This window comes from Homo sapiens, chromosome 9 (assembly GCF_000001405.40).
Source record: "Homo sapiens chromosome 9, GRCh38.p14 Primary Assembly".
Taxonomy (NCBI): Eukaryota; Metazoa; Chordata; class Mammalia; order Primates; family Hominidae; genus Homo; species Homo sapiens.
Window position 1 is genome coordinate 93,349,157 of NC_000009.12, and position 542,000 is coordinate 93,891,156.

At 44.4% G+C, this 542,000-nt stretch overlaps 4 protein-coding genes, 2 long non-coding RNA genes, 2 other non-coding genes and 2 pseudogenes across 43 annotated transcripts, besides 44 other annotated features; 7 read left to right on the plus strand and 3 right to left on the minus strand.

The window, feature by feature from the left end:
* Window positions 1,367-1,896: an enhancer, noted in NCBI's record as "NANOG-H3K27ac hESC enhancer chr9:96112805-96113334 (GRCh37/hg19 assembly coordinates)". NCBI's record gives its function as "activates a minimal SCP1, AML or CMV promoter by ChIP-STARR-seq in naive H9 embryonic stem cells {active_cell/tissue: H9 hESC(naive)}" and the evidence as "EXISTENCE:reporter gene assay evidence [ECO:0000049][PMID:30033119]".
* Window positions 3,487-4,016: an enhancer, noted in NCBI's record as "OCT4-NANOG-H3K27ac hESC enhancer chr9:96114925-96115454 (GRCh37/hg19 assembly coordinates)". NCBI's record gives its function as "activates a minimal SCP1, AML or CMV promoter by ChIP-STARR-seq in naive and primed H9 embryonic stem cells {active_cell/tissue: H9 hESC(naive and primed)}" and the evidence as "EXISTENCE:reporter gene assay evidence [ECO:0000049][PMID:30033119]".
* Window positions 4,017-4,546: an enhancer, noted in NCBI's record as "OCT4-NANOG-H3K27ac hESC enhancer chr9:96115455-96115984 (GRCh37/hg19 assembly coordinates)". NCBI's record gives its function as "activates a minimal SCP1, AML or CMV promoter by ChIP-STARR-seq in naive H9 embryonic stem cells {active_cell/tissue: H9 hESC(naive)}" and the evidence as "EXISTENCE:reporter gene assay evidence [ECO:0000049][PMID:30033119]".
* Window positions 15,462-15,631: an enhancer, noted in NCBI's record as "experimental_109877 CRE fragment used in MPRA reporter constructs". NCBI's record gives its function as "activates a minimal promoter by MPRAs in K562 erythroleukemia cells, with activity observed for both the introgressed and non-introgressed 9:96126985 variant alleles {active_cell/tissue: K562}" and the evidence as "EXISTENCE:reporter gene assay evidence [ECO:0000049][PMID:34662402]".
* Window positions 26,400-26,475, plus strand: RNU6-829P (RNA, U6 small nuclear 829, pseudogene; annotated as a pseudogene).
* On the minus strand, window positions 82,255-90,126 carry LOC107987097 (uncharacterized). 4 transcript variants are annotated; one of them, XR_007061669.1, is made up of 3 exons: window positions 89,471-90,126; window positions 83,699-88,710; window positions 82,255-83,196 (listed from the first exon to the last, which is right to left on the minus strand). It is a non-coding gene; the product is annotated as an uncharacterized LOC107987097 (long non-coding RNA). The 4 variants fall into 4 exon arrangements; XR_007061670.1 differs by having other exon boundaries at window positions 82,255-86,766; XR_001746841.2 differs by having other exon boundaries at window positions 82,255-88,135.
* Window positions 94,176-104,445, minus strand: FAM120AOS (family with sequence similarity 120 member A opposite strand). 12 transcript variants are annotated; one of them, NR_136231.3, is made up of 4 exons: window positions 102,991-104,425; window positions 101,323-101,443; window positions 99,213-99,333; window positions 94,176-98,541 (listed from the first exon to the last, which is right to left on the minus strand). NR_136231.3 is itself a non-coding variant. In NM_198841.4 (3 exons), exons 1-3 carry the CDS (start codon window positions 103,551-103,553, stop codon window positions 98,455-98,457), a joined length of 771 nt encoding a protein of 256 aa, NP_942138.2. In that variant the 5' UTR covers window positions 103,554-104,425; the 3' UTR covers window positions 94,176-98,454. The 12 variants fall into 12 exon arrangements, 2 of the variants coding, with proteins under 2 accessions (NP_942138.2, NP_001309153.1); NR_136234.3 differs by lacking the exon at window positions 102,991-104,425 and adding an exon at window positions 101,932-102,452; NR_136238.3 differs by lacking the exon at window positions 102,991-104,425 and adding an exon at window positions 101,845-102,452.
* Window positions 102,009-102,558: an enhancer, noted in NCBI's record as "H3K27ac hESC enhancer chr9:96213447-96213996 (GRCh37/hg19 assembly coordinates)". NCBI's record gives its function as "activates a minimal SCP1, AML or CMV promoter by ChIP-STARR-seq in primed H9 embryonic stem cells {active_cell/tissue: H9 hESC(primed)}" and the evidence as "EXISTENCE:reporter gene assay evidence [ECO:0000049][PMID:30033119]".
* Window positions 102,009-102,668: a biological region, named in NCBI's record as "H3K27ac hESC enhancer GRCh37_chr9:96213447-96213996".
* Window positions 102,139-102,668: a silencer, noted in NCBI's record as "silent region_20044". NCBI's record gives its function as "represses an Ori minimal core promoter by ATAC-STARR-seq in GM12878 lymphoblastoid cells {active_cell/tissue: GM12878}" and the evidence as "EXISTENCE:reporter gene assay evidence [ECO:0000049][PMID:35858748]".
* FAM120A (family with sequence similarity 120 member A) lies at window positions 102,529-216,956 on the plus strand. Of its 15 annotated transcripts, none has more exons than NM_001439102.1 (19): window positions 102,529-103,233; window positions 121,985-122,231; window positions 127,100-127,182; window positions 148,315-148,443; window positions 149,634-149,730; window positions 166,511-166,611; window positions 166,827-167,113; window positions 174,124-174,207; window positions 177,999-178,086; window positions 180,197-180,424; window positions 182,999-183,173; window positions 194,066-194,315; window positions 201,421-201,535; window positions 207,226-207,435; window positions 208,671-208,854; window positions 209,425-209,562; window positions 211,953-212,094; window positions 213,052-213,148; window positions 215,073-216,956. In NM_001439102.1, exons 1-19 carry the CDS (start codon window positions 102,760-102,762, stop codon window positions 215,382-215,384), a joined length of 3,441 nt encoding a protein of 1,146 aa, NP_001426031.1. In that variant the 5' UTR covers window positions 102,529-102,759; the 3' UTR covers window positions 215,385-216,956. The 15 variants fall into 15 exon arrangements, with proteins under 15 accessions (NP_001426031.1, XP_011516715.1, NP_001426032.1 ...); XM_011518413.3 differs by having other exon boundaries at window positions 209,425-209,559; NM_001439103.1 differs by having other exon boundaries at window positions 166,514-166,611.
* Window positions 102,809-102,938: a silencer, noted in NCBI's record as "silent region_20045". NCBI's record gives its function as "represses an Ori minimal core promoter by ATAC-STARR-seq in GM12878 lymphoblastoid cells {active_cell/tissue: GM12878}" and the evidence as "EXISTENCE:reporter gene assay evidence [ECO:0000049][PMID:35858748]".
* Window positions 103,239-103,418: a silencer, noted in NCBI's record as "silent region_20046". NCBI's record gives its function as "represses an Ori minimal core promoter by ATAC-STARR-seq in GM12878 lymphoblastoid cells {active_cell/tissue: GM12878}" and the evidence as "EXISTENCE:reporter gene assay evidence [ECO:0000049][PMID:35858748]".
* Window positions 104,138-104,267: an enhancer, noted in NCBI's record as "active region_28621". NCBI's record gives its function as "activates an Ori minimal core promoter by ATAC-STARR-seq in GM12878 lymphoblastoid cells {active_cell/tissue: GM12878}" and the evidence as "EXISTENCE:reporter gene assay evidence [ECO:0000049][PMID:35858748]".
* Window positions 104,331-104,625: an enhancer, noted in NCBI's record as "tiled region #4009; HepG2 Activating DNase unmatched - State 1:Tss, and K562 Activating DNase matched - State 1:Tss". NCBI's record gives its function as "activates a minimal TATA promoter and a strong SV40 promoter by Sharpr-MPRA in HepG2 and K562 cells {active_cell/tissue: HepG2 | K562}" and the evidence as "EXISTENCE:reporter gene assay evidence [ECO:0000049][PMID:27701403]".
* Window positions 111,419-111,918: an enhancer, noted in NCBI's record as "H3K4me1 hESC enhancer chr9:96222857-96223356 (GRCh37/hg19 assembly coordinates)". NCBI's record gives its function as "activates a minimal SCP1, AML or CMV promoter by ChIP-STARR-seq in primed H9 embryonic stem cells {active_cell/tissue: H9 hESC(primed)}" and the evidence as "EXISTENCE:reporter gene assay evidence [ECO:0000049][PMID:30033119]".
* Window positions 117,486-118,052: an enhancer, noted in NCBI's record as "H3K27ac-H3K4me1 hESC enhancer chr9:96228924-96229490 (GRCh37/hg19 assembly coordinates)". NCBI's record gives its function as "activates a minimal SCP1, AML or CMV promoter by ChIP-STARR-seq in naive H9 embryonic stem cells {active_cell/tissue: H9 hESC(naive)}" and the evidence as "EXISTENCE:reporter gene assay evidence [ECO:0000049][PMID:30033119]".
* Window positions 120,091-120,150: an enhancer, noted in NCBI's record as "active region_28622". NCBI's record gives its function as "activates an Ori minimal core promoter by ATAC-STARR-seq in GM12878 lymphoblastoid cells {active_cell/tissue: GM12878}" and the evidence as "EXISTENCE:reporter gene assay evidence [ECO:0000049][PMID:35858748]".
* Window positions 120,231-120,280: an enhancer, noted in NCBI's record as "active region_28623". NCBI's record gives its function as "activates an Ori minimal core promoter by ATAC-STARR-seq in GM12878 lymphoblastoid cells {active_cell/tissue: GM12878}" and the evidence as "EXISTENCE:reporter gene assay evidence [ECO:0000049][PMID:35858748]".
* Window positions 133,369-133,869: an enhancer, noted in NCBI's record as "H3K27ac hESC enhancer chr9:96244807-96245307 (GRCh37/hg19 assembly coordinates)". NCBI's record gives its function as "activates a minimal SCP1, AML or CMV promoter by ChIP-STARR-seq in primed H9 embryonic stem cells {active_cell/tissue: H9 hESC(primed)}" and the evidence as "EXISTENCE:reporter gene assay evidence [ECO:0000049][PMID:30033119]".
* LOC100419516 (MIA SH3 domain ER export factor 2 pseudogene) lies at window positions 144,566-145,836 on the minus strand (annotated as a pseudogene).
* Window positions 159,709-159,904: a silencer, noted in NCBI's record as "fragment chr9:96271147-96271342 (GRCh37/hg19 assembly coordinates)". NCBI's record gives its function as "represses an EF-1alpha promoter that drives an FKBP-Casp9 reporter gene in an ReSE screen in phorbol 12-myristate 13-acetate-treated (for megakaryocytic differentiation) K562 erythroleukemia cells {active_cell/tissue: K562(+PMA)}" and the evidence as "EXISTENCE:reporter gene assay evidence [ECO:0000049][PMID:32094911]".
* Window positions 162,168-162,355: a silencer, noted in NCBI's record as "fragment chr9:96273606-96273793 (GRCh37/hg19 assembly coordinates)". NCBI's record gives its function as "represses an EF-1alpha promoter that drives an FKBP-Casp9 reporter gene in an ReSE screen in phorbol 12-myristate 13-acetate-treated (for megakaryocytic differentiation) K562 erythroleukemia cells {active_cell/tissue: K562(+PMA)}" and the evidence as "EXISTENCE:reporter gene assay evidence [ECO:0000049][PMID:32094911]".
* Window positions 217,257-217,676: a silencer, noted in NCBI's record as "silent region_20047". NCBI's record gives its function as "represses an Ori minimal core promoter by ATAC-STARR-seq in GM12878 lymphoblastoid cells {active_cell/tissue: GM12878}" and the evidence as "EXISTENCE:reporter gene assay evidence [ECO:0000049][PMID:35858748]".
* Window positions 225,735-226,330: an enhancer, noted in NCBI's record as "H3K4me1 hESC enhancer chr9:96337173-96337768 (GRCh37/hg19 assembly coordinates)". NCBI's record gives its function as "activates a minimal SCP1, AML or CMV promoter by ChIP-STARR-seq in primed H9 embryonic stem cells {active_cell/tissue: H9 hESC(primed)}" and the evidence as "EXISTENCE:reporter gene assay evidence [ECO:0000049][PMID:30033119]".
* Window positions 226,331-226,925: an enhancer, noted in NCBI's record as "H3K4me1 hESC enhancer chr9:96337769-96338363 (GRCh37/hg19 assembly coordinates)". NCBI's record gives its function as "activates a minimal SCP1, AML or CMV promoter by ChIP-STARR-seq in primed H9 embryonic stem cells {active_cell/tissue: H9 hESC(primed)}" and the evidence as "EXISTENCE:reporter gene assay evidence [ECO:0000049][PMID:30033119]".
* Window positions 226,607-226,886: an enhancer, noted in NCBI's record as "active region_28624". NCBI's record gives its function as "activates an Ori minimal core promoter by ATAC-STARR-seq in GM12878 lymphoblastoid cells {active_cell/tissue: GM12878}" and the evidence as "EXISTENCE:reporter gene assay evidence [ECO:0000049][PMID:35858748]".
* Window positions 226,987-227,046: a silencer, noted in NCBI's record as "silent region_20048". NCBI's record gives its function as "represses an Ori minimal core promoter by ATAC-STARR-seq in GM12878 lymphoblastoid cells {active_cell/tissue: GM12878}" and the evidence as "EXISTENCE:reporter gene assay evidence [ECO:0000049][PMID:35858748]".
* Window positions 227,157-227,456: a silencer, noted in NCBI's record as "silent region_20049". NCBI's record gives its function as "represses an Ori minimal core promoter by ATAC-STARR-seq in GM12878 lymphoblastoid cells {active_cell/tissue: GM12878}" and the evidence as "EXISTENCE:reporter gene assay evidence [ECO:0000049][PMID:35858748]".
* On the plus strand, window positions 227,428-330,431 carry PHF2 (PHD finger protein 2). Of its 5 annotated transcripts, none has more exons than XM_005252051.3 (22): window positions 227,428-227,715; window positions 280,814-280,899; window positions 287,255-287,369; window positions 296,473-296,633; window positions 299,915-300,056; window positions 304,023-304,209; window positions 305,257-305,419; window positions 306,778-306,865; window positions 307,333-307,439; window positions 308,989-309,080; window positions 310,355-310,444; window positions 311,036-311,404; window positions 313,751-313,870; window positions 314,361-314,479; window positions 316,530-316,708; window positions 316,834-316,904; window positions 317,921-318,084; window positions 324,429-324,706; window positions 325,771-325,866; window positions 326,524-326,633; window positions 327,438-327,807; window positions 328,432-330,431. In XM_005252051.3, the coding sequence occupies exons 1-22, from the start codon at window positions 227,618-227,620 to the stop codon at window positions 328,518-328,520; spliced, it is 3,294 nt and encodes a 1,097-aa protein (XP_005252108.1). In that variant the 5' UTR covers window positions 227,428-227,617; the 3' UTR covers window positions 328,521-330,431. The 5 variants fall into 5 exon arrangements, with proteins under 5 accessions (XP_005252108.1, NP_005383.3, XP_006717206.1 ...); NM_005392.4 differs by having other exon boundaries at window positions 317,924-318,084; XM_006717143.3 differs by having other exon boundaries at window positions 305,362-305,419.
* Window positions 228,047-228,206: a silencer, noted in NCBI's record as "silent region_20050". NCBI's record gives its function as "represses an Ori minimal core promoter by ATAC-STARR-seq in GM12878 lymphoblastoid cells {active_cell/tissue: GM12878}" and the evidence as "EXISTENCE:reporter gene assay evidence [ECO:0000049][PMID:35858748]".
* Window positions 229,068-229,217: an enhancer, noted in NCBI's record as "active region_28625". NCBI's record gives its function as "activates an Ori minimal core promoter by ATAC-STARR-seq in GM12878 lymphoblastoid cells {active_cell/tissue: GM12878}" and the evidence as "EXISTENCE:reporter gene assay evidence [ECO:0000049][PMID:35858748]".
* Window positions 239,053-239,553: an enhancer, noted in NCBI's record as "H3K4me1 hESC enhancer chr9:96350491-96350991 (GRCh37/hg19 assembly coordinates)". NCBI's record gives its function as "activates a minimal SCP1, AML or CMV promoter by ChIP-STARR-seq in primed H9 embryonic stem cells {active_cell/tissue: H9 hESC(primed)}" and the evidence as "EXISTENCE:reporter gene assay evidence [ECO:0000049][PMID:30033119]".
* Window positions 240,591-240,885: a silencer, noted in NCBI's record as "tiled region #10393; K562 Repressive non-DNase unmatched - State 23:Low". NCBI's record gives its function as "represses a minimal TATA promoter and a strong SV40 promoter by Sharpr-MPRA in K562 cells {active_cell/tissue: K562}" and the evidence as "EXISTENCE:reporter gene assay evidence [ECO:0000049][PMID:27701403]".
* MIR548AU (microRNA 548au) lies at window positions 245,685-245,738 on the plus strand. The gene has a single exon (NR_049853.1). It is a non-coding gene; the product is annotated as a microRNA 548au (primary transcript).
* Window positions 249,031-249,612: an enhancer, noted in NCBI's record as "H3K4me1 hESC enhancer chr9:96360469-96361050 (GRCh37/hg19 assembly coordinates)". NCBI's record gives its function as "activates a minimal SCP1, AML or CMV promoter by ChIP-STARR-seq in naive H9 embryonic stem cells {active_cell/tissue: H9 hESC(naive)}" and the evidence as "EXISTENCE:reporter gene assay evidence [ECO:0000049][PMID:30033119]".
* Window positions 263,574-263,623: an enhancer, noted in NCBI's record as "active region_28626". NCBI's record gives its function as "activates an Ori minimal core promoter by ATAC-STARR-seq in GM12878 lymphoblastoid cells {active_cell/tissue: GM12878}" and the evidence as "EXISTENCE:reporter gene assay evidence [ECO:0000049][PMID:35858748]".
* Window positions 286,312-287,041: an enhancer, noted in NCBI's record as "H3K4me1 hESC enhancer chr9:96397750-96398479 (GRCh37/hg19 assembly coordinates)". NCBI's record gives its function as "activates a minimal SCP1, AML or CMV promoter by ChIP-STARR-seq in primed H9 embryonic stem cells {active_cell/tissue: H9 hESC(primed)}" and the evidence as "EXISTENCE:reporter gene assay evidence [ECO:0000049][PMID:30033119]".
* Window positions 294,325-295,165: an enhancer, noted in NCBI's record as "H3K4me1 hESC enhancer chr9:96405763-96406603 (GRCh37/hg19 assembly coordinates)". NCBI's record gives its function as "activates a minimal SCP1, AML or CMV promoter by ChIP-STARR-seq in naive and primed H9 embryonic stem cells {active_cell/tissue: H9 hESC(naive and primed)}" and the evidence as "EXISTENCE:reporter gene assay evidence [ECO:0000049][PMID:30033119]".
* On the plus strand, window positions 318,095-324,422 carry LOC124902215 (keratin-associated protein 5-5-like). 3 transcript variants are annotated; one of them, XM_047424314.1, is made up of 3 exons: window positions 318,095-322,263; window positions 322,334-323,527; window positions 323,564-324,422. In XM_047424314.1, the coding sequence occupies exons 1-3, from the start codon at window positions 321,903-321,905 to the stop codon at window positions 323,947-323,949; spliced, it is 1,941 nt and encodes a 646-aa protein (XP_047280270.1). In that variant the 5' UTR covers window positions 318,095-321,902; the 3' UTR covers window positions 323,950-324,422. The 3 variants fall into 3 exon arrangements, with proteins under 3 accessions (XP_047280270.1, XP_047280269.1, XP_047280267.1); XM_047424313.1 differs by having other exon boundaries at window positions 322,334-323,275; window positions 323,312-324,422; XM_047424311.1 differs by having other exon boundaries at window positions 322,334-324,422.
* Window positions 320,505-321,018: an enhancer, noted in NCBI's record as "H3K27ac-H3K4me1 hESC enhancer chr9:96431943-96432456 (GRCh37/hg19 assembly coordinates)". NCBI's record gives its function as "activates a minimal SCP1, AML or CMV promoter by ChIP-STARR-seq in naive H9 embryonic stem cells {active_cell/tissue: H9 hESC(naive)}" and the evidence as "EXISTENCE:reporter gene assay evidence [ECO:0000049][PMID:30033119]".
* Window positions 329,189-329,688: an enhancer, noted in NCBI's record as "H3K4me1 hESC enhancer chr9:96440627-96441126 (GRCh37/hg19 assembly coordinates)". NCBI's record gives its function as "activates a minimal SCP1, AML or CMV promoter by ChIP-STARR-seq in naive H9 embryonic stem cells {active_cell/tissue: H9 hESC(naive)}" and the evidence as "EXISTENCE:reporter gene assay evidence [ECO:0000049][PMID:30033119]".
* Window positions 421,091-421,260: an enhancer, noted in NCBI's record as "experimental_109906 CRE fragment used in MPRA reporter constructs". NCBI's record gives its function as "activates a minimal promoter by MPRAs in K562 erythroleukemia cells, with activity observed for the introgressed 9:96532614 variant allele {active_cell/tissue: K562}" and the evidence as "EXISTENCE:reporter gene assay evidence [ECO:0000049][PMID:34662402]".
* Window positions 429,249-429,418: an enhancer, noted in NCBI's record as "experimental_109914 CRE fragment used in MPRA reporter constructs". NCBI's record gives its function as "activates a minimal promoter by MPRAs in K562 erythroleukemia cells, with activity observed for both the introgressed and non-introgressed 9:96540772 variant alleles {active_cell/tissue: K562}" and the evidence as "EXISTENCE:reporter gene assay evidence [ECO:0000049][PMID:34662402]".
* Window positions 451,457-451,662: a silencer, noted in NCBI's record as "fragment chr9:96562895-96563100 (GRCh37/hg19 assembly coordinates)". NCBI's record gives its function as "represses an EF-1alpha promoter that drives an FKBP-Casp9 reporter gene in an ReSE screen in K562 erythroleukemia cells {active_cell/tissue: K562}" and the evidence as "EXISTENCE:reporter gene assay evidence [ECO:0000049][PMID:32094911]".
* Window positions 458,507-459,227: an enhancer, noted in NCBI's record as "H3K4me1 hESC enhancer chr9:96569945-96570665 (GRCh37/hg19 assembly coordinates)". NCBI's record gives its function as "activates a minimal SCP1, AML or CMV promoter by ChIP-STARR-seq in naive and primed H9 embryonic stem cells {active_cell/tissue: H9 hESC(naive and primed)}" and the evidence as "EXISTENCE:reporter gene assay evidence [ECO:0000049][PMID:30033119]".
* On the plus strand, window positions 459,193-509,183 carry LOC101928014 (uncharacterized). Of its 2 annotated transcripts, none has more exons than NR_188448.1 (4): window positions 459,193-459,408; window positions 476,555-477,359; window positions 507,852-508,094; window positions 508,955-509,183. It is a non-coding gene; the product is annotated as an uncharacterized LOC101928014 (long non-coding RNA). The 2 variants fall into 2 exon arrangements; NR_188449.1 differs by lacking the exon at window positions 476,555-477,359 and adding an exon at window positions 496,011-496,126.
* Window positions 460,380-460,958: an enhancer, noted in NCBI's record as "H3K4me1 hESC enhancer chr9:96571818-96572396 (GRCh37/hg19 assembly coordinates)". NCBI's record gives its function as "activates a minimal SCP1, AML or CMV promoter by ChIP-STARR-seq in naive H9 embryonic stem cells {active_cell/tissue: H9 hESC(naive)}" and the evidence as "EXISTENCE:reporter gene assay evidence [ECO:0000049][PMID:30033119]".
* Window positions 460,959-461,536: an enhancer, noted in NCBI's record as "H3K27ac-H3K4me1 hESC enhancer chr9:96572397-96572974 (GRCh37/hg19 assembly coordinates)". NCBI's record gives its function as "activates a minimal SCP1, AML or CMV promoter by ChIP-STARR-seq in naive H9 embryonic stem cells {active_cell/tissue: H9 hESC(naive)}" and the evidence as "EXISTENCE:reporter gene assay evidence [ECO:0000049][PMID:30033119]".
* Window positions 461,537-462,114: an enhancer, noted in NCBI's record as "H3K27ac-H3K4me1 hESC enhancer chr9:96572975-96573552 (GRCh37/hg19 assembly coordinates)". NCBI's record gives its function as "activates a minimal SCP1, AML or CMV promoter by ChIP-STARR-seq in primed H9 embryonic stem cells {active_cell/tissue: H9 hESC(primed)}" and the evidence as "EXISTENCE:reporter gene assay evidence [ECO:0000049][PMID:30033119]".
* Window positions 462,115-462,692: an enhancer, noted in NCBI's record as "H3K4me1 hESC enhancer chr9:96573553-96574130 (GRCh37/hg19 assembly coordinates)". NCBI's record gives its function as "activates a minimal SCP1, AML or CMV promoter by ChIP-STARR-seq in naive H9 embryonic stem cells {active_cell/tissue: H9 hESC(naive)}" and the evidence as "EXISTENCE:reporter gene assay evidence [ECO:0000049][PMID:30033119]".
* On the plus strand, window positions 470,201-470,265 carry MIR4291 (microRNA 4291). Its single transcript, NR_036254.1, has one exon. It is a non-coding gene; the product is annotated as a microRNA 4291 (primary transcript).
* Window positions 480,782-480,951: an enhancer, noted in NCBI's record as "experimental_109955 CRE fragment used in MPRA reporter constructs". NCBI's record gives its function as "activates a minimal promoter by MPRAs in K562 erythroleukemia cells, with activity observed for both the introgressed and non-introgressed 9:96592305 variant alleles {active_cell/tissue: K562}" and the evidence as "EXISTENCE:reporter gene assay evidence [ECO:0000049][PMID:34662402]".
* Window positions 520,813-521,543: an enhancer, noted in NCBI's record as "H3K27ac-H3K4me1 hESC enhancer chr9:96632251-96632981 (GRCh37/hg19 assembly coordinates)". NCBI's record gives its function as "activates a minimal SCP1, AML or CMV promoter by ChIP-STARR-seq in naive H9 embryonic stem cells {active_cell/tissue: H9 hESC(naive)}" and the evidence as "EXISTENCE:reporter gene assay evidence [ECO:0000049][PMID:30033119]".

A 542,000-nucleotide genomic window follows, 5' to 3' on the forward strand; every position in this document is an offset into this window, starting at 1 on the left:
AACTCGTCCCAAATCTTCCTTCTTTCCCTCCCGCCTGTCCCCTCAGTACCAATCCCAAGCATCGCTGAGTCTTTCTAATCTTCCTTTTCTACAGACCCATCTGACCTCTCCCTTCCTCCCCAGGCTGCTCCTCGCCAGGCCAAGCTAGGTCCCAATTCTTCCTCAGCCTCCGCTCCTCCACCCTATAATCTTTTTATCACCTCCCCTCCTCACACCTGGTCCCGCTTACGGTTTCGTTCCGTGACTAGCCCTCCCCCTCCTGCCCAGCAATTTACTCTTAAAAAGGTGGCTGGAGCTAAAAGCGTAGTCAAGGTTAATGCTCCTTTTTCTTTATCCCAAATCGGATAGCGTTTAGGCTCTTTTTCATCAAATATAAAAATCCAGCCCAGTTCAGGACTCGTTTGGCAGCAACCCTGAGACACTTTACAGCCCTAGACCCTAAAAAGTCAAAAGGCCATCTTATTCTCAATATACATTTTATTACCCAATCTGCTCCCGACATTAAATAAAACTCCAAAAATTAAATTCCGGCCCTCAAACCCCACAACAGGATTTAATTAACCTCGCCTTCAAGGTGTACAATAATAGAAAAAAGTGGCACTTCCTTGCCTCCACTGTGAGACAAACCCCAGCCACATCTCCAGCACACAAGAACTTCCAAACGCCTGAACCGCAGCAGCCAGGCGTTCCTCCAGAACCTCCTCCCCCAGGAGCTTGCTACACGTGCCGGAAATCTGGCCACTGGGCCAAGGAATGCCCGCAGCCTGGGATTCCTCCTAAGCCACGTCCCATCTGTGTGGGACCCCACTGAAAATCGGACTATTCAACTCACCTGGCAGCCACTCCCAGAGCTCCTGGAACTCTGGCCCGAGGCTCTCTGACTGACTCCTTCCCAGATCTTCTCGGCTTAGCGGCTGAAGACTGACACTGCCCGATCGCCTTGGAAGCCCCCTAGACCATCATGGATGCCGAGCTGCCAGTAACTCTCACAGTGGAAGGTAAGCCCATCCCCTTCTTAATCAATACGGAGGCTACCCACTCCACATTACCTTCTTTTCAAGGGCCCGTTTCCCTTGCCTCCATAACTGTTGTGGGTATTGACAGCCAGGCTTCTAAACCTCTTAAAACTCCCCAACTCTGGTGCCAACTTAGACAATACTCTTTTAAGCACTCCTTTTTAGTTATCCCCACCTGCCCATTTCCCTTATTAGGCTGAGACACTTTAACTAAATTATGTGCTTCCCTGACTATTCCTGGACTACAGCTATATCTCATTGCCGCCCTTCTTCCCAATCCAAAGCCTCCTTTGTGTCCTCCTCTTGTATCCCCCCACCTTAACCCACAAGTATAAGATACCTCTACTCCCTCCTTGGTGACCGATCATGCACCCCTTACCATCTCATTAAAACCTAATCACCCTTACCCCACTCAACACCAATATCCCATTCCGCAGCACGCTTTAAAAAGATTAAAGCCTGTTATCACTCGCTTGCTACAGCATGGCCTTTTAAAGCCTATAAACTCTCCTTACAATTCCCCCATTTTACCTGTCCTAAAACCAGACAAGCCTTACAAGTTAGTTCAGGATCTGCGCCTTATCAACCAAATTGTTTTGCCTATCCACCCCGTGGTGCCAAACCCATATACTCTCCTATCCTCAACACCTGCCTCTACAACCCATTATTCTGTTCTAGATCTCAGACACGCTTTCTTTACTATTCCTTTGCACCCTTAATCCCAGCGTCTCTTCACCTTCACTTGAACTGAGCCTGACACCCATCAAGCTCAGCAAATTACCTAGGCTGTACTGCCGCAAAGCTTCACAGACAGCCCCCATTACTTCAATCAAGCCCAAATTTCTTCCTCATCTGTTACCTATCTCGGCATAATTCTCATAAAAACACACGTGCTCTCCCTGCCAATCGTGTCCTACTGATCTCTCAAACCCCAGCACCTTCTACAAAACAACAACTCCTTTCCTTCCTAGACATGGTTAGCGTGGTCAGAATTCTTACACAAGAGCCAGGACCACACCCTATATAGCCTTTCTGTCCAAACAACTTGACCTTACTGTTTTAGCCTAGCCCTCATGTCTGCGTGCAGCGGCTGCCACTGCATTAATACTTTTAGAGGCCCTCAAAATCACAAACTATGCTCAACTCACTCTCCACAGTTCTCATAACTTCCAAAATCTATTTTCTTCCTCATACCTGACACGTATACTTTCTGCTTCCTGGCTTCTTCAGCTATACTCACTCTTTGTTGAGTCTCCCACAATTACCGTTGTTCCTGGCCCAGACTTCAATCCGGCCTCCCACATTATTCATGATACCACACCTGACCCCCATAACTGTATCTCTCTGATCCACCTGACATTCACCCCATTTCCCCAAATTTCCTTCTTTCCTGTTCCTCACTCTGATCACGCTTGATTTATTGATGGTGGTTCCACCAGGCCTAATGGCCACACACCAGCAAAGGCAGGTTATGCCACTAGCCCACCTCTTAGAACCTCTCATTTCCTTTCCATCGTGGAAATCTATCCTCAAGGAAATAACTTCTCAGTGTTCCATCTGCTATTCTACTACTCCTCAGGGATTATTCAGGCCCCCTTCCTTCCCTACACATCAAGCTCGAGGATTTGCCCCACCCAGGACTGGCAAATTAGCTTTACTCAACATGCCCTGAGTCAGATAACTAAAATACTTCTTAGTCTAGGTAGATACTTTCACTAGATAGGTAGAGGCCTTTCCTACAGGGTCTGAGAAGGCCACCGCAGTCATTTCTTCCCTTCTGTTAGACATAATTCCTCAGTTTAGCCTTCCCACCTCAATACAGTCTGATAACAGACGAGCCTTTATTAGTCAAATCAGCCAAGCAGTTTTTCAGGCTCTTAGTATTCAGTGAAACCTTTATATCCCTTACGGTCCTCCGTCTTCAAGAAAAGTAGAATGGACTAAAGGTCTTTTAAAAACACACCTCACCAAGCTCAGTCACCAACTTAAAAAGGACTGGACAATACTTTTACCACTTTCCCTTCTCAGAATTCAGGCCTGTCCTTGGAATGCTACAGGGTACAGCCCATTTAAGCTCCTGTATAGACGCTCCTTTTTATTAGGCCCCAGTCTCATTCCAGACACCAGACCAACTTAGATTGTGCCCCCAAAAATACTTGTCATCCCTATTATCTTCTGTCTAGTCATACTCCTATTCACTGTTCTCAACTACTCATACATGCCCTGCTCTTGTTTACACTGCCGGTTTACACTGTTTCTCCAAGCCATCACAGCTGATATCTCTTGGTGCTATCCCCAAACTGCCACTCTTAACTCTTGAAGTAAATAAATAATCTTTGCTGGCAGGACTATGCTGAATCTCCTTAGGCACTCTCTAATCAGATATCCTGATTCGTCCCAATTCTTAGACCTTTTATACCTGTTTTTCTCCTTCTGTTATTCCATTTAGTTTCTCAATTCATCCAAAACCGTATCCAGGCCATCACCAATCATTCTATACAATAAATGTTTCTTCTAACATCCCCACAATATCACCCCTTACCACAAGACCTCCCTTCAGCTTAATCTCTCCCACTCTAGGTTCCCACGCCGCCCCTAATCCCGCTTGAAGCAGCCCTGAGAAACGTCGCCCATTCTCTCTCCATATAACCCCCCAAAAATTTTCGCCACCCCAACACTTCAACACTATTTTGTTTTATTTTTCTTATTAATATAAGAAGGCAGGAATGTCAGGCCTCTGAGCCCAAGCCAAGCCATCGCATCCCCTGTGACTTGCACGTATACACCCAGATGGCCTGAAGTAACTGAAGAATCACAAAAGAAGTGAATATGCCCTGCCCCACCTTAACTGATGACATTCCACCACAAAAGAAGTGTAAATGGCCGGTCCTTGCCTTAAGTGATGACATTACCTTGTGAAAGTCCTTTCCCTGGCTCATCCTGGCTCAAAAAGCACCCCCACTGAGCACCTTGGGACCCCCACTCCTTCCTGCCAGAGAACAAACCCCCTTTGACTGTAATTTACCTACCCAAATCCTATAAAACGGCCCCACCCTTATCTCCCTTTGCTGACTCTCTTTTCGGACTCAGTCCGCCTGCACCCAGGTGAAATAAACAGCCATGTTGCTCACACAAAGCCTGTTTGGTGGTCTCTTCACACGGACACCCATGAAAAAAAGGAAGTTGCCAGGCTGTCTTGTAAAAGGATTATTTAGAAATTTGAGTAGTCTTAGTGTTATGTAGCTGTTTTAGGAAAAGCATTCTTTTTCCGTTAACAAATGTTTACAACCACCGTGATGTGAGAATTATTGAGGTTCATTGTGGGATTAACACGGGAACTCTATTTGAGCCACCACATGGATGGAGTAAATGCTTCAGGGTAGATGGGGTAAGTCACAGTATGTAACATGCTATGGACACTGAATGTTAATTCATTTACGTTCTCTGTTGTGCAACTGCAAAATTCCTATTGTTGGCCTACTTTCATTCTTTTATGTTTTGAGGCAGAGTTTCACTCTTGTTGCCCAGGCTGAAGTGCAATGGCATGACCTCAGCTCACTGAAACCTCTGCCTCCCCGGTTCAAGCGATTCTCCTGCTTCAGCATCCCAAGTAGCTGGGATTACAGGCACCTGCCACTATGCCTGACTAATTTTTGTATTTTTAGTTGAGACAGGGTTTCACCATGTTGGTCAGGCTGGTCTCCCACTCCTGACCTCAGGTGATCCACCCCCCTTGGCTTCCCAAAGTGCACCACGCCTGGCCTAGCCTACTTTTAAATATAGCATTTCTAAATAAATAATGAGACAAGTTTTTCTAATTATTATAATAGTCTTTTACAAGTGTACAGGCCTTCTAAAAATATAATTGGCCAAGGCGAGTGGATCACAAGGTCAGGAGATCAAGACATCCTGGTCAACCTGGTAAAACCCCGTCTCTACTAAAAATACAGAAATTAGCCAGGCATGGTGACAGGCTTTTGTAGTCCCAGCTACTCAGGAGGCTGAGGTAGGAGAATCGCTTGAACCCAGGAGGCAGAGGTTGCAGCGAGCCGAGATCATGCCGTTGCACTACAGCCTGGGCAACAAGAGCAAAACTCGGTCTCAAAAAAATAAAAAAGAAAGAAAGAAAGTGGCAGTGAGGTAGAGAAACAGCTGGATTGGTTACAGGCTGGCATTTGCCTTATTTGAACACAGTTTGAACACTTAGCAGTATATGAGTGGTTGAAGTATGGTCAAGACTCAGCTACTGTTATAGGTACAGACTCCTAAATTAAGTTTTCAATCTTGTCTACCTGTTAAGCTACCTTACAGTTTGTCCACAAGAACCCACATATAGAAGTACAGAGTCTTTCTTAGGCCATACTTAGTTTGCTTTTACAGAAGTGACAGCAGAGCTTTCAACACCTGTTTTCTTACACTGGGTGCCTGGATTCTGGGAAGACTCCAGGAGTAGGTGAGAAGGCCTTTTCAGTTTGTCAGAAGTTAGTAAATCACATAATTACTAAATTCCTTAAGATCGCGTCATCTGAAGGAATGGTGTCGTGTCTAAATGACTGTGCTTCTAAGGACAGCTGATTCACAGGTTGACAAGGTCAGAAAAAGTGGCTCTTGTTGAAAGTTATTTTTTCCTGCGATGTACATTTTTTTATGGTCTTTGGAATTAAAATGTGATGCTGATTGTCTCTGGGGAGTCTCGGAAGAGTAGAGTTTGCCACGGTATCACTTAGTGATTGTGGACATTCATTAAAAAGAGGCTGAGCCAACAGAAGAAAGATTGCAAATGTGCCCTTGTAAATGGGTTAGTAAACATTTCTTTTTTTTGCATAAGATACTGGGAGTGAATGGTATTTTTTCCACACCCATGGGTAGTAGTTATACATATAATCTATATTTCGTGACTGTGTATTATATGTAACTCTTTTTAAGTATATTGTGACATTACCTAGCATAGAAAGTAAATAGTATAATTCTAACTCTAAAATTAAATTTTAAAATGCAATACATGATATCTTACATTTTCTGTGAAATATGCCTTTTACAATTCACTGACCTTTAAGAAAAAGTAGTTAGCAAACAATTAACTGATGGTATCAGAATAATGCAATTTTTTTAATTCCAAAATTCTAAAAGCAAAATTTATTCAAGTAATAGTATAAAATATAAAATCATGATTAGTGGTAAGATAATGTCTGGGAATATGGTATTTATTTCTGGATTTTCATTCACATTGTACCTGATTCTTTTTTTTTCCTTAGTGAACTAATTTCAGAGTTGGAATAAACTGAATACTGCTATTTATATTAGCAGCTGTAAAGTTTTATTGTAGAATATATCTTGTACATTACATTAGCAAAATGGATGATTAAGAGGACTGACATTTCATTATCCTGTACTCAAACAGTGAAAGTAAAATAGAGGAAATTTGGGGAATATGTAATTGTTGTAGTTTGTAGCTGGCTGTCATAAAGTTTGTAAAATGACAGAGCTTGTCATCAGTGTCTTGCAGCTGATCTAACAAGGATGGGCGAAGAAAAAGGTACCTGAGCTTTACCATCTGTGTTGTTTCCTTGTTTGGTTGGTGATCCTTACTCACATCAATCCATTGATTTAAAAGAATAGGTTTTCATCTTTTGGACTAATTAAAGTATGGCAATATCTTTGATTAGCCATTTTAGAACCTTTCTGCAAGTACATTTCTAGTCTAGGTGTGGTGGCTCACACCTGTTCCAACATTTTGGGAGGCCAAGGCAGGCAGATTGCTTGAGACAAGTCTGAGCAATATGACAAGGCCCTGTGTCTACAAAAAATGAAGTGAGTCCAGCGTGGTGGTGTGACCCTGTAGTCAGCTACTCAGGAGGCTGAGGTGGGAGGATGGCTTGAGCCAGGTAGGTCAAAGCTACAGGGAGATGTGATTCCACCACCGCACTCCAGCCTGGGCAACAGAGGGAAACCCTATCTCTATTTTTTAAAAATTCTGATGTGATTTAATCTCTTTGTATAGATTTGACTTAAGAAGATTGAACATTCCATGTATATTCCTTTTCTTAAAGACTATCTAGAAGACTAATGAGTGATTTGACCAGATAGTTGAATCAGTGTTATGATAAAAAGAACCCTTTACTAAATTCTTGATCATGTTCTGAAGTTTTGCAAAAGCATAATCTGTATAGTGTAGATCTTTATTTCTTAGACTATTTAAAGATTAAAGATTTAATTTTTAGTAACATCTAGCATACTAGTGTGAAAGGAAAACATCTTGGGCCCCCAGAATCACTAAGCTAGAGGAGAAATTCAAGCTGGGAACTGCTCAGGGCAAACTTGCCTCCCATGCTATTCAAAGTCATCGCTCTGCTCACTGAGATAGATGCATATTCTGATTGCCTCCTTTAGAAAGCCTTATCAGAAACTCCAAAGAATACAATCATTTGTCTCTCACCTACCTGTGACCTGGAAGCCCTCTCCCTGCTTCAAGTTGTCCCTGTGTTTTTGGACAGAACCAATGTAGTTCTTACATATATTGATTGATGTCTCATGTCTCCCTAAAATATATAAAACCAAGCTGTGCCACGACTACCTTGTGTACATGTTGTCAGGACTTCCTGAGGCTGTGTCATGGGCATGTGTTCTCAACCTTGGCAAAATACGTTTTCTAAATTAATTGAGACCCGTCTCAAATTTTGGGGGTTCACATTTGGTAACCATGGAGGGATTCTGAATGGAGATGACCCTGACCTTTGGCAAATCTCCTATCAATGCTTGGTATCAGCATGAACTGACTTTATGACTCAAACCAATAGGAAAATTTGCTGAGGTCTGAGAGCACTGTCTCCAGAGAATCTCTGATCTTCCAAAATTTGGTCGAGATCTAAAGTTTATTTTGCTGTACAACTCCTCTTTTTTTGGAGTTTTACTTGCTTCCCACACAAGGAAGTCAAGGTTTTCACTTGCTTCCCACACAAGGAAGTCAAGGTTTTCCTGCTTCCTTAACGATGGAAGGCGGGTAACTCCTGTATGAAGTTTGAGCTTGCTTCCACAGGGAAGACGTGTTTGTTTGTATTTTTTCTCTGCTTCTAGGATTGTGAAGAGCAGTCTTCAGTCTGAGACCCATCCCTAGGTAAGTAACTGAACTGGAGTTTTGTCTTGGCTAAAGTTAAGATTAACAACCAGCTGGTCTTAATTTCTCCTTACCATTAGAGTGTTCAGTGATCATATTGTTGTTGGGTTTTTTGTTGTTGTTGTTTGTTCTGGTCTGAAGTTGTTTAAGGATCCTAATTCTAGTTTGGAGATGCATTCTAAAGGATCTTCTCTACTGCTCTTTCTCTCACATTTAATCTTAATTCAGTTTGTCTGTGTGCATTTGCATAAGGAACTGAACTGTTGTTTTCATATATTAATGAGAGACTGAATTTTCTCAGCTCCAAAGAGAAACAGCATTTACTCCTCCCAGCTGAAAGGTGCCCCTGGGTGATGGGGGACCTCGTGGGAGTGTCTAGGAGGTTGACCCCGCCATGACATGCCACAATCCTGCAGGTAAATCTCCAACAAAAATTAATTTTAAAAATGGCTCATAAGGACTGATCACCCACTGTTTTGAGCCCTCTCTGAGGTCACAGACCTCTAGAGAGAGAAACTGAAACATGTAAGATGGTGGAAATGATGTAGTGGTGACACACCGTGGAGTCCTGTGCACAGGCAGCACACATCAATCCACCACACAAAAACCCTAGGCCACAGCTCAGTTCCTCTTCTTAAGAAAAAAAAAAAAGCAGGAAACAATCTAAGAACGAGGAGAAAATAAGGAGAATGACCCCCTTTTGAGCACTCCATAGGTTTTATGGCACCTCTACTTGTGAAAGTTTATGTAAAATCGGAATAATATGGTCTTCGTGCACATTTACATCAAGGAAAAAGAGCCCTAAGGTTCGACCTGCAAACTATAGAGTTTCTAAGTCCTCTTTTTCTCTATTTTTTCTCTTTTCTGGCTTCTTTAAATCTGCTGCTGTTTTTCTATTAAGACAAAAACCACCATTTAGATCCAACAAGTTCTTTTTGCAAGCTGGTGAATTTGTATTTACCTCATGGCTAAAAGTTCTGAAGTAAAAGCTATAGGATCTTTGTGTGTGTGTGTGTGTGTGTGTGTGTGTGTGTGTGTGTGTACATTTAAAAGGCCCTTATGATTTCTATAATTTTATGTTTAATTGGCAATTAAATGTGTTTTAATTTCCCTTTAGCACACCACACTTTTACTCTCCATACCTTATAATGTAAATTTTGCTATTTGACTTTCACCTGAGTTACTTCCTTTAATATGCAATTTCAAGGCTATTTAGCTGACAACTGCCCAGGGTTGTGAAACAGGTTATCAAGAATCTGAAAGTCTAAGATAGGAAAAAAAAGGTTTTTATGAATCTATAAAATGTACTTCTATCGGCATGCCTAATATGTCTATGTATTTATGTGTTGTGTACACAATATTTCACTACTACTAATATATAAAAGAGTGCTTGTTAATTGGCTTAAAAATGAAATAAAAGTGCTGAAATCAGTTAGTAAAAAAAGACTAGTCAAATGCTTTTTCAAGTTTATGTAACTTAATTAAAATATTTAATAAGTAAGCTAGCTTTAAAATTATTGGCAAAGTAATATAAGAAATGTCTTAAGAATTGCCAGCATACATTTTTGTTTGCATTTATTAATCAAGCAATTTCATATTTATCCCTGCCAAATACTAAAAGGTGTCAAAATTTGGCATAGGGGTTACAAAACTATAAACCCAGCCCAAGACAGAATGATCTTTGCTTGTGTAATCCTTAATAAATAAGACATTGATATTGGTTTAATAAAAATAGCTACATCTTGGGGCCAGACGTGGTGGCTTATGCCTGTAATCCCAGCACTTTGGGAGGCCGAGGTGGGTGGATCACAAGGTCAGGAGATCGAGACCATCCTGGCTAACATGGTGAAACTCCGTCTCTACTAAAAGTGCAAAAAATTAGCCAGACGTAGTGGCGGGCACCTGTAGTGCCAGCTACTTGGGAGGCTGAGGCAGGAGAATGACGTGAACCCAGGAGGTGGAGTTTGCAGTGAGCCAAGATTGCACCACTGCACTCCAGCTTGGGCAACAGTGCAAGACTCTGTCTCAAAAAAAAAAAAAGTTACATCTTGAAAAATTTAGTAAAATTATCATAACTTCTAATCTTGTGGCTTTAGGCAGTCTAGTCCACACGCAGTAAGGAGGTTTGTTTTGGGAAAGGAAAAGAACTGTTAACATCTTTGTTTCAAAGCTAAACTATAAATTAAATTCCTCCCAAAGTCCAGGTATGAACAAGGACAGCTTGGAGGTTAGAAGCAAGATGGAGTCAGTTGGGTTATATTTTCTTCACTGTCTCAGTTATAATTTTGCAATGGCAGTTTCATAACTTTAAATCATGACTATTGAAGTTTCCATAAGTAATCTAGCTAAACAATTAAAGTAAATTATAATTATTTGTTTCTATTTGGGTAAATGTAATGTCATAAATACTTGTAGACAAACTTGTTATAATTTAGAATCTAAAATTTCATTATTTGGGTATTTTCCAACAAATATATATTGTAGGAAAGCATTCTTGCTTAAAAAAAAAAAGATACATCTCTTTTAAAAAGGTGAACAAGTTTTGTATAATTCAAAGCTCATTTAAATGTTACGTATAGGCCAGGCGCAGTGGCTCACGCCTGTAATCCTAGCACTTTGGGAGGCCGAGGCGGGCAGATCACCTGAGGTCGGGAGGTCAGTAAGAAAGCTTAAAGAGAAATAATTTTATATGAGAAAGAATCTTGTATGGTAAATTTAGTCCTAAAATAAAATGACTGGTTGTTTAAGAAGGAGGGATGTTCAGGACAAACTAGAAAGTCCAAGAATGTCATGAACAGTCAGTGTAAGTCACAATAAGAGGATTTATTAAAAAACAAACAAACAAGAACGTTTATATGGTCAGGCTGTCATATTGTTATTAAGTTTTGGCTTGCTTAGGAATAAACACTGAGATTTTAAAAAGATTTATTTTGAGACGGAGTCTCGCTGTGTTGCCTAGGCTGGAGTTCAGTGGCACAATCTCGGCTCACTGCAACCTCCGCCTCCCAGGTTCAAGTGATTCTTATGCCTCAGCCTCCTGAGTAGCTGGGACTACAGGTGCATGCCACCATACCCAGCTAATATTTTGGTTTTTTTAGTAGAGACAGGGTTTCATCATGTTAGCCAGGATGGTCTCAATTTCCTGACCTTGTGATCTGCCTGCCTCAGCTTCCCAAAGTGCTGTGATTACAGGCATGAGCCACCACGCCCGGCCAAAAAAATTTTTTTAATTAATGTTACCACATTCATACATTACAGGGCTTTGACTCTGGGTCTAAAAAGGACATCAAGTCCTACTAAATCTTTAACACTGACAGCAATTAGAGCCTCATCTTCAGGACCTATAGAAGATGCTAATCAAAATAAGCTGCATTTCTGAGACACAGGGCAAGAAATTAAAGCTATATAATACTCCTTAAGGCCCAAGGAGTATCACAGAAGAGGTGGGCATGTGAGATTGTAAGGGCTGATTTTGAAAGATAAAATAAGTTCAGTTTCTCTATAAATTAATCATTAATGTCAAAGACACACTGATGCAAGACTAGTATATGGGCCCCTCTGTCAGATTAACAAGGTTTTCTTGAAGCATTAACCAACTCCTTAATAAAGGTTATAAAAATTATAAAAGGCTTATGGAAGCTGAATCTTGTGGTCAAGATTAAGATTTTATAGATTGTTTATAAAATTTTGAAAAACAAATTTAATTGGCCTCATGCTATTTTTATTACAGCTTGTTCTTGGTAAATATTAAGTCTCCTCTCTCAAAGAATGAAGGTTTTCACCTTTTTTTGAAATCCTTGAGTTATCACTTTGGTTAAATGAATGACTTATTTTACAATGATCTGTGATCTTATTTTGTGATATCAAGTGTTTTAAACATTTGATATTTGACAAACTTTCCAAAATCAAATTATAAATTATGTCTTTTTCTGACCTAATTAATCATTTAAGATATTAGGTTCCCTGAAGTCCAAAAATGACATAATTTGGCTTATTTTGGTACAAAAATTATACAGGAAGCATTGTCAAATATGAAATGGTATTTGATTTTCTTTGGGCTGTATTTATATAAATATGTTATTGGTGCGTGTTCCAAAATTATGGGAAACTCCTATAATTCTGATATAACTTAGAGGACATTGTCAGTAATAATTATAATTATTATGTTAAGTTATTGTGTGCCACAGAGATAACAAATTTCCTTGTCAATTGTGTCTTTGATTATGGCTTCCCTAAAACTTTTTTTCATCCACAGACAATTGTCATCTTTTGGTCCTCTTTAGAAAGTGGTTCTATAATAAGCTATAGAACTCTGATAGGTGTTCTTTGTTTATTTTTTTCTTTGAGACAGAATCTCACTCTGTCACCCAGGCTAGAGTGCAGTGGTGCAATCTAGGTTCACTGCAACCTCTGCCTCCTGTGTTCAAGAGATTCTCCTGCCTCAGCCTCCCGAGTAGCGGGGATTACAAGTGCCCACGACCATGCTCGGCTAATTGTTGTATTTTTAGTAGAGACAGGGTTTTACCAAGTTGTCAGGCTGGTCTCCAACTCCTGACCCCAAGCAATCCACCTTCCTTCGGCCTCCCATAGTGCTGGGATTACAGGTGTGAGACACCACTCCCGGCCTCTAACAGGTGTTCTTAAATGTAGGTTTCTGATAACTTTGGAGGTTGTGACATTAGAACAGAGGGAAATAAACTTTCAGGACTTTTACGGAGAGCTGAAGTGTTCAGGAATATCAAGAAGAACAGGAGTTAACTGCATAAACTGAACTGATAGAAGACTAAAGTAACCGTTTCCACTTTTGCTTTAAATGTTGCTAATCCTTTGTTTTTTTAGAGTCTTGAAACTTTTCTTTTGAGATATTGACAGCTCTTAACAATTTAATGTACTCCTATGAACAAAATTAGAAGCATATTTGTTTCTCTTTACCTGATTTCTACAAAATCTGGAAACTATTTGTGAGTATTCTTAACTTATGACAATATGGTTATTTGTATAAATGCAAATAAGAATTTGTTTTCATTTGTAACAGGACACAATTGGAGAAACCGGTTATTTTACCAAGGCTTTGACTGGAATGGTGTGCTTTTCTTTAAGGAATCAAGCTTCCCTTATGGGGCCAATAAAGCCCTTGGTATTCCATGTTTTTGATACTATTTTGAAAGGCTTTAAAGACATTTTAATCTTCAAATGCTACATAACTTGTGTATGTGTATGTGCGCACATGAGCAGAGTCTCCATTGCTTGGAATTAGATAGATTATATCCCTTGGTGCCTCACCATTGAGCTCTACATGGCAGAGATCTTGCATATGTGACTGTGTATATTTTCAGCAACATAATAAGCATCCTCTAAATCTCATCCTAAAACAAATGCTTCATTGACAATAACGCATAGCTACCTTCTGGTCCTCTCCCTTCTTTTATTTATTTATTTATTTTCGAGATGAAGTCTCATTCTGTCACCCAGGCTGGAGTGCAGTGGTGCAATCTTGGCTCATTGCAACCTCCGCCTCCCAGGTTCCAGTGATTCTCCTGCCTCAGCCTCCTGAGTAGCTGGGATTACAGGCACATGCCACCACACCCACTAATTTTTGTATTTTTAGTAGAGATGGGGTTTCATGATGTTGGTCAGGCTGGTCTCAAACTCCTGACCTCAAGTGAGCCACCTTGGCCTCCCAAAGTGCTGGGATTACGGGTGTGAGCCACTGCACCTGGCCTTTATTTCCAAATTTTCTGCTGTGCTATTAAACATAAATTCATTCATAAGATGTATATTTTATAAATAGTAACTAGATGTGCATCTGATTTATACAGAGTATTTTTCCCTTTCAATTTTGAAGATTTTTTTGTGATATACCACGTATACTTTGAATTTTTATGTAGTCAACTCTGATAAATTTCTATTTATGCTTTTCTTTGCTGTTTTTGTTGCTACCAATGTGAAATTCTGATAGACACTAAACTACATTTTTTCCAGGTTTTACATCATTTCATTTTTTCATTGAATCAGCTCTAAATAGCTTAGCCACACACCTAGGGTGTGCTTAGTATTTTCTAGGCACTCAATCTCTGAATCCTCACAATGATACTAGGAATTGCTAACTCCTATTTGAGGCTTGAAGGGGTGAGTAGTCCAAGGTGGTGCAGCAAGTAAGCCATGAGGTGGAGATCTGAACCCAGATCTCATGTCTTAGTCACCACTCTAAATGTATAGTGGAGGCATAGCTCTCACATTTTTTTTTTCCGTAAACAGTTACACAATATTTCAGGAATATTTACTCAACTTATTATTTGAAATGTTTCTTTATTTTATTCTAAGTTTTATAATTACTAGAGTCTGGTTTAAACCAGTGTCTTCCTGTTCCATTAATTTTTCTTTTGAATTTTCTGCCAAAATTATATGCTATATTACTTTAATTATGATAGTTTCATTAAATGCTTTAATGACTGGTAGTATAATTTCTATTGATTACTCTTCCTTTTTCCCTAAATGTCTAGTCTCGTTTCACCTATTTATTCTTCCAAATGAAACTTTCTTGAGTCACTTTCCCAAGGTACAGGAAAAATTCCTTTGGGATTTTGATTCCCAAACTTGATTTGTTAAAAAACTAAGTTCTTCTGATTCAGAAGCATGGAATGCCTCTCTTTTTATTCAGGTCTTCTTTGTGAATCTCTAAGTGAAGTTGTGTCATTTTCCTCCAACAGGTGTTGTGTATTACCAGTGCACAGAGGAGACTGGTTTTCACATCAGCATTGTATATAACCACAGTGCATTCTTATTCTCAGTTCAGTCTCTATATTGTCACAAGTGTTTATTGAGTACCTAATATGTGCAGGCACATATCACTGGGAATACAGTGGTGAACAAGACAAAGTTCCTGCTCCCATGGAGTTGACATTCTAGATGGAGACATAGTCTGTATAGACAGAAACCACTCACTGTGTCCTCATCGGGTGGCCCTATGACTGCATATGGTTTCTTCCCACCAAAGTTCATGCTGCAATTTGACCCCCAACATGATGATGTGCGGAGGTGGGAGCTAGTGGGAGGTGTTTTGGTCATGGGAATGGATCCTCCATGATGTCTTGGTACTGTACTCCTGGCAATGAGTTCTTGCTCTGGAGAGACTGGATTAGTTCTCACGAGTCTGTATTTCTTCCCATAAGAGTGAGTTGTCGTAATGACATGATGCCCCTTGGGTTTTGACTCTTTGCACTTATTTGCTTCCACTTTGACCTTCCTTGCCATGTTAGGACAATACACAAGAGCTCTCACCAGAAGCCAGAACTGTGCCCTTGAACTTCCCAGTCTGCAGAATTGTGAGCTAAATAAACCTGTCTTCCTTATCAATTACCCAGTCTGAGGTATTGTCATAGCAATACAAAATGGACTTGGACAGATGGTGATAAATACTATGAAGAAAAACAAAAATAAAGTAGTTGTTGCAGGCTAAATAATGACCTCACCAAAGAAATTCACATCCTAATCCCTGAAACCCATGAATAATATGTGATAAAAAAAAAAATGGGGTAGACTTTATGGGATTCAGCTAAGATTCTTGAGATGGCCAGACTCTCCTGGATGATCTGGGTGGGCCCCCAATGCAATCACTTGTGTCTCAGGAAAGGGAGGCTGAGAGAGACACAGCACAGGTAGAGGAGAGGGCCATGTGAAGAGGGAGCAGAAAGAGATGTGAACATTCTTGTGTTGAAGACTGCATGATGTGGCCACAAGCCAAGAAATGCCAGGTGCTTCCAAAATCTGGAGAAGGCAAGGAGGGTCCACAAGTCTGGAGGGAGTGTGGCCCTGGAGACTCCTTGATTTCAGCCCAGTGCCTTTGATTTCAGACTTCCTACCTCAAGAACTGAAAGAAATTTCTGTTTGTTTAAGTCATCAAGTTTGTGGTGATTTGCTACAATAGGCCCAGGAGACTGATAAGGCAGGCATGGGATTAGCAAGTAGGGTGGGGCTGGGTGGCTCTTTTAGATGCTGTGGTCAAGGAAGTCCTTGCTGCTCTAACCTAAAGTCTGAGAGTGATGGGAGAGTTAGCAACATCCATCTATCTGTAGCAAGAACAAGAAAAGTAGGAGGGGAAGGCCGGATAAGGTCTGCCTCTCACTGCTCCATCCAACGTATGGGAAACTTACAGGTTGTTAGAGTAGCATGGGACAAGGACCTGGGAATGGGAGCCTGTGTTCTAGCCCAGGCTCCATCACAAACAGTCAGTTACTCCACTTCGAGCACCAGCTTCTGCATCTGTGGAATGGGTTTGTCTTCCCTGACCCCATTACTTGGCAGAGATCATAGGCACCACCGCAGGCCTGCTGGGAGCATGCCTGGGATGTGCCATGTGCTGGTTGCTTCTGGTCTAGGACCTACACCCACCTCCTTGACATGCTACTGCCATCTGTGCCTCACACGGCCCTCACCCATGTCTGTCAACATTCCCTAAGCCCACTGTGCTGCCTGAACAGGTAAGACCTCTCTGTGGGGACCGGCGTTGTCCACTGTGGCTTCTGACTCTCACCACCCTCCATGCAGCCACAGGCACCCCCAACTCCACCTAAGCTTCCCGAGGGGCTGTGTCCTCACCCTGGTTCCTCGCCCTTCCCAGGATCCAGCTGCTCTCGAGTCCCCTGCGCGCCCCTCCTCCATCCACACACCCTCTTCCCTCTCCCCAGCCTCCACTCACTCACTCCACAGAATCAGGCTGAGCGCCTCCCTCATAGCAACAGGAGGAAATAGGAAGTGAAACAAACAGGACTTCTGTGCCCAGGTGGCCGGCAGCCATGGGGAGGCTGGAGGGGGATGGAGGGGGACACACATGGGATCCCCTGTGGCCTCCGTGGTGCATCGTCACACTCTGAGAAGTGAGACAGGAGGTCCACAGGGAAGGCCACGTTCAGAAGGGAGCACCGGGGCATCAGGCAGACCCGGCCTTCAGTTGGGGAGGCTGCCTGGGGAAGTGAAGCTGCAGCAGGGACCAGGCGCCGAGTAGGCATTTGTGAGGCCCTAGGAGGACGGAGCCGGGCCCCTTGGGGCTCAAGGGACCCCGCCTAGTGATGGGGCTCAAAATGAGGGGAGCAGAGGGCAGGAAAGACCTGGAGGGGGCAGAGCCCGGTAAGAAGGCTGGACCGGAGCATCCATTGTTTGACTCTGAAGAGATAATGCAGGCTGCAGTGAGGACACTGGATGGAAGGGGGTTTGGGGACATTTCAGCTAAAACATCTACTCGGCTGTTCGCAGCCCACATTTGGGAAATGAGAGGACAAGGATGAGTCTGAGTCCTAGACTGAGAATGAACAGGGTGACTGGTCATGCCAGCCTTGGAAACTGGGACATCTGGGAAGACCCCATGAAGCTTGGGAGTGACATCGTCTTACAACGTGGAGCATCTTCAAGATGACTTTGAGGGTCTCCATGGAGAGGAGGAGAGGCAGTTGGATTTATGGGTCTGGCAGCTCACAGAACCTTGAGCTGGTGATCAAATTTGGAGGGCTTGGGCTCAAAAGGATCAACTGTTAGGAACTGCTATTGCTCCAAAGCCCTCCTGCCCCAGCCCACACAGCTTCACTGGGAGGCAGAACCAGCTGGCGGCAGCTCCGACCCCTGCAGTCCAGGACCCTGGTCTCTGCTGTCCACCTCAGTGAGAAATGACCAATTCTTTACAGAGTTGCATGGGACAACATTGCCTCCCCATCCAGCCTGGCCTCGGGCAGCCTTCTACCCCCCTTGTCCTCTCAAGGTGAGGGACTCTTCTCCACACCTCTGCAGGACTGCATGAGCCACCACCAGCACAGTGATGCCTGTGGCATGCGGGCCTTCTGCCCCCTCTCAATGGCAAGTCTAATAAAGCCAAGTTCAGGGACCACAACCATGATGTGTACAGAGTGGTCACCATTGCTGAACTCCCTTAACCACCTGGAAGGCAGGCGTCCCGGCCCAGGCTTAATTGCATTCTCTAATGAATGAAGACAGGATTCTGGGTTTTGTTGCTGTTGTTGTTTTTGAGACATAGTCTTGCTCTGTTGCCCAGGCTAGAGTGCAGTGGTGTGATCTCTGCTCACTGCAACATCTGCCTCCTGGGTTCAAACTATTCTCCTGCCTCAGCCTCCCAAGTAGCTGGGATTATAGGCGCCCACCACCACACCCGGCTAATTTTTGGTATTTTTAGTAGAGATGGGGTTTCACCTTGTTGGCCAGGCTCGTCTCGAACTCCTGACCTCAGGTGATCCACTCACCTTGGCCTCCCAAAGTACTGGGATTACAGGCGTGAGCCACCCTGCCCAGCCATGTTGTTTTTTTAGAGACAGCATCTCACTTTGTCACCTAGGCTGGAGTCCCGTGGTGCAATCATAGCCCAGCACGATACCTTGCTAATTTTTAAATATTTTGTAGAGACAGGGCCCTACTATGTTGCCCAGACTGGTCTTGAGTGCCTGGCCTCAGGCAATCCTCCCACCTTGGCCTCCCAAGTGTTGGAATTACAGGTGTGAGCCACCACACCCAGCCTATTTACTTATATGCATTTAAAAACTTACAGCATGGTTTACTGCTCCCATTCTCACCATGTGATGTGCCTGCTTCCCCTTTGCCTTCCTTCATGATTGGAGGCTTTCTGAGGCCTCCCAAGAAGCAGACACCACTATGCTTCCTATACAGCCTGCAGAACTGTGAGTCAATTAAATATCTTTTCTTATAAATTACCCAGACTCAAGTATTTCTTCACAGCAATGCAAGAATGGCCTAATACAGGGCTATTTCTCTCTGTTTTTTTTTTTTGAGTCAAGTTAGACTTTTAGTTCACTTAACCTAGAACTTTTATGCTAACGCAGATGAAGTAAGAATTCTGTAGGTTTCTTATCTGTTTCACTTCTAGGACCACCATGATCAACTAACAAATGCCGTAGGTTTGTGGAATCACAGTTTTGACTGCTGCTTTGCCTCTGCTGTTCCTTATAGTAACTGTGCCCGTCTTGCCTTTGGTGGTTGAGTGCATCCACTTGGCCTCTGTCACCCTGGAATCCAGTGACTCCTATTGCACATAGTTTTCCCAATTCAGTTACCACATCTCTTATGTAAGTTCTGGCCTATATAGAAAAGCTATCACAGAGCTCTTCAAGAATGCTGGGGATCTCTGCACATGTTTTTTCTTCTTTTTTTACTTTAGAGACAGAGTCTTGCTCTGCTGCCCCGGCTGGAGTGCAGTGGTGCAATCATAGCTCACTGTAATTTGGAACTCCTGGGCTCAAGCCATCCTCCCACATTAGCCTCCCAAGTAGCTGGGACTACTGGCACATGCCATCACACCCAGCTACTTTTTTTTAGAGATGGGGTCTCACTATGCTGCCCAGGCTGGTCTCAAAGTCCTGACCTCAAGCAGTCCTCCCACCTTGGCCTCCAAAAGCACTGGGATTACAGGCATGAGCCTCCACACCTGGCTACCAATTTATTTCTCACAGTCATGAAAGGTGTGTCTTTTGGACTCTTTCAGGGTGGGAGAGTAGGTCTTAGTTGACACATCTATTCTAACATTCCAGTCTCCGTAAGCCTTTTTATACTTTTTTTTAATTTTTAACTTTTGTGGGTACATGGTAGGTGTATATGTTTATGGGGTACATGAGATATTTTGATTCAGGCATGCAATGTGTAATAGTCACATAAGGGTAAATGAGGTATCCACAACCTCAAGCATTTATTCTTTGTATTACAAACACTCCAGTTATACTCTTTTAGTTATTTTATCTTATTATTTTATTAGTATTATTATTATTATTTTGAGACAGAGTTTTACTCTTGTTCCTCAGGCTGTAGTACAATGGCACGATCTCGGCTCACTGCAACCTCTGCCTCCTGGGTTCAAGTGATTCTCCGGCCTCAGCCTCCTGAGTAGTTGGGATTACAGGTGCCCACCATCATGCCTGGCTAATTTTTTTGTATTTTTAGTAGAGATAGGGTTTCACCATGTTGGCCAGGCTGGTCTTGCACTCCTGACCTCAGGAGATCAATCTGTCTCACCCTCTCAAAGTGCTGGGATTACAGGTGTGAGCCACCGTGCCTGGCCTCTTTTAGTTATTTTAAAATATACAAGTTATCATTGATTGTAGTCACCCTGTTGTGCTATCAAATACTAGATCTTATTCATTCTACCTAACTGTAGTTTTGTACCCAGTAACCATCCCTACTTCCCCTTCCCAACACTACCCTCTCAACCTCTGTAATCATCATTCTACTCTCTATCTTCGTGAATTCAATTGTTTTAAGTTTTAGTGCTCATAAGTAAGTGAGAACATGGGAAGTTTGTTTTCTGTGCCTGGTTTATTTCACTTAACATAATGACCCCCCAGACTCCAGCCATGTTGTTGCAAATGACAGAATCTCATGTTTTTGTGGCTGAACTGTACTCCATTGTGTATATGTACCACATTTTCTTTATCCATTCATCTGTTGATGGACACAGGTTACTTCCAAATCTTGCCTATTGTGAACAGTGCTGCAATAAACATGGAGTGCGGATATCTCTTTAATATACTGACTTCCTTCATTTTGGGTATATCTCTAGCAGCAGGACTGCTGAATCATATGATACCTCTATTGTTAGTTTTTTGAGGAACCTCCAATTGTATTAATTTACATGCCCATCAACAGCATACAAACATTCCCTTTTCTCCACATCATCACCAGAATTTGCTGTTGCCTTTTGGATAAGTCATTTTAACTTGAGTGAGATGATATCTCATTGTGGTTTTGATGTGCACTTCTCTGATGATCAGTGCTGGTGAGTACCTTTTCCTATACCTGATTGCCATTGATATGTCTTGTTTTAAGAAATGTCTATTCAGATGTATTGTTCATTTTTTATTCTGATTATTAGATTTTTTCCCATAGAGTTGCTTGAGCTCCTTATCTAGTCTGGTTATTAACTGCTTATCTGATCAGTAGTTTGCAAATATTTTATCCCATTCTGTGGGTTATCTCTTCACTTTGTTGATTGTTTCCTTTGCTGTGCAGAAGCTTTTTAGCTAGATGTGATCCCATTTTTCCATGTTTGTTTTGGTCGCCTGTGCTTGTTGGTACCTAAGCTTTTGAATCCCTTCCTCTACATTTGATCAAGGCAGATCTGTCATTTCTAACTTGCTCACTGTGCCCCGTCTTTCAGCCCTTGTCCTGTGGGTTTCCTGCTTTTGTTCTTTTATCAACATTTTAGGGGTTTGGGGAGGAACAGAGATGAACATATATGCTCCATCCACCATGTTTAAAAGAGACATCTGTCTGTGCCAGTTGTAGTCCCCAAAGGCAAGATATGAAGTCACTTCTGAGAAGGCTGATCTGCAGGGGTGCACAGACCAGACTTGGGGGATTCTTCTCTTTCTCTCTCTCCTTATCTCACACCCGTCATTACAAATCCTATCAGTTCTGCTTTCAGAACATGACCAGACTCTGGGCACTTTTCGTCTCCATTGCTCCCACCCTAGCCCAGGCCACCTGGATTCGTCTCTCACCAGGATTTCTGCAGTTGCCTCTGATACCACCTTCTTGCTTTGCCTTCACTGATCTATTCTCAGCACATCAACCAGAGAGATTTCTCTTAAAAATCAGATCATGTGACGGCTCAACTGAAACCCTCCAATGGCTTCAAATTTCACTCAAAAATGTATTTCAGGTCCTTACCATGAGCTATAGGGTCAACACAATCCACACCCACTACTTCCCAACACTGGCTTCCTGCTTTTCTCAGCCTCAGCCATCCCAGCCTCCTTTGTGCTTCTTACATGCACTAAGCACATGCCAACCCCAGGATCTTTGCACTTGCTACTGTTTCCCCAGACGTTCCCATGGCCATTTAATCACTTGCTTCAGTGTTCAGCTGAAATGTCATCTTCTCAGAGAGGCCTCCCCTGCTTGTGTATCCACTTGTGGCCTTAGCACACTCATCATGGTTCTTGATTTCTAAGCACCCTCTTTTGACCTCAGCCCTACTACAACAAACAATTAGTTCTGTTTGTTGGTTTTCTCACTTCTACTTTGGACCCAGGAAGACTTCCAGGCCAGCACCTCTCAAACTGAAATGTGTATATAAACCAGAAAGACTTAGAACAGCACTTCTCACAGTATAATGTGCAAATTGCTTGGGGCTCTCATTAGTTTCAGATTCTGATTCCACAGGCTGGGGACATGGCCTGCAATTCTACCTCTTTGACATGTGCCCAGGAGGTGCAGATGCTGCTGACCCCGGCTGTTACAGGCTGATTTGTGTCCCCCAACATTTATATGTTGGAGTCCGGCCACCCAGTACCTCAAAAGGTGGCTGTATTTGGAGATAGGGACTTTGAAGAAGAAGTAATTAAGTTAAAATGGGATCATTAGGATAGGCCCCGATGCAATACAATAGGTGTCCCTATACGAACAGGAAATTTAGACACAGAGTCACACATAGGGAAGACCATGTGAAGACACCTCAGAAGAAGCCAAACCTTCCAACACCTTAGTCTCAGATTTCCAGCCTCCAAAATTGTGAGAAAATTAATTTCTGTCGTTTCACTCAGACTGCGGTACTTTGTTATGTCAAACCTAGCAAACCAATACTAATTTTGGTACTGAGAAGTGTGGTGCTGCTGTAACAAATACCTGAAAATGTGGAAGTCACTTTTGAACTGGGCAATGGGCAGAGGAAAGAAGAGTTTTGAGGCACCTGATAGAAAAGACTAGATTGTCTTGATAAGATTATTGGTAGAAATATGGACATTAAGGGGCATTCTGGTGAGAGATCATAAAGAAAAAAGGAGAGTTGGGCTGGGCGCAGTGGCTCACGCCTATAATCCCAGCACTTTGGGAGGCTGAAGTGGGTGGATCACAAGGTTAGGAGTTCGAGACCAGCCTGAACAACATGGTGAAACCCCGTCTCTACTAAAAATTTAAAAATTAGCCAGGTGTGGTGGCACGCACCTGTAGTCCCAGCTACTCAGGAGGCTAAGGCAGGAGAATCACTTGAACTCAGGAGGCAAAGGTTGCAGTGAGCCAAGATCGCGTCACTGCACTCCAGCCTGGATGACAGAGCGAGACTCTGTCTCAAAAATAAATAAATAAAATAAAATAATATATAGTTATCCTACACACACTTGTCACAATAACAAGCACCCTCTGACACAGGCAAACACTGACAACACATACTCACACTCACATGTACATAATTTTCAAATGACCATAAACATTCTTACCACAAACAAAATTTGTTATTGGAGTAATTGATACTCTGACCATACATACACTCAAACCACCCACACAGACTGCACTTTATCTGAGAGCCCATATTGACCATACACCCTCTAAGCACACATACACATTAACCAAACATACCAACACACAAATTACAAAATGGCCATGCACCCTGTGGCCACACAAAATTGCTGAACACAAACACACACATTCACACAGAAACTATGGCTGTGCATGTGTGCTTTAATTATGGTCATTCCACACTCCAGCATCAACATGGATGTCAAGAGTTGGAAGGGGGAGACATGGCACAGGGACAGAATGTGGGGGCGGGTTAGGCTACTCTTCCATCAAGCAAATCTGATACCCACAAAGCTCATTGCTACATTTACTTAAAATACAAGAAACAGGAAAGGCCAAGGGGGTATATAATAGTATTTTTAAGTGTCTTATGCAAACCCATCACCAAAAATCAAAATGTAAAAGACAATGATATTTTAATAGGCTTTGAAGAGAATGCATTAAAGACTCAGTGTAGTTCTAAACAGTGAAAGGCAAGATATTCTGGCTGGAAGAATACTCACTATTGCTATTGAAATTCTAGGCAAAATATTCATTGGTTTAAAACAGTTCAGGGTAAAATATTTCATTTTCATTGAGTAGCCTTGCATTGGGCAGCAATAAAGAAAGCTGGACAAAATATAGACACACACACACACACACACACACACACACACACACACACACACACACACATACACATAACTGAAGGACCAGAGATCTCAATCTCATGCAGACAGAGCTTGAGGGGCTACAATCCCTGACAAAAGGGAAGGAAGCACAAGAATGAAGCAACAGGTTCACATGGGCTTTTCCCCTAAGGACTTTACGCATTTGCACAGCGAGAGCAGAGAATCCAAGCAGGAAAAGGTAGGTTCTCTGAGTTAAGGAAAAATATACAAAAACTCAGTTTAAACAAATGACTATGACTTCTTCTAATCAGATGTAGTAAATGTATAACAACAATGAAAAATCAATTTAATAAGCACCATATGTTTTAAAACACCAAAGGAATGTGGAGGCAAACAGGACTAGATCACATAAGATGTGAGAGAGAGAGAAAGAGAGAGGGAGAGAGAGATAGTGTGTGTGTGTGTGTGTGTGTGTGTGTGTGTGTGTGTATGCGTGTGCATGTGTGCATGTGTTAAAGGAACTGGCTGGCCCAAATGTGGAGGTTGGGAAGTCCCAAATCTACAAGGAAGTCTGGCAGGCTGGAGACCTAGAGAAGAGTTGCCATTCAAGTCTGAATGGAGTTTTCTAGCAGAATTGCCTCTTCTTCATTGGAAGTCAGTATTTTTCTTAAAGACTTCCAATGACTGGACGAGACCCACTGACATTATGAAAGGCAATCTGTATTACTCAAAGTCTACTGATGTAAATGTTAATCCTATCCAAAATATACCTTCAAAGAAATATCTAGAATAGTGTTTGACCAAATATCTGAGTACCATGACTACTCAAGTTAACACATAAAATTATAGTGTTGTTCAAGTTTTCTATTTTCTTATTTCTCTTGTATCTGGTTGTTCTATTTGTTATTGAAAGAGGGATATTGAAGTCTCTTGATATTACTGTGGAACAATTTCTCCCTCTATTCTGTCAATGTTTGCTTCATAGATTTAGGAATTCTGGTGGTTGGTGCACATATGTTTGTAATTGTTATAACTTGATAAATTGACACTTTAATATGTAATGTAATTTTTGTGTCTTGTAACAATTTTTGATTTAAAGTCTATTTTGTCTCATCTTAATATAGCCACCCCTGCTCTCTTTTTTTTTTTTTTTTGGTTACTGTTTGCACGAGGTATCTTTTTGCATCCTTTCACTTTCAATGTAGGTGTGTCCTTAGATCTGAAGTGCTTCTCTTGTAGACCGAATCTATTTGGATCACATATTTTTATCCATTCTGCCAATCTGTAACTTTTGATTGGGTAGTTTAATTCATTTACATTTATTTTTATTTTTTATTATTTATTAATTTATTCTGAGACAGAGTCTTACTCTGTCACCTAGGCTGGAGTGCAGTGGCACAATCTCTTAGTTATGTACATGTCATCTCCAGAATTTTTTGTTCATTTTTACAATTTTTCTCTTTGTTGATATCTTTACTTTTAATATATCATTTTTTCTTATTTCTTTTAGTTCTATTCCCATGTTGTCATTTAGCTCTTTCAGCATATTTAAGACAAGTTTTTAAAAGTCTTTGTTTAATAAGTCTGGTGCTTGTGTTTTCTCATGTATGAAGATCCACAGAAACAACTTTCAATACTTTCAATTGTTGCTTCTAGTATTTACCTATATGTTTCTAAATAATTTGTTATCTTGCTAGATTGACTTATTTATTGTATACATTATCTATTGACATCTGTTGAGTATTTGAGGTTTAATTTCTCTTTCTTTATGCTCATGTTTACTTCCTCCTCCTCTCATGTTTTCAATGTAATTCTATTATAATTGGAGTTTTAAATGGTAGTTCATGTTTACATTATCATGATTATGTAAATACTGTTTGTTGCTGAACACAGAATTCTCATGGAGGAGCTTCAGTCAATGTCCCTCTTCCCCATAGGGGAAAAGTTTTCGCTTCTGTTACTCATACCTTTAAGTGCATCATTTGTTTATCCTTTGAAGTGAAGTTGTAATGCCTTACCAGTTTCCTCATAATGATGAAATAAATAAAATCTGTAGATTATGTTCATTTTATATCTGTATGAGAGTCATGATTTTATCTTGTTTTGAAAATAGTTCTTTTACAGGTGCCCCTGGCTGATTAGAACATCATATCCAAAGAAATGTGGAACAGAAAAACACAAATACATTTTTAAAAGATTTTGTGTCACAGGCGTTTAAAAATTAAAAATATATATAATACACAGTTTACCATTTTAACTATTTTGGGTGACATTAAGTGCATTTGTATTGTGCAACTATCACTACTGTCCATCTCCAAAAGTTTTTTATTATCTCGAAGTGAAATTCTCTACCGTGTGCTCACTTCAGCAGCACATATACTAAAATTGAAATGATACAGAGAAGATTAGCATGGCCCCTGTGCAAGGATGAAATTGTCTACCTATTAAACAGTAACTCCTCATTATTTCTTCCCTAAGCCTCCAGTAACCACTGTTCTACTTTATGTCTCTACAAATCACTATCATGTTACCTATGGGTTTTTCATATATAATCTTTATTATGTTGAGGAACCTTCCTTCTTTTCCTAGTTTGTTGAATTTTTTTAATCATAAAAGGATGTTGAATTTTGTCAAATGCTTTTTCTGCGTCATTTGAGATAATTATGGTTGTTTTCCCCCTTCATTCTATTAATGTGGTGTACCAATCAATTTTTGTATGTTGAACCATGCTTGCATTACAAGAATAAACCTCACTTGGTCACAGTGTATAATATCCTACTTTTAATGTTACTAAATTCAATTTGCTAGTATTTTTGAGGATTTTTGTATTAATATTCTTAAGGTATATTGTTCTGTAGTTTTCTTTTCTTGTAGTGTCTTTGCCTAGTTTTGGTGTCAGGATAATGCTGGCCTCACAGAATAATTTAGAAAGTGTTTTTTCTGATTCAACTTTCTGGAAGTGTTTGAGAAGGATTTATAGTGGTTCTTCTTAAATATTTGGTAGAATTTACCTGTGAAGCCATCAGGTGCAGGGATTTTCTTTGTTGGGAGTTTTTGTTATTATTATTAGTTATATGTTTATTCAGATTTTCTACTTCATGGTTCAGTCTTGGTAGGTTTGTGTTTCTAAGAATTAGTCCATTTCATCTGGATCATCTAACTTCTTGGTGTACAGTTGTTCATAGTACTCACTTAAAGTCATTTTTATCTGTAGAATCTGTAGCAATGTCCTCACTTTCATTTCTGACTTCAGTAATTTGAGTCCTCTTTTTCTTGTCAGGCTAACCTAAGGTTTGTCAATTTTGTTGATCTTTTCAAAGAACCTACTTTGGATTTCATTTATTTTCTCTATTTTTTTCCTATTCCTTATTTATGTTTGCTCTAATCTTTATCATTTCCTCTTTCTGCTAGATTTGAGTTTAGTTGGTGCTTTTCTACTTCCTTAAATTGTAAAGTTAGGTTGTTGATTTGAGATTTCTCCTTATTAAATATATGTTTACAGCTATAAATTTCCCTTTTATCTCTTTTACTGCATCTCATAAGTTTCTGAATGTTGTGTTATCATTTTAATTCATCTCTAAGTTTTTTCCAGTTTCCCCTGTGATTTCTTTTTTGACTCATTGGTCATTTAGAAGTGTGTTTAATTTCCACCTATTTGTAAATTTACCAGTTTTCTTCTGTTATTAATTTCTAACTTCATCTTGTTGTGGTCAGAGAAGATAATTTGTATGCTGTATATCTTTTTGTATCTATTGAGACTTGTTTTGTGGCCTAACATATGGTTTATCTTTGTGAATGTCCCATGTGCACTTGAGAAAAATATAGATTCTCTTGTCTTTTGGAGTATTCTGCATATGTCTGTTAGATCTAGTTGGTTTATTGTCTAGTTGGTATTCAAGTCCTCTATTTACTGACACCTTCTGTCTGGCTGTCCTATTCATTTATAAAAGTGGAGTATTGAAGTCTCCAACTATTATTGCAGAACCGTCTATTATCCTAAAAATTATCCTAAAAATTTTTGCTTCATATATTCTAATGGTCTGTTATATGTATAAATGTTTATAGTTGCTATATATTTTTGGTAAGTTGACTTCTTTGTCAATATATAATGTCCTTTTTGTCTTTTGTAACAGTTTTTGAGTTAAAGTCAATATCATTTGATGTTAGTATAGGTCCTTTTTTGGTTACTATTTGCACGAAATATCTTCTTCTATCCTTTCACCTTCAACTGTTTGTGTCTTTGAATCTAATAAGTCTTCTTTTAGACAGCATATAGATGATCATGTTTTTAAAATTCATTCTGCAAATCTCTGTCTTTAGATTGGAGAGTTTAATCCATTTATATTTGAAGTAATTACTGATATGAAAGGACTTCTGCTATTTTGCTTTTTTTTCTATAGGCTTGTAGCTTTCTTGTTCCTTATTTCTTGCTTTACTGCTTTCTTTTGGTTTAGTTGACTTTTTTGTAGTGAAACATTTTAATTCTCTTTATATTGCCTTTTGTGTATGTTCTATATCTATTTTCTTTGTGGAGTTGCCATGGGGATTGCATTTAACAGCCTAAAGTTATAACACTCTAATTTGAATTTTTACCAGCTTCACTTCAATAGCATACAAAATGTCCGCTTCTATACAGCTCTGTCCCTACCTCTTTCACTTATTGATATCACAAATTACATCATTTTTCTGGATTTTTAAATTTTTAAAATAGACTTAGGGTGTGCAAGTGCATTTTTGTTTCATGAATATACTGATTGCATAGTGGTAGAGTCTGGGCTTTTTAGTGTAACCATCCCCTGAATAGTGCGCATTGTACCCAATAGGTAATTTCTCATCCCTCACCCCCCTCCCATCCCACCTTCTCACCTTTTGTAATCTCTAATGTCTAGTCTTCCACTCTCTATGTCCATGTGTACACATTGTTGAGCTTCCATGTATACCAAATATAACTTTAAATGTTTTTAAATTTTATGGTACCTTGTATGGTACCTTTGAATTTTCTGTTTCTTTGTATGCTTTGTGATTTTTATTGAAAACTATACATTTGAATCTATAATATGATAACTTTAGAAATCTGACTCTTCTTTCTCCAGAGGTTTGCTTTTTTTTTTTTTTTTTTAACAAAAATTGTTGTAGGATGTCTCTGTGCTGGGAATCAGACTTAGTTATAAACTTCAGGTTTTCTCAGGTCTTTTTTTAAGCCCATGTCTTTCCCAGAGCATGTGTGGTGCCTTCCTACACTCCCCCATATATGTGGTTGCTTTGGAATGTCCTAATTCTTAAATGTCATCCAAGTCTTCCCCTGGAAGCTGCAACCCTTCAAATAGATTCCAGAGTTTCAAAATAATTACATCAGGCCAGGCGCGGTGTCTCACGCCTATAATCCCAGCATTTTGGGAGGCCGATTCAGGCAGATCACCTGAGGTCAGGGGTTCGAGACCGGCCTGACCAACATGGTGAAACCCCATCTCTACTAAAATACAAAATTACCTGGACATAGTGGTACATACCTGTAATCCCAGCTACTTGGGAAGCTGAGGCAGGAGAATTGCCTGAACTGGGAGGCAGAGGTTGCAGTGAGCCAAGGTCGTGCCACTGCACTCCAGCCTGGGCAAAAAGAGTGAAATTCTGTCTCAAAAACACACATACACACACACACACACAGAAAATAATTACACCAGACAGACTCATCCAGCACAATTGTTGTTAAAGTGAAGAGAGGGATTCTTGGTGCTTCCTTTCATCCATCTACCCTAATGAAACAAACCCATGTCACAGGGTTTGAAACCTGCATATATTTTATCAGATTTAATAATGAATACAGTTTCTCTGAAATGTTACTTTAAAATTAATCTGTCATAGAGTATATGTGGCAAGCCATTTAAGAAAAAAGGAAACTTTAGGTCTGTCAAATAGAGATCATCTGACCAAACTGACATGATAGTGTCACATAAGTTCACCTTCATTGCCAGTCCAACTTAATACAATATAGGATTGAAAATCAATTATCTGTAGGAATATTGGTGCTGCACTCTTTTAGCTCATGTCCCAGAGGATGCTAGGGGTATTGCACTGCGCTAAAATCTTTTCTCTCTTGAACCTCATGCCTTTTATAATTTCACAAATACAATGTGTCACTCTATGCTATTAACAATAAATATTTAATGTGTATCTATCATTTTGAAAGGGAGATGCAAATAACCTGTCCAGTGTCTTGGCTCTTACTTGGGGCTCTGGTGTCTGGAAGCACTTCACCTCTCAGAATGTGATAGCCTTATTTCACTTAGAGAATATATAATCTTTTCTTTTAAAATGTATACACTTATAAACTTATAAAAGCAATATAATACAATACAAACATTTTGAAAAGTATATATATATTTTTTGAGACGGAGTCTCGCTCTGTCGCCCAGGATGGAATGCGGTGGCACAATCTCTGCTCACTGCAAACTCCGCCTCCTGAGTTCAAGCGATTCTCCTGCCCCAGCCTCATGAGTAGCTGGGATTACAGGCATACGTCACCACACCCGGCTAATTTTTGTATTTTAGTAGAGATGGGGTTTTACCATGTTGGTCAAGCTGGTCTTGAACCCCTGACCTCAGCTGATCTGCCTGAATTGGTCTCCCAAAGTGTGGGATTACAGGCGGGAGCCACTGCGCCCGGCCGAAAAATAATTTTTAAATAGCCAATGATTCTTCCACTTGAGCATAATCCCCTTTTCTATTTCCATAGTTTTAACAACACAGTTGTATTCCTAATATACATTTGGTTTTATATCCTTTTTTTCACTTAACATTCTATTTTTTATTTTCCTATGAATGATGCCTGCATGCACCCATACTTTGATAATAAAGTGTTTATTTTGCATGACATTGTGTAAAGAAAGAGGCAGTTAATTTTCTCAGAATGATGAAGACATGCAAGGTCTTGGCCCAGTGTTACAAAGTATTAGAAAACTTTCGCTTCCAGACAAGGTAGGGTAACAGGAGCCTAACTTACCTGCATGAAACAACTGAAAAAGCAAGCTAAATATATGAAGCAACAGTTCTCAAAAGACACTGGACATGGGGCAACACAGGACCATAATCCCTGAAAAACAAGAGGTGAGCCTGATGATTTCCCCAGCTTCCTGCCTGGAGACATTTACCAGGCTGCAGCACAAGGATAGCTCACACAGAGCTTGATGATCTCCCTGAGCTAAGGAGACAAAGCTGCAGATTTAGGGAAAGCAACACAGTTAGAGTTTTTGGGATATAAAATAATGGAGAATAAGGGCTGCACGGAGAGAGAGAATTCCAGGGATTTGCAGGGAGTCCTGTCAAGTCTTCAGCTGGGTTCTGATCAGTGCCTGCACAGAAGAAACTACTTTCGATTGAAGAAAGCACCACCCAAAAGAAGCACAGGAAACAATCCTTAGCACTCACACAGGGCTGGGAATAGTTTCTGTTCCCACCAGCCAGAGTGGAAAACTTCATAACTCATGAAGCATTGGATAAAGTGCCCAGAAGTTTATTGTCACAGTAGTGAAGGGAAATTAGCTCTTGCATCAGGGTTTCTCAACTTTACCTCTGTGGGCATTTGGTGCTGGATAATTTTTTGTTGTGAAGGCTATCCTACATATTGTAGATGTTTTGCAGCAGCCCTGGCCTCTACCCACTAGATGCCAGTAGCAGCACCTCCACAACTTGTGACAACTAAAATGGTCTCCACACATTGCAGAAAGTCCCCTAAAGAAGGAAATCGGCTCCTGTTGAGAATCACTTCTCTAGACCAAAGGCTATTCTGCTGTTGCTTATTAAACTTAAAAGCAGGCCTCAAAACAATCTGCTCCAAGTAAATTAACTGCATCCCAGAACAAAGTTCAACATATTTATTGGAATACAAAAATATTGAGCACCTCAAAGGTAAAAGTTCACAATGTCAGGGCCAGGCGCGGTGGCTCACGCCTGTAATCCCAGCACTTTGGGAGGCTGAGGAGGATGGATCTCCTTAAGTCAGGAGTTCAAGACCAGCCTGGCCAACATGGTGAAACCCCATCTCTACTAAAAATACGAAAATTAGCCAGGCATGGTGGTGGGCATCTATGATCCCAGCTACTTGGGAAGCTGAGGCAGGAGAATTGCTTGAACCCAGGAGGCAGAGGTTGCAGTGAGCCAAGATCGGACCATTGCACTATAGCCTGGGCAACGAGAGAGACTCCGTCTCAAACAAACAAACAAACAAACAAACAAAATTTACAATGGCAGTCATGCAATTGGAATGGAAAGGCATGAAAAAAATCAAGAAAATATGACCTATAATAAGGAGAAAGTAAATCAACAAAAAGAGATTCAGAAATAGATAGAATTAGTAGGCAAGGACAGGCCAGGCATGGTGGCTCACACTTGTAATCATAGCACTTTGGGAGGTAGAGGCAGGAGGATCACTTGTGTCCAGGAGTTCAACACTGGCTTGGGCAACATAGTAAGACCCCATCTCTACAAAAAATCAAAAATTAACTAGACATGGTGGCATGCACCTGTAGTTCCAGCTACTCAGTAGGATGAGGTAGGAAGATCACTTGAGCCTGGGAGGTCGAGGCTGCAGTGAGCCATGATTGCACCACTGCACTCCAGGCAGGACAACAGAGAGAGAACTTGTCTCAAAAAAATAAAGTAAAAAGTAGGCAAGAACAATAAAAAGTTATGCATTTATACATAATATTAAATATATAATATATGACATACTTAATATGTTCAAGAAGACAGAGGAGAGATTGAGCATGTTAAATGAAGGCATGATAGATGTAAAAACAAGAGACTTGAAAAGACTCAAATTCAAAGAGCAAGATAAAACTACAACAAAATGGAATAATAACCAATTAGATGCTGCAGAGGTAATGCACAGTGAACTTGAAGTTAGACAATAGACACTATCAAAAATGAAACACAGACCAGGCACGGTGGCTCATGCCTGTAATCCCAGCACTTTGGGAGGCCGAGTTGGGTGGATCACCTGAGGCCAGGAGTTTGAGAACAGCCTGGCCAAAATGGTGAAACCACATCTCTACTAAAAATACAAAAATTAGCCGGGCATGGTGGCGGGTGCCTGTAATCCCAGCTACTCGAGAGGCTGAGGCAAGAGAATCGCTGAACTCAGGAGGTGGAGGTTGCAGTGAGCCGAGATCATGCCGTTGCACTCCAGCCTGGGCAACAAGGGCAAAACTCTATCTCAAAAAAAAAAGAAAAAGGAAAAGAAAAAGAAAAAAAGAAACACGGATACAAAATACTAAAATGAACAGAACATCAGTGAGTGGTGGGACAACTTCAAGTGACCTAATATACATGTAATTGGAGTCTCTAGAGAAAGATAAGGCACAATAACTGAAAACATAATAAATAAAAACTTTTCAAATTTGATGAAAATCTAAACTCTTAGAACCAGAAAGCTCAACAAATCACAAGGACAAGAAACATGAAGAAAACTAAGCCAAGGCCCATCACAGTCAAATTGCTTGAAAAACTGATGTCAGTGACAATGGCAGCCAGAATAAATAAAGACACACTACATATGGAGGAGTGAAGATAAGGAGAACATCAGGTCTTTCTAATTTTTGTGTTTTGTTTTCATCAGAAAAACACAAGCCTGAACATAATGAAGCAATACCTTAAAGTACTGAAAGAAAAAAAAAAAAAAACCTGTCATCCTAAAATTCTGTACCGAAAGAAAATAGCTTCCAAAAACGTAGACATAATAAAGACTTTTTAAGGCATACAAAAATGGAAAGACTAAATTAGCAGCAGATCTGAACTATAAAAAATGTGGTTTTCTACATTTTGAAATGAAGGAAATTGATCCCAGAAGGAAATCTGGATGCACACCAAGTCATAAAGGGCAATAGAAGTGGCCAATGTGGTAGAAGATCTATGAAAGACTTCCCTCCTTCTTTTAAAATGTTATTTAAAAGGTACTTGATTGTTTCAAGCAAAAATAATAACAATGCGGCCAGGTGCGGTGGCTCATGCCTACAATCCCAGCACTTCAGGAGGCTGAGGTGGGCGGGTCACGAGAGGTCAGGAGGTCGAGACCGGTCTGGCCAACATGATGAAACCCCATCTCTACTAGAAATACAAAATTTAGCTGGGCGTGGTGGCAGGTGCCTGTACTCTGGAGGCTGAGGCAGGAGAATTGCTTAAACCCAGGAGGCGGAGGTTGCAGTGTGCCGAGATCGTGCCACTGCACTCCAGCCTGGATGACAGAGTGAGACTCTGTCTCAAATAATAATAATAACAACAATGCAGTATGAGGTCTACAACATGTAGGCGTAAAATATATGACAGCATTAGCCCAAAAGCTAGAGGATACGAAATGGAAATTCACTCTTGTAAGGCTCTTTTTTTATATGCAAAGTGGCATGATACTATTTCAAAATAGATTACTATAGACTAAAGATGCATATTATAAACACTGAATCAACTTATTTTTTTAGACAGAGCCTCGCTCTGCCACCAGGCTGGATGCGTGATCGCAGCTCACTGTAACCTCCACCTCCCGAGTTTAAGTGATTCTCCTGCCTCAGCCTCCCGAGTAGCTGGGACTACAGGCGTATGCCACCACGCCCCACTAATTTTTGTATTTTTTAGTAGAGATGGGGTTTCACCATATTGGCCAGGATGGTCTCGATCTCTTAACCTTGTGATCCGCCCGCCTCAGCCTTCCAAAGTGCTGGGATTACAGGCGTGAGCCAGCGTGCCGGGCCTTGAATTAACTTTTATAGAAACAAAGGAGTTGTATCTACTAAGGCAAAAAGTAGGAAAATCTAGGATCATAAAAATTGCTCAATTATTAAAAAAAATACAAGAGAAAAAAGGAAACAAACGACAGGTAAACATATAGAAAACCAAGAGCCAGATGATGGATTTAAACCCAAGTAAGTCAACAATTACATTAACTCTAAATATTCTAAACATTCTAATTTTAAAAGATTATCAGACTGGAAAGTTTGCAAGACCCATCTAATTACTGCCTATAATAAATTAAAAAGGCACAGGTTAAAAGTAAAAGAAAGTTACAGGTTAAAAGTAAAAAAAAGACATATTATGTTAAAAAAATGAAAATAAAGCTAGAATAACTACATTAATAGATTTAGTGCAAATATTGTTACCAGGACAAAAAATGGTCATTTCATAATTATAAAGGAGTCAATTAATCAAGAGAAAATAATAATTTCTAATTTTTCTATACCTAATAATGGAGCTACAAAATACAGGAAGCAAAAACTGATAGAACTGGAAGGAAAAATAGGCAAATATAAATTATACTCAGAGATTTCAGCACACTCTCTTGACAATTGATAGAACAAGTATACAGAATATCAGTAAGATTATAGAAGATTTGAACAACAATATTAACCTGATCTAATTGACATAGAACACTCAAAAATAGCAACTACAAATTATTTTCACATGCACATGGGAAATTTACCAAGATATATTCTGGGCCATTAAAAAATCCCAAAACTATAAAATGACTTAAATTTTACAAAGTATGCTCCCAGATCATAAATGGAATTAAATTAGAAATCAATAACAAAAAATTATCTAGGAAATCTCCTTATATGTGGGAGCTAAATTACTTCTAAATAACTCACAGTTCAAGAAGAAATGAAAAGGGAGATTAGAGAGTAAGTTGAACTCAATAAAAATAAAAACAAAATATCTAGAAATCTATGAGATCAGCTAAAGCAGTATTCAGAAGGAAATTTATAGCACTAAACTGTCTTTATTAGAAAAAAAGGCAAAATCAATAATCTGTTTCTATATTATACAGCTAAAAATAAGTCAAATGCAAAATAAGCAGAAGAAAAATAATAAACAGCATAAATGAATGAAAGAGAAAAAGAAATAGAACAGAGAATATCAATGAAACCAAAGCTAATTCTTTAAGACAAACAAAATGGATAAATCTCAAGTCAGACTGGTCAGAAAAAAGGAGAGACAGAAGAAACAAATTACCAGTATCAGGAATGAGAGTGGTAACATCACGAATGATTCCACAGATATAAAAAGATAACAAGGGGATACTATTTTTAAAAAACCTTTCTGCTAACAAATGGAAATTTAGATATACAAATTATTTTAAAGACACAATCTATCAGTGCTTACTCAAGAAGAAATAGATAACCTAAATAGCTTCATATCTGTGAAGCTATTTAAGCTAAAGAAGTTTATTCTGTAGTTAAAAATCTTGAACAAAGGAAGCTCAAGACTTATGGCTTAACTAGTGAATTCTGCCAAACATTTAAGGAAGAAATAATGCTAAATCTAACAAACTGTTCCAGAAAATTGAAGATGAAGGAATATTTCCCAATTTATCCTTTAAGATAAGCATTGCCCTGAAACCAAAACCAGGCTTAAAAAAAAGAAAAGAAAAGAAAAGAAAACTGCAGGTTGATGCCTCTGTGACTATAGATGCAAAAATTCTTAACAATTTTTTTTTTTGCAAATCAAAACCAAAAATATATGACCAAGTGAGGTTTATCCCAGAAATAATATCCCAGGGTTGGTTTAATCTTTAAAAATCAATCAGTAGAATCCACCATATCAACAAACTAAAAAACACCATACAATAGTCTCAATTGGTACACAAAAAATATTTGATAAAATCCTACTTCCATTCCCAATTTAGAAAAAAGACTCTCAGCAACTAAAAATAGAAGTGAACTTCCTCAAGCTGATAAAGAACATGTACAGAAAACCTACTGCTACCGTTAAACTTAATTGTGTTTGATTAAAGCTCTTTTCCTAAGTCCAAAAATAAAGCAAGGATATCTGCTTTACTCACTATTTTCAAAATTATGGTAAAGCTTATAGCCAGGACAATCAGGGAAGAAAAAGAAACAAAGGCATAAGGAATAAGGAAAAAAAAAAGTCATTCTTTGCACAATATAATCGTCTATGTAGAACATGCAATGGAGTCTACAAAATCGCTTCTAGGCTGGGCGCAGTGGCTCACGCCTGTAATCCCAGCACTTTGGGAGCCTGAGGTGGGCGGATTGCCTGAGGTCAGGAGTTCGAGACCGGTCTGGGCAACATGGTGAAACCCCGTCCCTACTAAAAATACAAAACAATTAGCTGGGCGTGGTGGCGTGTGCCTGTAATCCCAGCTACTACTCGGGAGGCTGAGGCAGGGGAATTGCTTGAACCAGGGAGGTGGAGGTTGCAGTGAGCCGAAATTGCACCATTGCACTCCAGCCTGGGCCACAGAGTGAGACTCCGTCTCAAAAAAAAAAAAAAAAAAAAAAAATCAAAAACAAAAAAAAACCTTCTAGAACAAATAGATGACTAACAAGTTGCAGGAAACACAATCTATATATTTTTAAAAAAACATTTCTAATAATCACATCAAATCATGGGAAACTGAAAATTTAAAAACATCTTTTACAGTAGCATCTAAGTGTATTAAAATAGGATAAGTCATTCAACAGATTTATGTTACATATGACCATACATTTTATGTATTTATTTATTTTTATTTATTTATTTATTTTTTTGAGACAGTCTCACTCTGTTGCCCAGGCTAGAGTGCAGTGGCACAATATCGGCTCATTGCAACCTCTGCTCCCGGGTTCAAGTGATTCTCTTGCGTTAGCCTCCTGTGTAGCTGGGATTACAGGTGTGCGCCACCATGCCCAGCTAATTTTTGTATTTTTAGTAGAGAAGGAGTTTCAGCATGTTGGCCAGGCTAGTTTCGATCTCCTGGCCTCAGGTGATTCTCCCACTTCATCCTCCCAAAGTGCTGGGATTACAATCGTGAGCCACTGTGCCAGGCCTGATCATACATTTTACTTATACATGTGTTATGAAGACAATAAAATATTGCTACTTTTTTTTGCTTAAATACAATTATCTTTTAAAGATACTTAACTAAAAAACCATGTTTTTCACGTATTCATTATTTTTTGTGCTCTTCATTCCTTCTTGTAAATCCCTATTTCTGTCTGGTGTCATTTTCCTTCTGTCTGAAGGACAGACATCCTTTAACATTTCCTGTAGTTCAGGTCTCCTGTCAGCTTTGCTTGTCTAAAAATATATTTGTCTTTTTAAAAATCAACTTTATTTTTTGGAGCAATTTCAGGTTCATGGCAAAATTGAGCAGAAAGTACAGAGTTTCCATAAACCCCCTGTACTGACACATGCACAAACTCTCCCACTATCAACATTCCACACAAGAGAGGTACACTTGCTACAACTGATGAAGATACATTGACCCATTAATATCACCCAAGTCCATCCTTGATATTAAGGTTCACTCTTGGTATTGTCCATTCTATGGGTTTGCACAAATATATAATGATATGTATTCACCATTACAGTATCATACAGATTACTTTTACTACTCAAAAAATCTTCTGTGCCCCACTTCTTCATCCTCCTCACCTCCCTAACACCTGGCAATCACTGATCTTTTTACTGTCCCCATAGTTTTGCCTTTCCCAGAATGTTATATACTTGTTATCATACAGTATGTAGCCTTTTCAGATTGGTTTCTAGCACTTAGAAACCATTTGTTCCTCCATGTTTTTTCATGGCTTAATAGTTCATTGCTTTTTAACACTGAACAATATCCCATTGTCTGAAGGCACCATAGTTTATTTTTTTCATTCACTTACTGAAGTACATTTTGGTTGCTTCCAAGTTTTGGCAGTTATGAATAAAACAGCTGTGTGCACGTTTTTGTGTGGACATAAGTTTTCAACGCCTTGGGCAAATACTTAAGAGCTTAATTACTGGATCATACGGTAAGGGTATGTTTAGTTTCATTTGGCAAACTGTATTCCCAAGCGGCTGTACCTGCTAGGCGCAGTGGCTCATGCCTGTAATCCCAGCACTTTGAGAGGCCAAGGCGGGCGGATCACCTGAGGTGAGGAGTTTGAGATCAGCCTGAGCTTATGGTGAAACCCTGTCTCTACTAAAATTAGCTGGGCCTGGTGGTGCATGCCTGTAATCCCAGCACTTTGGGAAGCCAAGGCAGGCGGATCACTTGAGATCAGGAGTTCGAGACCAGACTGACCAACATGGTAAAACCCCGTCTCTACTAAAAATACTAAAAGTAGCCAGGTATGATGGCACACTCCTGTAATCCCAGCTACTGGGGAGGCTGAGACATGAGAATCACTTGAACCTGGGAGAAGGAGGTTACAGTGAGCTGATATCCTACCACTGGACTCCAGCCTGGGCGACAGAGCGAGACCCTGTCTCAAAAAATAAAATAAAATAAAGTGGCTGTACCGTTTTGCATTCCCATCAATAATGAATGAGAGTTCCCATTGCTCCACATCTTCACCAGTATTTGGAGTTGTCAGTGTTTTGAACTTTTGTGATTCTAACAGGTGTGTAGCGGTATCTAAATGTTAATTTACAATTCTGTAAAGACATATGATGTTGGGCATCTTTTCATATGCTTATTTTCCATCTGTATATCTTCTTTGGTAAGATGTCTGTTCAAATTTCATTTTATTTTAATTAATTAGTTTATTATTATTTTATGTGCACATAATCTTAACACACTTTTAAGCATACGGTATAGTATGGTTAACTACATGCAAAATGCTATACAGCAGCTCTCTAGAATATTTTCTCTTGCATAACTGAAACTATACCCACTGAACAGCAATTCCTCATTTTCCCCTTCCCCTGGTAATCAACATTCTACTTTCCACTTCTATGGTGTTTGATTACTTTAGATACCTCATATAAACGGAATCATGCAGTATTTGTCCTTCTGTGCCTGGCTTATTTCACACAGCATAATGTCCTTAAGGTTCATCCATGTTGTCACATATGATAAAATTTCTTTCTTAAGGCTAAGTAATATTCCACTGTATGTATATAGCACATTTTCTTCATTCATTCATCTGTTGAGGGACATTTGGGTTGCTTCCACATCTTGGCTATTGTGAATAATGTTGTAATAAACATGAGTTTGCAAATATCAATTTGAGACACTGATTTTAATACCTTAGGATAAATACCCAGAAAGGGAGTTGCCAGATCATAGGAATAATTCTATTTTTAATTGTTTTGAGGCACTCCATGCTGTTTTCCATAGAGGCTGCACCATTTTACATTCCTGTCAACGTGTGTAAGTGTTCCAATTTCTCCAAATCTTTGTCAACACTATTTTTTTAATAATGGCCATCCTAACAGGTGTGGTTTTTTTTTGCATTTCCATCATGATAATTGATGTTGAGCATATTTTCATATACCTAATGGCCATTTGTATTGTCTTCTTTGGAGAAATGTCTATTCCAATTCTTTATGCATTTTTAAATTGATTTATTTGTTTTGTTTTGCTTGCTATTGAGTTGTAGGAGTTTCTTAGGTATTTTGGATATTAATCCCTTATCAGATGCATAATTCACAAATATATTTTTCCATTCCATAGGTTGCCTTTCCACTTTGTTGATTGTTTTTTGTTCTGTTTTGCTGTGCAGAAGCTTTTTTTTTTTTTTTTTTTGTGAGACAGGGTCTCTCTGTTGCCCAGGCCAGAGTGCAGTGGCACGATCTCGGCTCACTGCAATCTCTGCCTCCTGTGTTCAAGCAATTCTCATGCCTCAGCCTCTGAAGTAGCTGGGACTACAGGTGCACATCACCACACCCGGATAATTTTTTTTTTTTTTTTAGTAGAGATAGTATTTTGCCATATTAGCCAGACTGGTCTCGAACTCCTGGCCTCAAGTGATCCGCCTGCCTCGGCCTCCTAAAATGCTGGAATTACAAGAGTGAGCCACCATGCCTGGCCCAGAAGCTTTTTATTTTGATATAACACCACTTGTCTATTTTTGCTTTTGCTGCCTGCGCTTTTGGTATTATATCCAAAAAATCATTACCAAGAACAATGTCATGAAGAGTTTCCCCTCTGTTTTCTTCTGGAATATTACAGTTTCAAATTTTATATTTAAACTCTTAATCCATTCTGATGTTCTTTTTTTTTGACATATGGTGTACGGTAAGGGTCCAATATCATTCTTATGCATATGGATATCCATTTTTCCCAACACCATTTACTGAAGAGACTCTTCTCCCATTGTGTATTCTTGGCATCCTGTTGACGAACAGTTGACCATATGTATGCATGGATTTATTTCTGGGCTTTCTATTCCATTGGTCTGCATGTCTGTCTATATGCCAGAACCATACTTTTAAAATAATTGTATCTTTATAATGTGTTTTAAAATCAGGAAGTGTGATGCTTCCAGCTTTGTTCTTCTTTGTTTTGGTGGTTTGGGGGTATTTTGTGGTTCCATATGAATTTTATAATTTTTTTATTTCTATAAAAAATGCCGTGGGGATTTTGATAGGGATTGCATTGGATCATTAGATCATTTTGAGTAGCATAGACATATTAACTATATTAAATCTCCCAACCCATGAGAACAGGATGTTCTTCTATTTGTGTCTTTAATAATTTCTTTCATAAATGTTCTATAGTTTTCAGTGTACAAGTCTTTTGCTTTTTTAATTAAGTTTATTTCTGTTTCATTCTTTTTGATGCTACTGTAAATGGGATTCTGTTTAAATTTCCTTTTCAGCTTATTCATTGCTAGTGTATAGAAATAAAATTGTGGCCCAGACTGAAGTGCAGTGGCATGATCATAGGTCACTGTAACCTCAAGCTCCTGGGCTCAAGTATTCCTCCCCGCCTGAGCCTCCTGAGTAGCTGGGATGACAGGCATGTGCCACCACACCCGGCTAATTTTTGTATTTTTTTAGTAGAGTCGGGGTTTCACCATGTTGGCCAGGTTGGTCTTGAACTTCTGATCTCAAGTGATCTGCCCACCTTAGCCTACCAAAGTGCTGGGATTACAAGCGTGAGCCACCACTCCTGGCCACATTCATTTTCTTTAAAGCAACCCCCAGCCATGTAGAGCATGCCAGGTGTCAGGTTCCACTTTGAGCTGGGGCCCGAGGGGAGTGGGTGGACGGGTGGCAGGTAGCTGAAAGAACACTCGAGGGACCGTAGGCAGTTGGGACATGGCTTTATTCTCTCTCTCTCCTACAGAGTCAGCAGTGCAGTTATATGACTTATAGACAATAGTGGCTCAAAGCCAGGTATAAGCTCACACAAACAGGTTACTTTAAATGGCTACATAAATATGATCACATAATGCACAGAGTTGTGTGCCTGTGCTCTAGACCCGCTGTGTCATGCTGTACTGGATGTCTGCCTCGGCCTGCTCCTGACTGAAGCACAGCCATTCTTTTTACACTCCATCCTCTAGACCGGGAGAAAATGTGCCCACAGGGAGGAACCCTGAACTTATAGGTCACAGTAGCAATACAGGGAGCAACAACTCATTACTAATACTCCCATGGTGCTGCCTATAATTATTAGGGTCCAGCACAGGCCAGAGCCCAGAGACACCCACCGTGTCTGTAGGAGGTTGTCAATAAGGCTCTCAACTGCCTTGATTTCCTGGGGAACCCCCTGCAAAGCTGCTGTTACGTTTTGTTGATTGTCAGGGATGAAAGTACAACATTGAGTTCCCCAAAGAGCACAGGTGCCACCTTGGGCAGCTGTTAATATGTCTAGGACCATCCACTTCTGCAGTACCACCTTTCTAGTTTGATCAACCTCATCTGTCAGCAGAAGGAGGGCAACTCAGGTGTAATTCAAGGCTCAAGCAGTGTGCTCCACAAGGGCCGTAACTTGCATTTCTACAGTTATGACACCTGTTCCAGGAATGGTTAATGCTAAAGGGTAGAGCCACCAGGGGGCTCGTCGAACTTGCAAAAACAAGGAATGTAGTGCCTCTGTTGTGTGGGCATCTAGGCAATGTGGGAATGACAGTGGCAGGCACATAAGGCCACCCCCAGGTACAGTGGCCAGTTCAGGTAACTGGCACATATGACTGTGTCTCTATAGACCCATAAACTCTCAGGGGGCACAAAGTCCATTGGGGCTCGGCCTTGATGAGGCTGTCTATTCCACCACACCTTTGGTGTGGTGACATGTTATATTTATGCAGGCTATGGCGGGCAACTGCCCCACGGTGATGTTACCCCAATGTTGCTCTATACATCGTGGTACCTGTGCTGGGGGCACCACATGTTCTCCCACTAACCAGCCCCATCCATCGTAGGCACTATGGGTCAGCCAGGGGATGGGCATGCCATGGGTTTTGCGGAGCCCTATCCAAAGCTTGTCATGCTGCGTTCCAAATGTCGGCCACGGGACCCCAAGTCTCTAACCATGTCCAGTTTTCCACAGAAGCTGGATGTATGTGCCAGAGCAAGCCATCCGCAGCTGCTGCTGGAAGGGTGGTGCAGATCCAACAGTTGGAAGCATTGGTCACCTCAGTGTAGGCATGGGCCCAGTCCACAATGCTGTTGGAGCATGTCAACCTACTGTTGAAGCGACAAAGCAGGTGCAGATACTAACAGGGGTAAATCATAGCCCTCAGGTAAAATACAGAACAACCTTTCATCTCCGGATAACAATGCAGCCGCCAAGGACTTCTGCCCTGGGCGATGGTACCACATCTTTTCAGCTCCCCATGGTTTCCTTGGGTCCTGTATCCATGCCAAAGTCACCAGGGAGCTCATAATAGGCCACACAGACAATACGTATGTCCCCTGGAGGAGGGTTCCTTCCCCAGCCATTCCCCTACGAACAGTCCATCGCGGGGGCCACATATTAAATACCTAAGGAGTGACATGTAAATCATACTGTAGCCCCCCACCCCCATCCCCCTGCCACCAGGGAGCTACAATAGCCAACCATTGGGAATGTGGGGCTAGGAGGGTCCAGGACCAAAGCCAGGTTTTCTCTTCCCCTGCCTTCAGGGCCGTTGGGGCAGGCAACAACAGATTACTGTTCATCCCCATACCCAGCCGGGGGAGGTCATCCTTGGTGTGTGTCTGTAGCTGGATGCGGGTGGCGGTCCGGTGTAGCAGTGCCTCCACCGGGGCTGGGCCACCTTTCCATGGCTGTTCGTTCAAGGTTTGCAACACCAGGTCCAACCTTGAACTCCAGCCCCACAAAGATAGGGGAGTAACATACAAGCGTAACCTGTTTTTCAGGAGTCGGTTATGTCACTCAGTCATACCAGCAGCTTGTGGGTTATGTGGAACATGGAACCTTTACTTTACGTCCATCCATTGTGCCCACTGTTGTATCTGCTGTTCAGTAAAATGCATTCCCTTGTCCCTTTCAACAGTCAGAGGACGACCGTATAGGGCACACAAGTGCTGCAGGGCCTGAATGGTATGTTGCTGGTCGGCCGTCCTGCAAGGGTAGGCAAGCAACAGACCGGTGGCCATGTGTATAGCTGTCAGCACATGCCTATGCCCCTGTAACCTCGGCAGTGGCCCGACGTAGTCTATTTGCCATCTAGTCAAGGGAATCTGCCCTACCGTCACTTGTTGTGTAACACTGGACAGCTGTCTCCATCTGGGGTATGCCTGTGCACATGCTGGGCACTTCCAGCAGGCCTCCCAGGTATCTTGTGTGGGCAAGGTTAGATCCCAGCACTTATTGACCTGTTGCATTAGTTCACCTCCTGTATGGCCCAGTTTTCGGTGCAGCCATTGGGCTATATCTTATGTAGGTGCTGACTCCAACCACTGGACCTCGGCCAAGGCGTCTGCCTAATATTCCTTTCTGTCCCTCATCTTCTGCATTACTGTCTTCTTTTGTGTTGAGTTTTTATAGTAAAATGTTTGCATTCATTTCTCATTTCCTTTTGTATACAGCAACACTCCCTTATTCGTAGTTTTGCTTTCCATGGTTTCAGTCACCTACAGTAGAGTACAATAAGATATTTTGAGAGAAAGGGAGAGCCCACATTCACATAACTTTTATTACAGTATGTCATTATAATCATTCCATTTTATTATTAGTTATTGTTGTTAAACTTTTACTGTGACTACTTTATAAATTAAACTCTATCATATGCATTTATATATAGGAAAAAACATGGTATTTATAGGGTTCGGTACTATCTGCAGCTTCAGCACCCACTGGGGATCTTGGAACATAAACCCCACAGATAAAGGGGGACTACTATGTTTCCATATCTATTTTTTGTGGTTACCATGAGGATTACATTTAACACCCAAACGTTATAACACACTAATTCAAATTTATACCAGCTTAATCTCAATGACATACAAAAACTTTACTCCTTTACAGCTCCTTCTCCCTCCTTACAGTTGTTGATGTTGCAGAATTACATTTTTATATCTTTTGTGACCAAAAACATAAACTAATAAGTACATTGGTCTCTTAAATTTGTAGAAAAGAAAATCTGGAGTTACATACTAAAATTACAATAATACTACTCTTTAGACTGATAATTGTTTTTAAATGTATTCTAAAATGTATTGTTTTAAAGGTATTCATATCTTAAATAGTGTAGAAAACATAAATTGGAGGTACAAACATTATTATTGTTACAATAGTGCTAGCTTTTATAATTACCCATGTACTTTTCTCATAGATATGTATTTCTTCACATGATTTCAAGTTTCTCTCTAGTGTCCTTTCATTTCATCCTGCAGGATTCCCTTGAGCATTTCTTGAAGGGAAGTTCTAGTGGTAACAAACTCCCTCAGCTGTTGTTTATCTGGGAATTTAATTTCTCCCTCACTTTTGAAGGAGAGTTTTGCTGGATATAGAATTCCATATTGATGGTTTTTATTTTTCTTTTAGCACTTTTAATATATTGGCCCACTTCCTTCTGGCCTCCAAAATTTCTGATTAGAAATCTGATGATCATCTTATTGAGAATCACCTTTATGTAATGAGTTACTTCTCTTTTGCTGCTTTCAAGATGCTTCTGTCTGTTGAAATGTGTCTCAGTGTGGGTCTCTTTGAATTTATCTTCCATAAATACAAAGACTTTGCTATAGTTCCCAATAAGTTCCTCATTTCCATCTGAAAACTTCTCAGCCTGGCCTTCACTGTCCATATCACTATCAGCATTTTTGTTATAACCATTTAACCAGTCTCTAGGAAGTTCCAAACTTTCCTTCATCTTCCTGTCTTCTGAGCCCTCCAAACTCTTCCAACCTCTGCCTGTTACCCAATTCCAAAGCTGCTTCCACATTTTCAAGTATATTTATAGTAATGCCTCACTCTTGGTATCAATTTTCTATATTAGGCCATTCTTGCATTGCTATAAAGAAACACCCGAGACTGAGTAATTTATAAGGAAAAAGGTTTAATTGTCTCACATTTCTGCAGGCTATACAGGAGATTTGGGAGCAACTGCTTCTGGGGAGACCTCCGGAAGCTTACAATCATGATGGAAGGCCAAGTGGAAGCTTGCACGTCATATGGTGAAAGCAGAAGCAAGAAAAGAGAGAGCAGGGAGGTGCCACAGTTTCAAATAACCAGACCTTATGAGAACTCATTCACTATCGTAAGGCCAGCACCAAAGGGTTGGTGGTAAACCACTCATGAGAAATCCAGCCCCATGAGCCAATCACCCCCCACTGGGGTCGACCTCTAACACTGGGGATTACAATTCAATATGATATTTGGGTAGGAACACATATCCAAACGATATCATTTTCTATTTCTCAGACTTAATGATTTTCATTGGCCTGTCTTCAAGTTTACTAATTCTTTCTTCTGCCTACTCAAATCTGCCTTTGAATCACTCTAACAAATTTTTAATTTCATTTTTGTATTTTTTAGATTCAGAATTTCTTATTGGTTGCTTTTTAGGACTTCTGTCTTTTAACTGATATTTCCATTGTGTTCATGTATTGTTTTCTGGACTTTCTTTACATCTTCCTTTCGTTCTTCGAGCATCTCTAAGACTATTATTTTTCAGTTTTGTCTAATTGGTTTGTCAGATCTGTCATCTGGTCTTCTTCAGGAATAGTTCTTGTTGATTTATTTTTTTCCTTTGAATAGGGTATACTTTCCTGTTTCTTTATATGCCTTGTGATTTTTTCGTTGAAAATTTGACATTTGAATTTACTAATGTGGTAACTCTGGAAAGCATATTTATTCCACTCCTCAGAATTTGCTGGGTTTTGCTTTTATTCAAATTTTTTCTTTTCTTTTCTTTTCTCTTTCCTTCTCCTTCTTCTTATCCTTCTTCTTCTTTTTTTTGAGAGAGGGTCTTACGCTGTTGCCCAGGCTGGAGTGCAGTGGTGTGATCACAGCTCAATGAAACCTCTACCTCTTGGGCTCAAGTACTTCTCCTGCCTCAGCCTCTCAAGTAGCTGGGACTACAGGCACACACCAGCATGCCCAGCTAATTTTTGTATTTTTTGTAGAGACAGGGTTTTGCTATATTATCCAGGCTGGTCTCGAACTCCTGGGATCAAGTGATCCACCTGCTTTGGCTTCCTAAATTGCTGGGATTACAGGCATGAGCCACCAGGTCCAGCTCTGTTTTTGCTTTCTTAGCTGTGTAGGCTATCTCTGTGCCAAGGATCAGTCTGAGGTGTAAACTTAAGTTCTTCTCAGGTTCTCTCTGTGCCTGCACCTTTGCCCAGGCATGTGCAGTCACTTTCTGATTTTCCCTGTGTATGTCATTGTTTTTAATGCCCTAGTCTTTAATGTCTGGTTCCCAAAAGGAGAAAGAAAAAATAAAAATGAAGGGGTGGGGGAAAAGAAAAGATACTTGGTCCTTTAAATATCCTGGTCATCACTTTAACTGTAGTGGGGAAGCTTGTACCAATAGATAGAAGTGCAACCACAAGGACCTCCAGGCCCTTTGCACCTCTGTGATCAGAAGGAGCAGTCAGCAATCAGAGCACAGATCCTTGTTATTTGGAAGACAGAGGTCTTTTTCCCACCTTGGCTTCCACCAGCTGGGTGCAAGCCACTCCAAGAACGCAGGTAGAGCTGCCTGCCAGGGGCTGAGGGTGGAGAATGGGTAGCTGCTACTGTGCCAAGAGTGGAAGTTAACTGCAATTTACATCCAAGCCTTCCCTTGGAAGTTCCAAACCATTAATAGACTCAGAGTTCCAAGATTGTTTGTCATCAAATTCTGTCAGTTCATTTATTTTCTGCGTGGAGAGAGAGATCCCTGGTGTTTGCTACTCTGCCATCTCCCAAGAATATTCTGTGTCTCCTTCACTTTTGAAGAATAATTTTGCAAGCTACAGAATTCTAGGTTGGTGGATATTTTTCTCTCAACACTTTAAATAATTCACTTCACTCTTCTTGCTTGGATGGTTTGTGAAGAAAAATGAGATGTAAATGAGATGTTTCTCTACATATAAGCTTCCCCTGCAGTTTCTTTCATGATTTTTCCTGTATCTCACATTTTTGACAGTTTGACTATGAGATGCCTAGGTGTAGGTGAAAGACACATGTCTCTTCACTATCAGTCTAAAGGTAATGCCCCACTGCAGGAATTCCCCAGCTTTACTTTGCATCAGAATTATGAGAGGAACTTGCAAAAAATACAGAGGTCTAGGCCCCACCTAAGATCACCTGAAGCAGAGACATCCAAGGAGGGCCCTAGACGTGGATGTTTCCTATTGTACTTTCTTCCGCGTTGTCTTCTCAGTAGTTCTTTTCCTGGCATCACAACTTCTGTTTTTATAGTATATCTGGGGGCTCAGTGTTTTATCTCACCATGAAAAAGTCCTTAAATCAGATCTAATATAAGGATCATCTGTTTTATGATTCACATGGATATTGCATCACATGAATATTGCACAAGAATGGGCTCTTGGGAAAAGATTTTCAAGTGCAGTCTCTTCTAGTTCCACGACAAATTGTAGAGACCTTACTTTAACAAAAAGAAGGCTCCAAGTAATGCTTCTTTTGCACATCGTTTAGATTTTATTAGAAACTGCTCAAACCTAAAATGGCTACCTTTGCTCTTCAAGGAGGTAGAATGAGTGATATGGTTTGGCTTTGTCTCCACCCAAATCTCATCGTGAATTACAGCTCCCACAGTTCCCACATGTAGTGGGAGGGACCCGGTGGGAGGTTAGATCATGGGGGTGGGTCTTTCCCAAGCTGTTCTCATGATAGTGAGTAAGTCTCACGAGATCTGATGGATGTATAAAGAGGAGTTCCACTGCACAAGTTCTCTGTTGCCCGCCACCACACAAAAAGTCCCTTTGCTCTTCCTTCATCTTCTGCCATGATTGTGAGGCCTCCCCGGCCATGTGGAACTGTGAGTCCATTAAACCTCTTTTCCTTTATAAATTACCCAGTCTTGGGTATGTCTTTATTCGCAGCGGGAGAATGGACTAATACAATGATCTTAACTAAAAAGATGATTAAAAAAAGAAAGGTGATGACCCTACAATAGTTATATTTAAAAACATATGTAGTTTTTTTTACTAACTCAGCTAAGCCATCACTTTGTGACTCTATAATTGATCATCCTAACTGGAAAATGTTAACAGTGAAAAGGGCAGGGCAACTCCTAATAACACGGCAGACACAGGCACCACGCAGGGCAACACCCAGAGGCCCTTCATGACCCGGAGCCAGGGAGCCGGGCACGGGCAGGGGCTGCTGCACATTCACCACACTCACGCCACGGGCTGGCCTCAGGCTTGACAAGCTCAGGCCTTTGGTTAAAGGTCCCATGGCTGAGTGGAGGTGCATGGGAGGGGCAGGAGTGAAGTGCTTTCCCAGGAAGAGGCACGGCTCCAGGAGAAACTGCTCCATGGAAAGTAAAGTTGGTTTGCACGAAGATGGTGGTGGAGCAGAGGAGAGAAGGGAGGGTGTTTGAAGGTAGGATCTGTGGGACGCAAGATGGATGGGATGTAGAGGGTGAGGAGAAGCATAAGTCAGGAAGGATGTGGGGTCTGGGCTGAGCAGTGAGTGGGCCTGGGGCATTTGAGAGCGAAGTTGGCAGCAGCACCCCTGCAGAGCTGGACACAGGCTCTGCCACATGGTGCTGCCCTCCCTCCCTGATGCGGGGCCCCAGCAAACCAACTGCACCAACTTGCCACCCGCACTCCCATCCAGGATGTTTGCAACCTTGTGTCTCAGCCTGTGGTGAGCCTTCTGCCAGGCCCGCCAGCCCCTTCATTTCACCCCACTTCTACCCAAGAAGCATCTCCAGGTGCTGCTTACCCCATGTCTGGTCCCAGCAAGGGCATGACCTGTGACCATGCAGGGTCTCAGGCACCATCTGAGGAATGGGAGTCTGCATTGCAACAAGACCTCCAAGTGATTCCCGGGCGCCGTGAAGTTTTCAGAGCATTGTAAATATCTCCTACCCATCCTGAAATATTCAGCTCAGGGCCACCTCCTCCAGGAGGCCCTCCCTGACCATCCTCACCTCCCAGGCCATGGCAGCATAGTGAGAGAGCGGGTGTTGAGGCAGCCCTGACTGTTCCATCACATTCTTGAGCATTTCCAGCTCATGAGTCTTTCTCTTCCACTGGCCAGGAGCTCTGGGGGCTAAATTTCTCTGTACTCACGCCTCCAGAGAGGTGTAAATGCTTCACACTTGGGAGGCCTCGCCATGCCCTCAAGCCCTTCTTGCACCTGCCCTTGGGGTCCCTGCTGTGGGCTCAGCCGAGAGGTAAGGCCACCTGGTCATGAGGGCCGGCAGGTATTGCAGACACCAAACAGAAGTGCAAGACGGATGTACCTTCCCACAGTCTTCCCTGGGGTACCCACTTCACTGGGCTCTGCAGCAGGACCTATCCTCAGGTCCCACAGAGACTTCCCTGGGGGAAGTCCCCTTAATTAGATCATTAGGAAACCTTTCAGTGTCGTCCCTCACTCCTCTTCCCTGCCCTACAACCACCCACAGCCAGCCCAGTCTATTCTTCCTTCTCCATCGCTGACGACCACCCAGGGCAGCCCCCAGAGCTCCCAGGAGAACCTGTGAGGACCCTCACCAAACCCCAGCCCCATCCTGAACCCTCCCTGGGGTTATCAGGCAGCACTGAGGTCCCCACCTGTGCACCTGACCCTGCCCACTGTCCTCCCCCATCTTTCTCCAATTCCCCCAAGACAGCCTCTGAGCCCTCAGGGCCTTGATCCTGCTTTGCTGCCAGGAATATTCTCCTGGACCTTTCCAGCTGTCTCCTGCCCTATTCAGATCTCAGCTTAGTCACCTCCCAGTGTGCTCCCTCCCTGTCAGCCCTCAGCCCTATCACAGGTGTCTGCAGAGTGCCTGTTACCATCTCATGTATATTGGGCCCTGATGTCTGCCTGCCCACCACGAGGACGTGAGCTCCGTGGTCCTCAGGCCTTCTGGGGCTGTTTTGCCATGGCACCTCCCAAGTGCCTGCATCAGTGCTGAAGACATTGCAGAAGCTCACGGATATTGACTGACTGCATAGATGCCAGTGAATACAGGGACACCCACGCTTCTGCTCTGTGGAGCTGCATGTGCTGCCCAGGCTCCCTGTGCGCCTGTCCCTGTTCCTGCCTGCTCTGGTCCAGGAGGCTGACTTGTCTGCTCTGCAAGGCCCAGGCTCCCTGGGTGCTGATGCCTGCAGCAAAATAAGAAGCAATGGTGGCAAAATGTGCACCTCCCTAAATTAACTATAAAGGCTAGAACCAAACTACTCAAAATATGATGAACTTTGAATGGTCTTGTTTATGACTCTATTTGGGCATTGTTTTCAAACCAAAGTTGATTCCAGCCAATTTACTGTACTATTTTCTAATAATAGCTCATAGATTAGAAATGGTCTTTGTTTTAAACCTTTCCTTCTCTGTGTTTGTTCAAGGGTGGAGCATAGGGCCACAGGACTGAAGGGTCTCCCCAGAGGTGTTAACTAACAGACCTCGATTTCAAGTGTAAGGACTCGGGAGAAATCGATTTGAATGAGGTCCTACACCCCAAAAAGTTTTCCTTGGATCCAGTGTGTCTCCGTTCAATCTGAGCATCCTGGATGGGGTGACTCCACTCTGTGGGGACACAGTGACCTAGGCCCCTGCCCTTGTGTGGCACAGACATCCGTAGTTCAGGCTCCCTAGGTGCACCTTCAGTTCTCACCTCTTCAATTCTCATAGTCCTCTTCAGAAATCCGCCTTTGCAGAGGGTGGCAGGTCCTTTTTTGGGCCCAGTGTATCACCTTATAAAGCCATACCTCCTTTTATTGCACTTAGCATTATTGTGCTTTGCAGACACTGTGATTTTTACAAATTGAAAATGTTTGGCAACACTGCCTTGAACATGTCTACCAGGGTCATTTTTCCAACAGCATTGCCTACTTTGTGTCTCTGTTACATTTTGGCAATTTTAGCAATATTTCAAACTTTCACTATTACTATATGTATTATGGTGATCTGTGATCAGTGATCTTTGGTGTTACTACAGTAATTGTTTTAGGCTGCAACAAACCATGCCCATTATAAAACTATAGACTTAACTGATTAAAGTTATGTGTGTTCTGACTGTTCCTGTTACTGGCCATCTCTCCATCTTGCTCCAGTTTTCAGGCCTCCCTGTTCCTTCAGACACAACAATATTGATATTAGGTCAATTAATAACCCCACAGTGGCCTCTAAGTGTTCAAGTGAAAACAAGAGTTGCACATCTCTCATTTCACATCAAAAGCTAGAAATGATTCATCTTAGTGAGGAAGGCATGTCAAAAGACAAGACAGCTTGAAAGCTAGGCTGCTGGTACCAAACAGCCAAGCTATAAATATTAACAAGGAGGAAAAGTTCTGGAAGAAAATTTAAAATGCTACTCTAGTGAACACATGAATGATAAGAAAATAAAACAGCCGGCCAGGTGTGGTGGCTCACGCTTGTAATCCCAGAACTTTGGGAGGCCGAGGTGGGTGGATCACCTGGGGTTGGGAGTTCGAGACCAGCCTGACCAATATGGAGAAACCCCGTCTCTACTAAAAATACAAAAAATTAGCTGGGCATGGTGGTGCACGCCTGTAATCCCAGCTACTTGGGAGGCTGAGGCAGGAGAATTGCTTGAACTCAGGAGGTGGAGGTTGTGGTGAGCCGAGATCGTGCCATTGCACTCCAGCCTGGGCAACAAGAGTGAAACTCTGTCTAAAAAAAAAGAGCTTAATTGCTGATATGAAGAAAGTTTTAGTGATCTGGATAGAAGAACAATCCAGCCACAACATTTCCTTATGCCAAGACTTAATCTAGAGGAAAAGGCCTTAACTCTCTTCAATTCTGTGAATTCTGAGATAAGGAAGCTGCAGCAAAAGAATTTTGTAACTAACAAAGCTTAAGGAAAAAAGCCTTCTCCATGAGTTAAAAGTACAGGGTGAAGCAGCAAGTACTGATGGAGAAGCCGCAGCAAGTTATCCAGAAGACCTGGCTAAGGTCATTGATAAATGTAGCTACACTGAACAACAGATATTCAGCATAGATTAAAGAGCCTTCAGTTGGGAGAAGACACCTTTTAGGACTTCCATAGCTAGAGAGGTGAAGTCAGTGCCTGACTTCAAAGCTTCAAAGGACAGACTTAATCTCTTGGTAGGGCCAATGCAGCTAGTGACTCTAAATTGGAGCCACTACTCATTAACCATCCTGAAAATCCTAGAACCTTTAAGAATCATGCTAAGTCCACTCTGCCTATAAATGTGTTGCTCTATAAATGGAACAGCAAAGCCTAGGTGAGAGTACATCTGTTTACCACATGGTTTACTAAATATTTTAAACCCACTGTTGAGACCTATTGATCAGAAAAAAAAGACTCCTTCAAAATATTACTGCTCACTAACAGTACACCTGGTCACCCAAGAGCTCTGACTGAGATGTACAAGGAGACAAACATTGTTTTCATGCCTGCTAACACAACATCCATTCTGCAGCCCATAATGGATCAAGGAATAATTTCAAATTTTATATTTTATTATTGAAGAGATACATTTTTTAAGCCTATAGCTGTCACAGATAGTGATTCCTCTGATGGATTTGACAAAGTAAGTTGAAAATCTTCTGGAATGAATTCACCATTCTAGATGTTATTAATAATATTTATGATTAATGGGAGATCAAAATATCAACATTAACAGGAGTTTGGAGGAAGTGGATCCCAATCCTCATGGATGACTTTGAGGGGTTCAATACTTCAGTGATGGAAGTCACTGCAGATGTGGTGGGGATAGCAAGAGAACTTGAATTAGAAGTAGAGCCTGAAGGTGTCACTGTATTGTTGCAATCTTATGATCAAACTTCAATGTATGAGAAGTTGCTTCTTATGGATGAGCAAAGAAAGTGTTTTTCTGAGATGGAAACTACTCCTGGTGAAGATGTTGAAATGACAATAAGTTATTTAGAATATTATATAAGCTTAGTTGATAAAGCAATGGCAGCATTAAAGAAGGTTGACTCCAATTTTGAAAGAAGTTGGAATATTGGTAAAATGCTATCAAACAGCATCACATGCTACAGAGAAACCTTTCATGAAGGGAAGTGTCAATCAAGGTGGCAAACTTCACTGCTGTGTTGTTTTAAGAAATTCCCATAGCTGCCCCAATCTTCAGCAACCACTACCCTGATCAATCAGCAAGAATCAAAATGGAGGCAAGACCCTCCAACAGCAGAAAGTTTACAACTCACTGAAGGCTCAGATGATCATAAAATTGTTTAGCAATAAAGGTTTTTTAATTAAAGTCTGTACTTTTTTTAGACAAAATGCTATTGCACACTTAATAGACTACAGCATATAAATACAACTTTTATATTCAATGGGAAACCCAAAAATTCCTGTGACTTACTTTATCGCAATATTCTCTTTATTGAGGTGGTCTAGAACTGATCCCACAATATCTCTGAGGTATGCCTATACTTTGTTAAGTTACATCTCACCCTCTGATATCCCTATGGCCCACTCAAGCTCAGAACCCCATTGCCCATTTCCTGGAACTCTCCATGTCTAACTCATCCCCAGAATATTTGCTTCAGAGGGGACACAGGAGAACCAGTTCAGGTCAGTCTTGGGTCCTGAGGGGCACCATGGCCCAAGCTGCAGGAACGTCCACGAATGGAGAGAACAGAGACTCTGACCAAGATGGTTGGTCAGGAAGGAGGTGGTCAAAGGCCAAAAGGAGAGTTGTTTCTACTTGGTGGTTTAGGTAGAGTTTATTTTATAGATCAGTTTTGGGTTCTATGAAAATATTAAGGGGAAGTACAGAGAGTTCACATACATACCTTTGCCTCCCATCACAGTTTCTCTATGAGTGACATCCTGGATTAGTGTGGTATATTTGTTACAATTGATGAACCATATTGAGACAACATTATCAACCGAAGTCCATGGTTTCCATTAGGATTCACTTTTTGTGTTGTATAATTCAATGAGTTTTCCCGAATACATTCAAATCATGTCTTAGATATTACAGTATCATATGGGATAGTTTTACTGCCTAAAGTCTCCTGTGATCCACTTCTTCATCTCTCTTTACCTCCCTCTGAACCCTTAATAACCTTCCCTCCTCTGTAATGGACTCTGCCTGATAGTCACATAGCCACTCTGGCTTTCTTTGAATTAGTGTTAGCGCATAATATATCTTTCTCCATCCTTTTATTTTTATTTTATTTTATTTTTTGAGATGGAATTTTGCTCTTGTTGCCCAGACTAGAGTGCAGTGGCGCGATCTCGGCTCACTGCAACCTCCGCCTCCTGGATTCAAACGATTCTCACCTTGTGCCTCAGCCTCCCTAGTAGCTAGGATCACAGGCATGCACCAGCTTGCCCAGCTAATTTTTGTATTTTCAGTAGAGACGGGATTTCACCATGTTGGCCAAGCTGGTCTTTAACTCCTAACCTCAGGTGATCCACCCGCCTCAGCCTCCCAAAGTGCTAGGATTACAGGCGTGAGCCACCACGTCCGGCATCCCTTTATTTTTAATCTAACTGTGTCTTTACATTTAAGGTGGTTTTATTATAGAAACATATAGCTATGTATTGTTTTGGATCCAATCAGACAGCTGCTACCTTTTACTTCATGTATTTAGACTACTAATATTTAAATTGATTATTGATATATTTGGATTAATATTGATCATATTCACTACTTTTCTTATTTTGTATTTTTAATTTTTATAGAGACAGGGTCTTGCTGTGTTGCCCAGGCTGGTCTCAAACTCCTGGCCTCAAGAGATCCTCCTGCCTCAATCTCCCAAAGTGCTGGGGCTACAGGTGTGAACCACTGTGCCTGGCCTCATTTCTGTTTTCTACTAGCTGCCCTTGTTCTTTGTTTTCCTTTTTCACTTTTCCCTGTCTTCTCTGGTTTTGGTAGAGCATATTATGTGATTTCATTTTGCCTCCTCCCTTATTATATCAACTATACTCCTTTAAAAATTATTTCACTAGTTGCCTACATTCACAACTATTCCAAGTTGACTTTCATATAACACTATATCACTTCATGGGTAGTATTAGTGTTGCCAGAAAAAGGGATCCTATCCAGACCCCAAGAGAGGGTTCTTGGATTTCATGCAGGAAGGAATTCAAGGTGAGTCAGAGTTCAGTGAAAAGAGATAGTTTATTGAAAGCGACTCAGAGAGTAGGGTGTAGTTTATTGAAAGCAGCTCAGAGAGTAGGGTGTCCTCAGAAGGCAAGAAGGGGAATCTGCTTTGTTTTAAACTATTTTTATACAGCGTTCTTATCTATGCAAAAGTTAAGCTAAGTTATGTCTACGTGCAGGTAAGCTGACAGCGTGGCAAAATTTAGTACTTTGCTGATTAAAAAAAAAAAAACTATCCTTGGCATTCTAGTGTGTAAGTACATCAAAGTACATCAAAGCATGACTATAACTATCTTTTTTTTTTTTTGAGACAGAGTCTTGCTGTGTTGCCCAGGCTGGAGTGTGTGTGATCTCGGCTCACTGCAACCTCTGCCTCCTGGGTTCAAGCAATTCTCCTGCCTCAGCCTCCTGAGTAGCTGGGACTACAGGTATGCACCACCACACCTGGCTAATTTGCTTTCTTTCTTTCTTTTTTTTTTTTTGTATTTTTAGTACAGACAGGGTTTCACCATGTTGGCCAGGCTGGTCTTGAACTCCTGACCTCAGGTGATCCACCCACCTTGGCCTCCCAAAGAACTGGGGATTACAGGTGTGAACCACTGAGCCCAGCCTGTGCTTTTAAGATAGTTATAGTTGGCCAGGCATGGTGGCTCACGCCTGTAATCCCAGCACTTTGGGAGGCCGAGGCGGGTGGATCACCTGAGGTCAGGAGTTCGAGACCAGCCTGGCGAATGGGGCGAAACCCCGTCTCTACTAAAAATACAACAATTAGTCGAGTATGGCATCTGGTGCCTGAAATCCCAGCTACTCGGGAGGCTGAGACAGGAGAATTGCTTGAACCCGGGAGGCAGAGGTTGCAGTGAGCCAATATCGTGCCACTGTACTCTAGTCTGGGTGACAGGGCAAGAGTCTGTCTCAAAAAAAAATGCATACATTATTATGCGATGTGGGAACATCAGGACATTCTGCTGTGGTAGGAGTTTCTGCTATCAGGCATTACTAAACTATTTCCTAAGCTGTAAACATCTTATGACCATGGGTCATGATTGGCAAGGAATGTGCCTTGCCAGTTTTAAGATGGAGTGGTTTGTTTATTTGTTTCTTAGTTTGTTTGTTTGAGAAAGGGTCTTACCTGTTGCCTAGGTGGGAGTGCAGTGGTGCGATCTTGGCTCACTGCAACCTCCACCTCCTGGGCTCAAGGGATCCTCTCATCTCAGCCTCTTGAGTATCTGAGACTACAGGCACGCACCACAATGCCTGGCTTATTTTTTGTATTTTTTAGTGGAGATAGGGTGTTGCCATGTTGCCCAGGCTGTTCTTGAACTTCTGGACTCAAGCGATCTACCTACCTGGCTTCCCAAAGTGCTGGGATTATAGGTGTAAGCCACCGTGCTCGGACTGGAGTGGATTTTAAAATGGTGTCACCCCGGCTCTCCTATGCTCCTGTTTCCCTAACACAAGTACTTTATAACAGACTGTATTGATCAGTATTCTATAGAGAGACAAAACCAATAGGATAAACAGAGGCATATATAGATATAGATATAGATATAGATATAGATATAGATAGATATAGGAGAGGGGATTTATTGTCAGCATTGATTCACATGATTATGGAGGCTAAGAAGTCCCACAATAGGTTTTTTGCAAGACTACCAGAGAAGCTGGCAGCACGGCTCATTCTTAATGAGAAGGTTGAAGAACCAAGGAAGTTGATGGTGTAACTCAGTCTGAAACAAAAGCCTGAGAGCTCTGGGGGTAGGGGGTGCTGGTGGGAATCCCAGAGTCCAAAAGCTGAAGAACCTGGAGTTCTGACATCCAAGGGCAGGAGGAGAGGGGCTTCCCTGCTCCGAAAGGGAGAGAGAGAGGAAGTAATCGCTTCCTTGGCGGGAGAGAAAGTGTTCCTTTTCCTTCTGCCTTTTTGTTCCATGCACCTTCAGCTGGTTGAATGACGCCTGCTCACGCTGGGGGCAGATCTTCCCTCATTCCATCCACTGAGTCCCATGCCAGTCTCCTCTGAATAATCCCCTCACAGACACACCCAGAAACAATCCTTTACCAGCCATCTAGGCATCCCTCAATTCAGTCAAGTTAACAGCTAAAATATTCAACACACAGAGTATTCCAAATTCCTCCTTCCTGCATCAATGTCAGTCTTTCTACTTTTCCAAAGGCCATAATCTCTGAATCCATTGTTGCTGTCATTGATTTGAATAAACTGTTTTTAGTTAGATGAATTAGGAATAAGTAAAATGAAATAGTTTATTTTATCCTTATTCATTCTTTCTATAATGTTCTTTTTTTTCTTTATATAGATCAGAGTTTCTGAGCTATATCACGCTGAAGAAATTCTTTTTTTCATGGTTCTGAAATATGCTTTATTTATTTTTTTCCAGCTTTATTGAGCTATGATTGACAGATACAAATTGTATATGTTTAAGGTATACAGTGTGATATTTCGATATATGTATACATTGTAAAATGACCACCACAATCTAATATATCCATCACCTCACGTGTGTGTGTGTGTGTGTGTGTGTGTGTTGAGAACATGTAAGATCTATTCTCTTAGCACTTTTCAAGTAAACAATACATTATTATAAACCGTGGTCACCATGCTATATATTAGGGTTCAGAACCTTTACAGTGGAAAGTTTGTATTCTTTGATCATGCCCTCATTTATTCCACCTCCTGGCCACTCATAACCACTCTTGTGCTCTCTACTTCCATGAGGTTTACTTTTTCAGATTCCACCTATAAATGAGATCATGCAGTATTTGTCTTTTAGTGTCTTGCTTCTTTCACCTAGCATAATGTTCTCCAGGTTCATCTATGTTTTTGCAAATGAGAGCATTTCTTTCTTTTTTAAGGCTAGATAATATTCCATTGTACATATGATATTGCATTTAAAAACTCCATTTAACTATCCACAGACACTTAGGTGATTTCCTCACCTTGACTGTAGTGAATAATACTGTAATGAACATGCGGGTGCAGACATCTCTTCAAGACAGTGATTGTATTTCCTTTAGATATATACCCAGAAATGGGATTGCTGGATCATATGAAATTTCTATTTTTAATTTTTTCAGGAAACTTTATACTATTTTCCATGATGGCTGAACCAATTTACATTTTAACGAGCAGTGTGTAGGGTTATCTTTCCTCCACATCCTCTCCAACATCTCTTATCTTTTTACTTTTTGATCATCGTCATCCTAAAAGGTGTGAGGTGATATCTCATTGTGACTTTGTTTTGCATTTCCCTGATGATTAGTGATATCGAGCATCTTTTCATATAACTGTGGGCCATTTGTATATCTCCTTTTCAAAAGTGTCTATTCAGGTCTTTTGCCCATTTTTTATTGGGCTGTTAAGTATCTTTGATGTTGGGTTGCATGAGTTCCTTACATATTTTGAATATTAACCCCTTATTAGGTGTATGTTGTGCAAATATTTTCTCCCATTCCATAGATTTTCTTTTCATTTTGTTGATGGTTTCCCTTCTGTGCAGAACCCTTATAGTTTGATCTAGCCCCATTTGTTTATTTTGGCTTTTGTTGCCTGGGCTTTTGGTATCATATCCAACAAATAACTGTCAAGACCAATGTCATGGATCTTTTTCCCTGTTTTTTTTTTTTCTAGGAGTGTTAAAGTTTCAGATCTTACATTTAAGCCTTTCATCCATTATATTTGGATTTCCATAGGTACATAGTAGGTGTACACATTTATGGAATATGTGAGATATTTTGATACAGGCATACAATGCATAATAATCAAATCAGGGTAAATGGGATATCTATCGCCACAAGCTTTTATCATTTCTTTGTGTTACAAACATTCTAATTATACTTTTTTAGTTCCTTTTAAATGTATAATAAGTTATTGTTGGCTGTAGTCACCCTGTTGTGCTATCAAACACTAGATCGTATTCATTCTATCTACCTATATTTCTGTACCCATTAACCATCCTCACTTTCCTCCTGCTGCCTCCCCACTACACTTCCCAGCCTCTGGTAATCATTATTCTACTCTGTATCTCCACGAATTAAGTTGTTTTAATTTTTATCTCTTACAAATGAGTGAGAATATGTGAGGTTTGTCTTTCTGTGCCTGGCTTATTTCACTTAACATAATGGCTTCTAGTTCCATCCACGTTGTTGCAAGTGACAGGATTTCATTCTTTTTTATGGTTGAATAGTACTCCATTGTGTGTATGTACCACATTCTCTTTTTACAATATTTTTATTATTTTTAAAAAGATAAAAATGAGATGGGGGGGTCTCTCTATGTTGCCCAGGCTGGTCTCCAACTCCTGGGCTCAAGCAATCCTCCTGCCTTGGCCTCCCAAAGTGCTAGGATTACAGGTGTGAGCCACTGCACCTGGTCTGTACCACATATTCTTTATCCATTCATCTGCTGATGGACAATTACGTTGATTCCAAATCTTGGCTATTGTGAATAGTGCTGCCATAAACAAGGAGTGCAGATATCTTTTTAATATACTGATTTCCTTCCTTTTGGATCTGTATCTAGCAGTGGGATTGCTGGATCATATGGTAGTTCTACTTTCAGTTTTTTGATTAACCTCCAAACTTCTCTGTGGTGGCTGTACTAATTTACATTCCCACCAACAGTGTATGAGGGTTCCCTTTTCTCTACATCCTTGCCAGCATTCATTATTGACTGTCTTTTAGATAAAGCCATTTTTACAGGGGTGAGATGATATCTCATTGTAGTTTTGGTTTGCATTTCTCTGATGATCAGTGATGCAGAGCACCTTTCCATATGCCTGTTTGCCATTTATATGTCCTTGTTTTGAGAAATGTTTATTGAGATGTTTTGTTCATTTTTTAATTCAAATTATTATATTATTCCCTATAGAGTTGTTTGAGCTCCTTATATATTCTGGTTATTAATTTCTTCTCAGATCAATAGTTTGCAAATATGTTTTCCCATTCTGTGGGTAGTCTCTTCATTGTATTGTTTCCTTTGCCGTGCAGAAGCTTTTTAACTTGATGTGATCCCATTTGCCCACGTTTGCTTTGTTTGCCTGTACTTGTGGAGTGCAAGAAATCTTTGCCCAGACCAATGTCCTGGAGAGTTTCCCCAAGGCTTCCGTGTAGTAGTTTCATAGTTTGAGGTTTCAGATGTAAGTCTTTAATCCATTTTGATTTGATTTTTGTATATGGCAAGAAATAGGGGTCTAGTTTCACTCTTTTTCATATGGATATCCAGTTTTCCCAGCACCATTTATTGAAGAGACTGCCCTTTCTCCAATGTTCTTGGCACCTTTGTCAAAAATGAGTTCACCGTAGATGTATGAATTTATTTCTGGGTTATCTATTCTGTTCCATTGGTTATAGAACACCAGTCAGATTTAACCCAAAGAATACTACCTCAAGGCATTTAATAAGCAAATTCCCAAAGGTCAAGGATAAAGAAAGGATCCTAAAAGCAAGAAGAGAAAAGAAATAACATACAAGGGAGCTCCAATACATCTGGCAGCAGGCTTCTCTGTGGAAACCTTATAGGCCGGGAGAGACTGGCATGACATAGTTAAAGTGCTCAAAGAAAAAAAATTATTCTATCTTAGAATACTATATCCAGGGGAAATATCCTTCAAATATGAAGGAAAAATAAGGACTTTCCTAGACAAATGAAGCTGAGGGATTTCATCAACACCAGACCTGTCCTACAAGAAATGGTAAAGAAAGTTCTTCAATCTGAAAGCAAAGGATGTTAACGAGCTATAAGAAATCATCTGAAGATATAAAACTCACTGGTAATAGTAAGTACACAGACAAACACAGAATATTATAACACTATAATTATGATGTGTAAATGACTCTTATCTTGAGTAGAAAGACTAAAAGATGAACCTGTCAGAATAATAACTCCAAGTTTTCTAGACATGGACAATATTACAAGATATAAATATAAACAACAAAAAGTTAAAAAAAATAAGGAGGATGAAGTTAAAATGTAGAGTTTGCATTAGTTTTCTCTTTGCTTGTTTGTTTTTGCAACCAGTGTTAAGTTGTCATCAACTTAAAATACTGGGTAATAAGATGCTATTTGCAAGCTTCATGATAACATCAAATCAAAAAACCTACAACAGATACACAAAAGATAAAAAGCAAGAAATTAAAACATATCAAGAGAAAATCACCTGTAATGCAAAGTCCCACAATCACTGCACTTTCTCTCCCCCAAGCATACAGATTGTCTCTCTGCACCATGCCTGCAATTCGAAACTGTCTTTCTTACACTCTTCAGTATCTCTTTTTTTTTTTTTTTATGATTGCTCACCTGATTTTTGGTTCTTTTGAAGGTGCTTTCTTGTGTACATAGTTGTTCAATTTGGGTGTTCCTATGAGGCTGATGATTGCTGCAGGGTTCTAATCAGCCATCTTGCTCTGCTGAAAATCAAATCCATTTTGAGTTGATGTTTGCAAATAATTTAAGATAAGGATTCAATTTTATTCCTTTGCATGTGGATATAGTTCTCCCAACACTATTTATTGAATAGACTATCCTTTCCTCATTGTGTAATCCTGATGCCTTTGTAAAATAGTAGTTGACTATATATGCATAGGTTAACTCTATACTCTCCATTCTGTTCCATTGACCTATGTGTCTGTTTTTATGCAAGAACCATACTGTTTTGATTACTATAGTTTTGTAATAAAATTTGAAACCAGTGAGTGTGATTCCTCTAGCTTGTTTTATCTTACTCAAGATCACTTTAGCTATTTGGGTCTTTTGTGGCTTCCAGCAAATTTTAAGATTCTTTTCCCTATTTCGTGAAGAATGCCATTAGAATTTTGAGAAGGATTGCATCGAATCTGTAGGTCACTTTGGGTCAAATGAACATTTTGACAATATTAATTATTTCAATCTATAAACATGGGATATCTTTCCCCTTTAGTGTACAGATTTTTTTAGCTCCTTGGTTAAATGTATTCTTAAGTATTTCATTCTTTTTGAGGCTATCATAAATGAGACATTTTTCTTAATTTCTTTTTCAGATAGCTTGTTGTTAGTGTATAGAAATGCAACTGATATTTTATGTTGATTTTTATCCTTCAACTTTACTGATTTGTTTATTAGTTCTAGCACTTTTTGGTGAAGTATATAGACTTTTCTATACATACTCAAATTATTGGCAAACAACCATAATTTTACTTCTTCCTTTCTTATTTGGATACATTTTATGTCTTTTTCTTGCCTAATTGCTCTTGGTAGTACTTCCAGTACTATATTGAATACAAGTAACAAGAGTGAGGGTCTTCGTCTTTTTCCTGATCTTAGAGGAAAAGCTTTCAGCTTTTCACCATTGAGTATGATGTTAGCTGTGGGCTTGTCATATCTGGCCTTTATTATATTGTGGTACATTCATTCTACACTTACTTTGTTGATAATTTTTATCATGAAAGATGTTGAACTTTGTCAAATGCTTTGTCTGCACCTATTAAGATGACCATATGATTTTTATACTTCATTCAGTTAATGTGGTGTATCATATTTATTGATTTGCATACATTGAAACACCATTGCCTCTGAAGGATGATCCCACTTGATCATGTTGTGTGATCCTTTAAATTTAATGTTGAATTATGCTTGCTAGTATATTGCTGAGGATTTTTGCATCTATGTTAATCAGGAATAAGGTCTATAATATTCTTTTCTTCTGATGTCCTGGTTATGGCTTTTGTACCAGGATGTCTTCGTTTGTTCTGCATTGCTATAAAGGAATACCTGAGGCTGAGTAATTTATAAAGAAAAGAGGTTTATTTGGCTCGCAGTTCTACAGGCTATACAAGAAGCATGGCACCAGCATCTGCTTCTGGTGAGGGCTTCAAGAAGCTTCCACTCATTGTAGAAGGTGTTGGGGAGCCAGCATGTCACATGGCAAGAGAGGGTGCAAGAGCAAAAGGGAAGAAGATGCCAGGCTCTTTTTAGCAATAAGATCTTGTGGGAACTACTAGAGTGAGAACTCACTCATTACCACAAGGAGTGCACCAAGGTGGTCATGAGGGACCTGGGCTTATAACCCAAAGACCTCTCACTGGGCCCCAACCCCAACACTGGGGATCAAATTTCAACATGAGATTTGGAGGGGACAAATATCCAAAGGATATTGCACAATAATAATGGCCTCATAAAATGAGTTTGGAAGTGTTCCCTCCTCTACAGTTTTTTGGAAGAGATTGAGATGGGTTGGTATTCTTCTTTAAATGTCTGGCAGAATTTTCCATGAAGCCATCTGGACATTGACTTTTCTTTGTTCACAGAGTTTTTATTACAATTTCAACATCCTTAAAAGTGATCTTTCAGATATTTCACTTCTTCATGATTCAGTCTTGGTGCATTGTGTGTTTCTAGTAATTTATACATTCCTTCTATGTTACCCAATATGTTGGTGTATAATTGTTCATAGTAGTCTCTTAGGATCCTTTGCATTTCTGTGGTATCCATTTAATGTCTCCCATTTCATTTCTTTATTTATTTGAGTGTTCTCTCTGTTTTTCTTAGTGGGTACAGCTAAAGGTTTGTCAATTTTGTTTACTTTTCAAAAAACAAACTTTTGGTTTCATTGACTTTTATATCTTTTCAAGTCTGTCTTTAATTTCTTTCTCCTCTAGTTTTTATTCTTTCCTTTCTTCTGCTGACTTTTTGCTACTTCCTTGGGGTGAAAAGTTATACTATTTGAGATCTGTTGTGGTTTAAATGCATCCCTCTGAAGTTCATTTGTTGGAAACATAATCTCCAATGCAACAGTGTTTGGAAATGGGATCTAATGAGAAGTGACTTGGTCCTAAGGGTGAAGTTTTTATGAATGGCTAATATCATTATTGTGAGAGCAAGTTAGTTATCATGAGTAGGTTGTTATAAAGTGAGTCCAGCCCCTGATGCCTCTCTCTGTCTCATGTGCTCTCTTGCTCTTCTGCCATGGGATAACACCACAAGAAGACCCTCATCAAATGCCAGCACCATGCTTTGGACTTACCATTCTTCAGAACTGTGAGAAATACATTTCTTTTCTTTATGCATTACCTAGTCTGCAGTGTTCTGCTATAGACAAAGAAAATGGATTAACACAAGATCTTTCTTTAAATATGGGTGTTTATCACTCTAAACTCACCTCTCAGAACTACTTTGGTTGCAGCTCACAGGTTTCAGTATTTTGTGTTTCCTTTTTTCTGTTTTGTTTTGTTGGCCTCAAAAGATTTGTGTTTCCTTTTTGATTGACCCATTGTTTGTTCAGTAGTGTGTTGTTTAATTTTCACATATTTGTGAATTTTCCAAAATTCCTTATTGTTCTAGTTTCATTCTGTTATAATAGGGAAAGAGACTTGATGTAATTTCAGTTTTCTTAAATTTGTTAAGACCTGTTTTGTAACCTAATGTATGCTCTATCCTGGAAAATGTTCAACTCTAAAGTTTCCTTATTAGTTTTCTGTCTAGATGATCTGTGCATTGTTGAATGTTGTGTATTAAAGTTCCTTTCTATTATTGCATTATAGTATATCTCCCCCTTTATTTCTGTTAATATTTGCTTTGTATATTTAGATCATCCAATGTTGGGTGCATATATGTGTATAATTATTTAGATCCTCTTGATGAATTAGCCCTTTAGTCAAGATACAATGACCTTCTTTGTTTCACTTTAAAGTTTTGATGTAAAGTCTATTTTGTCTGATATAAGTGTAGCTACTCCTGCATTCTTTTGGTTTTCTTTTGCATGGAATAACTTTTTCCATCCCTTCAGTTTCAGTCTGTATGTCATTAAAGGTGAAGTGAGTCACTCGTATGCAGCATACAATTGGATCTTGTTTTTAATCCATTCAGTCATTCTTTTTATTTAATCCATTTTCATTTAAAGTACTTATGCATACATAAGGACTTACTTTGTTATTTTCTGGTGGTTTCAGAGTATCTTTGTTCCTTTCTTCCTCTCTTGCTGTCTTTCTTTTTGATTTGATGATTTTCTGTAGAGGCGTGCTTGATTCTTTTCTGGTTTTTGTGTTGACTATGAGCTTTTGCTTTGCAGCTACCATAAGGCAGACATAAGTCATTGTATAGTTACAATGGCTCATTTTAAGCTGATAACAACTTAACTTTGATCACATACAAAAACTCTACACTTTTATTTTTTCCCCCACTTCATATGTTTTCGAAGTCACAATATTTATCTTTTTAATATTGTGTATCTGTTAATAAATTATTATAGCAATATTTTTTTTTGAGATAGAGTCTTGCTTTGTCACCCAGGCTGGAGTGCAATGGTGCGATCTTGGCTCACTGCAACCTCCATCTCCCGGGTTCAAGTGATTCCCCTGCCTCAGCCTCCTGAGTAGCTGGGATTACAGGTGTGCACCACCACACCCAGATAATTTTTGTATTTTTAGTAGAGATGGGGTTTCACCATGTTGGTCAGGCTGGTCTTGAACTCCTGACCTTGTGATCCGCCTACCTCGGACTCCCAAAGTGCTGGGATTACAGGTGTGAGCCACTGTGCCCGGCCAGCAATAATTATTTGTAATACTTTTATCTTTAACTTTTATGCTACAGTTAAAAGTGATTTACACAACACCATTATGGTGTTAGAGTAATTTGAATTTGACTATATGTTACTTTGACCACTTAGTTTTATACTTTTGTATGTTTTCATGTTACTAATTGGCAACCTTTCATTTCAGCTTGAAGAACTACCTTTAGCATTTCTGACCTTTTGATGGAGTTTTTGTGGGGACTTTTTTGTTGATGTTGTTGTTGCTTTCTGTTTGTTTGTTTATTTATTTTTTTAACAGGCCCCCCTTCTATAGGGCTGCTGCAGTTTGCTGGGGGTCCACTCCAGACTCTATTCACCTCAGTCCCTTCTGCACCGGGTGGTGTCACCAGTGGAGGCCGCAGAACAGCAAAGATGGCTGCCTCCTCCTTCCTCTGGGAGCTCCATTCCAGAGGGGCAGTGACCTTATGCCAGTGGGACACCTGTATAAGGTGTCTGATGACCCCTGTTCGGGGGTCTCACCTAGTCAGGAGGCATGGGATCAGGGACCTACTTAAGGAAGCATTCTGACTGCCCCTCGGCAGAGGGGTGTGTGCTGCGCTGTGGGGAATCCCACTTGACCAGACTGCCTAGATTCCTCAGAGCCAACAGATGGAAAGACTAAGTCTGCTGATCTGCAGAGACTGTGCTGCCCTTTCCCCCAGGTGCTCTGTCCCAGGGAGATCAAAGTTCTGCCCATAAACCTCTGCTTGGAGTTGCTGAAATTCCTGCAAGGAGACCCCACTCAGTGAGGAGAGATGGGTCAGGGCCCGGCCTAAAGAGGAAATCTGACCACGATTTGCCACAGCTGCTGTGGTGTACTGTGGGGAATTCCTCCTGGATCCAAACTGCCCAGTGTCCTCAGCTCCGGCAGGGGAAAACCGGCAGACTGGAGCTGCAGTTAAGGCTCCCCTACCGCTAGGAGCTCAGTCATCTTAGGCAGCAGGCAGCAGCAGTGATGATGGCCACCCCTCTCCCTGGGAACTTGGTAGTCTTAGGCAGTCTCCAGCAGAGTGGCTGCTAGGAATCTGTATAGCTCTGTGCTTGGCATCCAAGGCCCTGATGGCATGGGCTTACAAGGGGGATCTCCTGATCCATGGGTTGCACAGATCTATGGAAAAAGCATGGTTTCCCGGGCGGGGTAGCACAATCACTCCCCATCTCCCTTGGCTGGTGGTGAGAGCTCCCCTTGCCCTGTGTGGCTCCCAGGTAGGCTATTGCACCACCCTGTTTTCCTCAGTCTCTGTGGGTCACACCAACCACCTAGTCATTCCCAACAAAAGAACCTGTATACCTCAGTTGCTGGTGCTGGATTCACTCACCGTTTTTCTTCTTCTTAGTGGGAACCTTTAACAGCAGCTGTTTCCAGTTGGCCATCTTGGTCCCTCCTGCCCACTTCCCTTTAGCATCTCTTGTAAAGCAAATCCAGTGATGAATGCCCTCAGCTTTAATCTTTCTGGGAAAGTATCTTGCCTCCAATCTGGAGAACAGCTTTGCCAGGTAAAATATTCTTGGTTGACTTTTATTTTTTCTATCAGCATTTAAAATATTTCATTCTACTTTTTCCAGGTCTACATGATTTCTGCTGAGATAGCCACTGATAGTCTTACGGGGATTCTCTTGTTTGTGATACATCACTTTTCTCTTTCTTCTTTCAAACATTTTTCTTTGCCTTTAATTTTAATGGTTTGATTAAAACCTTTCTTAGTGGGCTGGTCTAATGGTAGCAAGTTATCTCAATTGATGGTTCACAGTCAGTTACAGATAGAACCCCTTATTCTACTCTTTCCCCACTTCTCAATATGCACTTGGCTAGTCTTTTTTTATTTTTATTTTTGAGACGGAGTTTCGCCCTTGTTGCGAAATGCGGAGTGCAATGGTGTGATCTCGGCTCACTGCAAACTCCACCTCCCGGGTTCAAGCAATTCTCCTGCCTCAGCCTCCAGAGTAGCTGGGATTACAGGCGCATACCACCACACCCGGCTAATTTTTTGTATTTTTAGTAGAAACAGGGTTTCACCATGTTAGCCAGGCTGGTCTCAAACTCCTGACCTCAGGTGGCCCGCCCACCTTGGCCTCCCAAAGTGCTGGGATTACAGGTGTGAGCCACAATGTCCGGCCCTGGCTAGCCTTAAAAATTAATTAATTGGCCGGGCTTGGTGTCTCACATCTGTAATCCTATCACTTTGGGAGGCTGAGGTGGGCAGATCTCCTGAGGTCAGGAGTTTGAGACCAGCCTGGACAACATGGTGAAACCCTGTCTCTACTAAAAATACAGAAATTAGCCAGGCATGGTGGCACACGCCTGTAGTCCCAGCTACTCAGGAGGCTGAGGCAGAAGAATCACTTGAACCTGATAGGCAGAGGTTACAGTGAGCCAAGATCGTGCCACTGCACTCCAGCCTGGGTGACAGAGCAAGACTCAGTCTCAAAAAAAATTAATTAATTAGTTAATTAAGAAATAGAAATGTGTCTCAGTGAAGTCCTCTTTGAATTTAACCTGTTTGGGTACTTTGAGTTTCATGTATCTGGATATATACATCTTTCCTCACATTTGGAAAGTTTTCAGCCATAATTTTAAAAGTAAGCTTTGGCCGGGTGTGGTGGCTCACACCTGTAATCCCAGCACTTTGGGAGGCTGAGAGAGGCGGGCCATGAGGTCAAGGGATTGAGACCATCCTGGCCAACATGGTGAAACCTTGTCTCTACTAAAAATACAAAAATTAGCTGGGCATGGTGGCGTGCACCTGTAGTCCCAGCTACTTGGGATGCTGAGGCAGGAGAATTGCTTGAACCTGGGAGGCGGAGGTTGCAGTGAGCTGAGATCATACCCGTGCATTCCAGCCTGGCAACAGAGCAAGACTCTGTCAAAAAAAAAAAAAAAAAAAGTAAGTTTTTCACCCCTTTCTCTATCTCTTCTCCTGGGACTTCTGTGACATGTATTTTAGTTCTCTTGATGGTGTCCAATGAACCCCATACACTTTCTTTACTCTTTTTCATTATTTTTTCTTTTTTCTCCTCTGCCTAGATAATTTCAAATGGCCTGTCTTTAACTTACAGATACTTTCTTCAGCTTGAGCAAGTCTACTCTTGATGTTCTCTATTGCATTTTTATTTTATTCATTGTATTCTTTAGCTTCAGAATTTCTGTTAATATTTTTTATGCTTTATGTCCCTTTGTTTACTTCTTGCTTTATTCATGTATTTTTTCTTGATTTTGTTGAGTTGTCTATCTGTGTTCTCTTGTAGCTCACGGAGTTTCCTTAAAATAATTATTTTGAATAATTTGTCAATTTGTAGTTTTCCATCTTTGGGGTCAGTTACTGGAACCATATTAGTCTCTTTTGGTGATGCCATATTTGCGTGATTCTTCATGCTCTTTGTAGCCTTGCTACAAATGTCTATGCATTTAAAGGCACAAACACATCTGTTTTACAGACTAATTTGGGCAGATAAAGACCTCCTGGGTCTTTACCTTGCTGGGTCCCTGGACTGATAGGTCTGTCTCCAGGATCCCAGATGAGCTGGGCTTGAGCGAGGTAATTTGGCTGTTTACAATTCCACAGCTGGGTCTGTTGTTGGCAGGCGTGTTACCATAGGTACAGGCAGGCATGGTTCCTATCAGACCCTCAGGTGGACAGGACTTCCTCTGGAAAATCAGTCCAGTGGGGTTAGAGCCATGTCATAGAGCCACTTCTGTGTCTGTAGTCAAAGCCATAGGCAGCAGGCCTGTTATCAGGGTGCAGACAGGTGTGACTCTCACTGGGTCTCTGTGTGGGAAGAACAGCCTCCAGGACTGGAGCTGAGTCACAGGGCTGCTTCGGGGTCCACAGTTGGGACCTAAGTCAGCAGGCCTACCACTGGGGGCTCAGGTGGCTGTGTCTCCTATCAGTTCCCTGAGTGGACAGGACTGCCTCCAGACCACAGCAGAGACTGGTACTGAGTGTCAAGGCCACTACAGGGTTCATGGCCAGAACTGACTTCAGTGTCCACAGCCAAAACTGAGGTTGTTGGTCCTGCTAATAGGAACACAAGTGGGTGTTACTTGGTCACTGGTCAGGCCGGACTGAGATCAGGGATGGATCTGGGTCACAGGGCCACTTACGGATCCACAGTTGGGTTCATGGCCAGCTGGCCTGTTACTGGGGACATGAATGGGCATGGCTCCTTCTGGTTCTCTTGGAAGGTGGGCTGCAGGACCACAGCAAAGTAGGGCTGAAGCAGAGTCCTTAGGGGGATGAGGCTGCTTCAGTCTGCAGCTGGGACCATATATAGCAAGCCAGCTAATGGAGTACAGGTTTGCCTTCTCAAAGGAGCTCTTCTGGGTCTTAGACTTCTCTGGAGTTTACCTGGATCTCAAAGCTCTCGCAAAGGCACTTTAATCTGTGGATGGCTGCCAGATGATTCTATAGAGGAATGCAAACTGGGGACCACCTATTCCACGATTTTGCTGATGTTTGAAGAAATTCTTTTAACAATTCTTGCAAGGTCTAATAGCAACAAATTAAATTTTGCTTGTCTAAGAAGGACTTTATTTCTTCTTAACTTAAAAAAAAAAGACTTTATTTTTAGAGCAGTTTTTACTTTACAGCAAAATTAAGAGTAAGGTACAGAGATTTCCCATCTGTCCTCTGCCACCACACATGCACACCGTCCCCGACTATCAACATTCCCAGAATGGTACATTTGGTACCACCGATGAACCTACATTAACACATCATTGTCACTCAAAGTCCAGAGTTTACATTAGGATTTATTCTTGTTGTATATTGTATGGGTTTGGACAAATGTATAATGACATGTATCCATTATTACAGTGTCATGTGGAGAATTTTTTTTTTTTTTTTGACATGGAGTCTTGCTCTGTCACCCAGGCTAGAGTGCAGTGGCGTGATCTCAGCTAACTGCAACCTCTGCTATCCAGCTTCCAGCAATTCTCCTGCCTCAGCATCCCCAGTAGCTGGGATTACAGGCATGCAGTACCACGCTCAGCTAATTTTTGTATTTTCAGTAGAGACAGGGTTTCACCATGTTGGTCAGGCTGGTCTCGAACTCCTGACTGCAAGTGATCTGCCTGCTTTGGCATTCCAAAGTGCTGGGATTACAGGCGTGAGCCACTGTGCCCGGCAGAATATTTTCACTGCCTTAAAAATCTTCTGTACTCCAACTCTTCATCCCTCTGTCCCTCACCCAACCTGACAACCGCTGCTCTATTGTCTGCATAGTTTTGCCTTTTCCAGAATATCATATGGCTGAAATCATAGAGTATGCAGCTTTTTCAGATTGGCTTCATTTACTTAGTAACATGCATTTAAGGTTCCTCTGTCTTTTCATGACTTGGTAGCTCATTTGTTTTTAACACCAAATAATATTCCCTTATATGGACTTCCTCAAAGTTTGCAGTGGAGGAAATCCCAGTGGGTCACAGGGCCACTTACGGATTCTCTTGGTTCTGTAAGAGGCTTTGCAGACTGTCAAGAGGCTTTGCAGGCCAGTTTATTTATCCATTCACCTACTGAGGTGCATCTCGGTTGCTTCTAAGTTTTGGTAATTATCAATAAAGCTGCTATCAGCATCCATGCAGATCTATTTGTTGACATAAATTTTCAGCTTATTTGAGAGTTATTTTTAATAGGTACACATTCTCAGTTTTACAAGATGAAAATAGTTCTGTGGATGGATGATGGTGATGGGAGCATGACAATGTGAGTGTGCTTAATGCCACTGAACTGTACATTTTTAAATGGTTAAGATGGTAAGTTTTATGTTATGTGCATTTTACCACAATTCTTTTTTAGATGAGAATACATTCCAAAATCTACTAACTTGGTTCCTTGGTAAATTACCTTTAGTAATGTTCCAACATTAGTAGGAATCAAAACCTTAAAATATGCATATCTTTTGATCCAGCAATTCCATTTCTAGAAATGTATTCTAAAAAATCAGACATGGCAATAATATTGTAAATACACACACATTTTGCCAGGCGCAGTGGCTCACGCCTGTAATTCCAGCACTTTGGGAGGCCAAGGCGGGCGGATCATCTGAGGTCAGGAGTTCGAGACCAGCCTGACCAACATGGTGAAACCCCATCTCTATTAAAAATACAAAATTAGCCGGGTGTGGTGGCACATGCCTGTAATCCCAGCTACTCAGGAGGCTGAAGCAGGAGAATCACTTGAACCCTGGAGGCAGAGGTTGCAGTGAGCTGAGATCGCGCCATTGCACTCCAGCCTGGGTGACAGACTGAAATTCTGTCTCAAAATAAATAAATAAACACATTTACCACCTAATATTTTTACATAATGAAAAATGGAAAACCACTTAACTGTCCCAAAACAGGCAATTCATTAAATATTTCTTTGTATATCACCATACAATATAACTATTTTAAAAACTATGGCAGGCATAGTGGCTCACGCCTGTAATCCCAGCACTTTCAGGGACCCAGGTGAGCGGATTGCTTGAGCCTCAAAGTTCAAGACCAGCCTGGGCAACACGGTGAAACCCCATCTCTACTAAAAATACAAATTGGCCGGCATAGTGGCACAGGCCTGTGGTCCCAGCTACTCAGGAGGCTGCAGTGGGAGGATCCCTTGAGCCGGGGATGTTGAGGCTGCAGTGAGTCAAGATGGTGCCACTGCACTCCAGCCTGGGTGACAGGACAATAATAATCACAGTAATAATAATGATCTAGTTGTGTGATTTTCATGAAATTTCATCCCAGTATTTTGTTATGTTGAAAAAAAGCAGATTACAAAACAGAGTGTGTGGTGTGTGTGTGTGTGTAAGGCTTTTCAAGTGATTTATCTAGAGAACTATCTGAGAAGCATCCGAGATGATGTTAAAACCCTGCCCAGCTGAACCTTGGGGAAACTGCATAACCTTTGATTCACACAAAAAACCCACATCCATTACTTCTTGAGTGCTGATTCTGGGCCAGGCTCTTTATGTACACAGTCCATTTAATCCTCACGGTAGCCCTTCGTGGTAGGCACATTTATTATTCTTGTTTATAGACAAGAACTCGCGGAAATTGAGTGCATGGTCCAGGCTCACAGCCAGGCAGCAGCAGGATAGGGAAGCTGGAGGCCAGGCTGTGTAATTCCATACCTGCAGCAGCAGACTGCTGTCCCACAGAACCCTCTCTACACACAGGCCTGGGTCAGGACAGTATTGCAGGTTCAAGGAATTGGAGAGCTGATCAAGAGGAAAAAATATGACCACAAAGTGACAGTAGCACACATATGCTTTATTTGGGAGACGCCCTAAGAAGGCTGCACGCGGAGGAATCCCCTCAGGCATGAGCCTGTCAAGAGGCTTTGATGGCCAGGAGGAACACCATACTAAAAGAGAGGAAGGGAAGGGAGCTCCTGGGGACAGGATGTGAGAGATGGGGGAGCTCCTGGGGACAGGGTGTGAGAGACGGGGCTTGCACATCTAGGTGATGTCACACAACAGCCCGGTAGGGAGAATGTGGGTCAGAGAGCTCCCAAGGGCAGCAGTGGCTGGGGGTCCCCATAGCCTGAAAGTTCATCTTATCCATGGCTAATAGGTGGTGGACATGGTTTTGTGGGGTACGCAAAGCAGGGGACCTCTAAATGACTAATAATATGCTTATCTGGGCTACATTTAAAACAGCTGGATGTGTAAAATTTGAGGTCAATGAATGGATCTCAGCCTATTGTTAATCAATAAAAACACCAGGGGCCAATATACACAGGCCAACTTTGGTTTATTTAACATCTTTGACTGATGTAACAGACCAGCCAGTCGAGGGCTGCATCAATCATGGGTCCCTGAAATGGGAATACATACAACCTGGTGGAGGAGACAGGCTGTGTCAGGAGAATGGTGGATACCCTTCCCCTCAACAACAGGGAGTGTGGCTGCAGTTGAGGGCAAGCAATGTCCTCCCTGTGGGGCAGCAGAGACAATATTGTTTTCAGGTGTTTTTCTTTTTTATTGTGATTATATATATATATAATTTGGTGTATATATATGGTATATATTTTATACATAGATGCACCATAAAATTTATCATAGTAATAATTTTTAAGTGTACAATCAGTGATGTTAATTACATTAACAATGTTGTGGTACCATCATCTCTATCCATTTCCAGAACACTTTTATCATTCCAGACCAAAATTCTGTACCCATTAAACAATACCTACCCATTTGCCCCTTCTCCAGCCCCTGGTAACTGTGATCTATTTTTTTCTCTCTATGAATTTGTCAATTCTAGGTACTTCATATAAATGCAAACATACAGTATTTGTCCTTTTGTGACAGGCTTATTTCACTTAGCATATTGTTTTCAACTTTCATCCATATTGCAGCATGTGTCAGAATTTCATTCCCTTTTATTGTTGAATAATATTTCTTTTTATGTACATACCATATTTTGTTTATCTATTCATCTGTTGATCAACGTTTGGGTTTTTTCCATCTTTTGGCTGTCGTGAATGAAGCTGCAATGAACATTGGCATACAAGTATCTATTTGAATCGTTGCTTTCAAATCTTTTGGGAATATATCTAGAAGACGAAATTACCGGATCATATGATAATTCTATGTTTAACTTTTTGAGGAACCACCAAACTGTTTCCTTCAGCAGCTGCACCATTTTGCATTCCAATCAGCAGTGTTGACTGTTCAAATTTCTCCACCCCTTCTCACTTGTTATTTTTTGTTTTGTTTGTTTGTTTGTTTTTGATAATAGCCACCCTAATGGGTGTGAAGTGGTATCTCATTGTGGTTTTGATTTGCATTTTCCTAATCACTAATGATGTTGAGCACTTTTTCATGTGCTAATTGACCATCTGTATTTCTTCTTTGGAGAAATGTCTATTCAACTCCAAATTTTGATTAAATTGTTTTTTGTTGATGAGTTGTAGGAGCTCTTTATATATGCTGGATATTAATCCTTTATCAGGTATATACTTTGCAAATTTGTTCCCATTCCATAGATTGCCTTTTCATTCTTTTGATTGTATCCTTTGATGAATCAGTTTTTAATTTTGATGAAGGCCGATTTATCTCTTTTCTTTTGTTGCTTATCCTTTTAGTGCCATATCCAAGAAATCAGTCAAATCCCATGTCATGAAGCTTTTTCTCTATGGTTTCTTCTAAGAATTTTGTGGTTTTTAGCTCTTATGCATACATCTTTGATATATTTTGAGTTAATTTTTTGCATGTAATAGTAGATAAGGGTCCAACTTCGTTCTTTTGCATGTGGATATCTGGCTTTCCTAGCACCATTTGTTGAAAAGACTCTCTTTTTCCCAACTGAATGGTCTTTTCACCCTGGTCAAAAATTAACTAACCATGTATGTGAGAGTTTATTTCTGGAATCTGTATTCTATTCCTTTGGTCCATATGTCTGCCTCATGCCAGCACCATATTGTTTTGACTACTAAAGACTTGTAATAAGCTTCAAAATCGGGAAATGTGAGCACTCTAACTTTGCTCTGCTTTTTTCAAGATGGTTGTGGCTATTTGGGTTTTCTTACATTCCCATAAGAATTTTAGAATGGGTTTTATTATTTCTACAAAAGAAAATGCCTTTGTATTTTGATAGGGACTGAACTGAATCTATATATCACTTTGAGTATATTATTATCTTGGCAATGTAAAATCTTCTGATCTAAGTCCGTGTATTTTGTCTTCTTTAATTTATGTTAGCAATGTTTTGTAGTTTTCAGTGTACAAGTCTTTCAATTCCTGGGTTAAGTTTATTCCTAAATGTTGTATTCTTTTTTATGCCATTGTAAGTGGAATTGTCTTCTTAGTTCCTTTACAGATTGTTTATTGTTAATGTATAGAAATGCAGATGATTTACTGTGTATCAATTTTGTATCTTTCAACTTTGCTGAATTCATTTATTAGTTCTAATAGTTTTTTTTTCACAGAATTTTTTTTTTTTTGAGACAGAGTCTAGCTCTGTCGCCCAGGCTGGAGTGCTGTGGCATGATCTCCACTCACTGCAAGCTCCGCCTCCCAGGTTCATGCAATTCTCCTGCCTCAGCCTCCCGAGTAGCTGGGACTACAGGGGCCCGCCACCACGCCTGGCTAATTTTTTTGTATTTTTTAATAGAGACAGATTTTCACCATGTTAGCCAGGATGGTCTCGATCTCTTGACCTTGTGATCCGCCCACCTCAGCCTCCCAAAGTGCTGGGATTACAGGCGTGAACCACTGCACCTGGCCTTTCATGGAATCTTTAGAGTTTTTTAAAACATATTTTTCACGCAAACAGAGAAAATTTTAACTTCTTTCTTTATGATTTGGGTGCCTTTTATTTATTTTTCTTGTCTAATCACTCTGGTTAGAACTCCTAACACTATGTTGTGTAGAAGTGGCAAATGCCTGCCTCCATGTCCTGTTTCTAATATTAGGGGGAAAGTTTTCAGTCTTTCACCAAACAGTATGGTGTTAGCTGTGGGTCTTTCACAGTCCTGGAGATTAGGATTGGAGATCTTGGATAATCATTTTAGAATTTTACCACAAAAAGATCCCAGGCCTAGCATAATGCTCTACTTAAACAGGTATCTAGAAATACTTGCTGTGCTTATTTTCTCTCTTCCCTCCAGGTCCTCTCCTTATCCCTTTCCACCTTACTCTGTGCCCCAGTTTTACTGGCCTTTATGGACTTCACTGATGGATTTCTTTGTCCTCTGTTTTCCTATTAGGTTTGCCAACGGGCGGCACTAGCACAAGGTTAGAGTGCAGGAGGAGAGTGAGGATGGGTGTTTATTCTCCTGCCTCCATCCCTGCTGGGTCAACACGGGTGGACCGTGTACCTTTTTGGGAGGCCTGTCATATGACCCCCTCTGACCACTGCTCCCTTAAGATTCTCAACTATTCTTTCTTTTCTATTCAGGCCTAGGGACGGAAATGCTGCTGCACCACCCCTTAACCCTGCCCGCACCTTTGCAAATAATGCTTTAGCCTACATTCTGCCTAATTACCCCATTTCAGTGTTCCATCTTTTTCCTCTTGGAATCCTGACTGATAAGATACTTGCATATGAACTTTTCCAAACCGCCTCCATTCATTTAACTCATTCATTCATTTCCTCACTCAACAAACATTTTTTTGATAATTAACTATATGCCAAGCACAGTTCTAAGCACTGATGATAAAGCAGTTAATAACACATGAAAATCCTGTCCTCTCAGAATTTATATTTGGGCAGGGGAGAGGGAAGAACAAACAAGCAAAATATATACTATTATAACAAATAAGCAAAATATTTGATCCCACATGTGATCACTGCTGTGGAGCAAAAGAAGAAAGGGTGTAGGAAGCATGAGTTAGGATTTTTGATAGGGTAGACAAGGAGGGCCTCATTGAGAAAGCAACATTTTAGCAAAGATCTGAAGGAGAGGAGAAGTTATGTCACTTGGCTATTTGGAAAAATACCAGATAAGAGGATCTTACAGCAGGACCATGCCTAGCCAAATCCAGAAATAGTAATGTGGCCAATGTAGTTGGAACAAAGTAAGAAGAATGGCAGATGAGGTTGAAGCGATTCAGCCGACAAAAGTGGCTAGTCTACTTACTATGATCTGAACATTAATACTAATGAAGATAAAGTTTTATGGGTCATGTGTCCAGGTCACTGAAATCTCTGTGCTTATCTCTACTTGATATATTTGGCTCATTTCAACTCTGAGATCATCCTGTCCATAAAGAGAGCAAGAGCTTACCCAGTCAGCATTAGGTCAGTCTTGCTTCTCATTCAACTCTGATGTTGAAATCTGGTTCTGATAAACAGAGTTAGGCTTTGTCCAGTTGTGCACAGGCCCCAGCACTGCAGTCCACATCTAATAACTAGACCACTAGCTTTGGTATCACAAGGAGGACCCTGTCTGATGTCCTTCCTATTACCACAGTTCCTCCAGGACTGGAACTGTGCTTTCAGAGAAGTGAGCCCTGACTCTGGCCCCACACTGGGCCACTGCTTTCTGCGTCCAATTCCCTGCAGGATCAGACACCACTGGGCTCCATGGACCTCCTGCTACTGCCCCCTGCTGGGTCCTTGCCTGTGCTGGCTCTGATCCTACGCAACTGTTTGCCTTCTGCGTTCTTGTACCCCCTGATTTGACCCATCCCATCATCAACCAGGTTGCCAACTGTTTTTAATCACCCTAAGTTTTAAATTGTTTTTACTGCAAGAATTTCAGTTTTATTTGGTGGTAAAAGAATTTTTTAAAGTCAATAAAGTATTAATCAGAGAAATTGGAACAATGACCGGATATTATGTTAGGTATGATAATGGTAGTGCAGTTATGCCTTTAAAAGAGTCTTTATTTAAGAGAGTCCTTAGAGCTCATACTGAAATATTTGTGGGTGAAAATTATATGATGCCTGAAATTTGCTTTAAAAACATCCAGTGTAGGAGGGGAAGGGGACACAGATAAATCCCAATTGGCCATAAGTCGATAATTACTAAGCTGGGTGACAGGTACGTGGAAATGACTTACACTAGACTCTTTACTTTTATACATTAACATTTTACTTTTACTTTTATACATTAACATTTAAAAATAAATAAGTAAAAGGATTCGTACATTGGCTAACTAGGTGCAAAAAATGAAGTTAGATAGACCATACCTACAGTAAATTCCAGATCAATTAATCAATATGAGTGACACCAGGGAAGAACCAGAGGAAAATATAGGTAAATGTTTACCTGATCTCAAGGTGAAAAATATCCCTTCAAGAATAAAAGGAAAAAAAAAAACTATAGAGGAAAAACTTAGTTGATATGATTATATAAAAATTAAGAAAGGTTCTACATTAAAAACAAAAAAAAATCCTTTTAACAGGATAGCAACAAACTGGGAAAGATAGTTAAAACATATTATATAAGGTAAGCATTATTATACTTGATGTAAAAAGAGCTTTTTTGAAATAGGAGAATAACACCTCAATATAAAAAGTGTCAAAAGACATGAATGGGAAATTTACTTAAAAATACACATATGTGGCCAAAAAGATTAAAACCTCAATCTCAGCCAGGCACAGTGGCTCATGCCTGTAATGCCCACAGTGTGGGAGGCCAAGAAGAGAGGATCACTTGAGGCCAGGGGTTCAAGAGCAGCCTGGGCAATATAGCAAGACCCCATCTGTACAGAAAAAAATTAGCCAGGCATGGTAGCTAAAAATAAAAAAATTAGCCATGCCTGCAGTCTCAGCTACCTGAGAGGCTAAGGTGGGAGGATGGCTTGAGTCCAGGAGTTTGAGGCTACAGTCAGCTATAATCATGCCACTGCACTCTAGCCTGGGCAAGAGTGAGACCCCATCTCAAAAACAAAACTAAAGTAAACTAAACAACAACAACAAAAACCCTCAATCTCAATAAAAATAAGAGCTACCATTTTCGATCCATCAGCTGTGCAAATTTTTGAAAATGAAAACACTTGGCATACGTAGAGCAGAAAACAGGCACACCCGTTCATCGTATTAGGGTGGTGACATGATGCCACCTTTCCTGGGAGGAATCTGGCAATGGGCATCAAAGGACTAAGATAAGAATAGTTAGAGTCTTTGACCTGACAATTCTAATTTGGAAATTTATCCTTAGGGAATGAGTAGACAGAAATATATTGATGCTCAGTGATGTTTGTTACAATGTTATTTATAATAATAACACACTGTAATCTCAGCACTTTGGGAGGCCAAGGAGGGGGAATTGCTTGAGCTCAGGAGTTTGAGACCAGTCTGGGCAACATGGTAGAGCTCCATCTCTACTTAAAAAAAAAAAAAAAAAATTCAACTGGGTGTGGTGGTGCACGCCTGTGGTCCCAGCTACTCTTGAGGCTGAGGTGGGAGGATTGCTTGAGACTGGAAGGCAGAGACTGCAGTGAGCCAGATCACACCACTGTATTCCAGCCTGAGTAACAGAGCAAGACCCTGTCTCAAAAAGCAACAATAATAATAAAACACTGAAAACAAATGGAAACATCCAAAATAATGATTTGGTTCATTCACAGCATATGGTACAGCTCATTCACAAGACAGAATACTATATAGCCACAACACACGCTACAACTAATGTATATTATACTCAAAATGAAAGCATGAGTGCCTTCCCATATCCTGGAATATTTGTTGAAAACATGATTTCATGGCTACTACATATTCTCTCTAGAATTCACACTTATAAACACTCATAGGTTAATACGTATCTCAAAATGTTATTGGTGGTTGCTGCTGAATAGTAGGGCTCAGCATGCTGATTCCCTTTATCATACTTTTCTGGATTTTACAAAATTTTGACAATGAGCTTATATTGCTTTAAAATCAGAAAAATAAGGCAATAATAGACTCAAAACAATTACAAAATCAGAAAAATGAATGACACTAAAGAAATTTAGACTTGGGGAAAGATGCCAAAAAGGATCTGGCATACTCTGTGGACTCCCTCATGTGATCCATGATGAATTCAAAGCACATGGGGATGGGCACATCCAGGGTCGCATAGTCAATCAGGCAACAGCCCAGCCCAGCCTCTGACTCCAGGATCTTGTCAGCGCCTGCCCCTCTCAGAGGTGTCTTTGTGGACACATGTGGTACTCAGTGGTTTGACACATGCAGGCTGATCAAGGAATGCATCTGGTAAACTGCTAGGTTAAGAACCTAACAGATCCTTGGCTGGGCATGGTGGCTCACGCCTGTAATCCCAGTACTTTCGGAGGCCGAGGTGGGCAGATCACCTGAGATCAGGAGATCAAGACCAGCCTGACCAACATGGTGAAACCCCGTCTCTACACAAAACACAAAAAATTAGCCAGGTATGGTGGCACGTGCCTGTAGTCCCAGCTACTTGGGAGGCTAAGGCAGGAGAATTGCTTCAACCCGGGAGGCGGAGGTTACAGTGAGCCAAGACCACGCCATTGCACTCCAGGCTGGGAGACAGAGCAAGACTCTATCTCAAAAAAAAAAAAAAAAAGAACCTAACAGATCCTGTACTTTCTTCTCAAAAGCTTGATGGATATCATGAGGCAAGTGAAGCACTAGAAGCAAAAGTATACTTTACTGACATCTACATACATTATTATTAGACCTGTGATGCTTTTCACACTTGCTGCATTATATATAAGCCTGCTGGTTATTTACATTTAAAAAAATCCCCCACAGTGCCGCACATAGTACTATGGATATAATGATGTCTAATAGAGCCTTTTGCTGTTGCTGTTTTTTGTGCTTGCTTTTGTTGTTGTTTTTTCTAAAAATAAAAACAAAAACAAGAAAACTGTAACTATAATATTTATCATTTTAATTGATGTGTATAGTTTTACAAAATCAAATAGTAATAGAAACAAAATAGCATCCCTTGTGCCTCCCCTCCCTATTGCTCCCTGGTCTTATACAGTCATAAGAAGTCACAAGAAACCACGTACAAATTGTTAAGCCATTTCTTCTGCCATTTACCTTCCAATTCCTAAGGAGTATGCATGTGCTGTTATTTATTTTAGACATTATCTTTTTTCTCCCTGTCTTGACAGATGTTATCTAACTCAAGTGCACTTTGCTCTCCCTCCCCCATTCCCCTGGTGTAAGCATACCACACAGTCTTTGAGTTCACATTATTATTTGTGTCATATAGATACTGTTCACATGAGCCAGGAAGAGTACAACTTTTTTCTTAAATTATCACCTCTCAAAAAATAACTTTGTTGTCTACATACGTGTCTTCCAATGAGCCAGAAGACTCCCTATGTCAGCAAATCCACTGGTGCCATGACTTCCCACTGAGCCCCCTGACTTCCTGTTCTGCACGGGCTTGTCTGCTTCCTGGACCTGCTGCACAACTTGCTCCGAGTCCTATACTGGACATCCTGCTTTTAAATCCCATGCCTTCCATGCCATTGGTTTACAAGTTTATTTCCTGGGGTACTTCCTTCAGGAACGTTCAAGGAGACAGCAAAGAAGGTAAACTTTTGTGTGCTTGCATGTCTCTAACTGTCTTTCAGTTGACTGAAAGTTTGCCAGAATGTAGACTACTAAGGTTGAAAACTATTTCTCTCTGAATAGGGGGATCATTTTTCTTCAGTTTCCTAGAGCTGCTGCTGAAGGTCAGATATCATTCTGGCCTCAGTGTCCTTATGCATGACCTGTCTGCTTCTCTGCAGAGCACCGTCTAACAGACACAGAACAGAAACCGTCTATGTCATCTAAAATTTTCCAGGAGCCACCTTAAAATAAAAAGAAACAACTGGAAGTAGTTGTAATAATATGTTATATTTAGCCCAATGTTTAAAAAATATATTATTTCGGCCAGGCGTGGTGGCTCAGGCCTGTAATCCCAGCACTTTGGGAGGCCGAGGTGGGTAGATCACGAGGTCAGGAGTTCAAGACCAGCCTGACCAATATGGTGAAACTCCGTCTCTACTAAAAATACAAAAATTAGCAGGGCATAGTGGCGCATGCCTGCAGTCCCAGCTACTCAGGAGGCTGAGGCAGGAGAATTGCTTGAACCAGGGAGGTGGAGGTTGCAGTGAGCCAAGATTGCGCTACTGCACTCCAGCCTGGGCCATAGAGTGAGACTCCATCTCAAAAAAAAAAAAATTAATTAAAAAAAATATATATATACAAAATCATTTCAACATGTTTTCAAAATGAAAAATATTAATGAGACATTTTACTCTTTTTTTTTCTACTGAGCCCACCAAAATTCAGTGTCTATTTTACACTTACAGCACATCTCCATTCAGAGTGGCCACATCTCCAGTGCTGAACAGTCAGCCGTGGCTAATGACCACCATATTGAACAGCATTAATTTACAAGCTTTCAGGATTTTCTCTTGATCCCAAATACATGAAAATTTCAGGCCAATATATGTCTAGATGTGGGTCCTCTTCATCGTTATGCTGGGCATCTATTGAGCCCTTTCAATCCAGAGACTCATACACTGCAACTCTGAGAGGTTTTCTTGAAGACAAAGAACAAAAAATAGTGTTAGTAGTACTATTATCAATGCAACTCTTCACATCCTTTTTCTCTGTTCCTCTTTCTGGAACCCTATTCAGTCAGGTATCAGGGCCTTCTGGATTGATTCTCTGAATTAATTGCACTTGCTCTATTATCCTTTTCTATTTTACTTTCTTTTTGTTCTGCTTCCTGGGAAATTTCTTTAATATTACACTCCAATCCTTATTTGATGTTTTTAGTTCAGCTGCCACAATTTTGTTTGAGGATTTTCTTCTCTCTTATATTCTAATACCTGTTCTGTTTCATGAATGTAATGTCTTATTTTATCTGATGATAGTAATAAAAGATTTTAGAAGTTTTATTCTGGCTGGGTGCGGTGTTAATAAAAGATATTAAAAGTTTTATTCTGGCCAGGTGCGGTGGCTCATGCCTGTAATCCTAGTGCTTTGGGATGCTGAGGCAGGTGGATTACTTGAGGTCAGGAGTTTGAGACCAGTCTGGCCAACATGGTGAAACCCCATCTCTACTAAAAATACAAAAATTAGCTGGGCTTGGTGGCGGGTAACTGTAATCCCAGCTACTTGGGAGGCTGAGGCACAAGAATTGCTTGAACCCAGAAGGCAGAGTTTGCAGTGAGCCAAGATCATGCCATTGCACTCCAGCCTGGGCGACACAGTGAGACTTGGTCTCAAATAATAATAATAATAATAATAATAATAATAATTTTAAAATAAAACTTTTATTCTGTTCTCTTCATCACTTCTGTTTCCCCTAACTTCTGTTCTCCTGATATTTGTTCATTTGGGTCCGTGTGTAGTGTAGCAGCCTTTCTTCAAATAACAGGTTATGCTTGGTGCTCTATTCCCATTCCAGAGGGAGAGACTGACAGCTCAGTAGAGCATCTGGGAGGACAGCCCAGGTTTGTCAGTTTGGGACTTCTCTATAGGATATTCAAGAGGCAAGCCAAATTAAAAAAAATTTTTTTTTGGAAGACTCCCAAAACCAGAATTTGAGACATTTTTTCTACAGTCTTTTGAGATTTCCCCAGTAGATAACCTCCGGCCTTTGGGTAGCCAGGAGAGTTAGGGGTAGAACAGAAGCCTGAGAGCAGAAATAACCTACAAACAGTTGAAGAAGAGCAGCAAGGATATTATTGCTTAGTATGCAGATTTAATTTTAACCCACCCTTCCTCCCTTCCTCCTGTCAACCTAAAATAATCAAAAGGCTCAGGCTCCACTTAAAAGAGTTTATTCAAGCGCCAAGTGTTAGGGTAGCAGACACCAAAGAATGGTGATCATCACTCCTCAGTGCGGGGAAAGGTGAAGATCATTCATATAAGCAAAAAACAGGGGTGCTGAACAGAATTACAACATGCTCTTTTTTTTTCGGAGACAAAGTCTTGCTTTGTTGCTCAGGCTGGAGGGCAGTGGCATGATCTTGGCTCACTGCAAACTCCACCTCCCAGGTTCAAGGGATTCTCAAGCCTCAGTCATCCGAGCAGCTGGGATAACAGGCGTGCGCCACCATGCCCGCCTGGCTAATTTTTTGTATTTTTAGTAGACACAGAGTTTTACCCTGTTGGCCAGGCTGGTCTCGAACTTCTGGCCTCAAGTGATCCGCCTACCTTGGCCTCCCAAAGTGCTGGGATTGCAGTTGTGAGCCACGTATCTGGCCAGAATTACAACATTTTTTTCATTTTTTAAATATAAGATATAAAACACACACACACAAGTTGGCTGGCCACCATTGACTATACTCTATGGGAGTTACTTAACATCCATCGTAAAGAGGTAAGGGTCTCTATCTCCAATGTCATTTAGTTGAGGTTTGAATGAAGAATAGGAAGGGTGGTTAATTCATAACATCTCAACACAAAGGTCAGAAGCAAAGGTCATGCACCAGAGAAGAAAAACAGCGTGTATGTGACTCAGTTTCCATGGCTTAACTGTTTCTGCTGGCATAACCAATGTAGAAGCTCCTGAAATTTTCTTTTCTTTCCACGCTCCTTTTCTCTCTTCCTCCTTTCTTTCTTTCTTTTTTTCTGAGACGTTGTTTCGCTCTGTCACCCAGGGTGGAGTGCAGTGGCCCGATCTTGGCTCACTGCAAGCTCTGCCTCCCGGGTTCACGCCGTTCTCCTGCCTCAGCCTCCCGAGTAGCTGGGACTACAGGCGCCCGCGACCACGCCCGGCTAATTTTTTGTGTTTTTAGTAGAGACGGGGTTTCACCGTGTTAGCCAGGATGGTCTCGATCTCCTGACCTCGTGATCCGCCCGCCTCGGCCTCCCAAAGTGCTGGGATTACAGACGTGAGCCACCGCGCCTGGCCTTCTCTCTTCCTCCTTTCTTTCCTTTCTTCTTCCCCACCTCCTTTTCTCTCTCTCTCTCTCTTTAGCGCAAAGCCTCTCCTCTCACCTGTGTCTGGGGTCCAGGTCCGCAGCCTCTACCTTCCATGTCTACAGAAACCTAGTCTCTGGCCTGGGGCAAGAGGAGTGGTGATTTCCTGATTTCTTGTGTTGGGGGAGGGATCCAGGCAGCAGCCTCTCCAGTGCCAGGACCTTGTCTCACTCGGTCTGCAGGACAGCCTCTCTCCAATCGGCTTAATTACCTCTGCTCCACCGTTTCTTCCCTCCAAAAATATCTGTCAAATCCCCTTGTCTGTTGATATTTCCTTTCCTGTTCTCTTTATCATGGAGATGTAATGTATTTTTAAATTCTGTTCCTCTAATTTTAGTGAGGTCTCAAAAGGAAGAAGAGTTGAAAATGGCCACTCTTTCTTCTAGAATGGAAAGTCCTCCATTCCAGACTTGTATACATAGTCTGCTCCTGATTTTTGGCTAGAAAAAGTAATAATTATATTATCCATTATTAAAGCTGTGTCTACATGATTCCAATATAATTTGCAAACAGTCCATGGTTATATTCAGTACTGTTATACGTAAAAATGTTTATTTAGAAATAGAATGCTTGTTCCCCAGTGCCACAAAGAAATAGCACTCGAACATAAATTTAATTCTCTCAGCAAGGCCATTTTTGCTTTCTGCAGAAAGGGTGTTTATGGCAGTTGGAACAATGGCGAGAGCACCCCGGAACAATGGAGCGAAGCAATTTTTATCCCTTACCCAGTTTGTCCCTGCTACTGTGTCCTGTCTCCATTGGCTGGAGCCAGACCTCACAATCTAAACTAAAACCCGATTGGCTAACAGTTTAAAACTTTTTTAAACAGGTAAAGGCAATAGAAAAACAAAGGAAAAAAAATGAAGTTGCTTACGAAAGGACTTAGAAAAGTAATAACATTTCCAAATAAGGAATAAACATTCCCAAATAAGGAAAGGGCATAGGCTGCGAGCTGAGACATGCCTGTGTGCACGTCTAGCACAGATATCTTGGTTAAAGTACGAGGACATAGAATGTACTACGTGTCTGTGAGCATGTCTAGCATAAAGTTAGTCTTTAAAAGAAACTGTTAATTCTAACACTTATGATTTATTCTTTAACAAGAAGGGAAGCTTTGAAGAGGAACTTTTTATTTTCTACAATATACCCAAATCAATACAATATGAAATGTTTTATTTAAGCATATCTAATTAAGAAGTATTTGTACATTACACCTATTTTTGAAAGACAAAATATGAACAATAGTAAGAAAACTAATATGACTGATTATTTTCCTTGTGACTACTAACACAACTGCTAACACAATTTGATTGGTTGATAAGAATCTTTCTGACAAAATTTTTCCAACATTTAAAAAATAAAAATGAAAATTTGGTTGGTAGTCAGCAATTTCTTTCTGGGAAATTTATTGTCTATGTTTAAAAATTATAAACTGAAATTTTTAGCTTTGTCTTATGTAAAATTAAATATTTTTATTTACTTATAAATTTAATATTTATAGTATTTTTACCTAACAATTATTAAGTAATGTTTACATACTTGTCAGGATTCTTCAGGAAATGGAGGGTACACTCTTCTAGGATTTAGAAGAGAATCTCATAAAGGGCCTATTTCCAGCGGTGTAGGCTGGGCTAAAGGAACCAACAGGGGATGTTGAGGGACCCAGCGGCCAGCCAGAGTGGCCTGAGACGGCAAGAGCGGGAAAGCACTGGAGCTGGCATCTTCCTGGGACTCAGTCCTTGACAGGCAGGGAGGGCGTGGAGGTAGAAATAATCTGGCAACTCCCTCTTTTTGCTCCCTGGGCTTCACCTGCTGACGAAATCCAACCAAAAGCAAGAGAAGGACATCAGTGAGCACAGCCTGCGTGGGTCAACCCCTGAGGCTTGCAGCTACAGAAGGACAGAGAAGGAGCAGAGCAGGGGAGGAAAAGCAACAGAACCAGCTGCCTCACAATACAAAACTGTTGGTGTGAGCTTAATTTGGAGAGAATCGAAAAGCTATTTGGTAACCAACCATTGGACTTGGGATAATGGTATCTCCCATTCCAACTGTTCTCTAAGTTTTCCATTCAATATTCTCTTTAGGTTTATAAATTCTGTGTGCCAAGGACTACTTGGTGGTTCTGCTTGCAAAGAACCTATATTTGCACATTTAGGAATTTCTAAACAGAGATGGAAATTAGAGTCTCTTCACAACTGAAGTAAAACAGAAATGTTCATGTTTTCCTTAAACACTTTGTAGTGTTAGCAATTTAATTTAAAATGTAAGTGAAAATCCATTCTCAAATCAATGATAGCCATTTAATTTTGCTGACTTCTTGTGCTTCAGATTTGAAGTTGAATGATCTCTTAGTAAAATCTTAAGTGTTGATTTTCTTTTACAACCTGTGAAAGATGACACTTTCAGCAAAGTCAAGCATGAGAATAAAAATTCATTTTATTATTATTTTTTGTTTGGATTTCATTGAGTTATTTTGGGGTTAATCTTTTGGCCCTCACACATGCAGAACTCCTTCGAGTTCAATGGGTGTTATGTGCATGGAAGAACTTAAGAACTGGGCCTTTGGTTTATTTCTGCAATACTCACTTGAATTGCCTCTGCTTAGTTTTCAAAAGGTGGCTTCCTGGATCTCTATTCATTTGTGCACTGCGCCCTCTCTTTCCCTTTGTAAATTTGGACAATTCATACCCCTACCCTCTCTTTGGTGTCCAGAAGTTCTGGTCTATGAAGCACTGTTGCTTAGCAACAGGTTAACTGGCTCTTCCTCTCTATGGGGGACTACAAAAAAGCCAATCAGAACCTCCACAAACTCTTATTTATTGAGGAATACAGATGCAGTTTCTTATGCTGCATTACTGATGGGCCATATGGTGTAAATTCTATCTTTAAACTGCAGCAAGATAGAAAATGCATGTTTCAAAATCAAATTTTTAAAAATTCACATTGGCATACTTGTTTGGCTTGATTTTTTAAAAATCCATTTACTTAAAAAGATTGCTTTTAATGAAATAAGGTACACATTCCCCCTGAATTAATTAATTAATTAATTTGAGACAGAGTCACTCTGTCGCCCAGGCTGGAGCGCAGTGGTGTGATCTGGGCTCACTGCAACCTCTGCCTCCTTGTCTCAAGCCATCCTCCTACCTTAGCTTCTCAAATAGCTGGGACCACAGGTGCATGCCACCACATCTGGGCAATGTTTTTGTATTTTTGGTAGAGACAGGGTTTCACCATGTTGCCCAGGCTCCTCTGGAACTCCGGAGCTCAAGCGGTCCACCCGTGTTGGCCTCCCGAAGTGTTAGGATTACAGGCATGAGCCATCACGCTTGGCCTCCCCTTGAATTTAAACCAAAAAAAACAAAAACAGACACAAGTGTAAGTTGGTTACAAAATCTTTTCCAAAATATCTTCTCTTACTAAAGTTTCCTTCATGTAAATAGTGTTTGGAATAGAAAGAGGGTGGTGACAAAATAATCTTCCTGTATCTTATATCAAGTTTAAATAGACAGTGGAAGCCAATTTGGGATTCATAAATGCAGTACTATGACACTTAGAGAAATAAAAAACTTTTAGAAAGCATCTTTAGGAAATTCTAAGGTTAAATTCCGTTGAACTGGGGAACAAATAAAGCTAAGGTAAAGTCTGGTATTTTCTCATTCAGTAATAAAGAACCACAACGTGCAGATTCTTCACCTGCCAAGCAAACAGTTCTAAAAACCCCTCTTGGTAGGAAAGGAGATAAAAAATTATATTTAAGAACACCTGGTTGGGCACAGTGGCTCACGCCTGTAATCCCAGCACTTTGGGAGGCCAAAGCAGATTGATCACCTGAGGTCGGGAGTTCGAGACCAGCCTGACCAATGTGGAGAAACCCTGTCTCTACTAAAAATACAAAATGAGCTGGGCATAGTGGCACATACCTGTAATCCCAGCTACTTGGGAGGGTGAGGCAGGAGAATCACTTTAACTCGGGAGGCGGAGTTTGCAGTGAGCTGAGATTGCGCCATTGCATTCCAGCCTGGGCAACAAGAACAAAACTCCGTCTCAAACAAACAAACAAACAAACACCTGATTACCTACAAACAGAAGCAAAACTACTCCTCAAGTTTAAATTTTATAAATTTTTTTAAGTTTTGGGACTTCTTGTGCTGGGCAAGATGGAGTAGGCACAGCACAGTTCAGTTCTCCCACTCATCAAAACTAAGAATTCTTTTTTTTTTTTTTTTTGACAGAGTCTTGGTCTGTCTCTCAGGCTGGAGTGCAGTGGCACAATCTCAGCTCACTGCAACCTCCGCCTCCTGGATTCAAGCGATTCTCCTGCCTCAGCCTCCCGAGTAGCTGGGATTACAGGCATGCACCACCACGCCAGGCTAATTTTTGTATTTTTAGCAGAGATGGGGTTTCACCATGTTGGCCAGGCTGGTCTCGAACTCCTGACCTCAGGTGATCCACCTGCCTCAGCCTCCCAAAGAAAACTAAGAATTCTAGGCCGGGCACAGTGGCTCACACCTGTAATCCCAGCACTTTGGGAGGCTGAGGCAGGCGGATCACGAGGTCAGGAGATGGAGACCAGCCTGGCCAACATGGTGAAACCCCATCTCTACCAAAAATACAAAAATTAGCCAGCCATGGTGGTGCACGCCTGTAGTCCCAGCTACTCAGGAGGCTGAGGCAGGAGAATCGCTTGAACCCAGGAGGCGGAGGCGGAGGCTGCAGTGAGCTGAGATGGCGCCACTGCACTCCAGCCTGGGTGACAGAGCAAGACTCTGTCTCAAAAAAAAAAAAAAAAAAAAAAAAAAAAAAAAGAAAAGAAAAGAAAAGAAAACTAAGAATTCTAAACAAAACAAATGCCAACTCCTTGAGGTCTCTGGAAAGTAAATAATGGCAGGCAAATTGGAAGAAGGAGGGTGACAAAACTTGAAGAAGTCACAAAACAGGCATGTGTTTCCCAGTTTTTTGTACTCCCACCCCTTTCAGCTTTTTTTTTTTTTTTTTTGAGATGGAGTCTCTGTCACCCAGGATGGAGTGCAGTGGCACAATCTCAGCTCACTGCAACCTCCACCTCCCAGGTTCAAGAAATTCTCCTGCCTCAGCCTTCCAAGTAGCTGGGATTATAGGCGCCTGCCACCACACCTGGCTAATTTTTGTATTTTTAGTAGAGACTGGGTTTCACCATGTTGGCCAGGCTCGAACTCTTGACCTCAAGTGATCTGCCCGCCTCAGCTTCCCAAAGTGCTGGGATTACAGGCATAAGCCACCTCGCCCAGCCCCTTTCAGCTTTGATATAAAGGCAGACCCCTCCCCAACCCCCCGTCAAGTGACTTCCCAGTTGACATGTGCAGTAAAAACTCCAAGAAGAGCTCGGTCTTTCTGGCCAAAGGACCAGGAAAAGGAGCCCCTGTGAACCAAAGAATGCAGGGGGATATCCCTGTGTTCTTCCTCTCTCTCTTTCTCTTTCTTTCCCAGCCCTGCTGTGAGGGAGACCCCAGTCATGCTACCATAAAGAGGCAGATGGGCAACAAAACTCCAAGACGTTTCTGTGAGCCAAGCAGTGTGTGTTGATGAATCCTAGAGAAGAGAGAGCTAGAGGAGGGGAATCCCTAAGTCTGGGTATGGGCTGGCACAAGTCCTGGGCTCAGGCCTAAGCCGCACATGCACAGGCAGATACAGAGAAGTGAACAGAGTCTTTGAAACTTGAAGTGGTGCCACCGGGACCACCACCACAGAAGGGGAGACAGTTTGTCATCTGAACTTAACTGAATTGGTTGTCTGCTTACAATCAGTCTTCTCCAGGGATTTTAACAAGTTGCAGACTCTTGGGACTTGGTATTCAAAACATCCAGAATATGATCCAACATTACTAGATGCGCAAGCAACCAGGTAAGTATGACCTATTCACAAGGAAAAAGACAACCAACACATGTCATTCCAAAAATGACTCAGATCTTGGATCATCAGACAACAACTTAAAACAACTTTTATAACTGTGCTCTTAAGATGAAAACAAAGGGCCAGGCGCAGTGGCTCATGTCTGTAATCCCATCACCTTGGGAGGCCAAGGCGGGTGGACCACCTGAGGTTGAGCGTTCGAGACCAGTCTGGCCAACATGGTGAAACCCTGTCTCTACTAAAAATACACAAAAATTAGCCGGGCGTGGTGATGCACATCTGTAATCTCAGCTACTCGGGAGGTTGAGGCAGGAGAATTGCTTGAACCTGGGAGGCGGAGGTTGCAGTGTGCAAAGATCGCAGTCTGGGTGACAGAGTGAGACTCTGCCTAAAAAAAAAGAAAGAAAGAAGTTATTGATGGAGACCCAGAAGCTATGAAAATTAAGAATTCTAGAACTGAAAAAATTATATTTCTGAAGTTAAAAAATGTAATGGATGGACTTACTAGCAGAATGGAAATAACAAAAGAAAGAGTCAGTGAATTGAAGACAGATCAGTAGAAATTAACCAGAGGACACTGAGAAAATGGATTAAACAGAATGAATAGAACTTCAGGATCCTGGGAGACAACACCAGAAAATCACGTATTTTTTGACACTAGAGTCTCAGAGGGAAAAGAGAAATTGGTGCAGACACAAAAAAAGTTTTTAGAAATAACTGCTGAAAACTTCTTAAATTTGACAAACAATATAAATACACATTCAAGAAACTCAGCAAAATCCAAAGAAGATGCTCAGCATATCATAATCGAACTGCTGAAAACCAAAGATTGAAAGAATCCTGAAAGTAGCCAGAAAAAAACCCAACACATTCGGTATAGGGAAGAACAATTTGAAATACGGGTTATCTCAGACATATAATAAAAAATCATGTAGGCCAGGATGCAGTGGAACAATACCTTTAAAGCACTCATAGGAAAGAATCATCCATCCAAAATTCTATACCCAGTGCCAATATTCTTCAGGAATATGGACTTCCTGAAGAATCCTAAAATATGTCCACAAATTAATTGGAGATCCTCTCTTCAGAAGCTGGGGCCTAATTCCCCTCCCCTTGAGTGTGAGCCAGAATTAGGACTGACTTTTAATGAATAGACTATATCAGAAGTGACATTTCATGATTCTGAAATTTTAGTTATTATGGTGAACACCAGTCCCCTGACAACATGGTTCAAATTTGAGTTACCAGAATATATTAACTGTAATTGCATGAAGTTCAAACTTTCTGCTAGCTCCCCAGTCCACAAATCACTACATAATAACACAGGTACATCATGATCAGTGACCAATCATGCCTCTTCTTTCCAAAACCTACGGGTGATTGGTCACTGTGCATCTGTGTTCATTTCACGCACAGACAGCAAAGTGTGAATTGTGTGGCCTCCTTGTCTTCCAGTGATAAACCCACATGGCATTTTTACACAAATGGATATTCAAAAGAGAAAACTGACAAATAAAGATAGAAATGCAGCAAAGAAACTCAAACTGAAAACACTGAACGTGAATGCAAATCAAACATAAATGGGGTCACTGAAGAAACAGACTATGGGGATGCTGGCACTGCTGCCGAGAAGGTGAATTCCTCAAATAAATGAAGAAAGCGGTTGTGATGAAAAGGATGAAGATGTTCCAGAGGAAGGAACGTCAGCAAAAACCTTCACGTTAAAGGGACTTGGAGATATTTCATGACATTGAAAGCAAAAAGGATAAAATATTGGAAGCTGATCCAAACTTAGAAGGGGCATGACAAGTTTTTGAACACAGAAAAGGTGCTCCCTCTATATCATAAGGTACATGACTTTTGAAGAAGGCAAGCACTGTTTAAATGTCTGTTGATGGTTTTTTTAGGAAGACATCAAGCACTTTAATTCCCTGTGTTGCTAATGTTTTAAATTACAGTGTACAAAAATATTTACTTTATTGTTTCCTTATACATTTCTAACAGTACAAGATTATCAATGTTTTGACAATTTTCAAAAGACAGGAAAAAAATCACAATTTTACCCATTAATGATTATGAACAGCACATGGCAGTTTCAGGTTGGAAGGTCATTTTTACAGTTCTGAACTGCTGTGCAGTGAGGACTGTCTGTTTTATGTTGGGAGACTCTGTGTTCTGCTAAAATTCCCTGAAGAATGTTTCTTTTTTTTCTGTTTTGTCAGGCAATCAGCCTCGTTAGCCTTAGTCTGCAGGTCCTGCGTTGCCTTCTGTTTGGTGGTGGTGGTCCGAGTGTCAGTTCAGAGTGTGGCTGTGTTGCCTGGGCTCTGTCTCTTGTATGTGCAGCTCTGGGCTGAGCACGGAATTCAGCTCATGTACAGAATTAGAGAATCCTCTTTTCAGGTCTTTGCTCTTCAGGATTTCCCCCCAGACTCCCTGGCACCCAGGGGGCCCCTTTTCCTCATCCTCTGGCTTAGAAAGATGGGCTTTCTCTCTGATGATTACCTGCCTACACTGCCTGCTCATTTTGCCAAAAGGAACGCCCCTCAGGCAGAAAGCAGAGAGAGAAAAAAAGATGGATTATTTCCACATTCTTCAGACCATAGGGTCATTTTTTCCTGCTCCTCTGGCTGGAAAGACAGGTTTTCTCTCAGGGGAATTTTTTTGTTTGTTTTTGTTTTTGTTTTTTGAGACGGAGTTTTGCTCTTGCTGTCCAGGCTGGAGTGCAATGGCGCGATCTCGGCTCACTGCAACCTCCACCTCCCAGGTTCAAGCGATTCTCCTGCCTCAGCCTCCCGAGTAGCTGGAATTATAGGCATGCACCACCACGCCCAGCTAATTTTGTGTTTTTAGTAGAGACAGGGTTTCTCCATGTTGGTCAGGCTGGTCTTGAACTCCTGACTTCAGGTGATCCACCCGTCTTGGCCTCCCAAAGTGCTGGGATGACAGGCGTGAGCCACCGTGTCCAGCCTGACTAGGGTCATCTTTAGGTCAGGACTGAGAGAGAAAAAGTTTAAAAAAGGAAAAAAGCAAGGGATTATAGCCACACTTTCTAGCTTGCCGGGCCCCCATTTACCAGAATGTTTTAAGAAAGTTCCAGACTGTTTTCCCATCAGCTGTGTATGAGGGTTCCAGTTCTTCCACATCCTTCTCAGCAAACAAGTTAACCATATTTGGCACAGGATTTCTAGACCTGTAGGTTACGGAAATGTCACAGTATGTTTTGAGGCCAGTAAGGAGTTCTGCTTTTTTTTTTTTTTCCTGAGACGGAGTTTCGCTCTTGTTGCCCAGGCTGGAGTGCAATGGTGCGATCTCGGCTCACCGCAACCTCCGCCTCCCAGGTTCAAGGGATTCTTCTGCCTCAGCCTCCCTAGTAGCTGGGATTACAGGCATGTGCCACCACGCCTAGCTGATTTTGTATTTTTAGTAGAGACAGGGTTTCTCCATGTTTGTCAGGCTGGTCTTGAACTCCCGACCTCAGGTGATCCACCCGCCTCGGCCTCCCAAAGTGCTGGGATTACAGGAATGAGCCACTGCACCCGGCCAGTTCTGCATTTCTTAAGAGAATCTTTGTGAGAAGATGTAGATATTGGCTTCATAATAATAAAGTGAATTTGTGGTATTAAATAAATGGAAAAAAAGACAAACGGTACAAATTAAAAGTTCTTGAGATGTTTGGGCTGACCATGAAGGGATCCATTATCTGAAGAGTGGCTTAAGATTTAGAAGGCATAGCTCTACAGTCTCTTTGTCTTCTAAGGGCAGGGCATCTTCTATCTTCTAGGACAGGGTACAGTAAGTCTTACCAAACATGTAAGACATGTTATTTGGGGATATTCAGCATTCCTTTTCCCTTCCTAAAGGTACTCAGGTTTCTTTCTCAGAAATTGTATATATTCATCCCTGAAAGGTCTGAGAAAAAATAAAAAAAAATTGTGTATAGTTTTGGTGAGATCGTCAATCCAGGAACCTGTTTCCCCATATTAAAGTCAAAGGAACTATACTGTTTTCACTGCCAGGCTGGGGACTCTTAGTACCTAAGTTTGGTCCATTCTACTCTTTTTCATGACTTTGAATCTTGAGCAAATGACTACAGTAAGAGTGGGGTTCATTCATGTCATCAACAGCATCCCAGCTGTATTGTTAAAAGTACCTGTCATTCTTAGTTCCCACCCAGTCTTAATCCTGGTTCTCCAACTTTCATAAAAATCGTTGTTTTTTTTTTTTTTTTTTTTTTTTGAGACAAGGCCTCACTCTGTTGCCCAGGCTGGAGTGCAAGTGGTGTAATCTGGGCTCACTCCAACCTCCACCACCTTGGCTCAAGTAGTCTTCCCACCTCAGCCTCCTGAGAAGATGGGACTACAGGTGCACACCTCACCTGGCTAATTTTTGGATTTTTTGTAGACAATGGGTTTCATCATGTTGCCTCAAGAAAAATAACATCATGGTAATACTAAGTCTTTTATCAGTGACATGTAACTGATTTTAAAATATTATATAGTGCTTCCTAGTTTAACCAAACTGGAGGCATGTTTTATATGATGGGCTGATGTCTCATGAATAACTGTGCCAAAATCCTCACTTCTGAGTGCACTGATGCAGTAGATGGATGTCTCAGATCCCTCAGCTCCCAGATTGGGCCAACTCTCCTTATACCACCACACCTGGGACCTGGGAGGAATGGGGAAGGGGACTTTATAGGGCAGAGCTTTCCCAGACTCTTGTTCCACCCTAAGGATAAAGTATTACAGTAACTTTCTTCCTGCCTTCCAGAGGCACTTTCATTCTTCCTGGAGCTCTCGTCAACCCTGACCTCTTCCTTTGTCAGCAAGGTCAAACGCCTGAGCCACAAGTCTTAGCTGTTTCCAGAAGGGTGATTGTGTGCTCCCACCTATATCTGAGGTCCTAGACTCCTCAGAGGAAGTCAGCTTCATGTGATCTAGGTTACTCAAGCCTGGGGCTAGTGTTTTCATATTCTGGTATGAGAGACTTGCTTCCTCTGGAAAGATCTTTATGGTTTACACAAATGTAACAGACCACTTAACAATAGCTAGTCTCTAAAATGTACATCTTAAAATGGCTTTATACTTACGGGAATTCCTAATTAAAAAAAAAACTCACTTGATTTATATCACATTGTAAAATATAGTTTACTTCAAAAGATGATCCTGAAGATCCCATCACAGAGTGTTTAAGGGATGATTATAAACTTTTAGCCCTTAAGAGAGAATATATATACTCAACTGAGTACTGTCTTTCAAAGCAGTCCCTGTCAGTTTGTCCATTGATTCCATAGCAGCTCTCACTGCCCACCCTGCTTGAGAAGCCTCTTGGAGTTGCCTAGAGAGTCTATAGCACTCATCTGAAGGCCCTCCATGAGAACAACTCTTCTCTTCCACATAGATATTTTTGCATCAGCCCAAAGCTATTTGGACACAAGTTTGGTGAACACGGTAAGAAAAAAACAAACCAAGCAACAAAAACAAAAAGCAGGCAGTGCTGTGTTAGACTGAAAGTAAAAGATAAAAACTCTAAGAACCTATGAAGCGCCAGGGCAGTGCTGGTTGCTTTCACCCATATGGTCTCCTTTGGTGTTCTGCTGGTGCTTATGAAGCAGTATCCCTACTGACAATGACCCTAGCTTAAGAGGGCTGAGAACTGCTGAAAGTGAAGCTGTTTATAAATGGTACAGTCAGGACCGACAGACACATGGGTGTGGTATGACTGCAAAGTACCTGTGGAATTCAGATGGGATTACCATCCCCACTATAAAGGGCAATATGATCTGTTGCAGGAGGGTTTATAGGGTACTTAGTTACACAGGTCACACTGATCCCCTTTTCCTCTTTTTTTCTATGCAAGTATCTATTTGTCTATATGTCTGTCTACCTTGGTAGGTTGGGCTCCTTGAAGAAGGGTTATGTTTTCTTCATCTCCATATCCCCAGTAGCTGGCCAATGCCCAGTATACACCAGGGGCTCAGTCGCTGTTTGTCTTATTTTCTTGTTGACTCTACTCTGACTTAGGACATATCACTTTCCTCTCTTGACCTTCACATTCAGATGTGTTAATAAAAGTGGATAAAGACCACTCTAGCTTTAAAACACCCTCCAATATAGAGAGAACTCTGAAACCAGAAGCAGAAGCTGAGGAATGGTGAATAGAGCATTTTCCCTCACACGATGGGTATCAGGGTGGTTTCTTGTCCTTTCAATGCCTCTGCAGAACTTGACCCTAGTTTTTCAAATTGGACTCAAGAATGATCTTAGTGTTGGTGGTTTTGTGGTTTTCTTTGAGACTTTGTTATTGACAGAACAGCTTCTGGAAATCTGAAAAGAAAAAAAAAAAGGTAGTTTATATATTAGTTTGGAATATGAAATGTATTTTGTCATGGTCTCCAGAGTCCGAATATTGATCTCTGTGGAGCTCTCCTACCCTCTGCTACTGCTGATAACTCATAGTACTGGAGAGATAGCAGAGCCTGAAGACCAAAAAACTCAACTGCCGATACACGGCTGCAGTGTGGTCAGTTACTGATCTACCATTTATGAAGCAGGCCTACAGATGTGTGTGTTCTTCTGGGTAATTTAAATTGACAATTAATTAACAGGGCTGGTGCTAGGTAAACATTATAGGTTAGAATCCCTAGTGTGGATTAATTTGCTCTCTTCCATGATCGCAGACTCCCTGCTTAGCTCCAGTCTGCTGGTCTCCCAACATCTGCTAATGATTACATGGGCAGCATTAAGGTCTCTTATTACCTTGTTTGAAAAACTGGAAACTCATCTGTTATTGTTGGTGGTTAGATACCTCACCTAAGTAAAATATTAATTAATGATATTAGGCTGGGCGCGGTAGCTCATGCCTGTAATCCCTGCACTTTGGGAGGCAGAGGCAAGTGGATCACTTGAAGTCAGGAGTTCGAGACTGGCCTGGCCAACATGGTGAAACCCCGTCTCTACTAAAAATACAAAACTTAGCCAGGTGTGATGGTGTGTACCTGTAATCCCAGCTACTCCAGAGGCTGAGGCAGGAGATCACTTGAACCTGGGAGAGGGAGGTTGCAGTGAGCTGAGAACACATCATTGTACTCCAGCCTGGGCAACAGAGCAAGACTCCATCTTGGGGGAGAAAAAATAAATAAAATAAATACAAAATAAAAAAAGAAAAAGTCCCCAACCATTAGTTGTCATATTGTAACCTCCAAGAAGACATAACTTTTTATTAAATTTTAAATACAGATGTTTATTTTTTATTTTTTATTTTTAAGATGGAGTCTCGCTCTGTTGCCCAGGCTAGAATGCAGTGGCGTGATCTCGGCTCACTGCAAGCTCCGCCTCCTGGGTTCACGCCATTCTCCTGCCTCAGCCTCCTGAGTAGCTGGGACTATAGGCGCCTGCCACCACGCCCGGCTAATTTTTTTTTGTATTTTTTTTAGTAGAGACGGAGTTTCACCGTGTTAGCCAGGATGGTCTGGATTTCCTGACCTTGTGATCCGCCCACCTCAGCCTCCCAAAGTGCTGGGATTACAGGCGTGAGCCACTGCGCCCGGCCCAGATGTTTATTTTTACCTCAATATTTAAGCAATTTAACTTCAACCAACCCCTGAATTTGAGTTAAGGATGCAGAGTATATAAGTGTTTGTCAGCTAAACATTTTGCCCACCATCAATAGCTACTCAATAAATAAAGTTTTTTTTTTTTTTTTTTAAAGAACACAAAGCTAAATAGGGCAACTAAGAATTGAGTTTTATGTGTTATGATACAATAATGAATTTTAAACTTTCCAAAAGTACAATAACTGGTCTATGTTCTCGAGTATAAGTCTAGACAAATACAGTTTCTGGAAATAACTACAAAAGCCAACATTTATTGAGCATTTGTTGTGTGGCAGGCACACAGGTTATCTGATTTAATCCTTATAACAACCTGGGAGGTTAAGTACTATTAATATGTTGATTTTACAGATGATAAAATCCAAGGTTCAATAAGGTAAATATTTTTGCAAGGGCACAGACTTATCATAAGATGGATATTGGGGGCCTGACTCCAGAACCTTAGACCTCTACAATATAATAAGGTGAAAATAAATTTATTTCCAGAATTCCAGATACTGGCACTGGCATTTTTTTTTTTTTTTTTTTTTGAGATGGAGCCTCGCTCTGTTGCCAGTCTGGAGTGCAGTGGCGTGATCACTGCAACCTCCACCTCCCAGGTTCAAGCAATTCTCCTGCCTCAGCCTCCCGAGTAGCTGGGACTACAGGTGCGCACCACCACGCTCGGCTAATTTTTGTGTTTTTAGTAGAGATGGGGTTTTACCATGTTGGCTAGGATGGTCTCCATCTCTTGACCTCGTGATCTGCCCGCCTCGGCCTCCCAACGTGCTGGGATTACAGGCGTGAGCCACCACGCCCGGCCGCACTAATGCATTTTTAAAAATTAAAAGCAAGAGTGTTTAAAGAAAAGGTAAATACACGGAATGCAATGCTACAAATGAAAATACGAGTGATTAAAAACTACTACTCCTCACCTTGTGAACCTGCCTTGGGTTATAAAAGCAAATTTGGATATTTCTGGATTTTGCTCGTTATTTAATGGCTAACTGTATTATTTCTTTTATTTATTTATTTATTTTTGAGACGGAATCTCGCTTTTTGCCCAGGCTAGAGAGTGCAGTGGTGCCATCTCCGCTGACTGCAACCTCCGCCTCCCGGGTTCAACCAATTCTCCTGCCTCAGCCTCCCAAGTAGCTGGGATTACAGGCGCACACACCACCAGGCCCGCCTAATTTTTGCATTTTTAGTAGAGACGGGGTTTCACCATGTTGGCCAGGCTGGTCTCGAACTCCTGATCTCAAATGATTCACCCGCCTCGGCCTCCCAAAATGCTGGGATTACAGGCGTGAGCCACCGCACCTGGCCTGTATTATTTTTAGATAACATGTCATCCTGGCTTTGTGACTAATTTTATGCATAGGTGAGTGGCATAACTTGTCAGCCTGCTTTTAAATGTAACTTCCTAAAATACCAGCAGCATTTAATTTATGTACGTATGATACTGGCTTGCATTTGAGGTGGGTATCAGAAAAGAAAGCAGAAAAATCCAACTTGCCTTTTTCACCGGGAGTATGGGGGCTTCTTTGGCCAAACCGTGCGCGTGCAGGCTCCATGTGCTGGGCAGCAGCTGTCCGGCCACAGCCTGTCGGTTGCATCCTGCTCCTCTACAGAGGTTTCTCCAAAAAAAGAACAAATGGAGAGATGAAGGTAAGTAAAAGCGGCACTTTAAAACTTTTAGAGTGCTGGGTTTCTAAATTTATATTCTGAAAGACATTAATCTCTTTTTGAAAATGTTTTATGCAAGCCTAATATACATACAGTATCAACCTCATTTTAGAAGCAGTTACGACAGAGCTTTGGAACAGAATTTACGTAAACGACCTCCTTCCAGAAGATGCTACTAAAGCAACAAGATTCAAATCCCTCTCCCTCAGAAGAGCTGGGAGATCCACTGCAAAGGCGCACGTTTCAGTCTAGCCATTGCGCAGTGGTAACGCAGGCTTTCCCACGCTGCAACAGACCTGTGCTCTCAAGACAGTCTCTTCCGTGACGAGCAGGCGCTTAGGGCTACCTGTACCTTCAGACATTATGGTGTGTTTGGCCATGTCATTTGTCATAGGTGTAAAAACCACAACCGAGAGCCCGAAGCTGCTGGGATGAGCACCTGCCGCGGAACTGCATTCTCGCGCTCCTTCCTGCTCTTTCCAAGAAGCCAGGCGCGGCCGGCCAGCATCCCGCTCTCCCGGACCCCGCAGTCAGTGTGGGCAGCAGGCCCAGAGTGGTGCGAGCCGACGGCGGCGTTAGAAAGGCGGCGTCCCGACGAACAGAGTGACTCGGCCTCGGCTCCCCTTCAAAGCGCCATCTTATCGCTGCTTCCCTCAGGAGCAGGCGAGCTCTTCCCCAGGACCTGCTTCGCGGCTTCCCTTCGCCCGAGAACCACCGGGCGGAGGCGGCGGCCTCTCTGGCCCTGCCGGGAACAGGGCGCAGGGGAGGGGAGCGGCGGCCGACCGGCCTGAGGCGGGCGAACGGCCTCTGGCCTCCAGGCGCTGCCTGCTCCGGCTCAGAAGCCTCCCGGATCCCGTCCCGGCCCAACTCCGGGCCTCCGCCTCCGCCGCCGCCTCCGGGAGCCCCGAGCCGCGTCCCGCCGGCGCCGCCTCTTCCGCCTGCTAGCCGGCGGGCCTGGGCGGCGTCCGCGCCGGGCGGGTCCGCTACGTCAGCGCCGCCCGCCCGCCCCGCCCCGGCCCTCAGCCTCGGCCTCGGCCTCGGCCTCGCAGCGGCGGCAGCGGCGGCGGCGGCAGGTCCCTCCCCAGACATGGCCCTGGGAGGCGGCAGCACATGGCGGCCGCGGCGGCCATGAGCGCGCCCCCGACCCGCCCCAGTCCCCCCTAGAGGCCGCCGCCCCCGCCCGCCAGCCCGCCCGCGCGCCACGGCCCCACCACCCCCGGCCCCGCCGCCCCCCGCCCGCACCCGCGCCCGCGCCCCCGCCGCCGCCATGGGCGTGCAGGGCTTCCAGGACTACATCGAGAAGCACTGCCCGAGCGCCGTGGTGCCGGTGGAGCTGCAGAAGCTGGCCCGGGGCAGCCTGGTGGGCGGCGGGCGGCAGCGGCCCCCGCAGACCCCGCTGCGCCTGCTGGTGGACGCCGACAACTGCCTGCACCGCCTCTACGGCGGCTTCTACACCGACTGGGTCAGCGGCGGCCAGTGGAACCACATGCTTGGCTACCTGGCGGCGCTGGCCAAGGCCTGCTTCGGCGGCAACATCGAGCTCTTCGTCTTCTTCAACGGCGCGCTCGAGAAGGCCCGGCTGCACGAGTGGGTCAAGCGGCAGGGCAACGAGCGCCAGACGGCACAGCAGATCGTCAGCCATGTCCAGAACAAGGGCACCCCGCCGCCAAAGGTCTGGTTCCTGCCGCCCGTCTGCATGGCCCACTGCATCCGCCTGGCGCTCATCCGCTTCCACGTCAAGGTGAGGCCGGGGATCCGGGCGGGCCGGGGACCGGGGCCGCGCCGCACCCCTATCCCCCTTCCCAGGGCGCAGAATGTCGCCCGGCCGTGGCGGCGCTGGGGGCAGCGAGTTCCCCCAGCCCTTGCCCGGGATAGCCTGGCCGGGCCGGGCTGCAAGATGGATGGCCGCGGGTGCAGGCCGCGCGCTGCCCAAGCCCGTCTCCAGCTGTCCCTGTTCGGGGTCCGCGGCCGCGTGGGGACACTTGAGGGCTGGGAGAGAGCCCCGGACCAGAATTCGGAGGCGACAGTGTCATCATCCCCAATATCCTTAGTTTTTCCCATCCTATTTGAGGCGGGCAGGCTATCACTCACCTTCAACTTTGACAAAATACTCCCTTTTCTAATTTAGCCTGTTCTTTCCCAGCAACAGGTTCATCTTGGAAGCAGGCAGGATACAGAGTAATAGAGGGGGTTTCGCCAGAGCCCTTGGGGGCTGCAAATATCAGTGCTGCTGCCGCCGCCCTTGCCAATGTTGTTAGCCCGGTGACAGCGAGACGTGTCTAAGGGCCAGTGCCCTGGCCTCTACTTCAGAACGCAGTGCCCTGTCCGTGTTCCTCTTAGTACAGGGTGTTTAGAGAATCTTTCTATGGCTTTTTGTGTTAGATTTCAAAGACCCGTGCACTTTGACAGGATGGGATTTTGTCAGTTCTGTGACTTCACGTCCGTGTGAAAGAGGTCTTTAAGGCAGTTCGGTTTTGTAGATCCCATGCGAAAGGAGTCGCTCAAAATCAGGGGGCGAACTACGCGGGCGTGAACTCGCAGGATTTATTTTTCGGGTGCACAGTAAGTATTCAGTGACCTTCAGCGGTGCCCTGACGGGTGGGTAATCAGAGCTCTATATCACCGGCCTCCTCTGGCCCTTTGGCAGAGGGCTTCGCAGCTGGCACTGGGCCAGAGGAGAACTTCAGGACCCAGCAGTGACTGTGAAGATAAGCACATCCATGATCCTGGACTTCACGTTCTGATTGCTTGCTTTTTTCATTGGTTTTCTTGAAAACAAATTTTGGGGGCCTTTTTGTTGTCTTAGCTCTTGACACTCGGTCTTCCATCTTGTCATTTGACATTTCCTTGAAACTGCTGGAGCTGAAAGTTTGTGAAATTCTGTCTTCGCGGTTGCCCCCACTGCCCGCGAGGAGATGGTGGTAGTTAAGCCTAAAATGATAGCGGAAGTCCCACCCACGATCCGGTTGCAATTGGTGAGATGGTGTTTAAGTCGTGGGTGGAGGCGGCCGGCAGAGTCCCGATTGGCCCCTGCGCCTGGCAGACACACAGCTGCCATTCCTCAGGGAAGTTCGGGTGAGAGGAAGTGCCTGCCTTTTAATTTCTGAATCGGAGCCTGGGGCGCTCAGGGAAGTAAGGTGCTGCCATTTGTCTGAAGCGATCCATCTCCCTAATAGAGCGTAAAAGTGTTCATAGTTTAGTCTTGTTCAGAGATGGAAAAGACTACTTAAAAGACAGGATGAGCTGCACTGACTTGCCTTTGGTAACCGCACAGCTCTCTACTTAACTAGTCAAGCGACTTTCAAGGGAACACTGTGAATATTACTTAGGATTAGAATCAGTATGTATGCATATGGTCACTGTATCTTTAAAGAACTGTTGAGTTCTTTTTAATTCTACAGTTTCTTTATCTTTGCACCCCTTTGAATGCCTCGCACACCTAGTAGGTGCTCAGAATTCAGACCAATGTGTCAGTGTTAGGAAACTAGATTTAAGCTCCATTTAAGATCGTCTTTTTCACTTAGGTTTCTGGACACGGGATAATGGGATAATTTTGTCTGTATTTTGCTTTTGCTAAGCTTTTAATTATTGACCTAGGGTCATATTATAGTGCGAATTGCACAAAATGAATATTGTAATAACTCAATTACTTGGTGGTCTCTTAGCTGGCAACCTTACCTTTTTGAAAAGTGCCTAAGAGATTTAGCTACTAGAAATTTCTCAGCAACCAAGCAAGATGTCAGGAAGTTTGGGTACAGTGATGTGGGGGGTTGGCGGGTGTAGGGGGGTGCTTTTGCTTTCCTCACTGAAGAATCCTTTAAGCTCTCTCACTCATGGACTGGCCTCTTTTCATATGTAATTCTAACAAGCTTGGTTATCTATTTTCTAAACTCAGCTTGAGAAGAGGATGAAGAGGAGAGTCTGCCAGAGGCAGGAGCACCATTAATAGCAAGAAGTGACAAGAGAGATTTAAAAAGCTATAAAAAGCAAACATAATTCTGGGGCTATTTTAAGAAAAGGAAAACAACCCTATGTACTTCCTTGGTCCCTGAGGGTAGTACAATGTTTATTCTATAAGGATGATTTTGAGTCATAAAAATTAATATTCAGCATTCTCTGTTTAAGGGATTGAAACAGTGTATACCATTTAATAAAAGATACCCATAAAGTGGTTAAAACGTTTAAAACCATGATATCACTACATGCCTATTAGAATGGCTAAAAGAGAAAAAAATATGAGCAATACCAAGTGCTAGCAAGAATGCTGAGCAACTGGATCCTTACACATTGCTTGTGGGAATGCAGAATGGCACCACCACTCCAGAAAACAGTGGCACTTTCTTATAAAGTTAAACATACATTTATCATACGATCCAGCAATTCCACTCCTGGGTATTTTCCTAATGAAGACTTTTGTTTGTGCAAAAACTGGTACTCAAATGTCCATAGCAGCTTAATTCATAATAGCCCAAACGTGGAAACAAAGTATCCTTTAATAAGTGAATGGTTAAACTACAGTATAGCCATACTATGGAATACTACTTAGCAATAATAAGGAAGGAATTGCTGGTGTAGGTAACAACTTGCATGAATATTTAATTAAGGTTTTATACTGAGTGAAAGAAGCCAGGTTCAAAAGGGATGATTATAAAACTATAGTGATAGGGACCAATTCAGTGGTGCTGAGAGTAGAGGAGGGGAAGGATGTACACATAAAGGGGACAGCAGGAGAGATCTTTGTGGAGTGATGGAACTGTTCTGTATTCTGATGGTGGTGATGCTACCATACATTAAAATCAGAACTATTCATCCAAAGTAAATGTGTTAATTTTATCATATGATAATTTTTTTAAGATTAAGTAAAAACCACTGGCAAAGGAATTGACATGAACAATTCAGTATATATAATGTTGAGTAAATGAGACATTTATAAAAACTTTAAGCATCTTATTGGTGCTTTCTAGTGTTTTGTAAATTGGCAGAGGGGCATAATTTCCTGTTACCTTTGCTTAGAGAAATCTTTTTTTTTTTTGAGATGGAGTCTCACTCTGTCTCTCAGGCTGGAGTGCAGTGGCGCGATCTCGGCTCACTGCAACCTCCACCTCCTGGGTTCAAGCGATTCTCCTACCTCAGCCTCCCTAGTAGCTGGGATTATAGGCGCCTGCCATCATGCCTGGCTAATCTTTGTATTTTTAGTAGAGGCGGGGTTTCACCATCTTGGCCAGGCTGGTCTTGAGCTCCTGACCTCGTGATCCACCTGCCTCGGCCTCCCAAAGTGCTGGGATTACGGGCGTGAGCCACTGCGCCTGGCCAGGAGAAATCTTTTTTGATTTAGAGATTATTTCTTTTACAGAGTAGTAATTGTATTTTTTTGTTCAGTAGTAGTAATTGTATTTCTTTAACCATTAGAAGTTGGTCTACATGGAAAGACAGCCAGAACAATGAAAATAATAATACTTTGGCCTATGTATTGACTAGTTTTGTGTAGGTCCTAAAATAGCCTAATTTGAACTTGGCTTTAGCTAGTTACTTGGACAGTGTTTCTTCTTGTGTGCCTTGGGTCATTATAACCTTTGAAACTTCAGTGAATGACTTATGTTTATTTTAAAATCTTAGTGGCATGAAGTCACTGGAGCTTTCATAAATGTTTCTGCTATATGACTTGTGGTATCAGTGTAAGGGTTTATAATAAAGTCCTTCAGATCTTCTGAATTTGCTTCCATTGGAATTTTGTTAAATAATGCTCTTACATAAAATGGCGTTCATGCTATAAGTCAGTGGAAGAATGTGAGGTTAGACTATGGTTTAGAATTTTCATGGTTAGCATAATTACATGTTTGTATTTAGAGATGATGGTCTCCCTTCATGTATACTTGATGGGGGAAGAGAATGAACTGGTATCAGACCAGGTGCTTGCTAGATCCTTTCTCACATATTCCATCTCATTTAATCCTCAGAGTGCTTTGTTACCCCATTTTTCATGTGTAAAAACAGGATCTAGTGATTAAGTGACATCTGGGGACAAGTCATTAGTAACCTCAAGACGGAAGTGGAGTGCTAAAGTCAAAGTTCAGCTTCTTTGTGTAAGAATACTTTGTGGGTGTGCCTACCTACAATTCTCACCCCCAGGTCAATTACGATAGCTAACTGCTTCAGCTATGTTTTCTAGTTAGGATAGGAACAGTCATGTTGCTATTCAGAAGAAAAATGTCCATCAGTAGATCCTGGACACTGACAGTACATCTTATTCTTAAGGACCTTTAATTGACTGGAAGATTTTTAAGGTTCAAAACTGACCATATTATACCTCAAACTAGTCACTGTATATATTTCTCTGTTGTACTACTTTTGTCACTAGTTTAATTCACATAGCATAATGTCTTCAAGCTTCTTTCATGTTGTAGATTGTGTCAGAATTTCCTTAACTTTTAAGGCTAAGTAATACTCCACTGTGTATATGTACCACATTTTGTTTATCCATTCATCCACTGGTGGATACTTGGGTTGCTTCCACTTTTTGACTATTGGGAATAATGAATAATGCTTCTATGAGCATAGTATACAAAGAGCTGTTCGAGTTCCTGCTTTCAGTTCTTTTGGGTATATACTCAGAAGTAGGATTGCTGGGTCATATGGTAATTCTGTTTTTCTTTTTAAGGAATGGCCATATATTTTCCACAGTGGCTGTGTAGGCCATATATTTTATGTCATAAGTTATATAATATATATTATTATAATATAGTTCCATTTTTTCACATTAATGTGATTGCACTATACGTTATTCAGCAGTTTGCTTTTTTATTTGTAAGAAATCTTTCCATGTCTATACTTAGAGCTCTAAGTCTTTTCAGTCCCTAAATAGTATTCCATAATTTATCCAACCCCGACAGATGGTATACACATGATATATACACACAGTAGAGCTAAAGGTATGCACATTTTAAAAGCCACGTAGGACCATAGAGTCAACATTACCAGAACTTCAGACTTTGCAAGAAAGCCAGAAACCCAGATTTTTAAAAAAATTATTCCATTTTAAAAATGCCAAGCGAAGGAAAACTTGGTTCTAAGTTAGCTTCAGCTCTTGTGCCACCAATTTGTTATTTGAGCACTGATCTTTATCAACAATTATCATGGTCATCTAAATCTCTTCCTTTTTTTTTTTTTTACTTTAAAATTAAACCTATCAAAAACCACTCTGTCTTTTCCTGTCTGCCTCCTTGAACCTTTTTCAATGATCAAAATGCTTCCATTTCCTGGGGTTACTGCAATATGATGTTTCCTTAAATGCCACAATCCTCTTGGCCACTTCCATAGTATATTCTTCATTATATACTTCTCAATATTACATATTTTGAGGTGAGTGCTAACCCACATGTTTATTTGACATCTCACCATTTCCAAGGCACAGCCTCACTGTCCTCAAACACTTCAGCACCTGGTTTTACATTCTTATATATTATTTATACTGTGTCCCATCAACACAGACACTGACTCTTCACCTCTCTCATCTGGCATCCTGATTCTGCAACTGGAGTGAATTTCTAATTGCACTTTAGATACTCCAGAGCTTGGACCGTATAATTAGTGAGAAAAGTGACCCCACCTTTAACACTTCTGAACGCTGTGTCCCTGTCACTCCTTGCCGCTCCCACCGTCTGTCCCCTGCTTGCCTTCCGCCATTTCTCTTTTCCCATTCTGTTGGCTTCCTTTTTAGCTGTAACTAGCTTGAACTTCATGATCATTCACTTCAGAGTTACACCCTCTACCACCATAGAGTCATGCTTGGTATTCCAGCATCCCATCCTCCCAGTCCCTAGAATAATGACACACCAGGCCAATTCTGGCTCAGTAGTCTCCTACTTAACTGTTATACTCTTCCTTTTTTCCAGTACCCCCAACATTTGAATTCACCATATTTATCCAAAAGGTCGAAGAAATGCTTTGCAAACCCTTCAGTGGGTTGTGAAACCAAATTATTGGATGTTTGCCATTACTTAAAAATAACGGAGTAAAATAGAATGAAAAATAGAATGCAAGGCATATACTATAGGTAAATTCCATGTCATTACACTTTTGTATTACTGTGGGTAGCAGTAAGAATGGCCTCTGCACCTACCCCCGCGCCCCAGTGGAACTAATCTTGCACAGCTTTGGCAGGGTAGACGGCCACATCTTCAGGGAGGTCACTCTCCTGTTGGGACTTGAACAAAACCATTAAGTCCAAATTCCTTATTCAGACTTGTAGACCTTCCTGCGACCTGAACTCATTTGACCTTACTTAATGTTTCACAATCCCTCTACTGTACTTTTTAAAATGTTCCCAACCCAACTGGTCACTATTTCCCCAAGAAATATCCAGTTTCTGCTTATGTCATTCCCTCTTGTTTAACTACTGTACTGTGTCCTACTTTTGCTCATCAAAATTTTACTTACACTTCAAAGCCCATGTCAAATGCCAGCCTTCTTCATGGAATCTCTTGATATTTGAAAAAGTGGACTGGGAATACACACACAGCATGGTGTATGTTTGCAGTGGACATTCTAGTCTGTTGTATTGCACCTACCTGCATAACTGCATATTTACCTCCCCCAGCCACCCGTAGGCTCCTTGAGGCCAGGGACTGTTTTACTCCTCTTGTACCCCATTATGCTTAGCATAGGCACTCAACTCTAATCAGAATATTTGCTGCATTCCATTATATAGCCAGACAAATTAAATTATTTCAAAATCTGGATCAATGGCCATTACTTAAGTTTTGTTTTGTTTTTTTAATCTTAAATTTCTCATACTCTCTTTTCTGACTGGTTCCCAATGGTGATTGATTCTCCTTTCAGCAAATGTTTGAGCACCTGTTAATGCCCAGGCCTGGAGGAGTGAACAGAACAGGAAAGGAAGGAAACCTTCAGGGAGCCTATAGCCTCTGGGTTGAGGAGGTTCATTTAAATCCTTTTTTTCTTGTTTGGAACTTTCTTTAATACTGTAGAACAATATGTTTACTCAGTGAAGACCTGTGAGTGGCTCTCAAGTAGGGTTGACAGTTGAGACATTTGGCAGGGGACATTTGGCAGTGCCTGGAGGCATTTTTGGTTGTCACAGCTGGGGGAGGATGTTAACTGAAGGCATCTATTGGGTGGAGGCCAAGGATGCTGCCAAACATTCTACAGTGCACAGAACAGCCCCCATAGCAAAGAATAATGTGGCCTAAAATACCAGTAGTGCCAAGGTAAGGAAATCTTGGTATGAGCAAATCAAAGAATTATAAGCTTTATGCCTTTGTAAAGTCATATAAATGTTTGCGATAGAGATGTCCAAGTACACCAGGAAGAAAGTAATCAAAACTACAACTTAATTTTCTGAATCAAAATACACGCAGGTATACTTCCTCCTATGTCTAACATGTTTAGATCGACATTGTTCTTCATTTTAGTTTTCTGAAATTTATATGAATAGGAAGAAACTAATTAACACATATTACACATTCCAACCTTAATAAGCACTACACCATAGGAATAAATGTCAAATATCGCGTAACATGAAGAAGAGAGATTTTAGGATTTGAAAACTTAGACTACTTTCCAGTAGATTTATAGGCAGAATTTTCTAAATAAAACAGGCATTTAAATGAATCACAGTTCAGATAAAAATATTCTTAAATTATCTAAATGTCTCCATATAGTTCATCGTTTATTTCCTTTTCGCTTTTTTTTGAGATGAAGTCTCACTCTGTTGCCCAACCTGGAGTGCAGTGACACAATCTCAGCTGACTGCAACCTCCACCTCCCAGGTTCAAGTGATTGTCCTGCCTCAGCCTCCCAAGTAGCTGGGATTACAGGCACGCCATGCCCAGCTAATTTTTGTATTTTTAGTAGAGACAGGGTTTCACTATGTTGGCCAGGCTGGTCTCGGACTCCTGACCTCGTGATCCACCCGCCCTGGCCTCCCAAAGTGCTGGGATTACAGGCATTAGCCACTATGCCTGGCCCTATTTTTGCTTATTTTTATGTTTTCTCTAGAAGTAAATCTGATGAAGACCTTGCCTGTTATCCAGCTCTTAGAGCGATGCTTGGTGTGTAGTACATGCTCAGAAAATATTTGATAAATGGATATGAATCACCAGTTACAGGCAAGGAAGTGTGATGGCAGAAAGATGGTAGGAAGCAGAAGTTTTAAAGTCCCCCTAGAGTTAATTCCAAAATCACTGGTGTCAGCTTGGCCACCTGGTGCAGAGCTTTTATCTTTGAGTAAACCTTTTATGCTTCTTAACTTAGGAGATGTGTTGAGGGCATAAAATGGGTGACTGCTTCAGGAAATGGGCTGCATTTAGCCACCTTTCCTCTTGTTACACCTGGCTTTATCACACATTGTTTCTAGGCATCTTAGGGGACAGTGTAAAAGAGTTGAACTTGACCCACTGCAGTATTTGTAGAGGTGATGGTCAATCTGCATTATGGAGTTTAGGATCTGTGATTTAGAAACGGTACTTTTATGCGCCAGTCATTTGGCATTTCTCAGTTGTCTCTGGAATCAATTAACTTTCTTGAAAGGATGAATTTACCATGTTGGTGTTTTACTGGTTAGTGCAGGAAAGTATACTAGAGGGTTTATTGCTGGAGGGTTGACTTCACAGGTCTGAAGTACATCATTCATCCTCTGAGGTAGAGCACATTTATGAATAGTAGTAACAAGCCAGCCCAGACTGTTGGAGGGGGTCACTAGACTCCATGGATGAGGTGTTTTAATTTCCTGGACCTATGAAGAGTTTGCAAGTGTTACTATCTTGAAATAAATAGTATCAACCTGTGGTTCTTTTTCCTAAATTATGAAAATTGAAATTTTATGTTTTAGATTTTGGAATGGTATTTTAATAAGAATGATATTACTAGGATTTAGCTGAGTCATTAGATTACTAGAGTAGGCTAAATAGATTCTGAATACAAATAATGTGTGTGTTTCTTCCTTTTATCATTGTATTTTTTTATTTTTAAAGTTTGTAAAGTTTAATTTGCATTTCTTTTATGACATCACTCCTTTATTATTATTAATATTTTTAGAGGGAAAAATCAAGCAGTTTTATAATTCGAACATCCCAAATCTGAAATGCTCCAAAATTCAAAACTTTTTGAGCACCAGCATGATGCACAAAGGAAATGCTCACTGGAGCATTTTGGATTTTTGATTTTTGAATTTAGAATGTTCAACTGGTAAGCATAATAACAAATATTCCAAAACTTGAAAAAGCCTGAAATCCAAAACACTTCTTGTCTTAAGTGTTTCAGTAAAGGACACCTAACCTGTATTATTGAATAACCATTGAACCAGACTGTGATCACATCACAAGCAGTGTGTGCTAAAGAGATTGCGAAAGCCAAAAAGAAGTGTCACCCTTTGATACAGCCTGGCAGATACAAACTATTACATACATCCTAATTGTCGTTAATCAAAGGAAAAGGAAAACTCTGCCTTTTTACAAGTAGGAAGTTAATTTTGGAGCCAAAGCACCTAGGCCTTCTGAGAAGACAGGGAGATACCCTTCTTTTTATTATTATTGTTTCTTAAAATTGTGGTAAAATACACCTAACATAAAATTTACCAATTTAACCATTTTTAAATGTACAGTTCAGTGGCATTAAGTATATATATTTTTTTGAGATGGAGTCTCGCTCTGTCACCAAGGCTGTAGCGCAGTAGCGTGATCTCAGCCCACTGCAACCTCTGCCTCCCGGGTGCAAGCAGTTCTGCCTCAGCCTCCTGAGTAGCTGGGATTACAGGCGTGCGCCTGCCACCACACCCAGCTAATTTTTGTATTTTTAGTAGAGACAGGGTTTCACCATCTTGGCCAGGCTGGTCTTGAACTCCTGACCTCAAGTGACCCACCACCCTTGGCCTCCCAAAGTACTGAGATTATAGGTGTGAGCCACCACGCCTGTCCCCGGTGGCATTAAGTATATTCACATTGTTGTATAACCATCACCACCATCCATTCCCAGAATTTTTTCCTCATCCCAAACTGGAACTGTGTACCCACTAAACTGTAATTCCCCATTTCTTCCATGCCCCAGCTCCTGGTAACCACCATTCTCCTCTCTGTCTCTGAAGTTGTCTACCCTATGAGCCTCATATAATGAGATCGTATAGTATATGTAATTTTGTGTCTGGTTTATTGCATTTAACACAATGTCTTCAAGGTTCATACATGTTGTAACGTGTCAGAATTTCCTCCTTAAGGCTCAATAACATTCTGTTGTATTGGATAGACCACATTTTGTTTATCCATTCATCAGTGGGTGGACACTTGGGTTTCATCCTTTTTGTCATTGTAAATGGTGCTGCTGTGAACATGAATGTACCGACATCTCTTCGGACCCATTTTTTCAACCTGGAAGTGTAATTGCTGTATCTTAGGGTAGTTCTGCGTTCAGTTTTTTGAGGAATCACCATACGATTTCCCAAGAGGCCACGCTGTTTTACATTCCCACCAGCAATGCACAAGGAATCTGTTTTTCTCCATATATTCTTGTTGACATTTGTTATTTTCTTTTTTTTAAAAAAATAGTAGCCATCCTAATGGGTGTGAGGTATTCAGTGTCTCATTGTGGTTTTGATTTATATTTCTGTAATAATGAGTGAAGTTGAGCATCTTTTCATGTCCCACTCCCTTATTTTAAGAAATGTTTTTCCTTGTTTTTAAGATCACTGTACCCAATTCTCATTTATTCTAAATGAGATATATAAGATAAGCTTATTCAGCTATGATTTCAGCTTACCTGAAGAGAGAGATTTCTTTTTAGAGGCATTGCTGCTATGTGTCATAACATTTAAATTGCCCTTTAAACAGCAACAAAAATCTGCCACCAAATTGGAGTTGACTTTTTTTAATGTTCTTATTCTTCAGTTGGACTAGAGTAGGGAACAGAAGCTTCAGTGTTAGTTTTTCCCATTTCATACCTATTGACTGCCCATTGGGAAGAGGCTGAAGACTGCCTTTTTGGTAGTTGTTTTTTAAAACAAAATAATTTAGGTGGACCTATACGCTCTTATGTCAGGTTGTTTTATATCTTCTAAATCAGCTAGCTGGCTGGAGGATGTGTCACATTGTTCCCTGAACTGGTGTAAAATTATTCTGAAGAAAAACCACATTAACGGTATGTTTTCCTAGTGTCAGAAAATGTATGTATGAGAACCCATAGTGTTTCAGGTCCTGTGTGAAAAGTATAAAGAAACCTTTTTACATAGCTTCCTTAAAAGTACATAGTAACTGACATTTGTCAAGCGCTTATTATTTGTGAATGCTTCTGAGCTGTTTACATGTAGTATATTTAATCATCGCAGCTACCCTATGAGATAGAGGAATACTATTATTCTTACAGATGAGGAAATGGAAGTACAGAAAGTATTAAAGTAGGCAGTGGAGTTCACCTACCTGGTGCCAGAGACACAAACCTCATTGTAGAGTGTTTTTTCACTGGAAACTAGGAGTAAGTAACAGTGTCAAGTTTTTCTTCTTATGGGGTCTTCCTGTAGCTGTGTTTCAGAATTAATAAACAATTATACTTGCCAAGTAAGTTTGGGAGTTTTTAAGTCATTATTCTTTGTAAAAGTCCTGAGTTTTGATATATCTGCCTTTTTAATGATGAAATGTAAAACTACTGAGATAAAAAGATTTACCTAGGTATATTTGGTAAATTTATAGTGGCATAAAGTTATCATTGTAAATCGAAGTACAGAGTACTTTCTTGAGACCAGAAACGGGCCCTTTTGCCACTTCTTAAACTTGTCAACACTAATGACACCTACCATATTTCTTGGGGAGGGGGTAGACAGGGAGGAAGAAGCTGAGAAGTGTTGTGATTCCCATCCTGGCTGCCCCAGGTTAGAGTGTTGTATTGGACACTAGCCCCCTCATCACTTCACAAGAGCTGAAGCCTAATGCTCCTCGGGGTTGTTTACAGAAGGAGTTTTAGAGTTTCACTTCCTTGATCTTGAAGCCTGCATTTTGATAGAGTGGAAATGGTAGCCATGACAAAAATTAATCAAGGCCTGGTGCTTTTAAAATGGCAGATACTTTCAGTGGCTACTAGCCTGGGACTTTCAGCAAGGAGGCAGCTCATAGTTCGAAGTCTGATTTACCTCTGGTGGATGACTTTACCCCCTTTGAAGGGCTACCTGTAAGTAAGTGTTTTCAGGGCTTAATTTTTTACGTCATTTTGTTCTTCGAGGGGGTTCAAAATCAAATAATCTGAACATTGCGTTTAATAGTTTTAACCCACTTCTGAAATTAACATTAAGAACTAGAAGTACACATTTCATTGTATTATGCCCAGTCCAAGCCAGGCATTGGAAGGCCAGGGAAGAGAAGAAGCAGATAAATAAGAGTGAGAGAGTAGCTTAGTATAGGAGAAGGGAAAACAGGAAGGAGCTTCAGAAGACCAGATGAACAGCAGGGGAGCTCAAGTCTGTCAGACCAAAGCTTCAGCCCAGTACTTAACGTTTATTCTTAATTAAATAACTGCCTTGTAAGTTATTTTGATGCAACCCAGAATCTTTTTTCCATTCCCACCCAAACCTTGCATTGTATTGTCTTTTTACCCCTGCTCATATCCTTGATCAGATTTTTAACCAGGCTTTCCTTGACTTAAATCTTAAGGAATTGTTTATTGGGCCTCTTACGAATATTCTTAGTAGTTTGACTGCATTTATTCACTCATAAATTAATTGGTAACCAAATTCCATACTTTGTAGGTTTTCTTGTTTCTTTCAACTGGACTACCTGTGGGAAGATTTCTGTTTTTATATAATAGGCTTTTTGAAACTTGCCTTTAGGCCAGGATTTATTTTTCACGTGCCTGTTATACTTTGTTCATCTAATAAAGTGGTTTGAAATAGTCTTTCAGCTGATGTATTGTCTTCTAGAATATTGACTCTTTTTTTTTAGAAAAATAAACTTATTTGGAATAATTTTATAGAAAATTTACAAAGATAGTACAGACTTCCCAAATATCCCTCACTCAGCTTCCAGGGAATGTTCACTTCCTGCTAGCTGGCACAGTGATCTAAACCAAGAAAATACCCTTGGTAGACTACTGTGAACTTCATTATGGACTTCATTTGGATTTCATCTGTTTCCCACCAGTGTCCTTTTCTGTTCCGGGACCCTGGTCAGGACCTCTAGTGTCCTCCATCCCCTGTCTTCTGGGGCAGCTTTTCTGTTTGTCTTTGGTGATCTTGACACTTCTGAGGAGTACTAATCAGGTGTTTTATAGAATGTCCCCGATTTGGGTTTGTCTGATGCTTTCTCTATATTAAATTATGGCTGTGTGTTTGGGAAAAGAATAGCCCAGAGGTGCAGGGCGCTTCTCAGCACCCCACATGGCACGTGGCATTGACTCGGCTTAGCACTGGATGACGCTGACCTTGGTTGCTTGGGTAAGGAGCTCTCTGTGGGTGTTTGCTCTGCAGTGACCAGTTTTCCTTTCGCTTATTTATAACATCCTCATACTTTGGAAGCAGTAGATGAGTCCAGTCCACATTCAAAGGGGATAGGGTTAAACTCTACCTACTGGGGGGAAAATTGTATGGTATTATTTGAATTCTTCTGTAGGGAAAATGTGTCTCTTCCCCCTTCATTTAATCATTTATTTATATCATTATGGGCTCCTGTCCTCTTTTTATAGGGTCATAACTAATTCATTTGGGGTTATATCCAGTTCTGCCTTATCCTTGCTTGCATTGTCCTGGCTCTGGCTTTGGGAGCTCTCTTGGGTTGGCCCGTGTGACACATGCCATCCTTTTGTTTTGGGAGTGCTTCCTTGCTTTCTGGACCTACGAGATGCTTTAGGTGCACCTTGTGTTTTCCTGCTCCAGTGTCAGCTGTTTCCAAAGAGAAGCCCCGGTTCTTTGTTATGGAGAAGGTGCCTGGAAACCTTGGTCTGGGCACTGGTGGGGTCCTGCTGCTGGGGTGTCTCTGTGTCTAGGCCCTCATAGCTGACAGCTACAGGTGCTACTGCTGCTTGGGGGTCCGTGTAAGGAGATCTGTGTGAACACCAGATCTTCCATTGTTTCTGTACCCACCTATGTGTGTATTTTCACCTGAACACCGGTTCTCACTGATGTCTCATGGCTAATGCAGCACCATGAGGTTCATTCTAGCCTTCTCCTTTTGCATGATTATTTGTAGTTTCTTTCTCTGACAGTGAGGACCTGGCTCATACGGCATTTGCTTTAACCCTAGTGTTCCTGCAAAGTAATTTCAGAATTGTTAACACAGATTCTGGGAGGCATACTTACACAAGTCGAGTGCACTGTTTCCCAGGTACTCAGGCAGTTCCTTTTCCCCAACCAGTTTCAGTGAGGCTATTTCATACATTTTATAATACAATTTTATAGATTTGTCAGTCTGCATTCTATCCTGGCATCCCCTGACACCCAGGTTGATTTGTTTTTTCATTTGCATACATTAAAGTTTATTCTGTGTGATGTACAATTGTATGAGTTTCGACAAATGCTGAGTCATCTTGTTGCTACCACCCCTAGGCAATCGACTTTGAACTCTTTCATTCAGAGTTTTTTGTGATTTTCTTTGCCAGATCTGCTGTCACCCCCCCCCCCCTTTTCCCCCATTGAATAACTGTGGAACCACACTTCCATTATTCACCCATGGAAAAGGACATCCTCTCTGTTACTCTTGTGGTTTTTAATGCCAGGTTGCATTTCCTCAGATAAAAGCACAATTAATTTTAACGAGAGGGAAGAGTTCTAGAATTTTAGAAGTTGAAGGAATGTAGAGATCTGAGATTTTACATTGGTTGTTGGGGAGGTTGTCCTGGCAGGTTGGGTATCTGGGGCAGAGCTGGAGCGTAGACTCCGATTTCCCTCCCCCCGACCCTCTTTACTCAGGAGACTTGGGATAGGAAAGATGGACTGAGGCCAGGTTGGGAGTGGTCCTACCTTTGCTGCAGGTGTGAAGCTGTGTTCATGGGTGTGGTCCTTTATCTTTTGTTTTAGGACACAAATTCTAGCAGTCAGATGTTTGTTTAATGCTCTGTCTGGTTTTGGGAAGGATTATGGTATGGTTAATCATTTGCAAATTAGAGTTGTACTGAATTATTGTTTGCTTTTTAATGCCAATCTAAAGTCAAGTGTTCTCAGTGAATAGGTAATTCTGTTATGGGTGGAGGAAGGAGGTAATTATGAAAAGCCCCACATGCCACCTTTGTTTTTTTGTATTTTTTTTGGTTTCTTTTTTTTTTGAGACGGAGTTTCGCTCTTGTCGCCCAGGCTGGAGTGCAGTGGTGTGATCTTGACTCACTGCAACCTCTGCCTCCCAGGTTCAAGAGATTCTCCTGCCTCAGCCTCCCGGGTAGCTGGGATTATAGGCGCCCGCCACCACGCCTGGCTAATTTTTTTGTATTTTTAGTAGAGTCGGGGTTTCACCATTTTGGCCAGGCTAGTCTCACACTCCTTGACCTCAGGTGATCACCCACCTTAGCCTCCCAAAGTGCTGGGATTACAGGTGTGAGCCACTGCGCCCGGCTACCACCTTTGTTTTATGAGGTTCTACTGCATATTGGCCTGTACTGGATAGACTGTATCTTACTAGTTTTAATTTGCTAATTTAAGGAATCTTTGGGGAACCATGAAATGCAACACCAAACTGGGGCAGTTTTTAATTTTTTTTGGTGCTTGCTGGCTGCCAGCACCAAGCTAGACCCTTGACGTGAAGATGCGTAAGCTGTGCCCCTTGTCCTGTTGGAGAGACATATATGTAAAAGAACGGTAGTTTGTCCAAAGTGCTGTAGCAGAGAGGTGACCAGAGTGTAGGTATGGTTTATAATAGTACTTCTTCAGCTTTTCATTAGGTTTTTTTCTTTTAAAAGAGGATTTTTAAGGCATAATTCCACCACTCTGATTACAACTATGTTGACCTTTGCCTTTTTCTTTCCAGCCTTTTACCACAAAGTTTTACATAGTTGGGTATATATGATATTGTATTCTGAAATGCTTTTGTTTAATACTTTATCCTAAGCTTTTTCTGTTTCTCCACAGTACAGCGTAGTGGCTGTGTCTATCTCCGTAATTTATTTTTTTCCCTTAGGAGTCTACCGTGATCCTTTTTATGCTTCTAATGTTTTTTATTTAGTGAATTAGTTTCTTAGGCTCTATTTCCTGGAGTGAGGTTACCGGGTTAAAGAGTGTGAACGTTTTACAGCTCTTGAAATATATTGCCTGCTGTTTTACAATACTGACAGCATTACTTGAAAGCTGCCAGATTAGACCTGATCCCTGCTACTCTCAGACTTCATCATCCCCCGCTTTTCCTCTTGATCCCAGGATTGGAACACAGTGGGTCCCTCTGCCCAGGCAACAGGCCAGGCTCATTTCCTGACCTTTCTAGGTCCCCTGCCCATGCTGCATGGATACTCTTCCTTGGAGGTCCTGCCCAGGGCCAGCCCCTCCTTTCAGGTCTTGGTTAGAAAGCCTCTTCTTGTGAGATGGCTTTGCTTCCACCGTGGGCCAGCAGCCCCTTCTCACCCAGGCATTGTTCACCACCCTGTGAAGCTGGGAGATGAGTGCTGGCTGTCTCTGAACTCCCTGCTGATGGAGGTGGGCAGGGCTGGGCTCTCACCTCCTTTTAGCCTCTGTTTTAGTTCTGCCCAGCTTCCTTCCCAACATGTGTGAATCTAAGGAACAAGCTGACTTTTCTAGATCTCCTTGGAGGAGTGAAGGAGGGTGAGCCAAGAAGGGAGTGGTCACTTACTGTCTCCTTTCATTTTCGTGTCTCTTAATAGAGTGTACAGACTTAACTATTAAAGATGTCTGGAAAAAAGCCAGTAATTTCTAATGATTTTAAAATAGTTTAAAAATCACTGTAAATGTAAAGTTGTACATAATAAAAAGATTTGAGGTAAAGAACTTGGATTAGAAATTACCATTTCTAGAAGTGAGAGGATGAAGCAGGCCTAATTTTGGATTTAAAAAAAATCTATTCTATTTTAGCTGGTATACAGTGTTTTTAGATTGAGGGATAAAACAGCATTTCTTATTCTAAAGAATAGAATGTTATTTGACTGATTGGATGTTGTTTGGTTTTTTTCTTATTAAGTAAAATGTTTTTATGGAAATGTTTACCGAGAATTCAGAAAGTAATTTCTTCTTTTACGTATGCATCTTGAAAAGGTTTGCTTTGCCTCTCAGTGAGATTTCATTATAGCTAACCTTCCAACAAAATGTGGCGACTGCTTTTATTATGAAAGTTGGTGAGAAGTGAGGTCCATTCTACAGTGATGTCCAGTAGAATTTTCTGACGTAGTGAGAATGTTCTGTGCTGTCCAATTAGTATGTTAGCTTCTGGTCTCCTGTGACCACTGAATACTTGAACTTAATTTTGAATTTAATTTAATATAAACTTTCTCTCAATGTAGCCACACATTGGACAGTAGTTTTAAAAACTTGGGGTTAAGGGTGGCACACATTTTTCTCCTCCAAGGCCCTGTGGAGAGTTAATACTCCATTGTTATTGGAATCACCTAATTTAGTTTAAAATTCTGTTCTCAAAATTACCTTATCCATTGTAGAAACGAAAAACCTGCCAGAATTTTAGTTGGATTAATGAGTATGTGAAACAGCAGGAGAGAATTTGGTGGTCTTGGACTGTAAATCATTTAGAACATTTTTTCCAGGTGTTTTGGTATATTTTTTGGACTAGAGAGAGCCCAGAGGACTTTGACTTCTCAAAGGTGTTGCTTCTCTGCTTGCTCCTTCGTGTGTTGTGGAAATCCGAGGTATTGTGGATGTTACATTGGGGATTCAGTAGAAGTAAAGAGGGTGTCTTAGATTTTTTCATCATTGAAAAGGCAATTGATATAGACCTAGTCTTGACATAGTGTGTGGGACATAGAATAAGCCTGTGGCAGTTACATTGAGGGTGAACGTGTGCATCCTTGTATGGTCTCCACGTGTGGGAGGCCTTAGGAGGATAAGAACTGGTTGACAGGTAGGCCGAGGGATCATACTTTTATTTTATTTTTTAAATTCTGATGATTTCACCTGACACATTTGATCTACTTTGAAGAAATTGTTTTGATTTCATTGACAGTGGGTGGCTTCTTTCTGTCTCCTTTCTCACAGAACTCTTTATTTTCTTGTGTCTTTCTCCCCCTCTCTTTCTTGAAAATACTGTCATGGGGTCAGCTGGCTTTGTGTATTTTCAAGCAAGGTGATCTTTGAGCTTGACAAGAATTGAAAATTGATTTACAGTCTAGATGGGATCATAAGTTACTGACAGGAGATGATTTAAATGCGATTTCCCACAGAAATTTCTTAGTGGAGCAATGTGTTGCAAACTTTATTATGGCATTTTTTTGACTGTTTGGCTTTCACGGATAGTTTTCATAAATGTGATTTTTCAGCTTCTGTGCAAACATTTCTGCTTATTGAGCTTGTTGCTACAGTGTTACCCTACATCTGATGAAGTTTTTTTCTCGTTTGCCAGGTTGCACAGAGCATTGAGGATCACCATCAGGAAGTGATTGGTTTCTGCAGAGAGAATGGTTTCCATGGCTTGGTTGCGTATGACTCTGATTATGCACTGTGCAACATCCCCTACTATTTCAGTGCCCATGCCCTAAAACTGAGCCGGAACGGGAAAAGTCTCACCACAAGCCAATATCTGATGCATGAAGTTGCCAAGCAACTGGACCTGAATCCAAATCGTTTTCCTATTTTTGCTGCTCTCTTAGGTAGGTGGAGCAGTGTGAAAATATTTTATAAGGGAGTGACCATATGATAAGCACATTGATCTTTTAAGTGTTTCTGTGCTTGAATGTTTTGGATATGTATCACACATTGAAAAGAACCAAGGCGTGGGCTCTTCCTTAGCATTCCTTGCTTCGTATTATTTTTTGGCATAGCTAATGTGCTACTTTTGTTCTTAAGTGTTTGTTGAGGTATTGTTCTATCCAGGAATTGTTCAGATTAATTTTGTGAAAAAACTCATTTAAGGTTTTGGAAAACTAACATTCTAAATCACAGATGTCAACACATGGTCACTATGTAAATTAGACATTTAAACCTTTGACATAAATTATGTTTATAGTAGAAGAAAATATGCTATGGGGTTAGAATGGTTATGTTTTCACCTCATTTTCGGGATACTCACTACTTTAAAAGAGAAACAAAAATAAGCTATCGTAGCTTGTTTCCAACACCTACATTTTAAGTAAATGTATACATGTCTTTAAAAAATTTCCTTGGAGGAATTCCTTATGCTGAATACCCAGAAAGGATGAAATCTTGTTTTAACTATGACATTAGATTTTAATTTTCTTTAATTAAAAATAATTCCCCCACGCCTGTAATCCCAGCACTTTGGGAGGCCAAGGTGGGCAGCTCACCTGAGGTCAGGAGTTTGAGACCAGCCTGGCCAACATGGTGAAACCCTGTATTTACTAAAAATACAAAAATTAGCCGGGCATGGTGGTGGGCGCCTATAATCCTAGCTACTTGGGAGGCTGAGGCACAAGAATGGCTTGAACCAGGGAGGTGGAGGTTGCAGTGATCCAAGATCGTGCCACTGCACTCCAGCCTGGGAGACAGAGTGAGACTTTGTCTCCAAAAAAAAAAAAATTCCCAAGAAGTAATATATTTGTCTGTCACTTTATATTTGCATTGTGTGTTTTCTTTCTTTGCTCTTTTGTCAGCTACCCTTTCTTATGCTTTCATTGTGCTTGTCTCACCCTACTTTAATATCCAGCTCTAGTTTACTTAGTTTATAAGAATTGTGTCCAAATATAAGTAAACATGTTTTGGAGGGAGGCACTCCTGTGATTAGAATCCATGAATCTGATGGGATTTGGGGCTGTTTTGGACACACAAGGCCAGTTTGGGAAGCTGTGTGGTCTCTAGTGCTCAGTTACTGTGCTCCCTTGCAGTATATATTCTATAGAGGCTAGCAGTCCAATCCAGTCCTGTTCAAGAGGGGATTATATTGTGGATTATTTTTAGAAATGCCTAGTTATCAGAAAGATTTTTATAAACATTCCAAAACAGTTTTACACAACTAGAAATTGTAAGGAGTCACAATTTATTTTTATTTTTTTGGAGGGACTGGTTCTTTATTTCAAAGAGACACTTTTCAATATTCAGTATCAAAACGATTGCGCTATTGATTTCTATTTCTCCCAATCGGTCTCAAAGGAGAGTACATTTTAAGTCAATAAGTTGTAGGATGTATACCAACAGACCTCCTAGAAACCTTACCAGAAAATGGGGACTGGGCAGGGAAAGATTAACTTTAAAAGATCAGCAAACTGCCAGCCCATGGGCTGCAGAGGCTATGCTTTTCAAGTTTTCATCGTTAAGATATCTTTGGACAATTTTTTTTTTTTTTAAATGGAGTCTTGCTTTGTTGCCCAGGCTGGAGTACAGTAGTGTGATCTTGGGTCACTGCAACCTCCACCTGCATGGTTCAAGCAGTTCTCATGCCTCAGCCTCCTGAAAGCTGGGATTACAGGCGCCCACCACCACGCCCGGTTAATTTTTATATTTTTAGTAGAGACAGGGTTTCACCATGTTGGCCAGGCTGGTCTTGAACTCCTGAGCTCAAGCAATCCACCCACCTCTGTCTTTGCTGGGATTACAGGTGTGAGCTACCGCGCCCAGCCTTTTTTTGTTGTTGAAACAGGTTTTTACTCTGTTGCCTAGAGTGGAGTGCAGTGGTGCAATCTCGGCTCACTGCAACCTCCACCTCCCAGGCTCAAGTGATCCTCCCATCTCAACTTCCCAAGTAGTTGGGACTACAGGTGCATGCCACCACATCCGGCTAAAGTTTTTTGTGTGTTTTTGGTTGAGACAGGGTTTCATCATGTTGGCCAGGCCGGTCTCCAACTCCTGAGCTCAGGGCGATCCACCTGCCTGAGCCTCCCAAAGTGCTGGGATTACAGGCATGAGCCATTGCGCCTGGCCACATAATTTTTTATATGTTATTTTGTGAAAGCATTTCATGTTTTACTATATGAGTCAGTCAACAAAATTGTGATTTCACAACTTGTGTTTGTTTGGATCTAATCTCAAATACAGTGCTTAGTAAGGGAACTCTTGTGCCTTTGGGGATTTGGGGATTAAAACGAATCTTTTAAATATATTTTCAAATATTAAAATATAAAAGGATATTTCCTCTGATGTTAAAAGTGAGTATGGGGGTGGCACATTATATGGAAAGTTCCATGTTTGCTTAAATGCTATGTAAAATAACTTGGCATATTAATTGACTTTGAATGTGAAAATCATATGCTCTTAGAATATGGATGCCTTAGCTCATTTGAAAAATGGAAGAATACTTGTTTATCTTGTTTAAGAAACATTGAATATGGTATTTGGAAGATGATGCCAACTGATACTTTTCTAGCTTGTTAGTTTGTGAAGTTTTGAAATAAATGAAAAAATCAATTGCAATATGTTGTCAATTTAATTTAGGGCTTGCAATCTCTTCAAAAAGTTTAGTGAAGTTATAGGTAAGCTCCTAAGTTTTTGTTGTTGTTGTTGTTGTTGTTGTTTTTTGAGATGGAGTCTCTCTCTGTTGCCTAGGCTGGAGTGCAGTGGTGCGATCTTGGCTCACTGCAACCTCTGTCTCCCAGGTTCAAGCGATTCTCATGCCTCAGCCTCCCGAGTAGCTGGGATTACAGGTGTGTGCCACCGCACCTGGCTAATTTTCACCACGTTGGCCAGGCTGGAAAAGTTTCACTGTGCTCAAATGAGAAAGCTTATTTTTCTTTTCCCTTCTGTAATGGAAAGTATAGCTATATAAAGTATTTTGTTTTAGGAATGTTGGAATATTCATTTAAGTATTTCACCCCCCAATTTTTCACAGGGACTGTTACTAATGTTGGAGTTGCCTTAATATTATTTCGAATTGAAGCTTCCAAAATTTCGGACACTTCGTTCTTTTTTTGTTTGTTTGTTTTTTGAGACAGAGTCTTGCTCTGTCGCCCAGGCTGGAGTGCAGTGGCATGATCTCGCCTCACTGCAAGCTCCGCCTCCCAGGTTCACACCATTCTCCCACCTCAGCCTCCCGAGTAGCTGGGACTACAGGCAACCGCCACCACTCCCTGCTAATTTTTTGTATTTTTAGTAGAGATGGGGTTTCACCGTGTTAGCCAGGATGGTCTCGATCTCCTGACCTCATGATCCGCCCACCTTGGCTTCCCAAAGTGCTGGGATTATAGGTGTGAGCCACCGTGCCCGGCCAGACACTTCATTCTTCACCGTGAAATTCTATGCAATCCATTAACGGGAAAACAATATCAAGCCAGCAAACCTGAGCAGTTACGGTTCAGATTTGCTCATTTGGACATCACGGGAGTTCAGTACCTCTGGCTTGTGTGTTTGTGTGTTTGGAATACAGGTGGAGTGTCCCTTATCTGAAATGCTTAGGACCAGAAGTATTTTAGAGTATTTGCATATGCCTAATGAAGTATCTTAAAGATGGGACCCAAGTCAGCATGAAAGTCATTTATGTTTCATATATACCTTATACACATAGTTTAAAGGTAATTTTGTAAAACATTTTAAATAATTTTGTGCAGGAAACAACATTTTGACCGCCTTTTGACTGTGACCCATCTTATGAGCACAGGTGTGGAATTTTCCACTTGCATCATGTTGATGTTGAAAAAGTTTCAGATTTTACATCAGATTTTACAGACTTTACATCATTTTGGACTACGGATGCTCAACCTATATTATAACGTAGCAATATTCCAAATGGTCTTAGTTTGTGTTGCATTCTGTTAGTAGCAAATTAATGAATTTGCTATCATAATGTGGAGGTGATTAAGTAATGTTATAAAAATCATGGTTATTTAGGAAATTACTGCTTTGAGATTTCAATGAGATAGCTAACCTACTAAAGATCAGGTATACCAGGCATACGAACATTATTATGAAAGTAGAGTATTACCCCCAAATATAGTTTCTCAATTGAATACAGTTTTGTTTGTAGACTGTGACAGCACTGGTGATAGGATGAGCAGCTTAATGGCCTCATGAGTATTACTGTAGGATGGGCCTTTTCACATATGTTTGTGGGTGGTGATGGAAATTATGGGAGAAGGGTGTTGATTCATGTTACAATCAGCAGTCATTGTCATTTAATCTTGCTAAGAAAGGTTTTATAATTGTGCAGATTTCACATTTGGTGTTTTTATGTAATTTTGAACCGTAGCTATTTCATGAACAGATGAAAGCTTGAACCATAGTCATTTCATGAACAAATGAAAACTTGAATCTAATTGGTATTTGATATCCTGACATTGTCAGACTGACCTTTTGCAAACTGGTGTTTATTTTTAATACTGTGCTGTGAAGTTGTTTCAGTTTTATGCAGTTCTTAGGTTGAATGCTGTTGGGACTGCACTAGAAATTCCCGTCATTCTTGAAGCAGCTGCAAAGATTCTGCCTGCTGTATGTCGCTTTATGTTAAGAGATGAAGATTTGTTCTCAGTTTCTGTTTGAAAGTTTTCTACTATAGGTGACAATATGCAGCACTTTTGAAAGTTTCCCTATGTTACTTAAGATGATTGCTTTTATGTTATCCATGTTTATATTCCAGGAAATCACATTCTGCCTGATGAAGATCTGGCTTCCTTTCACTGGAGTTTACTTGGTCCAGAACATCCACTAGCCTCACTAAAGGTACAAATTTCACTTTATTTTTCTAGCATTTGTAATAATCAACTGTGAGTTTGCTATTACTTTAATAACATGTTAGGCCCTTTATTGGTGATGCTACAAAGTTAGCAATACCATGTTTTCCCATAATTTCAGGATCTGCACTGCCTTAAAAAGCAAGCAACAATGCTACCATCCCTTGTTCTCAACACCTATATGTTAGGTAAATGTATAAATGTCCTTGAAAATTTCCCTTAAGGAATTCTTTGTGCTGTGTACCTAGATAGAAGGAAATCTTTGAGCTGATGTTTTATATATTAATTTTCTTACTTAAAAATTTTAATTTTGTCTTTAGGTAGTATAGTTACTTGTCACTTAGAGCAACATCTTTGCATAGTTGATAAATTTCATAACTAATTTTCTACAATTATAAAATAGTTTATAAAGCTTTTTGGATGATGAGGGAGACTCAAATGGAAGTGATCCATTTGTACTATTTTATTAAAACTTAATATTCTTTTTCTCCCTTTTGATTCCCTTCCTGTTTGTGATAGTAATAAACATCAGAGATGAGGCACTTAATTCTGATTTTCTGCAGTGGAAGTGTCTGTGTTTGATGTGAGCATAGGAGTAATGAGTGAGATATGCACGAGGCACTGGAAAACTTCAGCTTGGACTTGTTAGTGACTCCTGTGATTGTAATGATCATTTGTCAGTTCAAGTGCCTTTCTTGACTTGGGGAATTAGGAAGATGGGGACCTAGACTTTGTATCTGCTTCCCACCCTGGGACTGCTTCCTTACAGTAAAGAGTGGCGGTTAAATTGGGTGTTTTCCGAAGGGCTGTAAAATTTTGAATGTTGTCGTAATTACCCTCCCTCCATAAACAATTTTAATTGGTGGCTAGTTTCAAATGGGAGTTTTTCTTCCTACATTTTAATTTACCTTTAACTCTGGTGATACCCAAAAGCTGAAGTAGAATTCCTTTCCTCCTTTCATTTTGTTCCCTGCTGTTTCATCTCTGGCATGCTTTTTCTTTTTCATCTCTGGCATGCTATAAAATGTTCTCCTTTTCACCCTAATGGGGTTTGGTATGGACTGTTTTCAACTTCTTGTTCAAAAATTAGTTTTTCTTCTCTTGTTAGAAATTACATTTCTGGCCATAGAATCCCTCCTGTATGTTTTCATGAATGAAGTGATGTGATCTGTCATTCGGACTCTAAGCTTCTGGTGATGCCATGATTGAAATGTGGATTGGGGAAATGCAGCGTGTAATCAGCTGGACTTAAGAGCACTGCACCTGTGCTCAGTAGCTCTGTTAAGCATTATGCTTTTGTAAGTGAGACACAAATGAAAGCTTGTTTCCTACAAGATTTATTTTGTTTTGAAGAGCAGGAGTGAGATACTCCCAAGGTTTCTGGCTATATGTGTATGTCTAAGTTAAACTAGCCCTGCTTCATATGTCACAGGGTTAGAAGTGAAGAGCTGTTTGAAGAATTATTGGAAAACCAGCTCAATCTATTGCCAAGTGAATAACATCATTATATGTGTGTTTTTCCTAAATTTTGTTGAGAAAATCTTTAAGTATTGAAATGTGGAAAGAATAGAGAAATGTGTATCCGTATATCCCCCATCTTGGTTCAACAATTATAAACATTTTGCCATAAAGTATATGTCTGTGTTTTGTTTTGTTTAACAAAAACTATTTGGAAGTAAGTTGCAGATATGACACTTTACCCATGAAAATGTCAGCTTGCTCCACCACTTCAGCTTGCTCCATCACTTCCTAAAAATAAGGACATTTTGATACTTTATCATATTACTCCTATGACATCAACTAAATTAATAATTCTTTAATATCTTTTTTTTTGAGACAGGGTCTTGCTCTGTCACCTGTGCTGGAGTGCAGTGTCTAATATCATTTAATATTAAGCCCATATTCAAATTTTTTCAGAGTCATTTATAGGTTTTTTTTTTTTTGATCGAGATCCAGTCAAGCTTTATGCATGCATTTTGATATTAGCTGAGTACTTTTATGGCATATTGGAGAAGAAATCCTAAATTATTTTTCAGATGACTTGATACGTTGTAGGATTTTAAAGTCACACATGAAATGCAAGTGCACCTGGTTTTGAGATAAGTTCAGAAATTGCATTTGTTAGCCACTTTAATGTTTTTATTTGAGACAGAGTCTTGCTCTGTCACCCAGGATGGAGTACAGGGGTGAGATCTCGGCTCACTGCAACCTCTGCCTCCAGGGTTCAAGTGATTCTCCTGCCTCAGCCTTCCAAGTAGCTGGGATTACAGGCGCCTGCCACCACGCCAGCTAATTTTTGTGTTTTTAGTAGAGGCAGGGTTTCACCATGTTGTCCATATTCGTCTCGAACACCTGACCTCAGGTGATCCACCCACCTTGGCCTCCCAAAGTGCTGGGATTATAGGTGTGAGCCACAGCACCCGGCTCACTTTAATGTTTTGACCCTTCATTCACATTTTTGTATGCAGCACCATTTCAGTGATTTTAATATACATAGGGGAAATTGGATGTGGTTTTACTCCCCATGAGCATGACTGATGGATGTGCTACAGAATTGTATGTATCCCACCTGCTATTTTAGTCTCTTTGTTTTTCCCCAGTTGTAAAACCAATTGCATCTTTTGAAAATTTGGATAGTTGTTACATATCTTCCATAATATTCTGAGTTTTATTTTCTGAAATATTCTTTGTGTTTTTGTATTATGTTGAAATGATGAGAGGTTTAAGATTAGGGTATTGCATTTTTTTTTTTTTTTTTTTTTTTTTTGAGACGGAGTCTCGCTCTGTCGCCCAGGCTGGAGTGCAGTGGCGGGATCTCGGCTCACTGCAAGCTCCGCCTCCCGGTTTCATGCCATTCTCCTGCCTCAGCCTCCCAAGTAGCTGGGACTACAGGCGCCCGCCACTACGCCCGGCTAATTTTTTGTATTTTTAGTAGAGACGGGGTTTCACCGTTTTAGCTGGGATGGTCTCGATCTCCTGACCTCGTGATCCGCCCGCCTCGGCCTCCCAAAGTAGGGTATTGCATTTTAAGAGGTGCTTTGAATTGATTAGATATTAACTTCATAGAACACCAGCCCTCTGTGAACAATAATAAATTTGGCTTTGGCAAAATAGTACAAATATAATATGATAAAAGGGATGGACCAAGGAGGCTTAAGCTTGAGGATGCAAAGTCACGTGTCCTTAACAGCTATTTTTCCAGTATACTCTGTTAGAAAGGGAACCAATAAAAATCATGAGAAAATTTCATCTTTTTACCATCTGATGAAAATCACAAAATACCATGGATAGGAAGTCATCAGTAGTCGATAATTTATGTGATTCCAAATCTTCAGTATGTTGGCAGCACTATGAATTTTTGTTTTCTTTATAAGTAGCATCCTTAGACTCATCTTTTAAACATGTGTCTTTACCAATTTCACTACATGCATTCATTCATTCACTGTAAATTTTTAACTCTCTGACTGTCATCGAACCAGCTACATCAGTTAGAAATTGTGAAGTCCTCCCTGACTGTCCACAGCCCTGGTTGTGTTGAAAGAATAGCACGTCTGCTTTGGGGCTCTGCGGGCTCAGAAGCACAAGGGAGAACAACTGTTAAATCATTGGGTAATATCTGCAGAGAGGAAAGCTAGGATGGGAGCCAAATTCTGTTTTGTCCTGCCTTATTAGTTAGTAGTAGATCGTGCTTATTACTAGATTATGAATGCAATGTTAGACATACTCAGAACCTAAAATTGGTAGAAGACAGTAGGAAATAGGATGTAAGGTGACTTCTTCATACCTCAATGGTAACCTTAAGAGCTGCTAGTAAGGTGGGCATTGAATTTCTTAGGTTTAGATGCAAAGACTACTTCATTTATGTTCAGAACACTTGGGCCATTTCATGTAACATGTAAAATTGTAGGATGGGGTTAGGGGTCAGATAGCTTCTAAGATGTGGTCAATTCTATAATGAGAGAAAGAAAACAAGAGTTATGTGTTACTCCCTATTCCTCGGGAGACCTGCTGTTGGGATTCCTTGCTGCAGTCCCGGAGATGCCTGGAGGCTGGGCTGGAGTGCGACCTCTGTCTCTACCCAGGCCCAGGTCCTGCAGAACAGGGAGCCTGGCAGCAGATGATACAGAGCAGGCTGGGCCAGGATGGGTAAAACCCCAGGGCTGCACAGACACCCAAGCCTGAGGCTGCGTTTATCTTACTTTGCTCTAAGTAAGTTACTCTGTTTGATTGGAAACATAAGAGAATCTTTTATGTACCTGGAAGAGTTGAGATACACTCCTGGAATGCCTCCCAAACAATGGGGAAGGCATTCCAGGAGTGCATCTCATTTCCTCGCTCATTTAAACTTTTTCCAATGGCAATATTTCTTAAAAGGGTCATATCTTTAATAAGGAAAATACATTGAATATCCTTTCAATGTGTTTTTGGACTCAGTGTTATAATTAGGAAGATTTGTGATTGTATTTACAGTAATGAAAAGTGGGCTGGATGCATATTGGTCTTTCGAAGAGGCTCCCACTGTTTGTGTTGCTCTGGGCCGCTGTGCTCCTTTCATGGTTTTAGTGTGGCTGGCAGTGTTGCATGAGAGAAATGGAAGGCGTCAGGCAGCCTGGTACCCAGAGAGCTGAGCCTGCAGAGCATGGGCTCCAGTCCCAAGCCCAGCCTCTGTTTCCCTTCAGGTGGTGCCCCCATGCCTGCCTCCTCCTGTGCCCTGGGAGTGGCTGGCCATTCGGTCTGCCTGGACATAAGGTTTAGTGAGCCTGTGGGTGCCCTGCATAGCTGGTGTGGCCTGTACTCATCAGAGGCGGCCTGCGGCTGTGGCAGTCCACCCTGGGCAGGGCCCCCTGGCTGTAGACATGTGCTAAGTGAGCAGTTTTTCAAAATGTGACTTTTGGGGTTTTAAAAATTGTATGATTTTGTGTCCTAACTGGTTACGGGAATTTTTTATTTTGGGTGGGCATTTTGTTGTTTTAATTTTTAAAAATGTTTTATAGATGTTTGCTGGCTTTATTTTTTTAAAAAAACATGTTTCTTGTTGCCTCTGGTTTTCTTGAATCTTGGGTTTTTAAACACTTTACAGAAGGCTTTTTGTCACTTGGGTGTTCTACATCCTATTGACCTCGTATTTGGGTATAATAACATTTAAGTTGGACCTGTTTAGTTTCAGGTCATTGTATTCATTTTAGTGGTTTTTGTGTTCCTTAACTTCATATTCAATTTCATATATTTTGAGTTTCCATCCATGCCAGTTGTTTGTGATGGCCAAGTATTCCCAACCACTGAGCCCTTCGAGCTCCTTTTGCCTCCTTGTCTGGGACACCCCAGCTTGCAGATTTTATATGGACTGATCCTTTCCTGAGACTTCACTACCAGCAGTTCTACTTTCTAGTTAGGTTTAGTCGGTTTTACTCTGTTTACACTGCAGTTCCCAGTCTTTTTGAAAGACCCCTTTTCTGCATGGTGAGCCTCCCCTAGAAGTACTTGTCCTCCCCCAGCCCTTTCTGACCCCATCAGCTGGTTATCCTAGGGCCAGGCTGGGTCCTGGGCCAGGCTGCACCCTCATTCATGGAACGCCATCTTCTCTGTATGATCCTCTCTTGGAGCTTCCCCTAAAGTACTCTTCTTGCTTTCTTCTACATCATCTTAGGAGCTCCCTCTAATTCCTAGCCCTGGCATTTCTTCCTTTTGATTTAAATGTCTTTGTGTATTTATCACCTTACCACTCTGATTCACTTATTTTGGTAATCTTTTACCAGCATTATCTTTCCCTGAGGCACCCGTATACCGGGGGCAATCTATCAGGCTGTATCAAGAAAACTTTTAGATTCACCTCCATTTTTTTTTTTTTTTTTTTGGGAGACGGAGTTTTGCTCCCTTGCCCAGGTTGGAGTGCAGTGGTGCGATCTCAGCTCACTGCAGCCTCTGCCTCCCGAGTTCAAGCAATTCTCCTGCCTCAGCCTACCTAGTAGCTGGGACTACAGGTACACGCTGTTGCCACATCCAGCTAATTTTTTGTATTTTAGTAGAGACGGGATTTCACCTTGTTGCCCAGGCTGGTGTCAAACCCCTGAGCTCACGCAATCCGCCTGCCTCAGCCTGCCAAAGTGCTAAGATTATAGGCGTGAGCCACTGTGCCTGGCCATTCACCTCGAATTTTTCCCAGGGGTATCTTTAACTATATTTTTTATATCTTATTGTCTTCAACCAGAAGTCATTGAGTGGTACTTTTAAAACATGTCCTTTAGGGCCAGCAGTTGGGTCTGGCTCTGAGAGAGTAGTGAGGAGGGTAGCATCAGGATCTCCAGGAGCAACGATGGTAGGGCCGTCAGTCTGGCCTTCTTATCGCAGGGACTGTGTCACCTCCAGGGTTGGAACACACAGCAGACCCCACAGTGGGCCAGTCTAGTAGACTGGCCCTTTGAGACAAAGAGGAACTGAACAGTCCTCTCTCTTGGGCTTCCCAGATGGACACCTGGGTGGCTGTTGCAGCTGCTGCCCAGCCTGTGGTCCTAGTGACCGCTGTGCATGGTGCCTGTCTCTGGACTAGGGCTAGAGGTCCCAGTAGGTCTCATGCAGTGCCTGGAGCCAGCTTTTGTCCGAGAAGAGCTGTAGCATTTCAGGCACTTTGAGGCTTCATTGTGTGTGGCATTTACCACGTAACCTTGCTGGAGCTAGGTCAGTGATCAGATGACTTGATCTTTCTGAAATCTTTTTTTAAAAAATTAAGTTGGGTATAAACTGTAAATAAATAGAAAGATGAACTTCGTTTATTTCTGACTTTCACCTATATTGTCATAGCAGGAGGGGGTAGTTCTGAATTCTGTGAACCCTCCAAAGAAGGAATTTCTCCTTACATGTTAGTGTTAATTGAAGTTCACTTCATATATTTTTTTCTTAATAAGTCGTTATATTATAATAGTTTAGTAAGAGCTAAGAAAAACTTCCTAAAATCTAAGTACTTATTTAGCTTTAGAAAATATAATATTAGGGGCCTGAAAGGTAAGTAAATTTAAAACATTCTTCTGTTTGTTTGTTTTTTTTTTAAACATAGTCTATTGGGGAAAAAAAGAGAGACAGGCAAGATGACGTAGTTTGACTGAACCCTCTGATTTTGTTAATCTTTGTAGTCTTCATATTTCTGTTGCATTTTTACTGTTTTAGATAGAAGCCTATGTTATCTTTTTAAAAATTCATTTTTATTATAAAAATAATAAGAAACAATTTAATCAGTACAGAAATATGTCATGTGAAAATGAAAGGTACTTATAATCCCACTTCTCGGAGATAACCACTTTAGACAGATTGATATTTGATCCTTCGAAGTGTAATAAAAATGTCTGTCTTGCTAGTGGTGCTCATCATTGTCACCATCATCATGCATGTGACATTAGCTAAATGTTCTTAATGGTTAATGTATACAGATTCATTGTACTGGATTTTAAGCTTTTAAGTCTTGAAAACCTGCATTTAATAAGAAATTTGTTATTTGCTCCTTTTAATTTATATGTGGAGTTGTTAAATGAAATAATTTAAAATACAAACTGAACTCAAAAGGATTTCTGCTTGTTCATATCTTCCAGTCTGTGTCCTCTATTGCCTGTTTGTTTTAAAATAAAACTGGAAAGCTTAGAATTCTGAGGAATCTGCTGGAATCTCTTGGGGCTCAAGAATAGTTTTTCTGTGTCTCTCTTTTTTTTTTTTTAAGAGACAGGGTCTTGCTCTGTTGCTCAGGCTGGATGGAGTGCAGTGGCTGTTCACAGGTGTGATCATGTGCAGTACAGACGCAAACTCCTGGGCTCAAGTGATTCTCCTTCTCCTGCCTCAGCCTCCCAAGTAGCTGGGACTACAGGTGTGCGCCACCACACCCAGCTTCTGTCTTTTATTCACAGATTAGGAGTAGGTCTCCAGTCATATTGCTGGGAAGAAAGGGATACAAGTTGTGGGAGGTTTATGCTCCTTCCTTGTTACAGGATTGCTTTTAGTTTGGCTCCTCCCATGGAGTGAGTGGGACTGCCAAGCAGGATTCTTCCTGATTGACCTGGAATGGACGACCCTGCCAGCAGGAGCAGGAACAGAGGCCAGCAAGGGAAAGACAAGACACAGTCTGAGTGGGATCTGAAAGATACCGTGTTGGTAGTGCTGGCACTTACGGTATCTCTGGGAGAGAACTAGAGTAGAGCAAGCAAAGAGAAGCTCAGCAATAGTGTCTTTGCTAACTGTGCTTTATTATTATTATTATTTTAAGACAGAGTCTTGCTCTGTCACCCAGGCTGGAGTGCAGTGGCATGATCTTGGCTTACTGCAACCTCTGCTTCTTGGGTTCAAGTGATTCTCCTGCCTCAGCCTCCCAAGTAGCTGGGACTACAGGCGTGTGCCACCACGCCTGGCTGATCTTTGTATTTTTAGTGGAGATGGGGTTTCGCCATGTTGGCCAGGCTGGTCTCGAGCTCCTGATCTCAGGTGATCCACCCGCCTCGGCCTCCCCAAAGTGCTGGGATTACAGGCATGAGCCACTGCGCCCGGCCTGCTGACTGTGCTTAGACCTAGAATGCTCTAGTTTTATTTTAAATAAGCAGCATAATGTCAGTCTTCAAAACGAGTGTGTAAACATTTTCTAGCTTACTTCCTACTCTGTGAGTTCAAAACGTCAGCCCTGTTTCTAACCAGGCTTTCTCCATCACTTTCTGCTTAGCATATTCACCTTCCTCTGAATGCCATGGTGACACGTGTGAATTAGTGCCATGTCCTAGTCCTAGTCCTATGTCTTCCCCCTCCACTCATGGCAGATCAGACACTGTTGTTGCACGCTAACTGTACACTGAGGGCTCCTCAACCTAGAGAATATCACCCTTAAGACATTTTGCCTGGGAACTGCCACCACCCCCTGCCCAGCCAAATCTGGCACCAGATTTGGTGCCAGGCAAGTTCCTTCCAAGACATTCTTGGTCAGAAACAGAGGGCTTGTGCTGGGTATGGTGGCTCATGCTTGTAATCCTAACACTTTGGGATGCCAAGGTGGGAAGATCACTTGAGTTCAGGAGTTCGAGACCAGCCTGGGTAACATAGTGAGACCCTATCTCTATAAAAAAATAAAAAAACTAGCTGGGTGTGGTGGCATACCCCTGTAGTCCCAACTACTTGACAGACTGAAGTGGAAGGATTGCTTGAGCCTGGGATATCAAGGCTGCAGTGAGCCTTGATCTGTGCCACTGTGCTCCAGCTTGTGCGACAGAGTAAGACCCTATCTCCACAAAAAATAAAAAGAAGCAGAGGGCTTGCCAGCAGCAGTCCCAGCTATGTCCAGCATCTTGGTTTCTTATATCTCTTGCTCACAGGCCTTGTCCAGGGTCAACTTCTCTTCCTGGCCCTCTTGCTGTGTCTTTGAGACTCTAGCCCCTGTCACCCCAAAAAGAAGCCATGTCCGCTTCGGCAGTCACTCTCCACTTCTTTCCCTCTACAACCCCTTGGCCAACCACTAATATGACTTCTGTCTCTATGGATTTGCCTATTCTGGACATTTATAAATAGAATCACACAACATGTGGTCTTTATGTCTGTCTTCTTTCACTGAGTATAGTACTTTCAAGGTTTTTCCATGTTGTAACATGTATCAGTACTTTATTCCTTTTTTAAAAAAAAGAAAAGAAAAGAAACTGTGTCCTACTCTGGAGTGCAGTCAGTGGCACGATCATAGCTGACTGTAACTTTGAACTTCTGGGCCCAGGCAATCCTCCTGCCTCAGCCTCCTTAGTAGCTAGGACTATAGGCGTGTACCACCACACTGGGCTAATGTTTTATTTTTTTTTTTAGAGACAGGGTTTCACCATGTTGCCCAGGCTGGTCTCGAACTCCTGGCCTCAAGCATCCTCCCACCTCGGCCTCCCATAGTCCTGGGATTACAGGCATGAGCCCCACACCCAGCCTACTGCATTTTTTTTTTTAATGACTGAATGATATACCATTGTGTGAATATATGACATTTTATTGCTCTCTTCATCAGTTGGTAGACACTTGGGTTATTTGTACCTTTTGGCAATTATAAATAATGTTGCTATGAACATTTGTGTATAAGTTTTTATGTGGATGTTTTCATTTTCCATGTGTATATGGCTGGGAGTAGAATTGCTGAGTCATGTAGTAGGTCTATGCTTAGATATTTTTTTCTTTCTTTTTCTTTTCTTTTTTCTTTTTTTTTTTTTTGAGACTCACTTTTTTAGAGTCTCACTCCTTTGCCCAGGCTGTGGCATGATCTTGGCTCTCTGCAACCTCTGCCTCCCAGGCTCAAGTGATTCGCTTGTGTTAACCTCCTGAGTAGCTGGAATTACAGGTGTGTGCCACCACGCCTGGCTAATTTTTGTATTTTTAGTAGAGATGGGGTTTCACCATGTTGGCCAGGCTGGCCTCAAACTCCTGACCTCAAGTGATCTGCCTGCCTTGGCTTCCCAAAGTGCTGGGATTACAGGCATGAGCCACTGTAATTGACCTATGCTTAGCTTTTTGAGGAACCACCAAACTGTTTTCCACAGCAGCTGCACAGTTTACATTCCCCCCAGCAACGTGTAAAGGTTCTGATTTCTCCACATCCTTACCAATGCTTGTTATTGTCTATTTTTTTATTTTCTCCATCTTAGTGAGCTTAATGAGGTTTCTCATTTTTGTTTTGATTTGCATTTCTTTGATGACTGATGATGTTGAATATCTTTTCCCGTGCTTATTCATCATTTTCAGACCTTCTTTGGATAAATGTCTCTTCAAATCCTTTGCTCATTTTAAAATTGGGTTATTTGTCTTTTCATCATTGAGTTCTAAGGGTTTTTGTTTTTGTTTTTTGAGACAGAGCCTCGCTCTGTCGCCCAGGCTGGAGTGCAGTGGCGTGATCTTAGCTCACTGCAACCTCCGCTTTCTAGGTTCAAGCAATTCTTCTGCCTCAGCCTCCCGAGCAGCTGGGACTACAGGTGTGCGCCACCATGCCCAGCTAATTTTTGTATTTTTAGTAGAAACGGAGTTTCACCATGTTGGCCAGGCTGGTCTTGAACTCCTGACCCCAAGTGATCCACCTACCTAGGCCTCCCAAAGTGCTGGGATTATGGGCATGAGCCACCGCACCTGGCCTGCATTCTAAGGATTTTTAATATAGTCCAGATTCAAGTCTATTATTAGATATATGATCTAAAAATATACTATTAATCTTTGCAATAAGTTTGCGTCCCAAAGTGTTACCTTAAGCAAAGAGTCAAACCCAAAGGAAATCTGTCTGATCACATTTATGTAAAACTCTAGAAAAGGCAAAACAATAGTGATAGAAAGTAGACTTGTGGTTGTCTGGAACTGCAGTGGGAAATGGACACAATGGGACTCTGGGGTGATGGGAATGTGATATTTTCTTGATTGTGATAGTAGTTACAGTATTGGAGGCATGTGTTGTAACTCATTGAATTATATGCTAAAATTGATGGATTTTATTCCATGTGAAGTATTTCAGTAAAACTGATTTAAAAAATGCTGGTGTCTGACTGTAGGCAGCCCCTCCATGTGGGCAGTATGATTCTATTCTCCTTCCCAGTTACTGTGAACATTCATCACTCTCTCCTGGGCCTCTGCTCTATTTCACACTGCTTTCTCTTAGCAGGTTCTTTATGCCAGAATATTGACACCTTCAGGCATGGTCTTCCTCAACTTCTCTTTCCTCATATACACATTTATTTTCCCATTTTTACTTCTTTCTTTTCTAGCCTGACACCAGAGTATTCCTGGCCTTCTTGAGCGTTTGTCATTGAACACATCTGGTGGGACCTCTGTGTAATCTCTCCCTCTCTTTTGGTTCTTGGCCCTCAGTTGTAAATATGAACAGATCTGCCCCATGTTCTTCTGACTACCATCTTGTGTTTCCAATGGTAGCTCCTGTCACATCCCCAACGCTTAACTTCCTTCTCTTTAATCTCATTGTCATAAGATTGCTTTTGTCAAGACCATGGATGGCTGTGTGAGCTGATCTTGTGGATGGTTTTCAGCCTCATCATAATCCTCCTCTCCTCACCGGGGCCCTCCTGCTTGGCTTTCCACATGTCAGTGTTCTGTAGTCTTTCTTTTTTTCCTCCTCGCCTCTGTTGCCTCCTACGGGTTCCATCTGTACTGTGATTCTCACACTCTCCTGGCAGATCTGTGCTGAAGTCTCAGCTACCATGAAATATATTTCTCCAGACAAGTCCCCTTCACTGAGCTCTCCGCCCAGTCCTCTCTACTTGGATGTTGCACCTGCACATCAGATTTGGCATTTCTGATTTACAAATGTCTTCATTTTCTCTAAATTGGCTTGTCCTCCTGTATTGTGCTTGCCACCTAGTACCACCACCGACCCTGCCATTCATCCAAGGTAGAACTTGGGAGTCATCTTTGATTCTTCCCCTTCCTGCATCTGCTTTGATATTTTCTGAATTGCCACATCCTCTCCTTACTTCTGTTTCAGTCACTGCTTGCTGGGATTCATGCAGGAGCCATGGACCCTCCCTTTTGCTGATCTTTTCCTCGGCTGTCCATCTTCCACATGGCTAACAAAAATGATCTGTTTAAATTCAGGTCTGATCTCATCATTCCCCTGTTTAGAATTTCTCAGTGACTCTCTTCATCTGTAGCAGTGATTTGAATTCCATGTATCTGTTAAAAAAAAAAAAAAAAGTTGGAAGACTACTGTTGTGTTGCCAACTCTTAATTTTTCTAAATAAGAATATTGGAAGAAAAAGGAATTCACCGTCTACCATCTTTTCATTAAATAAGCACATTTCAACACTTAAAAAAAGGCGCAATTTTGAATGGAAGATAAAAAGACCACAGTGCTGTGGCTAAGTGTGTAGCGTCCACTCAGCCACTCACCTGGTTGGCTGTGGTGGATACTTAGTAAGCTCCTCTATAAGATGGGGATTTTAACAGTGACTACTCATAGAGTTGTGAGGATTAAATGGAGTATGCATCCTTAGGGCACAGCCTGGGTACACAGCCCTCAAAACGATTAGAATACATGACAGGTATTCCCCCAAGAAGGGAAGGTGACCACAGTACACTACAGTTTCCTCCTTGGACTGGTGGCACTTTTTTGTAAAGAGATCCTGTCACTGCACGATGGAGCCCAGGTTCCAGTAGGACAGCTGAAGCCACCTCTGGCCTACCTGCCTTTTCGTCCTAGGCTCTAGGCCTGTAAAATGGGATGAAGAACTTTTCTTTGTTCAGTTTAAATCCTTTAGGTACTTCAGTATACGTGCATAGCAGTTTCCATCTTTGGAGTGATGGTCACACTTAGCATTATTTGTGATTAATTGCATTTTAACAGCCTTTCAAATCTTTATTTAGGCAAATGTGTACAGAATACTCATATGTGTCATAACGTTTCAAGAAATTTGAAAGCATGACTATTAGTGGTATCTGACAATTCTGGGGTCTATGTGTTTTCCTTTCTCTTGACTGTTGTACTAGAAAACCTTGGGCCTGCAGGGTGCATTTGGTGATTCTGTACCTTGCAGGGCTTGGTCAAAAGCAGAGACTGCTGGGGCCAAGGACTGTGGTGGTGACAGTTTCTTGGGGACTACACTTTGAGCTTTGCCCACATTGGATGACCAAGGAAGCATTTCTCCCTCCTCAGCCCCCAGACCTGTGCTCCACTGTGTCCTAGACTGGGGCAACATTTTGTCACCAAGAAGAATGAGAGTTTCTCGAAGTCAGGAAATTTGAAGGGTGGTTCTGTGTTCCTTTTCTAGCACAGGCCTCATCCATGAATGAATATTGACCAAATCGAGCTTCCATTTCCCTTCCTTGAAATTGCCAAAATGCAGAGTACTTCCCCTTCACTGTTTTCCACTTGGTAATGAAGTGGATCAGTTCTGCTTCAGCAATGGTACTTTGTGAAACCTGTATTTATATTCATTTGCATTTTAAATGAGCAGCTGAGAGACACTTTGGGAGCAGTGGCACCAACAGTCTCAAAATCATTTAATCATTGTTTTGTATGGTATATTTAATTAGCTTATACATCCCACAGGAATATGACCAAGTGGATTTTAGAGATTAGGTCAGACCCTGTCAAATGATCCTGTCTAGTGGTACATTTTAGAGAGCTTTGAAAGAGTTTTCAGTCAACATGTTATATGAAAAGGAATATTGGATTTTATTGAATCATTTGAGTACTGTGGCATGTTGGGTTTAACAGTTGGAATATTACATGGTAACTTCATTTAAATGAATTCACAGCTATAGAAAAAAATGTTTGATTTTAAAGATGTAACCAAGAGTGAGACTGCAGATTTTTAAGCAGTGAAATATTAGAAAACAGTGAATAAATAAATAAATGCTTCTTTAGCAGGGGCTAAATTATTTATTATTTTGCTTTCAGGAACCAGGAAGAGATTGTTTTCTTTGGATTTCAAATGTTGTTATAGTGTAGTTGTTTCTTAGCTTCCTTAAGACGCCCCTTGAGTGCCTGAAATAATTCACTGAAATCAGTGGCTCTAAAGCATCAAAGATCTTTTCTGTCTGGAGTAGTCACCAGGCAGCTTCAGTGAGGGCTTCCCATTGAAGTCCCCTTTGAGGACGTGCCTGACAGGGTTTCCATGGACTTCTGTGTCCTTGTAGTATGTAGTATGGGTGCCAGCCTCCACTCTTCACCCCTAACATGGGCCTGATAGATAGATTGGTGAGAACACATACTGCTTGTTCTGAAAGTTATGCCTGGGGTTGTCAAGCTGCTTGGAGATGAGGCCAGGGGCTCACCCTGCGTGGCCACAGCAGAAGTCCAGCCAGTGCTCCCAGCACCACCCATTTGGGGAACAGGCCCAGTAGTGTGGCCAGGCTGGTGCCCACACCACTGACCCAACCCCAAGATTGCAGCCTCTTGGAGGTTTTTTTTAAAAAACAAAACAAAGGTTGTCAAGAGTGGCCAAAGGACAAGAAATTGTAATGGGTGACAATGGGGCACCACCGCTCATGGATTGTGATATGTCAGGGAGATAGCCCTGTGGCATGCTTGCCTGGGTCAGGTTTGGTGGCATTCTGCATTCAGCTATATCCGTCTGTCAGTGATGTTTAGAAGACTGCAGAACATGTTTTTCAGTAGGAAATGATGAGGAGATTTGGGGAAAGATGACGCTAAAAGTGAAAATCTTTCACATAAGAGGATATTTTTGCATGGAGACAGTGATCAATTTCCACCCAAACAGTATCTATTTATTATTTAATGATTCTGCCTGGAAGTAAAGGGGTAGGTTGAATCTTTCAAAGGTCTTTTCCAGCCCTAAATTATTTTCTTGACCTACAAAGCAGGTAAAATTTCAGTCACAGTTAGTGAAATTGCTACACAGTGATGTGAAAAAAGCAATTGATCATAAGCGTTTGCTTGTTAATTAAGTTTACTTACTCTCCTTAGAGATAGAATGTACATATGGTTCTAGCTCTAGATATGTCGCAATTTATTTGACTTTTTTTTTTTAAATGTTAAGTTTTTGGGCTAAGATTTAAAAAAACTGATTAAAGAAAGCAGAGGAGGAAATAAATGGGACATAAATTTTTATACACTGTCTCTAAGCAGCAGACACTTCACTTGTTTAGTTTGAGTGTTAATTTTGTTTTTATGAATAGGCAAGGGCAAATTACTTTAACCCTCCTGCGTAGTTACTGCTGTGATGAGATGAACCATGTGCTATTTTAGAATCTCAGGGAAAGTTTAGCAACACTGCTGATGATGCCTTTCATGGACAAACAAGTCTTGATGTGTTTTTTTCCCACTTGTAAGTATATTGATAACTACCTTTGTGTGTGGTGTTTATACAGGTTGTGTGTGTGTGTGTGTATATATATATATATGTATATATAGAGTTATGTAGATAGATAGCATATAAATTAACTTCTCATACATATATGCTTTTATCATGTTAAAACACTTAACAAGTTTCTAAAGGATTTATCCTAGAATACCTTTTAGTACCAAGATTCCCTGTTATTTTTAAATAAAGATATATTACAACTCTCCAATCTATCTTCTTCAATTTAAAATGTCTCATGTAAAGTCCATCCATATGTCCCTGTGGTGTTGCATTTCTGTCTCCAGCCACTTTCTCATGTGGCAGGGGTGGGGTTTGTTGATGGGACCAAGCCCTTAGGACAGCACCTCTGACTCCTCCTGCACGTGGGTAGCAAATGCACACCAGGTCCTGACCCTAAGGATTAAAGAAGACGTCAGGGAGCTCATCCCGGACTGGATTTAGAAGGCTAGATTAGGAGCCATCCAGGAGGGAAGCAAGCTTCTCTGCACAGGCTCAGAGCTGCCTGCGAAGTGGGGTGGTGGAGGGTGGCTGGTGGGGAGGGCAGCTGCATGGTCAGCAAATTATAAACGGCCGGTGTTTTCGGACCAGAGGGTAGATGTTACTGAGCCACTCAGAAGGATTTAGGGGACACTTTAATTATAGCATCTATTCACTTCAAGGATCTTTTAGCTGCATGTTGTAGGGCTGGGGATAGTGATGACAAGGATATCCACAGGAACAAAAGCAGCAGGTTCTGTTTTCTTTTGAAGTGGGATGGGAGTGAAGCAGGGCTGCCCAGTTACTTGTGGTGTCTTGGGTGTAAGCCATCGTCATGGGCTGCACATGCCCCTGGGAGACAGGAGGCCCTGCACCTTCTCTATGAACTTCTTTACTTCTGGGGAAAGCCTGTTGCTGTTCCTGCCTGCTCTGGCCCGGGAGGCTGACTTGTTTGCTATGCAAGGCCCAGGCTCTCCGGGTGCTACTGCCTGTTGCAAAATAAGAAGCAATGGTGGCAAAATGTCCACCTCCCTAAATTAAACCACAAAGGTTAGGACCAAACTGTTAAAAATATGATCTTTGAGTGGTATGGTCTTGTTTTTGAGTGTATTTTGGCATTGTGTTCAAACCAAAGTTTATTCCAGCCAGTTTAATGTACTATGTTCAAGTAACAGCTCATAGATCAGAAATGGTCTCTGTTTTAAACCTTCCCATCCATATCAAACACAATGATGTTGAGGTTAAGAGGGGCCCTTTCTCTAAATGAAAATACAATACTTACCCTATATAATTTTGGAGGGCCCAAAGATGTGGAATCAGTGTATTTGTAAGAATTATATTAAACAATCTCCATTTGATAAACAGTACCTTACAATCCTAATGCTATCTATCAAACTTGAGTGAGAGCAGTTTCAGCATCAACTCTTGAACGGTAGCTAAACTAACAAGAGAGTACCCAAATGTGCTCTAAAGGGAGCAGCAGCGGCTGATGTTCTGCCAAGTCTCTGAGCGTCCGGGACCCAACTACAGGGGAAATAGAATAAAACAGGCAGGTGCTCTGTACCCAAGCCCTCACATGGTGACCTGCCTCCCTCCTGGGGGCCCAGTGTCCTCCTGGGGGCTTTCAGGCCCTGTGGGTTTTGGGCAGAGTCCCAGGAGCCAAAGGGCCACTCAGGAAAGGCTGAAACTTGGCTTCGCAGTCAGCCAGCTTCTGTCCGTAGTGGTGGTCATTTTCTTTCTGGAGCTCCTGGAGCGCTCTCTCAGTGGGCCTGGCAGCCATCCAGCCTTCCTGGGCCCTTTTCTTATGGAAGAGTATCTGCTTCTGAAAACTGGAAGTGTCTTCCTTCAATTCCTAGCGGTTGCAGGTCTGACACATGCGGTTTAAATACTAGTGCACCTTGCGAAGTCTCTGATCGAGGTCCAGGCAGTAGGCGTCCTCCTGTGTGGACTCCTACTGAGGCCCCATCACGGGTTCTTAGTGCAGTTCAGGCAGAGCAGGAAGCTTCAGCTGCAGCTTTGCGAGCTCTTTCCCCAACTGTGCCCTTGTGCCCTGCAGAGAGGCCTCTCGCCAATCGGACTTTGGATTTGTGCTGTGCGTTCTTTACTCCTTTGGAATTCTTCCCACAATTGCTTATTTGTTGCTTCAATCTTTCCTTCAGGACATTTGAAGGATGCACCTAAGTCACCGTCACCATCCACATTCTTCGGAGGAACTTGTAGCCCGGATGCTATGGGACCACCATATCCTACTTCCCTGTTCCCCTCCATTGCCAAGTCTCCATCCTGCACGTGGTTTCTATTGCTCTCCAGCAGATGCAGGATGCTTGGAGGGGTGTGGGACAGGGAGGTCATTTGCCTCACTCCAGCATTCGTGGCCTGTTCCATTACTGTCTTTGCCTGCTCCGGCTTTTCATCTTCCCCTTCTTATCTGCAGGCATTGCTTCCATCTCACAATTTCTTGGTCGGGCAGCTCTGCAGGTTGCCAGTGGTCAGTGCTGTCATTCAGATCATCTTTGCTTTGCCCCAGAAGATCTTCCCCATCATGCTGTGAAGCATGTGGGACCTGCTTTGTTCAGTCACTTGGGGAAATTCAGGAGGCCTGCTTTTCTGTGCTCTTTCAGAAGCTCACCTAGGTCCTGGTAGGAAGACCTGCTTGTTTCATTTGGAACCCTCAAGCAGGGGGTTTGGAGTGATCGAGGACTGGCCTCTGGCACGGGTGACATTAGGCCACCACAGGCTTGGGGTGCTAGCCACATCTTGGATCTGGCCATTCTATGGACCTCACCCTGGGCTGAATACCTTTGGGCCGACTCCTCTTTTCTTCCCACTGTGCGTCATGAACGTGAAGGCCACCACAGCAGTGCATGCCCAGATCACCCAGGGTTTCCATAGTTTCACTGCCACTAGTCCCATGATTCTGTACATCAGTAGTACTGCTGCCTACAGGGGGGCCAGCAGCAGCTGAGTAGGCATTGTGTGGTGGGCAGCAGGCCCTCCGTGGCTGCCAAGGGTTTGCCGCCACTTGCCAGTGGCCTGTGGGCCACAACTGACCACTTAGAACCCTGTGGAGGGTACCATCTCTAACACAAACAAGGGCTGCCATATTAGATGTGTGAGAATTAATACAGTACTATACATAAAACACTTAAAAGAGTGTCTAGCTAAGATATGTTAGCTAATATACCACCATGATCCTCAACAACAACAAAATAACAGTAACCTAATACACCGTTATAACTCACTGGAACATGTCCCTGTTTTGTGCATTCCTCATGCACAGACTTGGAAAGGCAGAGGCACTTACCAAAGGGGACTCTGCTGTTCTGCAGCCACCTTGTGACATACATGGAGGCTTTGAGAGCAGGGGCCTGGAGGGGAATGATAGAGAAGTCATGTCAATTTTAGGTTTTCCAGTACATGTAATAGAAATGTTTACACAGTACTGTAGTCTATTAAGAGTGTAATGGCATTATGTCTGAAACACAAGATACATCCCTTAATCAAAAATACTTTCAAATGCTATGATCGCTTGAGTCTACAGCGAGTTGGAATCATTTTGCTGGTGGAGGGTCTTGCTGATGGCTGCTGACTGATAAGGGTGGTGGTTGCTGGAGGTTGGGGTGGCTGTGGCCGTTTCAGGAAATTGGACAACATTCAAGTTTGTCACATCAATTGACTCTTCCTTTCATGAAAGATTTCTCTATAGCCTGCAATGTTATTTGATAGCAGTTTACCCACAGTAGAAATGTTTTATGAAATTGGAGTTAATCTCAAACCCTGCCACTGCTTTATCAACTAAGCTTATGTCCTATTCTAAATCCTTTGCTTTTATTTTGATATCTTTGATAGCATCTTCACCAGAAGTAGATTCCATCTCAAAAAGGTGCTTTCTTTGCTTGTCCATAACAAGTACTTCTTCATTTATTCAGGATTTATCATGAGATTTCAGCAATTTGGTTACATCTTCAGGCTCCACTTCTAATTCTGATTCTCTTGCTATTTCCACCACATCTGCAGTGACTTCCTCCACTTAAGTCTTAAACCCCCTCAAAGCCATTCACGAGGGTTGGAATCAACCAAGTCTTCCAAGCTCCTGTTAAGGTTGATATTTTGACATCCTCCCATGAATCATGAATGGTCTTAATGGCATTCACTTACTAGAGTAGTGAATTCTGTCCAGAAGGTTTTCAATGTGCTTAGCCCAGATGCATCAGAGGAGTCATTTTCTATGGCAGTTCTAGCCTGATGAAATGTATTTCTTTAATAATAAGACTTGAGTGTCAAAATTACTCCTTTATCCATTATGGGTTGTGGAATGAATGTTGTGTCAACAGGCATGAAGACAACATTCCTTTCCTTGTATGTTAACATGCAAGGGCTGGTCCCTCTGCAGGCTCTCGGGAGGATCCCAGCCCGTCCAGCCTCGAGCATCTGAGGCCCTGTCATGCTGCATCACTGCCTCCTTTCTCCACATTTTGAGGACCCTGTGATTCCCTTGGGCTTGTCTGGGTAATCCAGGACAGGATTCTTATTTGGAGGTCAGCTGACAGGCAGCCTTCATTGAATTTTGCCACGCAATGCAGCATATTCGCAGGTTCTGGAGAGGAGGATGTGGACAGCTTTGGGAGGTCATTGTCCTGCCTACCGCAAAGCTCTTATTAGGTGGCTGGTCTTCTTTTTCAACCTGTTAACTTACGTTTTTCTAGTGTCAGCTGTTTTTGGCTAATGAGATGTTCCTACTCTTTATTTGATATTCTTTGTCACTTTCCTCAAACATGCCCCTCAACAGGCAGTGATACCATTTTTCTCCAGTTAGAGCTGAAGTTGGCCTTTGAAGGTGGATTCAAGGACTTGGTAACTGCATTTCTGCTTACAGTTTCAGGGAGTCCTGGGCTCTAATCTAAAGATTCTACTTGTGCAGGCCTTCATCTTTGTTGGTTGGTGTTGAAAGAAAGGGAGCGAATGGTGGCTCCAGGCCTTCTCTCTGGGCTGCTTTGTGCTTCGCTTGTTATGGGTGCAGGTCCTGGCCTTGGAATTAATCGCAAACAAGTCTTGGACTTCTCAGAAGTGGTGGAAGACTGTCAGATGCTCTTTTCACCCAACACAGTTTAAGCAGCTGAGTTGTATTTCATCCACTGAAAGGAAAATCCAGTTCTTGAGCTTCAGAACGTGAACGGCTTAGGAAAGTCTTAGGGCCAAGATCTTACAAGTGGACAATCATTGGGCACTGATAAGATCTTAGATGGTAGCTCCTTGTTGAATTTCTGGCTCCTGCATTCAGATTAGCCTGGTACTGGTTGCTCACCATCCACTGTTGACACTTACGTTTGTTTTCTCAGGTCCGGGCCCACCAGCTGGTCTTGCCACCTTGCGACGTAGTGATCAAAGCCGTTGCTGACTATGTACGCAACATTCAGGACACCTCTGACTTGGATGCCATAGCTAAAGATGTTTTCCAGCATTCACAGGTAAAAAAAAAAACAAACAAAACAAAAAAACAGATTCATGGGATATGACGTTGCATAGTGGTGTGGCCAGGTTTGGAAGAAGGGGACTTGAGGGTGCAAGCTGACTGGATGGGTCTGAGAGCTCTTGCTCAGGCCACTGGAAGAAAGCTGCAGGTTGCAAGGCCAGAGGCTGAGGTAGCCTGGTCATGTTCCCTGCCAGCCAGGAAGTCTCAGCCACTTCACCCAGCTTTTCCAGGCTGAATAAAAGGGAGATTCAGTTAGACGGTTGGTGAGGTCTCCTGCTCATAAGTTCTCGATCTTAACTTAATAGGATCTGTATTTCAGAGTTTTCAGAACATGAACTGTATCAAGTCAGTCATATGGCATTATAAATCTCTGATTTGTCTGTTTTCTTCAGGTGATTGTCAGGGATTTTCTTCTTTTTTGGGGAAGTAGGTGTGCCAACAAGTTGGCATCAGTAGAATAGGCAAGGCTCTGTGAAACTCCTGCTGTGTCTCTAGAGAGCTGAAATGCAGCCAGGCACGGTGGCTCATGCCTGTAATCCCAGTACTCTGGGAGGCCGAGGCGGGCGGATCACGAGGTCAGGAGTTTGAGACTAGCCTGGCCAACATGGTGAAACCCTGTCTCTATTAAAAATACAAAAATTAGCCAGGCGTGGTGGTGGGCGCCTGTAATGCCAGCTACTCGGGATGCTGAGGCAGGAGAATCGCTTGAAACCGTAAGGCAGAGGCTGCAGTGAGCGGAGATCATGCCACCGCACTCCAGCCTGGGTGAAAGAGCGAAACTCCGTCTCAGAAGAAAAAGAGAGAGCTGAAACCCTGGGCAGGAACATCCCCAGTCTGTCACTGCCATCCGTTCCCTTGGTACAGATGGCTTGAGATTCCTCTCTGGGCAGGACCAGAGACCGAGCAGAGTGGAAGTCAGGGAAGTCCTAGAGCTAGAACCCAGGGCCCTGACTACCACTTTGGAGTTCTGCTCTTGTGACTACATTGCTTTAAAAGAATTCACGTTTGGTTTGATTCTTTTGTAGTAATCTATTGATTTTCCCTGAAAGTTTTAATGTCATTCAAAATTCTTCTCTAACTTGAAAAGCTGTAGAATATTATACATGTGCTGAATTATAAAAAACATTGTGATACACATGACCAGTGGCACACTAATTTATGAAGGTTTTCCTGCCTTTATTTCAGTCTAGAACAGATGACAAAGTTATTCGATTTAAGAGAGCAATTGGATATTATTCAGCGACTAGTAAGCCTATGTCATTTCATCCACCACATTACTTAGGTAAGTAAATAAAAGCCTGTGATCAATATTGACCATATGATAATCCAAGTAGGTTTAAATATTCACCATATAATCTTGTAGGTTTATGTTTTTGAAACATGATTTTCTGTAGTTATGCCAGTAAGTATAGCCAAACTTCCTGGGCAGACTCAGTAGCAATCCCTGAAAATATTGAGGAGGAAGAGAACTTAACAGCCTTCATAGGATGAAGAAGAATCAGAGGGCATTGTGCAGATGAGGCAGCAGGTCGAGGGGATGTTGACGTCTTGGCAGCTCTGAGATATCCGCTTCTAAATACAGAATTGCCTGAGGACGTAGAAGGGCCTCCACAACTGCAAGTGATTTCATAAATGCAGTGTATTTGTAGTCTCTCTTTTCTTGACCCCTGCCTTTTTTTTTTTTTAATTCTTTTTTGTTGTTGAGCAGAGTATTGCACTGTCGCCCAGGCTGGAGTGCAGTAGTGTGACCTCGGCTCACTGCAACCTCTACCTCCCAGGCTCAAGTGATTTTTGTGCCCCAGCCTCCTAAGTAGCTGGGATTACAGGCATGCGCCACCATGCCCAGCTAATTTTTGTATTTTTAGTAGAGATGGGGTTTCACCATGTTGGCCAGACTTGTCTCGAACTCCTAGCCTCAAGCGATCTGCCCATCTCAGCCTCCCAAAATGCTGGGATTACAGGCATGAGCCACCACGTTCAGCCTGCAAAAGACCAAAAGTTAATTCAGAGATTTGAAATTGGGAAATAAAAATATTTATAAGCTGTTAGCCTGAAGCCTGCTTCATATTGAACGTCTTGTGGAGGTTATAAAGCACTAAACTGTAAGTAGAAGTATGAGAAATAGACCCCAACTCTCATTTAAATTGTGTTGTTTGCTTCATCTAAGTTAACAAAAGAATGATTGCATGTTCAAGAGACTCTTACTGGAAGGAGACTTTGTATTTATTTGAGAAGACTAATTCCAAGATTGAAAGTGGCCTTAAGAGCTGCACCCTTCATTTATTCAAGCATAGTGTCTGCTGTATGCTAGGAACTGGGCATTGGAGATCAGAGGCATGGCACTGGCTTTGGCTGCCTATGTATGTGGCTGGGTGGTGGACAGGGAAACATGGCCTGTGCCGATGCCCTGTAATAAAGGAGGTAGGGCTTGTAACCTGGAGATGGGCATGGAGTGGCTGAATCTCCACTGCGAGGTCAGTAAATGGCAGCAGCCTCCCAGTGGGGCTCTTTGCTGCTCTCTTGCTCCCCTGCAATCCATTTTCTTCCCAGCAGCCAAAGTAATGTTTAAAAATGGCAGTTGGACTGTGCTACTCCCATGCTCAGAATTCCCCATTGGCTTCCCGTCACACTTGGAATAAATTCCCAACTACTTACCTTGCTTCCTCCCCATCATCTGAGACTGCTGGCTTCTCACTCCTGAGCGCAGCCTCCTTTCTTGCCTTGCATGAACCAAGCTAGCTTCTGCCCTGGGCCTCTGGGCCGGCTTTTGTGCCTGGAGGGCTCCTTTCTCTGACCAGCTTGTGTTTGTGCCCTTCTGATTTGTGAGATCCAGGCTGTCGTGTTCTCCAAGGTCTGCCTGGCTTTAAATCTCTGCACACTCCTTGGCTTCTATTTGTCACCACCACCACCCCTTCCCCCGTCACTCCCCACAATGTAAAGTCTAGGGTAATGAGGGCCTATTAGTCACCTTTACTTTTATATCCCCAGTGGATAAATATTTGACTGAATGAATTGATCCACTTGGTTTTTAAATCAAGAGAGTGAAGTGGTGAGATGTGTTTTAGGATTATTTTTGGAAAAGGGGGCACAGAGCATCAGCAGGAGGGAGACTAGCTGTATACTGTTTCATCAGTTAAGGTGAGGCATTATGGGACCAGATCTCAGTGTGTCTACTGTATACCCTGCACACAGAAGATGTCTAATAATTGCTTGTGGGAATGATGGGGAGCATGAACATTGCCACCTGTGGCCTACTGCCTCCTGACCTCGAGCTCCCTATTTTATAGAATGGGGTCATTATGTGAATATTAAAAGAGAAGGCGTATGTAAGGTGCTTTAGTGAAGTACTTGTTCAGTCATTCAATGCCCTTTTAGGTAATTCTGCCTATAAGAATAACAGATACTGTCTGATAGTAGATACTGTCATTATTCTTCTCATTGGCAGAATGGCCTCAACAGGCACTGAATGATTGGGCATTGGAATGAGCAGTGAGGAGCCTGAAGGAGCGCTCAGAGGTGGGGCCGGCAGTCTCCTGTGTTTCACTGACATTGTGCTCCTGTGGGACAGTCTGTATGGCAGGTGTAGTTTAGAAAGTCCTTAGAGTGTACTTGGGACTGGAAAATCTACTTAGGAGAAAATTAGGAAGATAAGTATAGAGAAAGGCAGCACACTTAATATTTGGCATTGATCTGGGCTCATAATTATGAAGATGTTTTGAATAGGCAAGGTGAGTTAAGTTTGAATATCTTAAAAATATGTTCTGTCAAGTGCTTTTGTGTTCTTATCAAATTATTAAGATTTTAGGTGAGTATTTTAGAGGTGAAGTTTACTCAGAATTTAGTTTCACTTTCATTTTCACTACTCGGTGGTTTATGGAGAACAGCAAAGTAACTGGTAGAGTTTGGGATGCTTGGGATGATAGTTTGAGGCAGCTTAGGGTAGGCATGAACTGCCTGTAAATCCTCCTGTACAGCATTCCCTGATGCTTCTGGCTGTTGCAGAAATGAGGGTTGTATGCGGAGGGACTAACAAAAGTACAGGCACAGAATGACAGCCAGGCAGGAAGTTTGGGCAGTGTAGAATTTTAAGATGACGGGTATGCAGTCTGGAATGGCAGGAGACAAGCCTGGAGAGAGGCTTCAGGCAAGATTGGGAAGGACGTTTTGTTTCAAGCTGCATACACATGATTTGGAACTAGCAGAAATGGATTCTTGTAAAAATAACTTTAGTTTTTTTCTGATAACTCTGAAGAAACATAAATTACATTAGCTGTCATTGATTTTTACCCCTGCATACTACTGGGATCCTACCAGTGAAACTAACAGGGCGAAGACTGGAACCTAAGTTGAAAGTCTAGAAGGAACAACATGGAGTCGGTGGGACCCTTTCTGGCAACTCAAGTTAGAACCCATGATGTATTTTCCACAGAAATATTTTTATAAGTAGTAGATAGGTCCTAAGTGGTCTTTGGTGATCTGTCATAGAATCCAACCACAGTCCATTATATTATTCTACAGGAAAATAATTCAGAATTTTGAAGAACCAATGTGGGGATATTAGTTTCTTGTTGTATTAGAATTTATCTTATTAATCATTCAGAAATTGGAATATGTGTAGAGTTTTGAAGAAATTTTAGGGTAATCATATTATAAGCTTAGAGAGCATGGCTATAGGGGAAAAACATGGGGTGAGTTGATCTAACCAGAGGTTTCTAAACTTGGCTGGAATTTTAGATTCCACCTCAAAACTGCTATTTTAGCATCTTAATTGGGCCTTAGGAATTTATATTTTTTAAAAAGGAATGTTCCTAGCTAGGTACCAGTTGGCCTGGCTTTTAGGAACCACAACTCATCCTCTGTGCCTTTCTTTGTAAGCCTGTAAATCTATCTGCAATATTGAGAAAAATACCTCAGATCTCTAAACAGTTATTGGGTAGTGTAGAGTTCTTAGGAGGACACATACACACACACACACACACACACACACACACACACGCACACTTGCAATATAGTCTCCCAGAAATTGTGTATTTTGAGATGATTTTGAAAATAAGTGGTGGTGAGATGCATACTTATTTTTAAGCATTCACTATGTCATAATTACTAAGCGAGGACCTGCCTATCTGGAAATGGTTGTGATTTGTTCTTTCTGTCTCAGCATGTAAAATCTGCTATAGCTCTCCACGAAATCACCAATCTAAATGCAAGCACAAATAAGATATGTGATAGTTGAGATTTCAAAATATTTAGTTCCCTAGTTAAACCAGTTGCTTCAAAATCATTGGTGGAATTTACTAAAGTAACAAGTAACACAACTAACACTGAGGTCTCACCTCAGATCTGTGGATGTGGAATCTATGGGCACAGATCCCGTGTGCAGGTGAAATTGAGGCTGAAGAAGTAGCCACTGTGTCATTGGCCTTCCTTAGTGAAAAGTAAATGGGCTCCTACTACACATTTTAATTACACATTTGTTAGAATGATTAACATAGAAAACACCAACAACACTAAATGCTGGTGAGGATGGGTAGCAACAGATTGTGCTGCTAATGGGATTGCAAAAATGGTACAGCGACTTTGGAAGACAGCTTCGCAGATATTTACAAAATTCCCAAGTCATGCTTGTTGGTGTTTGCCCAAAGGAGTTGAAAACTTATGTCTACGCAAAAACCTGCACACAGATATTTAAAGCAACTTTATTCATAATAGCCAACGCTTGGAGGCTACCAATATGTCTTCAGTAGGTCAACAGGGAAATAAAGTTTGGTGTATCTAAGCAATGAAATAATCAACACTAAAAAGCAATGCGCTATCAAGCCATGAAAAGATGCAGAGGAACATAAGTACATATCACTAAGTGAAAGAAGCCAATCAGAAAAGGCTACATACTGTGCGATTCCAACTATAGGACATCTGGAAAAGGCCAAAAGTATGGAGGCAGGAAAAAGATCAAGGGTTGCCAGAGGTTGTGGGGAGGGAGGGATGATTAGGCAGATTTTTGGGGCAGTGAAACTATTCTGTATGATACTGTAACGGTGGATACATGGCATTATACTTCTAGCCATATCCAGAATACGTACAGCACCAAGAGTGAACCCTAATGCCAACTGTGGGCATTAGGTAATCATAATGTAGCCAGGTTTGGCTCATTGGTTGGAACAAATGTGTCACACCAATGCGAAGTGTGTACTCTGCTCAAGATTTTTGTAACCTTGAAACTGCTCAAAAAAAAAAGTATATATATATATATTTTAAAGTAAAGAGCTCGTTGATTTGTGCATTTCATGACAGGCAGTGTGCTGGGTGCTGAATGGTGTGGTAAATAAGAGAGGAGTTACCGTTGCCCCTACAGATGAATGTATAGTGGGGAAGTGAACACCAGGGAATCCTGCAGGAAAGAGAACAGGAACCTCAAGGAAGACCAACCTGATTGAATCAATCTACGATTAAAATGGCTGGTTCTGATTGATTAGATTATTGTTGAGTGGGGTTTGGGGGTTCAGGCATCTAGCAAGGTGCCAATATGGGAAGAAGTGTATTCCATGCAGGGGAGGTGGCATGTGAGAGGTCCTGAGTTAGGAGGACATAGTGAAGAAGAAAAATAAGAAGAATGTGGTTGAAGCACAGAAAGCGGGGAGAGTGGTCAGGTGATGCTGAGAGCGGCAGTGCAGTTGCCAGGCACCACCTTGGATTTTAGACTTTATTCTTAGAACGTGAAAGCTCATGGAATAATTTTTACCTGTAAAAAAAATGATTTTGTAACTATCATACTACAATGTGTTAGTCTTAGAACATTACTAATATCTTAGCCCTCTTATATGTCTTCGCTGGTTGCATTCCTCGACTCTCTACCACCCTCAATTTTGTATTAGTTATTCTGTGCTTCTCTATATAATTTTATCGTGTCTGTATGTCTGGATACTAAATAGTTTCATTTTGTTTGTTATGAAATAAAATCATATAGCATGTACTCCTCTGACTTGCCTTCTTAATATTTATATTATTGTGTTTCATTCATGTTGGCATAGTTCATTTTTTAATGCTGTGCAGCATTCCATTGTATTAATATATATTTGTCCATTCTACTGTTGATGGAAAATGGACTGTTTCCAGCTGCTTGCCATGATGGATAGCGCACTTGTGAACATTGTTTCATGTGACCTGATGTGCCCAGGAGTGGAATTCCAGGGAACCTCCAGGGTAGGGCCCTGTTCAAGCCTCTGCTGCTGCCGGACACGGATACACCTATTTATTCTCCTGGCAGAAGTGAAAGAACCCTCTCATTGCTCCACGTTTTATTATTTTTTGGTCTAGTGATTATGAAACTATATCCTGTAAAGGTTTCAGTTGCATTTCCCTGATTACTAATGAGGTTGAGAATCTTTATGTTTATGGGCCAGTAGGGTTTCCTCTATTGTGAAATGCTTGTTCATGTTGTTCGCTTGTGTTTTTTTTTTTTTTTTTTTTTTTTTTTGAGAAGGAGTCTCGCTCTGTCACCCAGGCTGGAGTGCAGTGGCGCAATCTCGGCTCACTGCAAGCTCCGCCTCCCAGGTTCACACCATTCTCCTGCCTCAGCTTCCCGAGTAGCTGGGACTACAGGCACTCGCCACCACGCCTGGCTAATTTTTTGTATTTTTAGTAGAGATGGGGTTTCACAATGCTAGCCAAGATGGTCTCAATCTCCTGACCTCGTGATCCGCCCGCCTCGGCCTCCCGAAATGCTGGGATTACAGGCGTGAGCCACTGCGCCCGGCCTGTTCGCTTGTGTTTCTGTTGGGTTGTTTTTCTTTTTGCTTATTCATAGGGATACTTAATATATATATTGGATGCTAGTCAGATAAATGGACTGCAAATAATAATCTTCCAATCTGTGGCTTGCATTTTTCTGTCTTCATGATGTGCTTTGATATCAGAGTTCTTAATGTCAAATACATGAATTTTTCCCTTTGTTGTTTGTACCTTTAAGTCCTATCCTGTATTTATGGATGAAATGATGTCATGTCTGAGATTTGCTTCACAATAATGCAGTAGTGGGCAAAGAAGGGTGGAAGTGCAGATGACACGCAATAGGCTGTGTGCTGGTTAATTTTGAGGGTGGTTGATAGATATGTGTGGCTTATTGTACAGTTCCCTTTTTTCTTGTGTTTGTTTAAAGTGTTACATGAGAAGGAGAAAAAGAAAACATAAAGGAAGAATTCCTCCCTAGCCTGAGGTGATAAACACTTTGTCTTCTAAAAGTTTTATTTATGATTTTGCCCTTTGATACTACCTGGCACTGAATTTTGTTTATGGTTTTTGAGTGAGGGAATTCAGTTTCTTGTTCACCGTGTGGAGAACCTGTTGCCTTAGTATTGTCCACTGAGAATGCTATCCTCTTCTGACATGTTGAGTGTCTCCGTGTGTGGGTCTGTTTCTGGGCTCAGTTCTGTTGAATTTCTGATTATCTTCATGCCACAGGATTATGCCGTTCTAGTTGCCATAGCCTTGTAATAATACTTGATGTCTGATTGGGGAAATCTGCCCATGTAATATTTCTGCAAGAGGTCGAGACTGTTCTTGATCCTTTTCACTTTTATGTACATTTTATGATCCTTGTGGAGATTTTGATTGGAATTACACCAACTCTGTAGATCAATTTGGAAAGAATAAAATCTTTATTATTGAGTGTACTAAAGAAAATGTTACATTTCTTTATTGATTTGAATTGTCCTGAATATCTTTCCGTAAACTTGAATTTTCTTCATTAAGCATTCATAACATCTTTTCTTAGAGATATTGCTAAATATTTATTTTTGGGTGCTATTTCTATGTGTGTCTTATATTTTCAAATTAATACTGTAAGTTGATTTTATCTTAACAACTTTGCTCAGTTCTTATTAATTTTCATAGTTTATTTGTATCTTGCTTTGGCTGATTGTGTCTCCTCTAGTATCTTTTTGATCTTCCTGATCCACTGAGCCAGCTGTGACTTAGGGCATGATTTTTTTTTTTCTTCTTTTTTTTTTGTTTTCAAGATGGAGTCTCGCTCTGTCGCCCAGACTGGAGTGCAGTGATACAATCTCAGCTCACTGCAACCTCCACCTCCTGGGTTCAAGCAATTCTCCTGCCTCAGCCTCCCGAGTAGCTGGGATTACAGGTGCCTGCCACCATGCCCGGCTAATTTTTGTATTTTTAGTAGAGACGGGGTTTCACTGTGTTAGCCAGGCTGATCTCGAACTCCTGACCTCATGATCTGCCCACCTCGGCCTCCCAAAGTGCTGTCCACAAATGGACAGGTGTGAGCTACCACACCTGGCCGGGGCACGATTTTTAATAGAAGGTGCGATGGTGACTGTTCTTGTCTAGCCCTTGATCTTAAGGGGGAGTCTGATGTCTTGTCATCTTAACCCTTAGCATTATCTCCTCTACCTTTTCCATGTTAAAGAAATATCCTCATGAAAGAGTTTTAATCTGGGAGTGGTGTGCTGAGGTGTGCATTTGAATTGCTTGGGCCTCAGTGTGCAGAGGGGATCAGAGTGGGCAAGGGCAGGTATAGGGAAAGGAGTGGGAAACTCTTTCAGTATTGAGGCAAGGCATGGTTGCAGTCCCTGGGGCAAGTTCTCCTCTGTGGGAGGCAGGAGTGCTGGGTGGATTTCATAGGTTTTTGGGAGATGGAATAAGTAGATAGTAGATATTGATGCTTGATTATAGAAGCTCAATGAAAAGAATTCGGGGGAAATGGCTCCCAGAGTTTTGGCTTGAGCAGCTCAGGTGAGGATGCCATTAATGAGATAAAGATGGTTGGAGGAAGAGCAGATTTGGAGGATGGTTTTGGATACGAATGTTGAGGCGCCTTCTAGGATCCCGGTGGAGATGGGAAACAGGCATTAGAATGCACAGGTGAAAGCAGAGTGAGGAGCTAAGCTGGAGTCATGGGTTGCAGCTTTGCTGGTGTGTAATGCTGAGAGGAGCTGTGGTGGTGGAAGCGGAGGATAAAGAGATGGCGCCCCTGGGGCCAGATGCAGGAGGTGGGTGCACAGAAAGAGTGGCTCAGCGAGGCCAGGGGAGATACCCTGTGCACAGTTGTTAGCAGCGCTGAGTTCTGAGAGGTTGGGCAAGATGAGGGCGCTGCCTGATAGATGGAGTGTCAGTAGGACCACTCAGGGCAGGCTTCGGCTGAATTTGGAGCTCCCAAACCTTGTGTATGTACAATTGGTTGGCCCTCAATAAGAGGCAGTGGATCCTAGGAAAAGTCATTTTTAGCTTTCCTTCTTCCTCAGTATAGAAATTCGTAGAAGAGGATAGGATGGGTGGCAAGTACCACGCCTCTCTCCAGTCATTTCCATAAAGGGGTGGGGCTTTGAAATGCAGGGGAGAATTGAACAGGTTGAAGTTGTTATGGGGATGATGACTACTGAGAGAGAGGGGTTAAAGATACAGAAGGGAGTGGTTTTGGTGCACATGTGGTTTTACAGTGAAGGTAGGGGAGCTTGATCTCTCATAGCAGACAGCCTCCTGCTACCTGGTCTTTTGAAAGTCTAGCCTCCACTAAGCAGCATGGGGAGGTCACAGAGTGAGTAGACTGAGGGCATATGTGTAGAGCAGCCAGGCTGCTGTGTGTCAGAGAAGAAATTTGCAAATAGGACCATGTTGAAAAAGGTGCTAATCAGTACTAAGCAAAGAACAGATGCTACACAGTGATGAGCAACCTGGTCCTGGTCACAGCAACACAGTGACCTCTGGGTGTAGCAGCTGCCAGGTGCTTGGGAAGGGCCCCGTGGTGTGTTTCATTGGGACAGGAGCCTGTGGTCAGCCTGTGCCCTGACAGGTCCCCAAGGCTGGTCACATTCTACCAGACCAGACTGTGTCTGAGGGATCACCTTCCTGCAACGCCCAGTGACTGACCTGGATGCAGACCTAGGAGACAGCAGGCTGAGTGGCCTGGGGTGGGCACTGCTACCTCCAGCTCAGGCAGCCTGCCCAGGAGAGGGAATTCATGTTGTGAAAGTTACTTGTGACAAACCTGAGGGAGAAGCTGGGTTGGTCCTGGGGCTGGTGTTCTGGGCTCTGGCCATGGGGATCCTGCCCCTGCTTTGCTCTTGGGCATCACTCCATCCTGACTGAGAGGGGCTCCTGTGCTGCATGAGGTCTGTGTGTCCTGCTGCTCCCCTGACTTTTCCATAGAATAAACAGCCCTACTTCATATGTGTCACCACAGCCCTGATCCCAGTGTCGCATTGCTCAATAGATAGTGTTAACAGTTATTTTGAAAATACACACGATCTCTCTCCAATAACATACCCCCCAGAATCTGAGAACATGAGAAAATATCCCACTCGGAAGTTGGAAAGACAATATGTAAAGAATGATTTTAAATGCCAGATGACTGATCCTAAGCTGCGGAGAAAAGGTGTTCAGCCTCCAGGGAACTCAATGGCATGCCACTCAGACCCTGGAGGTCTGAACAGAGCCCACTGCAGGCTCTGGTGAGAAATCTGTAGTGTAACCTGCCTGAGTCAGCTGAGTGCTCTAGCAAAAGGACCAAAGGATAGAGGCAGGTCCTCTAGGGCAGAAAGAGTGGAAATGTGAAAGAGACCACATGGTGGCCCACACTGCCCCAGGCCATGCCTGGCTGACAGCTGGATGGCTGGACCCACCTGGACCCACCCAGTGGCCCTCCTGTCCTGTTGTGGTCAGGGCAGAAGTGGAGTGCCTGGGGCCTCCTGCAGAGGAGTGGGCTCAGCAGGGAGCATGGATGGCCTCGGGGGTTGGGACTGACCAAGCCTGGGGGCTATGAGCCGTAAGTGGGGCCCATTATAGAAGCTGGTGATGACTTTCTTATTTTCTCCAGAGATGGTCTGGTACTCTGCAATGTGGAGGTGCTATGTAATTTAGCCATGTCTCTGCTGTCGTTGTCAAGAACGTGTTTAGTTTTTTGCTACTATAATGATTTTTAAAAAAATTTTATTTTCATGAGGTATTCAATATTATACTATTGCAGTATTTTACTAATAACCTTAAAAATTTGATATTCCTTAAAAATGTTATATTAAATCCTCACTTTGTCCTGTAGCTTTGCTTACTAGACTTGCCCTTTCTTAGATTTTTACTAAAGTTTTGTTGTTGTTGTGATGAAAAACTGTTAACAAAAAATAGAAGAAACAGTAGAATGAGTGGTGGCGTACCTACTTCAGGTTATACAAATGGCAACCTGTGCTTCAGATCAGTCTTTTAATAAAAAAGAGATGCTTCAGGCTTTTCTAAAAGTCATGTACAGACCCCTTGAACATGTTTTTATATTTTCTCACCTCATACATATGGAATAATTAATACATTAATTTTAAATTAAATTCTGTATTGTGCTTGCTGTTCTGCACTTGGTCTTTTTGAGATGCGTCCTAGTTCATCTTGATGAGTTTTTATCTTTAAAGCTAATGCAGATGACGTTGATGTTAAGCCCCGGAGGCTGACAGAATAAAGGGCACCAGAGGGAAGTCAGAGCATTACTCCCATTGAGTAGAACGGCCACTCATCTTGCCCTTCTGGTCCAGAATTCCCAAGTAGAAAATTGGATTCTTCTGCTGGTGCTGGGGGCTTTGCTTTCAGCGTCTGCTCTGCGACCTTTCGCTCCATTTTCAGTGAGTTTGTGGTAGTTAGTGTGAAGTAGGAAGTGACACAGGCTGCCTGATCATGTGGCCATTTTGGAAGGTCATTTTTATTTTGAACTTAAAAATCGAATGTTTTGGAAGAACCTACACCCTCCTTTGAGCTATTGTCTGACTTAAAAGACTGCAGTGTGTGTCTTCCCAAAGTGGATGCACTTAGGTTTATTAATGTTGTATTTGTTAATGGCGTTTCAATATTTGGTTACAAATGAGGAATGTCAGTTCAGTTTACCAGTGACTTCAAAGTAGCGACCTGGTAGAGTTCTCTTTTAGGTTGTGCTTTTCCAAAACCCACAAATGGACAGAAACTAATTTATCTTATTTCATCATAGACTTATAAAACACATTTCAGTGGCTAAATGGGATTTGGGATTTTTGTTTGTTTGTTTTTGTGTTGCTTTTATGAGTGTGTGTAGAAACAGTCTTGATGTGTTGCCTGGCCTGGTCTGAACTGCCTCAGCCCCCAGTGTCGGGATTGTAGTCATGAGCCACCGTAACCAGCCTTGATGAGATGTAATGTTCCTATTCTGCCTTCTTGAACTTTGCTCAGTCAGTACAAGTATTCTGTTCAAACTGATTAATTAAACCCAGGAACTGAATACATTTAGATAAAACTTGCTACTTGAGACTGGGGCACTGGGTAGATTCGAATGATGCCGTATCTCGTGATGTCTACCCTCTCACTATCCACATTCAGGGATGGAAAGGATTTGGGGAGTGAGGAATGTTTATAGAAGTTCAGCCCAGCTCCCTGCTGTAGAATGTTCTTGTATGAGCAGTCCAGCAGTCAGTAAAGCAACCCTTTTCATTGTTGAACTGCTCTCATTCTTAGAAAGTTCTTGTTTCTGTTGACTTGAAATTTGCTTCCGTGGTTTAATTTTTCCCGCTGTTCCGAATTCTTTCACGTGCCACGCAGGATGTGCCTGTTCACTGAGTTCATAATCTTACTTCTCATGGGCCTTGTACTTAGCCTTCTTCAAGCTGATCATGCCTCAGGTTTTGCCTCCTTCTGTCACCAGGCCTCCTCTTCTGGGCGCCGGCCTCTGGCTCTTCCCTTGGGGTCTGGCCAACACCGCAGGCTTTGGGCCAGCATCAGCTGCTCCCAGGCTCTTAGCTCTTGGGAGTTGCTCCTCCATCCTTTGCCTCCCTGGGCACTGACATTGCACCTGGTCTCAGTCCAGGCTTGGCCAGCCTGACCGGCTCTGTGGGGCCTCCTCTCCCTATAGGATGGCCAGACGCCGCGCCCTCCCACTGTGCTCCAAGGCCCCACCCTGCCTCTCTGGACACTGGATCTGTAGTGTAACGGGAACAGGTCACATGACAGTTTCCTTTCTATAACTTTTTATCTTCTGTAGACTATTGAGATTTAGTAAACATGTCTGTTTGCACATGCTTAAAATGGTTGGAATGTTTTGCCTTGTCTGTGTTTGCAAGCGATGAAAATTAAAGGTGGTAGGGATTATATTGATTTGTTTAATCTTGGACTCGACATCTTCAAAGCTATATTTTTTGGGTGATACTTGAAAATCATACAATGTCTGCCTGTTTATTTATTTATTTATGAGATGGAGTCTCATTCTGTCACCCAGGCCAGAGTGCAGTGGCACGATCTCTGCTGATTACAGCCTCTGCCTCCAGGGTTCAAGCGATTTTCAGCCTCTGCCTCCCGAGTAGCTGGGGTTATAGGCGCCTGCCACCATGCCTGGCTAATTTTTTTATTTTTAGTAGAGACGGGCTTTCGCCATGTTGGTCAGGCTGATCTTGAACTCCTGACCTCAAGTGATTCGCCTGCCTTGGCCTCCCAAAGTGGTGGGATTACAGGCATGAGCCACTGAACCAGGCCAGTTTTTTGTTTTGTTTTGTTTTTTGTTTTTTAAGACTTAACTTTGTTACTCTTTGTTTTGTTTAACATTTCAGGATCATATGCCAAGTAATAGAGGAACATTTGTTAGGTTGGGCTAGGAATGGGGACTGGGGTAAGGCCGACTGTAGTTCTAAGAAGAGGTTCCAGTTTAACACCATTTCTTTAAAGAATTTTACCGTATTTTAATTCAGAGCAAAAGCCACACAGCTGCATATAGGCGTAAGTGAGTCCTTTGAGGAAGTAGGTGACTGAGCTGTAACAAGTCAAGATCATACAGCCGAGGGATTGCAGTGCATGTCTCTTTTCATTCTGAAAGAACTTCTCACTATTTAAAAACTATTTTTAAAGTTACGAAATATTTTGAAATATAGTAAACTTTTTTGGCCTTTTTTTCTTCTTTTGCTTCTTGTCTTCAGTCTGCATATTTTTTTTTTTACCGAAAGCCCACCTCTCTAGTAAGTGTGAAAGGAAGAGAGTGAGAAACTGGTGGTGTGACCTCTACTCTGGAGCCCCGTGTCCCTTCTGAGAAAGATGCCTCTTGTTGTAGAGAGGACACACAGTGGTTCTGCTCAGCTGCACTTGGGCATGGAGAACAAGAACCGATATAGACGAAGGCCTGAATCCGCAGAGGGAGACCCTGGGTTAGGAGGCACTTCTGCAGCCTTCAGAAAATGCAGACAAATTAATTCACTTATTGGACTGCTTTAATAGAATAGTGGCTTGCTCTGTGGATTCACAGAGGATTATTTGAGGTCAATGATTGGAATGTGATTTTAGAAAATATTCTTTCCTTGGAATTCTTTGGTTTTATGCTGTAATGTAGTTTGTTTGTTTGCTTTAAAGGAAAGTTTGTGCTTTCAAGGAAGGTTTTAGGATGAAATGGCCAAAAATCAAAAAACAAAAATGATCATCTTCACTTGAATGCGGGTGCTACATGAGTCTAGCCTTAGATTTGTATTATTCCAAAGTTAGGTAAGTGAGGTCAGCCACAAGATATTATACACTAGACATTTTACATTGATTTAAATTATATGGTTGGAGCTTGAATAGATTTTATAATATTCTTTGGACCAAACCTGCCTATCAGAATCACCTGTGAACAGTTTTTTAAAATAATAGCGACTTTGATCGCACACGTGGAGGTGCAGATCTAGCCAACATACTGTTTTAGGAACAGCTCCTTGTATTGTCTGTGCCATGCGTGTGTGTGCGCCATGCATGCACGTGTGGGGTGTGTTTGTGTGCACTTCTGTGTGTATCTACGCCTGTGTGTGAGTGACCACTTGATCATGCACACACATCCCTTAGAGGCACGGACTTGTGGACTTATCGGTCAGTTAGGAATGTGTTGTGTGCACGTGTGTCTATGTGCGTGTTGCATGCAAGTGTGAGGTGTCTGTGACTACACACATGCCAGTCTCATTATTCCCAGCTTCTCATACTGCAGTTGTTTTTGTTTGGTACAAAGGTGGAAGCTCTGCCAAGGTTTTTTCTTGATGCGAGCCAGGATCGAAGGGCTATGGTGTTTAAAGCTTGCGAGCTGAAGGCCCTTGGAAGGCAGGAACCTCAGATAAATTGTAGTCTGTAAGATTCCTGGTCGTTCTCTGGGGGGAGTCAACAATGATCTGTGCTTCACTCCCAGCGTCTGTTGACCATGCTTGGCTCTCAGGAGGCCGGACCAAGGACAGCGTTTGCACTCCTGGTCTCACCACGCCCAGTGTTGGCTTAGGGAACCTCTTGTGAATGCAGCCATGGACATTTGCTTTTCAGAGAACGAGAGTGAAGGTTTGGGGAATGTTTCTGTCCTTACCTATATTGGCAGTAGGCAGTGTGAGAGGTGGTGGTTCTTGGGTTGTGTTCCCCTTGCCTGGTGTTTTCCTCTGATTTCATACTGCTATAAAGAACTGCCTGAGACTGGATAATTTATGAAGGAAAGAGGTTTAATTGACTCACAGTTCAGCATGGCTGGGGAGGCCTCAGGAAACTTAGCATCATGGCAGAAGTTGAAGGGGAAGCAAGGCACCTTCTTAACAAGGCAGCGGTAAGAAGTGTCGAGTGAAGGGGGAAGAGCCCCTTATACAACCATCAGATCTTGTGAGAACTCATTCACTATCATTAGAAGAACATGGGAGAAACTGCCCCTATGATCCAATTACCTCCACCTAGTCTCTCTGCCTAGACACGTGGGGATTATGGGGATTATAATTCAAGATGAGATTTGGGTGGGGATGTGCAGCCTAACCATATCAACTGGTGTTCAGATGAAGAGGTTGTAGAAGCATATCTACTGCTTAAAGAGGGAAATTGGAGTCAGCAAGCTCTGGGCTTGGTTTTCTTCCACATTTAAAACAAACCCAAGGAAGAGATGGTGCAGCCGTGCAAGCCCCTGGTGGATCTGTTGTGTCTCACACAGGTTTTCTATTTTCTCTGTGTCTTCAGCAGTGTGCATCTTACTTAAACCGCCTCAGGGCTCCTTTCATCCCCAGGCCCAGTCCTCAGCTTGACACATCATAGGCCCTCAGCACCTAAGTGTTCTGAGAGGGAGTGCAGCTCCTAGAGGTCCATGTCCCATGTCCTCCTGCTTCCTGCATATCATTTGGGCCCCAGTCGGTCCTTGTTACTGCGGGTCTTGTGCTGTCTCTGGAACAGCCCTTTATGGGCACCATCTACTCACTCATTCACTTCTGTTGGCTGACGTGGCCCCTGAGCTCTCTTCCTGTGCTTAGTTAGGCCGCGCGAGGCCAGAGGTTGAGTGGGGAGGCTTCCAGCCCCTGCCTTCTGTCCCAGCTTCAGGCTGGCCTGGTTCCATGTCCTGCTGTCCTGCTTCAGCCATTCCTCTATGTGGCTTTCAGTCCTCTCACAGATTTCTTCATTTTTGCAAGGTAGCGTGGGAATGATGACTAGCACATGGCAGCACACATCAGGCAGGTTTATGAAATTATGTTTTAAGAGAACACAGAATCACAAATTACTCATCCTGTATATGTGTTAAAATGTGTAACCTAATTGCTGAACAATGAAAAGCAATTCCTTTTATATTTAAAAACTCACTAGTTAGCTGAGAACCTAATGGTAGTTGCAATGTACTTTAAATAGAAAAGTCCTCTTGCTTGACAAAGGTAAAGGAAACTGTTCGGTCCGACTTTGTTCCTTTCATGCCTGCCAGGGCTTCTGGTTTCACGGAGACCTCAGGCTAGGAGCAGCCCTGAGCAGGGAGACTGAGTTACAGAGAATCCCCACCAAGTTGCAGGCAGAGGGACAGCCGAGGCCCTCAGGAAGTACACGAGAGCAGAACCACTATGGCAAGTTCACTGAGAAATCTGGAAAGTTAGAATCCCAGCCCGAGTCCATCAAATGGAGCATCATAAAATTAAGTTTTCCTTACTGTGAAATGGCAATTTGTAATGATTTCTGAGAAGTGGGACCCATGGTGGTGTCGATGTCTGAGCCAGGTGAGGGTGAGATCCCTGGCGCCATGGGCTGGCCCCCAGGATGCCCTGGAAAACGCATTCTGTTCACAGCTGTGTGATTCTTTTCTTTCTGTGTTGGTGAAGCAGCCAGACCCGGTCCGTTTGGAATGCCTGGGATGGTGCCGCCGCATGTTCCTCCTCAGATGCTCAACATTCCGCAGACCTCTCTGCAAGCAAAGCCCGTGGTAAGGCCTTCCCTGCGTTGGGTCGGGTGGCGGGTCTCAGACAGGGTGCGTGCATTGAATTTCAACGAATGCTAAAATAAGTTCCTAACCTCTTGAATTGATACGTGAAATAGATGCCAGTGTTTGTTGAAATAAAAATGAGCCAGGAAACGTCAGCCTGGGCCTGAGTCGGGTCCTGCTGGCCACGTGTGCGTGACCTGTGCCCTTCGCTTCAGGCCCCACAGGTGCCCAGCCCAGGGGGCGCCCCGGGCCAGGGTCCATACCCGTACAGCCTCTCTGAGCCAGCACCTCTCACTTTGGACACGAGCGGGAAGAATCTGACGGAGCAGAACAGCTACAGCAACATTCCTCACGAAGGGAAGCACACGCCGCTGTATGAGCGGTCCTCGCCCATCAACCCGGCCCAGAGCGGCAGCCCCAACCACGTGGATTCCGCCTACTTCCCTGGCTCTTCTACATCGTCATCTTCCGACAACGACGAGGGCAGCGGAGGGGCGACAAAGTGAGTGGTGCGTGGGTCGCTGGGTGCTTCCTGGCGGGTAGTGACCTGGGGAAGCTGCCTTCTGGCCTGCCAGCCCAGCTGGTGTTTTGCTCAGAGATGTAGTTTATTGCAGGTGGGTGATGGTCAGTCTGTACTCAGATGGGGGCTCCTTGGACAGAGAGGAGAGAGGAAGAGTAGGTATGTTCTTGAAGTTTCCATGATTTAAAATCTGCACTATCCCAGCCCCATGGCCTGGAGCCACAGGAAACTTTCTGGGGAGGAATTTGACAAGAACTGGTTTGTGTGATGACCAAAACATGGGGGCATTTGTCCGGTGTGGTGCCACTCACACCCGTCACAGCAACCCCCTGCCGACCCCCGAAACATTAATCTTCTGGCTCCTGGATCAAGGGAGCTCTGAATTTCCTCTCCTTCTCCTAAACTCAGCAGGTTACAGGACACTTTGGAAATAACACTGTTTGCCCAAGCAAAACCCTAGAAAGCTGCCTAGACCCAGGCTGGAATTGTTTCCTTAGAGGAGTATTTTAAACACTGTGTGTCCCTGAATAAATGGGTTCACAAATACATAGTTGGTTAAAATTTGATCGAGGAAATCTTTAATTTGCACTCCTCCCTTTCTTTAAATTGTCTTATGTTTAAAACAAAAAAAACAGGGAAAGAATATTTCTTTTCTTTAAGTCAGTGTCTCCTTTTCCTTGGTGTGAACTCTACTTTACAGCGCAGATAACCAGGGCTGGTTGATGTTACATCTGTTTCTGATGTAGGAAATGTAAGAGACATAGGTGTCAGCTTCCATGCCAGTTCTTACCTTGTGTGTCACCTGAAGCAGGTGATCTTTTCCTCTCTGTCCTCTGTCCATCTGTGAAATGGGAATAAATGTCTGTTGACCCAGGGCAGAGCTTACTGAAGGACTCTCTGCCATCCAGGGATGCATACCCTGTTTATAGCAGAGAAGTATAACATTAATAAATGTTGATTTGTTGTATGTGCAGAGAAGTATAAAATTAATAAATGTTTATTTGCTGTATATGCAATGCCAAGACTCTAAAATGAAGTAAAGAGTTGCAATTGAATATTCAAATTTTTAAATTAACCTCTAGCAAGATAATATATTGAGTACCCATTGAATCAGAATCTCTGGTTGGGGCCCCCAAATTTGCATTTTAAATAAGCACCTCAGTCAGTCTTTAGCACACTGAAGTTTGAGAACAACTGCTTGATGGTCTTGGAAGCCCTTATGTGCCAGATTTCTAAGGCATGTGCATTTTGTTGTAAAACGTGACTCATGTCAGCAAGGTCCAAGTGTCTGTACAATACAGTTTTTGTCTTAGTAAGAAATGTTCTTTCTAAACTGTGAAACATAGGTAAGAAGTAAGACAAAAAGCAAAAGAAGTAAGCTTTATGACCCCAACAAGAGTTCCATGCTAGTGATGGAGATGTGGAAACCAGGTCAAGGTGCTGACTTGGGGACGTGGGTGGTGACTGGGGCATGTTTCAGTTGAGGTGCTTGTTCCTCCGGTGGGGAGGGATTGAGAAGAATGTGAGTTGCCCATCTAATTTGGCAAGTTGTCTTTGTTAGGATGAGCTGAACTTGGAGTGAGTAGGACTGCCTGAGCATGTCCTGTCTTTTCTGGGTATGCACTTCCTACCTGTCTGTGAAGGTTCTGGTCAGCTTTTTGGAGCTCTGGGCATCTGACCTCTCCAAGTGCTTATTGTCTTTATTCCTGGTATGGCATCTTTACTGTTTTCTGGAGATGCATCTTGTTTCTGCCACTGGAATTTGACCTGCTCGGGGTCTTGTGTTTTGCCATCCTTGTGGTATGAAGTGCCATGAGGAATGCAGGGTACACCCTATAATAAGGAAGAGACAGACATGTTAGACTTGAGATGAATGAAGGCAGAGGAGACAAGGGTGCTTGTTCCTGAAGGCTTTGGGGTCAGAAACTAGCATTCAACTTGGGGTGAAACCCTTGATCACAGGCATCCTTTGCTTGTGGCAGGTGCAGGGGTATGACGCGTGTGCCAAGTAGAGACAGTGTTCATGATTTTCAGCAAGGGTTCTAGTGTGTTGAATTGGTTGTATCTGCAGTGTATAATGTGCCCCTTAGGCTGTGCATAAGAGAACAAAGAATTGCTTTTATAGTTTAGAAAAAAAGTCACTACTTTTTTACCCTTTGGTTTAGAATTGAATGAGGACCCCGGGACCTACGTTGCCTTTTCAGGATGGCCCTAAGGGAACAGAAATTATTCATTCTCTTAGCAAGAAATACTTGGGCATTTATTTACCAGTGAACAGGGCAGAGGACAGGAGTGATGAGGTCTGTGCGCAGAGCTTGCATTCTGGAGGAGAGTATGTAAGCAGTGAACATAGAAGCCCTGACGAGTGCGTGAAGAAGACATGCCGAGAGTGAGGAGCGGGGAACTGGGAGCACCAGAGCAAAGGAGGGCAGGAAAACTGGGAGAAAGAAGTGAGCCAGCTGATGGCCTGTGGTGTGAGGACCAGCAGGGCTGGGCCGTGCACAGCTGGATGTGTTCTACGTGCCACGGGAAACATCTAGAGCAAACTTGTTCATCCCGTGGCCCACGGGCCGCACGCAGCACAGGATGGAGGCCCAACACAAATTCATAAACTTCCTTAAAACATTGAGATTTTTTTTCTGATTTTTTTTTTAAAGCTCATTAGCTATTGTTAGTCTATTTTATATGGGGCCCAAGACAATTCTTCTTCTTCCAGTGTGGCCCAGGGATGCCAAAAGGTTAGACACTCCTGATCCAGAGTGTGCTTAGCATGACCTTAGGCTGGAGAGACCCTGGTGTTTCTTTGGAGGTGAGTTTACTCACACCTTGATGCCATTTGCCCTCGGGACAGTGGGTCTCCGGACAGTCAGACCATTCAGCTGGTGGAAACAGTTGAACTCCAGAACTCTGGTCTTAAAATATATTGATGGTAGAAATGTTTATATATATGTATGTATTTTTAAATTTTTTTGAGATGGAATTTTACTCTTGTTGGCCAGGCTGGAGTGCAATTGCATGATCTCGGCTAACTGCAACCTCTGCCTCCCAGGTTCAAGCGATTCTCCTGCCCCAGCCTCCTGACTAGCTAGGATTACAGTTGCCTACTACCATGCCCAGCTAATTTTTTGTATTTTTAGTAGAGATGAGGTTTCACCATGTTGGCCAGGCTGTTCTCAAACTCCTGACCTCAGGTGATCCCCCCACCTCGGCCTCCCAAAGTGCTGGGATTACAGGCGTGACCCACCGTGCCTGGCCAGAAACATTTATAATTTCTAGACTGTAAAATAGCGGAGGCGATTGGCCTTCTAGATGCATAGCAAGGTGTGACCCCACCTGCTGCACTCTGCCTTTCATTGTCCAGACCTAACTTCTCCTGTCTTCTGTAGTGTACGTTCAGTGATACCACAAGGAAGGAATAATGTGGGACACCCTGCAAAATAAATGGCCTAGTTTCCCCAACAATGAATCAGTGGCACTCTTTTAAAGGGTGGTAGTGATGGGCGATGGGGATTGTTACATAAAAAAAGAGACAACAAAAAAAGAAAAAAGCTTCCTATGAATTAAAAAGGTAAGTGGTTTTCTAAAATTATTATTATTATTTTTTTAGGGACAGGGTCTTGCTGTTTCACCCAGGCTGGAGTGCAGTGGGACCATCATAACTCACTGTAGCCTCAAACTCCTGGGCTCAGGTGATCCTCACACCTTAGCATGTTCCACCTGAGACGAAAGACATGTTCCACCACACCCAGCTAACCTGTATTATTTGTAGTTATGGGGTACCGCTGTATTGCCCAGGCTGGTTTCAAACTCCTGGCCTCAAGCAATCCTCCTACCTCTGCCGAAAGTGCTGGGATTACAGGCATGAGCCACTGTGTGCAGCTGATGGCAACTGTTTTAAATGGAAAAAGATACAACTGTGCTGGGTATGGTACTGTACACCTGTAGTCCCAGCTACTCGGGAGGCTGAGGTGGGAGGATCACTTGAGCCCAGGAGGTTGAGGCTGCAGTGAGCTATGATCATACCTGTGAATGGCCAATGCGCTCTCTCCTGGGCAATGTAGTGAGATCTCATCTCATCTCTTAAAGGTATAAGCATGGAATTCACAAGGGAAGCAGCCATCAAGAAACATAAAAAGTTGTTCACCGTCACTAAGAATATCAAAATTCTACAACTTAGACCATAAGATACCTTTTACAAAAGCCTATAAAATTGTCAAACATTTATTTTTAAAAATAAAATGTGGTGGGCGGTTATGGGTGGAGTTATTGGGTCCTGGCTGTCGCCACTGAGCATTGCTGAATGTTGTCATGACTTGTGGACTTCTCAGAGCTGCGAGCATGCGGGTGCTCTTTGTGGAGATTTGCTCTGTGCCTGTAGGAAGGTGGGTGTGTGGTGTGCATTGCAGCAACATTGGTGGAACAGATGTGTGTGCCCCCATGCTGTCATCAGGGTTCATTGCACAGGAGCCTCATACACACTACAGAAAATATGCTCTTGTAACCCCAAGTTCATGGGGAGGCATCCACACAGATGGCAGCAGATCAGGAAATGCTCTCAGCCAGTCCTCAGGGGCAGTAGGGCAGCCTTCATCTGGGTGCGCTTGGCAGCCCTGAACTTTATCTCTTCTTTTCGTTGTATTTCTTTAATATCTTATTCAGCATTTTAGTTTCTTTAGTTGGATGAGTTGTTCAGTGTCTTTGTACTGTACAGTTCTCCTGTGCTGTTGGAATGGACGTCATGGGCTATGTTACTCTTTTGAAATACAAATTTCTCTTTAGAAGTTTTGGAAAATCTGTTAGAGGAGGAGTTCTGAGAATATGAGAAGACTTCTTGCCACATAGTTGTGCCTGCCCGATGTATTTTTCCAAAAAAATTGAAGGTGAACCTGTTGGAAGCTCAGTTCTGAGTTTAATTGACTACTTTGCAGAGACACAACACTCTCTTTCTAGCATGTCCCTTGGAAGAAAATAGGCTGGTGCTTGGGTGGTGATCAGAACTGGCAGTTATTCTAGGCCTAAAACAGTTTGGCAATAAAATAAGAAAAAGGGGCCACATGTGGTGGCTCATGCTTTAATCCCCACACTTTGAGAGGCTGAGGCAGGGGGATTGCGTGAAGCCAGCCTGGGCAACATAAAATTTAAAAATTAGCCAGACATGGTGGCATGTGCCTGTGGGTCCAGCAACCTGGGTGGCTAAGACGGAAGGATCACTTGAGCCCAGGAGTTCAAGGCTGTAGTGAGCCATGATGGCACCACTGCAGTCCAGCCGGGCAACAGAATGAGTCCCTGTCTCTTAAAAAAAAAAAAAAGGAAAGAAAGAAAAGGAATGAAGTGTGTGGCTTTCTAAGTAATGTCTCCTCCAGTTCCTTTGTTAGAACAGTAGAGCAGTACCAGCATACACTTGCTTTATTCTTGTTTAAATTTTAAAAATTAAAGTGACATTCTTGTCTTTTTTCCCTTCCTGGTGCCTGTCAGATGTTTGTAATCTTGTTTCAGTTGAATTAAGAATTACAGTTGAGGCCGGGTGCAATGGCTCATGCCTGTAATTTCAGCACTTTGGGAAGCTGAGGCAGGCAGATCACTTGAGGTCAGAAGTTCAAGACCAACATGGTGAAACCCTTTCTCTACCAAAAAATACAAAAATTAGCTGGACGTGGTTGTGTTTGCTTGTAGTCCCAGCTACTTGGGAGGCTGAGGTAGGAGAATTGCTTGAACCTGGGAGGTGGAGGTTGCAATGAGCCGAGATTGTGCCACTGTACTCCAGCCTGGGCAACGGAGTGAGATCCTGTTTAAAAAACAAAACAAAACAAAAATTACAATTGAATCCTTGTGGAGGTGTTTATTTTATGTTATTTTCATAGATTCATTTGGACTTGCAGAATCTGAATCAAATCTGAGGTTACTGTATTACAATTTTTAATTCTTTGTTTTATATCTTTTTTCTAATTATCATCTTGATACAAAGTTATATAGAATTCAAACACTGGACAATACAGTATAGAGAATTCCCCATGATCCTACTTCTAGAGAGGTAATTATATTTGAAAGATTGGTGAATATTCAAGCACCTTATTTTCCTCTGCATCTGCTAAAATAAGATTTTTACAATAACTAGGTCCTATCTTAGGGAGAGTAACTTGCCCTTTTTCCTTTTCTTCCATCTTTTATCCTTAATATACTTACGTAACTATGTATTCTTATTTGTGCATGTAAGTATTAATATGTACATGTACTTAATACCCAATATTTAATAAGATCTATATACATCCACTTTATTGCTTTAATATTTTTGCATAAAATTACTGACATTTTTAAATGGATATGTAAAAGTCCTTATTGAGAGAGAAGACTGAGTTTTTTTCCACCTTGTGACCTTGTTTGTATAAATGGGTTTCATTTTCTTGAGAACTTATGTATGTATCTTAGGAGAGAAAGCCCTGTGGAACAAGGACATCTCCACATTTATTTTTATTTTGACATGTAGTGTTATGGAGGCATCTTTTGCATAAGTCTTGTATCCCCCTCCCCTGTTAATTTTTGCTAATGACATGTACTCCCTGGACCAAATCTGGACTGTGAAAGATGAACCACAGGAAGGCAGGCTGTTTGGTGTTAGCATGCTCTGTGAGCAGCACTGAGACCTAGCTGTTGGCAGGAACCGGTTTGCTCAGAGTCTCTTGGTTGGTATTTCTAGGTGATGTTGTGACCTGAAGCTCGCAGAACCTCAGAGCATTCAAATGTGCGTGACAGGTTTGCTGAGTTGTTTGTGTATTAAATTAGCTGATGAAAAAGCTCAATGAATGGTAGCTATCACTACTTTTTAAAAATTAACTCTTAGTATGCTAGAAAATCAGAACACTGATGTGGTTTTTAATGTAAAATAGCTAAAAGAATTTTATTTGGCTCCCTTTGATCTGGTATCCCAGGAAGTTTGTGCCTGATGTGCCTCTTTTGCTTGAAGATGGTGTTGAATGTTTTTCTTGTCCTTTAAGGCCTTTCCAACTCTACTTGCAAAAAAACTTTGTGTTTCACAAAGAGAATTCCATCGTGCTCTGCTCCAGGATCCTGAGGCATGGGTAGGTAGGCCTGGGGCTGAGGGAATGACTTTAGTGTAACTGTAGGTTTTTCTTTCAGATTGTTATGCTCTTGTTCCAGACAGATATCCACTTTATATTTATGTTTTGACACATGGTACCATTTCTAATATCTTCTCATAAAAGTGATTCTGAATTTTATATGTTGGCAAAAATTAATTGTGATCTATATCATTACGTTGTGTTCTAGCCATCCACTAATCTGTGTAGACATTTCGTATTGATCTTAAGACAAACGTGTTGACACAGTTAGGTGTCTCTGAACCCTCACTTGTGGGGTGCAAGGGGATAGCTCCGTGACCAGTTGGGGCTTCTTGGTCACACTGTCTTCTGATGACAGCGAGAAGTGCCAACAAGGCTGTGAAAGAAGTTTGAGCCATCATCTGACTGCCACATGGAAAAGTGCTTTCTGTGTTCCTGACATTTTAAGCTCACCCATTATGTGAAGGAAACTGAATGTGTGATGTTAGCTTAACTAGAGCATGAGGAGACTAGACCTATTAGGTGTCTGTCTCTGTGACTCTTGTAGCTTCCCTGGTCAGGGCACCCAGATACTGGTGCTTCTGTAGGGAGATAGCACTTGGCAGGGCCAGGCCGTGCAGGAGAACTCTGAGCATCTGTCCAGCCAGGCTGAGGCCTTCTGTTGCCCTGCACCAGCAGGGCCCAGGCCCTCTTTGTTACACTATCAGAGACCCTCCCGGCTGTCTGTTCTCAGCCCTGTTGAGTTGGGGAGCAGATAGAAATGAAAAATTTACACATGCCAGATAGTTCTGCTGTGAATTTGATCTTTTCTTTTCTAAATTTAATGATTTATTTTCTTCCATTTTGGTTTATTTGCCTTTGCTCTTTCCTGTTGACACAGAAGTCAGTTTTTACTTAACGTTCTCTTTCTTTTCTCCTCCATAAAGGAAAACTCTACACCCCTGACAGTCAGGAACATGAGTGACACGTCATACCCTGGTATACTTGGTGTAAATGAACACCAATACATTTCCATCCTAGTCTCACCAACCTGCTGAAAGATGTAAAAAAAAATCATTCAGTGACTAGAACAGTTTGCTATCTTTCCAGGCTTTCATACGGAAGAAGCTCCAAACGTTCCTAGTGAAGTGAGGCCTTGGCACACCTCTCTGACAGCCTGTGAATACCCCATCCTATAGTGCTGGGCTTCCCCAGCCACCAAGCTGACTTGCCAGAGTCACCCTTTCTGTTGCTTGTGTGCTGCATTCTCACATATGTGTGAAACTGTCTGTAGCGTCGGCTCGGCTCTGCTGTGGTAGCAGGTGCCAATAGTTTGAAATAAGGGTCTGGGTTTGAATCCAGCTACCTTATTTGTGACTGTGGGTAGATTCCTTCTCTCTGAGCCTGGATTTTATCATTTTATCATTAGAGATTTATAGTGTGGAGGTGGGGATGAGATTGTGAGAGCGCCACAGGCTTCCTGCACAGTGCCCGGGTCACTGACTCTACTTCCCTGTGGCCGGTGCCTGTCTCAGCACGTCTCAGCGCAGTGTAAGTCAGTGAAATGTCTGGTTTACGTACATGGTTCCAGGTATCAGTTTAAGGTATTATTAGTTGTGTAAAATGAAACATAAATATATATAGAAGTATTCTAAAATGTTATCCATCTGTTCTTCAAAGCAAGGCATTTGTCATATTCTTTTTTTTTTTAATTGTAAAGTAATATATTTGTCCTATTGAAATATATTGGCCTTCTCAAAAACTGTTTCTTGTCAAGATGCTTTTCAGGCAGAATTTTAGATTTTACAGTATGATTGTTAGAAGGTTATATGGGCATCCAGATTATGACATTTATTTTTAGATTGATAATCTACATAGAACAACACTAAGGCTTGCAAGTGTAGGGTCTGTGTGATCTCAGGTGGCGCTGGCATGGTGCCTCGGCTCTCCAGTTTTAGTAGACAGGTGTGTCCCCTCCTTGCTTGGCACTTTCCTAACACTTGGCCTCCCCTGCCCCACCATCCTAGGTGCATGATCCTCTAGATCCTCTTACCCTCCAAGAGCCCCAGACACTCTAGGGACAGATACCCTGGGGATGGGTGCTTGTGGGTCTGCGTGGTTAATAAGCATTCCACATGAGCCTTTAAGCTTAACAACAGTTTGAGAACACTTATTGTTCTTTACATGCTATGGAAGATAAGCAAGAGTTGTGCCAATGTTGCCATGTACTTCTAGGCCAGGATTTAGTAATTTTTTGCCCCCTGCGTCTCCCAGCTTGCTGACTCATGCATCTCTATCAGCACATGCTCATCCACCTCCTGAGCCGCTATCCATTGTCTGCTCACAATGCGCCCTCAGTGGCTGCTTTCTCAGTGGGACAGACCACTACACTCTGGGGATGCCTGCAATGGTTTTTGACGTGTCTGAGCCACTGCTGGGGTTTCCTCTAGTTTTGTTAAGTTGCAGGCAGAGATTGTGCATGAGCAGTGGTTTCTCCAAGCTCCATGAAGACCGGGAAACCTGAACAGGGTGGGTGAACTTTTCATGGCGTGCATGCAGTATCCTTGGCTGGACAGTCCATTGTGTGACAGCAGAATCTTTTTGCAGCTTTTTTTCCCCCTTTTTTTAAAAGACAGAACTATAATGAAGTTGATTGGAAGATAGGAGAATTATCTGGTCTTAAAACCTCTCCATCTGTCATGTGAGTCAGTTACAAAGGCAGGCCAGTTGACCCATGCTGGCATGTCCTATGGCCAGCACTGGTTTTCAGAAGGTAGTTTGGGCATGGAACCTTATAGTCGAAGGGTGAGTGCACGGAGCACCACAGCCATCCCTGCCTCAGGGTCACACTGTGCACTGAGGTTCCAGTGTGGTGCTGCATCCTGCTGGCCCTGCTCAAGCCCCTGCACATCCTCTGCTACCTGTAGACAGTGCATTTCACATTCGCCTGAGGACTATGGTAAACCCATATACTACAAGTGAACAAAGACTTTAGGAAATAATGCTTATTCACACCATGCATTCTGGTCTGTCCTGTTTCAGTTTTTTTAAATGCTCATTAAACCCACGAAATTGTATTCCCAGACTGTTAATGGGTAACAGCACAGTTACCTCTCATTCTGTAATTTGAGATGCTCTTTGATCTTCTCATCTCTTTTTCCTTATCCCCTTTTTTTTTTCACTACTTTGTTAAATAAAGCCATCCTCCAAATAAGTTCCCATGAACTCCCTGTTCTGTGAACCCACCAAGTTTGTGCCATCTCGCTTTGCCTAGAGTGTACCTTCCCTGTCTTTCAGATTTTCCAGTTCGAGTCACCTCCAGTGTTAGCTCTAATGCCCCCTCCACATGAATAGGCTGGAGCGCCCTGTGTGGTGTATTGTCGCCTTACATTTATTTATAACTTATGTGTAGTATTCGATCCAGATAACATTTAAGTCTTCTACTACCTCATAATTGCCAATTAAATGCTGATCTTTGTCTTGCTGTGACGATGGAAAGATCCTCCAAGGCAAGGCTTGCCTTTGTTTCCTCTGCATCCTCTATAGCGCTAAGCAAATCACAGACCATCTCTGAACTGCCTGGTGACTCCTCTAAGTTAGGTGTTCGATAGTTTCTTTTCCATAGTATGTGGTTATCACCTACCCTTTTGAAGCAGGAAGAAATATTAGTATAATAGAGTTATTTCTCGATGTTGTGTTTATTTTAAAAGTATTGTTATTATGAGCCTGAAGACTTAGCTGAGGCCCTTCTTATCATTGTCAGCTGGTTTGTGAAAGTGATTGGACAGTAATCATGTTCATTTTATGTTTAGCCATATCAGCGGGAACAAGATTGGCTGGGAGAAGACGGGAAGCCACTCAGAGCCTCAGGCACGAGGAGACCCAGGAGACCAAACAAAGGTAGAAAGTCTATGCCTTTTAGTTTTTGAGTTCTGACTCATTTTGTATTAGCACACTGTATTAGTGATCAAATAGTGAAAAATAATATCTCTCTCTTTTAATCGGGTCATGTAAACCTTTACAAAGGGGATAAGCGGGAAAGGAAGAGTTCAGAGCTATGCCCAAGCCGGCTAGTCTTTCTGCATGGCAGGCACCTGATGCATTTCCTTGTTTGCTCACTGTGTCATCTTGGACAAGGTGCTTAGGACCTTCCTGAGCCCACATTTGTTGTAGGTTTTTGTGAAAATTCACTGAAAAGGCACCGGGGATGCTAAATTTAACTCCCCCACCCCCCTTTTTTCTTTATCTTTTTAAAAAAATTTTTGTATTTAATTTTTTTTTTTTTTTTTTTTTTTTTTGAGATGGAGTCTTGCTCTGTCACCCAGGCTGGAGTACAGTGGCGTGATCTCAGCTCACTGAAACCTCTGCCCCCTGGGTTCAAGCAATTCTCCTGGCTCAGCCTCCCTGGTAGCTGAGATTATAGGCGTGCACTACCATGCCTGGCTAATTTTTGTATTTTTAGTAGAGACGGGGTGTCGCCATGATGGCCAGGCTAGTCTCGAACCCTTGACCTCAAGTGATCTGCCCTCCTCAGCCTCCCAAAGTGCTGGGATTATAGACGTGAGCCACCACGCCCTGTCTCCCTGCTTTTCTTCTACTTCTACCTGTTAATAGTGATATCTAAAAATATCTTTTTAATTTGCAAAGCCATGTACGTCTGCCACATGTGATTACCAAGAAGGAGCCGGTTTCCTGCCTGAAGGTTTTGGTGGTTAATATGCAGGGTTGCCTGAATATCAGACGTTTGTCTAAAGAAGTCATACTATTAAATGATTGTTCTGCAAATAAGCAACAAAAATCCTTTGTGGATACATATTATTTTCAAAGCACCTTCCAAAGCATTTTGAGTTGTTCTACATCTGTATTCTTATGGAATGGAAAGTGTAGAAAACACCAGTGAATTATCTATGAGTTATTCTTCTTAAGACTAATTTTGGCACTTTGTGTTTTAAAAAATAAAATTAAGGACTTAATTACACACCATTGTAAAGAGTATACTTTGTTTCAAAACAGAAAAATGTATATGTCTTTAGGGTGGCATTAAATCAATCAATAAGCAGTTCTTATTTTCAACATTATTCTGATAAAGTTTATTATACAAATAATCATTGCTCTTAGGCAACTATTCAGACAATTCAGACTGCTAAAGTGTCTCCTTCCTTTTTCCTTTCCTTAGTTCTACTGCCTCGCAGCAGTCCATCACTGTGGTAATAATCTGGGGACCAGACTCTTTCCTGTGTATGTCCATACACTCCATGTTTGGGGGCTTAGTTGTTACAGAATGGGTGTTTTCACCAAACAGTGTATCATGGACCTCTTTCTATGTCATTATCCATAGATCTGAGACATTGTTTTTAATGGGATTATGCTGTGGCTTAGCAGGTTTTTGGGGCTTTTGGTTTAATTTTTGCTTGTGTATAATTAACTTAGGGCTTTATAATGACTACAGAGAATGCTTGAGTTTGGGTTTTTGTTTGTTCTTTAAGTACCAGCTGTGGCATGGAGTCAGCCCTGGATTAGAATTCCATTTCTATGTGTTAGGGTTGTGTAACTGTGTTCAGACTGCACAGCCTCTTGGAGTGTTAGTTTTCCTGTTTGTGTAGAGATCTTAGGCAAAGTCTCGAGAAAACAGAAACACAGGAATGGACCACATGGATGATGGACAAGTGAGAGCCAAACAAGATAGCAAGGCTCCTGCCTCCCAGCACCCTGCCGTATCTGCAGAGGGACTGCAGGGTGACACAGAACAGCAGGGAGCAACAGGCCCGCTCTCCTGTGGCACAGTAGATGTTGATGCTGTTTCAGTGTGGGAAGCTGTTCAAGGAGAGGACTGGATCAGAGTGCTCTCTGTTTCCTCTGTCTTTAGGGTGGCACCAAATCTGGTCTCTCTAAGACAGGACTCATCTTTGTCCCCTCCGTGTCTGTCAGGTGAACAGGCACCTACCATACTTTAAATGAATGAAAACATGACATACACTCGTTTTCCTCCCTTCTGCTCTCTGCACTGTAGGCAGAAGGCTCGTCCACTGCCTCTTCAGGAAGCCAACTAGCCGAAGGCAAGGGAAGCCAGATGGGCACTGTCCAGCCAATCCCGTGCCTCCTGTCGATGCCCACCAGGAACCACATGGACATCACCACACCTCCCCTGCCCCCCGTCGCACCTGAGGTGCTGAGAGTGGCCGAGCACAGGCACAAGAAGGGGCTGATGTACCCCTACATCTTCCATGTCCTGACGAAGGTATTATCAAAGGGGCCCTGGAGTGGCTTCTGTTATTTGATGAGTGGCCATTCCTATGGGTGTTTTGTCCTTTTGTCCTTTTTTGAACCATTTTTCTGTCTTACTAATCTACTTGAAACAAAGTTCACTTTCCCCTTTCTAAACATTGAATGAAAGATGAACATTTATAACTGTAAATAGTTTTAAAATAACTCGTGAAAAGTCTCACTTTTTTCCTTCAACTTAGTATAGAATATTTTATACTTCTAATGAAATAATGCATCACATTATTTTATGACTTGTAATTTTATTCTTTTTACTTCAATTTCAGAATTTTCTTAAACCATATTTGTGCTGTAATGTCAGGTTTAATTCTGATGTCAGATACAATATCTGGTTCCTTTATCATTTGTGCTTAGAAAATAATGTTTCCCCCTTTGAATGGCTCATAGTGCTTCATGTGTTTTGACTTGTTCATGACCTCATTGAGTGCAGTTTTAATAGTGCTAAGAACAAAAAATATAATACAGGATTTTGTTAACATACGCATAGTCAGAAAATGAAACTATCATTTTATACAGTGTCATAATTTCACTTTATTAGTGTCTTAATGTATGCTTAAATATATACATATAGTGTGGCATCAATTATTTTTTAATCTTGGTGTCTCAAATGTATCTATGTGTATTTAAATTTCCTCAGTGATTTGTAGTCTTTATGTTGGCACTTTTAATCTTAGCCCCACAATTTAACAAGTTACCTCAGTTACTAGATTAATCCTGCAGAACTGGTTTATTGCTATCATGTATTATTAACATGAATACCTATATGACCATATATAACCAGACTTTTCTGTCTATTCTCTACAACCCATCTGTGGTTTGTAAAATGGAGTCAATAAATGCAATAATGAACTCCTGTTCTCAAATACTCCTGAGGTGGACTTCAACTGTTAACTGACTAATCCAAATATTGCTTACTTTTATTAATTAAAGGACATGGAAAACATGTAGCCAGTACTATTTGCTCAGATCCTTTAATTTATTTTTTAGTTGTAATGCCTCCAAATCTCATCTATTATTTGATATGGGTATGCATTTATAGTATCACTTTTCAGATTATGGTTGTAAGGTGAACATTTTATTTTTCAGGTTCAACATAAATTATAAAGGGTAAGTGAAAAGTAATTGTTGTGGGGAAAACATTTTGCTAAGTTTAAGGAACCAAAGTTTTGGGAAGACATCTTTCAAAATAAGGTGTGAAGAAACAACACTCATTCCTCGTGGGGCTGTTTGAAATGTAAGGTCCCCAGGAGCTACCTGTTATGTCCACACTGCTGGATCTGATGCGTGGATAGTCGGTTAGATCTATATGAGGGTTGCAAATTGTACCGACATGCTTTCTTATTTCTTATGAATTTCAAGGGCAAATACTGATAAAATGACCATGGTTGAGAAAATTGTCTTTTCACATTTTAAAATGCTACTTAAGTTTTTTCAGTTTATCCTATAAGCTGAATGGCTCTGGTATTAATTGCCCAGGCTAAGACATTTACAGTGAGATGCATCTTTATGGTAATGAAGAGAATTTGCAAAGCATCATATTATTGAGATAAATATTCCCTAGATGAGAGTGTTAGAACACATGTAGCTACTGGATTAATGAATATGAAAGTATGGAGGGTAAGGGGAAAGACCAGTTTTTAAATTAAACTTATGTGAATGAAAGAAACAGCAAATATTACAAAATTATTATTTAAAGCATATATATCAATGAACTTCATAGACATTGAGGTCATAAATGCATTGTTGTGCTCTGAGTATAATTAAATAAAATTTGTTGCATGATATCTTGAGATGTATCTTGATGCTGTAAGATCCCTGAGACAGATTAATTTTGGCAACAATCTTAGCTGCCAAAGGCCACAGTCAGTCATTTGTCTCTTGGCAGCACGTTCTTGAGTCAGATGCAGTTCTTGCCGTATTGGCCCTGGGACATGAAAAAGGTGGAGTGCTTTTGGTTTCTGCCCTAGTGGCTATGCATGTCCTAGCCACTGTACTGAGACACATTTCTTGAGCACCTGCCACACTATGGCAGAAGCCTAACACACGAGGTGGTAATTTGCCATGGAAGAACTTAGCAAAGAAAATTTGACCATTATATTTTCAGGATACTCAGTTCTTTAGTTTGCATGTAGGTAATTGAAAATTTTCAATTATATTGCATGTGACCATCCCAACTCTCTAAATAAAAGTTGCGAGTTCTCAGTCTTTTCTATTCTGTTTCTTGTCTGATGTTATCTGTCTGGATTGTTTCAAAGACTTTGGAACATCTACATGGTTTTCTTTTGTTCTTGGTTTTGGATTAAACATAAAATGATGTAGATTTTATTTTGATTCTTTGAGCATATGCTTTGGCCACAGCCTGCCAAATGAACTCTTCCTAAACATCTTTATTTAGGCAAGTTGTTAAGCAGTTGATTTGGAATGGAATTGCAATGTCATTAACTGGAGATAATACAGTATATTTCTGTGAGTGTATTGTAAATTCAACATGAAAAATGTGCAATGTTATTCTGCTTTCTTCCATGCAAAGGGTGAAATCAAAATTGCTGTTTCTATTGAAGATGAAGCCAACAAGGACCTGCCTCCGGCCGCTCTGCTCTATAGGCCAGTTCGTCAGTATGTTTACGGAGTCCTGTTTAGTTTGGCAGAAAGCAGAAAGAAAACTGAGAGACTTGCTTTTAGAAAGAACAGACTTCCACCAGAATGTATGTACTGTAACAATCCATTGTTTGTTTTCCTCGGTACCTCGTAATCTCTTGTGCATTTTCTAAAGCCTTAGAAGAATCATGACTGAGTTGACCCCGAGTGCCTCTGTGTAAAGGAGGTGGGCCCATCATCGGGGCAGTAGGCCAGGGTAAAGGCTCTTAGAAAAGGAGGAGAAGCCACAGACTTTCTTCCTCAGTAACATTCCAATAATGATGTTTATTCAGTAAAATAATAAAACAGGTTTACACTTTAAAGTGAATGTTGATCTGAAAGCAGACTTGAATTGCCGCCACTCTCTGTAATTACCACGTCTTGGTAATCAGGACGAGTGAGTTTCTGTGCTCTGGTTTTCATGAAGCACAGATCTGCTCTCTCCAGAAGGCCAGGGTCCTGGAGAAAACTTCCAGCAGGTCTCTGGTTGGCCATGTTTGTGCTGTTGGAGTGCCACCACGCATGGCTCTGCAGCTGTAGCGAAGGTCGTGGGACTCACGGATCGTCGCAGGATTGTGATGATTTGTCTCGGAATCCTCTGAGACCTGTGCACTTCCAGCTGATCAACTCTGGGAGTGGGGGGTGCAGGTGGAAACACTGAAAAGGATTGTTTGAAAAGTTGGTCAAAGATGAGGTCAAAGCATTTTTCTTTATCTTCTAGTGGGCCTGTGTAATACTTGGAGAAAATGATGCCTTTCTGTTCTAGGTAATTTTATCTCCTAATGTAAGGAATGTAAAAGTAACTGTATATTTAGTTGGAAATACAGAAAAGAATCCTCAAACATACAGTCTGAGAATATTATGAATTGTGGAAATTGTAAATTACTAGATCATTCTTTGAGCCATGGATAATTAGTTACAGACTATTTGTTTGTGTGGTGGGTCAATGCAGTCCTCCTGAGATGGTGAAGCTCCTTGTCAGCACTGACTGTGTGCAGTGCTGAGCTTTGGAACTTTAACCTAAGTTCATTAGATTTAAAATATTTCTGTTTGCAATTACTATGACAAACTTGCAATCTGTAAGGCTTTAAAGTGAAGCAGTTCTCACTACCTTTCCTTGGTGATAGTTGTCCTGAGAGTGATTGCTGAGCTGCTGGTGTGACTGTCACTGGCAGGAGGTGATGCTCGCTCTGCAGGGCTGTGAGCATCTCCACCCTCTGTGTCTTCAGTGGTTGGAGATACCATGTGGAACAATGAACATTGTAAATGACATTCTTCTCAAAGGTTCAGGACATTCTTCAATGTACCTGTTTTCATTCTTTTCTCACATTGTGTGATCCATTTGCTCTCAAAAGAATGACATTTCTTACTTTGCACATGGCTGGTCACTTGTCCTGGCCTGTCTCTACCCTTCACTTCTGCAGGCTGACCAGGCCCTCAGACCCCCTTTTTTCAGTTGTTCCTCTCTCCTGGGCTTAGCCTGCTTGTGTTGCAGGCTCTGTCTAGTCCCAAATCCTGTGACATCCTGGGTGTTGCAGCTCCTTTGTCCTCAGTTTCAGCGCACTGCAGTGGCTTCATGGTAGAAGGTATTCTTTTTTATTTGCTTGTGTGTTCTAAAAACAGAGTTACCTTTACATAGCAAACTCCTTCAGGCATTTCCAATGATCACCTCAGGTTGAATAGGAACAGGCTTTGTGGCTTCTGTGCTGTCCCGTGGAGTCAGATGTGACAGTCCCCTACCCCTCCAGTGTTGGGCCATTCGGCATCATTGGTGTGCTGCAGTACCAAACACGCCCAGGAAGTGGAGTCTTGACCTCGTGCCTGCTGCATGTCTGCAGCACGCACGGCTGATGGTGCTTCTCATGCTAGCTCCCCATCAGCTGTCTTGGTCTAGGTTGGGAGGTCTCCGTCTGGGCCTGGGAGAGGCTGTCCTGTTAATGCACAGTAGAGAAGGCTCTCAGAAGGGCCAGAATATGCAGAGCACGTAGGTGGTGGGGGACAGGAGGGGAGGTGGGGATTGTGGAAGCCAGGGCAGGCCACAGCTTTCATGGTGTCAGACTGCCCCGACCTTCTCTGAGCACACCAACTCCAGCTGGAATCAGAGGTCACAGGAATGGAGCCATCCTGTGGCTCCTTTTCTTCCAAAGGAAGAAAAGACAAGAAGGGTTGGGGAAGTGTGAAATGACTCAAGTGAATGGGGGTGCCATTGATGTAGGTGGAGGAGGAAAGGGACACAGGAGAACACAAAACAGGATGGTGGCAGCAGGTGGCACTGGGTCTTCTCTTGAGACATGGCTGAGATGGACAAGGGAACGCCGTATCTTCAAAGTGAGAACTTACAGGAACTCCCTTCCCTCCTCTCCTCTTCTCCTTCTTTTTAAGGATGGGAGACTGAATAGTTTGGTTATTGTTATGTTATTTTTTTGGCCAATGGGGAGGATTTAGTGGGGGAGAGGTGAGTTTATCAGAGAGAATAGGAAAAAATTAGACAGTCCTGATAAAGAGTTTGTATTAGTAGACTTAGGTGGGAAGGAGAAGCAGAGGCAGAAGTCCATACTTTGGGGCCATCTTTGTTGGTGAAGGCAGGAAGGATTGGGGGTAAGGATACCTCAGATTTGGTTTGGGAAAGGGAGTCAACTAGCACTGAGGAAAAGGACAGAGGCCCAGCCAGCTGCACTTATTAGTTGATCATGGAGCATGGGTATTTTCTGCACTGTAGTTTAGTACTTCTTTGCCAATGGTAGTTTAGTACTTCTTCAATGGTAAATGAGATTTTAAAAGGATTTCATAAACATTTATGTCTTTTGCTATTGTGTGTATTACCCTTAGAGCAGTGTGCAGCAGGCAGTGAAAGAATGAATAATTGGTTTAGGTACACACAACTTATTGGAGATGAAGACCCGGTTTGGTGCGTCAGAAAATTAAACTTTGTTGTGTGAGGGTGTGCGTAAGTGCTGAGATGCTTTGAAAGGTCAGTGCTAAACAAATTGCAGTCTTTTCTGCTCAAGTGATTTATGAACTTTGATTTTGATATTCTGTAGAGATGGGGAGCCATTGAAGGTTTGGTACAAATGATGTTTCTGTTTAGAAAGATGAGTTGGATAGCGATGTATGGACTGAACCAAAACAGAAATGAAGCCTTTACGTGTCAAAGATAGGGCAGGTGCAGATGACCTTTGCCTAGACAGTTAAGACCCTAGAATTTAAGTGTTTAGAAAAATGCATTGTTAATGTGCTATGACAAATACATATTTATTTCTGAATGGAAAAGATGTGTAGATTTGACCTGAGTTTAGAATTTGGGAGACCTTACTCAGTACTGTAATTTCAGTGGGTGAGATTTTTGTAAGCAGCTTTAGAATCTAGGTCTTTATAGGGAGCTGATAAAATTGAACTTGTTTCATGCGTTAGTTACATTCAAGAGGGGGAAACAAGCCTATAAAAAAGTTTTTTATGTCAGTGATATATCCATGATTATCACTGTAATTGGAACACCAGCTCTCCAGAAGGGAAATTTTTGTTTTGAGAATATCTTGTGATTGTTAAGTCTCAATGCTCTCAACTTGCTCAAAACCAACCTTGTTTGAGAATTGAGTAATGTGCACAGTGTGATCTGTGTTCATGAACATTGCATGCATTAAAATGCCTTCCATATAACCTGTTTATTAGATTTTAGCTGACTAAATACTGACCCTGCTCAGGCCATTGATTTAAACTTCATTACTTGAAATATCTATTAATTGGTAACACATATTTGTACTAAGGAGAGTGCTATAGCTTCTTGACACTAAATAGGATAGGAAAATGTCTCATTGTGCCACAATGAAGCTGACATTGAAAAGTTTCTCAGGAGTTCTTGATTGAGAAGATGGAACAATGATTGTATTTAGATCTTGTTGAAATTTGCTGTCTAATCTATGGCCACTCTTGGACCACATGGAGGTTGAATGAAATTATTGGCGTACTGGAAGAAGATCCATAAGCCAAAGAAAGAGTCCTGGGAGGCCATGTCCCTGTGAAGGATCGTTCTCCTCCGACCCTGCTTCCTTGGCTTTCTGATGTGATCTGGCAACCCAGCCCTCTGCATATGGGCTCCAGTGAGAGCCTGCTGCTCCAGCAGCTGGTGTGGCCTTTCTGAATGGAAAATCTGTGACCTAAAATAGCTTCAGAACCTTATCTGCGCAGCTATATATTCCTGTTAATGGTCACTGTAACAATAAAGAATGTCCCAAGATGGCCTTATTATCAGACAGAACTATTCAAAAGGCAAGCATGTTGAAGTCTTAAGGGTTTCTTAAAAATATTTAACTCTCAGCAGATTTAAGACATGTATATTCATTTGGAAACCTAGTCAGTGATTAAGGCATATGGTCAAGTGTTCATAATTTACAGCTAGCTTTCCTGTGATTTACCAAACTTTCATTTTTATAGTCACTATATGGCGAAAGTAGGATATGAGACCTTTAAAAATTTCTAACCCTTCTGCTCCTGAACTAGGTGATAGCAAAAAAAGAAAAAGAAAAAAAATTCTTTTGAAAGTCACGTTGTATTCTGTGCTGGCAGTTTATTTTCCACGCCTTTCTTTCCATCCCTAAGTTCTATAATTTCACTTTTAGGAAATTCAGAAGAATATTTGCTTATCATGGCAGTATATGCCTTGAAATTCTAAGCCCTCCCAGTGGTGCACGTAGAAGAGAACTAGTAACACCCAGGGGCATGCAGATTCCTGCAGACGTGATCCACGGTGATAGTGGCACCTGCTGGTAGGGAGGGTGGAACCCAGAGACCTTTTCTGTTGATGCTGGAATAAAGGTTGGGCCTCGAGATGAGTCCGGGGTCTGACGCAAGAACTCCTGGCTTTGAAGCCTGCACCTTGCAAAAATACAGATGCTGTGGCGAGTTTCTTCTACTCGTTCCTGTGGTGGAGGTGGTTACATGCCTCAATGGCTTTTCCTCCTTCAGGGTGCCTCTTGGTCGCTCCCAGTCACTGGGGTTCTTTCTTTCCAGGGGTCAGTGGGAGAGGCTGCAGTGGTTTGAGGGCAAATGAGACAGAGTAAAAGGCCTACATTTTAAAAGATTGTAGAGTAATAAGAATACCCAGCTATAATTGAAGAGCGCAAAGTTCAGAAAGTAAAGCTCAGTGATTCGCACATTTTTAAAATTAACGTCATCTTAATAAAATTGGCTTTTGTTTCTTGCCTCCCATTTCCTACAAAAGTCTTCCCTAATACCTCAAAATTAAGTAAATAAGAGAAACAGGCTTATAAGAAGCAGACAGATAAAAATTATACACACATGAAATAAATATGTGGAATGAGGGAGCAAGTTTATAGGTGAGTACTATTTTTATGAAAGATTTTCCTATATTGATTCCTGTATTTTTAAACCACCAAGAAAAGCCGAAAGGAGCATTTTTTCCTGGTATAGTTTGCTTCAGAAATGTTTTTATTTGTGCTAATAATTGGAATTGCTAATAAAAAGTAAACTAAGTCTGCTCACTGTGGATTATACTATGAAACAGAATAATCAATATTATGGTGCTGATTTAATATTGTGAAAATTGGTATTGTAAACATTTTCCCCATGATTTCTGTTAATAAGTCTGTCTGAATTTCTTTATTCTACAGAGCTTTCTAGGAGCAGCATTGAGGTTTTTTTCACAGAACTTTGAGTAGACCTAGCACAACAGATGATTGCTTAGGAAGGCAAATGATATGACAGGCCAATCTGTGATATTACTCTTTTGGATTAATATTCATTTCATAAGTCCTTGTACTCTTTTTTTTTTTTAACCAGTGTTACTTGCCAATCCTTGAGCTTTTGAGTTTCTAATATATTAGGAATAACATACATGGAATGAGGAATATGAACAGCATTTATCTACATGTCTGTAATACTGTGTTCTGCTACATGTCCTGTGCCTTACTAAGCATTTATATTTTTGTGGACTGTGGGCTGCTCCATCCTCAACTATCAAAGTTTTAAGAAAATATCCACAGCCTTTTACCTTTGAGAATTACAGAGGGTGCTTACAGACGTATCAGCCTGAGGAGAAGAACCCAACCTGCTACCTACACGCTGGGGCTGCTTAAAAATTAGGGGGCAGTTTTTCTATCAGAAGGAAAAAAAACAGTCTTCGTTGTATCCATTTTTCTGTTTCTCTCCTGATATAAATGAATTGGAGGTTTTTGTTGTTGTTTATGGTCATAACAACCCCAGGAAAGCTCGTCAAGTATAATAGTAGCTGCTCCCTAAATACACACAACCAGAAGTCTAGTCGGCCACCATCTTGGAGGCCATTCATCTGCCCGCATCTCTTCCTCACCTATGAACAGGCGTGCATGCATACTGCAGTTCTCTCTCCTGCGCCCTTAGTGGGCATTGCTAATTAATGGTCAAGCTGTGGCACTGAGCTTAGAGACATACTTTATAATACGGTCTTACAGGTGGCCACTCCAGCAAGTTGGGATTGGCTTACAAAATGAACCATGTATATTATTCCTGGGCTAGGATAGATCCCAAAGTCAGCATTATAACAGATTTCCAAGGTGGCTTAGTTGTCATGTTAAATGTGCTACTAAAAGAAGATGACTAACACCTGATGGAAAACATTGAGTTTTTTTACTGACAGCTTAAGTACGATAGTATTTTATGGCCCCAAATTGTATTTTGAAGGGGTGCTTTCTGTAAGGAAAATGCGTTATAAATTTAGCCTCCAGTAACATGTCAGCCCTAGAGTTGTTTTTTTTTTTTTGAGACGGAGTCTCACTCTGTCGCCCAGGCTGGAGTGGAGTGGCGCAATCTCGGCTCACTGCAAGCTCCGCCTCCTGGGTTGGCACCATTCTCCTGCCTCAGCCTCCCCAGTAGCTGGGACTGCAGGCACCTGCCACCATGCCTGGCTAATTTTTTGTATTTTTAGTAGAGACGGGGTTTCACCGTGTCAGCCAGGATGGTCTCGATCTCCTGACCTCGTGATCCGCCCACCTCGACCTCCCAAAGTGCTGGGATTACAGGCGTGAGCCACCGCGCCTGGCCGCCCTAGAGTTGTTTTTGCCAGTGTAAAAAGTTGGTTTAGTGTAAGTTAAGGAAGACAGTTTAATATTCAGTCTTTCAGAAGTAGGCTACTTCCTGAAGTAGTAACTTTTTCTGACAGTGAAAAGAGATTAATATTTGTTGGTGGTGATACACAAGATTTATTCAGAGGTTTTCAGTTAGATGAGCTGACCTCCAGGAATCTCTTACTGTTTTAATAAGACTCAGTAGGAACATGTTGCTCTTCAAAACTACCAGTACGGAGTTCATTTTTATACTACCATGCTCTAAGTCCCAGATGGTACCCACCCAGGATGTGCTGGAGCCCAGTGCCATGGGCAAGCCCACATACCCCCAGGTTTCTGTAAAAACTCAGATTACTTTCTGTGAGCTGGCTACTTTGTATTTGCTTATTTCCTGTGGATTGAATAATACCGTGAGGGCTGAGAAGTCCTTCCTCCTGGGCAACAGTGACTCTTTGGAAGAAAGCAGCAGCCCAGAGAGAGAAGAGCAGCAGACATTCTCATCTCTAGAGGCTACCCTCCAGCTGCCCCTTTGCAGGGGACTTGTAAATCAGAGCCAAGCATTTTTCTTTCCTCAACTTCTTCCACTCTTGAGGCAGCTGTTTCAACCCGAAAATTGGATGTCCCTTGGAATTCTTCATAAGCACTAATTTGTAATTAATTTAATGTAAGTGATGTGTAAAATGTGAGTTCATCTCATTATCTCTACATAATGAGGGGTGCTAGGTGCTTTTCATGTTTAATCATCAGGACTGTGTTGCAAAGTTAGGTGTCACCTCTCATCTTAGTCCCTGGATCTAGGCCCAGGTCTGAGAACCCAAGGAGACCCTCCCTCTCAGGCACATGCCTGTGCAGATTGCCTGCTTCCCTCTTATCCCAGCCCTACCTGGCACACAGTAGATGTTCCATAAATACTTATTAACTGATTGGCCTAAGGTTCCACCTCTATTCTCTGGTGGAATACTCAAAAGATCTCTAACTATTAGAGATGAGCGCCTTTGCTTCTGGAGCAAGCCTTTGTGTCAGTCACATCTATTTTCTTTGATAAAGACATGTATTTCCTGAATTGGACTTGCTGTTCTTGTCATAACTGTTGCATGTGGGCAACAACATGCTTAGTGCTGTGAAAGAGGACACTAACCCCTCTCTGTCCCTACTGTGTCGACAGGCTTACCCAGGACAGTTCCGAGCCCTTCTAGGACTCGGAGCAGCCTTTGGCTGGAGTATTGCCATGAGTCCATCAGCAAGAGTCCAGTTTCGGCTCTCAGGAGTGTGTTCACCTGTTTCTTTCTGGGCTGTGTCGAGTCTGGAGACACAGCACCAGGCCAGGCTCATTCAGGTACACGGGAGGCCCTCTGAGCTCTAATGTGGAGAGTTGTCGGAGCCTGCAGCTGGAGTGCATATTTCTGAGGATACCATGCATTAGGACTAGTGCCTGTGACCTCCTCTTCACTCTGCAATCTAGGGCCTTGCAGGACGAACTCTGCAGAGGCCTAAAGGTTTTGAAATTGAGAAGGAAAATCTTCTACCAATAATTTTTTTTTATAGAATGAAAACAAAACATGAATGATTGCTAAAATGATTAAAGAGAGGCGAGAACAGAGCCGATGAAAGGGAAAGAAAAAAATGAAAAAGTTAAAGGCCAATTTAGTAAGAATGCCTCTCTTTATAACCCCTAGGGGACTCCTGACATGCACAACCTAAACCCATGCTCTGTGTGTGGGGTATGTTTCAGTGTGTGTATTGTGGTATGTGTGTGGTGGGGGGTGTGTGTGGTGGGGTTTGTTGGGGGATATGTTGTGTGAAATATGTGATGTGTGCATGGTATGAAATGTGTGATGTGTGTGTCCTATGTGTTTGCGAGGTGTGGTTATGTAGAGTAATCTGATAGCAACATAGCATATTGGCGAACAGCTCATTCTGGAAGCTCCCCTTGCCTGTTTTCTCTTGGGGTGGAGCAGCCTTGGTGTTGGATCACAGGAGGGAAGGCAGGTCGGCTCACAGGAAGGCCTGTGCATGGTAGTGGTGGTTGTGGAGATGATCCTGTATGTTCCGAGTCTACTTCTGGGAAAGCTTCTGGAAGCTGAGCTGTGCTGGAGATCCACAGGATCGGGGTGGGGGCAGTGCCTTAGATTGTGCGTCCAACGACAGGATATGCTTCGTGATGGAGACCTTATTGGTTTTATATCTATACCTAAAAGTATTGAATAAAAACAAATAAGCATGTATTTATATATACATGTATGTCTGTTTTGACTTGATGGACTTTAAGCATTTGGAGTGTTTGAAATATTCCTTTAACATCTAAACACTAAGATATTCAAATGTAAATGAAAGACATTTGCCTAATGAGAGCAGTAACATTTTTGTAAAAGGAAAATTTTCAGTGACTGCCTTAACTTGTACCCCAGCTCTGCCCGGCAGGCTTCACGTAAGGGGACACTATCTGGAGTTGGCTCCAGAAGGGCTTGTCACAGAGCCCTATGAGGTCTTGACTCAACGTGTTCCTATACGTGACACTGTTACCTGACTTGTCAGGTATTGAAATGTATTTAAGCATTTTTTTTCTGTTGCTGAGAAACTGTGTATCCAAGTGTCTAACTCCTGGTGTTTTTCATGACATTTTAAGAGATTATTGTATTGCCTGACTATATTTAGACTCAGAGTGGAACTGGAGATCAGCCAGTAATACATTTAACTCTGTCCTGCTTTTGGATTCTTCAGAATGCCTTAGGTATTACTTTAGAGAAGACAAACCCAGAGAGATTAATGTAATTTGGATAGAATGAATATGTTGAAGATCAAATTAGAGTTTATGATAGCATCCTGGTCTCCGTACAGACACTGGCCTTGGAGTGGGTCGTGCACTGGAGTGTGTCAGCCAGGGACGGTGCCTTTGCTCATGTGTAGCAGCACTGGGCAAGGGACAACACCAGGCCCCGCTTTGGTTCTGGTGTTTATTCAACTAAAGTGAACCACTTGTTACTTATAAAATGCATACCCAGATTTCCCTATTGGGTTGTTACCTCAGTGCAGTTGATGAGATTTTAACATTCTACTGTGCAATATGGATTGTTTTTGTTTTATTTCCTTGTCATTGTTTTTTCCTTAATTTATTGGGAAATCAATCAAGTGGGAAAATGTGCATGTTTATGTATTTGTAAGAATTGATTGACTAATAGTGAAACATCTGTGGATAAAAGGTATTGTTTCCATGTTACATCAACTTAGAACTTCTTGTCTTTTTTGAGGCGAAATGTTGGATAACTTTACACTCTGTCTGAAGTCTTGCTGAATAGAATTACTGTGTGCTGGCATCATCTGGGACTTCAAAACTTGGAATATTTGCATCTACTTGTGTTTTACTGGCCAGTCTTAAAAATAGAGTTTAACAGTTACATTTGTTGAAGTGGGAGGTTCAGTAAAGTGGCTACTGCATGCAAATTATTTCTCAAATCTAATTTATGAGGGTATTTATCCATGTAGAAAGGGATTAGCTATCCAAATTGGATTTTGCATGTTAAAATAATTAGATAACCACATACTTCCGTGAATTACACTGTTATAACTAAAACTATTTGTAGATATAAAATATTAAAATGGATTTTGTCTAACATCTTGATTTATGCATACTAGTTATATGAGAAAATCAAGTCATGATTTGATTGGATGAAACTTATTTGTGGCCTAACTGAAAATCTGAATGAGCCATTAATTGCACAGAATAGAGGGACAAACAAAATACCCACAAGGACTTGATGATTGGTAGTTTTGCTAAGGAGAGAATGCATTGTTACCTGAGAGGCGAATCTTTAGACCAGTTACTAGAGCTGCTTGTTTTTGTTAAGACTGAAAGCAGGTGAATGATGCATGAATGTGTCTTCTCTGGCTTTTTTTTCCTGTAGTTTCACCAGTGATCATTAAAGAATGGGCAGCTTACAAAGGAAAGTCTCCTCAAACCCCGGAACTGGTTGAAGCTCTTGCCTTCAGGGAGTGGACCTGCCCCAACCTGAAGAGGCTGTGGTTGGGTAAGGCGGTAGAGGACAAGAACCGCAGGATGAGGGCCTTCCTGGCCTGCATGAGGTCGGACACCCCAGCCATGCTCAACCCTGCCAACGTGCCCACTCACCTCATGGTGCTCTGCTGCGTCTTACGGTGGGTGCCATGCATGGGAGCTGGGACCTGGGTCCCCGCCAGGTGTAGGGGCCATGACCATGGTGTCAGATGAGTTCTAGAAAGGATGTAAAGTTTATTCCTGATCAATCATGTTGAAATTTATTGTCATCCCATATTTATATATGTGATAGAAATGTAGGTTATGTAAATGCAAAATATATTTTAATTTATATGATACAGTATGTTTATAGGTATATTTTGTAAGCATGTATGGTATGTAAATATTATATAATGATTTTAAACATGGTTTATTATTTAAATATTGAAGATTTTGAAGGCTATAAGAGGGGATTCTTGTTATATATTATTTGGAGTTCTTCTGTAGGGAAAATGTGCCACTTCTTCCCCCTTCATTTATTTAATCATTTACAGTCACACATTGCTTAATGATGGGGATACATTTTGAGAAATGTATCATTAGGTGATTTTGTCATTGTGTAAAACATCATAGAGTATATACAAACACGGCGAGTATTTGTGTATCTAAATGTGAAAAAGGTACAGTCAAAATATGGTATTATAATCTTATGCCATTATATATGTGGTCCATTGTTGACCAACACATTAGTGTGGCACATGCCGTATTTGTATCAGTATGGGCTCCTGTCCTCTTTTTATAGGGTCATAATCAATTCACTTGAGGTTATATCCAGCTCTGCCTTATCCTTACGCACATTGTCCCGGCTTATCCTTGGGAGCTGTCTTAGGTTGGCCCGTGTGACACACACCATCCTCTTGTTTTAGGAGAGCTTCCTTGCTTTTTTGCCCTACAAGATGCTTCAGGCACGCTTTGTGTTTCCCTGCTCCAGCATCAGCCATCTCTCCAAAGAGCAGCCCTTGTTCCTTGTTGTGAAAAAGGTGTCTGGAAACCCAGGTCTGGGTGCTGGTGTGGTCCTGCTGCTGGGATGTCTCTGTGTCTGTGCCCTCACAGCCCACAGCTCAGTATGGGTAGATACTGTTGACGTTTTGAAGTTCAGTTGAGTTGGGATACATACTGGATGTTCATTAGGTTTTGGAGTTGATTCGTTTGGTTTGGTTTCATTTTAAAAGAACTTCAAACATAGAGAAAAGTTGCAAGTACAATACAGAAACCTTTTTTTTAACTTAAATACTTTACTGATTTTCTAACAGTTGATGGCATTTTACTTTATAACCACCAAAGAACCATCAAAATCAATCCGCAGTGATGCTGTGGTCCATTCCACCCTTCAGAGCTGTTAGGCTTGTTGTCCCAACAGTGTCCTTTATGACAAGGAACCTGTTCCTGTTCCAGGTCGTCTCTGCTTTCAGGAGTGATGCCCTGCCTGGGGGTGCACACCTCCTTCTGTCCCATTAGGCAGGACACTGGCTCAGAGGGTTTGGTGCAGGGTGACTGTGGCTTCTCCGTGTGGTGCTGCTCTCACCTTTTGTAACCGTCTCACATGGAAGTGCTTAGAGGCCCTGTAAAGGTTTCACTCCTCAGACAGGCAGCACGTTTTTATCAGCATGAACTCAGAGCCTCTTGTTTCTCTAGGGGCCTTCAGCTCACTGCACCATCATCTGTTTTGATGTTCCCTTTGTCACCTTGCAAACTGGCCTTCGTCATCTTCTCTGAGCACCTCCTTTCTTCTCCACAGATGTTCTGCTTGCCCCTGTGTCTCCCTGCCTCAGCCCTGGGATCCCCATTTCTCCAAGCAGCCCCAGTTCTTCCAAGTGGGGGATGGCATTTAGAAGCCAGGCTCTCAGAGTCGGAGGTTCTGTGCTGCAGGAACTTTGCCGCCCTGGCCCTCCCAGTGCAGCATGAGGGATCCACCCCAACATTGCTGTTGTGTATTCCTATATCTCATTGAAAACAGTGGATTTACCCTGGTCCTTCCAAGCTGGCACAGTCCAGTGTCCCTCCCTGTGTTCATAGGGTACGGTCTAGCATCCTGCTGCATTCGTAGCTTCTGGCTCTGGCAGTGAGAGGCTTGGCTGGGAAGCCCCATGGCCCCTTACTTGGTCAGGATCCCTGTGTGGTGCAGTCCCTATTGCCCCTGTTTCTTTTGGGGCCTGTCTCACCCTCTGGGCTGGCACCGCTTTTGCAGGCATGACTGACCATCCCTCCCACTGGGTCCCAACTACCTGACTTTAGGAAGGGAGGGACAGAGCTTATTCTTGTTTTTATTTCCTGGTGGTTCTTAAATTTATAACAAATGTTAAGGCCAATAACTTATTTAGGAAGATTCAATTAAATGGAGATTGACTTAAATCACAGTGTGTCAGCTGAACGTGATTTCCATTGAAGACTGGCTGATGGGAAAGACTCCTTTTTTTTTTTTTTTTTTTTTTTTTTGAGACGGAGTTTTTTGCTCTTGTCGCTGGAGTGCAATGGTGTGATCATGGCTCACTGCAACCTCTGCCTCCTGGGTTCAAGTGATTCTCCTGCCTCAGCCTCCCAAGTAGCTGGATTACAGGCATGCGCCACCACGCCCGGCTAATTTTTTGTATTTTTCGTAGAGATGGAGTTTTACCATGTTGGTCAGGCTGGTCTTGAACTCCTGACCTCAGGTGATCCACCCACCTCGGCCTCCCAAAGTGCTGGGATTACAGACATGAGCCACCGCACCTGGCCAATTCCTTCTTTATTTTTGTTTTTAGAGGCTTCTGGTTTCCTCTGATAGCAAATTCAATTAAAGACATGTTTTTATTAATAACAATATTATATTCATAGAAAGTTTAAGACTTTGGATTCTGTGAGATCAAATTAGCAATAATGAATTTGATTACTTTTTTTGTATTTTTCTCTTCCAAGTTTAGTGTGACACATGGCCTTTAATCTAGCAGAGCACCTGACAGGCCACCATATACTTGACCTAAGGTACATACTGGGACCCTGAGTGAGGACACACTCTGGGGCCCCGCGGCCATGGCAGAGGATGAGCTGCTGTTGCACTATAGGGGGCTAGGGTCACATCGTTTCAGCTTCGTGTTTAAGTTTGTGCTCAGACTCTTAATGCCGTCCCATCTGGTGTATTTACTCTGCCCCTCCTGTGGCTGGTGCCTCGTGGCCTGCTGTGTGTGAGCACTGAGATGCACGGACAGGGAAGAGGCCATGCATGCAGCTGGTCCTGGTGGCATTGTCTCCCAGCCCACTCTTTTGTTTGCTCCTCTCGATGCCTGGGGCCTGGCAGCGGAGTGCTGGCCCTTTCTCAGCAGTGATCCCAGAAACACCTGAGCCATCTCCTCAGCACTGTTGAGATGGCTGTCGGCAAGACAGAAATGAATGGGCACGGCCATGCTCCAATAACCTTCTCTTTACAAACACAGGTAGCCAGCTCATGGCTACAGTTTTTTTTATTCCTTTATAGACTATTATCAATTTCTATTGGACACATGTTTCTTCACCATTAGAGTCAGGTGATGCATTTGGGGTGGAACCCCACAGAAGGGGTATGGTGGTCTTCTCATTGCTCCCTAAGGGAATTTAGTTTTTGCTTTTACTAGTGATGTTAACATCGATCACTTGGTTAAGGTAGAGTTGGGCATACATATATTTTAAATGCTATACTATGGCAGCAATGGGGATGGACAGTGGAAGAATATCAGTCAAATCTCTAGAATCCCTGATAGCAGAGACGGGGGATGGAGTCTGAGCAGAGGTTGCTGCAGTGTGAGGGTGCAGGCTGAGGGCACAGAGCAGAGCAGGTCTTTTTGGGGATGCAGCATGGATAAAATAGACAAGGCTCTTGTCCAAAAGCAGCAGCTTATGTTCTTGTAGGAGCAATATGGCAGACACAAAGATGCAGACTGGGTTAGGTTTTAGAAAAACTTGACTTAAATCAGTAAATACAGTAACAGGGATGGAGGGCATAAGGCTCCAGAGCAATGCTGGCGCCGTCAGTGTGTGCTCTAGAGGTGCAACCCGGGTGGTTGGTGGTCAGCCTGGGTGACACAGCAGGTGGCCCATGCTGGCTGAGGCCTGCTTCTCTCCTTTTGGAGCTCTGGCTTTACCCCAGCTTCCATGCTTGTAAAGGGCAGTGAGAGGAGATGGGGTCAAGGTCAGCCAGCCTTAGGAGGGCTCCAGAACAATTTATAATGCCCCCACCCTTCTGTGGTAAGGAAATGAAGGCTGTGGGAAGTTAGACAACTCCCTGAGGCCCTATAGCTGTCTATATTAGCACATTAAGTGACATGTTCATAATCTGCTTGATTGCATGGAAAAGAACATGGAGAGAAAAAATTTCCAGAAATACCATAGATAGATTTAGTAGCGTAAAAGGGATCTGAAAACATTCTAAATGCACAGGTAGGAATTAGCACAAATAAATAAGCTGACCAAGAGTTAAGTTCTCAGCCGCTCTTATCTTGACTCTTAACCAGGATCTGTTTTGATATTTAATCTATGTATGTATGTATGTACCTAGTAATTCATACTCTGTATCCAGCAAGGTGTTCAGAGGACCTATGATGAGAAGGGTCTAAACACTATCTCTGTTATAGAAAGCCAGATGGAGGAAATAGCAGATAGTCTGACCAACAACATTGTTTGCTGTCCTGGCGAAGTTGAATTCTGAGAGTCTTAGCTGCCAGGAAAGCCAGGAAAGATCTTGAGAGAACCAGTGTATCTGCAATACAGTCTTTTTCTGATTAAAAAAAAAAAATTTTTTTTTGAGATGGAGTCTTGCTCTGTTGCCCAGGCTGGAGTGCAGTGGTGCCATCTCGGCTCACTTCAAGCTCCGTCCTGGGTTCACGCCATTCTCCTGCCTCACCCTTCCAAGTAGCTGGGACTACAGGTGCCCGCCACCACGCCCGGCTAATTTTTTTGTTTTTGTATTTTTAGTAGAGACGGGGTTTCACCATGTTAGCCAGGTTGGTCTTGATCTCCTGACCTCGTGATCCTCCTGCCTCAGCCTCCCAAAGTGCTGGGATTACAACATTTTAAAAGGAACCAATAGCTAGGGGCTGAGGTAGGGAAGACTGGGGAGTTGTTGTGTAAGGGGAACAGAGTTTCAGTCTGGGAAGATGAAAGGAGTTCTGTGGATGGATGATGGTCATGGTTGCACAGCAGTGTGAATGTGCTTAATGCCACTGAACTGTACACTTAAAAATGGCTTAAATGGTAAATTTTTTGTGTATTTTACCTCAATTAAAAAATAAAAAGAAATTAAAATAAAAGGAATATAAAACATAGATACTTCAGGGCAAAGAACATTGTATATAATTTCTTGAGACAAAAATAGGAGGAGAGGACCTTCTTCATATTTGCTGTTTCTTGCATCCGGCCCTGATTAAAACTCAGTAAGACCAGGCTGGGTGCAGTGGCTCACGCCTGTAATCCCAGCACTTTGGGAGGCTGAGGTGGGTGGATCACCTTAGATCAGGAGTTTGAGACCAGCCTGGCCAACACAGTGAAACCCTGTCTCTACTAAAAATACAAAAATTAGCCAGGTGGGGTGGCGTGTGCCTGTAATCCCAGCTACTTGGGAGGCTGAGGCAGGAGAATCACTTGAACCCAGGAGGCGGAGGTTGCAGTGAGCCGAGATCATGCCACCGCACTCCAGCCTGGACCACAGAGCAAGACTCCATCTCAAAAAAAACAAAACAAAAACAAACCAAAAAAAAACCAAACCTCAGTAAGACCATTGTATTTAAGATTTGTGGCAGTTAATCAATTGCAAAGGATGTGATTTTGTCATTGCAAATATTGATGGTTTAATTAAATGAAACTTTCACATCACTCTTTTATGTATCTCATCAAATATAAATACCATAGAAATGTAACATTTGCTGTTTGTTCTCCTTGAAATTGCATTTACATCCTACTTTTGCCACATTAATTTGACCATGACGTATATAAGCTCTCTGTGCTTCAGTTTCCCCTTCTCTAAATTGGGATAATTATTGTTCCTGTCTCAGAATTTCTATAACAGTAGATGAGTTAAAGTGTGTAAGGTGCTTAGACCAATGCCTTGGCACCTAGTGAGCACGTAAACTTTCTACTTTGGGCTTCAACTGAAAATATATCTCAATGAGCTGTCTAGAACCTCCCTTACTTAGTTTGTGTACCCATGGATGAATATTAATTAATACAAGAATGATTTAGTGCTCAGCACCAACTCTAACCCTGGGTTTTGTTAACTCAGATTTTAAGCACTGAGCAAACTTACTCTGCAGATGGGAATGGAAAGAGCTTTGTTAAGCATGTCACGGTTCTCTGAACTCCTTTTGAGTTATTTGCCAGAGATCACGTCGTAATCTATCATCAGAAGTTATTTTTAGTGATCAGCTGGCAACTTGATTAGGTTGTCCTTCAAGTTTATGGAATGCAAAGAACTGGGAACGTTAGACTTCAGAAAGGTTTATGACTAAGTCATTATAGTTAGCCCTTCACTTTTTCACGCCCAGACACTCCTTGGGGTTGTGCCTTGTGCAGTACTGTAGGGTGTTTGTGATTCAGGCAGTGCTGTTACTGAGAAGGGAAGGAGACTCCCAGGCAGACCTGTTCTAGTTGAAGTTGAAGATTTGGAGATTGATTGTCCTTTAGCAGCCACTTCAGGGTGGGCACATTTTGCCGTGGCTCTAGTGATGGTCCTACGCATTGCTTTTCTTGAGTCTGACTCCCGCTCACCTTGTGGTACTGGCCCTATCTTCGGTTATTTACCTGCTCCATGGACCTGCAGCTGCAGAGTGGCCAGGCAATGGTCTTTGCTTTTCATCTCGGGATTTGTCTTTCTTATTTATACCTAGGGTCTGCCTCCTGGCTATCCTGGCTTGAACAAAAAAATGAATGAATCCTGAAAATTGGTACTTAGAATGTACTTCCAGGGTTTAAATGTTTCACAAGAGTGAGGTTGTATCAAAAATCACTGACTAGCTAGTTTTCAGTATCCACAATTCAGTGTGCTATTTTTAATTATTCTAAAGTAAAACATTCTGACATCCTGTTTTCATTTGTAATGGTATCATCAAATGAAAGTAGAAAAGTAGAAAAGCTGAATAAGAAATCACATGGGTCTTCTTAGCTCACATCATCCGGGATTTACCTAGAACCTCCCACTGGACTTGTCTATATGACGGGCGACCACTCAGTAATCACCAACCTTTTGTTTCTGCCCCTCACCAGGTACATGGTGCAGTGGCCGGGAGCACGCATCCTTCGGCGTCAGGAGCTAGATGCCTTCCTGGCTCAGGCGCTGTCCCCCAAACTCTACGAGCCTGATCAGCTCCAGGAGCTCAAGGTAATTTATCAGCCTCATTGCATTGTCTTGGACAGTCTCACTTTGGATTTTGGTGTAATACTGCTAACTTTCAACAGGCAGAATTGCTAATTCTTTAAACTAATTGCTTTAGTCCACTAAACTAATAATACTAATATGATAAGAACTTGATCAATCGCCTTCATGGCAAAAGGAATATTCCTTTCTAGTTATGGATTTGCTATCCCCAGTTTGGAAATGATTAGTCCCACTTTGTCAGAGAATGATTTCCCCTTGTTTACCATTGGATGTTTATTCTTATTTATCACATCATGAAATAAACTTGCCTTTTATATTTTAGGGGGGGATTCCAAACCCTGAGAGGGCTTGATCTTAAGAATTTTCTAACATCTAGCAAGGATTCTTTTTCTTATTTCATTTCATTGTTCCTAATTACAACTTTAGTTTTCTCTAAAAAATATTCTTTGCCCCTCAACTATTATAAAATCCCTTATAAAAAACCACTTGAAGAACGATGTTACATCATCATTTCTATCCCTTTTTAAGTCAGCATTTAACATCATATTCCTTTTAATTTTGCCTTCTAGTAATTCCTTTTGTTCTTTAATTGTTTTGACAATATTGATTTTTCTCCAAGTTGTCACCTAATTTTTCAGTGTGGATATCTTTTTTGGTATACTTTCATTAGTTACCTTGTTCACATGGTTGTAATTGCTTTCTAATTTCCATATTAAATTTTAGAAAGTTCAAGACTTTTCAAAGCTAGTTAAATTAGTAGATCAGCCTTTTCTTTTCAATGTATAGGGTTTTGTTTTTTTCTTTGCCATCAGTTCTTGTTTTGTTTTATTTTGTTTTGTTTTACAGAGTTTGATTTGTAATCAGTTAATCTCTTTCCACAAAATTGCCTTCACCTTTAGATCTTTTTGGCATTCTTTATGAAGGCATTCTTTCCATGGAGGGGAATTTTAGGCTCACTTAATAGATTTTCAGTATTCAATAGTTGTTGCTTAATAAATTTCTAGTTTTCCCTAAATTATCATGTTAAATTGAGTAATTTGGTGTTAAGTGACCCTCCTCAATTGTGTGGAGCTCACCTGAGACTTCTTGTGACTTAGAAATAAGCTAAGTAAAAAAAACAAAACTTAGGAGAATTCACTTCAAATTGTGTTCTTTACTTTGTAGATCAAGCTTTTCTGTTTGTTAGACAGAAATTATTATTTTTAATGTTTTTGAATTTACGTTTCTGTTTTCAATGTTTGGTCAGGTGTCCCCGTCAGGCAGTGTGGCTGGTGCTAAGTCAGGTCCTTTCCCGTGTCCTCACCTGGTTTGTCTCATCACCACCGTCTTCGTCACAGATTGTGCTTCAGGGGGTTGGAGATACTTTTGCTAGTGTGTGGTGCCATCCCTCTACCTCTACTCCTGTTTCTCTTATATAGATTATTACATCAGTATTGACATCCCAGTTCTGAAAATCAGACCGCCAGGTATCAGGTATGCCCACTAAGCCTTATTCACCATCAAGTTACTTTTACTCAAAGTTCATCTTATATCCCATATCCTTTTCATTTTTGGATCAACACATAGGATATAACTTTTGAAAAACAATCACACTCTAAGCTTTCATTTTGGTTCTTTTGAGATCTTAGTGCTTTCATGGTTTTCTCCTGGTTCTTCATCTAAAGCCAGACATTTGTAGAGATATGCTCAGAAAGACATATGTATGTATAGTAAACTTCAGTCTGACTCATCGATCCTCTGGGTCTTGCTTGTCTGGAGGTCGACAGTTCCCTTTAATAAGAGCAGCCTACACCTGTAAGTGCTTCATTTTCATGATTAGTATAAATTCTGAGAAAGCTATAAGGAAAAATAGCATTTGTTGGGGGGGAAAGGCAGTTATTTGCTTTTTTGTTTTTTAAGATTGAAGATCCTCTCAGCTATCATCAGATTGAGAATTGATAGGAATGATCATTATTTAAATGCTACAAAAATTCCTATGCAGAGCTGAGGGTTCCAAAATTCAGTGATAGAAAATTAAATTCTAAAATTGCCTTTTCATTTAACCATTAAAATTTTTTGCAATATCAAAAGCAACAACAGTGCTTTGTTGTAATACACCATTCATAGTTTGTGATATAGTCAACTCTTGACTGTTAACTGGTGTGTCTGGGCCTGCTACCCAGTTTGTGGATTGCCCAGACCCTGTTTCTCTTCTCCCATTTATCGTCCACTCTGTGGTTGGCCATCAGAGGAGGAAAAGAGGAAGGAAAAACCCAGTGGTGACAGTTAGGACTCTTGTTAGCTTTTTCTGATGGGAGGTTTGGTGGGACAAGACATTGAAACCATTAGTTACAATGAATTTTTAAGAATTTCATCTCATCCATGCTTTCTTCGTCTGCCATGTCCATGAATAATTGAGAGTGTTCCATGTGGCTCCTTAAATACCTGTGACAGTGATTGATGACCCTCATTTTTCCTGTTATATTTTTTAAGCCCTTCTCCTAGGTTACCAGCATGAATGTAATTAAGGTAAAATTAGCACTGACCCCTGTGTTTTGAGGAGGGTGGGTAAAGGATGAGAAGGAACTTTGTACCATTATAGTATTTGTCCAGTTTCTTTCTCCCTTGCCTTGACATTCCTATAATTGCCTTAAATTCTTTTAACAGTTTCACATGCCAAGTGCAGAATATAAAAGATGGAAAATGAAGAGCTTTAAAGACAGTATTAGGGGCATGCAACATGTCTGTGATACGTGTAAGAATTATTTTGCATATAGGTAAATATGACAAATTGAAGTAAGAGTCTGTTGCCCAGTAATCAGATGTTGGACAAAGTAACTTTACTGGAATTTGGTTCTTGAGCTAATCGGTCAGAGAGATTAACTTCCATATTTGTATTTCTTATAAAGTCAGAATTTTTTGTCTGTATTTCTCTAGTTGAGGAACTTTGGATGATATTGAATATTTTATCTCAATTGATATAAGAGAATGAAGTTAGAATGTGAATATTGCAGCTATTTTATAATCAAGGGTTCAGATTTGGGTTCTCCCAATTACCAGCTCTGTGACCTTGAACCCTCTGTGACCCGTCTGTACAAGGGAGTACTATTTAGAGGTGCCTGCATTCTATGTTGTTTAGAGATGGCAGTGAGATAATGAAAAAAGCAGTGCTTGATATATATTTCTTAAGTTCCCCATAAATATTAAATGTTATTATTTATATATAACATTTAGGGAAAGAAAAACACCACATAATGTAAGTTTAAAAAATTTTCAAAGGAAGCAAATTTACACTGCAGTCAAGATTTTATTCAGATTGTTTATGCAAGCTCTTATTCTAAGAACTTTTCTCTATTAGATTAATGCTAATTGAACCATTAATTATCTTGAAACTATAAATAACATTTAAAAAATTCTTAAAAGTATAATCCTTTAATGTTAAGGCCATTTGATACACACACACACACACACACACACACACACACACACACACACACACACACACACACACACTAGCCTTGCTGCATTCTTCCTGTCAGCAAATTTGGAGATTAATAGTTTTAACTAGGGCGCTTGTGTGCCGTATACATCTGCTGCTGTTTCTTCAGTTTGGCAATGCAGATAGCCGTTTGCCGGGTAAATGGTTTTGGTTACATTAGTCTTAAAGGTTTGAATCTGGATGTGATTGGCACCAGCCCGTTCCTAAGAAACACCTGCAGGGGCTGGATGCGGTGGCTCATGCCTGTAATCGCAGCACTTTGGGAGGCCGAGGATCTTCTCAGATCACATGAGGCCACGAGTTTGAGACCAGCCTGGCCAACATGGTGAAAACCTGACTCTACTAAAAGTACAAAAATCAGCCAGGCATGGTGGCGCACGTCTGTAATCCCAGCTACTAAGGAGTCTGAGGCAGGAGAATTGCTTGAACCTGGGAGGCAGAGGTTGCAGTGAGCCAAGATTGCACCATTGCACTCCAGCGTGGATGACAGAGCGAGACTCTGTTTCAAAGAAAAAAAAAAGAAACACCATTAGGATGGTGCTGCATGTGCTTACACAAAGGGTGTTGGTGGCATTTTGTGTTTTAACATTTGGATAGCCAGGCAAACAACTTTAGAGCAGCATTTTCTCTCCCTAATCCTTGACCTGGATTCTCTGTTCTCTGGTGTAGGGCAGAGAGAGGGGCACGGAGGCCCCTGGGCTAGAAGCAGCGGAGCCCCACCTGACTGGAAGGGATTTGTGGTCATAATTTCTGCAGTGCAAGGGGCCAGGAGATGGGTGTCCTATTCATTCATGGGCCACACCTGTGCTTGGCTGCTTTCCAACAGGGTTGGCTCCCTCTTTCTGCCTTGAGAATTCTCCCTTTCTGCAGCTCAGAGGTGGGGGTGGCTGGGGTCTAAATGAATCAAGTACATTTTCTCCATTTTGTTCTAGTATGACCTCTCTTCCTCCACTTTGCACATAAATATAAAAATGCATCTAATTCTATCACCCCAGCCCTACCTGCCCCCAAGGGAACATTTTTTAGTTCACTTCCCAACAACTGCATGGGAAAAGGAGGAGCTGGTGATGTACAATAGGATCCAGAGGTATAAACACCTTTTATAAATTGGTGAACAGACTTCTCCAGGTTTTGGAAGGTCAACTGTATTGTGAAAATTTAAAAAAAGGTTGGGAAACAGTGTTAGTTGATAATAGGAACTGTTAACACAAACAACAAAAACAGCAGATGATTGTAAGTTTATTAGCATTTGGCACCAGAATGACCTTTTTCTCTTTAATGAAAAGCCCCTTTACCTGCCACATGTAGGCATTGCTTAGATTGATCTCCCATAAACATTGCATTCTTGAAAAGCCACCAAAGTCGGAAGACAAAAGCCAGAGCAGGGCTAAACTTTGATCCTGGATAATCCACAAACTAGGCCTTTCACATGCAGATGATCAAGAGTTGACTGTACTCGTGTTAATGTTTCTCACTCTGCTTATCAGACACTAGAAGCGTGGGCTCTACGTATAGAAGGTAGGCACCCAGCACTTAACACTGAGGGAAGTAAAAGTCTGCACAAATTCTAGTAGTATGTATGGTTCAAGAACCATATTTTTGTTGTCTTCTTTCATTTATAAGCTATCCATTTCTCCAAAAGACATTTTGACAGTCTTATTAATAAGTTGCAATTAAAAACCTTGACATATAAAATAATGTGAACATAAAGTATAAATTTATTTTAGAATGTAATTATACCAAATAATCTTTTAATGTAACTATTTAAAAATGCAGAATCTTAATAGAGTGTTCAGTTTTGACACTCTTTCTGTTAATACGTTACCTGTGTGCAGATCTGAAATGTGAAGTGTTATTTTACGAAGAGATTGTGGAGCCCTGGGCTCTAAGGAGACCACACATCATTGCTCATTTTGTCACACGTCAGCCTTAAGTACAGTGTTACTCTACACTGCGGAACGCTTTATAAACCCAACCTGAAATACTTGAGTATGTTTATAAAATATTCTCTTAAATTCAAATGTGTTAAATCACATAAGTATTTCTGTTCAAATGAGGCCAGTGTTAGGTCAATATAAGGTAATGGTAGGACTACTTAGTGGTGCTGTTTTGTTGAGGAATATTCTGTTAACTTTGGAGAGTTTTACTAAGACTTTGAAAGAATTTAATACTGTAGTACTCTTATTCCATAGAAATTACTCTTTTCAATTTAAAGATTGAGAACCTAGATCCCCGAGGAATTCAGCTATCAGCTCTCTTCATGAGTGGAGTAGACATGGCCTTGTTTGCAAATGATGCATGCGGACAGCCAATCCCCTGGGAACACTGTTGTCCTTGGATGTATTTTGATGGGAAGCTCTTCCAATCCAAACTCCTCAAAGCCAGCCGGGAAAAGACCCCACTCATTGACCTCTGTGATGGTCAGGTATGCTGCGGGGCCGGGTGGCTGCCTTTAACTGCAATGAAATAAAGCTCACTGGTTAAATCTGTCATCTTTTATACCATATTTATCATCCTGTGTTTCAAGATTCTGTTTTAGGTTGGGCCTGGTACTGAGTGTCACTAAATATCACTTCAGTACCCAGGATGAGCCAAGCTCCTGATATAACATTGTTTCTCATTATTTGTGGTAGTAATGTTCTAAAATTCACCTTGAACGCCAAATTAGTGAATACTGACCATTGCTCCTAGGGGCAATACAAGGTGCTGGGTTCCTTCAAGGCTCTGGTCACATATTTTTGTTAACCAATCAGTATATAATCTTATTTCATGTGCATTTTCGTTAAAGACACCTTATATAATATGGATTGTTGATTCATTATTATTGAACTCACAGCCAGTAGCTTCTGTAACACGTATATTCTCTGTAAGGCACATCACAGCCTCCTTATGCATTTAGGAACACCAGACAGCACTTCAGCACTACACTTGGAGACCATTTTATTTGTTTGTTTGTTTTGGTTTTTTTTTTTTTTTTTTTGAGATGGAGTTTCGCTCTTGTCGCCCAGGCTGGAGTGCAGTGGTGCGGTCTCAGCTCACTGTAACCTCCACCTCCCAGGTTCAAGTGATTCTCCTGCTTTAGCCTCCCTAGTAGCTGGAATTACAGGTGCCTGCCACCATGCCCAGCTAATTTTTGTATTTTTAGTAGAGACGGTGTTTTGCTATGTTGGTCAGGCTGGTCTTGAACTCCTGACCTCAAGCAATCCACCCACCTTGGCCTCCCAAAGTGCTGGGATTACAGGCGTGAGCTGTTGCACCCAGCCAGGGACCATTTTAAACAGTGAAATTACCAACAAAAAAGGACAAAAATGTGAAACACGTGGCACTTAATAAACTGTGAAAAGGATTCTTGTTTTCAGTATGAGCTGAAACAAGAAGGCAAGCGTTGTCTTGTTTGACCTCAGCTGGGGTCAGTGCATCAGGCAACAAAAATCTTTGCCGTGTTCTGCACAAGTCTGCAGACGACCAGAAAACTGCCATAAGTATTGATTTTTGTGGTTACAAATAAACGTTAGCAAGTAGGAGAATTTGCAGACATAGAATTCATGAATAAAGGGAACCAACTGTATAGTTGATAGATCTTATTTCTTTAGTGCTCATTTAAATTCAATTAAAACCCCCTGTGGATGGCATTTTCACATGCTGGTCCTTGTCTTCCAGGCTGATCAGGCTGCCAAGGTAGAGAAGATGCGCCAGAGCGTCCTCGAGGGGCTCAGCTTCTCCAGGCAGAGCCACACGCTCCCTTTCCCGCCGCCACCTGCCCTGCCCTTCTACCCTGCCTCTGCGTACCCCCGGCACTTTGGGCCTGTCCCACCCTCTCAGGGCAGGGGCAGAGGCTTTGCAGGTGAGTTGATTGGGACGTATTCCTGTGGGTAACAGATGCCAGATTCCTGTAAAGAAAGTGCAGCCCTTATAGGCAAGCCCATCTGCTGTGTTGACCTTGTCACTGTTGGTCTTGGAGATCCTGCAGCAGCAGTTCTTCAAGTCCGTGAGGAGCAAGTTTAATCCTGGAGATAGGGGAGAGGGACCTGCTGATGCAGATGCAAAAGCTGCACCGTAAAATCTGTCAATCAAGCTGAAAACTCTGCTCACATTTTAAGATATATTTGTTTCTCATGTGTAAGGGAAAATAAACCCACCCAGGTCAGAGAGAGCCATCTTCCAGGACTCATCTCCCAGGGCCCTTCCTGAGCCCCATGCTAGTGCCCTGTTGAATGACCCACTGCAGGGAGGGTGGCCTTACAATACTGGTCCCCAGGGACCATGGGCACAGGACAGTGAGGTGACAAGAGGGGCCAGGAGACCCCTCCATGGCAGCTGGAGGAGGCAGGGGCCACTCTGCCTGAATACCCAGCAGGGCCCTGAGTCCTGTCCCTTACACTTCTCCCCTCTCTCTCTACCCCGGGTCCCACAGGCGTCTGTGGCTTTGGAGGCCCCTATGGGGAAACGGTAGCAACAGGCCCTTACCGTGCCTTCCGTGTGGCGGCAGCATCGGGACACTGCGGAGCCTTCTCAGGCAGTGACAGCAGCAGGACTAGCAAGTCCCAGGGCGGTAATTATACCCACCCCTTCCCAGAGCTTCTGCCTGCCAGCACTTCCTTCGCTCCATCGTCTGGCGCCTTCCTTCCTCTACTGTCCTCATGAGCCCCTCCTCCAGCAGAACGGCCTTTCTTCTGGGTCCCCGCTCTGACCCTCATTGACCACTCCTCCTGAGACTCTCTGCTCTCAGGTCTCAGCAGCGGCTCTGCTGTGGCCAGTCTCTCCTTTCAGGGTAGACCACTGAGTGTCCACCTAGAACAGAACCTTTCTGTGCACCTGGGTAACCTGACCATCGCCTCGTGTTCATAGGATGAGCTGCTAATAGTGGCGTTTCTTTCCCAAGCAGCCATCTTTTGGTAAAGATTATCATGCTTGTATAGAAAATGCTAATGGTCACAGAATTCCTGACATAAAAAGTCTGTCACAGTTTGTTTCGCAGAAACATTTTTAAACAAAGATCTAATGTTGGGCATATAAACAAGGCAGTTTACTGTAGATTCCCAGTGCTTCTCTTTGCATTTGTATTAGGCTTGCAAAAGAGAAAAGGGTCTTAACATTTAGCATAGGAAGCAATGTCTTGTGATGGTGCTGTAATTGGAAGTCAGTGACCTGTATCTTTGTCCTAATCCCACATTTTGGGACTGCAGATCTAAATCTGCCCATCAAGTCACATAACAGGATTAACTGTTCAGATGTGATTTTGGAGTTGCATTGAGGATGGGCAAGCCTTTCTCTCTTGATCAACAATGTTTTTCCAACTCAGTTACATGGGATAGTTAGGGAGGCCAGCAAGGGAACTGTGCGGAAAGGTGACTTGCAGATTTGGCGACGGGTCAGCCCCTCTGTCTGCAGGTCACCTCTCCTTTCCCTGGTGCAGCTGCATGCCTCTCTGCCTCCTCTGTCTGCCCACCAGCCTCCTGCAGTGTGCTACTCTGCTCTGTGACTGCTCCTCATGCAGCTCGCAGCCATGTTTCCTCTCTGCTTCTTGATTTGCTTCAGCTCCTTCTAGTGCCTTGAAACTGAAGCTGGCCTGTAGTTGGGATCAAAGATGGAGGGAGAGGGGAGATTGTACTATGGATAGTGTAGGGCAAGAAGTGAATTCTTACACTGGAATGATAAAAGGAACCTGCTTCCTGAGTTTCTTAAAATTGTGTCTGGAACTCAGATTTGCACTGCCTAGTATAGTAGCTGCTGGCCACTGCTCTGTTGAGCACTTAAGCTCTGGCTAGAACATGTAAAATACATATCAGATTTTAAAACTTAAAATGGGAAGCAGACTAAAATAGCTAATCAATTTTTTATCTTGGGCCAGGCACAGTGGCTCATGCCTATAATCTCAGCATTTTGGGAGGCCAAGGAGAGAGAATTGCTTGAGGCAGGAGTTCAAGACCAGCCTGGGCAATATAGTGAGACCCCTGCCTCTACAAAAAATTTTAAAAATTAGCCAGGTATGGTGGTGCACACCTGTAGTCCCAGCTACTCAGGAGGCTGAGGCGGGAGGATCGCTAGAGCTGGGAGGTCAAGGCTGCAGTGAGCCGTGATTGTGCCACTGCACTCCAGCCTGGGTGACAGAGCGAGACCCTGTCTTAAAAAAAAAAAAATCTTGACTACATGTTGAAATAGTATTATTTTGGATACATTGAGTTAAATAAATACATTTTTAAAACTTCTTTCCTCTGTTTCTTTGTACATTTTTCATGTGGCTACAAAAAAATATAAGCTTGTTGTAGGTTTCTGTTGGACAGTGCTGAATTGCCACAGCTAACACCAAGATGATAGTTGTTTATTATCCATTCTCACTGTCAGAAAACAAGATGCTTGGGGCTCTGGTTTTGTTTGCTTATTTTTTTGTTTTTAAACAGAAGTTTTGCTGCCAATTAGCAATTAGAGAATTTTCTTAGGTCAGAAAACTTACAATTTGCAGTAATCAAAAGAAGTTAGTAAATTCTATTTGTGACTCTGCTTATGGAAATTCTAATTTAAAAACACAGTAAGAAATACAGGCTAGATTTATTGATTCTATGATGTTCAGTTAAGGTAGTAAACCTAGAAGTATTCGCCTAAAGAGAAAAACATTCTTGAGTTTGCAGATTGCCATCTTGGTAATATAGAAGGCATGCCATATGCACCTGATGACACTTTATTGTATCTGTTTCTATCTAAAAAGCCTTGCACATTTGCAGTTGTAACCTAATTCAGTTCTCATGGGTTCTTCACAGTAGTTTAAAGTCAAACAGTGTGCACATAGATACACTACATAATAAAAAATTGTACAAAACAGGAGAAAGTAGCTTCATAGTAAATATAAACCAAAACTGAAAAGAAGTTTCTTGCTTGTATCTTTTTGCTATTCTTAATTCTGTGATTGTAAAGATTTTGTCTTTTTGTATATTTTTTATGCAGGAGTCCAACCTATACCTTCTCAGGGAGGCAAACTAGAAATAGCTGGCACTGTGGTTGGCCATTGGGCTGGGAGCAGGCGGGGCCGTGGGGGCCGGGGGCCTTTCCCCCTGCAGGTGGTTTCTGTCGGAGGACCAGCTAGAGGGTAAGTTCTGAGCCACGAAAATGTCTTTTGTATAAGTAAAGAAAACAGCTTCTAACTTGCTTTTTTTTGGAAGTTTAAGTAGGAACATTTTTATATCATTAGATACATTCTTCTTTAATATCATTTGTATTTAATTATTTAGTTTTTATTTATTTATTTATCTTAAGATGGGGTCTCACTGTCACCCAGGCTAGAGTGCAGTGGCACAATCACAGTTCAGTGTAGCCTTGACTTTCTGGGCTCCATCGATCCTCCCACTTCAGCCTCCTGAGTAGCTGGGACCACAGTCATGTGCCACCATGCCTGGCTAATTTTTGTATTTTTGGTAGTGACAGGGTTTCGCCATGTTGCCCAGGTTGGTCTTGAACTCCTGAGCTCAACCAATCCACCCACCTCGGCCTTGCAAAGTGCTGGGATTACAGGTGTGAGCCACTGCACACAGCCTTTAACATCATTTATAATGTTTGCATAGGATCCCATTTATAGTATTATGTAATTATTTAATTAACCATTAAATAATTAACAATTATTAAATAATTAACCATACAATTTTCAATTAACCAGGTGCCTTAATATTTTTAAAGTATTAGTTTTCAAATCAAATGCATTGGATATGGGAGATGTAGCTCAGGGGTAGAGCATTTGACTGCAAATGCATTGGATATGAACCAAAAAAATAAGATTGATTCCTTGGAATAAATCTTCCCTATGATCATACTTAACCTGTTTACGCCTAGTGTTCCATTATTGGAACGCAAAGCATGTGGGAGTTCTTTATGTCCTACTGCTCAAGGTCTGACTGCAAAAATTCAACAAATTGCAACTTCCGGCATAAATGGGTTAATTCAGTGCTTCATAAAACGTAAGATTGGATGGCTTTAAAATCATTTGATACTATTTTAAATGTTGTCTGTAACAGATTTAAGTGTTTACTGTTGTCCTTTTTCATTCATTTAGGCGTCCAAGAGGAGTTATTTCCACCCCAGTGATTAGAACATTTGGAAGAGGTGGAAGGTACTATGGCAGAGGTTACAAAAACCAGGCAGCAATTCAGGTAAGAAGACAACATGATGTTTGTGCCAGTTCAATGCCCTCAGGGATGTCTCCTGTCTGAGCTTGCACTTCTAGTACCTGCGCTCAGACAGAAGAGCTGTGAGGGTAATGCTTTAGCTGTCAAGTGTCTAACACAGTAACTGGCACACAGCTGCTCACCAAATGTCCATTCCCTAGAGCCCAGATCATTTTGCTGTTAAGTGCCTCTTCAGGTTGTCTCTCCCCTTTGCCATGACCCTGTGTCTCTGGTAGCTTCCCGCCTGGTGTGACACGATGGGCTTGGCTTACCTTGGGCATTGCCTAGCCCTGACAGAGCTGGAACAGCCACTTGTAGTTTCTTTTTTTTTCTTTCTTTCTTTTTCTTTTTTTTTTTTTTTTTGAGATGGAGTCTCGCTCTATTGCCCAGGCTGGAGTGCCGTGGCACAATCTCCGCTCACTGCAACCTCCACTTCCCGGGTTCAAGCGATTCGCTTGCGTCAGCCTCCCGAATAGCTGGGATTACAGGTGTGTGCCACGACACTCGGCTAATTTTTGTAGTTTTAGTAGAGTTGCAGTTTCACCATGTTGGCCAGGCTGGTCTCAAACTCCTGACCTCAGGTGATCCGCCCGCCTTGGCCTCCCAAAGTGCTAGAATTACAGGCGTGAGCCACCATGCCCAGCGGTCCTGCTATATTTTTATGTTTTATATTATTTGTCTCAAGGTTCAAAGAAAATGACGATTGCATTGATTCATGGAGAAGGGTGCGTTAATATTTCTGAACTTTAGGGTTGGAAGGTAAAATAGAGGATGTTGTAGGAGAGTATGTGGGGACCCTTGGTTTATGGGGGCCATTCCTTAGGCAAGGGTCACATCTCCATCTGGGTTGATGATTTTGTCATCAACAAGGCAAATACCCTGGTTTTCAGAATGGGAGGCCTAGAAGATGCTGGAAGGTACCACCATCTTTGTTGGGAAGGGAATGCGATGACGAGCTGGAAGGTTCCTGTTCTCGTCTGTAAAATGACTGTTTGAAGGTGAAAAACATCCATGTTTTCTTCAGCACCGAGTCAGTCTATGACAGTGGCTCTCAGCCCTGGTGATTGGCCCCCAAGGGACATTTGGAGACGTTGATTGTCAAGACTTGGTGTGGGCACTGGATTTTAATGGGTGAAGCCTAGACATTTTAACGGGTGAAGACAACATGATGTTTGTGCTGCTAAACACCCTACGGTGTGTGGGACAGCCCCATCACGGAGAGTGGACAGAGCCAGCGTATCATATGCTAAGGTTGAGGAGCCCTGGTCTAATGATAGGAGCAATTCAAGATCTGTCTTCACTGCCTTCACAGAGAGCCATGTCTTTCAGAAAATGTGCTGGATTAGTCTCAAGGACCATTTTTTTCAGAGGCTTATTTTTAAATCTGTTCAGAGGAGTGGGGAAGACCCATTCAGAAGAGTTATTTCACAAACACGTGGCAATTATCAGTGCAGATTTCTTGTTAAGGTTCCCTAGCAATGACTGTATTTCCCCAGTAGAAATGGGGTGTGTGTGCTGCTGCACATCACAGGCAGATGTGGGAGACCCTGTTTGTTTTGTGGCAGTGGGAACAGTCGCAATTTTAGAGAGGACTTATTGAGGGGCATTTGTTACTTTAAACAATTTAGTGCCATACAAAGGATTAGACAGAGCTCCTGAAGGGGGAATCTCCCTCATTTTCAGGGTGTTAACTACAGAGGAGTTGAGGGAAGGGGCCATGGAGGGAACTGACTGAGACAGGTAGAGCATCTACCGCCCAAAAGTCAAAGCAAAGACAGGGTTAGAAGGACCCAGCTGGGCATTTTCTGCTCTTGAATCTGCAGAGAGTGTCATTAGGCCAAAATTGGCATCCTCTCTCTTCTGTTTATCAGAAACCACCTTCTCATTTGTTGTCCTTCATTTTAAACAGGGCAGACCTCCTTATGCTGCTTCAGCAGAAGAAGTGGCCAAAGAACTTAAGTCAAAATCTGGGGAATCGAAGTCCTCTGCTATGTCTTCAGACGGGTCCCTGGCTGAAAACGGAGTGATGGCCGAGGAGAAGCCGGCTCCCCAGATGAACGGGAGCACGGGTGACGCCAGGGCCCCCAGCCACTCTGAAAGTGCCTTGAATAATGACTCTAAAACGTGCAATACAAATCCTCATTTAAATGCACTAAGTACAGACAGCGCTTGCCGCAGAGAAGCTGCTCTGGAGGCAGCTGTCTTAAATAAAGAAGAGTAAACTTATTTTTTATAGAGGGTGAAGGATGCTGGAAGGGTAAGGATTTAGGAATATCTGGAGAGAAAGAGAGCCTGCAGTTATGTACATTTTGTCCTTTCCGTAAGAGAAAAATGAGGACTTTGGAAATTCAGATCCCTCTTTGATATCAGAGATTTAAACAACACATTTTTAGTTTTAACCAGTTGTAGTCAAAATGCTACAATAAAACAAAAAAGAGAAAGAAAATGAAGAGCATTTGACTCCCGCACTTAAAATGAAGTACACATAAAGTTTAAACTGGTTATGACAAAAGCCTTTAGTTGTGTTTCTTGAACTATAAAGAAAACAAATTTTGGCAGTCTTTAAGTATATATAGCTTAAAATATAATTTTTAGCATTTGGCACCATATGTATGCCATTATATTTGATTTTGCATTACTGTTTCACAATGAAGCTTTCTTTAAGGCTTTGATTTTTATGATTATGAAAGAAATAAGGCACAACCACAGTTTTTCTTTCTTAAATTTCATCACTGTTGATGTGGTTCTTTTGTGTTAAAAAAAAAAAGTGCAACTATCAAAACTAAAAAATTATAGAGTAATATTGCCGTTCTGCTGATTTTAAATATACAATACATCATACATACTTTACAAGCAAGTTAAATGGAGATAAAGTTGAAATCATAGAAGATGCAAATGACCTTTCAAAATCAACACAATGTGTTCTGAAACTTTCGTGACTAATACCATGCATCTGTGATCAATGAACTATGTGGTTTTGAATCGGATGTAGACCATTAGTACTACTACTTGAGCTAAACTTCTGCATGGTTCATAATTTTTAAAGTGTGTAGTTAATATGCATGTTATCGTCCTTTCTTCCATTCTTAACAGTATGTGCCCATTTGCAAAACAAAAATGCTAATAATCAGTAATAGTCCTATAAAAGATGTTAACTCTGTTTAGTCATTGACTGATCTTGCTCTAACCTTAAAATTTTGTGATTATTGACCTCTGTTGCATTTATTCTAAAGCCCCCCAAAAATTATCTAGCCGTTTCGAATATCAACATTACCCTGGTGTATTCACTGCTGTATGCATTATTGTTCTTTGTTGCTGTTTTATGCCTTCATATTAGCAAATATGAAATTCTGTGAAAAAAAACCCTTTGATCTTAAAAAAAAAAAAACCACCCCCCCCTTCTGTAGCAGGAAACAAATTGCTTGTTCTTGAGAACTTTCCCATCAAGAATTTAGTAGAAGCAGGTATACTTCTATCATTTTGATGTTTTTGTTAATGTTTCCAAACAATGTACTTTGAAATCAGAATCACTTCTTATCGTTTTCATATACTTCTGATGCTCTTCATCACATTAGTGATCAGAAATGAGGTGTAATTCCCCAACCCCTGCCCGCAAGAGCTAAGTAGGATCTTACTGTAAGTTGAAGGGAGTTTTGCCCTAACTCATGGATTGTGCAAGAATGAACTGCTGTTGGGTTTGATTGACTGTCGATGGATTGTGGTGTGGTGTATCTGAAGGCTATTGAATGCAACTTACAATGCTTAATAAAAATCTTTATTCTTTTAGTATAAAGTATGGCGTGGCTTTTAAATTCACTTGTAAAAGCTAATTTTATAGAGGTTTAATTCAAATCGAAACAACTACTGAAAAGATCAGAAAACCAAAGTTGAAAAATATTTTACCTTTTCAAAGTAATTCCAGGTTTCCGGCTTAGAGGGACATTAATATATGATTAATTTGTTTGATAGCTCAGTTTCAAGCAACCAAGGGGATAAAAAAATTCTGTTTGATAAAGCAGACTTACAGAAGAGGTTTTTTTAAGCCCTGAGGAAGCAATAAATTTGACTCCACCACGTTTTAAAAGCTGGATGTTACAAGTATAGTCCGTTTTTCATGCCATCCTTTTGACTGAAGGCTCTTCTCTGCAGCCTGATATGAGGTCCCCGTACCCAGGTCCGCCGAGCGCCTGGAGAAAGCGCCCCGTGCTGCCCTCTAGCGGGGGATGGTGGGCTAACGGCGCCGGAGGCGGCCAGGAGAGCTGCGGCGATCCCGCTCCAGGGAGGGGCTGGCGCTCGCCCGGGGGCGCGTTTCCTTCCTGTGGAAGGGCGGGGCGGGGCCTTGCGTGGCGCTTCCCCGTCCGCCACCGCGCAGGTCCCGGTGCGCGCGCAGCCCGCGAGGCGGGGCCGTGTCAGTGAGGCCTACTCCCAGCTTTTTCCTCCCGGAGGCTGAGACTGCGCCGTTGAAGCCGGTTCTCTGTGCGGGGCCGGCGCCGGGCCCAGCAAAGACCCGAGTGCCCCGAGAGAGACCGAGCAGACCCTGGGAGCCCGAGTCCCAGCAAGGCCCGAGCCGAGCCAGTTTCTCCAACTAGCAGCCTGAGAGCGCTCTTGGTCCTGGCTGTTCAGACCCCAGACGAATTTACCCCTTCTTTTTATGGGGTGGGCCTTCAGAGTTTGAAGGAAGTGAAGCTAGCCTCGCTCACTCCAGGGCCTCTTCCCACCCTGACTCGCCGGTTCCTGACGGTGGCCCGCTGTTCCGGGGCCACGGCTGAGTCCCTCTGCGCCAGCCTCCCGGTGGCGGGCCAGCCAGCCCCTTCTCTGTGCTGTGAGAAGATGGGGGCGCCCGGACGCTCCATCTTTCAAAAACACCATTCCACTGAGGACCCTGCCTGTGACGGGAACCAGTCTAACCCACTCTGGATCGCACGTGCCTGGCAGAGGGACAGCGTTGTGGAGGAACACTTTCCAGGCCCACCAGCTTCCACCATCCATTGCTAGGCAGTACCTCTCCCACCGTGACAACCACGCGCTTTTCTTCCCTCTCTCAAGGGGCAGGCCCACGCCACTTGAGAATAGCAAACTGACAGGGAGAGCCCTCTGGCTTTAAGAGGGGAGAGGGACAGGTTTCTGAACAGTACAGTCTCAGCAGCAGGAGCGCGCGCATGTCAAGGGTCCCTCTCTGCTCCCTGACAAGCAGGTGCTCCTTCTTTCCGGTGGTTCTCATCTCTTAGTTGCAATTGCTGTAGGTGAGAGAGCAGCACAGCTTGCTTTAGGTCACTCTCAGCAGGGACTGGGCTGGAACCCAACCCTTAGCTCCAAGTTGGGTCTGTCCACCCGCTCCTGAAGCTCCAGTAGGTGCAGGCGTGGGCATTAAGGAGAGAGGAAGGGAGAGGGTGCTGGGGCTCCGGCGACCCTGTGGCTGGAACAAGGAGGCCAAGGACATCCCTCCTTGCTGGAGCCATGCTGGCCACTCCTTCCACACCACCAGAATTGCAGAGGAAGGCCCAAGGGCGATGCTGTCATGGGCCCAGGGGTCAGTGGCTGTGGGTGGCACTGGTGCGGGCTGGACTGAATGGTGATGCTGGTGTTTCTCCTTCCTGGCAGCATGATATCCTGGGGCAAGTCGTATGTTCTGCTGCCTGGCCATTTATCCTCTTCCTTTTCAAAAAAATAGGTTTTACTGATTTTTTTTTCTTGTTTCAAAAGCAATATGTGTTTATTGTGGTAAGTTTAAGAAATACTGGCTAGATACACAAAAAGGAAAAGAAGTCCTCGGTAATTCCCCCATCCTGAGACACCTGTTTTTAACATTTGGTCTCTCTCCTTCTATACAATATATAGATTTTTTTCTTATACAAAAAAAATCATGTTAATATTTTGTAACATTTTCCCAACTTAGCATCATTTGATGATTGCCTTTCCCTACCATTCCATATTCTGCCATAGTTCCACAGACTCCACGGTGGGGCTGCATCGTAACGTATTCAGTCTTTCCCCACCAGCATGGTTGGACATTACCTTGTTCTGCAAGCACTTGCGGAGAGTCCGTGTCAGGCCCAGCCCTAGGCCCCATGGGACAGAAGATGTCAAGGCCCCTGCCTTTCTGGCATTTACATTTGAGTAGGGGGACAACATACATGTGTACAAATAAGAATATTTCAAGCAAGAAAATGAGAAAAGATGGGGAGATGGGTGGCATGGGCAAGTGATGCAGCCATGAGTGGAGGCTATCTGGGAATACAGGTCTGGGCCAGGAGCAGCGGATGGAGCACCCAGCCAAGGGGAATCCATGGAGAGCGGAGAAGCCCATGGCCACCCCGAGGACAGGGCTTGCTGTATCCTCCAGTGCTGTGGTCTGTTGAAGGCTTTGAGGCAGGACGGGTTGTGCTTGGATGCCCAGTGGGCTCCAGGTATCCATGCTACCCTGTAGGTGAGTCTTGTGAGGACCAGTGTCATTATTCCTGGTTAGCATTTCATCAGAAGAATCTCCCAGTGGGGAAGGGTGGGGGAAGGGTGGGGGAAGGGTGAGGGAAGGGAGTCTTTTGGTGCTCCTGCTGATTTAGCTCCGGAACGCTGCTTGGTATCCAGGGTCCAGGAGCTCTTTGTCTGTACTAGCCTGGCTGCTGGGCACAGTCAAGGCACTGGTGTTTGCCAATTTGACAGGTTAAAAAATGGGTTTTTATTTGCATGACTTTGATTTCTAGTGAGGGTGAACATTTCCCCTCTTACATTTAATTTGCCCATAATTTCTTCATTTTTCAATTGACAGGGAACTTCTAATGTCTCTCCTGGCTGTTTTATGATCTCCCAAACAATCAGGTAAGAATTTTAAGAAATAATTCACTGTCTATACCTTTCTCTATACCATCAACAACAAGGACCAAGGTAGTGTTAGGCTGCTCTGCTTTCCAGGACACCCCTCCTTGCCCTGCATTCCTTCTCCCTGCTCAGAGGGAGCCTACCTCTGCACTGCATGGGGCAGACAGCAGAATACAGGTGTTTTATGATGGACAGTAACCTTAGGGGTGACTCTCATCCCTCCCTCAGTTTTATTCTACTTTCAGTTCTTCTGAGAATGCAATACTTTCTTGTTAGCCTCAACTCCCTACCCTTACTCACTATATCTTGGACAAAAGTCCTATGCTACTTGGCTCCCCACGTTGTGGAGTAGATGGTGCAGAGGCCTTTTTGCCAGGAGCCTGCTGCTGGCCAGCCTGGCAGCCCTGCCCTCATCCACCCCACCTTTGTCCCCAAGCTGTCTGGTTACTCCTCCCTGTACCCCAGGGAAGCTTCCAGTCTTGGCTGTAACACAGCCCAGGCTAAGTTGACCAAAGACCTGCACATGGGACAAAATAAGCTTTTCATTAATGTGCTTTGCCCTGTGCTGAACTGGCTGTGGGACTTCACCAGAGTTTGTAAAGGACAGCCATGTGAAAACGCACTCAAGAAAAAAAAAATGCAACAGCAGTGGTAATAAGTTCTATGAAGGACAAATGCAGAGGAAATGAGGAACTTACATGGGTGGGGGTAGGAGGAAGGTGTCAGGGAAGCCTCTCTGAAGAATGACCTAGAGGGCAGGTGGGAGCTACCCAAGCAGATTCCAGGCACCTTGGGTGGACCAGGATGGCCACCCAGGATGGCCTTTTCCCAGGCTGTGCCCAGCAAGTTCCATCAGTTCAGGAAGCAAACAGCTGGAGGCACCTGTGCAGACCCATCCTGACCTCATGAAACCATGCCTACTCCTGGCATTTGTGAATGTCCATCTCTACAAACTCAACTGATGCCAGTATGGGCTATAGAGAGGGTCACATCAGTCTCAGTTTGCCCAGGATAGCCTCAGTTTGCCCCTGTTTTGGTGCTTTATTAACAGCACCCTTTTGGATAGTAGTAAATAATGTAGTCACCTGGCTCAGAGACTTGTCCACAAGCTCACTGCATCCAAACATCACAGGACCATCCTAGAGATGGTCAAGAAGGAGGGTCACTTTCATACCTGTCAGAAAAGCCCAGATGGCTTAAAAAATTTCCCCAGGTACTCCAAGAAGGGGCCCAGTATTTGAAGTTTCTATGCACTGACCAAATCAACTGATCTTTCACAAATACACACCCAACCTCAAGCTAGTATTTCCTTTCTAACATTTTCCACCCCCATCAATTATTAGTTACCTGTCTCTTGCTCTGGCCTATGGTATCTATGGAAGTAGGAATGTTTCTGCCTCATTCAGTCTATGAAACCTGCATTGGTTGTGTGCCAACAAAATAACCTAGATGAAATGGACAAATTTCTAGACATACAAAACTTACCAAGACTGAATGATGAAGAAACAAAAAATCTCAACAGACCTACAACTAGTAAGGAGATTGGATCACTAATCAAAAACCTCACAACAAAGAAAAGTCCAGGAACAGATGGCTACACTGGTGAATTGTACAAAACATTTAAAGAAAAATTAACACCAGTCCTTTTCAAACCCTTAAAGAAAATTGAAGAGGAGGGAATACTTTCAAGCTCTTTTGATGAGGCCATGATTACCATGATACCAAAGCCAGACAAAGATACTAGAAGAACACTACAGACCAATATTCCTTATGAATATTGATGCCAAAATCCTCAACAAAATACTTGCAAACTGAATTCGTAGCGTATTAAAAGGATCATACGCCATGAACAAGTGGGATTTATTCCCAGAATGCAAGGATGGTTCAGCATCCAAAAATCAATCAATGTAATACACATGTTAACAGAATGAGCAATAAGAACCTACATGGTCATCTCAATTAATGTAGAAAAAGCATTTAACAAAATTCAACACCCTTTCTTGATTAAAAAATTAAATACACTAGGAATAGAAGGAAACTTCCTCAACATAGTAAAGGCCATATGTGAAAAGCTGACAGCTAAAATCCTACTCAATGGTGAAAAGCTGAAAGCATTTTCTGTAAGATGAGGAAGAAGGCAAGGATGCCCACTCTCCCTACTTCTATTCAACATAGTACTGGAAGTACTAGCCAGAGCAATTACACAAGAAAAAGGAAAAGAAAAAAAAAAAGGCATCCAAACTGGAAAAGAAGTAAAATTATCTGTTCACAGATGACATGATCTTATATCATCATGTAAGATCATCAAGATATAGGAACCCTAAAGAGTCCACAGACATAAAACCACTCCAAAACCTATGAATTTGGCAAAGAGCAAGATACAAAATCAACATATGAAAATTAGTTTTGTTTCCATACACTAACAATGAACAATCTTAAAACAGCCAGGCGCAGTGGCTCACACCTGTAATCCCAGCACTCTGGAAGGCGGAGGGAGGTGGATGGCCTGAGGTCAAGAGTTCGAGGCCAGTCTGGCCAACATGGTGAAACCCTGTGTCTACTAAAAATACAAAAATTAGTCAGGTGTGGTGGCACATGCCTGTTATCCCAGCTACTTGGGAAGCTGAGGCAGGAGAATCACCTGAGTCTCACAGGTGGAGGCTGCAGTGAGCCGAGATCATGCCACTGCACTCCAGCCTGGGTGACAGAGCAAGACTCTGCCTCAGAAAAAAAAAAAAAAAATCTAAAAAGGAAATTATGGAAAAAAAATCCATTTATAGTAGCATCAAAAAGAATAAAATACTCAGGAATAAACTTAGTCAAGGAGACAAAATACTTGTACACTGAAAATGGAAAACTACCAAACTTTGCTCAAAGCAATTTAAAAAGAGACAAATAAATGAAAAGACAGCCTGTGTCTGTGGATTATAAGACTTACTGTTAAAAGGTCAATCTCTTAAAAGCAATCTACAGATTTACGCAATCCTTATGAAAATCCCAACATTGTTTCCTTGCAGAAATAAATTTTCTAAAGGAAAAATCCATTCTAGAAAACATGGAATCTCAAGAGACCCCAAGTAGCCAAAATAGTCTTTAAAAAAACAAAACAGAAAATAATAAGCGTTGATGTAGACGTGGAGTAACTGGAACTCTTTTTCATTCCTGGTGGGAATGTAAAATAGTATAGCCACTGTGGAAAATGGTATGGCAGTTCCTCAAAAAATACAAAAATTGAATCACCATGTGATCCAGCAGTTCCACTTCTGGATATATACCCAAAAGAAGTGAAAGCAGGGACTCCAACAGTTATTTGCATGCTAACATTCATAACAGCATTATTCACAACAGCCAAAGGATGGATGCCACCCAAGTATCCACTGGCAGATGAATGGAGAAACAAAGTGTGGTACATACATACAATGGGAATATTATTCAGTCTTAAAAAGGAAGCAAGTTCTGACCCATGCTACAGTAGGCATGAAACTTGAGGACATTATGTTAAGTGAAATAAACTGGTCACAAAAGGACAAATACTGTGTGATTCCACGTATATAAGATACCTAGAGGAGTCCAATTCATAGAGACAAAAAGCAAATGGTGGCTGCCAGGGGCTGGAGGAGGAGGGGCGTGGTGTTATAAGGGACAGAGTTTCCACTGGGGACCGTGGCAAATTTTCTGGAGATGGATGGTGGTGGTGGTTGCACAATAGTGTGAATGTACTTAATACCACCAAACTGTGCATTAAAAATGGTTAAAATGGTAAGGTTTATATCATGTATATGTAACCCCAATTTTGCCAAAAAACCTGCACTTGCACTCAACACATGTTTAGTGAATGTGTGAACCACAGGCCCTGGAGCAGGCTATGCTGATGGCTGGGTAGGAAGGGGAATAAAACACATCCATGCTGCAGCGGCACTGTCATTGCAGCACCAGGGTGCAGGTGCATGGAGGCCCTGGAGCTTGTGAACCCACTCATGCTGCACCTGCACAATGCCAGTCTGACTGAGGTTATGGGTAGGGACATCTTGACACTGGCATAGCCTCCTAAGTGCTGAAGTGCAGCTGAGCCCTGGGCAACATGGAGGGTGTGGTGGGCAGGCATTGAGGCACCGGGCAGTTAGTAGTTGAGGCAGTTAGTAGTTGGCTAACCACTAAGCAGAGGAGGCCATTGAGTTTGGGGCCAAAGGCAATGAGGTGCGGGAGGCAGTAAGATGCTACCTGAATTTCCAAGGCCACCGTCCTCCTCTCTGGGGCCTTTCCCTCCTTACCACCAAGCAAGAGTGAGTTCGCTATGGTCCTTACCCTCTGTGAGCAGTCCTATCCTGGCCTTTGCCCCCAGCTCACCTTCTCAGGGGAGTGTCCCTCTAGCCAGTGCCCTTCTTTCTCCCCAATCATCTTGTATGCATTGATGTATGTATTGACTGTCTCCCTTTATTCCAATGTGAACTCCAACAGAGCTGAGACTCTGCTGAGTCCCCAGTGTCTACAACACTGCTCAGGACACAGTAGATGCTCAATAAATACCTCAGTAGAGGAGTGAGAGAGAAGGAGGGAAGGAGGGAGGAGTGGGGAGGTGCATGTCCTGAAGGAGATGGAAAAAAGAAAGGGGAAGTCAGCTGGGCACAGTGGCTCACGCCTGAAATCCCAGCACTTTGTGAGGTGGAGGCGGGCGGATCACCTGAGGTCAGGAGTTTGAGACCAGCCTGACCAACATGGAGAAACCCCTTCTCTACTAAAAATACAAAATTAGCCAGCTGTGGTGGCACATGCCTGTAATCCCAGCTACTCGGGAGGCTGAGGCAGGAGAATCACTTGAACCCGGGAGGCGGAGGTTGCAGTGAGCCGAGATCGTGCCACTGCACTCCAGCCTGGGCAACAAGAGTGAAACTCCATTTCAAAAAAAAAAAAAAAAAAAGAAAAAGAAAAAACAAAAAGAAAGGGGAAGCCATAGGGAGAAGCCAAACAGAGGGAGCTTGTGGGCTTCTGATGACACTTGTTTTATCCCATAGATGGCAGGCAGCCATGGAAGGGCTTTGAACAAAAGGAATGTATCTGGTGGGCACAGGAGACCATCTGAAGGGCAGGGCTGGGAGGTGGGTGGGGTGGACACCCCGAACGACTAGCAGGGAGGCCGAGCTTCTCCAGACACATTCTGTGCGGTGGCTGCGGGGCAGGGAGCACAGGCCCAAGACTTGGAGACCAGCTGAGGGCTCCTCACTGGCTCCCACCCTCTGCCCTCTCACCAGGGAGCTGACATCCTCTGTCTGGCTGGATGTTTAATTGCTTAGCGCCTCAGTTTTCACTTCTGTGAAATGGCACTAATACCAATACCTAAAGGCACCAAAGGAGAGTCCTGAGTATGTAGTAATTGCCATCATGACCCAGGAATTTGCTAAGCGCTTACAAACATCTGGTTAGGTACTGGTAAAACCTCGTGAAGAACTGAGCCCAGGGCACTGTCCTGGTAAAAGCATTTGCTAAATGTTGGCTAACTACTGTCACTGTTTGTAAACAGGCTAATAGGAGTGTTAAGGGATGGGGGGATGCCCACATCAGGGCAGCCTCCCCTGCATCACAGCAGCCTCTAGAAGTTTCCAGCTTCATTTGGGCACTGCTCACCTGACTACTTTAGTACTGCTGTAAGGGTGAGGGAGAGTGTATCTATCAAGGAAGTGGGCACCACTCACCTGAAACCCGCCTTTTGGGCTCTCAACCTTCAGGCTGAGCATTCTATCTACATAATAGTAGACAATGGCTTAAGAGTTACTTCTTTCCCAGAACTTCAGTATGTAAAAAAAAAAAAAAAAAAAAAATTCCAGGCTTTCACCCAGGAGGAAGGGAACCAGTGACAACCGGAATTCAGGTAGGAAGGCCTATTGCAGGCCATCCTGGCCAGTCCAGAGGTGTGGGAGCTGGGGGTCTCCTGCTCTTTCCTCTCCCTCTATGGCCAGCTACTTCTCCCCCCGCCCCCTTCCCCAGTGCCCAGTGCTTTGGGCACTGCCCTGAGTCTGTATCCACGGGGTCACTTGTTGGGGGTGGGTGGCTGACTCTGAGGGTAGATTTTGGCTCAGTAGGAGGAAGGACCTTAATTGAGCCGCCTGCGGTGGAGCAAACGGCCCCTTGGCAGCTGCAGGTGGGCGGTGATGGTGAGGGGCTGAGGGGCTAAGGAGCCTTGTCATGGATGCTGCTAGGAGACTGAGCCAGGTTTCCTGTCCGGAGATTCTGGAATTCCGAGCAGGGGTGGCCCACATTTCCCAGCACGATGCGGATTTTGCTGAGGGAGGATGGGGAGAGAAAGAGGGTGAGGGAGGAAGGGCGGGCAGGGATGTGGCCCCTGCCCAGCGCGGATGCCCCAAGGATGCAGCGCTGGCGAGGCAGGGAAGTCCTCCTCTAGAACGCGTGCAAGTGACCCCTCAGAGCGCACCTCCGCTTCTCCTCCCCACCGTGGGGGCTCAGTTCCCTGGACACGGGGGCCAGGGTTCCCATACTCCTCGCCCCTTAGGTCACGGGCCTGGGGGGCTCAAATGCCAGGGAGCTCTCTCTTGACAGAGCTGACCAGCCCGGCCCCTTAGGTCACGGGCCTGGGGGGCTCAAATGCCAGGGAACAGAGCTGACCAGCCCGTGCCAGCGCACTCCCGGCCCGGGCTTCTGTCCTCTTCCTCTGGGGCTGAGCATCAGGGAAGTCCGCGGGATCCTGCGAGGGAGGCGGCAGTCCCCAGCCGAAAATGAGGGGAAAGAGGAAGTGGTGTCCCAACCAGAAACTCAGTGGGGAACGGAGGGAGGCAGCGCGGCCGAGGAGGAGGAACACCCCCACCGTGGTGGGGGTCAGAAGAAAGTTAGGGCCAAGTATTTGCTTGTCGGCCTTCTAGACTAGGAAGGCTCTCCTGCGGGCTCCACTCCCGCACCCCGCGTCTCTCCTTCTGCCTTGCCCGGGTTCCCCCAACTTATCTTATCCTCGGGGTCCCGCCCACCTTCTCCCCGGGGTCCCACCCCACTTTCAGTCTCAAGGCTCCCCCAGCTCACCTTCGCGCCCGCGGACCCCTGGGTCTACCTTCAGCCTTGGGGGCCCTTCTCGGCCTATCTTCCACCTTCGAGATCCCCCCACCCGCCTTCTCCCCCGGCAGGGTCCCCCCGGCCGTCTTCTCCCCCGGCAGGGTCCCCCAACCCACCTTCTCCCCCGCAGGGTTCCCCAGCCCGCCTTCCCGGCGGCGGGAGCGGCGGCCCAGGCCGGCGGGCGGAGGCGGCGCCACCCGGGGCGCTGACGTAGAGGCCGCTCGGCGGCCGGGGGTCCCTTCGGTGGGGCCGCGGCTCCCCGCCCGCCGCCCCCGCGCGTCCATTCCCTTTTGTGTCCCGCGCGCGGCCCGTCCCCCGCGCACACTAGCGCCCTGAGCCCCGCGGGCCGGCGGGCGGCTCCCGGCGCGGCCCCTCCAGCCAGCGCGCCCGGCATTGTGTGGACGCGCCTGGCCGGGAGCGCGCGCGGGGGCTGTCGTGCGCCCCCGTCCCCGTCCCCTCCCGGCCGCGGCGCCGCCTGCGCCCCGCCGCCCCCGCCGCCCCCGCGCGGCCCGGCCCCCGGCCCGGCCCGGACCGACCCGGGCAGCGCAGCGGCGGGGCCGAGCGGCGGCGCGGCGCGGCAACATGGCGACGGTGCCCGTGTACTGCGTCTGCCGGCTCCCCTACGACGTTACCCGCTTCATGATCGAGTGCGACGCCTGCAAGGACTGGTTCCACGGCAGGTGAGCGCGCGGCGGCTGCTCGGCTCGGCCCGGCCCGGCCCGGCCACCTTGCCCGACCGAGCCCCGCGCCCCCGGCTGCGCGCCCGCAGGCCCGGCTCGGGGACGGGCCGCCGCCGCCGCCGCCGCATTCCGGGCGCCCCGGTCGGGGCTGGGCCGTGCCGGGCCGCGCGCCCTTTTGTGCCCAGGGCGGGGGCGCCAAGCACGGGGCCCGCGCTGGGCGCCCCTGGCCGCCGCGCACAAAGCGAGGCCCGCGGGCCGGGAGGTGGGCTCGGGGCTCGGGGCGCGGGGAAGTTGGGGCTCCAGGCCCGGGCCGGGCCGCCTGTCAGCTGGGTCGCGGCGGCCGCAGAGGCCGGGCATCCGGAGGGAGGCCGAGGCCCGGAGCCCCCGCCGCCTCCCCCCTGCGAAGTTGCAGGAACTTTCCCCGCGCGGGCTCGGGGTTGGCCGGGCCGGGAGAAGCGGGCGCGCAGCCCGGCGCGGGTCCCGGGAGAGGCGCGAGTGGCGGGCTCCGACTCCGGCAGGGCTGGGGAGTCCGTGGGGGCTCCGGCGAGGTGGCAGCCGGCGCGCCCACCCTCCGCCGTGGCCGGCGAGCTCCCTTGGACCTTGTCCCCGAGGGCAGGACCCCTCCCGGACCCCCGCGGAGCAGCTAGACCCGGCAGGCCTGCAGGTCCGCGGGCAGGAGTGCGGTGACAGAATAGTGTCTGTGAGTTGGGTAAGGGGGGTTTGTTGTGGCTTTGCCACCTCCTCCCTGGCCTTCAGTTTTCCCCGTTTCTCTCCTCTCCGTTCCCGGCAGGAACGCCGGTTTTGACATGATCTTATGCTCCCTAAGGAAGATGGGGAGGGGGGAAGGAGGTAACGCTTGGAGACACTGAAAACCCCCGCCCTCTTGGCCCTTGCCGATGGCCATGACCTGGCCCCATGCCTAGGGCAGGTCCCTTCCCACCAAGAAGTAAATGGAGGAGGAGGAAGAGGAGGTGACAGTGTTGCCCAAACTGCTCCAACAGGTTCTCTTGCATCTGACTTTGCCTGTGGGATGTGTTTGGACCCGGGGCTGGCCAGGGCTGTATGCCCTCTGGGGCTCCAGTCCCAAACCACCGGCAGCAAGCAGCCGGGGGAAAGAGAGGGGTGTGTGGTGGTGGGTGGTCCGGGATTCTCCTTCCAGAGAGGAGATCCTCCTGCAGGTTCTAAGACTGGGTCTTCAAGACTGGTCAGTGGTGCTTAAGAGTGGGCTGTGGCCCCAAGTCCAGTCCTGCCAGTTTACATGTGGGGACCTGGGTGGCTGGGATGTGACAGGGCCTGCTATGTCTGTCAGCCCCAGTCCTGAGTCCTACCTCCCTGCTGTTAGAAGGGCCTGGGACTCTGTGGGGTGGGGATGCCCACGGAAATCTGGGCTGCCTTCCTGGGTATGCCCAGGGCTGTGGAAGCCCCTTAGAGCAAGGGAGACTGAGTGTGAACACCGGGCTCTGCCCAGAACAGGGCTGACATGCACACCCTCAACTGGCAGCCGTTGAGAAGTTCATGGCCGGGCCAAAGTGAGTGAGAGCCTCTAAGGCTCCTCATATCCAGGGATGCTGAGCTGCTGGCCCTGAAAAGCCCTGAAAGTGGTGGGGCCTCTGCCTTCTCCCCCATCTCCACCGGAGCCCTGACCTGGCGAGCGCAGTCACTCTGCTACAGAACCTTCTGGGCACCTGTGTCAGCTCCTGGCTGCTGCCCACACTCGGGGCCCAGAGTAGGGAGAGTGAGAGAACGCGAGAAGACCTTTGTCTCGCTGCTTAGGGGACCCTCTGGGAAGGGAAGGCTAGTTCTGAACTAGACTTCGAGGCCAAGGGAAAAACTCCAGGAATGAGGGGCAGGCAGGCGACAGGGGCTGAGAGCTGGCCTGAGAGCTGGTTGGTGTCATTTGCTGTATTGGCCCATGCAAAAAATCCCCAAAAGGGGGATGTCTGGGGAGGCTCTAGCTCCTTTTTTTCTTATTTGAGGTCTCTGATTGAATCCAATACAGGCAGTTGATCAGCACAGATTTATTCTCACCTATTTGGGGTGGCTGTGGGGTCTGAAAGAAGCTGTGCTTTCCCTCGGCCATGAAAGTCATTTTCTCCTGCATCTAACCAAGAGTCATCTGCCAAAGTGAACCCTACAGGGAGAAAGCCTCTGGGTGTGCCTGCTCCCCAATTGTTCTGGGCAGGTGTGTGATGGGGAGGACAGCCGTCAGGGGTTGGTGGTGTTGGTACAGCTCTCACAGCCCTGGGCAAATCCTTTGGTCTCTCAGCATCACTTTTCTTTTCTCATCAGTAAAATGAACGTGTGTGACCAGACCCCGGGGTTTCTCCACCTCCAGATAGTCTTGTATGGCCCCGGTGGTTCTTTCCTGATCTTCGTACCGCCTGTACTGTGATTTACTTCCTATTTAACATTTCAACTCTCTTTTTAAAAGTTTGAATACTTTTAAACTTTTTATTTTGAGGGGACTTTAGACTTACAAAAGAGTTCCAAAAATGGTACAGTTTCCCTGTATCCTTCTCTCCCTTTCCCTGCAGTGAACATCTTACCCAGCCATGGGACCAGTACCACAATGAAGGAGTTAACGCTGGTGCCGGGCTGCTGACTAAACTACAGGCTTTATTCAAATGTATTTAACCAGTGTTCCCCACTTAATGTCGTTTTTCTGTTCTTGGATCCCACCTTGCATTTAATCCTCATGTCTCCTTACTCTCGAAAATATTGCTTTTAAAAGGAAACTTCATATCATTTCCTGAAATAAAACATTACTGTAACTTACCATACACAGTAACTATAAAAATAAACACACAACTGTTAGAGTAAAATGCCTGTCTGTCCCACCTGTGGCCACATCACATTCTTCCAGCCAGCCCCGTTTTGGGGAGAATTGGAGAGAGGGTCTCTAAGTCATCAGCTACAGTCGCGGTGGCTGCGTCTTTGCTCTTGGCAGCTTTGGCGGCAGCCGAGAACTTGTTTGGGATAGAGCTTTGGCCATTTGGGGCCAGAACTTGCTTCTAGGGTGTTTGCCTACTCAGGGACTCTGAGCATCCCTCCCAGTGTTCTTGCCTTGGTGGGTGGGGCTGCCCCGCTGGCCTGGGTTGGGGAGAATGTTCACCATGGGGAGGGAGAATCGTTGTGTTCTATCCTTGGGGTCATGCATCCTGCATTCACTGGAGGGGAAGTGTGGAGTAGAGGTCGGGGAAACAGGCCCTCCTTTGAAGCCCCCCTCTGTCCTTGGGATGTGTGTCCCTTCACCAAGTTCTCGCAAGATTCCTCCTCCGGCCCCATCTTGACCGTGGCTCATCACTCCTGGGGTGGGGATCCTCGCCAGCCCAGCCCTTCTTCACTGGCACCGACTGGAGTGCTGTCCCAGAATGTGGGCTTTGACCTGGGAGGGATGGATTTTTGTGGCAGGACCTGGCAGGAGGCCGCTGGAGGCCGGTTGCCTTCGGAGGTGTCTTGTCTGCCTCATTTGGTGGGGATGTGTCGCTCTGCACCGGCACTGAGGAGGACCTGTCCTCTCCTTTTAGGGATCCTACTCTTACATAAAGCCACTTGGGCCGTACACTGTGTTCCCTTGTGCCTGTGCCTTCCAACTGGAGGATGGAGACCAGGCCCCATGCCCTCCACTCCTGCCTGCAAAGTGAGCTGGCATCTCACTTTGTCACCAACTTACTTTGAATAATTTAAATCTCTGGGAAGCAGGAATGCTTCTGTTAAAGTTTTAAACATCCTTAACATGTAGCTTTCTGGCCCTCTTTCAGCTGCTTGTTCTATTGGACTGGAAGGGTTTTTGGAGGTGTAATCAGTAAAACTGACTTGAAAGAAATTGAAAGCTGTTCAGGTCACTTAAGTGACAGACATTTCATTCATACCTCAGTAAATATTTGTTGGGCTTGTATTCTGTACGGAGTTCAGAGCTGGCTGTGAGGGCCCAGGGGTTAGCCAGGCAGCTTCTCAGATTGGTGGCAGCCACCCTGGAGGGGGAGTGTCTCAGCAGAGGAGGGGCGAGAGTGGACTGAGGTTTTGACTGTCCCCCGTGTTGCATGTTGCTGTGGGGAGAGGTTGGGAGAAGGTTAGGGGCAGGGAGCCAGTGAGGAGGTGACTGTCACCCTGCCTGTGTACCCAGGGGGTGGGGAGTGAGGACTGGGGTCGGTAGAAGGGTCACATTCTGGAAGTGCTCAGAAGGTAGAGTGGACAAGACTTGCCTGGCATGGCTCCCTCCAATTCCTCTGTGTCCGTCTGTCTGTCTGGGCTCAGCCTGCCCTCCTCCTCAGGGCCCTGTCTCTGTGTCCACCTCCCTAGGGATGGAGTTGGCCTTTCTGGGCTCTCATTGTGCCCACCTAGTCTTAAGCTTCTTGAGGCAGAGCCATGTTCAGGGGCTACCTGGGAACACCAGGCGGGGCTGTGGCCTCGCGCTGCAGGCCAGCTCTGTTGTTGGCCAGTGGAGTGTGTGTGCGAGAGGGAAGGAGGTCCTGCCGTGGGTCAAATCTGGGTGATCAGAACTGACAGTTAAATCCTAGAACCTCAAATGCCGGGGAGTACTGGGGGAAGGGGCTCTCCTCATGGAGATGTTGTTGTGATGTGTTTAGGAATAAATCATTTTAAAACAAGGAATTCTCCCCCTGTGTGAGTTTTGAAAGTTCTGGAGGAGGTGGGAAGAATGTCAGGCCAGCTTCTAGAGGGTAAAGTAGACATCCCTCTCTGTCGATGCTTTCCAAAGGAGGTGTGTCTTGAAGGAAGCAAGGAGCTTCATCTTAATTGTCAGAACGTTTGCTATTATTGAATATACTTAATATTTGACTGGAAGTGTGCTTGATCTGAACTTCTGGACTGCAGCCCACGTTTGTTTGGGGCTGCTTGGGTGAAATGTGGCCACAGATGCCCTAAAATCTGGGCAGAGATTTGGGTGGACGCTGCCACCCCCAGGCATCCTCTTTTATGGCTGTCCCTGTAGTGCCTCGACATGTGCCAGGTCCTTCTAAAAGAGTGAGTTTTTCTGGTGGGAGCAAGTGTGGGCCAGAAAATAGTGTTCCGTGACACAGTTCTCTGGGAGAATCTCACTTTTGAAATTCAGGGTGTGGGTAAAACAAAGTCCATCTCTTGGTTTTTTTAAATAACAGATGGGCCTGATTGTGCTGCGGAAGCTAACATTCAGTCGGGGTTTAATGCCATAGGGGTTTTTCATTCATCATGTTTGGTTCCCACGTCGACTGCGAGGGGCAGATAGTGTGGGTCACCCTGTCACCTTCATTCCCAGCATGGACACAGAAGCAGCTAGGGCCTCTGTCACACACAGGTCTCTGGCTTCATCAGGTGCACTCTGAGCTGCAGCAGGTGGACACACTCACCTCCCAGAGGGTGCAGGTGAGGAGGTGGCACCTGGCTTAGGTTATTCTGGCTCAAGGGCCTGAGCAAATACCGGGGCTGATAACTGCTCGTGTCCATGGTTTCAGCAGTGTAACACGGACGGAAATGTAGTCACAGAGGAAGGCCACATACTGAGCTAGGGGATGGGAGGTGCTTCCCTGTCCAAGCAGCTGACTGCAGCAGCTCCCTCCTGGGTCTGAATATACCCAGTGTCTCTCAGGGTCTCTCGCTGTAGTGCCTCCCTCTCTGCATCTCTCCTTCTCTGTCCCCTAACTTCTGCCAACCTTGATTCTCAGCTTTTTGGCTCTGTGGCAGGTAGGTGGCCCTAGCTGTGAGGTCCAGAATGGGACTTGGCTTCTATGCTTTAGGGTACAGGACCTGTTTACTTTTCTCCTGGACCCCCCCGCCACCATAGTGCTGGGTCACTCACAGAAGAACATATGAACATATTTAGAATTCTAGCCAGTGGTTTGGATCTCAAAGCATAGGAACTGAAAAATCTTTGTGGTATCTGTCCCTGTCTATCAAAGCTTTCCAAAGGAGGCGTGTCTTGAAGGAAGCAATTTGGTGTGAGCCTCATCTTAATTGCCAGAATGTTTGCTTTTATTGAAAATATTTAGCTAGAAATGTGCACATGGGGAAACGAGCCTTTTACCTTTTTTAAAAATTGAGGTGAAATTCATATAAAATTAACCATTTGAAAGTGTGAAGTTGAGTGGCATTTAGTGTCTTCATAGTGTTGAGCAACCACCACCTTTATCTAGTTCCCAAACATCTTCCTCACTCCTAAAGTAAACCCGGTATCCAATAAGTAGTCACTGCCCTTTCTTCCTCCCACTAGCCCCTGACAACTAGCAGTCTGCTTTCTGTCTCTATAGGTGTGTCTATTCTGGATATTTACTATTTCATACGAATAGAATCATACAATATGTAACTTTTTGTGTCTGACTTCTTTCACTTAGCACAATATTTTTGAGGTTCATCCACATTGTATCATGTGTCTGTGTTTCATTGATTTTTATGGCTGAATAATATTTCATTGTGTGGATAGACCACAGTTTATCCATTCATCAGTGTATGGGCATCTGGGTTCTTTCCACCTATGGCTGTTGTATATGGTGCTGCTATAAACATTTGTGTATAAATATTTGTTTGAACACCTGTTTTCAGTTCTTTTGGATATATACTTGGGAATGGAATTGCCGGATCATATGGTAACTCTATGTTTAACTTTTTGAGTAACTGGCAAACTGTTTTCCACAGGGGCTACATTATTTTAAATTCTCCTCAGCAACGTTCCAATTTCTCCACATCCTCACCAACACTTGTTTTCCTAATTTTTTTTTTTAAATTAAAGCTATTCTAGTGGGTATAAAGTGGGATTTCCTTATGTTTTTGGCTAGCATTTCTCTACTGACCAATGATGTTGAACAGCTTTCACATGCTTGTTGGCCATTGGTATATCTTCTTTGGACAAATGTCTACTCAAGGCCTTTGCCCACTTTTACATTGGATTGCTTGTCTTTTTATTGCTGAAGTGTAAGAGTTCTTTATATAGTCTAGATACTGTATCCTTTTTTTTCTTTTCTTTTTTTTTTTTTTTTTTTGAGACGGAGTTTTGCCCTTGTTGCCCAGGCTGCAGTACAATGGCGTGATCTCAGCTCACCACAACCTCTGCCTCCCTGGTTCAAGTGATTCTCCTGTCTCAGCCTCCTGAGTAGCTGGGATTACAGGCATGCACCACCACGCCTGGCTAATTTTGCATTTTTAGTAGAGATGGAGTTTCTCCATGTTGGTCAGGCTGGTCTCGAACTCTCGACCTCAGGTGATCTTCCTGCCTTGGCCTCCCAAAGTGCTGGGATTATAGGCATGAGCTACTGCGCCCAGCCTAAGTGCTGTATCCTTATCAGATACATGAGTTGCAAATACATTTTTCCATTTTGTGGGTTGTCATTTCACTTTCTTGATAATGACTACTGATGCACAAAAGTTTTTAACTTTGATAAAGTCTGGTTTATCTCTTTTTTGTTTTGTTGCTTGTGCTTTTGGTGCCATTTCTAAGATTTCATTGCCTGTACAATCCAAGATTATAATTACAGGTTTACTTCTGTGATTTCCTTTAAGAGTTTTATAGTTTTAGCTCTTATCTTAGGTTTTTGATCCATCTTCTGTTTATTTTTGTAATGATGGAAGGTAGGAGTCCAGCTTTATTCTTTTGAAGCTGGATATCCAGTTGTCTCAGCATCATTTGTTGATGACTATTCTTTCTCCGTTGAATGATCTTGGCACCCTGGCCAAAAATCTTTTGACCGTATACACAGGGGTTTATTTCTGGACTCTCAGTTCTATTCCATTGGTCTATATGTGTCTCCTTATGCCAGTACCACACTGCTTTGATTACTGCAAAGTTGTAGTAAGTTTGAAAGCAGAAAGTATGAGTCCTCTGATTTTATATTCTTTTTCACTGTTGTTTTGGCTATTTTGGGCTCCTTGCGTTCCATATGAATTTGAGGATTGGCTTTTCCATTTCTGCAAAAAAACCGCTGTTGGAATTTTGATAGGGATTGTGTTCAGCCTGTAGATTGCTTTGTCATCTTAATAGTATTAAGTCTTTTGATCCATGAACGTGGGATACCTTTTCACTTATTTGTGTCTTCTTTAGTTTCTTTCAGCAGTGTTTTATAGTTGTTGGTTTACAAGTCTTTCACCGACTCAGTTACATTTATTCCTAGATGTTTTATTCTTTTGGACGCTATGGTAAGTGGTATTATTTTCTTAACTTCTTTTTCAGATTGTTCATTGATGGCACTTTTATCTTTTTTTGTAATCACCTTTTAATGTGTGATGACTGAATTTACAGAACTGTACATGCGCAGGGTGCTGCCCACCCCTGGCATGCTCTCCGTGTTCATGCATGTGCTGCTGTGTGCCCAGTGCATGCCTGCATGCTTGCGAAGGAGGGTCTTCTTTTTTAACCATAAGTATTTTTGCATCAGATGTCGAACTAGGCGTTTTCCATACATGTGTAAGACCTCTCTCATATTGTGTATGGGGTCCTCTTGTGTGGGTCTCCATCTCCTTTCCCTGACCGCCATCCTCCCCAGGGGCTATCTTTTTGGCTACATGCTTCACTGCTGAGGATCCTTTTGTGGAGCAAGGCCAGGGTTCTGGATTCCTAGAGTAGGGACAGCAAGCACAGTTATGGAGCAGTGCCAGCCGCTCTGTGTGGGCAGCACGTGGCCTCATTGATCTCCATGCATTAAGTGGATGGTTCTGCTCAGGTGGAGAGCATGTGTAAAGCCCTTGTTCATTCTTGTTCCTGACATGCCATGGGTAGGGCGCAAGGCCACAGTATTGGACAAACATGAGGATCTGATTGGCCTTGGAGAGTGCTCTGGGACCAGGATCTGACCTGGGGACTGATACACCCACCCCTGGGGCTGCCAGACTCAGGCATTGAACCCTGACCCCAGCACCTTCACCCCACAATTCCAGATCACTGAGATCTTATTGTAGCTTTGTGATTTTGTCCCTTATTTTACCCTTCCCCTTATAAAACCCCATCAAGGCGTATTCTGTGTATGAATCTCCGGGAAAGCTTGGGCCATTGGAAAGAGTAGTTGGGAAGCACTAACCAGGAACGTGGGGCCTGGTGGGAAGGCAGCGTCAAGTGGAGCTTGAGGCCCTTCCCTGCCAGGTTCCACCTCACCAGCAGGTCTGGGCTGACCTGCTTTTGCTGGAGCAATGGTGCAGACTGATTTAGGGGTTTAGGCCCATTTCCCTGAAGGAGAGACTGAGGCCTGGAGTCCTGAGACACTTGGTATCCTGGAACAGTATAGAAACTGCAGCCTTAGCTAGTCTTCTGCACATTGCCTGGAGAAGGGGTGAAGTGGGGCTTTGGGAGGGCTCACTGAACCCGGGGAGAGGGACCCCATGGCCCCGCATGAAGCAGCACACACAGGCTCAAATGGGAAGCAGTGGGGAGTCTCACTAAACCTTCCTTGGCTGGAGTCAGCCAAACATGAGGATTAGTTGCCCTTGGTGCTTGTGGAATCTCTCCTTGGAAGTGGGAGGCACTGTGGCGACCACTGCCCAGCAGCACATAGCAGAGGTGTGCAGAAGCAGCCAGGCAGGGAGAGGTTTTCTCCACTGTTTGCACCCAGCACTGGGCACTTCTGGATGCCACCCTGTTCCTTGCAGCAGCTCCCTGGTGGGCTTTGGATGGAGGGGCTACTCAGGAGAAGCCAGCTGGGGGAGGGCCAGCAGCCGGCCAGCAGCCCCCACTCCTCCCATGCCAGCCAACGTACAGGCCGGATGGGAACAGTCTGTGAGGCTTTTGTGCCACTCCTGGCTGCGCTTGGCAGCTCTGCATGTCACACATGAGGAATCCTGAGTCTCAAAATGGCCCAGGAATCCAGCATGAGCTGTGCTAGGAGTCAAGAGGTTTGCCACGACTGGGCTTGGTTCCTTGTTCATGAGCGAGCACGTCCCTCAGTCTGTCCATCTAGCTGGTGACGTTTCCTGAACACCAGGGGAGACCAGGCTCTGTTCTAGGCACGGGCAGCAGTGAGGAAGACTGCACGGCCCCTGAAGCTAGTGCTGGGGGACAGGGTTGGGGTGGCATGGCCCTCATCACCAGCCGCCTGCGAGTCTGTGCCAGAGCAGATTGGGGTGACAACAGACTGCACTGTGTGGGGTGAGGGGCAGCATGTGGCTGGCCCCCAAATGAGGGGAGATATGGTTAGGGAGGCACCTTGGCCTGTTGGCCATGGGTGGGAGTTACATTCTGGCCCCAGTGCAGGAAGATGAGGACAAGGCACAACATTCTTTAGTTTGCAGTCTGTAAAGTTCTCTCAGAGTTCTGTGGGAGGCATGGAGTATAGGGCAAGATGGAGAGAGGCCAGAGACTAGTTAGGGGCTGGCAGAGCCTTGGGTGAGGGATGGAGGAGCCTCGGGTGAGGGACAGAGGAGCCCCGGGTGAGGGATGATGGAGGAGCCCTGGGTGAGGGATGATGGAAGAGCCCTGGGTGAGGGATGACGGAGGAGCCCTGGGTGAGGGATGACAGAGGAGCCCTGGTTGAGGGATGATGGAAGAGCCCTGGGTGAGGGATGATGGAAGAGCCCTGGGTGAGGGACGGAGGAGCCTCAGATGAGGGACGGAGGAGCCCCAGGTGAGGGACGGAGAAATCCCAGGAGAGGGATGACGGAGGATCCCTGGATGAGGGATGGAGGAGCCCCGGGTGAGGGATGATGGAGGAGCCCCGGGTGAGGGATGATGGAGGAGTCCCAGATAGTGGATGGAGGAGCCCCGGGTGAGGGATGATGGAGGAGTCCTGGGTGAGAGATGATGGAGGAGCCCCAGGTGAGGGATGGAGGAGCTCTGAGGGGTGGGAGGGCTGGACTGGAGGGTGTCTAACCCTACCACCCTGCTTGCCAGGCACTGCTTCTGCCCGAGCTCCCCCAGTGCCAGTTGGAGGGTGGAAGCACTAGCTGCTATTTGGTCTGGAGGTTCTCATGGGACAGTGTTGTTATGTGACTCTCATGATCCCAGCCTGTGTCTGTGTAGCCAGCCCTCTGGTCCACCTAGTGGCCAACTGTCCCTGGAGCTGCCCATTGGCCTCACTGACCGTCCGTTCTCCAGCAGCATGGGCCCCCTGTCTGCTGGGTAGCCCTTGACCCTGCCATTGGCCGTCTGTGCCACCTGCCCACTGTGAAGGCATGTGACTTGGATCCTGGTGAAGGAGGTGGCTGTGTGGCGGGGTGGGCAGGTAAAGAAGCAGCACAGGGTCACCTCCCTGGAGGCCCCCATGACAGTGAGCTGGGTGCCTGGACTGTCGTGTGTCTGTGGGTCTGGGCGGCCACTGCACATCTCTCCCTGTCTCTGAGCAGCAGCTGGGGGCAGAACCACAGCTCTGCGGACCTGTTTATCTCAGTGCTTGACCAGATGCTCTGGGGGCAGGGCCTGTGTCCTGCACTGTGTGGCCCTAGGCAGGCAGGTCACTTCCTGTCGCAGGTGTACATCTGGATAAAGATGGTTCTGTCTTTGTGCCTGGTGGCGTTGTGTTGGGGACCATGGGACTGCGGGATAGAGGGGAGCAGCTCCAGGTGAGCTCTGGAGTCAGCTAGGGTGAGAGGTCCGTTCTAGCCTGGGGGCTGTGAGAAATGATTCCTCAGGCCAGACACAGCCCTTCTTAAAGTTAAGCCAGCAACGAGAATAACTCTCTTTGGAGGTCAGAGGGCATAGACCTGGAGGGAGCCTGTACCTGAGAGGCCCGAGTCTGTGGGACTCAGAGGATGAGCCCAGCCTTACTGAAGCTGCCCTCCCCACTCCCCTGCCATGCACTCCCTGCCCCCCAGAAAAACACTTTATGGGCTGGGCACGGTGGCTCACACCTGTAATCCCAGCACTTTGGGAGGCTGAGGCAGGCGGATCACAAGGTCAGGAGTTCGAGACCAGCCTAGCCAACCTGGTGAAACCCTGTCTGTACTAAACATACAAAAAATTAGCTGAGCGTGTTGGTGGGTGCCTGTAATCCTAGCTACTTGGGAGGCTGAGGCAGGAGAATCACTTGAACCTGGAAGGCAGAAGTTGCAGTGAGCCGAAACTGCGCCACTGCACTCCAGCCTGGGCAACAGAGTGAGACTCTGTCTCAAAAACAAACAAACAAGCAAAAAACACCCTATGAAGTCTCTGTTCGTGGCCCTGAAGGCAATGCCAGGAGTGACCTGATGGTATTTATGTTTAGGGAAGTCCCTCTGGCCACTTGAAGGGCCATCCTTTACTCCATCAAGTGAAGAAGAGAGGGACCTTGGAGGCAGCAGGAAGGTGAAGCCGCTTTCCCAGGACCCTCAAGGTCCAGGGATTCTGAGGCTTAGTCATGTCCTGGTATGTCTCTTTCTCTAGTTCCTTCTACAAAGCAGCTGTCCCAATAACAGTCCTGGGAAGGAACCAAGTGCTCACTGAAAGTTTGGAGCAGGAAGCTTTATAAGCAGGCAGATTTGGGTTCAGTTTGAGGGAAACCTTTCTAATAATTGAAACTGGCCCCACAGCAGACACTGTGTAGGGAAACTGTGTGTGTGGTGGGTGGGATTTCTCAGCCTCTGCACGGCTGACGTCTGGGCTGGAGAATTCTTTGTGTAGGGGCTTTCTGTGCGCTGTAGATGTTGAGTCCTGGTCTCCACCCAGCAGGTGCCAGGAGCACCTTGCCGCTTGCCCCACGCCCACATTTGACAAGCCAGAGTGTCTCCAGAAATTGCCAACTGTCTCCTGGGGACACAGTTATACCCAGTTGAGGGCAAGAAATGACTAACCTGTTGAATGTATTGTGTCTTTATCACTTGGAAATTAAAGTCAGTGACCCACCTGTCTTTTCTTATATTTATTTATTTTGATAAGGCATCAGCTACATTTATTCATTTGAAATTGTTTGATTGAATTTATTTTGCAAACAGAACATTAGCACATGGTAAGAAAAATTTTAAAAAGAGTGAGAATTCGAAAGAAATGCAGTGGAATGCGTGCCTCTCCCCTGTCTCCCCGTTCTTCTCTCTGGAGCGGACTCCCAGCTCCAGTGATGTCTCATGTTTCCACAGCCACCCCCTTTCCCTCTCTCCACACAAACAGCAGTGCGCTGTGAATGTGATTCTGCAGTGACCCTGGGTCGTCACTCTTGACTGCTGGGGCTCCAGCAAACATGCTCCTCCTGCACTTCCTGCTTCCCCTGGTTGGCATGTAGCTCATTTCTCATCCGAGGCCACTGCGGTGTTGCTCCCTGGCTATCCTGGTCTGTATGTTTTTGTGCATGTATGCATGTATATCTGCTGGATATATTCAAATAAGTAAAGTTGCTGGGCTGAAGGATATAGCATTTCGGATTTTAAAATCGTCAGATTGGTTGTACTGATTTCTCTACACACTGGGCAACACATTTTCTGAGCCTTTGATCTTTGTCAATTCAACCAGAAAGGTGAAAAAGAATACCTCACTATGGTTTAATGTGCAGTTATCTAATTATTGAGTTCACTCACTTTTAAATCCTTTCCTCCCTAGAGTTGTAGAGTTGTGTCAGTAGCCCTGGTGCTTTCTAATGAAGACAGAAAAGCAGGTTTTCCCTGAGAAGTAGATATGAGAAGGGCGCCCCACTTTGATGGGCTGGGAACAGGCCCTTCCACTCTCTCCCACTCCTGCCCCAGAGCTGGTGGAGCCCCACAGAACTCCAGGGCAGGTGCTTCCTGGATGCTCAGTCCACAGAGGTGGAAAGCTCATCTGTTTCCTAAATACCCCTCTTTGTTTGACTCTTGTTGTGAGGCCAAGCCTCATTTGCTTTATTTTCCCCATAAACTTTTAATTTTAGAATTGTTTTAGATTTACAGAAAAGTTGTAAACATGGTACCAAGCATCTCCACATACCCCGGCCAGTGTTCCTGAATGTGCACATCTTACATCTCCGTGGCAGGAGCCAGTGTCCATTCCCACCAAGGAGGCTGCAGGCTTGCTGGGGCCACAGTCCTCCCTGCAGCATCCTTCCCCTGAAGGGACCACCCCAGAGGCCATGGGCTGGTCCTCACGTCTCCTCAGCCCCTCTGGTTGTGGTGGTGGTTTCTGACTCCCCTTTGTCCTATGGCCCTGGCACACATGAGCAGCACTGCTGAGATTTGAATATCCCTTTATGATTTGTGTTCCTTTGAGGGGCCGCTTCTCCCCAGATGCCTTCACACACCTCTGGGTGGCTCCCCAACTTGAGTGTGGACATCCCAACAGCTCCGGGGCCATACTTGGCCTGGTTAGGTGGCAGACTGCTGTGACCCTCCGAGGGATCCAACATCACTCAGCAGACATGTGGTGGGTGAGGCCCTGTCATGGGGGCCAGCAGCCGTGCCTCCTGTGACCCATGCTCACTCACAGTCTGCTGGGACTCAAGGTCCCAGCACCCCTCTCCCCACTGACATTTGTCTGGCCCTGACCGTGTCTGTCATAACCACTTATGGCCACAGATGCTTTTTCCTGATCATAGTTTCTTCTAGATGCCAAATGTGTATTATTTTATTAGATTTTAAACTACTCTTTGGAAAGGAAGATGTAATGAAATTAGTCTTCTGAACTCGTCTCTGTTAAAAGCCAAGTCTAGTAGAACAGTTTGGGATTGGGCTAGGCACCCATTCAGGAGCAGGCTGTACCGTGGCCTTGCTGCACGGGCACCTGCCTCTGCATACCATGTGAGTAGGACGTGTGGACTGGGGGCGTCTCAGGGAGCAAGCCTCTTTTCACAAGCGGGAAACTGAAGCTGCACAGTGAGTTAGGGGCAGGGTGGGGACCAGAGTCCCTGCTTCCTCCCTTGACCTATTCTTTCCCTTACACTGAATTTTTTTCTCTGAATGAAATCACTGTAACAGAATTCAGCTTCGATCCTAGGAAGACTCCAGACCCTGGGCAGGGTCCATGTGGGTGGGGTGTCCTGGCCTACATGTCTGAGTGCAGGGATCCCCTCTGCCTCTGGCCTTGATGAGTGATAATCTACGTCACAGCTTCCCTAGCAAGGGAGTCAGAGGAAGAAGCCCGAGAGAGCATCTGTCAAGAGCCCAGTGCCCCACAGGGACCTCAACCCCAGATGCTTGGCCGTTGCTCGGGGACCTAGCTGTGTGGCCTGCTCCTAGTCTGGCTGCTCACCTGCAGAGGCCTTGAGGCTCTGGGCTGTGAATACATACCTGCCCGAGGGCATTGCTGGGAGAGCCAGCTCCTTCCCCAGCTGCTCAGCGCCCACTCTGCTTCCTGCCTTCTCTGGTGTTTGTGCATTTCACTCTTTACCCAGGGGTCATTGTAATTCTGCCTTAACCAGGGACACCTTGGTCCCCATTCTTGGAGGTCCCCAGTCCTGCCACCTTGTGATGGGTGGCAGGGCCAGGGGCTCTCAGTGTGCACCTCCCAGGAGCCCTTTTTCACTGGGGCCACACTTCTGTTCCTGGCCTGCTGGGATCTCAGGGTCTTTTTCTCAAACTCCTGGGGGATCCCTGGGAAGATAGTTGCCTCTGCAGGGGCTGCTGGTCCCCACTGTGGGAGCAGCGGGGTGATCCCAGGCAGACACAACACTCAGGGCGGGCCCATTCTTTACTCATTTGGGGAGCGCAGCATCATTGCCCCCATCACTGACCTGTTTAAAATTATCTGCATCCTTTGCCTAGTGATTTAAGCCATAGGTTCTTGGTGAAGTTCCCCTAGCAACACTTGGCAACCTGTAAGTTTTACCAATTGCTTGGTAAGAGAGTGTTTCATGGCAGTTCCTGGAATATCCCGCCTGCTGGGTGGAGCTTAGGGACAAGACTTAATGCTTGTGGTTGCTTGGTGAGTCTCTGTCGCTCAGTGTTCAGAGGCTCTTTCCCGAGCCAAAGCGTGCTGTTGTCCGTCCTTTCTTCTCTTGGTGCCAGTGACCTGAGGTGTAACTGGGGTATCTGAGCTGATGTCTGCCACCTGCAGTTCATCCGGTGAGCCAGGTTGTGTCCCTGTTTTATAGATGTGAACACTGATGTTCTGAGTGGCTCAGGAGCTGCAGACAGAGGGGGCCAAGCACCAGTACGTGGCCTTGCACCTTGGCTCACAGTCCACCTGGCTGTTGTTAGAAGTATTGCTAGAGAGGCCCTAGCTGGTACCATCCCAGCCTCATAGCCCCAGACTCCCTCTCCAACTGGAGGACCACAGCTCTGTCCTAATCCAGGCCCCAGGCCCTGCAGCTGTACCCTCAAGAAGTCTAGGGCAGGGCACATCCAGAGGTCCTTGGAGGGAGGGCCTCAAGCTGCTTTTGCCCATCCAGGTTTCCACATCCTAATCTTTGCTTTTCTTGTCCTTTATGCCAAAAAAAAAAAAAAAAAAAAAAAAAAAGAAAAAAAAAGGACTAAGAACAGATGCTAAACTGTTCCAGCAGGACGGGACATGGCAGCACCCCCTTCCCTGGAGTTGTTGGGAGGGCCTCCTTTATTTCCATTTTCTATTCCAAAGCTGACCCCTGAGGGCTGCACCCCCTGGACCCAAGGCACCTGCCAGGTCATTAATTACCCTCCAGGGTATGGTGGGGGCTGAGGACAGGGCCCTCACCTCCCTTAGTCTAGAGTTCCTATTTCTGTTAATATGACCTCGGACTACATTTGCTCTCTGGTCAAATTTGTCTTGTGTCTCTGAGGCTTTTATCCAGATTGAAGGCTGTAATTCCCAGAACTTCCCAAAGGAGATATTTGCTCTACATCTGCATACAATTGGTTTCCTTAGAAACCACTGGAGTATGCTCCAAAACCTGCTTTGGATTTTTTAAAGAGACCATGCCCTTTATCTGTAATATCTGTTAAAAATCCACCATAACAAATTTAAAAGTATATAAAGAATGAATATTTTAGATATTTATTTAATTTATCAAGAATTCTACACTGTTGAATGATGAAGTTGGGATGACTAGGCAAATGACAGTGTCCTCTTGTAAATCGGAAATTATGCAGTCGTCAGCAGTGATGTTTACAGCAAGGCTTTAATGCTATGGGGATATCTTTATGATGATATTAAATGAAACACTACACACATAATGTGATGGCTGGTGTCAACCAATTAAAATGGAAGACGGTCTAGGAGGGAATATGCCAACATGTTAAAGGTTAAGATTACGTTTTTCCTACCACTTTTGTACTTTTCTGTACATTCCAATTTGTTTTCCAAGAGCTTAATACTTTTATAATCAGATATAAAGTAAGCAAGGGAGTAAGACCATCAGGGTTTAGAGGTCATATTGCCTGGCCTCCTGTTTTACAGATTTTATGGACTGTGGGTTTTATAGACACTGGGGCTTGGGTAGCTCTCTCTGCTGCACAGCAATTGGCCCCAGGCCTCCCTGAAGGAGCTGTGGTGGGTGAGGACACCTCACCCTTCCGGAGATATCTGCCCTTCCGGCACACCCCCTCTTCTCATGTGACCCCCCCCCCCTCCATTAATGCACAATGCACATTAGCTTAGTCTGCAGCCTATCTGCCTGTGTTGGCCAGAGCTACCCGAGGGCCCCTGTGGGTGGACAGGCCATTGACCATGAGCCTGCATGTAAGAGTTTTCAGTTGAAAAGGGCCCCGCCCAGTCAGCCCCTCCCCTGCTTTGGGAACATTCCAGGTCGGGGCGGCTCCTGTTCCCAGCCTCTTCAGGCTGATAGGTTCCTGACTCTTGGGTCAGGGATGGGCCTCCCATGGCACCAGGAGCAGCCACCACTTCCCAGAGCAGCAGGGCGTGTCACAGCTGTCATCGGGTGTACTTCCTCACCCCAAGGGTCTACTGCAAGTGGGGATCCCAGCTTGTGGACACCTGCAGAGGACCCCACAGGCTGTGTGAACTGAGCTTCCTCTGGCACTGCCCTCCTGCTGATTGGCAGCTAAGCTCCCAGTCACTGCTCCCAGTGACAGCATGAGTGGGAGAGCACATTGGGACCTTGTGCCTAAAACATGTGGATTGCAAGGTACATGGGGGTTTGACAGAAGATAGGACCGCTGAGGAGAGCCCAGTGGACACCAGCCTTAGTCCACACCGGCTGAGGACACAGACCAGCCTAAGTTCCAGTCTGAAGATGTTATTAGGTTGGTACAAAAGTAATTGCGGTTTTTGCTATTGGTTTTAATGGCAGTTACTTTTGCACCAGCCTAATATCATTCTGAAGGAATTATGTATCTTCATTTGAAGAATGGAGATTCTTCCTGCACAGGCTTTAAAGGAATACTTATAGTTACTTAGGTACTTACAGATGCCAATCACCAGCAGGTACTCAGGTACTTACAAATACTAAAGGAATACTTACAGATACTTGGGTACTTATAGATGCTAAATAATTACTAACAGGCATTTGGGTGCTTATCTTTAAAGGGGTACTTACAGATGCTAAATGATTACTTGCAGGTACCCAAATACAGATGAGAAATGATTAGTCATAACTATTCAGGTATTTATAGATACTAAATAATTACTTACACATACTTGGGTACCTACTGATGCCAAATTATTACTAACAGATACTTGGGTAATTATAGACACTAAATGATTACTTATATGTACTTAGATACTTAGGGATGCTGTGTGATTATCTGTGGATGCTCAGATACTTACAGATACTCTTCACCTGGAGGTAGAGAGTAGGGAAGCCTGACGCTACAATATGAGGAGCCGCTTTCAGTTGAATCTACTTTAGGAATGACGGTAAGGAATTTATGAAAATATAATGTAAACCTGAAGAAATTTAGGATTTGGAGTCACAGAAGATATTTCCTAGTTGTCTTCATTGTGTGACCACTCATTGGCCCAAAGCTGTGTCTGGAATGCCTGCACATATGTCTGAGCGTTGTGCATGGCTCCTCTCTGCATGTGCAGACACACTTTATACACAGACCGAGATTTGCATCTTCTGTGAACAAGGATGAGTGCGGCTGTGCATGCGCCCACTGGGCATATGTGTGTATACATACCTGGTTTGCAGGTAAATATGTGCGTAACCAGAGATGCCTTCCTCTTGATGGAACTTCCCTGAGGATGCTAGACCTGGATTTCCTGAGGTGGATTTCATGAAACAAAAAGTCAACATCCTGATGTTAATCCATTTTCTCTATAATCCCTGAGTGGGCAAATTTATAAGGGTTGTGTTAATGTTAGTTTTACTCCTGTCTCACAGGCACTGGTGATACTGTACTCTTTCAGGTTTGATAACTAGTCTTTGAATTCTTATGTCTGTGGCCACCAGCAGGATGGGGCATTTCCCAGTTGCTGGCTTACCCACGGTCTGTCCTCATGGGCGAACTGCCCTCCCGGCTCCACTGCTCTTGGCCTCTCTGGTTAAGCTGGCTCTTCCTCTTCTGTGTGCTGGGTCTAGTGGCATATGAGGCAGGCCGCATGGAGTGGGGGCTGTCCTGGGAAGCTGACCTCAGTCCAGCATGATACTCTGCACAGCTGTGGGTTAGGAGGAGGTTTCCCTGTTTCTATTGGGACCCCCTGTGCCCACGAGTGGAGGGCAAGCTGCATGTCACCTGGATGGCAGCTGGAGGAGTGGAGCTGACTGAAGCTTCATTGGGGCCCCTGCATTTTTCATTTAGCCCAAATTCAGCACCAGGGATCAAGGCTCCATGGATGCTTGAAGGAATGAAGGAGTGCTTGAATGAATGAAGAAATGCGTGTGCACTGGCCAGCTGGTGTGTACTGTGATGTCTCAGCCCTAAAAACCTGCCCTTCTTGAATATGGTGTGCTTCTTGGTGGGCCAGGTTTATCCTAGTGGGAGAGCCAGCACCCAGAACCTTCAGAGGACTGGGAGTCGGGAGGGGCAGGGCTCGAGTGCTACTCCTTTTTGTAGCAGGAAGAGAGGCTGTGTGGTGCTGGAGGGCTTCATGATCACTGGCCTCCTGTGTGCCTAGGGAGCTTGCTTCCCAGGAAGGTGTTGATGCATGCAGCTGAGCATGTGTCTCTGGGCAGAGTCAGGCAAATTGCACCTTCATGCCTCAGTGTTTCTGCCGTTTTTTTTTTTTGTTTTTTGTTTTTTGTTTTGAGACAGTCTCACTCTGTTGCCCAGGCTGGAGTGCAATGGTGCAATCTTGGCTTACTGCAACCTCTGTCTCCTGGGTTCAAGCGATTCTCCTGCCTCAGTCTCCTGAGTAGCTGGGACTACAGGCACGCGCCAGCACGCCCAGCTAATTTTTTTTTTTTTTTTTTTTTTTTTGAGACAGAGTCTCGCTGTCTCCCAGGCCGGAGTGCAGTGGCACGATCTCGGCTCACTGCCAGCTCTGCCTCCCCAGTTCATGCCATTCTCCAGCCTCAGCCTCCCGAGTAGCTGGGACTACAGGTGCCCGCCACCACACCCAGCTAATTTTTATATTTTTAGTAGAGACGGGGTTTCACCGTGTTAGCCAGGATGGTCTCGATCTCTTGCCCTCATGGTCCGCCTGCCTCAGCCTCCCAAAGTGCTGGGATTACAGGTGTGAGCCATCGCGCCTGGCCTCTGCCAAGTTTTAAAAAATCTTAAAAAGAGTGCCTGGCCATGGAATCTGGCTAGGCTGCAGGAGGGTCAGGCATTCAGGGTCTTTGGTCTTAGCTTCTCTTTGCTCCTGGGACTCCACACCCTTTAGCTCTGAGAAGTGGGAGGCTGAGCTGCAGAGACCATGCAGACCCTTGGGCCACTGGGCTTGGAGGGAGACTGTGCAGGTAGCCTCCCACCTGCTCTCTGTCAGGAAAGGAGAGCATGGTGGGCTGACCTGGTTGAGAGTGTAGGGCCCTGGAATCAGTCAGGCTGTGGGGCAGGAAGCGGGGTTGGGGGTGGCATTGGGGGCAGGCAGTGGGACATTGGTCCACAGCATGGCTATGGCTTGGCTGCTCGGCTTGAGTTTCAGGGTACAGGTATGGTTGAGTGTTTTACTGCCAGGGAGGAGCCTGGTGTAGTCCTGAGGTGAGGGAGGCTCATCCCCATGAGGCTGGAACCTACCCTTAGGCCTATGTGGCACTGCAGTCACCTTGCTGCTGAGCACCTTTTCATGTGCCCCTTACATTTGTGGGTTCTTCCAGCCTCCCTTTTGAGAACAGTGTTGGGAAGTATCTTATAGCCAAGATTGGGGGATTTTTAAAGAACTCTCCCCTCTTCCTCTCAGATCTTCCTTTAATTTCCAAATCCCTCCTCCTCCCCAGGAGAGCATCTTGGCCTGACACCTCTACTCCTCTGGGCACTCTGGGGTCACTCTGATGGGCAGGGGTCCTCAGGTCAACATGGCACATTGGGGGCACCTCTGCCAGCTCAGCTGGCCATCAGTGGGCTTTATGGGCCGGCCGAGTGCATTTTGTTCTGGCTGAATGGTCCCCAGCTGGGGTGGAGGCTGGCAGGCCTGCCCCTGCAGCTCCTCAGGCCCCTTGCGGGGAGGCCTGCCATCTGCCTGGTGACACCCCAGGGATGGGGCTTGAGAAGTCCAGATGCCTCTAAGGAGAGACAGGAAAAGCCCAACTCACGCCAGGCATGCAGCACACTGTGGACGGGTTATTTTGACAAGTGAGCATCAGACTTAGCATTTAATCGCGATTCACTCCCAGCCAGTGAAGAGGGCCGTGCTGCGGGAACCCTGCCACTGCGCTTATCATCAGGACCTTGGTTCTCATCCTACCAGAGGATGGCAGTCCAGAGGGACATTGGGTGTTTGTCGGGCTGTCAGTCCATGGGGCCCCGGGGGGCTGGATGTACCACCCTTCCATAAGTGGCAGTTTTGAGAAAACAAAGCTGCCAACCCCCGTCAGAAGTGGGTTGTGTCCATGATAGTCCTGGCCTCTGAGCCACCCTTGTCCCATCACCTGCTAATAGCAGGCATGGTGCAGGCATTCTGTCAGCCCCCCACCCTCCTAAGAGGTTGTTCGTGAGTATCAGGGCGGGGGTTCACCCTGGCAGGCCCCACTGAGGAGGGGCATCCACGGGGCCTGGGGCTGGGATGAGGCTGTACTTTGACCATTTTTCCTCAGTCCCCATCCCAGGCTGCTGACAACAAGGCAGGCAGGGCAGGGCTCACATGGAGGCCCTTGTTTCTTTAAAATTTTCATTTTAATCACCTCCAGCTCATACAGGAATGCATTCCCCTAAGAAGCCCATCACCACATCCTGTAAGCCCCTCCCCGTAAGCCCCTCCCTTCCTGTTGGCCTCCACACCGTTATGGGCTTCCCACTGAGCCCCACCTTTTGACGTGGCTGGTATGTCCGTGTGCGCCCTTGGAAGCAGCATTGTTTTGTACTGTGCGTGCCTCTCAGACATGATGTCATTTATTGCACTGTTGCTCAGCAGCCTGTTTCTTGTGTCCAGCACAGGTCTCAGCGAGCTAGTCCCGTGTCCATCTCCATGGGTGTGGCTTTCATGGTATCCCAGGGACCCTCTGCCAGGGAGATGGGGAAGTACCAGGTGGCCTATTGCATGCACCTGCAGGGGCTCTCCAGGGTGGGTTCCGAAGAAGGCCTGCTGGACCTCGGGCTGCTGCTGTGTTTATTTTTACCGTCATCGTCTTCATCTTCAAGGAGCAATGATAGGCAGGGATTAGGTGGCACTGGTGTGGCTGGAGAGTGGCTGTGCCCACTGGGAGGTTGCCCTGCCACCACGTTGTGGGCTGCTCTCCCCTCTCAATTACCACAGGCCAGCTCCTGTTGCTCCAGCAAGCCCAAGAAGTGGGACCCCATTGGGATCCAGGCAGGGGGTTCCTGACAAATTCCAAATGACAGTGGCAGAGGTGGTGCGAGGAGATGGAGTGCGTGGAGGTTGGAAACAGTGATTTTAGAAAACAAGCCAAAGAGCATGCCACACTCACTGCCTGAATGCCAGTGTTTCAAAACCAGGAACAAATGCCGGTGAAGCAGCTCATGGGGGACTGGCCTCTCAGCCGAGATATTCGGTGGTTACCTGTGAGTTTCACCTTTCCTGGACTTCACTAAACCATAACATGCCACCACGAGGGCTGATGTGGTCCAGCACCTCATTTCACATGTGAGCTGCTTGCAGCAAGGGGGATTCGGAGCACGAAAGGGATTTAGAGGCGCCGGTGGGGCCAGGTGTATACATGATGCCCAGCCACGCTCCCAGTTCCGTTGATCTGAAACTCGTCTGACTGGGTGTCCTGTGGTTTTGTTTGCTGAGTCTGGCCACCCAGGTGGAGACCAGCCCTTTGTCTTTATCAGTGAAGACTTTGAGGCCAAGAAAGATAGGACGTCCACGGCCCTCATGCTGCCCAGGAACAGCCCCGGGGATTCCCCTGGCCCCCAGCTCCATGCAGCCTGCGTGGCCAGGTGAGAGGAAGTCCCTGCTGTGCTTGTGGGTGGTGTGTGGCATGTGTATGATGTTTGTGTCTGTGTGGTCTGTATGTGTGTAGTATGTGTGTGGTATGTGTGTAATGTGTGTGAATGTGTGTGGTGTGTGCAGTTTGTGTGCTGTGTGTCTGTAGCATATGTGCATGTGTGTGTGGTATGTGGTGTGGTGGTGCATGGGGGGTGTGTGGATGTGTGTCTGTGTGTGTGTGTGTCACCCTGACAGTCTGCTGGAGGCCCTGGTCCTAAGTGTTAGGCACCTCACATTTCTTCCAAGGGGAAGAGGCAGCTCCTGGAGGGCAGGGCACTCAGTGTCCAGAGCTGCGTCTTTGTGATCTCCCAGTCCGATGCCTGTCCTTATCTGTGGGGACCCACATTACCTTAGCCACACTGCTTTGAGGGGGAAAGGCCCAACATGGGACGGTATTGCAGTGTGGGACAGCTTTGCAAGCTCTTGTAGCTTGGGACAGCTTTGCAATTCAGATCTGCTCAGCCACCTCAGGTGTGACCAGAGTGAGCTCTTCACCTCTCTCAGCCTCTTCCTGCTCACCTGTAAAATGCAGATGACACAGCCATCTCGCAGGTTGTGGGATGGTGGCCCTGGCATGTGGGAGGGCTGGGTAAATGGTAACACAGGCTCCATGCTGTGGCAGGAAGCAGCTGGCACTGGGGGAGGGGAGCTCGGCCCAAGCAGCCACACCCAGACCCTGCCCTGAAGGGGACTGCTGCTCTGCTGCGCTATGGGGAGGCCAGCCTCTCATTCAAAGTCTAACCAGGCCTGATCCTGCTTAGCTTCCAAGACTGGACCAGATCTGGTGTGTTCAGTGTGGGGTTGCCATAGATGATCTGAGCCTCCTAATGCAGGTGCTTGTCCACCACATTCAAGGAACAATTAACTTTAAGTTTGTATTTCTGGATTTATAAATGTTAAGAGTGACTTCAGAGAATGACAGAATTCTCTTGCAATAACTGAATAGCCTTCCGTTGTGCTATGGTGGTGTAAGGGTTTCCTTCTGTAGTTTTTATTAATTAGCACAAATGACTTTGTCCCGTGAGTACTTACATCCCCTAGGAGAAAAAAAGGCATATTATCCTTACTTCCCCTGCTATTTGTGTTCAAGAGTGTACAGAGCTTTGCATTCCCATCTACTGAAACCGTGCAGATTGGCCGGGGCCCACCCAGGTTTGGCTGTCTGCACATATACAGCCAGGGACTCCAGCCCATGGTGGGAGCCTCTTGAGGGCCCCCAGTGGCAACTGTGTCAGAAAGGGACATTGTAAGTAGCATAACTTTATAAAATAGTTAAGGTTGGTTCGGGCTTGAGAGGGAAGGAATGTCAGACACTACAGTGGTGCTAAGTTTGCAAACAGGCTGTGGCAGGTGGAAAACACACCTAAGAGGGCCTAGTCTTTTTTTCCCTTCAGTGTCTTTATTTGATAAATAAAAGAGGAGGAATTAGCCAGTGGTGGACTTAAGCAAATGTTTTAGATTGGCATTTTGGGAGGGCTCTGTGTGGTTGGCAGGATGGTTGGCACCCCCAGGCTGGCCCACTGCTGCGAGGGTGTCTCCGTGGTCCCAGGGAAGATCAGGGGATGGCTCAGTGTGCAGGGAGGGCCTCAGCAAGGTCTTGGGAAGGTGTGTGCAGAGCCCCTATGAATCTCGTGGATTGCTTGCTGTGTGCTGAGGGCTGTGTTTAGGCACCCCTGTCCCTGGAGGAATCAGTGGCTCATTAATTTCCTGGAGCTCCACGGGCAGAGCAGCCAGGGTCCCTGATGAGGGTGACAAGCAATGGGAGGAGGCTTGTGGCTTGTGGAAATGGAAGGGAGCCCTGTGAGTGTGCAGGTTTTCTCATGGGGATCTCACGCCCAAGGATGGGAGTGCGGGGGTGGTAGGGTGGGGTGGGGGTGGCCAGCCTTTTGTCAATTCCACACCATCACACGGCCATCTGTCCTCCTCTCTGGAGCTCTTTTTCACCTGTCCTTCTTCTTCCATCCCAGTGGCTCCTAACTGGGCTTTCTCATCCTCTACCTGCTTCTCTGTGTCCCAGCCTGGGTTGTTTCTTCAGATCTCTCTTCCAGTTCACGAGTTCTCTGAAGGTGGTGGAACTATCGAACAAAAGTATGTAAATTCTTCGTTGAGTATGTAAATTGTTCGTTGAGTTTTGCATTTTAAAGTCATTTTGCATTCCTAGAGATTCTTTTTTTTTTTTTTTTTTTTTTTGAGATGGAATCTTGCTCTGTCACCCAGGCTGGAGTGCAATGGCACGATCTCGGCTCACTGCAACCTCTGCCTCCCGGGTTCGAGTGATTCTCCTGTCTCAGCCTCCTGAGTAGCTGGGATTACAGGCACACACCGCCACGCCTGGCTAATTTTTTGTAATTTAGTAGAGATGGGGTTTTACTGTGTTGCCCAGGCTGGTCTCGAACTCCTGAGCTCCGGCAATCCACCCACCTCGGCCTCCCAAAGTGCTGGGATTACAGGTGTGAGCCACCACACCTGGCCTCCTAGAGGTTCTTGTTTATTGACTTTGATCATTTTTTTCTAGCGTGTGTGAATGTGCAGTTCCCTGTTTTGAATTTTTTTTTTCCCAGCAAGCTCATGGTTATGCCTGGGTCCTAGCTGTATGGACATCTCTGCCACCTGGGACCTCGGGTGCATGGGAAATGCCAGAAGCATCTTTTTAGATTCTCTGGACTCACTCTTGGGGGCAGATTGCCAGGAGTAAGGTTATTTGGTCAAAGGATTGTAGTCGAGTTTTATAGCTCATTTGTTGTGATGTTGCCCCTCAAAGGGTCACTTAGGTGTGGCCTAGCCTCAGGGCAGACTGGTGAGGCCTGCATGAAGAATGGAACCTTCTGGCTCTCCCAGAGCCCGAGGCTGGGAGCCCTACCCAGGGGTCTCAGGATACAGCAGGGCAGAGGTGAATGCTGTGAAGCAAGGGAACCGCTGAGTTGCTTGGACTGGGAGGGGGGCGCGGAGGTGGGGGCCAAGAAATGTAGTGGGTGACCAGGTCTGCCCTTTCCTCTCAGGGCCCTGGGGCTTCAGCGGTTGCTGGGCTGGATGATCACGTTCATGCCATGAATCTTGTGGATTCCGTGTTGGTGCCGAGGGCTGGGCTCTGCCTCAGTAGGCTATGTGGACAGGAGGAACAAAGGCCAACCTAAACACTTGCTTTCTATGATCCCGGTCTGAGAAAAGACCCCAGGGTCAGAGGCACTCGGATGGCCCAGGAGAGGCCAGTGACTGCACGCTGCCCTCCCGACCCCGACTTAGCTGTGGTTGTCTACGGCAGGGAAGGCTGGCATTTCCGGCGACAGAGTTTAGGGCATTGACAAGCAGTGGACACGGTCTATGTTGTTGTGGTTATTTTTGAGAAGCTCATGGTCTTCCCAAAGTAATGCTGGCTCTGGACTCCTGTAGGACACACTGCTGGGGTCACTGTTCCCCTCTGGGCCAGCCCTCACCTTGGGACCTACAGCTGCTGATCTCTGTCTCTAGCCTCTCCCTGCTTAAGTCCAGTTGTGGAACATTCACCCACGATGCAGACCTTATGGGGCCTGGGACACCCGTCATCTGCAGATTCAAGGGGGATCTGACCTCAATCTGCTGTCAGGACATGCTGGGTGCTACCCTACATCACTGCCAGAGCCACCTCAAGGTGCACATTCACCTTTCTTTGCCTGGTAGCGCCCCTCATCTGCACACCTACCTACCTGGGGAAGCCTCATTCATCTGTCAGGACCAGCCCCAGCATCGCCTCCTCCCAGAGGCATTCCTCTCTCCCATGGCATCCCCATAGGGTTCTGTGTGCCCTGATACAGTGCATTCTCCTTAAATGCTCACCTTCAGTCTGAGGCCTTGGGGCTGGCTCTGCTTGGCCACCTCCAGATCCCCCAGCCTGAAGCCTGGTTCTGGCCCCAGCAGCCTATTGCTGGAGTCAGGAGACGGCAGTGTGTGCCCATTGGCCTCTCCTGGACTGTCAAAGTGAGCATCTCTGCTGAGTTGGGCAGAGTCCCAGCTTCTAACTCTGGAAACAGATGGGGGAGTGCAGGGAGGCACAGAGGGGATTCTGAGATGGGGACACCCCTCTGAGATGGGAAAAACAGGTTGATGTGTGGTAGGGAAGAGGCCTGCAGGGCTGAGGTCTGGGCAAGGGTGGCATAGTGCAGGTGCCGGGGACCGAGTGAGTGAGTTGGCTCTCGACTCCTGGGTGTGGGAGGAGCCCTGGAGGAGGAATGGGCTCTGGCAGGGGCAGGAGGCCTTGCTGTTAAATTTAGCGAGACTTCTTTTTTTTTTTTTTTTGAGACGGAGAGCAAGACTTCTTTATATTCGTAGAGGATTTAGAGGATTCTGAGATTCCATAGCAGCATGGTTCATGATCTCCTGAATTCAAGAAACAGAATTTCTTTATTTTCTTTCTTTTTTTTTTTTTGAGACAGAGTCTCGCTCTGTCGCCCAGGCTGGAGTGCAGTGGCGCGATCTCGGCTCACTGCAAGCTCCGCCTCCCGGGTTCACGCCATTCTCCTGCCTCAGCCTCCCAAGTAATTGGGACTACAGGCGCCCGCCACCACACCCGGCTAATTTTTTGTATTTTTAGTAGAGACAGGGTTTCACTGTGTTAGCCAGGATGGCCTCGATCTCCTGACCTTGTGATCCGCCTGCCTCGGCCTCCCAAAGTGCTGGGCCACCGTGCCTGGCCCAGAATTTCTTATATTCTAGTGCTCATCCATTTGCATGCCCATTGTTATTTTAAGTAATACCTGAGATAGAATCCTTGAATTCTGAGCCTTTTTTTTAGCATTTCCTTCATGAGATTTTCCCATCTGGGTAGTTCTTCCCTTTATGTCTTAGCATTCCCACCCATGACCACTGATGACCCCACATTTCCCCAGAATCTTTCCTTTAGGAAGCATGTAGACATGCACACAGAACTTCTTCTACGTGATTTATTTTTAATAGACTTAAGTTTTTTAGAACAATTTTAGATTTACAGTAAGACAGAGTGAAAAGATCGAGAGTTCCCACATAACTCCTCCCCGATTTCCCCATTCATAGCGTCTTGCATTAATGTAGTATATTTATTATGATTGATGAGCCAGTATTGATACATACTCATTAACAAAGTCTGTAGTTTACACTAGTATTTACTTTTTGTGTTGTACATTTTTATTTTATACATTTTTTTGAAACAGGGTCTTGCTCTGTTGCCCTGGCTGGAGTGCAGTGGTGTGATTAGAGCTCACTGTAACCTCTAAAGGCTGGACTCAAGCAGTCCTCCCACCTCAGTCTCCCAAAGTGCTGGGATTACAGGCGTGAGCCACTGTGACTGGCCTTCTATGGGTTTTGACTGTAAAGTCAAACCATTACAATGTAATATACACCATTAAAATGTATCCACCATTGCAATGTAATACAGAAGAGTTTCATCTAAAGTCCTCTGTGCTCTGCCTATCCATCCCTCCCAGTACCCCCAAACCTCTGATAACCACTGATGTTTTTACTGTCTCCATATCTTTGCCTTTTGCAGAATGTCATGTAGTAGACATTCTGTCTACTTTACTGTCTCCGTAGCTTTGCCTTTTGCAGAATGTCATATAGTAGAAATCACGTAGTATGTCGGCTTTTCACTTGGGCTTCTTTTACTTAGTAATATACGTTTAAGACTCTTCATGTTTTTTTCATGACCTGATAGTTCTTTTTAGCACTGAGTAATATTTCATTGTCTGGATGTACCACAGTTTATTTATCCATTCACCTACTGAAGGGCATCTTGGTTGCTTCCAAATTTTGGCAATTATGAATAAAGCTGCTATAAACATCCATGTGCAAGTTTTTCTGTGTAGACATGTTTTCAGCTCCTTTGGGTAGATACCAAGGAGTATAATGATTGCTGGATCATTTGGTAAGAGTGTGTTTAGTTTTGGGTTTTTTTTCTTTTTTTTCAACAGGGTCTGGCTCTGTTGCCCGGGCTGGAGTGCAGTGGCGTGATCTCAGCTCACTGCAACCTCCACCTCCTGGGGTCAAGCCAGCGTCCCACCCCAGCCTCCTAAGTAAGTAGCTGAGACTCTGCCACCGTGCTCAGCTAATTTTTGTATTTTTTGTAGAGATGGGGTTTTGCCACATTGCCCAGGCTGGTCTTGAACTCCTGAGCTCAAGCAATCCACCTGCCTCAGCTTCCCAAAGTGCTAGGATTACAGGCTGGGCGCCACCATGCCCAGCCTGTGTGGTTTTATAAGAAACCACCAAACTGTCTTCCATAGTGGCTGTACCATTTTGCATCCCCACCAGCAATGAATGAGAGTTCGTGTTGCTCTACATCCTTGTCAGCATTTGGTGTTGTCTGTGTTCTGGATTTTGGCCTTACATAATAGGAGCTCATTGTTGTTTTAATTTGCATTTCCCTGATGAAATATAATGTGGAACATCTTTTCATGTACTTATTTGCTATCCGTATATCTTCTTTAGTGAAGTGTTTGTTTAGTTATTTGGCCCAATTTATAATTGGGTTGTTTTCTTATTGTTGAGTTCTTTGCATACTTTGGATAACAGTCCTTTAACAGAACATATTTTGAAAATATTTTCTCCCAGTCTGTGGCTTGTCTTTTTTACTTTCTTAACAGTGTCTTTTGCACAGCAGAAGTTTTTAATTTTAATGAAGTCCAACTTAACAATTTTTTCTTCATGGATCGTGTGCTTGGTGTTGCATCTAAAAGTTTATTACCAAACTGAAGGCCATCTAGATTTTCTCCTGTTACCTTCTAGGAGATTCATGAGTTTGCATTTTACATTTAGGTCTATGATTTAAAGTTGTTTTTTGTGAAATGAGTAAGATCTGTGTTGATTCATTTTCTTTTTCTTTTTTTGCATTTGGATGTCTGTTAGAGCACCATTTGTTGATCAGACTGTTTTGTCTCCGTTGTATTGCTTTTGTTCCTTTTTCTAAGATTGGTTGACTGTATTTGTGTGGGCCTGTTTCTGGCTCTGTATTCTGTCCCATTAATCTGTCCCATTAAAGTACATTCTTTCACGAACACCACACTGTCTTGATTACTGTAGCTTCATAGGAGGCCTCAAAGTCATGGAGTGTCAGTCCTCTGACTTTGTTTTTCTCCATCACTATTGTGTTGGCTATTATGGGTCCTTTACTTCTCCATGTAAACTTCAGAATCAATTTGTCAATATCCACAAAATAACTTGCTGGGGTTTTTGTTGTTGTTGTTGTTGTTTTTTGTTTGTTTTGAGACAGGGTCTCACTCTGTCACCCAGGCTGGAGTGCAGTGGTGTGATCTCGGCTCACTGCAACCTCTACCTCCTGGGTTCAAGCGATCCTCCCACCTCAGCCTCCCGAGTAGCTGGGACTACAGGCCATGCACCAACATGCCTGGCTAATTTTTTTTTTTTTTTTTTTTTTTGGTAGGGAGAGGGTTTCACCATGTTGCCCAGGCTGGTCTCAAACTCCTGGACTCAAGTGATCTGCCCACCTCGGCCTCTCAAAATGTTGGGATTACAGGTGTGAGCCACTGTGCCTGGCCTGGGATATTGATTAGGATTGTGCTAAATGTGTAGATCAAATTGGGAAGAACTGGCATCTTGTCAATACTTACTCTGCCTATCCATGAACATGGAATATCTCTCCATTTATTTAATTCTTTGATCTACATATTTTGTTATATTTATATCTAATTATTTTATTTTGAATGTAAATGATACCATGTTTTTAATTTCAAATTCCAAGTGTTCATTTCTGATAAATAAGAAAGCAATTGACTTTTGTATATCAATCTTGTATTCCTGCATCCTTGCTATATAATTGCTTATTAATCAGACCATAGCAGCATGTAATGGAGAGAGAGAAAGGGAAAGAGATGAGAGAGAGAGAGGGAAAGAGATGAGAGAGAGAGAGAGAGAGAGAGGGAAAGAGATGAGAGAGAGACGGAGGGAGATGAGAGAGAGAGAGAGAAGGAAAGGAGGAAGGAAAGAAAGGAAAGGAAAGGAAGGAAGAAAGATGTATTATTAATCCAGGAGTTCTTTTTTGGTCTTGTCTTACCTTATTGTATTAGCTAGAACTTCCAGGACAGTGTTGGAAAACTGGTGAGAGGGACATCCTTGCCTTTTTCCTGATCTCAGTGGGAAAGCTTCAAGTAATCCTGTAATCCTAGCTACTCGGGAGGCTAAGGTGAGAGGATTGCTTGAGCCTAGGAGTTTGAGTCTGCAGTGGGCTGTGATTGCGCCACTGTACTCTAGCCTGGGCAATAGATTGAGACACTGTCTCATAATAATAATAATTATTATTTTTGTACATCGTTGGTTTTTGGGAGAATTTTTGCATGAGAAATATTGATTGGTAGTTTTTTTTTTTTTTCTTGTAATGTGTTTGGTTTTAGTATTAGGGTAATTCTGGCCTCACAGAATGAGTAAGGAAGTATTCCCTCTGCTTCTATCATCTGAAAGAGACTGTAGAAAGTTGATATAATTTATCCCTTTAATGTTGGTGGAATTCACCAGTGGGTTCTGTCTGAGCCTGGTGCTTTATATTTTGGAAGGTTATTAATTATTCAATTTCTTTAATAGTTATAGACCTAGTCAGATTTCTGTTTCTTCTTGTGTGAGTTTTGACAGAGTATATCTTTTGAGGAATTGGTCTGTTTTGTCTAGGCTATTGAATTTGTGGGCATAGTGTTGTTTCATCCTTTTACTTTTAATCTGTGTCTTTATATTTTAAGTTGGTTTCTGTTAGACAACATAGTTGGTCCTTGTTTTTTTAAATTTTATTTATTTGTTTTTTAATCCACTCTAACAGTGTCTGCTTTTTAGTTGTTATATTTAGGACCATTGATATTTAAAGTGGTTATTTGTGTAGTTGGATTAATATATACCGTATTTGTTACTGTTTCCTGTTTATTGCTCCTGTTATTTGTTTTGTTTTTTTCTTTTTGTCTAATCTTTTTTATGCCTTCTCTGGCTTTAATTGAGCATTCGATGTGATCCCATTTTTTTCTCCTCTCAGCATATCAATAACGCTTTTTTAAAAAACTTTTTTTTAGTGGTTGTTTTAAAATGTGCGATATACGTTTATGACTAATCCAAGTCCTCTTTCAAATACTTAGCACTCTATGGGTAGAGCAAGAAATAGTATTCCTAATTGTTCCCTCCCATACCTTGAAATATTATTGTTATTCACTTACTCATAAACTGTAGTCATGAAGTAGTCATGAAGTACATTGTTGCTATTATTATTGGTGAACAAACTTGTCTGCTAGATCAAGAATAAGAAAAAAGTTTTTATTTTATCCTCACTTGTTACTTCCCTAATACTCTCCCTTTCTTTCTACAGATTCTAATTTCTGATCTATATCATTTTCCTTCTCTCTGAAGTTCTTTTAACATTTCTTGCAAGGCAGATTTACTGGTGACAAATTTTCTGAACTGTTGTTTGTCTGATAGACTTTATTTCTCCTTCACTTTTGACGGATAATTTTGCTGGATACAGAATTCTAGGTTGGTTTTTTTTTTTTTCTTTCAACACTTTGAATGTTTTACTCCCCACTCTTCTTGCTTGCATGACTTCTGAGGAGAAGTCCAAGCGCAATTCTGTCCTTGCTTCTCTGTAGGTAAGGTGTTTTTAGCCCATTCCCTGACATTTTTCTTTTTTATTTTCTTATTTTTTTTCGAGATGGAGTCTTGCTTTGTCACCCAGTCTAGAGTGCAGTGGTACAATCTTAGCTCACTGCAACCTCCTGGGTTGAGGCAATTCTCCTGCCTCAGCCTCCCAAGTAGCTGGGATTACAGGCATGTGCCACCACAGCCAACTAATTTTTGCATTTTTAGTAGAGATGGGGTTTCACCACGTTGGCGAGGTTGGTCTTGAACTCTTGACCTCGTGATCTGCCTGCCTTGGCCTCCCAAAGTGCTAGAATTACAGGTGTGAGCCACCGCGCCTGACCTCCCTGACTTTTTTCAAGATATTCTTTTTGTGTTTGATTTTTTTTTGCGGTTTGAATGTGATATGCCTAGGTGTAGATTTTTTTTTGCGGGGAGGCTTATATCCTGCTTGGTATCTTTTGAGCTTCCTGGATCTGTGGTTTGCTTGCTGTTATTAATTTTGGAAAATCCTCAGCTGTTATTATTTCAGATATATCCTCTATTCCTTTCTCTTTTTCTTCTCCTTCTGGTATTCCTATTACATGTTGTTACACCTTTTGTAATTAACCCATAGTTCTTGAATATTGTTTTGTCATTTTTGTTCCTTTTTGTCTTTATGCCTCAGTTTGGGAAGTTTCTATTGGCATATCTTCAGGCTCTCTGATTCTTTCCTTGGCTGGGTCCGGTCTATTGATGAGCCCTTCAGAGGCATTCTTCAGTTCTATTACAGTGTTTTTTATTTCTAGCATTTCCTTTTGATTCTTTCTTAGTGTCTCAATCTCTCAGCTTACATCACCTATCCTTGCAGGCTTTATTACAGACTTTAGCATATTAATAATAAATTTGTGATCTGATCATTGCAACATCAGTGCCATCTCTGGGTCTAGTTCTCATGTTTGCTTTGTCTTTTCAGACTGTGTAGGTTGTTTTTTGTTTTGTTTTGTTTTATTTTGCTTTTATTGTACTTTATAATGTTTTGTAGTAAAAAAAAATTGGAAAACAAAAAGACTGTTCCCTTATACACTACCATCCAGAGGAGGTCACCTGGAGTATCTGTATATGCTTGCCCCCCTGCTTCCTATTTGGAGAAATGTGACTTCTGGGGCCTCTTTTGTTTTGGTCTGTACATTTCCCTAGGATGGTCTTAGAGAAGACTTCTCCCTGTGCATTGGGCCTCCTGCAGCAGTGCCAGGCAGTGATTGTTGAAGGATTGAAAGTGCTGTGGCAAACTCAGTCTCCACTCCTGGCTTTCGTGTCCTTGTTTCACAGATCAGAAGATTGGGCAGGATGGGCTTCTGTTCAGTCTTCTTTCGGATACTGTGATAGCCTCAAGTTCTTGCCTGCTTCTAGCAACTTTCTCTGGAAGTTCTGTACATGTCATCCCTTTTTTTGACTTGCATTCTATACAGATTTATTTTTGAGAGTCAGAAGAGTATTCTTGGCTGGGTGCGGTGGCTCAACGCCTGTAATCCCAGCACTTTGGGAGGCTGAGGTGGGTGGATCACCTGAGGTCAGGAGTTCACGACCAGCCTGACCGACATGGTGAAACCCCATATCTACTAAAAATACAAAACTAGACAGGCGTGGTGGTGTGTGCCTGTAATCCCAGCTACTCAGGAGCCTGAGGCAGAAGAATTGCTTGAACCCAGGAGGTGGACATTGCAGTGAGCCGAGATCATGCCATTGCACTCCAGCCTGGGCAACAAGAGCAAAACTCTGTCTCAAAAAAAAAAAAAGAGTATTCTTTTTAAAGTCAGTTATAAAATTTTAAATTAAAATAGCTCTGATTTGAATCAAAGCAGTTTGTTTGGATTAAAAATATTCCTTTTATTTTTTAATACAGGGTCTTGCTCTGTCACCCAGGATGGAGTGCAGTGGTGTGGTCATAGCTCACTGTAGCTTCGAACTCCTGGGCTCAAGCAACCCTCCCACCTCAGCCTCCAGAGTAGCTAGGACTACAGGTGTATGCTACTATGCCTGGCGCTTTTTTATTTTTATTTTTTGTGGAGATGGGGTCTTGCAATGTTGCCCATGCTGGTCCTGAACTCCTGGACTCAAGCCATCTTCCAGCCTCAGCTTCCTGAAGTGCTGGGATTATAGGCATGAGCCACTGTGCCTCACCAGGATTAAAAATATTCTTTAAAGTCCTTGATGGGTAGCAATATATATACATAGGAAAATATTCAATAATAAAAAATTTGTCTCCAGTGAGAAGCTTGCCCTCTCTCCCTGCTGAGCACAGCCACCAAAGTGTGGCCTCTCCAGAGATGGCCACTGCAATCAAGGGCCTGTGTGTCTTTCCTGAACATTCTGATTACAGAGGGGCATATTTATGGATTTCCTTCAATCTTCCACACACAAAAAAGGTGTGTCTCTATACTCTTCTGCAACTTGTGCTCTTTGCTGAACAATATACATCCTGGAAATTGTTCCAGATCAGCAAATACAGGATTTGTACTTATTGGCACTTCAGAATATTCCTCTCAGTCTCCCAAGAATGGACACTTAGCTTGGCTCTAATCTTGCTGCTGCAGTGAATACACATGATCCACGTATCTATGGGGAGAGGACATGTAACAGGTGTCTGTGTCTAAAATACCAACAGCTCCTACCCAAGAAGTTTTTACTAATGTGTGTGTTTTGCCAAGAATATGGGAGAATGCTTGTTGGTCTGTGGCAGCAGGAACATGTGAGGCACACCCTAAAGGTCACCCACCTTTGACCTTTGCCAGCCTGATAGGTGAGAAATCTTATTGCAGTTGCAAGTTCCATTTCTTACTACAAGTGACATTGCACAGCTTCTCATATGGTAAAAAGCAGTTTGTGTGGCCTTTTATATAAACTGTTTACTTAAAGTCACAAAATCACTAGTCAGGCAGATACGTTTTCATTTTGTGATTTGGAAAATGAATTTTTGTATTGTATACTACATCCTTCACATGCATTTCAGAAGTAGATGGAGGTTTCCTTTAGGTACATATGACTCATTTGCAAGCAAGCATTTATTTTGAGTCTTGATGTTTTTCAGAATAATAGGAATCTATGGTATTGTCCTGAATTGTTTTGATTTTTGTATCCACAAGGTTGGCTGCAGCAGACTCTTGCAGGGCCCCGGGAGGGGTGTCCCCCACCCACCAGTGTCTCTGTGGGGTTGTGAGAAGGGCCGGTTCTCCTCTGAGGCCCATGCCATAACCAGCCCTGACATGCTCTTGTTTGCTCACAGATGGGGGACTTCTCTCTAATTGCACCCTTCACGTGGAGCGATGGTGCTGATGGGAACTCCAGGGCTTCCTCACTTCCTCTGTAAGCGAGCACAGCTGGTGCCAGGCCCCTAGGCTTCCTGGTCACAGAGCTTTAGCTGTCTGGGGCTATTGAGATGTGCCTGGCAAAGCACTTTGTCTGAGAGCTGAGTAACCAGGGCTTGTCCAGGGTAAGTGACTTACCTCCACAGTTCAGGTGGCTCTGCTCTGTATGTGATTCCCATCAGTCGTGTTTGGGGTTTTCTTTGAGCAAATATATTCTAGAAATGTAGTTGAGAAGTGAATTCCCTGAGAAGCGGGTTCAAGGCAGCACCTCAGCATAGACTCTGTGGCCGCATGCAAAGATGCCTGCAGGAAGGCAGCTCTGGGACTTTAGCCACACATTTGGGCTGCTCCTCTAGATGGGATTCTGTGGTCCCTGTAACAGAAGTTATAGCCCCGATGGGTCATGGGGAACCCTGGGTAATTAGTGATGGGACACTTAGGGTTGGCCAAGGGCCCTAAAACAGGCTCTGCTGCAGTGGTGCCCAGGCCTGGCTTGTCTTTAGGAACAGGTTCTGACTCAGTAGGTCCCGGTGGAGATTGGGGTTCTTCTGATTTTCTTTTTCTTTTTTTTTTTTTTTTTGAGACAGAGTCTCACCCTGTATCCCAGACTGGAGTGCAGTAGAGCAATCATAACTCACTGCAGCCTCAAACTCCTGGGCTCAAGCAAGGAACTCCTTGATCCTCCTGCCTCAGCCTCCTGAGTAGCTGGGATTTACAGGCATGTGCTACCATGGCTGGCTAATTTTTATATTTTTTGTAGAGAGAGTCTTATTGTGTTGCCAAGACTGGTTTCAAACTCCTAGGCTCAAGTATCAAGGATACCACCTCAGCATCCCAGAGCACTGAGATTACAGGCATGAGCCACCACACCTGGCCCGCATTGTCAGACCAGAAGTCTCTATGGGTTGTCAGCTCCTGGGCTGGCCCCTCTCCTCCTGGCTGCCGGGTGGACCTGGTGCTGCTGCCTCTACACATCCCTTTCTTGCTGTTTAATCCTCTCAAGTGCCTGTGGAGTAGGTGGTGCATTGTCCCCTCTCTGGATGAAGGAAGGCACTGAGTTACCTGCCCCAAGGCTGCCAACGGGAGAGGCACAAGGTGTCAGGACTTGCCCTCTACCTTAGACCATGGCCACCTCCCTCTAGAGTGAGTGACTTTGGCTTACAGGGTGGTCACCCACTTGTTTTGTGGATTGTGACAAATTGAGAAGTTAAAGCAGCACAGGCTCTTTAAGTAGCACAGGGTGGACCTCACTTCCTCACCCAGGAGCAGGGCATTTTCCAGATTCCTGGAGCAGTGTCCCTGGGGCAGACATAGAGGGTGGTGAGGCTCCCCTCCTGCCTACTGGCCCAGCTTCATTTCCCTCTTGGCTTCTATACCCCAGTGACTTCTGTTTCCCCTGTGGCTTCTGTTCCCAGCTAGCTTCTGTTCCCTCTGGCTGCCCCTCCTGCTGAAGAGAAGCACAGAGAAGTGCAAATGAAGGCATCATGGCTTGGGAGGAAGAAACTTTGGGTGAAGTGGGGGCACAGCCCAGCTGGACAGAGGCTGCCCAGCCCCTCCATCCTTTCTTTAAAGACAGGAAGGGGCTGAGCTGGGGTCTCTTCAGCTCGCAGTCCTGGAGGAATGGACATAGCACACTTGGGAAGAGAAATGAAATGTCAACATTCTTTCCACGGAGATTCTGTTTTTTCTGTCCATGGAGTGTTGCACTTTCTCAGCTACTCCCTGCCAGAAATGAAAGCTAGGGTCATGGTCCATTAGCCCAGCAAAAAAAAGTGATGATGGTGGTGGCGAGGATGATGATGGTAATGATAGTGATGGTGGTGGTAATGACGATGGTGGTGATGGTGATAGTAATGATGATGGTGATGATGGTGACAGTGATGGTGATGGTGATGGTAATGATGGTGATGATGGTGATAGTAATGGTGATGGTGATGATGGCAATGGTGATGATGATGGTAGTGATGATAGTGATGACGGTAATGGTGATGATGATGATGGTGATGATGATAGTAATGATGGTGATGGTGATGATGGTGATAGTGATGATGATGGCGATGATGGTGACAGTGATGGTGGTGATGGTAGTGATGGTGATGGTAATAAAGATGGTGATGGTGATGGCGATGATGATGGTGATGGTGATAGTAATGGTGATGATGATGGTGATGGTGATAGTAATGGTGATGGCGATGGTGATGATGATGGTGATGGTGATGGTGATAGTAATGGTGATGGTGATGGTGTTGATGGTGATGGTGATGATTGGTGATGGTGATGATAGTAATGATGGTGATGGTGATGATGTGTGATAGTGATAGTGATGATGGTGATGGTGATGATAGCAATGATGGTGATGGTGATGATGGTGATAGTAATGATGGTGACAGTGATGATGATGACGATGATGATGGTGATGATAACTATGACAAGCAGTAAACTATCTTTACAGCCACCAGCTATGTGCCAGGCACTGTGGTAGGCATGGTACATACAATCCCTCCAGTATTTCTGTCACTGACCTTCTACTAGATATGATGATCCACTCTGCAGAGAAGGAGTCTGAGACTCACTGACGTTGAGTACCTCTTGTGGTCCCACAATTGTTGGTGGCAATCATTGCCCAGGGTTTCTGCATGCACTGGGTGTCACAGGCTGCAGGTGATGCCTCATGTGCTGTGCTGGGAGCCCTGCCCTTGTCATCCTGTTAGCTCCTTGACACTTGACCTCTTCCCTCCTCCCCACAGGTTCCTTATGAGACACCTGGGGGACTCCAAACAGCAGTAATCCATCTGCCCACTGGTTTGGAGACAGGGGTCCTCAGCCTCCTTCCAGGGTGGATGGTTCAGGAGGCCTTCTCTGCAGGGGACCAGGACACAGGAAAGCCAGGAAGAGATGAGCTGGGAAGGGAGCTGTCGGGGGCCATTCTGGTTTTAAAAATAAAGCAGGACTTTTGTTGCTTGTTATAAAAGGAATACATGCTCATTTTCTGTGATTTAGGAAACCGCAGGAAAGTATAAGGGAAGAAAGACATGGCCATTGCCTAGCACCAGGGAAAAGGGCTGTAGTTTTTAGTGTCTGCCTAGACTCTAAACTTCTAAACTAAAAGACTTGTACAACCCATTGTTTAATGGCTGTGTAATACTCCCATCACAGGAGCACATCATGCCCTGGTTACCTGACCCTTACTGGCTGGAGATGTGTGTTGTTCCTAATTTTTGCTATTTTAAATAACCGTGGGAGAAACCACATTAACATGAATCTTTGTGTGCATATGTACATTTTGCCTTAAAATAGATTTGTCGATGTGGAATTCTGGCCTGAAGGGTGCAAATCTTTTTAAAGCTTTTGATACATACAGCTGGGGTTCAGGAAACTCCTTCCCAAGTTAGTCCCCTGACTAGAAGGGTAAGAGTGCCTGCCCTGCAGCCCCACCTGCATTGTGGATTTGTATTATCAAAAGATAAGCCTTGCCAGAGGGACATTTCTAGCTTGAATGTGTGCCTGACACCAACTGAGCTCCGACAGTGTGCCTTGAACCCTGTGCCAGATGCTGCAGAGGGCGGCAAAGTAAGGTGAAGGCTCTGCCTGTCTGCCTCACCTCTGGGAGTGAAAGAGGCCACTTCTTTTTTTTATTTGATGTTTCTCCTATAATTTTTTTTTTTTTTCTGAAACAGAGTTTCGCTCTGTTGCCCATGCTGGAGCTGGAGTGCAATGGCTCAATCTCGGCTCACCGCAACCTCCGCCTCCTGGGTTCAAGTGATTTCTCCTGCTGCAGCATCCCAAGTAGTTGGGATTATAGGCGTGTGCCACTACACCTGGCTGATTTTGCATTTTTAGTAGAGACGGGGTTTCTCCATGTTGGCCAGGCTAGTCTTGAACTCCTGACCTCAGGTGATCCACCCACCTCGGCCTCCCAAAGTACTGGGATTACAGGTATGAGCCACTGCACCCAGCCAATTTTTTTTTTAAATGTCAAAATTAGGTTCAAAAATTATGGTTTACATTAAATGAATGTTCTTAACTACAACAGAAGAAACCAGGAATGCAATCCGGTTGTGCTGTTCGGGAGATCATTCCAGGCTTGGCATGGTCTGGAGGGTGGCATGGTCGGAGGGTGTCTGAGCCAGGGGCCAGGGCCAGGTGTCGGTCATTCCTGGCTGGGCTTCTGTGCTGGACCCTCCAGCTCCCCTGAAGGCAACCCCTAGCCCACTCAAGTCCTCATAGGAGGCTGCACCCTGTAGCCTGCAGCAGGGCCGCAGCTCCATGAGCAGGGCTAGCAAGCACTGGCATGCTTGGGGTCAGAATTCCATATCACCCGTGAGAAAGCCACTGTGTCCTGTCTGCAGAACAAGGATTCCTATGGGAAGAGCTCAGAAGAGTCGCTTCCCCTCTGGGGCTGCCCTTGCCTGAGGATCTTAGGCAGCCAGAGAAGCACCTGGGAGAGAACTCAGGTTTTGCGGGGAGCAGGCTACTTTCTTAGAGAGTAGACAGGCTTCTTTAGAGATCCCAAGAGGCAATTGTGGGGCCTCTGGAAGCATCTGAATTCTACACTCCCCGCCCCCGAAGCCTTTCAGCTTTCTTTTTCTTGGCCGTTTCCTGTGGTGTCTTTATTAGTTAGGGTTCTCTAGAGGGACAGAACTAATAGATATGTATATGTTTATTAAGTGTTAACTCACACGATCACAAGGTCCCACAATAGGCCATCTGCAAGCTGAGGAGCAAGGAAAGCCATCCGAGTCCTAAAACTGAAGAATGTGGAGTCCAGTGTTCGAGGGCAGGAAGGATCCAGCACGGGAGAAAGATGTAGGCTGGGAGGCTAGGCCAAGTCTAGTCTTTTCAGGTTTGTCTCCCTGCTTTATATTCCAGCCACACACTGGCAGCTGATTAGATGGTGCCCACACAGATTAAGGGTGGGTCTGCCTTTCCCAGCCCACTGACTCAAATGTTAATCTCCTTTGGCAACATCCTCACAGACACATCCAGGATCAATACTTTGCATCCTTCAGTCCAATCAAGTTGACAGTCAGTCACTGCAGTGTCTCATCACTGCCACACCCACTCACCTCTGTGTTTGAAATTTCTATTATCTTTCTAGTTATTGGGCTTTGGGCACTAAATTAGCTTTAAACTTCTTTGGAGTTGACTCAGTTTGGGGAAGCTGGGGTCACAGTTGGCTCAGATGAATCCAGTAGCCAGCATGGCCTCATCTGGTTGGCAAGTGAGCTAATGCAGCTGTTGCACCTGTGCCACTTGAACACACAGCCCTCCACCCCATTCTCACCACTGGGGCCCCCCAGGGGCAAGGTGAGTGTGGTGGACTGAACCACGCACACATGACACACTCGTGGGCAGACGCATAGACAGATGCACACAGACATGGACACGCATACGCATGCATACACATGGCAATGTACGTCTGCCTGCATACACGTGCACACACAAACGGGCATACAAGCACACACACACAGTGCACACATATACACATGGGTGCACATACATGCATGTGCATAGATATGGACATAGAAACACATGCACATACGCACACATATTTTGTTTTGGGTTTTCCACCAAAAGGAATTGTACCATACGCATTCTTCTAAAACATGATGTTCTTCACTTAACAATATATTTTTGGTGTCTTACCATGTCAGTATGTAAAGATCTACTTTATTTTTAAAAATTGTAATATTAATAGCATCCTGGTCACACAGCACTCTGCGCTTGCACACCTGTGTGTATGTGTGTGTGTATGCCTGTGTTTGTGTGTCTGCATGTGTTTGTGTTTGTATCTGTGTATTTCTGTGTATGAGGGTGTCTGCATGTGTGATGTGTGTGGTGTGTGTGTGTGCCTGTGTGTGGTGTTCGTGTGTCTCTGTGTTTGCATATGTTTGTGTGTGTGTGTATGTGCGTCTGCATGTGTGGTGTGTGAGTTTGTATGTGTGCTAAGCCAGGTCCCAGGCCTCACTCTAGTGCTTGTTCACTTCCCTGTGGGTCTGATCCTCTTCCAGCTGCTCACAGGCAGCTGCCTGTCCTTGCCCACCATGTGGTACACTGGGGGTCTGCAGACCTCGCTTGCCTGTGCAGAGGTGGATCACCCCCAGGCCTCACTGGCTCAGGCGGATGTTCTCCGCTTCTCCTTTGTAGCTCTGAGGCCTGGGTCTGTCCTTGGTCCTTGCCCTACCCTTTCCCTCAGTGTGCCTTTACGAGACCCCTGCCCAGCCATCTCCTGGCTCCTGGGAGGTCACAAGCTGAGACACAGACCCTTGGGCCTGTGAGTGGGTGGAAACACTGCTCTCGTTGGAGCCCATCTCTTAGGGACCAGGCGACTTGATCCTCACTGGCCGAGGAGGACTTGCTCAGAGGGCCTGATTCGGCGTCCTGGGCTGGCATCCTGGGCTGGCACTTTGCTCCGCTGACCTTGCCTGTACGAGGCTGAGCATTCCAAGTGTCCTCAGGGTGGAGGGTGGAGGCCAAGAAGGCGACTCGTGGGGTGGTGGATGCGGGCCTTCACCAGGCTGGTGCTCAGATGGCCCCCAGTGGCCTGTGCTCCACGCCTGCTGGTAGCCCCTGGTGGCCTGTGCTCCACGCCTGCTGGTGGTTCCTGGTGGCCTGTGTGCCATGCCTGCTGGTGGCTTCCGGTAGCCCGTGCTCCATACCTGCTGGTGGCACCCCGTGGCCCGTGCTCTATGCCTGCTACCCAGCCCTGGTGGGCCTGTTGCGGCCCCTGAAGTTTGCACTTCGGCCAACAAGCTTCTGTTGTCGCAGGAAGAAACTCAGGGGGTGCTGCTCTTAGCCAGGGTTAAAAAGGGAAAGGGGCCGGCCAACTTTGCCTTTTTGTTGATGTTCTGTTTAATACTAAGGTCCTGGGGTGACATTTGTGCCCCTGGTGGCCTCTGAGGTCTGTGTGTGGCCAGGCACCGCCTCTCTCAGCTCCTGGGTTTTCTCCTGGTCTGGTCTGCCCTGAGTTTTTGGAGAAGCAGAAGCCCTGCTTAGCACAGCCTTAGAAGGCGTCCCTGGGCTTCAGCTCAGCCAAATGCCCTGCTCTCCCTCGGACTCTGCAGTCCTGGCTCACCTGACCACAAGCAGCCTGTGACCTGCTCTTTCTGCAGATGTGGGTGGGCTCCCGGGACAGACCTGCAGGGCCCAGCCTGGGAGTGTACAAGGCTAGGTGGCCAGCGGCCTGCAGAGGGCTCCAGCTCCTGTTCCCAGGAGGGAGAGGCCCACCTTCTGTCTTCTGAAAGGTCTGAGTCTGGGGCCCTGGTTCTGTGAGGACCGTCCTCACCCACTTCCCCACATCTGGGTCCTCATGGAGCCTCTGTCTGTGTCCTGGGATGCATCCCCACGCTGGGGCAGGGGCAGCAGGTGAGGCACGAGGGCCTGTCTGCAGGACATAGGTGGACGAGTGGGCCTGGCTGGGGGATCCTTTGTGAGCTCAGCTCCTGTGAGCCAGCACTGTCCCCATGGGCGACAACCTTTGAAGTCAGCAAGATGTGGCTGCTTGCCTCTCAGGTGGCCCACGATGGGCTTCCTGCAGAGGGCAGAGTGGACACAGGCCACAAGCACGTGGATATCTGGGAATTGCCCACTCTGCATTAGTGAGGGGTTGAGGTTGGTTTTTTGTTAATGAGAAGCTTGTGCTTGTTTTTGTCTCTGAAATAATGAAGTCATCTGCTAACATGGCCTTGGGATGCTGTAACTGTTTTGGTGTTACCTAGTCTCCTTCAGATTCTCAGTATCTTATGCTCCTGGCTTTAGTGTGAGGAAAATATTTTCCATTTTTCTGTAGTTATTATTCTCCTCTTATTTTTCGTTTTGCCAATTTTCTGAATAATTTCTTAGGGGGCATTTAGAAAGCCCTAATTCTGGTACAATAAAATAAATGCCCAGTGTCGGCAAACAGTCTCTTCTGTGAGAACAGGATGGCCCCTAATGGAGCTCACTGTGCTGGAGCTTGCACAATCGAAGCCCTGGATCCTCGTTAGGTGCTGTCTCCTTGGCATATAGCCACAGCTAGTGGCAGAGCCAGGCTGAATGCCCTGAGACTTAGTTTCACCTGCCAAGTGGCCACTGTCGGGGTTGGTGGCACAGGCAGCAGGGGTTGGAGCAGCAATGCAGATGTAGGGTCGGTGCTAGCAGGGGATCTGGCCTGGATCCCTGTGGAGGGTCTACTTCCTTCAGCCTTGGAGGGGCAGGAGGGGCAGCCCAGTGGTCACCCCCCACAACCCTGGTGGGCGGGCCCTGGATGCAGCCCCTGCCTCTGGCCCAGGCACCTAGGTGGTGAGGGGGTGCTGAGGCCTTTGGTTCTCTGAGCTTCTTTTGGGCGGCAGAAGGACCCTTCCACCATGACCACCTCTCTTTTCTCTCAGTCTCTTGGGGTCTCCTGCACAAAGCAGTAAATGACTGACCAAGGCAGCTGTCCTGGCCAAGGTGAGGCCTTTCACCTGTGCCACCCAGTTCATCCTCCCAGCAGATGGCCCAGGGGTGGGTGGTGCTGGAAGGAGGAAGCCCACAAGGGGCCCCTCCTTGTGCAAGTGGATTGGCTGTGCCAGGGCAGAGCGTCCTAAAGTGGACACTGGCCCAGAGCCTGGAGCCACACAGGTGGGCACGTTATGGAGGGCGGGGCCAGGTGTGAGGACTGGATCCCCACCTGACCTTTGTGCCTCTGAGTCCTTGTGCTGGCCGTGCACGTTCTTGTGACCCCTGAGCCTCGGCCTTCCCCCCTGTAAAGTAGGCTTGTGCTGTCTGCCCCCAGGATCCAGGACCCCGTGCCAATATCCAGAGCTGAGGAGCCTGATTCTTGGTGGGGAGGTGTATTTTAAGGACATGTTGATTTCCATCCTTGTTGACTGACTGCAGCTCTAACTCCCATGTGGCCTTTGGACAGGGCAGTTCCCTCTGCACCCTTAGAGCCGAGGTCTGGAGAGCCCTTCAGCTCCTGTGGTGCACCAACCCCTGGACTATTAAAAGGATGTTGTTCATTGGGGACGTGCCCAACCACCTGGGGCATTTGGGGGCCTTTCCATGCACCAAGGTGGTCCAAGCTGTGGGTGCAGCTCCTAGCCATGGCTTGTCCTTCCTGTGCTGAGTCACTGGCTCACCATGGCTGTTGTCACCTTGTCCCTGCTATATCACAGGGAGGGGTGAGGCCTGGGTGGCCAGAGGGATGGAGTTTGAGGAGACTAGGACTTCCTTACATTCACAGGCACTGCTGGGGCCTCATGTGGGCTTCAGTTTGGGCTTGGGGTCTGGTCAAGGCCCAGCCAGCCTGTCCATACACCGAGCCTGAGGTCACCCTGAGGTGTGTTTCTTAGCTCGGTCGGCAGAATAACAGCCCCCGCTGTCACCCATGTCCTAATCCTGCAACTTTAAGTAGCATTGCAAGAGGGGAGGAAGGGAAGCTGTGGATGGAGTTGGGGCTGTTCAGCCAGCTGTGGATGGGGAGACTGTCCTGGATGACCCAGCAGCTGCAGCGTCATCACAGTGGTCCTTAGGAGGGGAGGAGGGTTGAGTCAGGGCAACGTCTGTGAGAGCTCGGCTGGCCATCACTGGCTTTGAACATGGAAGGGGCCGGGAGCCAGGGAGTGCAGATGGCCTCTAGGAACTGGAGGAGGTGGGAACAAATTCTCCCTAGAGCTTCCAGAGGGAGCTGCCCTTGCCCACACCTTGATTTTAGCCCGGTGAGACCCATTTGGACTTCTGACCTCCAGCCTGGAGAGTGAATCCTTCAGGGGGCTCCTGTCCAAAGGCCCTGTGAGGATCCTGGTGTCTCTAGCCCCTCACGCCAAGTCTTGTCCCCAGAACAGGCATGTTCCAGGGAGTGCTGGCCCTGCTAACTGAGCCCCGAGTCTGTCTGTCTGTTCTACTCTGAGTTTGGTGGTCTGACCTCTGACCTTCTGCCTGAGGGTCAGCACCAACCCATAAAGGCCTGACAGGCAGGTGTGTGTGATGGGCCATGTGTGTGCAAGGGCCCTGCTGGGATGGTGGCAGAATCAGGTCAGGTTGGTGTAGCCTGTCCTGTGCCTTCATCTGCTCCAGATGCTGCAGTGAGGGCACAGCCTGGAGCAGCCAGGGGCCAGGTGAGGGTGTGGACATGGGGCATGGGTGTGACTGTGTATGTGGGCATGGACATGGAGTGTGGTTGTGGCTGTGGATGTGGATTTGGGGTCTCACATGGATGTAGGGTCTGATGTGCAATGTGGATTCTGGGTCTAATTTCTGGGCTGCAAGAGCTCAACCAGCTCCAGGGCAATATATTATAACATGTATGCTTGAAGTGAGTAATGATGGTGCTGAAGGGACTGTCTTCAGCTCCCAGTTCATCTGGTCCCACAAAAGTCTTTGCATGTGGCTGATACTTGGTGTCACTGATGAGAACCTGAGGTATATGTGGCACTGTAGTGAGTGCACGTGACGTTTTCTAGCCCTGTCCTGCCCTCCTCTGTGCTGAGCTCTTCTTCACATGCCATAGTGCTATGCCCTGGTCCTGTTCCTGGCTTTGGGCCTTTGCTTCTATTGGGCAGACACCCTTATAAACTTCATGAAGGAAGAATATTAACACTGTGCATTTTAAAGTTTGTTTTGGTATTTTGGAGCATAATTTTCATTCATCAATGTTCTGAGTTTCCTTTCCAATTTTTCTTTGTTTCATTATGAAGATGCTCTCACTTTGCACCCTGAGAGCAGAAAAATATTCCCTCATGTTGTGCTTTTGATGGCTTTTCTTTTACACTTGACTCTTTGGAGTGTGTGGACTTGACTTTAGCTTGTATTCTAAGATAGAGTGAACTTTATATTTTCAAAAACAATTTGCCAAGATCTTTTTCTGGGCTTCATGCTCTGTTCCCAGAACTCAAGACTGTGGTGGCTGTGGAACAGAACACTCGTCTAGGGCCCAAGACCCTGGTGGCCTTGCAGGGTTAGTCTGATACACTGGGCACTAGCAGTAACAGCTCACTGTCTAACGAGTGTTCACTCCGGGCCAGGCCCACCCATCTCTTTGCCTGGCTTCCTTTGCATGTGTAAATGCCCCAAGGGCAAGGGCAGTACTATCCTTAGTGAATGAATAAGGAGACTATTCTGTGTCTGGGCAGGCACTTAACCTCTCATACCTACCTCAATTTCCCTATTGTGGTAAATAAGGCTAATAATAAGAATTCCCATTATTGCAGGGTTGTTGGAAAATAATGCTCTTAGAGTTCTTAGCATGCTGCGTGTCTCAGAGTGAGTGCTCAGCCAGAGTTAGTGATGATGGAGTTTGTGATGGTGTTGATGGTGATGGTGATGGTGAAGGTGATGGTGATGATAATCTTGGTGAGGATGATGATGGTGATTGAGATGATAATGATGGTGTAGCATTGTTGGTGATGGTGATGAAAATGATGGTGATGAGGGTGGAGGTGATGATGATAATGATGGTGTGGCAATGTTGGTAATGGTGGTGGTGGTGATTATAGTGGTTGAGATGATGATGGTGTGGCGGTGATGGTGATGGTGGTGATGGTGATGACAACGGTGATGGTGGTGGTGATGATGATAGTGGTTGAAATGATAATGATGATAATGATGGTGTGGCGATGTTGGTGATGACAACGGTCGTTGTGATGATGATAGTGGTTGAGATGATGATGATAATGATGGTGTGGCAATGTTGGTGATGGTGTTGGTGGTGATGGTGATGATGATGATGGTGGTGGCGATGGTGGTAGAGGTGATGATGATGATGGTGTGTTGGTGATAGTGATGGTAATGATAATGATGATGGTGGTTGAGGTGATGATGATAATGATGGTGTGGCAGTGCTGGTGATGGTGATGGTGATGATGATGGTGATGATGATGATGGTGGTGGTGATGATAGTGGTTGAAGTGATGATGATAATGATGGTGTGGCAATGTTGGTGATGGTGATGGTGGTGATGGAGATGATGTTGTCACTCTCACAGGGCCAGGTTCTTTTTTTCTCTTTTATTGAGTTAAAATTCACATAGCATAATATTAATTGTTTTAAAATGAACAATTCAGTGGTACTTAGTAAATTCACAATGCTATGCAACCATTGCCTCTATCTAGCTTCAAAATATTTTAATTTCCAAAGGAAACTCCACACCCACTAAACAGTAACTCCTCATTCCTCTCTCCTCCCACCCTCTGGCACCACTAGTCAGCTTTCTGTCTCCATGGATATACCTATTGTAAACATATTATCATTTCATGTGAGTGGAATCATACAGCATTAGTCCTCATGTGTCATGCTTCTTTCATTTAGTATAATGCCTTCAAGATTCATCCACATTGTAGGATGTATCAGGACCTCATTCCTTTTTAAGGCTGAATAATATTCCATTGTATATACAGACTACATTTTGTTTATCCATTCATCTGTCAGTGGACATTCGGGCAATTTCCACTTTTTGGTTATTGTGAATAATACTGTTAGGAACATTTATGTACAAGGATTTGTTTGAGTACCTTTTTTTTTTTTTTTTTTTTTTTTTTGGAGACAGAGTCTTGCTTCATTGGCCAGGCTTGAGTGCAGTGGCACAGTCTCGGCTCACTGCAACCTCTGCTTCCTGGGTTCAAGTGATTCTCATGCCTCAGCCTCCTGAGTAGCTAGGGCCACAGGTATGTGTCACCATGCCCAGCTAATTTTTGTATTTTTGGTGGAGCCAGGGTTTTGCCATGTTGGTCAGGCTGGTCTCAAACTCCTGACTTCAAGTGGTCTGCCCACCTTGGCCTCCCAAAGTACTGGGATTACAGGCATGAGTCACAATACACAGTACCTATTCTTAATTCTTTTGGGTATGTATCTGTCAGTGGAATTGCTGGGTCACATTGTAATTCTATGTTTAATTTTCTGAGGAAACATCAAATTTTTCCCCACAGTGCTTGCGTTTCTACCATTGATGTAAGAGGGTTATGATTTCTCCACATCCTCTCCAAAACTTACTTTAAAAAAAAAATTGGCCGGGCGCGGTGGCTCATGCCTATAATCCCAGCACTTCGGGAGGCCAAGGTGGGTGGATCATCTGAGGTAAGGAGTTTGAGACCAGCCTGACCAACAAGGTGAAACCCCATCTCTACTGAAAATACAAAAATTAGCCAGGCGTGATGGCAGGCACCTGTAGTCCCAGCTACTCGGGAGGCTGAGACAGGGGAACTGCTTGAATCTGGGAGGCAGAGGTTGCAGTGAGCTGAGATCATGCCACTGCATTCCAACCTGGGTGATGGGAGCAAGACTCCATCTCAAAAACAACAAAAAAAATTGTAGCCATCCTAGTGGGTGTGAAGTGATATCTTACTGTAGTTTTGATTTTAATTTCCTTAATGACTGAGAATGTTGAGCTTCTTTTCATGTGCTTGTTGTCCATTTGCATATTTCTTTGAAGAAATGTCTGTTCAAAGTCCTTTACCTGTTTATTAATCGGATTGTTTGTCTTTTTATTGTTGAACTGTAATAGTTCTTTATATGTTGTGGATGCCATACCCTTGTCTTATTTATGGTTTGCAAGTACTTTCTCCTTTAATGTCACTTGCCTTCTTACTCTGTTGATAGTGTCCTTTAAGGCAAAAAAGTTTTTAATTTTGATGGAATCCAAATTAGCAATTTTTTCTTTTGTTGTTCATGCTTTTGGTGTCATATCTAGGAATCTATTGTCAAATTCAGTGTCATGAAGATTTACTCCTATGTTTTCTTCTAAAAGGTTTATAATTTTAGCTCATATTTAGGTTGCCAATCCATTTCTAGTTAATTTTTGTATGTGGTGTGAGGTAGACATCCAACTTCATTCCTTTGCATGTGGATGTCCACTTGCCTTAGCACCATTTGTTGAAGAGATTATTCCTTCTCCATTGCATGGTCTAGGAACCCTTGTCAAAAATCAGTTGGCTGTTGATGTATGGGTTTATTTCTGAGGTTTTAGTTCTATTCCATTGATCTATATGTCTATCCTTATGCCAGTGCCACACTGTTTTATCATAGCTTTGTAGTAAGTTTTAAATCAGGAAGTGTAAGTTTTCTTAGCTTTTCCATTTCTGTAAACAAAGTTGTTGGGATTTTGATAGGGATTGCATTGAATCTGTAGATTCCTTTAGGTAGTATTGCCGTCTTAACACTATTAAGTCTTGCAGTTCATCCACATGGAATATATTTCCATTTCTTTGTATCCTTTAAGACCTCTTTCAGCAGTATACAAGTCTTGCATCTCCTAGGTTAAATTTATTCCTACATATTAATATTTTGTTATTTTTGATGGTATTATAATGGTAATTGCTTTCTTGATTTTATTTTCAGATTATTCATTGCTAGTGTGTAGAAATCCAACTGGTTTTTGTGTGTTGTTTTTGCACCTACACCTTCTGAATTTATTTGTTAGGTATAGAAAGTTTTTCTGTGTATGGATTCCTTTAGAGTTTTCTATATGTAGGATTATGTCATATGCAAATAAAGGTAATTTTATATCTTCCTTTCCAATTCAGACTCCTTTTATTTCAGGATTTTTTTTTTTTTTTTGTCTAATTGCTCTGGCTAGAACTTCCAGTACTGTGTTAAACAGAAGTGGCAACAATAGGCATCCTATTTTCCTCCTCATCTTATGGGAAAAGCTTTCAGTCTTTCACCATTGTATACAATGTTTGCTGTGGATTTTTCATCCATGGCTTTCATCATGTTGAAGAAGTTCCCCTCTATTCCTAGTTTGTAGAGTATTTTTATCATGAAAGGATTTTGTTGAGTGCTTTTTCTGTATCAATTGAGATGGTCACGTAGGATTTTTCATCATTGTGTTAATATGGTGTAATGTGTCTTGGGGAGGATGGGGAATTGGGGAAGGATTGGGAGAGATGGGAACATAAGAATGAGGCAGAGGGCTGTGCCAGCTCAGGAGAAAGAGCCAGGTGAGCCCTGCTGCTTCTTGTATTTTACCCACTTGGGGAGATCTGTCCTCCAGGGTGAAGGAAAGAGAAGCACAGCTTCTGCTGTCCCATCCTCCAGGACAGAGCCCCAGGATTGCATCTTTTTCTTCTTGCAGTCAGACTTGATGCTTTAGGTGTTGAAGCACTGATTTATTTTCATGTACTGAACCGTCCTTGCATTCCTGTGATAAATCCCACTTGGTCATGGTGCACCGTCCCCTTAATATGCTCCTAGACTTTATTTACTGGTGTTTTGTTGAGGATTTTTACATCAATATTCATTAGAGATACTGGTCTGTAGTTTTCTTATAGTGTCTCTGTCTGGCTTTGGGCTCAGGGTAATGCTTAGGAAATGTTCCCCCCTCTTCTATTTTCTGAAAAAGTTTAAGAAGGATTGGTGTTATTCTTCTTTAAATGTTTGATAGAATTCACTAGTGATGGTTTCTGGGATTTTCTTTTTGGGGGAGGTTTTTTGATTACTGATTTAATCTTTTTACTTGTTACAGGTCTGTTCAAATGTTCTGTTTCTTTTTGAGTCAGTTTTGGCAGTTTGTGTGCTTCTGAGCATTTCTCCATTTCATCCAGGTTATGTAATTTATTGACCTATAATTTTTCATAGTATTCTGTTATAATCCTTTTTTATTTCCTTAAGGTCAACAGTGTCTTTATGTTCATTTTTTTGTTTGCCCTGAGTAAAAACAGTCTGCTTCATGCACATCTATAGCTTCCATTCCAGGTAGCTTGCTGCCCTGACCCCCTGCTGTGGCGACATTCTGGGGCTACCTGGGGGGAATGTCCCTTTTTAAATTTACTGGTCAGTTTTATTTACATGCATTTGCTCACTAGAGGAAGATGTTGAAGTATTTTCCAGTTTGTTTGCTGCATTCTTCTTGTGGGAGTTGTCTGGACCTGTGCCCTGCCCATTATCCACTGTGTTCTTATTTAGTCTTGGGGGCTTCTTTACATGTTACAGATGCCCATTCTCACGTCACTTTTTTTTTGTTTGAGATGGAGTCTCATTCTGTTGCCCAGGCTGGAGTGCAGTGGTGCAATCTCGGCTCACTGCAACCTCTGCCTTCCAGGCTCAAACAATACTCCCACCTCAGCCTCCCGAATAGCTGGGATTACAGGTGTGTGCCACTGTGCTCCGGCTAATTTTTTTTGTATTTTTATTACAGACAGGGTTTCACCATGTTGGCCAGGCTGATCTCGAACTCCTGACCTCAAGTGATCCGCCCACCTCGGCCTCTCAAAGTGCTGGGATTACAGACATGAGCCACCGTGCCTGGCCTCATGTCACTTTTAACTAAAAAAAGTATCAGAATAAAACAAAGCATTTCCATTTTGCTGGGTTAGCTTCTGTAGAAGTTTATTGATGTCTTAGGTTGTGTCCTTTGATACTCTTTGTGTTCATTCCTCAAATGGCTTAAGGCCTGTAGCCCGACCATCTGCATAGGAGGTGGCTCTCTCTTGTTCTAAGTCTCCAAGCAGGTTTGCAAGGGGTCTGGAGGAACTCCAGGGAGGGAATGAGGAAAGAGTGGTCATGATGTCTGGAGTCCTGGACATGTCCTAAGGCCAGGCTGGTAGGCCTCTTCTTGGCCCCCATGAGGATGAGCTGGATGGGTGGCTATGGTATGGCCCACAGGAGGGGCTCTGAGCTGCCTCTGGTGTTTTCTGCCCCCTCAGGTTACCCCTGGTGAAGTGATGGGGACAGCCTGGCTCTGAGAACCCCTCTTCCTTCCCTGCCCCCTGGGTGACGGGGCATTGGTGACCCTCACCCAGGCAGGCTTGGTAGATGGCCTATTCATTGGGTCCTCATGGTGGGGCATATCCAGACGCTGTATCTAGGTCCAGGCTGCAGAGGCCTTTCCAGGAGGACATCTCTGCAGCTCTTTCCCTCCACCCTGCTTTCCTAGTAGAACACTGTCCCTGCACAGCTGTGCTCCATCTGGCCCAGGTTCCCAGACAATGAGCAGGGATTCTCCCTAGAGCTTCGCAGATGGAAAGTGCTTGAGGGGGTGCTGAATGCCTAGGTAATGGTCTATTTCGTCTCGTTTCAGCTGTGTTGGGGTGGAAGAGGAGGAGGCGCCCGACATCGACATATACCACTGCCCAAACTGTGAGAAAACCCATGGGAAGTCCACCTGTAAGTACCGCAGCCCAAGCGGCCATCTCTTGCGGAAGAGAGCAGCATCCACCCTGCCTGGGCTGCGTGGAGGGTGAGGTCTCTGCTGGGCCTGGGCCCTGGGTTGCTGGGGGCAAAACGCCCTGAGTAGTGTCTAGGCCTGGGGACCCTGCCAGCCTAGCTTACTGTCCCCTGTAGCCTCACTAGGCCCACTGTAGCCCCTCCTGATCAGCTCCCGCTGGCAGAGGCAGCTGTGCAAAGACTCAAAGGGCCTTCTGAGGCCTAGCGAGAGGCCAGGCCAGCCTGAGTTAGGGGGACACGGACTTGGGGACCTGGATAAATGGTGATGCGGGGGTTTTCTAGGGGCCCCCAGCCTAGCCCGGCCCAGCCAGCCACTGCTACACGGGGGGCCCAGCCTGTCTGTTTTCTGGGCACGTGCATTGTTGGTGGGCTCTGTCCTCCCCTCCTTTTCCAGCCCCGCCTCATGCCACCCACCTCTTCCTCTGCAGAGAATCTTGGAGGGCCCTTGCCTTTCCCACACAACCTGCTGTTTGTGTGTCCTAAGGGCTGAGGCTTCGTTTTCTTCTTGGCCCTTTCAGGTGTGCTGGGTCCTGGGATACAGGCTTGGTTCACCCTGTGCAGGTTCAGCCAGGTGAGCTGGAGGTTATATGAGCCTTGAGCTCCAAGCCTCAGCCCTGGTTGCAGAGGGGGAGCTGTGTGGTGGTCTGCAAGGACTCGGGAGGGGTGTGGCCTGTAGACAGGACAGATGGTATGGATATGGGTGTGCGTGTGTTAATGTGGCCTCTGGTTTCCACTTCACTGGAGGGTCTTGGGTGCTCACAGAATCTGCAGGCTGGACATGGGCCCTGGCTGGGTCAGCTGATCACATCTCTGCTGACCTGAGCCCTGGACAAGGTGGGGCAGGAAATGCATCTGGCTCCAGGTCACAGCCAGTCTGAGTCACTCCCCTTCAAAGGGAGACCCCTCCCAGTGCCCAGTTGCAAGCTGAAGCACCAGACCCCCGGACCCCTGTGGGATGAGTCCTATGGAATCAGTAGGGGCAGAGGGAGGATGCGGGCAATAGGTGGAAGGGGCTCCAGCACCCCTGTTCTGTGAGCTGAGGCTGGGTCGAGGGAGCCTTGGAGGCCTGGCCTGGCAGCTGGTGATGCTGGGTCTCACTACTCTGAGGACCTGGCTGCTCTTTCTTGGCCTCTCCCAAGGCCTGAATGCTTTTCTCCTGTCTATTGCTGGACAGCGGTGGGGGCTGCATGTGTTTCAGGTCTCGACCCTATCCCCAGCACAGCCTCAACAAATATGCAAGCGGGTGATGAGGAGAAGCTAGCAGCTAGCAGCTCTTCCTGAACTTTCAGGCTGATAGTTTGCCTGTGGGGAGGTTCTGGGATTCCTAAATTGCCTTCTTACTCCTGGTCCCCAGTAGTTGGCTGCATTTATGCTCAGAATGCATCTGCCTACGGCAAGCTCATTAACCTATCATCTGGTTATTGCTCAAAAACAGATAAAGGGTAGGAAGGTTCAGCCCAGCGGGGCATCCTCATGCTTCTGGCACCTCAATGAGCCCACCCAGAAAGCTCAGGGCCAAGCTGTCTTTACGACAGGAATGACACAAACAGGGCTGAGCTTCCAGTGGGGACCTGGGGCTGCCCCATGGGGCCTAGGGGGCAGGTGTCAGAGCAGAGTAGGGTTGGAGCCAGGATACCCCAGGAGGTGCTTTCCTGGGGGGTAGGACCCTCTCAGGTCCTACCTGAGTTGGGCTTGGGAGGATGCTGGGGTGGCGTTGCTTTTGTGTGGGAGGTACACGTGTGCATCACTTGAGAAGAGGCTTTCAGACTGGTAGAAAAGAAAGTGTCAGAAACCCCTGGGCCAGGGGCCTCTTCTGATAGTCAGCATACATTTCAAGGGGTCCTTGCTTGGGGGCTCTTGCATGAGTTGGGGCTGGGGTAGAGCAATGGTGTGGTGCTGGGGCTGGGCAGGTTTCACATATTGGTGAGCACACTGTTTTGATTTCTCTAATGTCCCCAGACATCCCCAGAAACAGCCCACCTGCCATGGGAGCCCTGTGTGCCTGCCTCACCCAGACCCTGCCCCTGTCCCTGCAGGGAGTTTGGGCAGAGGCCTGGTGTCCCAACCTGCCCTTGATTGCAGCTAAAACCTCAGTGCAGGCTCCCCTTCCTGTCTCCTACGGCCAGCTGCCCAGGGAGAGACATTCTAGACTAGCAGACAGTGCTGAGGTTGCAGATGGTGGGACCCCCAGCCCCTGCCTGGCTGTACACATGTGTGTGTGCATGTACATGTATGCTTACATATTTGTGCATGTGTATGTGTGTGTGCATGTGCTTGTGTGTATGTCATACTCTGTTCAGGCTGCCGTAACAAAATACCACAGACTGGAGGGCTTAAGTAATAGAAAATTTATTTCTTACAGTTCTGGAGGCTGGAAGTCCAAGATCAAGGTGCTGGCTGATTCAGTGTGTGGTGAGGGCCTGCTTCTGGTTCATAGACAGTGCCCTCTTGCCATGTCCTCATATGGTGGAAGGAAGGAGGCAGCTTTCTGGGGTCTCTTTTATAAGGACACTAATCCCATTCAGGAGGACTTTACCCTCATGACCTCATAACCTCCCAAAGGCCCCACCTCATAAAATCATCACCTTAGGGGTCAGGATTTCAACAGATAAATTTTGGTGGGATGGATATTCAGTCCACAGCTGTATGTATGTGTGTGCATGCACACATCTGTGTGCTGAATGTGCTATATAAATTCTCTGAAGCAGATTTTCAGTTGTTACTGAAGTATGTGTGCTCCATCAGGGACAAAGGTACACAGTTCTAGCACCTTCCACCAGTGTGCATGCTCAGATTTGAAGTGAGTGTACACTGTGCCCAGAGGCTATGATGCCCCAGTTGGTCTTTGCATTTACTCCAGGCACGCCTTGCACACCAAGGCACACTGGGGATAAGAGGGCCACTCTGTGTCCCTGGAGAAGCTCTAAGCCAGTGCTGGGAACCTCTGGAGGCCTTGAACCTGCCTCCACCTGTCCTGCTCCTGCCACCCTAGCCTGCGGGTGGGGATGGGGGCTGCTCAGGGTTCCCAGAGCGAGCTGTGCCTGAGGTCTGGTCCTCACAGTTTGTCCCCTCTTTTTGAAAGCCACAGTGGTGGGGATTGCAGGGTCCCTCCCCGTTCCAATATGTCCCTTGAGCTGATTTTGGCCATGGCCTGTGGGCAGGGGCCATAGGCCCACAGGTTTACCTGACTGACACAGATTTGGTACAGGGTGTCCCAAGGTACCTGGCCAGGAACTCGGGAAGGCATCCCCATCTGATGAGGAAGCCACATAGTGGTTAGAAGCGGCCCTGAATTGCAGCTCCTGACTTATACACAGTCAGTTTTCTTGTTGAACTGACTTTCCTCATCCCGCCCTGCCCTGTGGGGTTGGGGTGACTCTGCTCAGCAGTTGTCTCAGTGGGTGTGTTGTCACAGGGGCGCTGTCCTCATGCTCCGCATGTGGCTCTGGGATAGGGCGCCCCATGCTGGTGCAGCAGGAGGGGCAGTAGACCTCCTTGCCCCTCTGTGTACCTTTGCTGGTGACCTTGGCACGGCCCCACGTCTCTGGCCTCAGTTGCTTCATCTGTGAAGTGAGGGCCCCGCCCCACGAGAGAGGAGGTACGCAGGTGTAGCCGGGGGCCCCTGGCCTCAGTGAGCGTCCTTGGACAGGAGTGCAATTGGTGAAATAATGACCATGCAGACAGGTGACGGGGAGGACGCCCCCACCCTGCCAGCAGTGCTGGGCCCCTGCTGGCTCCCCTCCGTGGCACCCTGTCTCTGTGGGCTGCCTCCTTTTCTTTGATCTCCTCAGCCAGCCCTGAGGCCTCTCCCAGCTGCAATGTCACTGCTGCTGCATAACCACGGGGCTGCCTCACGCTCCTGCCTGAGCCGCCGCTGTCCTGGACCTTCATTGCAGCCTCTCCTTGGAGCCCAGCCCACACTCGGTGTTCCTCGCAGGTGGTGACCTAAGGGCAGGCAGGGAGCTCTGCTTGGTGCAGAAAGCTCAGCTCTGGAAGTTTCCTCCCTAGGTCCCACTTGGCTCCCCCATGGAGTAGATATAACTGCCTCCATTTCCACAAGGCCTTCCAAGGCAGGGAAGGCACTTTGTGAACTCTGGAGCCCCTTGCTCCCTTGATATCCACACCTCCCCAGGTAGTAGCAGGCCCAGCAGGAGGGTGATGGTATTCACAGTCACTGAGGCTTAGGATTGTTGGGGGGTCAGGAGGGTCTGGGCTGTCACTGGGGGTGTCTTTTTTCCAACTCCTTTACCCTCTGGGCTGAACATCTCAGCACACACACCTCTAGGGCCGGCCTTGGCCCCCTTCCCATCTCAGCTCTTAAGAAGCAGGGGCTCCCAAGCATCTATCGCTTGGGTAACACCTGCTCCAGCACCCCCAGCCTTGCACGGAGCCAAGATACTCAGTGAGTGCTTGCAAACTGCAACAGGAGGGCAGGTTGGAGCTATCTATGGCCCTGGCATTGCCTGGCTCAGGCTGGCACCAAGAGGGCAGGAGCATGGGCTGAACTGAGCCTTCTCTGTTGATAGTTATGAAGGCAGATGCATCCACCTCTCCTTCCAAGTTGCTCTGAAGCTGAGCAGCCAGTGTGACAAGGATGGGAGACTTCATCTGCTCGCAGACACTCCCCCTGTGCCCACTGTGTGCTGGGCCCAGTACTGGGCATAGGGGACACACAGGGATGAGCCCAGGGTCTGTTAGGAGCACCAAGCCAGCCTGTGAGTGTGTTCTGCCCGTGAACAAGCACCTACCGCACCAGGTGGCTTTGCCCTGAGAAAAGGCCCAGCAGAGTCTGGAGCAGACAGTGTGCATGTGCCAACCTACATCCCACAGCCACCCCACAAGGCCCGTGTGAGCCTTTCTCTAGTAAAGACGAGGCACAGAGCTGTCAAGTAATTTGCCCAAGGTCACACAGCTGGAAGAGGATTGGCCAAAACAGATTTGAACCCTGTTTGTTGCTCATCTGTGCCCGATGCTTCCCTCAGAAGTCCTGGCTTCTGGCCTTGACTCTGTCGGATTTTGCCAAGTTTCCATAATGTCCACTTGAATTGTGGGCAGGGAGATTGAACACAATGCGAAGATTCTTTGCAAATAAAAGGTCCCAGCCCCACCCAGCCCTTCTCCTTCGTGTTGGTAGCAGATCCTGCTCAGAGACAGGCATTGTCACTGGGTGGTCATTAGCTCCCTTTGTCCCCACAACCACCGAGACTCAGGAGGATGACACATGGCCTTCTAAGGCCCCCATCCCCTGCGCCCCCCACCTTGCCTTTGTCTGTGAAGGAAGGGCACAATACGGGCCCTGCCTGGCTCTGCTCTTGAATTCAGTCCCTTCACTGCTCAAGGGTCAGCCTGTGTCAGACTCAGCCAAGCAGCCCCCGAGGAGGGCATCTCCAGGCCCCAGTGGCCTCCCTTACCCCAGCTGCTCTTCTCTGCCTGGTTGAATACAAGGCTGGGAGCTAGGGACTTAGCGGGGTGGAGAGGAAATTGCTTCCCTCCCCTTAGGGACTTGAAGTCCAGTAGAGGTGTGTGTGTGCGCATAGGGCTTGTGGTCCAGTAGGGGTGTGTGCATGTATATGTACATATGTGTGTGCCTGCATTGTTGCATGGGCGCATAGTCCACTAGGAATGTGTGCACATGTGCTCACATGCACATGTAAAAAGTCCAAGGTGTGTGTACCTCGTGCCCCAGGAGAAGGTGTGACCTGGGCAGTGTGAGGAAGTAGGTGGGGTAGACAGGCCCAGGGTTGGCGGTGGTCAGGGGAGGGCTGGAGTGTGGCCAGCACAGAGGAGTGGGGATGTGCACCACCTGGGGAGGTGGGGAGGAGACGGAACAAGATGGTGGGACCTGACCTGCCCCTGTCTGTGGCTGTGGCAGTTGGGGTGATGGAGGTCCCAGTAGGGAAGTGACAGAGTCCAGCTGTGGAAGCCATGGGATGGTGAGGCCAAACCGTGGCTGAGGACCTTTTCAGGAGGTGGCTCTCTGGTGGTCTCTGCAGACTCAGGGCCTGAATGAGGAGGGGTCCTGGGAGACCCCAGCTTCTGGGTCAGGGAATGGAGGACACTGGTGCCATCCATGGTGAGGTGTGGGATGGGAGAGGACACGAGGTCGAGGTAGGGGGTTGACTCCTCCCTATGTGCATGGCAGGGTGGGGGTGTCATCAGTCTTGAGAGGTGAGCATGAGCCCAGCAATGCTGGGAGTTGTTAGTAGGCTGGGTGGGCCAAGGTTCTTAGGGGAAGTTGTGGAGCCCTGCTGGGGCTGCGCTGTGTGACCGACCTTGCTTCCGGTCTCCTCCACAGTAAAGAAGAAGCGGACCTGGCACAAACACGGCCCGGGGCAAGCGCCTGACGTCAAGCCCGTGCAGAATGGCAGCCAGCTCTTCATCAAGGAGCTGCGGAGCCGGACCTTTCCCAGGTGGGCTGGCCTTCCTGTATGCTCCACCACCTGCAGCCAGGGGATGCACACTCTCTCCGTCCCTTGTCCCGCTATCCATTGCTGGGGGCTTCCTTTGCTATCCTTGCTGGAAAGCAGGAAGCAGGAAGCCTGTCTCCTGGAGGCAGCATAGCCTGCACCAGCAACCCAAAGCTCCCTGCAAATGGGCCAACCTCTCCTTCCCTTGGTCAGCACTTCCCTGGGGGTGGGGGACAAGTATTGGTGACCTTTCTCCCGCTGGGTGGAAGGGACCTCTCTCCCAACCTGAGTATGCCCAGCACATGCCAGGTACTCTCCTGAGCCCTTGGCTCCCAGTCCTTCCTCTGCCCACAAGCATGCTCCCATGGCCCAGGCAGGCGTTGTCCTCATGTCTCCTTCTCAGAGACCCCCAGTGCCCACACTCTTTTTCTGCATGAGGGCAGAGGACAGAATTCTTGGCCACAGGAAGGACACAGCCGGGAGCGGCTCCTGGTGAGAAAGGAGCTGTTTAGGGGAGGCACCTCTGAGCTGCCCTGCAGCCGTTCATGAGCTGGAGTCAGTTTCTGTTTGTCACACAGCCTTTATTTCTCCCTCACTTTTGAAGGATAATTCCGCTGGACGCAGAATCCTAAGTTGGTGGGTTTTTTTTCTTTTGACATTTTAAATTCCAACTCCCTTCTTGCATGTGTGATTTCTAATGCAAAATCCAATGGAACTCTTGTTCTGACCCTTCTCTGGGTAAGGTGTTTTTTTCCTGGCTTCTTTATTTTTTCTTTTCTGACCTTTATTGAGATAAAATACAAATAATACAGTTCACCCATTTAAAGTGTGCAGTTCGGTGGATTTTACTGTATTCACAGATATGTGCACATCACTGATTTTGGGACATTTTCATCACCCCCAAAATAAATCCCATAACCTTTATACATCATCCCTGTCTTCTCATCCCCCCTCCCAGCTGTCTTTAGCAACTACTAATCCACTTTCTTGTTTCTGTAGATTTGCTTCATATAAATGGAGTTCTACAACAAGACTGGCCTCTTTCATTTAGCAGAGTGTGTTCAAGGGTCGTCTGTGCTGTGGCATGTGTTAGCACCTCACTCCTTTTTTGAGGCTGAATGATATTTCATCGTATAGATATCCACATAGGTACTCTGTCTATCCATTCATCAGGTGATGGTCATTTGCGTTGTTTCCACTTTTTGTCTACTATGAATAATTGTGCCATAAACATTTTTATACAAGTTTTTATGTGGACATATGCTTTTATTGTTTTAGGAGTGGAATTGCTGGGTCATATGGTAACTCTCTGTTTAACTGTTTGAAGAACTGTCAGACTGTCTTCCAAAGCAGGTTCCCCGTTTTACCTTCCCACCAGCAGGGTATGAGGGTCTCGATTTCTTCACATCCTCACTAGAACTTGTTATTATCTGACTTAACTTGATTCTAGCCATGCGAGTGGGTATGAACTGGTATCTTATTTTTTGATTTTCATTTCTCTAGTGATTAGTGATGTTGAGCATCTTTTCATGAGCTTGTCGATCCTTGTATATCTTCCTTGGAAAAATGACTATTCAGGTCCTTTGCCCATTTTTAATTTTTTTGCTTTTTTTTTTGTTATTGAGTTTAAAAGTTTCATATATAGTACATTCTAGATACAAGCCCCATTACCTGATATATGATTTCAAAATACTCTCTCCTATTCTGTGGGTTGTCTTTTTACTTTCTTGATAGTGCCATTTGAAGTAGAAAAGTTTTTAATTTTGATAAAGTCCAATTAATCTATTTTTTGTTGTGCTTTTGTTGCATATCTGAGAATCCATTGCCAAATCCAAAGTCATGAAGATTTATTGATATATTTTCTTCTAAGAGTTTTGTAGTTTTAGCACATACAGTTTGTTCTTTGATACATTTTGAGCTTATTTTTGTATATGGTGTGAGGTAAGGATTGAACTTCATTTTTTTTGCATGCAGCTCTTCATTTGTCCCAGTACCATTGGTTGAAAAAACTATTCTTTTGCTAGTAAACAGTCTTGGCACCCTTATCAAACTCAATTGGCCATAGATGTGTTTGTTTCTGATATTCAATTCTATTCCACTAATCTATATCTCTGCTTATGCCAGTACCACACAGTCTTAATTACTATAGTAATTTATAGTAAGTTTTGAAATCAGGAAGTATAAGTCTTCCAAGTTTGTTCTTTTCTTTTTTTTGAGACGGAGTCTCACTCTGTCACCCAGGCTGGAGTACAGTAGCACGATCTTGGCTTACTGCAACCTCCACCTCCCGGGTTCAAGTGATTCTTCTGCCTCAGCCTCCTAAGTAGCTGGGACTACAGGCGTGCACTACCACGTCTGGCTAATTTTTTGTAGTTTTAGTAGAGACAGGGTTTCACCATGTTGGCCAGGATGGTCTCAAACTCCTGACCTTGTGATCTGCCCACCTCGGCCTCCCAAAGTGCTGGGATTACAAGCGTGAGCCACCATGCCTGGCCAAGTTTGTTTTTCTTTTTCAAGTTTGTTTTGATCATTCTAGGTCCCTTGTATGTCATTTGAATTTTAAGGTCAGCTTGTCAGTTTTTACAAGGAAGTCAGCTGGGATTTTGAAAGTAATTGCTTTCAATCTGTAGATCACTCTGCAGGTATTTCCATCTTAACAGTGTTAAAACCTCTAAGCTGTGAACATGGTTACTTTTCCATTTATTTTGATCTTTTAAGTTTCTTTCAAGAATTATTTATAGTTTTCAGAGTATAAGTTTTACATTTCCTCTGTTAAATATATTCTGAAGTATTTTATTCTTTTTGGTGCTTTTGTCAATAGAATCGTTTTCTTAATTTTCAGATTGTTCATTGATAGTGTGTAGAAATACAATTGATTTTTATATGTTGATCTTGTATCTTGCAACCCTGCTGAACTAGTTTATTAGTTCTAATAGTTTTTTTTTAGAGGGTTCCTTAGTATTTTATATATACATATGACCATGTCATTTGCAAATTGAGATAGTATGACTTATTCCTTTCCCATCTAGGTGACCTGTATTTATTTTTCTTACCTAATTGCTCTCCCAAGAACCTCCAATATCACCTTGAATAGAAGTGGCAAGGTGAGGGTGGTCAGGGCCCCCCTCAGCACTATCAGCATGCCACACCCAAGGGAGAGCTTCAGTTTCACTAGTCAGAGCTGGATGCAAGAAGGCAGCCCCCACCTCTTGGCATTACTTGCTGCAGACGTAAACTCAGCAACAGGCAGCTGGGGCAGAATGAGAAGTGGAAGTCCTGCTCTCCCAAGAAGAAAGCTCTCTAGCTGGGAGCCGGTGGGGACGAAGCCTGTGTTTTTGGCTGCAGCACTTGGGAGTGGAGTGTCCACCTCTGAGCTCTGAATGTGAATGGAGGGAGCAGTCTTGGTCCAAATATCACAGACTGTTCTTACTGAGTTTTTGGAGATTTTCTTAAATAGATGTTTCTTCATTTGCTGTTTGGTCTTGGGACCATTTCCAGAGGCTCTGAATAATTGTTTTTTAAATAATTTTCAGCATTTCATTGTCATGCTGGAAGTTGACCTCGCTCATCTGCCTTCTTTCAAGATAGTTGCTTGGTCTTTGGTTTTTTTTGCAGTTCAAATATGATATGCCTAGGTGCAGAATTTTTGGCATTTATCCTCCTTTATGTGGTCTAAGCTTTTTGGATCTTTGGTTTCATGTCTGCCATTAATTTTAGAAAATTCTCAGCCATTATTAATTCAAATAAATATTTATTCTACTGCATTTTCTCTTCCTTTTTATATTCTCAATATGCACATTAGGCTGTTTGTAGTTCTTCTTCTACATTTCTTGGATATTCTGCGCCTCCCCTTGACCCCCACCCACATGCTTCTTTGTTCTGCTTGGATTTCAGGTTGGAAGTTTTTATTGATATAACTTCAAGCTTACTGGTTCTTTTCTTGGCCATGTCTAGTCTACTGATGAGCCCATCAAAGGCATCCTTCATTTTTGCTACTTTTATTATTGTTTTTTAATTTCTAGCCTTTCCTTTTGACTCTGTCTTAATTTCCATTTCTCTGTTTACATTACCCATATGTTCTTACATGTTGTCAGCTTTTCCCATTAGTGTAGCTAACATACTAATCCTAGTTATTTTAAATTTCCTGTCTGATAATTCGGAAATCTGTGCTATGTCTGAGTCTTCTTCGGATGCTTGCTTTGTCTCTTCAGACTACAGTTTTTCTTGCCATTTAGCAGGCTTAAAATTTCTTGTGAAAGCTGGACACGATGTATTGTGTAATAGGAATTGAGGTAATTAGGATTTAGTGTGAGGTTTTATGTTAATCTGAGTAGGACCTGGGCTGTGTTAAATTTGCTATAGCTCTAGGTGCCAGAGATGTCAGCTTCTTCTAGTTTGTTTGTTTGTTTTTCTCCTGGTTTCTTTGGGTTTTCCTAAGAATTTCATGTTAAACAGAGTCTGTGTCTGCAGCTCTCTCAGTTATAGTCAGCTATTATTATACTGATGTATGGTGGTAGGTTTTGGGGAGGGGAAGTGTTCTATAATTTCAGGATTAAATCTCAGTTTTGTAGAGTCTCTGGGCTGTGATCATTAGGAGCATTTCTCAGCCTTTTTAATTTTTCTCTCCTTATCTGAGACAGGAAGGTTAGTGGGGGCTGGAGGTCGCCAAATGCTTTCCCCATGTCCAGTAGAGTCTGATACAGGGGAGCAGACTTTTGTTATGGAGAACAACACTCTGGATGTATTTAAAAATAGATTCTATTTCCATCCTTCTGCCGGATTAAGGAGTTTTTAACTCTTAAACTGATCTACACTTAACTTTTGGCAGTTTGACAAAAGTTATCACTTAAGTGTTCCTACAGGTCACTGCCTCCAGCAGCTTCCGCTTCAGGTAAGGCGATCTCAGCTATGATTTTCTGTCTCCTCAGATTTTGGGTGGTTGGTTGTTTGCCCTATGAGCTCAATTCTCTGATGAATATAAGAAAAGTTGTTGATTTTCTGTTTGTTCAGCCTTTTTCTTGTGGGGAAGAGGGGAGTGACAACATCCAAACTCTTCACATGTTGGAGCTGAAACCAGAAGAACAATTCCACATTATTTTAGCCACCTTAAATTCATTGGGTTATCTGTTGTTTTATTTTTGAGTTGTAAGAATTCTTTACATATTCTAGATACTTGTCCTTACCAGACACTTTCTGCCATTCTGTGTTGTCTTTGTAGTTTCTTGACAGCGTCATTTGAAGCACAAAAGTTTTTAATTTTAGTGAAGTCTAACTTACCTCTTTTTTCCTTTTATTGCTTGTGCTTTTGGTATCACTGCTGATAAATCATTGCCTAATCCAAGATCTTGAAGATTTATGCCTTTGTTTTCTTCTGTGAGTTTCATAGTTTAAGCTTTTATATTTAGGTCTTTGACTCATTTTGATTGAATTTTTGTATACTATCTGAGGTAGGAAGAACTTTATTCTTTTGCATATGGATATCAACTTTTCCTAGCAACATTTATTGAAAAGACTGGCCTCTCCCCATTGAACTGTTTTGGCACTCTCCTTGAAAAGCAGTTGATTGTGGGTGTTAAGGATTTATTTCTGGGCACTTAAGTGTATTCCATTCCTCTGTATATCTTTTCTTATGACAGTACCACCGTCTTGACTGTAGGAGCTTCGTATTGAATTTTGAGGTTGGGAAGGGTCTTCCAGCATTGTTCTTTTAAAAGACTGTTTTGGTCATCTGAGTGCTTTGCATTTTTATTCAGCATTCCAAGTTTAGTTTGTCAATTTCTGCAAAGAAGTCAGCTGGGATTTTGATAGGGATTATGTGGAATCTGTAGATTAGTTTTCCATTGTTTCTTGAATCCCACACCTTTCTTCTAAGTTTGATTTCCTTCTTATAGAATTATATCTTTTAGTTATTTCAGCAAAGGCTTATGAAAATACATACTGTCTTGTCTGACAATGACTGTCTTTATTCTTACATGATTCTAATATTCTAAAATGGATCTAAAGTTCTAGAGTGAAAGCTGTTTTTCTTTAATTCTTTGAAAGGTATTTTATTGTCTTTTGACATCTCTTGCTAATGAGATATCTGTTGTTAGTCTAGTTGCTGTTTCTTTATATTGTTTGATGTACTCAGTACATGAGTGTACGATATTGCCTCTAGATGTACATTTGTTTTTGTTTATTCTGCTTAGAACCCAGTAAGCCTCTTTAATTTGGAGAGTCACATGTCAATTCTGAAAAATACTCTGTTTTCTCTTTTAGTAGCATTTCTTCTGTATTCTCTGTATCATTTAAAAATTTTTCTTCAAATTTACTATTTTTTCAGCCATCTACTGTTTAGTGCATCCATTGAGTTTAAAAAATTTTGATCATTGTATTTTTTATTTCTAAAATTTCTATAAATTTCCTTTTCAATATTGCCTGGTCTTTTTTCTTTTTTAATACATCCCTGTGCCTTGCCGCATCCTCTTGATTTCCTTCTGAATGTGTTGAGTATATTTATTTTCAAATCTCTTTTCGGTTGTTCTATTATCCTCAGTTCTGGTGATCTCTTTTGACTGGTGTGTCTATTGACTGACCCTCTTGGTGGTTCACCTCCTTCTGTGGGGCATGGTGCTTCAGAGGGGTCACATTCCATTGGGACTAGTATGTCCTTGGCTGCTGTCCACCTACAAGACGGTTTGTGTTTGCCTTTTGCTAAGGTTTTATGGTTTTCACAAGATTAGTTCCAGATCCAGTTTGGGGTTCCCAACCGATGGGTTTAGTGCAAGTTTGGAACTCTCACTGCTAGGACGTTGGCATTGGGATTCATCAAGGACAATTTTCTGCCTGTGGCCCAGGTGGATGGGAGGCCTTCCCTGTTGCTTTCAGAGCTTCCTTTGCATGGTCTGTATGCCTCGAGCTTCCCACACGGTTGCCTGTACACATTCTTTCTTCTTCCTCACCGTCTAGTCCCCCCTGGTTTATCCTTAACGCTATTCCCATGTGATCAAAGCCAGTGGACATTCTTCAGTTCTAATCTTAACTGCCCTCTTGGCAAAATTAGGCATTGCAGCCCTCTAGTTCCTTGAAGTCTTGTCCTTTGTTGGGGATGGATTTCCTCCCACCTGCCTGCTTCCTGTCCTGTTAACTGCTCTCCTTGAGGCTTTTCTGGGGACTCAGCTCCACAACTTCTTTAGCTCTTCTGAGCTTGTGGCCTGTCTATCCAACTGGCACATCCCTGGAGAATCTGACAGGTATCTTAGACCACATGTGTCCCCAGATCAGATCTGTCCCTGTCCCCAGCTCCTGCCCCTCCACCGTGGGCCCTCTGTAAATGGCCCCGCCTCTGCCCCCACCACTCACAACAGTCTCCTGGCCGTCCATATTTGCCTCTTCCTGTTCCCTCCCACTTTCTCAGCTATCACCAGACTTACTGATCTCCTGAACCCCCTTGGCCCTTTCCCTGCCCCCTAGTCCAGGCATGGTGCCCTGAGCCTCCTGATGCTCTCTGTGCCCCCACTCTGCCCTGCTGCAGGCCACTGTCCGCACAGCAATGGACAACCCGCAGACTACACCACTGCCCTGCTTAGAATTCCAGAGGCTCGGCTGGGCGCGGTGGCTCACGCCTGTAATCCCAGCACTTTGGAAGGCCGAGGTGGGTGGATCACCTGAGGTCAGGAGTTCGAGACCAGCCTGACCAACATGGTGAAACCCCATCTCTACTAAAAGTACAAAATTAGCCAGGCATGGTGGCACATGCCTGTAATCCCAGCTACTCAGGAGGCTGAGGCAGGAGAATTGCTTAAAACCTGGGAGGCAGAGGTTGCGGTGAGCCAAGATCACGCCATTGCACTCCAGGCTGGGCAACAAGAGAGAAACTCCATCTCAAAAAAAAAAAAAAAAAATTCCAGCAGCTCCCAGTGCTGCTGGTGTGCAAAGAATTCTGGCGGCTCCCAGTGCTTCTGGTGTGCAGCGGGAGCCCTCCAGCTGCGGCTCCTGTCATTCTCACACCTGCCACTGTCTGTCCGCGTCAGAGGCCTTGGGTGGTGCACTCCTCCCCTCGGCCCTGTCTTGCAGGGTGCTCTTTCCCCTGTTCCCTGCTGTCCTCCTCCCCAGCGCTGCTCACAACTGTGCCCATCCCATAGAAGCATGTCCCCAGGGTCACCAAACAGAGGCTGTTCTAGCGGGCCCTGTGGACCACAGCTGCCCAGGGGCCTCTCAAGGAGCAGGAGGCAGCCTGGGGCATGGGCTGGGGCTGAGGGCTCTGGGTCCAGCTGTATGGCCTTGGGCAGACCACACTTCCCCTGGGCCTCATGTCCCTGGGAGGATTCCTAGGGTGTGTAAATGCTCTGCCAAGGTCATTTTTCCCCTTTGCCTGTGGGCCCCTCTCGTCTGCCTCTGGCCCTGTGGTGGTGGCCATGTCTAGTAGGGAGCAGGCCAGGACAGGATGCTCTTGTCCGGGTCCTTGGGTTGTCACCGCACATGCCATTCATCCTTGCCAGCCAGGGGCCTCCTCCTGGCCCTGCCCCTCTGCTGCTTCCTCTGGGCAGGAATGTGGGGACAGGCTAGGCAGGGCGAGAGAGAGACAGAAGGAGACCTGGTTTTCACCCCTGTCCTCTCCACATGGCTTTGTCCAAGGTCTTCCCAATATCAGAGCCATCTTAGTGGCTCTTGTTCCTGAGCTGTGATTCGGTGGCCCTGCCATGGGGAGGCACCTAGCCGAGAAGGGGTACAAGGGAGGTGCAGTGGAGGAGCTGCCCCCGTCCTCACCTATGGGTCAGCCCGGGTGCCGGTGGTTGGGGAGCGACCTTGCTCAGGCCCAGGCGCCTCCTGCCTCTCTGTCTTGTTGGGAAGGACAGGCCCTTGTCACCTCTTGACATTTCCATGTGACACGTGAGACCCCATGTCCCTGCTCCCCCAAACAGTGGGGTTCTGGAGTCAGCACGGCATCTGCCCTGGCTGCTCTATCGTCCCATTTGTGGCACCACGGCCAGGCCTCCTCCTGTGGCTGTGGGAGGTGGGTGGCCAGACCCAGGCTCACCTCTCCAGCACCGAGGCCCTGTCCACACCTGTCCCGGTGCAGGAGGCCTCGGGCCCAATGTGGCCTCTGACCTGTGCTTCCCTGCAGTGCTGAAGACGTGGTGGCCCGTGTGCCAGGAAGTCAGCTCACGCTGGGCTACATGGAGGAGCACGGCTTCACCGAGCCCATCCTCGTCCCTAAGAAAGACGGGCTGGGTCTGGCTGTCCCGGCCCCCACGTTCTATGTCAGTGACGTCGAGAACTACGTGGGTAAGCGCCATCCCCTTCACAGTGCTCTGGGGCTGGAGCTGGGAGTGCTGGGACACCCACCACTGTGCATGCTGTTTCCCCACGCCCTGGCTGTGTCCATGTGTGCCGTGAGCAGTGGAGCCTCAAGGCTCACCGTACTCTGTTCCCGGTGCTCTTAGTTCAGACCCTGCGTCCCACTGAGATGACATATGACCTGGCAGGTCCCTTGCCCTCCCAGATACTCTGACTGCAAAGTAGGGGCTGGTCTGGGAGACCCTTTGATTCTGGCAGCTATGAATTGCATTACTGTGGGTGCTACATGACACTGCCATGCCTGGGAGGCCCTGGTGGTGCGGGCCCATGTTCCCATCCTGGCTGCCTGATTAGGGGCCTGGCCTTCCTCATCTGTACCATGACCTGCCCCCACGGCACCAGAATCTCCTCGTCTGGATTCCGTCTGGGTTCTAGCCAGTGCCATTGCCATCAGCAGTGCCCATTTCATGTCCCCTTGCAGCTCCAGAGCTACTGGGGTTAGGTGGGCACTTGTGGGTAGAGGAAGCACCTGTGGGGGTGCCGTTCAAGAGGCAGTGGCAGGGAGAGGCCAGCACACCTAGCAGTGACCCTGACAGGCCAGTGGCCACATGGCCAAGCATGGAGGCCCACATGGTTGCAGGGCTTCAAGGTGCTCATGGGGGATGCCTGGGTGGCTGGCACGAGGAGGAAAAACCCTGAACGGGCAAACCCCCAGGACAGAAGGTGGGCAGGCAGGCACACTGGCCTCTCAGTGCTGGGGCTTCCGAGACGACTGGCCCCACCACTCTGAGGCTCACTCTCTTCCTCTGTGCACCCTTCATGGGGTGTGTGCTGGAGGTGAAATGAAGTCACCTGTACAAGCCTCTGGGCACATAGGGGCACCCACCAGGAGGCCATCAAGTTCAATTTCAGCAGGGGGCTGGGGCCACAGCTTTTCTCGGGAGCCACATGGCCACCCTGGGGCTACCGAGACTGGGCTCCCAAACTCGTCATGAAGAGGAAGAGCGAGCACCCTGGTAGCTGTCAGACATCTCGGAAGAGGGGCTAGAAAGTGCTTGTCCCGGGACCTGGGGTGAGGGTGTTGGGTGTCCATGCACAGGGGCTGATTCTGTGGGGTTCTTACTGAGGAGGAGGGCAGGCTGGACATAGTTGGAGCTGTGGCACTAGCTCTGTGGCTGATCCTGCCCTGAGCCGGGATCCAGCCCCTGGTCTCGCCTGTGCTCGGCTTTACCGCAGGTTTGCCTGAGAGGGGGCCATGGCCATCAGGTGGGCTGTTTCTGTCTTGCTGCACAATGCTGGTCAGGCAGCCTTGTGTACCCCAGCTGTAATGTTCATGCTTGCCAGGCCAGTGCTCTTTCTCACCTTCCCAGACCCTGGCATGGTGCACACAGGATAACAGCTAATATATAGTGAGGGCCTGCCTAGTGCCAGGCATTTTTCTAAGCTCTTCCCACGTAGGAGCTAATTTCCTCCCTTCCACAGCTCTGAGAGCTGGGTCCTGCCCTGCCACCAAGGCCCTGGGCTCACCTAATCATGCGGGTGGGGCCTGGTTTTTCCCCTGGCCGTGTTCCCTCCACAGCTGTCCCTGCAGAAGCAGGGAGGAGATGGTTCGTCGTTTGTGTTGCTTCTATGTCTTTCTTTTTCCTCTTAATTTTTTTTTATGATGGAACTTTTTAAATACACACAAAATTAGAGAAACAGTAAGCCCTCATGCACTCAGCACCAGAAACAAAAGCCACCAGCTTTCAGCCAGTTTTCCGTTTCCCCACTTTTTTGTTCTCTTTGTAGTATTTTAAAAGGAATTCTGATCAGGCATGGTAGCTCACGCCTGTAATCCCAGCACTTTAGGAGGCTGAGGTGGGTGGATTTCTTGAGGCCAGGAGTTCGAGACCAGCCTGGCCAACATGGCAAAACCCCGTCTCTACTAAAAATACAGAAATTAGCCAGGTGTGGTGGTGGCACCTGTAGTCCCAGCTCCTCGGGAGGCTGAGGCAGAAGAATCACCTGAATCCAGGAGGTGGAGGTTGCAGTGAGCCAAGATCGTGCCACTGCACTCCAGCCTGGGCAAAAGAATGAGATTTCATCTCAAAAAAAAAAAATTCTTTTTATATACATCATTTTACCCATAAAAATTCTAGTACATAGCTCTAGCAGACAATTTAAAAAATATATAATCACAGTTCTATCATCGCACTCGATAATATTAACAGTAATTCCTTGGTGGCACGTAAGACCCAGTTTAATTCTTCCCAGTTGCCTCAAAAGTGCCTTTTTACATTTGGCTGTGGAATCCAAATTAGACCCCCACATTGCATTTTTTTATATCCCTGAAGTCTCTTTTCTTCTGACAGCCCCATTTCATTCTATCCTGTTGGTTTGTTGGAGAGAAGGCCATGTTGGTCCTGCAGAATGTCCCACATCCAGGATTTGGTTGCCAGCGTCCCAGTGGTGTTGCTGAGCAGGTCTCTCTGTCCCGGGTGTTTCCTATAAACTCGTGGTTAGAGGCTTGCTTGACTTGCCTTCAAGTTTTTGGTGGGACTCCCTCTGGGTGGGAGTGCTTTCATCTGTGGGGAGGCCTGTTGTGCCTGGCCACACTCTTGCAGTGATGCAGACAAGGCCAGTGGCCCCGGCATCCACCTCATCTGTCCACACTAAACCCCATGGCCTTGCAGTTTGTGGTCAGAGCAGCCATGGAGAACTATTGCAAAGGGCGACTGGCAATTCTGTCCTCCTCCCTCTATCAGTCATGAGTCTTTTATAAAGAAATTTTCCTCCTCAGCTCATCTGGTTATCCTGAACTTTTCTTTGTCAACTACAGAAAAGGCTTTTCCCTTTATCAGTCTGCCAATTCTCAGAGTAATGAATTGGTACCCTAGAAATGCAGGGGTTTTGATAGCTTAATTTTTAAAATGTAGGTATGTCTCATGAATTACTTGGAACATAACACTAAAATGTATTTGCTGTTCATCTGAAATTCAGGCAGGCCAGGCATCCTGTGTTTTTATTTGCTAATCTGGCCACCGTCGCTGAGGCCTGTGACCTGGCCGCCTCACAGCATCACCAGGTCAGAGGAGTGGTCAGAGTTGAGCCAGGGGAAAAGCAGGCAGGTGAAGCTCGACGTTGGCACCTAGAGCCTCCGCATCCAGCCCCTGGCAGCTCCTGCTGTGTGTGAGGGCAGCCAAGAGTGTGTGTCCACTCCACACGTCCTGGCCTCAGGGAGGCTGTGCCGCCTTCCCAGGGTGCTCAAGCTCCTCCCACCACCTCCCTAGGGCCGGAACGGAGTGTGGATGTGACAGATGTCACCAAGCAGAAGGACTGCAAGATGAAGCTGAAGGAGTTTGTGGACTATTACTACAGCACCAACCGCAAGCGGGTCCTCAACGTCACCAACCTCGAGTTCTCTGACACCCGGTGAGTGCTACCACCCTGGGGGTGTGGGGGCTGGGGTTGGGGCAGGGGCGCTGTGCCGTCCTTGGTAGTCGCCTGAGAAGCACAGGTCGAAGGTATCAGAGTCTGGAATACTGCACATGGCACACACTGATTTTTACTGTTTCTCTCTTTTAAATTTTTTCCTTTTTTTTTTTTTTTTTTTTTTTTATAAGACTGGCCCACAGCTGACTGTTTCTCTTTTAAAGTATGAAGGTGACGTATTGAGAACAATTCAAACAAAAATAAGGAGCAAAAAGGCAAAGCCTCCTCTGGTCTTGGCCCTGCCCATCCCACTCCTCAGAGAGAACCATTGGTAACAATGTGTAGTTTTTTCCAGAATGCACACACTCATGACACACTCAGACACATCTATGACACACCCACTTCCGGACACACAACATTCACGCTTACTCATGGACACACCAACACTCATGACACCCACTCGTGGACACACTCATGACACTCACACTGACTCATGGACACTCCAATGCATGAGACATTCATGACACTCTGACCCTCACATTCGCTCATGGACATACCCATGACATGCTCACCCATAGATATGTCACACACCTGCAGTCATGACACACTCATACCTACTCACAGACACCAACGTGTGGTGCAGTCACACTCATGGACACACTTGTCAACACACTCGTGACACAACACACCAACACTCATAGACATACTCATGACACATTCATAGACATGACACACTAGTGGACACATGGACACACATGACACACACTCAGTACTCACCAACACGTGGTACACTCACACTCACGGACACACTCGCCAACACACGACACATTCACAACACACCGACACTCACCCATGGACGTACTCATGACACATTCATAGACACGACACACTAGCAGACACATGGACACACACTTAGCACTCACCAACACGGTACACTCACACATGGACACACTCGCCAACACACCTGTGACACGTTCACAACACACCGACACACTCACATGACATAGACATGCGATACACCCACGGGCATTCATGGACACACTTGTGGGCACACTCATACACAGACACTGACACACTCAAACACAACAATAGACTCATGACACGCTTATGACACACACACATCCCTGACACACTGAGATACTAACTCACTGGCACACTCATACTCCTAACACCCGCATCCCTGGCACAGTTACTAACACCTGCACACACCCGTGTAGACGCCTACACTCACACACATGAGATCCTGCAGGGGCGGCTGCTGTGACCTGCCTCCCTGCTTTCCAGGCAAGGCAGGCCCCACACAGATACACCTTGGTTGGCCCGGTCCCCCTGAGTTCCTGGCACTAGTTGTCGTCAGCCCTGCGGTCACTGGGTGGGGCATCCTCTGTCAGGGCTGACCTACACCAGCCTGGCTTCCTGGTGGCAGAGATGCTGGCCCTGCACTTTGTGGCTCTGACCTTGTTCTCCCCCCAGGCTGTCAGCTCGGGTGTGGTCAGTGCCTGCCCTGGATCCACCCCTCACCCCCGCTCCATCACATCACCTCTGCCCTCCAGCTGGCCCCTGGGAAAGATCCAGAACACTCACTCACCGTAAGGCGCGGGTGGCTAAGGATGGCTTTAGTCTTCATCGTTTCCGTCATGCCTACTTCCTGAAAGCACATAACACGTGCAAAGGGGCAGGTAGGGAGAAACAAAAGAATTATCTAAAACCAAGAAAGAGAATACAAAACTATGCCAAGAGCCACAAAAAGGTAATATGGTTGTGCATGGTGGCTCATGCCTGTAATCCCAAGACTTTGGGAGGCTGAGGCAGGAGGATCACTTGAGGCCAAGAGTTTGCAACCAGCCTGGGCAACAAAGCAGGATCCTGTCTTTATTTTAAAAATTAAAAAAAAAAAAAAAAAGGTAATGGGCATTCATTTTGGTTGAGCTTCCTAACAGCAAAGACTAAAAGGGAAATGGAGTGGGTTATGGTACCAGAGAAAGTGGTATGTATTGCTTTGGTACCAAACAACATAACTGAGTCATGTCTCCATCAGCTTAATTTACTGCCCTGCCTGGGTTGAGGGGTTCTCACAGAGAGATGTCTAGGCTATGGAGCTAGGGAGAGATGGTACTTTGGCCTGTGGTTTTCTGTTGGGCCTTTCAGGGCCACCCCTTTGCCTCCTGTTTCCACTGGCCCAGTCCGTGGATCATTAGGGGGTTGTTTGCAACTTTTGTTGGGCACTTACCTACCAGAGCCTTCACATGGGCTTGGGTCGGGTCCATGGAGTGGGCTCTGCTTCATCATTAAGTCTGTCCCCAAGGATGTTGGCCAAGCAGGTAAGGTCAGGCCTGACACCATGGGCTGTCTGGGGTAGCTCTTGGGGCCTGCTGCCTCAGGGGGGCCCACAGTGACCAATGTACCCCCAGACCGGAGAGATGCCTGCTCTGTGGCAGGTCTAGGGTGATGTTCCCACTGCTGGTAATTCAGATACATGTCACATCTGGTCTCTTGCTCATGGTGGCCTTGCGTGTCCATGGGGGCTTTGAGGACCTCCTCCCGCCAACTCAGAGAAAGGTGTGGCTTGCACCTAAACAGGCCAAGCAAGGGAAAGAAGGACGTTTGAGGGTGTGGTGGGAGGCAGGGACAGCCTGGCCCCCTGTGGTGTGTGGTGTTTGAAGGACATGGCTGGAGATGGGTCATGAGGGCCCTTGTGGCAGGGAACCCTCTCCTGTGGGCCGTGATGTGCCCAGACTGCTGAGGTTTCAGAGGTTGGCAGTGGGTATGAATGGGGGCAATGAGGACTCCTGGAGGATGGAGAAGGGTGCTAGTTTGGAACGTGCTGGAGATTTAAAGGTGAGGTCTGTGACTGAGGCTAGTGGGATTGGGGCGGCAGGACTCTGCTTGTGATTTGTGACAGTCTTGTCCGGGGACAACTTGTCTAGGTTGCTGTGGCCTTCGAGTAGAGACAACAGCACTTGCAGATGGGATGACAGAGACATGACAGACCCTGTCTTCCTGGAGGCAGCAAGAACCCCCAGATCTGGTTCTTAGTGGCAGCTGAAATGTCACTGCACGGGTGCTGTTGAGCTTGACTTTTTTTTTTTTTTTTTTTTTGGAGATGGAGTCTCACTCTGTTGCCCAGGCTGGAGGGCAGTGGGGTGATTTTGGCTCACTGTAACCTCTGCCTCCTGGGTTCAAGTGATTCTCCTGCCTCAGTCTCCCAAGTAGCTGGGATTACAGGCATGCCACCATGCCCAGCTAGTTTTTATGTTTTTAGTAGAGACAGTGTTTCACCATGTTGGCCAGGCTGGTTTCAAACACCTGAGTTCGTGGTCCGCCCACCTCGGCCTCCCAAAGTGCTGAGATTACAGATGTGAGCCACCATGCCCAGCCTAGTTTGACATTTTTGATGAAATTTAACACGTTTTATCCAGGACAGTGACATGTCATTGAATTGAAGGCTGCCTCTGCATCTCCCTATCTTCCCTGGATATGAGTTGGCTGGATTTGACAGTGACTTGACGTGGCCAGGGGTCGTGGGCACCCTGTTGTCAGCTCTGGAGAGCAGTGGCTGTTATCCAGGTGACGCCAGAGGTGCCGGGCTGAGTGTGAGAAATGATATCTACGCTTCAGCCCAGTGTGCCACAGCACATGGCACGTGGCCAGTCTGGAAAGACTCGCTTTCCAGTTCCCAGGAAAGGAGGTTCCCTCTCAGGGGTAGATGGTTTTGGGGCCTTCTCATTATCTTCTGGGGGTGGAGGCCAGCGTCAGACCCAGTCTCCTGCCAGGGCCACAGCCAGCGCCTGGGCTCATTCCGTCCTCTGTGATCCTGTTTGCTCCTCTGTGAAATGGGAGCTGTGACCCGTGGCCCGCAGGTGGTGAGAGAGCGTGGGACATGCCTCACAGAACATGTTTCCCACTGCAGGGGAAATAAAAAAGGGAGTCCCAGGTTCCCTCACCACCTTCCTCTCCCACCCCTAGAATGTCCAGCTTCGTGGAGCCACCTGACATTGTAAAGAAACTGTCATGGGTAGAAAACTACTGGCCAGATGATGCATTGCTGGCCAAGCCCAAAGTGACCAAGTACTGCCTAATCTGCGTGAAGGACAGTTACACCGACTTCCACATCGACTCTGGGGGCGCCTCTGCCTGGTACCACGTGCTCAAGGTGAGCCACGCCCCTCGGGGCACCTCTGCCTTGCCATGGCCATGACCCATCTGCAGGATTGTCTGCAGTCCCCACAAGCCCTGATTGGCCAGGATGCGACTCCCCAGAGGGCCCCTGGACTGTCCATCCCTGGGACAGGAGGCCTCTGGAGACATCTCTGGGTGGAGGGGCAGGGGTGCATGTGGGACCAGAGAACCGCATGAGTGTCTCCTTGTTCTGATGGGATTCAGGCTCGTTAACAATTGGGTGAGACCACCAGGTGACCATGCACTTAGAGGAGAAAGGGGAATGTTGCAAAAACATCCTGGAAGAGGGGCCAGCCATAGCCAGGGCCCCGCACAGGAGCCAGGGGGCAGGAGAGGGGCATCTGAGTGGGCAGGGAAGGCTAGGAGCCTCATCATCGAGGCTGAGAGAGGGAAGCCAGAAGAAAAATGAGACGTAAATAGCAACAGAAACAAAGGAAACCCTAAGCTGTGGGCTCCCCCAGCTGCTAACTGAGCTTCTTCAGACCAGCTGGACCTGGATCTGGGGGCGGGCAGGTGCACATGCTGATCCCACCTCTGGGAGGCCTTGAGCAAGTCACTGGGGCATCCTCAGAACCTGCCTTGGCCCCATTGCAGTAAGACAGGGGTCTCACTGCTCCTGGTGCAGAACCCCTCCTGGGGCCTGCCATAAGACTGCCTGGGACACAGTGGCATCATTTGACCCAGCCTGAGATCCAAGTGGCTCTCAAGAGTGGAGCTACCTGGAATGCTTTTGACAGTCATTTGCAGCTTTATTTGCAGCCTGGGCACCCACACCATTTGTAGTGCCTCGAAACAATGTAATGTGGGATTATGGGCTTTAGCTCTTAACTGTGCAGAGGGCCCAGATACCCAGAACCTTCCTAACATGCACATTTCTGAATTGCAAAGCACCTGTGCCCTCAGTGTTGCAGGCGGGAGTCGTGGACCTGGGCAGGGTACTTTTCACGTTAGGACCTGTCACTTGCACCCCCGACCCCCGCATCCCAGTATGGGCGGCTCTGCCAACAGGCTCTCTTGGCAGGGGGAGAAGACCTTCTATCTCATCAGGCCGGCCTCGGCCAACATCTCCCTGTATGAGCGCTGGCGGTCTGCCTCTAACCACAGCGAGATGTTCTTTGCTGACCAGGTCGACAAATGCTACAAGTGCATCGTCAAGCAGGGCCAGACCCTCTTCATCCCCTCAGGTGAGTGCGGGCAGCTTTGGGGACCATGTACTAGGGCTTGCCGGCCCTCATCAAGCTTACTGCCCTGTCCCTTGGACCGTGTCCCCACCATGGGGTCTCTTCGGCATCCCTGGCATGCCTGCTCCCTTGTCCTGAGCATATGAAGTGGAAAGGAGGTTGAAACTGGGCAGCTCCCTTGTCCGGAGCTTACCGCCACCCCAGCCCAGTCCCTGCAGAGGGGCCAGCAATGGGGCTTGTGTTGTCTCGTCAGCATGGGCACTCCTCACCACCGAGGCCACCTTGGAGCTGCGCAGCCAGTCACCCGCCTTCTCATCCTGGCTGGGCTCACTATGACCGAGCCCATGGCTGGAGACCCAGCTCAGAGAGCCTTGTGTGGAGACAGCAGCCATGACATCAGAGCCAGCGAGGGAGGAGGGCGCTAGCTGCTAATTAAGACAATAGTAGGGGACATTTTGAGTCTGTGCTGAAGGAGAAGGCCCGTCATGAGCCACTGTGTGCCCCTAGATGACGTTAGAACAAATCCCAGACATTCCTCTGTTTCATTAAATATTCCACTATTTCTGAAGGGCTTCCTTTCCTTCTAAGTAACATAGCTGTAATACTGTTGTCACACCTTGAAAAATGAACAATTAACAGCATTTCCCTGGTATCATCAAATAGCCAATTGGTGTTCAGATTTTTAAATCGTTTTATAGGGTTGGTTTTTTTTTTTTTTCATTTTAAATAAGTATCAAACTGAGGCCCTCATATTTTAATGATTTATAAGGCTCAGAATCTTCTGTAATCTCTGGGTCCCTCCTCCCTCCGTTGGCTTCCTCATAGTCGCAGCTATTTAGGAAAGAGTTGTGGATTTCCCAGGGTCTGGCCCAGGCTCTGTCTCCGAGGATAACCTGGGGACCAGTCCCAGCTGCGATGCAGCTGCCCCAGCCTTGTCTCCTGCTCCTGAGTGTGGTTGGGAGGCCAGGTAGCTGGACACAGACTGGGGCTTCCTCTCTCTGTCTGAGTACTGCCCCCTCAAGTGGTCTGAGTGAGTCCCCTCAGCTCTGGGCCTCGGTTTCCCTGTCTGTGCAGGGCTGGACTGACTAGTCTGTGCTGTCTCAGACACAGCCTCTCCCCCGACCCCCTTCCATGGAGGCTGGGGTTGGGCCAGAGCCAGAGAGCTTCTCCCAGGGAGGCCCCAGGCTGCTGGTGAAGCCGCAGAGGTGGACAGGGCACCAAGGTGTAGGCGGGCAGGAGCTGGAGCCTGGGCTGGGCCGGGAAAGGCCTGTGCTGGTCTCCGCCGCTCCCTGATCTAGAGCCATGAGAAGCCCGTTCATGGGAGCAAGGTGGGGCACCAGCCACTCCTGTCTCTCTCCCAGGCTGGATCTACGCCACACTCACCCCTGTGGACTGCCTGGCCTTCGCGGGACATTTCCTCCACAGCCTGAGTGTGGAGATGCAGATGAGGTAGTGCCTGCCGCGCTGTCTGCCCTCGGGCTCCGCAGAGCAGCGTCCTCCCTCTAGCTGGGTCGGTGCTAGATGCCTTGGGCTGAGTCCTGGCACAGCCCGCCTGTGGGTGGCCTGGACATGACCGTCAGCCTCGGTGGGCCTCTTTGTGATGTGGAGGGAAGGAGGAGGTGGGCCCTGGGTTCATGCAGGCCGGCTCCTCAAGGGACCTGGCTGCTGGATGGTTGTAGTTGCCCTTGGTGGGGTTGGGGTTGCTTAAAAGGCTGCTGCCTTCTCTTCTTGGGCACTGACAGAACTCTCATGGGCCCCGAGGTCTGCAGCCACCAGGGCAGTTTTCCCCTGGTCCTCCTCAGCTATGCAGGGCCCAGTGGGGAGGCCTGAGCTGGTGTGTCTGGGGCCTGGATTGATGCCCAGCGTCGCCTGCTTGATGGTCAGTGCACTGAGAACTGCTCTTTGGTGGCTTCTAGAGCATATGAAGTGGAAAGGAGGTTGAAACTGGGCAGCCTGACTCAGTTTCCCAACTTTGAAACTGCGTGCTGGTACATGGGGAAGCACCTGCTGGAGGCATTCAAAGGTACTGGTCACTCCGGGGTGGGCGTCCAAGCCTGGGGCTCTTGGCTGTGGGGGCAGCCAGACCTGGTCAGGGCTGACTGTCTGGGTGTGAGTGCCGCCTTCCTGTGGCCTGAGCAAGTCCTCTTGGGACTCAGACCCCTGGGGCTCAGTTTCCCCATCTGTATAATGCAGGACTAGATTGAACAGGCTGGGCCTCTCCTTCCGATTGGACTGTCCCTTGTTTTAGAACGAACACTGGGCTGTGGGTTGAGAGGGGTGAGTGTGCATGGCCTCAGTGCAGGTATCAATCACACCTGCTCCACCCTCCACACTTGCCTCCATTGGGAGGGTGGAGCCCTGGCTCTGTCACCAGCTGAGGAGTGGGTGCGAGTGGGCTCTGGGTCCCCTTAGGCTCCCTCAGGGGCCTGGCAACTGGACCGTGAGGCAGGCTTGTGGCTCGGTGGCCCTCTGTGGATGCACTTTGGCATCCCCGGGCCGCCCTTTTCTGTCCCAGGTCCTGCCTGGCCACACCCTCAGAGATGAGAGCAGGTGGCTCCTGCCAGCCACCACCCTGTCCAGGCCTCCAGACTGCCCAGCAGCGTGAGGGAGCCTGCAGGAGAGTTTGCATTTATGCGTGATTTCCTTTCTCGGTGTGGTTGCTCTTAGTTGCTCTTTTTTGGTTCTAATAGCAGCCAAGAGCTCTTTTATGCAGACCCTTTGTACTCTGGCCCTAGTTTGAGAAGGTAAAATGGTCCTTAGTCACGGCTGGCCAGGTTGCGGTAAGATTTTCCCACTGTTCCCCAAATCTGGAGCCCTGAGCTTGACTCTGGCAGAAGGAAGTGCCCAAGATGGGAGTCTAACCCTGCCCTCAGGGGACTGGTGCCAGGGAGGCAGGGATCAGGGCAGCACCTGGGAAGCCACCCCACAGGGCCAGCCTGACTACTGGCCAGCCAGGCCACTGTGGCCATATCCTCTCTGCCTGACCCTCCCTCTCTGAGTGGACGACAGTTCAGTTGGCCCCCAGGACTGAGAGGACCCAGGGAGCTGCCATGGTCCTGGTGCGTCAGAGCCCTGGAGCCCTGGAGCCCTCTTCAATGGGAAGAGGGAGGGGAGGCCCACAGCAGGAGCACACCTCCCAGCTGAAATGTAGTTGGTCCCTACACTGTGCTAAGGGGCGCCATGAGGTGGGAAGAGATGCTTGGGGATGCCTGGTGTGGGCCCATGGACAGCCTGTGGCCTGGGTCCTGGCATGACTGTGTCCCCTTGCTCAGGTAGGGCTGGGGTATTGGGCAGAGTGAGGAGAGCAAGGCAGCCTGTGTTAGGGGCCTGGAGGGTGAGACAGTGGGAGGATGGTGGGAGGGCCAATCTTTCCTCAAGCAGGGCAGGCCACCAGGAGGATGGGCGCCCCCAGGTTCCAAGAGGAACTGTTGGCAGTTGAGCTGGTGGCCATGGGCGGAGGGAGACCTCTGGAAGGCTGGACCTGGCATCCCCCGGTCTGGCTATGTGGCTGGGCATGAAGGCACCTGTGGGCAGCAGGCACCCACCCACCTCACCCAGTGTCTCCTTCCCAGGCTCTCACAAATCTGGGAAGCAGCTGCCCCCTCATCTAGTCCAAGGAGCTAAAATTCTCAATGGTGCTTTCCGATCGTGGACGAAGAAGCAGGTAGGAATCATGTCACAAATGCCCTAGGGCAGGAGAGCAGTGACAGGCGGGAGGACCTCCCTGGAGACCCAGCAGCAATGTCCAGGACTTGTCCTGCTTCAGTGAGATCCAGCCTGGGAAGGACGGTGGTGCTCCCCTGCCTGGCTTGGCCCGGGGTGTGCCTTTGCCCCAGACACCCCATGGGTCCGTCCCCTGCTGTCCACTGATTGGGCCACCTGAGGGCTGGGGGAGGACAGATGTAGATGCAGAGCCCCCTCCATCAGGGGCTCACAGCTTAGTCACAAGTTGGTGGGAGGAGGGTGACCAGGTGCTGGTGTGTCCTGGGAGGAAGGTGGGTCTGTGGGTGGGGGACAGATGGCCTATGGTGGGATGACACTGTGTGAGCACAGAAAGGCCTGGAACCTGGTGGGGGCAGGGAAGGACTGGGGGAGTGGCTGGCCCCAGGACAGGGAGTGCTGGGGACACCCTGTCGGCTCCTCCTGGCTGGCCCTGGCATCAGCTCAGAAGCTAAGCTGCCTGATTGCAGGTGCAGCACCCCAGCCACCTTGCTCTGTGACCCGGGCAGCCCCTCCCTGTGACTCTTACCGATGACCATCCTGTGCGCGCCCCCACAGAAGCCACTTACTGTGTTGCTTAGCATCTTCCCTTGGTTTTGGCTACAGAAGGGAGGGGAAGGTCTGGCCCAGCCTCGAGCACCCTCTGGGACAGTGTTTCCTACTGGGCTCATTGTGCAGAGGTACTATGCCCACTCTTGAGGGAGGAGGACCCTCTCCCAGGCCAGAGAAGGCCAGTGGAGATTTACAGGAAGCCTTCAGGGAATACAGGCTGCAGGGAATACCATGTGTAGCCTGCCTTTCTCATGGGTGGGCCAGGCAGGAGAGGCAGCCAGTGCACTCCCAGGGCCATCCTGCAGCCACCACCTCCGTCAGGCCTCAAGGCCCAGGGCAGTCCAGGGCGCCCCTGCCACCTCACCTTAGCCATGTGGCTGGGTGGAGTGGCCTCTGACCAGGAAGAAGGGATGGGACCCTTGTCCATTCCATAGCCTGCTGGTGGTGGCCTCAGGCAAGCTTGTCCTCTCTGGTACTTGGTTTGTCCACCTATTGATGGGGGCTCACAGCAGAGACCTCTTGCCAGGGCAGAGTTTGGCTCGGAAGCCCCTCGCCTCATGCTCATCTGAGTGGCTCGGCAGTCAGGCGACAGCCTGCAAGAATGCAGGGGTAAGTCAGGACCACGGGAGGTGTCTGGTGCTGACCCTGGGTCCGGTTGTCCTGCAGGCTTTGGCAGAGCATGAGGACGAGCTCCCGGAGCACTTCAAACCTTCACAGCTAATCAAAGACCTGGCCAAAGAGATCCGGCTCAGTGAGGTGGGGCCGTGTCCAGGTGCTGGGCTGGACCCCTGGGGATTGGGGAGGGCCCACCTGTCTTTCTCTGGGTCCAGGGGCCAGCCTAACACAGAGCTGCCAGGTCTGGGAAGGCCAGTGCCCCAGATGGTCCTCCTTGCACTTTCCTGGGCAAGCTTGCCTTTGTGAGGGCTCAGGGTCCTAGGTCTCTGGCTGGGTCTGTGTCCTGGTGTGAGTGTGTAGGGACTGAGAAATGGCACCAGCCTCTCTGAAACTCCCATGGGGAGGGCACTCTGTGGGAGGAGCCCCTGACTCAGCCCCTGCAGTCCCAGCTTGTGTGTTCCTGGATGAGCCCTCAGCCGCTGTGCTGGGGTAGGACAGAAGAGCCTTGGGGAGAGCAAGTGACTCATGGCATGTCGCAGGTGTGAGTGTGTCACACAATAGCATGGGTTGGGTGTGAGTGTGTCACATGATGGTGTGGGGTAGCTGAGCCTTTCTGGGCTGATAGTTCCCCGCCAGCCTGGCACTGAGTGTCTCCAGCATCCTGGTGTGTGGACCGTCTTGGGCCACAGTTTGGCAGAAGCAGCATGTGACCCTCTCCTTTCTGTATCCCAGAATGCCTCCAAAGCCGTCCGACCGGAAGTGAATACTGTCGCCTCGTCAGATGAGGTGTGTGACGGGGACCGGGAGAAGGAGGAGCCCCCGTCTCCCATTGAGGCCACCCCGCCTCAATCCCTCCTGGAGAAAGTGTCCAAAAAAAAGACTCCCAAAACTGTGAAGATGCCCAAGCCATCCAAAATCCCCAAGCCCCCGAAGCCCCCTAAGCCCCCAAGGCCCCCCAAAACGCTGAAGCTCAAAGATGGAGGCAAGAAGAAAGGGAAGAAGTCCCGGGAGTCAGCCTCACCCACCATCCCCAACCTGGACCTGCTCGAAGCCCACACCAAGGAGGCACTGACCAAGATGGAGCCGCCCAAGAAGGGCAAGGTGGGACCCCCTCACCCTGACTCCCCACCTTATCACCAGAGGTGCTGCAGCATCTCTTGTGGGCCAGTCCCATGGAGATAGCTAGGGCCCATTGTCCTTGTTCCCCAGGGGCCCCTGAGAAGATGTGGGGGTCTGGGCTCTTGCTGTGGGCTTGTATGCCCAGAAGATGCACTTCCTTGCCTGGTCCTGACCCAGTCCTGCAGCATCCAGGCCCAGACCCCCCAGAGTGGACAGGCTTTGCCCAACAAGCCACAGAGCAGTGGGCCTGAAGAGGGTCCCTCACTGAGGAAGGCAACACAATGTGTGTGTGCTGTGGCAGAGGTGGCACCCAAGAGGGCCACCTGGTGGAGGAGGCATGGTGGTTTTCCAGAAGGGGATGTCTAGTTTAGGTTTCCTAGCCAGATGAGCAGTTGCCAGGGGACAAAGAAGCCCTGGGTCCTCCCTGGGGCCAAGACATTGAGGTTGAAACCTGAAGGTAGATGAGGTGTCTGTGCAGAAACAACAGGGAGAATGCCATTGGAGGGGAGGGGGTTCAGGGGTGAGGACAAGAGCAGGGTGGCCCTGATAGTCTGAGCCCCTGTGGACAGTGAAGAGATGGGCCCAGCCCTGAAGACCCACTCTGACTAGAGGATCTTAGGTCTGGGCTTCAGGGACCATGAACCCCTGAAGCACCATTGAGTGTGAGTTTCTGCCAGGAGGAGGTCGTTATCTGCTTCCTGGGGGCCAGGAAACTTCAGGGCCGGCATCACAGGGGTGTAGTGGGACGCTTTTGTGTTCTCTTTCTCAGGGCAAGCATGAATGAATGCATGAGCAAATGAATGGATGGCTAAATGGCTGGATGAATGGGTGAATGAATGAATAGGTGGATGAATGGATGGATGAATGGATGAACAGACGGATGGATGAATGAATGAATCAGTGAATGGCTGGATAGATGGATGGTTGAATGGATTAACGAATGGATGAATAGATGAATGAATAGATGGCTACATGAACGAATTGATGGATGGGTGGATGGATGGATGAATAAATGGATGGATGGGTGAATGGGTGGATGGATGGATGGAAGGACGAATAAATGAATGGGTGGGTAGATGAATGGAATAATGAATGAATGGGTAGATGAATGGATGAATGGATGGATGGATGGAATAATGAAGGGATGGATGGATGAGTGGGTAGATGGATGGATGAGTGCATAAGATGGATGGGTAGATGGATAGATGAATGGATGCATGGGTGGATAGATGAAAGAATGGTTGGATGGTTGGGTGGATGGATGGATTGATGAATAAATGGATGGATGGATGAGCAAATGGATGGATGGATGGAATGGATGGGTAGATGGATAGATGAATGAAAAAATGGATGGATGGATGAATAAATGGATAGATGAATGGATGGAAAGGTGGATGAACAAACAAATGGATGGGTGGATAAATGAATGGATGGATGGGTAGATGATGAATGAATCAACAAATGGTGAGTGGATGGATGAGTGGATGGATGGTTGGGTGGATGAATGGATGGATGAACAAATGGGTGGGTGGATGAATAAATGGATGAATGAATGGATGGATGGATGGATGGATAGACAGAGGAATGAATAGATGGATGGATGAATGAATGGGTGAGCAGATACATGGATGGATAGATGAACAAATGGATGGGTGGATAGGTGGGTGAATGGACTGATCGATGGATAAATGAATGGATGGGTAGATGGATGAATGGGTGGATGATTGAGTGAGTGGATGGGTGGATGAATTAATGAATGAACAAATGGATGGATGGATGAATGGATGAGTGGATGGGGAGATGGATAAATGGATGAGTGGATGGATGGATGGAAGGATAGATGAAAAAATGGATGGATGGATAAATGGATGGGTAGATGGATAAATAAATGGATGAGTGGATGGATGAATGGGTGGGTGGATGAATGGGATGAACGAATGGATGGATGGGTGGGCGGATGGATGGATGGATGGATGGATGGATGGATGGATGGATGAACAAATGCATGGTGCATGGATGGATGAATGAACGAATGGGTGAGTGGATGGATGGATTGGTGGATGAATGAACGGGATGAATGAATGGATGAATGGGTTGGCAGATGAATGAACGGATGGATGGATGAACGAATGAATGAATAAATGGATGGATGGATGGGTGGGTGAATGGGTACATCGATGGGTGGGTGAATGGATGCGTGGATGGGTAGATGGATGGAGGCTTGAGCTGCAAGCACATGGGCCAGAAGAAGACAGGGAATCTGTGGCTCAAGAGAGTTCCACCAGCCCTCTATGTCTGCCTCTGGGTCACAGCAGCCCTTTTTTCTAGGCCACAAAGAGTGTCCTGAGTGTGCCCAACAAAGATGTGGTTCACATGCAGAATGATGTGGAGAGGCTGGAAATTCGAGAGCAAACCAAGAGCAAGTCAGAGGCCAAGTGGAAGTACAAGGTGAGAAGTGCACATATGCATGCACACGTGTGTGTGTCAGCTTGGTGAGTGTGAGCAGAGGTGAATCTGTGAGGCCCTGTGTGTGTGAAGGAATGTGCAGACATGTGTCTGCTTGTCCTGAGTAGGTAGTGCTGTGGGGTGTGCTTACGTGGGTCTGAGGTGTGTGTGACCACCCATGGACTACATCTTCCTCTGAGTTGGTTGGGATGCAAGAGGTTGAATGTACACCCTGTATGTTGACAGTGTTTCCCTTCACGGTCCACACACTGGTTTTCATTCCCACTCCATGGGGGTCAGGCAACATCGAGGCACTGAGTCCATGGGGTGCAGGCCCCTGAGCACCCCGCAGTGGCCCGGGTGGCCACCAGAGCTATGGGTGACTTTCCTTAGTCGTGTTCCCAGTAGCTGCCTCTTCTCACTGACACTAATTGGGGTCCTGACCCCCCACTTCTGTGTGGGGCTCAGGGACGGCCCTGGTCTTGCTTTTCAGAACAGCAAACCTGACTCCTTACTGAAGATGGAAGAGGAGCAGAAGCTAGAGAAGTCGCCTCTAGCTGGAAACAAAGACAATAAGTTCTCTTTTTCTTTCTCCAACAAGAAACTCCTCGGGTATGTGAGTGCCTGGATGGGAGGGGTGACCTCGCGCATAACCGACATCACACACACCATACATACTGCATCACACCCACTGCCTTATACCACACACACATTACACACACACTATGCATGCACTCTGCATCTCACACACACCACACACTGCATCACACACAACCATACACACTGCACATCACGTACCCCATAAACACACAGCCTTTGGCTGACACACCTCTGGGGACTCCTCTCCCTCTGAGCTGCTGACCTCACTGATTGCAGCCCTGTTCCTGGCACGTCTTCATCAGGCCTAGACACCAGCAGAGCCACATCCCTGCCTCCCACCACGCTCCACCTGTAGTGTGGGTGTGAGGAAGCAGACATGCCTGGGTGGGACTGGGCTGGAAGATACAGCCAGCCTGCAATGAGGGATGGCCCCCCAGGTAGGGAGGGAGGCCGTGGGACTCCATGAGTGTTAGATGTTTGGCTCTTGTGAGCTGGTGCTGAGGACGTGCATGGGGGACAGGGTCCTGGCTCTCAGAGCCCGGTGGCCAGTGGGGAGGGCCTGGTGTGAACCCAACATGGGACCCTGGGTGCTGAGAACGTGACCCACCTGGGAGTCAGGAGGGCCTCCTGGAGACGGCACTGAGCAGAGATTAGGGGGTGTGTTTGGGTGGTGTGGGCATGCTGGATGAGCCTCGGGGTGAGGCAAGGGGTGCGGAGGGCTGTGAGCCCGGTGGCAACCTCGAGAGCCTCATGGTTCCAGCGGCAACACTTGGGCCTGTGTGTGCTCCCGGTGCGTGGGACATGTCACCTGCTGAGGCCCCAGGCCTGGCCGGAGTCAGACAGGTCCCAGCAGGAGGGGCGGCCACTTTTCTGCAGCAGCCACTGACTAACTTGGCCAGGTTGTAGTTTCCTCATTGAAGAGATGAGAGGAGAAGGCCTCTTTCTGGGTGGTGGAGAAAGGGAGCAGTGCCCAGGCAGAGTCTTGTGAGTGTCAGGGAGCTCAGGGCAACACGCGAGGCCATTCAGCCAAGGGGCAGGTCTGCGGGGTCCTGTGGCTGCCCAGCTTCATGGCCCTGGGCGTGTCACTTGCTTTATCTGAAGCTCTGCTTCTAGGTTCCTGGGAAGCTATTAAACGGCATTCACTCTGTGACGGTGCTAGGGAGTTGACGATAGAGATGAGAAAGAGCGGTGTGACTCTAGCCTGTGGACACGTGTGTTCTGCGGCCCAGCCCGTAAGGCAGCGGGCTCGCCGCCCCTTCACTTAGAGCATTGGAAGCCGCCTCACCTAGGCACTGTATCCAGGTGTCTGCACTTCCATTTGCTCAGAATTGGAGCTGTGTCTGTTTGAAGTTCCAGACTTTTCTGCCTCAGCCTGTTGTCCCTGCTACTATATAGAGAGAAACCTGTCCTCAAACCCCTGGGAAGGCAAAGGCTGGAGCTGCTTGCAGGCCAAGCTCTGAAGTAGTCCTCCTTCACCCAGGCAGGGAGACAAATTACACACTGTTTCTTAGACTGTTACATCTATCCTGTAGCCCTGGCCCTGAGTTTATTTTTCCAACATAGCTATGGAGAAAAAAACCAGGAAACTTGGGTCCTTTTCCGGTTAAAGACCAATTCAGCATGTGCCAGGATTCCTAGGCAGGCCCGAGGCGGGGCTTAAGCTTGTCCAGTGGCCCTGGGACAGTTGGGGGTCACTGTCTTGAGCATCTAAACTGCCTGGGGAAGGGCTCTCTCTGCCTGAATGTGGTGTGTGGGGAGGCACAGCATTGTGTAGGAGGCCATGGGGTTGGGGAGTGTCCCCTCCTGTGGGCAGATAGCTTCCCACAGTGGGGACTGAAGGCCCAGCCTGGCCTCCTGTCTGCAGAGGCTTGGGCCCTCTACCCTCCTCCCATCTCAACTGGGCCTGAGGCTTCTTCGGATGGAAATTCAAATAGTGGCAACGTCACCTGCCTCCTGGAGGCCATCCTGCCGCGGCCCTGGCAGAGGACCCCTCGGGAGGTCCTACCTGTCCGCTGGCTGTGGGGCTATGTGGATGCTGCTGACCCACTCGCTTCTGCCCTAGCTCCAAGGCTCTCAGGCCCCCGACGAGCCCTGGTGTGTTCGGGGCCTTGCAGAACTTCAAGGAGGACAAGCCCAAGCCCGTGCGGGATGAGTATGAGTACGTGTCGGATGACGGTGAGCTCAAGATCGACGAGTTTCCCATCAGGAGGAAGAAAAACGCCCCGAAAAGGGACTTGTCCTGTGAGTTGGGAGGGGGTGTTGGGGGAGGGGTGTGGGAGAGGCCCATCCTGCCCCGGAGAGGTCTTCCCAGGGTGGCTGGCTCCCCGCAAGGCCTCCCGCTGGACTGCCATCTGCTGTGCTTTCAGTCTTGTTGGATAAGAAGGCTGTGCTGCCCACGCCTGTCACGAAGCCAAAGCTGGACTCGGCAGCGTACAAGGTGAGCTGCCTTACAGGCCCCCCTCAGTCTCGGGGGGCATCTCTGGGCAGTCCCCAAGGCCATGGTTTGAGTGACTCCAGGGCGGTCTCTGGGGGTGTTTCTGCATGAGATGGCAAAGGGGCCCCTTACCCTCACCCCACCCTTTCATGAGTGTTCTAAGGTCACATCCAACTCTAAGACACAGTGGTCATCTCTGCCTGGGCGTGCGAGGGGTGTGTCCCCACTGAGCCTCCTGCCGGGGGAGGTTATTGGGATCTAGTGTATTAACTGCTTTCCTCCAGCCTGAGGTCCCTCTGGGGCTGCAGGCCCTGCCCCCGCCTCTCCTTCCAACCATGGCGGTGTCTCTTTACATGTGTTACACACTGGGGCTGTCTTGTGTAAGGGTTCCTTTGAACCAGAGTTCCTCTGTGAACATGGTGCACAGTGTGAAGACAGTTTGGTCCTTTGTGGTTCTGAGAGAGCTTTGGCACCCACGTCTGCCCTGTGTGTCCGTGTGTTGGCCATCCAGCCCGTCGGCTCCAGGGGCCTCTGTCTGACCCCAGCAATGTTCATTAGAAGGGCAGCGGCTCTTTAAAAATGTTAAAAAACTGGCTGGGCGCAGAGCTCACACCTGTAATCCCAGCACTTTGGGTGGCTGAGGTGGGTGGATCACAAGGTCAGGAGATTGAGACCATCCTGGCTAACATGGTGAAACCCCATCTCTACTAAAAATACAAAAAATTAGCCGAGCGAGTGAGCCTGTAGTCCCAGCTACTTGGGAGGCTGAGGCAGGAGAATGGTGTGAACCCAGGAGGCGGAGCTTGCAGTGAGCCAAGATCGCACCACTGCACTCCAGCCTGGGCGACAGAGCGAGACTCCATCTCAAAACTAAATAAATAAATAAAAATAAAAATAAAATAAATAAAAATGTTAAAAAACTAGTTTAGTCCCTGAAGGGAAAAAGTATCCTCCTCCCAACTCCCAGGCCACTTTGGTGGCCAGACCCTCCCCTGACCGAAGCCCTGTCCCTCGCGCAGCAGAGTGATGACTCCTCGGACGAGGGTTCGCTGCACATCGACACAGACACCAAGCCCGGCCGCAATGCCAGAGTCAAGAAGGAGAGTGGGAGCTCGGCAGCTGGCATCTTGGACCTGCTGCAGGCCAGTGAGGAGGTTGGCGCGCTGGAGTACAACCCCAGCAGGTGGGCCCCACCACCCGGCAGCACCCAAGAGCGGGGACCAGGCAGGCCCAGGGCTGGCCCTCGGCCATGATGGTGGGAGCCTGCGAGGCAGACGCACAGCTGGAGCCAGTGCTGAGCCGCCCCTGGGCCTGGGCAGAAGGGCACACCTCAGATGTTGGACTGGTTCGTCCCACTGGGGCTTTCCTTTCAATCAAGGGCTTCTTTTTCTTTTAATTTTTCGGGTAAATTCAGAACCACAGGTTTTCAATTTTATGTGCCGAGACTGTTGTTTTTTTCACGTGGAAATCTTTTGGGAATTTCCACATGTACTACAGACGGGTAACTCAGGGGGCAGAGGTGTAGCCCCCTCCATGGTGCCCCTGGGCCCATGTCGGGGGCTGCAGCTGCCATGGGGAGCACAGCCCTCCTGGTCTTCTTGACAGCTGCAGATTCCCATTGCACAGATGGGGAAACCGAGGCTCTGAGGGCTTATACTTGCACGTGGGCACACTGCTAGGAAGCAGCAGAGGCAGGCCCAGAATTTCCATCTGCCTGATTGCAGAACCTGAGCTTGGGGGTCCTGGGGGGTTGACTAATGCTGGGCAGTGATATCCGGGTGTTTGCGGCTGGTCCCTTGTCCAGCAGTGACTTGGATTGAGGAAGATGGAGCCTGTGCTTGGGTCCTGCTCAGTTCCCAAGATGTGCCTCAGAGACTCTGTGGTTTCCAGAATCCATGGGCAACCCAGGGCCATGCTGCTAGCTGCTCCACACAGCCCCAAGCTTGTTCAGTGGGCAGGTGGAGGCCTGCTTTTAGACAGATGGGGGGCTTGGGCAAGGTAGATGAAGGGCTTGATTGAAAAGAGCTTTTGCTAAATCAATTGGCCGTACTTTCTTTCATATATTACTATTTTACATGCAATATTATGTTCATGTAATATTGATCAGAAAGCCAGCTGTAAGGTGCTTTTATTTTAATGGGAGTGAAGCATGACAGGAGGCTTCCATAGCGCCTTAGGGGACAGATTTCCTGCTTGGCACTAGGTGGTTCCTGTCCATGTTAAGCCCCTTGCTGCAGAGATGTGCTTGTGGCTGGGGTTGAAGCCTGGCTGTGAGCTCCTCCTCCCTGTCGGAGGCTGTGGTGCTTCACACAGCTCTTTGGGGGATGCCTGTCTTCTGGGAAGAAGTATGCACTAGCTGACACCTCAGTGACTGGCCTCAGGGGCAGGAGAGGCCCCTAAACACCCTAGGCCCCTCCCGAGGTCCATGGAGAGGCCTGGGGGTCCTGGGGGTTGGGGGTGTCTGAGGCCACCCAAGATGAGGGCAGACAGGGCCAAAAGCCTGGGGGCCACCAGGTGCTTTATTGTGGGCACCTGGGACTTGCAGGGGGAGTGGAGATGGGGACAGAGGTGGGGAGGGTTTTGTGCTCAGGTCTGTGAGGAGGCGCTGTGTCCTGGGCTCCCCGCTGTGAATCTGAGCCCAGGAGTAGGGCAGCCCATCTGTGGACACACTGATAACAAAAGACCCAGAGCTTCCCCGCCCCGCACAACTAGCCCGTGCCTCGGAGCAGTGTGCACGTGCACATGTGCCTGCTAGGGGCCACTGAGGCCGCCGGCCCCCCTCAGCCCGCTGCAGGCAGTTCCTCTCCCAAAGTCTCCCATTTGGAGCGTAGGTCAGTTTTTGATGGTCTATTTGCTCTGTTTTAAGTATCGGCTGCTTGGAAAAAACTGCTGAAGAAAATGGAGGAAAATATGTTAATTTATTGTGAATAGTTTGCTCAGTGTTTATTGCTGGGGGAAAAGGAAAGGATTTGAGTATGATAATTGGTGGATTAAAAGTATTATTTTCCATGCCGACTAGTTAGACGTTGCTCATTGATTCACCAGCAACCCTGCGGGACCTGGGCATGCAGTCCTCACCCTCTTGGGTTGCCCAGACGGCATGGCATGGACCCTCGTAGTGGGTGTCCCTGGCCACCCCCCAGCCCCCCGTGGCTAAGTGCAGGCCCCCGCCCTCCAGTCTGTCTGGGCCTTGCAGGCCAGTTGAGGGGTCGGGGCAGGGCCTGCCAGAGGATGCAGGGCAAGCTGCGTGCTCTGGCTGGCTCCTGAGCTGGGGCTGGGAGAGCCTGCTTCTGCGGAGATGTCAGTGAGGGCAGGAGTGACTGCGCTCACTTAGGCAGGCCTTCAGTGCTGCAGCTTGTGTGGCAGGGGCAGTGTGGTCCTGGCACTGTGGGGGCAGCTCCCGGCAGTGCCTTCTGAGGAGTGCTTGAGGCTGACCATGCTTGATTTTCCCATTGTTGTGGCTTTCACACCTCAATCCTGCTCAGTCCCTGTGAAACCCAAAATGCAACGCAGTCCAGTATGTCTCAGACAGGGCCTGGGAGGTGGCATTGGTGAGGGCTGCAGTGAGGGCGCCTGCCCCGGCACTGGGCATCTTCCTGAGTCTGCCGGACCCTCAGAGAGCAGTGGGTTCGGGCCTCAGCACTGTCCAGCATGGGTAACTTTTGTCCAAGTTGCCTCACCAGCCCTAGGACTCCCTCTGTGTCTGGGCTCCCTGTGGCAGCTTCCTCTCCCTGTCCTGCTGTAGCAGAGCCTCAGTCTTGGGAGCCCTCTTGCTTCTGAACCAGGACTGGTCCTGGTGGGGCCACTGCCCTGGGTGCCTCAGTCTCTGTGTCTGGTAACAGAGGTGGGCACAGGCATGCAGAGCTGGGTGGCCCGCCTGCCACTGTATTGGCCTCTTCCTTCTTGTCTCACATGTGTGCTGTCTCTGGCAAGGGGTTCTGGGTATACAAGCCCCCATTACAGTGCCTGGATGTGCTCACAGCCACAGGCTTCCCAGCCCCTCTCATCTGAATGGTTTTACTGAAAGTGCCTCCAGTGCTTCTGGGAAGTGGTGGAGAGGGGATGGGCAGCTCGAGAGACAGTGATGCTGATGCAAGAGTCCTGAAGGGGCAGGTCCAGGGAGCAGAGGGAGAGGACGGCAGGCACCCCGTGTGCCCCAAGTATGGGCCCAGGAGTGGCTAGATGCAGTGACAGGTGTGGCTGGGCCTCCCCTGTAAGGTGGGGCGGGCTGCCTTGTCCTGGGGCCAGGTTTGAGCCACAGGGAAGTGGGCAGGGGTGAGGACTAGAAAGGGACGTTGCAGGGTGTACCTGCTGGGCTGGACCACGTGAGTGGTGGGGAAGCCTGGGGCACCTGTCCTGGCTACATACAGCATCTGGAGCCCAGGGCAGGCCCCTGACTCAGAGTTTCTGGGTGGGGCCTGGGCCTTGACATTTATAAAGCTTCCCAGGTAGTTCTGGTGCACAGACAGGTGAGGGTCCTGGCTGCAGGGGGTTGTGGGCGGTGGGGCAGGGCCCTGTGAAGAGGCCAGGGCTGCATCCCATGGGAGGGCCTGGCAGGGAGGTCCCCAAGGAGCCCAGGACTTGGCCTTGGGGGTCCTTGCTGTCCAGCAGCACCAAGCCCCTGGTTCTGTGGGATGACAGTGGTCACCCCATTTCACCACTCTGTGAGCCTAGACAGGCTGATCACACACTGGGTGTCTCAGAAGATTCTTCTGGAAGGAGGGGAGCCAGTGTAGACAGGAGGAGGTGTGTGCATAGGCATGGGGCAGAGGAGGAGGATGCGGATGCGAGACAGGCTGGGCGCTATGGGAGGGGCCACCTGAAGCTGAGGGCAGCGGGGGTGCAGACAGGGCAAAGAGAAAGCCTGGGAGTCTGTGTGGAGCCTGCCAGAAGTGGGTGAACTTGGACTGAGCTGAGGTGCAGCTGTGTCTGTTCAGGTGCAGATGCAGCTGCAGGTCTATGTTCAGGTGGGTGCAGGTGTGGGGGTAGGTGCAGGTGTAGATGCAGGTGGGGGTGCAGGGTGGGGGTAGGTGCAGGTGTAGACGCAGGTGGGGGTGCATGTGTGGGGGTAGGTGTAGGTGCAGATGCAGGTGTGGATGTAGGTGTGGGAGTAGGTACAGGTGTAGATGCAGCTGTGGGTGTGGGAGTAGGCACAGGTGTAGTTGCAGGTGTGTGGGAGTAGGCACAGGTGTAGATGCAGGTGCGGGTGTGGGAGTAGGCACAGGTGCAGATGCAGATGTGGGTGTGGGAGTAGGGTCAGGTGTAGATGCAGATGTGGGTGTGGGAGTAGGGTCAGGTGTAGATGCAGGTGTGGGTGTGGATGTAGGTACAGGTGTAGATGCAGATGTGGGTGTGGATGTAGGTACAGGTGTAGATGCAGGTGGGTGTGGATGTAGGTACAGGTGTAGATGCAGATGTGGGTGTGGGAGTAGGTACAGGTGTAGATGCAGGTGTGGGTGTGGATGTAGGTACAGGTGTAGATGCAGATGTGGGTGTGGGAGTAGGGTCAGGTGTAGATGCAGATGTGGGTGTGGGAGTAGGGTCAGGTGTAGATGCAGGTGTGGGTGTGGATGTAGGTACAGGTGTAGATGCAGTTGTGGGTGTGGATGTAGGTACAGGTGTAGATGCAGGTGTGGGTGTGGATGTAGGTACAGGTGTAGATGCAGGTGTGGGTGTGGATGTAGGTACAGGTGTAGATGCAGATGTGGGTGTGGATGTAGGTACAGGTGTAGATGCAGGTGTGGGTGTGGATGTAGGTACAGGTGTAGATGCAGATGTGGGTGTGGGAGTAGGCACAGGTGTAGATGCAGGTGTGGGTGTGGATGTAGGTACAGGTGTAGATGCAGATGTGGGTGTGGGAGTAGGGTCAGGTGTAGATGCAGATGTGGGTGTGGGAGTAGGGTCAGGTGTAGATGCAGATGTGGGTGTGGGAGTAGGGTCAGGTGTAGATGCAGATGTGGGTGTGGGAGTAGGCACAGGTGTAGATGCAGGTGTGGGTGTGGGAGTAGGTACAGGTGTAGATGCAGGTGTGGGTGTGGATGTAGGTACAGGTGTAGATGCAGGTGTGGGTGCGGATGTAGGTACAGGTGTAGATGCAGGTGTGGGTGTGGATGTAGGTACAGGTGTAGATGCAGATGTGGGTGTGGGAGTAGGCACAGGTGTAGATGCAGGTGTGGGTGTGGATGTAGGTACAGGTGTAGATGCAGGTGTGGGTGTGGATGTAGGTACAGGTGTAGATGCAGGTGTGGGTGTGGATGTAGGTACAGGTGTAGATGCAGATGTGGGTGTGGGAGTAGGGTCAGGTGTAGATGCAGGTGTGAGTGTGGGAGTAGGCACAGGTGCAGGTGCAGGTGTGGGTGTGGGAGTAGGCACAGGTGCAGGTGCAGGTGTGGGTGTGGGAGTAGGCACAGGTGTGAGTGTGGGAGTAGGCACAGGTGTACATGCAGGTATGGGTGTAGGTACAGGTGCAGATGCAGGTGTGGGGGTAGGTATAGGTGTAGATGCAGGTATGGGTGTAGGTGTAGGCACCAGTGTAGATGGAGGTGTGGGTATGGGTGTAGGCACAGGTGTAGATGCAGGTGCGGGGGTGGAGGTAGGTACAGGTGTAGATGCAGGTGTGGTTGGAGGTACAGGTGTAGATGCAGGTATGGGTATAGGAGTAGGTACAGGTGTAGATGCAGGTATGGGTATAGGAGTAGGTACAGGTGTAGATGCAGGTATGGGTATAGGAGTAGGTACAGGTGTAGATGCATGTATGGGTGTAGGTGTAGGAACAGGTGTAGATGCAGGTGCAGGGGTGGAGGTAGGTACAGGTGTAGATGCAGGTGTGGTTGGAGGTACAGGTGTAGATGCAGGTGCAGGTGTGAGGGTAGGTACAGGTGTAGATGCACGTATGGGTATAGGAGTAGGTGCAGGTGTAGATGCATGTATGGGTGTAGGTGCAGATGCAGGTGTGGGTAAAGGTGGGGGTGTGGAGAGAAGTTGCAGGTCACTGGGGAAAGCGTGTGCCATGGGAGGGAGTGGGCTACGCTGCCCCATCTCAGGGTGACACATGGGAAGGTTCCCTACAAAGTGGGGTAAGGAATGCCCAGGGCTAGTTCTGTAGTTGGGAGAGAGGCACAGGGTGGACCGAGGGGGTACACAGAGTGGCTGGGGTGCAGGAGGAAGGTCACTGAGTCGGCTTGCTGGCTTTAAGGTGTGAGAGACCAGTGCGTGACCATATGAGGGTCTGGACCCTCCTTCCCATCTGCTGTCTTCCGTCTCCTCTCCATGCCCATCTCTGTCTCCAGGCCTCCAGCCCTCCCTGTGGCATATGGGTGGATGAGCAGAGCTGGATGAGGGGAGTGGCTGGCCTCTTCCAAGGGAGAAGTCATCAGCTCACTGCCACCCTCTCTGCTCCACGCCCTCTGCCTGCCACCTGGGCCAGGAGTTTGTGCAGGAGTTTGTGCAGGCCATAGGCTGTTGTTTAAGTGCCTGGGCTGCAGGCCAAGAGCACTGGGCTGAGTGCCTGTCTCTCTGTGCCCCTAGCCAGCCCCCGGCCTCCCCCAGCACACAGGAAGCCATTCAGGGAATGCTGTCCATGGCCAACCTGCAGGCCTCCGACTCCTGCCTGCAGACCACGTGGGGAGCTGGCCAGGCCAAGGGGAGCTCGCTGGCTGCCCATGGTGCCCGGAAGAATGGGGGTGGCAGTGGCAAGAGTGCAGGCAAACGACTGCTGAAGAGGGCTGCCAAGAACAGTGTCGACCTGGACGACTACGAGGAAGAGCAGGACCACCTGGATGCCTGCTTCAAGGACTCAGACTACGGTGAGTGTCACTCCTGCGTGGGGCAGGGCCCATGCTCAGCCCTAGAAGGCCTGGCTGAGAATGGAGACAGTAGCATAAACATGCAGCTCTCCAAGTTACAGCAGGCCTCAGCTCAGCAAAACCCTCGGCCTCTGACTGCTGTCCCCGGAGACCCTCCTGTGAGCGAGACTGGCCGGGGCCCACATCTGGTGGACAGGCTTGGGCTTCGTGGTGGGGCCTACTCTAGTTTGACAAACAGAATGACAGCAAAGTGAACTCCTGTTTTCTGGGCTCTGGAGGTGTGTGGCACCGGGCGCCATCTTGCTTCCTCCTGAACCTTGGGTCCTGGGCATTCCTCGACAGGCCCCGGAGGTTGAAGGACCACAACCTGCAGTGAGTGTAGGGTGGCACTTGGCTTTTGAGGGTCACAGGGTCACCGCCTCACCGTGTTGGGGCAGCTCCCCACCAGCCACAGGTCATGCCCTACAGTGTCCCCTCCACCTAGACCCGCCAGGCAGGGTGGGGGCTGTCAGAGCCCACCCTCCATGGACGTTAGACGTTTTCCCTTTTCATAGCAACGGAAGGAGTTGTGAGGAGTTTTCACCAAACAGAACCTTTCCTGGAGCCTCAAAGTGTTTCTCTTGCAGGAACTGAGATGCCCTAGTTTGATTATGGGGTCCCATCCTTCCCTGGTTCCCCACTCTCTGCTGTAGCTTCCTCCAGGTGGGGCCTCTGGGGATCTCAAGCTCCATGAACAGATGTACGGAGGGCAGCCCTTAGAGGCCAGGGGCTTGCAGGCACTGGGGCTAGGCTGCACAGATGAGGCTGGGCAGGTAGATGCAGGTGCCTTCTTGTCTGGAGAGTCCCTGCCCCTCTGGATAATCTCTGGGGCCTGTGCCCATGCCTGGGGTGTCCTCACCATGGGCAGCTTCCATCACAGCTGACAGTGACACAGCGTGGCAGGCCTTAGTGTAGGCCCTGGGGTTGCTGGCGAGGAAGGTCTGCAGCCACCTGTACCCCCCCGCCCTCCTCCGTGGACCTGCCCTGCACTCAGCGGGCCACGCCTTCCCTCTGCCTCCCTCTAGTTTACCCCTCACTGGAGTCAGATGAAGACAACCCCATCTTTAAGTCCCGGTCGAAGAAAAGGAAAGGCTCAGACGACGCTCCCTACAGCCCAACAGGTAGTGCTGGGACAGGGGTAGGGGGTCCACCTGACACCCAGTGTGGAAGCTGTGACTTTGTCTGTGGTCCCTCCAGCCCCTGAGAATGTGGGCTCAGCTCTGCACCTGTCCTATCCTGAGGGCTGGGCAGCCCGTCCCGCTGGGGTTGGTCAGCTGCTTGCAGGAGTGCCGTGGGCTTCACTTCTGCTTTGCTTCTGGGGGCCTGGGAGCCCAGATGTGCTTCTACACAGCCCCAACTCAAAAGCCCTCACTCCTCTGGCTGGCTCCTCTCTGGTTTCTTCCTCAATGGGCAGCTCTGTGAGGGTCACCTTTGTACCGGAGGCACCCACTTGATGGTGGCTGAGGGACACCTGCTGGGGCAGCCAGTGGGGTGAGGCCTTGTCCACCTTCCACATTACCCTCACCCGCCTGCCCAGACTCTGATGTTGCTGGGCCTCCTGGGCTCTGCCCCATGCAAACCCCACTGTGGCATCTTCCCCCTTGGGTGGGGCAGCTGACCCTGCCCTATTGTGAGGCGGCTTCACAGCCAGGAATCCCTGTGCTTAGGCCTGCCTGGCCAGGGGGACAGGCTGGGGTGGGGGCAGGGTAGCCCCAAACCAGGAGGGGTGGACAGGCTGTGGCCTACAGCTTGAGGGGGCTGGCCCTTCTTTTCCACAGCAAGGGTCGGCCCATCGGTGCCAAGACAGGACAGGCCTGTGCGTGAGGGTACACGGGTGGCTTCCATCGAGACCGGGCTGGCGGCTGCTGCAGCTAAGTTGTCCCAGCAGGTGAGGAGGGGCGAGAAGGACACACGGCAGCCAGGTCCCTGCTACCCCCACCTGGTGGGCTCAGGTTCCCCAAGGCACCTGTTTCTCCACCCCATACACAGACCCACTGAGCCAGGGGTGGTCACAGGCTTGGGGACATTTGATTAGAGAGTGCCCTATTCCTCCAGGCCCTAAATTCCCCGTGTGGGGTCCGGGGGAGCTAGGAATTGACGACTGGGGCCCTGACACTGGACAGCCCTATTCGTGCCAAGGCTGGGCTACTCTCTGGTACAACAGCAGCTTGGAGGGAGCTCCCCTTCCCCTCCCCCCATCATGTGGGTGTTTTTGAGTTGTCCTCAGTTGGGAAATGAGGTGTTCTGTCTCTACATGCTCCTAAAAATCTCATCTCCCACCTTTAGCTCCTCCCAGCTCAGAAATGGAGGGTCCTAGAGCCTCACATACCCTCCCAACCAGGCCCAACCTCATCTGGGCACACAAGGAAGTTATTAGGATCAAAGTGAATATTCTTCCAGAACTGGGAGATGTATATGGCCACTGAGTGGGGTGATGGGGTAGGAGTGCCATCCTACAGGCTCAACTGCTAGGTTAACTCACACTGACAGGGAGGCCAGGCAGCTGCTGTGGGTGCTGGCGCCCTGTCCGTGTGCATGCTGTGCCCCTGGCGGCCCAGAGTCAGGCCTCAGGCCCCTGCTGCCCAGCCCTGCTGTGCTCAAGGGCCCCTGGCAAGGCCATGCCGGGAGCTCCCTGCTCTGTTGGCCCAAGTGGGCTGTGCGTCTGAGGCTGCCCTGCATGTTTTGTTCAAAGGAGGAGCAGAAAAGCAAGAAAAAAAAGAGTGCCAAGAGGAAGCTGACTCCTAACACCACCTCCCCTTCCACCTCCACCTCCATCTCTGCCGGCACCACCTCCACCTCCACCACGCCAGCCTCTACCACCCCGGCCTCCACCACCCCGGCCTCCACCAGCACGGCCAGCAGCCAGGCCTCGCAGGAGGGCAGCTCGCCAGAGCCCCCGCCTGAGTCGCATAGCAGCAGCCTGGCGGACCATGAGTACACAGCCGCTGGCACCTTCACCGGGGCCCAGGCTGGCCGCACCTCCCAGCCCATGGCCCCTGGGGTCTTTCTCACACAGAGGCGGCCCTCCGCATCGTCTCCAAACAACAACACCGCTGCCAAAGGTACTGTGCCTGCTGGAGGGAGCCTGCAGCCCCCCTGCCCTGCCTGCCCCCATGGGCAGCCCCAGACATGCAGACTCGGCCCATGGTAGAGGGCAGCACATTGGGAGGGCTCCTGGGCCTTGGGTGGCAGGGTGCTGTGGTCCAAGTTGGTTGCATCTTTGTGTGAGCGTATCCCACAGTACAGGACGTGTGCTTTCATCCTTCTGCTCAGTGGGCGTGCTCAGCCCCTGATCTGCCTGCACCCCTGCACCCCAGCCGTGGGGCCGGCCAGCTGTGGGGACTGAGTGATGCAGCACGGGGTGCTGGCAGTGGCTCCTGGCCTTGTTACTGGGGGTGGTGCCCAGGCATCCTCATGTCCTCCTCATAATGCCATCCCCAAGCCCATGTCCATCCTACCTGCCAGGGCCCCTTGAGGACACGGCCTCTGAGGCGGAGGCTTTGCCAGTGATCCCAGACTCCTGAAGGGTGCTGAGCTCGGAGCTGGGGCTTCATAGGCCCATTTTACAGATGGGGGACTGCAGGCTGCCCCTTAGTGTCAGCGGGACCCTCCCCCCCACCGGCATGCCACGCCCCTTGCCATCTAGCTTACCTTCCCTTTTTGTGTCCCCTCCCCGACTCCCCTAGGAAAACGTACGAAAAAGGGCATGGCGACCGCCAAGCAGAGGCTTGGGAAAATTTTGAAAATTCATCGGAACGGGAAACTACTCCTTTAAGATTTGGAAAGCCAGGATCCTTCTGCTCCGCTCAGGACCCCCGGAGCCCCGCGAAAACATCTGCCTCCCAGGAGGGTGCCGAGCTGCCTCACCAGGGAGGGCCTTGCCTCTTCCCGGCTGCCATCTCCCCAACAAGCGTCTGTCCCTTCAGCCGGCAGAGCGAGCCCAGCGTGGCCCCTCAATTTGAAAATGGACGTCTTTTCTCAAGTTGCTAAGAGTGATCTGTCCCAGAAAAGCGGCCCTGCAAGTTTGAGGACCGCTTATTCCACTTTAAGGACAGCCTTCAGGCCCCCTGAGCGTGGGTGTGATTGCAGGGCCTCTGCAGCTCTGCTGAGAGCATGAGTCCTTCAAGGAAGACAGAGTGAGCCAATGCTCACCAGCCCCAGAGTCAGAGCTGGCCACAGGCTGGCAGCCTCCAGGGGCTTAAAAAAAAAGGCAAAGAACACAGAAAGAGGAGGAGCAAGTGGGATGTTTATGTCCCCCCTTCTCTTCCTGAGTGATTCTCAGCCAAGTCCAGACAGTGCTCGGCGGGTGAGGAAGGGTCTGCCCCGAGCTTTCTGGTTGGCAGGTGGCAGCAGGATGGTGGGTGTTCAGCCTGAATGCCCAGGAGCATTTCTGGGGGGCAGCTAAGACTGGCAGCTGGGTTGGTGTGTTAGCGGGCAGGGGAGCCATTGTGGGGTCCCCAGGAAAGGGCAAGGGCTCAGCCACATCTTGGGGTCTGGGAGGCCCAGGCTAAGCCATGTGGCAGGGACCGTCTTGCCCTGCTGGCCACACTCTGGAGAAGCACTTCTCAGCCAAGGCACCCCTGCCCTGGGACTGGCAGGGCAGGGGCAGGGGCAGGGACAGTGGCCAGGCGGCCCGAGGACTTACGGTCGGCACTTCTCTGTTCTCCCGTGTCAGCGTGTGGTGTCGCCTGCATGGGTCGTACCTGGATGGTGTGTCCACCATCGACACGGAGGGGCTGGATTTGTTTCTCAGGCAATCCTGTATTTTAATTTTAGATGTATTTCCTGAAGCATATTTTTCATAGAATGTAGCGTGTAAATAGCTTTTTAAATAACTTCTTTTTTATAAGAGTAAAAGTATCTTTAGGAATTTCTTTCTATAGAGTTCTTCATTAACATTTATACGAGTTTTTTGCTGAGTCAGATGGACAGTTGGGTTCTGATGCTTTTTCCTTCTCCTTTCCTTTTATTATTATTATTTTTTTCTTTTAAGAACTAAGGTATTGCCTGAAAAACAAGTGATGTCTGTGCAGCCTTACACTCTGTCTTTACAGAAGCAAATAGTACACAAAAGATCTATTTCAGACACATTTTGAAGATGAATCTTCAACTTTAATACCAGCTCTTTGTTTTCCTTGTATGATGAGGGGATTGGGGGATACAGTTATTTTACTAGCACCTTGTGAAGTGTTTCCGTGTTTTGTGATGCTGTAATTTATTAATGTTTGTAGCTTTTTATATTTGTACATTTCTTATGAGCTTTGTTTATATACCCATTACCTGGATGTTTTTGTCCACTGGGAGAGGCAGCTTGGTGGAGGCCTTATCCACTCCCACTTGTCCTGTTTGGAGGGACGCAGTCCCTAGGGCCCGAGACTGGGTGGGAGAGGGGGAGTCTCACGGGGCCCCAGGCTTATTCAGAACTGGTGTTTTTAAAGTTTCCTTTACCCTGCCCTTGTTGAACATTTATATAATCTAACCTGGACATCAAGCTGTTCTCTCTCTCTCTTTTTTTTAATTTTATTATTATTATTTTGGCAACATGTACATTTCTAACAAAGTTTATCGTGGCTATTAAAGTGTTTTATTTCCCAATTCATATTACTCTTGTATCGAGTCCATGAGGTCTAAGGCAACTTAGATCAAAGTTTTAAAAAAGTAAAAATATTTCAGGTTTTGTACAGAACCATGTCTGTGTCATTTCTGCCTCGACTGTAGTTGTTCACCCTGGCAGTGAGGGTGGTGGGGAGGCTCCAGCCACCTGCGTTCCTCATGGAAAGCTTCGGGTTGCTCAGCCAAATCACACACAGCACCCCAAGCTGGCTGGCAGGAGTGGACAGAAGAGACCCTCGGGGGCTGCAGGGGTGGCAGCAGCGTTTGTCAGTCCCAGCCCTGAGGATGTCCTTGGGAAGCCTCTAGAACCTTCTTTTGGACTCAAGGGTATGGCGTTTGGCTGAGTCCAGTAGGCACACACATGTGCACCCCAGCACGGATGCACACCCAGAAGCATTCAGTCCCTTGCACGGTTCTAGCCTAAGTCTGATGTGATTACAGCTAACTACCAGGAACAGCCCTTACCTGACAGAGGCACTCAAATGGTGCAAGCCCAGGGAGGGTGCTGAGCGCAGGGGTGGGGTCGCTGCTCGTGATGTGTGGCAGGCAGGGCTGCTGGGACACAGGTGAGGCCTGGGTCAGTCTGTTGGTGGGGGTGCATGCGTGGGGGTGCTGGTGACAATGTTGAGGACCACGGATAAACAGGCCATTTGGCGTTTATTGAAGAAACATGAATAACCTCGGGCCATTTGGGCAGGCAGATGCTGAGAATCAAGGGGTGTGATGACGGCTGGACTGGCCCAGGCCCCCACACATGGGGTCTTGCCCTGGGATGGGAGCTGGGAGTGGGATAAGCTGGAGACAAGTTTGGCCTGGGTCACCCAAGGTTGCTCAGCTTGCAGGTTGCTGAGCAGGGTCGGCCCTGGCTGCCAACACCCTGAGGAAGCAGGATCTCCAGTAGACCCTGAGCAGAGGGCTCTGCCGTGCTGGGTGTCTGACCCACCACTGCAAGATTCTAGGGGTTTTGTCAACCCGCAGACCTGTGGTCATTCACTCCATGCAGTTTGTCATGTGGCACAGGAAACTAACCCAAGGCTGCCCTTGGGCAAGTCCTTTCTCGCTCTGAGCTTTGTTTCCTCCAGTCCCTGCTGGGTGCTCCGGGGGATGCTCCCACCACGCATGGTGGTCGAGCCCCCAGGAGGAACCCCTCCAGGACCTGGGGGCTCCCCAGGATAGGGCGGGGTCCCAGTGCTGCCCCCAGGTGGTGCCTGGGACCCATGCTGGGGCTGCCCAGGCTGCCAGGCATTTTGGATGCCCCTGGGCTGTGGGCACTCCCACAGCCTGAGCCACTCCGCTGGACTCCACAAGAGCTGGGTATCCTCTGCACACCCCCAGGCTGCCTGGGAAGCTGGCCTGTCCTTGCCAGGTCCAGCTAGAGACTGTCCTATGCTTCCCCCAGGAGTCCCTGCACCTTCAGCCCCGCAGCCACTGAGATAAAGTGTGCAGCGCCCTTCAGGCCCGGGCTCTGGAGCTCCAACCACCCTCAGTCTGGCCGGCCCCCTGGGCCCAGCATCTGGATCTTGGTGGAGCTGTCTGGGTGCTAGTTGGGTCCACCTCCACCAAGCACTGCTGTTAGGACTCACAGGAGCTGAGCACCCTGGGCCCTGGAAGGGGCTTCTGCGGCTGCCCAGCATCTCCTGGAGCCCAGGCTCCGCCCTGTGCTGCACTCGGGCCGGCCCAGTGTCTCGAGCCCAGCCCCCACTGAGTGCCAGGCAGCCTGTGAGCCAAGTGTCATGCAAGGATCCTGCCCAGGTGTGCGGCACACAGACCTGGACATGCATCTCTGGGTGTGCGCCTGCAGCCGGGAGGCCAGGGGCCCATGTGGCCCCAAGCATGCCCCTAGCTGTGGCTCTTCCCCTAACCTTGGTGTCGGTGCTGACTGCCCTATGACAGTGAAGTTGGGAGGGTGAGGTCTGGGAGGGAGCTGCCGACCAGCAGCGGACTTTGTGGGTCACGCCTCTGAGATTCAGGCCTGTCTGTCCCTGCAGCCTGCCCAGCTTGGCCTGAGCAAGTTCAGTGCGCAGTGCAGTGAACACACACAAGCAAACTGCCCCCGGTCCCGCCCTCCAAAGCTCGCTGGATTCCACAGTTGTTTACTGAGTGGCTACTGTGTGTCCGAGACTGTGTGGAGAACCTGCCCCAGACTTCACCATGACTGACAACCTGGGGCAGGTGTTATCATCAGCCAGTTCTGCCCAGGAGTCCACCGAGGTTCAGAAGAGGCACCCGCTGCTCACGGTAGAGCGGGACCCACACCTGCCGCCTGGACCACAGGATCACAGGACCACAGGACAGCGTGTGGGGGAGACATGCCTCCAGGTGGGAAGGGCAGGTCTCCAGGGGCGCCTGGAGCTGACCATAGAAAGTGATGTTTCTAGCAACATGAGCAGAGGTAGAGGCAGGCAGCAAGACCCTGGGGTTGTCAGACATGGGCCCTGTGGGCTGAACAGAAAGGAGAGTCTGCAGCGGCTCAGAGCAGGGCCCTGGGGCCACCGTCACAGTGGAGGGATGCGTCAGGCCCTTGGGGAGCCCCGCAGTTCGGGAGCAGGTGGAGTGAGCTCTCCAGGACTACAGCCTGCTGCTGGTTGGCCAGAGGCGAGGGACTCTTCCCCTGCCCCTGCCATGTGCCCATCATCTCCATGCCTGGTGGGGAGCTCAGAAACTCGGCCAGGTCAGTCTATTCTGCAGGACCCTGCCTATATATGTGCCCACATCCTTTCGCCCCGGCTGGACCCAGAGCCGGTCCCTGAACCTGCAGTTGGCAAAACAGGGTTCAATTTGCGAACCTTTGGGGCCATACCCAGAATAACCACCGGGGGGCAGGGCAGGGCCGGGAACAAGGAGGACAATTGTGTGAGGTTATTTAGTGCCTGGGGCTGGGGCGGGTGCTGGGACTTAAGGGCTAATGGCAGGCGTGATGGTAACTATGGGCCAAAACAACAACAACAACAAAAAAACAAGCATGCTGTGAGTGCTGGGAAGGAAGGCGACAGTAAAAATCAGCTCAGCTTAGTCATTGATGCACATGTGCTCTGTTACCTTGTTCATGCTTCACAGTCGCCCCCCAAGGGAGATCCCCTGAGCGTCTCTATTTTACTGATGAAGAAACTGAGGCACAGAGTCTCTCAGCTGCTAGAGCAGGAATTTACGTCCAAGCAGGTCAGCTCCAGGGCCTTTGGGCTTATAAGTGAGACCTGCAGAGAGACATTCTGCAGCCAGCAGCCAGGAGGCAGCTTGCAAGGCCTGCGGAAGGAGGGCTGTGGGTGTGGGGCAAGGGGCGGTGCAGGAGCAAAGGCCCTGAGGTGTATGGCTGCAGCGAGGGCCTGAGCCAGTGGAAGAGCAGGGTGTAGCTCGGAGCTCAGCTAAGGGGCACCAGCGCTGTCTCCACAGCGGCTCTCTCTTTACCACCCCTTTCCCCTAGATAGGCAGGTCTCTTTCCCCTGCCTGCCCCAGCCTAGCCTAGCCTGAGCTCTGTGCCCATCCCAGACTCTGCACAGCCCTGGGCAAGGAGCCTGATTTGTGGATGGTGACACTGAGGCAGGTCTTGTCAAAGACATATGGCTGCCAAGGGTCTCTGCCCTCCTTGTTCGCAGTATCAAGAGGCTGGAGGGTAGTGTGGAAGGGAGAGTTGAGAGGGCTTACGGTACAGGGTTAAAAAGAGAGAGAGAGATGTTGCTGATTTTAAAATCCAAGCTGTGTTCCAGTCTTCGCGAAAACAGTCTCCTTAATAATAATTCCCAGTGGTGACGGTGACATAAGTACTCAGACGGAAGGTCTCAGATATCCGGGTCCAATACCGCTGGTCTTGTCCAGTGACCCTGTGGCCAGTGTGGTCACAGTTCCTGAGCACCTACTGTGTGCTATGCAGGGCACTACAAGCTTTCCTCTGGCTGGCTGACCACTTAGCATGCTCCCTAAGCCCCGGCCCATGGAGGGAACAGGGCTGGGTCATGGGCTGGGCAGGCTTAGACAGTCTGGCCTGGGGGGCCTTTGAGCAGAGCCTTGAGAGCCTGAGAGAAGAGTGTAAGCAGAGGGGACAGCCTGTGCCAAGGCCCTCAGGCAGGAGCCAGCTTGCTGGGGAAGAGCCAGGAGGCAGTTAGGTGAGGAGAGGGCACTGAGAGCCAGCAGGGCCAGGGTTAGAGGGAGGCTTCATCCCCTCAAGCCCTTGGCAGGTCCTTGCCCAGCCTGGCTGTGTGGCCTTGGAGGACAGCCTCAGCCTCCTCATCTCCAGAGTGGGGGTGATGGCGCTGACCCACATAGAGTTGCTCCAGGGCCCACGCTTCCCTGTGTGCCCCCCACTTCCCAACAGCCCCTTGTGGAGCACTCTTCTACCCTTCTGCAAGCCCTGCTCAGAGGGTCTTGCTCACTGTGTGACCTTGGGCAGGTCACTTTCCTTCTCTGGGCCTCTTTTTTTTCCCTCTGCCTTGCTGACGGCAAGGCTGCCTCCACCCGGAGGGGCAGGGGAGGTTCCCACTGGAGCTGAGGCAGGGGAGAGGTGTCCTCACCCAGGCCTTGACTTCTGCCCTCTAGGCCTTATCGAGAGTGGTGATGGCCTGCAGCGCTGCCTTGGGCGACCAGGCCTGGCCCGAGAGCTTCCGTGGGTGGACCTGGCACTGAAGCACAGTAGGAGGTGCAGGGGAAACCATGTCCTGGACCTCAGGCCTGTACTGATGCTTAAACACTTACTGATTTCCAGTTTTCGGTTCTTTCTCACATTTTGCAGTACATTTTTTTCTTGGCCGCAACTTAAAGTTTTTGTCTGCAGAGCCCTGTGGCCAGAGGGACTGGCTGTGGTGACTGGGGTGCAAGGTGGGGTGCCCTCAGGGGCCCAGCTGGGCTGCGGATGCCTGATGGATGCCCCCTGGCAAGCCCCAGCTGCCCCATTGAGCCACCCATTGCCCTTGAACCCTCTTCCAGGCCGAGTCCCACCGTTGCCTCATCCAAACAACCCCAGCGATGCCACCTCGGTAGAAAAATGATGCTGTTCCATTAACATCTGACACGGATTTGCAGGCCCCAAACAGACGAGCGAGCTGTAAACACCCGGTGCTGGCTGGGCCCTCGCCCGGCCTCCAAGTAGGATCCTTGTCATTAATCGTCCTCCCGCCGGCCAGGCTGGGCCCTGGGCCCCACTGTCCAGCCAGTGCTATTCCAAAATCAGAATCCTCCTTGTCCCCTGCAAACTGCATTTACCAAACAATGGACTCGCCGGCTTCGCAGGCAGGAGCAGAAAGAGAGCGTGCACCCCACTTCTGGTGCTGATGTGGGTGGTGGAGGTCCTGGTGCTGCCTTTGCCCACTGTATGACCTGGGGCCTTGACTTCCTGCCTATAAAATACAGCAATACCCCTGGTTTCCTGAGGGTCTTGTGAGAATGAGAATCGAGGGCCTGGTGTGCCACGATTCCACCTGCCCGGTGTGCTCTTGGGGACAAGTCTCTCAGGCTGCCTGGTTGGGAAGGGTGGGCTGCCAAAGGGGCCGGCAGCTCCACAGAGCCCTCTTGTCAGCACGCCCTGCCTGGGAGCAGCCCACTGCGGTGCTGGGTGATTTCTGCTCATTGTGGCTGATTTAATAAGTGTGTGAGGCCACCTCCATGTTGTTACCTATATCTTTTTATCCAGAAGAGGAAGGATTTTGTCCATGTGTTGTCCAGGAGTACCATGTGTGTACACCAATGTGAGGTTTTGTCCACTTGTGAAAGGGAAATCTTACATAAATGTGCAGTGACTCACATATTTGGTAGAGGAAGCTTTGGTCTGCGACATGCCCAGGAGTACATTTGTATTTCCTTCCTTCCGTCTTGGGCTCCTTTCTGTTAGAGTTTAGGAAAACTACATGTCTGTGCCTCCAGGGGGCCATCGGCATCTCTGCTCTGCTCCCTGGGCTGGCAGGGACCCCAGTGGGGACAATCATCTTACCTTCCAGCGCCATCAGGATTACAGAGGTAAGCCACCTTAGCTCAGTGTCAGACGTTTACTGGGATTATTATCATTGCTCAAAAAAGCCATTTATTTCACCTTTACATCTGGGGAAAAAGACAGTCCTGTTTCCTTATTATTTACTTTTTAAACCACGCAGCTCTGCTCCACTGGGATGTATTGTAATTTGCTGCAGAGCACTGGGATCGCCCTGATATATTCCCCGTTGGTATCCAGGTATTTGTGGCACATAAATACACAGAAATTACTTTCCCTGAAGATGGGATTTTCCCGGTGTAAAAGTTTAATCAATGTCTGGACTCTGCTTGTCCAGGGTTTCCAGGTGCAATGCTGGAATATGTTCCCAATCTACCAGATCCTTATTGTCCTCCTTGGATTGATGAGCTGCAAACCCATGAAGCAAACCTGAAGGCTGTTGATGACCTCAGGCTGCATCCACTTTCCCTGTTCAGGGAGGAGGGGTGCGATCTCCTGGTCAAACCCTCCCTTTTCCCCCAGCTCAATGCAGACACTCTCTGGGCTTAGCTCTCCACTTCACTCTGGGGCGGGTCATGGGGTGGGGGGGGTGTGCAATCTCCCAGGACCCCCTACACCAGCCCTGCCCTGTCTAGGTCTCCTGATTCCCTTCTTTATTGCTCCAAATTCAGCTTTGAAACAGTATTTCCTCTGGTCACTTTCCTGCTCAACCACCATCTGTGGCTCTTCACTGTTACAGGATCCTGACACTCTGTGTCAAACAAAGGATCCTCCATTGTTTTGTACTACAACTCTCACAGCCCCAGCAGGGCATCCTTTGCGCAGTCATCAGGCCTCCCCAGGCCCATTTCACCCCTGAGGATGGTCTCCATTTGACCTCATGTTAGCTGGCGCTGGGGCCACAGTGGTGAGCCAGCTGTGGTCTTCCCCTTGGGGAGCCCCAGCTCCTGGGCAGGTAAGGGCCTCAGTGGTCAGTGGGTAGCAAGGTGAAAGGAATGGCCAGGGACCCTGGAGGAGAAAAGGATTGGAGACCAAGGTAAGGAGGGGCACACAGGGAATTTTAGAAGAGGAAGTGCCAGAATGGAGTCTGACAAGAAGAGACTGTGATTCCAGGTGGGGAAAGAGAGTGTCAGAGGAAGGGGCTCCAGGCAGAGGTACCCATGAGTGCACAGTAGGGTCCAGAGTGAGAGCAGGGAAGGACAGGGGGCAGGTCTGGCGACTGGCCAGGCTGCTGGAGAAGTGCGACGTGTATGGGGCAGGGGCTGGGCCCCAGGCTGCGCAGGGTCCTGGGGCAGGTGGGGATGGAGGAAGGAGCTGCATTGAGCTTGGCCCTGCAGATGTGGATTAGGACACACAATGTATCTGAGTGGCCCTTCTGGGGTCTGCGGTTATCGCTGTTGCCTCCTCCGAGACCCTAGTGATTCAAGGCCTGAGGGTGCACAGGCAGGCAGTCAGGGGCATGGTCAGGTAGCAGGGGGCTGGGTCTGGCCACCTCTACCACAGTGGGCTTGGCTGGCCTAAACAGGCAGGCCAGGGGCTCCTGGAAGTCTAGATGGCAGAGGGCAAGGCTTGGGATTGTCCAACCACAGCCTGTGCCAGACAAGTGGCCTCTGGCCCTCCATCCCATACTCCTCTGAGGGTGACCATGTCTATCCTGGGTGCTCAGCCCAAACTCGGCTAGACTGCGAATTGGAAGCTGCCTTCCTGGGCCAGCCTTAGGGATGGGGCCTGGAGAAAAGATTTCCCCTCTGGCCTCAGTCTTAGCTCTGGGTCCGAGGCCATAGACCAAACCAAAGAGAAGTAGGAACACAGCTCTGAGGCTGTCAGCTATTGTCTATGGCCCCCATCCCCTGGCAGTACAGTAAGCAACTGAGGCCAAGTGACACCAAGTGACATGGGTGTTCTCATGGCCCATCCAAAAGCAATCATACTTCAGGCTTGTGGGAGAGACAGATCCTCCCCCACTAGGAAGCCCTGTGGAAGTCCAGGTAATGAGAGCATTGAGATTTGAGCAGGATGCTTCAGGGTGGATTACTGAGTTAGAAGCTCCTTCGAGAAGCAGAAGTGGGAACAGATGGTAAGGGTTGAGGGACCAAGAAGAAGGGAGGTGGTTAACAAGTCTTGAGCTGGGGCCAAGGCCAGAGTCATGAAGAGGACAGCATAGATTTGAGAGCCACCTGTCCTCCTATAAATCCTGGGAAGCTTGGAGAAAATGCCTAGCTAAGAGAAATGAAACCAACTGAGGAACAGACCTCCCATTCCCCAGAGCGGGACCATCCAGTAGAACACTCTGCAATGACAGAAATGTTCATATCGTGCCATCGAGCACTTGAAATGTGACTAGTGTGACTAAGTTATGAATTTAATTTTTTTCTCTTTTTTCAAAATTGAGTGGATCTGTGGAACAAAATTTTAAATTTTATTTAATTTTAAATTAATCATGTGAAAAATCAAAGAAACAGAAAATAGAAATGCAAAAGAGGAAAATCAATGAAACAAAAAATGGGTTCTTTGAAAAGATCCATAACATTGATAAACCTCTAGCTAGAAAGATTAAGAAAAAAATGTAGAAGGCACAAATTACTATTATCACAAACAGAGGAGTGGCCATTACTACAGATCCCGCAGGCATTAAAAGAATAACAAGTGAGTATTAGGATCAAGCTTATACAAATAAGTTTGACGAATTAGATGGAAAAATTCCTTGAAAAGCACAAGTAACCAAAACTGATGCAAAAATAGAAAATCTGATTAGCTCTTGCCATATTAAAATTGAATTCATAATTAAATGTCTTCCAACATTTTATAAAGATATGGTATATAAACTCTTTCAGAAAATAGAGGACGAGGCAAAACCTCTCATTTTACAAGGCCAGCATTACCCTGGTATCAAAATTATAGACATTAAAAATAAATTACAAAGAAAACTATACACTTATATTTCTTATGTATGCAGTCACAGATTCTCCACAAAATACTAGAAAACTAAATCCAACAATATATACAAAGGATAATACATCATGTTGAAGTGATGTTTATCTCAAATCAATCAGTGTAACCACACTAAGAGAATAAAGAAGGAAACCATATGACTAAAAATCACTCGATAAAACTGAATACCCATTCAAGACAAAAGTTTCCAGAAATGTAGAATTAGAAGGGAATGTCCTCAGCCTGATAAAGGGCATCGATGCATACTTTGTGGTAAGGAGAATGAACACTTTCCCCCAAGAACAGAATTGAAGTAAGAATATCCACTCTTAGCACTTCTATTCAGCTTTGTACTTAGCCAATGTAATAAGGCAAGAAAAATAAATTATAAAAAACATTTTAGATGGCACTCACAGATGGCATTATTATATTTGTAGAAATTCCTCAGGAATCTAGTAAAGAGCTACTGGAACTGTTTTGAGCAAAGACCTGGAGCATGAATCAGTTTTGTGTGTAATGGCCAAAGGAGGAGGCAAAGAGAAAAAGTAATAAGACTGGAAAGATTGGCAAAAGCCAGTTTATCAAGGTTATAGAATACAAGTTCAATACTAAAAAGTCAATTGTATTTCTATAGGCTAGCAATGAACAAATGGAAAATGGAATTATAAAGCAATACTTTTTACAATAGCATAATAAAGATGAAATATTTTGGGATGAATTTAACAAAAATATTTGCAAAGCCTATACCCTAAAAACTACCAAAACTGTCAAGAGAAACTGAAGAAGGCTTTAAACGGACAGACAAAGTGTGTTTACAAATTGGAAGAGTCACTATTTTTAAGATTTTATTTCCCCCAAACCAATCTATTCACTTATTGCATTTCAATCTTGGCAATATTTTTGATAGAAATTGAAAGATATTGACATAGAAATATGAAGGACCTAGAACATCCAAAACAAATAATTTTCCAAAAGAACAAACTTGGAGAACTACACTGGTTGATGTCAAGAGTGAATATAAAGTTATAAAGACTTCTTATTAGCTGGGTAAATAAAACAGTGTAGTAGATAAAGAAAAATGCAAATGAATGGAATATTCAGAAATTAATTCACATGCATATGGTTAATTGAGTTTTAACAAAAGTATGAGGGCATCTCAATATGGAAAAGGAATGTCTGTTCAACAAATGATGCTGGAAAACTAGACATCTGCCTAAGGGCAAAAAAGTGAACTTTTACTCTTAACTCATACCATACACAAAAATTAAGGCCAAAGGGATTCAAGGCCTAAACTTAAATGTTAAAGCAATACATTTTCTAGAAGAAAACATAGGAGAAATCTTAATAAACTTGTATAGGCAAAGGCTTCTTAGACTGAACACAAAAAGAACAAAACGTAAAATAAAAAAATTGACAAGCTGGACTTCAAAATACATTTTTTTGTAAGTTTCTAATAAAAAAATTAAAAGGTAAGCCATGGGAAAGCTATAAACCTACAGATAGAAGAAGCTAAATGAATTTCAAATAGGATAAACCTAAAGAAATCCACACCAACCAAGACACATTACATTTAAACTTATGAAAGTTACAAAGACAATGTCTTTTTGAAAAAAGTCTGAGAAATGGCACATCACCTACAAAGGAGCACCAATTCAAATAACAGCAGATTCTTCATCTGAAACCATGGAGTTCAGAAGGAAGTGGTGCAACAGTTTTCAAGTGAAAGAAAAGAGCTGTCAACCCCAAATCCTGTACTTAGTGAAACTATCTTTCATGAATGAAGAGGAAATAAAGACACTCTCAGATGATCAAACACTAAGATAACTTTTTGCTAATACATCCACTCTTAAAAAAATAGCAAAGAAGAAAATAATAACAAGAATACTGGGACCTTTAGAAAGGAAAGAACAACAACAAAATAGATAAAAATTAAAAAGACAAAAATAGAAGTAAATGAAATAGTTAAAAATAGAAGTAAATTCTTCAAAAGAGTTTCTTTAATCATATTTTGTGGTTGAAAAAAGGTAATAGTATCCTCAGATATGGTGTTCAATATATGTAGAGGAAATAATTAGGAACATTATATTTTGAAAGTTGAGACTATAAATGAAGCCTAAGTGGAAGTAAGATTTCTAGAAATTACTCAGATTGGTAAAACATCTGCACCACTAGATTGCAAATAAATAATGTATGTACATGGTAATATCTAGAACAATCACTAAGTATACTATACAGAGCTATATTATTAAAAATCATTAAAAATAAATCAGAATGGAACTCTCAAAAATGTTCACATAACACACAGAAAGGCAAAAAAAAAAAAAAAAAAATAGAGGAATAAAAAGCCAAAAGTAACAAATAGAAAATAATAATAAAGTGACAGACTTAAGCCCTAACATGTCAATAATTGCTATAAATGTAAATGGTCTAAATACATCAATTAAAAGGCAGAGACTGGCAGTGTGACTAAAACATGCTTCAACTATAGGCTGTCATCAAAAGACTCACTTCAAACAAAATTATATAGCTAAGTGAAAGTAAAAGAATGGAGAGATATGCATTGCAAGCATTAATTTAAGAGAAAAGAATAAGTGGCTACAATTATATCACATAAAGTAGAATTTAGAAAAACGATAATATCTGGGAACAAAGAGGGACGTAATGATAGAAGCAACATTTGATCCGGAAGATAGAGCAATCCTAATATTTATGCACTAAACAACAGAGCTTCAAAGTACATGAAGCAAAAACTGATAAAGCTGAAAGGAGAAAGAGAGAAATCCACAATTATGGTTAAGACTTAAACACTCAACTCTTAGCAACTGAAAGAACAATCCACTGAACAACAGAAGAATGCACATTCTTTTCAAATAGCCATGACATTTACCAAGATAGACTTGGGCCATAAAACAAACCTTAACAAATTTTAAAAAGTTGAAATCATACAAGGAATGTTCTCTGACAATTTCGATTTAATCAATAGTCGGTGATTTAATCAATGATCACTTAGAAATCAACAGGGTAAACACAAAAGGAACATCTCCAAACACTTGGAAAGTAAACAACACATTTCTAAATAATCCATGAGGGCAAAAAGGAGGTCTCAAAGAAAAATCAATAATAAATAGAACTGAGTAAAAATTAAAATGCATATCAGCTGGGTTCGGTGGCTCACGCCTGTAATCCCAGCACTTTGGGAGGCTGAGGCGGGTGGATCACACGATCAAGAGTTTGAGACCATCCTGACCAACATAGTGAAACCCCTTGTCTACAAAAATTAGCTGGGTGTAGTGGCATGCGCCTGTAATCCCAGCTACTTGGGAGGCTGGGGCAAGAGAATTGCTTGAACCCAGGAGGCGGAGGTTGCAGTGAGCCGAGATCGCACCACAGCATTCCAGCCTGGGCCACAGGGTGAGACTCCATCTCAAAAAAAAAAAAAAATGCATATCAAAATTTGTGGTATGCAGCAAAAGCCATGCTGAGAGGGAAATTTATAGCATTAAACACTTATATTAAAATAGGGAAAGTTCTCAAAACCATAATCTGTATTTGTAATGGACTAAATGCTTGTGTCTCTTCAAAATTCGTATGTTGAACTCCTAACTCTCAATGTGATGATATTAGTAGGTGTGATCATTGTGAGGTGATTAGTTCAGGAGTGTAGGACCCTTGTGAATGTGACTAGTGCCCTTATAAAAGGAAACAGAGCATTCTCTTGCTGCTTTCCATTGTGTGAGGATACAATGAGTAACTGGCAGTCTGTGAATCAGGAAGTGGGACCTCACCAGACACTGAATCTGCCAGCAAATTGATCTTAGGCTTCCCAGCCTCCAGAGCTGTGAGAAATAAATGTTTCTTGTTTCAGCTACTCTGTCTATGGTATTTTTGTTATAGAAGCCTGAACAGACTAAGACAACATTCATACCTCAAGAAATCAGAAAGAGAATAGCAAAATATCTCCAAAGCAATCTGAAGAAAGGAGATAATATAGATAAGAGCATAAATTGGTGCAACTGGAAACAGAAAAATAATATATAAAATTAATTTTAAAAAATTATTAAAGTTGATAATCTTCTTAAAAAAACCTAAGATAAACAGACAGAGGACCCAAATCACCAACACCAGGAAGACTCAAATCACCAATACCAAGAGGGAATATCCTAAGAGACTCGGCAACCATTTAACATGTGATAAGAGAATACTGTAAACAACTCCATGCTCATAAATTTGATAACTTAGAAGAAATGGACCAATTTCTCAAATATCACAAGTAACCAAAATTCAATCAGATGAATAAGGCAAACTGAATAGTCTTATTGCCATTAAATAAATTGAATCGATCATTTTAAAGCTCTAAAAAAAGAAATCTTCAGGCCAAGATGGTTCACTGGAAAATTCTAGCAAACACTTAATTAGCACCATTTCTACATAATTTATTTCAGAAAATGAAAGAGGAAGAAACACTTTCTAACTCATTCTATGAGGACACCATTATCCCGATACCAAAACCAGACAGAGACATTACAAGAAAAGAAAATGACAGACCAATACTTCTCATGAACTTAGATTTAAAAGGTCCTCAACAAAATAGAAGGAAATAAAATCCAGCAGTATAAAACAAATTACGCTATGATCAAGTAGGATTTATTCCAGGTATATAAGGCTGGTCCAATATTTAAAAATAAATCAATACAATCTACCATATCAACAGGTTAAAGAAGAAAAATATAATTATATCAATTGATGCAGAAAAAGCTTTTGACAAAATCCAATAACAATTCATAAGAAGCAAAACCTAAGCAAACTAGGAGCAGAGAGGAACTCCCTCAATTCGCTAAAAAAAATCTGCAAAAACCCTATAGCTAATACTATACTTAATGGTGAAAGACTGAATGTTTTCCCTCTGAGTTTGGGAACAAGGAAAAGATATTTGCATCACCACTGTTATTTCACACAGTACTGGATGTTCTAGCTACTGTGATGAGGCAAGGAGGAAAAAAAGCAGATAGATCGTAGAGGAAGAAATGAAACTGTTCCCATTGCAGATGACATGATTGTTTATGTAGAAAATCCAGAGGAATCTATAAAACAAAACAAAACAAAAACTCTTAGAAATAGTGAGTTCAGCAAGGTTGAAGGATAAAAGATCACTATACAAAAGTCGATTGTGTTTCTATATACTAACAGTGAACATCTGGAAACTGAAACTTAAAACTACAATGCCATTTTTTACTCACTCCAAAGAAAATTAAATACTTAGGTATAAGCATAACAAAGCATGTACAGGGTCTGAAGCACTGACAATTACAAAATGTTGATAAAATAAATCAAAGAAGACCTAAATAAGTGGAGAGTCATACCATGTTCATGAATTGAAATACTCAACATGGTAAAGAAGTCAGTTCTTTCCAAACTGATCTATAGGTTTAATGCAATTCATATCAAAATCCCAAGAAGGCATTTGGTAGACATAGAGAAACTTATTGCAAAATGTATATGGAAAAGCACAAGACTTAAAGTAATGTTTGTGTTCTCTCAAATTCATATGTTGACACCTTAACCCCCAGTACCTCAGAACATGACCTTATTTGGAGACAGGGTCTTCACAGAGGTAATCAAATTAAATTAAGGTTATTAGGGTGGGCCCTAATTTAATGTGTCTGGTGTCCTTATAACAAGGGGAAACTTGGAGACAGACACACACACAGGAAGAACACCAAGGAAAGATGAAGACCACCATCTATAAGCCAAAGGGAGAGGCCTGGAACAGATTCTCCCTCAGCCCTTTGAAGGAACCAACCCTGCCGGCACCCTGATCTCAGACATTCATCCTCTAGAAATACGAGACAGTACCTTTCTGTTGTTTAAGCCACTGAGTTGGTGGTACTTTGTTATGGCAGTCCTAGCCCACTATCCATAATATAATTAGCTAAAGCAGTTTGGTCAAAGAGGAATAAAGTGAGAGGAATCACTGTACTTAATATGAAGGTTTACTCCACAGCTACAGTGATGAAGACAGCATGGTGCTGTTGGAGGGACGGGCACACAGATCAATGGAACACAACAGAGATCCCAGAAAGACCCACACAAGTACAGCCAACTGGTTTTTGACAACGGTGCAAAAGTAATGTGGTGGAGAAAGAACAGCTTTTCCAATAAATGGTGTTGGAGCAATTACACATTCATAGACAAAACAATGAGCCTTGATCGAAGCCTCACACCTTACAAAAATATTTACTCAAAATGGCTCATAGTTTTAAGTGTAAAATGTAAAACTAAATGACTTTTAGATGAAAATATAGAATAAAATCTTTAGGATTAGACTAATAAAAAGGATCTTAGACTTGATACCAAAATAACAATCCAAAAAAGAAAAATTAATAAAAAATAAATACTTTTGCTCCTCTGTGAAAGACCCATTAAGAGGATAAAAAGAAGCCACAGTCCATGAGAAAATGTCTGCAAGCCACATATCTGACAAAGGACTAGGATCGAAAACCTCTCAAAACCTAACAGTAGAAACAATCTCATCAGAAAATTGGCAAAATGCTTGAACAGACTTTTTCCGAAGGTGATATGCAGATGGCAAATGAGCAAGCGAAAAAATGCTCATCACTAGCCATTTGGAAAATGCACATTAGACCCACAATGGGATATTATTACACACCTATCAGAACAGCTAAAATAGAAAATAGTGACCACACCAAATGCCGTGAGGATGCAGATAAAGCGGATCACTCATTCATTCCTGGTGCAGTCATTCTGGAAAGTACTTTGGCAGTTCCTTTTAAGCCTATAAATGGATTTACTAGAGGACCCAGAAATTGCATTTATCTGAGAAGAAATGTATCCCAGAGATAAATCCTTAGGCATTAATCCCAGAGAAATGAACAGCTACTTTCATATCAGCTTTCATTGTAATAGCCAAAATCTTGAAAAGGCCCAACTGACCTTCAACAAGTGAATGTCGAAATGCAGAGGTACATCCACACCATGCGTGCAACTTGGTGATAAAAAGGAATGAGTATTGATGCACCAGAAATGTGAATTAATCCAGGGAACTATGCTGAGCAACAAAAAAGCTAGTTTTAAAAGGACACAGACTGTGTGATTCCTTTCATATAATATTCATTAAATAACGATTACAGCGATGGAGAACAAATGAGAGGTTGCCCAGGGTTAGGGCTGTGGATAATAGGACTGGGATGAGGGAGTCTTTGGAGATGGTGTAGTTAAGGATCCTGATTCTGATGATGGTTACATAAAGCTACACATGATAAAACTGCACAGAACTATACTGACACACACACACACACATACACAAATTAGTGCATGCATAACGGGAGAAATCTGAATAGGTTCCGTGGATTTTACCAATGTCAATTTCCTGATTTTGATATTGTACTCCTGTTATGCAATATGTTTTCATTGGGCAAGGTTGGGTGAAGGGTGTATAGGACCTCCCCATACATTTTATTTTTTGCAAATTGTTTTGAGTCTACAATTATTTCAAAATAAAAAGTTTAAAAAGGCGCCACACTTTGGAGGAAAAAATCTAAATGGAATATATTATTGGAAATACATAAAGAACTCTTAAAATTCAATAGAAGACAAAAAAACACAATAAAAATGGGGGAAAATGTTTGAAAGACCCTTCAAAATGAGGATATTCAAATGGCCAATAATCACATGATAAGATGCTTGGCATTATTTACCATGGAAATGCAAATTAAAACCGTAATGAGGTGCCACTCACTACATTTCCACTAGAATGACTAAAATTAAAGTGAGTGACCATGTGTTAAAGAAAATGTGGAGCCACTGGAACTCTCACACAGCAGGTAGCAGTATAAAATGCTCCCCACTGGGTGAAACATTTTGGTATTTGCTTATCAAGTTAAACATGTACTTACCATAAGCACCATCCAAGGTTATGGCCACATAGGACCTGGCCATAGCAGCTTTACGTTCCTTTAACTGGAAACAGCCCGAAAATCTAGCAACAGGTAAATGGATAAACAAACTCAGATACATTCATACAATGGAATACTACTCAGCAACGAAAAGGAATGAACTGCTGATATGCACAGCCACAGGGATAAATTTCAAAATCATTATGCTGAACCAAAGAAGCCCAACCTAAAATAGTACCTGTGGTATGATTCCATTTATATAAAAGTCTCCAAGTGAAGTTTGCCTAATAGTAACAAAGGCAATTACTGGCTGCCTGGGGCCAGGGCAGGGGATGGGATGGGGATTAAGTACTGAGGGACATGAAGGAGCTCTTCCGGGGGTGGGTGTGCACTATAGCTTCACTGTGGTGGGAATCAAAACACATCGAACTGAACACTGAGAATGGGTGGATTCCATGGTATTTAAATCATACTTCAATAAAGTTGATTTTAAAATGCCCTTTTCTAAGGCTAAAGTTCAGTCTGGTTAATCACCTCCAACATCCCTGCTTGGGAGCTTGGCATGGCCCATGCCTTTCTCTTCCCGGACAGAGACTTACATGGGATAGCACTCTTCCTCTACTTTGCCTCCTTCAGGCAATAAGCATAATCCCGGCCAGGCGCGGCGGCTCACGCCTGTAATCCTAGCACTTTGGGAGGCCGGGATGGGTGGATCGCCTGAAGTTAGGAGTTCAAGACCAGCCTGACCAACATGGTGAAACCCCATGAAACCCCATCTCTATTAAAAATGGAAAAATTAGCTGGGCATGGTGGCGCATGCCTGTAGTCCCAGCTACTCAGGAGGCTGAGGCAGGAGAATCACCTGAACCCGGGAGGCAGAGGTTGCAGTGAGCTGAGATCACACCATTGTTCTCCAGCCTGGGTGACAAGAGCAAAACTCCGTCTCGGGTGGGTGGGGGCAGGGGGAACAAACAAACATAACCCTGCCGAGGCTGACCTGTGCCCCTCTTTGCGCGGGGCTGTTGTCCATCCAGAAGGCCCTTCCCTTTGCTCTTGGTCTGTTGAATCCTACTTTTCCCTTTCAGTCTGTTTCAGGCATTTCCTTCTGCAGGAAGATTTCCAGGGTCCCCAGGCTTAGTCGGGCCTTTGTGGGTCCTTCGAGTCCCTGTGGTGCCACAGTCCCGACCTGCTGTTTCGTCCTTCCAGAAACCCTGGCTCCCTTCTCCCCTAGGAATCCCTCCGGATCAGGGACCTCCATCCACAGGGCTGGCACAGAGCCCCTGACGCCCGGCCCTCAGGACCCCCTGCTCAGTGCCTGTCCTAAAACTGCCAGGGCTTCTGCTGTGTTTGGGGAAGGAAACCCGCATCCAGTCTCGGAGCGGACCGCCCTACCTGTGTTTGGAAATCCAAGCCTGACAGGTGGGGTGGGCCTTGCTCTCAGGGGTTCAGAGCTGATTGGTTAAAAGGTTTTATAAAAGCGTGCTAAATAGACCGTGCAATTGTGAGAGTGAGTTCTTCTCTGGTGGAAATTACCCTGCCATTTGGTTTTTATTTTTGCAAACGTGGCTCCGCCCTCTTGAACACTCACTTGATACGCCTTCGCTGCCGTGTAAACACCAGGCTTACGGGTAATTGCAACGGAACACTGTCTCGCTTAGGGAGCCTCTGCAGGGCGTCCCCTCCCTGACTACTGCGGGTAAACACGCCTTGGCCTTGGAGCCCCGTGGCAACCACCCCCAAGGCTTCAAGGTCTAAAACATGCCAGTTGGGCGCCCACCCCACAAGACAAAGACTGGGGCTTGTGGAAGGGGCTTTCTCCCTGGGGAAAGGGAGCGTGCAGCTTCCTCGGGCCTCAGCCTTGGTGTCTTGTCTCCCATGTTCCCTGAGTAAGGGATGTCCTTATTCATCCTTCAGCTCTGGCGTCCCAACTTGAGTCCCCAGGGACAGAAGAGCTCCCGAATGGTCTCCAGGCTACTCCCTCTTGCCCACCCTGTTGGGGGGCCTGCTTCTCCCTGCCATATCTGGAGGCCTCAGCTCCAAGGACTCTCATGCCCACCACGTGCAGGTCCACTCTGTCCCCCTCCCGGCTGGCCTTTACCTGGGAATTGACATGAGTGTTCCTATTTGGTGCTCAGAATCCTGAGACAACTCAAGTCTCCCTCGGGAAGGACCTTCCCTTGCTTCCATGAGGTTGGGGTCGGGGGCTGCACACAGCTGGGTATGGGGGGGGCTCTGAATGGCCCCGCCTCCATGCAGCCACACAGGCCCATGGAAGCCAGGGGTGGGAGCACTTGCAGGCCCTGGGTTCAGCTTCAGCCCAAGCCCGGAAGCCTCTGTTCTCCTGCCCAGGGCTGCCTTCCCTGCCACACCTCAGCCACAGACCCTCACTCCTCCCAGGCATCTGCTCCGCCCTGGCTGAGCTCTCACCAGGGGGACATTCTGCACACAGAGCCGCTGAGGCCTCTTGGCTGGACCTTGCAGCCCCGTGTGGTCCTGTTAAGCTGCGGGGAAAACCGAGCAGCGGGCTGGGAGGAGGAGGCGTCCAGGAGAGGTCTGAGCCTCCCTCCTGTGCAGCTGAGGAGGAGCCTGGCTCAGCATCAGGTCAGGTGTGGAGGGAGGGAGGGAGGGAGAGCGAACACTGACAGTCACGAGGTCTCCTCGCGCCTCAGTACCCTCATCTTAAAAAGATGTGGGGCTGAACTTCAACTTCTTGAATTTGCAAGACGGCAGTGGGCTTTAGGCATGGTGACATGTGTCAAACTCATAGTTCTGGCTGGATACAGGATGGACGGATGTAATTGCCAGAGTTATGGGCACCAGATGACCTCTGAGCTAACAGCCCTCTGCCCAGCTGGAGCCCAGTCTTTCAGGTCAGCCCTGGTGGTGGGTGCCTTCTATACCTCTGGAAAGGCCACAGAATGGGAAACTACTGGGGAACACGTTCCCGCCCCAGCAACACCAGTCTGAGCTTCCCCAGCCCCCTGGACCCTGAACTCAGTGACTCTGACTAGCTTGGTTCCTGGTGAGCTCTTGCCCTAATTGCTACTTTGCCCCACCTGAACTCCAGTGTTCTGGAATCTTCTGCTAGCCTAAAGATGGCAGGCATTGGACAGCAGCCTTGACCCCACCGTGGGGAAACTTCCTGATCCCGTTCTTATAAATGCTGCTGAGAGCTAAATGCAAGCCAACTGGATGGCATGCTAAGGAGATGAGCCGATGTCTTGGCCTTTCAGTAAATGTGGGTGCAGTGATCCCTGGTTTCCCCCTTGGTCACTGGATCCATCGTTTATGTCATCTGAGCGTCCCGAGGGCCCCAAACACAGCAGAATGGAACACTTGTCTCTTGAAACAAATGAGGACATGGGGTCCTAGCGAGGTGAACCCACTGGAAGCAGACCCTGAGACAAGCCTTTGAGTACAGTAGTTTATCTTGGAAGGAAGCCCAGGAAATAGCAGCAGTGGGTGACAAAGCAGGGCCAGGGCAGAACTGAAACCTCAGTTCCCCCACCACTCCTGTCAGCTGCTGGTTGAGGGCTGCTCCCAAGGGGCCCTTGTATCCTGGCACCTCCCCCGTACCCGGCATTGGCAGAGGGCTCTCTGGTGACAGGACAAAGTCTTCCAGCCAGGAGTACCAGGTGCCAGGTTGGACCTCAACCCAGAGCTGGAAGTGGTGAGTGCTGAGGGGTGGGTGGGCAGTTGTGGTGTCTGTGTGAGGACACGGGTGAGTGAGCCCATGTCTTGAGGACATAGGAATCTTGCTCCTTGTCACATCTGCACACTCAGCACTTGGCTTGGCCCAAAGAGGGCATCTCTCCATTCCAAGTGGAACCTGCCTTGGAAGATGCAAATAGCTGGAGACTCCTGGAATCATCTGGAAGCTTCTTTGCTCATTTATCTGGCTGGGGAGTGGGATGACTCACACGGCTTGGGCTTCCTCACAGCATGGTGGCTTCTATGAGAGGCTGCAGGGCTTTGTGGGCAGTGGTGCTGTGAACCTGTTGGAAGCTGGGCCCTAAAGGAGGAAACATCACAGAGCCATTTCCTCTTACTCTGTCAGTCAATGAGGTCACAAGCCCCGGGACATTCCAAAGTAGGGACATCGAACCCACTTCTTGATGGGAGAGATGTCAGAGAATTTGCACCCAAGTTTAGCATCAGCACAAATAGCAGTAGTGATGACTGTTCACTGAGCTGGGTGCTGGGCCTTGCCTGTCCCCTCCTGCCCACCCATGACACTCTGTGAGGTGGATGTTACCACCCTCAGGGCACCCCATGAGGAGTCAGGCCAGTAGTGTGGGCAAGATTTGGCCTCCAGGGTTTTCCTCCCAGCCTTCTTCCCTTTTGTTTTGTTTTATTTTATTTTTACAGAGACAGGGGTCTTGCTATGTTGCCCAGGCTGGTCTCAAACTCCTGGCCTCAAGCAGTCCTCCTGCCTTGACCTTCCAAAGTGCTTGGATGATAGGCGTGAGCCATTCTACCCAGCCTCCCTTTCCCATTTGTAAACCACTGCACACCACTGTGGCATGAAAGCCTTCTTCATTCTGTCATCAAATGTTTCTTTTTTTTTTTCTTTCGAGACGAGTCTCGCTCTGTTGCCAGACTGGAGTGTAATGGCGCAATCTCGGCTCACTGCAAGCTCCGCCTCCCAGGTTCAAGCAACTCCCCTGCTTCAGCCTCCTGAATAGCTGGGACTACTATCGGGAGCGTAGTCCCAGCGTGTGTCACCACGCCTGGCTAATTTTTTGTATTTTAGTAGAGATGGGGTTTCACCATGTTGGCCAGGATGGTCTTGATCTCCTGACCATGTGATCTGCCCGCCTCAGCCTCCAAAAAGTACTGGGATTACAGGCATGAGCCACCACACTGGCCCAAATGTTTCTTGAGTGTCAATCATGACCACCAACCTGGATGAGGCCCTTGTTCTTGGAGCTCATGGATGGGACTTGAGAGGCAAGAAACCGACAAGGACATGCCAGCCCCAGGAGGGTTGGGGTGAGGGGTGCAGTGAGGAGCAGGACAAGGACTAGTGATCTGAGATCTCAGTAGAAAGAAGGCCTGAGGTATGCACAGACCCAGGGGAAGGGCCCTCCAGGCACTGGATACAGTACATGCTAAGGACCTGGGTGCAACTGAACCAGGTGGGTGCTGAGAGACAGCAGAGACTTGGGAGGTTGGGGAGGGGGTGTGAGTGGAGAGGTCACCTGGAGCCATCCTTAGGGCCTTGCAGGTAGAGGGGAGGAAACGGGAGGGATGAGTAAAGGAAGGACTCACCAAGGCCACCCCAAACCCTGTTCTATCCCTCCCTCTCCATTCCCAGGCCACGTGCTTGGATCTATAAGGAGGACCTGGCCCCTCCATGAAGACCTGGATGTCACTGCCAAGGCCAACCCTCTGACCCCCCACCCCCATCCTCTCCTTGGTCTCAGTCAACAGGCGGCAGATCAAACGGCCCCCCAGGGCCTGGCCTTGCCCATCAGGGAAACATCACACTGCTCTGGAATGAGGTGATTTCAAGCAGCCGATGCAAGGAAATGGGTATTTATGTAACGGTGGGCATGGTTTTTATTTTCCCTAATTTTCAGATTACTTTCGATTAGGCCTCTTTGGAGTAGAAAAGGCTTGAAGTGAAATCGATCCTGCCTAAATCATTATGGCCCGCCCAGCCCCAGGCCGCCTCTGCAGACAATTACCCCAGACCCCAGGGTTAGGGGGCAAACTCCAGGCGGGGGGATACTTCCTCAGAGCTCACCCAGCCCGGAGTGGCCAGGGCCCCGCTGGATGGGGCCTTTTGTGCTCATGTGGCACACAGCGGTCATTGATTCGGTCCCTCTGGCCAGGGGGCGGGGGAGGGAGCTGAGGAGAGCAGTTCCCACAACATCTGGACTCTATCTCTTCTTCCCACCCCCAGTCAGGACTGGGAGGGGGTGGGGAGAAGGAAAAGAGAAAATGCCCAGGCCAAATTCAAATGCTTTCATAAATTTTGCACTAGAAATGTTTTGACATGAATATTTTTGTCAGTCTCCAGCGTCTGCCCAAAGAAACTCAACTCCACACAACAGCTCGAATATATTTTCTGGTTGACTCTGGAGCCACTTGCTGCAAGGCAGGCAAGCTGGGCCCAGGCACCTGTGAGGAATGCCTGGGGCAGGCAGGGGCACTGGAGACCCCAGTGACATCTGGGGAAGGCCCAGGTGTGGCACCCCGCAGCCAGGGGGCGTCCTTCCAAGGTCCACCCAGGCGGGTACTGCCTGGGCTCCAGCCAAGCGGTGGGTGGCTGGAAGCCAGACCCAGAGAGATGCAGGGAAGGAGTGGATACCTCGGGAGGAAACTCCACACATGTTAATAGTGGTTTTCTTCTGGGAAGCTGGAAAAAACAGTCTTTTTTGGTTTTCTTTTTTACTTGACTATATTTTTTCCACTTTTCTATAATGAGTATGAATTACTAAAAAGCTATTAAAACTATTTTAATAGCTTTTTAAAGCTATTAAAAGAATATATTTAATATATTATATTAAATAAGGAATATTCCATTATATAAGGAATGTATATATTTGTAATAAAGTAATAAAGTATAAAAGTATAAAATAATAAAGTAATATATTTGTAATAAAGTGATATATATATATAAATATTACTATTACTCCTTAGAGGTCTATTCAGATCCTTCATTTCTTCATGATTCAGTTTGGGTACATTGTGTTTCTAGAAACTTGTTCATTATTTCTAGGTTACCCAATGTGTTGGTGTACAATTGCTCATAGTATTTTCTTGTAATCTTTTTATTTGTGTAAAATCTGTAGCATTGTCTTCATTTTCATCTTCGAATTTAGTAATTTGTGTCTTAACTCTTATTTTCTTTGTCAGTCTAGTTAGAAGTTTGTCAGTTTTATTGATTTTTTCAGGGAACCAACTTTTTGGCTTCATTGATTTTCAATATTGTTTTTCGATGGTCTATTTCATTTATCTCTGTGCAGTTTTTTTCCATCTGCTAGCTTGAATTTTAATTTGCTCTTCTTTTCTAGTTTCTTAAGGTGTACAGTTAGGCTATTTATTTGACATCTTTTTAAAGAACTGTATGTGTTCACTGCATACTGTTTTCTCCTAGCATTGCTTTCTCTGTGTCCTCTAAGTTTGGGTATGTTGTGTTTTCATTTCCATTCATCTCAAAGTATTTTCTCATTTTCCTTGTTATTTCTTGTTTAATCCACTGATTTGTTTAGAAGTGTGTTGTTCAATTTTCACATATTTGTGGATTTTTCAGTTTTTTTCTTTTTGAGATTGAGACACAGTCTCACTCTGTCGCCCAGGCTGGAGTGCAGTGGTGTGATCTCAGCTCACTGCAAACTCCGCCTCCAGGGTTCAAGTGATTCTCCTGCCTCAGCCTCCTAAGTAGCTGGGACTACAGGCCTGCACCACCATGCCCAGCTAATTTTTGTATTTTTTAGTAGAGATGGGGTTTTGCTATATTGGCCAGGCTTGTCTTGAACTCCTAACCTCAGGTGATCCGCCTGCCTTGGCCTCCCAAAGTGCTGGGATTATAGATGTGAGCCACCACTCATGGCCTTAGTTTTCTTTTTGTTAATAATTTATAGTTTCATTCCTTGTGATCAGAAAAGATACTTTGATGACTTCAATTTTTTAAAAAAGTATTAAGATTTGTTTTGTGGCCTAACATGTTCTATCCTGGAGAATGTTTCATGTGTACTTGGAAAGAACCTGTATTCTGCTGTTGTTGGGTGGACTGAATATGTCCTTTAGGTCTAATTGGTTTTTGTGTTGTTCAAGTCCTCTATTTTTTTTATTGGCTTTCTGTCTGGTTGTCCTATCCATTATTGAAAGTCAGGTATTGAAATCTTCAAGTATTATTGTAAAGTTTTCTGTTTCTCCCTTTAATTCTGTTAATGTTTCTTTGTATATTTGGGTGCTTGGCTGTTTGGTGCATATATGTTCATAATTGTTATGCATTCTTGATGAATGACCCTTTTATCAATATATAATGACTCTCTTTATTTCTTCTAATTGTTTTGACTTAAAGTCTATTTGTGTGATATTAGTAGAGCTATTCCATCTCTCTTTTGGTTACTATTTGCATGAAATATTTTTTCATCTTATTGGTTTTTATCTATTTTGTCTTTTGAGACAGTGTCTTGCTCTGTTGCCCAGGCTGGAGTGCAGTGGCATGACCTTAGCTCACTGCAACCTCTGCCTCCTGGGTTCAAGTGATTCTTGTGGCTCTGTCTCCCAAGTAGCTGGGATTACAGGTGTGCACCACAACACCTGGCTAATTTTTGTATTTTTAGTAGAGACAGAGTTTCACCTTGTTGGCCAGGCTAGTCTTGAACTCCTGACCTCAAGTGATCCACCCATCTTGGCCTCCCAAAGTGCTGGGATTACAGGTGTGATCCACCATGCCTGGCTTCTATTTTGTCTTTAGATCTAAAGTGAGATTCTTATAGACAGTATATAGTTGAATCATTTTTTATTCATTCTGTCAATCTGCCTTTTGATTGGAGAGTTTAAGTAATTACTAATGTGGAAAGACTGTTGTCATTTCGTTGTTTTCTGTATATCTTATAGCTTTTTGTTTCTCAAAAGAATATAGCTTTTTATTCTCTGTATAATCCTATACAGACATACCTCATATTATTGCACTTTGTTTTATTGCATTGCTTTCATTACTACATTCTTTTGTGTTTTGTTGACTTTTAAAAAAGTAGTGAAGTGTTTTGATTCCCCTTTCATTTCCTTTTGTGTATAGATATTTTCTTTGTGGTTAATATGAGCCTTCCATTTAATATTCTAAAGTTATCAATTCAAATTAATATCAACTTAACTTCCACAGTATACAAATCAGTGCTTCTATACAGCATTGTCTACCCTTTTAGGTTATTGTTGTCACAAATTACATCTTTGTACATTGTGTGCTCAGTAATATAGATTTGGCTTTCAAATCACATAGAAAATAAAGAGCAGAGTTATAAGCCAATTTTCAAATATTATTGGCTTTTACATTTTCTCATGTATTTATCTTTATTGGAAATCTTTATTTCTTTGTGCAGGTTCAGGTTATATTTGAGATCCTTTCTTTTCAGCCTAATGATTCCCTTTAGCATTTCTTTCAGGGCAAGTCTAGTAGGAAGAAACTCTCTCAGCTTGTGTTTACTTGCAAATGTCTTTTTTTGCCCCCATTTATAAGGATAATTTTGCTGATATAGAATTCTTAGTTGAAAGGTTTTTTTGTTTTTGTTTTTGTTTTCACTCAGCACTTTAAATGTGTCATTCCCACTGCCTTCTGGCCTGTGAGGTTTCTGATGAGCAATCAGTTGATAATCTTATAGTGAATTTCTTGTCACATGTGACGTTGCTCCTCTCTTGCTGCTCTGAACATTTTCCCTTTGTCTTTAGTTTTTACTACTTTAATTATAATGTGTCTTCGTATGGATGTCTTTGAGTTTTCCTACTTGGAATCCCCACAATGCATATGTTGTTATGCTCGATAGTGTCTCACAGGTCCCTTAGGCTACATTCACTTTTTTCATTGCTTTTTCTTTCTGTTCCTCAGACTCAATAGTTTTAATTGCTCTTTCTTCAAGTTAACTATTTTTTTGTTCTGCCTGCCCAAATCTGCTATTAAGCCCTCAAGTAAGTTTTTCAAATTTCAGTTATTATACTATCCAGAATTTTTGTTTGGCTCCTTTTTATAATTTCTCTTTATTTATATTCTCATTTTGTTCCTGTATCTGTTCCCTGATTTCCTTCAGCCCTTTGTACCTGTTTTGCTTTAGCTCTTTGAGCATTTTTAAGAATCATTTAAAAATCTTGGTCTAATAAGTTGAATTTGACTGCTATAATATAGTAACTTTTAAGTCTGTCTCTTTCTCTTCTCTAGGGTTTCCTGTTGTTTGTTTGATGATCTCAAATGGAGTCCACAGGCTGCCTGCCACCACCTCAACACCAAGACGTGCTGCACAAGGGAGGGGGTGGGACAAGAACAGGTTAAAACAAAACTTTCTTACTATTAATATTTTGAAGATTATTTTCTTATTGGGCATTAGCTTGATTGCTCTAAACACTTGACTGCTTTCCAGACTTTGGACAAAGTTGGTTCTGATAGTTGCTGCTTGATGTTTTTTGAGGTGGGGGAAGAATGTTACTGTGGAGGAAAAGGAGCTTGGTTCTTCCCAGTTCACCATTTTCCTGATCACACTTCTGAGCATTCTTTCATGAAACCCCCCTGACTGAGAGATGATATGGTGCCCAGAAAGGGATTCTCTGAGCCACACCTGGGTACCAGAGTCAGGCAAGCCTTGTGTATAGCAAGTGTACTTGGTCACCATGGGAACTCTAGGGGACAGGTGTTGTGGCCCCTCATTGAGGGCAAGTTTAACTGATGCCTGTGCTTGCTAGGAGGGCTCTCTTGAGGATATAAGGATGAGCATGGGAAGCAATACTGTGTGCATTTAGTAATATCTGCCCAGGAATGGGATGAGGAGCACACGTATTGTATATTTGTCATCTGTATTCTATGATCAACTTTGATCCTTTTACATGTGGGGAAATTGAAACTCAGAGAGATCCACACAACTGGTCCACTGCAGGGCTGGGCCTTGGGCCCAGAACCCAGTACCCAATAATCCTATACAGTCATACCTCATATTATTGCACTTTGTTTTATTGCATTGCACAGATATTGCATTTTTAACAAATTGATTTATGGCAACCCTGCATTGAGAAAGTCTATCGGCACAATTTTTCCAAGAGCATGTGCTCATTTTATGTCTCAGTGTCAGAAGTTTTTAGCAATAAAGTATTTTAAAATTAAGGTATGTAAATTTTTTTAGACTGTATCCTGTTGCACTCTTAGTATACTACAGTGTAGTGTAAACATAACTTTTACATGCACTGGGAAACCAAAAAATGTGTGTGACTTGCTTTATTTTGGTATTTGCTTTATTGTGATCTGGAACCAAACCTGTAATATCTCCATGGTATGCCTGTATTCTGAATAACTATTGCTGCACAGTAAACCACCCCAAAGCTTTGTGGTTCCAAACAACAATAATCTTATTATTCTCAAAGATTTTGTGGGTCAGAAACTGGAACAGAGCACAGTGGGAACAACTTATCTCTGTTCTACAATATCTGGTACTTCTGCTGGGACAACCAAAGGGTCTTGTGTGACTTCAACAGTTGGGAGCTAGGATTGCTGAGCATGAAGGTCCATTTAAAGATAGCATTCTTGATCTTTCAAAGGGACTGGGACAGCTGAGGGACAGGCCAGCTGGGAATGTCGACTGGAGTGACTCCATGTGGCTTTCTGTGTGGCTTGGGCTTCCTCACAGCATGGCAGACCAGAGCAGTGGGACTTCTTGGGGCTCCAAAGGTGGGTGTTCCAGTGAGCAAGGTAAAAGCTGCATGGCCTTTTGTGCCTTGGCCTTGGAAGTCACACAATTCTGTTCCTTGGCTCTTTCTTTGGTCAAAGCAGCCATAGCCTACCAGATTCAAAAAGGGCAAGCAGACCCACTTCTTGATGGAGCAGTGTAAAATAGCTCGCAGCCACATTTAAAAACTACCGCATCTGTCTTTGAAGCTCTATTCTCTGCACTGACACTGGCTTCCTGAAGGGCCTATCCAGCTGCCAGAGAAGAAAGCATGCAGTGACCTACACTTCTGAGCTTTGGGGGGCACCAGGAGGGTGTGGGCAGGGATAGGAGCTGCTCTGCCATATTTGGACAACACCCTTCTGAATGATGTCATGGAACTGGTGGCCTTGAGCTGGTGGTTAGGAAGCACTTCTGAGCAAACCATGACTGCAGGGGGAAGAAGGAGATGGAACTTATTAAGCACCTACTGTGTGCCAAACACCTATATCCAGCTCTGGTTACAGGTGTTGGGTGTTCCGCATACAGTAGGTGCTGAAGAGGGTGGCCAGCTGGGTAATGGGAACAGAACAGAGCCTGGGATATAGGGTACAGGGCTTATTATTGGTGTTATCACTTCATGTCTCCCAGAGAGGCCTCTGTGGGTCACTGCCCCCCTCAATGAGTTCTGAAGAGAGAAAACAGAGGCCGTGGTCCAGTCAGTATGGGGAGCACTGTGTTCCCGACACCCCACTGCGTGTTAAGGTCAGGCGCCACATCTTGTAGTCAGTTGCTTTGCCGAGTGGCTCCAGCTTTCTCTAGCTCCTCTCTGGGCCTCAGTTTCCCTGCCTGCTGGCCAACAGAGGGCCCTGCCAACTCTGGCTGCCTATGACCAGGGTGGCTCCAGAGGGTGCTGCTGGGAGGGGTGCCAACCCTACCTCTCTGCAAGTGAAACTGGGCATGCCACTCACCTCTCTGGGCCTCAGTTTCCTCTTCTGAGCATTGAGGAAATTTGGGGGTTTCCATGTTCCTTCCAGTCAGAAACCAGATGCTGCCATGTCCCCCAACCCAAGGCCTCAGGAACAGTGCTGGATGGTCATTTTTGAGGTTTTCTGTCTCTGTCTCTCCGAGTGAGGTTTGCTGGGAAAGCTAAGAATAGAATCCAGCCAGGCTGTAGTGGCGGCCAGCTGGAACCTGATATAGTCACATATGAGAACTGGTAGGCCTGCATGCCGACCCTCTATGGACCAGAATGGGACAGAGGCCAGAATATGGCCATGCTCTTCATCCTCACTCCTGCCCCACTGCCCTCAGCCCAGTCCTCCTGCTCCATCTGATTGAAAATCAGGGCATGTAGGGTGATGGTTTGGGCTGCAGCCAGGTCTGTGCCTGCTGTGGCCTCTGAGCTCTGGAGTCAAATGGGGATTGTGGAAGAGGCTGCCTAGAGTGGCAGAAACCCTACCCTGGAATGGGGAGCTGGCTCAGCTGCGGGCTCACTGTGTGAGCCTCAGCAACTTGCCATCCCTCTCTGGTTTCAGTTAGTGGCATCACGCCTCATGGTGCTCTGTCTATATCCTGGTTCAGGTTCAGTGGAGGGGAGACCCTGGGCCCCCTCCTTGAGTGCCTTATCTATCTATCTATCTATCTATCTATCTATCTATCTATCTATCACCTGTCTATCTTATCTATGATCTATCAATCATCTATCTTATCTATGATCTGTGTATCATCTACCTATCATTGATCTGTCATCTAGCTAGCTAGCTAGCTATCATTTATCTTAACTCTATCTGTTAAAATTTATTTATTTTTGTCATCTATCTAAATCTGTCTTCATTATCATCTTTTATCTATCAAAATCTATCAAAATTTATATATTATTTATCATCTATTATCTGTCACCCACTTATCAATCAAAATCTGTCACCTATCTATCCACTTATAATCTATCATCTGTCTCTATCTGTCCACCTATCATATATCACCTATCTAGCTCTCTATTATCTATATCTATCTATCCATCCACCTGTCATCTATCTCCCTATTATCTGTCTCTATCTAGCTATCTATCCACCTATCATCTATGTATCACCCATCTATCTCTCTATTATCCCTATCTATGTATCTATCTATGTATCTATGTATCTATCTATCTATCTATCTATCTATCTATCTATCTCTCTATCTATCTATCTATCTATCTATCATCTATCTGATTATTACTCACACCAATACTCTAAGTCACCAGGTCAAGGATGGAGTCTGGATCTGCTCTGTTTGTTTGTTCCCTAAACCTCTCAGGTGACTTGCTGTCCAGGCCAAGTGGAGAAAAGCAATGCAGTTCTTAGTGGTTTCTGCCTCTGGTTAAGCCAAGATTTCTCTCTTAAAAAAAGAGAGAGGCACAGACCTCATTCACAGGAAGAGCTCCTGTCCACAGTGTGTGGTTTGGAGATGCTAAGCAGCTGGCCTGGATGAGCCTAGATTCCTCTTGTGGTTGTCTCTGTTTTCTTGTTTCCTGACCACATGGCTTTGGCTGGAGGGTCAGGACACAAGAATGCTCAGGCCTGGGCTTCCAGATCTGGGGTTCCATCCCTAAGCAGGAACACTCCACTGCCTGTTCCACCCTGCAGTTGGTTACGGGTGCTGTTTACATGTTCCCTGACACTGTGGCCTTTGTGTTACTACAGTAACATTTTCCCCTCCATCCCTCCAACCTGGGGATGCCTCCCCGGGGCCATTCTCTCTGCTGATCACTGCCACATCTGTGAAGCTGTTCCTGGTTCCCAGTGTGCAGCGAGTGGGGGAGGGTTCATAGACTGGGTTTATGGATGACCGATGCTGTGGATGACAGTGTGTGCATGCATGCAAGTGTGTATATGTGTGTGTGTGTGCACACATGTGCATGCACGTGTAGGGTGCATGTGTGTGCATGTGCATGGGTGTGTTTGCTCACAAATGTGCATCGTTCTGCGTCATGGGCACAGAACTCCATCATATTCTCACAGGGGTCTAGGACCCCCAGAACGTTAGAGTCCATCCCTATCATAGATTCTATCCCTATCAGGGCTCAGAGATTCATTCCTTGATCCCTCCTCCTCAGGACTCACAATGTGGCTAGATTTGACCCCTACAGTGGTCACAACACTGTTCTCAATTTGTTTTCTTTAATGGCTCTGGGATGTTAGCGACTTAGGGCGAGTGATAAGTTCTTACCCATCATTGTCTCCTTGGTGGACCCAAGTGACAGAGCCTCAGCCTCACTGTTTAAGCAGGTGCTGGACTCCAGTGGGTCGTTTGTGAAACAGTTCCAGGTCAACTGGCCTCAGGTGTGACTGGATACAGGAGTCCCAGTGATCTTACCAGGATCCTGAGTCCTGTTCAATTTCTGGGCTCCACTTAATGATTTTTGATTCTAATATCAGACAGGCCTGCCCTGGTGGTCACAGGCAGCCATGAGCAGTTCTGGCATCACCCTTTCCTGACTCCAGCCCTGCACAGAGCTGCAAGACTCTATGCCAACCTCCCCAGTGAGGCAGGGCCACTTCTGAGCCCTGTGGGGGTAAGGGTGGGGACAACACCATGTTGATTGGCTAGGCCTGGTCACATGTTTCCCATCGGTGGTAGAGCCTAATCCCTGCTCCATAGACCAAGTGCGGAGGAGGGAGGAGGAACACTCCCCAAGTGCCAAAGACATGGATGCAAGAGGCAGGAGTGAATGTGGGGAGGCCAAGACCAAATGTTCCCAACAACCAACCACCACAGTTGATGAAGGATGTGTTGATGAATGCACAGTATCCAGTTATGATGGTTAATTTTATGTGTCAACTTGTCTGAGCCACGGGGTGTCCACCTAGCTGGTTACACATGATCTCTGGGTGTGTTTGTGAGGGCCTTTCTGGATGAAATCGGCACTTGAATTGGTGGACTGAGCAAAACAGGTGGCCTCCCCAGTGTGGTGGGTCTCACCCAATCCCTCTAGGGCCCAAATAGAGCAAAAAGGCAGAGGAAGCGGGGATCTGCCCCTTTTCTTCCTGCCTGCCTGTTCGTGCTGTGACTTTAGTATTCTGACCTTAAACTGGGACCTACACTCTTAGCTCCCTTGCTTCTCAGGTGTCTGCACTCAAACTGGAATTACAGCACTGCTTTCCTGGGTCTCCAGCCTGCAGACACCACACTGCGGGACTTCAACCCCTCCGTAAACACACAAGCCAATGCTTCATAACGCATTGCAAATGCCTTCTCATATATATATATATCTGAGAAAGAGAGAGGACATAGAGATTCAATATATGTTTATATATCTCAGTGTGTGTGTGTGTGTGTGTGTGTGTGTGTGTTATGTGTGTGTGTGTATAATTAGCCATCAGGGAAATGCAAACTAAAACCATAATACCGCTGGCCAGGAGTGGTTTTGAGGTGTAATCCCAGTACTTTGGGAGGCCGAAGCAGGCAGATGTCTTGAGCTCAGGAATTCAAGACCAGCCTGGGCAGCATAGTGAGACCCCATCTCTACAAAAAATGCAAAAAATTAGCTTGCCATGGTGGCATGTGCCTGTAATCCCAGCTACTTGGGACCTGAAGTGGGAGGATCACCTGAGACTGGGAGGTTGAGGCTGTAGTGAGCCAAAATAGTACCACTGAACTCCAGCCTGGGTGACAGACTGAGGCCTTGTCTCAAAAGAAACCCCCCGAAGCAAAAAAAAAGAAAACAAAAAAACACCCCACACTACCACACTATATATGGTGTGGACAGAGGAATATTCTCTTGGTTCTGTTTCTCTGAAGAGCCCCAACACACCAGTGCCTCTCACAGATTACTTCTAGTCATCACATGAAAACAAGTAATAGGCAAGAAAACAGGGGACCTATTACCTGCTTTTCACAGACGGTGAATGTGACTTGTAGGGAGCACATCTTACCCAAGGAGGCAGCTCTGAAGTTACCCAGAGAGCACAGGAACCCAGTTCTTTGTGACTCAACACTAAGGGGTTTTCACTGCCCCAAAGCTCACCCCATACTTGTTGAATGAAAAATACACAAATGGAAACAAGCCATAACCAGCGCTGTGGCCTGAAGGGCATGATGGAGGTGCATGAGCTGTCTGTCCCCAGGGTGAGCAAGGCCAGAGGTCAATTTCTTGCAGTTTCCGGGAAGAGATCTTTTACCCAACTCCCTGACATTTTTCTTGGTGGCAACTTCCCAGCTTCCCTGGCTATTCTCTTCCCAAGGTGACATTCCAGAATGCCAGCACCTCAACAGACAATATTCTGAGGGATCAGGGCTTTTTGCAGAATAATCCTGGCTGGTGACTGGGACAAACCTCGGTTTGTGGCTGCAGGGAAGTGGGTAGCGCAGGGGCTGCCCAGGTGGGGTGCAACGTGGGCCCCAGACCGTCTGTCTCCATTCCATCACAGCAACTTCTTTCCCCTTGCGGGTGTTCCTGGCAACTTCCTCCATGAGAGGAGATCTATGAGCAGACCCAGGCGGAGCCAAGAACTTGTGAATGGTCCAAGTGCCTTTAGGTCCAAGTGCCTTCCCCATGAGGAATGGAGCCGTGGCGGGCAAAGCCTCCTTTTCAGCACACATCCCCTCAAAGTCCATTTGTCCCGGGTTTATGGGCACTGCTTTTTCAAAGGCATGGGTTTTCAAAGGAGGTTCAGCTGCATTCCTGGGGCTGACCTGGTAACAGGCAGTTTTTTGAGATAATGTCACAATTTTCTAGTTGGACTTCATTGGTTCTGGGGTCAGGGATTGGTACTATGGAGGGGAGTCCCAGGAGGTTGAGACAAAGAGAAAGGTTTCCAGAGTTGGGTGTGGTCCCCTGCTCCAACAGTGTGGGCTCTGCCGTGGTGAGTGGGAAGCATCATTTTGTTACATTGCTGATTATCTTAAATTACATTTTCTATCTAGAGTTAAGTGTAAATTCACATGCAGTTGTATTAAATGATAAGAGAGATCCTCGTACCTTTTTACCCTGCTTCTTCCGACGGTAACATCTTGAAAAACAACTGCAGTACAGTGTCACAGCCAGGATACTGACATTGACACAGCGCAGACACGGAACACTTTCATCATCCCAAGGATCCCTCATGTTAAACTTTCATAGTCACATCCACTTCCTTCCTTCTCACCCTGTCCCTGACCCTGGCAACAACTAATTTGTTCTCCATTTCAATAATTTTGTCATTTCTAGACTATCATAGACATGGATTTATATAGCATATAACCTTTCCTGGTTGGCTTTTTTTCCCTGACTCAGCATAACTGTTTAGAGACTCATCCACAATTTTGTGTACATCATAACTTCCTTCCTTGTGGTTGCTGAGGGGTGCCCCATGGTATGAACATACCACAGGTTAGCTCCGCCCACTGAAGACTATCTGAGCTGTTTCCAGCTTTCAGCTATTACAAATAAAGCTAATATGCCTGTAATCCCAACACTTTGGGAGGCCAAGGCCGGCGGATCACAAGGTCAGGAGATCGAGACCATCTTGGCCAATGTGGTAAAACCCCATCTCTACTAAAACACACACACACACAAAAATTAGCTGGGCGTGGTGGTGCGTGCCTGTAGTCATAGCTACTTGGGAGGCTGAGGCAGGGGAATCATTTGAACCCGGGAGGCAGAGATTGCAGTGAGCTGAGATCATGCCACTGCACTCCAGCCTGGCGACAGAGGGAGACTCTGTCTAAAAAAAAAAAAAAAAAAATTAAAATGTTTCAAAAAGCTGATATGAGCATTCACGTCCAGGTTTCTGTGTGAGTCTCCATTTCTAGGATAAATGGACAAGAGTACAACTGCTAGGTCTTTTAGTAACTCTATTTTTAAGTTTACAAGGAATTGCCAAAGTATTTTCCAGAGTGGCTGCACCATTTTAAATTCTCACCAGGAAAGTATGAGTGCCCCTGTTTCTTCATATCCTTGCCAGCATTTGGCGTTCCCACTATTTTTTATTTTAGCCATTCTGATGGGTGTGTAGATAACACTCCATTGTGGTTTTAATTTGCATTTCCCTGATGGCTAAAGACATTGAACATCTTTTCATGTACTTGTTTGCTAATGGAGTATCCTCAGTGACATGGCTATTCTTGTATTTTTTTCCATTTTCTAATTGGTTTGTTGGGATTTTTTTTGGTTGAGTATTGAGAGTTCTTTCTATCTTTGAGGTACTGGTCTTTTTTTATATGTGGTTTATAAATATTTTCTTCCAGTTATTGGCTTGCCTTTTCATCCTCTTAGCAGAGTCTTTGATAGAGCAAAAGATTTTGACTTGATGGGGTCCAATTTATCAATTAGGCTCTTATGAGTCATTTTTTGGTGTCGCCCTTTGCCTTGCCTAGATCATAAATATTTCCGCCTATTCAAAAAAAAGTTTTTCTTTTAGTTTTATGTTTTACATTTAGTTCAGTAATCCATTGGAGCCAATGTTTGTAAAAGGTATGAGGTTTAGGTCCAGGTTCATTGTTTTGTCTATGGATGTGGAATTGCTCCAGCACCGTTTGTTGAAAAAGTTATTCGTCCTCCATTGAAATGTTTTTGCACCTTTATAAAAAAACCGATTAAGCATGCTCATGTGGGCCTCTTTGTGGGATCTCTGTTCTGTTCCATGGATCTGTGTGTCCATCCCTCCACCAGCAACATATGGTCTCTGTCACTGCAGCTGTGGAGTAAGCCTTAAGGCTGAGTGTGGCGATTCCCCATACTTTATTCCTCCTCTTTGTCTACAGTGCTTTAGCTACCCACGGCTCTGTGCTTTTCCACATCCATTTTAGAAAAACTTTGTCTATGTCTACCAAAAACCATGTCGGGATTTTCATAAGGATTGCATCAAACTTATAGATCAGTTTGGGAGAACTGACATCTTTACGAGGCTGAGTCTTCCAATTTGTGAACACAGTATGGCTCTCCATTTATTTAGGTCTTTAATTTTTTTTGTCAATATTTTGTAACTATAAACATTTCAGATTCTGTACATGCTACATTTCACCTAAGTATTCTGTTTTCTCTGGAGTGAGTGTAAATGGTATTGCTTTTAATTTCAATTTTCACATGTTCATTGCTAGAAATGCAATAGATTTTTGTATGTTGCTCTGGTATCCTGCAACCTTGCTGAACTCATTTATTAGTTCTAGAAATCTTTTTGTAGATTCCTTTAGATTTTCTATACAAATAACCATGTCACCTACATATAAGGATAGTTTTGTGTGTTCCTTTACAGCACAAGTGCTTTTTCCCCTGGTCTTATTGCCATGACTAGAGCTTCACTATATGTGGAATAAGAGTAGTGGGAGTGGGCAGTGTTTCCCTTTTCCCAAACTCAGAGGGCAGGCATTCAGTCTTTCACCATTTAAGTAAGGTGTTAAATGTAGATTTTTTTTGTACATACTCTTTATGAAGTTGTGAGAGTTCCCCCTCTATTCCTAATTTGCTGAAGTCTGTTTCATGAATGGGTGTTGAATTTTGTCAAATGCTTTTTTTGCGTCAATTGATACAATCATTTTGTACAATGATTTTTCTCCTTTAACCTGCTGATATGGTGAATTACATTGATTGATTTTAAAATATTGAACCAACCTTGCATTCATGGAATAGATCCCACTTGGTTACAGTGTATAATTTTTTGTTTCACGTTGCCGGGTTTGATTTGCTTATATTTTGTTGAGGATTTTTGCCTCTGATTTCATGAGAGATTTTGGTCTGTAGTTGTCTTTTTTAGTACTGTATTTGTTGTTTGGTCTTGGTATCAGCGTAATACTGGCTTCAGTATTCATCTCTTCAGATCATTCCACATCTAACACATCTCATTGTTGATGAATGGTGATTATATTATGAAACTCTTGATTCTATTTAATCTTCCTTTTTTTCTTCTTTTAATCTGGAAGTCCCTTGTATTATATAGATACAAGGGGCAAGTGGGTGTGAGTGTTTAGCTTTCCCTTTGGCCCTGCTGATACCTTCTTGGCTGAAGTGTCACTGCACTGTCTCTTAATGGAGATGTAAGATCACCCTCCTTCTGGGCCCCACTGATACCAGGGAGGGGAAGAGGAGGGCTGGCTCACACTGTTTTGTTGCTGCAGGGAGGGATGCAAACTCAATTCCCCTCTGGGCCTCACTGACACCAGGAGCCCTGACTTACATCACTTTGCTCAGTCTTATTGATGCTGGAGGTGATGGAGGCTTAGCTTGCCACTGGATCACACTAACACCACTGGCAGGAGAACTGGGGTGCCGCCTGCTTCTGCTGGGCAGAGGATGGAAGATGAACAGCACTCAATACCACCCAGAGTAATACTAAGCAGAGAATGGAAGGTTGACTTCCTGTTCAGACCTGCTGAAACCACAAGGGCAAGGTGGGTACAGGTTTCCCTTCATCTTTGGCTGGAGTAGGGTGGGTATTGCTAGTTTTCTGCTATTAGGCTACCCTTTTTCATTTTTTGGCTAGGAGGAATAGACTTTAAGGATTTTTATATTCTTTTATTGTGGCAAAATACACATAACATAAAATTTACCATTAGTTACATTTAGTGTATTCCCAATGTTGTACAACTGTCATCAATATACATTTTTTTTTTTTTTTTTTTTTTTGAGACAGAGTTTTGCTCTGTTGCCCAGGCTGGAGTGCAAAGCCATGATCTCAGCTCACTGCAACTTCTGCCTCCCGGGTTTGAGCAGTTCTCCTACCTCAGCCTCCTGAGTTGCTGGGATTACAGGTACCTGTTACCACACCCGGCTAATTTTTGTGTTTTTAGTAGAGACGGGGTTTCACTGTGTTGGCCAGGCTGGTCTCAAACTCCTGATCTCAGGTGATCTGCCTGCCTTGGCCTCCCAAAGTGCTGGGATTACAGGTGTGAGCCACTACACCTGGCCTACCAATACTGATTTCTATAACATTTTCGTCACCTTTAAAAGGAAACCCTGTCCCCTTTCAGCAGTCACTCCCTGTTCTCTCCTCCCCATCCCTAGCAACAGCTAGTTGCCCCCCTGTCTCTATTGCATGATTCCGTTTACGTGAAATGTCCAGAATAGGCTCTACTGTGGCTTTTTGTGTCTTATGTCTTTCACTTAGCATGATATTTTTGAGGTTCATCAGTGTTGTGGTATATATCAATACTTTGTTCATTTTTATGGCTGGATAACACTCCATTGCCTGCATTACCACATTTTATTTATCCATTCATCTGTTGATGGACATTTGGGATGTTCCCACTACTTGGGAAGCATTCCACATCATTCTGAATGCTGTGCTACGAACATCCATCTACAAGTTTTTGTTGAACACCATTTTTAATTCTTTTGGGAATATATCCAGAAGTAAAATTGCTGGGTCGAAGAGTAATTCTACTTTTAAATTTTGAGGAACTGCCATACTGTTTTTTCACATCAGCTGTACCATTCATTTTACATTCTAGCAGCAATGTATGAGAGTTCCAGTTTCTCCACATCCTCACCAACACTTATTATTTTCTGTTTCTTTTTCTTAATTTTAGCCATGCTAGTGGGTGTGAAGTAGTATTTCTTCATAGTTTGGATTTGCATTTTCCTTATGACTAATGGTGTCAGCCATCTTCATGTGCTTGTTGGCCATTTCATTTGAATATCTTCTTCAGACATGTCTATTCAAGTCTTTTCCTCCATTCTATAATTGAGTTGTTTGTCTTTTTGCTGTTAAATGGAAAGAGTTCTTTTTTAAATTTAAAACTTAAAAAAAATTTAAGATGGGATCTTGCTACATTGCTCAGGCTGGTCTCAAACTCCTGCACTCAAGTAATTCTCCCACCTCAGTCTTGGGATTACAGGCATGTGTCACCCTGCCTAGCAAGAGTTCTTTATTTATTATGGACCCTAGACTCTTATCAGACATTGACTTGCAAGTATTTTCTTCCATTCTGGGGACTGTCTTTTCACTTTCTTGATAGAGTAATTTGGTGCATAAAGGTATTTAATTTTAATGAAATCCAGTTTACCTATTTTTTCTTTCGTTTCTTGTGTGGAATAGGCCTTTCTCTTTTTTGACTGTTGGTGGCCCTCTGAGGGTGATATCATGAGTATTCTCATTACATAGGTGACAACTGATGGCCAGGGAGTCCGAGTGATTCGCCTGTAGGTGGTGGAGCCAGGTCGGAGGCCAGGCAGCCTGGCTGCAGAGCTCTGCTGTCTTTCAGACAGGTAAGTACTGAAGGCTTCACTGCTGGTCTCCAATGCCATGGAATGATGGGATATCGCACAGTGACATTCTTTGTGTAAAAACCAACTACCTCACTTTTAAGAAACCAATTAGTGCTATCAGAAAACCCAGAGAATTCATAGCCATGCAATAACTACCATGCCATATAAAAATCTAAGCCTAGGCCAGGCGCGGTGGCTCACGCCTGTAATTCCAGCACTTTGGGAGAGCGAGGCGGGCGGATCACGAGGTCAGGAGATCGAGACCATCCTGGCTAACACGGTGAAACCCCATCTCTACTAAAAATACAAAAAATTAGCCGGGCATGGTGGCGGGCGCCCATAGTCCCAGCTACTTGGGAGGCTGAGGCAGGAGAATGGCGTAAACCCAGGAGGCAGAGCTTGCAGTGAGCCGAGATTGTGCCACTGCACTCCAGCCTGGGTGAGAGAGTGAGACTCCGTCTCAAAAAAAAAAAAAAAAAAGTCTAAGCCTAGAATTTCACAGAGGTTACTCGCCCACTAAAATTGAAGACACCAAAAGGCAAGTGATGCAGGAAGACTTTCTCAGAGTTAGACTTGCAGTGTGGCTAAACCATCTAATTTCATCTGAATCAAATTCCAAACAGGTTGGAAAATTAAACCACCGAGATGTTAATCAAAGCTGGCTTACAACAAAAAACAAAACATGGAAACTTTATGTTTCAAATATGATTTATTTTCTTTTTAAAAACAGGTATCTCTTTTCCATGATTCAAAATTCAATAGGTAGAAAAGGGTGCATGGGAAAATCCCTTCCCTCCCTATTCAGTCCCAGCCACCCCATCCCGCCTAGTTCCTGCATGTCCTTCCAGGTTTTCTCTATGCATAAACATTTGATCCATATATGCTTCCATTTTAAACAAATACTGTCTAGGTGCACAGATGTTGTGCCTTGGGATTTTTTAACTTGCTGCTCTGTCTTGGAGATTAGTCCTCGTAAGCGTGTACAGAGCTTCCTTGTTCCTTCTGATGACTTGGCCTCATCCTCTCTCCCCCTTCCCTTCCCACTGGATCTTTGGCAGTCAGAGCTGAGGGCAGAGGCCCCAGCAGCATTGTTCTGAGTTCTGAGTCCAAATCTTTCCCAGTCCCCAGAGTACAGCTGTCTTGCTGATGCCCCTCAGAAACCTCTGCAGAAGCCAGGAGAGCTCCTGAAATACAGGGGGCCCTCCTGTGCCTTCTGGGATGGAGCTGGACCCAGCAGGGAGACAGAAAGGAGAGCGTTACAGGAGGCAATGTCCATTCGGACCCAGCAGAGGCACAATAGCTTCCTCCTGCCCATGCAGGCCTCATTCCTGGCTGTGAGTCCACCATAGGGTTCCCAGGCCTGCCACCTCCCACAGCCCCAGGGCATGCCACCTGGGCACGCCACCTTCCACAGCCCCAGGAGGGAGAAAATACTCCTGCACCCAGCAGGTGAGGAGATGGGTGCAAGGGAGAACAGGACCTGGCCATGCTTTCAAGCTGGCTTGTGACTGTGAGGGGGTTCAACCCCTGCCCACACCCCCTGTAAAAATGGCTGAATGTTTTTGTTCCTCTTGGGAGAACACACACCCAGTTTCCCAGCAGAGCCCAAGCTCTGGGGCCAGACAGCCCTCCCTTGAGTCCTTGCCTGCCCTGAGCAGTGGTGTGCCCCTGGGCACCCTCCTTCAGCTCCGTATCTGCACCTGGGAAGTACCTGGCAGCGGGAAGACTGTGCAGGTTCAGGATGTGAAGGGGTCTGGGTAGCACCCAGCTTTGTGAGGAGGAGATCCTGCTGACCGGGTGCTGAGTGCTCTGGCTCCCTCATTACTGGAAGGAAGCCCTCCTCCCTCCTGACAGAGACGCCCCTGCCCCACAGGACTTTCTAAGGGGCACAGAGCTCCCTGACTTGCCCCTTCCCAGAATTCTGGCTCTCCTGCTGCACCTATCTGATAATTTGGCACAGGTGCACAATCCCAGGTGCCCTCAAGTGGGTCTGCCTCCTCTGACTCTACCTGGCTCTTGGCTCTGTGAGCACAGAGCTGGGGTGTTGTCAGACACAATCGCAGCTGCCAGGTCCCAAGGCATGCTGGAACCTGGAAGTGTGGGAAGGCAGAAGGCTGGGAAACAGCCCCTCTGAGGAGCCTTCTATAACCCACCCCTGACCTCAGAGCAGAAGCATAGAGGTGGAACAGGATGACAAGGCTGTCTGCCCCTTCGTCTGAGACCACAATGTGCCTGGTGGATGAAGGGACAGGGCAATGGCAGCTGTTTCTGCTGCTTGCCCTCCATCCTGCCATCTTCTGTTTTTCTTTGGAGGCTCACAGGTCTCCTTCTGTCAGGGTCCAGGTGGTTTAGGTGGGGCTGACCCTGGGGCCTAGTCCTTGGTCAGCACATATGGCATTGCCCTGGCGGTCATGAGGGCCTCAGAGCCATCTGACATAGAGCCCGATCAGAGTTTGGCAAAGTGGGTAGAAATACACCACAGATTGTGTGTAGTTTACAAGGACCTCACTTTAATGACATAGGCAGGTTAAAAGTAAAAGATTAGAAAAGATAATAGGATGCAAATGCTAATTGTTTTACAGTAGAAGTGTTTATATAAATATCAGATAAAGTAGACTTCAGAGCTAAGAAAATTACTAGTGACAAAGGGAGGCATTATATCATGAGAAAAAGCTCAATCCACCAGGAAGACATAATGGTCCTAACTAAACAACAGAGCCTCAAACTGCACAAGGGAAAACTAGGAGAGCTGAAAGGACAAACAGCCAAATCCACAGTTATAGTTGGCTTTGAGCACGTGACCTCAGCCATCCAGTCAGAGAGAGCCTGGTGTGTGGGAGGCTGCTGGGTGGGGTGGGAGACTGCTATCCTGTGACCCTGCAGAGGCACCCACACGGGGAATGCGGCTCCAGGACCAAGAGGGAGGGTGACCATCACATCCTGTCCGAGTCCAGAGCCAGCGTCTCTGCCTTTTCCCCCAGGGCCTTTGCACATCCCCGCTGGTGCCAGGCAAGGTTCCGGCCACCGCAGCACATGCTCATCGAGAACACAGGCTGCGAGTGACATCTCTGACCCTCGGCTTCTTATTCTGTAGACTCCACCACTGTCTCGGGGCATAATGGTGAGAGCTACACGAGACAACTGACATAAGACCTACCACCTTGCCTGTCACACAGTTGGTGCTCAATACATGCAAGCTCCCTGTCCCTGGGCGCAGAAAAAGAGACTGAGTCCTGGGAGTGAAGAGGTGGAGGGAGGCCACTGGTGTGTGCAGGAGCCTCCAGACACAGCTGACATTCAACAGCCCACCCTGCCCCCAGCCCCAACGGGCTGAATGAGAGGCGTCAGAACCACTAATCCCCGGGTTCATTTCAGTGGCCCTCAAGTGTTCTCTATCTGAAAGTTATCATGGCAGAACCTCAACTAAAGGCAGAGAAGACACAATCTCCTCCACACATTGGTATTAGGTTTGACTATCATGAACAGAAAATCCAAAGTTATAGTAGCTTAAGAGAGATCAAAATTTATTTCTCTTTCATATAAAAGATGCAGAGGTAGGAATGAAGGACCCCGGTCCTTCTGTCTTTCTGCTCAGCCTTCCTCAATCCACTGCTTCCATCCGGTGGTCAAAGATGGCTGCTTGAGCACCAGCCATCACAGCTGCCATTCCAGCAAGCAGGAAGTAGTACAAGTGGCAAAGAAGGGCTCACCATCTTCTATTTACATCACTTCCATGAAGTCCCATGTGGAATTTCTGCTGTGATGCCATTAGCCATACCAACCTGCACAGGAGGCTGGGAAATAGAGACTGCTCATGCATCCACCCATATGATTATGAGTAAGCATGCATGGAAGAGTGGGCCATAGGGATATAACCATTCTCTGCTGCTCTTGCAGCCCGGGTGAGCACTGACCCCTTTTAGCCTCTGTGTGTATTTCCTTGTCATCACTCCTGAGCCATGATCAAATCTATTCTTGTTCTGGCTGGGTCTCCACCATCCTCAGGGGAGCAAAAGAAGGTGTCCTGAGCCCCAGATGGCCCAGACAGTGCAGCAGGGCCCAGGTCAGCAGGGGATGGCTGTGGTAATTAGTGGTGGATTCTTAGGGAGAAGGGTTCACATCTCAGCTGCTCCTGCTCCATGAGAACTGGGTCTCTCTCCAGAGCTTCCCTGTGAGACAGATGCCTTTCCTCAGGGACCACACTCATTTCTGAAGCTCCCGCTATGCACTGACAGCTGTCTGTGAGGTCGTGTTGGTGCAGTGGGAAAAGCCCAAGACTTGGAGCTGGAAAGATGTGGGTTTGAATCCCAGCTCTGCCGCCTACTTGCTGTGTGACCTTATGAGGGGGTGAGGGTGGTCCTACCAGCTTGGCAGCCTCCGTTTCTTCATCTGTAAAGTGGGGAAAGGATTGTTGATGATGGAGGGGTGCTAGGAGTAGCAGCTGGACAGCACATCCACCTACTCCTCATGCATTTATGGAGCACCTCTTGTATGCCAGCATGTGCTTTGTCTCCAGGGATAGGAGCAAGAAGGTGGCCAGCCAGACAGAACTCCCTTGACTTTGGCCTAAGAGGGTGGAAAGGCAGTGGAAACAACCCCAAGGGGAAGTGTGCTACCAAGGAGTCCCGGATGTCCCAGAAGCCTGCCTAGGGCACCAGGAAGCCTGGGGTCAGGGCATGCCTCCTGGAGGAAGCTGCAGTCGCTGAGGCCTGAAGTCTGAATCGAGTCCCTTAGGCATTGCAGTAGGCAGCCTTGCAGTCCCTTCTACATGGACCAGGGTTGTGTGTGAACAATGTGTTTGAGTCTCTTAGGGCTGCCATGACAAAGTACCACAAACTGGGTGGCTTAAAACCACAAGAAGTTATTTTCTCACAGTTCTGGGGCCAGGCCAGGATCAGTGTGTTGGTCAGGTTGTTTCCTTCTAGGTGCTCTGACAGAGAATCCTTTCCATGTTTCTCTCCCAGCTGTCAGTAATCCTTGGCATTCCTTTGCTCCTAGAGGCATCACTCCAGTCTCTGTCTCCATTCTCACACAGCCCTCTGACTGTGTCCTCTGGGTATCTGTGTCCTCATGCAGCCTTTCTGTTAGAATGCCACTCATTGAATTTAGGACCCAGCCTAATCCAGTATGACCTCATCTTAACTAATTACATCTCTAAATACACTATTTTCAAATAAATTCATATTCTGAGTTTCTGGGTACACCTGCATTTTGATGGATATTTTCTTTTTTTTAATTTTTGAGACGAGGTCTCACTCTGTCACCCAGGCTAGAGTGCAGTGGTGTGATTACAGCTCACTGCAGCCTCAACCTCCTGGGTTCAAGTGATCCTCCCACCTCAGTCTCCCTAGTAGCTAGGACTACAGGCATGTACCATCATACTCAGCTGATTTCTAATTTTTTTGTAAAGACAGGGTTTTGCCATGTTGCCCACTCTGGTCTTGAACCCCTGGACTCAAGCATCCCACCCACCATGGCCTCCCAAAGTTCTGGGATTACAGGCATGAGCCACTGCACTCAGCTTTGATGGATGTTTTCAAACCAATACACAACAGCATATGGCAGAGGTGATGGCATATCACTTCCAAAATTAGGTTATAAAAGACTGCGTGCCTTCCATCTTAACTCTCTTTCTCAGATCACTCACTCTAGGGGAGGTTAGTCTCCATGTTGTAAGCCCTCTCAGAAGCCTGTGGAGAGGTCCACATGGTGAGAAGCTGAGGCCTCCAGCCAACAGCCATGGGAGTGAGTCCAAGCTCTGATCCAAGTCAGAAGCAGATCCTCCAGTCTCAGTCAGGCCTTCAGATGAGACCACAGCCCTGGCTAACAGCTTACCTGCATCCTCACAATAGAACTAAGCCAGAGCCACCCAGCAAAGTTGCTCCTGCCTTCCAGATTCACAGGAACTGTGCAGTTATAAGTGTTTGTTGTTCTCAGTTGCTAGGTTTTAGGGTAATGTGTTATGCAGCCATAGTGAGACAGCACAGATGAGGGGAGGGAAGGAGAATGCTCCAGGCACAGGGAAGAGCATGAGCAAGGCCTTGCACGCAGTGGAGTCTGAGAGGCTAGTGGGAATATGCCTGGAGGTGGGGCCAGAGCAGTTGGCCCTGGCCTGGAGGCTTCCTGACCAGGCCTGGCATCCAGCACATCCTCCATAAACAAAGCTGATCACTGACATTTCTAGGATGGGCTGCAGATGGTGCCTCTCCTCTAGCCTCCTGCACATTTTAGAGGAAATATCTTCCTTGACGACAGCATGGGGGTGTCCGTATTGCCCCTCCCTGTGCTGCCTTTTGTTTATGTCATGTTTTGTTATTTCTGGGTTCCCCGTTTACAGTCACCAGATGTTGGCTGCTTTTAACCCTGTTGGCTGGCACTAGTAGAGTTCTAAGGAAGAGACGCTGCCCAATGTTGCAGAGAGTTATAAATGAGTCCATTAAGGGAGGTGGATTTGCTAAAAGGTTGCCTTCGCTCCACCTGGTCCAAGCATCGCTCACATGATCGATGATTCCAGAGCCTTCAGACACGTCTTAAACTTTGGTGCATTTTTAATGCCTCAAAAGTTTCCAATTAAAGTCAAATGGCTCTTGGCAAAGTCCAAGACATTTTTACTAACTAAAATAAATACCTAAGCAGCCTCCACAGTTTATGACTTCACGCGGGTGAGGATAAGCAGTTAGGAGGTTGGGGTTAGGAACGTGTTAGGAATGGGAGGCCCAGGGAACTCATGAAAGTCTCCCAGAAAACAGTGCTGGCGTGGAGCTTTTTGAAAAGCACACTTCCGCTTTTCATCTTCATCGGCCAGGGGAGAGGCAGGGGGTGATGTGGGAAAGGTCACAAGGAGGAAGGTGCCAGACCAAGGTCAGAAGGCTGCAGCCAGCTCCAGCTTTGCCATGTGTACTTTCTGAGCCTGTTTCTGCACTGAGCTCCTGGTGAGATTTAACTGAGCAGGTATGTGAGGTCTCTAGAAGGTGCCTGCCACAGGGAGTCCCCAGGGAGTCAGCAGTCAGGGCTATCACCCCTTCTGCAGGTGACCGCTTCACCTGATGGCCCCCAGCACTCGGAATGGCCAGATGCCTTCTCTCCTCTGCTTCCTCCTCACCCCTCTCATTTACATACCTGGCAGGGCACATAAATTCCCAGGACACACACAGGTCTGATTTCAACAGCTTGTTGGTATCTTGGAGGAGGAGCAGCTCTGAAGAGCTCAGTGTCTCATTATGAGAAGAGAAGCCCTTGCTTTAGAGTATTTAGTACCTAGAAGGTTCAGCTAGACTCCTGGACAAAGGGGAGGTCCCCTCCTTCTCTCCCAGCCTGAGGTGTTAGCCTTTCCTGGGAACCTCTCTTCTTCCCTGAAGGCTCTGCCTTTCTCTTGCTCATTGACAATAGGAAGGCCACCCCCTTCCAGGAACCAAGAGTCCTACCGAAGGGGTAAGCAGGGCTAATGGGCCCCAGGTAGGGGTGTTCAGGAGGTTCCTCCAGGGAGCTGGTCTGGAAGGTGGAGGGGAGGGCAGCTCGGGCAGGGCCTGGCCCCACTGGGTGGGAAAGGCCAGTTCCTGGGGCAGCTGGCACTCCAGGCACATGATCAGTATGCGTGGCTTGATCTGAGAGTGGGAAGACACACCATCTCCCATGACGTTCCCTGTGTGCCTCCTTCTTTAAGAACTTGTGCATCAACGGGTCAAGACCAATGTAGGTCGACACTGCACGGAGAGGATCCAGTTTGCAAGCTGGGAATTTTGGGCAAGTTGCATGAACTCTTTCAGCTCAGAATCCTGGACAATGCCAAAGTAGTGTTAACAGATGAGAAAGAAGTATCTGCAGCAGGGCTGGGCAGGTTGTGGTGGCTGCACTTGGCAGGTCAGGTCCTGGGGGCAGTAGTTGGCCTGAGACCTCCATTCTCAGCAACCCACGGCCAGCGAGCCTCCTGACTCAGACTGAGGATACACCCTGCCTCAGGCCCTCTGTGAATCATACAAGTCCTCGAGACTGGGCTACGGGGTCCTGTGAGACCTGAGAAGACCCTGGCATAAGGAGGGCAGCCTAGCCAACCCTTCTGACTGCTGCCTGCCCGGCAAGGTCCCATCTGCACTCAGCAGGCTCAGAAGAGAGGGTGGTGTGACCACACTCTGCAGATGGCAATACTGGGGCACCAAAGGGACATGGTTTCTCCAAGGTCCCAGGGAAGGGCCGAGCTGGGGATTGAGACCAGCTGTGACACCACCCAGGCCACCTCTGCTGTGCTGGGTCTGCCCTCTGACCACCCAGAGGCTGGGGTGAGCTCTAGCAGGCAGAAGTGGGCAGCATGGTGCCCAGCTCTGGCCAGCCCGGGCAACAACTGCTTCACAGAGCCAGAGTCCTGGACCTACGTGAGAGCCCAAGGATTGCTGGGCTGTCCCAGGGTACGGTGCTGGCTCTGACCACGGGGGTGCTGGGAGCTCTTCCAACACAGCAGCTGCTGACCACCTCCCGTGCTCACCTTGCCAGACCCATGTGATACTCTGAGGTGCCCGGCCGCTCCTACACCCTCCCACTGAGCTCTCACAGGTGTGAGAACCCCTGCAGACCCCTGGTCCTCATGTCCACATCCCCCACTAACTCCTCTTTCTGGGCCCTCCTCTGCCTGTGCCTCCTCACCCTGCACAGCATGTGTGGTTTCTTATTTTACCGCTATTTGTGGAGCCAGCACAGTGTGCCATGGGAGGAGCCCGGGTCCCTGTGGGGGTCATGGGGCCACATCCTGCAGCCAGTCCCAGGGCTTACCCATTGCCCAGCCCAGCCACAATTCCCACAGCCTCACTCCAGGTTCAGCATGTCCCTTAGAAGCAAGGGATTATCCACTGCACAGATGGGTTTTGAGGGGCATGTGACCAGATGGTGACAGCTGTGCCTCCTTGGTGCCACGCAAGGAGCACAGAGGATCTGACCTTTTGAGTCATCAGTATTGCTCTGTTCAGCCACTGTCCTAGGCATCCTAGGTGGGGGAACTTCTCCAAGGTCTGGGAGCTCAAGGATGCTGCCAGGGGACAAGGACAGCAGAACCTCCACTCCGGCCCTGGCATTCCCAAACCCCGTCACCCACTCTGTCCTGTGTGTGTGTGCCTGCATGTGTGTGTGCATGCGTGTGTGTGTGGCAGCTTGAGACAAAGAGACACTCCCAGCCTCTGGGGTTGTTGCTCAGGTTCCAACTCTGTCCCACCATGAGTTGCTGTCATTTCCTTAGACTCAGCTTCCCTCAGCAATATGGGGTAGCTAGAAGAATCGCTACAAGCAGACAGTGGGGAAACTGGGGCTCGGGGCTTGGGGCTCAGGGCTTTTCTGGGCCCAGGCTGCATCTGGTTGGAGCTGTGGGAGTCATAAAGAATGAAGTTGTGGCTCCAGAGAAAGACTGTACCATGGGATTTTATGAAAAGAAAAAATGCAAATGTTAATCTTGTTTCCTCACGAAAGAATCCTTGATGGGATCAGTCAATAGGGCCATTCCATGGAGTGCACTGACTATTTCAAGGGGGCAGGGGCCTTACCCTACTCCTTTTAAATATTTCTTCTATTTTTGAAACCTCCTTTTCCGGTTTTTCTTTGTTTTGAATTATAAATTGCTTAATTGCCCTTTTCTCTTGTTACTCTGTGGTGTTTGTAACTAATATTTTGACAATTCTGGAAAATCCAAGAAACAGAACTAACAGTCCGAGGGTGCCAGGGTGGGCAAGGGTGTGAGCAACACAGGCTCCTGCCCCATGACTGGGTATGTGACTTGGCCCTGGCACTTGGAAACCGGTGTGACATCAGCTAGCAGAGCTAACAGATGCCTGCCCTAAACCCAGCAATTCCACTCCTGGGTGAGTCCCCACACATATGTACCCAGAGACAGGCACAAAAATGCTCCCAGGAACTTTGTTCAGAGTAGCAAAGGAGTGAGGCAGCCTTTGGCAGTAGAGTGGACAAATTGTGTGAATTCATACAACAAAAACAACACATTGAGGACAAATTCATTACAGTTACATACTTAGCCATGTGTGAATCTTAAGAACATGATGTTGAGTGAAGAGGCCAGTCACAAAAAATATATATCACATGGTTCCATTTTTATCAAGTCTGAAAGTATGCAAAATTACACACTGCAGCATTTAGGGATGCAGACACACACGGTGAGATGAAATCTGAACAAACAAGGGAATTGTTAACACAGAATTAGGGTGGTGGTTACCTCTAGATTGAAGGGATGCCCACGGGCATTTCTATTTCTTAAGCCAAGTGATGGGGCATAGATGGGCATTTCTTAGTATTCTTTACCCCTTATATGTGTGTTATACATCATCATTCCTAAGACTTCACTATTATTGAAAATAATTGAGGAGTTTATTATTTTACTTCCCTTCATGTGCTAACAGCCCAGGGGCCCACCCTGAGATACACAGCCCGGCTCACCTTCCTCCCTGCCTGCTGGCCTCACTCTCTCTTTTTCCCGCAGATCCTGGCCAAACAGGATGGCTTTGCTTTTCCTCTAGGGTCTAGCCAGAGGCCTCTCTACTGTAGCCATAGGGAAGACTCCCCGATCTCGTCCTCCACATCTGCTCTCAGAATGAACAAGGGATTCATGATAAAACATTCTGATTTAATATTCTCAGCGTGTCCTCCCTGTCCCATCAGTTCATTCTGGGTGTCCTGTCCTCTCTCTACCCCTCCCAATACACCGGGAAAATGCTCCCGGAGGCTCCCAGTTAATAGTGGGGACGTCCTGACCAGAATGCAGATGCTTCACTTGGTGTCCTTGGCCCGGTCTTGCCAAGCATCCAGCCTGTCCCTGGGTGTGATCAGCTTCTCCTTCCCTGGGGTCCAGACCCTTCTTCCTAAGGCTCATCACCATCAGAACAGGCTGTGGAGCTGCTCTGCAGTCAGGACACAGGCCCTTGGGGGCGTCCCATGGCACTGGGTCTGTGGCTGTGATTGGCCAGAAACACAGGGGCTCAGTCCCCCAAGTAATGGGCACCCCATTTTTTTCAACACTGGGTGTTATGAGTTGAATAGCACTCAGTTATGAGTTGAATGACCCCCCACCAAATTTATGCTGAAGTGCTGACCCCCAGGACCTCAGGATGTGACCTTATTTGGAAATAAGACTGTTGCACAGGTAATTTGTTAAGAAGCCGTACTAAAGCAGAGTGGGTCCTAATCCAACATGACATATTCTTACAGGAGGAGAGACATAGACACAGATCCACAGGGGGAAAAGGCCATGTGACCACAGAGGCAGAGATGAAGTGCTGCAGCCATAAGCCAAGGAACTCCAAGATTGCAGGTCACCACCAGAAGCTGGAAGAGGCATGAAGGATCTTCCCCTGGAGACTTCAGAGTGAGTGCGGCCCTGCTGACACCTTAATTCCAGATTTGCAGGCTCCAGAACTGTGAGAATAAATTTCTATTTTTTTAAGACACCAAGTTTGTGGTGGTTTGTGACGGCAGCTCAGGAAACGAACACGCTGGCTATCTCATCACCAAATAAAGCTAAAACCACCTGAAATTCCATCACCCAGAGGAAATTGCAGCTTCTGACAGCCGCACCTCCCGAGTAGTTCCTGTGCATAGCCACTGCACTGATTTATAGCACCGAGGCGTGCTTCTCGGGCTGCTCTGAAACCTGCTTGCAGATATACGGTAGATATTTACACATGGATCTACAGCATGGATTCAAATGAGTGCAGCATTGCGTGCATGGAAAGAACAGCCTTTAACAAAGCTGCTGTTGGTGTATACTAAGGTTATTTCTTCGCTCCCTCCCTCTCCCTCTCTCCCTCTCTTATATCTTCTCTCTCTCTCTTTCCCTACACACTCCTGCTCTCTCTCTCTCTCAAACTTCCCTGACTCTGTAAAGAAATGAGAAAACACAGACCTTTCTGATCACCAATGTTTTTAAATGCCTGTGTATTAATGACTGGTGAGTATGTGTGTTGACGAGTGGAAGGCAATCTTTCTTGTCTTAAATGAGAAAAAGTCATAGGAAAAATGGGCTTTGTGTTGTCAAACATTAGCCTGAGCAGACGCCCTCTGAGCGCCCGACTCTAGGGGCTTCCTGAAACCAATTGCATTTTTCCTGAAGGAGTGTGTTTAACGTCAGCACCCTGAGGAGCTTGGCCGAGAAGAGCCCCGAAGGCCAAATATTTACACAGCCAACCCCAGAGCCCCATGGAAATGACCTCATGAACGTTGTTTCTAATTCATAAGACATGGTGATGAATAGTGAATAGGAGCCGCAGCCTCTCTAATCCTCACTCCAACACTCAGGGAATGGGTTCCTGGGTGGGGAGTGAGCTGGGGACTGCAGGGGGAAAAGACTTTGGTGTCCTGCAGGAGTGGGTTTCAATCTTGGCTCCAACTTCCTTGTTGTGTGACCTTAGATAGGTCATTGCAGCTTTCTGAGCCTCATTTCCTTCTATAAAATGTACATGAAATGGATGTCAACTCCCAGATTTATGGAGAGGATGGAATGTAATGATGAATGGATGAATGTAAACCTCTGTCCACATGCCAGCGGGCAGTGGGGCAGGGGGCTTAATGAATGGCTATAAAGGCCTCAGGAGAGAGCCACCCTGGCTTGCTGAGGGTTAAATCAGATGGTGGAGCAGATTCTAGGCAAACAGCAAACCAATAGGAGGTGTCACTAATATTCTCTTTACTCTTCAATTTGGCAACCACCAGTTAGAGAGCTGCTGATTTGTGACTGTCCTCTGGCCCACCATCCAGTCTCTGCCTGTATCCTCAGCCTACATCCAACTGGACAAATACTGCATTTTCCTTGTCCCTTGGGTCGAATATCTCTGAGAAGCATATTCTACATTGGGTCATGGGGATCTCTAGTGGGATTAAGCTGCAGTTGCCTACAGTGGTATGTTTCTTAAAAATGTACCTTCTACTTCTCTGCCTGCCCTTCCCTCTTTTATGACCCTACTCCCCTTTTGGTATTTCCTGGAATTATGCCTCAAATAAGCTACTTGCACTTGTAATGCTTGTCCACAGGTTGGCTTCTGGAAAAGCCCAAAAGGATGTGTCTTCTTCATCTCTGAATCAACCAAACTTCAGTTCCCATGGCCTGCAAGAACTGTCTCCCTGTTCTCAGCAAATTGTACCCCATTCTTCCAATCACTCAAACCCAAACTCTGGAAATATCTTTGATCCCTTTCTTCATTGACTTCACATCTCATCCATCACCAATATTCTCTTGCCTCTAACTTCAAAACATATCCAGAGTCTCTGCATATCATATTCATATTGCTGAAAAGCAATTGTAACAGGAAAAATCTAAGAGAAAAAAGAAGCATTGTATACAGAAGTACAAAGATAAGAAAAACAGCTGACTTCTTCTCAGAATCTATGCAAGTCAGAAAAGAGTGGAGGCAAAATGAAGGTAAAGACAACACCAAATGCAGGTGAGCAGATCAACAGGAACTCTCATTCGTTGCTGATGGGAGTGCAAAATGGTACAGCCACTTTGGAAGAAAATCTGGCAGTTTCTTACAAAGCTAAACATCCTCCTGCAATACAATCCTCAGGTAATTCCCTTGGTATTTACTCAAATGAACAGAAAACTTATGTCCATGCAAAATCCTGCACACAAATGTTTATAGTGGTTTATCCATAAGTGCCCTAAACTGAAATAAATCGATATTTTTCAATAGGTGAATGAACAAACTGTGGTATGTCCATACAATAAAATATTATTCAGCACTAAAAAGAAATAAGTGATTAAGCTGCAAAAATACATGGAGGAAACATTTACGTATGTTGCTAAGTGAAAGAAGCCAATCTGAAAATGTTGCATACTGTGTGATTTCAACTATATGACATCTTGAAAAAAACAAAACTATGGAGGCAGTAAAAAGATTAGTAGTAACCAGGGGGGAGGGAGAGAGGGAGGGATAAATACGTGAAGCACAGAGAATGTTTAAAACAGTGAAACTATTCTATATTATACTGTAATGGTGGATACATGTCATTATACAATTTTCAAAACCCGCAGAATGTACAACTGAAGAGTGAACCCTAATATAAACTATGAACTTTAGTTAATAATAATGTATCATTGGCTCATCAATTATAATACATTTACAACACCAGTGCAAGATGTTAGTAATGGGGGAAACTGTGTATGTTTGGGGGAGGATGAGGTGTAGGAGAACTCTCTGTATTTTCTGCTCAATTTTTCTGTAAACCTAAAACTTCTAAAAACTAGAGCCAATCACTTAAGAAAAGATGACATCAAAGATTTTCAATTTCTGTTCTAATAAGTAAGAAACCTGGAAGTCATCACTCCTGTCCCCACAATGAAGAAAGGTGAACAAATGGAAAATCAAGAACTCTTAAATCCATCCGAGAATTGAATTCATAGAGGAAATGGCCACAGTTAAAACTGCAGAGTTGGACTACACCCAAAACAACAGAATATACACTCATTTCTTTGCCACATGGCACATACTCTAAAATTGATCACATAATTGGAAGTAAAGCACCCTTCAGTAAATACAAAAGAGCTGAAATGATAACAAACAGCCTCTTAAATATAGCACAATCAAATTAGAAATTAAGACTAAGAAATTCACTCAAAACCATACAATTACATGGAAATTCAATAACCTGCTCTTGAAGGACCTTTGGGTAGATAATGAAATTAAGGTAGAAATCAGAAGTTCTTTGAAACTAATGAGAACAAAGATACAACATACCAGAATCTCTGGGACACAGCCAAGGCAGTGTTAAGAGGGAAATTTATAGCACTGAATGCTCCCATAGAAAGGTTAGAAAGATCTCAAGGTAACACCTAACAACACGACTAAAATAACTTGAAAACCAAGAGCAAATCAATCTCAAAGCTAGTAGGAGACAAGAAATAACCAAAATCAGAGCTGAACTGAAGGAGATTGAGACATGAAAAAGCATTCAAAAGATCAACTAATCCAGGAGCTGGTTTTCTTGAAAAAAATAATATAATAGATCACTAGCTAAACTAACAAAGAAAAAAAGAGAGAAAATCCAAACAAAACACAATTGGAAACGACAAGGGGGATGTCACCACTGACCCCATAGAAATACAAACAACCATCAGAGAATATTATGAACACCTCTATGCACATAATATCTAGAAGAAATGGATAAATTCCTGGACAAATACACACTCCCAAGACTGAACCAGGAAGAAATTGAATCCCTGAACAGACCCATAACAAGCTCTGAAATTGAGTCAGTAATAAATAGCCTACCAACCAAAAAACAAACAAACAAACAAACAAACAAAACCCTAGAATCAGACAAATTCACAGCTGAGTTCTACCAGATATACAAAGAAGAACTGGTACCATTCCCGCTGAAACTATTCTGAAAAACTGAGGAGGAGGGACACCTCCCTAACTCATTCTATGAGGCCATCATCATGCTTATACCAAAACCTGACAGAGACACAACAATAAAAAGAAAACTTAGTTCTTCACAGGACTAAGAAAAACTATTTTAAAATTCATATGGAACAAAAAAAGAGCCCAAAGAGCCAAGGCAATCCTAAGCAAAAAGAACAAAACTGGAAGCATTATGCTTCTCAACTTAAAACTATTCCTCAAAGGTAATTCCTCAAAGACCTAAAAATGGAACTTAAAACTACAAGCCTATAGTAACCAAAACAGCATAGCACTGGTACAAAAACATGCATAGACCATGGAACAGAATAGAGAATGCACAAATAAGGCCACACACCTACAACTATCTGATCTTTGACAAACCTGACAAAAACCTGACAAAAACAAGTAATGGGGAGAGGACTCCCTGTTTAATAAATGGTGCTGGGAAAACTGGCTAGCCATATCCAGAAGATTGATACTGACCCCTTCTTTACACCATACACAAAAATTAACTCAATATGGATTAAAGACCTAAGTGTAAAATACAAACCTACAAACCCTCTGGAAGACAACCTAGGCAATAGCATTTTGGACATAAAATGGGCAAAGATTTCATGACGAAGATGCCAAAAGCAATTGCAACAAAACAAAAAATAGACAAATGGGATCTAATTAAACTAAAGAGCTTCTGCACAGCAAAAGAAACTATCAACAGAGTAAACAGGCAACCTACAGGATGGGAGAAAAAATTTGCAAACTATGCACCCGACAAAGGTCTCGTATCCAGCATCTATAAGAAACTTGAGCAAATTTACAATAAAAACCAAACAACCCTATTAAAAAATGGGAAAAGGACATGAACAGACACTTTTGAAAAGAAGATATACATGTGGTCAACAACCTTATGAAAAAAAGCTCAACATCACTGATCATTAGAGAAATGCACATCAAAACCAAATAAGATACCATCTCATACCAGTCAGAATGGCTGTTATTAAAAAGTCAGAAAATAACGATGCTAGGGAGATTGTGGAGAAAAAGGAATGCTTATACACTGTTGGTGGGAGTGTAAATTAATTCAACCATTGTGGAAGACAGTGTGATGATTCCTCAAAGACCTAAAAACAGAACTACCTTTAGACCCAGCAATCCTATTACTGGATATATACCCAAAGGAATATAAATCATTCTATTATAAAGACACATGCACGTGTATGTTCATTGCAGTGCTATTCACAATAGCAAAGACATGGAATCAACCTAAATACCCATCAATGGTAGACTGGATAAAGAAAATGTGGTACATATACACCCTGGAATATTATGCAGCCATAAAAAAGAATGAGATTATGTCCTTTGCAGGGACATGGATGGAGCTGGAGGCCATTATCCTCAGCAAACTAACACAGGAAGAAAAAATCAAATACCACATGTTCTCACTTATAAGTTGGAGCTAAATGATGAGAACACATGGACACATGGAGAATAACAGACACTGGGTTCTATCAGAGAGTGGAGGGTGGAAGGAGGGAGAGGATCAGGAGAAATAACTAATGGGTACTAGGCTTAATACATGGGTTATGAAATAATCTGTACAATAAACCCCCATGACACAAGTTTCCCTATATAACAAACTTGCACATATACCCTGAAAGTCAAAATAAAAGTTAAACTTTAAAAATGTAAAAAACATTTTAAAAACTGGAGAGTTAGGAAGGTACTGAAGAGTTAGGTTAGAATTACAGCTTACCATAAGCTGAAGCTACTGCTAAAGTCAGTGACTGTAGAAACACTTGGAGTAATTGGCTTCATAGCTCATGTTTTATTGTTTTTGAGAATTGGAACCATTTCTTCCTTAAACATTTGGCACTATTCAGGAGTGAACTCATATGAGCTTGGCGCTGTCTATTCAGAAAGTTATTAATTATTAAGTCCTTTAATAGACATAGGACTATTCAGGTTACCTATTTCTCCTCATGTGAGTTTTGGTAGTTTGTGTCTTTCAAGAAATTGGTCCCTTTGATCTAAGTTGTCAAATTTGTGTACATATAGTTGTTCACAGAATTCTTTTATTATCCATTTATTATCTTTGAGATCAGTAGTAATGACCCCTCTTTCATTTCTGATATTAGTAATTTGTATCTTCTCTCTTCTTTTCTTCATTAGCCTGTCTAGAGGTTTATCAATTTTATTGATCTTTTCAATAACTAGCTTTTGGTTTTGTTGATTTTCTTTAACTGTTTCCTGTTTTTAGTTCGTTGATTTCTGCTCTAATATTATTGTTAGTTTTCTTCTGCTTACGTTGGACTTAATATGCTCTTTTTTCTGGTTTCCTAAGGCGCAAGTTTAGATTATTGATTCTAGGTATTTCTTCTTTGTAATGTATGCATTCAATGCTACACATTTTCCTCTAAGCATTGCCCTCTCTGCACTCCACAAACCTTGATGTTTTATTTTCATTTTATTTCATTCAAAATACTTTGAAAATGCTTTTGAGACTTCTTTAACCCATGGGTTATTTAAAAGCATGTGGCTTAATCTCCAAATATTTATGGATTTTTCAACTTTGTTTCTATTATTTCTTTATAGTTTAATTCCATTGTGGCCTGAGAGCATACTTTGTATCATTTCTATTCTTTTAAATGTGTTGAGGTGTGTTTTATCACCCAGAATGTGTCGTATCCTAATGAATATACCATGTGAGCTTAAGAAGAATGTGCATTTTGCTGTTGTTGCATGTAGTATTATAACAACATCAATTTGATCCAGTTGATTGATGGTGCTATTCACTTCAACGGTATTCTTACCAATTTTCTGTCTGCTGTAGCTGTTAATTAATGACAGAGGGGTGTTGGTGTGTTGAATTCACCAACTATCATAGTGTTGTCTATTTCTTCTTGCAGTTCTATCAATTTTTGCCTCACGTACTTTGATGCTCTATTATAAGGTACAAACACATTGAGAATCGCTATGTCTAATCAAAACCACAATGAGATACCATCTCACGCCAGTCAGAATGGTGATTATTAAAAAGTCAGGAAACAACAGATGCTGGAGAGGATGTGGAGAAATAGGAACCTTTTTACACTGTTGGTGGGACTGTAAATTAGTTCAACCATGGTGGAAGACAATGTGGCGATTCCAAGGATCTAGAACCAGAAATACCATTTGACCCAGCAATCCCATTACTGGGTATATACCCAAAGGATTATAAATCATTCTATTATAAAGACACACACACATGTATGTTTATTGCAGCACTATTTACAATAGCAAAGACTTGGAAGCAACCCAAATGCCCATCAATGATAAACTGGATGAAGAAAATGTGGCACATATACACCATGGAATACTATGCAGCCCTAAAAAAGAATGAGTTCATGTCCTTTGCAGAGACATGGATGAAGCTGGAAACCATCATTCTCAGCAAACTAACACAGGAACAGAAAACCAAACACCACATGTTCTCACTCCTAAGTAGGAGTTGAACAACTAGAACACATGGACACAGGGAGGGGAACATCACACACTGGGGCCTGTCAGGGGATTTGGGGGAAGGGGAGGGAGAGCATTAGGACAAATACCTAATGCATGCGGGGCTTAAAACCTAGATAACAGGTTGATATGTGAAGCAAACCACCATGGCACATGTATACCTATCCAACAAACTTACACGTTCTGCACATGTATCCCAGAACTTAAAGAAAAAAAAAAAAGAACTGCTATGTCTTTTTGGAGAATTGACACCTTCATTGTTAATTAGTGTTCCTCTTTATCCCTGATATATATATATTTTTTGCTCTGAAATCTGTGTTGTCTTAAACTAATATGGCAACTCAAGCTTTATTTAATTAGTGCATTAGCATGGTATGTCTATTTCCTTCCCTTCACTTTTAATCTGTATCTTTATATTTCAAGGGGCTTTCTCATAGACCACATATTCTTAGGTCTTTTTTAACCTACTCTGACAGATTATTCCTATTTAAAATGATTATTTATATAGTCAGATTAATATCTGCCTTATTTGTAACAGTTTTCTATTCATTGCCATTGTTCTTTGGGTTTTGTTTTTATTTTTGTCTTCTGTTTTTAATTGACTTCTCTAAACTGGGCATTTTATATTATTCCATTTTCTCTTCTTTCATAGTATGTTAATTGCACTCCTTTAAAAAATTCTTTTTTGTGGTTGGTCTAGAGTTTGCAATATACATTTACAACTAAATCAGGTCTACTTTCAAATAACACTGTACAGCTTTACAGGTAGTGCAGGTGCCTTATGACAGAGTATTCCCAATTCCTCACTCCCTTTAATATTGCTTTCATTCATTTCACTTATTCATAAGCTCTAATCAGCAAATACATCATTGTCATAATTAGTTTGAACAAACTGTTTTCCGTTAGGTTAATTAAGTCTAAGAAAAATAAAATATTTTATTTTACCTTCATTTATTCCTTCTCTAACACTATTTCTTTCTTTATGTACATCCAAATTTCTGGCCTATAATCAGTTTTTTTCTGTCTGACGAATATCTTTTAATATTTCTTATTTAAAAATTCTACTTGTGACAGATTACCTCCATTTTTGCTTTTCTGACAAAATCTTTATTTCTTTTCATTGAGATGACCACATGGCTTTTGTTTTCAATTCTGTTTATGTGATGAATCAAAATTATTGATTTGCATCTGTTGAACCAACATGGAATCCCAAAGCTCACTCAAGAAAAATTAGATAACCTGAATATTCCTGTCTGTTACCTAGATTACATAGTCCTGTGTCTGTTAACTGGATTGCATTCATAGCTAAAAACCATTTCATTAGTAACATCAACATATGTGAGTTATCTGACTAATTATACCAAATATTTAAGGAATAAATAACAGTGATTCTACATCAAATCTTTCAGAAAATACAAGAAAAGACAACACTTCTGAACTCATTTTATTGGGATAGCATTGCCCTGCTACTAAAACCAAGTTATTAGAATAAAAACACAGCAATATTCCTCATGAACACAGACCCAAAAAATGCCTAACAAGACATTTGAAACTTAAATCTAGAAATAAATATAAATAAATTATTAAAAAACCAAAACCACATTGTGTATCATGATCAAGGGATTTTGTACCATGAATGCAAGGTTGACTGAATATCTGAAATTCAATCAATGTAGTTCGTATTAACAGAATAAAGAAGTAAACCTTGTGATTAACAGAATTTTTATATATATATATTTTTTATTATACTTTAAGTTCTGGGGTACATGTGCACAACATGCAGGTTTGTTACATATGTATACATGTGCCACGTTGGTGTGCTGCACCCATCGACTCGTCTTTTACATTAGGTATATCTCCTAATGGTATCCCTCCCTGCTCCCCCCACCCCACAACAGGCGCCAGTGTGTGATGTTCGCCTTCCTGTGTTCAAGTGTTCTCACTGTTCAATTCCCACCTATGAGTGAGAACATGTGGTGTTTGGTTTTTTGTCCTTGCGATAGTTTGCTGAGAATGATGGTTTCCAGCTTCATCCATGTCCCTACAAAGGACATGAACTCATCCTTTTTTATGGCTGCATAGTATTCCATGGTGTATATGTGCCACATTTTCTTAATCCAGTCTATCATTGATGGACATTTGGGTTGCTTCCAAGTCTTTGCTATTGTGAATAGTGCCGCAATAAACATACGTGTGCATGTGTCTTTATAGCAGCATGATTTATAATCCTTTGGGTATATACCCAGTAATGGGATGTCTGGGTCTAATGGTATTTCTAGTTCTAGATCCCTGAGGAATTGCCACACTGTCTTCCACAATGGTTGGTTGAACTAGTTTACAGTCCCACCAACAGTGTAAAAGTATTCCTATTTCTCCGCATCCTCTCCAGCACCTGTTGTTTCCTGACTTTTTAATGATCGCCATTCTAACTGGTGTGAGATGGTATCTCACTGTGGTTTTGATTTGCATTTCTCTGATGGCCAGTGATGATGAGCATTTTTTCATGTGTCTGATTAACAGAATTTTTTAAGAAAGGATTTGATGAAAGTCGACACACATTCATGATAAAATTCTCAACAAACTAGGGATAGAAATAACTTCTTTAATCTGATGAAAGCATCTATAAAAAGCCTATGGCTGGTTGGGTGCAATGGTTCATGCCTGTAACCCCAGCACTTTGGGAGGCCGAGGCAGGTGGATCACAAGGTCAGGAGTTTGAGACCAGCCTGGTCAACATGGTGAAACCCCGCCTCTACTGAAAATACAAAAATTAGCTTGGCGTGGTGGCAGGCACCTGTAATCCCAGCCACTCTAGAGGCTGAGGCAGGAGAATTGCTTGAACCTGGGAGGCAGAGGCTGCAGTGAGTCGAGACTGGTCCACTGCACTCCAGCTTGGGACACAAGAGCAAGACTCTGTCTCAAAAAATATATATATATAAAATTATATATTATATATTTAATATATTATATATAATATAATAATATATTATATATAATATATATTATATATAATATATAATATATTATATATAATATATATTATATATTATATATAATACTATATAATATATATTATATATAATACTATATAATAATATATATTATATATATTACTATATATATTTGGAATTTGGAAGGGAAGAAGCAAAATTGGCCTTATTCACAAACAGCATTGTCCTCAATGTAGAAAATTCTAAGTAAATTTTCAAAAACTACTATAATGTGAGTTTAGAAAGGATATAAAGTTAATGTACAAAAATTTCTTGTCTTTCTATACATTTGCAATGAATATTTGGAAATTGAAAATGAAATTAACATTTTCAAAAGCATCAAAAATATGAAATACTTAGAAATTTAACAAAGTTTATGCAAAATATGTACACTGTAAATTATAAAATATTGCTGAAAGAAATTGAAGACTTAAATAAATAGATATAGCATGTTCATAAGTCAGAAGGCTCAATATTATTAAAATGCCCATATTCCCAGGAATGCGAGAGTGGTTCAAAATAAGAGAACTGGTGGGCATGGTGGCTTATGCCTGTAATCCTAGCACTTTGGAAGACTGAGGCGGGCAGATCACCTGAGGTCAGGAGTTCATGATGAGCCTGGCCAACATGTGAAACCCTATCTCTACTAAAAATACAAAAATTAGCCGGGCATGGCAGCAGGCACCTGTAATCCCAGCTACTCAGGAGGCTGAGGCAGGAGAATCGCTTGAACCCAGGAGGCAGAGATTGCAGTGAGCAGAGATTGCGCCACAGCACTCCGGCCTGGGTGACAGAGCGAGACTCCATATCGAAAAAAAAAAAAAAAAAGAAAAAAGAAAACCAATCAGTGCAATATACTACATTAATAAAGTGAAGGAAAAAAGTCAAACGATTATCTCAGTTGATGCAGAACAAGCATTTGGGAAAAAAGCTCAACATTCTTTCATGGTGAAAATATTCAGAAAACTAGGAATAGAAGGGAACTTCCCTAACATAATAAGGGATTTATAAAAATCCAATAGCTACCATCATAGTCAAGATGAAAGACAGAAAGCTTTGCTCTAAGATCAGGAATAAGATAAGAATGCCTGCTTTCACCAGTGCTATTGAATATAGCACTGGAATTTCTAGCCATAGCAACTAAGCAGGAAAAAGAAATAAAAGGCATGCAAATTAGAAAGGAAAAAGTAAAACTTCCTCTATTTGCAGCTGACATGATCGCATCTATAGACAACACTAAAGAAGCCACACAAAATTTACTAGAGCTAATAAATACAGCAAATCCTCAGGGAACAAAATCTTGCAAAAATAAGTGTTGTTTGTATGCACCAGAAACAAATAATCTGGAAATGAAATTAAGAAAATAATTTCATTTACAATTGCATCAAAATAATAAGATATCTAGGAATAAACATAATCAAGGATAGGAAAGACTTGTACACTAAAAGTTATAAATTATTACTGGAAGAAATTAAAGAAGACCTAAATAAATGGAAGGACATCCTTTGTTCATGAACTGGGAGACTTAATAGTGCTAAAATATCAATACTAATGAGGCTATAGACAAAAAGCCAAGCTCAGTTTCTTCCACTACATGCTCACAACAGGCTCTGATACCAGATGCCTGGGGATTTCTCCACAACAGCAAGCATGCCATCAATTCTGCAGGGACACCACCTCCAATTAAGTTGTGGCATATCTGCCTGGAGATAGCATCAGATCCCACAGGTTGAGGGCTCATTCCCACAAAACTGCCACCTACTTCTGGCCAGGCGCAGTGGCTCATGCCTGTAATCCTGGCACTTTCAGAGGCCGAGGTAGGTGGATCACCCAAGGTCAGGAGTTCGAGACCAGCCTGCCCAACATGGTGAAACCCTGTCTCTACTAAAAATACAAAAATAAGCCATGTGTGGTAGCATGCACCTGTAGTACCAGCCACTTTGGAGGCTGAGACTGGAGAATCGCTTGAACCTGGGAGGTGGAGCTTGCAGTGAGCTGAGATTGCACCACTGCACTCCAGTCTGGGTGATAGGGCGAGACTCTGTCACACACACACACACACACACACACACACACACAGCCACCTATTTCTGATGCCAATCACAAGCCCCAGGTTGTTTTACCTGTGCTTCTGACTGACTGGCAATAGGGGTTCCCTCCTCAGATTCTATTAATTTGCTAGAGTGGCTCACAGAACTCAGGGAAACACTTATGTTTACTGGTTTATTATAAAAATACTACAAAGGATACAGATGAAGAGATGCATGGATCAAGGCATACAGGAAGGGGCATAGAGCTCAATGCCCTCTCCAGGTACCCCAACCTCCAGGAACCTCCGCGTTTTTTAGTTATCCAGAAGCTCCAGAACCTTGTCCTTTTGGGGTTTGATTGCTTCGTTATGTAGTCATGATTGATTAAATCATTGGCCACTGGTGATCCACTTAAACTTCAGCCCCTCCCTCCTTCTTGGAGGTTGTGGAGTGGGGCTGAAAATCCAAACTGTCTAATCCTGTCTTGGTCTTTAAAGTGATTAGCCCCCATTTTTAAGCTACCTATGGGTTGCTAGCCATCAGTAATCTCATTAGCATACAAAAAATAGCACTTTGGAGATGCCAAGGATCTTAGTTGCTTTTTCACCTTTGGAAGGATGTTAAGTTCAGCCACTGTGCTGGTCTAGATTGCAGGCAACAACATTAGTCTACCAAGTGCCTCCCATCAGTTCACTCCCCTTCAGACAGGGTAAAGTTGCACAGGTGAAGGATTAGTGGGCTATTTTTTACCACCAATAAATGTAGCTGCATTCACTCTTAGCTCCAATTTTGTCAGATGGGGAACAGGCACAATCCATCCCCATCAGGCACTTGGGAATTCTGACATAAGTTTTAAAAACAGTTACAATTTCTTGTTTGGGAATCATCCCTGCTTCCAGCACTTGTAGTTGCAGCCCTGGTCCTAGGACCACTGCACCACATAGTGGGTAATAAACTGAGGCTACGTGGTGAAAAAAAGAAGATAATTATAGTTGTTATACCAAACTCCCCCTTTCTTGGCAAGTATGGCAAGTATTGCATAGTCTTACCAGCATCCTTCCCTGGCCCCTTCCCCAGATCCACAGAAAGAGAAATTTCCATTGGGGACACTCTTAGTACCTTTTATGTTGAACATGAGCACACACTCATGAATGTGTAGGCCAGCCCTTCATGATTTTTTCTCCCCCCCCCCCCCCCCGCATTTTAGATAACTAATGTTTTGTTTTGTTTTTAATAATTTTTTTTTTTTTTTTTTTTTTAGACAGAGTCCGCTCTTTTGCCCAGGCGGGGTGCAGTGGCACTATCTGGGCTCACTGCAAGCTCTGCCTCCCGGGTTCACGCCATTCTCCTGCCTCAGCCTCCCGAGTAGCTGGGACTACGGGCGCCCACCACCACGCCTGGCTAATTTTTTTTGTGTTTTTGTAGAGACGGGGTTTCACTGTGTTAGCCAGGATGGTCTCGATCTCCTGACCTCGTGATCTGCCTGCCTCGGCCTCCCAAAGTGCTGGGATTATTTATAAATATTTTAAAAATTTCAGTAGCTTGTGGAGTACAAGTGGTTTTTGGTTACATGGATGAATTGTATAGTGGTGAAGTCTGAGATTTTAGTGCACCCATCACCCTAGTAGTGTACATTGTACCCAATACATAGTTTATTTCTCGCCCCACCTCCCCTTTTTGAGTCTCCATAGTCCATTACACCACTCTGTGTGCCTTTACATATCCCTAGCTTAGCTACTAGTTATAAGTGAAAGCATATGGTATTTGATTTTCCGTACCTGAGTTACTTCAGTTAGAATAATGGCCTCCAGCTCCATCCAAGTTGCTGTAAAAGACATTATCTTGTTCTTTTTTATGGTTGAGTAGTATTCCATGATGTATATATACCACATTTTCTTTAGCTATTCACTGGGCAATGGGCACGTAGGTTGGTTACATATCTTTGCAATTGTAAGTTGTGCTGCAATAAACATGCATGAAGATGTCTTTTTGATATAATGACTTCTTTTCCTTTGGGTAGATAACTAGTAGTGGGATTGCTAGATCAAATTGTAGATCTACTTTTAGTTCTTTAAAAAAATCTCCATACTGTTTTCCATAGAGATTGTATTAATTTACATTCCCATCAACAATATATAAGTGTTCCCTTTACACCATATCCTTGCCAACATATATTGTTTTTTGACTTTTTAATAATGGCCATTCTTGCAGGAGTAAGGTGGTATCCCATTATGGTTTTAATTCTCATTTCTCTGATGATTAGTGATAGTGCACATTTTCTCATATGTTTGTTGGTCATTTCTTCTTTTGAGAAATGTCCATTCATGTTATTTGCCTGATTTTTGATAGGATTATTTGTTTTTTTCTTACTGATTTGTTTAGGTTCCTTGTAGCTTCTGGATATTAGTCCTGTCAGATGCGTAGTTTGCAAATATTTTCTCTTATTCTCTGGGTTTCTGTTTAGTCTGATGATTATTTATTTTGCTGTACAGAAGCTTTTAGTTTAATTAGGTCCCATTTATTTATGTTTGTTGTAGTTGCATCTGTTTTTGGGGTCTTAGTTATGAATTCTTTGCCTATGCCAACATCCAGAAGAGTTTTTTCCTAGATTAATTTCTGGAATTTTTATGATTTCAGGTCTTAGATTTAAGTCTCTGATCCATCTTGAGTTGATTTTTATATAAGGTGAGAGACAGGGATCCAGTTTCATTCTTATACATGTTGCTAGCCTGTTTTCCAAGCACCATTTATTAAGTAGGGTGTCCTTTCCCAAGTTCATGTTTTTGTATGTTTTGTCAAAGATCAGTTGGTTTTAGGTTTTGGCTTTATTTCTGGGTTCTCTATTATGTTCCATTGGTCTGTATTCTACTTTTATACCAGTACCATGCTGTTTTGGTAACTATAGCTTTGTAGTATAATTTGAAGTTCAATAATATGATGCCTGCAGATTTGTTCTTTTTGCTTAGGATTGCTTTGGCTATTTGGGCTCTTTTTTGGTTCCATATGAATTTTAGGATTTCTTAAAATTATGTGAAAAGCGATGTTGGTATTTTGATAGAAACTGCTTTGAATCTATTGACTGCTTTGGGCAGTATGGTCATTTTAACAATATTGATTCTTCCAACCAATAAGCATGAGATGTGTTGCCATTTGTTTGTGTCATCTATGATTTCTTTCAGCAGCGTTTTGTAGTTTTCCTTGTATAGATCTTTCACCTCCTTGATCAAGTATATTCCTAGGTTTTTTTTTTTTTGCAGCTCTTGTAAAACAGATTGAGCTCTTAATTTGATTCTCAACTTGGTCATTTGTGTATAGCAGTCCTACTGATATATATACATTGGTTTTTGAAACCTGAGACTTTACTGTATTTGTTTATCAAATCCAGGAGTCTTTTGGAGGCATATTTAGGGCTTTCTAGGTATATGATCATGTCATCAGTGAACAGTGATAGTTTGACTTCCTCTTTTCCAATTTGGATGCCCTTTATTTCTTTCTCTTGCCTGATTGATTATTCTGGGTAGGACTTCCAGTACTGTGTTAATTAGAAGTGGTAAAAGTGGGCATCCTTGTCTTGCTCCAGTTTTCAGGGGGAATGCTTTCAACTTTTCCCATTCAGTATGATGTTGGCTGTGTGTTTGTCATAGATGGCTTTTATTATTTTGAGGAAAGTCCCTTGTATGCCTAGTTTGTTGGGTGTTTTTATCATAAAGGGATGCTGCATTTTAGCAAATGCTTTTTCTGCATATATTGAAATATAATATGATATTTGTTTTTAATCCTGTTATGTGATGTATCACATTTACTGACTTGCATATGTTAAGCCATCCCTGCATTCCTGGAATGATGCCCACTTGATCATGGTGTATTATCTTTTTAAGGGCTGTTGGAGTCAGTTAGCTAATATTTTGTTTAGGATTTTTGCATCTATGTTCATCAGGGATATTGGTCTGTAGTTTTCATTTTTTGTTATGTCTTTTCCTTGTTCTGGTGTCAGGGTGATACTGGCTTCATAGGATGAGTTAGGGAGGATCCCTATTTCTCAGTCTTTTGTAGTAGTTTCAGTAGGATTGGCAGCAATTCTTGAATGTCTGGTAGAATTCAGCTGTGAATCCATCTGGCCCTGGACTTTTTTTGTAGGAATTTTTTAAAATTACTGATTCAATCTCACTGCTTGCTATTGGTCTGTTCAAGGTTTCTACTTCTTCCTGATTTAATCTAGGAGGGTTGGGTGTTTCCAGGAATTTATCTGTTTCCTCTAGATTTTCTAGTTTATGTGCATAGAGGTGTTCATAGTAGTCTTGAGTGATCTTTTGCATATTTGTGGTGTTGGTTGTAATGTCTCCAGTTTTATTTCTAATTGAGTTTATTTGAATCTTGACACTTCTTTTCTTGGTAAGTCTAGCTGACAACCTATCAATTTTGTTTATCTTTTCAAGGATCTTTTTTTTTCACTTTGTTGATCTTTTGTATTTTTGTGTTTCAATTTAATTCAGTTCTGCTCTGATCTTTGTTATTTCTTTTCTTCTACTAGCTTTGGGTTTAGTTTTTTCTTGTTTCCCTAGTTCCTTGAGACGTGACACTAGGTTGTCAATTTGTAATCTTTTAGACTTTTTGATGTAGGTATTTAGTGCTATAAACTTTGCTCTTAGCAGTGATTTTTCTTGCCAGAAGTTTTGACAGCTTGTGTCACTATTATCATTTGTCTCAAGGAATTTTTAAATTTCCATCTGATTTTATTATTAACCCAAAAATCATTCAGGAGTAGATTGTTTAATTTCTACATATTTCTGTAGTTTTGATGATTCTGTTTGTAGTTGATTTCTAGTTTTATTCCACTGTGGTCTGAGAAAATATTTGATATGATTTTGATATTTGTAAATTTATTGAGACTTATTTTGCAGCCTATAATATAGTCTATCTTCTTCATGTATAAGAAGAATGTATGTTCTGCAGTTATTGGAGACAATGTTTTGTAAATAGTTGTTTATGAGATGTATTTGTCCATTTGTTCTACAGTGTAGTTTAAGTCCATTGTTTCTTTGTTGACTTGCTGTCTTGATGGTCTGTGTAGTGCTGTCAGTGGAGTGTTGAAATTCCCCACTATTGCTGTTTATCTCATGTTTTAGATCTGGTGGTAAATGTTTTATGAATCTGGGAGCTCCAGTGTTACGTGCATATAAAGTTAGGATCGCAATATCTTTGTGTTGGAAATTGATCCTTTTATCATTACGTAGTGACCTTCTTTGTCTTTTTTTTTTACTGCTTTTGCTTTATAGTCTGTTTTATCTGATATAAGAATAGCTACTCCTGCTTGCTTTTGCTTTCCATTTGCATGTGTATTAGTCCATTCTTATGCTGCTATGAAGAAATACCTGAGACTGGGTAATTTATAAAGAAAAGAGTTTTAACTGACAGTTCTCCATGGTTAGAGAGGTCTCAGGAAATTTACAATCATGGCAGAAGGGGAAGCAAACATGTCCTTCTTCACAAGGCAACAGGAGAGAGATGTGTCGAGGAGAAAAGTCCCTTATAAAACCATCATATTTCATGAGAACTCATTCACTATCATGAGAACAGCATGGGAGGACTGCCCCCATGATCTAATCCACTCCCTCGAGGTCCCTTTTCCAACACATGGGGATTACAATTCAAGATGAGATTTTGGTGGGGCACAGAGTCAGGCTGTATTATTTAACCCCTAGCCCCTCCCAAATCTCATCTTTCTCACATTTCAAAACACAATTTTGCCTTCCCAACAGTTCCCCAAAGTCTTAACTCGTTTCAGCATTAACCTAAAAGTCCAAGTTTATAGTCTCATCTGAGACAAGGCAAGTCCCTTCCACCTATGAGCCTGTAAAATCAAAAGCATATTAGTTACCTCCTAGGTATGATGGAGGTACAGGCATTGGGTAAATACACCCATTCCAAATGGGAGAAATTGTCCAAAATGAAGAGGTCACAGGCCCCATGCAAGTCCAAAATCCGATAAGGCAGTAATTAAATCTGACAGCTCTGATATAATCTCACTTTACTCCATGCCTCACATCCAGGTCACAACGACAAAAGAGGTGCCCACAGCCTTGAGCAGCTCTTACCCTGTGGATTTGCAGGGTACAGCCCCCACTGCTGGCTGCTTTCACCAGCTGGTGTTGAGTGCCTGCAGCTTTTCCAGGTGCATGGTGCAAGCTGTTGGTGGACCTACCATTCTGGAGTCTGGAAGATGATGGCTGTCTTCACACACCTCCACTAGGCAGTGCCCCAGTGGAGACTCTGTGTGGGGGATCCAACCCCACATTTCCCTTCCTCACTGCCCTAGCAGAGGTTCTGCCTGAGGGCTCCGCCCCTGCAGCAAACTTCTGCCTGGACATCCAGGTATTTCCATACATCCTCTGAAATCTGGGCAGAGGTTCCCAAACCTCAATTCTTAACTTCTGTGCACCCACATGCTCAACACCATGTGGAAGCTGCCCAGGCTTGGGGCTTGAACCCTCTGAAGCCACAGCCCAAGCTATACCTTGACCCCTTTTAGCCGTGGCTAAAGCTGAAGCAGCTGGGATGCAGGGAACAAAGTCCCAAGGCTGCACACAGCAGGGGGGCCCTAGGCCTGGCCCCCAAAACCATTTCTCCCCCCTAGGCATCTGGGCCTGTGATGAGAGGAGCTGCCATGAAGGTCTCTGACACACCATGGAGACATTTTCCTCATTGTCTTGGTGATTAACATTTGGCTTCTCATTACTTATGCAAACATCTGCAGCCAGCTTGAATTTCTCCCCAGAAAAATGAGAGTTTTTTTCTATTGCATCATGAGGCTGCAAATTTTCCAAACTTCTATTCCCTGGTTCCTCTGGAATGCTTTGCCACTTAGAAATTTCTTCTGCCAGGTATCCTAAATCATCTCTCTCAAGTTCAAAGTTCCACAGATCTCTAGGGCAGGAGCAAAATGCTGCTAGTCTCTTTGCTAAAGCATAGCAAGAATCACCTTTATTCCAGTTCCCAACAAGTTTCTCATCTCCAACTGAGGCCACCTCAGCCTGAACTTCATTGCCCATATCACTATCAGCAGTTTGGACAAAGCCATTCAACAAGTATCTAGGAAGTTCCAAACTTTCCCACATATTTCTGTCTTCTGAGCTCTCCAAATCTCTAGGAAGTTCCAAACTTTCCCACATTTTCCTGACTTCTTCTGAGTCCTCCAAACTGTTCCAACCCCTGCCTGTTACCCAGTTCCAAGTTTTCTTCCACATTTTCAGGTATGTTTATAGCAGCAACCCACTATTCAACTACTGCTTTACTGTATTAGTCTGTTCTCATGCTGCTATGAAGAAATACCTGAGACTGGGTAATTTAGAAAGAAAAGAGGTTTAATTGACCTACAGTTCTGCATGGTGTGGGAGGCCTCAGGAAACTTACAATCATGGCAAAAGAGGAAGAAAACACATCCTTCTTCACAAGGCAGCAGGAGACAGAAGTGCCAAGCAAAGGGGGAAAAACCCTTTATGAAACCATTCCATTTTGTGAGAACTCATTCACTATCATGAGAACAGCATGGGGGGACCACCCTCATGATCTAATAAGCTCCCCTGGGGTCCCTCCCCCAACACATGGGAATTACAATTCAAGGTGAAACTTGAGTGAGGACACGGAGCCAGACCATATCAGCATGGAATATTTTTTTCCACCCCTCTACTTTGAGTTTATATGAATCCTTACATGTTAGGTGAGTCTCTTGAAGACAGCAGATATTCGGTTTCTGAATTTTTATCCATTTTGCCAATCTGTATCTTTTAAGTGGAGCATTTAGTCCACTTACATTCAAATCAATATTGATATGTGAGGGGCTGTTCCAGTCATTATGTTAATTGTTACCTGGATACTTTGTTTTCTTCATTGTGTTATTGTTTTATAGGGTCTGTGATTTTTATGCTTTCAAGAGGTTCTATTCTGATGTATATTGACTTTTGTTTCAGGATTTAGACCTCCTTTTAGCATTTCTTGTAGGGCTGGGCTGGTAGTGACAAATTCCCTTGGCACTTGTTTGTCTGAAAATGACTTTGTTTCTCCCTCATTTATGAAGCTTAGTTTTGCTGGACACAAAATTCTTAGCTGACAGTTATTCTGCTTAAGGAGGCTAACGATAGGACCCTATTCTCTTCTGGCTTGTAAGGTTTCTGGTGAGAAGATTGCTGTTAGTCTGATAGGTTTTCCTTTATAGTTTACCTGGTGCTTTTTTCTCACTGTTCTCAGAATTCTTTTCTTCATATTGACTTTAGATAGACTGATGGCTATCTGTTTTGGTGAAATCCTTTTGTGATGAATCTCCCAGGAGTTCTTTGAGCTTTTTGTATTTGGATATCTAAATCCCTAACTGCTGAGACCAGCTTGGTTGGGGAGACCCTAACCCAGTGGCACTAGAGAAATTAAAGACACACACACAGAAATATAGAGGTGTGAAGTGGGAAATCAGGGGTCTCACTGCCTTCAGAGCTGACAGCCTCGAACAGAGATTTACCCAAGTATTTATTAACAGCAAGCCAGTCATTAGCATTGTTTCTATAGATATTAAATTAACTAAAAGTATCCCTTATGGGAAACGAAGGGATGGGCCGAATTAAAGGAATAGGTTAGGCTAGTTAACTGCAGTAGGGGCATGTCCTTAAGGCACAGATCACTCATACTATTGTTTGTGGCTTAAGAATGCCTTTAAGTGGTTTTCCGCCCTGGGCAGGCCAGGTGTTCCTTGCCCTCATTCCAGTACACCCACAACCTTCCAGTGTGGGCATTATGGCCATCATGAACATGTCACAGTGCTGCAGATATTTTGTTTATGGCCAGTTTTGGGGCCAGTTTATGGCCAGATTTTGGGGGCTTGTTCCCAACTTGTCCCCCTTGTTTGATTTGCAAAGTGATAAAAGCAAGGGCAGCTTTGTCATTGTGAGCTCGTGGGAGTCAGGATCCACATCTGCAGACTATACAAAGACAAACAACACAGATTAAAAACACAATTATCACTGAAATCATAGAGCTTCCAAGGGTTTTTTTTATCCATTTTAATGGGTTACTAGCTGTTAATCTGTCTGCAGCTCCTTTAAGCACTCCAGTTCTTGGCATTAAGGTCAGGTGTGCCTGGGATGCTTTAAATATTTGTTCTTTTAATTTTCCTATATCCAAAAAAGTCTGTAGAGTGTCTTTCTAGATGCTTGTTTATTCTTTTCCAAATTTTGATCTTATTAAGAACTATTAATAGTTTCCACAAATCCTTATGTTAAGCTCCTACAACGAGCCATATCATTTGAGGTTGAGGTGCCACTATACCGCCATGGTTCCAGATAATAGGAATGTTTGTCATACTTTTTATCATTTCTACCATCTGACCATTTTGTTCAGACCATCTGAACATAGTGTGGCCATGGCACACAGACTGAGAAGAGCAATTTAAGCTAAACATCCCCTTAGGGGACCAATTAATAATGATTCCATAGGAATTGTTGTGCAGCATCTCTGCCTGTTCTGCAGTGCAATCTTCCCAAACAAGTACATTCATTATTTCTGGCCAGGTTCTATTTTGTTTACAAATAGGTTTTTGAAGGTGGTATGCCTCAATTATAGGAGCAGATTTATTATGGTAAACACTGAGATCAGAAGGCATATGTAACTGTGTCATAGAGTGACTATATCCAGGCATTATTACCAGCCAGGATTGATAAATATGCCCAATAAGTATAATTGTTCTCTGTGTCAGCCCTTGTTTAAGGAATACTCATGGCAGTGGTGATAACTGCTATCATAGCTACCATTAAATTACTCATTGTGACTGGTTGTCCTGCTTTCCTCAGGTTTTCTCCTGCCATCTGTGACAGCTTCTTGATCTGTCCCCAGGTGGGTGGCTGTGTTCGACAGGTGTTGCTTGTGACAGTTGGGGTCCTCCTCAGCATCAGTCTTGACGTGGCTGCAACCAGGGGGTCCTTGGGATCCTCCCAGCATCTCTTCCTCAGCATCTGGCTCATGATAAGATTTCAGGTGTCTTGATAGTATCCAAATCAGCTGTTGATTTTGGCCTGGAGGAACACAAGCATAACCTATACCCCAAGTTATTATTTTACCTATTTCCCAAATTTTTGTTATCAGATCTCTCCAACAAATCAGTTGTTCTGCTTCTGTCTTTGCAGCTGGTTTCTGTAGATGCTATTCAGCTGCTGATAACATCTGGCCTTTGGGCAGGCTCAAAAAATTTAAAGTTAATAATGACCTCAATTACATCTACAACCTCCACTTTTTGAGCTGAAGTATAGGGCGTCTGGAAACCTTTACCTTTTGATCCAGAATAAGAAACTTTACCATTACTAGACCCATCTGTAAACAATGAAAATGCTTAGCAGGCTGCAGGTTGTTTACCACAGGAATTGTAAATGCAAAGCATTCACAGTCTTGCTCAGCTAAGGGGATAGTAAAGAAACAATCTTTTAAATCTATGACTATTAAAGGCCAATTTTTTGGAATTATAGCAGGAGAAGGCAATCCTGGCTGTAATGCTCCCATAGGTTGTATAACTGAATTGATGGCTCTTAAGTCAGTTAACATTCTCCATTTACCTGATATTTTCTTAATTAAGAAAACTGGAGAATTCCAAGGGGAAAATGTTGGATCTATGTGCCCATTTTCTAATTGTTCAGTAACTAATTTCTCTAAAGCATCCAGTTTCTCTTTACTTAGCGGCCATTGTTCTATCCAAATTGGCTTATCTCTTAACCATTTTAAAGGTAAAGGTTCTGGAGGCTTAACAATGGCCACTATCAGAAATGATATCCTAATCTTTGGTGGGAATTTTTTCTTTCCATTTGAAGCGGTTCTTTCAAAACTTGCAAATTTTTTCTAGTCCCATACCAGGGACATACCCCATTTCATGCATTGTATGTTGACTTTGAGGGCTATATAATTGATCTGGAATTAGAACTTGTGCTCCCTATTGTTGTAATAAATCTCTTCCCCATAAATTTATAGGGACAGAAGTTATAATTGGTGGAATAGTCCCAGGTTGTCCACCGTGCCCTTCACAATGCAAAATATAACTACTTTGATATACTTCAGGGGCTTACCAACTCCATCTATGTTAAATTGAGTGGGTTGAATTGGCCACACAGATGGCCAGTGCTGTAGAGAAATGATTGAAATGTCCGCTCCTGTATCTACCAAACCTTTAAATTTCTTTCCCTGAACAGTTATTTCACAGGGAGGACATTTATCAGTGATTTGATTTGCCCAATAAGCTACTTTGCCTTGTTTATTTGTACTTCCAATCCTCCTGTTCATTTGTACTTCCAATCCTCCTTTTTCCCATTCCCACATATGGCACAATCAGGAGCTGTGCTATGTGCTCTCCTGGCTCTGTTTTCCAGGGAACAGAAGTAGATATAACAATTTGAATTTCCCCATTGTAATCTGAATCAATGACTTCTGTATGTATTTGTACCCCTTTTAAACTTAAACTAGACTTTCCTAAAAGTAATCCTATTGTCCCTGCTGGCAAAAGTCCACAGACTCTTGTTGGGACTTTTGCGGGTGTTCCCCAGGCAGAAGACTCACAGCTTTTGTGCAGCATAAATCTACTGTGGCACTACCGGCTGTGGCAGGGGACAGACATTGTACAGGGGTTAGGGAATGGCCTGAGCTGGGAATGCCCCAGTTTAGAATGGGGCCTGGGACAGGCCCCTCATGGTGTTTCCCGAAATTGGGTTCCCTTCTTTATCAAACTCAGAGTGACACTGATTAACCCAATGTTTTCTTTTTACATTTTGGACATATTTCAGGCTCAGCAGTTTTCTTTTTTCCCCTATCTGGTGGCCTGACTCACTGATTTTTTTCTACATTCTTTTTTAGTATGACCATGCTTCCCACAGTTAAAACAAGCTCCAGGAAATGGAGTATTTCCTTTATCCACTCTCAGTCCTGCCACTGCCTGTGCCAACAAAGTAACTTTATGCAGATTACCTCCAATACCATCACAGGCCTTGATATAATCAACTAAATGTGCTTTCCCAAATTTAAAAGGAAAAAGCTCAAATGTAGCTCTAATATTTCCCTGTTGATCTGGGGGATGTATTCTAACAGGGAACTGCCAAGGCTCTAAATCACCCTCTCGCTTAGCTTGCTGAATTCCTGCCTGAATAGAACCAAGAGTGGTCGCTTGAGGCGCTGCTCGAACAGTCACTGAGGCAACTACTTTTCACCCAGTGTCCTCCAGAAAAGAAAGAACTGGAGGGTCTTTTTCTTCAAAATAATAATAAGGGGGTGCAGAAGGGTAGGGATTAACATCTTCCTCCTTTGCTGCTTTAGCTTTAGCTGGCAAATAAACATGCTCTGTAACCTTTTCTGTTACTTCGCTATACTCTCCTTCCTCCTCATCATCAGTGTGAGAAAGTTCCAACGTGGAACATACCAGACTCCACACTTGTCCCATTATTACCCTGATGTTCCGAGCTCCGCTTCTTACTCACCATGGGGATTGCTTTAAGAGTACTCAGGTGTCTTCCAGCTAGTTCCAAGTTCTCCAACTGTCACTCCGGCAACTCTTCAACCTGGATTCGAGCCCCCATGATTGATGCCACTTGCTGAGACCAGCTCAGTTGGGGAGACCCTAAGCCAGTGGCGCTAGAGGAATTAAAGACATAGGCACAGAAATATAGATGTGTGAAGTGGGAAATCAGAAGTCTCACAGCCTTCAGAACTGAGATCCTCAAATGGAGAATTACCCACGTATTTATTAACAACAAGCCAGTCATTAGCATTGTTTCTATAGCTATTAAGTTAACTAAAAGTATCCCTTATGGGAAATGAAGGGATGGGCCAAATTAAAGGAATAGGTTGGGCTAGTTAACTGCAGCAGGAGCATGTCCTTAAGGCACAGATTGCTCATGCTATTGTTTGTGGCCTAAGAATGCCTTTAAGCGGTTTTCCGCCCTGGGCAGGCCAGGTGTTCCTTGCCCCCATCCCGGTAAAACCACAACCTTCCAGCATGGGCGTTATGGCCATCATGAACATGTCACAGTGCTGTAGAGATTTTGTTTATGGCCAGTTTTGGGGTCAGTTTATGGCCAGATTTTGGGGGGATTGTTCCCATCACCTAACAAGGCCAGGGAAGTTTTCAATTATTCCCTCAAATAAGTTTTGCAAACTTTTTGCTTTCTCTTCTCCCCCAGGAACTTCAGATATTCTTAGGTCTGGGTGTTTTACATGATCCTATATTTCTCAAACACTTTGTTCATTTATTTTGATTCTTTTTTTCTTTATTTTTGTCTGATTGGGTTAATTCAAAAACCTTGTCTTCAAGCTCTGAAATTCTTTCTTCTGCTTGTTCTATTGTTAAGACTTTCTAAGACCTTTTGTAATTCCCTGAATAGCTTAAGAATCAACCTGTTAAATACCTTATCTGGTATTTGAAAGATTTTATCTTGGTTTGGATCCATTGCTAGAGAGCTAGTGTGATATTTTGAGGGTGTAATATTACCCTGTTTTGTCATACTACCAGAATTGTTTTTCCAGTTTCTTCACATTTGGGTAGGTTAATTCTTCTAATTCTTCTTGAATTTATTTTTTATTTGACTGTGCATTTTAAAAATTTCTTTTTCCCCCCTAAGGATGTGACTTTAATGTTTATAGTTTATTGTAGCCTAATTCAGCTCTTGGTGCTTTCAGAGGTGAAGACTCTGTATGAGTTCCTTGGTTGTAGAGATTCTTCATATGATGTCTTTCTCAGATACTGGTTGTAGTAGCAATGTGCTCAGTGTTTGAGCAAGTTCGTTGTCTCCTACGGGGTTGGAATGACAGAGGTCTCTTGAAGATTACCTTGTTGCCTCATGCAGTGCATTTATTTATTTATTTATTTATTTATTTATTTATTTCCCCAGTATTTTATTTACTGGGTTGAATAGTTCAGGCTTCAGGTCAGTAGAGGAGGTGTGCTTGGGTAGAAACTGGTTGTGGCTAAAGCAGGTGGGTAAATTCAATACCCAAAAGTGGGCAAAAGTCCCAGCCTTGACAGAGGTGGCTGGGGGAGCTCTCAGTGAAAGACACTGAGGTTTTATCAGGGGGAAAGGTGGGAGCCACTTCAACTCCCCTGCCAGACCAGCAGTAAAATGATCCACCTCCCAGACACAATCCTGACATAGTGTTCTGGCTATTCAGAACAGACAGGAACCTCTTTTCATCTGCAGAAACGTTGATGTTCTAAGTAGAGAGGAATTGTGACTCTATCTCTCATGCAAGCCTGAATCTGGAGGGTGCTTCACTTATGGGGATGCAGTCACCCTGAATTTTTCCAGAAAAGCTGTCTGTAGGTGCATCCATGCCAGTCTTCTGTGGGGGAGAAGCCTCAGTTGTTTCTGGAGTGGTTGACAAGGGGGAAAAATAGTCCCCTTCTCCAAGACCCTTCAGGAGCACCAGGGATGCCTAGACAACCAATGTTTAATTGCTTGTTCCACTTCTCTATCAAACTGTTACTCTAAGGTGGATATCTCTCTGCCCATTGCTGGACATAAGGACTGTACTGTGTGTTCCTTGGCCAGAAGAAATGATGATTGACTTCCAAATTTGTGCAATATCTCCTGTTCTGGTTTTAATTCTACTGGATAAGCAAAGCCCAGTCCAGAGTTAGTGTCTATGAGCCAGGATTGTTCTAGCAAATTCCATTTATCTGACACCATTGAATGGAAAAAAAACAAACTGTTTTTTTCTCGGCTCTCACACCACAAAAATCAACACAGAAGACTTCTGTGACCAAATGTGTGAGAGTTTCTCTGCACAAAAAGCAAGCAATCAGTTCTGCAGGGACATCACATAGGTGTCCTCCAATTCAATTCAATTCTGCACAATCTACCTGGAGACCTGGAGATAGCTTCAGATGACACAGGTTGGAGATGCAGTCCCACGAGACTGAGCTTCACTTCTTTTTTTATTATTATTATTATTTTTTTTTTGAGATGGAGTCTCACTCTGTCACCCAGGCTGGAGTGCAATGGCATGATCTTGGCTCACTGCAACTTCTGCCTTCCAGGTTCAAGCGATTCTCCTGCCTCAGCCTCCTGAGTAGCTGGGACTACAGGTGCACACCACTATGTCTGCCTAATTTTTTGTATTTTTTAGTAGAGACGGGGTTTCACCATATTGGCCAGGCTGGTCTCGAACTCCTGACCTCCTGATCCACTTGCCTCGGTCTCCCAAAGTGCTGGGATTACAGGTGTGAGCCACTGCACCAGACCTGAGCTTCATTTCTGATGCCAATTGCAAGCCCCAGGTTATTTTGCCTGTGCTTCTGACCAATTGGCTATACATCAGGATTCTCACAGCCCCCTTTTTGGGTTTGATTAACTTGCTAAAGTGGCTTGCAGGATTCAAGGAAACACTTACTTACATTGATTTTTTTTTATAAAAGATAATTAAAAATGACACAGATAAAGAGATGCATGGAGAAAAGCATGCAGGAAGCGGCATGGAGCTTCCATGCCTTCCCCAGGTGCACAAACCTCCAGGAACCTCCACATGTTCAGCTATCTAGAAGCTCCCCAGCCCTGTCCTTTTGGGTTTTTATGAAGGTTTCATTACATAGGCATAATTGGCCACTGGTGACCAACTTAACCCTTAGTCCCTCTCCCTTCCCTGGAGATTGGAGTGTGGGGCTGAAAGTCCCAACCCTCTAATCTTGCCTTGTTCTTTCCTATGAGCAGCCCCCATCCTGATGCTGCCTAGGGGCTAAGAGCCATCAGTCAACTCATTAGAATATGAAGAGTCATCGCTTTGGAGATTCTAAGGATCTTAGGAGTTGTATGCTAAGAAAAGGCAAGAAGACCAAATACAGTATGTATGTCACAATGTTACAGCTACCCAAAGTGTTTTACAGATTTAATGCAATTTCTATAAACATTCACATTGTTTTTGCAGAAGTGGAAAAACCAACTTTGAAATTCATGAGAAATGCAAGAGGCCTCAAAGAGCCACAATAATATTGGAAAAGAAAACCAGTTTAAAACTTACACTTACCCATTTTGAAACTTATTACGAAGCTACAGTAATGAAAACAGTGTAGTATTAACATCAAGTAGACATAGACCAATGAAATAGAATTGGGAGTTCAGAAATAAATCCACACATCTATGGTCAGTTAATTTTCAATGAGGGTGCCAGGACTATTTGAAGGGCAAAAGAATAGTCTCTTCCAACAAATGCTGGAACAACTGTATTTTCACATGCGAAAGAATGAAATTGTGCCCCTTCTAACTCTATATCACAAATATTAACTCAAAATGGGTCAATGACAAAACTTAAGAGCTAAAAGCATAACACTTTTAGAAGAAAACATACTGGTACATTTTCATGATGTTGGATTTGGCAACAGATTCTTAGGCATGATACCAAATCGTAAACAACAAAAGAAAAAATTGATAAATTTGACTTCATTAAAATTAAAAACTTTTGTGCATCAAAAGACATAATCAAGAAAGTGTGAAGACAACCTACAGAATGGGAGAAAATATTTGCAAATCATATATTTGAATACTAAACTTTTAGCATTCAGAGTGTATAAAAAACTCTTACAACTCAATAACTAAATGACAAAATCTTTTTAATGGGCAGAAGATTTGAATAGATATTTCCTCAAAGAAGACATACAAATGGCTGGTAAACATATGAAAAGATGCCCCGCCCCACCTCATTAGTCACCAGGGAAATGCAAATTAAAATCACAAAGAGATACCACTATATACTTTGTAGAATGACTAAAACAAACAAGCAAACAAACAAAATTCCAAGTGCTGCTAAGGATGTCAATCAACTAGAGCAGTCATAGATTGCTGGTGGAATGCAAACCTATACAACTACTTTGGAAATAAAGCTTCAATTTCTTATAAATTTAAAACTATATGACCCAACTATTCCACTTCTGGGTATTTACTCAAGAGAAATGTGAACATACGTCCACACAAAGAGTTGTACTTTAATGTTCATATCACCTTTATTTGTACTAGGTACAAAATTGGAAACAACCTAAACTTATCAAATGTTGAATTGATAAACAAGTTGTGATAACATCCATAAATGGAATACTACTCAGCAACCAGAAGGAATGAACAATGAAGACACATAACAACATAAATAAATCTCAGAAGTATTACACTGAGTGAAAGAAGCCAGACACAATAGGCTACATATTGTAATATTCTACTTATCTGTGATTCTGAAAAAGGCAAATCTATAGTGATCAAACCAAATCAGTGGTTGCCAGGAAATGGGAGTGAATTAAGTGCAAATGGTGATAAAAAAAATTTTTGGGGTGATGGAAGTATTCTATATAATGATTGCGGTGGTGGTTACATAGATGAATCCATTTGTCTAAATTCATCAAACCATATGTTTAAAATGGCTACTTAAAAAAATTGACATTTAATCATTTTACATATCACAGGGTACATAGCAATGCTTTGATACATACAATATGTAGTGATCAGATAAGGATAATTAGGATATCCATCATTGCAAACATAAATGGCTATAATTTATTGATGTAAGTTATAGCTCAATAAAGCTACATTTGAAATCCACACCCAAAGTCAGTTCCATTAGGGCCATCCCACTGCTGCCACCCTGGAATCTGCCCAGACAATAGCATTTACCTCCTCCCTGGAGCCTCCTATTGTCCATTCTCTACTCAGCAGCCAGAGGGTCCTTCCACACTCCAGAGTAGCCAAATAGATCCTCATAAACAGAAATCATATCTCATAACTTCCCCACAGCAGATTCCTGTTTCACTTAGGAGAAAACCCACACTCTTCTGTGGCCACCAGAGTCTCTGCTGACCTCCGGCCTTACCTCCCTCCACTTTCCTGCTCTCTCCCTGCCCTCCAGCTAAACTGGCCAAGCTTACTCTTGCTTCAGACCCTTGACATGCCATCTTCTAGCCACACATTTCACCCTGGCCTCTGTCCCTCACCTCATAGCTCAGCCTAGCTAATGCCACTTTCCAGACTCTTAAGGTGACATTTCCTAAGCTTCACTTGTTTGTGAAATTTCCTAAGCTTCACTTATCTGTGAAATTTCTTCTTGATTTTTACCATATCAGCATACTGTCTGCACTATCCTTTTGTGAAATTTTATTTACCCTTACTCCACTTTTATTTAAATAAGTACACTTCAAGAAAGAGTTAGAATATAGGGGCAGGTAAAAGTGAAAAGATAAAAAAATACATTTTGCAAACTATCCAAAAGTAAGCTAATAGCAGGCAAAAAACCCCTCTACATTTTGTTTGTTTGTTTGTTTTTTGTTTTTGAGACGGGGTCTCACTCTGTCGCCCAGGCTGGAATGCAGTGGTGTAATCTCGGCTCACTGCAACCTCCGCCTCCCAGGCTCAAACGATTCTCCTGCCTCAGCCTCCCGAGTAGCTGGGATTACAGGTGTGCACCACTACCACCCTGCTAATTTTTGTTTGTTTAGTAGAGACGGGATTTCACCATGTTGGCCAGGCTGGTCTTGAACTCCTGATCTCAAGTGATCCACCCACCTCAGTCTCCCAGAGTGCTGGGATTATAGGCATGAGCCACTGTGCCTGGCCTCCCCCTCCACATTTAAGTAAAAGTAAATCAGTAACGAAGGGGAACATCTTATAATGATATGAGCCATTTAACTGTTTTAAATTTGCAAACACCTTAGAATAGAGCCTCAAAATACATAAAGCCAAAATTGACAAAAAGAAAATAGATAAATCCACAGTCATCACAGAATATTTTGACACATCTCCCTTGGTAACTGATGGAGCAAGTATAAAGTATCTGTAAGGATATACAGGATTTTAAAAAATGGGTAAAATAGTTTTACTTGTGAGATCAATGAGTCCTACTCTGTCTTTACTTTGGTGAGTCATTTGACAAAGCTTTTGTGAATAACCTGATAAAATGAATAAATGTAAGTAGTATGAGTCCAAAGTTAGGAAGATTTCAGTGACTAAAGCAACTCAAAGAGCTAGCACTAAAAACTTGTTCTTGGTTCCATCCCTATTTCATTTAAATCATATATAACTACCAGTGAAGATAAAATCAGATTCAAAATTTTCTTAATAGTTTGAAACATTCGTCAAATGATTTGAAATGAAGTCTGTGAGATAATAGCTTAATTGGTATGAAGGCAAAGTCTTGTATATTGCTTTTTTGGTGTGAACATAGCTTAACATTTAAAAAATTGAGAGACATATGTATATATAAAAGTGCACAACTTGATTAATTTGTACTTCTTGTACACCCATGAACTAGGGCATCGAATAGTTCCAGCACCCTGGAAAGCTCCCTTGTGCCTCTTCTGAGTCAATATCCTTCCGCAGAGAGGTGACCAATATTCTGCCTTCTATTATCATTGATAACAGTTGTCTGTTCTTAAACATGATATAAACGGAATCATACATACATACCTATATATAAACACATATTCATGTATATGTGCATACATATATATGTATGTATCTCTGTCATCTCTCCATCATCTATTTATTTATCTATTGTCTATCATCTAGCCATATTTCTCTCTATGTGTAAATGTATGTATCTACCTATGTAGCTCTCATTTATCTAAAGGAAAATAGATTGCACTCATAAAAAGATAAATGGGCAAAATAATGAATCTAGACGTAGACCTTACACCCTTCATAAAATTAACTCAAAATAGATCATAGACTTAAAGATAAAATGCAAAAGTATAGAAGTGCTAGAAGCTGGGTGCTTTGGCCCATGCCTGTAATCCCAGCACTTTTGGAGGCAAAGGCCAGTGGATCACCTGATGTCAGGAGTTCAAAACCAGCCTGGCCAACGTGCTGAAATCCCGTCTTTACTAAAAATACAAAAAATAGCTGGGCGTGGTGGCACGTACCTGTAGTTCCAGCTACTTGGGAGGCTGAGGCAGGAGAATCCCTTGAACCTGCAAGGCAGAGGTTGCAGTGAACCGAGATCATGCCACTGGACTCCAGCCTGGGTGACAGACAGAGACTTGGTCTCAAAAAAAAAAAAAAAAAAAAATAGAATTTCTAGAAAACAACATATGAAAAAACTGAAATAACCTTGGGTATGGTAGTGACATTTTAGATACAAAATCAAAGGCATGGTTCATGAAATAAATAATTGATAAGCTGGACTTTGTTAAAATTAAAAATTTCTGCTTTATGAAGGACAATGTGAAGAAAATGAGAAGACAAGCCACAGACTGGCAGCAAATACTTGCAAAAGACATATCTGATAAAGAACTGTTAACCAAAACATGAAAAAAAAACACCTTTTAAAACCCAATTAAAAAAAAACAAGAACCCAATTTAAAAAACTGAGCCAAAGACTTTAAGAGACACTTCACCAAACAGAATTTACAGATGGCAGATAAGCTTATGAAAAGATGCTCCATATCATTGTCATTAGGGAATTACAAATTAAAACAATAATGAGATACCACTATATATCTATTAGAATGGCCAAAATCCAGAACAGGGACAGCAAATGCTGGTGAGGATGTGGAGCAATAGAAACTCTCATTTATTGCTGGTGGAAATGCAAAATGGTACTACCACTTTGGAAGACAGTTTGGCAGTTTCTTACAAAACTAAACATACTCTTACCATACAATCCAGCAATTTTGTTCCTTGGTATCTACCCAAAAGAGCTGAAAACATGTCTACACAGAAAAACGTGCACATGGTTATTTACAGCAGCTTTATTCATGAATGCCAAAACTTGGAAGCAACCTAGATGCCCTTCAGTAGGTGAATGGATAAACATGTTTATCCACTCTGATATCCAAAGACAAGCCATGGAATGGGAGAAAATGATATTACTCTGCACGGAAAAGAAATGAGTCATCTAGCTATGAAAAGACATGGAGGAAGCTTAAATGCATATTATTAAGTGAAAGAAGCTGCTCTGAAAAGCCTACATACTGTATGATGCCCACTGTAGGACACTCTGGAGAAGGCAAAACCATGAAGACAGTAAAAAGGTCAGTGATTGCCAGGGCATTAAGGGGGAGCAAGCAGTGAATAGGTGGAGCACAGGGGATTTTATGGCTGTGAAACTATTCTGTATGATACTACAATGGTGAACATAAGTCATTACACATTGGGCTGCTATAGGAGCCCAAACACACTAAGACACCTGGGATATCTTTGAGCTTCAGTTTCTTCTTCTTCGAATCAGGTATGATTGTCCCCCACCCATGTTATTCCTTCCATCCTTCATTCATTTAGCAAATATTTATTCAACACCCAAAGCCAGCCCTGTGCTGCACGCTGTGGATATGGTGGAACTAAAGCAGACCAAGCACTTACACATTACACAAAACCTATAGAATGCACAACACTAAGGGTGAACACTAATATATACTGTGGACATTAATTAACAAAAACAGATCAGTTTTGGCCCATCAATTGTAACTTGGTTGCAGTTAGATGCCGTCTTGCATTTCATCCTCAAAACATTTCTGTCCCCCAGAGCTCAGAAGTCTCCTTGATTCACCCTTTTGCAATCCACCAGCTAACTCTGAAGCCTCTGCCTTCAGATACACCTACAGTCTGCCCCCTTCTTGCATGCACTTCTTGGCCATGGGGCTGAGCCCCCACAGTCCCTCTTGGACTGTCACACTTCCCCCTTGAGGCCTCCCTTTCCCATTTGTACCTCCACAGTCAGGCCCCACCCTCCTCTGCTCGCAGCCTTCTGGCAGCTTCCAGGGACCTCACCTGAACGTCCATGGCCCTGACTCATCTCCTTCCTCCACCGCCTCCACCATGGGCCTTCTTCACTTCTCAGTCTCATGCCTGCCCCCCTTCTGCCCTTTGCCCTTGCTGTCCCCTCTGTTCATCCTTGTGGATTTCTCCCTCACTGGCCACAAGACGGTTCAAATGCTTCCTCTCACTGAGGCCTACCTGAGGTCACCTGACTGAAACTGCCAGGCTCCATGCCAGCCCTCACTACTCCTGTCTTCCTCTCCTGAGCTCCTAGACCTCTGACAGATATAAAGTTTACTTTACACTGTGCTAACTGTGGTCTTCTGTGCTGAGGCATTAACTCAACAAGGGCTTGGTCTGCTTTAGTTCCACCATATCCACAGCGTGCAGCACAGGGCTGGCTTTGGGTGTTGAATAAATATTTGCTAAATGAATGAAGGATGGAAGGAATAACATGGGTGGGGGACTATCATAACTGATTTGAAGAAGAAGAAACTGAAGCTCAAAGATATCCCAGGTGTCTTAGTGTGTTTGGGCTGCTATAGCAAAATATCATAAACTGGGTGGTTTATAAGCAATAGAAATTTACTGTTCACAATTCTAGAGGCTGGAAAGTCCAAGACTAATATGCTGGCAAGTTTAATATCTGGTGAGGGCTCGTCTACTGGTTCATAGATGGCATCTTCTCTCTTTGTCCTTACCTGGTGGCGGGGAAGAGGGAGGTCCTGGGACCTCTTTTATGCCAGCACTAATACTATTCATAATGGCTCCACCCTCATGACCTAATCACCTCTCGAAGATCTTACCTCTTACAGTATTGCGTTGGGGGTTAGGATTTCAACAGATGAGTTTTGAGGAGAAAACAAACATTGAGACCATAGCACCAGGTCATACTGCTTTGGACTAAGAGAACTAACTCTCAGCAAGTTAGAGTTAGAGAGGCCATTAGAAATGTTGGTTCCCTATCCCCTTACTGCCCCATGGTTATCTCTGGAAAATGCTGAGGCACAGGACAGGCAGCATTTTGTCCAGATTCACATGGCAAACCAGGCCAAAGGCTCCCCTTTGAGCAAGAGGAAGTATCAGCACCACAACCTCACGCCTGCCTGCTGCTACTGAGGCAGATCCCAATCTACTACCAGGTCACAGGCACTCCTGTGGAAGAAGTGAAAAACATGCAGGAATAGGTGGATAAGCAGAGAGGTACAAGAAAGAACCAAAATGAAATACTATTAATAAAAACACTGTAACAGAAATGAAGAATGCCCTTAATGGCCTGGCCATTACACTGGACACAACCAAGGAAAGAATTAATGGGTTTCAAGATAAGTGAATAGACACTACCCCAACTGAAATGAAAAAAAAAATCTTTGGGATAATTTCAGAAGGTATAACATATGTATAATTGGAACACCAGGAGAAAGGAAAACAGGGCATAAAAATATATTTGAAGTAATAATGGCCAAGAACTTTATAAGTTAAAGACAGACAACAAATGACACATTCAGAGGGCTAAGAGAACAATGAGCAGCATAAATACCAAAGAAACTACACCTAGGCATATTTATGTATTCAAATTGCAAAAAATCAAAGACAAAGAGAAAATTCTGAAAGAAGCTAGAGGTGAGAAAATTACCCTTTCTATAGACGAGAACAAAGATAAGAATTACATCAGACTTCTCATTAGAAACCATACAAATAAGAAGGGAAATAATATTTAGTTTTGAAAGAAAAAAAAACTTCACCAACCTAGAATTCTGTATCCACCAAAATCATTCTTCAAAACTGAAAGAGAAGCAGCAAACAAAAAGTGCTTCCATGGGTGAATGGATAAATAAATTGTGGTACATCTGGACAATGGAATATTATTCAGTGCTAAAAAGAAATGAGCTATCAAGTCACAAAAAGACATGGAGGATCCTTAAATGCATATTGCTAAGTGAAAGAAGCCAGTCTAATAAGTCTACATATTATATGAGTGCAACTGTAGGACATTCTGGCAAAGGCAAAATCATGAAGATAGTAGAAAGAACAGTGATTGGCAGGGGTTCAGCAGAAGAAGGATGAATATGCAGAGCACAGAGGATTAATAATAATGAATCAAGATTGGTTCATTACTTGTAACAAATGTACTGGCCAATGCAAGATGTTAATAACAAGCATAACTTGGAGATATTGCCAGTTCTGCTTCAGACCAGTGCAACAGTGTGACTATCACAATAAAGTGAGTCACGTGAATTTTTTGGTCTCTAAGTGCACATAAAAGTTATGTTTATTTTATATTGTAGTCTATTAAGTATGCAATAACATTATGTCAAAAATATACATACCTTGATTTAAAAATATTTTATTACCAAAAAATACCCTCATTTGAGCCTGCAGTGAGTTATAATCCTTTTGCTGGTGGAGGTTCTTGCTTCAGTGTTGATGGCTGCTGACTGATCAGGGTGGTGGTTGCTAAAGGTTGGGGTGACTGTAGCAGTTTATAAAAATAGGACAACAATGAAGTTTGCCACATCAACTGACTCTTCTTTTCATGAGATTTGTCTATAGTATAATATGCTGTTTGATAGCATTTGGCCAAAGTAGAACTTCTTTCAAAATTGTAATTAATCCTTTCAAATTCTGGCACTGCTTTATAAATTAAGCTTATGTAATATTCTAAATACCTTGTTGTCATTTTAACAATGTTCATGGCATCTTTATCAGAAGTAGACCCCATTTCAAGAAACCACTTTCTTTGCTCATCCATAAGATGCATCTTGTCATCCATTCAAATTTTATCAAGAGATTGCAGCAATTTAGTCACATCTTTAGGTTCCACTTCTAATTCTGGTTCTCTTGCTGTTTCCACGACATCTGCAGTGATTTCCTCCATGGAAGTCTTGAATCTCTTCAAGTCATCCTTGAGGGTCGGAATCAACTTTTTCCAAACTCCTGGTAATGTTGATATTTTTACCTCCTCCCATGAATTACAAATGTTCTTAATGGCATCTAAATTTGTGAATCCTTTCCAGAAGATTTTCAATTTACTTTGCCTAGAGCCAGTAGATGAAATATTATCTTAGACAGCTATAGCCTTTTAAAATGCATTTTGTAAATAATAAGACTTGAAAGTTGAAATGACTCCTTGATCCATGGGCATAAAAGCATGTTCATCTCCTTGTATATCTCCATCAGAACTCTTGGGTGACCAGCTGCATTGTCAATGAGCAGTAATGTTTTGAAATGAATCTTTTTTTTTCTGAACAGTAGGCTTAAAATATTTAGTAAACCATGATGTAACTAGATATGCTGTCATTCAGGTTTTGTTTTTCCATGTGTAGGGCACAGGTAGAGTTGATTTTGCATAATTCTTAAAAGCTCTAGGGTTTTCAGAATGGAAAAAGAGCATTGGCTTCAATTTAAAGTCACCAGCTGCATTAGCCCCTAACGAGAGAGTCAGCCTGTCCTTTGAAGCTTTGAAGCCAGCCATTGACTTTTCTTCTCTAGTGGTAAAAGTCCTAGATGGCTTCTTCTTCCAAGATAAGGCTATTTCATCTACATTGAAAATCTATCTTTTAGTGTCACCACCTTCATTAACTAGCTAGATTTCTGGATAACTTGCTACAGCGTCTACATTATCACTTGCTCCTTCACCTTGCGCTTTTATTTTTTGTTTTTTGTTTTTTTTTTCTGAGATGGAGTCTCACTCTATTGCCCAGGCTAGAGTGCAATTGCACCATCTTGGCTCACTGCAACCTCCACCTCCCAGGTTCAAGTGATTCTCCTGCCTCAGCCTCCTGAGTAGCTGGGATTACAGGCACGGACCACCACACCCAGCTAATTTTTGTATTTTTAGTAGAGATGAGGTTTCACCATGTTGGCCAGGCTGGTCTTGAACTCCTGACCTTGTGATCTGCCTGCCTCAGCCTCCCAAAGTGCTGGGATTACAGGTGTAAGCCATCGCGCTCGGCCCACCTTGCACTTTTAACTTATGAATATGGCCTCTTAAGCCTCATGAACCAACCACTGCTGGCCTCAAACTTTCCTTCTGCAGCTTCCTCACCTCTCTCAGCCTTCAGAGACTTGAAGAGAGTTAAGGCCTTTCTCTGGATTAGGCTTTGGCTTTAGGGAATGTAAGTGGTTTGATCTTCTATCCAGACTGCTACACCTTTCTCTATATCAGCAATAAAGATAGTTCACTTTCTTATTATGCATTCACTGGAGTAGCACTTTTAATTTCCTTCAAGAATTTTTCCTTTGCATTCACAACTTGGCTGTTTGGTACAAGAGGCCTAGCTTTCAGCCTGCCTTGGCTTTCAACATGCCTTCCTCACTAAGCTTAATGATTTCTAGCTTTTAATTTAAGGTGAGAGATGTGCAACTCTACCTTTCACTCACATAGAGGCCATTGTAGGATTATTAATTGGCCTAACTTCAACATTGTTGTGTTTCAGGGACTAGACAGGTCTGGGGAAAGGAAGAGAGATGGGGAAATGGCCAGTCAGTGGAGGAGTCAGTACGCACACATATTTATAGAATAAGCTCACATGGATGTGGTTCATGGTGCCCCAAAACAATTATAATAGTACATTAAAGATCGCTGATCACCACAACAGATATAATAATAATGAAAATGTTAAAATATTGTGAGAATTTCCAAAATGCAACACAGAGACACTAAGTGAAAAGATGCTGGTGGAAAAATGGAGCTGATAGACTTCCTCAGCACAGGATTGCCACAAACCTTCAATTTGTAAAAAACACAATAACTGCAAATACAATAAAGTTAAGCACAATGAAACAAGATATGCCTGCAATAGAGGGACCTGTGTGTGTTGGGGCAAGCGGGGCAAAGGAGAACTCTCTGTACTGTATGTTCAATTTTTCTGTAAACATAAAACTTCTCTAAAAAATAAAGTCGATTTTTAAAAAGTAATGCAGAAATCAGACAACCAGTGAAATGTTTGGGTCAGGAGTTGGGTTTGTTTTCTAAAAGTGATAGAGTTATATTTGGCAAGCGGAGGTGATGAACACTTAGCTGATACTAACTACGTGACTATCTTGACTTTATTAAAGTATTTTCATTTTTGTAGAAATCTTTTCGTGTGTGTGTGTGTGTGTGTGTGTGTGTAGATGTAGAAACTTGGATCTACATAAATAATGAGAGAGAGAGTCAGAGAAGGAATAAAGGTAAAATAAAAATCTTTTTCTATTCTTCATTAATCCAAAATGCAACTGTCTTTTAAAAGTATTATTATTTTGTTTAAAGCATCATTATTTTAGTAAAAATGTACTGAGTGATTATAACTTATGGATAAGTGAAATCAATGGCAGCAGTGTCACAAGAGATGGGAAGTAGTAATTAAGAATACTCTGTTATAAGGTACCTGCATTAAATGTGAAACAGAAGAGTGTTGTTTGAAGGTAGACTTAAATTAGTTAAAAATGTATATTACAACCTCTAGGACAAGCACTAAAAACTTTAAAAGGAAGTACAATGGGTACACCAAGAGAGAAAGTAGAGTGGAATCATAAAATACTCAATTAGAACAAGAAAAGGCTGAAAAGGAGCCTCTAGTAAGAATGAAAACAGTTATAAACATGGTTGATATTAATCCAAATATATCCATAATCACTTTAAATGTGAAGGGCATAGGTACACCAGTGAAAAACAGATTGTCAGAGTGGATAAAATACAAGACCCAATTATATATGGTATACAAGGAACACACTTTAATAATAATGATTCTCATAAATTAAAAGTAAAGTGATGGAGAAAGATATACCATGCTAACATTAATTTTTAAAACATGAAATAGCTATGTTTATTTCAGGTATAGAAGACCTCACAGCAAGAAAAATTATTAGGGATAAAGAAATACTAAATAATGATGAAGTTAATTATCCAAGAAAACATAACTATCCTAAACATGTATGCACATAACATCAGATAATTAAAATACATGAGGCAAAAACTTATAGAACTGCAAGGAGAAATAGACAAATCCACTACATAGTGGAGTCTTCAACACTGGATCAAAAAGGCAGAAACAATAAGCATGTACTTGATCTGAACAGTATTATTAAACAAGTGGATATAACTGGCATTTATAGAATGCTCTATCCAACAATGGCATAATGCATATCCTTCTCAATCTTACATATAACACTAATCAAATTAAACCACACTCTGAGCCACAAAATATAGCTTAAAAAGTTTAAAAGATAGAAATCACATGAAGTATGTTCTGGGACCTCAATAGAAGTAAAACATATGTCAATAATGGAGAGATTGATAAAAAAAATCCCCAATATTTGGAAATTAAATGACAAATTTCCAAATTACATATGGGTCCAAAAAAGTCTCAAGAAAATTTTAAAATATTTTGAACTAATAAAAATAAAAATGTCTGAGATGCAGCAAAAGGGAAATTTACAGTATTAAATCAGTTATTAAAAAAGGAGGCTCTAAAATAAGTAACCTAAACTTCTACCTTAGTAAAATAAAGAAATAAAAATAACCGAAACCTAGAACAAATGAAGAAAAGAAATGATAAAAATTAGAGGAGAAATAAATAAAACTGAAAATAGGAAAACGATAGAGAAATCAATGAAACTGAAAGCTTCACTGGCTCTTTGAAAATAAAAATAATATTGATAAATCTTTAACCAAGCTAATCAAGAAAAAAACAGAGAAGACTCAAATTAGCAATATTAGAAATAAAAGAGGGGCCATCACTACTGATCCCACAAATTTTAAGAGCATAATAAAGAAATACGAAGAACAATTCTTTGCCCACAAATTTGATAACCTAGGTGAAATGGGCCAATGTCTTAAAAGACACAATCTGCCAAAACTCATGCAAGAAGAAATAGACAATCTGAATTGAGTGAAGAATTGATAACCTTCCAAAACAGAAAGCATCAGGTGCAGATGGGTTCACTGGTGAATTCTACCAAACAATTAATGAAGAAATTATACCAATTCTATATAATTCTTCAAAAAAATATATGAGGACAAAATACTTCCTAACTAATTCTACAAGGTCAGCATTTACCCTAATACTAAAACAAGACAAAGACATTACAAGAAAGAAAAACGACAGACCAATATCTTTCATAAATTTAGATGCAAACATTCTTAACAACATATTAGCAAATCAAATCTAACAATGTATAAAAAGTGACCAAGTGGGATTTGTTCCAGAAATGCAAGGCTGGTTCAACTTAAAAAAAAAAACACACACAAGAACAGAAAACCAAATACCATGTGTTCTCACTTATAAGTGAGAGCTAAACATTGGGTACTCATGGACATAAAGATGGCAACAATAGACACTGGACACTGTTAGAGTGGGGAGGAAGAGAAGAAGTCAAGGGTTGAAAACCTAACTGTTGGGTACTAAGCTCCCTGCTTGGGTGATGGGATCATTCATACCTCAAACCGTCACATGTATGCTGTGAATCTAAAATAAACATTGAGATTAAAATCAATCAATCAATCAATATGACCCACTATATCAACAAACTAAAAAAGAAAAATCGTGTTTATATTATTGATGCAGAAAAAGCATTTGACAAAACCAATACCCATTGATGATATTAAAAAGAAAAACTTCTCAGCCAACTAGGAATAGAGGGGAACTCTCTCAATTAGATAAAGAATATATGCAAAAAACTGACAGCCAACATCATGCTTAATGGTAAGAAACTGGATGCTTTCCACCTAAGACTGGGATTCACATTACTTTATTTCAGGACTTACTATGAGGCTATAGTAATAAAAAATCATGTGTAATGGTTTAAATTATGTGTCAACTTGACTGGATAATGGAGTGTTCAGATATTTGGTCAAATATTCTGAGTGTTTCTGTGAGGGTGTTTTTGGATGAGATTAACATTTAAATTAGTAGACAGAGTAAAGCAGATTGCCTTCCCTAGTGTGGCTGGGCCTCATCCAATCAGTTGAAGGCCTGAATAGAACAAAAAGGCTGAGCCTCCCCCAAGTAAAACAGAATTCTTTCTGCCTGCCTGCCTTTGACTGAGACATCAGATTTTTCCTGCCTTTGTACTTATTCTGAAACATTGGCTCTTTCCAAGTCTCAAGCCTGAGAGCCTCTGGACAGGAACTACACCATCAGCTCTCTTAGTTCTCAGGCATTTGAGCTCAGGGTTTGGGACTCAGACAGGAACAAAGCCATAGGCTCTGTTGGGTCTCCAGCTTGCAGTGTGACCCAGATCTTGGGACTTCAGATTTTAGGATTTACCTGCCCTCATAATCTCATGAACCAACTCCTTATTAGAAAGCTCTTTTTATATGCCTATCTCCTATTGGTTCTGTTTTTCTGAAGAACCCTGACTAATACAGATTTTGGTGCTGAAAGTGGTTCTAAGTGGGGCAGAATTTTAAGGATGAGTTTTCCTGAATTTGTTCTGGGGTTTCTAGAATAGGCTTTCTAATCTGAATACATTTAAAATGCTAGTGACTCTATTTGTAGTAGCAGAAAGAACCCTCCCAGAAACTAAATTTCTTGTTACCTTGATCATGAACTTCCTAGCCTCCAGAATTGTGAGGAAATAAGCATCTGTTGTTTAAGCTGCTCAGTCTGTGACATTTTGTGATGGCAGCCCAAGGAGACTAATACAGATTTTGATATCAAGAAGTGGAGTGTTGCCGTAACAAATACTAAAAAATGTAAAGTGACTTTGGAACTTGGTAGAGGATGAAAGAGTTTTGAAGTGCATGCCAGAAAAAAAGCCTAGATTGTCTTGAAGGGTCTACTGGTAGAAATATGGACATTAAATGTGCTTCTGGTGATATTACAGATGGAATGAGGAACATACTATTGAAACTGGAAGAAAGCCAACCCTTGTTATCAAATGACAAGGAACTTAACTGAATCATGTTCTAGTGTTATTATAGGACCACCAGGTTCATATGCCCACTGTGCAGTAACAGACCAATAAATGAAGACAGCAGGGTTCACGGTAGAGAAGGAGTTGAATGCTTTCAGGACAAGGAGATGGGAAGACATCCTCAAATCCATTTCTGTGAGGAGTTCTGGGCTGGGATTTTAAAGGGGATCATGGAGGGCAAGGGGCTAGAAATTGGGTTTTTTGATGGGTTGCAGGAAACAGCATTCTTTAGTGAGTCAGCTCCTGCAGGGTTGTTCAGACCAGTTGACATCTGTAGTTTCACTAGTATGCAGGACCAGAAAGAGTACTTCACATGGAAAATGTAATGTTTCACAATGTTCAAGTTATTAGCTATGGAGCACTTACGGGCATCTATTATTCTGTGACAGGATCTATGTGATTCTGAGGCAACAGGCACCAAACAACTATGCAGAAGTGGCCCAGAGAGCAGGGTGACCTAATGACTAATGTTGGATGTGCCACAAGCTTAATTTGTTCTCATTTCTCCCCCTCCTTTCTTTCCTGATTAATTTTATAATGTTCACAGGGACAGTTTTAGTGTTTTGTGGAAGGTAGAACATGCAAATGATGAAACTGGATATTTAGCTGAGGAGATTTCTAAGCGAAGTTGATGGTACAGCCTGGCGTCTCCTTACTTCTTATAGTAAAATGTGAGAGGACAGAGATAAAGTGAGAGAAGCATTAAGCAAAATGGAAGTAGAACTTAAAATTTTTTTTAAAACTTCTCAGCCTATCCATATTGCAAAAAATGAAAACCTTTTTCTGAAGACAACACTAGAGGTGTGGCTGGATAATCCTTTCATAAGGAGATTGCCCATGGAGTTAACCAACCATCTCAGCAGAAGCCAGGAGTAGAGATGAGATTATTCCAGCACAGACACTGCCATCTTGGACCAAGGGGAACAGAGACAGGATGAAATGAAGGAAAGCCTTCAGAATTCTGGGACTGAACAGGATGGGATGACAAAGCTGTTTGGCTGTGAACATGCTTTATCCCTTAAGACAAAGGAAGAATGGCCCTGAAGGTGATTCATAGGCCATCTGGACTGCCACTCTTACCACAGGCCCAGGGAGCAAGACTGCTTCCTACTTGGTTTCAGAGGGTGAGGGTCCTTTCCTCAGCTGCAGCAGGCCAGGCTGTCCCACCAGTGCCTCGGTGGCAGGACTGGCAAAGAGCCATGGGGGCAGAGCGGGCACACAGAGCCAAGAGGGCAGGGTCATGGCTGACATCCTTTCGGGTGATGCTGCTGTGCCAGTGAGCCCAGAGGCAGAGCATCCAGCCAAAGGGGATTATTCTGGAGGCTTAAGAGCTAATGGAATTACCCTTGCTAGGTTTTGGACTTTCTTGGGACCCCTCACCTCTTTCTTTCTCCTAATTCTCCCTTTTGGAATATATATATCCTATGGATGGCCCGCTATTGTATCTTGGAAGCACACCACTTGTCTGGTTTCACAGGCTCAAAGCCAGAGAGGAATTTTGCCCCAGGATGAGTACCTCAAGTGTCACCCACACTTGATTGAGCAGATTTTTAGGCGAGACTTTGAACTTGGAATGACGTCAGAATGTGTTGAGAATTTGGGAGCTGTTGGAATTAGGTGACTGTATTTCGCATGTGAGAAGGACATGAATTTTGGAGCCAAAAGGCAGAATATTATGGACTGCATTGTATTTCCCCGCTCCAAATTAATATATTGAAGCCCTAACCCCCAGTGTGGACTATATCTGGAGATAGGGCCTTTACAGTGGTAAGTAAAGGCCCCATCTCCAAATAGGAGATGAGTTCCTAAGGGTGGAGCCCTAGTCTGATCAGGCCTGTGTCCTTATAAGAAGAGGAAGAACAACCAGAGGTCTCACTTTCTCTCTTTCTACATGCACAGAGAAGAGGCCACGTGAGGACACAGTGAAAGGTGGCCATCTACAAGCAAGGAAGAGAGGCTTTCAGAAAAATATAACTCTAACAGCACCTTGATCTTTTACTTCAGAACTGTCAAAAAAATACGTTTTTGTTGTTTAAACCACTTACTCTGTGTTATTTTGTTATGGAAGCCCTAGCAAACTAATACCATGTAGCATTGGTAAAAGAATGGACACACAGATTAGTGAAACAGAATAGAAAGTCGCAGGGCGCGGTGGTTCACGCCTGTAATCCCAGCACTTTGGGAGGCCGAGGCAGGTGGATCACGAGGTCAGGAGATGGAGACCATCCTGGCTAACACGGTGAAACCCCGTCTCTACTAAAAATACAAAAAATTAGCCAGGCGCAGTGGCGGGCGCCTGTAGTCCCAGCTACTCGGGAGGGTGAGGCAGGAGAATGGTGTGAACCAGGAGGCGGAGCTTGCAGTGAGCCGAGATAGCACCCCTGCACTCCAGCCTGGGTGAAAGAGTGAGACTCCGTCACACACACACACACACAAAAACAGAATAGAAAGTCCAGCAATAGGCCCACACAAATATAGTTAACTGATCACTGGCAAATGAACAAGGCAATTCAAGGGAGAAAGCATAGTCTTTCAATATATGTTGCTGAACAGTTGGTCATCCATACGGAAGAATAAAAAGAATTTAGACACTCAGACTTGATACAAATATTAATTCAAAATAGATCATAGACTTACAAGTAAAATGCAAAACTACATAACTTCTTGAAGAAAACAAAGGAGAAAATCTACATAATCTTTAGTTTGGTGATATTTTTATGTAGAATACCAATAACACATTCCATAATAACAGATAAATTGAACTTTATTAAAATTAACCACCACTACTCTGTGAAAGACACTGTTAACAGACTGAAAAGAAAAAACAGGGCATAGACTTGGAGAAATATATGCAAAACACGTATCTGATCAAAGACTTGTATCCAAAACATACAAAAAATTCTTAAAACTCAATAATAAAAAACCAAACAACCCAATTTAAAAATGGGCAAAAGATCTAAGCAGATACCCCACCAGACAAGATATACAGATGGTAAATAAGTATATGACAAGATGCTCAACATATGTCATTAGAAAATTGCAAATTTAAGCAACAATGAGATGCTACTGCATACGTACCAGAATGGCTAAGCAAAAACAAAACCTGCCAATACCAACTGCTGGTGAGGATGCAGAGCCACAGGGACCCTCCTTCATTGCTGGTGGAAGTGCAAAATGGCACAGTTGTTTCAGATATTTGGCAGTTTCTTATACAACTAAACATACTCTTGCCATATGATCCAGCAATCACACTCCCAGGTTTTAACCAAATGAAAGAAAAACTTCTATCTACACAAAAACTTGTATGTGAATGGTTATAGCAGCTTTATTTGTAATAACCCAAAGCTGAAAGCAATCAAGATGCCCTTTAACAAATGAGTGGATAAACAACTGGCACATGCACACACTGGAATATGAAAAAAAGGAAGAAAGAAGTGAGCTGTCAAGCTGTGAAAAGACAAGGATGACTCTTGAATGCATACTGCAAAGTCGAAGAGGCTAGCCTGAAAAACATTATAAACTGTGTTATTTCAATTATACGAAAACTTAGAGAGAGCATGGTGAAAAGCAGCCAGGCCCAGCCCTTGAAGAAGTGGCGAATCTTTCTCCCCACCTAGCCTTGGTGCCCTGAGGGTGGCAGAGGCCCCTCCCAGCCTGGACCCCGCCAGCCTAGAAGAAACCCCGACAAGCCGCCAGGACACAGCGCCTTTGGGTGGCAGCGGGTGTGGCGGGGCAGGAAGGCAGGTGTAGGACGCACACTCAGCTGTCTCTCTAGGCCTGGAACCACCAGCCCCAGGTCCCGGGGTGACCTCTGTCCTAACTCAGTGAGGTCTGCTTAGTCCTGGCCAGGCAAAGGCCTTAAGCTCCGGACCATGGCAGGGAACCAGTAGTGGCCACCCGGCCATCAGCCTTCCTTCTACCTGATCTTGATATTGCAGAGAGAGATGGTAGAAGGACATTCCTCAGTTGGCACACTGGAAATGCCACTACCCTTTGGGAAGGTTTGCTGGCCATTTCTAGAAGGCCTGTGTATATAACATGAAAAATCTGCTCTCAACTTTCCCCCAAGCGTTTAAAAGAAAACGTTTGCTACATCTGGAGGTTGCCCACATATGATAAAGAAGAGTTAGAAAATCACATGTGTTGTAAATGCTCATTTGTTTAAAAAAAATCATAGAAAATAAATGCCTTCTGGAGATGACTTTGAAATGGTCGCTGGAGCACCTCTGGAAGCCACACCAGGAGCAACCTGTCCACCTCTGTTCTGTGGGTTAGAGGGGATGGCTGGAAGACCTGAGGAGGAAAAGAAGGCTCTAGGCCAGACTGGGTCTATTGAGAGGCCATGTTCATATTTGAACCATTGTTTTATGTGAATATTTTGTTCCTCACTACTGTATATATAGTTGAGACTGCTAAGTATTGTTTTTTGAAATATTTAGTGTTTCTAGATGTTCTGAAGTGCCTGATAGATGTTAAAATTAAAAGTGGTAAAATAACACAGTTTGTAAAACTTGTTTATGTTAAAATTCATATGAAATACTGTTTTGGGGAGGGGATGGGATGGCCAAACCACCTGTTGAGCAACACACATTGTGTTTGTGCCCTGGTTCAGGGGAGGAGGGAAGAGGAGGAAGTGTGGAGAGCTCTGTGCCCGTGTGCTCACAGTGAGGCGGGATGGGCCATCGGTGCTCATGTCTGTGTGTTTTGTTTTACTTATCTGTGTGTATATGGTGTGTATAAAGGCCAAATGAGTCCTAACTTACATCTCATCTTTCTAGACCTTAAAGAGGTTGCCAGTGTATAACAAAAGTAGAATTCATAAACTAATATATTTTGTACATTTTGTTTTAAAATTCCTAGGAAAGATTGTCTTCTGAAAATCTGAGCATCATTGTTGATGTTCATGGAGCATCAACAATGGATGCTTGATGGAGATAGGCAGGGTCCTAGGTCAGAATGCCCATATTTCAAAGACTCTTTCAAATTATAACTATGATTACATGCGTGCAGTTTATTCCAGACTGCTGTGTACATAGTGGACAAATTCACTCCTTATCTGAAACAGCTTGTCTATCTAGATATTTAGAAGTGCCAGACCTATGTTAAATGTAGAGGTAGTAAAATATCACTTTGTAAATGTCTTTTTCCTAAAATTCATAGGAAATATTGTCTTTTGGAAATGGATTTTTTTTTTTTTTGAGATGGAGTCTCACTCTGTAACCCAGGCTGGAGTACAGTGACTTGGTCTCGGCTCACTGCAACGTCTGCCTCCCGAGTTCAAGCGATTCTCTTGCCTCAACCTTCCGAGTAGCTGGGATTACAGGTGCCCGCCACCACGCCCAGCTAATTTTTGTATTTTTAGTAGAGATGGGGTTTCAACATGTTGGTCAGGCTGGTCTTGAACTCCTGACTCTGTGATCCACCCACCTAGGCTTCCCAAAGTGCTGGGATTACAGGTGTGAGCCACTGTGCCCGGCCGGAAATGGAATTTTTAAACCGCGTCTGTGAGCAGTATAATACTGCTTATGCTTGTTCAACGGCTTAGCAGAAGTGGGAGGGAGGAAATTGCAAAAGGTAATATGTCAGTGTGTTCATATTTGGACATTTTTAGACACCATTGTGTATGTTTTGTGTGTTTTGTTTTGCTGTGTGTATATGTATATAATGGACAAATGAGTCGTAATTTTGCAACATCTAGTCTCTAGATGTTAAAAAGGTTGCCAGTGTATGACAAAGTACTTAGTAAAATTAGCACATTTTGTGCAAAAAAAAGAAAGAAATTTCGGAAAATGCAAACCTTAGAAACAGATCAGTGGGTTTCCAGGAGGTTGAGAGATGTGGGGATTATTGGGTGAAGCACAGGAGATATTTTAGGGGAGTAAAACTTACGTATGGGATACTATACTGGTGAATATAAGATATTAAGCTTTGTCCAAACCCATAGAACTTTAACACCACAAAGCCTCAATGCATGTAAATTAAGAAAAATAATGTAATAGTTTGGGTAATCCCTGGATGAGTGCAGAATGTGACAAAAGAAGCTCAACATATTAAAAATATATAAAGCAACCTCACTGAAAGAGTGGCATAAGTAAATAACTTTGGAAATGAATAGAAACTGTAAGACTAAAGGAAATGGAAAAGAGCATTAAGAGCAAAATGAGGAATCTGTATTAAATACAGGCTCTCGTATTTTAATATGTTATTATCAATAAGAATTTTGATACACTAATTATGACAAATACAGCATACTAATGTAAGATGTTTGTCATAGGAAAAACTGAGTGTGAGATATATGAGAACACTCTGCGTTATCATCACCGTAACTCTGGTCTAAAATTAAAGGTTAACTTAAAAATTAATTGAGCATACATAAAAATACATATAAAATATATGTAATTATATATAATTACACATTTTTAAACATACTAAATGTGGTTATATATATGTGTGTGTGTATATGTGTGTGTGTGTGTGTGTGTATATATATATATGTATATAATTTTTTTTTTTTTTTTGAGACAGAGGCTTGCTCTGTCGCCCAGGCTGGAGTGCAGTGGTGAGATCTTGGCTCACTTCAACTTCTGCCTCCCCAGTTCAAGCAAATCTTGTGCCTCAGCCTCCCTAGTAGCTGGGACTACAGGCGTGTGCCACCAAGCCTGGCTAATTTTTGTATTTTTAGTAGAAATGGGGTTTCACTGTGGTCAGTTTGGCCATGCTGGTCTCAAACTCCTGACTTCAAGTGATCCACCTGCCTCAACCTCCCGAAGTACTGGGATTACAGGCCTAAGCTACCCCGCCTGGCCAATTGAGCATGTTTTTAAGGGTTTATTTGTGGAGTCTTTATTCTGTTCCATTGATTTATGTGTCTACCCCTCAGCCAGTACCATGATTCTTGTAGCCACAGTATGCCTTGACATTGGGAGGAGTGATTCTTCTTATTTAATTAGTTTTGGTTCAAAATCGTCTACTCTAGGAACTGTGTTTCCATATAAATTTTGGACTAAATTTGTTTAAGTCTGAAAAAAAAAAGCCCTGAGATTCTGAGAGTAATTGTGTTAAGCCTATACCTTTGTGGAGAAATGACATGTTTACTATACTGAGTCTTTCAGTCAATGAACACCATATGTATCTCCATTAATTTAGGTTTTCTTTCATTTATTTCATCAACAATTTGTCATTTCTATCACACAGATTCTGTACATGTTTTGTTAGTTTTATACTTAATAATTGTATTATCTCTGTAGTGGTTTTAAATGCTATTGCATTTTTGGTTTTGATTTCTATTATCAGCACGTAATTGATTTTTGCATGTTGATCTTGTATCCAATGACATTAATGAATTCATATATTATTTCTAGAAGGTTTTTAAAAAAGATTCCTTGAATTCTTCTACAAAGACATTATGCCATCTACAAATAGAGATAATTTTATTTATTCTTTTCCAATCTGTGTGCCTTTTATTTATTTTTCTTGCCTTACTGGAGTGGCTGGAACATCCAGTAATATGTGGAATAAAAGTGATGAGAGCCACCATCCTTTTTTTGTTCCCAATTTTAGAGGAAAAGAATTAAGCCTTTCACCATTAAGGATGATGTTAGCTGTAGGGATTTTTTTGAAAGTAAACCAGTATTTATTAGCAAATATGGACAAAACAACTCATACAATCTATCCTGTAGGCAAATGAAGCCTCAGTTCTCCGTCATTTTAGGTTCTGAAGCCACCGTCTTGCATCGAAGGTGCACTAAAGGTAGATGTGACACGACACCAGAGATGGGTATCTTACGATTAGCATCAAGGAAACAGGTCAGCCTTCTCACCATTTCTCAGATTCAGGATCATTTAGGGCTCAACACTCAGATGCCATTTCTAAGTGTGCAGCCTTCTGCACCTCTTACCAGATATTTTTATGTTAAAATACACATAACGTAGTACTTATCATTCTAGCCATTTGTAACCATACAATTTGCTTGCATTAAATACATTGACAATGTTGTGTAACCAACACTACTATCAATATGCAAAATATTTTCCTTATCCCCAAAATAAACACTGTATGCATTAAGCAATGTCTTCTCATGCTCCCTTTCAACAAATCCTTGATAACCTCTATTCTACTTTCTGGCTTTGAATTTGCCAGTTCTGGGTACCTCATATAAGGGGAATCATACAATATTTGTGCTTTATGCCTGGCTTATTCCATTTTACATAATGTTTTTAAAGTCCATCCATCTTTAGCATATATTGCAATTCAGACCTTTTTATGGCTAAATAATATTCCATTGTATGCATGTACTACGTTTTGTTGTATATTCATTCATTTATCTGTTGATAGAAACTTGGGTGTTTCCACCTTTTGACTATTGTGAGTAATGCTGCTATGAACATCAATGTACAAATATCTGCTCAAGCCCCTGTTTTCAGTTGTTTTGGATATATTGGATATTTGGATGTGTATCTAGGAGTGGAATTGCAAAGTCACATGCTTAATTTTTAGAAGAATTGCCAAACTGTTTTCCATAGAGTCTGCACCATTTTACATTATCAGTAGCAACATATGAGGGTTCTAATTACTTCACAACTTAGCCAACACTTATTTTTCTTTTAAAAATTATTATTATTATTATAGCCATTCTAATGAGTGTGATGTGATATCTTCTTGTAGTTTAGATTGGCATTTCCCTAATGACTAATACATTGAGCATCTTTTCGTGTATTTATTGGCCATTTGTATATCTTCTTTGGAGAAATGTCTATTCAAGATTATTGCCCATTTTAAAAATTAGATTGTTTGGTTTGCGGGTTGTTGAGTTGTAGGAGTTCTTTATATATTGTGAATATTCATCTCATTAAATATATAATTTGAAAATTTTCTTTTATTTAATAGGTTGTCTTTTCACTTTCTGATAGTGTCTGCTACACAAAAGTGCTTATTTTTTTTTTAATTTTTAATTTTTGTGGGTGCATAGCAGCTATGTATATTGATGGGGTATGTGAGATACTTTGATACAGGCATGCAAGGTGTAATAATCACATTAGGATAAATAAAGTATCCATCACCTCAAGCATTTATCCTTTGTGTTAGAAACAATCCGATTATACTCTTTGAGTTATTTTAAAATATACAATTAAATTGTCATTGACTATAGTCACCCTGTTGTGCTATCAAATACTAGGTCTTATTAAGTCTTTTAAACTATTTTTGTGCCCGTTAACTATCCCCACTTCCTCCCCCATTCCTCCGCCCCACCTCCAACCTCCCTACTATCTTCCCAGTCTCTGGTAACCTTGCTTCTGCTCTATATCTCCATGACTTCAATTGTTTTGATTTTTAGATCCCACAAATAAGTAAGAACATGTAACGTTTGTTTTTTGGTGCCTGGCTTATTTCACTTAACATAATGATCTCTAGTTCCATACATGTTGTTGCAAATCACAGGATCTTGTTCTTTTTTATGGCTGAAGAATACTCCATTGTGTATATGTACCACATTTTCTTTATCCATTCATCTGTTGATGGACACTTAGGTTGCTTCCAAATCTTGGCTATTGAGGATAGTACTGTGAGAATAGTGCTGCAATAAATGTGGGAGTACAGAAATCTCTTCAATACACTGATTTTCCTTCTTTTGGGTCTATACCTAGCAGTGGGATTGCTGGATCATATAGTAGCTCTGTTTTTAGTTTCTTGAGGAACCTCCAAACTCTTCTCGATAGTGGTTGTACTACTTTACATTCCCAACAGTGTACAAGGGTTCCCTTTTCTCCACATCCTCACCAGCATTTGTCATTGCCTTTTGAATAAAAGCTATTTTGACTGGGGTGAGATGATATCTGCTTGTAGTTTTGATTTACATTTATCTGATGATCAACGATGTTGAGCACCTTTTCATTTACCTGTTTTACATTTGCATGTCTTCTTTTGAGAAATGTCTATTGAGATCTTTTGCCCATTTTAAAATCAGATTATTAGATTTTTTTCCTATAGAACTGTTTGAGCTTTTATATTCTGGTTATTAATTCCTTGTAAGATGGGTAGTTTGCAAATATTTTCTCCCAATCTGTGGGTTGTCTCTTCACTTTGTCAATTGTTTCCTTTGCTGTGCAGAAGTTTTTTAAGTTAATGTGATCCCATATGTCCATTTTTGCTTTGGTTGCCTGTGCTTTTGGGGCATTACTCAGGAAATCTTTGTCCAGTTCAATGTCCTAGAGAGTTTCCTCAATTCTTTCTTTTAGTGGTTTTGTAGTTTGAGGTCTTAGATATAAGCATTTAATTCATTTTGATTTGATTTTTGTGTATGATGAGAGATAGCGGTCTAGTTTCATTCTTCTGCATATTGATATCCAGTTTTCCCAGCACCATTTATTGAAGAGACTTTCTTCTCCCAAACGCATGTTCTTGACCTTTGTTGAAAAGGAGTTCATTGTAGGTGTGTGAATTTGTTTCTGGGTTGTCTGTTCTGTGCCATTAGTCTATGTGTCTGTTTTTATGTCAGTACCATGCTGTTTTGGTTGCTATAGTTTTGTAGTATAATTTGAAGTCAGATAATGTGATTCCTCCAGTTTTGTTCTTTTTGCTTAGGATAACTTTGGCTATTCTGGGTCTTTTGTGGTTCCATATAAATTTTAGGATTTTTTTTTCTATTTCTGTGAGGAGTATTATTGGTATTTTGATATGGATTGCACTGAATATGTAGATTTCTTTGGGTAGTATAGACATTTTAACAATATTGATTCTTCCAATCCATCAAAAATATTGACTCTTCCATTCCAAAAATGAAATATTCTTCCCATTTCTTGGTGTCCTTTTCAATTTCTTCCATGAATGTTTTATAGTTTTTATCATAGAAATCTTTCACGTCTGTGGTTAATTCTTAGATACCTTATTTCATTTGTGGCTATTGTAAATGCGATTACTTTCTTTATTTCTTTTTCTGATTCTTTGCCATTGGTATAAAGAAATGCTACTGATTTTTGGATGTTGATTTTGTATCTTGCAGCTGTACTGAATTTATCAGTTCTAACAGTTTTTTGGTGGAGTCATTAGGTTTTTCCAAATGTGAGATCATATCGCCTGCAAATAAGGATAGTTTGACTTCTTTCTTTCCAGTTTGGATGCCCTTTATTTCTTTCTCTTGTCTGATTTCTCTAGCTAGGACTTCCAGTATTATGTGGAATAACAGAGGTGAAAGTGGGCATCCTTGTCTTTTTCCAGATCTTAGAGGAAAGGCTTTTAGTTTTTCCTTGTTCAGTGTGATACTAGTTGTGGGTCTCTCATATATGGCTTTTATTTTGTTGGGTGTGTTCATTCTATATCTAGTTTTTAAAGGGTTTTTATCATGAAGGGATGTTGAACTTTGTCAATTTTTTTCAGCATCAATTGAAATGATCATAGTGTTCTTAATCCTTTATTCTGTTGATATAATGTATCACATTGATTGATTTGCATATATTGAACCATCTTTGCATCTCTGGGAATCCCACTTGGTCATTATGAATGATATTTTTAATGTATTGTAGAATTTAGTTGATAATTTTTGCATCAATATTCAAAGGGATATTGATCTGTAGTTTGTTTGTTTGTTTTTTAGTGTGTCTTTGGTTTTGGTATGAGGGCAATACTGACCTCATAGAATGAGTTTGGAAGTATTCCCTCCTCCTCTATATTTTAAGTAGTTTGAGTAGGATTGGTATTAATTCTTCTTTAAGTGCTTTGTAGAATTCAGCAATGGAGACTCAGGTCCCTGGGTTTTCTTTACCGGGAGAAATTTTATTATGGTTTCTATCTCATTACTTGTTACTGGTCTCTTCAGGTTTTGGATTTCTTCATGGTTCAATCTTGGTAGGGTGTATATGTCTAGGAATTTATCATTTCTTCTAGATTTTCCAATTTATTAGCATATAGTTGCTCCTAGTAGCCACTAATGATCCTTTGGATTTCTGGTGTATTGGTTTTAATGTCTCCTTTTCTGTCTTTGATTTTGTTTATTTGGGTCTTCTCTCGTTTTTCTTAGTCTGGCTAAAGGCTTGTCAATTTTATTTATCTTTTCAAAAATCCAACTTTTTGTTTTGTTGATCTTATTATTTTCTTCACTTCAGTTGCATTTATTTCTGCTCTTATCTTTATTATTTCTTCTGCTAATCTTGAGTTTAGTTTCTCTTGCTTTTCTAGTTCTTTAAGATGCTTTGTTATGTCATTGATTTGAAGTTTTTTCTTTTCTTTTTCTACATAGGCACTTATAGCTATAAACTTCCCTCTTAATACTACTTCCACTTTATCACATAGGTTTTGGTATGTTGTGTTTCCACTGTCATTTGTTTCAATAAATTTTTCAATTTTCTTCTTAATTTCTTTACTGACCCAGTTGTTATCCATTGATCCATGTATTTGTATAGTTTCAAAAATTCCTCTTGTTATTGATTTCTAGTTTTATTCCATTGTGGTCAGAGAAGATGGTAGATATTATTTCAATTCTTTGAATGTTTTAATAATTGTTTTGTGACCTAACATATGGTCTATCCTTGAGAATGATATGCTGAGGAGAAGAATGTGTATTCTGCAGCTATTGGATGAAATGTTCTGTAAACAACTATTAGGTACATTTGGTCTATAGTGGAGATTAAGTCCAATGTTTCTTTGTTGATTTTCTGTCTGGCAATGCTGAGAGTGGGGTGTTGAAATCCCCAGCTTTTATTGTATTGGAGTCTATTTCTCTCTTTAACTCTAATAATATTTGCTTTATATATCTGGGTGCTCCAAATTGGGTGCATTTATATTTACAATTGTTATATCTTCTTGCTGAATTGACCCCTTAATCATTATATAATGAAATTCTTTGTCTCTTTTTATAGTTTTTATCTTGAAATCTATTTTGTCTGATATAAGTATAGCTACTACTCCTCTTTTTCAGTTTCCATTGTCATAGAATATCTTTTTCCATTTCTTTATTTTCAGTCTATCTGTGTCTTTATAGGTAAAGTGTGTTTCTTGTAGGCAATGGATCATTAGGTCTTGTTTTTTCATCCATTCAGCCAGTCTATGTCCCCTGATTGAGGAGTTAGTCCATTTACATTTAATGTTATGATCGATAGACAAGGATTTACTCCTGCCATTTTGTTACTTATTTTCTGGTTGTTTTATGTTCTTCTTCTTCTTTGTTACCTGTCTTCCTTTTAGTGAAGGTGATTTTCTCGGGTGATATGATTTAATATCTTGCTTTTTATTTTTTATGTATCTGTTGTATGTTTTTTGATTTGGGGTTACCTTGAGGCTTGCAAACATTGTCTTATAACCCATTATTTTAAACTGATGACAACTTAACACTGATTGCATAAAAAACAAGCAAACAAGCAAAAGGAAAATGAATAAAAACTCTGCACTTTAATTTTGTCCCTCCACTTTTAAACTTTTTGTTGTTCTATTTATATCTTATCGTATGTCTATGTCTTGCAAAGTTGTTATAGCTCTTATTTTGATTAGTTCATCTTTTAGTCTTTCAACTTAAGATAAGAGTAGTTTACACACCACAATTACAGTGTTATAATATTCTGTGTTTTTCTGTTTACTTACTATTACCAGTGAGTTTTGTACCTTCAGATGATCCCTTATTGCTCAATAACATCCTTTTCCTTCTGATTGAAGAACTCCCTTTAGCATTTCTTGTAGGACAGGCCTGCTGTTGAAATCCCTTGACTTTTGTTTGTCTGGGAAAGTCTTTATTTCTCCTTTACATTTGAAGGATATTTTCACCAGATATACTATTCTAGGGTAAAAGTTTTCTTCCTTCAGCACTTTAAATATGCTATGCTGTTCTTTCCTGGCCTGTAAGGTTTCCACTGAAAAGTCTGTTGCCAGACATATTGGAGCTCTGTTACATGTCATTTGTTTCTTTTCTCTTGCTGCTTTTAGGATTCTTTCTTTATCCTTGACCTTTGGGAATCTGATTATTAAATGTCTTGAGTTAGTCTTCTTTGAGTTAAAACTGCTTGGTGCTTTGCAACCTTCTTGTACATGAATGTTGATATCTTTCTCCAGTTTTGGAAAGTTCTTGGTTATTATCTCTGAACAAACTTCTCTACACTATCTCTTTCTCAACCTCCTCCTTAAGGCCAATAACTCTCAGATTTACCCGTTTGAGGCTATCTTCTAGATCTTGTAGGCATGCTTCATTCTTTTGTATTCTTTTTTTTCTTTTGTCTCCTCTGATTGTGTATTTTCAAATAGCCTGTCTTCAAATTCACTAATTCTTTCTTTTGCTTAATTCTGCTATTAAGAAACTCTGATGCATTCTTCAGTATGTTAATTGCATTTTTCAACTCAAGAATTTTTGCTTCTTTTAAATTATTTCAATCTTTTGTTAAATTTATCTGTTGGACTTCTAAATTCCTTCTCTGTGTTATCTTGAATTTCTTTGAGTTTTCTCAAAACAGCTATTTTGAATTCTCTGTCTGAAAGGTCACATATCTCTGTTTCTCTGGGGTTGGTCCCTGGTGCCTTCTTTAGTTGTTTGGGGAGGTCATGTTTTCCTGGATGGTCTTGATGCCCGTGGATGTTCATCAGTTTCTGGGCATTGAAGAGTTAGGTATTTATTGTAGTCTTCACAGTCTAAGCTTGTTTGTACCTGTCCTTCTTAGGAAGGCTTTCCAGATAATCGAAGGGACTTGAGTGTTGTGGTCTAAGCCATATCTGCATTAGGGAGTACCCCAAACCCAGTAATTCTGTGGCTCTTGCAGACTCATAGAGCTACTGCCTTGGTGGTCTTGAATAACATCTAGAAGAGACTCTTGTTCTGTTCCCTTACTTTCTCCCAAACAAATGAATTATCTCTCTCTCTGCTGAGCCACCTGGAACTAGGAGTGGGGTGACAAAAGTACCACTCTGGCCACCACTGATGGAACTGCTCTGGGTCAGACCTCAATCCAGCACAGCACTGGGTCTCACCCAAGGCCTGCTGTAACTACTACTTAGCTACTGCCTATGTTCTCTCATGGCCTTAGGGTTTTACAATCAGCAGGTAGTAAAGCCAACCAGGCTTGTGTCCTTCCCTTTACAATAGCGAGTTACCCAAGGCCTTGGGCAGGTCCAGAGATGCCATCTGGGAGCCAGGGACTGGAGTTAAAAACCTTAGAAATCTACCTGCTACTCTATTCTAATGTGGCTAAGCTGGTACTTATACCACAAGACTAAGTCCTTCCTGCTCTTCCTCCCCTTTCCACAGGCAGAGGAACCTCTACTTATGGTCGTCATGACCACCAACACATGGGGGGTACTGCCAGGCTCCCACTGATGTTCACTTAAGACTCATGGGCTCTTCAGTCAGCTTGTGGTGAATGCTGCCGGGCCTGAAACTTACCCTTCAGGTCAATGAGCTCCCCTCTGGCCCAGGGCAAGTCCAGAAATGCCATCCAGGAACCAAGGGCTGGAATCGAGGATTATAAGAGCCCACCTGGTGCTCTACCAGGCCAGCTGTGGCCAAGCTGGTACCTAAAATGCGAGACTAAATCTCCTTTACTTTTCCCTTTTCTTTTCTCAAGCAGAAAGAATCTTTTACTGCAGCTACCACAGCTGGAAATGTGCTGCATCTCACTGGAAGGCAGCATGTCTCAGAGTCTCACCCAAGGCCCATGGCATATTACCTGGGTATTGCTGCTGGTTCTTCAGGGCCCAAGGGCTCTTTAGTCAGCATATGTTGAATCCTGCCAGGACTGAGTCCTTGCCTTCCAAGAAGCAGGTTCCCCTGGCACAGGGTGTGCCTAGAAATGTCATTTGGGAGCTAGGGCCTGGAATGGGTGTCCCATGATTCTGCCTGGTACCCTATCCTATAGTGGTTGAGCTGGTCTCTAAGGTGCAAGACAAAGTCTTCTTTACTCCCTCCTCTCCTCTTCTCTAGGGGAAAGGAGCCACTTTTGTTGCTGTGAGCTGTGCTCCCTGGGGAAGGAGGTTTAGGCTGGTGCAATCACTCCCTTAGCCACTCTAGCTGGTGTCTCTCTAGGTCATATGCCCCAAAATGTCCACTGGCTCTGAGCCTACCACAGCACTAGGACTTGCCTATGAATTGTAGTCCTTGCAGCCTAGACTGCCTTTCAAGTGTATTTAGGATCCCAGAGCCCTTTATCCCGCAGTGGTTAGACTTGCCAAAATTCAGGTTCTGACCACTGGGATGGGCAATTCCCCTCCAGCTAGGGCTGGTCCAAACTCCCCCTCTGTGAGCAAGTGTTGTCTGAGTTTAGCCCCGTTTTGCTTTCTGCTGTGACAGAGAAACACTGAGTTCAGTGCAGGGTCCCATAATCACTGAACTCTCTCTCCCCTAAGTGCACAGATTCTCCATGCCACATGACCACTGTCGGGATGGGAGAGGTGTGGCGTTGGTGATTCAAGATTGTCTTTCCAAGCTTCTTCATTGTCTCTTTTAGCAATATGAAGTCAAAACCAGATGCTGAATTATTTGCCTGATTTTTGATTCTTAAGAAGGTGTTTCTTCTGTGTATATAGTTGTTAACTTTGGTCTTCCTGCAGGAGAGACAATTGGTGAAGGCTTCTATTCAACCATCTTGCTCCACCCTCTCCCAAACATACTTGATTTTGATGAAATCCAATTTATCTATTTTTTGATTTTGTTGCCTGAACTTTTTATGTCATCTAAGAATCATTGCCAAAGCCAATGTTGGGAAGATTTTTCCCTAATGTTGTCTTTTAAGAGTTTTATAGTTTTAGCTCTTAAGCTTAGGTCTTTGATACATTTTGGATTAGTTTTTGTAGATAATATAAGGTAAGAATCCAACTTCATTCTTTGGCTTGTGGATATCTAGTTTTCCACATCACTTGTTGAAGAGACAAATGTCTTTTCCCCAAAGACAAGCGTCATTTCCCCATTGCATGGTATTGGCACCCTTGCCAAAAATCAAATGACCACACTTATGAGAGTTTATTTCTAGGTTCTCTATCCTATTCCACTGGGCTGTGTATCTGTCTTTATGGCTGTACCATTTTGTTTTAATTAGTATGTTTTAATGTTTAGAAGTTTGAATCCTCCAACTTTATTGTTCTTTTTCAAGATTACTTTGGCTATTTAGAACTCTTTCCAATTTCATATGAATTTGAGGATAAGCTTTTACATTTATGCAAAAAAGGCTGTTGGAATTTTGATAAGATTGTGTTGATTCTAGAGATCTCTGGGTGGTATTGACATCTTACCATAATTGAGCCTTTGTATCTATGAACATGAAATATATTTTCATTTGTTTAGATATAATTGAATCTCTTTTAGCAATGTTTTGTAATGTTTATGTGCAAGTCTCTCACTTCCTTGCTTAGATTTACTCCTAATCATTTAATTCTTTTACATATTGTATTAGTCCATTCTCACATTGCTATAAAGAACTACCTGAGACTGGGTAATTTATAAAATAAGAGGTTTAATTGACTCACAGTTCCACAGGTTGTACAGGAAGCATGGTTGGGAAACTTTCAGTCATGACAGAAAGCAAAGAAGTAGGCACGTTTTCCCATGGTGGAGCAGGAAAAAGTGAAGAGGGGAGGTGCTACACACTTTTTAACAACCAGATCTTGTGAAAACTATATCACGAGACAGTGCTAGGGAGTTGGTGCTAAACCATTAGAAACCATCCCCGTGACCCAATCACCTCCCACTAGGCCCCACTTCCAACACTGGGAATTACAATGCAACATGAGATTTGGTTGGGGAAACAGAGCCAAACCATATCAGATACTATTATAAATAAAATTACTTTCTTAATTTCTATTTTGAATTATTCACTGCTGATGTTTGTGTTTTGATCTTGTACCCTGCAACTTTTCTTAATTTATTAGCTCTAGTAGCTTTCTTCTTAATTCTTTGGGATTTTCTACATATAGAATGATGCCACTTGTGAATACAGGTAGCTTTATTTCTTTTTTTTTTTTTTCCAATTTTGAAATCTTTTAGTTCTTTTTCTTATCTAATAGCTCTGGCTAGGACTTTTACCACAATGTTAGATAGTAGCAGTAAAAACAGGCATCCTTGTCTTGTTCTTGATCTTAGGGGAAAAGCTTTCAATCTTTCACCATTGAGTATGATGTTAGCTGTGGGTTATTCCTTAATACTCCTTATCATGTTGAACAATTTTCTCTCTATTCCTAGTCTTCTAAGATTTTTTTTTTAATCATGAAAGTCTATTGAATTTTGTCAAATGTCTTTACTACATCAATTGAGATTATCATGTGGTTTTGTTTCTTCATTCTATTACTGTGATGTATCACACTGGTTGATTTTCTTATACTGAACCACCCTTGTATTTCTGAGATAAATCTCTTTTGGTCATTGCTATAATTTGAATGTTTTTCTCCTCTCAAACTCATATTAAAATTTAATTGCTATTGTAACAACACTAGGAGATGGGACCTTTAAGAGGTAATTAGACAATGAGGGCTCTGCCCTCATGGATGGATTAACACCATTATCATAAGAATGGGTTTGTTATTGAGAGACGGGGTTCCCTTATTAAAAGAAAGTGTTCCACCCCCCTTTTCTTTGTTGCCGACTCTTTGGCCTTCTGCCATGTGTTGTTTCCATCATGTTATGACACAACAAGAAGACTCCAGATAGTGGCACCCAGAACTCTGAGAAAATAAATGTATGTTTTTTAAAATAAATTACCCAATCTGTGGTACTCTCTTACGGCAGCATAAAACAGACTAAGACAGCCATGGTAACTAATTCTTCCAATATGCTCTTAGATACATGCTAATATTTGGTTAAGGATTTTAGCATCTATATTCATAAAGATTTTTGTCTGTAATTTCTGTTGAAATCTTTATGTGGCTTTGGTATCAGAGTAATGCTGGCCTCATAGAATGATTTGGTGTTCCCTCTTCTACTGCCCTTTGGAAGACTTTGAGAAGGCTTGTATTAATTTTTCTTTAAATGTTTGGTAGAATTCACTGGTAAATCCACTTGGCCCAGAACTTTTCATTGTTGGGAGATTTTTGATTGCTGATTAAATCTATTTACTTGTAATAGGTCTGTTGAGATTTTCTATTTCTTCTTGAGTCTGCCTAATAATTTGGCATTTCTTCCAGGTTATCTGATTTGTTGGCACACAAGTGTTTGTGGTATTCTTTTATAATTCTTTTGTCTCTGCAAGGTCAGTAGTAATATTGATTTCAGTTATTTCCATCTTCGCTCTTTTTTTGTCAGTCTAGCTTAAGGTTTGTCAATTTTGCTGATCTTTTCAAAAAACCAACTTTGGTTTCATTGATTTTTTTTTGTTTTAAATATTTTGAATATTTTTTAGAGACAGGGTCTTCCTATGTTGCCCAGGCTAGTCTCAAAACTCCTGAGTTCAAGTGATCCTCCTACCTTGACCTCTCAAAGTGCTGGGATTACAGATATGAGTCAATGCTCCTGGCCAGTTTTATTGATTTTAAATATTGTTTTTCTGTTCTATTCTCTATTTTATCTTCACTGTAATTAGTATTATTTTCTTCCTTCTGGTAACCTTGGATTTAGTTTGTTCCTATTTTATTTTATTTCCTCAAGATGTAATGTTAGGTTATTGATTGAGATTTTTCTCTTATGTAGGCATTATAGCTACAAATTTCCCTTTGAGTAATGCTTTCATTCTTTCCCATAAGATTTGGCATATGACATTTTCATTTTTAGTAGTCTATAAGCATGTTCTAAATTTTCCTTGTGATATCTTCTTTGACCCATTCATTGTTTCAGAGTGTGTTGTTTAATTTTCACATAGTTGTGAATTTTCCAGTTTTTCTTCTGTTATTGATTTCTAACTTCATCACCATGTAGTCAGAGAATATGCCTTGTATGATATCTATCTTTCCAAATCTTGAGACTTATTCTGCAGTCTATCCTGGAGAATGTTTCTTGTGTACTTGAGAAAAATATATATTCTGCTGTTGTTGGGTGGATTATTCTGTATATGTCTATTAGGTCTAGTTGGTTTACTGTGTTCTTTAAGTTCTATTTTTCTTTACTTGTCTTCTATGTAGTTGTTCTACCTATTATTAAAAGTGAATTATTGAAGTCTCCAACTATTATTGTAGAAATATCTATTTCTCCCTTTGATTCTGTTCATTTTTGCTTCATAAATTTTAAGGATTTGTTATTAGCTGTGTAAATATTTATAATTATAACATCATCTTGCTTTATTGAACATTTTATTGATATAAAATCTGCTTCTTTGTCTCCTGTAAACTTTTGGGATTTAAAAGTTGTTTTACTTTCAAACTGTTTTTGTCTTTGGATCTAAAGTAAATATCTTGTGACAGTATATAGTTGGATCTTTTTTTATGTGTTCTGCCAATCTCTTTCTTTTGGTTGTATAGTTTAATCTATTAGATTTAAAGTGATTATCTATAAAGTGGGACTTAATTTTGCCATTTTGCTATTTGTTTTCTAAGCACCTTATGACTTTTTTCTTCCTCACTTCCGGCATTACTGACTTCCTTTATGCTTATTTGATGTTTTTGTAATGAGTCCTTTTTCATTTCCTTTTGTATCTATTCCTTAGACATTTTCTTTGTTGTTATCAAAGAAACTTAATTGCACTTAACTTCCTAAAGTTACAACAATCTAATTTCAATTAATACTACCAATTTTGATAGCATGCAAACAATCTCCTCCTACACACTACTTCTGTCTCTCCCTTTCTAGGATGATGTCACAAATTACATCTTTATACATTGTGTGCCCAATATATAGATTAGTAATCATTTTTTAAAAACATTTGTCTTTTAAATTTTTAGGAAAAAAAGGGAACTGATCATAATCCTGAAAGACAATCCCAAACACCATAAACCCAAATGTTGAAATCTTGAAAGATCAAAATCCCTCAAGTCTAAAATCCCCAAAATCCCAACCCCAAAAGATCAAAATCTTAAAAATATAATTCTGGAAAAAAATAATTTAAAAATTTATTAAAAGGTATTTGTTTACTTTTTGAGCCTCAAGTTGTACAAAAGGGAATTTATTTTGGAAACATAGGAAAACATGACAGAACAATTTATAGGCCATTTTACACAATAAAATAGGCAATATTAACATACACATTTTTGCAAGCATAAACACTCAGGTATACTAATAACAGCCACATAGGTAAATCATTTATGAGCAGATAAATTATATGCATAAAGAAATAGATCAGAAAGGGAAATATATAAGATATAAGCGCATATAACTATGATTGGTAATTGTGTGCACTCAGCTTTACAACTGTGGTCATCTGAAATGCTGTGATGAACAACCTAAATCTTTTGAGGAGATCAGTAAAAAATCATTATGGTTTGCCACAACATATGCTGCCACTCAAAGAGCTGAGATCTCGGAGAATTTTATCTTTCACACATGCAGATGTACAAAAGGACATCTCTTCATTTATTGAGGAAGGTTCAATGTTTTTATGTGCATGCATAATGCTTACACACAGTCAACATTGTGACAATGCACTTTTGTGGAGTCAAATTTCTGATGTTCAAGCCGCAGAAGAAAAAGCTGCCCAGCTCTCAGAGACGGACCAACTTGCCTTTTGTATTTGTTGTCATCAGATACCTGACGGATGGGATGGTGTCTGCCAAAATTAAGTATAGATCTTTCCCACCCAGTCTGCTCAGACTCACACTTTAATCTCCTATGGTGACATCCTCACAGATACACCCAATAGAATACTTCAACAGGTTCATAGGTATTTCTTAATTCAGTCAAGTTGATATTGAAAATTAAGTCCAAAAGTCCATCCCTTGTCAACTTGACACCCATACATGTTTCCTTAGACTATATTTAATTTTTAAATAAAGACAATAACAATGTAATAGTTCTACCTAACATACAAATGCAATTAACATGATGCAACATGGGGTTGCCTCGGCCTCCTGTGTACAACTCCAAATGCACTAATACCATCCCCTAACTCAGCTTTTTGGATTTCAACATTTGGGATTTTAATCTTTTGAGATTGTAATTTTCAGAATTTTAGACATTAGAAACTTTAGATTTTAAGCATTTAGACTTCAGAGATTTTTATCTTTTGGGATTTTTAAAAATTTGGAATTATGGCATTTGGGATTGTGTCTTTCAGGATTATGATCCGGATACACAACAAATGGATTTACAAAGTAAAAATAATCGTAACTTTTATAATCACCCATGTATTTGCCTTTACCAAAACTCTTTCTTTCTTCATACAGCTTTGAGTTACTGTCAAGTTTCCTTTTATTTTACCTTGCAGGACTTCTTTTAGCATTTTTTGAAGTGCAGATATAATGGTAACAAACTCTTTTGGCTTTTATTTATCTGAGAATGCCTTAATTACTCCTTCATTATGGAACAACAGTTTGCCAGATATGGAATCTCAGTTGAAAAATTTTCTCTATCAATTGATTGACTATCAACCCACTGCCTCTGGTTTCTAAGATTTCTGATGAGAAACTAGCTCATAATCTTATTGAAGAACCCCTTTTATGTGATGAATTTCTTGTTTCTTGCTGCTTTCTAGAGTCTTTGTCTTTTTACAGTTTAACTACAATCTGTCTCAGTTTGATTACAATGTGGGTCTCTTTGAGTTTATCCTCCTTAAAGTTTGTTGATCTTGGATTTGTAGATTAATGTCATTCATCAAATTTGGGAAGTTGTCAGGTATTCTTTCTTCAATATTTTTGCTTGTCCCCTTTTCTCTCTTATCCTTCTGGACTAGCTCGATGGTGTCTCAATGGGTCCCCTAAGCTCTGTTTTCTTTTCTTCAGTCTTTCTGCTGTTCTTCCTCTTCATTATCAATAATTCCAATCATCGTCCTATCTTCAAGTTCACTGATTCTTTCTTTTGCCTTCTCAAATCTGTTTTTGAAAACCTCAAGTAAATTTTTATTTCAACTCCAGAATTTCATTTTGGTTTATTTGTATATTTTCTATCTCTTTACTGATATTTTCATTTGTTTATGTATTTGTTTTCCTGTTTTTTTCATGTCTTTCTTTAGTTCCTTGAGAACCTTTAAAACAGTTGTTTTAAAGTCTTTTTGTAGTAAGTCCACCATCTGAGCTTCCTCAGCAATAGTGTCTGTCAATTTATTTTGTTTCTTTGAATGGGCCATACATTCTTATTTTTATGTTTCCTTTGTGATATTTTTGTTGAAAACTGGACAACTAAATCTTATAATGTGGCAACTCTGAAAATTATATTCTCTCCCTTCCTCAGGATTTCCTGTTTTGTTTTATTTTTGTACAGTGCCTCTGTACCAGGGATCATCCTGAAGTGAAAGCTTAAGGTTTTCTTAGGTCTTTTGTAAGCCTGCATCTTTTTTTTTTTTTTTTTTTTTTTTTGACTGTGTTGCCCAGGCTGGAGTGCAGTGGCATAATCTCAGCTCACTGCAACCTCTGCCTCCTGGGTTCAAGCAAGTCTTGTGCCTCAGCCACCTGAGTAGCTGGGATTACAGGTGTGTGCTAGCATACCTGGCTAATTTTTGTATTTTTAGTAGAGACTAAACATAGTCCGTACTAAAATATGGTTTCACCATGTTGGCCAGGCTGGTCTCGAACTTCTGGCCTCAAGTGATCTGCCCACCTCAGCCTCCCAAAGTGCTGCGATACAGGCATGGGCCACTGTGCCTAGCAAAGCCTGCATCTTTACCTAGGCATGTATGTTGGCTTTCTGTAGTTCCCCATATATGCAATTGCTTTTGAATGTCCTATTCCTTAAATGTGTAAGTCTTAAAAGAGTAAAAAGGAAAAAAAAAAACCCTCAGATACTGCATCTTTAAACCTCTTGGATGGTACTTCAACCGGTGGAGTTGAAACAATGGCAGCCAGCCTCTGTGCATCCATCCCAGTGACTAAAAGCACCAATCAGCAATCAGAACACAAAATCCCAATATTTGAAGGATGAGATTCTTGTTTTGTACCCTAGCTCTAGCAAGCTGCAACCAGGAACTAGGGCATGTGCCTGGTTGGTGGGGGATGAATGGCTGCTACCACGTTAAGGGCTAAAATTGACTGAAATTAACTAGCCAAGCATTTTCCTGGAAGCTGTAAGTGTTCAAATGGACTCCCAAGTTCCAAAATAGTTACTCCAGATAGTTTCTGCCTGTATATTTGTTGTGTAGGTGGAGAGACAGATTCCCAACCTTCCTACTCGGCCATCGTTCTTGACATCACACCTAGCTGTAGGTTTTTTTAAATAAATGCTTTGTATGGGGTTGAAAAAGTTCCATTCTATCCCCACTGTACTGAGAATTTTATCATTAATTGGCAATGAATTTTGTCCAATACTTTTTCTGCATCAATTGGTGTAAAATGATTTTTCTTCTTTAACGTGTTGCTATGTTGGATTACACCGAATGATTTTTCTAATATTGAATCAGGCTGATGTCCCTACAATAAATCCCCCATGGTCATAGCATATTAGTCTTTTTATACCTTAGTGAATTCAATTTGCTAATATTTTCTTGAAGATTTTCTAGGTCTAAGTTAATCAGAGATATTGGTGTATTTTTCTTTTGTTTTTTTGTTTTTTTTGCCGATTTGGCATCAAGGTAATACTGGGCTTATATAATGAATTGGGAAGTCAGCCCTCTTCTTCTATTTTTATTTCCACTTAGCTTCCTTTACACTCTCCACTTTTTAAATATGATGGTTTTAAGTATGTCCTCTACATAAATTCAGTACTAGATCAGATGGTGTTACAACTTTTGCTTCAACAATAAAGTACAATAGATAGGAATGGTGGTGAATGCCTGTAGTCTCAGCTACTCAGGACACTGAAGCAGGAGGATTGCTTAAGCCCAGGAGTGTGAGTCCAGCCTGGGCAACATAGCAAGATCTCATCTCAAGAAAACAACAAACAAACAAATATACCAATAAAGTATGATTAAGATACTCAAGAAGTGAGGGATTGTCTGTTATGTTTACTTCTACTTTTGCCCATTACCCTGTTGTTATTTCCTTTCTGAAGGTACCCAGCCTTTTGTTAATATTATTTTTCTGTTACAGATATGTTCCTTTACCTATTCTTTCAGGATAGGTGGGTCTTCTAGGAACAGATCCTCTTACTGTTTTTTCATTTTAAAAAAATGTGTGTATTTCCCCTTCAGTCTTGAAGATAGCTTCACTGGATATAGGATTTGGGGTTTCCAGGTCTTTTCTTCCAGCATTTGATCAATGTTGTGCCACTTCGTCTGGCCTTCAAGGTTTCAGATGAAAAATCTGCTGTCGTTTCATTTGAGTTGATTTTTCTTTATAGGTAATACATAACTTCTCTCTGGTGCTTTTAAAGATCTTTTTCCCTCTATCTTTAGTTTTCAGAATTTTAATTATGATGAGTCTTAGTATTATAGATGGAATGTTTTCGTCCCTCCCCCAAATTAATATATTGAAGCCCTAACCACCAATGTGATAATATTTGGAGGTAGGGACTTTGGGAGGTAATTAGGCTTAAATAAGGTCATGAGGGTGGGGCCCCCATGATAAGATTAGTGTCCTTATGAGAAGAGAAAGAGACCAGACAACACGCACACGCACTCTCTCTCTCTCTCTCTTTCTCTCCCTGTCTCCCTCCCTCCCTCCCTCTTTCTCTTTCTCCTTCCTTTCCTCTTTCTCTTTCTTCATGTGAGGACACAGAGAGAAGGCAGTGCCTACAAGCCAGGAAGAGGGCCCTCACTGGAAATAAAATCTGCAGGCACCTTGATCTTGTACTTCCCAGCTTCCATAAGGATGATAAATATACATCCATTGTTTAAGCCACCCAGTATGTGATATTTTGTTACTGGAGCTGGAGCTGACTAATACACTAAGTGGAGGTTTCTTTGGGCTTATTTTATTTGTGATTCGCTCGGCTTTTTAAATCTGTAGGGTTAGGTGTTTAACCAAATTTGAGAAGTTTCAGCCATTCTTTCTTTTTTTTTTTTTTTTTTTTTTAGACAGAGTCTCGCTCTGTTACCCAGGCTGCAACCTCTGCCTCCTATGTTCAAGTGATTCTCCTGCCTCAGCCTCCCAAGTAGCTGGTATTACAGGTGTATGCCACCATGCCTGGCTAAATTTTTTGTATTTTTAGTAGAGACTGGATTTCACCATGTTGGCCAGGTGAGTCTTGAACTCCTGATCTCAAGTGATCTGCTTGCCTCAGCCTCTCAAAGTGCTGGGATTACAGGTGTGAGCCACCATGACTGGCCCATTATTTCTTTAAATATATTTGGTGTCACACACTCTTTCTTCTCCCCGTTTGGGACATCAATGATGAATGTTGAAACTTGTATTATTCTTTCACAAATACTGGAAGCTTTATTTATTTTGTTCAGTCTAGTATCTCTTTATTATTCAGATTGTGTAAATACTACTGTTGTCTTCAAGTTCTCTGATTCATCCTTCTGTCATCCCTACTTATCCATTAAGTACAGTTAACAAGTTAATTTGGCTATTCTATTTTTGAGGTTAGCTGCCTGTCCACAGAAGTGATGATAGTATTAATAAGTTTCCCAAGAGTTCTCTGGATGAAAGTTCAGTTCCTCATCTGTGTGTAGGGGTGATCATTGTATCCCTCAGTTCCTCATGTTGCATTGGGGTGGTAGCATGATTTGCTTTCTTTTCTCTATGTTGAGTTGACAATAGTACCACTTCATTCATTCTCTGTACATTGAGGTGAATGCAGTATCACTCAGGATTTTATTCATATACTAGGTTAACAACAGCATCAGTCACATCTTCATCTGTACGTTGATGTGATCACAGTATTCGTCAATTCATCATCTGCTCCTTGGGGTAATAGTAGAGTCATTAAATTCATTAGTTCTTTGGAGTGATTATAATATCACTGTGTTCCTCATCTGTACATTGGGTTGATGGGACAACATTTGATTGGTAATCTATGCCTTGGGATAATAGTAAGATTACTTGATTTCTCATCTATACCTTGGCATGGTAATAGGATCACTCTATGTCTCATCTGTACATCAGATTTGGGAATATTTGCATTGTATACTTACTAGTTGAGCAACTCAAATAGAAAAATCCCAAATCTGAAATGCTCCAATGAGCATTTCTTTTGAGTATCATGCTGGTGCTCAAAAAGTTTTGGATCATTTTGGAGTTTAGATTTTCAGATTTGGGATGCTCAGCCTGTAGTAGAACCACTAGTTTCTCATCTGTACTTTGGGTTGAGTGGCATAAATCAGGTTAAGTGATATCACTGGGATCAGCATCTGTACAATGAGGTAGTAGCAGGATCATTCATTTCCTCATCTGTATATTTGGCAATAGTATCACTGGATACCACATCTGTGCTTAAGGATGATGATATAACTTGGCTTATCGTCTGTGCTTTGGGGTGTGTTTCACAGTGGGAAGGCCTATGCACACCTTCCCCAAAGTCAGAGGAAGCTGATAGGCCAAAGAAAGAGGCCAGTTTCTTGGAAACCCAGTTTCTTGGAAAGAAATGTTTAATAAGGTCTTACTAACAGAAACCATGTCTGAGTCTTTGGCAGCAGGGAGACAAGATGGTGGATCCCACACCATTACTCCCTTGACCCAGGGCTTATATACTATAAGGGAAGGGTGGTTCAGCAGGGATGTGTAGAAAAATTGGGACTATGGGTTTTCAGTGCTTGAAGGCACTGGTCTGAGGTGGTGGAGTAGGAGTCCTACTGTGTACACTTGGGCATGTAATCCACTTATATGAGCCCCAATCTTCTTCCCACTTGCGCAGGCATTCCAGGGGACAAATGTCATTTTGTTCTGGGTGGGCACATCTGAGGACCCTCTGTCTCTGGCTTTGAGGTCACCTCCTGAGGAAGCCTTTACTGACTGTCTTCTCTGATCCTGAAAGTCTTTTGCACACCCCAGTGTTTGGGTCTGTCTGTTTGCAGGTCTAACTCTCCTCTGGACAAGGCTGGGAGCTCCATGAAAGCCATGCCTCAGCCAGGGGCTGGGGGCGGTGGGGGGCTCTTTCTCCCATGATGCAAGAGGCTGAGATGGCTGGAAGCTATCCTGCCTCCCGTGGAACCAGGCCAGCCAAGCCACGATGGAGGCTGCTCAGGGGCTGGACAGCCAGCAATCAGCAGCTGCCTCTTCCAGCTGACATCTCTTCTGAGTCAGGGAGATGCACCAGCCAAACCCTGATCTGCCCTCTCCTGATCATGTGACACCCCCACTCTGACCTTAGTCTCCCCACCCGCAGAATGGGGTCATAATGACACGAGAGCATGCAGTGGAAGTGTTCAGTGCACAGGAAGGGTTTAATCACCATCAGCCATCATCGCAGTTGTCATCATCCCCCTCCCAGGCAGAGAGGTGCCTGGCCTCTCCTGTTGGCCCTTGGAGGGTGCAGGGGCAATGGCCCCAGGCCTGCCCTCCAGACTCATAGTTAATGAGGAGCTGATAAATGGCAGGGCTATGTGGGCTCCGCTTCCAAAGCTGTGCCTTGCAGGCTCTCAAAGCAGCAAGTGTTTACATGCTCAGAACAAGTGTCCTGAGGCCTGCACTTTGTCAGACACTTTAACACTGTGGCAGGGCTGGGTGGCCCAGCTTCATCCCCAGTCTGGATGGCATAAGGGCGACTTACTGGGGGAAAGTACAAGGAGTGACACCAGTTCCAGGGCAGGATGAAGACAGCTCTTCTCTCTCTGGCTACTGGAAGTCCAGGTGTCAGGCTCCAGGGGACTCCCTGAGACAATGGCACCTGCCCAGGGGTGTGTGGAGGGGGACAGTCTCAGCTCTAACGTTGGCTCTGCCACCTTGGCTGTGATCAGCCCGAGCCTCGAGGCCCTCAGCTGCACATGTGCCAGCCTCATAGTCCTCACATGGGGGTTTGCTGTGTGGTGGGACGGGGCAGGCCTGGAAGCTCAGGGACCTCCACTTTGCCTCCATTCTGCACATGGTAATCATAGTGGTAGTGATGGTCCACCAGCCTCACACAGTAAATGCTAAGTCCCCAGCCCTGCTTTGAAACCCTTCAGTATATTATTGAATCAACACAAAATCCCATGAAGCACAAGCCTAAAATTTTTTGCATTTTCAGAAGAGCTCAGGAAGATGAAGTCCTTCCCTGGGGTCCCACAGCTGCCACCTTTAAGCCTGGGAGGTGTGCTGGTCTCCACCACCTAGTCAACTCAGGAATGGGCTTGAAGATTCAGACAAAGAAAGCAAGGCTTGAAAAGGCTGAATGACCTCTCCCCAGGCAGACAGCAGACAGAAGAGGATGGGCCAAGATCGGAGCCTAAAGCCCATTCATTCTGTGGACTCCAGGAAGAGTGGTCCCTGTGTCCAGGCTGCCCAGGCTGCTGTGGGTGTCATGTAATCAGCCCCACAGCAGCAGCAGTCATTGTCACAGGGACAGCCCTGCTCACACCTGCTGGGTGGTGGCCCAGCCGCTGTCCTGGAGCCTCTTAGGTTTCTCTCTAGCCTCTCTTGGAGCTCACACATCCTCTAGGGAAGAGGTCCTGCACTATCTCCCTGTGATGGGGCCAGCTCTGGGTTCATGGTGTGACCCTGCTTCCTGGAAAAGTCTGGGATGACTGCACCATCCATGATTGGTGACTTCCAGGAACTGAAGGTCGCCTTGGTCCCACCCTCCTAGAGTCCTGGGTCCCTGGGATGCCCCTAATGCAATCCAGGCAGGCCTCACCCTCCACCTGCTCACCTGGCCCTTCCTTGGCCTGCAATTTGACTGTCCCCACCCTCGGCCCCTCCCTGACCTGTCAATACCATTCAGCTCCTCATCTCCTCTGAACCCCTCACCAAGCCACTGTTTCACCCCTTGCCATGCCTGGGGCTGGGAGGGCCAGCAGCCTCTGCCCATCATGCCCTGCCCCATGTGATGCTGGGAAGCACCACCATCCCTGAGCCTTCAGGTCCCACCTGTATGCCTGTGATGACGTTGAAAAGAACTTGCCAAAGTCTCAGGATACAAAATCAATGTGCAAAAATCACAAGCATTCCTTTATACCAACAATAGGCAAGCAGAGAGCCAAATCATGAATGAACTCCCATTCACAATAACTACAAAGAGAATAAAATACCTAGGAATACAGCTAACAAGGGATGTGAAGGACTTCTTCAAGAAGAACTACAAACCACTGCTCAAGGAAATAAGAGAGGACACAAATAAATGGAAAAACATTCCATCCTCATGGATAGGAACAATCAATATCATGAAAATGGCCATACTGCCCATCAAACTACCATTGACATTATTTACAGAATTAGAAAGAACTATTTTAAATTTCATATGGAATCAAAGAAGACCCCATATAGCCAAGATAATCCTAAGCAAAAACAACAAAGCTGGAGGCATGACGCTACCTGACTTCAAACCATACTACAAGGTTACAGTAACCAAAACAGCATAGTACTGCACCAAAACAGATATATAGACCAATGGAACAGAACAGAGGCCTCAGAAATAACACCACACACCTACAATCATCTGATCTTTGACAAACCTGACAAAAACAAGCAATGGGGAAAGGATTCCCTATTTAATAAATGGTGCTGCAAAAACTGGCTAGCCATTTGCAGAAAACTGAAACTGGACCCCTTCCTTACACCTTATACAAAAATTAACTCAAGATGGATTGAAGACTTAAATGCAAGACCTAAAACAATAAAAACCCTAGAAGAAAACCTGGGCAATATCACTCAGGACATAGGCATGGGCAAAGACTTCATGACTAAAACACCAAAAGCAATAGCAACAAAAGCCAAAATTGACAAGTGGGATCTAATTAAACTAAAGAGACTCTGCACAGCAAAAGAAACTATCATCAGAGTGAACAGGCAACCTACAGAATGGGAGAAAATTTTTGCAATCTATCCATCTGACAAAGGGCTAATATCCAGAATCTACAAAGAACTTAAACAGATTTACAAGAAAGAAACAAACAGCCCCATCAAAAAGTAGGGAAAGGATATGAACAGACACTTCTCAGAAGAAGACATTTAGATAGCCAACAAACATATGAAAAAAAGATCATCATCACTGGTCATTAGAGAAATGCAAATCAAAACCACAATGAGATACCATCTCACACCAGTTAGAATGGCGATCATTAAAAAGTCAGAAAACGACAGATGCTGGAAAGGCTGTGGAGAAATAGGAATGCTTTTACACTGTTGGTGTGAGTGTAAATTAGTTCAACCATAGTGGAAGACAGTGTGGTGATTCCTCAAGGATCTAGAACCAGAAATATCATTTGACCCAGCAATCCCATTACTCTGTATGTACCCAAAGGATTATAAATCCTTCTACTATAAAGACACATGCAAACATATGTTTACTGTGGCACTGTTCACAATAGCAAAGACTTGGAACCAACACAAATGCCCATGAATGATAGACTGGATAAAGAAAATGTGGCACATATACACCGTGGAATACTATGCAGCCATAAAAATGAATGAGTTCATGTCCTTTGCAGGGGGACATGGATGAAGCTGGAAGCCATCATTCTCAGCAAACTAACACAAGAACAGAAAACCAAACACCACATGTTCTCACTCCTAAGTGGGAGATGAACAATGAGAACACATGAACACAGGGAGAGGAACATCACACCCTGGGACCTGTCAGGGGGTAGGGGGGTAGGGGAGGGATAGCATTAGGAGAAAAACCTAATGTAGATGATGGGTTGATGGGTGTAGCAAACCACCATGGCACATGTATATCTATGTTAAAAACCTGCATGTTCTGCACATGTATCCCAGAACTTAAAATATAATAAAAATAATTTTTTAATAAAGAAAGAAAATGGCCATACTGCCCATCAAGCTACCATTGACATTCTTCACAGAATTAGAAAAAACCGTTTTGAATTTCATATGGAATCAAAGAAGACCCCATATAGCCAAGACAATCCTAAGCAAAAACAGCAAAGCTGGAGGCATCACACTACCTAACTTCAAACTATGCTACAAGGCTACAGTAACCAAAACAGCATGGTACTGGTACCAAAACAGATATGTAGACCAATGGAACAGAACGGATGCCTCAGAAATAACACCACACATCTACAACCATCTGATCTTTGACAAACCTGATAAAAACAAGCAATGGAGAAAGGATCTCCTATTCAGTAAATTGTGCTGGGAAAACTGGCTAGCCATTTGCAGAAAACTGAAACTGGACCCCTTTCTTACACCTTATACAAAAATTAACTCAAGATGGATTAAAGATTTAAATGTAAAACCCCAAACCATAAAGCACCCTAGAAGAAAACCTATAAACCTAGGCAATACCTTTCAGGACATAGGCATGTGCAAAGACTTCATGACAAAAACGCCAAAAGCAATTGCAACAATAGCCAAAATTGACAAATGGGATCTAACTAAACTAAAGAAAGAAAGTATCATCAGAGTGAGCAGGCAACCTACAGAATGGGAGAAAGGTTTTGCAACGTACCCATCTGACAAAGGCCTAATATTCAGAATTTACAAGAACTTAAACATATTTAAAAGAAAAAAAAAACCAACCCCATCAAAAAGTGGGCAAAGGATATGAACAAACACTTCTCAAAGGAAGACATTTATGCAGGCCTGGAAGCTCAGGGACCTCCACTTTGCCTCCATTAAACATTGCCTCCAACAAACATTAAAAAGAGCTCAACATCACTGATCATCAGAGAAATGCAAATCAAGACCACAATGAGATACCATCTCACGTCAGTCAGAATGGTGATTATTAAAAAGTTAGGAAACAATAGATGCTGGCTGGGCTAGGGAGAAATAGGAATGCTTTTACACTGTTGGTGGGAATGTAAATTGGTTCAACCATTGTGGAAAACAGTATGGCGATTCCTCAAGGATCTAGAACCAGAAATACCATTTGGCCCAGAAATCCCGTGACTGGGTATATACCCAAAGGAATATAAATCATTGTACTATAAAGACACATGCACATGTATGTTTGCTGCAGCACTGTTTACAATAGCAAAGACATGGAACCAACCCAAATCAATGATAGACTGGATAAAGAAAATGTGGCACATACATACCATGGAATACTATGCAGCCATAAAAAGGAAGATCATGTCCTTTGCAGGGACATGGATGAAGCTAGAAGCCATCATCCTCAGAAAACTAACACAGGAACAGAAAACCAAACACTGCCTTTTCTCACTCATAAGTGGGAGTTGAATACTCGGGAGGCTGAGGCAGGAGAATGGCATGAACCCAGGAGGCGGAGCCTACAGTGAGCCGAGATCGCGCCACTGCACTGCAGCCTGGGTGACAGAGCAAGACTCCGCCTCAAAAAAAAAAAAAAAAAAAAAAAGAACACATGGACACAGACAGGAGAACAACACACATCAGGGCCTGTTGGGGAGTAGGGGGTGAGGAGAGGAAACTTAGAGGATGGACCAATAGGTGCAGCAAACCACCATGGCACATGTATACCTGGGTAACAAACCTGCACATTCTGCACATGTATCCCATTTTTTTAAGAATAAATAAATAAATACATTAAAAATTTTTTAAAAGGAAATACCTTGCAAGGTTTCCTTCTGTTTCATAGCAGCCTGCAACTGAGCAGGTTAAGGTGCTCATCCTATGGCTCTAGGAAGGGGGTCAGCTCTCTCCTGAGGTGCTGTGTGACCCCTGGTAAGTTAATTAGGCTCTCTGTACCTCAGCCTCCTCTGTAAAATGAGGGTGATAAGAATGCCTACCTCAAAGCTTTGTTCTGAAGATTCAATTAGCTACTATATATAAACAGAGTGCTGGACACATAGCAGGTGCTACATAAATGCTTCCTGTCATTAGAGTGACTTTTGTCTGTACTTTCGGGTGTGGATGTGATTAGCTCTAAGAAGTGGAATAGGCCTAGACTTACCTTCCCTCCCTGCATGGTGCCCACTAGGGTCCTTGTCCCCATTTGTCACTCAGCCAGGGAGCCAGGTGCCCAGGTCTGCCTGCCTACATCCACAGAAGAGCCACCTTGGCCTGCCTGATCCCTGAGAAATGAGCCTCGGCTGCAGGTTTATCTCCTCCTGGGCAGTGGGCATCCTGGGCCAGCCTGAGGCTTCCTGGCCCCTCTTAAGCCTGCCCTGGGCAGATGCTCAGCTCACACCATGTAGAGGTTTCAGAGGGGGCAATGCCACTCTAGACTTGGAACCCTAACCTGCTTCCAGCCTGGTCCTGCAGTGACCAGCAGGGCAGCATGACCGCCCCCTCCCCCAGGGCACCAGTCTTCACCTCCCCTGACAATGATACCACCAAGTCCCAGGCAGTGTGGACAGACATGCTGATGTCACACAGTAGGCGCTCAAACAGGGCAGTCACAGACAGATGGGCTGCTGGAGTTTCTGAATCCTCCCCTGCCAGCTGTCCCTTCCCCTCCCATGTGTCCCCTCCCCCACCATTGTCCCCTCCGCCTGTGGGGAGTGACTGGTGGTTGTGTTTAAGTGAGTAATTTAGCCCCCGTTTAAGAAGAGGAAGCAATAATAACGGCTGTAATTGTCCAAATTACTGCTGCCCCTTCCAGTTTGACATCTGCCTAATGACGGCGGATGGAAACCTGACCCGTGGCCGCGGGTGGGTGGGTGGTGATGGCTGCTTGGAGCCGAGCGTCCAGTCCCCAAAGCTGGCAGAGGCCCTGCTGGCCTGTGCTGGAGGCTCCAGGGCTGGGGGCTTCAGTGCAGTGTCCATGGGTTCCTCTAGAATGAGTGTGAGGGACGGGCCTAATTCATCTCAGAGACTCAGAAACTAAAGCCCAGAGGGACAGCAACTGCCCCACAGCCACAGAAGGTGGCTGGACCAGGGGATGGGATGGAGATTGTTCACTGTTTGCCATTTGGTATTTTTCACATTTTGAACCAGGTACTGCATTATCGATCCAAAATTTAAAATAAACAAGACATTGCCTCTTCAGCTGAGGCTTGGATGGCTCCTGACAGTCAGAGACACCGGCTTTGATGTAAAAGTATCTAGTGGACAGCATGGGGCTCTGCTGTTGCCAAGGCCACTTGGCCAGGACCTCACTGTGAGGACACAGGGCATGAACACAGCCTCAATCTGTTGACCCTCCCCTCTGAAGGCTCTTAGGGCCAGCGGGCCCAGGAGCTCCTAGTCATGGGATTTCATGGACCTATCACTTTTTAAAAGTTAGGTCTGCTCACTCTGTGTCATCAAGGACAGACCCAATGGCCCTAACACGAACCCACTGCCATTTGTTATCTCCAAGCAGCAGAGCTCTCAGCATCAAGGACTTTCTAAGAAAGGACCATGGTGATGGCTTTGTGACCTGCCTGGTATGAACCCAGCTCCACTGTTAAAGGACAGAGGGAGCGATTGGCTGTGGGCTGAGAAGTCAGGGTAGGGGGATGGGGTTTGGGCTGAGAAGTCAGGGTTGGGGGTGGGGTTTGGGCTGAGAAGTCGGGGTCGGGGGGTAGGGTTTGCTGCAGGTGCAGCAGTTTCCAGCTACAATATCCTTGGGAAAGGCTCACTCTCAACCTCACAGCCACATCCCACAGGTCTTCTACAAGCTCAGGCTGTTGGGGACAAGGAGAGGATAAGGCAGCAGAGTTTATAGAGGATTGGGGCCCTCTCAGTCCTCCTCTGAAGGAGCGAGGAGCCCCACCTGCTCCCACTTACATAGTCGGGTTGCTTTGGGACGGCAAGGAGCTGAAACCATTGGCTTCTCAGGGGTCCCTAGAGGATCAGGGCCCATTGCTGGGGACCCCTGAAGATCAGGATCCCAATACTGATCTGGCCCAGTGGGATAAGGCTCGCCATCAGGATTAGGACGGTACTAAAAAGCTGAAGAATATGCTGTTTCTTCCACTCCTGAGTGGCTCATAACAAATATCCCTTCAGCTGCTTTTCTGGAAAACTCTGAGCTCTATATAGGCCCTTGCCTGGCATTGGGTCAGCTCTGTGCTATTGATCAAATGCTAGACCACTTCCAATTTCCTTTTCCAAGAGGAGCTTCTTTTTCATTCATTTAGCAAGCACTTAATGTCTGTTGGCTGGGGGATCATGCTGTGTGGGGTGGTGCAAAGAATCCTAGATTTCGAGGCAGATGCACACAGGTTTGAATCCAAAACCCTGTCCTTTTGACATCTTGAGCAGAGCTGTTCACTTCTTGTCCCTCAGTTTACTCCTCTTTAAAATGGGAATAATAATGCCGGTGTTGCGGGGTTGCCTTGAGGGCATGTTGTGTCACCCAGCCTCGCATGGGGCCTCGGGATCTTCCTGTAGGACCCTTGCCTCCAGCAGCTCCAGGCTTGAGGCCCCTCCTCTCCATGGGTCCATTCAACCCCTGCCCCTGGGGTTCCTTGCACATTATCTTACCCTTACATTTGGGGGCTGCCCCAGAGCTGTAGGGTAACAGGCTGATGGACTGAGAGGATCCCGACACCAAGGCAGTGGGTGGGCTGAACAGACCTGGGTGCTGGCTGAAGAGAGGGCACCAGGCCTGTGAGGATGAACGAGTCCCTTGCCCTGGACATTCAGACGGCTGGGGCCTTTGCTGGTGAGAGTCCTCAGCCCCAGCTCTGCGGTCCTCTCCCTACTTGTGGCCTCAGGTGGCCTGAGCCTCGGGTTCTCATGTGCGAGACTCCATTCCCCAACCACTGCAGACCTGGGAGAGAGGGAGGGAGGGGGCAATGAAGGGGAGCGAGCTAAAATGTTAGTGAGCACCCACTAAGTGCCAGCCCCATTGTAAGGGGGTCTCACCGACCCCACACCGTACCAGAATGGGCCTCGAGTCACAGGTAGATTAGGCCCAGACCTCTGAGCATCTGTGTTACGGGACGATGCTCGGCACCGTGACGCTGTGACAAGCTGGGCGATCCTCAAACCTGGCTCAGGCAATTGGCCCACAGCCCTGCTAGGGGCAGCCTGAGGCGCCCACGTGGGGAGCTGGGCTGGAACTGCCACTGACCTGGTCCCGCTGGCTAAGTGTGCACAGACACCAGCTCAGAGTGCCCCAGCAAGCCGCCAACGGCACCTGCAGGCATCTCCAGAATTCCTGCAGAGGAGGGGTTGGAGCTGACTCGGGTTGCAGAGGGGGCCCCAGGCTGTGCCTCCATTCCCGAGCTCTTCTCCGGCTTCCTCAAAGCAGCCACTTTTGCAGCCACTCGCTAAGAGCCCTGGGTCCTTCCTTCCGGCCTCACGGCAGTTGGGGCCTCGAAAAGAGCATAAAAATGTCTAGATGACAATCGTTCACCTTTATTATATACAGAGGCCCCTCATCTCCTGCCTCTCAGGAGCGCCCCTCCCCTGGACCTGCAGGGGCGTCCGCCGCCTCCGCGTTTATCTGCGGGGAGGAATGTCTGCGAGGCCGGCGGAACGGAGCCTCCTCCACCCATCCATCACCGCCTGCCGAGCCCCTGACTGTGCCGGGCAGGCCAGGGTGCGCCTCTGGGAGGCCTAGCTTGGGGGGGCGCCGGAGGCCTGCTCCGCCAGTGCCCAGCCCCAGCAGGGGGGTTCGCGCAGCCTGACACCAGGGGCTCCTGGCCTTGGGCCAGGGTAGGCCCGGCCTGTCTCCTGGGAGCTGGGGGACTAGGATCCAGCACCCCAGTAGGGGAGGGACTGCTGCAAGAAAGGGCCGAGGGGAGACAGGTCTGGGGGGTCCAGAGCAGGGGCAGGCTGGAGACCAGCGGCGGCCGTTTGAGAGGGGCTGCAACATTGAAGGTGCAGGGCTTCCAGTGCCGGGGCCAGCTCAGCGTCCTCCCCTAGACAGGGTCCCACATACACCCACTTGGGGAGAGTACAGTGGAGTCAGTATCCATGCCTGCATTACTGTTTCTACACTGTTTTATACAAAAACATGAGTGGTTTTTCCATGGTTCCCATGTATTCTGACTTTTCCAAGGCAATGCCTATGGGAGACGTGGTACAGTCACTCCCTGCTTTGTAAAGCGCTGCTGGGTCTCCTGGGAAACAGCAGCGTGCCTGGCACTACGCAAGGCCCGCACAGCTGCGCCGTTGTTGTCACCAGCCGCAGTTCCCAGGTTGCACATGCCTAGAGAAGGTGTTGGCGGGACGCGGTTGCGCCTCTGACTTCCTTTAATTCCGACTTCTACTTGCGTCGTTGTGTAGGCGTCTGAGGGCCACCTGACGTCGTCTAGTGTCTCCACGCCTTGACACTTGTCTATTGAAATGCATCTTTTTTTTTTTTTTGAGACGGAGTCTCGCTCTGTTGCCCATGCTGGAGTGCAGTGGCGCGATCTCCGCTCATTGCAACCTGCAACCTCTGCCTCCCGGGTTCAAGCGATTCATCTGCCTCAGCCTCCCGAGGAGCTGGGGCTACAGGCGCCTGCCACCATACCCGGCTAATTTTTGTATTTTTAGCTCGGCTAATTTTTGTATTTTTAGTAGAGACGGGGTTTCACTATATTGGCCAGACTGGTCTGGAACTCCTGACTTTGTGATCTGCCCCCCTCGGCCTCCCAAAGTGCTGGGATTACAGGCATGAGTCACCGCGCCCAGCCTTGAAATGCACCTTTTAAAAGGTTAAGTGTTAATTTCCTTTGCCTTCCTCAATTGCAGTTGAGGTATTATGTGGTAATCACAGGATGTCAGAAAATTCATCAGGAGGTGGGTGCTGGTTCTGACTGGGCAGGTGGGCAGGCTGAGGGGTCCACAAACTTCTCCCCTTTCCCTCCCACCACTTATGGGCTTGCAGCCTCCAGGGAGTCACTGTGCTCAGCTCACAGATCTCCCTTCCCAACTCCAACAGGAGCAGAGGAAGTGGGAGAGCCACCTAGTGATGGTCCCACCCAGTGCGCACTCTTGCAGGCAGAGTACTCACTCATTTACTAAACAAATATTTGGGCACCTGCTCTGTGCCAGGCCCTGCTCCAAGTAGCAGAGGTATATGTGAGCAAAACAATCGCAAGCTCTGAGCCCCTGAACTGATGTTCTGAGGAGGAAAGCCAAAAGGAGACATCTAGACAGAAAACAATCCTTTTAAAGAGAGAGCAAGTTGAAGAAAGTCACACAAGTCATGGACCAGGAGGTCAAGAACTCTGGCTCAGGTGGCCCAGGAGGGCTTCCTGGGGAGGTGACATGGGTCAGAATCCTGTGACACAAGCCAGAGCCGGGACTCATACAGCATTGGGGGATGCAGCTGTTCTCCCCATGAGGCTGCCAGGCCAGGAATTCTGAAGTACTCCTGGCCTTTCACTCATGGGCATGAGGTGGCTGCCACAGCTCCAGACATCACATGTACACAGGACCGCAGCCAAAGGCAAGGACATGAAGTGTGTGTATCTGAGGCTGGAGGTGGCACCTGGAACAGCCTCTTTCATCTCCTTAGGCAGGATGAATCTCTTTCAGACACCTCCTCCAGAGGGAGTTTTTTCTACATTGTCTCACTGGCCAGAACTGCCTGCCCCTTTCCCACCCTCCTTGACTGGAAATTAAAGTGAGGGTCTGGCTCTCTTGCCCTTCCAGTGTGAGTGGGGAGTGGACGTGGGGCTGGCTGTAGGGGTGGACTGGACAGGCTTCTGGGCAGGACCTGTCAGAATCTGTGAGGCTTACCGCCAGGCATTTCCTAAAGGTATCTGACTCTTTTTTTCTCCAAGAGCATCTCATAGGACCACGTTCTTGGGATCACTCCCCTGGGGAAACATTACTGAAAGTGGTAGGAGCCTCCTGCTGGTTCTTCTCAGGGGCCCAGCCCATTGGGGCCCAAGTTCGAGAAGAGTTCTCTTGAGTGCTGATGGCCTGGAGCCCAGGAGCCCAGGGAGAAACCCAGGAGCCCAGGGAGGAACTCAGGAGCCCAGGTAGGGCAGGTTCCGGGAAAGAGGTGGCCCCAGCAGATTCTCCAGATGTTTTTCACACATGTAATTGTGGTTGGAGAAGAAACAAAACACTTCACAGCTCTGAGGAAACCAGTCACAGATCTGATGGACTAGGATTAATGAAGTTCAATATCATTCCTATGGCTCCTATCCAGGGCTAGCAAATTACAGGTGAAACCAACTAAAACCACATTTCCTATGAGATGGAATGGATGGAATGGGATCAGCCCACTAGGCCAGGAGCTTCTCCAGGGTGGGAATTGAGCCTTGCTTTCCTCCCTCCCTCACTGGACTCTGGTCATGTTAGCTCGCCTTCTCACTGATCCTTGAATCCCCCAGGCTGATCTTGCCCCAGGGCTTTTGCAAGTGCTATTCCCTGGAGCACTCTTCCCCAGATGTCCATTCACAAAGCTCCTTTCCTCACCTCCTCAGGTCTTTGTTCTAAGCTCCTTGCTCAGGAAGCCCCCACCCCATCTCAACATGTCTCCCAGAATCTTGCACCCCATCAACCACCACCTTACCATCCAACATACGGTTCTCTGTCTTGTTTGCAGTCTCCACACAGAGCCTGGCAAATGGTACATGTTCAAGATTTCATTCATTCCTTTATCCATTCATTCAAGAAACACTGATTAGTGCTGACGGTGGGAGGTGGAGGTCATTAAAATCCCTCAAGAACCACTCAGTCTGCTGCGGAAGACAGACTTGTAAACAGACCATCATGAAGCCCTGCTGTAAGTGCTGGGAGTGGGGGCACAGGCTGATGAGAGACCCTGGAGGAGGCATCTGAGCCCCCCCTTGGATCGGGGGAGGACAGAGAAGCTGCCACGTGAAGCCCAGCTGAGCTGAAATGAACTGGACACCAATTTCGTGCAGAGATCTCTGCAGGGTGTCCAGGCCAGGAGGTGGGAGAGGATTTGGGGCATCAGGACCCTGCAGGGTATCCCCACAGTCTTGGAGTCTCCATCCCAGGTGCTAACAGGAACATAGGTGTGGTTGAACTGGTCATATATTTCTACCTGGCTCTCTCTCAGTGTACAGCCACACACCCTGATGTGGCACCTGGCCTTGTCGCTGTGCCCAAGTGCTGATGTGGGCAGAGCACAGACAGACCCTGGTATGTGTTGAGGGAAGACACCCAGCGACTGGGGCAGCTGCCAGGCCAAGCCCTCCCGGCTCAGGTGCACAGGGTGCAACCCCCACCTTCCTCGTCCCCCTTGAGCTCCCTAAGCCCTCTGTTTACACAAGCAGCAGCCAGCAATACAAATCACCTGCCTCCACTAATGGACCAGCTGCCTCCCGAGGCCGGCCCTCTGACAGCTGCAGGATGCTTTCAGGAAAGGCTTTTGATTCCCAGTGACACTAGGCTACAATCTCTTCCTTCAAGCCCCCACCCCCACCTGCAGAGTCACACAAAGGATGGCTCTGAACAAAATGCCCTGCATGGAGGCAGGAAGAGCTCTGCTCCGCAGCACTGGGGGATGCTTCATCCTCCAGTGGGACGTGGATGTTCTCAGGAAGGGGAGCAGAGGAGGAGAGCAAGCAGACACAACCACAAAAGAAATGCTTCAACCTCATGAGGGGACATGGAGGGCCCAGTTGTGTCCTAGCACTGGCGGCACCTGGCTTGCAGCCCTGACTGGGTCCCCTTCCCTCTCTCTCTCTGGTTTCCCTGACCTCGGTGCTTCGTAGAGTGGAGAACTCATGCCTGTGGCATTGCCCATCAGCTCAGAGTGCACAGACACAGGGCGTCCTAACAGTGTGGGCCCTGCAGAGGGGGCAGCAACCCTGCCAACCCTCTGGGCACCTCTGAGAGCAAGTCCACAGCAACTGATCTCTCAGGCTCCAAGCTCTGCAATGCTAGAATTTAATCTCATCCTTTGCTTCCTGTTGTCTTCACTTTCCTGGCTATGCTTCAGTTTATGGCAAGTTCTGTTGGGTTTTATAGTAGTGGTAAAAAGGCTCCTTTGAAGTAAATTCATTTAAGGAAAATAAAGAAATCCATAGAAGAGAAAAGGGGTGAATCATAGTGGAGGGTGTGGCAGAGCCTGCAGGGGCTTGTGACATGAGACATAGACAGTGGTCAGTCACCCTGACCTCCCTAGCTCCAGCAATCTGCATCCAAACCCAGTTTGGGACCCTGATTTGCACAGTGGCCCAGCAGAAGGGGCACGCTCCTCTCCTCTAGGCCCTGCCACTTCCCCTTTCCACTGGCCCATTGTCCTTCGAGCCCTTCCTCACCTCCCTTCCCTGTGGGAGATGGAGGTGGATGAGAGAAGCCGGCGGGTGTCCCTCCTTCTTATCTGTGCCCAGAGATGTGCATGGCCCAAACACCCTGCAGGTGCCCTGAATAATTTGAAGCAGTGGTGCCACTGCTCTCTGTCCTCCAGCTTTGGTGGCAGCAGCTTCCTGCTGGCACTAAGTGCAGCCCACCTTCCTCTAGGATGTGCAACCAGTTCTCTGCATTAAATGCCTTGTATTCTAAACACATGAGGGCTTTCCGTGAAAGCCTCTGTGGGCTGAGCCCCATTCTCCAGCCCCTGCTGGCCTCAGGTATGCTGTGAGAAGCCAACACACGCATAACGTCTGTCCCTCTCAAGTCCTCCATGGGCATTTTCCTCTGCTGTAAAGCTTTCCCGTCCTGCCTTTTCAAAGTTTTCATGCTCTTCTGCCTAATTTGTAGGCCACCCTTGACTTTGCCACACCCCCTGGGATTTAGGCTTCCTCTAATTTCTGTGAAGCTTGTTTGACATGAAGAGGTGGACATAGCTCAGAAAGGGTTATGACACCATGGCCATCCCCAGCCACGCCACTCACCCACTGATGTTCCCAAGCCGGCCACGACCTCTCTACACCTCGGTGCTCTGATTTGTGACATGGGAAGGGTCTGTTGTTCCTCCAGCCCTAAGATAAGTCACCATATGCATACAGCTTTTTGCTTTTTAAGTAATTATGATAAGACAAATATTCTCAAGAGGGGGATTACTTTGCCAAGGACTATGAGCATTTGGGAGGGCTGCTTCCAATGTTTTTAATGTCTCCATTGCAAATATTGAAGCACACTAAACTCACTTATCATTGTAGGTTCTGATGGACAATTTTTCCCTTTATTCATTAACCACATGTGGGCTGGTCTCTCTGTTAAAAAATTCCAAGTAGTCATTAATTATTCCCAATGATTGCAGGGTTTTAAAGGAGATTTGGAACCAAATGGTGGAGGAATCCCTACTCGCCTATAAAATCCTGCAGCCCTCACCCACCTGACAGCAACTTGCAGCCAGAATGAAAAAAGCAGGAATTCTCAAAAATGGCTTTGAGGCACTGCCTAGCGCCAGCTCAGATAACTACATTTTAATAGATATAATAGCTTTATTGAGATATAATTCCTGTAACATAAAATTCACTCTTTTAAAGTGTACGATTCAATGGCTTTAGTATTCAGAGTTGTGCAGTCATCATCACTAATTCCAGAGCATTTTATCTCCCTAAAAGGAAACACCATGCCCATTAGCAGTCACTCCTAATTCATACCCTGTGTCCCCAAAGCCCCTGACAACCCCCAATCTCCTTTCTGCCTCTATGGATTTGCCTATTCTGGACATTTCGTATACATGAATCATATGCTATTTGTCCTTTCGTGCCTGGCTTCCTTCACCTAGTATGATGTTTTAAGGTCCATTGACATTGCAGCATGAATCAGCACTTCATTCCTTTTTGTGGGCAAATAATATTCCATTGTATGCATCTGCCACATTTTCCTTATCCAGTCATCTGTTGGTTAACTCTTGGATTGTTTTCAGCTGTTGGCTATTGTGAAGAATGCTGCAATAAACATATGTATGCATTTTTATGTGGATGTTTTCATTTCTCCTGGGCATGCACCTAGAAGTGGATTGAGGTCATACAGTAACTCTTTTTAACATTTTGAGGAATTGTTAAACTGTTTTCCATAGTAGCGGCACCATTTTGTGTTCCCATTAGCAATATATGAGGGTTTCACCTTATCTGCATCCTCACCAATGCTTGTTATCATCTGTCTTTTTGATGTTAGCCATCCTCGTGGGTGTGAAGTGGTATCTCGGTGTGGACTTCATTTGCACAGTGGTATTGAGCATCTTTTCATGTGCTTATTGGCATTTGTATTGCCAATATTTGGAAAAATATTTGAATAAATATTTATTCAGATCCTTTGCCCACTGAAGAAAATTTGCCTTTACTGATGAGTTCTTCTTATATTCTGGACAAAAGACCTTTTTCAGATATATAGCTTGCAAATATTTTTTCCCACTCTGTGAGTTCTCTTTTTACCTTCCTGATGGTGTTCTTTGAGGCACAAAAGTTTTTAATTTTGATGAAGTCCAATATATCTGTTTTTTCTTTTGTTGCTTATGTTTCTGGTGTCATATCTAAGAATGCAAGTATACAAAGATTTACTTCTAGTTTTCTTCTAAGAGCTTTGTAGTTTTATCTCCTACATTTAGGTCTTTGATCCACTTTGAGATAACTTTTGCATATGGTGGGTTTGTATATTGTTCTTTGTAACAAATTTCTTTCTAAAGCTGACTACCTTAAAATGGCACTTTATGAGAAACAGTTGTGGTGTCTGGCTCATGTTGTTTTTATTAGTAACAATACTTGTTGGTTTTGGAAGGTGTCTCATCATAAGGAAATCAATGGCACACCCATCATTTCATTCCCCGCTCACCCAGCCCTATACATGTTAGTGACCCCACTTCATAGGTGGGGACATGGACACTTCTGAGGAGAAGGTAAAATCAAAGGGACAGAATGAGGTGAGCCTGTGTTCTTCCCTTAACCCTCCTGCCCTCCTCCCCAGGAAAAATGAGCTTTGCTATGAAGTGGGGTGACCTCCTTACTCACCAGATTCTTTCTTCCTCAGAAACCCCAATCTACTGACTTCTTTGGGCTGTTTGAGGTGTAGGTAGTGACTCTGGGCTAGATATTCTATGTTCTCTTTTTCCTACATCAACAGACTCATCTGTCAAAAGGAAGGAGGGAGGGAGGGGGAAGGAGTGAAGGGAAGGAGGGAAAGAGGGAAGGAAGGAAGGGAGGGAGGGAGGGAAAGAGGGAAGGAAGGAAGCAAGGAAGGAAGGGAGGAAGGAAGGGAGGGAGGAAAAGAGGGAAGGGAGGGAGGGAAGGAAGAGAAAGAGGGAGGGAAGGAAGGAAGGAAAGTGAAGGGGAAAAAAGGAAGGAAGGGAAAGAAGGAAGAAAGGAAGGAGGGAAGGAAAGGGATGGAAAGAAGGAAGGAAGGAAGGAGGGAAGGAAGGGAAAAAGGGATGAAAGGAAGGAAGGGAGGGAGGGAAGGAAATAGGGAAGGAAGGGAGGGAGGGAAGGAAGGAAGGGAAAGAAGGAAGGAAGGAAGGAAGGGAAGAGGGAAGGAAGAAAAAAGGAAAGAAGGAAGGGAAAGAGGGAGGGAGGAAGGAAATGAAAAGAGGGAAGGAAGAGAAAAGGAAGGAATGAAGGGAAAGAGGGAAGGAAAGAAGGAAAGAGGGAAGGAAGAAGGAAGGAAAAGGGAAAGAAGGGAAAGAGGGAAGAAAGGGAAAGAGGGAAGGAAGGAAGGAAGGAAGGAAGGAAGGAAGGAAGGAAGGAAGGAAGGGATGGAGGGAGGGAGGGGAGGTCATTTCCTAGAGGAAGTAAAAGTGCAGCTCCTCTCTGGTCTCCCCTGAGTAGAACATGAGAACATGACTAAACCAAAAATCAGGTATGTCTCTAGAGAGAGCTCGTACATCCAGGCGGACAAGCCTTCCATTACTAAAAGTGCCAGAGACAAGCCAAGGCCTGCGTGTGTGCACAGGAGACTAGAGGGCCCTCTGAGCCCTGGCTGGAGGGGGGACCAGGTTCAAGCCCATCTTCTGCTCACAGCCTGGGTGATCCTGGCAGCCACGTGCCCTCCTTGCTGGGGCTCAGGTGCCTCATCTGTCAAGTGCCGGTGGCTGGGACAGGACCCCTCAGCCTGATAGGCTAAGACTCTAAGTGCTGCTGGAGTTAAGACGGCAACGCAATCTCCAAGCCTGTCAGGGACCCCTGGTAGCTGGGTGAGTGATGGTCCCGGGGGATTGACCAGCTGTTTGGGTGTCCCATAAACACAGCCTTAAAGTGGCTGGTTCCGCCCATCCATCTTGCCCTTGGGGCCGCGCCCTGGCGGCTTTCAGAGTGGCCCTAGTTGACATCGGTGTTGGCCCCTTCCGGGTGGCGCTGGGCCGTTGATGGGCTCTGTGATGGATGGGTCTCCACTGTGGAGGTGCCACAGCTCAGGACGCCCTGAGGGTGACGCCGGGGGCTTCAGCAGGAACAGCTGGGTGGAGGCAGAGCTGTTCTGCTGTGGCTGCAGCCCTGAACTGTGGGATTCAGAGCTGAGAGTGAGGTAATGAAGCCAAGTGCTTCCAGGGTCTACAGATGGAGGTGACCCAGACACACTGTACAATAGACTCTCTGGAGTTTCCTTAGTTCCACAGAAACCTGCTCCCTCCCCTATGGCTGTAGCCTTTTTGTGTCTCTCCTGGTTTCAGATAGAACACCAGCCCCACCAAGCACAGGGCTTCCCTTGGGGCAGTAGAAAGTGGCAATACTATGGCCAGCCAGGCCACTCAGGGGTCTGAATTCAGAACGGCTGTTTTTTCTGATTTCTCCAGGGACCCCTGTACAAACCAAAGTTATCTCTCTGCAACCTCCAGGTCTGACCACGGATAACTGGCTGATTCCTCCTTCTGGCATTCAGGGTTGTACCCCTGTGTTCTGAACTGAGGGCTGGAGAGAGAAATAATGAACTCACCAAGCTCTACTGACTGCCTGCTGCTGGCCGCACATCACAGCCCTTGGATAGCACCATGGCCTGACTTTATGTAGAGCCGCTGACATCCCTAAGGCACTCAGGGCAAGACTGAAACATGCTGAGGCCATGCCCCATGGTGTTAGAAGGGATGATGTGAGCAGCCTGTCTTCTGCTCATTCCTGCAACACGCCTTAGGGTCTCTCAGGGGCATTGTTCATGATGGGAAGCTCGGAGGGCCTGGCCACAGACAGAGGTGACCCACAGTCACTGAGTTGGAGGGGTGGCCCCCAAGCTGGTGGGGAGAGGTAGAGAACTGGTGGAGATGGCTAAGATGATTCCTCATTTCCCCCGAATGGCCCTAGTTTTACTGCCCTTCCCACTACCTGCTTTCTCCAAACACACGCTCCCTCTCTGACCTGGCTGTCCCCCACCATTCTCACTAGAAATGTAGACTCTGGGAGAAAGGAAGGGCCCTTGGATCCCAGGAAGTTCCTTTACAGCTTCCCTAGATGTTGGGCATCTGCTGCTCTACTTGCATGCCCTGCATGACGGGGAGCTCCTCACCCGTCAAGCAGCCCTCCCCATTTTTGTGTCCTTACTGCTGATCTCTGCCATGCCCCCACCCCTCCTGGGGACGCAGCTCTGCTCTCCTAGCCCTAGGACTCCATCAGCTCTTCCTGCCCCAGGACTGGCCCTCAGAGGTGGGGGACAGTGAGTAGATTTCACTACTTTCTACTTAGGCTGTTAGTTGAGTCTAGCAGCCCCAGCTCCCCAGGGGATGGGGTCTCCAGGCCCCTTGTCACTTTAGCTGCCTGCTGTGGACATGCTGGTGTCCCTCCCCAGGGTCCCAGTCCCAGGCTATTCTCCTTCCCACTAACGCTCATTTAGCTCACCTAACTGCCCACTTCGACCACTTGGGGGCCCTTGCTGGTCTGGAATCTGTTCGGTGCCAGACTGAAGCATTAGTGCTAGTCCCTATGGCGCATTCCCAGCCAAACACTGGGGGGACAGCTGTATAGACTGCAAGCTTCCTTCTGTCCCTGTGGCTGTCTTTGCAGCTATTCTTAAACACCTGCTTCTCCCTTTCATTCTGGGCATGTCCCTAGTCCCTTTGAAGTTAGGTGTGGCTGTGTGACTTGCTTGGCAAATGAAATGTGAGCAGAAGAAACACGTGCAGGTTCAGGGTAGAAGCCCCGTCCCCTTTCCCTGGGTGACTGATGGGCTGGCCCATGAAGGCACATCATGTAACTGACTGAAAAATGCATTTTTCTGTGTGCAGACATGAGATGTTGGGCTTGTTTGTTGCTGCAATAGAACCCAGCCCACCCTGACTGTTAGACCCTGAAACTATAATCAGGGCAAATCCCTGCCCTTCTTCATAGCAGAATGTTCTCCAACTACCTAGTGGCTGTTCCCAAAGCACTGGAAGCTCTCTCTGCACCATCATCTTTCCCAAGTAGTCCAGGATATGAGAGGGGCTCAATACATATTTGTTGAATAAGCGAATGAAGGAGGAACTCTCTCTCACCCAGTGGCATCCTTGGGGTTATGGGCAGCCACCTATTGCATCTATTGCACTAAGACTAAATCCCCAACTCCCTACCAGGACCTGCCTGGTCCCCACCAACATCCTCAGCCTCATTGTCTCCCTGCTCCTCCCCACACCACCCTGTCTTGAGCACAAGCACACCCAGCCTATCTTCCCACCCCAGGGCCTTTGCACATGCCATTCCCTTCCTCTGCAGCACTGGATGATTTCTTCTCATGTTGCAGGCTCTGCCCAAATGTTTTTCCTCAGAGCATTCATCCCTGACCACTTGCATCTCAAGGCGTCCCCTACCCACATCACTTTTAAAAAAACATTTTATTTGAAAACAATATACAATTTGTGGAAAATTTGCAGGGATGAGAATGGGACCAAAAACACCTGCATACTCCTCACCTACTGTTAACTTTTTATTATTTACTGGGTTATTTGCTCTTGTTCTTTCTCTCTGTCTCTATCACTGTGTCTCTCCTCTGTGTCTGCCTCTCTCACAAACACACATATTTTGAGGGTAAATTGCAAATGTCATAGCCCTTGACCCCAAAATACTTTGGTGTGGGTTTCCCAAAAATAGAATTATGCTCTTATGTAACTACAGCTCCGTTCTTGACTTTGGTAATATTGAAATTAACATTAACATTGACAAAACACTTTAATCTGCCATCCATGTGCCAATTTTGTCAACTGACACAATGCTGCCCTGACGCAATGCCGCCCTTTATAGCATGTCTTTCCCCTCCATCACCCCATCTGATCCAGGGTCAGGTATTGTATTCAGTTGTTTTGTCTCTTTGGTCTCCTTCAGCCTGAAATGGTGTCCATAATCTTTCGTTGTCTTATATTGCATTGACATTTTTGAAGAACACAGTGTTTTTAGTGAAATGTTTCTCACTTGGAGTTTGTCTGCATTTCCTCCTGTTTGGGTGTGGGTTGTGCCTTCCTACCTGGTGTCAGTGGTGTTAGGGATGTGCGCTTGTAGGGCATCACAACTGGTGGCCCCCGGTGCCCGCATGCACCTCCATGGTGGTCAGTGGTTGATTTTGTCACCCTGCCAGGGTGGGTCCTGATTTCTCCACTGTATAACTTTTCCCCCCTCCTTGCGTTGAATACCTGGTCTATGAGGAGACACCTGCAGAGCATGCAAAAACACCCTACTCCTTGTCAAAGCTTTCCACCGGCTTTATCAGCCATTGATGACTCTTGCCTGAGCCAATCTTTGCCACAATGCTTGCAAAATGTTGATTTTTCCACCCAAATCCTCCCCCAACATTTCCCAGCTGGCTCTCAACTGGGAAATGGGGGAGGAGAGAGGCCTTTTTTTCGAGCCACAAGCCTGCCACAGTTTTGTCAACTGATGCAATGCTGCCCTTTATAGCCTGTCTTTCCCCTTCACCACCACATCTGATCCGAGGTCAGGTATTACATACCTGTATAAATAGTGTATAATCTTCCTTTTTTAGTGCATAACAACATGTTCCAGGCTTATAATGTATTGATCCTGTCCCAAGTTTGGAATCAGCCATTTCTCCAAGGAGCCCTGGATCCCATTCCCAAGGATGGTATTAGAGACCAACATCTGGGTACAGGATGTGCTCACTGCCACTGAGGTGTCTGCTTCAGAGCTCTCTCAGCAGACAGAGCCAGATACAAAAGATGTGTGCATGCATTCAAGACCTTACATACACACACCACATCGTATTCTATAATAGCTTGTCATTCCATCATCCTTTTCTGTAGGTTGAGCTGGAATGATCCGGGTGACTAATCTGACATCTATTTATCCTCCCTCTCCCTGATCCATTCCTAAGTGCCCTGGAAGTGGGGATTGGCCTCCTGTCTTTTCTCTTGCTGTGTGCCCAGCTTGGAGATCTTTAAGAACTTCCGAATGAATGAACCCACTTCCGTAGGCCCCACAAGGCTTTGCCTGAGGCTCTCAGATTCCCAGCAAGGGTCCATGGAACAAGTTAGCTTGTTGGACAGTGTGGTCTCAGGCCCTGGCTTGTGGCAGTAGGCAACAGCCCTATGTCCCTGGTACCTGTCTGCAGCCCTCCTCAAGCCAGCCCTCTAGGGACGGAGCTGCTCCCAGGCCCCTCTGTGCCCATTCCTTGACTCTCTACACTAGCTACAGGTTCAAGGCAGCACCTGGAGTCCTCACAGCAGTCCTGCTCTTTCAGGAATCAGAGCCCCATTTTGCAGATTAGGAAACCAAGGCTCAAAGAGGCTCTGGCCTCTTTGGAAAGAGACTGTGGAGCAGATTTCTGCCCAAGAAAATCATGAATTGCCCTCATGAGCCAAAGGTTTTGTGTGTGCAGAGTGGAACATCTGAGCCTGTCCATTTCTTGGTTGGACATGTGAATAATGTTTTCAAAAGAATTTCTGATTTGATGTCCTGGCCTAGCAGGGCTGCTGTGGGTGAGCCACATTCCACCTGACTCACCTGGTCCCAATTCCAACAGTGTGAGAATTCCCCAGGGCTGCCTTCCTGCTCCGTCTCTGGCACCTAGACCGAAGCAGAAAGAGCGCGGGGCGACTCATGCCGCCTCACATCACTCCTTGGTGACCTTCATCACATCCCTCCAAGCCTCAGTTTCCTAATCTGTCACTGGGGCTAAGTCCCCTCCCCCTTGCAGAGTTGTTGGGGAGGAAGAGTCTCACCTCCTCCAGAGGCCTTGGGAATGCACCCCACAGAGGTCCCATTGCTGTCCCACAACTTCACGGCTGTGTGACCAGCAGACACGAAAGGGGAGGGCAGCTCATTTTTCAAACAAAACGGTATCAGATGTGTGATTTGGTTAAAAAAATATATATTTCTGGCAATGGCTTCAGCTTTGCTCAAGAGAGAACTGGGTTGGGGGGAGAAGGTGGAGGGGAGGCTGTTCCAGTGGCTTAAAAAACCCCAGATAAGTGTACGGTGATTAAGCGCAACCATTAGCTCTAATGGGCAATAATTGGTGATGAGAAATAATTTTCTAGGGCACGACTGCCCCTGGTGCCCCCACACCCGGCCCCAGCAAGGGGACAGCCAAGGGGCTGATTAACTCCCAGGCTGGAGGAAATGTCGGAGGCACAAAAAGTTTCCAGATTCGAGGGTAATTGGGAGAAGTTATTTCACTTTCCACATCAGGCTGATGAGGGGCCACCCACCTGCCGGTGAGGGAGGGGCTCGGCCGGCTTCCTGCCCAGAAATGGAGGGCCACTGTGCAAGGGGCAGGGGTGGCCAGCATGGTTAGAGGGTGGGGGCAATTCCCACCTGTGTCACTGCTGGCCCTGTGACCCAGGGCAAGTCACCACAGGGTCCCTTCTCTGTCCTGACTTGCTCCCCAACCAGTATTTGCACAGGCCCTCGTCCTTTTCACCTCAAAATTCACAGACAAACCCACCAGCCAGCAGTTCAGTCTTCCCGAGTGCCCTCCCTTCCCCCAGAGCCTGCCCAAGGACCTGCTAGCCTTAGGGTACCTTTGTGGGATTCAGGGGAAGATGCCCCTCTTGGCCGCAGGCTACAACCTTGAGTGTGTCCAGCAGGAGCTGGCTGGACTCCTTGGAGCTCCTGTGTGCAGTGCACAACCTGCCCAACAGCCCTCTGCAGCCCAGCTGTGCTCATGTCTTCATCTCCTTCCTCCTCACTCTGCCCACTCAGCCTGTCCCCAGAAAGAGCTCTTGGTCACTTCAAATGAGTGAAGTCAAAGGCCCCACCTCTCTGCCCCCCACCTGCCTGCTCCTTCTTTCTTGAGCTCTGCTGCCTCCAAGACCTGCCTTCCTCTCTGCCTCAGCCTCACTCCCCTCTTCCCCAGTCCAAAGCACAAATTCTCCCATCCCCAACCCAATCTCTCTCTGAAAGCCCTTTGCCCTGGGGACTTACTGCACACCCTGATCATCTCCCTCCCAGATCTGCACCTCTCCCTGGGTCCATGAGTGGGTCTCTCTCCTCTCTCTCTTACTTTTTCTCCCTCTCCCTCGTCCTCTCCATGTGTGTGTATGTGTGTTCAGTGTGTCTTTCATAGTGATTGACCCAAGGCAGTGAGACAAGCATGCCTCCTGAAGCTAAGGAGGCTTTGTGCAATAGGAAGGCCTTTCCCTTCCCTGGCTCAGGGCTGCAGTGCTCTCCCAGGCATGAGACTGAGCTCCCCCTCACAGGAGGCATGTAACCAGGGCCTGTACGGCTGCACCCCTAGGATGCTGCAGAGAGGAGTCCTGTCCTTTGAGGGCCTAGGTGGGATAATCTAAGGAGGTGTTGGCCTAGGATAAGCTGAGGCCTCTAGGCTGACCCCATGGCAGCCTCCTCTAGCTGTCCTCTCTGCCGTCTGCAGGCCAGGGCTTCAGCTCCCAAGTTGCAGGTGAGGTCAGCCTCAGGATACCTCCACCACTGACCAGCTGCCGAACCTCTCTGGGCCACAATGTCCTCCTCTGAAAATGAAAATCGTGGTGTTACCACCTCACGGGACCGACCCGAGGATGAAGGAGCTGGCCACAGAGGTGCTTCCAGGACAGACTGGTGCCCAGAAGACTCCAGGACAACAGCTGCTGGTATCACTGCGTGGGGCAGTGAGACATCGGGGCTGTTCCCGCTGCATGATTGCCCCGTCCCAGGTTGTTGCCCACAAAGTCCCCTCTATATGCGCTGTGCCCCCAGAATTGCGCAGCGTCAGTTATAAACGTAATACTGTGTGGCCGGTGCCGTTGTAAGCACTGTAGATGAGTGTGTTTATTCTGTTTCTCCACACCTCTGTGAGGTGGGCATTCTTGTGACCCCTATTCCATCGGCGAGAATCGGGGGCAGCCAGATCCAATAACTTGCCGCAGGCTGGGCTGGCACTGCGTGCTGCGCCTCCTCTGAGCCTAGCACTCTGGCCTCACAGTCGGTGCTCGTAGCATTTCAGCTGTATGACTCTAACAGCAATTACAGTCATGGCCTTCGCCGCCGCCACCATTCCCGTTCCGGTTGGAGAACACAATGCACCGCGCACAGGCTGTGCCAAAGTCCACAGGCACCCTTCGGCCTCCATCATCGCGCCCTCTTCACAGATGAGCAAACGGAGGCCAGACGTCACCGGCAGGCGGCGCTGCGGTGCGCGAGGCCTCGCACCTGCACGGGAAGCAGCGGAGAGGACGCAGGTAAGGTAAAGCCAGGCAGACCCGAACCTGGACGCGCACCTGCGGGGGAGGGGGTATGCGCGGGGCGGGTTGCCGCCCCTCCCGGGAGTACGGGCGGAGGCAGGGGCGGGCGGGGGCTTTCAGCAGCTCGTCCGCGGAACATTTGCATGTAATTTGGGAGCGGGTCACATGTGGGAGTCATCAGGCAGAGGAAAGGCTCAATCAGGGCCTAATCACTGTCTGTTTGGAGGGGTCTGGGCCCAAGTGAAAAATGAAAACGGGGCTATTTTGCTTGAGTGACAGCCATCAGTGGCCACCTTTGACCTCCCCACTCGGGCTGGGTCTGCCCGAGGTTTAAAAACCAATCATCAGGGAAGGGGTGGGAGGGGCTCCCTCTCCTCGGCTCTCCCCTCCCCCATCCTTTTCCCTCCCTGGACCTGGGTTTGTAAAATTCATTCATTCACTCCCATTCATTCTTTCAACAACCCATCCTAGGGCAGCAGGACTCCCTGGTCAGGGCCCCTGGGGCAGATGCCGGATTTGAGTTCTGACACTGTCACTTGCCAGCCGGCGACCTTGGGCAGGTGACTGTCAAGCGTCAGTGTTCCATCTGCGAAATGGATGCAGGAGGCACGCAGAGAAGAGTTGATGTTGGTGAGGTGCTGAGGGAGGCGGGGCCGCAGGGGCAGGGGGCGAGCCCTCCTTCAGCCCTCCCCCTAAGGGACAGGAGCTTTGTAGAGGAGGGCCAAGAGGTCAGGTAGGTTGCAGCGGCTCTGCTTTTTGCATGAATGCGTACCCTTCCTCCCGACACCCTGTGCACAAGGCGCAACCTGGTTCGCAATGTACAGAAGAGAGGCCTCTGCCAGGTGAACAAAAGAGAGGGCACACGCAGGCCAGGGAGACCGAGAGAGAGCAGGGAGGTGCCGGACTGCCCACGGGCAGTGAAGGGCAGTGACTGCTCCCTAAAGCAGCCATGAGCCCGGGCTTGGTTCACCCCGGCATGGAGGGACTCAGCCCACTGTCCCAGAATGGTCTCCAGATCCCTAGAGACCCAAGGGCCTGGACCCGGTGGTATAGAGTGACCACTGCAATGGCGGTCTGCAGGCCACTGGGGGCAGCAGAGAGGAGCCGCCCCCGGCTCAGGCGGGACAAGCTCAGCCAGCAAGCTTCTGCCAGCACAGCCTGTGGGGGCCAGCTGCGCCCCACTGCACCGGCTGCTGGGCCACCGTGCCTCTGCCCTCTCTGCCACCCAGTGGAACCCTTTTGCCCCGAAGGGGCCCTTGGAGTCGTCCTCCCACGGCCGAGGCCGGGAATTCCAGGCAGCCGGTGCAGCTGCGGGTCGGTGGCCCTTTCAGGCCTGAGGAATTGCTCCGGCGGCCGGGGGGCGGGCTGGGCGCCGGGTACATTAGCGCCTGCTTTGCTCGCTGATGGTGTTTATAGGGATGTGGAACGGGCCTCCAGGAAACCGTCTGGCAGGCCGGGCTTCAGCAAATGGATTGCCAATTAATCAGCATCTATTTATGAGAACGTTTAAACCATTATTAATGTAGTGTAAATACGGAACCGCTGGCGGCCCAGGGCGGGCGGGCGGGCAGGGGGCCATCTGCCGAGGCTGCCATCACATTCCTGGGGCGTGTTCCCGCTCCCACCCTCCTGGGGAGGGGTCCCACCCCTTGCCCTCATCCCCGGCCAAGCCTGCTCCTCCAGGTGCCGGCTTCCTCCTGCTGGGCCCTGCTGGTTCTGAGGCCTGCGGCTGCAGCCTGCCACGTTCTCAAGTTTTTCACCCAAGATGCTGAACAGGGGCGTGAAGGGTGAGTCCCGCCTCAGTCACTCAGCAGGGGTCCGCAGCAGCCCCTGGCAGGCCTTGGCAGGGCTCTTTTCCACCCAGGGGGAGACTGGGCAGGTGTCCCACGCTGGGCCTGGCTGCCTCTTCCCCTCCTCCTTCCTGCTCTGGACAGTGGATCTCATCCTCATCCTGACAGAGCTCAGCCCCTGGAGGCAGGGGAGGAGGAGCTGGGGCATTTTCCCAGCCCCTCCCTCACCTGTGGGTCCCAGTTCCCAAGGCTTCCCCCAACCCCAAGACCTAGGGGCTCTCAACTTTCCCCCCAGACTATCCCAAGGACAAAACAAGGTGATTTGCGCACACTGCTGGCACCTCCACTTCTCTCCAAAGATACCAGCTGAGCCCTCTGCCTCCTCCCTGACCTGTCTGGGCCTCCAGTATACATTGAGCCAAGCCGGGTGGCCTCTCGGAGAGCTGGTGCTGACCAAGACACCGCAGCCAGCCTGCGCCGTGGACTGGGGGGCTCCAGGACTTTCAGCCTGCTCACCCCCAATGTCCTGATGATCCTTCTTCCTTAGCATCACCTCAGATGGCTTTTTCTTTACCAACTGTACCCATTTTACAGATGAGAGACTGAGGTTTAGAATGGAGAAGGAGCTGCCTGAGGCAACAGAGACAGAGAGCCAGAACTGAAACGAGGCACCCCCACCCGACCCCTGCGACCCAACACCCACCGTGTCCTGTTCCTCTGCAGGCCTCTGAGGTTCCTAAACTACATGACCACATATTTTGAGACCTTTGAGTTTTTATGAACGCTCTCCAGAGTTTCCCAATCTCTATGTTTCATTAGCTGTGCTCACCTGGGCCTGCCTCCTTTCTCTGAATGCTTTGCGTGGAGGTGGCTGCACACCTTCGCACTGGATGCCAAGCAAGAGCAGTTAGCCTGAGAGTTCACTCTGCAAAAAAGAAAACAAATAATGAGTCTGTGCTTTGACGCTGGGTGTTATCAAACATCTTTGGTAATTGCGAGGACTTTCCCTGCTCTGGGAAGTTGAGGTGTTGGTCTAACGGGGGCTCTTGACAGGGAATGCCATGAGGAGGTGGCAGCACAGTGCTGAGGAGAGGGCCAAGCCCTCCAAGGCACGGGGAGCTGCTCCCTCCTGTCCCCACCCTGGGAACAAGGCCCTCCCTCTGCAGGCCTCCACCCTGTGCTACGCTGCTAACACTTACGGTTGGTGTGTTTATTTTTTCACTCAACTCTGTGCCCCTTGAGGATGGGGACAGCGTTTTCACCCCCATTACATCCTGGTGCCTCGAGAAGATGCCAACCAATGTTTGTTGACTGACTGACCATTTGGGAAATTTCTGCTTGGCACCGCTTCCCCAGGCTCCCCTCTTTTCTCTCTGGCCCCAGCCCATCTGCCTTGCTGGCTTCAGCCCTGGTCACTCCTCCAAATCCCAGAGCCAGGCTAAGGCCCAGAAGCATGGAGGGGTTCAAGGAGCCGGGACTAGACCAGACAGCCTTTAAGATGGATGCCCCATCTATCCCAACCCACCCCTGTGGGATCACCAGGCCTCAGGACAGCCACCTGCCTGTGGTCACTCAGCACGCCACAAAGCTAAGGTTTCTGATGTCCTGAGGGGCCCCCAGAGCTGCTCCACGCCCCGGGCCCCCGGGCCCTGCTGCACTGGCATGCTGGGAGGAAAGAGAACAAAGACGAGGCATATGCCCCTATTTCCCGGCCTCGCTCCCTGCCCCCCATTAGCCTAGTGAGGCTTGTTTATATTAGAGCAGGAATTATTCCAGCCCTAATCAGAGGCCCTGCGAGGTTTCGGCATTCGAGGTATTTCTTTACCCAAGGACACTCTCCAATCCTATAATTTCCATTTCCCCAGACGCCCCTGATTGAAAGCAAACATTTTATATTTGGAAAGGAAAAGGGCTGTGTGCTATTCATAGCCCAGCCTGGCTGTCCAGAGCTAGGTCCTGGGGGACTGAAGGCCTGGAGGGATGGACAAATCTGGGAGGGTGGCAGGGGGCATGGCTAGGTCCCAGCCAGGAGAGGTGTGGGGAGATCACAGCCCAGGGGTGGGGAGACCGAGGGACAGAGAGAGAGCCCCTTGCCACCAACTGCCCAGCCAGGGATGTCTGGCACTGCACAGCCTCCCTGGTTGAGGGGACAATGTGCGGGAAGGGGGTGCTATAGTAGCAGAGCCTGTGGGCTGGGAAGAGGGTGGATGGGGGTGCAACTTGAGCCCCTTCCTCCTCTGCACCCCCTTGCCAGGTAGCTTCACTGCCTCTTGCAGGTGAGGATAGGAGGCACGTTGCAGGGATGGGATGGAATAAAATACTAACAGTGGGCCTGGGGACAGAGGCCAGCGTTTGCCCAAAGGGACTTTGAGAAGCCTACTGTCCAGGGGACTCTGTCTCCACTTCGGGCCCCTCTGTTTTCTGATATTCAGCTCCCCACTCCAGGTGCTGCCCACCCCTCTCGAGTCACACTCACCCATCACTCCACAACTTCTTAGGGGCTGAGAAGCACATGGACTCCACACCAATCCCAGGCCACTCTGCTCCCCTCGCCCTTCCCTTCTGAGTTCTTTCCTCCCTCCCTCGATGTGGAAGTCCGGGCAAGGACGACGTGTTCTTCACGGGAGGATATCAGACCCCCACTTACTCAAAGCTGTGTGTAGGCAGCCTCTTCCATGTGCCACACACCACCCTTTTGGAAAGATGCCTTCATTAATCCTTAGAAGCAGATATTATTATTCCCATTTCATGGATAAAGAAACCAAGGCTTGTTGAGCTTAAGTCACCATTGTCCCATCTATGTCCCTTGAATCTCAGTGCCTCAGCACTCACCTCCTAAGACCAGTGTAAATAAACTCAGGCATGGTGTGCTGGAGGTCACAGCCCGCTGGCACATGCTGAGTGGGGCACACACTATTCTTATTTAAATGAATGGATTTCAGGGAAGCAGGGAAATGAAGAGGGACTGCATGTTTCTGCACTGTATCAATCCGTATTATTGGAATGATTAAGAGACTGCATTTGGAATTTAATTTTTTCCTTACGATTTAATTTTTATTTTTATCAAAGTCATGCATTGCAGCATTTTGTTAACTGCTTTATTGAAGTATAACTGATACGTAGTAAAATGCAAACAAGTAAAGTATGAAAGTTGATAAGTTCTTAGAAAAGCTTTTTTGAGATATAATTCACATACCGTACAATTCACCCATTTAAAGTGTAAAATTCAGTGATTTTTGGTATATTATTAATTATTTTTTAAATTGTGGTAGAGTATATATAACACAAAATTTGCCATCTTAACTGTTTTAAGTGTATAATTCAGTGACATTAAGTAATACACATTGTTGTGCAACCATCACCCCAAACAGAAACTGTACCCATGAAACAGTAACTCTCCATTTCCCCTCCCCTCTAGCCCCTAGTAAACTCTAATTTTTGTCTCTATGATTTTGCCTATTATAGATATTTAATGTAAGTGGAATCAGAGTATGTGTCCTTTTGTGTCTGGCTTATTCCACTTAGCATGTTTTCAAAGTTCATCTATGCTGTAGTATGTATCAGAATTTCCTTCCTTTTTATTGTGGAATAATATTCCATCGTATGGATAAACCACATTCCTCTAAGGGTGGGTTGTTTCCACCCTTTGGCTAATTGTGAATAATGCTACATAAACCACTGGCAAACAAGTATCTGTTCAAGTTCCTGTTGTCAATTCTTTTAGGTATATAGCTAGGACTGAAATTGCTGGGTTATATGATAACTCTATGTTTAGTTGTTTGAGGAACTTCAAAACTTTTCCATGGTGTTGGTACCATTTTACATTCTCACCACGCATGTATGAGGGTTCCATTTCATCACCTCTTTGTCAACACTTGCTACTTTCTGTTTTTTTTTAGTTATAGCCATCCTAGTAAGTGTAAAGTGGTATCTCATTCTGGTTTTGATTTGCATTTTTCTAATGGCTAATGATGTCAAGCATCTTTTCATGTCTTGTTGGCTATTTGCCCATTATTTAATTGGATTGTCTTTTTGTTGTTGAGTTGTAAGGGTTTTTATATATTCTGGATATTAAACCCTTATCAGATATGTGGTTTACAAATAACTCTCTTCCATTCTGTAATTTGTCTTTTTCTTAATAAAAATTGATATGCTTCTGTACATATGTGTATGTGTTTGTGTCTATCTATCTATCTATCATCTATCTATCTATCTATCTATCTATCTATCTATCTATCTATCTATCTATCTGTGGAACCCTCACCACAATGAAAATACTGAACATATAAATCACCCCCCAAAATTTTTCATGTGTAGCTTTTTTTCACTCAGCCTAATTGCATGGAAATTTATCCATGCTGTCACATGTATAAATACTTTATTCTTTTTTACTGCTGAGTAGGATTCCATGGTGTGAATACACCACACAGTAGTTTGATCATTCACCTGCTAAAGGATACTTGAGTTGGTTCCAGTTTGGGGCTATTAATTCTGGTTATTAAATAGTTTCTCTGAACATTCATATGCAAGTCTTCATTTCTCTTGAGTGTATACCTAGGTATATAATTGCTGGGTAATATGGAAACTGTAATATCTTGAGGAACTGCTAAACAGTTTTCCAAGGCAATTGCACAATTTTGCATTCCCACCAACTGTGCATAAGGGTTATAATTTCTCTACATACTTGCTATTGTCTTTTTTATTCTGGTCATTTTAGTGGATGTGAAGTGGTATAGCTCATGATTTTGACTGGCATTTGCCTGTTGACTAATGATAGCAAACATCTTTTTATATTCTTAATATCTATTGTATATCTTCCTTAAAGAAATGTCATTTTAGACCCTTTGCCCATCTATAGATTGGGTTACTTGTCTTTTTGTTATTTCGTAGTAATTTTTTTTATATTCTAGATGCAAATCTCTTATAAGATATACGATTTGCAAATATTTTATCTCACTTTGTGTTTTTTTTTACTTTCTTGATGGTGTCTTTTGAAGTGTAAAAAGTTTTAATTTTGATGATGTTCAGTCTATTTTTTTTCTGCTGCTTGTGCTTTTGATGTCAATCTAAGAAACTATTTCCCATTTAAGATTCTGAAGATCTACACCTGTGTTTTCTTCTAAGACATATAGTTTTAGCTTTTACATTTAAGTCTTTGATCCATTTTGAGGTAATTTTGGTATATGGTGTGAGGTAGGGATACTCCTTCATTCTTTTGCATGTGGATATTCAGTTGTCCTAGTACCATTTGCTAAGAAGATTTTTCTTCCTCCATTGAATCATCTGGCTACCCTCATCATAAATCAATTGACGATAAAAGTGAGAGCTCATTTCTGGACTCATAGTTCTATTCCATTTAAATAAAGGTCTTTCCTATGCCACTGCCAAAATGTCTTGATCACTATTGCTTTGTAGTAAGTTTTGAAATAGGAAAAGAATGACTGTTCCAACTTTGTTCTTTTTCCAAGATTATTTTGACAATTTCAGGTCCTTTGAATTTCTTTATAAATTTTAGGGTCAGCTTATCAATTTCCAAAAATAAATCAGCTGAAATTTTGATAGGGATTGCATTGAATCTGCACATCATTTTGGATAACATTGCGTTCGTGACAATAGTAAGTCTTTTGTCCATGAATATGGGATGAATATGGGATGTTTTTCCATTTATTTAGGTCTTCTTTAATTTCTTTCAACAATATTTTGTAGTTTTGAAAGTAAAAGTTTTGCACTTCTTTTGTTAAACTTATTCTTAAGTATTTTATTCTTGTTCATGTTATTGTAAATGTTGTTTAGAAATATATTTGATTTTTATATATCGATCCTATATTCTGCAACTGTGTTGAACTTGTTTATTAGTTCTAATAATAGTTTTTTTAGCGAATTCCTTAGGAGTTTATGTATAAAAGTTCATTTCTTCTTCAAATAGAGATCATTTTATTTCTTACTTTTCAATCTAGATACATTTTATTTTTTTTCTTACTTAATTTCGCTGGTTAGAACCTCCAGTAAAAGTTGAACGGAAGTGGTGAGAACAGACATCCTTGTTTTTTTCTTGATCTTAAGAGAAAATAAGTCAGCTTTTCATTATTATATATGAAGTTAACTTCATGGGTTTTTCATTGGTTTCCTTCTATTCTCGGTTTGTTCAGTGTTTTTATCATAAAAAGGTGTTAGATTTTGTCAACTGTCTTTTTTTCATCAATTGAGATGAAAGTATGGGTTTTTCCTTCATTCTGTTGATGTAGTGTATCACTTTAACTGATTTTCAGATGATAAGGCAACCTTGCATTCCTGAGATAGATCTCATTTGATCATAGTATATAATTCTTTTTGTTCATTGCTGGATTCTATTTGATAGTGTTTTGTTGAACTTTTTGGTGTCTATATTCATTAAAAGTGAGAATGAATGAAATATGGTTTTCCTGTGGAGTATCTGTCTAGTTTTGAAATAAGGGCAATACTGGTCTCATAGAATGGGGTGGAAAGTGCTCCAACCTCTTTTATTTTTGCAAGAGTTTGTGAAAAAATAATATTAATTCTTCTTTAAGTGCTTGGTAGAATTAGCTAGTGAAGCCATTTGGTCTTGGGCTTTTTTGGCAGAAGTTTTTTTTTTTTTATTACTAAGCCAAACTCTTTACTTGTATAAGTATATTCAGATTTTCTATTTCTTCTCATGTCAGCTTCAGTTGCTCTTTTTTCTAGGAATTTGTCCATTTCATCTAAGTTATATAATTTTTGGCACACAGTTTTTCATAGTATTCCTTTGTAGTTGTGTTTATTTCTGTAAAGTCAGTAGTTATGTCTCCTATTTCACTTCTGATTTTGGAATTTTGAGTCATCTCTTTTTTTCTTAGTCAGTCTAGATGTAGTCCTTAGTGTAAAAATGATTTATACTAGTCCTTAGTGTAAAAAAGAATTTACACTACTCCTTAGTGTAAAAAGGATTCTGTACCACGACTAAGTGTAAATTTTGTTGTCTGTTAATTTTGTTAATTTTTTTTGAGAACCAATGCTTGATTTAGTTGATTTTCTCTATTATTTTTGTACTCTCTGATTCATTAATTTTCACTGTAATCATTATTTCCTTTCTGCTGCTTACTTTGGGCTCAGTTTGCACTTCTTATTCCAGGTTCTTAAGGTGGAAGGATATTGATTTGAGATCTTTATTTTTATTCCATGTAATTCACATCTGTAAATCTCCCTCTAAGCAGTATGTTAGCTGCATTCCAGAAATTTTCATGTGTTGTGTTTTCATTTTTACCTATCTCAAAGTATTTTTCTAATTTCCTTTGTGATTTTTTGACCCATTGGTATTTCATAGTATGTTGTTTAATTCTCACATATTTATGAATTTCCCAAATTTCTTTTTGTTATTAGTTTTCAATTTCACTCCATTGTAATTGGAGGTCCTGTAAATTTCAATTATTTTAAATTTATTTAGGCTTACTTGGTGATCTGCCCTGTTGTCTGTCCTGTAGAATGTTTCATTTGTGCTTGAGAATAATGTGATTCTTGTTAGGCACAGTGTTCTATACATATCTGTTAAGTCTAGTTTGTGTATATTGCTGTTCAAGTCTTCTATTTCCTTGTTGACCTTTTGTCAAGTTGTTCTATCCATTATATAGAGTATTGAAGTTTCTAATTGTTATTGTTGAATTGTCTATTTCCACTTTCAATTCTGTTAGGGTTTGCTTCGTATATCACAGAGCTCTGTTGTTAGGTGCACATATGTTTATAATTGTTACAACTTCCTGATTGACTGACACTTTTATCATTATAAAATATCCCTATTTATCTTCAGGGAAAAAAAATTAAAGCTATTTTATATGGTATTAATATAGCCACTCCAGCTTTCTTATGGTTGTTATATGCATGATATATCTTTTCCATCCTTTCACTTTCAACCTATTTGTATCTTTGAATCAAACATATCTCCTAAAGCCAACATGTAATTGGATTATGTGCTTTATTCAGTATGACAATTCTGCTTTTTGATTGGATTGTTTAATCCATTCTAAGTTAATGTTGTTATTGATATTGTTGGACTTACATCTGACATTTCATTTTTGTTTACTATATGTCTCCTTTATTTTGTTCCTCTTTTCCTCCTTGATTTCTTTCTTTTGTGTGGAGTTAATATTTTATAGTATAACATTTTAATTCCTTTAATGATTTTTCCTTTATTAAAAAAATTTGTTGTCACATAATAGATATACATATTTTCAGGATATATGTGATAAATTAATACATTTATATAATTTATAAAGATGAATTTAGTATAATTGGGATATTCACCACCTTGAATATTTATTCTTTCATTATGCTAGAAACATTTGAATTATTCTCTTCTAGTTATTTTGAAATATGCAATAGATTATTAGAAACTACAGCCACCCTACCAACTGTCAAACATTAGATCTTCTTTCTTCTGTCAAATTGTATATTTAGACTCATTAATTAAACCCTTTTCTCCCACCTCCACCTTCCCGGTCTCTGATAATCACCAATGTACTTTTTATCTTTATGAGACCCACTTTTTTAAACTCCCATGTATGAGTGAGAACATGTGACATTTGTCTTTCTGTACTTGGCTTATTTCACTTAACATAGTGATCTCCAGTTCCATCCATGTTGCTGCAAATGACTGAAATTTTTTTTAATGGCTGAATATATTCCATTGCGTATATATACACCACATTTTCTTTATCCATTCATCCACCAATGGGCACTTAGGTCAATTCCATATTTTGGCTACTGTGAACAGTGCTACAATAAATGTGGGAGTTCATATGTCTCTGTGATATATTAATTTCATTTCTTTTGGATATATACCCAGTAGTGAAATTGCTGGATCATGTGATAGTTCCATTTTTAGTTTTTTGAGAAACCTTCATACAGTTTTCCATAGTGGCTGTACTAATTTACATTCCCGCCAACAGTGTAGAAGGGCTCTCCTTTCTCTACATTCTCACCAGCATCTGTTATTCCCTGTCTTCTTTATAAAAGCCATTTTAGCTGGGGTGAAATGATCTCTCACTGTGATTTTTATTTGAATTTCTCTGGCAGTGAAGTTGAGCATTTTCTTCATATACCTTTTGGTCATTTGTATGACTCCTTTTGAGAAATATCTCTTCAGATATTTGGCCCATTTTAAAATTGGATTATTTGGAGTTTTTTGCTACTGAGTTGTTTGAGCTCCTTATATATTCCGGTTATTAATTTCTTGTCTGATGGGTAGTTTGCAAATATTTTCTTCCATTTTGTAGGTTGTCTTTACACTTTGTTGATTGTTTCCTTTCCTGTGCAGAGCTTTTTAGCTTGATGTAATCCCATTTGCCTATTTTTGCTTTGATTGTGCTTTTGAGATCTTACACACACAAAAATCTTTGCCCAGACCAATGTCCTGGAGCAGTTCCCCAGTGTTTTCTTCTAGTAGTTTCCTAGTTTCAGGTCTTAGGTTTAAGCGTTTAATCCATTTTGATTTGATTTGAGAGAGGTCTAGTTTCATTCTTCTGCATGATTATCCAGTTTTCCAGAACCATTTATGGACGAGGCTGCCCCTTCCGCAGTGTATGTTCTTTGTGCCTTTGTTAAAAATAATAGACGTATATGTGGGTTCTCTACGCTGTTCCATTGGTCTATGTGTCTTTTTTAAATGCCAGTACCATGCTGATTTGGCGGTATATTTTGCTATATATACTACCATGTTGATTGTAATATGTTTCAAAAGCCATATGATGCCTCCAGCTTTGTTCTTTTTGCTCAAAATTTCTTCATCAAATAGATGTGGCTCCATGTACATTTTAGTATTTAAAAAATTTCTGTGAAGTATGTCAATGTTATTTTATAGGGATTGCATTGAATCTGTAGGTTGCTTTGAGTGCATTGTCATTTTAACAATATTAATACTTGCAGTCCCTGAGTATGGAATATCTTTCAATTTGTGTGTTTATGTGTGTGTGTGTGTGTGTGTGTGTCCTCTCCAATTTCCTTCATCAGTGTTTTATAGATTTCCTTATATAGATCTTTCACTTCTTTGGTTAAATTGATTCCTATGTATTTTATATTTTTGTAGCTACTGTAAGTAGAGTTGCTTTCTTAATTTCCTTTTCAGATTGTTCACTGTTAGCGTATATAAGTTCTACAAATTTTTGTATATTGATTTTATATCCTACAGCTTTACTGAATTTGTTTATCAATCCTAGAAGTTTTTTGGTGGAGTCTTTAGGTTTTTCTAAGTATAAGATCATGTCATCTGTGAACAAGGCTAACTTGACTTCTTACTTTCTAATTTGGTCTCTTTTCTATATTTCTTTTAGCTAATTGCTCTGGGACTTCAAGTATTATGTTGGATAAAAGTGGTGAAAGTGGGACTCTGCCTTGTTCCAAATCTTAGAGGAAAGGCTTTCAATTTTTCCCTATTCAGTATGAGGTTAGCTGTGGGTTTGTCATATATGGCCTTTATTATTTTGTAATATGTGCCTTTAATACCCAGTTTGTTGAGAGTTTTTAACATAAAAATTCTTAACTTTTTAGCATAAAAATTTAACATAAAGGGATGCTGAATCTTATTGAATGCTTTTTCAGCATCATTGAAATGATCATATGGCTTTTATTCTTGGTTTTGTTAATGTGATGTAACATGCTTATTGATTTGAATATGTTAAACCATTCTTGCATACCTAGGATAAATCCCACTTGATCATGGTGAACAATCTTTTTAATGTGTTGTTGAATTTGGTTTGCTAGTATTTTGTTGAGAATTTTTGCATCCATATCCATCAGTGACATTGACCTGTTATGTTCTTTTATGTTGTATTGTCTTATTCTGGCCTCATAGAATTAGTTTGGAAGTATTCCCTCCTGTTTAATTTTTTGATGAGTTTGAGTAGAATTGGTGTTAGTTCTTTTTTTTTTAATTTAAAAATTTAATTTATTTTTAGACTCATAGGGCACATGTGCAGATTTGTTTCATGGGTATATTGCATGATGCTGAAATTTGGGCTTCTTTTTTCTGATTTTTTGATTTTTTTATTTAAATTTTATTATTATTATAATTTAAGTTTTAGGGTACATGTGCACAATGTGCAGGTTTGTTACATATGTATACATGTGCCATGTTGGTGTGCTGCACCCATTAACTCGTCATTTAGCATTAGGTATATCTCCTAATGCCATCCCTCACCCCTCCCCTCACGCCACAACAGTTCTCGGTGTGTGATGTTCCCTTTCCTGTGTCCATGTGTTCTCATTGTTCAATTCCCACCTATGAGTGAGAACATGTGGTGTTTGGTTTTTTGTCCTTGCGATAGTTTGCTGAGAATGATGGTTTCCAGCTTCATCCATGTCCCTACAAAGGACATGAACTCATCATTTTTTATGGCTGCATAGTATTTCATGGTGTATATGTGCCACATTTTCTTAATCCAGTCTATCATTGTTGGACATTTGGGTTGGTTCCAAGTCTTTGCTATTGTCAATAGTGCTGCAATAAACATACGTGTTCATGTGTCTTTATAGCAGCATGATTTATAATCCTTTGGGTATATACACGGTAATGGGATGTCTGGGTCAAATGGCATTTCTAGTTCTAGATCCCTGAGGAATCACCACACTGACTTCCACAATGCAATGAACTAGCTTACAGTCCCACCAACAGTGTAAAAGTGTTCCTATTTCTCCACATCCTCTCCAGCACCTGTTGTTTCCTGACTTTTTAATGATCGCCATTCTAACTGGTGTGAGATGGTATCTCATTGTGGTTTTGATTTGCATTTCTCTGATGGCCAGGGATGATGAGCATTTTTTCATGTGTTTTTTGGCTGCATAAATGTCTTCTTTTGAGATGTGTCTGTTCATATCCTTCACCCACTTTTTGATGGGGTTGTTTGTTTTTTTCTTGTAAATTTGTTTGAGTTAATTGTAGATTCTGGATATTAGCCCTTTGTCAGATGAGTAGCTTGCAAAAATTTTCTCCCATTCTATAGGTTGCCTGTTCACTCTGATGGTAGTTTCTTTTGCTGTGCAGAAGCTCTTTAGTTTAATTAGATCCCATTTGTCAATTTTGGCTTTTGTTGCCATTGCTTTTGGTGTTTTAGACATGAAGTCCTTGCCCACGCCTATGTCCTGAATGGTAATGCCTAGGTTTTCTTCTAGGGTTTTTATGGCTTGAGGTCTAACGTTTAAGTATTTAATCCATCTTGAATTAATTTTTGTATAAGGTGTAAGGAAGGGATCCAGTTTCAGCTTTCTACATATGGCTAGCCAGTTTTCCCAGCCCCATTTATTAAATAGGGAATCCTTTCCCCATTGCTTGTTTTTGTCAGGTTTGTCATAGATCAGATAGTTGTAGATATGCGGCACTATTTCTGAGGGCTCTGTTCTGTTCCATTGGTCTATATCTCTATTTTGGTACCAGTACTATGCTGTTTTGGTTACTGTAGCCTTGTAGTATAGTTTGAAGTCAGGTAGGGTGATGCCTCCAGCTTTGTTCTTTTGGCTTAGGATTGACTTGGCAATGTGGGCTCTTTTTTTGGTTCCATATGAACTTTAAAGTAGTTTTTTCCAATTCTGTGAAGAAAGTCATTGGTACCTTGATGGGGATGGCATTGAATCTATAAATTACCTTGGGCAGTATGGCCATTTTCACAATATTGATTCTTCCTACCCATCAGCATGGAATACTCTTCCATTTGTTTGTATCCTCTTTTATTTCATTGAGCAGTGGTTTCTAGTTCTCCTTGAAGAGGTCCTTCACATCCCTTGTAAGTTGGATTCCTAGGTATTTTATTCTCTTTGAAGCAATTGTGAATGGGAGTTCATTCATGATTTGGCTCTCTGTTTGTCTGTTATTGGTGTATAAGAATGCTTGTGATTTTTGCACATTGATTTTGTATCCTGAGACTTTGCCGAAGTTGCTTATCAGCTTAAGGGGATTTTGGGCTGAGACAATGGGGTTTTCTAGATATACAATCATGTCATCTGCAAACAGGGACAATTTGACTTCCTCTTTTCCTAATTGAATACCCTTTATTTCCTTCTCCTGCCTGATTGCCCCGGCCAGAACTTCCAACACTATGTTGAACAGGAGCGGTGAGAGAGGGCATCCCTGTCTTATGCCAGCTTTCAAAGGGAGTGCTTCCAGTTTTTGTCCATTCAGTATGATATTGGCTGTGGGTTTGTCATAGATAGCTCTTATTATTTTGAGGTACATCCCATCAATACCTAATTTATTGAGAGTTTTTAGCATGAAGGGTTGTTGAATTTTGTCAAAGGCCTTTTCTGCATCTATTGAGATAATCATGTGGTTTTTGTCTTTGGTTCTGTTTATATACTGGAGTACATTTATTGATTTTCGTATGTTGAACCAGCCTTGCATCCCAGGGATGAAGCCCACTTGATCATGGTGGATAAGCTTGTTGATGTGCTGCTGGATTCAGTTTGCCAGTATTTTATTGAGGATATTTGCATCAATGTTCATCAAGGATATTGGTCTAAAATTCTCTTTTTTTGTTGTGTCTCTGCCAGGCTTTGGTATCAGGATGATGCTGGCCTCATAAAATGAGTTAGGGAGGATTCCATCTTTTTCTATTGATTGGAATAGTTTCAGAAGCCGATCCCACAGAAATACAAACTGCCATCGGAGAATACTATAAACACCTACACAAATAAACTAGAAAATCTAGAAGAAATGGATAAATTCCTCAACCCATACACCCTCCCAAGACTAAACCAGGAAGAAGTTGAATCTCTGAATAGACCAATAACACGCTCTGAAATTGAGGCAATAATTAATAGCTTACCAACCAAAAAAAATCCAGGACCAGATGGATTCACAGCCGAATTCTACCAGAGGTACAAGGAGGAGCTGGTACCATTCCTTCTGAAACTATTCCAATCAATAGAAAAAGAGGGTATTAGTTCTTCTTTAAATGTTTGGTAGAATTCAGCAGTAAAGCCATCAGGTCCTGGGCTTTTCTCTAATACGAGACTTTTTATCACATCTTCAATGTTGTTTCTTATTCTCGGTTTGTTGAGGTTTTCTATTTCTTCATGGTTCAATCTTAGTAGATTGTATGTGTCCAGGAAATTATCCATTTCTTCTAGGTTTTCCAATTTGTTGGCATATAGTTGTTTATAGTAGCCTCTAATGATTCTTTGTAATTCTGTGGTCTCAGTTGTTATGAGTTCTTTTTTGTTTCTGATTTTATTTATTTAGACTTCTTTCTCTCTTTTTTAGTCTAGCTAAAATTTTGTTGATTTTGTTTATCTTTTCAAAAAATCAACTTTTCATTTCATTGATATCCTGTATTTTTTTAACTTAGATGTTTCTTTGCGAATTATCTGTCTGGATAATTGGCCCATTACTAAGAGTAGGGTGTTAAAATCCTCTACCATTATTGTATTGCAATCCTTCTCTTCCTTTAGATCTACTAATGTTTGCTTTATATACTTGGAAGCTACAGTTAATGGGGTGCATATATAATTATAATTGTTATATTATCTTACTTAATTGACCCCTTTATCATCATATGGTGACCTTCTTAGTCCCTTTTTACAGTCTCTGATTTGTACTCTATTCAACCTAATATAACTGTAGATACTCCTCCTCTTTTTTGGTTAGCATGTGTAGCATTTTTGGTTAGTATAAAATATCTTTTCCCACTCCTTCACTTTCAGTCTATGTGTGTTTTCATATATGAGGTGAGTTTCTTGTAGGTAGCATATAGTTAGGTATTATTTCTTTATCCATTCAGCCACACTATGCCTTTTAATTGGAGAATTGAGTCTGTTGACATTCAATGTTATTATTGATTAAATGTGGACTTATTGTTGCCATTTTGTTGCTTGTTTTCTGGTTGTTTTGTAACTCCGCATCCTTTCTTCCTTTCCTACAGTCTTCCTTCGTGGTTAAGTGATATTCTTTGGCATTATGTTTTAATTCTTTTTTTATTTTTAGTGAATCTATTATAGGTTTTTGCGTTATGGTTACCATGAAGCTTACAAAAAATCATAGATATATAACAAATTATTTTGAAGAGATGACAACTGCTGTGCACAGTGGTTCATGCCTGTAATCTCAATACTTTGGAAGTCTGAGGTGGGAGGATTGTTTAAGTCCAGAAGTTTGAGACCAGTCTGGGCAACACAGTGAGACCCTGTCTCTACAAAAAATGTTTTTTAAAAAATTAGCCAGGCATGGTGATGTGTGCCTGTAATCCAGCTACTTGGGAGGTTGAAGTAGGAGGATCACTTGAGCCCTGGAATTTAAAGCTGCAGTGAGTCATGATCATACCACTGCACTGCAGCCTGGGGGCCAGAATAAGACCCTGTCGAGAGAGAGAGAGAGAGAGAGAGAGAGAGAGAACACAGAGAAGAATAGAAACAAATAAAACATTTTTTAAAACTCTACAAATTAACTCCATTCTCTCAACGTTTTGACTTTATGTTGTCTCAATTTACATATGACGCCTATCTCTTAACAGGTTTCTATAGCTATTGTTGTTTTTGATAGATTTGTCTTTTGGGCTTTATACTAGAGTTAAGAGTGGATTGCACACCACAATTAGAGTATTAGAGTATTCTGGGTTTGTCTGTATACTTAGTTTTACAAGTGAGTTTTATACATCGAAATGTTTTCATTCTGTTCGTTAGTGTTTTTCTTCTTTCAAATTGAAGAACTCTCATTAGCATTTCTTGGAAGATGGATCTGATGGTGGTGAATTCTGTTTTTGTTTGTCTGAGGACGACTTTATCTTTCCTTCATACTTGAAGGACAGCTTTGCTAGATATAGTATTATTAGCTGACAGTTATTTTTTTTCTTTCAGCACTTTGAAAATGTTATACCACTCCCTCCTGGCCTATATGGTTCCTATTGAGAAATCTGTTGCCAGACAAATTGGGTTTTCTTTGTATGTTATTTGCTTATTTTCTCTTGTTACTTTTTGGATCCTCTCTTTGTCCTTGACCTTTGAGGGTTTGATTATGCATTGGAGTAGTTTTATTTGGGTCTTGCTCTGTCACCCAGGTTGCAGTGCAGTGGCATGATCATGGCTCACTCTATCCTTGACTTTGCAGGCTTAAGCAATCCTTCTACCTTAGACTTCTGAGCAGCTGGAATCACAGGTATGTGTCACCACATTCAGCTAATTTTTAAAAATTTTTTGTAGAGACAAGTCTCACCATGTTGCCCAGGCTGGTCTCAAATTCCTGGGTTCAAGTGATCTTCCCACTTTGGTCTCCCAAAGTGCTGAGATTATAGGGGTGAGCCACTGTACCTGGCCTATTTTGAATTTTTGATCAGAGAGTTCACATATTGCCATCTCATTAGGGTCAGTTTCTGATTTCTTGCTTTGTAAATCTAGAGAAATCATGGGTCCCTGTTTGCTGTTGTTTCTTGTTGATGTATGCCTATATCTTTGCATTGAAGGCTTAGTTATTTGTCCCAGTCTAATCAGCCTCGTTTTGTTGTTTATTGGATATGTTTCCTCAGAGATTCTTTGTAGTTTACCCATTGATTTTCTTTCTTTTTTTTTCTGCTAGGTTTCTGCCTCCTTCTTTGTACTAGATGGTGCCTTAAGCCCAGGTTTGCCTCAGTTCTAATAGACAATTAGTGTCACTGGTCTTAAATAGGGGAGGTCTCAAAGGGGATGACTCAGTAGTGTGGCACTGCTGGCTATAGGCTCATGCCCAGGGGACCTGTGGGATGAACCTCCTACAGCATGGTGCTGGTGAACAGCCACTGTGATTTGGTGTCTCCTTTGATCAAGTTACAGGGTTAAGTTTCCAAGGCTGGGGCTAGTAGTCTAGCCTCCCTCTTTTGTCTCTGGCTATCCTCAGTGATCTTTCTTCTTTCAGGCACTCCTGATACTTCCCATGGTTGAAACAGAAATGGGTCTCCTGCCAGTGAACCCAAGAGGATGAGGAAGTTGGTTTACCACCTTGATCTTATTTTTTCCAGTATTTTTCCAACTGTGAGTTGGGGAAAATTTTCTATGGCTAGGTGCTGGATGGATTGTGGGGAGGGACATTGTGGATATGAAAATCCAATTTTCTTACTATCTGCTCAGAGTTTGTTCACTTCTCTGTGGCCCAGGGAACCACATATATTCTCCTGATATTTGAGTTCTGGGATATTGCTGGTGATAATGTCCATGCTGTCTATTTGTTTTTAGTTTTCTGTGGGAGGAGGTGAAGCCAGCTTACTTCTACACCATGATTTTGGAACCAGAAGTACTCCAAATCTCTATATTTTCTGAGTCATTTCTTTGGTTGTTGGTCTAGGGCTTCCATAGAGTCTCAATTTATCAGAATCTACTTAGAGTTCTTCTAATTTAATTTCAGTGAACTATAGAAATGTTACTTCTAGAAAACTCTATGTCCTCTTTTCCTTTTTGTGCTACTATTGTTATACATATTACATCAGAATATGTCAAAAACCTACCAATACACTGTTATAATTGCTACTTTATATATGGACACTTCTGTATAGAGAGCAAGTAAATATTTTTTAGCTTATTATATTTGCCTTCTTATTTATCATTTCTTGTTCTCTTTATTGGTTCCTGTGGTTTTGAGTTACCATCTGGGATCATTTCCTTACTCCAGTACCTACCCACTCCTTTGTGCTGTTATTGTCAAACATGTCACATGTATAGGCCTAACAATACCTATATGTTAGTGTCATACATATGTATACATGTATATACATATGTATACATATATACATTCTGTTTCATACAATTGCTTTTAAAATCAGGTAAGAGAAGAAAGAAGAAAATATGCATTTGTTTATTTATTAATAATTGCATAACTACCTTTAACAGGGCTCTTTTTTTAATGTGGGTTCAAATTTTCATCTGGGTTTACTTGCTTTGAGCCTGACTGATTTCCTTTAATATTTCTTATAAGGTGAACCTGACAGCAGTAAATTATCTCAAGTTTTGTTTATCTGGGAATGGTTGTATTTTACCTTCATTTTTGAAAGATACATTTACTGAATATAAGACTCATGGTTAATATTTTTCTTTGAGCACTTTAAGTGTGTCATACTACTAAGCAGTCAGCTGTTCATCTTATTGGGGTTCCCTTGCATGTAATTTTTTCTTGTTGCTGTCAAGATTTTATCTTTGGTTTTGGCTTTCAGCATTTTTATTATGTGTTTGGGTGTGGCTGTCTTTGTATTCATCCTAATCAGACTTTGCTGAGCTTCATGGATATGCAGATTAATGTTTTTCAGCAATTGGAAGTTTTCAGCTACAATTTTTTTTTTTTTTTGAGACAGTCTCGCTCTGTCATCCAGGCTGGCGTGCAGTGGTGTGATCTCATCTCACTGCAACCTCTGCCTCCTGGGGTCAAGCGAGTCTCCTGCCTCAGCCTCCTGAGTAGCTGGGATTACAGGTGCCCACCATCATGCCTGGCTAATTTTTGTTTTTGTTTTTGTTTTTTTAGTAGAGATGAGGTTTCACCATGTTGGCCAGGCTGGTCTCGAACTCCTGACCTCAGGTGATCTGTCTGCCTTGGCCTCCCAACGTGCTGGGATTACAGACATGAGCCACCATGCCTGGCCTCAGCCATTATTTCATCTAATATTATTTCTGTTCATTTCTTCTCTCCTCCCAGTATTTCTGTTACATGTGTGTTTGTGTGTCTAAAGGTGTCCCACATTACTCTGAGGCTCTGCTCATTTTTTTCAGTCTATTTTTACTCTGTTCTTCAGATTGCATGGTCTCTATTGATCTATTTTTAAGTTCACTGTGTATTTCTTTTGCTGGTTAAAATCTACTGTTGAGCCCCTCTAATGAATTTTTCATTTTATTTATTACACTTTTAAACCACAGAACTTTTGTTTTTTTATAGTTCCTATCTCTATTAATATTCTCCATTTGATGAAACATGATCTTCCTATCTTTTATAATTTCTTTAAGCATGGCTTCCTTTAGTTTTCCAAACATATTCATAACGCATACTTTGAAGACTTTGTCTATTAAGTATAACATCTGGAGTTTCTCACAGGCAGTTTCTGTTGCCTACATTTTTCCTGTGTATGGGTCCATGTTCCTGTTTTTTTGCATGTCTTATAATATTTTGTTGGAAATGAGGACATTTCTGGTAATATAGCAACTTTGGAGACTGATTGCCCTTCTCCCTCTCTGAAGCTTAATTTTGTTTGCTTATGTGTTTTATGACTTGGCTAGACTATCTTAGTGAAGTCCATTTCACACAGAATGAAGTCTTTGGTGTTGCTCGTCAAAAGGCACAGCCTGGGGCATGCACACAGTTACCTTGGGATGAGGGTGGTTTTAGCACACTCTCTTTGTCTCTTTTCTGATCTCTCTGTTAAGCTGTCTGTTTCATTTGGTATTACTCTCCATCCTTTAGACTCCACAAATTACCAACTGATTGCTTTATGTCTTTTTTGACAATGCCCTGAAACATTAATTTCTGAGCAGCCCAATCCAATCAAATTTGGAGAGGGCTAGATTGTGAGCTCAGTCTTTAAGGTTTATTCTGTACCCAGTGGAAGTCTTCTTAGCTATCTCTTTCCCAGATTCTCCCTGGTGACCTAGATGGCCTATGGTTTAGCTTGTTCCTCCTAATTAAGAGCAACTATTGATTTTGAGAGCATCCTTAGGCTTAAACTTCTCCAGTCTCTTTCAAATAATGTCAGGTCCTTTGTGGAGAGCTTTTTCTATGTGCCGCCTCTCCCCTGGCACAGTCTCTGAGCCCTGAATGGGCCATGGCCTCTGTCTTCATTGCTTGCCTGTTTTGGTGTAAACACTCTGCCTTCAGCTGAGGCAACGGTGGTTAGGGTGCCAGTATCCTTGGCCTGATGTGCTAGGGTAGAGCTTCTGTCCTATCGGTAGAGGAAGGAAGCTCCGTATCTCTCAGTCACATTCACCAGGAACTCTTAAACTTGGAATTGAAAGGAATTAGAAATGCTAGTGGTCTGCCCTTCTCAGTAAGGCATGGAATGACTTGGTTGGGAGGAAGAGGGAGAGGGAGCACCATATTTTGATCACACTCACTCAGAGTGGAGCTTCTGTGAAGCTGAATAGAGAGGAAGCTGGGGTGGGGGGACACGGGGAGGGAATGGGCCATGGCTCAATGCCACAGATTCTTGCTATTCTTACTGAGTTTTAATATGTTTTCTTGAATAAATATTTCTTTATTTGCTGTATGCTGCAGGACAATTTCCAGAGACTTTTAATGACTTATTAAAGAAATGTTTTTTTAAAAAATAGCTGTTGACAGTCTTCCTTTTTTTTTGTGATGGGGTTTTGCAATGTTGCCAGGCTGGAGTAAAGTGGCTATTCACAGGTGCAATCATAGTGCACTACAGGCCTGAATTCCTGGGCTCAAATGATCCTCCTGCCTCAGCCTCCCAAGTAGCTGGGAATTCAGGCATGTGCCACAATACCTGGTCTAGTTTTGCTTTTTTCACTGGAAGTGAGTCTGCAAAGATTCATATTCTAACATCCCTCTATAGCTTCTCAGTAAACTGACAAATTGTTTTTGTAAGTGTTTGTACCCTGTTACATTCCCACCGGTTCTAGTTTCTCCTCATTCTTACCAACAATTCATATCGTCAGCCTCTTTCATTTTAGCCATTCTAATAGATATGTAATCTGACAAGGAATTAATAACCAGAATTAAACAACTCAAACAACTCAAGAGGAAAACATAGAATAATCTGATTTAAAATGGGCAAAAGATCTGAAGAGACATTTCTCAAAAGAAGACACAAATGGAAAACAGGTATATGAAAAGGTGCTCAACATTGTTGATCATCAGAGAAATGCAAATCAAATGCAATGAGGTATCATCTCACCCCAGTTAAAATGGCTTTTATCCAAAAAAATGTACAATAGCAAATGCTGGTAAGAATGTGGAGAAAAGGGAACCCCCATATGCTGTTGGTGGGAATGTAAATTAATACAACCACTATGGAGAACAGTTTGAAGATTCCTCAAAAAACTAAAAAAAGAGCTACCATATGATCCAGCAATCCCACTGCTAAGTATAGACCCAAAAGAAAGGAAATCAGTATATCAAAGAGATATCTGTACTCCCATGTTTATTGTAGCAATGTTCGCAATAGCCAAGATTTGAAAGCAAGCTATGTGTCCATCAACAGATGAATGGATAAAGAAAATGTGGTACATATACCCAATGGAGTCTATTCAGCTGATAGATGTATAGTAGTATCTCATTGTGTGTGTGTTTCTTTGTTTTTTTGTTTTGTTTTGTTTGTTTGTTTGTTTTTTGAGATGGAATCTCACTCTGTCGCCGGGCTGGAGGGCAGTGGCGCAATCTCAGCTCACTGCAACCTCTGCCTCCTGGGTTCAAGTGATTCTCCTGCCTCAGCCTCCTGAGTAGCTGGGAATACAGGCACATACCACCACACCCAGCTAATTTTTGTATTTTTAGTAGAGAGGGGGTTTCACCATGTTGGCCAGGATGGTCTCGATCTCTTGACCTCATGATCTGCCCGCCTTGGGCTCCCAAAGTGCTGGGATTACACGCATGAGCCGCCTTGCCTGACCTTCATTGTGTTTTTGATTTGCATCTCCTGATGAGTTCAATGTTGGGCACCTTTTCATGTGCCTATTTGCTATCCACATATATTCACTGGTGAACTGCCTGTTCAAAGCTCTTGCCTATTTTTAAATTAGAATTTTTCTTATTTATTTAGTTTTGAGAGATCCTTTGCAAAGTTTTTTTTCCCAATCTGTAGCTTGTCTTTTCATTCTATTAACAGTGCCTATTGCAAAGCAAAAGTTTTTAATTTTGATGAAGCTGAAGTTATCAATGTGTTATTTTATGTATGGTGCTCTTGCTGTTGTAGCTAGTAAATCTTTGCCTAGCCCAAGGTCAAAAAGTTTTCTGCCATGTTTTCTTCTAGACATTTTATAGTTTGGAGGTTTACATTTCAGTATGTTTTATATGGGGACTAAATTTGGGGTATAAATTTTGGGTTGAATTTCGGTATTTTGCCTACTTGATCCAATTTTTCCAGCACCATTTGTTGAAAGATTCTCCTTTCTCCACTGAATTGCCCTTATCTGTAGTCAAAATTCAGCTAAATATATTTGTGATAATTTGTTTCTGGACATTTTCTGTTCCACTGATGTATTTTCTATCTTGCCAGTGACAGAGTTTTTGATTACTGTGACTTTATGATAAGTTTTGCAATCAGATAGTGTTTGTCCCCCAATTTTGTTTTTCTTTTTCAGAAAAAAGTTTGATTTGGTGTCTTTCTTATATTTTCCATGTCTTAACCTTTTGAACGTACAGAATACAATTACAATAACTGTTTTAATATTCTTCTTTGCTAATTCTAGCATTTGTGTCACTTCTAGGTCAGTTTTGATTGATCAACTTTTCTCCTCATTATGGGTTGTGTATTCCTGTTTCTTTTCATGCCTGGTAATTTTTTATTGGATGGTAGTCATTGTGAATTTTACCTTGTTGGGTGCTGAGTGATTTTTTATTCCTGCAAAGATTAAGCTTTTTTCTGAAACACAGTAAAGTTACTTGGAAACAGTGTGATGATTTAAGAAAGCTTTTAAGCTTTCTTAGGTGGAGACAGGGCAGTGTTCAGTCTAGAGCGAATTATTCCCTACTAATGAGGCAAGACTTTTCTGCATAGTCTACGTAATGCCCTGTTAATCATGACGTTTTCCAATCTGTCTGGTGGGTACAGGCACTATTCTTGGTCCTGTGTGAGTACTGGGTATTGTTACTGCTAATCCTTTCAGGTGATTCTTTTTCCATCCTTGAGTAGTTTCTTCACATGCATGTGCTGATCCAGACTCTGTTGAATACTTCGGAAAGACTCTCCACAGTTCTTTGGAGTTCTCTATCTGTGCACCTCTCTACTCTCTAGTACTGTGTCTTACAAACTCTAGCCACCTAGTCTCTCCAGACTCTTAGCTCTGTCTCTCAAGTCAGTGAGACCTTGAGACTCCATGCAGTTCCCTCTCTCTATACCATGGCCTGGAAACTCTCAAAGGCACTGATCTGGAGTAATTGTAGAGTTTGTCTCCTTTATTTCCTGGCTTTTATAGATCACTGTCCTTCAATGCCTGATGTCCAGTGTCTTGAAAAACCATTGTTTCATACATCCTGTTTATTCTTTAGGTTGTTTCAGGGAGAAAGGTAGATCCGTACTATCATTCCATCTTGCCCAGAAGATGAAGGCTTTTTATAATTTAATTTCATAAGTTTATTTGTATAAAGAATGATTGCCTTGGGGAGGTATGTGGGTGTGGACTGGAAGGCTAGAGTTTGAGGGAGCAGGACCAGACCTAGAGACAAGTGTGGAGGCTTTCATGGTCACTGCTCCAGCCCTGTGGCCCAGGGTGGTTGGAGACCTGGCAGGAAGGGCTCTGCATAGGGCTCTGGCTGCCTCCTCTCTGGGGTAGGGCACCTGTGACTCCTCTCAGACCCCTTTGGTGTCCAGACAAGGCTCTGTCCTAGGCATATCCTGTCCCATGTGTCTGTGCCCACTTCCTACCTGCTCACCTGCAGGTGGGCAGGAGCACCTGAGGTCTGGTACATGATATGGCCATAGTTGGGTATTACCAGTACACCTCAGCAGTCACCGGAGGCTGCCAGCATGATCTTGGTGGCTGTCAGTGACTCATAATGCCTATTCATACTAGCAGTTCTGGATGCAGGGCCCTTGGCTGTAACCTTGAGATGGCCCAGGGGAGCCCTTGCTTCCCAGATTGCCTGGGACTGTGTTCTGGCTTCCCAAGGAAAAAGTCAGTGCATTCTTTGACCTCAGACATCCATTCTAGGAGTTTGTCCCCAGCTAGCTAGACTTGTCAACAATCACAAGAAAACCTACAATGAGTTTCACTATGGTGGCATGAGAACAAAAGATTGAAAACGATCTGTGTCCTCCAATAGCAGCAGTAAATAATTTATGCTCCTTTTACCCAATGGAACACCATGCTGCTGATGAAGAGGCAGAGGCAGATCCAAACATCCTGATAGGGACCAGTGACCAGGATGTATTGTGAGGTGGAAAAGACTAGGTGCAGACAGAGTTCAACACATGCTGCATTGCATCAAGCCATGCAAATCCCTATTTTTCACTTTCATGTAAATGGAGTCATACATTATGGAATCCGCTGTATCTGGCTTCTTTTCCTCAACACGATTTTTCTGAGATTCATCCCTGTTGCTGCATGTGTCAGCAGTTGGCTCCTCTTTGTTGCTGGGTGCACTGTGTGGGTGCACTCCACTTTATCTAGTCTCCTGCTGATGGGAATCTAAGTCGTTTCCAACATGGGAGAATTCTTAACAAAGTTTCTATGAACATTTTATACAAGTCTTTGGATGGATAGGTGATTTCATTTCTTCTAGGCCAATGCTTGGGAGCCGATTGCTGAATCATGTGGTAAATATACTTTTAACTTTATGAGAAACTGCCAAACCTTTCCCAGCATGATTTTACTGTTTTACATTCCTATCAGCAATATATGAGGTATGCAGTTGCTCTACACCCTTGCCTACACTTTGTATTGTCTGTTTAGTTTTAGCTATTCTGGTGGGTGTGTAGTAGTGGTATCTCATGTTGTTTTTAAAGTGAGGAGCACTTTCACATTTTTGCTGACCATCAGTATATTTTCTTTTTTTAAGCCTTTTACCCATTTTTATTGGGTTATTTTTATTGAGTTGTAATGGTTCATTATATTGGATATATTCACAGTTGAGATAGAGAAAGAGATCAATTTTATAGATCTTTTCAAATAACCAACTTTCCATTTCATTGATTTGCTCTATTTTTGTTCACTTTTTATTTTATTATTTTAGATTCAGGGGGTACATGTGCATGTTTATTACATGGGTATATTACATACTGGTGGGGATTGGGCTTCTACTGCACCCATTATCCAAACAGTGAACCTTGAACATGATAGGTAATTTTTCAACCCTTGTTCCCCCTCTCATCCTCTCCACTTTTGGAACCCTCAGTGTCTATTATTTCCATCTTTATGTCCATGTGTACCCATTGTTTAGCTCCCAGTTCAAAGTGATACCATGTGGTATTTGATTTTCTGTTTTTGAGTTAGTTCACTTAGGATAATGGCCTCCAGCTCCATCCATGTTGCTACAAAAGGCATGAGTCCATTCTTCTTTATGGCTGCATAGTATTCTGTGATGTGTGTGTGTGTGTGTGTGTGTGTGTGTGTGTGTAACACTTTCTTTATCCAGTCAATCATTAGTGAACACTTAAAAGTTGGTTCTATGACTTTGCTATTGTGAATAGCGCTGCAGTCAATGAACATATAAGTGCAAGTGTCTTTTTTTAACATAATGATTTGCTTTGGGTAGTTACCCAGTAGTGGGATTGCTGGGTCAAATGGCAGTTCTATTTTTAGTTCTTTGAGAAATCTCCATACTGTTTTCCATACAGGCTGAACTAATTTACATTTCTACCAGTGGTGTATAAACTTTCCTTTTTCTGTGCATTTACACCAGCATCTGTTTGTGGTTTTTTTTTTTTTTTTTTTTTTTGACTTTTTAATTAATAGCCATTCTGACTGGTGTAAGATGATATTTCGTTGCGATTTTAATTTGCATTTCTCTGGTAATTAGTGATGAGTATTTTTTCATGTGTTAGTTGGCCACTTGTATTTCTTCTTTTGAGAAATGTCTATTCATGTCCTTTGCCTAGTTTTTAATGAGGCTTTTTTTTCTTATTGAGTTGTTTAAGTCCCTGTAGATTCTGTATATTAGTACTTTGTTGGAGGCATAATCTGCAAATACTTTCTTCCATTTTATAGGTCATCTGTTTACTCTTTATTTTATTTATTTATTTATTTTTTGCTTTGCAGTATTTCATTGATTTCTGTTCTTATCTTTATTTCCTTCTTTCTATTTTGAATTTGATCTCTTCTTTTTCTGGATTCTTAAGTTGGTTACTTAGATAATTGATTTTAGGCCTTTCTTCTTTGCTAATATAAGCATGTAAAGCTATAAATTTCCCTTTAAGCACAACTTTACCTGCATTCCACAAATTTTGATATGTTCTGTTTTAATTTCATTAGTTCAGAACATTTTCTAATTTCCCTTGTGATTTCCTCTTTGATCTGTAGGCTATAGAAATGTGCCACATTTAAATATTTGAGGGTTTCCTTAGTATCTTATTGTTATAGATTTCTAATTTAACTCTGTTAAGGCTAGAAAACATATCCTATATGCTTTAAATTATTTTACTTTATTAAGACTTGTTTTGGTGAATGTTCCAAGTACACTTGGAAAAAATGCATATTTCCAATATAGTTTTCTGTAAATGTCAATTTGGTTAACTGGTTCTTAATGTTGTTCAATTGTTCTATATCTTTACATAATTATTTTTTAATCAGTTACTTAGAAAGGAAGGTTAACTCTCCAACTATGTTTGTTAATTCTATTTGTCATTAGTTTTGTCATTTAGTTCTGTCAAAATGCTTCTCTGCATTTTGAGTGTCTGTTATTAGTTGTGTTTGTGTTTAGCATCAATATGTCTTTTTATAGAATTAACTCTTAGCATTATAAATTGATTCTCTTTCTCTGGTTTTCATGTCTTTTACATTTTCCCATAGTTACCATTCCTGACATTCCTCATTTCTTCATACAAGTCTGTTTCCACCTGATGTCATTCCTTTTCAATTCAAAGAAACTTCTTTTAACATTTCTAGTAGGTCAAATCTACTGGTTATGAATTCTCTCAGCTTTTGTTCATAAGAAAATATCTTTATTTTTCCTTTATTTTTAAGGGGTGTTTTTGCAGTCTGTAGAATTCTAAATTGACAAGTTTTTTTTTCTTTTAGAATTTCAGAGATATCATTCTATTGACTTGCCTTATTTCTGATACTCAGCAGTGTTTTGGTGTTTTTTTGTTAAGTCTTTGGCTACCCCATATTATAATTGTGTCTTTTGCCTGGCTGAAATGTTTCTCTTTAACTTTGCTTTTTAGCCATCTGAATATGATGAGTCCTGGTATGGTTTTCTTTCTATTTATTCTGCTGGAATTTAATTGAGCTTCTTGCATCTGTGGGGTTTATAGTTTTTATCCAATTTCAAACATTTTCTCCAATATTTCTTCAAATATTTTTTCCTGTCCCAATCTCTTGCTGCTTCTTTTGGGACCTCAGCTGCATGCATGTTAGACTGATTGACATTGTCCCACATATCTCTGAGGCTCTAGATTGTTTTTTTCTGGTCTCTTCCCCCTGTATGCTTCATTTTGAATAGCTTCTATTGCCTTGTCTTCAAGTTCAAGCCTGGTCCTTTCTTCTGACGTGTCCAAATTTCACTTTGCAAATATGTTATTTATCAGTTCTTGAATTTCCACTTGATCCATTTCTGTAGTTTCAGTTTCTCTACTGAGATTTCTCATTTGTTCACTCATTGTGTCCATTCCCCTCTTTAAATTCTTGAGCATAGTATAACTGATTACTTAAAGTTTTTCTCTGTCAATCCAACAAACTATTTATTTCTATCTCTTTATGTTGACTTTTTTTCCTCCTGGTTTTGGGTTCCCCTTTCCCTGTTTTTTGGTTTTGTTTTTGCATATCTGGTAATTTTTTGTTGCATTTTAAACATTGTGGATGCTATGATATTGAGAGCCTGGGTGTTGTTTAAAGAGTGTTGACTAGTTTTCTGACAGGCACTTAGTTTACTAGAAAATGATTGGTACTTGTTAGGCTTTTTATGGTGGGCCTAGAATAGCCCTTCACACTGGCTGGGCAGAATTCCAATGTCTCCAAGAATTGTCCAGCCTCTAGAATCTCCATTTACCTCTCAACCATCTAGCAGTGGTTCTCTGCTAAATCTCGCAGAATCTCACCTTAATGCATTTGCAGCTTAGCATTCTGCTAGAGACTCAGTTCTTCTGTACAGAATTCTACTACTCTGCATAGCTTCCTCCTTCCCAGTACTCTGCCCTTCAAACTCCGTCTGCCTCAGAAGTCCCAACCTCCAGTCTTTCCTCTGCCCATGGAGCTTGCTTTGTAGGTTTATATCCCTGTGCCACAGTTTGAAAAATGCTCCCAGGCAAAAAGCCAGAGCAAATGCAGGGCTCGCCTGTGTGTTTCCTTCTCCCGAGAATCACAGCTCTGCTTTCTCTGCTGCCCAATGCTTGAAGGTAGTTGCTTCATATATATTTGGTCTAGTTTTACAGCTGCTTATGCTGCTTATGGGTAGGGTAAATCTGATACTCTGTACTCCATCGTGACCATAGCTGGAGGTACAAACTCCCTCTTTATTGTTCAAATTTTATATTTAAATTTTTCACCTTGTGTATATATTATTTTTATATTAACTTCTTCAAATGTTGGTGTAAACATCCCCAGTGCAGGCAGTGCCTGACTTGCCTGTTCAGCTTATGCACTACCTCCTCACAGCCTGCCAACCACTCTCCCTTTCCCTCTCCCTCTCACCAGGGGTCTGAGAGTTTGAAATGAACTAACCCTTGGTGTGCATACTGGCTCAGCCACTTACTAGTTCAGTGACTTTGGGTAAGCTGACTTAATCTCTCTGATCTCCAGTTTCTTACAGGCAAAATAAAGAGGATAATCCTTCCCTCATAAGACAGCTTTGAGAATTGAATGAAATTGCTCCTCTAGAGTGCCTTCTACAAGTCCATACTATCATGTAAGTGCTCAAAAATGTTTTTTTATTTTTGTCCTCCCCACTCAGTGCTACAGTAACAGAACCTTTGGTCCAGAGCCTGGGATGTTGCCTTTTGCCCACTGGAATTCCCATCTTGGAAGAGTAAGCGCAGGGGATTGTCCAGACAGCCAGGAGGCCAGCGAAGCCAAGTCCTTCAGTACAGCCTGGGAGCCTCCAGGAAGCTGTTAGGAGTTGCCATGATGGGTGCATTTGGACTCACAGAATCTGCCTTCCAATCTCAGTGCTGCTTCTACTCCTTTGCTACCTTAGGTATCTCATTCCTGTTAAAACTGTCTTCTTATCACAGAATGGGGAAATGTGTTCCTTGAGGATAAAAATGAGAGGTCATTTATTAACATGCTTGGGAAGGATGATTTTATGTTGTTTTGTCCTTTCTGGTCTCTGCCTGTTAGCCCCCATCATGACCTTTGTAAAATGTTAGCCTGCCCATTCCCTGGCCATGCCCCCACCCAGCTCCCCACTACTGACAGGACAAGGTCCAAGCTCCTCACCCAGAGCACAACATTCTCCATAAGTTGGTCTCACTCCATCTCCAGTGACTTCTCCCTCCACTGATCTCATGTGCCTCTGCCCCCACCCTTCCAAAGCTAAACATTTTGTGTGAACACTTCTGGTTCTTTCCTGCCTTCTCAGGCTTCCACAATATGTTTTACCACACAGAAAAAATTCCCTCCAATGTCCATCTGACAAGCTCCTATTCATCCTTCAAAACCCTGTTCTGATATACCATGCTCCATTCTGCCCTCTGATAAGCCAGGCAAAGTGAGTCATTCCTCTTCTTTGCCACCCTTGGCCCTTCCTTCTCATGGTCATCACAGCAATCCTGCTGAAAGGGAACTATGAGGTTATTTATCAATCTTTCCCTCTACTGTGAGCCCATTGAGAAAAGGGCCCAATATCTTTTCCATTTTCAAATGTTCAGCTGGGAACCCTGACCAGGAAGGGTAGGAGAGCTGATCAGTGCATAATGGATAGTGGGTAGGTAGATGGGTAAGTGGATGATGGGTGGATGGATAGGTGGATGATGGATGGGTGGGTGGATATGTCAATGTGGGAGTTAATTAATGTTTATTCTATTTGCCTATCTGTCTTCCTCCTTTGAATCTTAGGTCTTTGAAGACAGGTCCATACCTTGGGTGTTTGTATTTGGACAACCACAGACATTGCCAAGAAATGTATCTGTTCTACTTGCACACCTTCACCACCTGGATGCTGCTTGAGGACACAGATCTGGTCCATCAGATTTCTCTCTGTACTCCTCTCTATATTTCGCCATATTTGATATAGACCCATCAATGGCTCCCTAGAATAAAATCTCAACTCTTCACTGTGCCCACAGCCCCAGTGACCTTGCCACTTCCATCAGAGCCCTCACACCAGTGCCCAGACATACAGACTGACCTCCTGACCATCCCCCAGATGTGCTAAGGCCGGTTCTGCTTCTGGACTTCTGAACAGACATGTTTGGTAAACCCAAACATTTCAGATGGTGAATAGCTCTGAAAGCAAAGTAAGACAGGGTAGGGCAGGAAGGACTTCCAGCAAAGTCACCCCAGGCTGGCCCCTTTCTCCCTCTAGAGCAGGAAACCCTTCCTGCAGGACTCAGCTCAGGACCCAGTGATAGAGGTGCCCAAGGTCAGGGGAGGAGTGTGGAATGATGAGGGGCAGAGGGTGCTGCCAGCCATGGGGGGGAGGTGGTGGAAAGGTCATGTGCTTATTTGTTTGTGTATTTGCTAGGATTTTATTAAGCACCTACTATGTATCATGCACCTACTGTTCAGGCACTGAGAGCAATGCGGTGAACAAATCAGCTAAGTCCCTGCCTTCAGGAGCTTACTGTGCTGTGGGGGAAACACAGTAAACACTCAAGCCAGTCAGCACTGTGCATAATATTATGTCAAACTGAGGTCAGGGCTGGGAAGAAAACAAATGTGCAGTGGCATTGTGACAATGGCCAGGGACCTCTGAGGGGAGAAGGAGCTGGCCCTGCAGTGATGGGTTAAGGGTGTCCCAGGCAGAGGAAACAGCAAGTGCAAAGGCCCTGAGGCAGGAACAGGGAACTCAAAGTGGTGGCTGGGGTGTGGGAGTGGGGGAAGGACAGGAAATGAGAGAACAGAAGAGGCCCGAAGTCCCCTGTGGTCTGATGTGCCCAAAAAGTATGGTAAATGGGTGCTAGACTTGAAAAAGGAGGGCATTTCACATCAAAAGCCAGATGCCCAGCTTCTTCTAAACACTGGTATTACTGGCATCTCTGAGCCTGTAAATTGGTCAAGAGTCTCGCTCCCGCCCCTGCTGGGCTAGGCAGGTGCCTCAGCCCTGTAGCTGGGGTAAGACCTATGCACCAGGCCTGGTATTTGTACCCACACCCCTGCCGGACTCTCCGTGGGTTTCGTTTGAACCCTGCACCTCACACACACCTGCGTCAAGCCCTCCCTGGCCCCCACAGGAGAGAGGCCCATCACTCCCCCTGCACCCCATCCTCCAGGTACAGACTCCAGCCTGGCCCCTAACAGGGCCCTCGTTTCTGACTTCTTGCCAGCTGCCTCTCCTGGTCCTCTGCTCAGCTTAGCTGTGCTGGGTGCCTCCTTGGGCCCTAGAGGGAGCCACCTCAAGCCCAATTCACTCTTAGAGGGGCCTTGGCACAGCCTGGGCAAAGGTAATGAGAGAGCCCTGGAGGTAGGGGGTCCATCCTGCCCTCCCATCCCAGAAAAGCTTGGCCACCCTTCCTGGTTGGAGCCAGCCTTCCTGGACTCCCCCCGCCCCGCCACCTGACTGACACCCACAGCCTCTGATGCTATCTCCATTGCATTCCCTCATTTCATTCTCATGGCAACCCAGGAAGCAGTGCTTTGGTGTCCTCATCTTAGAGGGGAAGGGCAGAAGCCCTTCGAGAGACAGTTCTGTCTGTCGTCTGTGTCCCCTCTGGGACTGGTACCTCAGCCACTGAGTGAGGCTGCTGCATGTAGGGCCATCCCAGCCTGGGGGTCCCAGCCCCTGCACCTGCCCTCAGAGCTGCATGGCCCTGTTTAGGGATCCAGCCCCCAGACACCCCGGGCTACCATCCTGTGACTTGGGGATTCAGACACATCACCCCACACCAAAGCTATGGCCTCAAACAGCCCCTCATCCCCAGCGGCCAGGGCGGCCCGTGAGCAGGTCATTAAAACCGAGTAGACTTTATAAACTTGGGCTTAATGTTAAGTACATAAGAAAATCTCTGTAATTTCCCGCCGGGCAATGGGGATGTTGTCTGGTTCCTACAGGCCATAATTTTTGGGGAGAAAAACGTTTTTTTCCCCACAAATGATGGGAAGTCGGTAGTTACGGTTACGGCTGGCTGTTGATGTTGGGAAGCTGTTCTGATGCCCAGAATCCCACCTACCTCAGCTAAATGGTATCTTTATGAAATTAGCAGAACGCGGCTGCACCGAGGGGAGGCAAAAAAAAAAAAAAAAAAAAAATGAACTTTCAAATTTTAAGTATAATTGGAAAACTGACCTTTGGAAAATATTTTCCCACCCGATCCCCACGCTGAGGAAGAATGGGTGCTTTATGCCGAGGTGAACAGGCGACCTTGAGGAATTAGCTGCCTTCATCTGGAGGGGGAAGTGAAGTTGTGACTGGTTGCCGGGTCCCTCCGTGTGTCCTCGGGTTACAGGGTTTGTGGTCACTGACCCAGGAGGGGCTGGCAGTGCTGAGGCCAACCCTGGGCTGGGGTCTGAGGACCAGTGTGGACACTCCTGGAGCCCGGCACCCTCCTGGCCATTAGCCGTGAAGCCCAGGCTGTCCCTCTTGGGTGGGCACCCTGGTGTACTGAGCACACAGCCCGGGGAGCGGCGGCGCTACGGGGAAGCAAAGGATTGCACAAATCGGGCCATGCAGTGCTGCCAGCATGCAAACAGGGGGAGGCGGCGTGACACGGAGGGGGTGATCAACCCACGTGGGTCGAGCCTGGAGCCTAGCGGAGGGCGGGGCGGGGCCGCTGGGGGGCAGGATCCAGCAGGGGCGTCTGTCCCCAGGCCCTAAGGCAGGAGCCGGGGCGGTGCGGAGGGCCGGGGCAGCGCGGCGAGCCTGGAGCTAAGTCGCTGGGGAGGTGGGAAAGGGCCCGGGCATCCAGGCCTGAGGCCTGAGAGGGCAGCGGTCGGGACCCTCGGGCAATGAGAGCAAGGTAGAGTCCATCCGAGAGGACACGTCCGCGGTTTGCTGCAAAAAGCCCCCTTTGGCTGCTGCGTGGAGGGAGGCTCCGGAGAGCGTGGAATCAGAGGTGTGGAGGCGTGGCAGGGGCTGCCAGGGGGCGGTGGCTGAGGGGACTGAGAGCATGGACAGGCTCCTGAGTGCTGGGTGGTCCCGCGGAAAGTGCCTGGGGCTCTGCAGGGCTCTCAAGAGACCGCGTGCGGCCTGGGGGCCTGGCTCTGGGGGCTGCCATCCGGGATCAGAAAATGTCCCAGAGGAGAGGTTGGGGTGTGCCAACACAGAGTGAGCCGTGCACTGGCTTGGGACTGAAGGAACTTGAGGTGCCTTTGATACTCGTATGTGGAGATGCCAAGAAGGTGTCCATTGGGCTTCCAGGACCTGCCCGGCTGTGCACTTGGTGCTGGGGGCTCCAAACCCAAACGAGTAAGACAAACGCTTAGCAACTTGGCAAAAGTCTATTGGAGCCTTGAATGCGTGGTTACATCCACCCTGAGCCTCAGTTTCCACGGCTATAAAATGGGGTAATCGCAGGGGAGGAAGAAACTACAGGCTGTGGGTTTGGGGATCCCTGATGTCCCCTTTCTTGCCCAGGACCTGTGGCATCTGCCCACTACTGGCTGCGGAGCTTGGCCATCCTGGCATGTTTTGATCCTCCCTCTACAACCCTCTGGGGCAGACTGTTTGCTATGAAGGATGCAGAGGTGAGTCTCCAACAGCTGAAGTCACAGTGACCAGAATAGTGGCCCTTTGTGGACAGAACCTTGTCAGGGCCCCCATCCCGGAGTCGCCTCTGTCCCCTGCTCCCAGCTGTGACTTGGGCCCATTATGCCACCTGAAAACTGTCTTGCCTGTTCCATTGGGGACAAACTGAAGCTCCAGGCTCTGCAGTTGGCTCAGAAGCGGTTTCAAGAAGGAATGTTGCTGTGAGGCTGTCCTGGGGCCTCTGCAGGAAGGAGCCCACCAGCTCCTCCTGGAGGTAGGAGGGCAGGCAGCCAGACCTCTCCCCAAATTTGGAGGCCTGGCCCCTGGTATCTAAAGCTGTTTCCAGATCCTGCAGTGATAGTGCCATTCCTTTGAGTGGGTTTTCCCCACCAGCATGCATCCCCTGGTGGCCTTGTCCTTCCTGTAGCGTCCTCTGGGCCCATCCTGATCCCCCAGGCTCTGGGGCTTATCAAGGACTCATGGGCCTCACTGTGCACAGCCTGCTCTGTGCCTGTTACTGGGTGCCATGCTGTAGAATCCACTGCCCCCTTTCCATAACCTTATGAGAGAGGGATACCATTGGTCCTGTTTTCCAATGAGGAACCCAGAGAGCAGAGACCTTCCCAGTGCCAACAGAAAGTGAGAGGAGGAGCAGGGGTGGACTCCTGCTGCCTGGCTACCCTCTGAAGCTAGTCTAGCTCTTGGCATGCCTGGGGGCCAGGTACCTCCAAACCACGTCAGGCCAGAGTCTCAGCTTACTGCAACGCAAAAGATGTGCCTTTGTGTCCAGAGTTGGTTCTTTCCGGTGGGTCCTTGGTCTCGCTGACTTCAAGAATGAAGCCACGGATCTTCGCGGTGTTACAGCTTTTAAAGGTGGCACGGACCCAAAGAGTGAGCAACAGCAAAAGAACAAAGCTTCCACAGCATGAAAATTGACCCCAGAGGGTTGCCGGCTGATAGCTGCGGGGGGGGGGGGGGGGTGCGGGGAAGGGAAGGTGGTGGTGGTGGTGGCCAGCTTTTATTCCCTTATTTGTCCCCACCCACATCCTGCTGATTGCCCATTTTACAGAGAGCTGATTGGCCCATTTTACAGAGTGCTGACTGGTCCATTTTACAGTGCTGATTGGTCCATTTTACAAACCTCTAGCTAGCCACAGAGCACTGATTGGTGCGTTTTACAATCCTAGCTACAGAGTGCTGATTGGTGCGTTTTACAATCCTAGCTACAGAGTGCTGATTGGTGCATTTTACAATCCTCTTGTAAGACCAAAGTTCTCTGAGTCCCCACCTGACCCAGAAATCCAGCTGGCTTCACCTCTCACCTTCAGTGGGGGACGAAGGGGGGTGTGGTGTGATACAACAGCTTCGTGACTTCAGCTAGTTGGTTTGCAAAGTGCCTGGGATAGGAAGTGAGGAGCAGGCAGCAGGTGCTGGACCCAGGGAGCACAGCGGGTTCTCTTGCCTCTCTCCAATACCCTAATCCTGGGAAGTCTGATTGGCTGAGGTAGCAATGTGGTAGCAGCAGGTACAACACTCAACTAGTGCCACCTGTGTCCTGGGAACTGTTAGAAACTCTTGGTACCCTCTGTCGCAGCTCCCTGCAATGTAGGTGCCATCATCACTGTACTTACAGATGGGGAAGCAGGGGCGCCCAGTCAGGTTTGAGGGTGCATAAGGCCCTGCCTCCCAGCCTGGGAAGCTAGGGAAAAGAGGGGCCCATGGGCAGATTTCTTAGGCCTGTCCTCTTTGGAAGAACGGAGAACATTTACTAATTACCATTCGCTAATTACCATTCAGGCAATTTCCATAATTGTCTCAAGAAAAGATTTGATCAGCCAAACTGTGAGCAGAAACAGCCTCGGCGGAGGGAAAGCCAAAGGCACAGCACGGGGTGCAGAAACCAATGGAAACAGACCACACAGGCCACGGGGAGACCCGGAACGTCTGGGTCCAGTCTAGGCCCCTCCCCATTCTATAGAAAGGGAAGCTGAGGCGCATGGAGGCCACGTGGCCCGACCCAGCTCCCATGGAAAGTCTGTGAGCAAAACGGCAGATTGTGCATTGTGTGGGTTGTGCGCCACGTGGAGACATTGGTAGCGTTGAAATCCATCAGGGCACATTATGGGGTTCGCTCTTGAAAACCCTCCCAAAGACAATGCACCGTTCCTTGAAGCTAATTGCTTTAGTTTGAGGTAATATTCGTCACAGAAACACCAGCAGTAACCTTTGGTCTTGGCAAATTCTCCCCTCAATCACATAACGTAAACAGCGATAAACGAGGGCTTTTTAAGGCTTTCTTCATAATGCGTTACACATGCATTTGTTACTGAATCTGCGTGAGCTCCAAGCCCTGAAATCTGAGCTCAGCTGGGAGGTGAGTGGGCTGGTCCGCCTGCGGTGGGGTCAGCGTCCCCAGGAGACACCCAGCCCAACCGGCCGGGCCCCTTCCCCCACTCCTCCTCCTCCCCTCCCTTCTCCCCACTCCTCCACCTTCTCACCAGCTTCTCTCTCTCCCCTTTCTCTCTAGCCCTTTCTTCTACTCTGTCTCCCTTTGTCTCACCCTGCATCTCTTCTTTCTTTTTTCTGTCTTTCACTCTCTGGACCTGCTTGTGGTTCTTTTACTTTGTCATCTTGGCCTCAGTTTCTGTGTGTCGGTGTTCTGCTCTCTGATTTTCTCTGTATTTCTCTCCTTGTACGATTCTCTGTCTCTCCTTGTCTGACTGATTCTCCCTCTTTGTCTCTTCATCTCTCTCTCTCATCTCTGTCTCTCCAACTGTCCCCTTACACATACCCTGCAAAGAGCCTGGCTCCCCCTCCTCCTTCCTTTTCTACCCAGGGGATTCAGAGGAGTATTCACCTAGGGGTGGGGGATTGCAGCAGTGGAGGATGAACAAAGCATTTGGGAGGCTCACAAGAAGGCTCATGGTCTTTAGGTGGGGGTGGGAGAAGTCAGGGCGGGCTGCGTGGAGGTGATGAAGTTCATTTGAGTGAAGTCTGGGAGGAGCAATAGGAACCGGCCACATGGAGGTGGCAAGAACAGCATTTCACGCAGAGGAACCATGGACGCGCAGGCACAGGGATGAAACCCTCTTGCTGTCTGCATGGCCCTCACTGCACAGAGGAGTGACTGCCCCGATCTGCTAGGCTAAGAGGAGGGCAAGGCGCAGAGAGGGCAATGCTGCTAGAGGCAGGCCATGAGTGGGTGACGGCAGGACCCAGCCATCTCACCTGACCAGACCTGGGCCTTCCTCACTGAGGCAGCTCTTGTTGGCTTCCCATCCCCAGGGATCTCTGCAGGGACCACAGGTGGACAAACAGAAGGCTTCCAGAAAATGGAAGGCTTTATAGGGAGGGGAAATGTTGCAGGACTGTGTTAAAAGTCCATCTTCTTCCCCAGAAACCTGCCTGGTCCATCTCAGGCATGTCAGCCCCACCTCTCCAGGCCACAGGCCTCAGCGTGTCTGCTCCCTTCCCCACTCACCATTGCCCACTTGGCCTCAGACTCTGCAATTCTACCAGTCAAGCCCTCATCCCCATCCTGGACAGTGGCAGCTGCCGCCTCTCAGGCCCTGGCTCCCCGCACCCCCACAGCCTGTCTCCACTGTGGCCACCCAAGCCTGACCATCCCTCCTCAGATTAGACCCTCCATGGCCATCTCAGAGAGAAGCCGGCCCCACAACGTCCCAGAGACCATACCTCTGACCCCTCCGTCACCACCGAATGTTACCTTTTCAGAGGGGCCTCTTGTGGGCCCAAGGCCCTGCAATTTTGCTTCACTGTGCCCCCCAACACACACAGAATTTACTTATTTTCTTGGGTCACTCTCCACCCCCACTTGACTGGGCTCCTAGAGCTGTGTGTTGCCTGCCCTGCCCTGGTGGGACAGTGTCCCTGAGCTGAGAACCTGACACTGGGGTGGGCACAGGAGGGGCTGCAGGCAGGGGAGCTGCAGGGTGCAGGGACATGGTGCAGGCATGGGGGCCCCAGGCCCTTCCAAGGGACGCTCCTGTCCCCCAGGTGCCCAGGCCCTCCAGGGAGGCACTCTCCACTTGCTGGGCTCTGCGATTCAGACAGCGGGACCCTCATGGGGCCCTGGCCTCACCTGTGAGCAGCAGGCTCTGGGGCTGCTCCAGGAATGGAGCCAGAGGCCTCTGCAGGCCCTCGTGCTACTCAAATAACAAGAACATTGAACATTGCAGCAGTGTAACGTAAAAGACCAGTTTCCTTCAGCACCCATTTTAGTGAGCCTGAAAGAGATTTCCTGACGGCCCCAGCCCAGAACCAGCCCTACGGTGGAGTGTCAGCAGAACCTCCGTGCTCCTCTCTGGCAGCTCCCTTGAGCCTTCAACCCCCTTGCCCAGTGGGGGCTAGGGAGGGGGAGTTGGGGGCAGGTCCTGCAGCCTCACTCCTGCCTTCTAAGGTCACTTCCAGGAAGCATCTCCTCTGCGCCCTCCGACCTCCTAAACCCCCAATCCTGAATCTATATCCCCCACATCATGGTGAGGGCGGGTTTGTCAGGTTTTAAAAGCTTTATTTTTTGGGCTTAGGGATGTTTGAGTTTTCCTTTAATTTTTCTTCTTTAAAACATCCTCATGCATTACATATGCTTACCCACGTTTGATATATTTCACAATTATAAAATAGTTTTTTAAATAAAAAGGGCACATGAATAACGTTATTCATTAAGGTTAACTATCAGGTTAAGATAATTAAAGTGTTGTAAGATCTTAACATTATTTACAAGGAATAAAAATAGTTATTAATGTTAGACTTTGGGAAATAATACATATTGTAATTTCTAGAGTAATCTCAAAAGAAAAATGGTATATAATTTTCAAACTAGTGGTGGAAAAAATGAAATGCTAAAAATAATCAATTCAAAGGAATAACAGAAAAGAAATATGGAACGGACCACAAATAAAAAGCAGAAAATAAGATGGAAAATTAAAGCCCAGCTATACCAGTAATTACATTCTATGTACATGGGCCAAATGCTTCCATAAAAGACAAATGTCATCAGATTGAATTTTAATAATTCGAACTACATGCTCTTTTTTGTTTAAATGACAAACTTTATTTTTTAATTGACACATTGTAATTGTACGTATTTATAGGGTGCATTTTGATGTTTTGATGTATATCTATGTTGTATAATGATCCAATTAGGGTAGTTAATGTATCCATCACCTTATGCATTTATCATTTCTTTGTGGTGAGAACATTCAAAAGACCCCCTTCTAGCTATTTTGGAAAATGCAATACTCTTTACCATAGGCACCCTATTATGCAATAGAACACCAGAACTCATTTCTTCTCTCTAAATGTAACTTTGTACCTGTTGACTAACCTCTCCCCATCCTCCCCACTCTCTTCCCTCCCCAGTCTCTGGTAACCACTGTTCTACTCTCTGCTTCTATGATTATCAACTTTTTTTTCCTTTTTAGATTCCACATATGGGCAAGATTATGTGGTATCTGTCTTTCTGTGTCTGGAGTATTTCGGTTAACATAATGTCCTCCAGGTTCATCCACGTTGCCAAGATGACAGGACGTCCTTCTTTTTATGGCTGAATAGTATTCCATTGCATGTATGTACCACATTTTCTGTATCCATTCAACCACTGATGACTCTTAGATTGACTCCATATCTTGGTTGTTGTTGTGAATAATGCTGCAATAAATGTGGGAGTGCAGAGATCTCTTCAACATACTGGTTTTATTGCTGGATCATATGGTAGTTCTATTTTTAATTTTTTTGAGGAACTCAGGCTGTTTTCCATAATGGCTGTACTAGTTTACATTCCCACCAACAGTGTATAAGAGTTCCCTTTTCTCCACGTCCTCACCAGCACTTGTTGCCTTTTGTCTTTTTGGTAATGGCCATTCTAACTGGAGTGAGATGATACCTCATGGTGATTTTGATTTGCATTTCCCTGATGATTAATGATATTGCACATTGTGGTTTTTGTTTGTTTGCTTTTGTTTTTTGTTTTGAGATGGAGTCTCTCTCTGTCGCCGAGGCTGGAGTGCAGTGACACGATCGCAGCTCACCGCAGCCTCCACCTCCCCGGTTGAAGTGATTCTCCTGCCTCAGCCTCCTGAGTAGCTGGGATTACAGGCGTGTGCCACCATGCCCAGCTAATTTTTGTATTTTTACTAAAGACAGGGTTTCACCATGTTGGCCGGGCTGGTCGTGAACTCCTGACCTCAGGTGATCCACCCGCCTCGGCCTCCTAGAGTGCTGGGATTACAGGTGCACATTGTGTTTTGATGTATGTCTCCCCAACCACTCAAACAAGCCTGAGACCACCACTCACATCTGCAACAAATCTGTCATCAGTGCCTGCTGCCCATGTCTGTCCTGTGCAGTCTCTGTTCCCAGAGCCCATGTCCCTCAGACTCCAACCCTTCTGAGGGAGGAGCCATCTGTCCCCAGAGCCTGACACACAGTGGAGCTCAAGGATGCCCCTAAGGGCATCTGTGTATGGAACGTCTGCAGAACTCACTGTCCCTCAGTTCTGAATGGAGCCATGGGGGTTTGAGCACTGGATGATCATGTACCACACCAAACCCTGACACCAACCTTTATGGCTGTGTGACCCTGAGCATTTGTTCATATGGGGCCTCAGTTTTCTCATCTGTAAGGTGGTAATAAATTTGCCCCAGGCTTACAAGGGAGCCTCAGGGAGATGAGCTGATAGCCCAGCACTGGTGAGACACAAAGGGAGGGGATGGAAAAAAAGATGATGAAGATGGCAAGAGCAGTATGTATGTATATGTGTGTGCATACATATGTGTATATGTGTGTGTGTACATGTTTGTCCTATGTATGCATGTGTGTGCATGCATGTCTGTAATATGTATGCATGTATAAATGTATGGCTATGCAAAAGTTTGTATGCATTTGTGCATGTATATGTATATTATATATTTAGGTTTTACATGTGTGAATGTGAATGTGTATTTATGTGGGTATGTGTATATGTGCACATTTACACATGTGTGTGTGTGTGGGTATGTCTATCTGTATGTTTTTATGAGTATATTATTGTATCTGTTTTCTGTGTGCACATGTATGTATGTGCGTGTACATGTGTGTACACGCATATATGGTGTGTGTGCACTTGTGTGTATTATGTGTCCATACAAGGCATGTATTTGTGTGTGTGCATATGTATGTGTGTATCACTCACTTGGTCACACTGGCCCTATGAGTTTTCATTTTCAGACCCAAATTTGCTCTCAAACTTTTCACTGGAAGCCTGGTTGCCGATTGCTCAAAACAAATCACATCAGATGCTGTGTGCAGGCCTTTGTTCTGGGCAGAGCACCAATGGCCTTGTTATGTTAAAGAATGCACTCACTTCGCACAGAGGGGACAAGGAGAAAGTTGTGAGTCCAGCCCTGCAGGGATCAGCAGGAGCTGAGTGACCAGCACAGTGGACGGTGACATTCAACTGATGCACTGTTCAGAGGGCCAGATGGCAGTAACGGGCAATGATGAACTTTGCAGACACAGGGCTGAACAGAAAAAGCAAAATACCGACATGAAAAACTCACAGGCACAAAACAACATGTGTTCAAGAAACAAATTCCAGACAAAAGGAAACACCAAACGCATAGGAATGGGGGCCTCCTGGGGAGGGATTTGGAAACAAGGGAACAAGTCCGAAATTTAAATTAGAGGGCTGCCTGGCCAGCCGGTAGGGGTGACTCCCCGCCAACTGAGGGCACTGGGTAACAGGCCCAGATGAAAATAACAGCTGCCATTTTACACACAAAAGGCACAGACCCTGTGAAATACTGTCAGAGTGGAGTACAAGGATGTCACGATGGCCACAGTCTCCTGGGACTTCCAGGAGCTTCTCACTGGGCCAGGGGTTTTCTGATCTATGCAACAGGCACCACTCCTGGCCAGAGGCCACTCCACACATTTTCATCAGGAACCCAGGGCTCTGGGGAGTTCATGCCCATGAGCAACCAGTGAGAACTCATGGGCGCAGGTGGAGTGGACATGGATGTGCAGAGAGAGCCCCCAAAATCCAAGCCTTGCCTAGGGCCTTCTGTTCACTCTCGCGCTGTGGGCAGAGGTCCCTGGAGAGCCAGTGAGAGGACAAGGTCATTTCCTGCCCAGCAGGTCCCCACCCCCGTCTCTGGCCTGAGAGAAGCCTGAGAGCCAGCTGCTGGGGAGCCCGCCCCCAGGTGGCATGGCCTGGGCAGGGGGTGAAATGTCAGCTGTGGGCTGCCAGACTAGAGTTCTCGGCTAGTCCTGACCCTGCATCCCACCTCCCACCATCCCAGAACCCCAGAGCAGAGCAGCAGCCGAGCCTCAGATATCTCGTACTACCACCTGCTTGCTCCCTGACCAGGAGGCCAAGGCTGGAGGGAAGACACAGCCTTGGGGACAGGGTGAGGGTCTTATGGCCATGTTGGCTCCTGAGCAAGGATCTGTGGCTGGTGGGGTTCACCTTAGGGGATGGGAGGACAGAAATTTCACATGTATCACACGCACACACAACGCATGCACCACACAAGCTTCACACACCACATGCACACACGTGCACCACACACATACACACAATACTGAGCTTTCACACTTTCCAAAGCCTGACTGGCTGCCCCAGCCGCACTGCAGCCCTGGGTTCCGTGGGCTGGGAGCTGAGCCTGTGGGACTAGGACACCTGCCCACAGCCACTCACACAGCCATCCCATGACCCCTCACACAGCCACCCTATGACCACTCACACAGCCACCCCATTACTGAGTCCAGGTGCCTCTGACCCCCTGCTCTGTTGGGGCTTGGATGCCTACTTGGCCACCCTCTCCTCTCACAGGTGGGGACACTGAGATCCAGAGAGTAGCTGTGACACAGCTGGCAGGTAACAGGATGGGGCTTCCCACCCAGCCAAACCCTCAGGCCTTCCCTGGCCCCTGGAACTAGAGGATTCTACACTTTCCTCTGGCAGGACAAGTCCTTTGCTATTTTTACCGTAAATCTGTCTCTCCTTAGACATCTGCTCCTCCAGGAAGTTCTCCCTGGCTCCCTCTCCCCCGGCTCACCCCGGGATGAACTGGTACCCCTGTGATGCATGGAGTACCTGTTCCAACTTGGACACACAGTGCTACTCCCTTCCTCCCGCCAGGTTCTCTGAGACAGAGACCTTATCTGGTGGGTCCTGTCCGTGCCCAGTACCCAGCCGAGTATCAGGAGCTGACAGGGCAGCTGCACTCTTATGAGTAAGCTACCAAATGGGAGATTGCCCCAATGTTCTCTATTTATTAAGCAAACACACAAAGACACCTGACCTCCCACAGTCTGGGATGTAGTGGACCTGTCAGGTCCCACCCAGCCCTGGCCTTCTGCACCCTCTGTTCCCACAGTCTCAAGGTGAAATCCACTCCCCTATCAGCCCCTGAGGCTCCTTTGCAGGGAGAGAGGTGCCCTGAAGCTGCTGGAACCCACTTTGCGTCTACACCTGAAGGATGGGGAGCACCTCAGAATTCAGACCTCAGGTATTACCAGTCCTTGGCCGATGACCATCAGACAGGGAATGTGGCAGTCCTCGCTCCACATTGGAATGGGCTTGAAAAGCGCCCAGCAGGAGGGGCTCATGGACTTTGCCTGGCCTCACACCCTTTCTTGGCTCCTCTGCCTTTTCTGCTCTTTCCTCATCAGTCACCTTCACACCAGCCCTCAACTCAGGCTCTGCTTCTGGGATTGGTTACTGAAAATTGTCCTATCAAGTCTGGGCATAATGGCTTATAACTGTAACCCCAGCACTTTGGGAGGCCAAGGTAGGAGGATCGCTTGAGGCCAGAATTCAAGACCAGCCTGGGTAACATAACAAGACACTGTCTCTATATATAAAACACACACACACACACACACACACACAAAACACAAATTAGCCGGGTGTGGTACCGCATGCCTGTAGCCCCAGCTACTAGGGAGGCTAAGGCAAGAGGATCACTTGAACACAGGAGGTTGAGGCTGCAGTGAGCCGTGACTGTGCCACTGCACTCCAGGCTGGGTGACAGAGCAAGGTTGCCCAGAGCAAGGCTCTGTCTCTTAAAAAGAGAAAGAAAGAAAGAAAGAAAGAAAGAAAGAAAGAAAAAAATTGTCCTAGCAAGCACATTTTTGGTGAGGCTCTGGAGTTGGGGCCCCAACTGGGTACAGGGCCATAGGGACCCCACTGTTGGTGCTGAGTGGAGTGGCAGAAACCACTGGCTGCTGCAGAAATGCACTTGCTACAATCCCCCTTCCTCCAAGTTGGGGGGCAGGGGTGTGCACGGGCCGGGCAATGCATCTAGCATTTAAGAGATGGGGGTAGATTGTAATGAGAAGGGCTGCAATTTGCTGTGGGTGGATGAGAAGTAGAATGGAAATAAGCTCAGGTCAGGAAATCACAGGCAATACCCGTGGCCTCACAGCCATGTTTAAAGAGCTCCTGGTGCCCTGCAGCTGGGCCATGGGCTGTGAAAAGAGCTGAGAGTAGCAGAACCACAGAGAAACCTGAATTCAGAGCTGCCACCGGGCTACCAAGGGCAGAAGGGACCCTGTGACCTGGTGCTTGGGTTTCCTGTCCCTGCTATAACAAATCACTACCAACTGAGCAAGCTTTGAGCTACAAGCTTTGAGCAACACATTCATGCTCTTACAGTGCTGTGGGCCAAACAACCAGAAGTTCTGTATCTCCAGGCTCACCAGGGTCCCCTGCTTAGGGTCTCACAAGGCTGTAACCCAGGTGCCAGTCAGGCTGTGCTCCTTTCTGGAAGTGCTCAGGATGAATCTGCTGCTAAACTCATTCAGGTTGTTGGTTCAATAGTGCTTCCTGTGGTTGCAGAACTGAAGTCCCCTTTCTTGTTGGCTCTCAGCCAGGGCTGAGGGGTCTTTGCTCCTAGAAGAAAGTGCCACATCCCTTCCAAGGGTTCCACATGGCTCCCCCTGTAGCAGAGGGTCAAGTTCCTCTCAGATTTCAAATCTCTCCGATTTCCTCGTCTGAGATATCCCTGACACCAACTGGCAGAGTACTTTGCTTTTAGGAACTCAAGTGATTAGATTGGGCCCTACTGGACAATCTAGCATAATTTCCCTATTTCTGGTCTGTATCCCCCAGCACAACTGCAAAATCCATCTTGGCATGTAAGGCAGTGTATTCACAGGATCCAGGAGTTGGGGTGGGCATCTTAGGGGGGCGTTATTCTGCAGACCACAGGCATAATAAAGTGAATATAGCCTGATGGACTTTGTATTAGTTCATTCTTGCATTGCTGTAAAGAAATACCTGAAACTGGGTAATTTATAAGACCGTTGGGAGTCCACCACTTGCACCAGTGTGCCCTGGATATAAGACATAGAGTCAAAGGAGATTATTTTGGAGCTTTAAGATTTAATGGCTGCCTGGCTGGGTTTCAAACTTGCATGGGGCCTGTAGCCCCTTTCTTTTGGCTGATTTCTCCCTTCTGAAATAGGAATGTTTACCCAATCCCTATACCCCCATTGTATATTGGAAGTAGCTAACTAGTTTTTTATTTTACAGGCTCATAGATGGAAGGGAGCTGCCTTATCTCAGATGAGCCTTTGCACTTTGGACCTTTGAGTTAATGCTAGAATTAGTTAAGACTTTGGGAGACTATTAGGAAGGCAAGATTATATTTTGAAATGTGAAAAGAATATGAGATTTAGGAGGGGCCAGGGTAGAATGATATAGTTTGTATATTTGTCCCTGCGCAAATCTTATGCTGAATTATAATCCCCAGTGTTGTAGATGAGGTCTAGTGGGAGGTGTCTGGATCATGGGGGCAGATACCACATGATTGGCTTGGGCCATCCCCTTGGTGATAAGTGAGCTCTAAGTTCACATGAGATCTCATAATTTAAAAGTGTGTGGCACCTCCACCACCCCTGCTCCTCTCCCTCTCTCACACACACACACGCGCACGCGCTCTTGTTCTCACTATGTGATGTGCTTACTCCTCCTTTGCCTTCTGTCATGATTGGAAGCTTTCTGAGACCTCTCCAGCCTGCAGAACCATGAACCAATTAAAATTATCTGCTTATAAATTACCCAGTCTCAGGTATTTCTTTACAGCAATGTAAGAACAAACTAATACAAAATCTATCAGGCTATATTCACTTTATTATTTTTTCTCTCTGCTCCTCAGTGTCAACAATTTCAATTGTTGAGGTTGAATTGTTAATTATTCAGTTGTCCTATCTTCAAGTTCATGGATTCTTTCTTTTGCCTGCTCAAATATGCTATTGAATCCCTCTAATGAATTTTTCATTTTAGTTCTACTTTTCACTTTCTTGCAGGGTTTAGCCCCCAGGGCTGCTCTCATAGGCTGGTGTTGAGTGTCTGTGGCTTTTTCAGGTGCAGGGTGCAAACTGCTGGTAGATCTACCATTCTTGGGTTTGGAGAACAGTGGCCCCCTTCTCACAGCTCCACTAGGCAGTGCCCCATTGGAAACTCTGTGTGTGGGCTCCAACACCACATTTCCCCTTGGCACTGCCCTAGTAGACATTCTCTGTGAGGGCTCCACCCCACAGCAGGCTTCTGCCTGGACATCTGGGCTTTTCCTACATGCTCTGAAATCTAGGCAGAGGTTCCCAAGCCTCAACTGTTGCACTCTATGCACTTGCAGGCTTAACACCACATGGGAGCCACCAAAGCTTATGGCTTGCACCCTCTGAAGCAGTGGTTCAAGCTTTACCTGGGGCCCTTTGAGCTGAGGCTGGAGCTGGAGCAGCTGGGATGTGAGGAGCAGTTCCTTGAGGCTGCACAGGGCAGTGAGACCTTGGGTCTGGCCCATGAAACTATTCTTTCCTCCTCGGCCTCTGGGCCTGTGATGGGAGGTGCTGCCATGTAGGTCTCTGAAATGCCTTCAAGGCCTTTTTTCCATTGTCTTGCCTATCAGTACTTGGCTCCTTAGTTATGCGAATATTGCTAATAAATGGTTGCTCCATAGCCTGCTTGAATTTCTCTCCTTAAAAAGCTTTTTCTTTTTCTTCCACATGACCAGGCTGCAAGTTTTCCAAACTTTTATGTTCTGCTTCCCTTTTAAATATAAGTTCCAAATTTAAGTCATTCCTTTGCTCCCATATCTGAGCACAGGTTGTTAGAAGTAGCCAGGCCACATCTTGAATGCTTTGCTGCTTGGGAATTTCTTCTACCAGGTACCCTATATCATCACTATAAAGTTCAAACTTCCACAGCCCCACAGGGCATAAACGGAATGCAGCCAAGCTTTTTGCTAAGGCATAACACATGTGATCTTTGCTCCAGTTTCTAATAGTTCCTCATTTTCATCTGAGACCTCATCAGCCTGGATTTCATTTTCCATATCACTATCAGCATTTTCGTCACAACCATTTAACCAGTCTCAAAGAAGTTTCAAACTTTCCCTCACCTTCCTATCTTCTGAGCCCTCCAAACTCTTCCAAACTCTGCCTGTTACCCAGTTCCACAGTTGCTTCCACAATTTCAGGTATCTTTATAGCAATGCCCCACTCCTCAGTACTAATTTTGACCTGTAAGGTGCCACCAAGTGGACCAACATATGCATAATGGGAGTCCAAAAAGGAGAGGAGAAAAAGAGGTAGAAAATTTATTTGAAGAAATAACATCCAAAAATTTCACAAGTTTGATGAAAGACATGAATCTACAAATCCAAGAACCTCAAAAAAAATTTTAAGTAGGATAAACTAAACAAGAAAAACTATACCAAGACACAAATTGTTGAAAGACAAAAGAGAATCTTGAAAGCAGCAAGAGAGAAGTGATTCATCATGTACAAGGAATTCTTTGATAAGATTAACAGCTGATTTCTCATCAGAAACCTTGATCACCAAGAGGTGATGAGCTGACATATTTAAGGTGCTAAAAGCATAAAAAAACTGTCAGCCAAGAATTTTATAAACAGCAACACTGTCCTTCAAAAATGAGAGAAAGGGGATGGGTGTGGTGGCAAGATATATATATATATATATATATATATATATATATATATAGAGAGAGAGAGAGAGAGAGAGAGAGAGAGAGAGAGAGAGAGAGACATTCCAGATAAACAAAAGCTGAGGGAGTGCATTGCTGCTAGAACTGCCCTGCAAAAGTACAAAAAGGAGTCCTTCAGATGGAAATGAAAGCACACTAGACAGTAATTTGAAAACGTTTAAAGAAATAAATATCTTTATTAATGTGAGATACATGGGCAGATATAAAATCTAGTGTATTTAATTTTTGCTTCTAATTCCACTTTTGATTTACTGCATGTTTTAAAATGTAAATGCATAGAAATAATTATAAATCTATATTATTTGGCACATAACATAGAATTTGTGACAAAAATAACATAAAGAGGAGGGCAGAACTGTATAGGGACAGAGTTTTTGGATGCTATTGACATTAAATTGATAAAAATTCAAATTAGACTGTTATAAATTTAGGATTTCAAATGTTATTCCCATGGTAACCACAAAGAAAAAACTTAAAGAATATAGACAAAGTAAGAAGGGAATCAAAATGTTTCACTACAAAAAGATTAAGAAGAAAAGAAGGCAGTAATGGAGGACATGAGGGGAAAAAAAAAGCTAAGACATAGAGAAAGTGCTAAGACATAGAGAAATTTCTGCCATACCACAATGGCAGAAATTAGTCTTTCCTTGACAGTAATTATTTTAAACGTAAATAAAATAAACTCCCCAATCAAAAGGCAGAGATTGGCCAAATGGATTAAAACAAAAACAAAATAAGCCAGGCACAGTGATTCATGCCTGTAATCTCAGCACTTTGGGAGGCTGAGATGGGAGGATTGCTTAAGGCTAGGAGTTCGAAACCACCCTGAGCAACATAGCAAGACCCTATCTTTAACAAAGCAAAACAAAAATCTAACTATATGCTGTCTACAAGAAACTCACTTTAAATTCAAAGACACAAATAGGTTGAAAATAAAAGAATGGAAAATAGATTCCATGAACATACTGGAACCAAAAGATAGTGGCAGTGCCTATACTAATATCATTTAAGTAGAAAATTGTTAAAAGAGACAGAGAAGGGCATTATATACTGATAAAGAGGTCAAATAATCAAAAAGATGTAACACCTAGAAACGTATGCACACAAAACAACAGAGCCCAAAAATATATGACAAAAGCATTGTCACATTTGACTGGAGAAACAGACAATTCAATATTAATAGTTGGGTGTTCCAACACCCTATTTTCAGTAATTCAGACAACATATAAACAGAAGATCAATCAAAATAGAAAATGAAAAGACATTATAAACCAACTAGACCTAAGAAACATTTATAAACTCAACAACAGCAGAGTACACATTTTTCTCAAGTACACATGGAACATTTTCTGGAATAGATCATATGTTAGGACACAAATAACTCTCAATAGATTTAAAAAGAAAAATGTATAAAGAATCTTCTCTGACTACAATGGAATGAAGCTAAAAATCAATAACAAGGAAATCAGGAAAATTTACAAATATGTGAAAATTAAATAACACAGTCTTAGATAATCAATGTGTCAAGGAGAAATAATAAGAGAAATTAGAAAACACTTAGAGTTTAACAAAAGAGAAAATGCAACATACCAATACTTAGGGGATACAATGAACACAGTGCTATAAAGGAAATATGTCACTGTAAATGCTTATATTAAAAAATAAGACAGCTCTTTAATCAATACCCTAACTTTACACATTAAGGACCTAGGAAAAAAAGCACAAACCAAATCCAAAGCTAGCAGAAAGAAGGAAAGATTCTAGTGGAGATAATTGAACTAGAGAATAGAAAAACAAGAGAAGCAAAAAGTTGGTTGCTATGAATGGAAGTGTGTCCTCCAAAATTTATATATATGTATTTATATATATTTATATACATGTATTTATATATAAATATTTTTATATATGATATATAATATATAATTATATATGATATATAATATATAATTATATATGATATATAATATATAATTATACATGATATATAATATATAATTATATATGATATATATCATATTATATATCATATTGTATCATTATATATAATATATATATATATATATATATATATATATATATATATGCCGAAGCTCTAACCTCCAATGTGGCTGTGTTTGAAGATAAGGCCTTTAGGAAGGTAATTAAGGTTAAATGAGGTCATAAAGGTAGGGTCCTAATCTGATAGGAGTGGTGTCCTTACAAGAGGAAGAAACGTTAAGATTCTTTCTCCCTCTCTCTCTTTCTCTCTCTCTCTCTCTCTTTCTCTCTCTCTCTCTCTCTCTCATGCTCTATCTCTCTCGTTCCTAGTACTCAGGAGAAAGTTCATCTAAAGACACACAGCAAGAAGACAGCTGTATACAGCCACAAAGAAAGCCCAGCAGAAACTTAATTTGTAAGTACCTACAAATTCATGAACTTCTAGCCTCCAGAACTGTGAGAAAACAAATATCTGTTGTTTAAGCCACCCAGTCTGAAATATTTTGTTATGGCAGCACAGACTAATACATCAGTTCTTTGAAAAGTTCAACAAAATTGACAAACCTTTAGTTAGACTGACAAAGAAAAAAAGAGTCAATGCATATAACTAAAATAAAAAATAAAAGTGGGGACATTATTATTGACTCTACAGAAATAAAAAGAATTATATGAAAATACTATGAAAAATTTTGCACCAAAAAAATAGACAACCAAGATGAAATGGACAAATTCCTAGAAACACAGAAATTACCAAAATTGATTCAAGAAGAAATGGAATATCTGAACAGATCTTTATCAAGGAGATTGAGTTAGTAATTAAAGATCTTCCAACAAAGAAAAGTTCACAACCAGATGACTTCACTAGTGAATCCTAACAAACATTTAAAGAAGGCTTAATACCAATCTTTCTAAAACACTTCCAAAAATGGGAAAAGGAGAGAAAACTCCCAAACTCTTTCTATAAGTCCAATTACCTGAAATCAATGCCAGGTAAAGACATCACAAGAAAATCAATTTACAGACTTTATGAATATAGATGTGGAAATCTTGAACAAATTAATAGCAAACTGAATCTAACAGCATGGTAAAAAGAGTATACACCATGACCAAGTGACCCTTACCTTAGGAATGCATATTAGTCTGGCATAAGAAAATCAATCAATGTAATACATCACATTAATATAATGAAGGCTAAATAGGAGGAATAAATTCAAAAGATCTATTGCACATCATGGTAACTAGAGTTAATAACAATATATTTTATCCTTAAAAATTTAAATGAGATTTTAAGTGCTCTCATCACAAAAAAGATAAGTATGGGAGAGAAAGCATATGTTAAATAGCTTGACTTAGCCATTCCACAGTGTATACAGATGTCAAAACATCATGTTGTGTGCTATGAATATATATTTTTTACTTATTAATTAAAAATAAGTTAATGAAATTAAAATTAATAAAATAATAGAACAAAGGAGAAAATCACATGATCATCTCAAGTGACACAGAAAAGGCATTTGACAAAATCCAATGACCTATCATGAAAAAAAAAAAACCCTCAGAAAACCAGAAATAAAAGGAAATGTCCTCAACATGATAAAGGGCATTTATGAAAAACTCATAGCTAACATTGTTGATGGCTGTGGTGATACCTCAGTTCTTGTTTTCTTGATTTAAAATAATTTAAACAAGAAACACACAGCAAAGGAGGTGCAGCATAGAGTAATTTATTGCAAAAGAAAAGAATATTTTGAAAGTTAGATGCAGAATGGACAATACACCCTGAGTAAGAAAGAATTCAAGGGCAGGCTGCTCCTAAGGATGAGACAACAAAGACGGGCACTAGGGAGGCTTCCTTTATGGGAGTCTTACATTGAGAGGTGACAGCGTGCTGGCAGCCCTCGCAGCCCTCGCTGGCTCTTGGCGCCTCCTCGACCTCCGCGCCCACTCCGGCCATGCTTGAGGAGCCCTTCAGCCTGCCGCTGCACTGTGGGAGCCCCTTTCTGGGCTGGCCAAGGCTGGAGCCGGCTCCCTCAGTTTGCGGGGAGGTGTGGAGGGAGAGGCGTGGGCGGGAACCGGGGCTGCGCACAGCATTTGCGGGCCAGCGCGAGTTCCGGGTGGGCATGGGCTTGGCTGGCCCTGCGCTCGGAGTGGCCCTCCGGCCCACAAGCCCAGGGCAGTGAGGGGCTTAGCACCTGGGCCAGCAGCTGCTGTGCTCGATTTCTCCCAGGCCTTAGCTGCCTCCCTGCGGGGCAGGGCTTGGGACCTGCAGCCCACCATGCCTGAGCGCCCCCACTACCCCCTGCGCGGTGGGCTCCTGCGCAGCCTGAGCCTCCCCGACGAGTGCCCCCCCCCACCCTGCTCCACGGCGCCCAGTCCCATCTACCACCCAAGGACTGAGGAGTGCAGGCGCATGGTGCGGGACTGGCAGGCAGCTCCACCTGTGACCCCAGTGCAGGATCCACTGGGTGAAGCCAGCTGGGCTCCTGAGTCTGGTGGGGACTTGCAGCATCTTTATGTCTAGCTAGGGGATTGTAAATACACCAGTCAGCACCCTGTGTCTAGCTCAGGGTTTGTGGATGCACCAATCGGCACTCCACCTCCCAGATTCAAGCAATTCTCCTGCCTCAGCCTCCCGAGTAGCTGGGATTACAGATGCCTGCCACCACACCCAGCTAATTTTTTGTATTTTTAGTAGAGACAGGGTTTCACCATGTTGGCCAGGCTGGTCTCAAACTCCAGTCCTGAATTCTCATGCTGCTAATAAAGACATACCCAAGGCTGTGTAATTTATAAAAGAAAGAGATTCAATGGACTCACAGTTCTACGTGGCTGGGGAGGCCTCAGAATCATAGTGGAGACCAAAGGGGTAGCAAAGGTACCTCTTACATGGTGACAGGCAAGAGAGCTTGTGCAGGGGAACTCCCATTTATAAAACCATCAGATCTCATGAGACATATTCACTTCCAGGAGAATACTATGGGAAAACCACCCCCATAATTCTATTATCTCCACCTGGCCCCATTCTTGACATGTGGGAATTATTACAATTCAAGGTGAGATTTGGGTGGGGATACAGCCAAATCATGTCAGGACCATCTTCTGAAATCTGGTTAACAGCCTCTTTCCTTTGCTTGTTCAGACTACAGCTCATCCTGCGACTTCTGAATTCTCACTGTTTAGTGGAGTGATTATTTTATGCATATGGTACTTGCTTAAGTTACTATAATATGCTACTGAATGCCAGCTGGTAAAAATTGGGATATGGTCTGTAACCAGGGTAGAGAGGAGTACTTGCACTTCCAACTCCCCCACTCAGATACATCCTCCAATTTGGCACTTTTAGCCTGGCAAACAGCTCTGAATCTCACCCATCCTCCATCCAATCTGTAGCTAAGGGTGTTCATCAAACAACTTACTATATCTCATCCTTAGCCAGAGTGGCTCTTTGCAGGCCGGCTGTCTGTTGCCAAGAACTAGCTAATCTGGTGGGGACGTGGAAAATCTGTATCTAGCTAATCTAGTGGGGACGTGGAGAATCTTTATGTCTAGCTAAGGGACTGTGAACACACCAATCGGCACTCTGTATCTAGCTCAAGGTTTGTAAATGCACCAATCAGCACTCTGTGTCTAGCTGATCTGGTGGGGACTTGGAGAACCCTTATGTCTAGCTAAGAGATTGTGAATGCACCAATCAGCACTCTGTATCTAGCTCAAGGTTTGCAAATACACCAATGGACACTCTGTATCTAGCTAATCTAGCGGGGAGGTGGAGAACGTTTGTGTCTAGCTCAGGGATTGTAAACGCACCAATCAGCACCCTGTCAAAACGGACCAATCAGCTTTCTGTAAAACAGACCAATCAGCTCTCTGTAAAATGAACTAATCAGCAGGATGTGGGTGGGGCCAGATAAGAGAATAAAAGCAGGCTGCCCGAGCCGGCAGTGGTAACCCGCTGGGGTCCCCCTTACATAGTGTGGAAGCTTTGTTCTTTCACTCTTTGCAATAAATCTGGCTGCTGCTCACTCTTTGGGTCCACACTGCCTTTATGAGCTGTAACACTCACTGCGAAGAGCTGCACTTCACTCCTGAAGCCAGCGAGACCATGAACTCACCAGGAGTAAGGAAGAACTCCAGACGCGCCACCTTAAGAGCTGTAACACTCGCCGCAAAGGTCTGCAGCTTCACTCCTGATGCAGCCAGACCACGAGCCCACCAGAAGGAAGAAACTCCGAACACATCCTAACGTCAGAAGGAACAAACTCTGGACACGCCACCTTTAAGACCTGTAACACTCACCGCGAGGGTCCGCGGCTTCATTCTTGAAGTCAGTGAGACCAAGAACCCACCAATTCTGGACACAGCATGAATATTCATAAGGAGGTGGAAAGAGGTGTTGCTAGTAAGAGTGTTCTAGGTGGTCCTCTGGGTACACATGCACAGTAACTACATGCTCGTTCGTACATCACATGTCTCATTAGCATCTTAAATTTCCACCCAGGGATGTGATTTTTTTACTATTATAATGAGCAGTTAGTTTGAGGACAGGTAAAATCAAAGTGCATATGGTCTCTAGAGGGGAAAGTCCTTACTGAAAATAGCTTTGCTTGAATTAGCTCAATTATAATGCAAATGCTGAGGTTTATGGTGTTGATTAGACAATCACCATGGTCACTCCATCCCCAGAACATGGTCATTTTCTTGACTACCTGTCCTGCGTCAACATCATATTCAATGGTGAAATATTAAAAGTGTTCTTCATCACATCAAAAACAAGACAAGAATGCCTGTTTTTGCCACCGCTATTCAACATTGTACCGGAAGTTCTAGCCAGAGCAATTAGAGACAATAATTAATAAAAGGCACCCAAATAGAAATAAGGAAGTAAGGTTGGGTGTGGTGACTCACACCTGTAACCTGAACACTTTGGGAGGCCAGGTGGGAGAGTTGCTTGAGCTCAGGAGTTCAAGACCAGACTGGACAACATGGTGAAACCCTGTCTCTAAAAAGAAAAGAAAAATTAGCCAGGCATTGTGGTGCATGCCTGTGGACCCAGCTACTAAGGAGGCTGAGGTAGGAGGATCTCTTGAACCCCAGGAGGTCAAGGCTACAGTGCTGTGTTCATGCCACCGCCCTCCAGCCTGAGTGACAGAGTGAGACCCTGTCTTTCTGTCTCTCAATATATAGATAGATAGATCTGTATCTATATAGACATATAATATATAAACATATCATACATATAATTACATATAAATATATAGAGATATATCATTATATCTATATATAGATATATAGATAAAGTTAGTCGAAAGTTAGTTAAAAGACACTTTTAGTTAAAAGTAAAAGATAGTTTTCATATATATGAAAAAAAGAAGTAAAACTATCTCTATTATCAGATGACATGGTCTTACATATAGAAAACCCCAAAGCATCCACAAGAAAGCTACTAGAACTAACTTAAAAATTCACCAATGTTGCAGAAGACAAGATTGACATGGAAAAATTAGTTGTATTTCTATATAGCAGGGATGAACAATTCAAAAAGTAAATTAAAGGATAAATTTCATTTACAATAGCATCTACAATAGTGAAACCCTAGGAATAAATTTAACCAAAGAGGTAAAAGACTTATTTGGACACTGAAAACTGCAAAACATTGCTGAAACAAAGAATATCTAAATAAGTAGAAAGACCTCGCATGTTTATGGATAGGAATGCATGATATCATTAAGGTGTCAATACTACCCAAAGTGATCTACACATTCAACACAGTCCCTAATAAAATTCTAAATGTCTTTTGCAGAAATGGAAAAGTTAATCTTCTATTTCATATATAATTGCAAGGGATCTCAAGGAGCCAAAACAATCTTGAAAATGAAGAACAGTTTGAATGAATCATACTTTCTGATTTCAAAACTTACTACAAATCTACACAATCAGAAAAAGTGTGGTACTGGCATAAGGATAGTTGTACGTACCAATGCAATAGAATTAAGAGTAGAAAAATAGGCCAGGCACGGTGGCTTATGCCTGTAATCCCAGCACTTTGGGAGGCTGAGGCAGGCAGATCACGAGGTCAAGAGATCGAGACCATCCTGGCTAACACGGTGAAACCCCGTCTCTACTAAAAATTCAAAAAATTAGCTGGGCGTGGTGGCGGGCACCTGTAGTCCCAGCTACTCGGGAGGCTGAGGCAGAAGAATGGGGTGAACCCAGGAGGCGGAGCTTGCAGTGAGCTGAGATTGTGCCACTGCACTCCAGCCAGGGTGACAGAGCGAGACTCTGTCTCAAAAAAAAAAAAAAGTACAAAAATATACCCATATGTCTATGGCCAATTGACTTTTGACAAGAGTGCCAAGTCCATTTTTGGGAAAAGAATAATCTCTTCAACAAATGGTATTGGGACAACTGGATATTTACAAGCAAAAACAAATAAAATTAGACCCCACCTGACACCATATACAAAAAAGAACTCTAAATGGATCAATGACTTAAATATGAGAGCTAAAACTATAACACTCTTAGAAGAAAACATAGGGTGTAAATCACTGTGACTTTGAATTGAACAATAGGTTCTTAGATATGACACCAAATGTATGAACAACAAAGAATAAAGGGATAAGTTAAACTTCAACAAAATCAAAAACTTTTGTGCATCAAAAAACATTATGAAGAGGGTGAAAAGACAGGCTACAGAATGAGATAAAATATTTGCAAATTACATATCTGATAATGGTTTAACATCTAGAACATATAAAGAATTCCTACAATTCAATAACAATATAAAACAATCCGTTTCAAAATGGGCAGAGGGCTTGAACAGACATTTCTTCAAAGAAGATATACAAATGGCCCATTAGTACACAAAAAGATGCTCAGTATCATTAGTCATTAGGGAAATGTTCATCAAAACCACCAGGAGATACCTCTTCAAGTTCACTAGAATGGCTAAAATCAATGAATTAAAACAGAAAATAACAAGTGTTAGCAAGGATGTGGAGAAATTAGAACCCTCATACATTGCTAGTGATAATGCAAAATGGTGCAGCCATTGTGAAAAGTAGTTTGGTAGTTCCTCAAAAGTAAACATAGAATTACCACGTGACCCAGAAATTCCACTCTTAAGTACACACCCCAAAGAATTGAAAACAGGACTCAACAAGATACTTGTATGCCAATGTTTATTTTAAAATTATTCACAATAGCCAAAGGGTGGAAACAACTGAAGGGTTTATCAACAGATGAATGGATAAGCAAAATGTGATATATACATACAATGGGAAATTATTGAGCCTTTAAAAGGAATGAAATTCTGACACATGCTACCACACTGATAAACCTTGAAAACATTATTCTAAGTGAAATAAGCCAGGCACAAAAGGAAAAGTATTGCATGATTCCATTTATGTAAAATATCTATCACAAGGAAATTCATAGAAACAGAAAATAGATTAGCAGTTTCCACGGGCTGGGGTGAGGGGAGAGTGGGAAGCTAGTGTTTAGTAGTTACAGACTTAATTTAGGGTATGGAAAAGTTTTGGAAATAGATAATGATGATGGTTTTACAACAATGAATTTAATTAATGCCTCATAATTGAACGCTAAAATTGCTTAAAATGGCAAATTTTGTTATATATATATGTATACATGTATACATATACATGAACAACATAATAATATGTAATACATAGTAATACGTAATACATAAGAATACATAAGAATAATACAACATAAGAATATATACATATAGATACATGTATATGTATATATATGCCACAATTTTTGAAGTTGGTAATGTGCCATTGAAATATACACTTTAAATGAATGAATTGTATGTTACGTGAATTCTATATCAATAAAGTTGTTAAACTGTATATATTCTATAATTATATGCATATATAATTATATATCTAGTTGGTCATTGAACAATGCAGGGGTTAAGGCCACTGGCCCCCTGCACAGTTGAAAATCTGAGTATAACTTTTGACTCCCCCAAAATTTACTACTAATAGCCTCCTGTTGACTGGAAGCCTTATTGATAGCGTAAACATACATATTTTGTATGTTAGATGTGTTACATGCTATATTCTTAAAGTAAGCTAGAGAAAAGAAAATGTTATTAAGAAAACCATAAGGAAGAGAAAATACATTTACAGTACTGTACTATATTTATTGATACTGTAAGTTTACGTCATCTGTTTACTAGATGAATTGTCTGTCTGAAACGACATCACCTGCAGCTGCAGACCTCAATCTATGGTACATATCAAGCAATTCAACTTTCTCTTGCAACGTCATGGCTTTTCTCTGCTTCTTGGGAGCACTTCCAAGTATCACTAGTGGCACTTTGTATGGGTCCCATGGTGTCACTCAAGATTTCTGGTATTGCACTAAACGCAATGAAAAATATGTGAGAACCATGAGATCACTTTCTACTGTGATACTCGATTTACTAGACAAGTGAACTGCTCATGTTGAGATAATTAGGATCACATGGTGTTTTAAGTGGATACCTGCAACACTTCAGCTCACCACGATAGTAACAGGAGGTGGCTGTGAAATTATTATAATAGTACAGAATGTGCTACAGTTAATTTTATGGGGTTACAATTTAATACTGTATCTTCATGTTTGCATAGCTTTCTCCGAACTGCAAATGATGCTATGTACAGTCTGTGTTTGTGTATGTAAGCTTTGATACATTTTAACTTTTTAAACAATAGATTTGTGTCTATCTTATGGGAGTAATTTATAAAAGTAGACTAGTATCTACACATATTTTATGTAGTCATAACATACCTAACTTTTCTTCATCTTTTTGGTATTTCTAGGCTACCTGTCTCATCTGGGAGTTTTTCAAATTGTTGCAAATCTCCAAAACTTTTCAAATATTCTATTGAAAAAAATCCTCCATATAAGTGGACCCACACAGTTCAAGCCCATGATGTTCAAGGGTCAACGGTGTGTGTATACATATGGTTTGTTCAACCGTAATAAGTATTAGAAAGAAAGGCAAAGTAGGGAAGTGGAGCAAAAGTCTTTCCGAAGAGATAACCTTTGAGGAAGATCCGAAGGAGGTGAGGCAGTGAGCCCTGAGGGGTTTTGGGAACAGGCCAAAGGAATAGCCAGTGTAAAGTCCTGGAGGCAGAAGGATCCCAGCCCGTCTGAGAACACCTAGCGCACAGGAGCAAGTGGGAGGGGCTGAGAGATGTGATCAGAGCGTGGGCAGGGGCTGGATCGTGCAAGGCCTCTTTAGGGAGAGACAGCTGTGGGAGGGCTCTGCGTAAGGAGAGACAGTATCTGACACTGGTTGCTGTGTGGAAAGGAGACACAGGAAGCCAGGGCAGAGGAGGGAGGCCTGTGTGGAGGTCACTGCACTAGCAAGAGGCAATGGGAGCACAGACTCTAGGGTGACAGTAGGTGTGAAAAGAATGTGACTTCCCTACTCTATGTATGATTCAAATTCTAAGACATTCTGCTAAAGGCAAAAGTATAGAGATGGTAAAAAGGTCAGTGTTTGCCAGTCAGGGGGAGAGAGAAGAGATGAGTAGGTGGAGCATAGAACATTTTTAGAGCAGGAAAATTATCCCATATGATTCTATAATGGTGGATACAAGACATTACGCATTGGTCACAACCCATAGAACTTTACAGAATGAACAGTGAACCTTAACATGTAAAAAGTTTTTAAAAATCTCTTAGGATGTTGGGGGTCCCTGGGTGGAATGCGGATGTGATAAGAAAATTGAACCGCATTACAAATGCATAAAACAAACTCACTGAGCATGTGGGAGGAACTGTGCTGATCTGAGTAACTTTGAAAATGAGTGGAGTCTGTAAGACTAAGAACAGAGTCAGGCGCGGTGGCTCACACCTTTAATCCCAGCACTTTGGCAGGCAGATCACAAGGTCAAGAGATCAAAACCATTCTGGCTAACATGGTGAAACCCCGTCTCTACTAAAAATACAAAAATTAGCCGGGCATGGTGGCACATGCCTGTAGTCCCAGCTATTTGGGAGGCTGAGGCAGGAGAATTGCTTGAACCCAGGAGACGGAGGTTGCAGTGAGCCAAGATTGTGCCACTGCACTCCAGCCTGGTGACAGAGCAAGACTCCATCTCAAAGAAAAAAAAAAAGACAAACAGCAAAAGGAACTGCACATAAGCAATGTACTCTTGTTGATAAAATTGTTTCCCACAGGAGTATAAGTTAACAAATCTGCTGTCCATGCATACTGGAATGTATTAAGTAAATGGATGGTGGATAGTGGGAGCCTATTTCTCACTGTTGGAGGGGCCATTACAGACAAGCAAGGGAAGAAGGCTAGCATGATCCATGTGGTGGTGGATTAGAGTTGGAATCATTAATATGAACCCATGTCAACTTAATATAGATACAGATATATAATTCCATATAGAAATATTTAGAGATACGTGTATATACATAGGTTAGTCTAAACACATGTATTTTTTTGCACTGTCAGCTGAGAGTACCTAAGAGAAATAACACTCCAATACTAATGAGCACACCTAGCACCCAGATCTTTATTTCTAATACTATTTTCCAATAAACAGAACTTAGGGCTTCCTGGAGAAATGGCTGATTCTAGGACTGGGGCAGGAACTGTACAAGATGGACCTGTAGCATCTTGTAGTGGCAGAAAATAGGGAAGTACTCCAAACACACACATGCACACACACACACACACACAAATTGATGGGGACATGTCAAGGATGCACGGGAGCCAAAGAAACAGCTTCCAATGGCCAAAGCTGGAACAATTTGAGCAACAAAATAAAGTAGCATTGGGTTATAACCCAAAGGATAAAATAACTATCCATGGGGCCATGCTGATATAAATAAATGAACGACTAATAAATGGGGAGAAGATATAACTCTCTTGTGCAGAATTCCAAATAAATTATGTAGATACTGCACCCTCAAGGAAGGGGAGCATAAGTACTGTGCCTTAGGGGTGGGCTGCACGTAGTGACTTCCTTCTAAAGTGTGCAGTTGGAAAGGGAGGAAAAAGAGTAACTTCACAAATGTACAAATCTTACAAACACTATCTCAGGCAGGTGATTAAGGACAACAGTAACAGTCGGAAGTCGTGTGGATAGTGCGTACCTTTGATATGATGTAATAAGAATTGTATTTTACCTCTAGGGTTTTCATCCCCAAAACCCATAATCTCAACCTTATCATGAAAAAAATCAGACAAATCCCAATAGCGGGGTATCCTACAAGATACCTGACCAGCTATTTCCCCAAAATAATCATGGTCATCAAAAATAAGGAAAATCTAAGGAACAGTCACAGCAAAAAGGAGCCTAAGGAGATGATATGGTTTGGGTCTGTGTCCCCACCCAAATCTTGTGTCAAATTGTAACCTCCAATGTTGGAGTCAGGGCCTGGTGGGAGGTGACTGGGTCTTGGGGATGGTTTCTAATGGTTTAGCACCATCCCCCTAGTGCTGTTCTCTTGTGAGAGAGTTGCCACGAGATCTCGTTGTTTAAATTGGTAGTACCTTTCCCCTCTCTCTCTTCCTCCTGCTCTGGCCATATGAAGACATATCAGCGCTCCCTCCACTGTGACTGTAAATGTCCTGAGGCCTCTCTAGCCATGCTTCCTGTACAGCCTGCAGAACTGTAAGCCAATTAAACTTCTTCCCTTGATAAAATACCCAGTCTTGGTATTTCTTTATAGCAGTGCGAGAGCTGACTAATACAGAAGAGATGATGATTAAACGTGGGATACTGGATGGGGTTCTGGAACAGAAACGTTAGGGACAAACTAAGGAAATCTACAGAAACTATAGACTTCAATTTTTAAAAATAACATTACTTGGCCGGGCGTGGTGGCTCATGCCTGTAATCCTAGCACTTTAGGGGGCCGAGGCGGGTGGATCATGAGGTCAGGAGATCAAGACCATCCTGGCCAACATGGTGAAACCCCGTTTCTACTAAAAATACAAAAATTAGCTGGGTGTGGTGGTGGGCACCTGTAGTCCCAGTTACTCGGGAGGCTGAGGCAGGAGAATCGCTTGAACCTGGGAGGCGGAGGTTGCAGTGAGCCGAGATCCGCCACTGCACTCCAGCCTGGCAACAGAGCGAGACTCCGTCTCAAAATAAATAAATAAATATCATTACTTACACTTGCTAGGATGGCTATTTAAAAAAAATACAAAAAACAGAAAATAAACATTGTCAAGGATGTGGAGAAATTGTAATCCTCAAACATTCCTGGTAGAAACGTAAAATAGTGCAGCCATTATAGAAAACAGTTGGCAGTTCCTCAAAAAGCTACGCCTGAAGTTACCATATGATCCACCAATTCTACTTCTAGGTATATACCCAAAGAAACTGCAAACAGGGAGTCAGAGACTTGTATAGAATGTTCATAGCAGCATTACTCACAGTAGCCAACAGTGGAAACAAGCCAGTGTCCCTCAACAGATGAATGGATACACAAAATGCAGCATCTCCTTACAATGGATTATTTCGCGTTAAAAAGGGAAAGAGTTCTAATACAACATTTTAAATTTAACCTAAATGTATTAAATAAAGGACAGAATAAACTTGTGCTCAGAATTTTCCATTTCATTTTTTAAGGCAGAGTCATTTTTTTCACACATACTAGAAAATGTTGGTCCCATTTTAAGAGGTCTGACCTCATGGCCTTTCCTACTGTTAATACAATGACTTTTGTGGCAGAGTCTGCAAGCTCAGCATCAAACCTGCTTACTACTCTTCCTGGCATACTGCCAAATGGCATCTCCCAATCTTCCCTGTCACTAGGTTGTATTGTATGACTGTGTCTGGCCAGCAGGATGTACAGAGAGAAGACTCGTGCTGCTTCCAGATCCTTCCACAAGATTTTTAATGCTGGCCCCCTGGGGGGACCTGGGAAGCTGTGGGTTAGAGATGGAGGAGGCCTATCGACCTTGACCTCAGGATGACTGAGAGAGCAGAGGCCCCTCACTCACTTTCCCCCACAGCCAACAATCATCAATGTTCATTCCAGACCATCCATGATTGAGAAACCAACTTCTACTGTGTTAAGTCATTGAGACCTCAAGGTTTCTCTGTTTTGGCATTCCCTTAAATAATACAATTGCTTATGCTGTTTCTATGTCCATCTTACTGATGAGGAAATGGAGGCTCTGAGAGGAGAAGGGATTTGTCCAGAGTCACATGGCCAGGAACTGCAGCTGTGATCAGAGACGAAGCAGAATCGTGGTCACGTGGGCTCAGGCTTAGGAGTGACTGCAG

What these genes read in the sequence shown, in the direction of transcription:
- FAM120A (NM_001439102.1), top strand. Translation starts at nt 102,760, where the DNA reads ATGGGCGTGCAGGGCTTCCAGGACTACATCGAGAAGCACTGCCCGAGC. An exon ending in TCCAGGATCCTGAGGCATGG is followed by an intron (nt 174,208 to 177,998) that starts GTAGGTAGGCCT and finishes TTTTATGTTTAG; the next exon opens with CCATATCAGCGGGAACAAGA. An exon ending in TCTTCCATGTCCTGACGAAG is followed by an intron (nt 180,425 to 182,998) that starts GTATTATCAAAG and finishes TTCCATGCAAAG; the next exon opens with GGTGAAATCAAAATTGCTGT.
- LOC124902215 (XM_047424311.1), top strand. Translation starts at nt 321,903, where the DNA reads ATGCAGGTGGGGGTGCAGGGTGGGGGTAGGTGCAGGTGTAGACGCAGG. An exon ending in AGATGTGGGTGTGGATGTAG is followed by an intron (nt 322,264 to 322,333) that starts GTACAGGTGTAG and finishes GTGTGGGAGTAG; the next exon opens with GTACAGGTGTAGATGCAGGT.
- FAM120AOS (NM_198841.4), bottom strand. Translation starts at nt 103,553, where the DNA reads ATGGGAAAAACTAAGGATATTGGGGATGATGACACTGTCGCCTCCGAA. An exon ending in GCCTTGGCCAGCGCCGCCAG is followed by an intron (nt 101,444 to 102,990) that starts GTAGCCAAGCAT and finishes CTTTTTTTGGAG; the next exon opens with AAACCTCTGTAGAGGAGCAG. An exon ending in CCATACTCCCGGTGAAAAAG is followed by an intron (nt 98,542 to 101,322) that starts GCAAGTTGGATT and finishes TTTTCTTTTCAG; the next exon opens with ATTTCCAGAAGCTGTTCTGT.
- PHF2 (XM_005252051.3), top strand. Translation starts at nt 227,618, where the DNA reads ATGGCGACGGTGCCCGTGTACTGCGTCTGCCGGCTCCCCTACGACGTT. An exon ending in GATCGTGGACGAAGAAGCAG is followed by an intron (nt 309,081 to 310,354) that starts GTAGGAATCATG and finishes GTTGTCCTGCAG; the next exon opens with GCTTTGGCAGAGCATGAGGA. An exon ending in TGGACTCGGCAGCGTACAAG is followed by an intron (nt 316,905 to 317,920) that starts GTGAGCTGCCTT and finishes TCCCTCGCGCAG; the next exon opens with CAGAGTGATGACTCCTCGGA.